General features: G+C 36.5%; 86 protein-coding genes, 6 long non-coding RNA genes, 4 other non-coding genes and 3 pseudogenes across 122 annotated transcripts; 44 read left to right on the forward strand and 55 right to left on the reverse strand.

Annotated features, from left to right (window-relative positions):
- Positions 1 to 6,524: 6,524 nt before the first annotated feature.
- Positions 6,525 to 8,430, forward strand: LOC125606995. Its single transcript, XR_007338237.1, has 6 exons — positions 6,525 to 6,783; positions 6,871 to 6,917; positions 7,070 to 7,146; positions 7,248 to 7,296; positions 7,752 to 8,175; positions 8,258 to 8,430. It is a non-coding gene; the product is annotated as an uncharacterized LOC125606995 (long non-coding RNA).
- Positions 8,431 to 10,189: 1,759 nt separating this feature from the next.
- On the forward strand, positions 10,190 to 18,767 carry LOC106353041 (omega-3 fatty acid desaturase, chloroplastic-like). The gene is made up of 8 exons (XM_013792715.3): positions 10,190 to 11,296; positions 11,715 to 11,804; positions 11,888 to 11,954; positions 17,460 to 17,552; positions 17,652 to 17,837; positions 17,942 to 18,022; positions 18,122 to 18,259; positions 18,360 to 18,767. Exons 1-8 carry the CDS (start codon positions 10,845 to 10,847, stop codon positions 18,540 to 18,542), a joined length of 1,290 nt encoding a protein of 429 aa, XP_013648169.2. The 5' UTR covers positions 10,190 to 10,844; the 3' UTR covers positions 18,543 to 18,767.
- Positions 18,768 to 18,995: 228 nt separating this feature from the next.
- On the reverse strand, positions 18,996 to 21,172 carry LOC106353042 (PHD finger protein ALFIN-LIKE 2). The gene is made up of 5 exons (XM_013792716.3): positions 20,841 to 21,172; positions 20,710 to 20,742; positions 20,396 to 20,618; positions 19,618 to 19,741; positions 18,996 to 19,534 (listed from the first exon to the last, which is right to left on the reverse strand). Exons 1-5 carry the CDS (start codon positions 20,932 to 20,934, stop codon positions 19,271 to 19,273), a joined length of 738 nt encoding a protein of 245 aa, XP_013648170.1. The 5' UTR covers positions 20,935 to 21,172; the 3' UTR covers positions 18,996 to 19,270.
- A 2,230-nt stretch (positions 21,173 to 23,402) lies between these two features.
- Positions 23,403 to 28,432, reverse strand: LOC106355596. Its single transcript, XM_013795513.1, has 5 exons — positions 28,357 to 28,432; positions 28,122 to 28,217; positions 27,961 to 28,077; positions 26,422 to 27,780; positions 23,403 to 26,326 (listed from the first exon to the last, which is right to left on the reverse strand). Exons 1-5 carry the CDS (start codon positions 28,430 to 28,432, stop codon positions 23,403 to 23,405), a joined length of 4,572 nt encoding a protein of 1,523 aa, XP_013650967.1.
- Positions 28,433 to 29,441: 1,009 nt separating this feature from the next.
- On the reverse strand, positions 29,442 to 31,917 carry LOC106355597 (probable replication factor A 73 kDa subunit). The gene is made up of 10 exons (XM_013795514.1): positions 31,768 to 31,917; positions 31,233 to 31,506; positions 31,063 to 31,153; positions 30,853 to 30,977; positions 30,672 to 30,753; positions 30,446 to 30,563; positions 30,188 to 30,345; positions 29,990 to 30,104; positions 29,722 to 29,901; positions 29,442 to 29,633 (listed from the first exon to the last, which is right to left on the reverse strand). Exons 1-10 carry the CDS (start codon positions 31,915 to 31,917, stop codon positions 29,442 to 29,444), a joined length of 1,485 nt encoding a protein of 494 aa, XP_013650968.1.
- Positions 31,918 to 38,260: 6,343 nt separating this feature from the next.
- LOC106355598 lies at positions 38,261 to 39,658 on the reverse strand. The gene has a single exon (XM_013795516.2). It carries the CDS (start codon positions 39,656 to 39,658, stop codon positions 38,261 to 38,263), a length of 1,398 nt encoding a protein of 465 aa, XP_013650970.2.
- A 608-nt stretch (positions 39,659 to 40,266) lies between these two features.
- Positions 40,267 to 41,729, forward strand: LOC106353045 (annotated as a pseudogene).
- Positions 41,730 to 42,749: 1,020 nt separating this feature from the next.
- On the forward strand, positions 42,750 to 44,096 carry LOC106353048 (protein yippee-like At3g11230). 2 transcript variants are annotated; one of them, XM_022716325.2, is made up of 5 exons: positions 42,750 to 42,987; positions 43,332 to 43,375; positions 43,464 to 43,572; positions 43,656 to 43,711; positions 43,776 to 44,096. In XM_022716325.2, the coding sequence occupies exons 1-5, from the start codon at positions 42,892 to 42,894 to the stop codon at positions 43,777 to 43,779; spliced, it is 309 nt and encodes a 102-aa protein (XP_022572046.1). In that variant the 5' UTR covers positions 42,750 to 42,891; the 3' UTR covers positions 43,780 to 44,096. The 2 variants fall into 2 exon arrangements, with proteins under 2 accessions (XP_022572046.1, XP_013648175.1); XM_013792721.3 differs by having other exon boundaries at positions 43,801 to 44,096.
- Positions 44,097 to 44,227: 131 nt separating this feature from the next.
- Positions 44,228 to 46,706, reverse strand: LOC106353046 (probable sugar phosphate/phosphate translocator At3g11320). Its single transcript, XM_013792719.3, has 4 exons — positions 46,067 to 46,706; positions 45,114 to 45,217; positions 44,777 to 45,005; positions 44,228 to 44,689 (listed from the first exon to the last, which is right to left on the reverse strand). Exons 1-4 carry the CDS (start codon positions 46,511 to 46,513, stop codon positions 44,543 to 44,545), a joined length of 927 nt encoding a protein of 308 aa, XP_013648173.1. The 5' UTR covers positions 46,514 to 46,706; the 3' UTR covers positions 44,228 to 44,542.
- A 1,110-nt stretch (positions 46,707 to 47,816) lies between these two features.
- On the reverse strand, positions 47,817 to 50,847 carry LOC106353044 (plant intracellular Ras-group-related LRR protein 9-like). Its single transcript, XM_013792718.3, has 3 exons — positions 49,981 to 50,847; positions 48,750 to 48,916; positions 47,817 to 48,670 (listed from the first exon to the last, which is right to left on the reverse strand). The coding sequence occupies exons 1-3, from the start codon at positions 50,677 to 50,679 to the stop codon at positions 48,040 to 48,042; spliced, it is 1,497 nt and encodes a 498-aa protein (XP_013648172.2). The 5' UTR covers positions 50,680 to 50,847; the 3' UTR covers positions 47,817 to 48,039.
- A 186-nt stretch (positions 50,848 to 51,033) lies between these two features.
- LOC106353043 (putative pentatricopeptide repeat-containing protein At1g28020) lies at positions 51,034 to 54,545 on the forward strand. Its single transcript, XM_013792717.3, has one exon. The coding sequence runs from the start codon at positions 51,508 to 51,510 to the stop codon at positions 53,755 to 53,757; it is 2,250 nt and encodes a 749-aa protein (XP_013648171.3). The 5' UTR covers positions 51,034 to 51,507; the 3' UTR covers positions 53,758 to 54,545.
- A 165-nt stretch (positions 54,546 to 54,710) lies between these two features.
- Positions 54,711 to 54,782, forward strand: TRNAD-GUC. Its single transcript has one exon. It is a non-coding gene; the product is annotated as a tRNA-Asp (tRNA).
- A 599-nt stretch (positions 54,783 to 55,381) lies between these two features.
- TRNAV-CAC lies at positions 55,382 to 55,458 on the forward strand. The gene has a single exon. It is a non-coding gene; the product is annotated as a tRNA-Val (tRNA).
- Positions 55,459 to 57,329: 1,871 nt separating this feature from the next.
- On the forward strand, positions 57,330 to 59,094 carry LOC106353049 (eukaryotic translation initiation factor 3 subunit G). Its single transcript, XM_013792722.3, has 2 exons — positions 57,330 to 57,786; positions 58,366 to 59,094. The coding sequence occupies exons 1-2, from the start codon at positions 57,450 to 57,452 to the stop codon at positions 58,911 to 58,913; spliced, it is 885 nt and encodes a 294-aa protein (XP_013648176.1). The 5' UTR covers positions 57,330 to 57,449; the 3' UTR covers positions 58,914 to 59,094.
- Positions 59,095 to 60,003: 909 nt separating this feature from the next.
- On the forward strand, positions 60,004 to 63,102 carry LOC106353050. Its single transcript, XM_013792723.3, has 3 exons — positions 60,004 to 61,298; positions 62,115 to 62,657; positions 62,742 to 63,102. Exons 1-3 carry the CDS (start codon positions 60,435 to 60,437, stop codon positions 62,838 to 62,840), a joined length of 1,506 nt encoding a protein of 501 aa, XP_013648177.2. The 5' UTR covers positions 60,004 to 60,434; the 3' UTR covers positions 62,841 to 63,102.
- A 3,352-nt stretch (positions 63,103 to 66,454) lies between these two features.
- On the reverse strand, positions 66,455 to 69,903 carry LOC106356771 (dnaJ homolog subfamily C member 2). Its single transcript, XM_013796496.3, has one exon. It carries the CDS (start codon positions 69,240 to 69,242, stop codon positions 67,362 to 67,364), a length of 1,881 nt encoding a protein of 626 aa, XP_013651950.2. The 5' UTR covers positions 69,243 to 69,903; the 3' UTR covers positions 66,455 to 67,361.
- A 6,383-nt stretch (positions 69,904 to 76,286) lies between these two features.
- On the forward strand, positions 76,287 to 78,011 carry LOC106356772. Its single transcript, XR_001272166.3, has 2 exons — positions 76,287 to 77,085; positions 77,173 to 78,011. It is a non-coding gene; the product is annotated as an uncharacterized LOC106356772 (long non-coding RNA).
- A 2,364-nt stretch (positions 78,012 to 80,375) lies between these two features.
- Positions 80,376 to 83,864, forward strand: LOC106353051 (salicylate/benzoate carboxyl methyltransferase). The gene is made up of 5 exons (XM_013792724.3): positions 80,376 to 80,558; positions 80,723 to 80,825; positions 82,265 to 82,663; positions 82,767 to 83,027; positions 83,299 to 83,864. Exons 1-5 carry the CDS (start codon positions 80,521 to 80,523, stop codon positions 83,647 to 83,649), a joined length of 1,152 nt encoding a protein of 383 aa, XP_013648178.2. The 5' UTR covers positions 80,376 to 80,520; the 3' UTR covers positions 83,650 to 83,864.
- Positions 83,865 to 85,794: 1,930 nt separating this feature from the next.
- TRNAP-CGG lies at positions 85,795 to 85,866 on the reverse strand. The gene has a single exon. It is a non-coding gene; the product is annotated as a tRNA-Pro (tRNA).
- A 1,667-nt stretch (positions 85,867 to 87,533) lies between these two features.
- On the forward strand, positions 87,534 to 89,133 carry LOC106355599. The gene has a single exon (XM_013795517.3). It carries the CDS (start codon positions 87,798 to 87,800, stop codon positions 88,383 to 88,385), a length of 588 nt encoding a protein of 195 aa, XP_013650971.2. The 5' UTR covers positions 87,534 to 87,797; the 3' UTR covers positions 88,386 to 89,133.
- Positions 88,983 to 90,512, reverse strand: LOC106353053 (40S ribosomal protein S14-2). Its single transcript, XM_013792726.3, has 6 exons — positions 90,372 to 90,512; positions 90,057 to 90,176; positions 89,913 to 89,958; positions 89,535 to 89,620; positions 89,319 to 89,448; positions 88,983 to 89,229 (listed from the first exon to the last, which is right to left on the reverse strand). The coding sequence occupies exons 1-6, from the start codon at positions 90,372 to 90,374 to the stop codon at positions 89,162 to 89,164; spliced, it is 453 nt and encodes a 150-aa protein (XP_013648180.1). The 5' UTR covers positions 90,375 to 90,512; the 3' UTR covers positions 88,983 to 89,161.
- A 1,499-nt stretch (positions 90,513 to 92,011) lies between these two features.
- On the reverse strand, positions 92,012 to 93,867 carry LOC106353054 (vacuolar protein sorting-associated protein 55 homolog). Of its 2 annotated transcripts, none has more exons than XM_013792728.3 (4): positions 93,669 to 93,867; positions 93,316 to 93,367; positions 92,516 to 92,640; positions 92,012 to 92,429 (listed from the first exon to the last, which is right to left on the reverse strand). In XM_013792728.3, exons 2-4 carry the CDS (start codon positions 93,346 to 93,348, stop codon positions 92,243 to 92,245), a joined length of 345 nt encoding a protein of 114 aa, XP_013648182.1. In that variant the 5' UTR covers positions 93,349 to 93,367; positions 93,669 to 93,867; the 3' UTR covers positions 92,012 to 92,242. The 2 variants fall into 2 exon arrangements, with proteins under 2 accessions (XP_013648182.1, XP_013648181.1); XM_013792727.3 differs by having other exon boundaries at positions 93,458 to 93,844.
- A 6,132-nt stretch (positions 93,868 to 99,999) lies between these two features.
- Positions 100,000 to 104,718, forward strand: LOC106353052 (probable UDP-N-acetylglucosamine--peptide N-acetylglucosaminyltransferase SPINDLY). 3 transcript variants are annotated; one of them, XM_022716327.2, is made up of 17 exons: positions 100,000 to 100,222; positions 100,422 to 100,809; positions 100,876 to 101,037; positions 101,123 to 101,298; positions 101,387 to 101,462; positions 101,543 to 101,671; positions 101,759 to 101,878; positions 101,987 to 102,022; positions 102,108 to 102,189; positions 102,258 to 102,417; positions 102,504 to 102,702; positions 102,791 to 102,985; positions 103,083 to 103,177; positions 103,272 to 103,407; positions 103,492 to 103,709; positions 103,778 to 103,905; positions 103,981 to 104,718. In XM_022716327.2, the coding sequence occupies exons 2-17, from the start codon at positions 100,441 to 100,443 to the stop codon at positions 104,367 to 104,369; spliced, it is 2,670 nt and encodes an 889-aa protein (XP_022572048.1). In that variant the 5' UTR covers positions 100,000 to 100,222; positions 100,422 to 100,440; the 3' UTR covers positions 104,370 to 104,718. The 3 variants fall into 3 exon arrangements, with proteins under 3 accessions (XP_022572048.1, XP_022572047.1, XP_013648179.1); XM_022716326.2 differs by having other exon boundaries at positions 100,001 to 100,222; positions 100,325 to 100,809; positions 101,954 to 102,022; XM_013792725.3 differs by having other exon boundaries at positions 100,001 to 100,222; positions 101,954 to 102,022.
- A 136-nt stretch (positions 104,719 to 104,854) lies between these two features.
- LOC106356773 (casparian strip membrane protein 2) lies at positions 104,855 to 106,154 on the forward strand. The gene is made up of 3 exons (XM_013796497.3): positions 104,855 to 105,308; positions 105,392 to 105,515; positions 105,801 to 106,154. Exons 1-3 carry the CDS (start codon positions 105,034 to 105,036, stop codon positions 106,014 to 106,016), a joined length of 615 nt encoding a protein of 204 aa, XP_013651951.2. The 5' UTR covers positions 104,855 to 105,033; the 3' UTR covers positions 106,017 to 106,154.
- Positions 106,155 to 106,196: 42 nt separating this feature from the next.
- Positions 106,197 to 109,796, reverse strand: LOC106353055 (protein trichome birefringence-like 8). Its single transcript, XM_013792729.3, has 4 exons — positions 108,668 to 109,796; positions 107,353 to 107,742; positions 106,980 to 107,138; positions 106,197 to 106,911 (listed from the first exon to the last, which is right to left on the reverse strand). The coding sequence occupies exons 1-4, from the start codon at positions 109,159 to 109,161 to the stop codon at positions 106,584 to 106,586; spliced, it is 1,371 nt and encodes a 456-aa protein (XP_013648183.1). The 5' UTR covers positions 109,162 to 109,796; the 3' UTR covers positions 106,197 to 106,583.
- Positions 109,797 to 110,011: 215 nt separating this feature from the next.
- Positions 110,012 to 114,702, reverse strand: LOC106353056 (B3 domain-containing protein At3g11580). Of its 3 annotated transcripts, none has more exons than XM_022716329.2 (4): positions 113,822 to 114,702; positions 113,158 to 113,318; positions 111,858 to 112,370; positions 110,012 to 110,201 (listed from the first exon to the last, which is right to left on the reverse strand). In XM_022716329.2, the coding sequence occupies exons 1-2, from the start codon at positions 114,387 to 114,389 to the stop codon at positions 113,176 to 113,178; spliced, it is 711 nt and encodes a 236-aa protein (XP_022572050.1). In that variant the 5' UTR covers positions 114,390 to 114,702; the 3' UTR covers positions 110,012 to 110,201; positions 111,858 to 112,370; positions 113,158 to 113,175. The 3 variants fall into 3 exon arrangements, with proteins under 3 accessions (XP_022572050.1, XP_022572051.1, XP_022572049.1); XM_022716330.2 differs by having other exon boundaries at positions 111,858 to 112,317; positions 113,822 to 114,701; XM_022716328.2 differs by having other exon boundaries at positions 111,858 to 112,350; positions 113,822 to 114,694.
- A 1,880-nt stretch (positions 114,703 to 116,582) lies between these two features.
- Positions 116,583 to 127,707, forward strand: LOC106355601. The gene is made up of 2 exons (XM_048776377.1): positions 116,583 to 126,161; positions 126,808 to 127,707. Exons 1-2 carry the CDS (start codon positions 126,048 to 126,050, stop codon positions 127,696 to 127,698), a joined length of 1,005 nt encoding a protein of 334 aa, XP_048632334.1. The 5' UTR covers positions 116,583 to 126,047; the 3' UTR covers positions 127,699 to 127,707.
- Positions 127,708 to 134,900: 7,193 nt separating this feature from the next.
- Positions 134,901 to 135,950, forward strand: BNAA03G31840D (protein GL2-INTERACTING REPRESSOR 2). The gene has a single exon (XM_013796498.3). The coding sequence runs from the start codon at positions 135,146 to 135,148 to the stop codon at positions 135,662 to 135,664; it is 519 nt and encodes a 172-aa protein (XP_013651952.2). The 5' UTR covers positions 134,901 to 135,145; the 3' UTR covers positions 135,665 to 135,950.
- Positions 135,951 to 136,858: 908 nt separating this feature from the next.
- On the reverse strand, positions 136,859 to 145,055 carry LOC106353057 (lipid droplet-associated hydrolase). Its single transcript, XM_013792733.3, has 13 exons — positions 144,881 to 145,055; positions 144,681 to 144,791; positions 144,503 to 144,576; positions 144,329 to 144,400; positions 144,221 to 144,249; positions 144,074 to 144,124; positions 143,873 to 143,923; positions 143,671 to 143,730; positions 143,496 to 143,578; positions 143,259 to 143,406; positions 137,532 to 137,582; positions 137,349 to 137,453; positions 136,859 to 137,275 (listed from the first exon to the last, which is right to left on the reverse strand). The coding sequence occupies exons 1-13, from the start codon at positions 145,003 to 145,005 to the stop codon at positions 137,129 to 137,131; spliced, it is 1,107 nt and encodes a 368-aa protein (XP_013648187.1). The 5' UTR covers positions 145,006 to 145,055; the 3' UTR covers positions 136,859 to 137,128.
- Positions 145,056 to 145,379: 324 nt separating this feature from the next.
- LOC106353059 (2-Cys peroxiredoxin BAS1, chloroplastic-like) lies at positions 145,380 to 147,113 on the forward strand. The gene is made up of 7 exons (XM_013792734.1): positions 145,380 to 145,670; positions 145,897 to 145,971; positions 146,119 to 146,200; positions 146,280 to 146,359; positions 146,456 to 146,581; positions 146,655 to 146,768; positions 146,858 to 147,113. Exons 1-7 carry the CDS (start codon positions 145,458 to 145,460, stop codon positions 146,972 to 146,974), a joined length of 807 nt encoding a protein of 268 aa, XP_013648188.1. The 5' UTR covers positions 145,380 to 145,457; the 3' UTR covers positions 146,975 to 147,113.
- On the reverse strand, positions 147,024 to 148,891 carry LOC125606996. The gene is made up of 2 exons (XR_007338238.1): positions 148,286 to 148,891; positions 147,024 to 148,196 (listed from the first exon to the last, which is right to left on the reverse strand). It is a non-coding gene; the product is annotated as an uncharacterized LOC125606996 (long non-coding RNA).
- Positions 148,892 to 150,120: 1,229 nt separating this feature from the next.
- Positions 150,121 to 153,354, reverse strand: LOC106353060 (lysine--tRNA ligase, cytoplasmic). Its single transcript, XM_013792735.3, has 14 exons — positions 153,128 to 153,354; positions 152,986 to 153,061; positions 152,855 to 152,920; positions 152,625 to 152,790; positions 152,462 to 152,555; positions 152,282 to 152,367; positions 152,104 to 152,207; positions 151,952 to 152,014; positions 151,300 to 151,805; positions 151,064 to 151,220; positions 150,838 to 150,981; positions 150,546 to 150,758; positions 150,407 to 150,461; positions 150,121 to 150,314 (listed from the first exon to the last, which is right to left on the reverse strand). The coding sequence occupies exons 1-14, from the start codon at positions 153,229 to 153,231 to the stop codon at positions 150,292 to 150,294; spliced, it is 1,857 nt and encodes a 618-aa protein (XP_013648189.1). The 5' UTR covers positions 153,232 to 153,354; the 3' UTR covers positions 150,121 to 150,291.
- A 677-nt stretch (positions 153,355 to 154,031) lies between these two features.
- Positions 154,032 to 157,193, reverse strand: LOC106356775. Its single transcript, XM_013796500.3, has 10 exons — positions 156,701 to 157,193; positions 156,474 to 156,604; positions 156,240 to 156,348; positions 156,137 to 156,176; positions 155,852 to 155,941; positions 155,651 to 155,750; positions 155,453 to 155,571; positions 155,118 to 155,220; positions 154,492 to 155,027; positions 154,032 to 154,415 (listed from the first exon to the last, which is right to left on the reverse strand). The coding sequence occupies exons 1-10, from the start codon at positions 156,819 to 156,821 to the stop codon at positions 154,184 to 154,186; spliced, it is 1,581 nt and encodes a 526-aa protein (XP_013651954.1). The 5' UTR covers positions 156,822 to 157,193; the 3' UTR covers positions 154,032 to 154,183.
- A 729-nt stretch (positions 157,194 to 157,922) lies between these two features.
- On the reverse strand, positions 157,923 to 160,204 carry LOC106353061 (ras-related protein RABD1). Its single transcript, XM_013792736.3, has 8 exons — positions 159,957 to 160,204; positions 159,808 to 159,880; positions 159,666 to 159,713; positions 159,433 to 159,480; positions 159,236 to 159,307; positions 158,879 to 159,034; positions 158,532 to 158,635; positions 157,923 to 158,173 (listed from the first exon to the last, which is right to left on the reverse strand). The coding sequence occupies exons 1-8, from the start codon at positions 159,968 to 159,970 to the stop codon at positions 158,068 to 158,070; spliced, it is 621 nt and encodes a 206-aa protein (XP_013648190.1). The 5' UTR covers positions 159,971 to 160,204; the 3' UTR covers positions 157,923 to 158,067.
- Positions 160,205 to 165,899: 5,695 nt separating this feature from the next.
- Positions 165,900 to 167,088, forward strand: LOC106356777 (protein LURP-one-related 10-like). Its single transcript, XM_013796501.2, has 3 exons — positions 165,900 to 166,166; positions 166,258 to 166,488; positions 166,843 to 167,088. The coding sequence occupies exons 1-3, from the start codon at positions 165,957 to 165,959 to the stop codon at positions 166,984 to 166,986; spliced, it is 585 nt and encodes a 194-aa protein (XP_013651955.2). The 5' UTR covers positions 165,900 to 165,956; the 3' UTR covers positions 166,987 to 167,088.
- Positions 167,089 to 167,625: 537 nt separating this feature from the next.
- LOC106353062 (putative phosphatidylglycerol/phosphatidylinositol transfer protein DDB_G0282179) lies at positions 167,626 to 169,784 on the reverse strand. The gene is made up of 4 exons (XM_048776378.1): positions 169,574 to 169,784; positions 169,155 to 169,256; positions 168,792 to 168,952; positions 167,626 to 167,915 (listed from the first exon to the last, which is right to left on the reverse strand). Exons 1-4 carry the CDS (start codon positions 169,761 to 169,763, stop codon positions 167,802 to 167,804), a joined length of 567 nt encoding a protein of 188 aa, XP_048632335.1. The 5' UTR covers positions 169,764 to 169,784; the 3' UTR covers positions 167,626 to 167,801.
- A 1,150-nt stretch (positions 169,785 to 170,934) lies between these two features.
- BNAA03G31950D lies at positions 170,935 to 172,365 on the forward strand. Its single transcript, XM_013792742.3, has 3 exons — positions 170,935 to 171,428; positions 171,731 to 171,838; positions 171,937 to 172,365. Exons 1-3 carry the CDS (start codon positions 171,111 to 171,113, stop codon positions 172,246 to 172,248), a joined length of 738 nt encoding a protein of 245 aa, XP_013648196.1. The 5' UTR covers positions 170,935 to 171,110; the 3' UTR covers positions 172,249 to 172,365.
- Positions 172,366 to 172,439: 74 nt separating this feature from the next.
- LOC106353064 (syntaxin-121) lies at positions 172,440 to 174,439 on the reverse strand. 2 transcript variants are annotated; one of them, XM_013792741.3, is made up of 3 exons: positions 174,213 to 174,439; positions 173,576 to 174,105; positions 172,440 to 173,031 (listed from the first exon to the last, which is right to left on the reverse strand). In XM_013792741.3, exons 2-3 carry the CDS (start codon positions 174,042 to 174,044, stop codon positions 172,577 to 172,579), a joined length of 924 nt encoding a protein of 307 aa, XP_013648195.2. In that variant the 5' UTR covers positions 174,045 to 174,105; positions 174,213 to 174,439; the 3' UTR covers positions 172,440 to 172,576. The 2 variants fall into 2 exon arrangements, with proteins under 2 accessions (XP_013648195.2, XP_013648194.2); XM_013792740.3 differs by having other exon boundaries at positions 173,576 to 174,301.
- On the forward strand, positions 174,009 to 174,580 carry LOC125606997. The gene is made up of 2 exons (XR_007338239.1): positions 174,009 to 174,249; positions 174,315 to 174,580. It is a non-coding gene; the product is annotated as an uncharacterized LOC125606997 (long non-coding RNA).
- Positions 174,581 to 176,733: 2,153 nt separating this feature from the next.
- Positions 176,734 to 181,044, forward strand: LOC106353063 (T-complex protein 1 subunit eta). Its single transcript, XM_013792739.3, has 14 exons — positions 176,734 to 176,990; positions 177,063 to 177,323; positions 177,722 to 177,847; positions 177,923 to 178,126; positions 178,623 to 178,792; positions 178,882 to 179,017; positions 179,290 to 179,406; positions 179,516 to 179,635; positions 179,723 to 179,821; positions 179,903 to 179,992; positions 180,232 to 180,319; positions 180,418 to 180,506; positions 180,613 to 180,687; positions 180,779 to 181,044. Exons 1-14 carry the CDS (start codon positions 176,976 to 176,978, stop codon positions 180,869 to 180,871), a joined length of 1,683 nt encoding a protein of 560 aa, XP_013648193.2. The 5' UTR covers positions 176,734 to 176,975; the 3' UTR covers positions 180,872 to 181,044.
- A 234-nt stretch (positions 181,045 to 181,278) lies between these two features.
- Positions 181,279 to 186,772, reverse strand: LOC106356778 (E3 ubiquitin-protein ligase PUB24-like). The gene is made up of 2 exons (XM_013796502.3): positions 183,497 to 186,772; positions 181,279 to 182,713 (listed from the first exon to the last, which is right to left on the reverse strand). Exons 1-2 carry the CDS (start codon positions 183,834 to 183,836, stop codon positions 181,650 to 181,652), a joined length of 1,404 nt encoding a protein of 467 aa, XP_013651956.2. The 5' UTR covers positions 183,837 to 186,772; the 3' UTR covers positions 181,279 to 181,649.
- A 1,174-nt stretch (positions 186,773 to 187,946) lies between these two features.
- Positions 187,947 to 190,281, forward strand: LOC106353066 (amino acid transporter ANT1). Its single transcript, XM_013792743.3, has 3 exons — positions 187,947 to 188,232; positions 188,795 to 189,442; positions 189,694 to 190,281. Exons 1-3 carry the CDS (start codon positions 188,005 to 188,007, stop codon positions 190,096 to 190,098), a joined length of 1,281 nt encoding a protein of 426 aa, XP_013648197.2. The 5' UTR covers positions 187,947 to 188,004; the 3' UTR covers positions 190,099 to 190,281.
- Positions 190,282 to 190,349: 68 nt separating this feature from the next.
- Positions 190,350 to 190,422, reverse strand: TRNAR-CCU. The gene has a single exon. It is a non-coding gene; the product is annotated as a tRNA-Arg (tRNA).
- A 516-nt stretch (positions 190,423 to 190,938) lies between these two features.
- LOC106353067 lies at positions 190,939 to 199,602 on the reverse strand (annotated as a pseudogene).
- A 3,389-nt stretch (positions 199,603 to 202,991) lies between these two features.
- LOC106356779 (universal stress protein PHOS34) lies at positions 202,992 to 204,620 on the forward strand. Of its 2 annotated transcripts, none has more exons than XM_048776380.1 (4): positions 202,992 to 203,326; positions 203,526 to 203,629; positions 204,137 to 204,255; positions 204,350 to 204,620. In XM_048776380.1, the coding sequence occupies exons 1-4, from the start codon at positions 203,044 to 203,046 to the stop codon at positions 204,438 to 204,440; spliced, it is 597 nt and encodes a 198-aa protein (XP_048632337.1). In that variant the 5' UTR covers positions 202,992 to 203,043; the 3' UTR covers positions 204,441 to 204,620. The 2 variants fall into 2 exon arrangements, with proteins under 2 accessions (XP_048632337.1, XP_048632336.1); XM_048776379.1 differs by having other exon boundaries at positions 202,998 to 203,326; positions 203,523 to 203,629.
- A 1,461-nt stretch (positions 204,621 to 206,081) lies between these two features.
- LOC106353068 (40S ribosomal protein S5-1) lies at positions 206,082 to 207,649 on the reverse strand. The gene is made up of 5 exons (XM_013792744.3): positions 207,518 to 207,649; positions 207,355 to 207,449; positions 206,645 to 206,916; positions 206,353 to 206,556; positions 206,082 to 206,259 (listed from the first exon to the last, which is right to left on the reverse strand). The coding sequence occupies exons 2-5, from the start codon at positions 207,445 to 207,447 to the stop codon at positions 206,205 to 206,207; spliced, it is 624 nt and encodes a 207-aa protein (XP_013648198.1). The 5' UTR covers positions 207,448 to 207,449; positions 207,518 to 207,649; the 3' UTR covers positions 206,082 to 206,204.
- A 3,420-nt stretch (positions 207,650 to 211,069) lies between these two features.
- LOC106353069 (homogentisate solanesyltransferase, chloroplastic) lies at positions 211,070 to 213,630 on the reverse strand. The gene is made up of 10 exons (XM_013792745.3): positions 213,371 to 213,630; positions 212,863 to 212,984; positions 212,634 to 212,780; positions 212,282 to 212,507; positions 212,096 to 212,169; positions 211,932 to 212,024; positions 211,728 to 211,845; positions 211,566 to 211,628; positions 211,393 to 211,425; positions 211,070 to 211,308 (listed from the first exon to the last, which is right to left on the reverse strand). Exons 1-10 carry the CDS (start codon positions 213,578 to 213,580, stop codon positions 211,234 to 211,236), a joined length of 1,161 nt encoding a protein of 386 aa, XP_013648199.2. The 5' UTR covers positions 213,581 to 213,630; the 3' UTR covers positions 211,070 to 211,233.
- A 350-nt stretch (positions 213,631 to 213,980) lies between these two features.
- On the reverse strand, positions 213,981 to 216,612 carry LOC106353070 (reticulocyte-binding protein homolog 2a). Its single transcript, XM_013792746.3, has 3 exons — positions 216,401 to 216,612; positions 215,260 to 216,186; positions 213,981 to 215,186 (listed from the first exon to the last, which is right to left on the reverse strand). Exons 2-3 carry the CDS (start codon positions 216,175 to 216,177, stop codon positions 214,161 to 214,163), a joined length of 1,944 nt encoding a protein of 647 aa, XP_013648200.2. The 5' UTR covers positions 216,178 to 216,186; positions 216,401 to 216,612; the 3' UTR covers positions 213,981 to 214,160.
- Positions 216,613 to 217,422: 810 nt separating this feature from the next.
- On the forward strand, positions 217,423 to 224,011 carry LOC106353072 (spliceosome-associated protein 130 A). 3 transcript variants are annotated; one of them, XR_007338240.1, is made up of 16 exons: positions 217,424 to 217,729; positions 218,100 to 218,210; positions 218,347 to 218,423; positions 218,511 to 218,594; positions 218,825 to 218,912; positions 219,016 to 219,158; positions 219,269 to 221,138; positions 221,313 to 221,620; positions 221,706 to 222,006; positions 222,082 to 222,237; positions 222,338 to 222,482; positions 222,649 to 222,725; positions 222,799 to 222,935; positions 223,155 to 223,263; positions 223,383 to 223,657; positions 223,778 to 224,011. XR_007338240.1 is itself a non-coding variant. In XM_013792749.3 (15 exons), the coding sequence occupies exons 1-15, from the start codon at positions 217,535 to 217,537 to the stop codon at positions 223,581 to 223,583; spliced, it is 4,002 nt and encodes a 1,333-aa protein (XP_013648203.2). In that variant the 5' UTR covers positions 217,424 to 217,534; the 3' UTR covers positions 223,584 to 224,011. The 3 variants fall into 3 exon arrangements, 2 of the variants coding, with proteins under 2 accessions (XP_048632338.1, XP_013648203.2); XM_013792749.3 differs by having other exon boundaries at positions 223,383 to 224,011; XM_048776381.1 differs by lacking the exon at positions 218,100 to 218,210 and having other exon boundaries at positions 217,423 to 217,729; positions 223,383 to 224,011.
- Positions 223,974 to 228,426, reverse strand: LOC106353073 (annotated as a pseudogene). The gene is made up of 2 exons (XR_007338241.1): positions 227,075 to 228,426; positions 223,974 to 224,218 (listed from the first exon to the last, which is right to left on the reverse strand). The product of XR_007338241.1 is annotated as an S-locus-specific glycoprotein-like (transcript).
- Positions 228,427 to 229,337: 911 nt separating this feature from the next.
- On the reverse strand, positions 229,338 to 235,105 carry LOC106356780 (xyloglucan endotransglucosylase/hydrolase protein 2). Its single transcript, XM_013796506.2, has 4 exons — positions 231,959 to 235,105; positions 231,172 to 231,272; positions 230,882 to 231,075; positions 229,338 to 230,458 (listed from the first exon to the last, which is right to left on the reverse strand). The coding sequence occupies exons 1-4, from the start codon at positions 232,137 to 232,139 to the stop codon at positions 230,062 to 230,064; spliced, it is 873 nt and encodes a 290-aa protein (XP_013651960.1). The 5' UTR covers positions 232,140 to 235,105; the 3' UTR covers positions 229,338 to 230,061.
- A 210-nt stretch (positions 235,106 to 235,315) lies between these two features.
- On the reverse strand, positions 235,316 to 237,107 carry LOC106356781 (xyloglucan endotransglucosylase/hydrolase protein 2). The gene is made up of 4 exons (XM_013796507.3): positions 236,680 to 237,107; positions 236,425 to 236,525; positions 236,135 to 236,328; positions 235,316 to 235,765 (listed from the first exon to the last, which is right to left on the reverse strand). The coding sequence occupies exons 1-4, from the start codon at positions 236,852 to 236,854 to the stop codon at positions 235,369 to 235,371; spliced, it is 867 nt and encodes a 288-aa protein (XP_013651961.1). The 5' UTR covers positions 236,855 to 237,107; the 3' UTR covers positions 235,316 to 235,368.
- A 107-nt stretch (positions 237,108 to 237,214) lies between these two features.
- Positions 237,215 to 241,577, forward strand: LOC106353074 (regulator of MON1-CCZ1 complex-like). 2 transcript variants are annotated; one of them, XM_048776382.1, is made up of 15 exons: positions 237,215 to 237,350; positions 237,576 to 237,660; positions 237,752 to 237,853; positions 237,955 to 238,023; positions 238,175 to 238,582; positions 238,797 to 238,947; positions 239,168 to 239,277; positions 239,384 to 239,471; positions 239,546 to 239,866; positions 239,955 to 240,029; positions 240,127 to 240,313; positions 240,397 to 240,613; positions 240,680 to 240,788; positions 240,879 to 241,058; positions 241,262 to 241,577. In XM_048776382.1, coding segments are annotated over exons 4-15 (2,025 nt in total). In that variant the 5' UTR covers positions 237,215 to 237,350; positions 237,576 to 237,660; positions 237,752 to 237,853; positions 237,955 to 238,021; the 3' UTR covers positions 241,439 to 241,577. The 2 variants fall into 2 exon arrangements, with proteins under 2 accessions (XP_048632339.1, XP_048632340.1); XM_048776383.1 differs by having other exon boundaries at positions 237,228 to 237,354.
- A 316-nt stretch (positions 241,578 to 241,893) lies between these two features.
- LOC106356782 (zinc finger CCCH domain-containing protein 36) lies at positions 241,894 to 244,074 on the reverse strand. The gene is made up of 3 exons (XM_013796508.3): positions 243,769 to 244,074; positions 243,086 to 243,140; positions 241,894 to 242,737 (listed from the first exon to the last, which is right to left on the reverse strand). The coding sequence occupies exons 1-3, from the start codon at positions 243,836 to 243,838 to the stop codon at positions 242,152 to 242,154; spliced, it is 711 nt and encodes a 236-aa protein (XP_013651962.1). The 5' UTR covers positions 243,839 to 244,074; the 3' UTR covers positions 241,894 to 242,151.
- Positions 244,075 to 250,091: 6,017 nt separating this feature from the next.
- On the reverse strand, positions 250,092 to 252,709 carry LOC106353077 (protein EMSY-LIKE 1). 3 transcript variants are annotated; one of them, XM_013792752.3, is made up of 10 exons: positions 252,441 to 252,709; positions 252,041 to 252,131; positions 251,837 to 251,946; positions 251,621 to 251,741; positions 251,375 to 251,548; positions 251,240 to 251,308; positions 250,921 to 251,148; positions 250,782 to 250,850; positions 250,624 to 250,687; positions 250,092 to 250,415 (listed from the first exon to the last, which is right to left on the reverse strand). In XM_013792752.3, the coding sequence occupies exons 2-10, from the start codon at positions 252,125 to 252,127 to the stop codon at positions 250,369 to 250,371; spliced, it is 969 nt and encodes a 322-aa protein (XP_013648206.1). In that variant the 5' UTR covers positions 252,128 to 252,131; positions 252,441 to 252,709; the 3' UTR covers positions 250,092 to 250,368. The 3 variants fall into 3 exon arrangements, with proteins under 3 accessions (XP_013648206.1, XP_022572056.1, XP_013648207.1); XM_022716335.2 differs by having other exon boundaries at positions 252,041 to 252,152; XM_013792753.3 differs by having other exon boundaries at positions 250,092 to 250,412; positions 252,441 to 252,704.
- Positions 252,710 to 252,800: 91 nt separating this feature from the next.
- On the reverse strand, positions 252,801 to 255,246 carry LOC106353076 (protein ABHD18-like). The gene is made up of 5 exons (XM_013792751.3): positions 254,643 to 255,246; positions 254,358 to 254,442; positions 254,082 to 254,251; positions 253,304 to 253,578; positions 252,801 to 253,232 (listed from the first exon to the last, which is right to left on the reverse strand). Exons 1-5 carry the CDS (start codon positions 255,019 to 255,021, stop codon positions 253,059 to 253,061), a joined length of 1,083 nt encoding a protein of 360 aa, XP_013648205.2. The 5' UTR covers positions 255,022 to 255,246; the 3' UTR covers positions 252,801 to 253,058.
- A 202-nt stretch (positions 255,247 to 255,448) lies between these two features.
- Positions 255,449 to 258,945, reverse strand: LOC106353078 (ras-related protein RABA4d-like). The gene is made up of 2 exons (XM_013792754.3): positions 257,427 to 258,945; positions 255,449 to 256,671 (listed from the first exon to the last, which is right to left on the reverse strand). Exons 1-2 carry the CDS (start codon positions 257,651 to 257,653, stop codon positions 256,233 to 256,235), a joined length of 666 nt encoding a protein of 221 aa, XP_013648208.2. The 5' UTR covers positions 257,654 to 258,945; the 3' UTR covers positions 255,449 to 256,232.
- A 465-nt stretch (positions 258,946 to 259,410) lies between these two features.
- Positions 259,411 to 262,070, reverse strand: LOC106353075 (serine carboxypeptidase-like 15). The gene is made up of 13 exons (XM_022716333.2): positions 261,846 to 262,070; positions 261,605 to 261,750; positions 261,460 to 261,536; positions 261,254 to 261,376; positions 261,049 to 261,151; positions 260,816 to 260,853; positions 260,608 to 260,706; positions 260,455 to 260,541; positions 260,205 to 260,360; positions 259,980 to 260,098; positions 259,755 to 259,868; positions 259,630 to 259,675; positions 259,411 to 259,541 (listed from the first exon to the last, which is right to left on the reverse strand). Exons 1-13 carry the CDS (start codon positions 261,971 to 261,973, stop codon positions 259,461 to 259,463), a joined length of 1,317 nt encoding a protein of 438 aa, XP_022572054.1. The 5' UTR covers positions 261,974 to 262,070; the 3' UTR covers positions 259,411 to 259,460.
- A 967-nt stretch (positions 262,071 to 263,037) lies between these two features.
- On the reverse strand, positions 263,038 to 266,698 carry LOC106353079 (serine carboxypeptidase-like 15). 2 transcript variants are annotated; one of them, XM_013792755.3, is made up of 13 exons: positions 266,457 to 266,698; positions 266,223 to 266,368; positions 266,078 to 266,154; positions 265,870 to 265,992; positions 265,669 to 265,771; positions 265,173 to 265,210; positions 264,974 to 265,075; positions 264,824 to 264,910; positions 264,579 to 264,734; positions 264,354 to 264,472; positions 264,152 to 264,265; positions 263,567 to 263,618; positions 263,038 to 263,478 (listed from the first exon to the last, which is right to left on the reverse strand). In XM_013792755.3, exons 1-13 carry the CDS (start codon positions 266,579 to 266,581, stop codon positions 263,398 to 263,400), a joined length of 1,323 nt encoding a protein of 440 aa, XP_013648209.2. In that variant the 5' UTR covers positions 266,582 to 266,698; the 3' UTR covers positions 263,038 to 263,397. The 2 variants fall into 2 exon arrangements, with proteins under 2 accessions (XP_013648209.2, XP_013648210.2); XM_013792756.3 differs by having other exon boundaries at positions 263,567 to 263,612; positions 266,457 to 266,692.
- Positions 266,699 to 268,268: 1,570 nt separating this feature from the next.
- Positions 268,269 to 278,279, reverse strand: LOC125606998 (serine carboxypeptidase-like 15). Its single transcript, XM_048776385.1, has 13 exons — positions 278,034 to 278,279; positions 277,798 to 277,943; positions 277,653 to 277,729; positions 277,445 to 277,567; positions 277,244 to 277,346; positions 270,098 to 270,135; positions 269,899 to 270,000; positions 269,746 to 269,832; positions 269,501 to 269,656; positions 269,276 to 269,394; positions 269,043 to 269,156; positions 268,460 to 268,505; positions 268,269 to 268,371 (listed from the first exon to the last, which is right to left on the reverse strand). The coding sequence occupies exons 1-13, from the start codon at positions 278,156 to 278,158 to the stop codon at positions 268,291 to 268,293; spliced, it is 1,317 nt and encodes a 438-aa protein (XP_048632342.1). The 5' UTR covers positions 278,159 to 278,279; the 3' UTR covers positions 268,269 to 268,290.
- Positions 278,280 to 280,103: 1,824 nt separating this feature from the next.
- Positions 280,104 to 283,677, forward strand: LOC106353081 (transcription factor TGA6). 2 transcript variants are annotated; one of them, XM_048776386.1, is made up of 10 exons: positions 280,104 to 280,288; positions 281,246 to 281,297; positions 281,397 to 281,571; positions 281,705 to 281,779; positions 281,876 to 281,935; positions 282,043 to 282,120; positions 282,209 to 282,260; positions 282,519 to 282,790; positions 282,874 to 283,119; positions 283,192 to 283,677. In XM_048776386.1, the coding sequence occupies exons 3-10, from the start codon at positions 281,506 to 281,508 to the stop codon at positions 283,336 to 283,338; spliced, it is 996 nt and encodes a 331-aa protein (XP_048632343.1). In that variant the 5' UTR covers positions 280,104 to 280,288; positions 281,246 to 281,297; positions 281,397 to 281,505; the 3' UTR covers positions 283,339 to 283,677. The 2 variants fall into 2 exon arrangements, with proteins under 2 accessions (XP_048632343.1, XP_048632344.1); XM_048776387.1 differs by having other exon boundaries at positions 280,128 to 280,284; positions 281,241 to 281,297.
- Positions 283,637 to 285,147, reverse strand: LOC111214134 (NADH dehydrogenase [ubiquinone] 1 alpha subcomplex subunit 6-like). The gene is made up of 2 exons (XM_048776389.1): positions 284,788 to 285,147; positions 283,637 to 284,020 (listed from the first exon to the last, which is right to left on the reverse strand). The coding sequence occupies exons 1-2, from the start codon at positions 285,004 to 285,006 to the stop codon at positions 283,838 to 283,840; spliced, it is 402 nt and encodes a 133-aa protein (XP_048632346.1). The 5' UTR covers positions 285,007 to 285,147; the 3' UTR covers positions 283,637 to 283,837.
- A 337-nt stretch (positions 285,148 to 285,484) lies between these two features.
- LOC106353084 (probable protein arginine N-methyltransferase 3) lies at positions 285,485 to 287,916 on the forward strand. The gene is made up of 7 exons (XM_048776384.1): positions 285,485 to 285,845; positions 285,989 to 286,393; positions 286,476 to 286,573; positions 286,636 to 286,714; positions 286,784 to 287,023; positions 287,123 to 287,290; positions 287,374 to 287,916. The coding sequence occupies exons 1-7, from the start codon at positions 285,540 to 285,542 to the stop codon at positions 287,806 to 287,808; spliced, it is 1,731 nt and encodes a 576-aa protein (XP_048632341.1). The 5' UTR covers positions 285,485 to 285,539; the 3' UTR covers positions 287,809 to 287,916.
- LOC106353083 (retinoblastoma-related protein 1) lies at positions 287,868 to 293,589 on the reverse strand. Of its 2 annotated transcripts, XM_022716337.2 has the most exons (19): positions 293,350 to 293,589; positions 293,253 to 293,260; positions 292,876 to 292,973; positions 292,689 to 292,793; positions 292,466 to 292,611; positions 292,283 to 292,379; positions 292,173 to 292,219; positions 291,747 to 291,939; positions 291,579 to 291,645; positions 291,322 to 291,492; positions 290,179 to 291,243; positions 289,909 to 290,071; positions 289,717 to 289,789; positions 289,191 to 289,367; positions 288,969 to 289,088; positions 288,744 to 288,876; positions 288,539 to 288,651; positions 288,333 to 288,448; positions 287,868 to 288,248 (listed from the first exon to the last, which is right to left on the reverse strand). In XM_022716337.2, the coding sequence occupies exons 3-19, from the start codon at positions 292,957 to 292,959 to the stop codon at positions 288,083 to 288,085; spliced, it is 3,036 nt and encodes a 1,011-aa protein (XP_022572058.2). In that variant the 5' UTR covers positions 292,960 to 292,973; positions 293,253 to 293,260; positions 293,350 to 293,589; the 3' UTR covers positions 287,868 to 288,082. The 2 variants fall into 2 exon arrangements, with proteins under 2 accessions (XP_022572058.2, XP_022572059.2); XM_022716338.2 differs by having other exon boundaries at positions 287,868 to 288,245; positions 293,253 to 293,589.
- Positions 293,590 to 293,767: 178 nt separating this feature from the next.
- Positions 293,768 to 295,486, forward strand: LOC106353085 (bifunctional protein FolD 2). Its single transcript, XM_013792760.3, has 5 exons — positions 293,768 to 293,976; positions 294,378 to 294,561; positions 294,631 to 294,788; positions 294,866 to 295,078; positions 295,158 to 295,486. The coding sequence occupies exons 1-5, from the start codon at positions 293,860 to 293,862 to the stop codon at positions 295,386 to 295,388; spliced, it is 903 nt and encodes a 300-aa protein (XP_013648214.1). The 5' UTR covers positions 293,768 to 293,859; the 3' UTR covers positions 295,389 to 295,486.
- Positions 295,487 to 295,630: 144 nt separating this feature from the next.
- On the reverse strand, positions 295,631 to 296,882 carry LOC125606999 (cilia- and flagella-associated protein 20-like). The gene is made up of 5 exons (XM_048776388.1): positions 296,735 to 296,882; positions 296,612 to 296,643; positions 296,277 to 296,518; positions 295,967 to 296,203; positions 295,631 to 295,876 (listed from the first exon to the last, which is right to left on the reverse strand). The coding sequence occupies exons 1-5, from the start codon at positions 296,785 to 296,787 to the stop codon at positions 295,868 to 295,870; spliced, it is 573 nt and encodes a 190-aa protein (XP_048632345.1). The 5' UTR covers positions 296,788 to 296,882; the 3' UTR covers positions 295,631 to 295,867.
- A 364-nt stretch (positions 296,883 to 297,246) lies between these two features.
- On the forward strand, positions 297,247 to 299,058 carry LOC125607000 (protein LNK3-like). Of its 2 annotated transcripts, none has more exons than XM_048776390.1 (6): positions 297,247 to 297,504; positions 297,600 to 297,886; positions 297,971 to 298,100; positions 298,223 to 298,345; positions 298,443 to 298,594; positions 298,686 to 299,058. In XM_048776390.1, the coding sequence occupies exons 2-6, from the start codon at positions 297,618 to 297,620 to the stop codon at positions 298,807 to 298,809; spliced, it is 798 nt and encodes a 265-aa protein (XP_048632347.1). In that variant the 5' UTR covers positions 297,247 to 297,504; positions 297,600 to 297,617; the 3' UTR covers positions 298,810 to 299,058. The 2 variants fall into 2 exon arrangements, with proteins under 2 accessions (XP_048632347.1, XP_048632348.1); XM_048776391.1 differs by having other exon boundaries at positions 297,974 to 298,100.
- Positions 299,059 to 299,941: 883 nt separating this feature from the next.
- LOC106353088 (nascent polypeptide-associated complex subunit alpha-like protein 1) lies at positions 299,942 to 301,299 on the forward strand. Its single transcript, XM_013792765.3, has 4 exons — positions 299,942 to 300,116; positions 300,306 to 300,378; positions 300,568 to 300,698; positions 300,798 to 301,299. Exons 1-4 carry the CDS (start codon positions 300,060 to 300,062, stop codon positions 301,140 to 301,142), a joined length of 606 nt encoding a protein of 201 aa, XP_013648219.1. The 5' UTR covers positions 299,942 to 300,059; the 3' UTR covers positions 301,143 to 301,299.
- Positions 301,300 to 301,453: 154 nt separating this feature from the next.
- On the reverse strand, positions 301,454 to 302,906 carry LOC106353087 (protein ELC-like). Its single transcript, XM_013792764.3, has one exon. The coding sequence runs from the start codon at positions 302,797 to 302,799 to the stop codon at positions 301,648 to 301,650; it is 1,152 nt and encodes a 383-aa protein (XP_013648218.1). The 5' UTR covers positions 302,800 to 302,906; the 3' UTR covers positions 301,454 to 301,647.
- A 304-nt stretch (positions 302,907 to 303,210) lies between these two features.
- Positions 303,211 to 304,348, reverse strand: LOC106356785. The gene has a single exon (XM_013796511.3). It carries the CDS (start codon positions 304,121 to 304,123, stop codon positions 303,392 to 303,394), a length of 732 nt encoding a protein of 243 aa, XP_013651965.1. The 5' UTR covers positions 304,124 to 304,348; the 3' UTR covers positions 303,211 to 303,391.
- Positions 304,349 to 304,399: 51 nt separating this feature from the next.
- On the forward strand, positions 304,400 to 306,886 carry LOC106353091 (dr1-associated corepressor). The gene is made up of 6 exons (XM_013792767.3): positions 304,400 to 304,735; positions 305,284 to 305,356; positions 305,434 to 305,527; positions 305,887 to 306,021; positions 306,105 to 306,162; positions 306,255 to 306,886. The coding sequence occupies exons 1-6, from the start codon at positions 304,703 to 304,705 to the stop codon at positions 306,723 to 306,725; spliced, it is 864 nt and encodes a 287-aa protein (XP_013648221.1). The 5' UTR covers positions 304,400 to 304,702; the 3' UTR covers positions 306,726 to 306,886.
- Positions 306,887 to 307,161: 275 nt separating this feature from the next.
- LOC106353089 (endochitinase CH25-like) lies at positions 307,162 to 309,509 on the reverse strand. The gene is made up of 2 exons (XM_013792766.3): positions 308,500 to 309,509; positions 307,162 to 307,802 (listed from the first exon to the last, which is right to left on the reverse strand). The coding sequence occupies exons 1-2, from the start codon at positions 309,446 to 309,448 to the stop codon at positions 307,243 to 307,245; spliced, it is 1,509 nt and encodes a 502-aa protein (XP_013648220.2). The 5' UTR covers positions 309,449 to 309,509; the 3' UTR covers positions 307,162 to 307,242.
- A 3,174-nt stretch (positions 309,510 to 312,683) lies between these two features.
- LOC106353092 (probable sulfate transporter 4.2) lies at positions 312,684 to 321,850 on the reverse strand. Of its 3 annotated transcripts, none has more exons than XM_048776394.1 (17): positions 321,325 to 321,850; positions 321,173 to 321,221; positions 320,889 to 321,090; positions 320,640 to 320,808; positions 320,449 to 320,514; positions 320,259 to 320,366; positions 320,078 to 320,185; positions 319,838 to 319,903; positions 319,636 to 319,696; positions 319,365 to 319,492; positions 319,253 to 319,294; positions 319,037 to 319,153; positions 318,834 to 318,885; positions 313,521 to 313,659; positions 313,344 to 313,432; positions 313,192 to 313,268; positions 312,684 to 313,104 (listed from the first exon to the last, which is right to left on the reverse strand). In XM_048776394.1, exons 1-17 carry the CDS (start codon positions 321,631 to 321,633, stop codon positions 312,826 to 312,828), a joined length of 2,061 nt encoding a protein of 686 aa, XP_048632351.1. In that variant the 5' UTR covers positions 321,634 to 321,850; the 3' UTR covers positions 312,684 to 312,825. The 3 variants fall into 3 exon arrangements, with proteins under 3 accessions (XP_048632351.1, XP_013648222.2, XP_022572061.2); XM_013792768.3 differs by lacking the exons at positions 312,684 to 313,104; positions 313,192 to 313,268; positions 313,344 to 313,432; positions 313,521 to 313,659 and adding exons at positions 317,817 to 318,202; positions 318,289 to 318,365; positions 318,440 to 318,528; positions 318,617 to 318,755; XM_022716340.2 differs by lacking the exons at positions 312,684 to 313,104; positions 313,192 to 313,268; positions 313,344 to 313,432; positions 313,521 to 313,659 and adding an exon at positions 318,613 to 318,755.
- On the reverse strand, positions 314,294 to 316,578 carry LOC106353093 (endochitinase CH25-like). Its single transcript, XM_013792769.3, has 2 exons — positions 315,907 to 316,578; positions 314,294 to 314,949 (listed from the first exon to the last, which is right to left on the reverse strand). The coding sequence occupies exons 1-2, from the start codon at positions 316,367 to 316,369 to the stop codon at positions 314,390 to 314,392; spliced, it is 1,023 nt and encodes a 340-aa protein (XP_013648223.1). The 5' UTR covers positions 316,370 to 316,578; the 3' UTR covers positions 314,294 to 314,389.
- Positions 321,851 to 321,954: 104 nt separating the features above from the next.
- Positions 321,955 to 323,988, reverse strand: LOC106353094 (DNA replication complex GINS protein PSF2). Its single transcript, XM_048776395.1, has 9 exons — positions 323,795 to 323,988; positions 323,433 to 323,504; positions 323,274 to 323,348; positions 323,078 to 323,192; positions 322,885 to 322,984; positions 322,761 to 322,791; positions 322,575 to 322,664; positions 322,320 to 322,472; positions 321,955 to 322,237 (listed from the first exon to the last, which is right to left on the reverse strand). The coding sequence occupies exons 2-9, from the start codon at positions 323,478 to 323,480 to the stop codon at positions 322,217 to 322,219; spliced, it is 633 nt and encodes a 210-aa protein (XP_048632352.1). The 5' UTR covers positions 323,481 to 323,504; positions 323,795 to 323,988; the 3' UTR covers positions 321,955 to 322,216.
- Positions 323,989 to 324,113: 125 nt separating this feature from the next.
- Positions 324,114 to 325,146, forward strand: LOC125607001. Its single transcript, XM_048776396.1, has 2 exons — positions 324,114 to 324,501; positions 324,585 to 325,146. The coding sequence occupies exons 1-2, from the start codon at positions 324,394 to 324,396 to the stop codon at positions 324,831 to 324,833; spliced, it is 357 nt and encodes a 118-aa protein (XP_048632353.1). The 5' UTR covers positions 324,114 to 324,393; the 3' UTR covers positions 324,834 to 325,146.
- Positions 325,020 to 327,981, forward strand: LOC106355605 (the record flags this gene model as incomplete). Its single annotated transcript, XM_013795521.3, has 6 exons — positions 325,020 to 325,750; positions 325,834 to 325,933; positions 326,164 to 326,223; positions 326,533 to 326,619; positions 326,710 to 326,817; positions 326,906 to 327,981. Coding segments are annotated over 6 exons (1,404 nt in total), but the record flags the coding sequence as incomplete, so codon positions are not given.
- Positions 327,982 to 333,300: 5,319 nt separating this feature from the next.
- LOC106353095 (heat shock 70 kDa protein 4-like) lies at positions 333,301 to 335,865 on the reverse strand. The gene is made up of 2 exons (XM_013792772.3): positions 335,554 to 335,865; positions 333,301 to 335,168 (listed from the first exon to the last, which is right to left on the reverse strand). Exons 1-2 carry the CDS (start codon positions 335,765 to 335,767, stop codon positions 333,424 to 333,426), a joined length of 1,959 nt encoding a protein of 652 aa, XP_013648226.2. The 5' UTR covers positions 335,768 to 335,865; the 3' UTR covers positions 333,301 to 333,423.
- Positions 335,866 to 336,925: 1,060 nt separating this feature from the next.
- Positions 336,926 to 337,162, reverse strand: LOC106356787 (dolichyl-diphosphooligosaccharide--protein glycosyltransferase subunit 4A). The gene has a single exon (XM_048776397.1). The coding sequence runs from the start codon at positions 337,160 to 337,162 to the stop codon at positions 337,049 to 337,051; it is 114 nt and encodes a 37-aa protein (XP_048632354.1). The 3' UTR covers positions 336,926 to 337,048.
- LOC106353096 lies at positions 336,926 to 345,448 on the reverse strand. Of its 2 annotated transcripts, none has more exons than XM_048776392.1 (18): positions 345,033 to 345,448; positions 344,755 to 344,834; positions 344,474 to 344,524; positions 343,666 to 344,151; positions 343,239 to 343,496; positions 342,662 to 342,727; positions 342,062 to 342,241; positions 341,897 to 341,948; positions 341,530 to 341,814; positions 341,332 to 341,442; positions 340,941 to 341,138; positions 340,552 to 340,827; positions 339,809 to 340,426; positions 339,147 to 339,607; positions 338,995 to 339,055; positions 338,809 to 338,877; positions 337,412 to 338,699; positions 336,926 to 337,162 (listed from the first exon to the last, which is right to left on the reverse strand). In XM_048776392.1, exons 1-17 carry the CDS (start codon positions 345,237 to 345,239, stop codon positions 338,625 to 338,627), a joined length of 3,534 nt encoding a protein of 1,177 aa, XP_048632349.1. In that variant the 5' UTR covers positions 345,240 to 345,448; the 3' UTR covers positions 336,926 to 337,162; positions 337,412 to 338,624. The 2 variants fall into 2 exon arrangements, with proteins under 2 accessions (XP_048632349.1, XP_048632350.1); XM_048776393.1 differs by having other exon boundaries at positions 344,755 to 344,887; positions 345,033 to 345,164.
- Positions 345,449 to 345,579: 131 nt separating this feature from the next.
- On the forward strand, positions 345,580 to 347,380 carry LOC106356788 (nudix hydrolase 16, mitochondrial-like). Of its 2 annotated transcripts, none has more exons than XM_013796514.3 (4): positions 345,580 to 345,979; positions 346,670 to 346,766; positions 346,842 to 346,925; positions 346,986 to 347,380. In XM_013796514.3, the coding sequence occupies exons 1-4, from the start codon at positions 345,909 to 345,911 to the stop codon at positions 347,271 to 347,273; spliced, it is 540 nt and encodes a 179-aa protein (XP_013651968.2). In that variant the 5' UTR covers positions 345,580 to 345,908; the 3' UTR covers positions 347,274 to 347,380. The 2 variants fall into 2 exon arrangements, with proteins under 2 accessions (XP_013651968.2, XP_013651971.2); XM_013796517.3 differs by having other exon boundaries at positions 347,001 to 347,380.
- Positions 347,381 to 349,842: 2,462 nt separating this feature from the next.
- LOC106353097 (DNA damage-repair/toleration protein DRT100-like) lies at positions 349,843 to 351,479 on the reverse strand. The gene has a single exon (XM_013792773.3). It carries the CDS (start codon positions 351,160 to 351,162, stop codon positions 350,044 to 350,046), a length of 1,119 nt encoding a protein of 372 aa, XP_013648227.2. The 5' UTR covers positions 351,163 to 351,479; the 3' UTR covers positions 349,843 to 350,043.
- A 1,716-nt stretch (positions 351,480 to 353,195) lies between these two features.
- LOC106353098 (zinc finger A20 and AN1 domain-containing stress-associated protein 5) lies at positions 353,196 to 354,368 on the forward strand. The gene has a single exon (XM_013792774.3). The coding sequence runs from the start codon at positions 353,608 to 353,610 to the stop codon at positions 354,085 to 354,087; it is 480 nt and encodes a 159-aa protein (XP_013648228.2). The 5' UTR covers positions 353,196 to 353,607; the 3' UTR covers positions 354,088 to 354,368.
- Positions 354,369 to 354,506: 138 nt separating this feature from the next.
- LOC125607003 lies at positions 354,507 to 357,187 on the reverse strand. Its single transcript, XR_007338242.1, has 2 exons — positions 356,743 to 357,187; positions 354,507 to 356,620 (listed from the first exon to the last, which is right to left on the reverse strand). It is a non-coding gene; the product is annotated as an uncharacterized LOC125607003 (long non-coding RNA).
- A 623-nt stretch (positions 357,188 to 357,810) lies between these two features.
- LOC106353099 (nucleolar protein 12-like) lies at positions 357,811 to 361,163 on the forward strand. 2 transcript variants are annotated; one of them, XM_048776398.1, is made up of 10 exons: positions 357,811 to 357,933; positions 358,014 to 358,166; positions 358,284 to 358,384; positions 358,470 to 358,776; positions 359,083 to 359,850; positions 360,019 to 360,073; positions 360,214 to 360,275; positions 360,375 to 360,481; positions 360,586 to 360,673; positions 360,765 to 361,163. In XM_048776398.1, exons 2-10 carry the CDS (start codon positions 358,032 to 358,034, stop codon positions 361,026 to 361,028), a joined length of 1,887 nt encoding a protein of 628 aa, XP_048632355.1. In that variant the 5' UTR covers positions 357,811 to 357,933; positions 358,014 to 358,031; the 3' UTR covers positions 361,029 to 361,163. The 2 variants fall into 2 exon arrangements, with proteins under 2 accessions (XP_048632355.1, XP_048632356.1); XM_048776399.1 differs by having other exon boundaries at positions 357,850 to 357,920.
- Positions 361,029 to 361,950, reverse strand: LOC106353100. The gene has a single exon (XM_013792776.3). It carries the CDS (start codon positions 361,869 to 361,871, stop codon positions 361,161 to 361,163), a length of 711 nt encoding a protein of 236 aa, XP_013648230.2. The 5' UTR covers positions 361,872 to 361,950; the 3' UTR covers positions 361,029 to 361,160.
- Positions 361,951 to 364,531: 2,581 nt separating this feature from the next.
- LOC106356789 (fasciclin-like arabinogalactan protein 14) lies at positions 364,532 to 365,663 on the forward strand. The gene has a single exon (XM_013796518.3). It carries the CDS (start codon positions 364,586 to 364,588, stop codon positions 365,384 to 365,386), a length of 801 nt encoding a protein of 266 aa, XP_013651972.2. The 5' UTR covers positions 364,532 to 364,585; the 3' UTR covers positions 365,387 to 365,663.
- A 6,257-nt stretch (positions 365,664 to 371,920) lies between these two features.
- LOC106353102 (aspartic proteinase NANA, chloroplast-like) lies at positions 371,921 to 374,333 on the forward strand. Its single transcript, XM_013792777.3, has 2 exons — positions 371,921 to 372,495; positions 373,392 to 374,333. Exons 1-2 carry the CDS (start codon positions 371,981 to 371,983, stop codon positions 374,203 to 374,205), a joined length of 1,329 nt encoding a protein of 442 aa, XP_013648231.2. The 5' UTR covers positions 371,921 to 371,980; the 3' UTR covers positions 374,206 to 374,333.
- An 841-nt stretch (positions 374,334 to 375,174) lies between these two features.
- On the forward strand, positions 375,175 to 377,289 carry LOC106353103 (ALA-interacting subunit 1). Its single transcript, XM_013792778.3, has 7 exons — positions 375,175 to 375,492; positions 375,756 to 375,814; positions 375,900 to 375,974; positions 376,057 to 376,170; positions 376,241 to 376,609; positions 376,695 to 376,984; positions 377,073 to 377,289. The coding sequence occupies exons 1-7, from the start codon at positions 375,408 to 375,410 to the stop codon at positions 377,128 to 377,130; spliced, it is 1,050 nt and encodes a 349-aa protein (XP_013648232.1). The 5' UTR covers positions 375,175 to 375,407; the 3' UTR covers positions 377,131 to 377,289.
- A 450-nt stretch (positions 377,290 to 377,739) lies between these two features.
- Positions 377,740 to 379,824, forward strand: LOC106356790 (DCN1-like protein 2). Its single transcript, XM_013796519.3, has 11 exons — positions 377,740 to 377,956; positions 378,085 to 378,146; positions 378,255 to 378,391; positions 378,478 to 378,536; positions 378,627 to 378,650; positions 378,732 to 378,814; positions 378,923 to 378,987; positions 379,091 to 379,140; positions 379,234 to 379,335; positions 379,417 to 379,476; positions 379,590 to 379,824. Exons 1-11 carry the CDS (start codon positions 377,954 to 377,956, stop codon positions 379,692 to 379,694), a joined length of 750 nt encoding a protein of 249 aa, XP_013651973.1. The 5' UTR covers positions 377,740 to 377,953; the 3' UTR covers positions 379,695 to 379,824.
- Positions 379,825 to 379,969: 145 nt separating this feature from the next.
- On the forward strand, positions 379,970 to 382,671 carry BNAA03G32430D. The gene has a single exon (XM_013795523.3). It carries the CDS (start codon positions 381,259 to 381,261, stop codon positions 382,402 to 382,404), a length of 1,146 nt encoding a protein of 381 aa, XP_013650977.1. The 5' UTR covers positions 379,970 to 381,258; the 3' UTR covers positions 382,405 to 382,671.
- LOC106353104 (phosphoglycerate kinase 1, chloroplastic-like) lies at positions 382,467 to 385,172 on the reverse strand. Its single transcript, XM_013792779.3, has 6 exons — positions 384,650 to 385,172; positions 383,833 to 383,910; positions 383,503 to 383,763; positions 383,104 to 383,421; positions 382,870 to 383,028; positions 382,467 to 382,802 (listed from the first exon to the last, which is right to left on the reverse strand). The coding sequence occupies exons 1-6, from the start codon at positions 385,076 to 385,078 to the stop codon at positions 382,593 to 382,595; spliced, it is 1,455 nt and encodes a 484-aa protein (XP_013648233.2). The 5' UTR covers positions 385,079 to 385,172; the 3' UTR covers positions 382,467 to 382,592.
- A 591-nt stretch (positions 385,173 to 385,763) lies between these two features.
- Positions 385,764 to 387,383, reverse strand: LOC106353105 (peroxisomal 2,4-dienoyl-CoA reductase [(3E)-enoyl-CoA-producing]). Its single transcript, XM_013792781.3, has 5 exons — positions 387,101 to 387,383; positions 386,846 to 387,005; positions 386,453 to 386,625; positions 386,147 to 386,369; positions 385,764 to 386,056 (listed from the first exon to the last, which is right to left on the reverse strand). The coding sequence occupies exons 1-5, from the start codon at positions 387,284 to 387,286 to the stop codon at positions 385,902 to 385,904; spliced, it is 897 nt and encodes a 298-aa protein (XP_013648235.1). The 5' UTR covers positions 387,287 to 387,383; the 3' UTR covers positions 385,764 to 385,901.
- Positions 387,384 to 389,411: 2,028 nt separating this feature from the next.
- LOC106356791 (transcription factor MYB10-like) lies at positions 389,412 to 392,850 on the reverse strand. The gene is made up of 3 exons (XM_013796520.3): positions 391,016 to 392,850; positions 390,122 to 390,251; positions 389,412 to 390,044 (listed from the first exon to the last, which is right to left on the reverse strand). Exons 1-3 carry the CDS (start codon positions 391,215 to 391,217, stop codon positions 389,615 to 389,617), a joined length of 762 nt encoding a protein of 253 aa, XP_013651974.1. The 5' UTR covers positions 391,218 to 392,850; the 3' UTR covers positions 389,412 to 389,614.
- Positions 392,851 to 397,502: 4,652 nt separating this feature from the next.
- LOC106356792 (auxin-responsive protein SAUR72) lies at positions 397,503 to 398,293 on the reverse strand. Its single transcript, XM_013796521.3, has one exon. The coding sequence runs from the start codon at positions 398,219 to 398,221 to the stop codon at positions 397,841 to 397,843; it is 381 nt and encodes a 126-aa protein (XP_013651975.1). The 5' UTR covers positions 398,222 to 398,293; the 3' UTR covers positions 397,503 to 397,840.
- Positions 398,294 to 409,631: 11,338 nt separating this feature from the next.
- Positions 409,632 to 412,349, forward strand: LOC106353127 (nucleolar protein 56-like). Its single transcript, XM_013792812.3, has 7 exons — positions 409,632 to 409,929; positions 410,519 to 410,733; positions 410,816 to 410,973; positions 411,048 to 411,235; positions 411,312 to 411,713; positions 411,799 to 411,933; positions 412,005 to 412,349. Exons 1-7 carry the CDS (start codon positions 409,725 to 409,727, stop codon positions 412,217 to 412,219), a joined length of 1,518 nt encoding a protein of 505 aa, XP_013648266.1. The 5' UTR covers positions 409,632 to 409,724; the 3' UTR covers positions 412,220 to 412,349.
- Positions 412,350 to 414,768: 2,419 nt separating this feature from the next.
- Positions 414,769 to 418,265, forward strand: LOC106353107 (two-component response regulator-like APRR1). 4 transcript variants are annotated; one of them, XM_022717635.2, is made up of 4 exons: positions 414,769 to 417,005; positions 417,091 to 417,222; positions 417,703 to 417,855; positions 417,955 to 418,265. In XM_022717635.2, exons 1-4 carry the CDS (start codon positions 416,667 to 416,669, stop codon positions 418,063 to 418,065), a joined length of 735 nt encoding a protein of 244 aa, XP_022573356.1. In that variant the 5' UTR covers positions 414,769 to 416,666; the 3' UTR covers positions 418,066 to 418,265. The 4 variants fall into 4 exon arrangements, with proteins under 4 accessions (XP_022573356.1, XP_022573354.1, XP_013648237.1 ...); XM_022717633.2 differs by having other exon boundaries at positions 414,770 to 417,005; positions 417,088 to 417,222; XM_013792783.3 differs by having other exon boundaries at positions 415,811 to 417,005; positions 417,958 to 418,265.
- A 1,081-nt stretch (positions 418,266 to 419,346) lies between these two features.
- Positions 419,347 to 421,129, reverse strand: LOC106369371. The gene is made up of 2 exons (XR_002663997.2): positions 420,972 to 421,129; positions 419,347 to 419,650 (listed from the first exon to the last, which is right to left on the reverse strand). It is a non-coding gene; the product is annotated as an uncharacterized LOC106369371 (long non-coding RNA).
- Positions 421,130 to 424,679: 3,550 nt separating this feature from the next.
- Positions 424,680 to 427,989, forward strand: LOC106382146 (scopoletin 8-hydroxylase). Its single transcript, XM_013822114.3, has 4 exons — positions 424,680 to 425,969; positions 426,197 to 426,438; positions 426,671 to 426,995; positions 427,618 to 427,989. The coding sequence occupies exons 1-4, from the start codon at positions 425,709 to 425,711 to the stop codon at positions 427,861 to 427,863; spliced, it is 1,074 nt and encodes a 357-aa protein (XP_013677568.1). The 5' UTR covers positions 424,680 to 425,708; the 3' UTR covers positions 427,864 to 427,989.
- The last annotated feature ends 4,087 nt before the right edge of the window (positions 427,990 to 432,076 follow it).

Consider the following 432,076-nt stretch of genomic DNA (forward strand, 5'->3'; position numbering starts at 1 on the left):
GTTTTGGCTGAGTCTAATAAAAGAGTAATGAGTTACGATGTCGTTTTATTATCTTATGAGAGTTGTATTTAATATTCGTATTGTCAAACATTTGGGGATATCAAATGATCAATACAACAAACCTTATCTTCTTATCTTATCTCTCTCTCTCTCTCTCTTAAACCCCCTTTTCTGTTAACGATAAACCCTAGTTTATCATTGGTATCAGAGCCCTAAGATGCCTCCAAAGCAGGATTCGAATACGGATCGCATCACTGCGCTGGAAGGGCAGTTTGGGAGTCTCACCAGCTTGATCGAGGAGATGCGAGCAGAGATGAAGGCGAATCATCAGCAGTCTCTGGAGATCGAGAAGCGCGCCGAGGAGCGTCAACGCAAAGCGACGGAAGAGGTTCCGAAGCAAGCGGAGACGAAGCAAGACGCCGTCGTTGAGACGCGACGACCTAACTTTGACGGATCTCAGCCTCATCAAAAAGGGCTGCAGATGCGACCAGAGACAGGGGTCCTTCCGTTACCAGAGAACGCGGTTCCCTTGCGAAGCGCCGAGATTCAGTCGACGCCGTTCACAGCGGGGTCTTCTGGGTACTCAGCACCACCGAAGGAGTCATCACCTAAGAAGAAGCTTGAGCTACCAGATTTCGAAGGAAAGAACCCAGAGGACTGGATCTTCAGGGTGGAGAAATGTTTTTCGGTGAACCAGACAGAGGAAGATGAGAAGCTAACACTCGCGATGGTTTGTATGGTTGGGTGTGCGGTGACTTGGTTGAGGATGATACAGGTGCGAGATGAGTTATTGGATTGGCGTGATTTCAAGATGAAAATAAAAAGGAGATTCAAACCCACCCGTGGAGGTACTATCTTGAGTCAGATGTTAAGGTTAAGGCAAAGCGGAACAATATCGGAGTATCGTGAGGCGTTTGAGGAGTTATCAGCTGAGGTCCCTCACGTGCCAGACGACGTTTTGGAGGAAATTTTTCTTCATGGAATGAAGCGAAGTTTGCGTGAGCAGGTGGTCAGACTAAGGCCAGTAGGGATGGATGAGATTGTAGAGATGGCAAGGATCATAGAAGAGCAAGAAAATGATAAGAGTGCCTATCATTCGCGAAGCTTTCAGAGAACCTATTCCGCGCCAACACTCAATAACCATCAGAAGCAAAATAACACAAGTCCAGCAAAGGCTGGGGAGTCTACTCCTGCGAGGAAGTCGTTTGATTCACCACGAGACAGCAAACAGGGAGATCAAAAACGCACTGTGCAGAATCCCTGTAGACATTGTGGGGAGAGATTCTTTGCAGGGCATCGCTGCAAGGTTTCCAGAAGTTCAGGTGTATGGATGTTGAGGAGGAAAGTGAGCAGGAAGAAGAGGAGGAAGAAGATATGGAGGAAACACGAGGTCATCAACCTCAGCAGAATCAAGAGTTACAGGTTCTGTCCTTGCAGTCTATGGTAGGAATCACTTCGAAAAAGACACTGAAGGTGATAGGGCAGATTGGTAACGAGAAGGTGGTGGTGTTGATTGATTCAGGAGCATCGTGTAATTTCATCGCAAAAAGATTAGTGCAGACACTGGGTTTAGCGGTGCAGACAACACAAGAGTTTGGAGTTTCAATTGGTGATGGAAGAGTGTTAACTGGTCAGGGGAAGTGCTCAGGAGTTGAGATGGAAATTCAAGGGGTAAAGATTACGGAGGAATATCTTCTGTTTGAGTTGGGTACAATTGATGTGGTATTGGGTTACTCGTGGTTGGCGACTTTGGGAGAAACAAGAATCAACTGGGGACTACATACTATGAAGTTTGTGGTTAATGAGCAGTGGGTGACCATTAGCGGAGATCCATCCCTATTGAAGTTGCAGGTGTCACTGAACTCTATGGAAAAGCTAGTCGACAATGATGAAGTGGTGTATCTCTTGGAGCTACAGGCCCTGTTTGAAGATAGTCCAGGGGAGAATAAAACTCAGAGTCCGAGTAAGGAGGTCAAGAAGTTGTTGCGAGAGTTTGAGTCAGTGTTCCAGATGCCTCAAGGTCTACCCCCAAAGCGCAATAGGGAACACGCCATTACGTTGCAAGCGGGTACTTCACCCATTAACATCAGGCCTTATCGATACTCTCATATTCAGAAGGATGAGATTGAGAAACTGGTGAAAGAAATGTTGCAAGCGGGAATCATTAGACCAAGTATCAGCCCGTTTTCTAGCCCGGTGTTGCTGGTGAAGAAAAAAGATGGCGGGTTCCGTTTCTGCGTTGACTACAGGGCTGTGAATAAAAGCACTATACAAGATCGATACCCCATTCCAGTTATCGAAGAGCTGCTGGATGAGTTGGCAGGAGCCTCAGTGTTTTCCAAGCTGGATCTTAAATCAGGATATCATCAGATCAGAGTGAAAGAGGAGGACGTTGGCAAGACGGCTTTCAAGACTCACGAAGGGCATTATGAATTCCTGGTGATGCCCTTCGGGCTCACCAACGCCCCTGCGACGTTTCAGTCTGTCATGAATGAGATCTTCAAGCCGTATTTAAGGAAGTCTGTGTTGGTCTTCTTCGACGATATCTTGGTGTATAGCAAGAATGAAGCAGAGCATCGGGTACATCTTAAGACAGTGCTCAAGGTTCTGCAACAGTATCAGTTCTATGCTAATGAAAAAAAGTGCGCGTTTGGACAGTCTAGTGTGTCGTATCTGGGTCACGTGATATCGTCCAGAGGAGTCGCTGCAGACCCTGAGAAGATTCGAGCAATGAAGGAGTGGCTGCAGCCTAAGAATGTGACTGCGCTGCGAGGGTTTTTGGGGCTGACGGGCTACTATAGGAGGTTTGTGGCTAGCTACGGCAAGATTGCTCGACCACTCACAGACTTGTTGAAGAAAGAAGCGTTTAAATGGTCTGATGAGGCGACGAAGGCTTTCAGTAGGCTTAAGAAGGCGATGACTACACTACCAGTACTAAGGCTACCTGACTTCTCAAAACCGTTTGTGGTCGAAACGGATGCGTCAGGAATAGGTATTGGAGCAGTGCTAACTCAGGAGGGCAGGCCGGTAGCATTTATCAGTAAGGCGTTCTCGAGTGCAGGAAGAGTAAAGTCTGTCTATGAGAGGGAACTTCTCGCCATTGTGTATGCTGTTACTAAATGGCGACATTACCTCACAGGAAATCAGTTCACTATACGTACTGATCAGAAGAGCCTCCGTTATTTGTTGGAACAAAGGGCGGTATCGGTGGAACAGCAAAAGTGGGCTTCCAAGCTGTTGGGGCTTAACTACACGATCGAGTACAGGCCAGGAAAAGATAATCGTGTGGCAGATGCTTTATCTAGACAGCAGGTGGAAGTCAAGGAGAACGACGAGTTCCAGGAGTTTCAGTTAACGGCACCCTTGACAATTGATCTCGATGAGTTAGCTTTTCAAGTAGAAAGAGATGAGCGCTTGCAGTTGATCATAAGGGCTTTACGAGATGGTAATGAAGCTCCAGAGGGTTACTGTGTGAAGGAGGGGCACTTGTTTCATGAAGGTAGACTGGTGATCCCTGCGAAATCGCCTTTCATTCCGTCCTTGTTGAAGCAGTTTCATGATAGCGTTATGGGAGGTCACGAAGGAGTTTTAAAAACCTTTAAGAGGATGGCTAGAGAAGTATACTGGAAGGGAATGCGTAGTGATGTGACTGAGTTCATCAAAGCTTGCGAGGTGTGTCAGAAAAACAAATATTCTACACTCTCACCCGCGGGTTTGCTGTCTCCTCTACCTATTCCCACTCAAGTTTGGTCGGATATCAGTTTGGATTTTGTGGAGGGGCTGCCAGTGTCCAAAGGAGTAGATGTGATCATGGTTGTAGTAGACAGGCTGTCGAAATATGCTCACTTCATTCCGCTGAAACATCCTTTCACGGCAAAGGTGGTAGCAGCAGCGTTTGTTAAGGAAGTGATCAAACTTCACGGCTTCCCAGAAACGATGGTATCAGATAGAGATAAGATTTTTCTGAGCAGATTTTGGGAAGAGCTGTTCAAAACGCAGGGGACAGCACTTCACAAGAGCACGGCATATCATCCTCAGTCCGATGGTCAGACGGAAGTGGTTAACAGGTGTTTAGAAGCGTATTTGAGATGTTTTGCGGGAAGGAAGCCGTCGTCGTGGTCGCAGTGGTTACCGTGGGCTGAGTATTGGTACAACACTTCTTACCATTCCGCCACCAAGTCGACCCCGTTCAAAACCTTGTACGGTCGTGATCCTCCAAAGTTGCTGCGGTTTGGGGAGATTCCGACAGCAAATGCAGAGGTAGAGGACATGATCCAAGACAGGGATGCATTGTTGCATGAGTTACAAGAGAACTTGGCGACTGCTCAAGCTCGAATGCAAGCAGCAGCGAACAAGAAGAGAAGAGATATTGAGTTCGAGCAAGGTGATTGGGTGTTTCTTAAGTTGCGTCCTTACAGACAGTTGTCGGTAGTGTCGCGCAGAGCAGAGAAACTAGCTCCGAGATATTTTGGGCCGTATCAGGTGGAGAAGCGTGTTGGGAAAGTGGCTTACAAGCTGAGGTTACCGTCACACAGTTTGATTCATCCCGTCTTCCATGTGTCTCAGTTAAAAGGAGCTGTTGAACCGAAAGTTCGAGTTCAAGAAATTCCTTTGATCCTGTCTTCTTCGTTGGAGTGGAACACAGAGCCGGAAGAGATTTTGGACATCAGGAGATCAGTAGAGAACGGTCAACCAGAGGTGCTCGTGCGTTGGGTTGGGTTACCAGAATTTGAATGCACGTGGGAACCGGTTACGGGGTTAGCGGATCAGTTTCCTCAGTTTCAGCTTGAGGACAAGCTGGGTCTTCTACGGGGGGGTATTGATAAGCTAGCTGTGCCTTTGGCTTATGTGCAAAGGAAGCAGAGGACCGTTAGAAGAGTTAGAAGTGGCTAGATGAGAAGTATGAAGTGAAGAGGAGACTCTAGTTGTGAAGGAAGGTTTTGGCTGAGTCTAATAAAAGAGTAATGAGTTACGATGTCGTTTTATTATCTTATGAGAGTTGTATTTAATATTCGTATTGTCAAACATTTGGGGATATCAAATGATCAATACAACAAACCTTATCTTCTTATCTTATCTCTCTCTCTCTCTCTCTTAAACCCCCTTTTCTGTTAACGATAAACCCTAGTTTATCACTAGGTTTGACTTATCGTCTAGTTACAAATTGACGAGTGATAATTAAAAGTATATTAATTGGTAAGGATACTGGTTAATGTCAATGACTCACTGATCTTTCTAGACTCTAGTAGAATCTGAGTCTTTATTAGAGTTATTTATTTCTCATCATCAATTTTGTTTTGGTAAACCTCATCATCAACTGTATAGTTGTATCCATGTCTTCCACGTTTACTCGTGGATTCCACTAGGGCTTCATGAGCTTGAGGTGATGGTGCTACATAGGGAAACCTTAGTGTAATCTGACAAGACAGTATACATGGCTTTTTTATCAATTTAGCGGCGTAGCTGTTTAGAATAGAACCCATCTGAGAAGTGAGAACACAAAAGAATAAAAGCATTTTAGATCTCTTGTTTTCTTTTACTATTAGGTAAGGTTTATGGTTTTGAACATCGTCAAAATAAAATCAGAGTGTGATTGGTAAAATTTGAGTGTAAATTATTAGAGTAATACTTTCTACCTTGGACCCACCACATTTGGAGTAAATATTTTTTTGTTATTATATGTTTTGTTTTTTTGGTCCATACACATTTTACTCTGCTTTTTGGATTAACCAATCACAGCTCCAATTTCTCATTAGGTATGTCACTAGATACTTTTTCTGTTCCTTATAGCATCCACAACCATGATTATTAGCTGTAGTCCTTAAAAAACAAATTATTATAAAATTATGTGGGGCCTATGATTTTTAGGTTTCTGTGCAAGTTGGTGCTCCTAAATTCCTTAGCTAAGGATCAATTTTGCGGAGTCTCTTAACTTTCGCGGGCCCCACTGATATGTGGCGGCCCGCGATTGGTTATATATATATATATTTTTTTAAAATCCGAAAACATAAGAAAATAGTTAAAAAAAAATAGAAAAACATTTTTTTAAGGATTTTAATGGGAGTCCATGGTTGTGGATGCTCTTATAGATCCATTTTTTAGAAACAAATTGTTTCAAAAAGATAAATTTTTTACATTTTCAAAACATTAATTAATAAAATATTGTATTTTTCAAAAAATACAATTGTGTTTAATAAAATTTCACTGGTTAAAAGTTATTGGGAATAGTTAATTAAGAAAAATAATGTATTGAAAAATACAATTTTAAATGTTTTCAGTAACTATTAGTAACATTAGTTGTGTAAAAAAATGGCTTCTTCACAAAATTTATATCAACTTTAAAAAAAAATATCTATAACAATAAAATAGAGTTTTTTCTCACCTTAACCCTCCACATCATCAAGAAGGAGGGGGCAATTAAGGACACGTGTCCATCATTCTTCATCTATAGAAATTTTTTCGATTTCATTATGGGTTTCTTTCACAAACTTAATGAAAACTTTGGACACCTCAATATATTGGGCTTTGTTTTCTCTGGTCCATCAAGGGATCCCCTTCTTCTTGTGCTGATTGAAGACCTTGCGATCTCTCTTCCGCTTCCTCGGCTAAGTAACGTTCCAGAGTCAATCACTAAAGAAAACTCAATAATCCCACGATTTCCTCTTCACTGCAACTTTTGGATTCTCTCAGTTTCAAACTCTATATATCCTTTTGTTCTCTAGCTTTTCCTCTTTACCAAAATTATCAAAATCAAAGAATCTTGGCGATCTTCTACACTCCAAGGTAACATCATCATTCCTTTTTGATTTCTCTCCACTAATTTGATTTTGAAGTCATAATTTCTTATCATGTACGATGTTGTATTTGCAGCTGTGAGATTTCTTTACAAACAGTGGTCGCAAAGTTGATTTTGTACAGTAAGTCATTGATCTGTCTAGCAACAATGATCTATTTGGTTTCGTTTGTATCTTCCAGAGAAAAAGCATAGAATTTTGTCGAGCTATGAAACCGAAGCTAAACTCATAGCGTGTTTACTGATTCTGTGGCCATTGATTTATTGAGTTGATAGGATGGAATTGCTGATGATTCCTTGAGTGATGAGACACCCACGTCAAGTTTTTAAACTTGAGCACTGAAACTTCACATGTACTCACTCCATCTCTCTCTCTCTCTCTGGTCTCATGGCGATTATGATTCTTTTTTTGATTTATCTCCAAGCTATTCTTACATGATTAATTTGTGTACAGGAAGCAAAATACGCTGGTGCACAGGACAATAAATCTTCTTATAATGAGGGTGAGCCTCTGCATATACGTAACATTGTTCATGGCCTTCCCTCACCCACTTCCTCCTTTTTCAGTATATGTTAGTAAACAATGCTCATGGTCTGCAATGATTTGTTATGGCTTTTAAGTCAATCGTCATATTTGTCTTTAATTCTCATTGTTGTTCAGCATCAGTATATGTTAGTAAACAATGCTCATGGTCTGTATATGTTTTTTTATAGATTTTAAAAGCTGATTCAATGGGTTTGAATATCAAGTATCAGTTATTAGTCTTATTAGTAATCTTTTGTAAAAGCCTAACGTTTTCAACTTTTTCCTTGCAAAGCTCTTTATGGTATGCTTAATTTTTTTTTAAAAAAAAACTCTGTATTAGTATAAGTGGATGGGTTTCAGTAACAAATTAGTATCTTTGCATCATTCTAGCTTGTGACCAAATGATATTACTTTCAAATCATTGGCACACAGATGTTGTACTAGGAAATTAAGAAGCCTTTGGTCTCATGCGTTTTCATTCAAAAGAAGACCACAATGAGCTACTCTATTGTCTCGTGGGCGTGTACGGCATGGTCAAACGGCTCAAAGTTCTCATGGTAAGGACATTGCTACTCTTTATCTGTTTGGATGTGACATGGTGTTGGATTGGGTGGAGCAAGAAGCACATGTGGCAGGGTGTCGTTCGACGTCTGAAGCAGAGAGGTATCAAGGGAGGAAGAGGAAGCAAGAGAACAAAGGGAAATGGAGTATAGACCTCCTAAGCAAGCAATTTCAAGCAAGGTGTATGATTTGGACCTGAATGGGTTCACGGAGTCGCAACTGCGGTACGAAATCGTAACTGTTTGAGATACTAGATATGTGGATCCTACCTTCATATGATTCGAAGTTTCTGTAGGTAAATACTATATAACTGTTTCTCTATCATATATATTGGCACTTAAGTCATCTGATTTGCATTTTAATTATGGCTGCACAAGACCAAGAACCTTGTAGCTTCTGAGAAGAAGCGGCTTGGGTTTGCTTGAAGCTGAGAAGAAGAGGGCACATGCTTTTGTCTAGCAAGTACGCCACGTTGCCAACTCTGTTTCTAATCAGCGTGAGATGGATAGAAGTAAAATGAGGGACAAACTTGAAGACAAATTTCTAAGGGTAAAAACTATATATATAGACAGAAGCTTTGGTCTTTGGTTTCTCTTATTCTGTTATGTTTCTTGATCTAGGAAAAGAGACATAGATCGGAGTTTCTTTGTCAAAGAAGAAGACAGCTTGATTCGATTAGTCTCTACTGCGATATGATGCAGCAAGATGGTGATCTTCTCTCTAGAAAGCTGTCAAGGTAGTTTTTATAAATCACTACCAGTTATATGTTTCCTTAATAATCTCCCTTACCACTTTTGTTCTTGTGTTGTTTGTTAGGTGTTGGAAGTGCTTTGTGATTTAATAAAGTCAGCCTGATACTCTTAAAGCTGTTAACTCTTTGCTTGACCGCCTTCAAGTTCGCTTAGAAGCTTCTAAAACGTTACCGCTTCTTCTCAACCGTCGATAATGGATAACATTCATCATCTTCTTAGAAGAGTTGCCACCCCAAGAAAAAAGAAGACGCCAAGTACTCTAAAGAACAAGAAAGGAAAGAGAGTTACTCCTGGTAGGAGGGTGGCCGTGACATCTGAGGTTTCCTATCAGAGTGGTCCTTTCTGCTTTTATGATACTCGGTCATCCAGACGCTGTGTTTAACAGTCAAGGTGATCAAGAGGCTGCTCTTAATGACTCAGCGAAGGGTTTTTTGAGGGAGTTTAAGTTATTGATAAAGGTTATTAAAGAGGGTCATGTTAAGATGTCTATTGAGGAATCAAAGCTTCAGACGTTGAGATCTCAGTTGGACTTATTTGATAAGGCATGGTGCACATTTTTGAATTCGTTTGTGCTTTGGAAAGTGAAGGATGCTCGGTTGTTGGGAGAGGATAAGGTAAGAGCAGCTTGTCAGCTTGAAATTTACATGATTCAGAAATGCAAGATTACTCCAGAAAGAGATGACACTGTGCTCACTCATGACAAGAAAGCAATTCAGACCCGAAATACGAAAGGCATACTAAGCTTCCTAGAAGGATAGACTAATTTTTCATTATTGTAATAGATTATTGCCACCGCTCTCCTACTCTGTTCCCTTCGCAATATATCATCAATAATCCATAGCTAGCCATATTTACTTTAAGATTCTGCAGCTTTTGGTGTGTACATAGTCATCACTCATCACTTTCATTTCAAGTTACTTTTACTCTCGGATACAAAAAAATTGTGCTGAGATCAACAGCAGTAACCAATATTTTAATAATACATTATCTAAATTGCATCTTTATTTCCATTTAGTACTCTTCTTATGCTTTGCTAGCTCCTACCTTATATTCTACGGACCTAATACAAAGAAAAAAGAACTTTTGAACCCTGAAGACAATTGAATTATACACACCAAAATACACTAGAGACGTCCTTAGACCAAACATGTGCTTAGACTCAAACAAGCCTCCTCGGCCCAAAACTATAAGAATTGCCAATTAGTTACTAATTCAAGTAAATAAAACCATTATCATGCTAAATAAAACAAAACCACTCTCTCTGCTTCCACATTTAATTTTACAGCTGTTAGTTTCACGAGGAGACGACTAATTAAAGGTTATAGAAGACAATACAATTAACTACAACTTAGTTGAACAAATTCTAAAAACAAGTTCTGCTATAAGAGTTCTGAAAACTGGACTGGATATTTGTTGGTATCCTAATTGGGTCAATGATTTTACCATCTCAACGGGTTTTAAAAAATTAATTTAATTTAAATTAAATTAATACTATACATATGATATTTTTCTTTGACCTAAGTGATAACTACGATCGCTAACCACTATCAAATGGATTAGAAAAAATATTCTTCTCTTTAATCATATTTGCATCTTCATATATTTGAAATTGTTTTACATACTAAGATCATAAAATTAATTTAAAATACATTAAAAAACTAAAAAGTAAGAACCCGGCGCGTAGCGCCGGAATACAACTAGTTTAAAATAATGTCCATCAATTTAACGAATTATATATAGTTTGTGGGTCATGAAACATATGCATCAATCTCTAAAAAGGCTTTAACTAAATGAGATCCATACCAAAAGAAAAAAATAAAAACAAGATCAACTAAACGCGTTTCGTTGAATAATATAACGAAAAAATTGGGCCAAAATTGACCGTCACAAAAATTTCTGATTACCTTACCTCAGCACTAAGTTTCCTTCTCCTTTTCTGCTTGCAGATCTTTGGGTACACACACACACATACTTAATTGCCGACCTCAGAAAGGAAAACACTTTGTGAACCATAAGATATATAGAGAGAGACGACAAGCAACAAGCAACACAAGTTCACATCTTTCCTTTCTCTCTTTCCCTAAGAGTCTTTCATTACATTATCTCTTTCTCTTTTTCTAACCTCTCATTTAACAACAAAGCAAAAAAAAAAAAACAGTCTTTCATCATCTTCTTCTTCTGGGGAGAGAGAGAGAGCGAAAGAGCGCTAACAATGGCGAACTTGGTCTTATCCGAATGTGGCATAAGACCTCTCCCCAGAATCTACACCACACCCAGATCCACTTTCCTCTCCAACACCACCTTCAAACTCAAACCATCACCTGCGTTTCGTCTGAATGGGTTCTCCACTAAGAACTGGGCGTTGAATGTCACCACGCCTCTAACAGTTGACTCATCTCCTCCAACCTCAGAAGAACACGAAACGCAGAGGTTCGACCCAGGCGCCCCTCCTCCGTTCAACTTAGCTGATATCAGAGCAGCTATTCCTAAGCATTGTTGGGTGAAGAACCCATGGAAGTCTATGAGTTATGTTGTGAGAGATGTTGCCATTGTGTTTGCATTGGCTGCTGGAGCTGCTTACCTCAACAGCTGGCTTGTTTGGCCTCTCTATTGGCTTGCTCAAGGAACCATGTTCTGGGCTCTCTTTGTTCTTGGCCATGACTGGTACTAATAACAAAAAAAAAACTCTTTATTTTTATTCTTTTGTCCTCAAATTGGTTATTATTGTCAATTAGAAATTGCTAGGCCGTAATTATAAGCTTTATAGACGATTATTAATTAGACTAGTTTTTTTTTTGGATGCCTAAACCGTCTAGATAGATTTTTAGAAGACTGGTTCCTCTTGTTTAGCCTCTGACTTGGTCAACTTTGGATCATTCCCACTTTTAATTTTGGCTTTACAAAATTGTAACAAAGTCTTGGCTTTGCATCTTTATCCCTGTCTCTTGGACAGAACTGAGTTCTGTCATTATTATGTTGCTTGTAGACCAAACCAATTGGCAACTAGTTATTAGTTTTTGTAGATGTTCTTGATCTTCTTCTAGTTGTCACTACAATTTTTTTTTTACTTTGTTGGTTTCAGTGGACATGGTAGCTTCTCAAATGATCCAAGGTTAAACAGTGTGGTTGGTCACCTTCTTCATTCCTCAATCCTGGTCCCGTACCATGGCTGGTTAGTTTTCCTTTCAAACCATTTTCGTTAAAGAAGCAATCATCTTCTGTGTGTTAACATATGAACTTTGATTGAATCTGCAGGAGAATTAGCCACAGGACTCACCACCAGAACCATGGACATGTTGAGAACGATGAATCATGGCATCCTGTAAGTTATTATGATAGACTATAGATCTATGTAATCTGAATAGTACAGACTTGTATTGAGAATGAGAATGAAAGATACAGCTTGAGTGTGAATCGAACTAAGCTCTCATGGCGAACTTAGCACAAATCCACCAGTCTCATAACGACTGAATAGTAAAGACTCATAACGTCTCTAACTGACAACATCAAGCATAAACCGTAAAGTGAATATGAGTATGGTTTATATACTACTAAGTAAAGCTGTAAAGACTCTCGTTGTATCAGAAGGTTCCTTTCAAATATCTTCCCCGCTTCATTCTTCTCCGCTCATGACTTCCTTTCCCTTCCTTCTTCTATAATATGACTTCTTGAACCTATCAATACTTCCCCCAACGAAATCCAGCTTGCCCTCAAGCTGGTAAGATGGAAAACGAGCTTTAAATTCTTCATACAACAACCAAGAGTTCTCAAGTGCCGACTTCCCCTGCCACTGGACTAACAACTCTAAATCGCCTGTCGCATTATAACGTTTTTCCAATACTTCCTCTGGTTCAATCACCTCATCATCGACGGTAACACATCCCGGTGGCAACAAACTACACTGCTCTTGCGGACCCAATGCCAATTTGAGTTGAGAAATATGAAAAACCGCGTGGATACGAGCCTCCGGAGGAAGTAAGAGTTTATACGCTGTCTTCCCTACACGCTCAATCACTCTATATGGTCCATAAAATTTTGCCGCTAACTTCTGACATACACGACGAGATACCGTCTTTTGACGATAAGGCTGTAGCTTCAGAAATACCATATCACCCACTGATAACTCCACATCCCTTCTTGACTTATCCGCCTGTTGCTTCATTATGTCTTGAGCTCTCAACAGGGTCTGTTTCAAAGCTTCTAAAGCCTCATCACGTTCCAAAAGTGCTCTTTCCAACTCAAAGTTTGCCGTCGAACCTGCTTCAAAACGTAATAGAGGAGGAGGATCTCTCCCGTAAATCACTTTGAATGGTGTCGTCTTCAAGGACTTATGGTAAGATGTGTTATACCATAACTCTGCCCATGCCAAATAAGAATGCCAAGACCGTGGATGAGTCGATGAAAAACATCTCAAATATGTCTCAAGACATCGATTAAGCACTTCAGATTGTCCGTCTGTCTGAGGATGAAAAGCGGTACTGTACTTCAGTGTTGTCCCAGCCAAACGAAATACCTCACTCCAGAAAGAACTCAAAAAAATCCGGTCTCGGTCAGAAACGATGCTCCTTGGAAATCCATGTAACCTGACCACTTCATTAACGAATTTCTTGGCCACCTCTAAAGCCGTGAATGGGTGTTTAAGGCTTATGAAATGCGCAAACTTACTGAGACGATCTATCACCACCAAAATGACATTAAAGCCATTTGATGTTGGTAACCCCTCAATGAAATCCATGTTGATATCCTCCCATACTTGGTTTGGTATTGGTAAAGGTTGAAGCAGTCCAGCAGGAGATAAAGTGGAATGTTTGTGTGTCTGACACACACCGCAAGCTGCCACGTACTTCTGAATGTGTTTATACATGCCCTTCCAAAAGAAAGAACATTGAACCCTCTTGACTGTCTTTAATACTCCCGAGTGACCACCCAACGTACTGTCATGTGACTCTTTCAATATCAGGGGAATGAACTGAGATGTTTTAGGAATCACTAGTCGCTTTTTAGACCATAATCTCCCGTCCACAACCCGATACTTCTTCGAACTCAATTCTCCACTTAACAACTTCTTGATTGTAGCTTGTATCAAAGTGTCCTCTGCAATCTCTCTGTAAAGGTCTTCCCATTGCAACACTGTTGGGACTGTAAGAGCTAGCAACAGAGAAGATACTGACATTGATCGAGATAATCCATCTGCAACCTTGTTTTCTGGTCCCGGTTTATAAAAAATGTCGAAATCGAAACCCAAAATCTTCGTTAACCATTGCTGATATTCCATATTCACTTCCCTCTGTTCTAATAAAAATTTCAAGCTTCGTTGATCCGTATGCACGTGAAACTTACGACCCAACAAGTAATGTTTCCACTTTCTTATAGCCATTACTATCGCCATTAGCTCTCTTTCATACGCTGGTTTCATTTGTTCCCGAGGTGTCAACGCATGGCTGAAGAAAGCAATAGGGCGTTTGTTTTGCATCAAGACTGCACCCAATCCGAAACCTGATGCGTCTGACTCAATTACAAACACCTCCTGAAAGTTTGGCAACGCGAGTACCGGTGCGTTAACCATAGCTTGTTTCAACGTCTCCAAGGACTCTTGTGACTCCTGTGACCAATAGAACTGGTCCTTCTTCAGCAGAGTTGTTAAAGGACGAGCTATAGTCCCATAATCCTTGATAAATTTTCTGTAATAGCCTGTCAATCCCAAGAATCCTCGCAGCTGTTTCACTGTCTTTGGGATCGGCCAAGTCGTCATAGCTTCTGTCTTAGCTGAATCAGTTGCCACTCCCTTAGAAGAAATTATATGACCCAAGTATTCCACCGACTCTACCCCGAACGTGCATTTCTTCTGATTAGCAAACAAGTTCTGCTCCCTCAATACTTGTAATACCAAACGTACATGTTCGTCATGCGTCTCTTGATCAGGGCTATAGATTAGAATGTCATCAAAGAATACAAGGACAAACCGTCGCAGGAATGGCTTGAATACCTGATTCATCAGAGCTTGAAATGTAGCTGGAGCGTTGGTTAGGCCAAATGGCATCACCAGAAATTCGTAATGGCCTTCTACTGTCCGAAAAGCTGTTTTTTCTATGTCAGACTCTACCATTCGAATTTGATGATACCCTGATCTTAAATCCAGTTTGGTGAAGATCTTTGCTCCATGCAACTCATCAAGAAGTTGATCAATGACCGGTATTGGATATTTATCCAATATTGTTACTCTGTTCAGTCCTCTATAGTCCACACAAAACCTCAATGAGCCATCTTTCTTCTTGACCAATAATACTGGACTCGAAAAAGGACTCGTGCTTGGTCTGATAATCCCGCTCTTGAGCATTTCGTTGACCATTTCTTCCATCGCAATTTTACTTGCATGAGGATATCGATATGGACGAACAGAGACAGATGATACTCCTGGTTTGAGAATAATAGCGTGCTCTTTTCCACGAATAGGTGGTAGTGATGTTGGCACTGCAAACACGTCTGCATATTCTTGGAGTATCATCGAGAGTTGAGTACGAACTTCTGGAAATGTTGATGTTGCTATAGAAGAGGCAAGTAACACTTCTTCTCGTTCCTTGCCACTTGTATAGACTGGTTTCAAAGACTTGAAAGAGAACTTAGTGCAATGCAGGGACTTCTCGCCTAACAAAGTCACTTTGTTCCCCTCATAGACGAACGAAAGGACCTGCTCCTTCCAGTCCACTTCGCAAACGCCTAATGTTTCAAGCCATTGAATACCCAGTATCACATCTACATTCCCCAGTTCAAGAGAGATGAAGTCACTTGTGAAGTTGGTTTGGTTTAATTGGAATGTGACCGCTTGGCAAACTCCCAATGCGTTTACAGTCACTCCATTACCCAACAACACGTCCAAGCTGCTGTCTACAGAAATTTTCAGTCGCAGCTTGTTCACAACATCAGGTGAAATGAAGTTGTGAGATGCTCCGCTATCGAGCATGACTATCACCTCTTGATTATTAATATAGCCTCTCATCTTCGTAGTCTTCGGAGAGTCAATGCCCAAATACGCATTCAATGATAATGTGTGTAGAACTTGAGTGTCTTCGTGTGTTTGTAACTCTTCTTCTTCAACCTGATCAAGCACTTCAAGTTCCAACCCATTGATCACTGTAAGTACTCTTAACATGCGATTTGGACATTCCTTGTTGTGTGCAGGAGTCCACGGTGCTTTGCATCTGAAACAGACTTTCTCCCTTCTCATACGATCGAGCTCTGCATCAGTGTGCTGTAACCGTGGTCTCACATTGTTGCGTTGTGATGCAACATTTTCCTTATTTGCTGTTGAATCCAGCTTCAAAGGCTCCGTAAACTGCTTATTGGTGTGGGAAGCAGCTCGAGCTCCGGACGTCTGTCTTTGATAGCCTCCCCGCCCTTCACCAGCGGCCGAGCTTATCACACTACAGAACGTCGTACTCTGCATTTTTAACACTGCAAGTTTGTGCTGTGTTAATGTAACTGGTTCCTTCATGCGAATCACTTCCTTCATATCTGGTTTCAAGCCATTGAAGAATATCTTAATCAAGTTCCTCTCATCAACTCCTGTCACTTGATTCCGCAAGACTTCAAATTCGTTCACATAATCCTGAACCTCTCCTTCTTGTTTTAGACGAAATAACCTTGCTGCAGGATCGTTATCAATCGGACCTCCAAATCTGTCTAGCATTCTCTGCGTAAACTGTGCCCAATCAACAAACGGTTCGCTGATTATCTCGCCGTTGAACCATTGCAGTACCGGACCTTCGAGGCTCAGTGAAACCAGGTGTAACTTCTCTTCTTCATTATAGTTCCCAAACCTGAAAAATCTTTCCACACGAGATATCCAATCGAATGGTAACGGACCAGAGAACACAGGCATTTCAATCTTTCTCAACATCTTATCTCGGTTCGCAAGAGTTCCATGGATTCCCCGATAACCTAACAATGGTGAAGACCGTCCCGTTTCAGAGACATCGATTGGTACCTGATTCCTGTGAGGTTCCGATGCGGAAGCGATTTCCTTCCCCGGTCGTTGATTGAATATCGCTGAATCCTCCAATCGAGCCAAGACGTCTGTGATGTGGTTCATCTGCTTCTCGATCGTCTCGAATCTTGATGTAGAATCACTCGACATCGTCTCGATCTTCTTCTCCACCGAATCGAGCTTCTTCGTCGTCACTCGATCATTCTGAGCTAACTTCTCGTAGTTATGCTTCACCAGCTCCATCTCGTCTTGAATCTGATGGAAATCCATCGATTTCTCTGCTTCTGTGGCTATCGTCTTCTCCCGATCACCTCCGTTTCGCGTTTCTACCATTCCGTCGCTTCCTCCGATCAAATCGCTTCCCCGTTTCGTCACACCGTCGCACCTCCGCGTTAGGTTCGATCTCAGTTTCACTGCACCAATGATAGACTATAGATCTATGTAATCTGAATAGTACAGACTTGTATTGAGAATGAGAATGAAAGATACAGCTTGAGTGTGAATCGAACTAAGCTCTCATGGCGAACTTAGCACAAATCCACCAGTCTCATAACGACTGAATAGTAAAGACTCATAACGTCTCTAACTGACAACATCAAGCATAAACCGTAAAGTGAATATGAGTATGGTTTATATACTACTAAGTAAAGCTGTAAAGACTCTCGTTGTATCAGAAGGTTCCTTTCAAATATCTTCCCCGCTTCATTCTTCTCCGCTCATGACTTCCTTTCCCTTCCTTCTTCTATAATATGACTTCTTGAACCTATCATATTAACGCTGGCTCTTGTTTCAGTCCTGCGGTGTTTGCTTTTTATTTATTTATACTGTTTCTGTAACTGGCAGATGTCTGAGAAAATCTTCAAGACTTTGGATAAACCAACTCGGTTCTTTAGATTTACACTGCCTCTCGTGATGCTCGCGTACCCTTTCTACTTGGTAAGAAAGAAAAAAAACTCATCTCTTTGTTGCTGTAATAACTTAAGCTTACACATCATCAAGTAAAGAAGCTGATGCTTTCTTTATGTGTTGTTTCAGTGGGCACGAAGTCCGGGGAAGAAGGGTTCTCATTACCATCCGGACAGCGACTTGTTCCTCCCTAAAGAGAAGAATGATGTTCTTACTTCTACTGCTTGTTGGACTGCAATGGCTGCTTTGCTTGTCTGTCTCAACTTTGTGATGGGTCCAATGCAAATGCTCAAACTCTATGGAATTCCTTACTGGGTAATGTGCTGTTGTTACTCCCCTGATTCATCAGACTTAAGCATTTTGCGTATGATTCCCTTTGTCTTAACCTGACAATTGTTTTATTCAAATGTCAAATACAGATAAATGTAATGTGGTTGGACTTTGTGACTTACCTGCATCACCATGGTCATGAAGATAAGCTCCCTTGGTACCGTGGGAAGGTAAAATGATCTGTTGTCTTCACTGTTGTTTAGCTGCAGTGCTCTTTCTCTTTAAGGTTAAAGCCATTGTATAAAATCTCATGTTTTATCTCAAAACAGGAATGGAGTTACTTGAGAGGAGGACTTACAACATTGGATCGTGACTACGGAGTGATCAATAACATTCATCACGACATTGGAACTCATGTGATACATCATCTTTTCCCACAGATCCCACATTATCATCTAGTAGAAGCAGTAAGTAACTGAAACAGGACACTGAAAAAGTTAGGATTCTTGGTTATTGTGCAGTGTTCATGCTACAAAAGCTTATGATATATTTTTTTTTCTGTTGCAGACAGAAGCAGCTAAACCAGTATTAGGGAAGTATTACAGGGAGCCTAATAAGTCTGGACCTTTGCCATTACATTTACTTGGAATCTTAGCAAAAAGCATGAAAGAAGATCATTATGTGAGCGACGAAGGAGATGTTGTATACTATAAAGCAGATCCTAATCTATATGGAGAGGTCAAAGTTTAAGTAACAGCAGACTGAAATGAAGCAAGCAGCGAGAGACAGAGAAGCTGTGAACTTCATCTATCTCTGACCAGCTGATTTTTTTGCTTATTAATGTCAATTTATTGTGTTACTAGTTACTACCATCAGAGAGCTAGCATCTCTGAATACCATTCAGATGGAAACGACAACTTTGTTTTCAGTACTGAAGCTATATATATATATATATATATACATTGCATTTTCTTAGATTCATCCTTAAGGTACATAATTTGTAAACCGTTGCATGAACAGCCAGTAGCTTCAGTAGAACCAGTGTTCCAAGACATCTTTCTAATCGGCAAATCGGACCTAAACAAAATGACCTTTCTAGTTCTGGGTAGGCATGCAAACAAATTAGTAGTCTCAGATAAAGCTACAATTTATTGATCATTGCGGCTTGTCAAGGAGCCAGTGAATCAGTGAAAGTTAAACATATAGGACAAAGTAAAGTTCAATGCTTTAAGATATGACTACATATACAAATCCCATTACACATTTGACAGAACAAACAAGTTTTCTCTTATATGAATAATAATACTCAAACAGTTGCTACACTCTCTCAACTTCTTGGAATCCCTTTCTGGTGATCTAAAGAGAGAGTTTTGTATGCTTTGAAATTAAAAGGTTAAAAAAAGAAAGAGAAGAGAAAGGTTGATTAATATTAAGACATGAGAACCAGAGCCTCTGGGAGATGATGATGATGATCATAATCACTGTCTTCCTTTCTTAGCACAGCAAGGAGGGCATTTATACTGCTTAATGCTGTCTGCTTTAGCAGGAGTGATCTTCACGCATTTTCCATGATACCAACGTTCACAAACATCACAGCAAATCCAAAACTCATCTTGTGTATAGTTGCCTCCACAAATACCACAGAGTGTGTCTCCATGCTCGTCTTCTTCTTCTTCCTCATCATCGTAGCTCTCTTCCATCAGTCTTGGTGTTGGACTCTTTGTCTGCCCTTCTATTGATCTCTGCAACAAACCCATTTTTTTTTTCAAAGGAGACTTTACAAAGTTCAAAAACAGAAAAGTAAGATCATAACTTTTTAATGTACCTTAGTGCCGTTTCTGGACTTGCTTCCGGAATCTGAGCTTGGCTTGTTGTCTTTGATTGGTTTTCTACCAGTCACTACATCGAAGAGAGTTGGGAGATCGTTGATCAAACTGAATAGCCGCTTCCTGCACATAGAAGATGAGTTTTATAGAGATATATAACAGTAATATGATCTCATTATAAAAGAGCCATTCATGTCAACATGCAACTTTCACCTAGCCTTTTAAATGACCGGTTTGATATTTACTAAGGTAAGTTTTCACATGTAGCAATGAAACGGTGAAAATTCTCACATGCTTCCACAAAATATCAATTGTAAGATGCTCTAAGACAGAACACAACTGCCCTTTAAGATAAGGGAGAGTAGTCTAACAAAAAAAAAAGTCAACTTTCGAGTTTTGTCAATACAATAACCAAAGATGCAAGAAAGAGCTGAAGTAACAACAATCAAGACGTCCATAGACATGAGTCAAGCCACAATAAATATAGCCTAAGAAAAGAAGAACCATTCACACCCATCAAAGGGCAAAAAACAAACAAACTCAAAGACTAGCAAAACAGTTTCAATTTTTCATTTTTTTTCTTTACTATACATTTTAATCATGTCAGGAAAATAGCACAGAAACACAACAGAAAAACACAAATGGTTTCATGTAAAAGAAGAACAAAACCCATTAAAACCAAGTTAAAAAAAATGCAAGACTTGTCTTAATGAAAACTCAAACCTGAATCATGTAATTAAAAAAAAAGAGAGATTTAAAGAGAAAGAGAAAAGATACCTCTCGTTGCGGTTAAGGCGAGCACCAAAGTAGAAAGAAACAGAGAGCAACCAACAATCACTATGAACAGCAACAAGCGAGAGCCAATCCTTCCTCTGCATACCATCTCTAGCGAAATTGATACCAAGCGCAGGCTCAGGAAGCTCCGGAGGAACTTCCTCCGCCGGTAGATTCACTTCCCACGACTCATTCGGATGTCCATACAAACACAAATTCTCCTTCTCTACACAAAAAAAAACAAAAACAAAAACAAAAATCAAATCTCGGATAAAAAGGCGAAACCTTTCTGCTCATAAATGCTAAAATTGACTTACCCGGATCGCATTGAGAGTAGAAATCATCAACATCTGAGAAAAAAAAACCAAAAAATCAACACTTTAATGGAAAATCTAAAGGCATTATTACGAAGAAAGATAGAAACTTTCGAGATGGGTTTTATCTAGACCTTTAGTTAGAGCCCGGAGGAGAGCGGAGCGACGAGCGCTGTAATCTTTGAAGATCTCTTCGACGGTGCGGGGGTTAGAGGAGACGGCGGCCATAGATTTTACAGAGGGATACAGAGTGTGTATGTATATACGGATTGTGTAAGGGTGTAGATCAGTAGCTAGTGGAGAAAGATCGAGGTCGGCATCAATGGGTTTCTGAGACCCGATGTGTTCGGAAGTGGAGAGAGAAAAATGAGATAGAGAGAGAGAGTTTGGAAGGAGATGGAGAGAAGAAGGAGAAGACACAGGAAAGAGAGAGAGAGGAAAAAGTTTATTTATTTTTTATTTTTATTTTTGCCGAGTTTGGTTGCGTCAGCGAAAAGGTTTAGCTATTGAAGACACGTCGTTTTATGTGAAGTTTATTTATTTGGGAGATCCTTATTGGGCCTATGTTCGAAAACTATTTTAAGTTTTGGCCCAAACTGATCTAATATGCACAGTTTCTAGAAATATATTAAAGTATTTTTCCTGTTTTATTGGGTTTCTTATATTTTTTATTGGGTTTGTATATTGAGCTAACTAGGGGTGTGCCCGCGCTACGCGCGGGTTGTTTGTATATTTGTGTAGTTTACAATTTTATATTATGTTGAATATATAGTTTTTATTGTATTGTTTTTGGGATATTCGTACAAATTTCTATTCGTCTCCAAATTTGAATTCCCTGACGAACCCTTGTTTTTTAAAATCATATGAAGAGACAGTTCGAGTAGTTAAGTGATTTTCTTCGTTTTTCTTGCATTTTTAAATTTTTTTACAAAACCTCTGGTATAGTATTGGGTGTCGATTTTATAATCATGAATATATAATAACATGTATGTTATATTTAGAGGTTGTATATTGTAACCAAAAATGATTATCGATCCCTGCCCATTATTATTTAGAATAGGAAAATAAAATAATGAACCACTTATTAGTTTAGACGGAAACTTTTGGAAAAAAAAAATAGAAAACTTAAAACATCACAAACTGGGTAGGTCCTTTCTCTTACTTGCCGACGTCTTCGTTCGCCTACTTAATGAAAACAAATTTTTCAATTTGCTTATAATAAAAGCAAGCGTCACACCTATTGCGCAAGTTGTCTAGGTGGCAAGTTATGGTTGCTCTTTTGTTCACGTAAGCGGTCCTGTAAGACTGAAGTTGTGTCTGTTATGCCATGGATTGATCTTTTGATCCTTCTCCAGCAGTTGTCAGCTCTTGATTTGTTCTCTCTCCATTGAAGCGAGTCTAGCATTGCTTCTCCGATCGCTGGCTCTCCACTACATAACATAATTATACCGTAAAGATAAATAGCGTTATCGTAAAAACCCTCAGCTGCAATGCGTATATGGTCCAAGCCCACGTCCCTGTTCTGGTTCTCGAAATATTCATGTATTCCATGTATGTAGTGAGCATGCAAGTTACAGCTGGCGAGGCACCGTTCCATAAGTATGTGATATCTGTTGAACGTGGCTCGTGGATGAACGGTTAGCGGGTGGAGATTGAGGTTCCTGTAGACATGAGGAACAGCGGCAGAGCTGGATAGAGGAGGGATGGCGGCCAGGAGATTGCGGACTCCCCTCCTGCTGTGTATACCTACACGCGAAATAATCTCAGTCTGGAGATCAGTTGGCAAGCGTTCAATGTTAGAGGTAACTTTGTTTTCCTTTTTTTTTTTTTGTGACACAAGTAACTCTGTTTCTCACCATCTTGATTTTATGAGTTTTTGCTTTTAGTGTGAAAGTGCTTTCCGTAGTGAGGGAGGTGATTAATTTATATGGATATGTGAACGTCTGATTTGATGAAATCACGTGGAGTTATGATATACCATGGACACCAAATCTTAGGGTGTTTATTGCATATAGGCGTGAGTTCAAAAATTATTAGTTGTCTCTAATGTTTTTATGGGAACTATATGAGATTATGGATTTTTTAGTGGTTTAATTTTAAGAGTGTTTAGTGTGGATATTACACAGGTGTGTTTAGAAGATTTTAAAAGGGGCACAAACCATGAGTATGTTTTTGGAGTTAAATTTTGAGAATTCTTAAAGAAACGTGTGGCCGAAGGAAGCTCTGAAATAGATAAAAATTGTATGAGGACAGTATTAGATATTGTTAAAGGCCTGAAGGCGAAGTCCTTTTATAAATTATTAGAGGAGATGCCTCAACACTTGGGTCTTTAGTCTAATTATTATACAATTCAAAGTAGGTTAGGATACATATGTAAGCTTTGATGCTGTGAATTTGAATTTGGGTTCTCAGGTCAATTCGAGTAATTTCGTGTGTATTAGATTAGAATAAAGCATAGATTTGACGTCATTTAGAATTAAGTTGAAACACCTTTTTTTTTTAACGCTCGAGTATGTAACTAAACAAACTGACTGTAAATTAATCAAAGTAGTTTCAATATTGGATCACCATCTTATGAATACTGTCAGTTCCTGTCTTCGTTTGTAGTAAGAACTGGACGGGATCCTACGATGTTCCTGCAACAAATGGAGCTAAGATCAGGATGCTACATAATGTTTTGACGTAGAAGTATATTTTTAAGATTGGGTCTTAAGTGACTCACTTGTTCTGAGATTAGTGAATATTTCTCTGTAGACAATATTAGTAACAACGTCTTTCCTTGTCGTGTTCTCACTGTCATCAAGTATCTTCAATCCATCTGGAGTCGTGACTCGTGAGAGCGCAACGTACAACTGGCCATGACTAAATACTGGTCTTGGAAGGTAGAGTGCAACCTGTTTTAGACTCTGTCCTTGACTCTTATTTATAGTCATCGCATAACACAGTCTGATTGGGTATTGCCTTCTGCGGAAAGTAAACGGATGTATACTGTCTGTTGGGGACAACTGTATCCTTGGGATCAAAACTCTATCTCCAACATGAGTCCCTGTTAAAAGCTCAGCTTCTAGAACTCTGTGCCCCAGCCGTGAAATAACCATCCGTGTTCCATTGCATAGCCCATTATACTGGTCGAGATTGCGTAACATCATCACAGGAGCCCCAACTTTCAGACATAGTTTATGGGTTGGCAAACCTTGAAACTCCAGCGAGTTTAAGTATTCTTGAGTGTAATTATTTGTCCAGTCCTCCTCTGGTGTGCTCTCAAAAGCAACACTATCAAAACTTAAATACTCTTTCTCTGCCGATGGAACCTTAGATAGAAGGTAGGAGTTGATCTCGTGGGCACTGGCGTTTGTTGGTGCTAAGATAGCTCTCTCTGTTAAGAAGGTTCTGTTTAAGTAGTTATTAACGAAGTTTGGGTAAGCAGCATCTGAGATCGTCTGATGCGGAAGACCAGAGCTTGGAAGCATGAATTCATCTCGTATTATAACCTGGTCACCTTCCTCTTCACATCTACCCTCTGTTGCCACAGTTGGCGCTGTTCCATTACCAACTTCTAGTATCCACTTCGCAAATTCTTTGTCAGCTTGGCTCAGTCTCATGTTGATGGTTAAAGTGCAGATCTGTGCAAAGGGCCATAGGTATGACTTACTGATTGAAGCCTTGACTGTGTCATGCCTAGAACCCTGAGTTATCACAGGCAAAATCTGTCTGAAATCACCCCCCAGAAGCACGGTCTTTCCACCAAAAGGTTTATCAGCAGCTGCTGGATCCTCCATAGCTTGTAGGTCTCTAAGTGTGCGGTCCAGCGTTTCAAAAGCCTGACGGTGAGCCATAGGAGCCTCGTCCCATATGATCAAGTCTGTTTTGGAAATCAGATTTGCCAACATAGAACCATATTTAATCTCACACATTGTTGTCTCCGTCAAAGTGAGAGGGAGTTTGAAGCGAGAGTGGGCTGTTCTTCCTCCTGGTAATAACAATGCTGCAATCCCAGCTGATGCCACAGGTATGACAACTTTACCAACTGATCGGAGTTTTGCAATGATTGTTTTGTATAAGAAAGTCTTCCCGGTCCCTCCAGCGCCATAAACAAAGAACAACTGGCCGGCTTTGTTGTTGACAGAATCAAGGACCGAGCTGTAAATGCTTTTTTGGTCCTCATTCATGGTGCTAAAAAGTATCTCATGCTCTGCTGCTTCTTTCTCACGGTCATAGTTTAGCTCATGCCGCAGGACCGTGTTTGATATTTCCTGAAGAACACTGCTGTTTGGCTTTGGCATACCGGGGAAATCAGCTAGAGATTTATCATTCTCTTTTAGGAGTCTTTCAATCTCCATTAGTGTATACTGTTTCAGCTCCTCATCCTGTAGAATCAAGCCCGGAAAGTTGAATTCTCTCTGTTTCATATATAAGATATCTTCAGCCAATATGTTCCACACGTGATCCCAAAGCTTCGGAGGGTTTCCAACTTCACAGTAGATCAAGATAGTGATGAATAACCTCCTTAGCTGACGACCTGTTGCCCAGTAGGATGGTTCAACTATAGCATCATGCCATTCCATATCGTCGTCCAATAAACCTAGCGCATAGCATGCATCCCGATACTCCTCAAACGTTGTACCTCCTACAGTGGCGAGGTGCTCAAAACCAAAGGCCCCTTTAACAACGTTGACGATGATTCTAAGGTAGTATAAGTCGCCTGCAGCTGGATGAACATAGGCGACTCGTCCTATTGCTGTGCCCTGCTTTCTTGGTGTCCATTCTTTTATGTCACTGTGGTACACAAACCGAGATGGAAACTGAATGTACGTAAGTTCTCTGGCCTCTTCATATTTCTGGTTTGCCTCAAAATACGCAGTGAGCATTGTTTTCTCGATATCATCCCTTGAGAGAACTTCTTCTAATCTCTTAGTTGGATCAATGACAACTCTGTGCTTTCCTGGAAGGTGAAGTGTGAGTTTCATCACTGAAGGCTCGTTGTGGTGGATGTGGAAAGAAAACAGACGCCATGAGGCTTCACAAGCTGAAATATACCGGCACTCCTGAAATCGATCTATCTCATCAAGCTCAAGATGCTGTTTCTTTTTCTCGATTTCTTCTCTGCTCTTCCCCTTTTCCTGAAGCAGTAGCAGTGCTCGGTCTACACCCTTTGTTATGTATTTGAAGAGATATTTGATAGCGCTGGTCTTGCAGCACCACTCTACATTGATGTGTGCTTGATATTTTTTAAGGAGGGGGAGGTTATGTGGCACGACGTATTGATTGTCTAGCTCTACTGTTCCTTTCAGAACGTATGAGCTACTCTGAGCTCGTCTTTTGTAAACAACAAAGCCAGACTTGTCAATCTTTGTGGTGTTTGAGTAGTTTTTCGGGTACTTCTTTGTGCACTCTCCTTTCTCCATGCAGGGTGATTGAGGGCGTTTGTTTCCACATGGCCCGTGAACCATGTGCCTCTCAACCAACTCGAAACCCTCTCTGTCTGTGTCTTTGTCAGGTAGTTCAGCTGTTATGTACTGATCAATAACTGCAGCAGTGGATTCTCCTTTAAAACCTTCGAACCACAGAAGAATATGGGCGTGTGGGAGTCCCCGTTTCTGGAACTCAATTGTGTATACAACTGTATAGGTAGGAAAAATATGTGGTTAGTTGAGAAACCGAGTAAAATCTGAGAAGGCTAGATTAAATGTGAATGAAACATAGCTTATAAAATACCTGCAGCCGTTTTTGGGAAAAAAACCCCTTTCTTAAAGTCAGACAGCATCTCGTTTAACTTGAGCTTAAAAACTCTGCACTCAAGGTCTGGTCTGTTGTTGGGTGAATCGCCTCCATAGGCGTCTAGGTGTTCTTTCAGTTCAACCCAATTTGGGTTAGCTGTGAATGTGATGAAAAGGTGGGGGTTACCATAAAAACGACAGATAGCCATGGCATCTTGATATTTCTCAGACATGTAGCGTGGTCCTGCAGTGAATGAAGAAGGCAATATGACTTTTTTCCCTAGGTGGGCAGCATCCGTATCTCCACTTTCTAAGGCGTCGCAGACGTTTGTATATAACTCAGCCCGGAGTTGTTTCTGGTTAAGTCTGAGAAATCGAAGCCTCTCCTGTTCTGTTGCAGTGTAAGTATCGACAATATACTGGTGCAGTAGCTTTCCTGACTTGATGATAGTCATACCCTCAGATGGCCTCGTTTGGATCTGGTGAGCGTAGTACTCTCTCATAGTCATACATTCTCTTTTTATTTTAGAGTTTACAGACACATCATAGGGAATTCTCTCGTCATAACCGTACTCTCCGTATGGAAAGAGTAATGGGTACTGAAGGCTCATGAATAGAGGATGTAAATCACTTATCCTCTGGAGCTTTGATGATTTGTACTCAAGCACAATGTCTTTACCTGCAGCTTCTGAATTGAAATCACCAATTATTAGGCCACCAATCTCTCCAGCAGTTGGCAAGTCATATTGCCTTCCTCTATGCTTCTGATTAACTAAAGTGATACTGAACTCAACTGCATCACCAGATAATAGACGATCCCTTGCATGCCGGAAAGTTTTGGCTAGGTGATTATTCTCATCCAGCATCTTGATTAAACCAGCTATCAAATTGTCATCAATCTCCACAGAAGATGTACCTTTGCTGAAAGCCTTCTTCCTGTTTGTTACCTCATTCTCTGTGTCCACTATATACAACTGCAGAAACTGTGGAGTGTTGCCTTCGGGTGGGAGAAGAGAGCCAATCCTGTGGTGGGTTTGTCCATGGAGCCTAAATGCAAAGGGACCAGGAGTGCCTGTCACAGTGTGATCAATCTGACCACCCATTGATGTGAATGATAACATTCCATTAGCCACTCGGATCTGTAGCATAAAACTGGGTCTATCAAGAAGTTCTTTAAGTGGCGATGGTGGCTGACGCCTAGGTGGTAGCTTAACACGTCCTTGCTGACAGCATATGCTAAACATTCTGGGGGAATTTCGTGTCTCCTTCACAACAGCTTCACCAACCCAGACAATAGCTTGACAAGCAGAGCATGTTACTAATTCCCACTTATTATCATCTGGTTTTCGTCTCTTTACTGCAATTTTAAAAACTTTTGTGAGTCACAATTGCACTGGTAAGTGTTTGTTTCATGAGGAGCTAGTTTTTTAATACCTTTACGGCTTCCACTTGCAGAAAGAGTCGCTGGTGAGAGAAAAAAAATTTAGTAGGTTTCATAACATTTAGTTGCAAGTTTTTGAAGATGTGCTTAGCTTGCCTTGCTGTGGTAACTTGTCACGTTTACTTCTGCGGATTTGTTGTCTTCTCTGTCGGGCTTGTCTTCCATTAGCCACTGTGATGGTAAAAGAGTCCAAGGAAGTGTGTGATACAAAATCTGGAAACAGATTTTATAACATATAAGCATTGCAGATGATTTACCAGCCAAGAGAGCTTCATCTGATAGTTGGCCGATCAAGGTTGATGGTGTGAGTGATAGATGTTGCTCTTGAAACCAAGGTCTGTGTAGATCAGGTGCTGGACGACCAGAGTTTAAAGAACATGAATATGTCATAATACTTAGTAGTAAAGTAAAGGATGAAGTTTGTTTACGACTTACAAATTTTTTTTTTATGGCTTTTTTTGGTTATAGATGATGACGATGATGCTGTAGAACCTTCAGAAACATTAAGGTTTTTGGGAGGTCTCCCTCTCCTTGCTTTGCCTTTTACTTCAACTTGAGCCTTCACCATGTCTTCTGTGAACTTCGTTTGTTGAGGGATCTTAGTTAGAGAGTTTGCATCAGAACAGTGAAGAGGAAAAATATGAGTATATACGTCTGTAACGGCTGTCAGTTGAAATTACTTTTCATTTGCATTGCTAGTTAATCTTCACTTGGGAGTCGTATAGACACCATTTACCAGTTATTATTAATTAAAGGTGAAACAATTTTTAAAAGCAAGAAGTCACAGTTTCGTCAATCTTTTCTTCTACACAACACACTAATATGTTTGTTTCTGGTAATTGAAATCTAAATAGTTTTCTCCGTGAATATTTTCATAACCAATTTATAAAGGAAAGGATGATGAAATGTATAGTGAATTTGGTTGTTTTTTTTTTGAAAAACAATGAATTTGGTTGTTGCGCCTGCAGGGATGAGTAATGCTTAATAGGAAAGAGTCTCTGGAGATGCATGGTCGATGTGCTTCTTGCCAGAAACATTACTGTTCGACACCTGTCTTGTTTTTTGTCGAAGGTGGGAATCTGTCTCTTTGCTTGTACTGCAAGGAAGCATGGTTTTATTCTGTTCTAATATTATGATGATGGCTGTGTGTTTAGATCGTAGTTAAAATGTAATGTTTTTATAGCATAAAGTATAGATGCGAAGTTAATGGAATATTATAACTGTTGTAACTTATGGTAACAAAAAGATTGGAAAAACTTCCAAGCTGGGTAGGTAGAAGATTAAAACTGTTGTAAAGCAAAATGTATTAAGTTGGATGACTGCAAAGTTTTAATCACAACATGTCAACATTAAGACTGTCTTTATAACGAAAGAGAGTAGTAGATTTATATAATATAAAGAACAACCACATTTTTTTAAAAACCAAAGACAAATAGTTCAGAACCATATAGAAAATACTAAAGCATAACACTTTGCTTTGAAAGAAAAAGAGAAATAGTCCACGGGGAAAATGGGAACACTAAAACATAATTAGAATCAGAAGCAGTTGTGGTTGTTCTAGCTGTGGAGTGATGGTCTCATTCCACATGTGCCTTTTTCGGGGCAGTTTTGTCGTCATCGTCCTGGTCTTTGGCCGGTGGTGGACGTTTACCAGTTGAAGCATCAGATGTAGTTGGCTTATCTGCTCCAGTAGAAGTGATTCCAACGTTGCCAATTGTTCCATGTGGCAAATCTCCAGCCTGAGCATCGGCAGGAACAGTTCCATCTTCCTGTGAATTATGCAACAAACACATATATTAGTTATTGGTCTCAGCAAGTAAGTAACATATTTCGCTACATATGAGGACCCACAGTTACCACAAAGGCTGGCATGGGCGCAAGCACTCGCTCAGGAAAGATGCGAGATATGGTGAAGGTCTGGTGCTTCGAGGAGAAATTGAAATCGTTCAATTTGAGCTGGAAAGTGTAGGTTTTTCCAACAATATCAGCAAGGGACTGAGGAAGTTCTGTGTCAACCTGAGCATCAACCCCTATCCCCTGCAGACAGAAAACATAGTTTTATAAGTAGATATTATCAACAGCCATAGCACCAAGTAGTAGCGATGGGACTGATGTAAGGTCATACCACAATCTGAGCAGCCTCAGAAGCTTGAAGGTTGGTTAGTTTAGCCATCTCTGTATCAAAAGCTAGGAAAGATGCAGTATCAGTGTTGTCTGACACAGACAATGCGACTCGGTACCTATTTCATACATCATTAGCGAATGCAACTATATGTTAATTGCTTCTACAATGCTAAATACACACAAATTATATGTTTCTCACCTGAGTGCCGCAACAGCATTAGTTTCATTACATGATAAACATGTGAAAGAAGATATCTCTCGGACAAGCTTCTTTGAACACCCGGAGCAGCCAATATAACACCAACCTTCATCTTGCTGGATACCAGTAACCTTAGCGGTGCAAAGAAACTCTATTATCTGTCAGGGATTGAAGATGGAGACCAGTCATAAAAATCACATCAGTCTGTTTTATTACAAAAAATTGGCCACGTTTAAATATAAACGAAGAAGACTTCACCTGAGACTCAGCGGTGATAATAAACTGGTTAAGCTCGGAGAGGGTCATTGGTTCAATCTTCTGGGCATGAACCACCTTTGAAGTAGATTCTCCTGGGACTGCTCCATGACCTGGTAAGCTGAAAGGAGAAGGAAAGCAAATACATTCACCAAATGAGGAAATTAAGAGTTGCTCTACTTGCAATATCAAAAACTTGAGTCACTCTAAATAGAATCATGAGACGTACGTGTCAAACAGTTTTTTTCCAGCAGCTGTCTCAGAGTCAAAGTAGAGATGTGTGGAGGAAGTAGCATTCAAAAATAAACGACCTGACAAAGAGCCAAAAAAAAGGAGATATCAAGTCCAAAACAAATAGAGTCTGCCATGCATCTGACGATTATATGTATGAATGCATAAAAAACGCCTACCCCCAACTATCTTAGGATTCACGCCCGTAGCAATTATGACTTTCGGCTCTCTCCCATAGCTGTCAAATTTGGTGTGAAACGCAAGCGCCAATGAGTCAAACATACTCACACAAACGTTCTCACCACTGCAAAGAAAAATTAGTGTACAGTCAATTGAAGTTATTCGTTCAAACATCCCTTAAAACAACCATTATGTTAAAAAAAATAAACCTTTCAAGACGCAGAGTGAGCATCACACGCTGTGCACCTGCTATACGGTCCGTGATTGTGCTTCTGATCGCACTCAATTCACCAATTATGTCTAACAAACAATTAAGAGGGCAACGTTAGCACATGCTATAACACAACAAAACAAAAATACTCAGCATAAAAATACATACCAGGAAGTTGTTTCCCAGTGTTTGCGAGCTCAAGTAACCGACCATATGGCATGAATCGGAAAAGCTCCGTAGGTATGGGCCTAGCAGACGCCGTTATCTTCTCAAGAGAGGTTCCTTCATTGAACCGAATCGAGAAAGGAGCATCACACAAACGGAAATTAGTGTTGCTGCGTGTGACGTCAAATCCGGTTAACGTGTACAGAGAGCCCTCGCTGAGACGTTTCCTGAACCTAAGCTGACGGTTCGCACTAACAGATCCTTGCGTAAGCGTTGACTGTCATTTAGGAGAAATTAAAACATTAAGAGAATGGCTATGGAACAATCGCTAAAAGTTGAAAACTTCTTTCATTTAGGAGAAATTAAAACGTTAAGAAGAAATCGCTAATGCGTCACAGATAACCTAGATCATCTTATAGCTATCGATCAATCACTTAAAGAAGAAAACTTTACAGAATATGAGCAATCCCTAGAAGCGTAAAACTTATCAGAATATTAGCGGAGTAAACTGTAAATCAGATTATGAAAAGAGGCTTACATTCTCATCGACAAAGAGCATGTCAACACTCATCAATTCACCACCTTTTCTCACATTTCTCGCCTCCCAGTATCGGAGTAAGCGAACCTCCGCGACGTTCGAGCACCGTCCTGCATTCAGATCGGCAAGAAGGACTTGGGGATTCGCCATTGTAATAACCGGAAATTGAACAGAGTGATCTTCTGGTTCTCGTCGAAGCTGTGCTGCTCATGTCTGGATGAAGAGGTATTTATACCCGAAGCTCTGCTGAGTTTCTCAGGGAAGCGAAGGCGTCGGATTGAATGCTGAGAAGTGGGGAAATCGCGATTTAACACGAAGTAAAGAAGAGCAAAGCGAAACGTTGTAACGCCCATGGCGTCATCATCGACTCTCATCTGCATTGGCGGCGGTAAGAAGGAAAGACCTAGAGGAAGAGGCGAGTCCGGGCCTGGAGGATTAATGTTTTGTGATGGGCCTCAAATTAAAACACAAAATCCAATTAAGTTAACAAAACCCAATCGTAAATTTTATCCAGTGAGAAGACGACACATGTCATTTTTTCCCCCAAGGAGATAAAAAAGCTGACTTTATTGGTATAGATTAGCCAATGCTGAAATTTGCATTTTTTATGCTGAAATTTGCATTTTTTTAATTAAAAAATGCTGAAATTTGCAAAAATTGAACTACAGTAAAAAAAACATATGGGCTTAGCTTCTAGGGTCCAATAAGTTAAATTTAACGTACTAGCTAGGTGGTCCATGGAATAGAATCCCGGTTGCTGGCTTCGCTCCCATCTTCTTAAAGGGTGCAGGATTGAGAAGCGGGAACAGGATATTCATCTCCAATTCATCCAACACTTTGTTAGTTCCACGAGAAACTCTAGCTTCCTTTTTAAGCCCCATTGTAGTCATCTTGCTTCTACCTTTGATTCAGTGGTAAAATACTGGAGGCGTAAAGTGGAAGCTGCAGAAAAGCTTATAGCTAGCTCAGAAAGCCCTAAAATATCGTAGGCGTAAAGTATAGCAGGCAGTGGCGGACGGAGGTGATGAGGTACGGGGGCATGTGCCCCAATCTAATTTTGAATTTTCTTCAGTAATTGCTTATAGTTTAACAAATGCACCCTAACCCTATAACTATAATATAATGAAACAAAATGATGTGCCCCCATCTCAATATGATCCTGCATCCGCCCCTGATAGCAGGTTATATATACTTCCAATGTTTTCAAACCCGGTCCAAACAGTGAACTGGATAATTTTTTGTGTCATCGGGTTATTAGTTCGATCGCAGACCAATGTAACCGCATATTTATAAATTAATTATTTTTTATATAATAAAATAATAGCTATTGAAAAATATAAAAGATATTTTGTGTTTTAAAAACATTTTGAAAAATAGTTAAATTATGTCTAATGTAAATAATAAAATTTACATCTAATAAAAAAATATCAATACTTAAAACAGATAAGTATTTAAATGTGTAATATAAATAATTAAATTAAATTTTGAATCCAAAATAAAACAAAAGTAAAACATCAAATTGTAATAGATTATCGATAGAGTAACAAAAATAAACTAGAATATAATACAGTAGGCTCTTTGTATATGAGATCTCCAATACACTAAAACTCAATATTACATAGAGATTTTGCTGTTTTGGCAAAAAATACTATTTTGTGGTTTTAAGGAAAAATATGGGTTTCTAACTTTTTGAAAAATATATATGATATTATTTGTTTGTCTAGACTTGGATCTAAATGTTTGTTTGAGTAATAATAAATTGATCATTTGTTATTTGGACATATTCAATTTTTTTCTAGATTTACACTGAATCTCGTTTTATGCTCATTTTAATACCAAAAAACACATCAACTTTCATGTATCCAGATGACCAAACAAACATGCCCTGTAATTGACGGAATCAAAACTCATATGCTGTATATGTCTAAATGGATTGCTTTTTCAGAAAAAAGAATATAACAAATATCATATCTGACATAAAGAAAAGAAGAACGGAGGTACGCAACAGCGTAAGCTCCTGTTCAAAGTATCTGTATGAATTATGGAGTATGCTTTTTGTCCAGGCATCGTAAAGCCAAAATGTACTTTTCTTCTTCTTTCTTGTACCTAAAAGGAAAGAGGACAAACAAGATATTTATTTATACCACGTGATTCGATCGTATTATGTATTCTTTTTTTTTGTCAAGAATTTCATTCAAAAACAAGTCAAATGACTTGAAATCACATCAAGTTTGAAACATAAAGATGCAAATAAGACATCAGTAGATGCCACAAGGCCAAAGCCTTAAACAAAAATAACCAAAAGGAGCGTTAAACCAAATGTAAACAACTCCAAAGACCACTAGTTTCGCGGCCATCAGGCAGATTCATGACGATCAGCATTATGGCATTGCTTGGTTTCTGATAACAGGAGATAACCAAGAAGGGCCTCCACTAGCAATGTAAGATTGGTAACGTAGACCTGCAGTGACACTAGCGGCAATCTCAAACGCTACTGAGTTAACTCCCTCTGGTACTAACAGCACTTGACAATAATCGAATTGGTGCAAGGAGCGTAGCGTACTCGATAGCAGTATTGGTACATTCGGGTACAATCGAGGGTTGTTGATGGCATCCAAAACAAGCGGAGAAGAGATTTCAAAGATTACCTTTTTGAAATGTAAGTTGTGCATGTCCGTGCATGCCCGTAGAAGAGTGCACAACCCTGCTTCAAAGGAAGAACTCATAGGCGATAAAGCACTCCTACTATGCACCAGTGGAATGCCGGTATGGCTTCGAGCAATCCAAGCTGCTCCACCCTTTAACAGGGGATCTACCCAAGATGATGCTACATTACACTTAGTAATTCCAGGAGGAGGTTTTTGCCATTTACTTCTTGCCTCAAGATTAGTCAGTTGAGATGAAGGACCGTCTCCACTGATAAGTGACATATTTAGCCACATAGTAGCTTCGTCGGACGCTTTGGAGAAGATCAGTTCAGCATCCTTCGTCCATTGTTCGAAGCAAAACGAGTTACGGGCTTTCCATATGTGCCACAGGATCCAAGGAAAGGCTAGTCGAGCTTCATTCTCTTTTGGTAACTTCCTGCTCACCGACATCAGATGATAGAAATTGAGCCACACCGAGTTGACAGAAAAACCACCAGATGGCATAGGAAAACCAGATCTTGTCCATACTTTCTTCGCAACCTCACAGTGGAAGAGGACATGGCATATTGTCTCCTCTGCCAAACCGCATCTAGAACAAGTCGTATCTAACAAAATCCCCCGCGACTGCAGTCTACTTTTGACCGCTAACGCTCCCGACAGTGCTCTCCACATAAAATGTTTGATCTTAGGTGATGTATTGGTATGCCAAAGATCTTTCCAAAGTCTTTTTTCTATTGGAGGAAGACCTGGAGAGGGAGGAAGCTGCATTTCCTGCACAGTCTCAGCTAACTTGTAGCCACTTTTTGAATTGTAGATTCCATTCCTTGAGAAACCCCACATCTTCTGGTCTTGACGAGCTAAATCCATAGGAGTCTGCAATACACGCTCAACATCCTCCTCAGCTATTAGTTCTCGAATTCTTGGCACACTCCAACTTCCTACTCTCGGATCAATCAAATCACTCACCGTCAGTGTGAGGTCAACAATCGCATCCTGTCTATACATAGGGGGACGAGCTCTGCCATCTACCAGCCAATTATCAGACCATAGCCTAGTAGTCTCCCCAGAGCCAATCTTGTGATATAACCCTTGTGAGAGAAGCTCCCTACCATGAATGATGCTGCGCCAAGCAAAGGATGGTCTAGTTCCTATGCTGCACTCCAGGAAGTCAGTTCTTGCGAAGTACCTGTGCTTCAGAATCCGAGCCACCAGTGACTCTGGATTAGACCAAATTCTCCAAGCTTGCTTTGCAAGTAAGGCTTGATTAAACTTCTCAATATCCTTGAATCCAAGACCACCAAGCTCTTTCTCCTTACATAGCTTTTGCCATGCCACCCAAGAAATTTTCTTTTTATTATTCCCAGAACTCCACCAAAATTCCACCATAGCACTAGTCAGCTTAGCACACACATCCTTTGGCAACCTAAAGCACGACATTGCATAAATAGGTAGCGCCAACGCCACAGATTTCAAGAGAATTTCCTTACCACCTTGTGATAAAGATTTCGAGAACCAACCCCTTAGTCTCCCCTGTAGCTTTTCCTTAAGGAAGTTCAGCATCTTGACTTTAGAGCCACTAAAGCACTCAGGTAAACCTAAGTAAGACCCTTCTCCACCTTCTTGGTCTATACCTAAGATACCTTTAATCTCTTCCTTCGCATCAGGAGGAACCTTAGAGCCAAAGATTATCGACGACTTTTGCAAGTTAATCATCTGACCTGATGCCTCTCCATACTCTTTAAGACATGTCAGCACTTCTGTTGCTTCCAAGATGTTGGCTTTGCATAGAAGAAGGCTGTCATCTGCAAACAACAGATGATGGACTGCCGGGGCTGAAGCTGAGAGCTTAATGCCATGAAGTCTTCCCGCTTCCTCAGATGCATTGAGACAAGACACCAAGGCTTCAGCGCATAAGATAAATAGAAATGGGGAGAGCGGATCACCCTGGCGCAAACCTCTCTCAGGTTTGATAAATCCATGTGAATTCCCATTCAGCAAAACAGAGAAAGAGACTGTTGTGACACAAGCCATTATCCATCTAACCCACGTTCTCTCAAAGCCCATCTTCTCAAGAAGCACCTCCAAGAAGTTCCACTCCACACGATCATATGCCTTGGACATATCAGTTTTTATCGCCATGCATTCTTCAGCCACCTTCTGATTAGTTCTCAACCCATGCACCATCTCGTGTGCGATGATAATATTGTCTGAAATGAGTCTCCCAGACACAAAGGCTCCCTGAGTTTCAGAGATGATGCTCGGCAAAATTGCCTTCAGCCGTTTGCTCAATATTTTCGAGATGATCTTATATTGAACTGAGCAGAGACTGATAGGTCGAAGATCCTGCATTCTTGTCGGCTTGGTAATTTTTGGCAAGAGACAGAGCTGGGTATGATTCCATCCATCTGGCATAATAGAATTCTTGAAGAAACCACTGATCTCCTCTGTCAGCTTCGGCCCCACTATATGCCAGAATTTTTGATAGAAAATTCCAGTAAGTCCATCTTCTCCTGGAGCACTACTGCCTTTAATATTGAAGGCTGCCTTTCTGATCTCTTCTGCTGAAACCGGAGCAGACAGCATCACATTCATTGCAGGAGTAACCCGTCCTTGAAACCCAGTGAACAGAGCTTCCAAGTCGAAAGGGTTCGAACTTCTAAACAAGTCCCGAAAATACTCCACAGCTATGTTACCTTTTGAACCCTCCGAGAAATTCTCTTGTCCCAGCTCATCCAGGAGCATCAGTATACGGTTTTGCAGTCGCTTCCCAGCCACGCAATTGTGAAAAAACTTAGTGTTTCTATCACCGGACCGTAACCATTCTTCTCTACACTTCTGCCTCCAAAACACCTCTTCCTCTCTTAAAGCTTCAGCCAAGTCCATTTTCAGCTTCCTCATCAGATTATAAGAAGGAAACCTTTTAGCCACTTCTTTCTCCAACGCCTCCTTTAGTCTCGAGATCTTATTTCTGGAATTGGTGTCAGAATAACGCTTCCACTTCATAATGCTCTTCCTGCATCGTCCTATGCGTTCCATAGTATTGCTCTGATCCAAACCTTCTGTCCCCCAGCTCTCTTTAATCAGTTCTTCAATACCAGCTTTATTCAAGTATCTTTTGTCAAAGAAAAAACGACTGCGCTTCGGATCATCTCTTTCCAAGGCAAAACATATCCTGATAGGACGGTGATCTGAAGCCCATAACTCGAGGTATTCCATACTTGATCTTGGAAACAAGGAGAACCACTCATTATTCCCAAAACTGCGATCAAGTCTACACTGCACCCAGACTCTTTCTCTCCAACCACCCCAAGATAAGCAGTTACCTGTGTATCTTAGCTCACGTATTTTACAATTTTCCGCCATATTGCGAAAATCCCAAAAAGAAGATTCATGCCTTTCAGCCCCACCAACTTTCTCCTCCTTAGTCATTAGCTCATTAAAGTCACCAGCTAGTAACCACGCCTCATTTCTGACTAACCCAATGCGAGTCAAGCGTTCCCAAACCTCCTGCCTGTTCGCTTTGACAGGATCCCCATACACACATGTAAGAAAAAACTTGATTGACCCAAATGTAACCTCCATATCAATGATCCTCTTATCCGCTGAGAGAATCGATACCGAATAGCTATCTTTCCACATTACAGCAAGCCCACCACTCAAACCCACCGGCTCCACCGTAACTAACTGACTGTAACCCAACTTTTGCTGCAAACCTTCCATAAATACACGTTTCTGTTTCGTCTCCATAAGAAATAAAAAATCCGGGTAAAATTTTCTCCGAAACACTCGGAGTTGTTGTTCTGTCTCAGAGCTACCTGCTCCTTGACAGTTCCAACAAAAAATACTCATTGCGGCTGCAGCGGCTTCAATACAAAAGCCACCGAAGATTCTGTGTACTTTGGAGATTTGTTGTCCACGGCTGAAGCTGACACACCCTGCTTCCTCTTCGAACCATTTGCAGCCGTCTGATCTTGATCTTTCAAGGCAGGTCCAGCGACAGAGTTCCTTTTCATGGGGTTTGCTTTCCTCTTCCAAGATGGAGGACGGATCCTTGGAGCTTTGCCAAAGCTTAAGTTTCCGGAAGCACGCCCCTCCGAAGAGGGGCCAAGCTGAAAACCCGACGAAACAAGGATAGGGGCTGACATGGTATCAGGAGCTTTCGCAGATGATTCAGCTTCATCTTCAATACTTCCAAGCAGCAGCTGAGCACCAGCACGAAAAAGCTTACAACTATCTCCCTGATAGTTGATGTTTTCAGGGTAATGGAAAACATGACCCTTGCCTTTATCAATCTCATTCGTAATCCTTATTAGTCGCAAGGACGACTCTTTTGCATTGTCCTCAATGCCCTGTCGCACCCTCAGGATCCTTGCATTACGCTCAGTCTCATCAGAATGAGATATATAGAGCATAGCCATCTTCTGGTCAGTAGGGGATAGTTCAGGGAACAGTGGTGCGAAACCCGGTGGAGCCACCAAAGCTTCATCTCTCGCTTGGTTGATCACCGCAGGCATACTAGGAATTTTATTAGGAGTAATCGCAGAACTCGAGCTCCCACCATTAGACTTTATCTGCCCCTTTCTGAGGAAAGGACATCGGATCTTCTCATGTGTTAGCCTCAGACAGTGAAAGCAACGCTTATGAATCTTTTCATAATCATATTCAATGGTGACAGTTCCACCTGATTTCAGCGCCAACTTCCTCGCCGCTTTAACTGGATTATCCACATGGAAAGTAATCTTTGCCCTGATATACTCTTTAGTATGGGAGACTTTTGGATCATAGGCAATCACCTCTACTTTACCTATCTCCGAGGCAAGCTTATACATAGTTTCCGATGTGAAGTGAATCTGCGGAATATTCCGAATACGGATCCAAATCTCCATTGTGTTCAGAAAGTCCACAGGAGGAGAAGCGGTCCATCTTTCAAGCACCATCGCCCAGTGATTGTATGACCACGGACGATCATTCAGAACAGTCACCAGATCTTCCTCTCTTTGGAACACAAACTGAAAACGATCACGAGATAACGCTATACCTCGGACCCTTCCATAAACCCTCCACGCAGTGGGCATATAGTCGATCATGCGAGCCATGGATTGGCACTCTGGGTTGAGAAGGCGACCAAGCAGACTGGTCTCATTCGCATCCACGACCGTAAACTGAGGACTGTCCGGGAGCACCAGCGGTTCCTCATCTTCAATCGACATAGCACCAATAGCTTTTTGTAAGAAATCAGCCATTACGGCGGCAGAGCAATCAAGGACTGCGGCGGAGCTTGGAAGCAAGGTTAGGACTTTGGGAAGCAAATCAAGCGTGATAATCGTGAAATTACCAGTAATAAGGCAAAATTCTGATACGATTTTTTGTGAAATCATGATGAAAAGGAAAGATTGGCAATCACGCTGAAAAGAGTATGGAAACTTCCAAAGGAGAAAGGAAACTAGGAATTAATTGGAGCTATGAGAATTTTAAAAATAGGAAAGGGGCAATAAGTACCCTAAATAAACACCGTAGCAACTGGCCGGTAATTAGATTCTCCCAACCGGAAAGAAAAAGGAATAAACCAAAAAAGGAAAGTCCCAGACCGGACTTAAATGGCCGGAAATCGCCACACGAGAGAGAGAATTAGAATTGTTACTTTAGCAGCTTCAATGTTAAAAGAATTGTTACTTTAGCAGCTTCAATCGCCCAGACCGGACTTAAATGGCCGGAAATCGCCACACGAGAGAGAGAATTAGAATTGTTACTCTGAGGTCCATTTAGTCTTATGTTTGAGTATTATGTATTCAATACATATAAAAGTTAATATAATTTTTTCCCTTAAGAAAAGAAAAACTACATAGCCGTGATGTTCTTCAGCTCTGATCACCCTAAACACGAATTTGAAGAATCTCAGCAATGCAAATCTAGAGATGCAATTTGCTATCTTTGTAAAAATAAGGTTTCTTTGGTGGAGGATGAGTCGAATGCATTTTACTGTTGTCAAGGATGTGGATCCAATTTTCACAAGGATTGTCTCACAGTAACTTATCCAAAGTGCCATGAGCATACACTAACCTTCATTCGTCGGAAGATTCCTTTCCCATGTGATGTTTGCGGGCAAGAGTTTCCCGATGAGATGTACGGATGTTTACAGTGCGATTTCTTTGTAAATAGACATTGTATATACCTACCAAAGGTTATAAAGATCACACGTCACTCGCACCGTCTCTCTCACGTTCTTCGCATCTCTGATGGCGACAACGTTTGTGGAATTTGTCGGGATCTAGTTGATGTTGGGTATGGAGGATATTCTTGTATTGACAAGACATGCAATTATGTTGCACATTTTTATTGTATTATTCGCTTCAATGTGTGGGATGGCAAAGATGTTGAAGGAGAAGAGGTTGCTGCCTCTGAAGTTGATGATGTTGCGGCCTTGTTGTTGGTGGAGGATATAGACAGTGAATCAACATGGCGTCATTTTAGCCATGACCATGACCTATTGAGAGTAGTCGAAGAGCAAGAAAGTGAGGAGTTATGTCAAGCATGCATACTTCCCACTAAAAAAACCGGTAAGTTCTTGCGTTGCAAGGAGTGCGACTTTGCTCTCCACGAAACGTGTGCCAGTCTTCCTCGGAAGATGGCGCACGGGTTACATGTCCATCCCGTAACTCTACATGTCGAAACCGGGGATGGATTCTTCATTTGTTCTGTGTGCAACCAATACTCTTGTGGACTCATGTCGTACAAATGCAACCAAAAAGATTGTGGATTCAAAATGGACGTAAGGTGTGCTTCTTTCGTCGAGCCATTCAACCATACTGCTCTCCCACATGATCCATTCTATCTGGGAGTAGACTTTAACGAATACATTTACCGGTGTTACGGTTGCAGGCAACGTTCAGGTTCACAGCAAGATGTGTCCAAGGCAGCATCGACTTTGACTTCAAATGCCTGAATTTACCAGGACTGATTAAATACAAGTGTGACGACCATCCACTCACCTTATACTATGATCATAGAGGTCATAACAGTGGGTGGTGTGAGATATGTGAAGAAATTATAGAGAAAGGACGAATTATCTACACCTGCCGCCATTGCTTCACCACTCTACATGTTGACTGCATCTTAGGGAAATACCCTTATTTGAAATGTGGCCATAAGATCAAAGTGAATGGTTTCGAGGTCGAGATTGCTTCAAACAATGGTGCTTCTCGCCCAATTTGTCAAACCTGTCACCGTATTTGCCAAGACAAACACGTTTTCAATGGAAAAGATCAAGTATGCTTCTGTTCTGTCGAGTGTATTCCTTCCCAAGCTTGTTCTTAGATTCAAAATAAAATGTCTAAAATGATCGATTATAATATACTGTGTGGAGTAAATAAAATTATGTTTATGCTAGGACATGGCAAAACCAGTTTAATCATATGTAATAATTCTCCTTGTAATCATATGTAACAAAAATAAAATAAAAAATCCTTGTTAATAAAGGGACTCTATCTTAAGAATCATTAAACCAAATAACTTTTATAGGGATAGCTCATCAAGAAATCATCAAACCTTAAGAAAATAGATTATACGTTCGCTTAGTTTATATTAAATTTCCGATCGAAAACATTACTTCAAAACTGCAATGTATCAAAGTTAAGACTGAGCCCCTAACATAGAAACACTCTAACGTGCAGTTCATAAGAAAGGCAGTTTTGACATTGTAAACGAAGAGAGGAGTACCCGTAGGTGCACGTAGGGTTCAACACAGCTAGCCAAGCATGTTCATGTATCATGGTCGCCTATATTTGTTGACCTTCAAGAACACACCGTTGCATGTTATCCAAGTATCCAAGTATCTGATACGATCCTTTTGTTTTAAAAGTTTGGTTTAAATACTTGCAACATCTTATAGCATAATTAAGATTTGTCACCCGTCTCAAACGCAAAAGCTGCAAAATCTTCTTTTGTCGTTGGGGGTCAATGGCATTGATACGGAGATTGGAGACTATTTGTAAAGACTCTTTATGGCTAAGAGGGTTTGCGAGTAGTTAGCGAAGTATTATACTAGTATTGTGGACAAGTAGTCGTATACAGAACTACAGAAGAATCTAAGGATAAGGAGAAGCAATGACGTACACTTGCATCAGTCTAGTACAAAGAGAGTTGTACGTAAGTAAAATTCGCATAAAAGAAATAGTTTAACGTATATTCCCATTCCCCAGGCCATGACTTTGTCAGGGTCCACTTTTCTACAAAAAGGTTTATGAACATTTTTAAAAAATAAAAATAGAAAAAATACCGAACACACAACTCTGAATTTTCTCCATTTTTATAGACTTTTCTTGGTTCATTCACCCAAAAATAATCTCTAACGCCTTGTTCCGTAATTAAATGATCTCATATCTCTCATTGATTAATTATTAATTAAATATATAAAAGATCGGTTCCTTTGCTCTCTCCACTACTAGTGAGATCGATTCCTGAAGAAGAAAAAAGAAAGATGGGGAGATTGTTCTTGGTGGAACTGGAAGGCAAGTCCTACTGTTGTCGTCACTGCAAAACTGACATCGCACTCTGCGATGATGTCGTCTCTAAGGTTTTTGATTTCTTTAGGTTTATCTCTGATCATATCATACGATTGCAATTTGATGATTACACATTCAGATGTTCTAAATTTGATTGTAGAGAATCTAACTGTTGATGATTGCATAGCATCGATTGTGCCTTTCTTTTTTTTTTTCTTAATTGAATCTCCATGATCAAAATGCTCTAAGATTCTCTAAGCTGTGTGGATTTGATTACTTAATTTCTAAGTGCTTATGATTCACTTCACACATTGTTAAACTCTTTAAAAAGATTTGCAATGTCTTTGCGTTTTGTTGTGTATAGAGGAGGATACTGACAACTTGTATTGTTGTTATCTTTGGTTTTTTTTAACAGTCTTTTCAATCACGCCATGGGAAAGCTTACCTCTTCAGTAAGGTGTAAGTTAATCTACAAATGGCCAAAGCTCGATATGAATAGTTTTATGCACGTTAACTAGTAGTCCTTGGGGATTTTGTGTGGGGACAGAGCGAATGTGTATGCTGGGAAGAAGGAAGATAGGATGATGATGACTGGAATGCACACTGTGGTTGATATCTACTGCGTCAAATGCGGCTCTTATGTTGGATGGAGATATGTAAGAAGAAAAACATCCAATGTTTTTTTTTTTTTTTTTTTGGCACTTGCTTTTGCTAATCTAATGTTTTGTTTGTTTTTAAGGAGTTTGCTTTTGAGAAGAGCCAAAAGTACAAGGAAGGCAAATCTGTTCTCGAAAGGTAAAGTACATTGATTCATCTCGGTCACAGGTTTTGTCTTAACAAATTGTTTTTTTTTTTTTAGTTGAGACGATAAATGTGTTTGACAGGTACAAGGTTTGGGGTCCGGATGGGAACAATTACTGGGTGGCTCAAGAAGTTGAAGCTGGAGATAGTGATACTGATGATTGATTGATGATATAAGAAGCTTCATCTCAAATAACTCATTATCTGATTTGTACATTCTCTCTTCCTCTTTCATCTCTTCTATCATTCTTTTCAATCTCTTTTTTCTGAACCATCCATCTTCCATTAGTACACCTTCAAAGATCAAATGTTTGTGTTGCAACCACTTGTAGAACACATACATTATCTTATTTATCAAAGCTTTAACTTCGTTTCCAAAGTTCTTTACTACATTAAGACGGAGCAGTGTACATTGCTGTTTAGAAATCAAATTCAGTTCCAAGCCTTACAGAGTTTACCAAATCATAGTGGAACTACAGAACACAAGTTGGACTAACAGACAGGACGAAAGAAAAAAAAAAACTTGTCTTTTCCATTAATTAATCAGTGTTATAAATGTTGTATCACAAAAGATGTAAAGAATCGACCAAAAAAAAAGGAAGCTACATCGAAGTTACTCTTAGAACAACCTATGACAAAAGCTGTAGAAGATTCGTAAACAAAAATTAAAGAAGGAAACAAAACCACTTATTGCTTATGGGTACTCTGATCCTTTGGTGTTGCCTTTACACATCCTTTTGCTTCTGGTCCAGCAAAAGGAACTTTGCCTTGTGTGTTTTACCTGCAAGGACCTAACAAATAAAAATTGAAGAGGTTTCTTTAACTTCATTTGCTTCGTTTCTTGGCTTCACTGTAGAGGATAACTCCAATGACCGTTAGCGAGTAGCCTAACATTCCAGTCACTGAGACAGGATTCTTGAATATTAAAATCGATACCACCACTGCTACTGCTCCTTTGGCGTTTCCTAGCACCTGCCATAGAGAAGGTTCATGAAACCACTTATTGACTTTTAGAGAAGAAGTGATAATTAATGTATAGAAGAAGATGAGTTGTTTTACCTGGAGAGTCAGAGCGCTGGTGTGTTTTGTGACTAAGAAGTTAGTCAAGTTCACGAAATAAGCAAGCGCCGAATTAAATAGCAGATACCAAACGATTCTGAAATCGTCTCTGGCGAGTGCAATTGTAATGCCAACGACGTTCTTCTCCATGATAAGGGTAGCAGGAAGAAGGAACACAACAGCTATGGGAGCCATGTAGAGGAGTAGATTCATGGAGTTTAGCTTCTCCCTTCAAAAACAAAATTATATTTTCAGCAGCCCTCATAGCAAATACAGACTTTCAGAAATATAAAACCTTAAGCTGGTAAATCTCCAAAAGATGCTATTTATCACTTACCCTTCTGAAGATAGCAAAATCCCTTGAAGAACTGATTTAAGTGCTCTCGCAGCCGTGGCTGCAACGCACATAATGAATCCAAACAGGTGGAAGCTTGGTTCACTCTGATCAAATCACGAAAACAAAGAAGAAAAATCAGATAGTGAGTCAACTCAATACACAGATAGCAAAACTCTGTCTGAAATCAAATAGATGCAAAAGTAAGCATACTCTTCACATACATATAAGAACAACTTCTCTTCCAAGTAAAAACTTTTGCAGATAATATAAAGCTTATATTGTGAAGTGAGTGAGATAAAGTAAGGAAGTCATCAAAAATCAGAAGCTTCAAGCTCAGAGCAATGCAAGTATTTGTATACATAAATGCTACCCTTCCTAAGATTTCTATCAACATTCACGTACAAAACTGAATCAATCAGAGCTACATATTTCAATCTCAATACTCATAAGTCAAATCAAAATACAAACGCAAGAGCTCATTTTTGAAGTAACTGTGTTAAAGGCAGCTTCGAGCTCAGAGCAATACAAGAATAAATATACATAAATGTTACCCTACCCAAGATTCCTCTCAACATTCACATACCAAACCAAATCAATCAAATGCCACGCAGCCCACACCTCTACATTCACATCACCATCTCCCTAAAGCTAGTAACTTCATCAGCCACATAACAACACATTTCACCTCACACACTACACAGTGCACAGCATATAAAGTTTATAACTTTATACTGTGACGTCACTGAGATGAAAGTAAGAAAGCTTTAAAAACTCAGAAACTTCAAACTCAGAGCAATGCAATAATATATATATAAACACAAATGTTACCCTACCCAAGACTCCTATCAACATTCACATACCAAACCGAATCAATCAGATAACTTCATCAGCCACATAACAACACATTTCAATAACTCAACAACACTCATCAAAATCAAAAAACACAAACTTACCCCACTAGCAATAACAACACCAGTAACAACGGGCACGAGCGTAACATAAGTCAACCACGCCTCCTTCTTCAACGTAATCAAATACGCAAACACGGCCGTGAAAAACGGCGTCGTGGCGCCGATGGCCTGGTTAAACGAAACCGGAAGAAACCTCAGCGAAATGTTCCCGAACACCACGGAGACGCAGAAGACGAGGCTCAGCGCCGCGATCTTGAGGAACTGGACGCGGGACCTGATCGTCTGCATAGGGACCATCTTCATCCACGCGATGGCCACGTAGCTGAGGAGCGAGCACGCCGTCATGTGGCACATGGTGAGGAAGATCGGGTACTTGAACCCGTAGTTGCTGAGGAGGTACTTGTTTAGTAGTAGCACTCCGATGTTGGACGAGTACCACGACGCCACGATCCCGATCGTGAAGAATCGGCCGTTGGCCGCCATCTTCATCGGATTTTTGGGAAGTCTACACTTCGATCTGATTCGGTTTGAGGATTCTTATGAGGGGATTGATCGAATCGGGGAGAATGGTGGAATCGAGATTTGGAGAAAGTTGCGATTGGTGAAGAAGGAGGAAAGGTCGTCTAATCAGAGTTTTTTTTCTTTTTTTGGGGGCTAAAAGCTTCAACAATGCGTTATGTATTGTTTTTTCTTCTCTTTTTAATGCGTTTATGTAAGTTTCCCTAAGTTTAAATTTAATTATTCAGTAAATTGCATTTATAAGACTACTTTTTAACTGTTTTGTTGTGGGACTCTCGTAATTGATTTAATTAATCGAATAATAATCAAAAGTGGTAAATTAACATCTGACTTGCCTGTTTTTGACTTCTAAATTGTAAGAGCAAGATTAATGAAATTCTGAAGGTGGAGTTCTTATATTCCGTCAAAAGCTTTATTTTAAGAACTCTCATTAATCATGATCTAACCTTCTTCGTAGTAATATGAACATTACCGGTTTTCGGTTTGGTTTAATTTACTGCGTTTTATGTTTTTTTTTTGTGACAGCACTGCGTTTTATGTAATTATGAAGTTGAATGTAGTTTCGAACCCATAAAAGTTGTAATGATCATCACATGCACCAATAAATAATTAGGTGAAAAAAAAATCCAAATGATTTAAATAGGTAAAGATAAGGGCAAGCAAAATAAGATAGTTACATACTTAAACAGCCAGGTTGTTGAAATGTAATTGTCACATTTGTTACAATGATTCAAATATGGCTTCTGTTTGTAGTAAAATAGGAGTATATGCTAATTTTTATACGACTTTGTGGTCAGTAGATAATTTTGTTTATTATATGGATACTGTCTCATAATCACAGATCACGGGATTTGGGATCGTGAAGTGGATTATCAGTTCATGACCATGCACGGGCACGATCTTGTTGACTTAGCGCAACGTGCTGAATCTTATTATAAGGAACACTACCAACCGACAATAAAGTCATCCCTTAAGATAAGTCACCTAACTAGAGCTCCTTCAGACAGGTCCTGTTAATTAACCGGTTATGAAATAGTTAGGACTTGGGACCTACGTCCTTGAATCCAACTCTCAGGCTCTAGCTGTCCATTTCTTGAAACTTAAGCCTATGAACCATACGCTTAATTTTGCACAAAACTAGCATAAACGTAAGAGGTAGATCCGCTCATGTTTCTCACATATTATATTAGAATCATTAGACTTTAACTCATAGTAGACTAATGCAATTATCAAACCAAGGAAACCAACCAAAAGAATATAAGACACACAGAACTCAGTTAAACTCCTTTGAGCTTTTATTTAACCCACAAAACAGTTGTTTGTTTTTTCTTTAAAACCGGCAAAATTCAAGAAGGTTCATCTTAACAATGAACCCAAGTTAAAAGACAGGCATATAACCTATCAGAAAGAATCACAAACGTAACGAAGAGAGAACCCTTCATTATATACTCTGATTGAAAAGAGAAGTTATCGTTTCTTCAAAGCCAAAGCCACATTCATAGTTCCCTCTCAAGGTAAGGGTCTCGAGGAGAACTCGGGTTTAGATACTCAGAAACATCTGAGACATAACTTTTCAGCTTAGAGGTGGTTCGTGTGAGCCACCCTGCGTTCGCCTGCTCCATTTCCTCCTCCACTCTCCTCCTCTCTTCTTCTTCCAACATAGTGATCCTTCTCTTACCCATATACATCTTCACAGCCACCACACCTTCATTCACGACTTCCACCGGTGGGACCACGAGCGGGTTCTGGTCCACGTTCAGCTCCACCAGGCTCTCCAGCGTGCCGAAAGTGTCCGGGAGGGCGTGGATTTGGTTGTTGCTCAAGTCCAGCTTCTGGAGGCTAATGAGGTCGCCGAAGGAGGAAGGGAGATCCTTGAGGTCGCTGAAGTTACTGCTTAGGTTTAGGTACTCTAGGTTTGTGAGCAAGACGAAAGAGTCAGGTAGGCCGTGAAGTTCGTTGAAGTGGGCGTCGAGGTATGTTAGGGATCTCATTTCGCCTATGCTGCTTGGTAATGATCGGATCTTGTTGTATTGGATCATGAGCTTTTCTAGATTCACTAGCTCGGAGCCTATGTTGGTTGGTAAGTAGGTGAGACGGTTGAAGCTCACGTCCAAGACAACCAACGACCTGAGAGTTTGAATGTAAGAAAGTGGTTGAGATTGATTACAAAAACTAAAACTTGACAAAGTGAGAGTTATGTATGTACCCGCAACGGCAGATGGAATCAGGCAAGGCGGTGAGCTTGTTAGTCGAGACATTCAGAATCTTCAGTTTGGATAGTAGACCGATAGAATCTGGTAATGTCTCCAGAAGATTACCGGAGACATCTAGTTCAACAAGACCATGCAATCCTGCTATTGAATCAGGAATAGCCTGTTGGACAATACACCTCGGTCAGAGTAAGACAAGTGAAACTCAGAAACTGAGCTTTTGCAAGTTATTTTGTATAACTAAAAATGAAAAAAACTAATGCAGCTAGAGCCATAGGTTCCAACTCAGAACAACCAAAGAAACCAATAGCATTGACATCAGCGGCATTCGCTTGCAGAACGTGAATCAACTTATTAGCCATAACTGGACCTATTCCTTTATATAACTAACTTATCGAGCACATGTTTGACTAATATCAAAGATAACAGAACCAAAAAGAAGCAGATATGTAGAATCTCTTTAAACTACAATAGACTACAAATCATTAACGACCAAAATCTCAGACGCAAAACCAAAACAAACACACATTAGCCGGAATCTCTTTAATATCACATCACTCTAGACATCATTATACAAAATATCTTTGAATCACACCAGAAAAAGCATTGTTTGTCACCAATAGAATAAGACCAAAACCAAATGCAACTAGTACTCTTGTGATCACTCCTTATCATCATTTACTAAACTGTATGCTCATCAGCGACTCTATAATTCCCCCCCAATCAATTTACGTTACCACATTCTCCAAGCTGTAGGATCTTAAACGAAAGTTGCATCTTTTAACATCAGACTAGACATGATTGATACAAAATGTCTTTGAATCACAACAGAAAAGGCATTGTTCGTCACCAATGGAATAAGGCCTAAACCAAATGCAACTAGTAACCTTGTGATTACTACTGAACATCTTCTACTAAAGGGGTTTCTCAATAGCGACTGTAGAATGTCCCCAATCAATTAGCGTTACAAAATCCCCAGATCTTTAGGATCTTAAACAAAAGTTGCATCTTTTAACATCTAGAGAACCCGGGAACAGATTCAGACTCACCCTACTCGCCACAAGGTATCAAATTTCACAACCAGATTCTCAAAACCTATATGATCTTAAAACAAAAATTGCATCTTTTAACATATATCTAGAGAAGCCAGGAAGAGACTCAGTCAGACTCATCCTACTCGCAACAATGTAGCAAACTGTGATCCCGATTCTTGAAATGAGAACAAACCTGGAGCTGATTGTTGGAGAGATTAAGAACAAGCAACCCTTGAATCCTCCCAAAAGCCTCAGGGAGCAAACTCAGCTTCCTCCCAGACAAATCAACCCTCTCCACCGGATTAGCCAACGCCTCCCGCAGTATCCCCACAACCTCCTCATTAACCTCCACCTCCTCAACCCCACCCTCACCCTCCTCAACCTTAGCTTTCTTCTCCGCAAACTCATAAATCCTCACAAGCCTCTCCTCCGCCTCACTCAACAACTTCTCATAAGACCCATGAACCTCGTCCAGCTTCAGAATCGACTCGCACCACGTCTTCTCCTGATCCATCTCCCGCCTCCTCTTCTCAATCTCATCCTCCCCCGCCGCCTCGGTCAGCGCGATGTCCTCGAAGGACTCCGACAGCATCCCCTCGATCTCGTTTAGCTTGGCGCGCGCCCTGTCGACGGCCTCGTGATCGGGCCTGGGCCCTAGGGTTCGGAGGACGGATCGGGTCTCCGCGACGTCGGTGATGGCCTTGGTCATGGAGGCGAGGACTCCCGGCTCGGCTAGGTGAGGCATCTCGATCTCGATCGACGATTGTGGTGGTGGCTGCTCGACATCGAAGGCGGGGGCGGAGGAGGAGGATTTGGCGGGGGTGAAGGAAGGGAGACGAGCTAAGACGTAGGAGAGGACGGGGAACTTCTTGGGGTTGGGATCCGCCGCCATTGTCGTAGCTTTTGGGCGTGTGTGAAGAGTGTTCTCGGAGAAGATTTTGAATCTGAATCGGAGAATTGATGATGATGATGATGAAGTGGTGAGATTGTTCTCTCCACGTTCTCTCGTGTTTGCCTCTCTCTGCTCTCTGTTGCGAAATCGCCACGTGTTCACTGGTGTTACCTAAATATTTAAGAAATATAAAAATTATATTTATAAAATCATACTCTTAAATTTTAAAAATCATAGAAAATATTTTTGTTTTAAAGTTTTGTAATATAAATTAAAATATAATATGTATATATTTTACAATTTCTGTTATTTCAACCTAAAAGTTTTGTCGAATATTTTTAATTTTATTTTTATTTTTAAAGAAAAAGTTTTTCTTTCCCACAGTCGTAAGGAAACGATAACTGAAACCAACTTTTGATTTTAAAAAATTCGGAATGGTTTGAAACGATTTGTAACACTTTTTATGATTGTTTCAAGACGCAAACAAACGCTAACAACCGCAAAAACTGTGTTTGCATATGGCAGTGGATAAACCTGTCATACCTTTGGTCTTTGTTTAAAACGGTTGGTCAGCTATGAACTGTGGGTGAATTGAGCTAGTTCAATAATATAGAAGTAGACATTTAAATATGGAAACTTTCACTTTGGAATTATTAAATTATTGATACATGTTAAGTTGTTTTTGGTAAGCTATAATATTTCCACAGTATAGAAGTAAACTTGTAAAAAAATGAAAGAATATATAAAAACCCTATTAAATTGAAAAGTTAGCAGAACCCTAGCTAGAGTAGTCTTTTCTGTGGTTGTGTCGTCATCAAACACTGTAACATGATGTCGCATAATCTCCAGCACCATACGAGGAGTATCCTCGCTCACAGTAGCAGGACTCTATTATTCTGCTCCTACACAAACGGAACCCTACCGTCTTCCCCAAGGCACAGCACTACTACTCTGCATAGCCGTATCGAAGCCGCTTCAGAAGGCAAAACAGCAATCACTAGGGTTCTTGAACAATGGAGACGTCAACAAAAAGGTAAGCAAATAAACCCTTCGATGGTGAGAGTACTCGTGGAGGAGCTTAGAGACTCGCAACGTTTTCGTCAAGCCCTAGAGGTATCTGACTGGATGATTGAGCATAAGCTATGCAACCTCATCCCTGAAGACTTCACAGCTAGGTTTTGTCTTATGGAGAACGTGTTGGGGCTGAAAGAAGCTGAGAAGTTCTTTGAGAGCGTCCCGGAGAATCAGAGAGGTGAAGCGATCTACACCGCTTTGCTGAACTGCTACACGGTGAAGAAGGATCTTGTTAAAGCTGAAGGTACTTTCAAGAACATGAGGGAGATAGGTTTGCTTTTGAAGCCTTTGCCTTACAACTCGATGATGTCTCTCTACTTCTCTGTCCGAAAGAGAGACAAGGTCGATGAGATTATGCGAGAGATGAAGGAGAACAACGTTCAGTTTGATACTCTCACCGTGAACATTGCTTTGAGAGTGTATGCTTCTGTGTCTGACTTGTTGGCAATGGAGAAGCTTCTTGCTCATTGGGAAGGGACTATAACGCTGCATTGCCTCACGTCACTTGACATGGCAAAGGCTTATCTAAGAAATGGTTCAAAGGTTAAGGCGAGGGAGATGCTTCTTAGAACAGAAGAGGACCACATAGATCATGAGTCCTATGCTGAACTCTTGACGCTATATGGTGAAGCTGGAGAGAGAGAAGACGTTTACCGTATATGGGACTTGTACAAGATGACAGAAAAGCAAGATAATGATGGGTTTAGGGCTTTGTTTGGATCTCTCTTGAAGCTAGATGATCTCAATGGAGCAGAAGAGATTTACTACAACGAGTGGGATGGCTCTGGTCTTGATTTAGATGTCCGAATCCCGACAATGTTGGCTTCTGGTTACCGCGAAAAGGGACTGGTTAAGAAGGCAGATAAGCTGATGATTAAAACCATAAGAAATGAAAAAATGGTTAGACCTATTGGTCAGTTGCTTGAGGAATGGGGCAAGAAAGGGAACCTAGTGGAGCCTTCTTACATGAGAGAGCTTATCAAGGATCTTTGTGACTCAAAACAATACCCTAAAGCACTTGAGGCATCAACATGGGTGAGTGAAAGAAACTTGTTTGCTCTTTTCCCTGAGGACTATGCAGCTAGGCTTCATCTCATTGACAATGTATTAGGTTTGGAACAAGCAGAGAAGTTTTTTAATTGTAGCATCCCTGAGAACATGAAGAACTACTCTGTCTACTCTACACTCCTAACCACATACACAAGATCATCCAAAACTGTGGATAAAGCAGAAGCCACTTTTGAGAAGATGGAAGAGCTAGGGTTCCTATTAAACTCCACACCATTCAACTCAATGATATCTCTCTACAGTGAGATGAGAAAAAGAAGCAAGGTCATGAAGCTTCTAGAGAAGATGAAGGAGAAGAACATAGAGCCGGATAATGTCATAATGAACCACGTTTTGAGAGTTAACGCATATGTATCAGCCATGGAATGCATGGAGAAGTATAAGAGAGAATGGGAAGACAATAATCTCAAACTTGAAGTGAGGACTATGGATGCAATAGCAAAGGCTTACGAAGCAGAAGGGTCAACACTAAAGGCTATAGAGATAACGTCGAGTAAAAAAGAAGTGTACCGTCTATGGGATGCGTACAAGAAAGATAACGTGGGAGACATGAGTAATGAAGGGTATAGAAGTGTGATTAGGTCTTTGTTGAAGCTAGACGATGTGAAAGGTGCACAAGAGGTATTTAACGAGTGGGAGCCAGAGAGATACGAGTTTGATTCAAGGATTCCAAGTTTGCTGATTTCTCGTTATTGCGAGGAGGAGAAGTATAATGAGGTTAAGACAAGGGATGTGATGAAGTTGAGTAGGAAGAAGAGGAGAGGGTTACAGTTTGAGTTGTTTAAGGATGTATGTGTTATATTAACGGCTACTTCATTTGGGGTTGGGTTTGTTCCGTGCATGGTATCGCTTTGTGGAGGAGAGACAATTACTGTTTGGGGCTCGCTAGGGGTGGTAGTCACCGGTATTGTTTTAGCAGTTACAAATTCCTTTTGAAGTTTTTTTATTCGTCTCAGAAAATTTTGGTTCGGAATGTTTTTGGATCCGATTGGATTTTTTAGGTCTAATTGTTAAATTTTATACTATATTTTTACTTTTTGATAATCCGTACAAGGAGAAAAAGTAGCGGAAAGAGAGATAAATCTAAACAACACTGAAATCCAAAAAAAAAAACGCAATTACAAAACTACCAAGAAAAAGACAATAGTTGTTAGCTTGAACAACAACCGTCAACCACCAAAAGTTGAGCTAGCTCAGTTAAAGAGGAATTAAGGTCCATGCGAATTTGGCCCTAAGATGAAGCATGAGCTTATGGTATTAATTACATGAATTTAGGTATACAAAAAGAAGTCTCTATGCATCCGTCGGCCATTGGTATGTATACAAAAAGAATGAGTTGGACCGTTGGTATGTCATGTATTATAGGTTGTGTTATTTGGTAGATCATATATGATAGTGGTGTTATTCATATTTGTAAATTAGAATAAATTAATTTGGGAGAAAGGTGTAAAAATGATTCGTGTAGGATATATTAGACTTTGTTCATAGTTGTATGCCCATCTTTTTCTTCATATTGCTGAAAAGTAAAAATGATTCCATTTTTGTTTTCTTCTAAATATAGTGTTCCTAGTGTTTACAAGACGAGACCTATGTTGACAACACAACAAAAAGAGAAAGATGACGCCCCTTTAAATTGGTGATTACATTGTCTACAAATGCACCAGACAACAACAACAAAAATTCGATAAGAAACTCATCAAACTTCATGTTTTTTTCAGACACTTTGATGATTAGTCTCCACGATATATACACTTTGCAAACCAAAAGACGACATAAGTCGCATAACAAACTGATCAACCAATATTTCAAGTAGAATTAGCTTCAAGGACACTTTACAACTATTCCAAATACAATCACACTTTACAACTATTCCAAATACAATCAACAAAGTCGTTGTAGTATAGTGGTAAGTATTCCCGCCTGTCACGCGGGTGACCCGGGTTCGATCCCCGGCAACGGCGATATTTTTTGTTTTTACCAAGTCAAAGAAAGTAGTCAATGACAAAGAACTTGGTGGAGCCATCATGGCGTCTTCTGTATGCGAAAATTTACGTTTAACATTTATGTTCCGGTTACTAGGAATAACAGCACTGATATCAATAAGGTTACTACCTTTCTCAACATTTACGTTCCTAACATAATGAACCCATTAAAGTGTAACTAGTACTTTGAATAAACAAAAAAAGTGTAAATAGTGCAGAAGGTCACTCCTATAGTTGCTTCTCAAGTCTCTAAAATAGTTGCCTTGCTTCATTGTAAACGATGTTAATCTTTCTTGTGTGATAATACAATATTCAGAAGTGTTTATCAGCCATTACCTTCAGCAACGAAGGGTCTAGGTATTATATATGTTCTGGAGGAGATGTAAGGAAGGGATAAGCAAAGAAAGCTTTGTATTAAAAATCTGAAGAGTCATACAAATTAGTGAATTACAATAACAGATGTGATGTACAAGTTGTACAGTACAACCTTGCATATGGAGCTTTTAAATAGCTGTGTATTGATCTTTGAAACTTTTTAGTTTTTAACAAATGTAATGTAAAACAGAGGTTAACATGTCGTCTGGTTGGTGTAGTCGGTTATCACGCTAGTCTCACACACTAGTAGAGGTCCCCGGTTCGAACCCGGGATCAGACACTCTTTTTTGCCGCGTTTTAGTCATTCTTCCAGTAATATAATGACACGTCGTCATCCGCTATGTTTATATACGCACGTGCGTACTGATTTTACTTTTCACTTGCTTGCTTGATCCACCGGGAAAATAAACAAAACACAAAACCTGAGAATCCTTACTTTATATCTCTCTTTAGAACTTCATTTGTAGCTTTTGTTGTTGTTGCCTCGCATCTATTTAATGTTTAGGAGGAGGTTTTCTATGTTTAAGTGACTGGTACTTTTTATCGTTGCTTCTGTTGGTGTTGGTTTGCATCGATTGAATGTTTGGGAAGAGGTTCTCTATAGTTAAGTGATTAGCCTTTCAAATGGACTTACTTAGTATTATATTTAGTTGGTTATGCTGTTGGTTCTTAAGATTCTAGTGTTGCAAAGTTCTCTACTTTCAGTGATTTGGTTGTTTTTGATTGACCCACTGCTTTGCAGTGTTTGTATCTTTATTCGATCATGTGTGTGTTGTTCCTTGGCGTATATTGAAAGCTCGTGCTTTATGAAGTTTATGTTGTCTTTTGCCAGTTTTGCAGCTACTTTTAATGAGAAGATGATCCGGACCATTAGGCATTTCTCTCCACATTTAGCTGCAAAGATGAGACCTCCCCACATGTGAGTTCTTTTTGATTTGATCTCCGTCTAAGATTACCAAAGCTTAACTTTACATTTATTACTACTTGTTTCAGGCCAGTCATTCGTGGGCGATCTGCGGCGAGGAAGAAGGTTTACGTTTGTGGCCAACCACGTTTGGTATTTGTCTTCCTTGGCTTAACCGGTACTTAAACTTAACATCTCTCAGAAGTCATATAAACCCTCTTCCTACCTCTTGATATGCAACTGATACAAAGTATTGATTTCCTTATGCAGCAAGCTTCGTCTTGTGGTTTACTTCCTGCGGTTTGTTATGGGTCTTCTATGCATTTGCCACTGCCCTTCTCAGTAAGCTATTACACTTCCATTGATTCCTTCTCTTGTCTTTGGTCCAGTATTAAACCTCTTAACTTTGATTTTATTCTCTCTACAGTGATCATTCTTCATGCAAGCCTGAGAACTCCAAACCTCAAGGCACGTTTGAACACATTCCGTGAAGAATTCAGGGCTGTCTGGCGTAACTACAGTGAACTTTAAGTCAACAAGAAGCCTTCATGCTTGAAGCAAAACCAAGCGGGGAATGATATCACGGTTTCAAGTAAGGGCATAAATTCCGATTCCTTGTCACGTTGGCAAACAACAATCGCAGTTATTTATTAACTTCTAGTTAGCTAGTAATTGTAAGGCGACTTGTCTGATGGCAGATGCACCTCCTTAGGGTTGAAATCGCGGAGAGAATATAGTGTTGTGCTCTGAAGGTTCCTTGTAATGATGCTGCTCATCATCATCAATTCCATTGTAGTGATGGTTCCATACTCTTTACACTTTTATAGTGTGTTAGCAATTCAGCTTTACAATATCTTCTTTTATGTTAAGATAGAATCGTGCAGTTCATTGTAATTGTGTTACAATATTTTGGCAGACAAAACATGTGTGGCCTAGGCACATCATTATTGGAAAAAGAATCAAAATTTCATTCTCAAATTTAATAATTAATATTTTTATTTTATAATTGCTTAAAATGAAGAATGAGAAGGAGCTATATTTAAAAAATATTTCTTAAAAATAGTATAATATTTAAGAACTAAATAAAATTTCCTTATGTCTTGAGCCTGAGTTAAAAGTTACTTAAAAGTTAAAAAAACTCTTTGCTGAGCTTAAGAAAAGGCCCATAACAACATTTAGAAGAAAAGGCCCAAACTTTCTCCACTGCGTACTATGTTCGAACACGTGACCTCGATGTCGCTCGGACAAACATTTTTAAAACGCTGCGTTTCAGTCATTAGCAGTTACCGGAAGCACACAGATAAGATCCCTTACCCTAAGCACCATCGAACCAGTAAGCGGCGCATCTGAATCCAAACGACGACGAGATGACGACCGATCCACAGCAGAAAACGAGCAAGTTCCGATGGGGAGAGATGGACGAAGACGACGATCTCGACTTCCTTCTCCCTCCGAAGCAAGTGATCGGCCCAGACGAGAACGGATTGAAGACGGTGATCGAGTACAAGTTCAACGAAGAAGGCAACAAGGTCAAGATCACGACCAAGTCACGCGTCCGTAAGCTAGCTTCCGCGCGGCTCAACAAGCGAGCCATGGAGCGGAGGAGCTGGCCTAAGTTCGGAGACGCCGCGAACGAGGACGCTGGGAGCCGTCTCACCATGGTTTCGACCGAAGAGATTCTTCTGGAACGGCCTAGAGCTCCTGGTATGTTCTTTTCTTCTCGGATTGGATTATTCTCATTACATAAACTATACGAATCTAAAAGAGTTAGTTCTGTTTGGTTGTACGAATCATGAACTAGATAATTAGTCTTATTACACAATCTAATAGAGTATACGAATCTAAACATTGGTCTTGTTACATTAGTTTTGTTTGGTTATACGAATCGTGAACTAAAACATTAGTCTTATTACATAATCTAAGATTATATGAATCTAAAACATTAGTCTTATTACATTAGTTTTGTTTGGTTATACGAATCATGAACTAACACACTAGTCTTATTATGTAATCGAAGATTATATGAATCTAAAACATTTGTCTTACTACATTATATTTGTTTGGTTATAAGAATCATGAGCTAAATCGTTAGTCTTGTTACATAATGTTAGACTATACGATCGAAAATATTAGTCTTATTTAGTTATTACTTATAACATTAGTTTTGTTTGGTTATATGAAGCGGGAACTATAACATTAGTCTTATTACGTAATACGAAAGACTTGGGTGACCAATTAGCCGATCACATGTTAGCCAGGTCTAATGGGTATGTAATGTTTCAGGTACCAAAGCAGATGATACAAAGGCAGCAGGGGACAACTTGTCTCAGCTGGGTAAAGGTGGTGCAGTCCTCATGGTTTGCAGGACATGCGGCAAGAAAGGTGATCACTGGACATCAAAATGCCCTTACAAGGATCTAGCTGCACCAACCGATGTCTTTGTCGACAAGCCACCCACGGGGGAAACATCTACCGCATCCGCCGCACCTGGATCCGGCAAGGCCGCTTACGTCCCGCCTAGCATGAGAGCTGGTGCGGACAGGAGCTCTGGCGGTTCGGACATGAGGAGGAGGAACGATGAGAACTCTGTGCGTGTGACTAACTTGTCTGAAGACACCCGTGAACCTGATTTGATGGAGCTCTTCCATCCGTTTGGAGCTGTCACTCGTGTCTATGTGGCGATTGATCAGAAAACTGGAGTGAGCAGAGGATTTGGTTTCGTTAATTTCGTGAGCAGAGAAGACGCTCAACGAGCCATCAACAAACTGAATGGTTATGGTTATGATAACCTCATCCTCAGGGTTGAGTGGGCTACTCCAAGACCCACCTAGAAAATGTCTCGAGTCTTTCAAAAACTCTTCTCGTTTTCTCTTTCCTGCTATGGCTTCTTGTGTTATCGACCCGTTGTTTGTTGGTTTGGTTCGGTTTTGTTCGGATAAGGTGAGAAAATGCTATGTTCATCTTTAATACATAAGGCATGTTTAAAATAGTAGTAAACAATATTCCTCTAAATTTCAATTTTGTCATAAGATTGTTACCACCTTTTCATATTTATCCTTAAAAGAAAACAATTTTTTCTACATACAGTACTTTGTGATAAAAAAAACTTGCTTAAATTATTTACAAAAGTTTAGGAATAATTTATAAAAAATTATATCCAATTCAACATTAAACAATAATCACTAAACTAATGTTATGGTATTTTTAATTGAGTGTATTTTTAAAAATTAGTAACCAACTTAGAGTATTTTAAGCAATTTCTCTTCATTTTATCTCACAAATTAATACAATTCCATTTTCTTATATTTCATTTGTTCTGATTCATTTTGCTGCATACATTCGTAGAAATCCAGGGTCAGTGAAACAATATTTTTATAGTCCAATAAACTAGCAGATTTGTGTGTTTCTCTGTACTTTGAAGTGTGATTCGGTTCGTTTTTTTTCCTGTATCTGGAAGTATAATTTGGAGAAGACTTTTCAAACCACTTTATATCTTGCTTCTGGCTGGTCTTTGTTAAGAACCACAAACATTCTAGTTGAGCATCACTGCAATTAATTCCTTTGCTATCCATGTAGTTTGTTACCCAAGAAGGCCAAGACAGACATGTGCAGCTTAATTGTTCCTCAAACTCAAGTCACCAGGATTGGATGCTTCATGCATCAAAGCATGTCTTATAAATATGTAAAAGGGAAGAACAAATTGTGAGTTGAGTTATATCGTAGTTCATCACTATATAAGTGAGCTCCACGAATACGTGTTCCCATGCCTGTAAAAGAAGTCCACACATAGTCCTTTCTATTTATATACTTCTATATATAACGAGTCCTACTTTTTCTCTTATTTGGTATTTTTTCCTTTATTTACTCTTAGTAACTAATTCATATGTTTCCTCATCTTTAAACTCAGAACACATATGTTGACAAAAAAAAAGCTCAAACAAACATTTTACATTTAAAAAAAACACACAACAAAATTATATATCCCATAATAATAAACACGTTAGGTTTAACAAATACCCATTTGTTCTTGTGGTTCTATTATAATTTGAAACCTGTTATAATAATATATTGACATATATTTGAAAGTCTTTTCATCGTTGACTGAGTTTAACTCCGTCATTTGAGTGGTTCCATACACTGTCTCCATCTTCTTCTCCCATTTATATATGTTTACCGCAGAGTTATCACTCCAGAAAAGTGGAAAACGAAAAAAATAAACTAGTAAAAATAAATAATCTCAGCCACTAAACAATCTTAGCCACCGTTGGGGGTACTTTCGTAAAGTTCAACCAGAACTTCTTTCCCGCGGCGTACGCAAGACGGTAACTGAGAAAATAAAGTGATCTCCGGTGATGAAACTGAATCGCGGCGGTGGAGAGCTCGGCCACCACCACCCCGAAGCCCTGAAGTTTTCCAGCTTAACCTTCACGCTGGAGCGGCCACGTGAGTACCTCGTGCTTCTCACTCGCTTATCCATCCTCACGTGCCTCATCGTCTCCGTCTCTCTCGTTCTTCGCGCCACTTTCACATCCACCTCCGCACCCTACTCCTACGGTCTCCGTTTCCACGCCGTATCTCAGAAAGCTCTAGCTACACCGCCGGCGAGATCCACCGGTCCGATCAATATCTCTCACATCCAGTTCTGTATCGCCGGAGCAGCTGAGACCTGGCTCGATCGGAGCCGTTACACCTCCTCGTGGTGGAGCAACTCCACACGTGGATTCGTATGGCTCGATAAACCGGTTATGATCAATAAAAATCATTCAAATAACCGGTTCTCGATTCCGGTTCGAGTTTCCGATACAAGCTGGACTCGGTTCAGATTCTCCAGCTCACGAGCCGCGGTCAGGATCGCTCGCGTGGTCTTGGATAGTTACAAGCTGAATCTCCCCGACGTGCGGTGGTTCGTGATGGGAGACGACGACACCGTCTTCTTCGCGGAGAATCTCGTCGAGGCGCTCTCCAAGTACGACCACGAGGAGATGTGGTACGTCGGCGGAAACTCGGAGAGCGTCGAGCAGGACGTGATGCACGACTACGACATGGCGTTTGGAGGCGGCGGGTTCGCGATCAGCCGTCCGCTCGCGGCGCGTTTGGCCGCCGCGATGGACGGCTGTCTCCAGCGGTATTTCTACTTCTACGGTTCGGATCAGAGGATCGCGGCTTGCGTTAGCGAGATTGGCGTTCCGTTCACCGAAGAACGCGGGTTTCACCAGGTGTGTTTCTGTTTTTTTATTGGTTGTTTGGATTACACGTGTCCCAATCGTTTGTTGGAGCCCCGACAAAATTTGAAAAAGTTTTAGATACTGAGAATGAGAATTGCTAGATTTGCGTGGATTTATAAATTTTATAAATGAATAGAGGTTTGAATAGAGTCAAACTTAATAATCACTTAGGTGAGTGTTGAGAAAAGCATTTATTAGGATTTGGTTTAAAGTCACACAATTGTTGACTAAATAAGAAAAGTAGTGTCAGTTACTGATAAGACACATTAGCCTCGCTAATCTGACTAACATACACGTTTAATTAATGAAACAAACTGAAGTGTGACAGTTTTATGCTTAGCTGAATGCTCTCCTACCGTTTTTGTTTTGTTTTATGAATGGTCCTCCGTTGCTTGTGGTCCATGATTGTTGGCAAACAAATTATTTATTTATTTATTGGGGGTTTAAATTTATTTTTAGAGCACGTGATTCTGTCGTTATGATATACTGTACTACTTCTTATACTTAAGAAATAAATATTTTAAATACTCATTTTTTGAAACCGATGGACTCAATTTTCATATTATACCTAGTTATCTGCTTTCTTTAATGTGCTTCTAATCTACGTTTCCCGTAAAAAAAAATTGCCAAAGATTATTGTTGTTAATGGTAACTCTGTTTTTGTCCAAAGAAAAGAAAAATGGTAAGTCTGTTTCTAATTAAATATTTAAGATTGTTGTAAGTATTTAGATATACCAGTATTAACATAGAGTTTGTGTTTTGTACTAACAACATTCTTTGTTGTGTTGAAAACAAATAAATTTGCAGCTTGACATAAGAGGAGATCCATACGGGTTTCTATCCGCGCATCCACTTGCACCGCTTGTATCTTTACATCACCTCGATTACTTAGACCCATTATTACCTAACAAAACCCCCATCGAGTCGTTACAAACCCTTATGAAACCTTACACCTTAGACCCGCATAGAATACTCCAACAGATTAACTGCCATGACCCCAAGCGTGGATGGTCCATATCCATCTCGTGGGGATACTCCATTCAGATATACGCATACTTCTTAACCACTAAAGACCTGGAAACGCCGTTGCAGACTTTCAAAACCTGGCGGTCTTTTAGCGATGGGCCTTTCATGTTTAACACCCGGCCCTTGAAGCCTGACCCTTGTGAGCGTCCCGTCACTTATTTCATGGACGGAGCAGAGGATGTGGGGGATAGTGGGACGAAAACTTGGTATAGCGTAGGGGATAAGAACTATGGTCATTGTGAAAAGAGTGAGCATACTCGGGTTAACAAAGTGAAGAGGATATTGGTGACTTCAATGAAGATGGATCCTGAGTATTGGAAAAAGGTTAGTGTTTCTAATTTATTACATATTGGTTTTATGTGAAATTATGTTTTGAAGCTTTATAGTTATATTTCTTTTTGTTGATAGGCACCAAGGAGACAGTGCTGCGAGTTGTTGGAAGGAGGAGGAAATGAGAAAGAAATGTCAATAAGGATTAGGAAGTGTTCATCTTTGGAGATGATATAAGAGAAACTCGAAAACCAGATAATATTCTAAACAATTTTAGTACGAACCAGATTCCGGTTATGGTTTGGTTACAAACTAAACCAAGAACACCGAATCAGGACCAACGAATAGTTAAGCAATTTTAGGCTCACTGAGAGAGGAGAGCATAGAAGACTCGACTTCTGACTATGTTGATGTTTTTTTCACTTTACCTATGCATGTGTCGTGTATGATAATAGCACATACAACAAGTTGGCAAAGGAAGCTAGTATAGTTGATTCTTCTTATATTGCAATATTGATCCTGGACTAGCTCTCAGAAAAGAAAAGATCTTGGCTTACCTTTTGAATTAGATAAATATTGAACAACAAAATACATGAATATGTTTTCAGCATTGCTACAAAAGGTGATCGAGTATGAAAAAAAAGACGATTTTAAAATACTAGACAGAGGATGTAGTTGATATCATGATACTAGATAGAGGATGTAGTTGATATCATGTAGCTAGTATTTTAAAATACCCCCAAAAATTAGGAATATCGGCAAATTTTATATATTAAAACAGAAATCACAACTTTGATTCATGTGTAATTTTTTTAAAAATGGACCTAATGAACATATTCCTATAAAATCATGTTACATTTAATCTCAAATCTTATCATTTAAATTTTGGGCCTACCAAAAAATTTTATTGGGCTATCAATAATTAGATTTAAAGAATAGATGATCCATTTGATTTATAGATAGTATAAATTAAATAGATATAATTTTTAATGTTATAATACTATACCTCCATATGTTAAATATTTAAATATTTGTCGATGTTTTTTTTTTGTCATCAACTTTACAGACTCATATTGACTCTGTGAACCAAAATGAGAGATCTTGATCCATGTGAACTACAAAAGACGTTTCCTTCCTAGCACTGCGAGCTAAGCTATCTGCCTTCTTGTTATGCGTTCTTGGTACATAGATAATCTCTGTTCGGGAAAAACTCTCTCTCAGACTGTTTATATCCTCCAAATAACTTGCAAATGCTGGCCATGATTAATTTTTGTTGATGTTAATTTTTAAAATTGTAAAGATTTTTTTTTAAATAACAAAAATCATATTATCTAACAATGATTAATCTTTACTACCTTAAACCAATGAAAACAAATTTTAATCTATATAGTTTATTTTAAAAATTAAACAAAAACTAAATGTTTAATTATTTACTCGATAATATAAATCTATGAAACGAAAATTTTAATTTTTAAAAAACTTTCAAAATTTGTGAAATGTTACAATATCTTTGAATATGACAATAAAACAATTTTTACTAATCTTTTTATATATAGTTACGATTTTAATAATAAAATAATAATCTCAAAATATATATATATAGAAGAAGATACAAATGCATGTGAAAGTTTAAAACAATCTATTCAATGAAAATAATATACCGTAAACTTATTATGTTTTAAAAATTGATAGACACATATATTATAATATATACCAATTTAGAATTGAAAACAAAATATTTATATAAAATAAATGAAAACAAAAACCTGCACGGTTGCGCGGATCGAGATCTAGACCTGTTATATATTATAAAAACAGAAGCCACAACATTGATTCATGTGTGATTTTTAAAAAAAATAAACCTAATAAACATATTCCTAGAAAATCATATTACATTTAATCTCTAATCTTATCATTTAAATTTTGGGCGTACCAGAAATTTTTATTGTGCTATCAATAATTAAATTTAAACAATATATGATCTATTGGATTTATAGATAATATAAATTAAATAGATATAATTTAATGTTGTAATACTATATCTCCATATGTTAATAATTTAAATATTTGTCCATGTTAACTTTTAAAATTATAAAGATTTTTTTTTAATAATAAAAATAATATTATCTAACAATGATTTATCTTTACTACCTTAAACCAATGAAATTTCTTTTAAACTATATAGTTTATTTTAAAAATTAAACAAAAACTAAATGTTTAATTATTTACTCGATAATATAAATCTATGAGCGAAAAGTATAATTTTTTAAAAACTTTCTAAATTTGTGAAATGTTACAATATCTTTAGATATGACAATAAAATAATTTTACTAATTTATATATATATATATAGTTACGATTTTAATAATGAAATAATAATCCTAAAATATATATATATATATAGAAGAAGATACAAATATATGTGAAAGTTTAAAATAATCTATTCAATAAAAAAATATACCGTAAATTTATTATGTTTTAAAAATTGATAGACACATATATTATAATATATATACCAATTTAGTATTAAAAATAAAATATTTATATAAAAATAAATGAAAATAAAAATCCACGCGGTTACGCGGATCGAGATATAGTTTTCTTCTAAAAGACATATATTTTTCATAGTTGAAGATATGCTTTTCCCAGATTAAAAACTTACAAAATATTCTTTCTTCCACAGAGGGAGAAGGATAAAAATAAACAGGATAATTATGTGATCTTTCCAAAGCCTATCCAAACATACGACTTCACTAATATAAAGAGAAAATTGCAATCTATGATATATTAAAAAGTTACAAATATTATTTCCAATTTTTAGTTTTAAAAACAATTTCCTAAAAGATTGTGCAACATATATTTTTATATATATATACTATAGAGAGAACACAATTGTCTCACAAAAACAAAACACGAGCCCTAACTAACCTTGCCTCCAACGATGTCCATAAGATTCGGAAAGATCATCTTCTTCTTCTTTGTTGCCCTCGTCTTGTTTGTGGAAGCTTCGCATGCTCGTTATCTACTGCCACCAATAACTGATTTGATAAACGGTGAAATAGTCGAGCTACATCCTATGATGAGGAAAGTGGTTGATGGAGAAGCCAACAAGAAGGTGAAATCGAGATACATTGGTGGCACCAGACGTTTTCGAGTTCGGAAACCAAGTTTGATGAGGATGAGTATGTTTTAGAGCTCAGATTAATTAGGTTTTCAAAATCTGCATAATGTTTCTTCTTTTTTTTCTTTCTGTTTAATTATTTAATCAATGTTGCTCCAAGCTTTTTACTTTTGATTTCTTTGTACCATCGAAAAAAGTTCAATCAATCTGATTTTTGTTTTGGCCAAATTCTTATTTCGTGCTTTTTAAGTTATAGTTGGTTGGTAGTTTATTATTGTGAATTTGCTGCAAAATAATGTATACTCGGGCTAATGTGATGCGGGATGTGTACGTTCATATGCCTAATGTTTCTTATTTATATATTATAATATATACCAATTTAAATATTTATCGATGTTAATTTTTAAAATTATAACGATTTTTTTAAAATAACAAAATCTTATTATCTTTACTACTTTAAACCAGTGAAAACAAAATTTAAATTATATAGGTTATTTTAAAAATTAAACAAAACTAAAAGTTTAATTATTTATTCGATAATATAAATCTATGAAACAAAAAAATTAATTTTTTAAATTTTTTTTCTAAATTTTTGAAATGTTATAATATTTTAAAATATGACAATAAAACAATATTTTACTAATCTGTATATATATAGTTATGATTTTAATAATAAAATAATAATCTAAAAATATATATATAGAAGAAAATATAAATACATGTGGAAGTTTAAAACAATCTATTCAATGAAAAAATATATCGTAAATTTATTATGTTTTAAAAATTGATAGACACATATATATTATAAATATATACCAATTTAGAATTGAAAATAAAATATTTATATAAAAATAAATAAAAACAAAAACCTGCGGGTCAAAGATCTAGTATCAAATTGTATCGGAAGTTGTAAAAAAAACGAAATCCAATGTTCGATCTAGTCTAGAAAAGATATTCAAATGTCTCGGATAAGTTAAGATGTTAAAATATTCAGCATACATGTGGTGTGAAGTCTTACTTGATGAAATAATTAATCACAATTTTCTAAATCCTGTTTTGGAGCTTGAAGAGAGACTTCTTGCTTTATATATGCATCTACAAGTCTAGCTCTTAGTCACACAAGTAACATGGATGGCAGATGAATTGCATAAAGCGGATTCTCTCGCAATCAGAAATCATACATTAATTTGAAGCAAACATATTGAAACATTGCATCATTGTAGTTGTGATTTTTATTCCCGTGGTCACAGATTCTGATGTCGTATGTTGGGATGATTGATACCAGCTTGTTTACCTAGAGCAGCATGAGTGATGCCCTTACGCTTCTTCTTGGTGGTCAAGACATTGGAAATAGTTACGTGACTGTTGGGTCATCATTAGGTCAAGCACAAGGAGGCGTTGGGTCTATCCCATGGACTTACATGCTTCCTCTTTGGTCCTTGTAATAAAAATGAACAACATCACAACTTAATCTTTCTGTATTTTTCTCGCTACTTATTTACGGTTTGTTATAGTTGAGAGAAGATTTATGGACGTTAGATTAGGTAAAACATATAATGATATATACTAGTGACTCAATACATAAAGAACTCGAAAATATTAAAACCCCAAATTTCTCCAATTTTTTTTCTTCCCCTTTAGACTCCAGTTTTCTTGCTTCTGATGAGTTCCTTAAGCTCAGCAAACTTCTTCTTGCATTGAACCATCGTTTTCCCTGGAACAGCTGCAGCTACTCTCTCCCATCTTTGGCTCGTCTCTTTAGTAAACGTCTTCAAAGCTTGAACCAAAGCTCTTTCTTGCACACTCGACCAACCATCTGCGTCTGAACTCCCACTTGCTTCACCATTGTTTCCCATTGGTAGAGATTCTCCAAGCTCCTCCTCCCTTGTGGAGAGAGGTGACGCGATTGAAACTGTAGGTTTCCTTTTCTCCAGGAATGTGTCAAACGCCTTGGCAGAATCTGGTTTTTGGAGAAGAACGGTCTTAGTTGCTTTAAGAATCTCCTCCACGGTTCTCCCTGTACCAATGTAATCTAATATAACCTCCCATCTCCGAGATATCCCCTTTGGGTATTTTATTATTCCTTTTCTTAGCTTATCAATCTCTTCTTTGCTCCATGGTTGCTTCTTCTTAGTGTTATCTAATTTAGTAGGCTCTGCGTCAACACAGTTGGCTTTCTCACTTTCTTTCTCTTTAGAGTTGGCTTTCTCACTTTCTTTCTCTTTAGAGTTGGCTTCGTGATCTTTAATCACATTTGCCAATTCTACCCCTTGTTTGTTTTCCATTGTATCATTTAGATTCTGCAGCTGCTGGATGTTTAGTGACATGCATAGATTCTCCACATCTTCCTTGGAGACGAGACACTGAGCCAGGACATGAGCTGAGATAGTTCTAAGACGGTTACGCTCTTTGAGTAAGAGTTTCCTCTCTTTCTCCTTATCTTTCTTTAGTTTTTCGGCGGATTCTTTTGCTTCTTCTTTCCTCATCTTCTCTTTCTCGGCGGCCTCCTCTTCCCGCTTCTTCTCAGCCATAACCTTAGCTTCTTTCTTCCGTTGCTTCTTGGCCTTTTCTTCCTCTTCTCTTTTCGTGATCCTCGGGTCTATTCTATACGCATTGTCCACTAGATTCCGGATTCGAACGTCGTCCTCCTTCCTAGCCTTTGCGGTTTTTTTGGCATTCTCTCTCTCCATCCACCTCCGCTCCTGGCGCGAATCTGCCTTCTCAAGATCATGCTTTCCTCCGTTAGGAAACTCTCTCAAACTCTTGAAACCGTACCAGAAGCTGTAGAACTTCTCAACGTCTTTGAGCTTTGTGTTCTCATCTCCTAAATCCGGCACACGCTGACTCGCTGTCGCCGACAGCTTAGCAATTCTCTTAAAGGCTGGACCAAACACCTTGAAAAACTCTTCTGGCGAGCAATCCTCGTCGTCAAACTCATCAGTGGAGTCAAAGATTTTCCTCTTGGTTGGATCCATCAGCACCTCGTAAGCTTCTTGAATCGCTCTGAAGCGAGAACCTATCTCATCTTTCTTGGCCTCCATGGCTTCTTCCGTCTCCTCTGCCAGAAGGAGAGCAGCGTGTTGTTTGTCAGGATGATGCTTCAATGCGGCTTCACGGTAGCTTTTCTTTATCTGATCTTCTGTTGCGAGATACCTCAAGTTTCTCAATCCCAACAACGCGTAGTGGTCTTGTTGGTGGTCTTGTTGTTGCTGTGTACCACCAGGCTTCTTCTTCTTCTTCCTCCCTTTGTTGTTGGCATAGGGGTTGAATGAAGGAAAAACATACTCCTCATCTTTATCATCATCACCAACTTTCTTATGGCTACCTTCACCATCAGTAGGCTTCTCTGCAAAGCCATGGAGTTTGAGAGCAGCAGAATGAAAGGCGTGACCAGCAGGTTCGCGGTTCAAAGCCTTCACAGGACGAGAATTGGAAAAAGCGTAGAATGGTTTTCCATCCACAAGCTCCTCGGAGTATGTAATTAGCTTAATGGCAGAGTCACTTCTCCCCCTCGGCATTATGAGTATCCACGCTTGTTTATGTCACAAAGATTACAGAAAGAATGTTTAACTTAGGGTTCATCTACATATAGTAGACAAAGCTAAACTTATCAGATTATTAACCGGTTTGGTTATCCGAATAAGTCTATTCTTTTGATTTTGCCAGCTTATAAATACTTTTGGCCTAGGACCATTTATCCAATTATTTGGGCCTAGCAATCTGGTCCTGGACACTAGGCTTGCGTCTTTGATATAAGAGCTGGTCGACCTAGATGATGATGCTATGGAGTTTATAGACTCAACGCCTGTTGAACCGGTGAACATTGACCACTATGTATTGATATCAAGCATATATATACAGACTCGTATATAATAAGAAAAAAGGATTCTGGAGAATATGGGTAATGATGAGAGATGGGATTCAATAAAGAGCATGGGTCTAGTTACGTGATACACAAGGAAGAGTTCACTTGCTTTTGGCTTGTGATACAAGTCAAGAGCTAACAGAGGTATAGAATTCTGGATGAGAGAGACTTCTGTGGAGAGGTTAACATATTTAACAATCTTTAATTCTTGGTTCTAAAAAACATATTTTACAATCTTTATTTGAACATATTTTACAATCTTTATTCTAGTAGAATTTTGTAATAAATTTTCGATGAGTTAAGCATTTATAATTATCTAGAGATGATATCCCAACTCCTATGAGATTTATTCAACTTCTGTTTTTCAAAAAAAAATTATCTAGAGATGATGTCAAAACCCGATAAAAAAAGTAACCGGATTTCGCTTTATAATTAGGTCGGTTCTATGTTTGGTCAGTTCGATCAGGTTGATCAAAAAAGAAAAAAAAGGTCAGTTCTATGTTTGGTGTCACCCAATCTATTCAAACTCATCACTCCTAAGATAGAATCAATACTATTAAATTAGAAACATGCCTAATTGATAAAATGTTGTGTCCATCATATATTCCTTTTATCTAAGGATTAGTTATTATTCTCTTTATATATCCATATCCAGTTTTATTTATAACTTTCATTTGATGCCCCTAATTTTCGGATCCACTTGAGTCAAAGTCTACGGTTTCAATCAATATAAGTAATCATATTAAACATGTTTGACAACAATATAATTGACATCAATTATCTTGCGGGTAAAAATCTAGAGTAAACAAATATGATTACAAAAAATGGCATACAAACATATGATTATAAGGAATATGGAGTATGTCAGGTCAACTTCTTAATTTTCTATTATCTTATAAAATATTTTTTGATTAAAATATATACAAAAATATAATTACAAAGAATAACATAAATATGTTGACAAAAAAAATATATAAAAATTAAATTTCAAAGAAAAAAATATAAACAAAAAGTATACGCGCCCTTTCAAAGGGTAAAAACAAAAAATGAAAATTAAGTTTGCTTTGACCAGTGCACGTTCTATCTACTGGTAAATGAGCCCACGTCCTTTCTCTTAAATTAACCTTAACAACTAACTTTGATCCGTCGGCGCTCGGGTTTATTTTCAAAATTAAATTCTTCTAAATAAAATTTTATATAAAATAATGTAAAGGTTTAGGCATTTTATCCAGATGAATAGAATCTTACCAAACTAAAAAAAAAAACAAAACCAAAATTTAATTGAATTTTATAAATAACCAAACATATCTTAAATTACTGGAACTAAAGAACATAAATCGAACCGAGAACCAAATGAATACTTAAATTTTAAAAATATAAATTATATACATACAAATATTAATTATATTTAATTTCTAAATAACCAAATATCCTAATTATAAACCAAATTACACAAAAAAAAGAATTACCCTGATATTTTTTTCAAATATTAAAAATTTAATTTTCATATATTTTTATCCAAACAACCCAAATTACTCGATATTTAAAGCGAGGAATATTTATATTTGTGGAAATTCAATAAAAACATAGCATATGCATTGTTAGAATTTGTAAAATAAAGAAACATGTCCTATTTAAACCAGCCCTTTTGACTAATTCCATTTAAAATTTTAACCCATTTAATTTTTTTATATAAAAAGACTAATCATTTAATTCATGTATAAGAATGTAAGATCAAATCTTAATAGTTGATTGCATGTAATTAACTAAATCAATGTTTCATAGTTGAATAGTTGACATTAAGGGTCTTAAGTTTCAATTCACATAAAGATGTTATACATGTTAAACATGTTAGAGTCATATGTCCTATATTCATGGGGATTTTGAGTATATAATAGATTATGTACAGTAATAAATGAATTCATTTAAATTATGTAAAGTATTTATATAGTTAGAAAAAATAAAAATTGGACCAAAATATAATAAATAGTTAATAAGTAGGTCCAACAAACTTTTGTAAGTAGATTTTTTAGAATGATTATATTTTAATAGTATAGATGAGAACGTCCTTGTTTTTATACTAGTACCAAAAACAGATAAACCAATTTACAATAGGATTGCATTCCTGGTTTGTAAAAGTAACATACCCCACTTACCCATACACACCTTATCACTGAGTTTTGAAATCTCTGAACATGCCGCATTTTATCTAAAATATATCAACAAAATGAGATTTCGGTGAAAAGTTATAATTTATCAGAAACTTTTAAAGTATTAAGAGGGAGCACCGATGAGTCGATAACATACTCATGGTCATCCATTTTTGCATGACATCTGGTTTGCACATGATATACAAACAGGGGTCCGCGATTGTGAAAGGTTCTCACCATGTCATCATCGTATCCATCAACATACAACCAGTGTTTCAAAAGCTGATAAAAGCCTCTGAACAAGATTATCACGGGAATAGAATCTGATACGTAGAAGTCAAAGTCTTGAGCGTACTATGGAATTATGATCGAACAAGATTATCACGTGAATAGAATCTAATTACATAAAAATACTATTTTTCTATTTATAAAAACTTAACTAAAAACTCTAAAATTTTCTTTGAAAATTAATCATTTCTTATAAAAGAATTGGCATTATTATTGACGGTAACAATTTGAGACATGTTGATGATAATGGTGCCGGTTTTATAAATAGCACCACTAGCAGTAACATTCTTGTCATATTGCCAATGATGGTGGTGTTAGCTTATGGATAGTGTCAGAAACCATTATTATGAATATGTCAATATGTTACTGTTAGCGGCCATATGTCAAAGAAATTGTTCATATTAACAATATTTCTAAGTGTTATCATCAGTCGAAAATCGTTACCGCTAATTTTGATGTTGACTAAGTGATTTTCTCGTACTCTTTCAGGGATATAAATTTTTACAAAATAAATATATCATAAATTTTCAATATTCTATCTTAACTTTTAACTATTTTTTAATATTATTTAATTGTATTTAGACATATAATTTGAATATATAGTATGAAGTCGATTTGATTAATACTTAGGTATAATGAATTTTATTGACTTCTCCAAGTTTAACCGTAGTATTTTTTAGTCTGAAATAAATTAATATTTTGATTAATTTTGATTTTTTTGCATTTATACTTTTGATTTCTCGCATACTAATTTAGATTGTTTATTATACTTATTTTGGGTTATATTGAGTTACACATATTTCTTTAAATCTAAGCACAATTAATGTTGATTCTAGTTAAACTAAATTTGATTAGTTTAATTTATTGCATTAGTTCAATTCTTCATCTTATATAATTTCATAAATTCTTTTGTATAATTTTATATTTGTTGATTTATAAAAGTAGCAGGAAAAACTGATATGATGATAAGTATGAAGTTTTCTAAACGAACATTACCGATAAAATTTTGAAAACTCATGAACAGATATAAACATAAACAAAATAATTTTTTATTGTAAATTTTAAGCAACTTTATACTTTAGATATATACAATACAAAAAAAGTATTCAAAATAATATTAATCACAAAAATTCATATTTTTATGTTTTCTAATTATATGTATATTATTTTGTATAAATATATAAAAATTTGAAAAAATATAAATATAATAATACTAAGCCTTAACTAATTTATAGTGGTATTTTAGATTTGATGAAAGTTTGTATATTTTTATTTGTGTAGTTTTATAAATTATATAGAAATTGTAATAAATATTAAAAATTTAACAAAGATATTATGAAAAATGAATAAAAATCTCAATATTAACAAATATAAAATATTTTTATTTCATCAATGATATTTTAGTATATGTTATTTAAATTATGTTTTGTAAGAATATGAGAAATTAAATTGATATTATTATGTTTTAAGGGGATGATTATTTTTTAAACATCAATACTATTTTTGTTAACTTTCCTTTTTTATGATATCACAATATATATGAAATATATTTTCATAAAATATGTTTTATTTCCTTTTTGTAAATATAATTTTATTTTTATTATATGAATATTTCCTTTTTATTATATAAGTTATTTGGCAAATATAAATTGGGAAACAAAAATAAAAATTTAATTGGCATAAATTATTAAATAGTCCTACTATATAAAAGGAGCTAAATCCAAGCCTTTCTAGAGGTGCCACATAGGCAAAATAATCTCCACCTATCAAACTGCCATGTCACTAGCTGACTGGGCTTCGAATTAAAATTGCAATAAAAGATTTGGGCTTCGTTATCGCTTACAAAAATCTCCGTTTGTCTACAATTTGCCGGTGGGCCAGGTAAAGAAAAATCTCGCAGCCCAGCTCATTAACCCAAATCACCGTCTTCGTAAAACTATTTCTTTCGGACAATTACTTATTTCAACAGTCAAACTATTTTCTTTTGAATTTTCTATTTTTTCAGACAATTTATTATTTTTACTGTTTTCTTTAACAACGTGTGAACCGGCTAAGTTTTCTTTCAACTTAAAATTGTCCACCCAAGATAACACAACCCCCTTATTTCACACACAGTCACTATAAATTTCTAAAAAAAACCTAAATTCTACTATCAAACCCACCCAACAAATTTACAACTACCAGTTCCAATTACTCATGCTTCGACCTCATTCAAATAATTATGGGCCGGCCTACTTTAATTTTTAAATAACCATGTCAATAATTTAAAAAAAAAAACAAACAAACCATAACTATGTTCACTTCAAAAAAATATGAAATTAATAAAAGATGGGCAATACAAATAATTCTCATTCTTATATGTGCAGAACATGCAGCAAAAGATCAAAACAATTGGGGCGACACCCTCGGACCGCATCCAATAATCGTTAGGATCATTAGGATGTGGTCCATCACAAATCACAAAAATAAAAAAGTTTTCCTAGGAACAACTTTCATTTGTCTTGACATCCAGGTTTGTCTTAAAAATACTTACTTTTAATTATTTCAACTACATTTCAAATGATGGCTTTTAACCACTAAACATGAACAAATAATGGAAGGGAGGGTGTCTATTTCTACGTCTGACACAATCTACCAACGCTTCGAGAAAGGAAAAATTTATCACATTAGATATTTTAATCTTCTTCCCAATAACCAACGGTACATGCTTACTGTTCAACCATACATAATTAATATCAATGAGACAACAATTATTACACTGATTCAAGAAAACATTACACCGATCCCTTCATACATATTTCGGCCCCAACGCTACCACCCGTTGATCAGCTTAGCAAATGCAACCAACTTCCTCCCAGGTAAAAAAAAATAAAATAACTCCCTCACATACAAATAAATACTAAATTTTTGTCCCTAAAACCAAATTATTCCTACAGATGTTGTTGGCCGCATATGCCTCATCCAAGGAAGTGATTTATATAACCACTACACAGATTCAAAAATCATCATTGGATTGTGTTTAGACATGTACTAACTTTTTATTAAATAACAATTGGTTTACAACTAAACAAAATATAATACAATAATTATTTGTAGATCGAAATTGGTACGTCTAACTTTATGGGACAAGGAGGCGTCTAATTTCAGGGAGTTAAATCACATATATACCAGGAAAAACCAAGTATCATTCCACGGTTACATGAAAGTAATAAACTAAACATAAAGTTTATGTCAAAATAAATGCTTACAAATATTTGACTTTTTCAGGAAAACTATCACTCACAAACACACCTGGATCGCGCTTCTACTTTGACAACGATATTGGTATCATACAACGCTTCCAAAAGAGGAATAAACTGTTATCCTAAGCCTCATAGCAAACGACACCAGCCAACTTTTAAAAAATTTACGTTACCGCTTCCTACGTCAATTAAATAGGTACACTCAAATACTATTTTCTCTTACGAATATTGAATTCCTCAAAACAATTTATTTTTCAAACTTACTGTCGTTTTTTTTTAAAAAAAATGATCACTGCTTCCAACGTCTTCACATTATAAAATAAACAAAACATAACTTACCCTTTCAGAAACTTCAAAACTCCCAATTTTAATTGAACTGGACTTTTATTAAACATGTAATCCGTGCGAAGCGCGGACACCGACCCTAGTTGTTAATAATGACAATTATATTTTAATTCATTAAGGGTACCTATGTAATTAATCATCATAAGAATAAGAATTAATGTGGGCGCGACAAGTAAGAAACTGACTTCTCAAATAATATTATAGATTTCTTTTAACAAATTATGTTTCAGAAAATTTTAGAGATTTTATTTGAATTGTCATTTTTTATTTTATATATATATATATTTATATATATTTTGATATTTCTGAATTATTATTCCGTCTTCTAATTTTTATTTTTATTGTTCTTATTGTTTTTATTAAATAATAAAAATTAGAAAAAAAAATTTGTTTTCATGTTTATAGGTAAAGATTAACTTTTTTTACTTGATGTACAGAAAAAATCAGGTTGAAATTTTTTTGTGATACGAAAACCAACTTGATGGTTTAATATGCTTGTTAAATAACTTTGAGGTTTAAAGTATAAGTTAATGCCACCTTAAATGTTTTTATACGATTTTCTCTATTTTTTCTATTTTCAGTTTAGAGAAATACAAAAACCGAAACCAAGTATTCTTTAAATTTTTTTCTCAAATATTTAATTAAATTGATAAAGACACTGTATCCAGCTCAACCGGTTGGTGAGGTCGGACCGGCCATCCTGAGCACTTTCGAATAAACTTGTGGCCCCGATTTCCGAAACATCGACTGCATTATATAACTTGAACGTATAACTGAGACCAATTTTCTCTTGAGGAATACGTGACGTTTCTGATCGACATTATTTAATTAGTACGAAAAAGAAAAGATATATAAATCGGATTTTCGTGTTCCACATGGTGTTAAGGATTTTGTGTCGTATAAAGTAGACACATGTACATTTGGGACAATGCATACACAAATTATAAGACCATACACATTTTTTTTTGTCACAAATTCATTACTAATACGAAAAGGTCCAAGTTTACCCATGAATGAGCTTAAACAGAAATAGCTCTCAAAGAGGTTTTTGCCAACGCATTGACTTCTCCGTTGAGATCTTTGAGATCACGATGAATATGCGAAAAGGAGATATTGTCGAACGCAGAGGAGATGTTATGGATATCACACACGATTCCATGAATTTCTTTCACCTGCGTGTCCTGATTGATTGCTCTGATGAGCATTAGGTTGTCGGAAGACATCCTGAGATGCTGGATCTCTAGGGTCGCTGCCTTGATGATTGCGAGTCTCATTGCTAAGGCTTCCGCTATGAGCGGTGATTCTATGAAGCTTTGGGTGCTTGAGCCTTTGATTGGAGGGTTGAAGACCGCTCCTGTGAAGATCCAGGCCAGGCCCGCTTGCTTTGATTGTTTGTTCTAAGCCGCATCTGTTTTGCATATTGTCTCTGATTTCGTGGTTGTCGCTGCGTCTCTCATCCTTCTTGCGTGAGGTAAGCCTCGATTCGCTTTTGGTTTGTGGTCTTGAGCTGTTGTCCACTCCCTTGCTAGCCTTAATGCTCTCGCTGCTATGTCCGTAGGGTTAGCAAGTTTTGTTTCAAAGACCAAGGAGTTACACGCTAACCAGATTGACCAGCAAACCCAAGGGAGGATGCTATTAGAGACTCCAGTTGGAGGGAGACACCGTCTGTCTCTGAAGTAGACTATGACTTTTTAAAAATCATCCTCAGTAGCTAGGACCACTACTCTATTGAGGAGAATCATCTTCCACACCTTAACCGCAAATGGACAAATAAAGAATATGTGCATCGACGTTTCCTTATCTTGGCATTTAGGGCATCTTATCTCATTTTGGATTCCTCTCTTTTGCAGGTTCTCACCCAAAGGAAGGACTCCTTGTATTATCGACCACAGAAAGACTTTCATTTTTGGTGAGAACTCACCCCTCCAGACGTCTTTGGTGAGAACTCACCCCTCCAGACGTCTTTCAGCCAATCAAACTCCGTGCTAGCTTGGGTGATTGTCCTTGGTAGGCTCCCAACTGCTGAGCAGTATCCGGATTTGGTTGTGTAGATGCCTGACTTGGTTGGTTGCCAATTATACACATCTTGCGCTCCAGTTTGGCTCGGTCTGAGGCACTTGATCTCAGACGCTAGGAGAGATAAAAGCTCATCGATCCTTTGAGTGTTCCATTCTAGGGTATATAAGCAAATCTGAAACTCTTAAGTCTAGCGCCGATTATTGATAGGTCCAAACGGTTTGACATTTTTGTGTAAAGAAATCCATGAATCTTTCCATACTTTTGTGTCTTGTCCGTTGCCAATTGCTTTTCCTAGATGCTGCACTTACCATGCACATTCATATACTTTGAAATTGGGTTGTTAAAACTTCATTATTTCGTTATTAACCTTCTCAGCAACGAACAGTTATTTTCGGTTACTTTACCAGCTAGAACTAAGACACCACAACATGAAAATTTATGGCAACCACCACTAATATGTCTTGGCAAAGATCAGATAGAGATAGTACGTAGCCCTAACAACGTAGCTTCCACGGCACCTCTTTATACATATTTTAATTATCTTCTGTTTCTTCACACTTACTAAATATATATCGTCTTTGATAATGGGATCCAAGATTCCATGTGTTATATGTGATTGTCATGCAACAAATCTCGCATCGCCTATAAAATATGTTTTATGTGGATCATAATGTATGGACCACACATATAACATATTTTCATGAAGGACCACCTCTTGTTTTTTTTTTTTTTTTTTAACTAACCTCTTGTTTCTTTCTTTATACCTAGAAATTTGAGTGGACTAATCGACCGTGGCGTACCACACACATCACGGGCTGGAATAATTGAGTACGAAATAAATAATTATATATATAAATTGGAGTTTTGTGGCCTAGATGGTATGGAACATGCATTACAGTTTACGCAAATAGTGAAACAATACATGCACTACCATCAATTTTTTTTGAGAGAACACCACCACCAATTATTCTTTTGCGGTCAGAAGATTCGTGTATCATAAACAAAGGCTACAATATAATTAAAAAGGACCTTGATGCATGTTAATTTAAGTAGCACTGTATTCTCATTTGATTAAACGAATGCTCGTCAGCACGTACTCTGTTCACACTTATTTGAGATTAGCAGAGAAGAAGCTTCGCCAGATCATGATTATTGGAAGATTTTTAGAGTGAAGTTCTTAGCGGAATATAAAAACACGTCTCTTAACTTTTAACTAAAAAAAAAACTAAAAATCGGTTCTTAAAAGATATTTCTAGTTTATGCTAGTTTCTGACCCTCGCATTTTTAGTATTTCTATACTCAGCTCAATGGCATATTCTCGTTCATTTCGATAATTTAAATTCCTGTTGTGTAGACATTTTATTATGAAACTAATTTGACATGTGAAATGAATCCTACTATTTTGAATAGTGTAGTACTAATTGTATATTTGATCACTTTTTTGTCTTTATCAACACAAAAGATTTTCGCCAACAATAAAAAAATACGAGTTTTTTCGGGTTTCATATTTTTGTTTCTTCTCCTTTAAATTAATCACCAGCTTTAAAACATTTTTAGTAGTATCATAAAAATATTTCAAATATATGCTTTGAATTGTTATGTATTCCAGTTTGATCCAAAATACTACTCCTTCCGTTTTTTAAATATTAATATTTTGGTGTTTGTACACATATTAAGAAAACACATTAATTATGCATCATTTTTTTTAATTATCAAATTCCAATGTTTTTTAACTAAAAATCTTTCAATAAATCTAATTAATTTTATTGGAATTTGTAGTTTTTGTATAGAAAACATAAAAATATATATATCTTTGTAAAACAAATTTTCTCATAAACTTCTATTTTAATAAAACTGAAGGAGTAATAAATAAATAAAAAATCAAATCTCAGTTGAGAGTAAAGAAAATCACAACTGTTTAAAAACATGACTGCCCGTCGCTTCGAATATCGATACATTACTCATATATACTATAATCTTACAAAACGTAAAACGAGAAAGAATATTCTATAGACTTGGCCTTATTTTCCGGGTGTTTTAAATTAACTAAAGCACCAAGTGACATTAATCAATTAGGGTCTGACTGGTTCAAACGCAGCGGTTGCGGTTGCGGGAGTTTGTGGATGCGGACGGTTGTAGTTTCTACCGGTTTTAAGAGATTTGTACGATTGGTACTGCGGTTAAAAATTGGTGTGTTTGCGGGTGACTTATGACTGGTTAACTACCAAATGCGGTAACAATCAAATAATAAATTAACAATATTTACATTTAATATAATTATAAAAATATCAAAAATCATAAAATTATAATAAATATAAAATTTATATTTAGAAAGTTATAATTTTAATTTTTGAAAATTTATTGAAATTTTTTTTTACTATAAAATTTTATAATATTAATTAAAATATAATAGATATATTTTAATATTTTCAAAATTTCAATTTTAAAATTTTTATTAAATATTTTTACTTTTGTATATATATTGTTTTTAAAAAAAGAAAAAATTTTTACCCTTCCGCAACCGCCCGCAACCGCAAACGCTAGCTGAAGCTAACTTTTGAATAAGCTAGCTTTTGAATTTATGAGATTCAGAGCGATTTAAAGCGGTTTAAAACAATTTGAATGATTGTTGCAAACCACCGACAACCGCTACCAACCGCAAAAGCTGCGTTTGCGGGTGGTAGCGAGAAAACCTATCGTCCCCTTAGTCTCAAGGGTAACGACTTTGAATATACTTGGCGTGTTTCATGTTTTCTTTAATGTGGCACCTTTGATCAAGTTCCATCTCTCTATAAATAAAAAGTGTGGGAGGCGCATTCTCAGCACACACACACCATCTTCTAACAATTCTCATTGAATCTTATTACTAGTAAGTACGATAAAATTAATGGGTTCAAGGTTTATCGACACCATTCCATCCTTAAGGTTCTTCTCTCTAATTCATTTTAAACAACGCTTATATGTGCAGAGTTTAGTTTATTTCCTTTCATTGTTTCATATATAGTATATATGTGTATATACTATATACATATATGCATGGTGCTTTATGTATATGTACCAACAAATATAATCATTGTATCGCCATGCAGCTATGATGATGATAAGAGTGATGATGAATGTGCGTTTGTGAGAGCGCTACGTATGAGTGGTGGAGACGGAGCCAACAGTTACTCTGCCAATTCCCTTCTTCAGGTTTTTCAATCACTTCATGATTATCAAATTGTTAAACTTAAAACGTTAACCAACTGATTTCCAAGTTCATGAAATTGACAAATGAATTTAAATCTGCAGTATAATTAAGACCAAAGTCGTGATATGATTCGAACATAATCCAAATAGACTATGCAGGAAATATAAAAACTTATAAATTACCTACTACTACAACATTTATATATAGAAAACTATAAATTACCAACTAATATCAACATATATATATAGATATATGTGTATATATATTGGATTGTCTTTAATGAACACTACTGGAATTGAAATTATAAAGAGAATTTTCATAAAAAAATTCCTGATCAAATTCATATGTTTAGTTTGCTTTTTAGAAGTTTGAACTTGAATATAGGAAAACAAAATACGTAAGAGATGCTACAGAAATTTAATTGAGATAACAAAATGTTCGTTGGGTATACTTCATTTAAAATAAACAGAAAATATTTATGTTTATTAAAAGTAAACATGTTCGACGTATATTTACTGTGAATTTTTTTTTTACTGATCTTTACTGTGATTTTGTTCGAATCATAGGAAGACTTTATTCTTATACAGTAGATCTAAATTCATATGTAAATTCATGAACTTAAATTATAACCAATCAAATTCATTCAAGTCATATGTCTACTTTGTTTTTAAGAAGTTTAGATGAGAAGACAATATTGTTCGTTAGATAAATTCCAGTTACAGATATACCTTATAAATGCCTATATGTTAGTCATGTATAAACATGTTCGAGGGATCAATAACAGTTGTTCAAAAAAAAAAAGGGATCTTTAACTTGATACAGAATTACTGACTTAACATATAGTCGTGAGTACTAGGGTTAGTGACGGTTTCTTGTCAAGCAAAACTAAAATATACTATTAATCAAAAAAGATTAATAAATGATGGCACCTAGGAGGCTAGGACAAAAAGGTTGTCAGCAGGTTCTTATTAAGGGATAAGATTTGTCTGGAAGTCATATTTCCCCTTTTAACTTTTAACTCATATTTGACACACACACACAATAATAAAAAGATATATGTATATATTAAATGTATAAATTATATATGGTTGTCGTCATCATGTAAGTTAGGTCCCATTTAATGTGACATATTAGGTTCCGAATGGTAACAGCGGACTAAGCGGTGCGGGACAAGCGGTTTGACTGTGGTACAGTTATAAAAACGTATAAATATATAGTATATGTAGAGATGTTAACTACAGTGAGGTGCGGTGCGGGATGGATGTTACCATTCAGAGCCTATATATGTCACGGATCGAAATATTATACAGTTTCATTCCCAATATATAACTATCACAATCAATATTTTTTCCTTGAATATTTGAAAACGAATCATCGAAATAATTTCACTTGGAATAGAGAGAAAACAGTTTTCTAATTACGATATTTTTTTGGTTTCTAGAGAAGAGTTTTATCAATGGCTAAACCAGTATTGGTAAAAAACACAGAAGACATGATGATGAACTTAGACTTTCCAAGCTACATCAAAGTTGCCGAACTGGGTTGTTCGTCCGGACAGAACTCATTTGTGGCTATATCTGAGATCATCAACACAATCAATGTGTTGTGCCAACAACTGAACCAAAACCCACCAGAAATCGATTGTTGTCTGAATGATCTCCCCGAGAATGATTTCAACACGACTTTCAAATTCGTACCTTTCTTCAACAAGGAGCTCATGATCACAAACAAATCATCGTGTTTTGTCTATGGAGCACCAGGCTCTTTCTACTCTAGACTCTTTTCTCGCAACAGTCTCCATTTTGTACATTCCTGTTACGCTCTCCATTTTCTCTCCAAGGTACTTAGCAAATTGAAAGACTGTTGTAACGTTTTTACTTGTATAAAAACATTGAGTTATTTGATATTTATATGATGTGATTATGTTATGTGTTTGTATATAGGTTCCTGAAAAGCATGGGAATGATAAGGGAAGTGTGTACATAACAAGTTCAAGTCCTCAAAGTACATACAAAGCTTACTTGAATCAGTTCCAAAAAGACTTCACCATGTTTCTAAGGTTACGTTCTGAAGAAATTGTCTCTAATGGACGCATGGTTCTCACCTTGATTGGTAGAAACACTCTTGACAGTGATCCATTGTATAGAGATTGTTGTCACTTTTGGACATTGCTATCCAAATCTCTCCGTGACCTAGTCTTCGAGGTATATAAAAACAAATTCTTCATGTCTTTTCAAACATTTTTAATATGTCCATGAATATTTTTGACATTTTTAAAGAACAAACCAACTAGCTCATGAATATTAATATATGCCTCTTAAAGAGAACAAACCTTCAGCTTGTTTTATTTTAAGTGAACTATATTTTAGCATTGTTTCGGTGTCTTACTAAAATACAAAGACCAAAATTATTAGGGTTATTTTAGTATGTTGAATTTAGACATGGTCCTCATCATATCAATCTTTTTATTAACAGGGCCACGTGAGTGAATCAAAACTGGATGAATTCAACATGCCGTTTTATGATCCAAACGAACAAGAACTAGAAGAAGTGATACGAAACGAAGGCTCTTTTGAAATCAATGACTTAGAGAAACATGTATTCGACCTTGGCCTTAGTAACAACAACAACGAAGAAGATGACTATGAGGCAGGATACAATGAAGCTAATTGTATAAGAGCGGTTACTGAACCAATGCTCGTTGCTCACTTTGGAGAAGATATTGTCGATGTCTTGTTTGATAGGTATGCACACCATGTGGCTAAGCACGCGAGCTGCAGAAACAAAACGAGTGTCACTCTTGTCGTTTCATTGGCTAAGAAGTAATGATATCTTGTTTGACTCATTAACTTTTGTGGGTACGTACTACGTAGTGCTTGTATTTACTATCTACTATATAGTGTTTCTCTTTTCAGTTCATGTATTCCAAGACATGTTATGATGCCATTCTTAGTATTGGAAAGTAAAGCGTGATAGTACTATGTTGTGTTTGTTTGATTTTAAGGTCACTTTGTTGTAATTAATAATGATAAAACTTATCAGTATGTTGTTCTTTGTTTGATTTTAAGGTCAGTTTGTTGTAGTAAATGACAAGAACGTTGTATATACCTATATTTGGTTTTAAAGCATACTACGTTTTATATGATCATTTAATAATGCATAAATTTAATCAAACTTCTTAGTGTTATTCTTTTCAAATGTAATTTAATAATTATAGATAAAATTATGTATTCAGAAAATGGTACAGTAATATAATATAATCATTACTAAAACATTTTTTGATAAATAATGTGTAAACCAGGTTGGAGTTTAAAGCAAATCTTCTGGACAAGGTTACATTTGGAGATTTTAAGGGGGGGAGAGAACTGTTTTTTTTTTCTTCTTTTCACAGCGTCCCTGCAAAAGATGGTAAACCCATAGAAAGAAAGTCAGACAAGATGTTCAAAAAAAAAAAAAAAGATGTTCAAAAAAAAAAGATGTTCAAAAAAAAAAGAGAGTCACACTTTCATTTTTCTCTTATACGACGAGGAAATTTGAATGCATTATTCTATTCATTTACAAAAACGTGCCGAACCATCAATTTGACCGACATATAATGGTTAATCAATCATCATACGAATAAATATATCTGGCGTAAAAAACATATTCATATCAAAAGTCATTGTAAGACTTTTATTTTTTTCATATTTTAAGACTTTACATGCATGTATGTATAATCATGCACTAATCACCATTAATATTCCTTTTTGGTCAGAAATTTGAAATTTTAAAAACACCGTATTTACTATAATTAAAAAGGACTTTGATGTTGGCAATGCAGATTAAGATGTAAGATTTTTTCATATTTTAAGACTTTACATGCATGTATGTATAGTCATGCACTAATCACCATTAATGTTCGTTTTTGGTCAGAAATTTGAAATTTTATAAACACCGTCCTTTATATTATTAAAAAGGATTTCGATATTGGTAATGCAATTAATTATCTTGATCTCACAAGGGGTTTTTTTTAACGATGATTTATTATGAAATTACATTTATGAGAAATACTACAACCGGTAATACTACATGCATGTAAATGATTACTAATCCCAACATTTACAGTAGAACCTCTATAAATTAATAAAGTTGAGACTTTAAAATTTTATTAAAAGAGATATTAATTTACAAAAGTTTTCTTTTTTAGATTTTTTTCTATTTTTGAACATTTTTATTAATAAAATAAGAAAATATTAAATTTACAGTATAGAAATTATTTAAATTTTAGAAATTTGACTTTCATATTATTTTATTATCTTATTTGGTGTATATTTTTTATGTTTCAAAGAATTGTTATGTGGTTTTTGATATAATTTTTTTAAATATTATCAAAATATATTAAAATATTAATATGATGTTTATTTTGTACTTATATAAAATATAGAGATAGATTATTAATTTATGATTTTAATGGGATTATATATTTACATGGAAGTTTTAAAAATATACTATCTTATTATTTTATCGATTTGTATCATATTTTACACCGGCCCAAACATGAACCGAAATTTTTTATTAATTTATAGAAATTATTAACTTATCGAATATTAATTTACAATACATGTTTAATTAGACGAGTCAGCACACACACACCTTGTTCACACTGATTTGAGACTAGCAGAACGACACGCTTAATTAGTTTCTGACCATTGCATTGTTTAAGAGTCATTGATTACTAAAACATACTCGACATTGTTCTGACCATTGCATTTTTTAAGAGTCACATTGAAACCTTTACTTCTTGAGAAATTTAGGGGTTTTCTGAGCTCAGAACTCAACAAAGCGAGAGAATTGAAAGTGAAAAAAAAAAAAAAAAAAAAAAATTGAAAGTGGATCTGAAAATCTGGAGAGGTTCAGACGTCGTCGTTTATGGAAACCCATTCTTTACTGGTTGGAGGCCCAAAAGCCTTTTACCTGATAAAACAAAAATTAGGGGTGTTCCGAGAATCGAACTCGGGACCTCTCGCACCCGAAGCGAGAATCATACCACTAGACCAAACACCCTTGTTGATTATATCGAGATATAAAGTATTTATATTACATTCTCGTAATTGCATTTCACAAACAGTTCTTGCTATTTTTATGACAGCTAGTTTTAGAAATAAACTCATCTAAAGTTTTAGAGTTTATTTCAAATTCATCCAGAATGATTATCAATGAAGAAAAGTGTCAGCCACACTTCATTGTACATTAAACAAATTGTGACAAACGTGTTCTTTCTTCAAAGAAAAGAGAAATTGTTTCAATGCAAATTAATTACTACAGGAGGGTCCATCAATTACTTGATCTTCTTCTTAGGCCTCAACTGCAATAAACAACGAGAAACAACCCAGCAAAAATGTAAATCATTTGAAACAAACAAGTTTAAATTGATTGGTAGCAAAATAAATTTTTACCTGGTTGGTGTGACCACACTTCTTCTTTCTGCAGTTAACTGCCCTTGGGTGAAGACGAGCATAGCACCAGTTTCAACTCAAGATTTCAAGCTGCACTGCTAACTAAAATTACTAGCCGATATTAAAGGATGTGTAGACGTCCAAGAAAGAAAACTTCTACATACTGGAGTTAGCATTTAGTAAGATCCATTAGTCTATATGCTAATGAACCACTGGAAAGCATAAGATAAACAAAACGAACAGCAAATAAACACATTACAATCTCCTCTGTTATTTTTTATGGCAGATAAGACACTTGATCCTAATGAGTTATGTACTTATGTTTAACTCTCTATTTCTAATAATTCTCATAATTAAGAAAAGAAACATAATCAATGTTGTCAAACAACTTTTACGTAAACCTTTTTTTTTATCAAACCATAGATTACTTAGAAAACAAATCAGTTTACAAAGGTAGCCGAGGAAGAAAGCCAAAACAAAGTTTCTTTTGCCAATAAGTCTGCTCGAACATTAGCTAGGCGTGGAATGAAAATAAAGCAGATAGAGGTGAAGGAACTCACTAACATGGCAATGTCATGGAGGATACCCTTCAAAGTCACATCCTGCCCTTGAGAATTCAAAAGCGAAATGAGATCTTGCAGTCAGAGAATAGGTTGATACTACTGACATGAGATGAAGCTGCAGCCACAAGTTCAGCTTTAACCGCCAATGCTTCAGCCACAAGAGCCGAAGGAACGAAACACCGGTGAGAAGAGGATCTTTCGATGATAGAGTTGTTAGCATCACATAGTTTTGTTATTAGATTAGGTTAATTGACATCAAAATTGCATTCGATGAAGTGCCAGAGAAGAGAATCCTATAATAGCGCTAACAAATAACACAACGTGATTGTCATTTTTTTTTTCTCATTACCAAAACTCCAAAAGCAAAAGTTACAAAGTTGAAGAAAGACCAGCTTATAAAGTCCTCGAAGCAGCTTGAAGGATAAATTGGAGAGAGAACAAAACTAACTTCGAAGTGTACCCAAGAAACTACAAGAGTCAAGGGCACAACTGAACTATGATGACTCCGAAACCTTCTCTGCAAACACATTGAAGAAAGATTCACTCAACCAAAACCGCACAATTGTCAGAAATAATCAAAAGTAGCTAGGCAGAGATTCAGCTTTATGTGTTAATAATACCCGTTCCTGATTTTCTGAAATAAGATTTTCTGTTTTTTTTTCCTTCGACATTATAATGACTTAGTAAATAAATTTGTTAATTGTTTTGGTTAATTTTGTGATTATCGAAAGATCCTCTTAGGTATCTTAATTCTCCTAATAATCAAACTGATAAGTCTATTGATAAAGTTAGTTATGATTGTGAAGATCTCTTGGTACTGCATAATCTAAAACCCCTCAATAACCCTAATTCAGTTCCTATCTCTTGGTACTGCATAATCTAAAACCCCTCAATATATATATATACATGTATAACAAGGGCTAGGTTAACAAAAAAAAAAACAAAACAAAAAAAGAGAAGAGAGTAAATAATATATATGAAGAAGACTGAAATGAGTCGAAGAGATGTGATTGTAGGCAGAGGAATATGGTATGTAATGGCTATACTCTCGCTCTTTGGCCTCTCCATATCACTCAATCTTATGTGGCCACCTGGGGGAAAGTCGCCAGCATTGTCTCGGTTCCTCAGGGACGGCGCGGTGAGTGCCACAACATTCTATGCAGTGACGGTACTCAGGTATCTCTTATTCACCGATCCTCCTCCCTCCACTGGTTGCTACAAGGATTTTACTACAAACAAAGAGAGGATTCCTCAGTTTCTCTTTGCGAAGCTTTCCATATTAGCGTTACTGACATCTCCGTCAATGTATTCACTTTTGGTGGATCATGACGTATTGGTATACATGTCGTTATTCACCATATCGTTGTTCACCGGTGGGATAGGTCTGATTCAGCTATCAGATAAGTTTAGGATGGAGATGAAGAATGCTTATATCACGCTTCTTTGCGGTTGGTTGTGTTGCCTTTTTTGCACTTATATTTTTATTTACCTCCCCAGTATACACGTGGCTATGATTCTTGCAGGAGTTTATTGGATGTTCATCTTTTTTCATCTATTTAAATAATTACCGCAGTTAGGAGCTCTCTACAAATTCTGCTTAATTTTTCTTAATGGTATTAGAGCCATTAAAAATGGTATTGTAAGTCCTATATAAGAGACTCCACGTTCTGAGTTTAATGACATGTTAACTTCTTGCTTTTACCATTTATTTGAGAGCTATAAAATTAGTCATACATATCCTTATTTAACTTAGTACTAATCAAAAGCTATTCATGACTTATTGGACATTTGGCAATTGTAATCTATATAACATCGTCGTGAACCAAACGTTAATACCACTATCAAGACGAATACTCAATTTTACGAATCAAGTACGGACCAAGTAAGAAGTACGAGCTGAGTAGCAAGTAAGAGCCTGCTCATGAAACAGTGTGTAATTATCAGAAACAACTATGAAACTGAGAGTGGGCAGAGTTCTACCTAACAATTTTTTTTGTGAACATTCGTATAGAATTCAAACCATCTAAGCAACTTCTCTATTAAACTAGCTGTGGTCTCACTGTCAATTTTAAACCAATCCATTCAGGAAGTAGCCTATGGGTTATTCGTATAGAAAATGCAAAATAGCTATATAAGCCAATTAACAATAACACAAACGTCATTTAGTCACTAACACTTTTTCTCATTCCCAAAACTCCAAATGCAGAAGTTTACAACGTTGAAGAAAGACACAGCTTATAATGTTTTTACGAAGCAAACTGAGAGACAAAAACCAACTTCGAAGTGTGTACCCACGAGAGTCAAGGGCACAACAGAACAATGATGAGACTCATTGAGAAATCAAAGTCTTCTTCCTCTGCGTCCACCCTTTCTACGTGTACTGTCGGTGGGAATTGGAGTCACATCCTCTGCAAAATACATTTAAGATTAATTCCTTTCAATTGACTGAAAATAATCCAAAAGCAACTAGAGAAAGAGATTCAGCTCTCCGTGTTACCTATACGACCAATCTTCATGCCTGAACGAGCAAGGGCTCTGAGAGCAGACTGAGCACCAGGGCCTGGAGTCTTGGTTTTGTTTCCTCCAGTGGCACGGAGCTTCACGTGCATGGCTGTGATCCCAAGCTCCTGTTACATAATAGGATTAAAGATTATTAACATACAATCGCACAATAACACTATAAAAACGAATAAAACAAGAACAGTTTGCTGACCTTGCAACGTTGAGCAACATCTTGAGCTGCAAGCATAGCAGCATAAGGAGAGGACTCATCACGATCAGCCTTCACCTTCATCCCACCTACAAAAAAAAAAAAAAATTAATGATTCAATTCGCATAATCAGGAACCACATAATATATTTCAGCTATAAATACATACTTTTTTTGTAATTATCTACTTCTCATAGTTCTAAACCAGTAAAAGAATTCAATACATGCAATTAATTATTTGAAGTTTACAATTAATAATTATTAATTAATAAAAATTCATTGAAAATACAAAAAAAAACTATGAAGTATTTTTTTTGAAACAATTTTTTTTTCTAGAATTGTTTGTGTAAACATATAAACATGAAGTACTAAGAGAACATACCGGTGATACGGACGAGAGTTTCTCTTCCAGACAGATCAGTCACATGCTGCAATAAAATTACCAAACAACAGCATCATGAGTCGAATTGACTGTGCAGAGAACAATTAATTATACTAATTATTAAAATCAATCAAGACAACTTACAATGAAAGTGTCATTGAAAGAAGCAAAGATGTGAACAACACCGAACACTTGCTCTCCGTCACGAACAGCTGGTCCGAGAGTGACAGTTTCCTCCTTAGGCTCTCTGGTCTTTCTCCTCGACTAATATAAAACCGAAGACAACAAAACGGTTATTAGAAACAGAGAATCATTCGTTCACTGGTCTAAACGAAATGATCGAACTCAACAATAACCATACATACTACTACAATATCGATCGATCAAGGGAACAAAAACTATGTGAGATCTAAGACATGAGCTCAGCTCAAAGTTCGAAGCCTGAAAGAGCTTACTTACCATGTTCACCAACGGATGATAAAGAGACGATTTGCTATAGAGCTTGTGGGAAGATGGCAGCGGAAACAAGAGAGAGAGAGAGAGAGAGAGAGAGACACTCGGGCGCTACAATGCCAATTATATATATATTAGGGTTACATTGGAAACCCCTTATTGGAATTGACGTTATTACCCTTATTTTAAAACGGTGTCGTTTTCTTCGTATGCAAAATTATATTGCAAGTTTTCTTAGACCAAACCGATATATTCTTGCAACACTGTCTCAAATGATTTATAAAGAAAGAAACCTATATCCTCTTGCAACACGGTCTCAAATTGGTGTTTTGGCGGTTGGTCTTGCACAACATTCTGATCGTTCGGCATCAATCTCTCTGCGCTAATTTGGAGTCTCATATTCAGTTTTTCTTGGTGGTTTAGAGATAGTTTTGTTCTCGTTGTGGTTACAAGAGTACAATGGAGAGTTTGATTAGGTAGCGTAGGATCCATAGACGTGTTCCTAGGTGATACTAAATCACTCCACTGTCTTGTGGTTGAATCTCTAGTTTTATTGTAACACTTTGTTGGATAATGAAAGTTGAAGTTGAACCTAAAAAAAATAATAATAATAAACCACTTGGAATCCATTATCAATAAGGAAGGAAGCAATCAGTTTTCTCAACAGGGAAAAGGGAAAACATTTTACACAAAGAAGATCAGAGAGATCCAAGAACATTGCAAAGTGTTTGCCTAATTCTATCAATGCTTTCTTCAAAGAGAACAGACAAAGGTGACTTGGCTGGTGAAAGCAAAGCAACAACACATCTCTCAGGTTCTGAATACTTCTTGAACACAGCTCGTAGCTTACCAACTCGTTGACCTGAGGTTGAGGAGGCCATATCTCTTCATATTTGGAAGCTATGAGCAGAGCAGTGACACCAAGAAGCTGTAGCTCTCTTCTCGGAAGAGGCTTCAGAGACAGGAAACGATCGATGATGTTTTTTTACGATCAATGATGTTGACGGTGAGGTAAAGAGTCTCAGGGGACAGATCAAACTTGAGATGAACGTCTACAAGCCAGTCTATAATGATAGATCTCGTCTTCTTATTTATCTCAGGCTGTGTTTCCATATACATTTGAGGCTTGCTCTCATTCTACAACACAGAACAAAACAACAAACATCAAAAAAACATTCACAAAACTTTTTTAAAAAATATATAAATTTTATTAAACAACCCCAAACCGGATTAGTTCGGAGAATCATACAAAACAGCCCAAATCTAAAAATTCCTAATTAGCTTCGTTCGACCTATCGCTCAGAGACTCGGATACAAAAACTTGTTCCTAGGATATTATCATTTTTATTTTTATTTTTATTTTTGTCCCTGAGCATATATTAGAATATAAAGTACCTCAACTTCTTTGTAGAAAGTGTACATGTCATCAACATACTCCACAGCGCATTGGCGACAAATGTGAACAAACTTTTCACTCGTTCTTTGTTAATTATTTAGAACTTGATCTAATTCATTTTTACGAATCTTCAGGAACACTTTAATCTTTATTTTATTTTTGAAATGGTTAGAAACTATAGAAGGTTTTCTATCAATTAGAGAGCTGAACATGTGCACCCACGTATTCTCTACTTATTTCAAGAGTGAGATAAGAAAAACACAAGCATCATGTTTCACTACGATGAATAAACAAACATTTTTACAGACACCGATTAATACAAAGTTGTACAAAGAGGGAGAAAAGAAGAGAAAGAAGATGACTTTCTTCAAACCTTATCTCACGTTCATAATTACCTCATCTTCTTCACACTGCAACTCTCACCTCTCTCTTTTTTCTCATGCGAAACAAATTAGTAAAATCACCACTACCAGCTTATCTGTTACCAATCATAATCATCGAGGCTAGCCCGGTGAAAACACATGACAGTGCAGATGAATATGAAGAACGATGTGAACTCTATGAGCATTGCACCCGTCTCGATCATTCCTGCATGCCTTAATATGATTGGAATCGCCAGGCTTCCTACTGTTGACGCTCCTGTCAAGAACTTTGCTGCATCTATCCACCTGCGTTTCAAGAAGGAGCAAATCTGGTGATTCATGTACTGTAATTTTGATTTAGTACTAGTAGTGAAGAATATAAGTTAACTAACCCTCCACCATCTCGACTAATTAGGAACTGTGTTGAGCCTCCTCCAAAGAACATGCAAGGCATAGGCACAACCACATACATGAGTGCTGAAAGCATTGGCCACCAGTTACTATATAGTGCACACGCCTGGCCATTAGAAAACAAAAAAAGTTATCTCTATATCTCCCAGATGGCTAGAATCTGTGTTACTTATTGAATGATACAAAATATACTAAGAATGGAATCATATGATAAACTTATCAAATATGAAAAAAATCTGATTAACATTGCTTCCTGTAACAGAATTACAACAGAAAAATTAGATAAAAATAAGGATCTGATACAATCTCAGGAGCGAAGATGCTTAGATTGGGAGAAGTTGATCAGAAAGTTGGTTATCTTCCTAAATCTACTATAGGCATCTGAATAGGGTTGGATTTGTCAGCTTAGCATATACAAGAGTGTACGTTGGTTAGTGCGGAAACGTGACAAAGATAACAATTCTAGAGGTTATTTTGGTTTTGGATGGGGTTTTGAGCTGTTTAATCAAAACATACAAGAGAGTAAATCTCAAAACTTTAAATTATGCAAAACAGCACAAGGTTCATATGTTGCAAGCAGGATGTATGATGGACCAACAATAACAACTCTGCTTAGTATACTAAACTCGTCAAAATCACAGCAAAAATAAATAAATCAGCTAACCATATACAGTCAGGTGTGACAGGTAAGCACATATACAAGTAACCAAACGAAAAAATGCTAAGATGAGAAGAATGATCTAAGCCTTAGCTCACAGAAGTCATGATCAGTTAACCTTACCAGGATCTGAAGGAGGATACTAGATGAAAACATGAAGGCAAGTCCAGCAAGTCTGTTTTATCAAGAAAAAAATTAAAATCTGGTAAAGAATAACACTGCCTCTTATGTAAATAACAAAGTAAATAGGTTTTGAACTTCTTACACTGTAACAAAACAGCAGTTTGAGCATTCCAGAAGAAACCCACATCGGAACATTAAAAAAATTAGCAAACAAATTAGTGAATTTGAACAATTCAAAACCTTAGCTCACGATAAATTAACAAAGCATGAAGCTTTAACAAATCTGATTCAAGCTCGTCAGGAAAAATTAATAGAAGAGAAGGAAAGGTGAGTAATTTGATTGTTTAATTTACCTTCGATGGTCATAGCCATGTCTGATTAACGGAGATCGACTTTGATCGCTCGCCGGTGGACTGGAAAGAGACGAAGGATGGACTCGGCGATTTGGGAGGAGCAGAACCGAAACACCGTGTCAAAAAAGTCGTTACTAACCCAAAACTACGACTGGATAAAACTGGTTTGGTTTATTTTGGTTTTAATTGGGTTCTCAAGGTTTTAATGAGTGTTTTATTTGTCTTAGTTATTTGATCATGAATTTGGAAAACACAATCTATTATTATATCATGATTTTTATTTGAAAATTAAACTACAATTTAAAATACAGAAATGTGACTATGTGAGTGTTGAAATATTTATTGGAAAATAAAAAACAAAGCCAAAAAGTTACATATATATGTAAATATTTATTATTTTGAAGATGTCTGAAAAATCAAAATATTAATCTTTAAATACAGAGATAATCATTTTTGTTGTGATTTTGATATTATGATTACTCAAATTTTGAGTTGTTACTAGGGCTGTTCAATATGGTAAAACCGAACCGTACCGAACCGAACCGAAATAGATAATATGGTTTGGTTTTGGTATATACCATATAAACCGAATGGATATAATTTTATAAAAACCGTAGGATTTGGATATGGTTTGGTATATAACCGATTAAACCGAATAAACCGAACAAAACCGATTAAAAGTAGAAACATGTAAATATGTATCTATTTTATAACAATACATGAAAATCTATTTGTTACATAAGTTAAATTTGTGTTAATAACTATTACCATAATTTTATAGTAATAAAAACCTTAATTTGTAAAACACTTAAACTATAACTAAATAACAATACATCGCAATTCAGACATCTTATTTTCTAAGTCTTTTTTTGATCTTTTTGATTATTTTAGTCTTCACAAAATTAATATGAAGATTATAAATTTGATGGACAATAATTAATGGAAAATTTTCAATTGAAAAAACATGACTTTAATGAACACTAAATATGGAAGAGTGGAAAAACTTTTCTTTCATATTTCTGTTTTATTTCAAATTTTTATTTTCAAAATTTCAAGCTTTGATTTTAGTTATAGATTTGATTATTTTATTTGATGGTAGAAGCATTTTTACTTTTTTGTTCATTTATTTGAACATGTAATATATTTTTAATAAATGACTGTGTTGACAATATGATTCTAAAATTCATATATATGATCTCAAACAAAATAATTATGTTTTTTGGTATAAAACCGAATAAACCGAAAACCGACGGTATATAAACCGAACCGAACCGAAGTAAATATGGATTTAGATTGGTAGTTATATTTTACTAACCGAAATACCGAAAACCGAAAAAAACTAAACCGAAACCGAACTGATATCCGGATTGAACACCCCTAGTTGTTACAAATTTATGTTTGAGAATTGAATTTAGGACGATTAGAAAAATACTTCATTCCCGTAAATTAATTTGGGTATATGATGACTCTTTGTTGTTATTTTTGTTTTCTTTCATATAAAATGATATTTTAGTTGTAGTCTTATAGATTAAATATGCTGCTATTATTATTCGTGCATTATTCACGTGATTGACATAAATCATTAGACCATTTTCAATATGTTTTTCATTTTTTATTTCAAAATACAATAATTCTGTAATGGATTTTATTTGAATTTTACTTTATTTTAAGGTAAAAATAAAGTAATAAGTTAAATAATTTGTATATGAAATAAACTTGTTTTTATGCCATTAAAGAATGAAAAATAAAACAGAATTATAACATTTTTTTTTATTTCAAGATGTATACCAAGAGATGCTCTTAAAATTGTTGGAACCCAAATTTCAGCAATATCTCTTATATTTTGACATTCCTATTACAAAGATTTCTTTTCAACATTAAAAAAAATACAACCTTTTATATTTATTTTTCACCTTTTATATCTTCTTAAAATTATTACTTTCTGTCTTGTCACAATAGCATTTAAGGGAAAATAATAATAACTAGGTTAAGACCCGCGACTTGCGCGGGATGAATATTATATATATAAATTATTTTATATATTATATGTTTATAACATATTATGAAATAATAAATATATATTGAATAAAAAAGTCATTATCTACTACTTATATAATTAAATTGGTGCGAACATATAAATAAATTTTATAAATCGAAAAAATATTTTTTCTATTTGATATGATATATAATTAAATTTAAATGATAGTAACATATATGGTATATAGTCAGCAGCCATTAGAGAGTTTCAAAATATGGTCGCAGACTGTGATTTAGTGGATCTTGCACAGTCAGGACCGCAATTTACTTGGACCAATAGTCAAGACAGCAACCCTATCAGCAAGAAATTGGATAGAGTTATGGGCAATAGCTGTTGGGTGTCTACTTTTGAGCAATCTAATGTTGTTTTTGAAGCAGGCGGAGTCTCAGATCATGTGAGAATGGTCACTCAGTTACATGATAGGGAGCCGGTGAACCCTAAACCATTTAAGTTCTTTACTCATGTAACTCAACATCCTCAATTTTTGGAGATAGTTCAATGCGTCTGGAACTCGACAGCCCCGCTTTACCACTCGCGTTCGGCTTTAAGAAGGTTTCATGATAAATTAAAGGCGCTGAAGTATGATCTGAGGAAACTGAATAGAGAAGCGTTTGGAGATCTCCCTTCTAGGGTGAAGTCAGCCTTCGATGATCTCTGTGCCAAACAGAACACTGCAATGCAAAGTCCTAACTCTGAGACTTTTGAGGCAGCCTCCGACGCCTGGGAACATTGGCATCACATCTCAGGAATTGAAGAACAGCTGTTTTATCAGAAGTCTAGGGTGCAATGGTTGGACCTTGGGGACAGGAATACAAATTTCTACCATAAATCCTGTAAGAGCAGATACTCTAGGAACGCGATACGGAGATTGATCACGTCAGATGGTAGAATTCTCACGGAGTTGGTAGACATTAAGGAGGAAGCGGTGTCATATTATGAGAATTTTCTCCAAGGCCAAGATACAGTAGAAGAGGAAGTGTCACAGGATGAACTGGAGGAGATTTTGGACTATCGTTGCACCGGGAATGATGCTGCATCCTTGGTTGCTCCGGTGCAGGGTGAAGAAGTCAAAGCAGCTCTCTTCTCTATGCCTGCAAACAAGGCTCCTGGGCCAGATGGTTTCCCAATGGAGTTCTATAAAGCGGCATGGACAGTAGTGGGGAAAGATTTAATCACTGCTGTGCAATCCTTTTTCCTATACGGGTTGCTTCCTCGCAGTATCAATGCTACCTTGTTGTCTCTGGTCCCTAAAACCACGGGTGCTGAGAAGTTGAGCGATTTTCGACCGATCGCTTGCTGCAATGTAGTCTACAAGATAATTTCGAGGATTATGGCTCACAGACTCAAAGCTGTTCTTCCCCAAGCTATTGAACTGAACCAGTGTGCATTTGTACAGGGTCGTCTCCTCCTTGAGAATGTGTTATTAGCCACTGAGCTGGTGAAAGATTACCATAAGCCTGCTGTCTCGTCAAGATCTGTAGTAAAGCTCGATATCTCAAAAGCTTTTGATACGGTGAAGTGGTCATTCGTTGAATCTACGCTCAGGGCAATGCACATCCCAGACCTCTTCATTACCTGGATCATGCGCTGCATAGATACTGCTACTTTTTCAGTCTCCATAAACGGCGAGCTGGAGGGGTTCTTTCCGAGCTCACGGGGCATAAGGCAAGGTTGTTCGCTATCTCCGTATCTTTACGTGATTGTTAGTAATGTGTTATCTAAACTGCTAAACAGAGCTGTGGAGAACCACAATATAGGTTATCATCCTATGTGTTGTGCAGTTAACCTCACGCACTTGAGCTTCGCTGATGATATTGTTGTGTTCACCGATGGCTCACCGGCTTCACTCAATGGTACACTCACAGTGTTTCAAGAGTTTGCACGTATGTCTGGGCTGCAAATCAATGTGGCAAAATCAACTGTATTTGCAGCGGGGAGAGGTAAACAGGAGCTGGAAGTGGCTGCAGGGGAAGCTGGTCTTACTGTCTCAGCTCTCCCAATAAAGTACCTTGGTCTGCCCCTCACTACAAAGACAATGACGCGCAATGACTACGATCCCCTGCTGGTGAAGATTCGGAACAGATTACTATGTTGGACTAGTAAATCTCTCTCCTTCGCTGGTCGTCTCCAGTTGATTAAATCAGTCATTGCTAGCATTACCAACTTCTGGTGCTCAGCTTTTTGTCTACCACAAGCTTGTATTGATGAAATTGATAGTATGTGCTCAGCTTTTCTCTGGAGTGGATCCCCTAATATCACCACTAGAGCGAAGGTTGCGTGGGAAGAGGTCTGCTGCCTCAAGAAGGAAGGAGGCTTAGGAGTACGGAAAATTAAAGAAGTGTCGCTGGTTTTCGCACTCAAATTGATATGGCGTCTCTTCACAGATTCAGAGTCGTTGTGGGGTAAGTGGGTGAAGCAAACATTACTGCGGGGAATCTCCTTTTGGGACGTTAAGGAAGGCTCCACAGGATCCTGGGTCTGGAAAAAGCTTCTCCAACTCAGACCTGTCGCGCAAAGGTTTCTCAAGATGGATATTCATGATGGGAAGCTGGTGAAATTTTGGACAGATATTTGGCACCCAATTGGCCGACTGATCGAGCTCGTGGGGGACCGTGGGAGGCTGCAACTCGGCATAGCTACTAGCGCTTGTATTGCGGATGTCCTTGTGGAGAATGAGTGGAGGTTCAGACGTACTCGAGATACGACTGTTCAAGACATGATCGTCAAAGTCCAAGAGTTAGGAGTTGTGCTAGAAACAAATGTACAAGATGAGGTACTTTGGAAAAGGAAGGACGATGAGTATGGAAGGGAATTCTCTGCTGCAGCGACATGGGAACAGATCAGATGCAAAAGGCCGGTGGTAGTCTGGAGTAAGCTTATTTGGTTTGCGCAAGGAGTTCCAAGGTATGCATTTATCGCTTGGTTGGCAGTTAAAGATAAACTTTCAACAGGTAGCAAGATGCGAGCTTGGGGGCAGGTTCAATGCTGTGTGTTCTGTGGGGAGCCTGATGAAACTAGAAATCACTTGTTCTTTGCTTGTCCTTACTCGTACACGCTTTGGCTACAAGTGATTGGCACACTCTTGCGGCCTCCTCCATCGCCGGACTGGAATGAAATTGTAGCGCGAATCATGGCAAGGTCTGTGGGGAGTTTGCAGTCCATACTCTTGCGGCTAGCATTTCAGGTCTCTATCTATTATCTATGGAAAGAACGGAATGAGAGACGACATGGACAGCCTGCAAAGCCTGTTGCTCAGTTGGCGAAGTTCATTGAAAAGACTATAAGACAAAGGATCATGTCTACAAAGTACTATGAGAAGCAGAAACTCAAAGGACTAATGCAGTGTTGGTTTAGTGCAAGGCAGCCATAGGAATAAATAGGTTTCATAGTTTGAGTTATGATAGAATTTTTTAGTTATTGCTGTACATAAACATTCTTTTTCCTGATGATCAATAAATTTAACATTTCATCAAAAAAAAAACATATATGGTATATTTTAATATTAATATTTATCAGATGATGCTTTTTGCTCATATTTTTTTTTATCATTTGTATTTGTTATAACAAAAAGTCTAAATTAGTGATAACGGAATTTGCACTGTGGAATTAATGGTTTAAGTAATTTATAATATTTAGAAAAATTAAGTTGTCAATATTTTTTCAAATTTTTTATCAAAAAAATGTTCAAAGTAAATTTCAAAATTAAGATATTTATGTATTTTATATGGCATATAGTTTAATTTAAAATGATACATATATTTATATATCTTTTATTTTTGATACTTATTAAATGAGACTTTCAACTTATATTAGTTTTTAATTATTTGTATCATGTCATAACAAAAGTTTTAAATCATAGATCACAAAATTTGAATGTGGAACTTTTAACAGTTTTAGTAATTTATACTCGTTTTTAAAAATTCAAAATATAATATATAAATAATTTTTTTAAAATTTTTATTATATGGTTACTATAATTGTTTAATTTATTTTAATAGCTTAAAATTAAACAAATATAATTATAATACACACTTATTTTTATCAAATCTTTATTATTCAAAATCATTAATTGTCATATATACTTTAGTCACATTAGGCAATTCTGTAATGTTATTTAGGGAAATAATGAAACACATTAATAATGTATTTACTTTGGTTTAATAAAAAGCTTATTATATATTTAGATGGACCAACCTATTTCTCTAAGGATTCTAAGAATCATTCTAGTGATGACATGTGGCTACAAAAAAATGTTGCAATACTTCTCAAATAATATATAGGGGATAACACAATAAATGTCATTTTAAAAAACAGAAAGAAAGAAAAAAAGAACAAGCCAGGAGAGCTAATCTGAGTCGTTGCCTCTGTCAGCTTGGCTCGGACCGACCTCGTACCTTCGCTTTGTCTTGTCTTGTCTCCAAGCTCAGAGTCTCCGCCGTCTCCGCCTCCGCTCCCGTCCAATTCCCAGCGAAGCGAACGACTTCACCGCCTGGGCTTGGCTAAATCCCTACGCCAAGTAAGTTTTTGTTAAACCCTAATCATCTCATTCATCTAGGGCTTGTGTATTCTCTTTTCCCAATTGCTTATTTGATTCAAAGCTTGGATCTTTCGTGAGTAGGTGTGGTTGTTACCGAGAAAGATCAAATCTTTAGCTTCAATTGAACTTCATCACTACGTCAACAGCTCAAAGATTTGATTTTTATTATTCCTTGAAGGGTAAAAAAACTAGCTTTGATGGTTGTGCTAGAAGATAACACCGAGAGGGAGAGGTCACCACCACTTGTAGAGAATGGTTTCGCCAATGGACCAAAGGCCATTCAAGGGAATGGTAATGATAATGATACACTCTCTTACGCCAACGTTCTTCGCGCAAGAAACAAGTTCTCCGACGCGCTTTCTCTCTACGAGACTCTTCTGGAGAGAGACAGCAACAACGTTGAAGCTCACATTGGGAAAGGGATATGCCTCCAGACGCAAAGCAAAGTGAACCTCGCTTTTGATTGCTTCGGAGAAGCAATCAGGTTGGATCCGCATAACGCTTGTGCACTGACTCACTGTGGTATACTTCATAAAGAAGAAGGGAGGCTCGTGGAAGCTGCTGAGGTGTGTGACATTTAAACTTTTTAAATCCATCTGTAAAAATATTATTAACTTAATACTTTGTAACAGTCCTACCAGAGAGCACTGATGGCAGATGCATCGTACAAGCCAGCAGCTGAGTGTTTAGCCGTTGTTTTGACCGACCTTGGAACTAGCCTGAAGCTGGCTGGGAGTACTCAGGAGGGGATTCAAAAGTACTACGAAGCCCTTAAGATTGACCCTCACTATGCTGTAATTTTTTCTCTGATCCTCTACTTTTTTTCATTCTTATTAATGTAATTTTCTGATCGTTTATTTCACAATGCTGAATGTGCAGCCTGCGTATTACAACTTAGGTGTTGTGTACTCTGAGATGATGCAATACGACAGTGCCTTGGGCTGCTACGAGAAGGCTGCACTTGAGAGGCCAATGTATGCAGAAGCTTATTGTAACATGGGTGTCATCTATAAGAACCGTGGTGACTTGGAGATGGCAATCACTTGTTATGAGAGGTAACATATTCTTTAATTGGTGACTTGCTGCTTTGTTGAAGGGACAAGTGTGACATTGTTTATTTTCATTTTCTTCTTCTGCCATTAGATGTCTAGCTGTATCTCCAAACTTTGAGATTGCGAAGAATAATATGGCCATAGCTCTGACAGATTTAGGAACAAAGGTAATAATAATCCTTAAGTTTTATTAAAATTTAGTTGTTCAGCTGTGAGTGTATCTGAGTTGTCAGTGATGTTTCTTCAGGTTAAACTTGAAGGCGATGTGAGCCAAGGAGTGGCGTATTACAAGAAGGCTCTCTACTATAACTGGCACTATGCAGATGCTATGTATAATCTTGGGGTGGCTTATGGTGAAATGCTGAAGTTTGACATGGTATTTAATTTTGCGATTTATTCATTTCTGTAATTCAGTAATTATGTGCTTGGTTTTTGAGGTTGGTCATGTGTTCTATTTGTGCAGGCAATTGTGTTCTATGAGCTTGCGTTCCACTTCAACCCACATTGTGCTGAGGCTTGCAACAATTTGGGAGTACTCTACAAAGACCGTGACAACCTTGATAAAGCTGTGGAGTGTTATCAGGTATTGTTTATGCTAAATCTGCATCATTTCATGATTGTTTCATTGTCTTTTGAATAATACTCCCAACCTTTGTAGATGGCTCTGTCAATCAAACCAAATTTTGCACAGTCGCTTAATAACCTCGGTGTCGTCTACACAGTCCAGGTTTGATATAGATTAAGGATGGCTTAGTGTTTCTTAATAGAATCTTTAGACTCAATACTCAATGCTTATTTTTCTGATATTACAGGGGAAAATGGATGCTGCTGCTGATACGATCGAGAAGGCAATCCTTGCAAATCCCACTTATGCAGAAGCTTTTAACAACTTAGGTTTGAGTTCCCTCTTCTGTTCTTAAGAGTCGTTTAGTTTCTGTTATAACCTGTTTATTCAAATGTAGGTGTTCTTTACAGAGACGCTGGAAACATAACCGCGGCTATCGATGCTTATGAGGAATGCCTTAAGATAGATCAAGATTCTCGCAATGCTGGCCAGAACCGATTGCTTGCCATGAACTACATAAACGAAGGACTCGATGACAAACTATACGAGGCTCACAGGTTAGAATTTATATTATGACTTAGTTTTGATTTCTCTTCTGTTACTTTTATGGGACTTACAGTGAGAAACTCTTTTATGAACACAGAGACTGGGGTTGGCGTTTCACAAGATTACACCCACAGTACACTTCGTGGGATAATGTTAAAGATCCAGAGCGACCTATCACCATCGGATATATCTCCCCAGACTTCTTCACTCATTCGGTTTCTTATTTCATTGAAGCCCCACTCACTCATCATGATTACACAAAGTACAGAGTTGTGGTTTATTCAGCGGTAGTCAAGGTATGATTTTTCTTTAAAATACTTCTCCTTAGATGAATATATTATGTCAAAGCAATTCATTTCCTATCTCTTTCTCATGGTTTTGCAGGCAGATGCAAAAACATTCAGGTTTAGGGATAAAGTGTTGAAGAAAGGTGGAGTTTGGAAAGATATATACGGAATAGATGAGAAAAAGATTGCAAGTATGGTCCGAGATGACGAAATCGATATTTTGGTGGAGCTCACTGGCCATACAGCGAATAACAAGCTGGGAACAATGGCCTGCAGACCAGCACCTGTTCAGGTGAGAGGAATTAATAAAACTATCTCACTATCTTTTTTTTCTTTTTTTCTTTTATGATTTTAGATTTTTAGTTTACTTTAATTGGTTGAACTATCAGGTTACTTGGATCGGCTATCCAAATACTACAGGCTTGCCCACTGTTGATTACAGGATTACGGATTCGTTGGCTGATCCACTAGATACCAAACAGAAGTACGTTCTTGTTCATAACAAAATGGTTTTCTCGAGTTTCAGAGTGATCTAAATAGAGTCCTGAGTATTTATTCTTGTGTGTATTTAATTGCAGACAGGTTGAGGAGCTGGTTAGGCTTCCAGACTGTTTTCTTTGTTACACACCATCCCCAGAAGCTGGTCCTGTTTGTCCAACACCCGCTCTGTCCAATGGCTTTGTCACATTTGGTAGTTTCAACAATCTCGCAAAGGTTAGATAAACTACACATAAACCAATCTCGTGTAGTCTCTCTTTTAGTGGTTTGAAGGGTTTATCTTTGCGTTGCTGCAATCAGATCACTCCTAAGGTGCTGCAAGTATGGGCTAGGATACTGTGTGCGGTTCCCAACTCTCGTCTGGTGGTAAAATGCAAACCTTTCTGCTCTGACAGCATTAGGCAGAGGTTTCTCACGACGCTGGAGCAGCTTGGGTTAGAATCAAAGCGCGTTGATCTCTTGCCGCTTATTCTTTTCAACCATGACCATATGCAAGCTTATTCCCTAATGGATATAAGGTAATTTTTTTTGACACATTGTATTTACTCAAAAACGCTAATAGATTAACAGATTACATTCTATGCAGTTTGGACACATTCCCTTATGCTGGAACTACCACAACCTGTGAATCTCTCTACATGGGAGTTCCATGTGTTACTATGGCTGGTTCAGTACATGCTCATAACGTTGGTGTCAGTCTTCTCAGTAACGTTGGTAAGCACTTGGTGCCAAAATTGGTTTATTACTGGAGACATCGTTTAGCTTATGCAACCGTTTCTTTTGATTCAGGTTTAGGACGCCTGGTTGCTAAAAATGAGGATGAGTATGTGCGGTTATCTGTTGATCTAGCTTCTGATGTCACCGCTCTTTCAAAACTGAGGATGAGTCTCCGGGATCTAATGGCTGGATCTCCTGTTTGTAACGGTCCTTCCTTTGCTGTTGCTCTTGAATCCGCGTACCGAAGTATGTGGAGAAGCTACTGCAAAGGTGAAGTACCGTCCTTAAAGCGAATGGAAAAGCTGCAAAAAGAGGTCCAAGAAGATCCCTTGATCTCATCAAGACTCAACGTTACTGGAGAAGCCACTCCTTCTCTCAAGGCCAATGGCTCTGCTCCTGTTCCTTCTTCCTTACCTACCCAGTCCTGGCAGCTCTCAAAGAACAGGGACTCCACTAGTTAAAAGTCAAAAACAGGATAACAGAGATTATAGATGTTGAGAAAACTTAATGCGTTTGCAGATTCTGGACCCATATGGGTGAAAGATGTGAAAGAGAGTCTCCATGAGATCCTCCTCTCTTTTGGCTTCCATGACTATAGGAATAGACTTTTAGATTACTGCTTGTGTAGTAAAAAGAATAGTATTCTTAGTTTAGCTTTATAATGATTCTTGGCAAGTCTATGTGGAATTGGATTTGGAGTTTTTTCTTCTCATCTGAGAGATCAAAATGTTGTATCAGTTAGGGTTTGAAGGCTTATTTGGATGCTTGTTTTTCATGTGTTTGGTAATGAATCATATGATAGTTGGCATATTCCTTCTTGGTTAGAGAAAATAAACAAGTAAAGACTAATTATGAAAACATTATTGGTTAGTTAAAGTCTACTTACTTTTGACTTGTATTATTATTTACTTATGTTTGCCAACTCCATATCTGTTGAATTAATTAGTATAGAGGGAGTAAAAAGCAAGCAACTACTCTTCAATTCCCACTTCATCTGCTCCATTGCATTCCACCAAAAGCCTAAAAAAAATCCTATAAAAGCCCTAATCTCATTACTTTTTCTTCACCACCAAAGCATCAAATATTCTAATTAGTGACACAAAAGATTAATCAGTCTCAAGAAAGATGAAGAACGAATCAACCGTCATTAATGTCCCTGCAGAATCAAGCTCAGCAATGAAAGGAAAAGCTCCTCTAATCGGTGTGGCTAAAGACCACACTACTAGTGGCTCAGGTGGATACAAGAGAGGTCTCTCAATCTTTGACTTCCTCCTCCGTTTAGCTGCTATTATTGCAGCATCAGTAGCAGCTGGAACCATGTTTACAAGCGACGAGACTCTTCCCTTCTTTACACAGTTCTTACAGTTCGAAGCTGGCTACGACGATTTACCAACTTACCAGTTACGAGTTCATTCATGTCTGATCAATAATACTGTTTGCCTTGTGTAGCAAGCTAACTAATAATGTCATCTGTTGTTTTCAGGTTCTTTGTGATTGCCATGTCCATTGTTTCAGGATATCTCCTTCTATCTCTTCCCATCTCCGTCGTCACCATCGTTCGCCCGCTTGCCACCGCCCCAAGACTCCTCTTGCTCGTTCTTGATACTGTACATATTCAATAATATCCTTCACTTTCATAAAGTGTCATTTAAAAAAAAACAGATATATTAGCATATTTACAAACTAAATATTTTTTCTCTAATTAATACATTAAAACAATAGGATTAAAACTGGATTTTTATTTAAAATTTTGCATAAAAAATACAAAACAACACTCTTTGTAAAACAAAAATTAAATCTTAAAATGATATTGTTTGTGAAAGGGAGTGAGTATTAGTTTTAGATCTTGAATGACTTACTAACAACTAGAGTGTATATGATTATTAAATTAGGCGGCCTTGGCATTTAACATGGCGGCTGCATCATCGGCGGCAGCGATATCGTATCTAGCACACAATGGGAACCAGAACACGAACTGGCTCCCCATTTGCCAACAGTTTGGTGACTTCTGTCTGAAAAGCAGCGGAGCTGTCGTCTACTCCTTTGTAGCCGTTGTTTTCTTCACCATCCTCGTCGTCCTCTCCGGTGTCGCTCTCAAAAGACACTAATTAACACCCTTCTTAATGTGTGTTCATTACTGTAAAAGTAAAACTATTGTACCTATGTCATATGTCATGTGTAATGAAAGTGTGATTGTAGCTTGTTGTATTAATATTTTTTTAAGTCAATGAAAGTGTGATTGTAGCTCTGCTTTTGTGGAAGAAAGAAAAAAAAAACGAAATGATTTCTCAAATTTCATGTTCTTTATAGTAATCTTATTATAATTCAAAAATAACTTTACAGACAAGTTTGTGTTCACTTTTATGCTATTCTGATCATGTTACACACACTGTCTATATTACTCCAAGCTACATCTTTAGTTAGTTTCTTTGTACAAAACTGTGGAGCTGAACCTCTCTCATCTACAGCTCCATTTCTTAGTATGGGACCAATATAATGAATAAGCTATTCTGAACAGGTTACAGCGGTTGATCGCACAGCTATGCTAGCTGCAATTCAAAGATATGTTCCAGGCCTGGTACGCACACCTTCTTTGTATATAGATGCCATGGAACTGAGCCCATAGAAGGCATGTGATGTGACTAGAAAGTAGCGTTATATACTTATACCTCTTTTCATTTTGTTGTGTAATTCATTGCCAACAGCTGCGCATAGAGAATCTCATTCCATGTGTCAGGTACACCAGGTAAGCACCAGTGACTACAATCTTGAGGAGCATCTTCAGGAGTTCCCGGTTCTCTATACCGTGAAGGATGAGCATCTTTCCTGAACTCAGTCAGATATGTAATGTTCAGAAACTTAACCTTACTATGTTCATGTCTCATTTCTTGTATTACTTCAGAGACATAAGTGTTTTGAATAGGGTCAGGTTCCATCTTCTTCATATCAGTCTCTGGATTTGTATCTGCGTCACACAAACCACCTAAGTTCCAAGTCCCATTCCTGCAACACCCAAAAAGATTCAGACTCTTGTCTGATGATTAATCCTCATAGAATATTGCGAAACAGACCTGTAATGCACAGGAGAGAAGCTTCTGAAGAAGACATAACTACTCTCATGATCTAGTCTCTCTAAAACCCATGACTTCCATGTCTTTAAAGACTTCTTAAACCCCTCCATTACTCCCATTGTCTTGTTCAGTTTACCTCCCTCCTGAAAATAACAACCTCTGCAACAACAACAATAACAAAAAAAACCATCAAGAGAACTCATCCATCACCTTTGCAGGGCTGAGCATAGATTAGTAAAATAACCCCCAATTTTTTTTTAAAACAATTTACATATATATAAACCTCCAAATTTGTAAAGAAAAAAAAAATAAACTCTTACTAATTAAATTGTTTATAACCCCTAAAATTCCATGTTTCAGATTAGGCTCTTACATGTTAAAGGTTTTGTCTTCGTTCCACCAATGTCCTGTATTAAAGACAAGAACATCAGACCCGACCCATCTTTTAGACTGCCAGTTGAACTCATCGACTCTAACAGTCATCTTGACATCTTCCGGTGAGTTCTCAGGTGGCCTAGCAACCACGACCAGAAACGGTGTTCTATGATACTCAACGGTTACGTTATGTTCTGGGAACCGCATTGAAAGGAAGCCTTTGTGCTTGCTTATAGGGTTACCATTAACTTCATATATCTCAGATTGATTAATCACGGCTTGTGAAAGCATACATAAAAGAGATTCCCATTGGTTTCTTCCTATGGAATCTCCGACGAACACTATCCTCCCGTTCCGACTCCTCTTGAGAAAATCACTTGCGTTGAATCTATATTAGTTTCAGACCACATGAACCAAGTCATCATGGTGAAAAAAGTAAAGTAAAAAATAAATTGAACTTGATTGGCGCCAGATTCATATCCAAAGGTCTAAAAGTCTTAACCTTTAAATCAAAGCAGTTTAAAGTAATTTTAGAAAATTGAAGTGGGTAAATTTTTATTATTGTTTTTCTATGAAACATGGGTTTATAATATTTAATTTTTAAAAATAACTAGGATGTTCTGGTAGGTTCATACAAGGATAAAATTTATATCATGTTAAATTCACTCTATTTTAGATAGTAAATTTCTCTAAACGAATCTTGAACCTGTGACCTTTTAGATTCATATTCGATAACCTAAAGAGATTCAATGAGTATTTGAAAGTAATTAGAGTGATTTGGTTTTTAATGATTTTTTAGATGATTTTAGGTGAATTATGGAATTTGCTAGATTTTTAGTTAAAACATTGTAAAATTCCATCTACTAGATTTGAAGCATACATAAAAGAGATTTGAAGATTTATATTTTTTCACCAAGAAACTCTCTACCAAAACAGCTTAAGATCATTAGAAATCTCACTAAATTTGCTACATCAAATATTTTCAAGAACAATAGATTTTAGAGTATATTCCAAAAATAACAAGTTCAATAACATTGTATTGTGAAGTCTTTAAATTTTACTTTTAAATAACAATGAATTTATCATTATGATATACAACTCACTTCAAGTTCTAGTTTTATCCCTAAAAGTTTTATCCATTATGACAACTTTTGGTTATAGTTAGGTTTGTACTTTTAGAAGAATTGCATTGTAAATTTAAAACTCTAGTGGATCAAAGAATGCTTTGTACCCTAGATGTTTGTTTTAATCAAGACCAATCGATACCTTAAGCTCCAAGGGAATAAGATTACATAAAGAGTGTGACAACATACCGTGGAAGATCGCAACCGTGTGGTTGCCATCGCCATTGTCGGAAACCAGAATCTTTTCTTCCATTATTCAGACAACGAAAACCAGGATCCAGAAACCGACACTCTTCTCCATAAGAGGTTCCGTCCACGTCACGTTGTTGGCTACGAACCCATTTTCCATACGAATAGTCGCACACGCCGTTGTTTCTTCGTTCCTTCGTCAACGAAGAAGATAAGAATTCGAAACAGAGATGAGGCTTGATGCCGACAAGATCCACGACGGTAACGGAGAATATCAAGAAACTGACGAGAAGAGAGATGCCGACAAATATATGTTTCTTGATCTTGAAGGTTGACAAGAAAGGAGATGAAGATAGAGGGAAAAGCTGCTTCATAGAATTCGATTCTTGTTGTTGATCCATGTCGGTACAAGATTTGATCTTTCTTTGAAAAGAGGAGACGTGAAGATTGTGAATATGCGATCTTTTTTGAGAGGGGAAAGTAATAATAAACATATATATGTTCCTGTAACGCAATAAATTCGCAATTAAATTATTAATAGATCCACTATCAATTCATCCATGTGACAGACACAAATATTAATGGGAAAACTAATAGATGCATCCCACAAAAACCAATTAACGCTTAATAAAAGACGTTTCCTCCCATGTTCGGTTCTGCATGTTTTAGATCGAGATGACAATCAATTTCCCAAAATAATTAACTTAAACTGTAAATTCTGTAATTTATTTTCATATATATGAACAATAAAATAAAGCTAATATTACATCAGTTTGATGGTTTTCTTCTGGTAAAATACATCACACAAATAGCGCATGCTAATTTGATTAAGATATTTTTATAATTAATTAGAAATCATTATTTTAGAGTAATAAGGGAAATGAAGAAACAAAATGCGATTGAAGTATCAAACGGTTAGTTTCCATATAAAGAAAGAATCGTTCATACAAGGTAAGTCTATGTGCGATGGATTTTGAGCTTTTGACTCATTTATGAGTATATATAATTATAGATGTTTTTTTCTTTTTACCAAGTTCCTTTTGTGTAGAAATGTCACTCTGGCTAAACTTTACCAACATTTAAAATTATAATACTATCAACTAACTATATAATCTTATATTTCCTGTATGACAGATATGTTTTAGTTGACAAATACTCTACACTTGTGTTAATTTCTTAAAACTATTTGGGTCAACGAAAATTCAGATAGCTTTGAGTTTTAAAGCCCAGCCCATAAAAGGAGTGGGAGGACATTTCTTTGATCTGGTGTGGATGAGAAAACTCTTCAAGAGCACTAAGGAAACCAAAGAGAGGGGATGTTTCATGTCTGAATTATGAACACGAGAGAGAGAATAGTGGATTCTATTCCTGATCTTATCGCTTTCGTTTACATTTGGAATCGCGTTACAGTGTTATAAAAGAAATAGTAACAGAAACACAAACGCAAATGTAAACGCAAAGAAACAATAGGAACCTAGACTCATTTTGTCAAAACATCTTGTAGAAATGAGCCAGATATTCCGTCCACACTTTTCTGCAATGCAAAAAGCAACAATAGAGAATCAAAATTCAAAAGCAGAGTAAAATAGAATAAAATGGTCCTTAGATTTTGCTTTGGACCAGATAGAAAAGGGAGTTGATTACACCCAAAGACACTTTTTGTCTTTCTTTTACATTGAGAGACACTTTCCACATTTGACACACTTTATGGTGGGGCCTAGGCGTTTTTTTGACAAATTTACCCTTAATGAGAAGGAAAAAATGTTTGTGGACATGGATACTTGAAAATTTGTGGACATAGGTACATAAATGTTTGTGGACAAAACAAGTTGTGGACGAACAATTTTAACGAACATATCTCTTATACACATCTACATCTTGTATAAATGATATTGATTATATAGAACGAATGATATCGTTTGAACCAATAAATTGTGGATATACAAATTGTGGACAGGTTGATATTGATTATATAGAATGAATGGTATCGTTTGAACCAATGAATTGTGGATATACAAATCATGGACGGGTTGATATTGATTATATAGAATGAATAATATTGTTTGAATCAACAAATTGTGGATATACAAATTGTGGACGGGTTTCTGACCTTAATCTTGCTGATAAAAAAGTTCAATTTAATAGATCAGCGCAAGATTACATCAACAACCAGAAGAGAAAACACTAATAAAAAGCAATTCAACATCAATAGTCTTCAAATTTGAGGATTTATGTGGATTTAATTCAATCAAGCCAAGAACTTTAAAATAGATAAAGCTATCTCGTTAAAGCCAAGAACTTTGTGGACAAAAAATATGCGTGGACGGAAGATGTGTGGATGAGAGATGCGTGGATGGGAGACGCGTGGACATGAGATGCGTGGACGGGAGACGCGTGGAGCCACTTACACCACCACTGTAACTACCCTCACGTCTTACACCACAGCCTCCATAACCACCACCGCTTCCACTGCGGTATCCATCGCTTCCTCCACCGTATCCACTACCACTGTATCCACCACCATCTCCTCCACTTGAGTAGCCACCTCCACCAACCACCACCATTGTATCCACACTCACGCCTTCCACCATCACCTCCATAACCACCACCGCCTCCATTGCGGTATCCATTGCTTCCTACACCACGGCCTTCATCGCAACCTCCATCGTTTACGGGACTAAATTTTGTTCATAGGAGAGATTGAGATCGAGGAATAGAGATCGAGATTCTGAGATTGAGAAATAGAGATTGAGATTCCGAGATTGAGATAAAAAGATCGAGAAAAGACAAAAGTGAAAAAGAGTATTAATGACAATTTCAGATGGAGAAGGTTAGGGTTCAATCTCTTTAATCTCTCATGTCTGAGTTCAACATCTGGATCTAGAAAATGTCAGGGGAGAAAAATTTTTCACGATTTTGTATAAATTGAAGAGATAAGGTTTGGTTATTAGTTAGAGAAAAAAAATATTGTATTTTAGAAAAAAGTAAAAAAGCAAATCAATTTGGTTGGTTAGAAGAAAAAGTAAAGATGTTTCTTGTTGAGGGTTATATTAGTAAACCTAGCATAAAGAAAGTGTGTTGTATCACAATGTGACTCTGAGTGAAATTAATAAGACAAAATGTGTCTCTGAGGGTAAAAATTTCTAGAAAAGGCTATGTAAGTTGTAACACAACATTACATTTTACTCACATGCTATGCCCTCTGCTTTAATCATTTGTTAGGCCCACACTCTTTTCTTCTTGTAATCTCATCCCATGAATCTCAGCATTTCCCAAAACCAGCTTTATTCATCATTGATTCAATATACATGCACATAAATGATTTTTTGCAAGCTTCACTGAATTTATCTCAGATTAGGAATCAACTAATAAACACTTATTAACATTTTTTGCCCCATGCCTCAGTTGTATGAAAAAGCTCCTCTTAATTTTTCTTGTTTTCAAATTAGTTGAATAGTAGATAGTAGATACTTTTTTTTTTTGTCAATAGTTATAAATACATAAGGAAGTCACACTGGTATTAGTTCTCTTCCTTTTGTGGTGTTTTCTCTATGACAATAATTGCGCCAAGTAGGGGCCCAAAACCTAACGTCAAGATCTAAAAAGTTGTCACTTCTCTTTGGATATCATCAACCTCGTCCATCTCCAACCTGCTCCATTGTTTCCTCAGCAAATGAGATATTCTGTTTCAGGAAACCAACACCTAAGCTATTGTTATCATTCTCATTGTTTTTTGCATAAAATTGCAAGAGAATGATGTTGAGAATATTCATATAATATACTTTTGATTTTCCATTTTGTATGAGCTATTTAAACAGTATAAATTCATCATTCGGTTCAAAGTGTGTTACATTCAAAACATTTATAATATTTACTGAAACTTTGATGGATGCAATATCAAGTTAATATATAATGTTATAGTACTACAAGTTACCACTTACATAATATTACCATGTTGAAAATATGTTTAATAACTTTACCAAGTTCTAAATTCTGGAAAAGAAGAAAAAACATTGTCAGTTTTGGTGTCTAAGTAACAAATAAGTTATATATATCGAAACGACAATTCTAGCATCAGTCTTTGACTTAAACAAAACCATGACGGTGCCAAACAAATTAGAATGGTAACTAAATTAGATAGTTGAGGCATATATATAAGATTAATTGATTAAACTTGACTTTTTAAAAGGGAAATGTAGGCTATCAAAATCATGCTAGGCTACAAGTAGTCAACAAATTGGGCATGTGCGATTACAGTCAAGTGTAGCATTATTCTCCCTGATTCCTTCTTTATATTATTGATTAAAATGCTCTTCAGGTCTATTATAAAAAAAATACTAATTTCATATGTCTCATCTCGAGAAACAGCCACGACGTCTGTATAATGCTTTAAACAATCCAATTTGCATCATATTCAATCAAATAGTAGCATATACTTGCTTATACTAACGTAGGCAAATTGAATAGGACAAGAATGTCAAAGTTATTACCATGGGATGAGGAGTTGACTAATAGTAAATGTGCTGGCCGTTGTAGCCGTCGGAACACGGTGGTGGCTCAACGACGTCACCGTGACATTCGAGGTTAACTCCGAATAGCCTCACCGTCCTCGAGGTCCCTGCAACCACCGTCGGTGTCTCAGCGACCGCTCCTACAATTTCCCACCATCACGACACGTGCATGTCTTTTACTTACATATATTTTTATAAAATAACTAAAGGAAGAAATAATGAGCACGTTAGTCTAAGAAGATTGCATGGTTCTCCTCACGCGCGTGTAAGGGATTAGATACAAGTACAACTTGGCGAAGATTATTTTCTTGTCAAGAATTAAAAGAGACATACACGACGAAATAACAAAGAGATAGATATTTATAACAAACTAAACTTTTGTCTTTTAACTTCAATATTTTTTGTTTGTCTTTTAAGATGATTGTTCTTGTAGAATAACATGTGAATCTGCATATCATTCTAAAACACCGTGCAAAAAATAATAGTATATATGCTATAAATAAACATTATGAACATATATTTTTTTTGCGAAAAAGACATAATCTACGAAAAAATATCTTTAAAAACAAACAAAAGGGTATTAATCTCACATATAGATAAGATAGAAAGAAAAAGAAAGAAAATAGAAAATAAAGAGTTTTACCATATTGTGAATACTCTTGGTGAATGTTAGGATAAGAACTAGTTGACGCTTCTACTTGGCGATAAGGTGTAGTCAAGCCGCTCCAGTACGCCGTCGTGTTAACTCTAGCCTCTTGAGACACGGCCGAAAGAGAAGAAGCCTCGCCGCGTCTCCGCCAGCCAATGAAGAGTCTATGGAAATCGAAACGGTGACGTTGGAAGAAAACAACGTCCCCTGCGTCGAGGTGCTTGTCTTTGACGTACTTGCTCCATCCTTTGGTCAAGACGTAGCTTTGACTGCTGTTCCAATACGAGTATCTGAACTTCCAACACTTGCCTGACTCGTCCTCGAAGCTAAGAAGCATCCCTTTCTCAGTCGTCTCAGACGTCACCTCACCGCCTCCATTGTTGAGAGGCAAGTATTTCTCGGCGTGTTGTTTTGGTATGACTAAACGGTTTAGCTTTCCCACGTCGCTTGGTGTGAGTGATTTCTCGAACAAGGACTCTTTATGTGATGCGGTGTCGTTTTGATGAGGGTGCAGGGAGAGAGTGTTGTGGTGGATGTCTCTTGAGTAATGGTTGCCTAACATTTTTCGGAGTGACAGAGAGAGAGAGACAGTAGTAGAGAGGATATGCAGAGGTGTTTGGTGGTGAAAGAGAGATGAGTAATGGTACTAATATAGTATTATGCGTAGGTAAGAGAGTGTGAGAGAGAAAAACTGTGAAAATAGTTAAATTGATGTGAAACTGTGGGAACTATTTGATGTAAATGAAGAGGACACGACATCGATAGTACCTTTAAGGTTTTGCGTGATGACATTTCTTTTCAATCATTATTTTGTTTTTATTGTTTTTGCAGTAAACATTTTAAATATATAGTATTGAAATTTTGTTAGTTCTCTTTTGATAATTTTTTTCCTAAATGACATTAGATCTTAAGAGGTTCTAGATATTGTTATTATAGTGTATGAAAATAATCAAAGGTTGTAAGGGTAGTGAGGTTTGCCCTAATGTATACTATATTCTTAGTAGTTAATCCATGTCGTTCATGAACTTGTATGGTTAAACTTTTAGCAGCAATAACAAAATGTATGGTTAAACACCAAAAAAAAAAAGAAAAACAAAAGAAATGTATGGTTATAAATAGGGGAATTGGGGCCTATAGCCATGAAAAAAACATTAATTAGATGACTAGCACTTTACCCTAACGGATCGATACACGCCGTGATATATACATAATATTACTGTAAGACCCTCTTTAATTTACCGGCTCACCTGCTATGAAAAAAAATGAAAAATCATTTTCAATTAACTCCTAAGTAAATCGTGTCTCTTCCTTTTCCACACAACCTCCATTCCCACTTTTTTCATCTACGGTTCTTCCCCCTCCATACGCTTCTCTCGCAAATCTCCTTCACCCGCTCGCCTCCGTCTCCGTCGTTCTCGCTTCAGATCGTCTCCGTCTTCTATTTTGCTTCTCGGTTCTCTCCATCTTCGCTAACGCGTTACGGTGTCGGCAGAGCCAAGTAAAACCGCCGGTGTCTTCAACTTCATATCGCCGCGGGGTTCTCAATTCTCTGCCACGACCGTAAGTTCTTGCCTCCTTATGCTTCTTCTCTGTTTCTCTGTTTTGATTATTCTATCTCGTCAAAATTAGGGTTTTTACAAGTTCTCTGTATCATCGTGAAGGAACCAATAACATATCGTATGAAGCTGTTTATACTACTATTGCTTGGAATTATCCATTTCAAATGACATAGTATTCGGGAATCACTCAACCATTTTTTGTAGTATACTATATCTTGTCATATCATGGTATGTATTTTTATTTTAGGTTTCCACTTCGAATGACATAGTAATCAGGAATCACTCACCCAGGATATTTAGTAAACTATAAGTTTGCAATTGCTTGATTTGCTACCGGTGATTCTGTGTTGTTTGAGTAGTATGCGCATGTTCAAAAGAACTGGCCTCAACCATTATGTGTAGTTTTGGTGTGGTTTGATTAGTAAGTTCGTCATGTCCGTTTTGTTGTTCATTTAATTAACAAGTGGAATAGAATTCAGCTACACTAACAAGACAAATAGTATACATGTCAAACTATTCCATTTCATCTCTAATAGTAAAGCCCCTAATACTATTTTCCATTCTTCTATCGGTTCACCATCCTCCTAGTTTTTCATATGTACTTGTTTTCATTAATTTTTGTTAAGTGTTTAACGTCATGTGTAGGTTTACCACTCTCACATTAGATTTGTATCCAAGTGACGTATACAGTATATGGAATGGAAAATGTCCACCAGAATATACATGTCACTACAAGCTTTGTATATAAGTTTACCATAGATTTCGCTTCCCTGTGCTGGATTGGGGTTTATATTTTCCTATCTTGGGTTTAGTATTTGATGTCAAGTGTTCTATTATCATACCCCATATCTTTCTATTTGATTTTGCTCATAAAGCGTCTACATACATATGTCCCCTATTATGCCAGGTGAGTTTTATTCAAAAAGGTTTGGGTTCCATTAACTAGGTTTTGGGGTTTACATTCCCCTAACTTGGCTTTAGTGTTTACTCTCAAGTATAGTTTTAACACTCCCTCGTAATGAATCATCTAAATACATATGTCCCCTATTATACCATGTGGGTTTAATTACAAAAAGGTTTTGGTTCCGTTTACTATGTCTTGGGGTTTATATTCCCCCAACTTGGGTTTAGTGATTACTCTCAAACGTAGTTTTAACAGGCCCTCATTAAATTTGTTTCCACCTAACATAGTATACTGTAAATGGAATGGAATGAATATAAAACTATATAACTATCAGAATAGGACTTGGGGTTTATATTTCCCCTAACTTGGGTTTAGTGATTACTTTGTCCCCTATTATGCCATGTGGGTTTAATTAGAAAAATGTTTGGGTTCCGTTTACTATGTCTTGGGGTTTATATTCCCCTAACTTGGGTTTAGTGATTACTCTCAAGCCTAGTTTTAACAAGCCTTCATTAAACTTGTTTCCACCTCACATAGTATACTGTATGTGGAATGTAATGAATATAAAACTATATAACTATTTTGGATGGCAGAAGAAAGCTTTGATTGAAGATAGAAACGAAATTTGGGAGAAAAACAAAATTATTGCACAATTGAAGAAGACAATTGCTGAGTTTAGTAGTGATTTGGTCAAGAAAGAAGAGATAGAAGAAGACATAATTAACCGCTTTCTTAAGATGTAATGATCTTATTGTAATGTTTAAGCGATATTATTGTAGTGCTTACGACATGTCTTGGTCGGAACTTCTTTGTAGTTCCTATAATATCGACTAGTTTTTAATTGAAGACATCATGTTTCCTTTGTCGTAGAGTGAAGGTGAATGCAAATCTCCTTTACCTTTGTATATAATCTAGTTCATTAGGAATGTAAATACAAGTCTCCCATCTCCATTATATTATTTAGATATATGTATATATGATATACTATACAGTTACTATATGATTAACATGGCTTATATAAGGTTGAATTGTAGTTCGGATCGAATTTAAATGATTAAGTGATAGAAATGTACATAACATACACTATACTATGTGGAATATAACTACCTTCAATTGCAAATTTATTGCACTAACGACATCATCACAGACGAGCTGTAACCCACAATTGCAAATTTATTGCACTAACGACATCACCACCTTTCCCCAACCGCACACTTCACCGTCTTCGGTTGTGATTATTTTAGTAAATATAAACTGATCTATATCCGATAGAATGGAAAATATTCTCATATGACATGGCGGTGACAAACTTTAAACTGTTGTTATACTATGTGTATTCTATTTGAAGTGGAACTATTTCTATATTTTGGCATCAGCATTACGATCCATGCATTCTCCGTTTGTAACGTTCTTTCTTTTACACTTCTGCTTTTTTATATTTTCATCTCTCTAGAATGTTTTCCTTCCTTTCATTTTTATTTCAGGCGTTGCCAAAATACTCTCATTGTTACTATGGTCAGTAAATCACCACGTCGTTTACTTTAGTTAAAGGAACTGGGAACCTGTTCTCTATAAGGGTATAACCGGCTAGTAAGATGGTAAAAAGACAGTAAGTACATTATGTCAACATCATGACTACTCTCTTAATTTCCATCTCAAATATGGCTATTACTGCAATAAGCCTTTATAAATACGTGTAAGAAATATAAGGGATATATTACCAAGAATGGTGATTACGCTATTTTTCTTTGATCTAAATTCAAACTCGGTTTGAGAACAATGAGTTAAAGAATCTAAACTTTCTGATTTTTTAACAAAAAGTTATGACATCATTCCGTCCCTGAGATTTACAACTTTGAGATTTTATGTTTTTGTAAATTATTTTCTTGAATTATGGGAATCATATGCCAATGTTTCTTTTGTCTAGACTCAGGATCTCCCTTGATACATCCCTTCCTCTTCGAATTAGGTTTATTTGTTTTGTTTTGGTGGTTTGCTAATATGTTGCGATTAGTTGGGATCCAGCGGCTGAGAAGTGAAGGGTACATTCTCAGTGAAAGTAATAAGGTACATAAAATAATTATCCCTGACGCAAGTGAGAAGCTCAAGCTGTGAACAATATGGAGCATGTGCTAGCTTTGCCTTTCCAACACACCAGCGCACGCATCTTCGTCACTTCTACTTCATATATATATAGTTCATAACAGCCCTTAATGTTCATTCTCTCTATCTCCCTCTTTTTATTTTACATTTTCTTTTTCTAATCATTTTACAATTGAGAAAGATAAAGACTTGATGAACTATTTGTGAAATCGACGACTTTGTGGCCCTGTCTCTCTTTTTCTTATTTACAATATTGAACAACCACCATTCTATAAGTTGATGCTTATTGAGTAATTGATATCCAACACGCAGTCATAAAGTTTAAAAAAATCAGTCATAAATGAGAACCCAAAACATGCAATTCACTAAATATATAAATAATCAATTAATATCGCTCAATACATTGTAAAACAAAACTCATATTGTTGGTTCATAAATTATTAAATTACGAACATATTTATATTCAGTGTCGGCCTGGAGATTTAAAGAGCTATAGGCATTTTATTAAAGTTTCAACTAATTTTTTTCTTTATAAATTTAGGTGTCTACAAAAAATTTTAGAACCCTATTTCTATTTCTATGTAGTTTTCTTTGAAAAATTTGGGGTTAAAACCAAATGTTTCATTCGGTATTGTTCATAACTGGTTTTGTTTGTATTATACACCATGGTATATTTAGTATTTATTGAGAAACTCATACAGTTTATGATGTTTAATGTGTGCTCTAATGATCTCTTGGGTATAAAGGAAAGGCAGGAGAGGAATATGCGAAGTAATTCGTGGAGGAGTCCTAAAATGATAAACCTGCACATTTCTTTATATAAATATATTTAAAAACGACAATATTATTTTGTTGTTTTTAGAAAGTGTTGCGAGAAGCTTCATGAAACTCAGGATAAGCTGCTACTTTTGCTTTTTATTATTTCTGTTTCTGACATTTCTCCATTTCCTAGTAAATTAAAGGGTTAAAACTGCTGTATGAACTGTAATTTTTCTTCAGTTAAAAAGAAAAACTGTAATTTTTCTAATATTATTATAATAAGTATTATTACGACAGGACAAGATTTATTCTGCGCATTTGGGCAATTATCAACTAATATTGCCGACAAAAAATAAATTCTGCGCATTAAATGATGCAAATCATGTTGAAGCCAATGGTGTAGCTCCTGCATGACAAAAATACGTCGACACCAATCAAGAAAATTAAGACTAGCGATGACTTATCTTAGTTTTTTCTGGTCGAAATGTTAAAAACTTATCAGCTAACCACCATGGCAACCTCTGGATCGGAAAGAAATATAATGTTACATAAAGGTTATGAAATTTATTACGTACGATATATGCCATTACTCATTATGGTAAAACTATTTGTTTTTGGTAAAAATAAATAAATATGTGTGTAGACATCCTTAACGTGATGTATTTATCAAGATACTGCGATCTAGCTAGAATAAATCACAAGAGAAAGACAAACAAAGTGACTTTTTCTTTAATGTTGTAAAAATATTGGTTATGTTAAAATTTCACTGTATGATTTCGAAACAGTGTATTTTGTTTATAACATAACTCGGAAAGATAAGAATAATAAAAATCAGAAACTTTGAATCTAATATCAGGAAATTAATAAACCTGATGATAATTTTCGTTTGCATGTTGTTTTGTATTTATTTACCATAAGTAGGGGACCAAAGCTTTTTTTTTATGTCAACAGGGGACCAAAGCTATTTGTTGTATTTTCTATGAAACCAAAACCAATGGCCGGAAGCAGAGGAGAGAGGACCACATATTTCCTTCACATTTTTAATTTTTTCTTGTTAAAAGTATCTGCATTGTTCTGCATTTTTTCATCGCATATCTTAGACTTAGACCAAAATTTGAGAAACTGTAAGCAATTAACGAATAACTTTGCGCAGAGAAAATCACACCAATAGATTAAACTGAAAGATGATTATCAACACTTTCAAAAATATAAACTGGTAATATAAATAATTCATTCACATAAGTTTTGAGGCAAATAACTTTCTATGATATTTTGTTATTGTTTTCAATCTCTGCTATATATGTTTTATCTATCCATATTTTGACTGCACATGCTACATTTATTTAGAGGCCACATTCATATTACTGGTCGTTTACACTATCAGACTATTGCTCCAGCAACAACTATTAAAGAACTATAGTATTCACAGTGCTGAAAAGTCAAAATTGTACAATATACAAACGTACCAATTACAACACATCCAAAGTTTATCCAAGTTTGAGGATAAGTTTAAGAGTGTGGACTGGAGTATGAAAAACTATTTGAATCTTGGACGTATAAGAAAAGAAAACACAAAACGTTATTTGATGAGATATACAAATAATGAATTTTTTACACTCTAACACACATTATGTCTTTCCAATATCACATTAAGACACTTGTGGCTGGAGACACACTTTATCTATGTGCAATGTCTTGCATGCCCTTCAACTACACTCCCTTTTTCTAGCTCTTCTCTGACGAATCAATCCCACTCAACTCTCTTATTGATAAAATAATAATTTTTAAATTGTAATTTCATAAATCAATTTTTGAATTTGGAAAACTACGTATATTGTCTCTTCCACTTATGAGTCTCAGATCTACTTTCTCCATTTCCTGAACTCCTATCCCTAATCTCGCGAAACACCTTTATATCTTTTTCATCAATTCTTGGAGAACACCGGATAATCCAGAGGCCCTGCCCTTCATCATCTTTCTCCAATTTCCTTTGTTTTTCGTCGCCCTTCTTCATCATCCGTAACGAACCATGACGAAATTGAAGTCAAAGAAGAAAGCAAAGATTACTGAGCAACCAAACCCACCACAAACACTTCAACCGGTATCAGGATCATAACTGTCAGAATCAAGCCGTCGTCTCTGTCGCCTTTCGATCCGAAGCTCCTCAAGCCACTCTCCGTCCAGTAAAAACTGTTGAAGATGTTCCTCGAAGACTCTGTTCTCTATCATATCCAAGAGGTTGGTTCTTCCATTCATCAATTTGTTTTCTATAATTTTAATTGAAGTTAAAGCTGAGGGATTATGTTTGTGTAACTCTACTCAAAGCTGAGGGATTTTTATTAATCCTTGTCCACATTTTTATATACATTAATTGTGTCCATGTCCACATTTTATATACATTAATTGTGTCCATGTCCACAGCTTACGACTACTTCTCCTAAACTTGATGTAAAGAAACCCCAAGATATTGTTCGTCCTGGGAGTTTGAGTTTGTTAGTTGAAGCTTATGATCGAGGCGTTCAAGTGTGTGCTGAATATGCTAAAACTTTTTATCTTGGTTAGGATCTTTGGTTTCTCTTCTCTAGCTTTGGTGTAACGTTGAATTGTATGTTCATTTTCTGAGTTGTAGTGGTTTTGTTACTGGAACTTTTTTTATGACACCAGAAAGGCGTAAAGCCATCTGAGCTATCTACGGTGATTACGGCAACAAGCAGATCCATTGTAATTCTTTTATCTATTGGCCAATTAAATCTTTTTTGCAAGAAGCTGAAATAAATTCTTTTACCGATGACTAAAAATTTCACGTTTCAGATATACATCTTTTTGTCATTGATTCATTTTCTTTTTATATATATGTTCACATTTTTATCGTTCACACTTTTCCATCCATGTCCACACACTTATTCCATCTACGTCCACATCTAGGCCTGACATCTAGCTCGTCAACCTCCTCTTCAACATGCGCTCCCTCGTCTGTTTCCAAACTGCAAATATTACATACAATCTTCTTTTCATAAATCTCAAGCAATTACCTTTCTTCTTCTCAGCGGCGGCTCGTTTCAGTCTCCACACAGAAGAGAAACCCTGCATTTATTGTCGACACCTATCATTTTTGAAAACAAACCAGGAATAAGCCTCAAACCGTCGGATTGATTTACATCCAACGGCTGAAATTTGTCCCTCTTACCAACAACATACGTAACTAAGTTTAATACCCACTTAACGACACGTTCTCTCTCAATTTCTCAGATCCACCAGCGAGGGGCATTAATGTCCGGAAAAAAGCCAGCACATCAATAAAGTGTCTGACCAGCAAGAAGTGTCTTATAGCGTTAAAAAAGAAAAAAAAAGTGTCCTATGTTGTAATGCACTCATAAATAAAAGGTGCAGCAAAGTTTGAGTTGAAAAAGATACAGGAATAGATGGTCGGAGTAGGACAATGGAAACAAAACATTTGCACGCCTTTATCTTCTTTCTTCTGAGTTCTTTCATTGCATCAAAGATTCAGGTCCCACTTCTATTATATGTAAAGGCCCCATTTCAAATTTAACCCCATGTTGCCTTTACAAAATATATATGTAAATAAATAAACTATCATCCCATTCAGCCGAATTTTTTTATTTTGTTTAGACCAAAAATAAATAAATTATTTTGTACCTGAATGTTGTTTTATAGTAAAAAAGTTGATTAAAAATATCAAATAATCTATATGTACCTAAAATGATGTGATTAAGATCAGAAATAGTCTAACTCCAGCCCCAAATAAATTAAACTTGTTGACTGATACCTCTCCATCAACAAGAGCGAACATGTTTTGGAACATCATTACTGGACAAACTCTGATAATAGTAAAAAAATTATATTCACTTGGAAAATATTCAACAATACTTTTTTGTCAACATATTCAACAATATTTATCACAAAACTTTGAGTTTTCTTTTTTTACTAAATAAATTTATTTTTATTTGTGGTTTTCACGTGAGATGGTTAAGAAAACAACAAGAGTGGGCTTTTAAACTGGACCCACATTGTGGCAGTAGCAGGCTGAGCGAGTATGGGTCCTACAAATACAACGCCCATGATCCCAAATTTTCCAAAGAAAATGGAGACAACCTCTGTGTTTATCCGAAAGCCACCCTCACGCTTTGGATTATCTTTCTTTGGTATTTATTCATTTGTCATTTTATTTCAAAATTAAACACTTTAAAATAAAATGATGAAGAAAACGCAGTGCTCCACAAACGTCCACACGTTATTTGCATTACGGCAATTACGAAAAATTTTAGTTTGAAGGTTCGATTATTTTGATGTGATTTTATAGTTTCGCATAAAACTCATGAGTTAGGTGTTCAAAATTACAACAGGTTAATTCTCTAAGCAAATCAATCAAATGAAGATACTATAAGTAGATGCCATGAATTATATTTTTATTTCATTCTCTTCGTTATAAATCATAGTAGATGACTAGATGTTTAAAGTTACGATATACAAGGCGCAGATTAATAACGGTTTGACTCTATGTTCATGCATCTGTAAATTATTGGTGCCATTTTGTTGTCAACTACAATAACTGAAGAAAAAGAAACTAAATCCCTCTTTAAAAAAAAAAAAAAAAATCCCACAAGGAGATATAGACTCAGAGGCTCAGAATAGTAAGCTAACGACATCTTGTTGAAACAAACGATCTTATTTAGGTTACTAATTAGGAAGCAAAAAGATTGTTACAAGTTTGAAGTTCGAACTCTGACATAGCCCATGGGTCCAAACCTTAGGCACCCAATTCCATGTTGATGGTGATTTGGGCCGGGTTGATAAGTATATTTTTGTGCTTACATTTAAACTTGTAGTACGCTATACCTAAGTTTCATATATACAATTTTCATTTATGTGCAGACCCAAACATTTTTTAGGTTGAATAGTTTTCTTTGCAAGTGTTTTCAAGTGTTTAACCATATATAGAGTCCTGAGGAAAAACTGTCTGCAACAATACAAACAAACAAATATCTAAACTACAATAAAATTATTTACAAATCCAAAATGATGGTAAAGAAACAACATAGATCACTGATGAAAAAAGACTGCTAGGGCTGCATGCTAAGTAGTCTCCATGAATGTTCACCACACGAGAACTATGTTATAGGTTAAAAACGAATGAAAAAATATTTATCTCTTTGAATTTTTTCTAGCTAAGAAAAGAAAACATGTCACTCTACCGTTACAAATACAGTTTCACCAATTCATACATTCCCTAGTCTTTAAAGCTTGATATCCGACATGTATTGGTAAGAGACTTCGACGTATGTTTTTATAGCTCCCATCAATTCATCATTACTTTTCCGTTTCCCGTTTTCTTGCAAACCTATCTATCTCAGATTAGTTTACAAATCACCACAATAAAATAAATTATAACACTGGCCAATATTGATATAACCACTCCTAACGATTATTTAAAGAAAATGGAATTTGAGAATTGGGAACATGATCATATGACTTATGAGTCATAAGCATGATATTAACACGATATATGGGTCCACTTTCAAAGCTACCAAAGGAAACACATAAGCACATGCAGAAGTTTACACTACCTGGTTTGCTATTACATTTGGGATCTTGTTTTTTCTGGTGAAAGTTACATACAGTTGAATACAAACTGTAATTATTAACGTTTTATAATCATTTATCGATTTCATCAAAATATATAATACCAAATGTTTTGATTGTCACAACTCACAAGCGATCAAATGTATTATATCGTTATTATATATAGATTCTAATACATCTGAATCACGTAAGCAAAGCCTATATAGCAGAAAACAATCTCCAAATGAAATAGTACTTGTTAGGTAGATGGACTTATTTTAACCGGAAATAGTTGTTCTCAACGAGCCGTCAAACTTCGGGAAATATGGATATAGCTTTACTGTGACGCAACTAGATAAATATACTTGAAAAAGGAGTCCGTTTTCTACTAGAGGGATTTAGTTTCTTTTTCTTCAGTTATTGTCTACTAACTGCAAAAAATGAACAAAACCAAAACTTGATCGGTGAAGAAGGAATGTGGTGTGATTTGAATTTATTTCGGGTGCCATGTGCTTTCATTCTGATCCGTATTCTAAAAATCGATTTAGGCAGCGTCTAGCCGTAAGAGGCAAATTGGACCTAATGGAGTGACTATTGGTTTTAAGCTAATATCATTTAGGTCTAAATGTCGGTCTTAGACCGTCGGCATAATCAATAATCCTTTATAAAACGCCTAACTTGCCTAACGATTTGTTGAACACTGATTATGATCAAATGAGAGAGGAAATTACTTACTTGATCTGATCTGCTTGTTAATTAGATTCTCACTCTGGTGCATTTCTTGCCATAAAAGACAATAAGATAAGAGAACTCAACTCTGTTTAACTGATAAAGTTATAATATTTGTGTGATTCTGAGGTCTGAGTTTGGTCAAAGTTGTGACATTGTTGGAAACCCTCTATGAGTATTGTATTCATCATTGGAGAATATATATACCCCTTTTTTATAGCTGCAGCTTCTGATTGATGTTGAGAAGTGGGATTAGAGAAGATTAGAAAACTGTTGATCTTCAGAATCTTTTCTCATGTGCTCTAAAATACACATTTAAGTTCTTATGAAAGGGCATGTTTTGGTTTGCATAATTGAGCAGTTAGACTAGTATTTTCCATTCATCATATGGAGGTAGTTGGTTGGTTATTAGAAGTTGAGTTATTTGGAATAATGTAGGTCTAGATTCTCTAATAATTGAGACCTAAGGAAAGATTGTATATAATGCTGAATATGGCAATGGACAATGTGAATCCGGCTTTCCTGCATTCTTTTACTTGTGTCTTAGGTAATAAGTAAGCTGAGAAACTTGTTGGTTTTGTAGAGGATGGAAGGGACTGGAAGTCGCCAGAGAAAAGGTTCCTCCACTGCGCAGAAGCTTAGGCTTGGAGACTGCAATGTGGAGGCAAAGAATCATGTTAGCAACGGCAGCTTCATGGATGTAAGTTGATTTTCTTACTTTTGATTGTGTTTCTGCCTGTGAGAAGCATTTTTAATTCTTAAGCTGTTCTTATCAAATGCTTCTGGATGAATGAATGTGCATATGATTATGATGTTTGTTATTCACTGTGATATTCACATAAACATAGACATGTAAGGCTATAATGAATGAGGAGATACTGAATTGGTTCTAAAAATCGGTATAGGCCAAAACGATATAAAAAAATCTGATTTATATTATTCAAATCGGTGTAAACTATTCTATATTGGTTTAAAATTGACCTAAGTTAATCTAAATTTATTAATTTGAGCAATAATATTAGTACAAATTCATAAATTTGTCTAATTTATTTTGTTTTGTATATTTAATTTTGATAATTTATCAAAATAAATTTACAAATGAAACTCAAAAACTAAAAATCGTAATATATATAGATATATCTAGTAAAACAATAATTCGTTAATGTCTAGGCCTCGTTTAGGCTCCGAATAATCCGCTTTATCTACAAAAACGCATATTTAACGCATATCGATTTTTTTTTTGAGCATTGACTGAATTTGTTATGTTTAGTTTGTGTTGCCTCTATCATCAACAAATCCATTTGCGTTCAATGAACAAAAGACTTAACGTGGTTTGTTCGATGCAGATTGAGACTCGATCACGGGCAGTGACACCAACTAGATCAACCGTGGGAGTCAAAACACGGTTAAAAGAGTGTAGTAACGCTCTCACAACATCAAAAGAGCTTCTCAAAATCATCAACAGAATGTGGGGACAAGAAGACCGCCCATCTTCAAGCACGTCCCTCCTCTCTGCTCTACACTCCGAGATCGAAAGAGCTCGCTTACAAGTCAACCAGTTAATCCACGAGCATAATAAACCTGAAACCAACGACATCACCTACTTGATGAAACGTTTTGCCGAAGAGTGGAAAAGCAACGAGCAACGAGTTGTTGAGGCCGCAATAGAATCCGTCGCTGGCGAGCTCGAAGCGGAGAGGAAGCTAAGGAGAAGGTCCGAGAGGTTGAACAAGAAGCTAGGCAAAGAACTTGCTGAAACAAAAGCAGCTCTGATGAAGGCAGTGAAAGTTAAAGAAGAAGTTGAAAAGGAGAGAGAGATGTTGCAGTTAGCTGACGCATTGCGTAAGGAGAGAGTGCAGATGAAACTCTCTGAGTACATGAACCACCACGTGGAAGAAGATGGAGAAGTTGATGATGAACACGAAGAAGATGATGATCTTCATTCCATAGAACTGAACATAGACAAGAGCTATAAATGGCCTTATGGGGAATGTAAAAGCCTTTATTTACAAAGAAGCATATCTGATTGGGTTGTACAGAGCGGGAAGCTTGAAAAAAGTGGAGAAGGTTACTTGGATGACACGCAAGGTTATAAACCAAATAAAGCTTCTTCAAAAGATCATCATCTCCTCTCTGGTCCAAGACTGAGTAACTTCCGTGGTGGTTCGGTTCCGGAGTCGCGGTTATCGGATGCTGCTAAAGGTGAAAACCAGAGTGCTAGAAGATCAAGATGGTAATAAGCTAAAGACAGCAGATCATATATAAAATAGAATGTAAAGAGGCTTTTACATTTACTAATGATCTACCTTTTGACATGAGTGATTCTTCATGTGTAAGTTGACAAACAAAAAGGCTTGAATCTTTGGACTGAGTATGATCCAGTCATGTACGAGCTTTTTAATATTTTACATAAAATTGTCTTCCAATTGGAGATTCATATTGCATAAACCCTAAACCCCTTTTGATCAAAAAAAAGAAAAAAAAACCTAAACCCTTAAAGAACCCTTCACTTTTGACTGCTGTCTCCTGCAGAATCTGTCTCAAGAATAAACACAGTTAACTGACTGGGCTTCATATTTGGGCTTATTTACTTGATAATAATAAAGACCAGAATATAGTTGATCAGGCCTGTTCCGAGAGTTCAAAGGTTAAAAACACTGGCTTAAGACGCAAGGAAGGATCATATATAAAATTTAGGTTTGTTGACTTCAGTGACTTGAGCAACTTTCTTTTATTACCACAGTTTTTGGTGCGAAGAAACTTTCTGAATAAGTATACGTAACTTGAGCCCTTGCACATTTTAGTACTTAACCAGTTCATATCACTTGTCAGGCTTAGCTTCATTTTGCTTCCTACTCTTTGTCTCGGATCCAACCTCATGTAGGAACCTTATTTTACTACCATAGGACAACTGATATTTGTAAAGAATAATAAGAACATAAACTAAAATTTCAATACCAAAATATAAAAATAAAGAAGAATTGCAGAGTCGAGATAGTTAATCTCTTTCCTTAAATCTTTAAACGCCCCGTAGTGTGACGGTTTTATGGCGCTCAGATTCCCAAGATACAACTGCAGCATTGTTTCTGTTTACCATCACCGAAAAACAGAATCTATCGAACCTATTTCTGTGATGTACTCTCAGACTCAAAAGAATAAAAAATACTAGCATAACTATTCTGAGTGGGAGAAATGTTCTTGATTGTATGAATGTGTGTATTTTCTAAATGGCTCACAAGCCTTTATATAGAAATATAATGAGAAGCACAAGTTTCATTTTTCAACACAAAAATGAAACCTCCATAGTGCACTAATGGAGTTTTTAATTCTTGTCATTATTATGTGAATTTATTCCACATTTTGACCAAGAAATTAAAGAATAAAATTATTATTGTTTTGACCAATTCAAACAAAACAATATACTTTAAAATGGATTTCTTTTTTATATTTTATCAATATAAAAGATCAACATATATTTGGTTTATAAGATTAAGTCAATGAACATGAAGTCCAACTAACAAATCAAAAAACCCAAATCCAATTTCAAATATCCAATGTGTGTATTTGCTACTTTATACAAGTTTTTCAAATCACACACATTAGACCTCCATTTCTCATTCAAATAAAACTTATTTTTTGACATATGAATACATTATTCATAATGTTCAAAAAATAGTTCCAACAATCCCCCACATGAATAGAAATGACTCTAGACACTAGACGACTCGACAGACTTTCTAGACAAGACTCAACTTCCTAGACAAGACTCGACAAGACCTAACTAAGGACTTTTGAGAGTACAAACGAAAAATCCACTGCATGATGAGTTGGTAGCAATTTTTCAGCCTTGAACCAGTCATTGTTAATAGCTATCGGATTTACTCGGCCAGGAGGTGGCCATGATGTCTTGAACCTCCCGGGCTTTGGTGTAAACCTAGAAATATATTTTTAGAGAAAATAATGTAGGAACCTTATTTTACTACCATAGGACAACTGATATTTGTAAAGAATAATAAGAACATAAACTAAAGTTTCAATACCAAAAAATAAAAATAAAGAAGAATTGCAGAGTCGAGATAGATAATCTCTTTCCTTAAATCTTTAAACGCCCCGTAGTGTGACGGTTTTATGGCGCTCAGATTCCCAAGATACAACTGCAGCATTGTTTCTGTTTACCATCACCGAAAAACAGAATCTATCGAACCTATTTCTGTGATGTACTCTCAGACTCAAAATAAAAAAAAAATACTAGCATAACTATTCTGAGTGGGAGAAATGTTTCTTGATTGTATGAATGTGTGTTTTCTAAATGGCTCACAAGCCTTTATATAGAAATATAATGAGAAGCACAAGTTTCATTTTTCAACACAAAAATGAAACCTCCATAGTGCACTAATGGAGTTTTTAATTCTTGTCATTATTATGTGAATTTATTCCACATTTTGACCAAGAAATTAAAGAATAAAATTATTATTGTTTTGACCAATTCAAACAAAATAATATACTTTAAAATGGATTTCTTTTTTATATTTTATCAATATAAAAGATCAACATATATATGGTTTATAAGATTAAGTCAATGAACATGAAGTCCAACTAACAAATCAAAAAACCCAAATCCAAGTTCAAATATCCAATGTGTGTATTTGCTTCTTTATACAAGTTTTTCAAATCACACACATTAGACCTCCATTTCTCATTCAAATAAAACTTCTTTTTTGACATATGAATACATTATTCATAATGTTCAAAAAATAGTTCCAACAATCCCTCACATGAATAGAAATGACTCTAGACACTAGACGACTCGACAGACTTTCTAGACAAGACTCAACTTCCTAGACAAGACTCGACAAGACCTAACTAAGGACTTTTGAGAGTACAAACGAAAAATCCACTGCATGATGAGTTGGTAGCAATTTTTAAGCCTTGAACCAGTCATTGTTAATAGCTATCGGATTTACTCGGCCAGGAGGTGGCCATGATGTCTTGAACCTCCCGGGCTTTGGTGTAAACCTAGACAATAGCCATAACACAGCTTCATTCTCTCACAGAACTAGGTTCTCTATTGTGTTCATTTTGGCCGTGAACAGTCTTGGTTAATCATGAGTAAACTTGGAGAATATAGCCTTTCCTTCATTCTCCTAGAAACGGCCCCATTTCACACTCACAAGGTGATTTGCCATTAACTTTGTTTAGAGGAGTATCATGTACTACTCCATTCATATCTCAAAGCTATGGACACAAATCATTAAAAGCTAATGCTTATCCTGTATTCTTTACATGTAGCACTGTTTAATCATCATAGGAACTGGGTATAGACCGAAGTCTTACAGTGCTTTGGACAGACTTAGTTTCACTTAGTTGTCTCCTTGAACCTATTTCTTGGGATCTCCAGTCAGTTAGGTAGAGTTACCGCGGAAACTCATCTTAATTCACAGGCGACCCATTCCTTTTGATGATATAACAATTTGATCTCATGACACACCTTTAATTAAAGGATCCTAGGTTGTCACCATAGTGAACATAATCTCTTGAGATTAGTGGAGATCAATTGTCTAATGATTTTTGTCATCTTTTATTCAAGATACAATTAACCATTATACACAAAACTCAGTGTATGACACTAGCTTGTTTTTTTTTTAATAAAAAAAATTATATTGTGATAACTATCACTAAGTTCATATGACCTCTTGCCAACGACTTTATATGGTAAGCAAAGCTTCCCCCACATTTCTTGAGATAGCTCAAAACATGCATAATTACATTTAACATCTCTTAAGAGTTTAGAAAATTAATCTACAACTCCTTTAGATTTAAATGAATTAAAAGCAATTTTCAAAAATTATTACAATTTTCTTGAAAAATGTGTTTCATTCTTAGAAATTCACATTTTACATACAACTATTTTCATAATTCTGTCAAGTTAATTAATAAATCTAACTTGTATGTTTTGGATCTTTTCCAAACACTTTTTTAGCAAATATACATATCATTACAAGATATTATTTTTGCCATCAAACCACCATTATATATGATTATTTTCAACCATATTGACTTTATAAACTACAATACACATGTCAGTTTCAGTCATATTGGTCTGAAAATTATCATTGTTTTTGCATGGTCAATCTTCTTGTAACTTGCATTTAAGCATTGATGAAATATAAATGTTTATGACCAATATCAACAAACATTTTATTTCCTATGGCAAATGATTTATATGTGGCAGACCTCTCCCAAACTTAATTTGGGGTGTCGACTCACAACCATTTCCATCCATATAACATGATCCCTTAAGAATCAAAATATTGTATATGACTATGGTTTCACCATATTTGAAACTTGAATCATTGTTCTTTTCTCATAGTCACACATTTACTTAATAATTAAATTAAGTTATTCCAAGAAAAGAAATCTGAAACAAGAAATCAAAACGTTAAGCATTCTTTATAATTAAAGCAAATTAACACCATCAACCCAGTCAAAGCAGTAACACATTTTGACCAATATTAAAAAATAAATAAAAACTGATTAAATAACCATTCAATCAATCAATTAATTATTATGAAATTAAGAGTTCACAAACCCCATTCCAAAACGTTACCAAAGACGTTTGGAAAATGGTTTTCATTGTCGCCATTAAAGGTATTGATGATATGATCGCTTATGTTTCAATTCCTTTTTCCGTTTGACCGAAAGATGAAACCTGTTCTTATGAAGCATAAAAGATATCAAATTCATTAGCTCCAAAATATTAATTATTTTAATGAATCTAACAACAAAATCTCAAATAATCAAGTTTCAGAAATCAGAAGAGATAATTTCCCAACACCAAGAATTCTCTAATTCTTGTTTCTCATAACCTGTTCTCAAAAAAAACTTTTAACAAATATCAGTATTGTTAGTGCAGAAGCATAAACAATATTTAAAGATTTAAGAATGTAGGAACCTTATTTTACTACCATAGGACAACTGATATTTGTAAAGAATAATAAGAACATAAACTAAAGTTTCAATACCAAAATATAAAAATAAAGAAGAATTGCAGAGTCGAGATAGATAATCTCTTTCCTTAAATCTTTAAACGCCCCGTAGTGTGACGGTTTTATGGCGCTCAGATTCCCAAGATACAACTGCAGCATTGTTTCTGTTTACCATCACCGAAAAACAGAATCTATCGAACCTATTTCTGTGATGTACTCTCAGACTCAAAATAAAAAAAAAATACTAGCATAACTATTCTGAGTGGGAGAAATGTTTCTTGATTGTATGAATGTGTGTTTTCTAAATGGCTCACAAGCCTTTATATAGAAATATAATGAGAAGCACAAGTTTCATTTTTCAACACAAAAATGAAACCTCCATAGTGCACTAATGGAGTTTTTAATTCTTGTCATTATTATGTGAATTTATTCCACATTTTGACCAAGAAATTAAAGAATAAAATTATTATTGTTTTGACCAATTCAAACAAAATAATATACTTTAAAATGGATTTCTTTTTTATATTTTATCAATATAAAAGATCAACATATATATGGTTTATAAGATTAAGTCAATGAACATGAAGTCCAACTAACAAATCAAAAAACCCAAATCCAAGTTCAAATATCCAATGTGTATATTTGCTTCTTTATACAAGTTTTTCAAATCACACACATTAGACCTCCATTTCTCATTCAAATAAAACTTCTTTTTTGACATATGAATACATTATTCATAATGTTCAAAAAATAGTTCCAACACCTCACACATTCAATATTAGATAGATGAGTAGATGTATGACCGTATGAATGGAAGTGGCTGATATCGAGTGAGAATGCTTGATAAGGAATAGAAGAAACACGATTAATTAACTTATTTAAAAGAAGTTTTATAAAATCACAATATAAACACACAAATAGCATGCATTATATCATCAAATTTAAGTCTCCAAGTACGTGAGGCTTTTGATTTGATCCATAAACATCAGGTCGAACATTTGTTCGCTTTCTCCACACTAAATCAGCGGTCCGGTATACCTTTGATTTCAATCCACACAATATAATTGATGCGTGACTACAGCTATTTGTAACATACGATACGAAATCCGAATATTGGTTATTCATTCATACTTACTTCGTGGTTAACATTAATTGTAAATCCAGCCAAGCATGTCATAGTTTCAGTTGAATGAAATTAATTGTAAGGTTGCTAGCTTTAATGGTATTAGTGGTTCGGAAGATATACTATACTATAAGTGTAGTCTGTTGTTTTGAATAGAGAAAATATAAATTTGTTAACAGAATCCTTCTTCCCCAAATAAATCATTAAATAACTTCACATGGGAAATTAACTCAAACTGCAAATATTAATAGCTTGCTTTTGGTGTGAAGCTACGTGATATTGTAGTCATAGTATTTACTTTGGCATGGCCATCTTTTTATATTTTACTAGTTTATTTACGAGATTTTGTAATCCTGTGATTAACATTAATACACATTCAATTCTCTTCCTGCTTCGATTAAGACCCTTTACTTGTACGTAGGTGGTCTATATAAAGACGAATACATATCTGTTTTCATTAAATACAATCAAAGACTATTCGTTTTCTCCTGTCAACAAATACTATTCGTAATTCTTCCTTCTTGATAAATACTTGTACCAAATTAATTTCGGAGAAAATTAACAAACACATAATGAATGCGATTCATATATATATTAGAAAATTATGGTTATACTTTCGTTTCATTGCCATGTATTCTAAATATTCAAAGGCTCAAAGCTAGTTATTTGATTTAGGACTGCAATTCTTATTATTTTTAAACAAAGGTATTAGGACTCCAAGTATTGTATCTGCATATATAGTGTTATACATTTGTTTGGAAAATAAATATTACAAGCTATAGTATATAAATACGTAACATACGATGTTATTGTGTTTCCCACCATATTTGACAATTACATATTAACAACCTACGAAAAGTTTAACAACAAAATTGGATTTGATTTTAGCACAATCTCGTATCGTAAAACTAAGAATCCACGTAAATAAATAGAGTACGTCTAATCCTCCACAAACATAGTTCAAAACTGAAAACGTACTTTAAAAATAAAAAAACCAACTAAAGTTTGTAGATTATTGGTTGGTGGATCTAATTTCACCACAAATTTGATATTACTTTCAAGTGAATGAAAATTTCATAAATACCATAAATTTATGATGATAAAACTAAATTAACCCTCTTAAATCATTTATAAATATCTTAAAATTATTTATAAAAGTTTATCAACCCACAATCCCATAAATACTAAACCCTAAATAATAATCACTAAACTCTAAATCCAAATGTTATGATATTTTTGATCAAATATAATTTTTGAAAAGCTGTATTATCCAATATTTTAAACAATTTATTTTATTGGTTTGATATTAGTATTATCATCATGTCATAATCCAAATGGGTAAAGTTGAGATGATATAAAAATTTAGAAAAAGCATAACTATAAAATGTATGAATGTAAGAAAAACTATAAAATGTATGCTTTATATTTTAAACGATATGTCAACATTGCCATCTAAAAAGGTAAAGAAGAATTGTTTTTCTTCAACAAGTTAAGCAGAAATAGTTGTTGGAACTAAAAGACTAGTCTATCTAGCTATCATAGTTATTTCACCTATCGTAATTAAATTGAGCCTTAATGAAAATCTCTCTCTCTCTCTCTCTCTCTCTCTCTGAAGAGTGGCTTATTTGTGTGTATGTGTTTGCGTTTATAAAATGGCCTTACAAGAACCAACAAGAGAAAAACTTCTCAATAAAACCAAAATCTCTTTCTCAACTCCCAAAGAAAGAAGGAACAATGAGCCTGAGGAACAAGAACGGCCCTAAGCTCGAGCTGAAGCTGAACCTCTCGCCACCTCCTTCTCAAGCCAACCTGATGAGTCTAGTTCGTTCTCCAAGCCGATCCAACACAACTTCACCAAGCTCATGCGTTTCATCTGAAACGTACCAGGAGGAGATGGAGACAACAATCTCAATGCTACTTGTTGGTTGCCCTCGTTGCCTTATGTACGTTATGCTCTCTCAAGATGACCCAAAATGTCCAAAATGCAAAAGCACCGTCCTACTAGATTTCCTCCACCAAGATGTCTCCGCCGCTACAACCGCTCCTGCCGACATCACGAAACGCAATAAGACCTGGTGGAACTTTTTTGTTTAATGAAACCCTTTTCGGAACGTAAACCTATAGACTAGCTGATCCAACCGTACTAGTTTCTATATTTTTCTTTTGCTTCTTCTCGTGGTTGTTTTGCCTTAGAGTAGTGCTAATCACGCTCCACATTTAGACTAAACATGAAGTGGAGCGGGAGTAGCACTAACTTTGCTTTTAATGCAATATGAAATTATTAGAGCAAATGATGTTCAGTATGAGAAACATTTGCACTGTGTCTCTATGTGCTTCTCAACCTTTGCACCTTTGAGATTTGAAAGACTTATTTCCTCTATTTCTTAAAATTTGCAAACGGTGTTTCTTGAATTAAATTGTAAAAGAAAAAATTGATATTTGGTTGGACCGTTGAACAAAGCAGATACAGGGAAAGAATTTAAATTGGAAATGGTTAGAGATAATCAACAAGGGGTGATAGACTAATAGTAAGACATCGGTTTCATCTGCCTGGTTGTGGTCATCTGAGAACTTACAACACGTTTCCTAAGATTCGAATTTTCTTTAACCAAAATTACAACAATATAATTTTGGTTTAACTTTCAATCTAAACAGTTTACATGGTAGTTGGGCAACATGTGATTCAGTTACTCTTGCCATTAATCAGAAACTATTCCGAACTGGGATTAAACAGTATGGTAACAAATCCACTATATACCATTAAATACGTTTTTCCATGTGTTGACCGGATCAGCTGATCATAAAAAAAGACATCAGTTGGTTGATTGAGATGTTGTCGAATGTTTTGGCTGTCTAGAAAACCTAGTTGGAAATGGTTAGAGATGAAACAAAATACCACAATGTCAAAAAGATCTATGCATTTTGAAAAGTACAACCTTCATATATCCTTTTTAATAACCAAACATCATATATCTTTTTTTAGCAACAAATCATCATATATCTAAACAACAAAATAAACGAGAAAAATGTTAATTGAAGTCTAAACCAACAAACCATCATTTAATCTTATCAGTAGCTAAAAAATAAAGTCTGAAAGATTGTTAATTTTTCTTCTGAAGATGCTATTAGGGGTGCCAAATACAATTTTTTTTTTTTTTTTCTTTCTTTTTTTTTTCAGTTTCATAATGCAAGGGGTGGAAAGTAAAGAGGGGAGAACTTATAGCTTCAGTGGATTAAAATTGATGAATTCATTTAAACCAAGTATAAATGCAATAGTAACTGAGGCAGTTGAGAATAATAGCGTTACGTAAGTATAATGATAATACGAATTTAGTTCCTCCTACAATAAAAAATTAGTTGTCTAAAATTTCTCCTACAATACGATTGGTGTATTTAACTATAGGTCTCTAATTTTCTCGGCTTACCAAACACTTTATCATCTTAAATCCTCACTAATCCGATTTATTGACTTGATGCAACTGTCGCGGCAATTATGGATATGTTTAATAAGTAGATTTGTCTGAGCCAGACCAACTTGTACAGCCTCTTAATCAGCCGTTATAAACACTTTTGATGCAACCGGGTCTTGATACGAGTGGCAACGTGCTGCGCAACCCACACCGAGCCAGCCACGGTGCAGCAAAACCCGTGGGTGTGACCTTCCCTCTCGATAGATAAGCAAGTACCAGGAGCATGCTTTGAAATCTGCACAATGGAGATTCAACGGGAGACTCTCTTCCTTCATGTCTCAGAAAATAAAAAGAGGAAATCTACTAACCTCTTCAAAGAGTTGCAGCGGACCCCAATGATCATCAATGCCAAATAAAAACGCAAGCTTGCTCTGGTTTTCTCTCATGAACTCCCAGTCTGGCTCTGCAGCGAGCTTATAACCAAAATGGATGGCATAATTTGAGTTCAAATCAAAACTCCATAAGCACATTGTCAAAAAAAAAAAAAATACCTCTCTAAACTCTGTCATTGCCATATATAGAACATTACGCATAGTGTGATACTGCAAAAGAAAAAAACATCAAAAGCTAACTCGCCTGAAAATTTACTAGGTTGCAAGAACTTGAATACCATCAAGGATTTTATACAACCTATTTTTTCAAAGTGAGTGCAAGTGAAAGCTAAAATAAGATCAATACTGATACGTTACAGAGAGTGTATTTCAGGAAGAAGAAGCAGGCTAAGAGAAGTGAGAATGGAGAAGAGGAAATCTCAGTGGCGGGCTAGTCAGCTTGAAGAAACAGAGTACAAAGACTCCCTATCACTCAGAGTCTTTGGAGCAGCAAAGAAGAAGGAGTGAAGAGCAAAGACTCGGAAGCGTTGAGAGTCTTTGCCAAATAAATGAGATGTCGTTATTTCTTTTATAAATAGGAGTTTGTTAGGCATTGCCTTTCTCATGCTTAAAGTTGTGTGTAGAGTCGTTATGAGACTTCTATCCCTTTGATCGTCATGAGATCATAGGGCCTCTTTGAGCTACGATTTGTATTTCGTTTTGGGATATTCAGTAAGATCGTTCTATTTCCTTCTTATTGAGATCCATTGTGTGAAATACTAGTGTGAGGGGTTTTACGAAAGAGAGAGATCGGAGTTATAAACTTATCAAATTGGTGCGTTTGTGACGTGTTCGAACGAGGTAGATGGCGACCGTTGAGGATTCTGGCGTTATGGGTTCGGAGTATGACGATACTGTGGCCGAGATTTCTCAGGATGTGATGTTTCTGAAGCGCGAGTGGGACCGAGTCAACAACTCGGTGATTCAGGTGACGGATCATGTTGCGGGGATTGATCAAAAGTTGGGTACGTACGAGAAGCACTTTGCGTCACTCGATCATCGTTTTGATTTGCTACATCAGGTTCTCACGAAGATGGAGGCTAATCAGATCTCTGACAAAGCTCATGGGAAGGCGGTAGCGTCTTCTGCGGATGGATCGCCTCCTCCGATGATGTCAGCCACACGATCGACAGCATCAGCTCCGACGGTGGGGTTTCAGTTGCCTCCTGCTGTGTTTGAGAATCGCGATACCTTGCTGCGGAAGGTAGAGATGCCGGTGTTTGATGGATCTAGTCCTTTTGGTTGGATTGCTCGAGTTGAACGATATTTTCGTTTGGGGAACTTTCATGGGTTGGAGAGATTACAGCTTATTTCGATGAACTTGGAAGGAGCTGTTCTCAACTGGTTTAATGGGGAGATGGAGCACGATCCTTTCACTGATTGGCTTCAGTTCAAGCAACGTTTGGTGGCTCGTTTCAGGCAGCGTATCGAAGATGAACCGGGGAAACGTTTATTCTCGATTCAACAAACTGGAAGCATTGCTGATTATGTTAATGAGTTTGAGGAGCTTCGCTCTATTGTTACGGGGGTGGATGAGAGGAACTTAACGCATGTGTTCTTTAATGGCTTGAAACCCGAATTTCGTGAGGTGATTAAGATGAAAGAGCCTCAAGGGTTGACTCAACATATTGCAGCGGTTATTGGTATGGAAGGGAGTGCCTTTTGTCAATCTGTGAGCGTCGCGGTTCAAGCAGATTACAAGTATCGCAAGTCTACGTCAGCGGGTTTTCGTGGTGGGTTCACTCAACCTACTAGTCAGGCTAAACCAGTGGTGACTACCACACCTTCGCATAATGGGTCAAATCAACGCCCGCGTCAAAAGTATACTGACGCAGAGCTGGACGCCATGCGTCGTGACCGCATTTGTTTCAAATGCAAAGGGCCTTACTCTAAGACTCATGCATGCCCGAATAAGGACCTGCGCATACTGACTGTCTTGAATGGCTTTGAAGTGGAGATACTGGATGACACATTGTGGGATTGGGGAGACGATGCGAATGATCCAAACAAACAGCTTATGGAGTTGTCGTTGAACGCGTTTTTAGGCAAAGATACTCCAACAACTACCAAGTTACGCGGTCGTTTGGGGCCTCTGGAGGTAGTCATTCTTATTGACAGTGGCGCAACGCATAACTTCATTGCTCCACATGTGGTGGCAAAGAGTAACTTAACAGCGGTTCAGGACCGAAAGCTTCAGGTCCTCTTGGGTACTGGAGTGGTTGTTGATGCTCAAGGGGTCTGTAAAGAAGTGCAATTTACTGTCCAGGAGGCAACGTTTTCAGCAGATTTTGTGTCTTTGGAGCTGGGTGGGGTAGATGTTGTGCTTGGCGTGCAGTGGTTGCGGAAGCTAGGTAAATGTATGGTTGACTGGGAGAGTCACGAGCTGACATTCTATCATGAGGGGAGATCTATTACTCTCAAGGGTGATCCGGGGCTTCATACATCAAATATGAGTCAACAGACAATGGCTTGCTCTGCAATGTGTTCATTGTTTGAGTTGGACTCTGCCAAAAGCCCAACGATACCACGTCAACTGCAACCCTTGCTACAGGAATTCCATCAAGTATTTGCACCACCTGTGGGTTTACCACCGGTTCGAGGACAAGAACATCGAATTACCTTGTTACCAGGAACGACGGCAGTCTCAGTACGACCATACCGTTATCCGCAAGCTAGTCAGAAGGCGATGGAGACAATGGTTAGTGAGATGCTAACTTCTGGTATTATACGGCCGAGTCGCAGTCCATTCTCGAGCCCGGTTTTATTGGTACGCAAGAAGGATAATACTAACCGTTTTTGTGTGGATTATCGAGCCTTGAATCGCATGACAGTACCAGACAAGTACCCCATTCCTCGGATTGATCAACTTCTTGATGAACTCCATGGTGCTGCCTTCTTTACCAAACTGGATCTGCGTTCCGGTTATCACCAAATCAGGATGTGTGAAGGCGACATTGAGAAGACTGCGTTCCGCACACATGATGGGCACTATGAATTCTTGGTAATGCCTTTTGGTCTCATGAATGCCCCTGCAACCTTTCAAGCCTTGATGAACGATATCTTTCGTCCGTTTCTCAGAAAGTTTGTGGTGGTGTTCTTTGACGATATACTGATCTATAGTGCGACGATTACTGAGCACATTGACCACCTCCGGTTGGTCTTGGAACAATTTGTGGAGCAGTGCCTGTTTGCCAACCTCAAGAAATGCTCTTTTGGTCAACAGAGTGTGGAGTACTTGGGCCACATTATAAGTTCTCAAGGTGTGGCTACTGATCCAGCAAAAACGTCCGCTATGACACGTTGGCCAAGTCCTCGAACTGTGAAGGAATTGCGTGGCTTCCTTGGCCTTACGGGTTACTACCGCCGTTTCGTTCAAGCATATGGGTCTATCGCTAAACCGCTCACTGAGTTATTACGAAGGGAACAGTTTCTGTGGTCTAAAGCAGCACAAGCAGCGTTCGATAACCTCAAGCAAGCTATGGTGCAAGCGCCAGTCTTGGCTTTACCAGATTTCGAGGCATTATTCGTCGTTGAAACTGATGCTTCCGGTTATGGTCTTGGGGCAGTGCTCATGCAGAATAAGAAGCCTTTGGCATATTTCAGTTATGCGTTAACTCCACGAGAGCAGCTCAAACCTATTTATGAGCGTGAGTTGATGGCGATTGTCATGGCTGTCTTAAAATGGAAACATTACCTTATGGGAAGACGTTTTGTGGTGCATACTGATCAGAAAAGTCTTAAGTTTCTGCTTGAACAACGGGAAGTATCATTGGATTATCAGCGGTGGATGTCTCGGTTGCTTGGGTTTCAGTTCGACATCATTTACAAACCAGGCATCGACAATAAAGCTGCGGATGGACTATCACGACAGATGCAACAGAATGTCATTCAGGGTTGTAGCCTTCTTCTGTCACTCAGTGTTCCGACTGTTCTTCAATTGCAAGATATTTATGCAGAAATTGAGCATGATGTCGACATTCAGAACATTAAGCGGCAGCTGCTGGCCGGAGAACCTGTGAAGAAGGGTCTCTCCGTCATTGATGGTCGTGTGTGGTACAAACGTCGTCTCTTGATTCCTAAGACATCACGTTTTATTCCGTTAATACTGTCTGAGTTTCACGATGGCGTAACGGGTGGACACTCGGGAGTGTTCAAAACTCTTAAACGAATTCAAGGGTCTTTTCATTGGGCAGATATGCGTACTACAATTCAAAACTATGTTACTAGTTGTGGCGTGTGTCAGACTCACAAGACGTCCACACTATCACCGGCTGGTTTACTTCAGCCGTTACCCATTCCCACGAGAGTTTGGCAAGATATCAGTATGGATTTCATTGAAGGGCTTCCGTCTTCAGGGGGTATCAATGTTATCTTCGTTGTGGTGGACCGCTTAAGCAAGTATGCTCATTTCTTCGGTCTACGCCACCCCTTTACTGCAGCTGATGTGGCTGGCGTTTTTCTTTCAGAGGTAGTAAAGTTGCATGGTTTTCCGGCTTCAATTGTCTCAGACCGTGATCGCATTTTCCTCAGTACCTTCTGGAAAGATTGTTTCCGTTTGGCGGGGACTTCGTTGAAGTACAGTACGGCATTTCATCCTCAAACGGATGGTCAGTCTGAGGTTGTCAATCGTTGCTTGGAGACATATCTGCGTTGTTACGCTTCAGCTCACCCTAAAACTTGGAGTAAGTTTTTGAGTTGGGCAGAGTTTTGGTACAACACGAGCTTTCATACGTCCATCGGCACCACTCCTTTCAAAGTTGTGTATGGCCGTGAGCCCCCTTCGGTGATCACGTTTGAGATGGGATCGACTGCTAATTTTGAGTTGGAGCAGAATCTGGTGGAAAGGGACGCTATGTTGGCTGAATTACGTGAGACATTAACTCGGGCTCAAGAAGTGATGAAGGCATCTGCTGATAAACATCGGCGTGACGTTGAGTTTGAAGTTGGCACAATGGTGTTTCTCAAGTTGCGACCATACCGTCAACAATCTGTTGCTCGCCGTCCCTATCACAAGCTTGCTGCTAAGTTTTACGGACCTTTCGAGGTTCTTGAAAGGATTGGCCAGGTCGCATATCGTCTGCGCTTACCAGTGGAGTCCAAAGTTCATCCTGTTTTCCACGTTTCGCAACTTAAGGCCGCCGTCGGGACTAATTTGCGGGCTACGCCTTTGCCATCGTCATTTAATGTGAATGGTCAACTGATCATTCGACCGGAGAAGGTATTGGGTACACGGTACACAGCTGATGGTCGCTTGGAGGTGTTGATTCAGTGGTCGGATCTTCCGTCTCACGAGAATTCATGGGTTTCAGGGTTCGATTTTGCTACACAGTTTCCGGAGTTTCAGCTTGAGGACAAGCTGCGTTTCATTGGGCGGGGTAATGATACGTTACAGAGAGTGTATTTCAGGAAGAAGAAGCAGGCTAAGAGAAGTGAGAATGGAGAAGAGGAAATCTCAGTGGCGGGCTAGTCAGCTTGAAGAAACAGAGTACAAAGACTCCCTATCACTCAGAGTCTTTGGAGCAGCAAAGAAGAAGGAGTGAAGAGCAAAGACTCGGAAGCGTTGAGAGTCTTTGCCAAATAAATGAGATGTCGTTATTTCTTTTATAAATAGGAGTTTGTTAGGCATTGCCTTTCTCATGCTTAAAGTTGTGTGTAGAGTCGTTATGAGACTTCTATCCCTTTGATCGTCATGAGATCATAGGGCCTCTTTGAGCTACGATTTGTATTTCGTTTTGGGATATTCAGTAAGATCGTTCTATTTCCTTCTTATTGAGATCCATTGTGTGAAATACTAGTGTGAGGGGTTTTACGAAAGAGAGAGATCGGAGTTATAAACTTATCAAATACCTGCCTCAAGTGAGTGCAAGTAGCTTGAACAGCAGTATCAGACCATGAAGCTCCAAGAGAGTATGATACAAGGCGACGTGCAGCCGACATAGGTAACAGTCCCAACGATGCAACCAGAAAGCTTGCTGTAGCAGACAGAAGAGAAGACCTGGAATCCAACAATGTCATTTATAAGTATTGGTTTCATTGGTTACTTCATAACGAGGATTCATAAGATATTGAGAAGGAAAAGCTCACGCTGCAAGTTTCCCAATTAGTGATTGCTTTGTTGATTGTTGGTTCAGAGTCAAAAATGGATATAGGCCAATGCAATATAAAACCTACAAGCAATCCCCAGAGAATATACATGATCACATAGCCTAGAGAGAAACTGTGTTAGAGGAAGTATGGTTTTAGAGGAATGAGTCTATACCTTCTCCGAGCACTTCCTTAATATTTCAAGTGATATATAAGACCCAATAGAATGCCCAACCTACAAAAAGGAACCTAAATCTGAGTTGGAATTTTTTTTGTTAAATTAATAGATGTATGTATTTTTGTCATAAGAAGTTGTATGTCAATGGAAAACATGTAGTGTGGTGCATTGTATACATGACATATATAGATAGCCTTACCAATATGATTGGGACTTTCACGCTCTCTAACTCCTGCCTAATAAATTCAACCTGTATGATATAACAGGTTACGATCTTAACTTCAGGGTATATCCAGGGCAGGTAAAGAGCTTAAAATGCCCACACACACATAACAATAAGGTGCTTAAGCGAAGGAAAATGATGGTGCTTTTAGGCTAATAAGGAACATGTTATTATTACCTTATGATCGATTTGGTCTTGCAAGGAAAACAGCTTACCAGATTCCCAGTCCTTAAAACAAAGCAACACGAAACATACAAAGCTAAGAGTCTAAACGCAACCATCAAACTGCAAGATCTGAAGCAAAGTTACTTATAGTGTTGTTACCTTGCTGGTGTGAGATATTTGCCCAACAGCTACGCAAGAACAGCAACAAACCAATCAAAACCAATGGAATCAAACTCGAGAGTGGAGTGGGCATATATATATATAAACCTGTAATCGACGCATTGCCATCAAGAAACTGGTGTAAAGATTCCAAGAAGTCATTGTAAAACGACACAACACCTGAAGATTACCAAACCAAAATGTATTAATAAACACATAACCACAGTTCTCAAAATCTAGTATTTAAATGAGCATTGAGCATATAATAATATAGAATGAAACCTGGGTTTCCCGGAATGAACAGTACATGAAACTTGGGACTCTCAGCTTGAATCTCCACCACTTCCGTCATTGAACTTAAGAATCACAAAACCAGAATAAAAATTGTGTAAATTTACAATTAAATATTTCAAATTAATCGAAGAAAAAAAGATAAGAGATTAATAATATATATACCCACCCAGAGACTCTGCACAATCTGGGAGTAACAGTTCTTTTAGCTTCGTTCATCAATTCCTTCTCACTCTCCATATCTGCGATCACGCGATTCAACCTATATCTTCTACGAGAGCTGTCGACAGTAGTAAAAAATAAAACTAGAGACGCATTCAAAAGGCTGTAAACCATGTGGGAGAAGAGAGAGCAAGAACAAAAATGCACCTGGAAGCGGAGGAGGAGTATAGAGTTTGGAGAATCGAACCGCCGATCGGAGGAAGAGAGCAGCGGAGAGACGGAGTTACCAACGGTAGTCGTAGAAGATGATGATGATGATGACCATATCGCATTTTTGCTTTATTTGTTTTTTTTTGTTTCTCGTTATTTTTTTTACAACGTTCAGGGATGCGACGTCGTTTTCAATGTCAGAGATCTTTGGGCTTATGGTAACATTTAAAGGTATTTGGGCTTATCAGAACGTTTTAGAGATATTTGGGCTTATGATAACGTCGTCTATGCGACGTCGTTTCAAGTATTCAGGTCTTTGGGCTTATTAGTGGATACTCGGATATCAGATCGGTTCTAAAGATGTTGGTACGATCGGTTCTCTTCTTAATTTCGGTTCGCTTTTGGGTTTTTTAATTAGACAACATCGTTTACGCGACGTCGTTTCGAGTGTTAGTAGTTCTTTGGGCTTATCTCCACCTCACACTTCCACTACAAAAGAGAGGTCCTTTCGTTGACACACACAGACAGATAAGTGTTTCCCAGAGAGAAGAGAGAGAGAGAGAGACAAGTCTCAATGGCGTCTGTAGCTTCTTCAACCACTCTCATCTCCTCCTCCGCTAGTGTTCTCCCAGCCACCAAGTCTTCGCTTCTTCCATCTCCCTCCCTCTCTTTCCTTCCAACCCTCTCCTCTCCTTCCCCATCCGCTTCTCTCCGGCTCGCTCGTCCCTCTCCCCTCACCTCAATCCGCTCCTCTTCTCGCCGGAGCTTCGCTGTCAAGGCCCAAACCGTAAGTTATCTAAATGTCCATACTTTCTCTGAATCCATTAACCTATCATAAGACTTCGCTCTCTTCCTATGTATAACAGTCTCTGTGACTGGTTTGTGTAGATTATTTCCACTTAAAGTACATAACTTTATCGACATTTTGTTCATAGGGTTGTTGGGTTTGTGTAGATTATTTCCACTTAAAGTACATAACTTTATCGACATTTTGTTCTTTTGTGTGTTGATAGGATGATCTTCCATTGGTTGGAAACAAGGCGCCTGATTTTGAGGCAGAGGCTGTGTTCGATCAGGAGTTCATCAAGGTATCTTTTTGTCTAAACAACCTTTCTTCTAACAATGGCTAGTTATGTATATATGAGGCATGAGTTTAAGTTTGTAACTAAATGAGTATGTGTCTTATTGGTGTGGAAAGTAATTGGGTAAATTGATGAATAAATGGTTTCTTTCAGGTCAAGCTCTCTGAGTACATTGGGAAGAAGTATGTGATTCTCTTTTTCTACCCCTTGGACTTCACTTTCGTCTGCCCAACAGGTTTGCTATAATCATACCCAAGTTGAATATCTGAGGCTCACTGCACATCCTTATCTCATTTCTCTTTTTTGTATTCTAGAGATTACTGCCTTCAGTGACCGGTATGCAGAATTTGAGAAGCTGAACACAGAAGTGTTAGGTGTCTCTGTTGATAGTGTGGTAAGTAAAACAGTTTACAAGTTTACAACAATTCTTATCTTGTTTCCAAATTGCTTCGACTCATCCTTACTTGTTGTGTTGATGATGTCCACATAGTTCTCCCACCTTGCTTGGGTTCAAACCGACAGAAAATCTGGAGGACTTGGTGATCTCAACTATCCACTTATATCAGATGTCACTAAATCTATCTCAAAATCTTTTGGAGTGCTCATCCATGATCAGGTAACATTGTTAGCCTCTCAATCTTCACTTTCTAAAAGTGTTTAGTAACTAATAAAAGTGAAAAAAAAAACAGGGAATAGCGTTGAGAGGGCTTTTCATAATAGACAAGGAAGGAGTGATCCAACATTCAACCATCAACAATCTTGGTATTGGCCGAAGTGTTGATGAGACAATGAGAACCCTTCAGGTATAATAAATACTCTCAAGTTCAAAACCTGTTCCTTTTCTTTATCTCATTACTGTTTGTGTGATGCCATATTATTCTCAATGTTGCAGGCATTACAGTACATCCAGGAGAACCCTGATGAAGTCTGCCCTGCAGGATGGAAACCAGGGGAGAAGTCAATGAAACCTGACCCCAAGCTCAGCAAAGAGTATTTCTCAGCTATTTAGAAATATCTACAAAACCTTTGTTATATGTGAGCTGAGTTTTTATTTTAAACGCTGAACATTCCTTTGTTTGAATCTCCACTTTGTCCCCCCAGAATCCTTGAAACTTCATTTTCCATTAATAAAAGTCTTGTTATCTCCATTTTCTCGCTTGGAGTAGGACTCAATGTGGTTTCTTTCTTTCTTAACCAGCTTTTACCAATGAAAACTGTTTAAAATTTATAAATCAATTTTTCATGTCAAACCGATGATGTGTTGGTCTCTTAAACACACAAAAATTATCAAATATATAATTAATAAGATATTTAAAATACATAAAATTTTAAAAGTTGGAAATAATCTAAAATTTCAAAAAAAAAATTAATATTATAAACTTAAAAATAAATAAATTCAAAGGTAATAAAATATTAAAAAAATAAAATAAATTAAAATGAGAAAATATTGCAAAATTCAAAAACTTATTTGAAAAAAAAAAACACCATATTTTTCTTCACTCATTCTTTTTCTTTTTGGTGCTTTATTTTAGATTGTAGGTAAATCTCCACTTGTTTTTTTAAAAGGGTATATCTCCACTTGGATGATAACATTATCATCATCATCATTATAGAATTACTAACAGGAATTGCTGGCGCCATGGCAACTGGCAAAAAAGTTTCACCTAAAATAATACAACTGCAAGGTGGCCTTCGTTTTGTGTGAGATTGATCAACATGGCTAAAAACAGAAACGTGGGTTGATTAAGCTATAAGACATGCATTATGTTTAATTAGTATAGATGATTATTTGATGTGACAAATTAATTGGCTGAAAGGATTTTGCCTTGTGTCACTAGGCAAGATAATGATCATATATCACCTCTTGGTATTGTAGATTAAGCTAATCTAAAAAAAAAAAAAAGAGCTAATAAACAGTGTCCATAATCAGGGAATAACATTAATTAGTGAACAATAAGAGATTTAAGTTAATGTTTTTCTTAGATAAGATAAAACCATGGGTACTAAAAAAAAAGAAAAGCAAAATGAAAAAAACAAATATTTCAAATTAAAACATAGACTAGGAAACGAAAAGCAAGAGGTGCTGCTGATAACTTAGTAACAAGATCACACCATCAAGAACCGCCAGGACTTGCATACTTCGTACGTTTGCCTTTTCGATCGAAGTCAGCAACTCGCGATCGCCTATTCTCCTTAATGCTACGTTTACGAGAGGCAGGAAGTCTCATCTCCTGCGAGATGAAAAAAGTTCAACAGGGGGTTAGTGAACAAATGGTTAGAGAATGTTAATATACAGAGAGGAGATGGAGAGAGTGCTTACTTCATTTGCATGTTCTTCATCAGTAGAGAGATGCTTCCTGAACTGATCAATGCTTTTGGTACCAAAGTGACACAAACTGCAATTAAACGTAGAGGTAGGTTCACCGCTTTCACTGCTACACTTGTGAAGAACAAGTCTTGTTTGTTCGGAACCTGCAAGTAAGCTTTCCTACCGCCACTCTGCAGAACTGAGCAGGAATGACGTTTTGGAAGGCCTAAATGAATAAGCCAGGAAAAGCTTGTCATTATTCTCTTGTAGTAGCTCGACAAGATAATGTGAAATCCAATCCACATGATCCGATATGACCATCATTATAGTAACAGCCCGAGGAGGATTATCATAATTAGGGATGTCAATTGGACGGATTGGGTGGATTTGGGCGTGTTCAGATTGGCTTATTTTTTTCTGGGCGTTTTTTGGTCAAACTTAAAAGATGTACAGATTAGAAATGTCATATATCTATACTATTATTTATGAAGTGATTTGGCTTATTTGTCACATTCTCCATAATTTTAGTTAATTTGCTTACTTGTCATATTTTCCATGATTTTAAGATAAATCATTAGTTCAATTAACATTATTATTAATTTTTTTATATTTTGATATCTATATATTATCATGGTATTTAAAATCATAATAAACATGAACCTATTTTACCGATATATATACTAATATTTTCTAAATTTTTTTTTAATATATAATAAACATGATATTCACGACATTTAATTAATAAATAGATATCTATACTATTATTTATGAAGTGATTTGGCTTATTTGTCATGTTCTCCATGATTTTACGTAATTTTGCTTACTTGTCATGTTTTTATTAGTAGGTTTTAGCTAAATCATTGATTTATTATTTGTTATTAGCTGAGTCATTAATATACTAATTTAAAATTATCCTTAATGAATCTTGTATATAATTAAAAACGAATATTAATAATATTAAATTTCTATGTTATATTAAAAACGAATTTTAAACAATATCTTTACTGAATTTTATATATAATTAAAAATGAATTTTATTTTAATAGTATAAAATTTATATGTTATATGTTACATTAAATAATTGATTATAAAAAATAAGATTATTCTTATATATATTGTGTTGCTATCTGAAAATAATATTTTATTATAAAAGTTAAAAAAGTTAAGATAAAAAAACAATTGATAATTAAATATTAGTCAAGCAAAAAAATTATATAAAGATATTTTCTAAACTATTTCTAAGATATTAGTGTTTTAAAAAAATTAACACAATAGTAAGTATATATTTTGATAAAAAAAATATTTGACATATATAAATACTTTGATGTTTGATTTAACTATTTAAAACCATAAATCATAACTTATTATGTTGGTTTTAGATTAAAAAAAACATAAACTAATAAGTATTCATAAGAAGTTTATGCCCGCATGTGCGGGCAAAACACCTAGTATATATATATAACATCTTCTTTTGGTACTTTATTCGTGGATTGTAGTTTAATCTCCACTTTGCTGGTAACATGATCATCATCATCATTATAGAATTAGAAACAGGAATTGCTGGTGCCATGGCATCTGGCAAAAAGATATGCATCTCCGTCGGGTATAAATATTCGTATAGCAGTCAAAGGTATGACTGTTTGTAGCATAAACAAAATAAATATGAAAGGTATTTGGTATGAGGGATGATAATAAAACATGTGTGGAGATGAGTTGGCTTATGTCCGTCTTATGAGATAGCTGTCTAGCTTTTTCAACCCATGACTTTGCTAATACATCTTGTTGTTTTAGACTAATAAGCTCGTGTTATACTCTAATACATGGGGTATTTGACTAATGGAGAAAAATCAGGATTAAAAACAATAAACCAATTTCCAAAAAGGTCTTACAAAGGTTTTTTGATAATAAAAAGTTTTGTTTGTAAGAATAGACATGGCGATTAAGAATGATCTGAGAACAGCTTGTTCCATAATAGCAATTTGACTGGCAAAAGAGATGAAAACTGTGCTCTAGTCTCCTTAGTTCTCTGCTTGCAAAGAAGCTGCAAGAGAAAGAAAAAAACACTGAAATTGCGATCCAACGGGAAAATAACCATATATTTTTGTTACTAAATTATCAGTTAGATCTAAGTACCTTTAACGGATGCTGGATCGTCTTGTGGCCTCATTGCCGGGAAGAGAATAACCTCCTGCAACATTTTATCAGTTCAGTTCATGAGTTTAGTCTGAAAGATTTAATAATCATTAGCAGAGAATTGAGATAAGAGACTGACCTTGATGTTTTGTGAGTCGGTAAACAGCATGGCAAGCCTGTCTATGCCCAATCCCCAACCACCTGTAGGAGCCAATCCATACTCTAAAGCACTGCAGAAAGTCTCATCTAAAGCCATGGCCTCGTCATCTCCAGACTGTCTATCTTTGAGCTGATCAGCAAACCTTTGACGCTGGACCACAGGATCGTTCAGCTCGGTGTAGGCGTTGCAGAGCTGCAATCACGTTTATACCACGTTAGTGAAAAAAGTATAAGGATGTGTGATGGAATCAGAGATGTAGTTAGCTTTGTACTTCATGTTTGTTGATGAACAGCTCGAATCTCTCAGTCAGAACATCGTTCGATCTATGCCATTTAGCCAATGGAGACATGATCTCGGGATGGTTGATGATGAACGTTGGGTTCACACATGTCACTTCTAGAAACTCTCCAACAAGCTGCAAAAAGAGACAACATCTCAGGTTTCAATTTCCTCTATGCACAAACATCAAAGAGGGAAGAACCTGAAGATTTTTTTACTTTATCTAGTAGGCGAGCGGTAGTCTGAGGAGGCGGACATTTCACGTCGAACCTGGCACAAGCATCAATCAGATACTTGTTGGCTTCTTCGCTAGCCAAGTCTTTTGGAATACTGAGGTTAGCCACCTTCTCTAACTCTCCTATCATCTCAATCCTCCTACAATTACCACAGATAAGCTTTAACCTCCTGAAAAACTTTTTGTTTAACCAATGAAGATATTGATTGATTATCAAACCTGAATGGAGGAGTGAAGTCGATTTCGATTGGCTCCTTATCATACCCATTAGCATGATACTTAATTTTGTAACCACCTGTTAACTCTTTAACCATGTCACTCAACATATCCTCAGTCATCTTCATCAGGTCGTTGTAGTCTGCGAAAGCCATATAGAACTCGCAAGTGGTGAACTCCGGGTTGTGTGTCAGGTCAATACCCTCGTTTCTGAACTGCTTCCCAATCTCATAGACACGTTCTAAGCCACCGACGATAAGTTGCTTGAGGAAAAGCTCAGGTGCGATACGCATGTACAGCTTCATGTCTAGATCATTGTGATGTGTCACAAAGGGTCGGGCAGCTGCTCCACCAGCAATCATGTTCATCATAGGTGTCTCAACCTCCAAGAATCTTTGGTTGTCGAGAAATCTCCGGACGTAGGAAATGATATTGGCTCTGGTTTTGAATATCTGGCGAACCTCCACGTTCAACATTAGATCAAGGTAACGCTGGCGATATCGAGATTCCTAACAAGGGAAACAAAGAAAGTAACATTAAACGCTTGCTCGGATAGAAACAGAATAATAGAGAGAACAGTATCTAAAACACAACCAGAAAGTGATCAAACAAAAGATAGAGGCTACAACAATCTTTATAGCTTTTGAAATTTTACCTGATCTTTCAGAACATATGCTTCAGGATTTCTCGGTTCACCTGGAACCCAGTTTTCAGGTTTCTACGTAAAGAAAATAGTGAAACAGATCAGTGTCAATTCAAGTAAGTTGACTCTAAGGTAATGTAACAGCCACAGTGGAGTTGCTTTACCTTTGCGCCAACACTGTCAGCCTTTCTTGGCATCATGTGGAGGCAATGTGACAGAAGAATAAACGATCGAGGAAAAATACTCAACTCTCCTCTCTTAGTTTTTCCTGAAAATCAGAGTAACTTAACAATGAAAAAGGAGGCGAAATACGCTAAAAAAACATAGAGAGGCTGCACAAACCTGGAAACCCAGTAACACCAACAATATCACCACGCTTAGCATTCGCATGGAGCTTTGAAAACTCAGCTTCATCCAACCCTGACTTACTAAAACAAGAAAATAAAAAAAAAGCAACACACCTAAGTAAAAATCTATTCCACAGCATCAAGCCATCAAAGTTAACAAAGAAGAAGCATTCACCTTGCATCAGCCATAACCTGGACCTTGAAATTCTCACCGTGTAGATCATAAAAGAATAGCTTCGAAGAGGAAGCTCGCTTGCTCATTATCCTCCCTATCAAAAATCAAATGAACATCCTTTCCACTCTTAAGAACAAAATGCCATTTAGCAGATTCAACATACCAGCTAGAGAAACCTCAGCGTCTTCAACATGATCCCCATTGTTCAAACCACCATACTTCTCAATGTACTCAGGGATAGACATCGACACAGCAAACTTGTGAGGGTACGGATTCTCCCCCTTAGCCTTCTCCGCCGCGAGATACTTCAATCTGTTCTCAAAGTATTGCTGCCAAAGATCACAGACGTAAGCTGCATTGCATAAGATCATAGTACTGAATCGAATTGTATACCGTTGGATCCATATCCTCATCATCTGCTGATGATGCCACTGACTTCTGGGAGCTTGCCTTTGGAGCCTGAATCAATCAAATTATCTTAACTAATCAACCTGATAATCTGAATGTACAGTGTTTGCTCTTACTTGTTTGGCTTTTTCCTCTTCCTTGCGTTTCCTCTCTTCCTCTCGCTGCTTCATCTTCAGTTCCTTCTTCAGAGCACTGCAACAACATCCGCTACAATCAGATTCCATTCACAAAGATGATCGAGAGACTAATAAAACGTACTTTTTACTCCGAGCTCCGTCGCCAGCCTCAGCAGTGGACGAGGGAGCAGGATCCATGGATAGTTTTGACATTGCTTGTGTGGTTTGATCAGCTGAGCCTTCCATGGAAATCGACTTCCTGGTACACGAATCCAGAAGATGACGACGGCGAAGAAGATTGAAGATGAAGAATGAGTCTTCTTTAGGGTTTATCTTTATTATTATTCCTCGTGATTTTTACGCGGGTTTAGTCATTTTGGTTTTCTCTACTCTTTCCGGTTTATTAACAAACCGATCCGGTTCGTTCGTTTTAAAAGTACATTTTCATTGATTATTGATTAATGATAGCACACAGAGTAGTTCCTCTTCTATGAGATTTATTCTTTTCTGAAACATCAATAATACCCTAAAATGGATTTCACAAGAATTAGTATTATAAAATAATCATAAATATTAAATAAGTTTCTAAAATTAGTATTTTTGAGAAACTAACTTAATATTTTATAATTATTTATTATAAAATATTAGTTATTGAGATATTCATTTATTTATATCAATAATATTGATGCTCTAACCTAATAATGTGATCTACAAAGACCTTGTGAGAATTAAACAGAACTCATCTTTATATCACACAGCTTTACTGCATTGTTTCTTTTATTATCACTATATTTGTTGACAACACTTGTTGCCAGGGGCGGAGGTAGTGAAGGAGAAGTGGGGTCAGCTGACCCCACTATTTTTTTAAATATATTTGTTTTTGTTTAAGAAAAAAATTATTGACCCCATTAAAATATATAATTTGACCCCACAAAATATATAATCCTACTAAAATAATTACAATACATTAAAAATTAAAGTTATAATTTGTAGTTTTTAATGGTGTATAAATTATGTTTTTGAAAAAAAAAATTATGACCCCGGTATAAAAAATTTCTGGCTCCGCCACTGCTTGTTGCTAATCTTACACTATCCAACATGTAAGTTGAAACGACTGATGTTTCCTTATATTGATAGTAGTTTGCTTTAAACTCTTTGCAACTTCAAAGACACAAAACCTTTTGGTTTTTACCAATCTCTATTTCAAAGTCCTTCTCATCCATGACCTGACTCCGAAGCAGCCTGGTCTACGTTTTCTCTGCAGAGTCGATCTCTTACCTCCTTCTAAACCGCTTGGTTTGTCGTCACTATTCTCTTCTGTTCTGCTAAAAAGAGTTGTGGCTTGTGAGATTGTTATCCTTGTGACCTCTTCAAAGTTTGTTGTAAGATCGTTCTTGGGAGATGCAGCAAAAGAACTTGATCCACTTCGCCTATTAACAACTCTAAAAAGATTAAAAACCATTTAATATTAAGGAAACCACTTTCTTGAGATTCTTTAGTCTTTACCTGTTGTTGTTGTTGTTGTTTTGGTTGTGATAATGTGTGAGGGATGCTTCATCAAGAACATCAGTCTTAGGATCTTTACAAACTTTGCTGCTTGAAACAGCCGCGGTGCTCTCTGAATACTGTTTTGGTGATGGTGATAATGACGATGATGATGAACCTTCTTCTTCCTCTGAAGAGGTTGAGGTATTATCATATTTTTTAGATTTTCTAACCATTGATATCACTCTCTCTAGTGTCCCTAGTGCTTGCTTCACCTCTGGACTTAGGCAGAAAAGTGTTTCACCATCGTTGTTCTGAGACTTCCCAATGACATTTTCATCCTCTTCCGAGAAACAAGAAACACTTTTATCTTCTTCTTCTTCTTCTTCTTCTTCCTCAATCTCATGAACATTTCCTTTGGAAGGTGCACGTTCACTTGCTTGAACATTTTCATCAGTGTTATCAGTAGGAGGATACAGAGCTTTACGTACAAGAGTGTACAATGGACCATCTAAAACTTTGGCGTAATCTTCTGATTTAGCCACCGAACCAATAGTCTGTGTACACATTCAAGTAAACAAACCACATCACACAACTTAGCAACCTGAGAAACCAAGGTTTAATGAACTAAAGAAGCTGGAAAGTACCTCCTTGAAAAGTCTGAAACCGTTGCCTAGGAGCTGCCTAGACATAAAGTTGATCAGAGATGGTGGAATCAAGTCCAGCTTTATATCGAACTCCACTATGTATCTACAAAAGTTTTATAAGAAACCAAGGAACATTTCAAGTTCTGGTTACATAATGTATCACTCTCACACTCATCCTGAGATTTTAGGGAATACAAACAATTTTATAATAATTTTAATAATAATTTCTTTTTTTACAAATTTGGGAAGTTTTTGCTATGTAGAATTGTAGATTATTTTTTAAAAAAATTGGGGCTTTAAACCAATGTTTCAGCTCATATGACCACAGCACTCACCTCAAGTAACTCCTCTCCGGAGACACCTTTTGTATAGCAACTCCTCCTACTAAATCAATCCTCACAGCATTCACTGCTTCTTCAGATATACAGATGCTCTCTTCTTCTGATGCTGAGATCTAAAAGATGATACCAACAAAGAGTAGTTTTAGTAGTGGATTAGGATGAAAACAATCAAAGAACCTAACACGGTTTTACCGAGTTGAGTAGGATGATCACTAAACCGTCTTTAAAGTACTCGAATAAGAAAAACTGCACAATAGCTTCTCTGTTTGTCATTGGCCATGGTACTTTCACCCTTTCCTCCAGAAAAAAAAAATATTATTATAATTATTTCGGATTTAATTATTAGATTAGCTTCATGAAAATAGAAAGAAAGGAACAGTTTGTGAAACTGACTTCACTAAACATATCTGCTCATTGATCCTAAGCTTTTGCAAACATTTACTTTGTAAAATCCTGAATGCTGGAAATACAGAGTTTGGCCACCTGAAAACATAGACACCATTAATTTACATGTCAGATAATTAATAATTTGCCTTGACAGAACTATTTGTATTTAGGATATACTGAGTGTTCTCATTGAGAAATTTTTTTTTTAAGAGAAAAACCGCACATTGTTCTGCCATATCAAGATGTTTTGAAACCCAAAATATGCAAAAAAAAAAAAAAAAACTCTCTTACCATTTCTCATAGAGTGATGATTCCCATGATACACATAGACCTGCATAAACGCAGTTAAAACCAAATTGAAAACCTTTTTTCTCTCAGTCATAAGAAAACTTACAGTCCTGGATAGGCCCATCCATGTAACCTTCCACAAGCAACGTGTGAAATGGACTTCCTTCAAGTCCTTCACGGTACATAACACGACAATCTTCATGATCATGTTTCACCTTCAAGCAAGAAAAACGAAAATAGTTTGCTAACATGATGACAATTCTGTTTTCAAAGTTAAAGATGCATATCAACAACAAAAGTCTTTCTCCAACAGAATAGGAAACCAAAAAAAAAAACATACTTTCCAATCACTAGACGATGCTTCGTTGGTTGATTTAGACAAATCTTGATCCTTTGTTGACACACTCCTAAGCTTGTCAAGTACACTAGATAAATCAGCTACTCTTTGATCCAACATATCCACACTACATTCTGTGATCAAACATGAAAAAAAAAAACATTATAACAATGCAAAGATAAAGCAAGTAAGAGAGTTTCCTCATATAGCAAATGAGAAACAAGGGAAACCTTCTTCCTTAAGCTGGTTTCTGATAAGGGTTTTAAGAGTTTTGTCATTAGTGAGCTCAGGAGATGTCAAGGTCTTGTCAAGTTTCTCTCTGTACTCACAAATCTCTCGTTTTTTCTCCATACAATACACCTTTGGAAAACAAATGAATCCTCAAATCGAAATCAAAGATGGTCAGATCACGGAGCTTCGTGGGGGAAGAATAAAAAGAAGAACTTAAACGTAAGGCAGTTACAAGGAAGCTAAAACTTTTGAGCTTTGCCACAAGAAAAAAAAAACTCAGCTAGGTGTTGATATGATATGAGTAAGCGTAACCCACGAGATGGGCAAAGAACGTGGAGGTGTTTTCTCAATAAGTAGTAAATACTCTCTTATTTTCTCGGGAAGATACAAAAAAAGATCTGGGAAAGAAGAAAAAGGAGAATGTCTCATTTCCCAAAACGCATACAGTTTGCATGGACATTCCAAACTGATTTAACTTTTTTGTTAGTCTTGTAAGGACGAGGTCGGTCAAGTGTCGCTATCCGTTGAATTATGTATGAAACCATGAACCATCTTCTGTTTTAAAGAAAAAAAATCAAAAGAAAAATACAATTTGAAATGAGAAATATTCTTATATGATGCTTGATTTTTAAATATTTTAAATTTATTTAGTTAAAAATTGAAGAACATATTTATATGTTGCTCTATGGCTCTACTTATTGCGCATGCATTTTTTTAAAGAAAAATGATATCATAAAGCTTTAACACAAACAATAAGATTACTTAGATATATCACTACAAATTAGATAATAATGTGCATGAATGGAATTTTATTTCGAAGTTTTGTGTAAATGCATGAATCTAAGTTGGAATCGATTTTATAAACAGAGCAATAATGATGGAATTGATTGCTTTTAGAACATATATACATTAAAAAAAAATTGTGTGTAATTTTGATGCATTTGGTGTCTTCTGAAACCATGTGGGTAAATGATGAGTTTAACTGATGTACTGTAGAAACAGTTTGTAAGAAAGTTGAGTTTGGCTCGAATCTCAAAAGTATCAATCATGTTCCATCTTCATTATCATGTCACTCGTCTCTTTTCGTGTTCTCATTCTATGGATGTAGCTGCAGCTTTTCAAAATCCTATCCTATTGTAGTGAACATGATCAGCCAAAAATCATGTGTTCCAAACTCGAATTATATAATCATAATAGAAGTTATACTATACTAGAGACAAGGACATTGCAACTACCACCATAGATTGAACACAGAGTGACGTAAGTATCAAAGTTTCCAGCGTTATTGTTTTAGACAGCCATTAGTTTTCACAACACATAGTAAGAAAAACAAAGTCTCACATAGTTTTGATAACACTTTGCTTAACTACTGACCGCAGCAACCGCCACCATTGTTCTGTTGGATTGGCTGACCTTTCATTTGGACAGTTCCACTTCCTGATGTCTTGTTTGCATTCGTCTGGCTTCCCATTCTGAAACAGTAATGATGACATATGGTCAGATTCAATAAAACGAAACTGAACAAGTAAAACTCTATACAATAAGATCAAACACATGAAAAAATCTACCATATATGATATAATAACAGAAGGAAAGAGAACATTAATGCAGGAACTTTGTATCTCTCCATCAGTCATCAAGACTCCAAAAACGTATATCCGATTTAACATTTTAAATAAATGGTTCATTTCATGAATTGCAGCAGAAATAACCCAGAGAATGCTTTGATGTATAATGGCAGTTAATGAGAAGAATTTAGACAAGCTTCACTAGGGAATATAGACTAAAATGTTGCAGAAACTGAGGAAATTTAAAAGACAGCGAACATACTTCTTCTTGATCTCGCCAGCAATAGTTAAGAATGCTTGTTCGACGTTGGTAGAATCCTTAGCACTGGTCTCAAGAAAGGGAATTCCGAGTTCATCTGCTAAGGCCTGTATGAAACGTAAGATACGCAACGCAGGAGGAGAAACGGCTACTGAACATAAGATAATTTTAATCGCTGAAATCATATTATCTAACTTTGAGACTTTGGTCAATGATCATATATACATTCATAGCCCCTTTTAAGCCGTGGTATATAACAATACCAATGATCGTATAATCAAATGAAAAAAAAGGTAAAGTTATACGAAAGCAATGCTAGCAACTCATCTAGATAGTGGATGCGAGCTAACCTTTCCAGTTTCGGTGGAAACAACTTTACTTTCAACCATATCATTCTTGTTACCAATAAGAAGCTTGCAGACACTATCATTAGCATATCTGTCGATCTCACTCAACCACTGCTTCACATTGTTGAAGCTCTCCATCTCAGTACAGTCATACACAATCTGTTGCGTATATCATCATACAAATTCATCATTTTAAACACCAAATATTAAAATAGTCTTCCAGGATTCTCTTTCCCACTAACAAACAAAGCAGAGAAAAATATGCTAAAATCGCCACAAGGTAAAGTCGTATAGACTAAACCACTTAAAAGAAACTGAACAAAACACAAATCTAGTTAAACAAAAAGTAAGAGTACTCACGATGATTCCATGAGCTCCTCTGTAGTAGCTGCTAGTGATGGTCCTGAAACGCTCCTGCCCAGCAGTATCCCACTGAAGATAACCATCAACAGTAACACATGATTATCCTAAACATGTTATATACAAATGATCTTTCTTACTGAAGAGAAGATCCACAGTACATGACTTTAACATATACAAAAATGCCTTAAACTCACGATTTGCAGCTTAATCGTCTTCCCATCCTGCTCAATCGTCCTAATTTTCTGCATTTCGAACCACATTATAAGCAAACTTCGTAATGAAAAATCAATTCACATAATCAATACTATATAGTCTATGCTCTATGGTCCTAATTTTTCGCCAATCGAACCACATTATAAGCAACTTTTGTGATAAATATAAAAACTATATAGTATATGATCGTTTAGGGGTTATGAAAGTAACGTACGAAGTCAACACCAATGGTACTTATGTAACTGTCGATGTACGCATCATCCTGCACACAAAATCAAATCGAACAAAAAAAAAAAATCAGCGAATCTCATTTTAAACAAGAAAAGAGAATCGAATCAAAATCAAGTCGAGCTCACAGCGAATCGAAGAAGCAGGCATGATTTTCCAACGGAGGAGTCGCCGATCAACAGAAGCTTGAAGAGGTAATCACTACAAAAAACGCACAAAAGGAAGAGACGATTGAGCTGAAGAGTCGGGGAATGCGATAGAGAGGGAAAACACTTACTACTCGTTGCTCATGGTTTCTCGAGCTCTTGGTGAGTTTTTCCGATTGATTCGAGAGATTTTTCCCAGGAAAAAAAGAAGTTTTCTAGGAAAAAAATAAAAGGAGGTTACGGTTAGGCGTGTCGATTAAAGTGCTGTGAACATTGATTGAACCCCACGACTTCAATGTTGATTTTCTTCTACAGTTTTTAAATTATTTTCCTTTACTTGTCTCCGTGACAATAAAGAAGCTTTTGACCTTGTCTCACTAATTTCTTTTACGTAGTTGGAACTTTAGACTTGATCTTTTGGGCCTTTTAATACATAGTGGGCCGGGCTCAAATCTTGGAGTTCGACCCAGCTATCTAGTAGTGTTCCTTCCGGTTCTGGAGAGAAGTGGAAAAACAACTATTATGTTTTGTTCGGAGCTCAACGTCAACTTATATATACTAGTGTTAAATAAAACATATGGTATTGACAAATTTAAGATTTATATATGATCAATTTTTTGTATATATGTATACAGTGTTGGTTTGTTTGTATAATCATCTACACGTTGAACTGATAACAATTTTAGTTGGAATTGTGGATCAAAACTTAAAATTTATTATGGATTCGATATATTTTAGTATTTTCTTTTACTAACTTATAGGAGAATAAAATTTATATTTTTTCGATTTTGAAGCTACACTAATGATGATACTTAATGATGGTATTCTTTGTTTTCAAGTTGCAACCGATACTTTCTATAGGATCAAAGTTAGGTTAACATGATATATATCATTAATTAATAAGAAAGAACATGATCATTAGCGTTTTCTTAAACTACGATAAACAATTAGGCAATTCATTCATTTGTGCCAAAGTTTTTTCTTAATCTTCAATATCATTTTCCTAATTTAAGTTCTAAAAAATTGTGTTGTAAAGAAAAAATATTTGATATATAGATTCGTTTGGTAATCAATTTGTATGTATATATATTTTTATTAACAAAACAGAATAATTACTTTTACCAAAATTTCCATTATGCTATATATGTGTATCACATTAACGTTATTATTATGTTTTCCATGATTATCTGTGAGCAGTTTTCCATAATCATATCCGAGTAGTTTCTTTTATTGATAATAGTTTAATACAATAAAATAAGAAAATTTAGTAATTCATAATATTATTAAATAACTAAATATTAGCACACATTATATTTTTCAACGAAAAAAATATAATTTTGTTTAATTTGTTAAAAAGATGAAAATAACTTTTAACATAAAACAAAATAATAAAATTACTAAAATTACTAAAATCAATATTTTTAAAAAGTATGAAGACCATAGCAATACAATAAATTATATATATATATATATATATATATATATATATATATATATATATATATATATTATTACTTATATTATATGATTTACATATAATTATATTGTTATATTTTAATTATTCGGTTTATTGGGTTTGATCGGTTTATAAAGATTTTGATATTATGTTAAGGTCGTTTATATTCCCTATTAACTACTACGAATTGCACGTATTATATGTTTCCTTAATTCCCAAATAAATATTATCAATGCTTGCCTTGATGACAAAGTATTTACATTTTAAATAGGATTTTCCTTAATTACATATTACCAAATTGTGTATCAAGACACTATATTTGATATTTAATCATCAGATTTTTTCAGATAATAATCTTTAATTATTTCTTTTAATAAGGAAAAGATAACAAACGTAACAGTAAGTCAATCTTCCAAGTCGATATTCGTTCGTTTCAATTAAAAAAAAATCTGCATCAAACCAACATCAACAATACAAAATACGATATGGGCTTTGTATATAATCTCGATTTGGTTAGCCGATTAGGTTAACCGTTATTAACATATTTCGATTTCGTTTGGTTAACCGTTATTAATCTACATATATAACGGTTAAACAATAATCCATACCACGTATACAATCTTCTTCTGCTCAGTTTTCTGTTCTTCTCTTGTTGTTGCGATATGGGCTCTGTATATAATCTCTTACTAGGATAAGACCCGCGCCTTGCGCGGGATTAAGTTATTATTTTTATTATATTTTGGAGAATGAGACAATAGTTTGGCTTCATTTAGATTACGGGTGTTCAATCCGGATATCGGGTTGGTTTTGGTTCGGTTCGGTTTTTTCGGTATTTGGTTAGTAAAATATAACTACTATTCTAAATCCATATTTACTTTGACTTTAGTCATTCACATACTTTTGAAAGATTTCAACTGGACGACTAAATTGATCAGCCAATCTTGTTGCTTTAAATCATTAGTGTTTATATATATATATATATATATTATTTAGTTTGAATATTTATTAAATAAAAATTCATATGCGTTATATTTTATGATCATTTGTAACTTATTATAACAAAAAAATAATCTATTGATCACAAAATTTTCAGAGTGGGAATATTCAAATTTCTAAATAATATATAGACGTTTTGAAAAATTCAAATATAACATATAAGAAAAAATATAAATATTTTTATTATATATTTAATGTGATTTTTTAATATCTTTCAATAATATAAAATTAAAAAAAAAAGAACTAAGATACCAAAATTGTTATCAAATATTTATTATTCATAATAATTAATTTTCATATATACGTTAATCATATTACGTAATTTCGTAGCTTCTAATTAAGGAAAGTGCAAAAAAATATTTTGGTAGATTATTTATCAATTCGATAGTTAGTTTAATAAAAAATATAATGTAAGTTAAGATGGACAAACCTATTTTTCTAAGAATAGTATATTTTATATAGTCATTTATTAAATGAGAATTTATAATCATACAGCTCTATGATCATTCATATCATTTTATAACTGAATATTTAAATCATCGATAACAAAATTTTCAATGTGAAATCTTTAATAAGTTTATAATTTATAAATATTTTTGAAAATTCATTGAAAGTTTTAATATTAAAATATTTATGTAATCTTATGGTATATAGTATAGTCTATATATATATATATAAATATATATGTTTTATTATTAAATGATATTTTTTACTCATATGGTTTTAAAATAATGTGTATCTTCTTATAATATTAAATAAAAGTTCATATTAATACAATTTTATGATCATTTGTAACTTATTATGACAAAAAAATAATCTATTGATCACAAAATTTTCAGAGTGAGGATCTTCAAATTTCTAATAATTTATAGACGTTTTGAAAAATTCAAAATATAACATATAAGAAAAATTTTAAATGTTTTTATTATATATTTAATGTGATTTTTAATTATATTTTAATAATATAAATTTTAAAAAAGAACTAAGATACAAAAATTGTTATCAAATATTTATTATTCATTATAATTAATTTTCACATATACGTTAATCATATTAGGTAATTTCGTAGCTTTTATTTAAGGAAAGTGCAAAACATTTTTTGGTACGTTATTTATCAATTCGATAGTTAGTTTAATAAAAAGTGTAATATAAGTTAAGATGGACCAACCTATTTTTCTAGGAATAGTATATTTTGTATAGTTATTTATTAAATAATAATTTATAATCATACGGTTCTATGATCGTTCATATCGTTTTATAACAAAATATTTAAATCATCGATAACAAAATTTTCAATCTGAAATCTTTAATAAGTTTATAATTTATAAATGTTCTTGAAAATTCATTGAAAGTTTTAATATTAAAATATTTATGTAATCTTATGGTATATAGTGTTTAATATATATATATATATATATATATATATTTATTTTATTATTAAATAATACTTTTTACTCATATGGTTTTAAAATCATGTGTATCTTCTTATAATAAAAATGTTAAACCATTGATCATTAATTTTTAACATAATAATTTTAATAGTTTTAGTCATTTATTGTCGTTTTTAAAAATTCAAAATATAACATATACGAAAAAATCTAAATTTTATTTTTATAGCTAATTTGATTGTTTAATTTATTTTAATAATATAAAATTAAACAAAAAATGATGGAGGAGATATACATTGTTATCAAATCTTTATTATTAAACTCATTAATTGTCATATATATATTAGTCATTTATGGTAATTCCGTAGGTTTTATTTAAGGAAAGAAAATATCATATCATATCATTATATCATATAGTTTGACCAATTTATGTATCTAACAACATATAAAAAACGAATGTGGACCTACTTATTTTTCAATTGAATGTAATTGACTACCTAATTGAGTGCCACCTATGCATTGGGGTCTCTTTTAATTAATACAAAATTGAGGTTACATCTTTTCAAATGTTCCTCAATTAATATATAAGGGATGTATGTGCTGTTTACTGTACAAAGCTTCTGAGATTGATAAATGATTATTAAGACAATGTAAAAGTAATATTGTTCTTCAGTCCAAGAGATCAGAACTTATTAAAACCAAATCACTAATTGATCACTAAAGCTTTGATCCCCATAGTTATTGTAGTAAGGTTTGAGCTTTGAAGATATCTACAGAAAACCTAATGTCAAGTTGTATGATCATATGTAAATTGTTTCATATAAATGTAAGTCAAAGGTTCGTAGTACATAACCGAATGTAAGATGACTTGTTGAACGTTTTATTATGGACCAATTTTTTATTATGCTTGTGTCTCACTAATTTATTATGCTCGTGTTAACCGAATGTTTATAAGTATATTTTATGTACCTAGTGAAGATGAGAATTAAATTTGGACCAACTTTTTTTTTAATTGATTGTAAAGCTGCCACGTAAGGTAAATTGACATCTTAATTGATTGACAACTCAGCAAGGTTCTTTTTTAATTATTACAAACTTAAAGTTATATTTTTTAAATGTTTCTCAATTAATATATAGGGGATTAGCTTTCCATCACGGCTAACATACTACACCAGTGAAGTACCGCTGTGGCAGCTAATAACAAACGAAACGGATGCGAAAAATTAAATATAATATTAAAAAAACATTTCTTATCAAAATTGGTAAAAACCAATAAGCTACAAATACTATTTATTTCATATATTTTATTTTGTTTATATTCATTTCATATTCACAGTTTAATACTAAAGACAAAACTTATTCAAGCATACTTAAACCACAAAGTTACAAGACACAAAACCTAACTCTGAGAGGAAATTGAGACCTAAACAAGCCAACTATCTTATAACGTCAACATGGTCACCATAAGATTGGATTTGAGTTTCGTATCGGTTCAGAGGAGATTCATGAAAGAACTGTGGTTTTAACTAGTGTTCGGAGAGAGGAATACAAAAACAATGTAAGCAACAGGTTCATTAGACACGCTTACATTTGATCAGACTGGCACTGCATATGACACACATAATACCAGATGAGCAAATAAAATATGATAATAACAAATCCTTGCATTATGCTCCCTCTGTTTTTAAAAGATGCATATTCTATACTTTTCACATATATTAAGAAAACTCATTAAATATGCATTGTTTTTTATGAATAACAATTTTTCATAAACTTTAGCCAATAGAAATTCAATAAACACCATTAATTTTTTTGAAACTTACATTTTTTCATAAAATCATACATTGAAAAGATAAAAAATGTATCTTTTTGAAACAATTTTTTTTTCTAGAACATACATCTTTTAGGAACAGAGAGAGTATTTGACATGTCCACCATTTCTATCATTTTATCGCTCTAATCAAATGTTGATTAAAAAATTCTTAATTCACTAATATACATTCTTACTTTTTGTCTATATACACAATAAAAATAGATACTCCCATAATCCCACTCCTTAATTTATCATTTATTGTTTCCATCAAATCTGCTTTGAAAAAATCAATGTGTTTGCTATGTAGCAAAATTTAGCAAAAACAAATATAGACAAAACCCAAATTTAAAATCTCAGTGATTTTCCTCATCAAAATATCCTAGTTATAAATACACTACATGACAACAAAAGAAAACAATCTCAATCTTGATCTTATTCAAGAATCACAAAAAGGTAAAGAGAGAGATTCATTAGAAAAATGGCGATCGTGGGCCCTCAATTTTGCGCACCGTACCCGGTAGATTTGGGTATCGTACGTAAGGTGATGACTATAACAGACGGCAACTTCGCCGTCACAGACGTTAACGGAAACCTCCTTTTCAAAGTCAAAGAACCATTGTTTAGCCTCTCCGACAAAAGGTTCTTACTAGACGCTTCAGACAATCCGATTCTGACGTTGAGAGAAAACGTAAGAGCACAAATTAAACCTTTTGTTTTATAACGTGTGCATGGATTAAGTCCCATTATTCAATTTTTTTTGTTATGAAAAAAAATTGTAGAAAGTGAGCCTGCACGATAGGTGGCAAGTATTTAGAGGGAAGAGTACTAACCAAAATGATTTGGTGTACACGTTGAAACGATCGTCGATGATTCAATTGATGAAGCCAAAGCTAGACGTGTTTTTGGCTCAAAACAAGGAAATGAAGGTATGTGACTTCCATGTTAAAGGAAGTTGGATCGACCGATCATGCGTCGTCTACGCCGGCAAATCTGATGCCATTGTTGCTCAGGTAATCATATTTCATCATTATCCGGTCCATATAGCTAGTTCATACACAGAGCCGGTTTATAGACTTAATCGAATGAAACACTAAATTTTTGCCTCTAAATTTTTAAAACCGATTTATACAGGTCCATAGTAGCTAATTTCTATTGACAGAACTGACTTTAAGCACAATCTAATAAAAATATTCGTTTTGTTTTCCAGATTTAAAGAAATATATATGTAAATCGCATGGTCCTAAATTATAAAAAAAAATCTTATTAAAATTAAATTGTTTATGATCCCAGAACTTTTTGATTATACCATGTTCATATAGTCCGATCGTAACGTTTTTTTGTTGTTGCGTTATATGGTTTTTCAGATGCACAAGAAACATACCGCGCAGAGCATATTAATAGGGAAGAGTAACTTCTCGGTCACGGCTTATCCGAACGTTGATTATGCTTTTATAGTCTCTCTCATTGTAATTCTCGATGACATTAACCGAGAAGATTCTGAAGACTAAACACACAATTTTAATGGAATGATTCTTGTTTTGTAATAGTATGAAATAAGAATTCGTGAATCTTGATGTTTTGTATTGATATGAATATGATATTTTCATGGATACATTTCTCTTTGTCTCGACAAAGGATTATCGAAAGTCTTCAGGGTTATTCAGTTCCTTCAACAGGTAATCGACTGTACTCTTGATAAGTGTAACATTTGACTTAGACAGCTTCTTCTTATTCACTACTCTCTTTTTCGTACTTTTTATTCTGGTAAAAGGATCTCCAACTCATTCTATTTTTTGGTTTAAAATAGTCTCGATTAAAAATGCTTTATCCTGTATTTTAAGACAATCTTCAATACAACTATATTTTCCTTCTATAACAAAGTTTCTCTATAATAAAGACTAATATAGAAATGTTTAAAAAAATAGAATAATATTAGAGATGGTCTAGTAGTGTAAAATCTGATTTACTATATAAATTGAGTTTAATCCATTTATTTCTGTTAATCACTCTACTTTCCCTCTAAAATATATTATCATTAGAATAGAACTAATTCTATTATAGAATTACTCTATTTTTTTTAAAATGGAACCATTGGTGGTGATCTAAGGATCATTAATGATTAAGGTTTGATTGTATAATGCATGTGATTTATCTAAATATGTAACAAAAGATTTTACCAATGGTCCAACATGAGAAAAGATTGGGAAATTTCCAAATGTTTTTTTGATCAACAATTTTGGTAAAAGAGTAAGGGTATTTTCCTTTTTATACAAAGCAAATGGTGTGACATCATGGAATGGTATATTCCAACGAGCAAATAGCTCTACATGTCGGCCACGGATGATGATGAACCCAATCCAATCTTGAATGAGAATTTGATGCATGTTAGCTCCTTCTTGTGCCCATCAAGCATCTTCATCGTAAGTGAGTATTTACCCTATGAGAAGTAACATGATTAGATTGCTCGATAAATGCAGAATCCGACCAACAATTTCTGCTATGGAAAATATAATAAAACAATCTTGACAACTACTAGGCCATTTGTTATGTTTGCTAAAGGATAACATAAAATTCAAATCAGCCTAAGGCCATCTTCAAAGGGGGAGCACATGGGGTGTGCTTGGGCTTAATATATTTGGATTTAATCCAAAAGTGGGCTAAGAGCAGTTTGGGAGGGCTTGTCGAAGAACTGTGCTTAAGGGAAGTGCTGGTCGACGTGGCAAGTGTGTATTGGTCGAAAAAATAAAAGGGAACACGGGTTTTTCTTTTCCCCATTTTCTAGGGTTTGCGATCTATCTCTCTGTCTCTCGAATCCACAAACGGCGACGAACGGGAGAAGCCAGTTCCGTTCGATTTCCGACCGAAGCACACCGTGAATCGATCTTTTATCTCCTCCTCACCGATCTTCTGTATCACCCTTGAAGGTATGACCGATGTTTTCCCCATTTCCTAGGGTTTGTTTAATTAAATAATATGTTTGTTTCATACAAATTTCCAATTGTATTTTGTGTTTCTTTTTTTTTTTGGAATCAATTTTAAAATAAGTTTTTTTGTTACATTATTTAATTAATTTTATTTGGTTAAGCACACCCTTAATTAAGTGATCTCCCTTTGAGAATGTCCCATGTTCCTAGCCTAAATACAATATTATACTACTATTTTCACTCTAAGCACACACCTAACCGCTCCCCCTTTGAGGATGCCCTAATGACTCAGCCTGGTAGAGTATATCCCACAAATCCAGGGCCAGATCTGGGCACAGCCCATCAAAAGATCTAAGCAAAAAGAGATAAAGAACACTCAATAAACTTACAGGAGGAGTATAACCGGGTAGAACTTGCGAGTGCGCTACTAAGAAATCTCCAACTGCCACTGGACAACTTGTCTCATCACAAAGATCATGCGTCTCAGAATGAATATGCCACCCAAAGTATGACACTTCGATCACCAGCTTTCCTCGTGAGATCACATTATCTTCATATACACAAATCAAACAGAAAAAAACACCATAATTACAAGAGAAACTCCATTTAAATCTATCAACTTCTTGAACAACAATTAGACATAACGATCGTTCTGAGAACATAACATGTTCAAGTTTGCAATTGACACTTTTACAGAACAAAACATCACAACAAACAAAGATATGTGCGTCATATATGCAATGAATGTGTACCTGTGTTAGCAGAGATGCTGAAAGTGGCTGGCTGGCCAGTAACTATAGGATCAGGCGATATATCAACTCCATGGACCTTTACTTGATACTCTTCGTTGTTATCTGCAACCAAACACATACCAAATCAGATCAAGATTCTGGGTTTCTCTCCAAATTTAACAGGAGGATCATCATCATCAAAGACATTGACTTTGAACCAAAACTAAGATTCAAACATCAAACCCATCTCAAGAATCAAAAGTCATCGACTTTCAATCTAAAGTTAACAGAATCAACATCAAAGACAATGACTTTAAACATCAAACCCAGCTCAAGATCATCAAATTACAACGACCCAGAATCAAAAGTCATCGACTTTGTCATCGAAAACACTACAAACGAGACGAAACACAGTTGAGTTCAAAGGGACCAAAACATACCGCAGTAACTGACATCGGTGGCTCTAACAATCGTCGAGACGAAGAGAAGACAAGAGATAATAGCGAGAGCAAATCTCGACATGATTGACAGATTCTCGGAGCAGAAGAAGAGTTTTTTTTTCAGGAGTTTGAGATGATGATTAGAGAGGACAAAGGAGACTAAAAACAAGCAAAGAGACAGAACATACATGCTTGATTCGGGATTCTCGTTTCACAAGGAATGTCTGATAGATCTTGACCGTTCGTTTAGGTGGGTCCTTGATTTATGAAAATTGACGGTTTGGATTTTGTGGAATGTGTGGTTAACCGCAGAGGATTTGGCAGTGAACAAACCGTTAGGTGGGATTTTTGTGTATAATTTCAATTTGTGGTTATCACTTGGCAACAAAAAATAGTTGGAATTTGCCAGCTCAGATTTGACGTTTTTTAATAATACAGCTCAAAATTGACTACCATTATTTTGGAAACAAATAGAATAATTTATTAGTTCAATGAATCTGCTCTTTCCAACATGAAATCGATTTATATATAAAACATTTCTTCCTAAATACTTCCACAAATATAAACTTTTTAATATTAATAAAACATATTAAGTTGCAATAATAAATGTATCATATTTTTGTTGTTTTTATTTTTTAATAAATTCTAACCAATAGAAACTAAATAAAGTTAATTATTTTTCTAACAATTTACAACATTTTAATAGAAAACGCAAAAATAGATTTTTGTGAAACAAATTTTGTTTTTTAAACATCTATTTTAATAAATAGAAGGAGTATAAAATAATTTTAGAGATTTTAGCACCTTTTCAGTATTATCTATCCAAATCATAATTGCGAGATGACATGACATGACACTTAATGGTGGTCATTTTTGTTAAAATATGATTAATTATTTTTCATTTATTATATTTAAATTAAAATTAATATCAAACTTATATATCATTGTATGAGAAATTCCTAAGGATAACAGTTTTTTAAATTTTGTCACAAAAATAATATTTCATGAGAAAAATTATCAACATTTTTTTTATTAAAAAGTAAAAAATTATTTATATCGTAGAGTTAACTAATCTAAATTTAAGGTTTAAAGTCAAAGGGATGGGTTTTGAGAATATGGTTTCAAATTTTTAAAAATAAAAATAGACTATTTTGGTTATTTTTTTTATTAAAGGCTTTTTTGTAACAAAAACTCAAAAATAACTATTTGAAAGAATTGTCTTATATGTATTCTATTTTATTTTTTATTTTTTATTTTTCTAGAATTTAGAAAGAAACATTGTTTCTCTAAAGATTTTGCGAAGGACAGAATTGGCCAAAATTCTTATCTTATTTATCTATTCAATTTTTAGTATCATTTTTTTCCTTCATTTTGTTTTTTCTTTTCTGTAGAAATATATTATATATTAAACATTATTTTTAGGCCCTCTTGGCTCAGGCCCATAAGGTAAAAGGCTTATTTGATAAATCACACTGACGACAATTCGGAGCGAGAAGTTTCAAAGGAGCTTCTTTTTTTTTCTGTTCCTTTTTGACAGATGGCTAGATTCCTTCTCCTCTGTTTCCTCTTCGCGGCGGCGCTGACGTCATCATTGACGGAAGCCGGCGACGACAACAGAGTCTACTCTCCTTGCTCAGATTCAACAGTCGCGGTAGGCGACGGATTCACTTTCGGCATTGCCTTCGCGGCGAGAGCTTCTTTCTTTGGCACCAATCGTTCCGTTCAGTACTCTCCCTGCGATCGTCGCCGCCTCTCCCTCAGCGGCAACTCTGAGCTCGCCGTGTTCAGACCTAAAGTCGATGAGATCACACTTCTCACCATCAATACCTCCTCGAGCTCCTCCAGTTTCCGCCCGGTTCGTTCTCAATCTCTGATCTATCGTGGTGAATTAATGGTTTGTTCAGATTAGAAAGGATTAGGACCATCGTAGGGGAGTTTCAGTTGGATCTGAATTTTTCTGACCAGATTAGTTTAGTTTGTTGGGTTGTCGTAAAGTTTGGTAGTTAGTTGTCGTGATGCTAAGCTAATGGATTTTAGTAGCTTCATTGCTAAACATGATATGAGATTACTAATTTTTTTTTTTTTTTGCTTAAAAGTTGAGGTCTTGAATGTTTGTGTTAGCTTTTCATGATGATACATCATACTTTGTGATTCCAGGATTCATCAAAGGGATACATGGTAGCTTTCGCTGGTGCGAAATACGCTGCAAGATCAGTTCCAATTATGGTTGCTGACAACGATCACGTCGTGACAAGCTTCACCCTTGTAAAGCTCATATCAGTCTACATTTTCATCTTATAGAAACTTCTACCTCTATGATCATCACATGTGTTAATCTTTATTTTGTGGAAATGATCTTACAGGTTCTTGAGTTTCAGAAAGGTAGGCTTGAGAACTTGTTCTGGAAGAAAGACGGATGCTCCAAATGTTCTGGAAATGCCAAATTCGTGTGCCTCAACAAAGAAGAATGCGCTATTAAAAGACAAAGCTGCAAGAACCAAGGAGGGCAAGTAGATTGCAGCTTGGGGATCCAGTTGGCGTTCTCCGGCACGGATAAGCACTACACCGCGTTGAACTCGTGGTACGAAGTTGCGAATCTGAAGCAGTACTCGCTTTATGGCCTATATTCTAATCTGAAGGGTTCACTAAGCAGCCAATTCAATAACCTCTTCTGATGAGTTTCTTTCTCCTCATGTGTGTTGCTTCTTTTGTAATTTTGTATTATCAAACGGTCCCGTCCTCACATGATGTATGATATATATTTACTTTATTCTATTACATGGCTTGTAACTTTTTCATGAACAAAGATTTACGCTATCAAGTGCGTTTGGTTCAAATGCTCTCATATACCTCCGCCAAACACAACAAGAAAAACACAAAATCATATAAAGTGCACCAAATAATAGCAACATAGCATCATAGATAGATACAAAGGAAATATTCTACTGGTTTGATTAAAAAGGTTTCAAAGAAAGAATAGATTTGCAAATTACGAAACTCACTTCAACGCAATAGAAGACGCCTTGCCTGAGGAGGATTTGGTGGTGACCCTTGACCTGAAGTTGGCTGACCTCCACCACCACCGCCGCCACCACCTCCGTTGTTCCATGGTTTAACGACAGCAAGAACCACAACAACTATGATAATGATGAGAATGAGAATAGCGATACATGTCCATTTACGGGTGTTCTTCTGGTAAACCCGAGCGGTCTGCAGCTGCTCAGTTCCACCTCGGATAAAGGAGCTAGCTCTGCCCACGTGGCTCTCGATGTCGTCGAGCTGAGCTCCCTGGTGCTCGACCAGCACCGCCATGTCGAGAAACACTTGGTGAAGCTCCCTGAGATTTTTCTCAATGTCTTTAACAGCGTCATGCCTCTCTTGGATCTCGTTGATGGTGTCTAAGACACGTCCTCTTCCTTGTTCTTGTATTGCTTTCTGCAAGAATCTCTCACTTTCTCCTGCAATAAAAACAGTTTCCCAACGTTACACACCACTCACCTAAAAGCATGTCTAGTTTCTGATCCCACGCTTCTTTTCAAATCCAGGTCTAAGCATGGCATGCGGATTCGAACATAACCGAACCAAATCAGTTCAGGTTCGGTTTGAGTTCAGTTTAATTCCACAATTGAAAAAAAAAATCAGTTGTCGGTAGGTTGACAATCAGTTCGGTTTTTCAAAGAAAAAAAAACCAAATCATACCGATTTTAACCAAATTCTAAATCAAACTAATCAAAATTTCCACCTATCAAACCGAAATAACCAAAATTATCCAATTTTTAAATTAATTTAAACCAAAATCTAATTGAAACCGGAAACTTTGGTTAAATTCGGCAGAAATTCAACAAAGGAGCTACACAAATACCAAACCAAAAAAAACTTCGGTTCAATCCGCCACAGCTTTCAGCGAATTGAACTAACCGAATAACCAAATTAACCGAACCGAACTACCCGAAGGAACCGAACAGACTATCTAAGCATCCAAACTCCGAGAATTCAACTAACCTGTAGAGATCAACCGATCCAAAGTCCTCTCATCCGGATTCTCTCCGGTGACAGTGAAGTACCTCCTCTGCACAGTATCCCTATACTCAGACGAGATCAGCTCCCTCAAGCGGTTGAAACTATCCATCGAATCCTTCAGCTTCTTCCTCAAACCATTGAGAACAGACGTCCGTGTACGATCCGACGAGGATCCAGGTCCACATCCGGGAAGGCTCCGATTAGCGGCGTTGGAGCGATCGAGCGCCTCGAGTTTCACCTTGATCATCTTCGCTTTCTTCAGAGCCACTCCGACGTCAGCGTCCATCTTGGAACGGAGATCCTTGACGGCTTCGGCATTGTGAAGCGTCTTGCTGTGCTCGTGAGAGGATCGGAGCGTGTCGTTGAGCCGATCTAGCTCCTTCAGCTCTTCTTTGACGGATTCGACGTCTTCGAAGAACTTGTCGAGGTTAACTCCCGCCGGATGCGTCATCTGGACTCCTCCGCCGCCGCCGCCGTTGTCTCCGCTGCTGCTGCGGAAGCGGGAGAATGAGCTGGAAAACAGATCGTTCATCGAGAATCAAAAATCAAACTTAAAAGTCGAGAGGGATTCAGATCGTATTCGATTAAGAGACTTAATAAGGAAGGGAGAAAGTCGTACTGATTCAACCACACGGTTTGGTGGACGACGGAAGAAGGTAGAGAGAGAGAGAGGAAAAGTCCAAAATTTAATTATTTTCTTATAATATGTTTTTGGAGAAAGGTCAAAAGAGGAGAGGAGAGAGAAAGTCAAGAAGGAGGACTTGGTGATTGACTTGGAAGCTTCGTAGTGATGGCGGAGAAGGAAAGCTGATAGTGAAAACGTGTAGCGTTCAAATATGGTAAGCATAAAAAACCAGAGCGGAGAAATTAATTGTCATTGTTGGGCCCAAATTTAAGCCTACATTTAAACAGGCCTGGGTTCATTTATGTCTTTCACCCATTAAAAATTTAAATTTCGAGGGTTTTTTTTAAAAAACAATTTGAATTTTGAAGTGAGTTTTGACCAGGTCACATACGCTGGAGCTATGTCTGGACATTCGGATCCTCGGTTCTTATCGGATTTAGATTAGTTCTTATTGGGTTTGGATCTTAGACATTTAAATCCGATTAGATAGTTAAAAATTATTCCGAATTTGTATCGATACGGATCTATAATTCATATACCCCCACAGAATATTCGTAATTTTTTAGTATATTTTAGATTTAGATTGACTCGGATATTTAGTATCTCAAATATCCAAAAATCTTAACAATATCTAAAGACCCAAAAAAGTATTCGAAAACCCGAAAAACATCCAAATTTTTATTCAAAGTCTGATCCGAAGATCTAAAAATATCCAAATTATATTTATGAAAATATAAAATTTTATTCGAAATACGAGATTATATCCGAAAACCCGAACCCAAACTTGAAATAAAATATTTGTAATACCAAAAAAATATCCAAACACCCATGTATACCCAACATATACTAGAAATGTTTGGGTATTTCGGATATTCGATCGGATCTCGAGATCCACGGCTTCAAAATAGTTAGGCCCTGTTCGTTTGCTCACCCAGGTGATCCATCTGGGTGAAGATGCAAATTGATGTTCGTTTAGTGCATTATAATGCTACATCCAGATGGATCACCCAGCTGAATTTTTAAAAACTCATCTCAAATTCTCACCTAAATGAAGGTGAGTCTTGATGGTGCATCTGGATGCAGATGCATTTAGTTCAGTCCAAAATGACAAATGACAAAAATGACTTTTTAAAATCAAAATATTATTTTCAAACCGTAAATTCAATTTTTTTGCATATACTTTTTTCCACTATAACCAAAAAATACATTTTCTCGCAAAAACGGAAAAACACACTTTTCCGCCAAAACCGCAAGATGCATTTTTCCGCAAAAAACATAAAACACACATGTTTCATTAAAACACATTTTTTTGGCTAAACCAGTAAAACCACATTTTTCGACCAAAACCCAAAAAACGCATATTCCTACCAAAACCGGAAACAACGCATTTTCTCGCCAAAACAAAAAAAAAACGCATTTTTCGCCAAAACCGAAAAACACAATTTTCTCGCCAAAACCGAAAAATGGAATTTTCCTGCCAAAACTGAAAAATGGAATTTTCCCACCAAAACCAGAAAACAGAATTTTCCCACCAAAACCGGAAAAACACATTTTTCCGCCAAAATTGAAAAACACAATTTTCCCGCCAGAACCGAAAAACACAAATTTCCCGCCAAAACCAAAAAACACAATTTTCTCGCCAAAACCAAAAAAACACAATTTTCCCGCCAAAACCGAAAAATAGAATTTTCCCGCCAAAACTGGAAAACGGAATTTTTCTGCCAAAACCAGAAAACTGAATTTTTCCACCAAAACCGGAAAACACATTTTCCCACCAAAATCGGAAAAATGTATTTTCCCGCCAAACCCAAAAAAAAAACTTATTTTCCCGCCAAAACCGGAAAAACATATTTTCCCGCCAAAACCGGAAAATGTATTTTTCCGCCAAAACCGGAAAAGTGCATTTTCCCGCCAAAACCGGAAAAATGTATTTTCCCGCCAAAACCGGAAAAATGTATTTTCCCGCCAAAACCGGAAAAATATATTTTCCCGCCAAAACCGCAAAAATAACTTTTCCCGCCAAAATCGTGAAAAAAAACTTTTCCCGTCAAAAACACTTTTTGCGCCAAAACTTCAAAACACACTTTTTCCGTCCAAACCGCAAAAACGTATTTTTCTGCCAAACCCATAAAACATATTTTTCCGCCAAAACCATAAAAATGCACTTTTTCGCGAAAACACACATATTTCCTCAAAAACCGCAAAAATATTTTCGGCCAAAACCGTAAAAATGCTATTTTTCCGTTGAAACGTAAAAAGTTATATTTTAGTCATTTTATTAACAAGTCCACCTGGATGCAGATGGAAGTTAAAAAAAGCAAACGAACATAGTTGCATTCAGATGATTCATCTGGATGCATGAACGAAATGAAGAAACGAACAACACCCAGATGGAGCATCTGGATGATACATCTAGATGGCATTTTCCAGATGTACAAACGAACAGGGCCTTATATCCAATAGGTATTTTAGTCTAGATCTGGACTTTAATCTGTATTTTCGGATCAGTTCCAGTTCCAGTTTTTGGGGTCTGGTTAAAATGGCCAGGGGTACCGGAGCAAAAGTGAAATGGATCCATATCAAACTCTCCGCTCGGTTCCAGATTTATCGGTTCGACCGGCCGGACTAGATCTGAAATCACTGCTCATCCTCGTCACTCGTATATGAAAAACAAGACCTAAATTAAAAAACCCTAAATCACTCTCTCCCACACTCCATTCCCTCCCATTTCTCCGTAAGCTATTTCACGCATCTACGATGGCGTCGATGATGGTAAGTCATACCTACACTCTCTCATATCTGTTTAAACTCTAACTAACGCGAATCTACACTCTCTCTCTGCAGCAACCGCAAATCATACTGCTCAAGGAAGGCACAGACACTTCCCAGGGGAAAGCGCAGCTACTGAGCAACATCAACGCCGTCACTGCCGTCGGCGATGTGCTTCGAACCACTCTGGGTCCACGAGGGATGGACAAGCTCATCCACGACGATAAGGGATCCGTCACCATCTCCAACGACGGCGCTACCATCATGAAGCTCCTCGACATTGTCCATCCCGCCGCTAAGATCCTCGTAGATATCGCCAAATCGCAAGATTCCGAGGTGCGATTTCGCAAAATTGAATAGTGATTTTGTTACTATTGAGCTGGATCTTTGGATCCTTGAGTGTTAGTGAAGATCTTATAATCCGTTGTGAGTGAAGCTTGAGCTAAGCGAAGAAGATGATGTAACTAACTTTCTATATTGATCTTATCTGAAAATGTCACTGGTTTGTTACTGGTTCACTCAATGCAATTACCAATACTTAAACCATACTAAACCAATACTAAAAGACAGTTATATACTCCAAAATGGAGTAAAAATTGAATTATTCCATAAATAGAGTAATGCTTTTATTTTTTGTTCATTGGAGTAAAATATGGAGTAGGGTTGGAGATGTTCTAGTATGCGTGATTGTGTTCATGAGCTCTGAATATTCTCCTGTTTATGCTGTTATTTAGGTTGGTGATGGGACAACTACGGTTGTTCTTCTTGCTGCTGAGTTTTTGAAGGAGGCTAAGCCGTTTGTTGAGGACGGTGTTCACTCCCAGAATCTGATTAGGAGTTATCGCACTGCAAGCACTTTGGTTTGTATTTTTCTTCTCGTTACTACCTTTGCAGCTCTTTTTGATTACTCTAATCACCAATGTATAACTGCATAGGCAATTGAGAAAGTTAAAGAACTTGCTGTTAGCATCGAGGGTAAAAGTGTTGAGGAGAAGAAAGGTATGTTGGCTAAATGTGCTGCTACCACTCTTTCCTCTAAGCTTATTGGTGGAGAAAAAGAGTTCTTTGCTACTATGGTTGTTGATGCTGTTATGGCCATTGGGGATGACGACAGGCTAAATTTGATCGGAATCAAAAAGGTAAATACTTTCTCAATCTAAATCATTTTGTTTCTTTCAAAATATTAGTATTCTATTTTCTTTTGTTAATTGCTTCGCATTGGCTGTTACGTTCATGTTACTTGATTTTTTAATCGACTATGCATCTATGTCCAAACTTGCGCTGTGTTCTGTCTGACTCTATCGTGCCATTTAAACTCTGGCTATTAATGGATTTCCACTTCGCTTCTTCACAGTCCAATAGGATAGCACTTCCATTGTTTCACGCAGTTTTCTAGTCGTAGACATGTACCATTATTGTAAATCTGCTTCACTCCGCATCAATTTACTGAATTCATTTTCAAGTTCCAGTTAGATTTAACGGGCATAGTGCTACATGGTACAAATGATTGGCAATTTGACATCTATGGTAGATTGTCTTAGATTGGGAGTTTTTAAAATCCAGGTCGTGTAAATGAAACTTCCATTTGTGCTTGGTTAGTGTTGCTTCTAAGCTATTTTATGTTATGCTCTGCAGGTTCCTGGTGGTAACATGCGGGACTCTTTTCTAGTAGATGGTGTGGCTTTCAAAAAGACATTCTCATATGCGGGTTTTGAACAACAGCCAAAGAAGTTTCTTAATCCCAAAATCCTCTTGCTTAACATCGAATTGGAGTTGAAATCTGAGAAGGAAAACGCTGAGATTAGGTTGGAATTCTGTCTCCTTTTGTTAAATGTTCTCTTCAGTTAAGCATTTTTATTCCTTATTTGACTTGAGTCTTGTCATATGTTCACAGACTGTCAGATCCGTCACAGTACCAGTCAATAGTTGATGCAGAATGGAATATCATTTATGACAAGCTAGACAAATGTGTCGAAAGTGGAGCTAAAGTTGTTCTTTCTCGATTGGCTATTGGTGATCTAGCTACTCAGGTTTGTCGATTCCTAATTTCTCGATTGACTATTGATGTCTTTCTTTATTTCTATAGAGAATCTTTGAGGCATTATTACATTGGTTGGTTATAGGTACTACGTTCTAGTGTATGAAGATGTTTTATTTCGTCAGAAACCTAACATATTCGTTACTCTTGTCAGTCAATACTGTTCAGAACGATACGTTGCATCTTATTGTTTAATTTTCGTGCTAATCAAGAGTTTTACCGTTTTTTACTCGTTTAACAGAAGACAGTTGGCGTTTTTTGCAGTATTTTGCCGATCGTGATATTTTCTGCGCTGGCCGTGTAGCAGAAGAAGATCTTAACCGCGTGGCTGCTGCGGCTGGAGGAACAGTTCAGACAAGTGTTAACAATATAATACCCGAGGTTAGTGAGAAATGGACTTCTTTGCTTGCTATCTAGATATGCTTACAAGTTTTGAGCGACTTGTTGATTATGTTCCTTTGAATTAGAGATTGGTTTTAATTTTGTGCAGGTTCTCGGAACTTGTGAGATATTTGAGGAAAAACAAGTTGGTGGGGAGAGGTTTAACATATTCAGTGGTTGTCCTTCAGGACGTACAGCTACTATTGTCCTCCGTGGTGGAGCTGATCAGGTATACTTCAAAATTTAAACATTGGAAGGCTTAAGGAAATAGAAAAAAAACCGTATTAATATGATTCCTTTGAAACGTTAATGGCAGTTCATCGAAGAAGCTGAGCGTAGTTTACATGATGCGATTATGATAGTGAGAAGAGCCGTGAAGAACTCAACTGTTGTTCCTGGAGGTGGAGCGATAGATGTAAGTGCCCTTCATCCACCATGGTTTGTTTTCAAATGGTTACACATAAGTTAATAACATTGACAATGCTCCTTGCTGTAGATGGAGGTAAGCAAGTACCTGAGGCAGCATTCAAGAACAATTGCTGGGAAATCACAGCTTTTCATCAACTCGTATGCAAAGGCCTTGGAGGTACACTTCTAGTTGACTTAGATGTTTTGCTTTTATTCCTCTCATTTCTGAAAATCCCATAACTTCGTAGCTGTGTTCTGTATTATAAGGCATTGATAGAGTAGAGATGTTTTCTGTTTACTTGTTATTGTGTACAATAGAAATCTGGTAAGGAGGGTCCGAAACTCCGAATTAATATTTGACCCGGACTTGAAATTTGTTGGTTTTAAATTCACTATGATTTGTGGTGTGTGCTACAGGTTATTCCACGGCAATTGTGTGACAATGCTGGATTTGATGCAACGGATGTCCTGAATAAGTTAAGACAAAAACACGCCATGCAAAGCGGTAAGCCTTTTCTTTCACGGTCACAAGCTTGATGTATTAGTCTTTTGATAGGAAGCGCAGTTTCATGTGATGATGCTACCATGTTTATGTTATAATAGGTGAAGGAGCTTCTTATGGAGTGGACATTAACACTGGTGGAATCGCTGATTCCTATGCTAACTTTGTCTGGGAACCAGCAGTTGTTAAGGTATTGCAAAATTCTATAAACGTCTACCTGCTAATATTCTATTTTGTATGACTATCTTTTATAGAAAGGTTTATTGATGATCGGTTGTTTCCCTTTGCTGTGGCAGATTAATGCCATAAACGCTGCGACTGAAGCAGCTTGCCTTATTCTTAGCGTGGACGAAACTGTGAAGAACCCTAAAGTAATTAATATTTTATCTCATTCTCTGTTGTATGTTTTGATATTGTGAGTATGTATTGTAATGATAATTGTATCAAATATAAAAAATGCAGTCTGAGAGCGCACAGGGAGACGCTGCCGCAGGTGCTATGGGAAGAGGACGCGGTGGAGGTGGAGGTCGTGGCCGTGGTATGAGGAGGCGATAAGTTTTGTTATTTTTTTTAGTCTTATGGCAAAACTTGCAAGCTTCTTCTCTGAATTTTAGTTTTGTTGAATTTTGTCTTGAAATCAAAAGGAGCTAGTGTCTCGTGTTTGTGTTTATTTGACTTATGTCCATACAATTTTTGAAATTGAAATTTCAGTGTGGGTTTTTGTTACACTTGAGAAACTACTTTTGCTTTATTGGATCAAGACGGAGATGAATCAAACTGTAGTAGCTGGCGATGTATCTCTCAACTACATATTGGCCTGTAGTTTTTTTCCGAACCAACTGAACTGGAGAAATTTTTTTCGGTTTTTGATTCGATTTCTGATGAGAGTCCGGCTTGATTTGATAGATAAGAGGGATGGTTATCGGTTCGGCTTAGTTCAGTAATTGGTTACAGTTTTTTATTTTTTCAAAAAAAATTTGTAACCAAACCATTACCCACTCTAATCAAAAATCTGAATCAAACTAATTAAATTTTCAACTGAGCTTATAGTAATTAACTGCACTTATCTCGATTTGTAATGAAATCAAAACCTTCGGTTAAGTCTACTGGAAATTTCAAAAACTGAATTAATAAAATAGCGAACCGAACTTTGTTTTGGATTAATTAGGCAAGATTAAGATTAACTGAATAAACCGTACTAACTGAATCCGCATGCCCAAACTATACATCATCATTTTGGTGATAGCAAAAGTTGCCATTGAATCAGTACTTTCGTTGGTTCAGCAGATTGATTAGTACCCCTGTTCTAATTTAGTACACAAAGGAGAAAAAGCTAAACATTAAGTTTTGAGTAAAACTCGGCGAGTAGATCTTCGTGTGAAGAGCTTAAAAACTTAGTTAGTAATCTTACGTCAATGCATGGAAACTTCTTCAACTCATCAAAATGATCACTAAGTATCTCTTTAGCTTTCTCTTTCAAACTCAAACCACAGTCCACTCTCAGAACGGTACAAAGCTTCTCCACCGTCCCAACGCAAACCATCTCTTCCACCACGGCCTTCTCCGGAGACAATTTAGACACCGTGCTTAGGATAAAGAGAGCTCTATCGTCAGCTGCAATCGAAACTCCCAACAACCGTTTTGTCATTATAGCGAGTCCACCTCCATGAGCAAGAATCTCGGCTCTACCGTTTGTACAACAACATAGACGAGACAAGACTCCTAACACAAGCTCCGTGGCTCTCTTCTCGCCAGTTGAGCTTATCTCGAGTTCGATGAGTTGGGAAACAGCACCGAGTTCAATAAGGATGTGTTTGTTGCGGCTCCACGAAGAGGTCTCTAGAAGAATCATCAGCGCGGCGGTCACAGCTTGTTTAATAACCAAGTTATAATCAAGTTTTGAATGTACCTTGTTTCTCACTCTAGGGTTTGATGACTGCGCCGTGTCACTCACGTTAGGGCTAGTTCGGTTGAAACTACTTACTACTTCCTTGAGGAAACCTATGATCCCTTTTAAAATCTCGGGATTCAATCTCTCCACGATATGAGAGGAAGTGTTTTCAGTTAGATTCCTCAAAAGCACGATTGTGTAAGCTTTGTTGAGGAAGTTTTGTTGGTTTAGAACCAAACTCAATGATTCCAAGATCTGATCGTTTTCCATCAAGATTGTTCTTGCGTCGTTTAATGGAACACCGATCATGTGAAGAAGACGTAAAGACTCATCTAGCTGCACTTTGATACGACGTTGTGCCTCTTCTTCTTCTTCTTTACGGGTACACTTGACTACGAACAAGATCAATAACCTATGTACGCCTCCTTCATGCATCAGTCTCCTATTTGTCTCTCCCTCCATAGCCAAAACTTCTAGCTTCCTCAACGTATCTTCTCTTGCTAATGCTGTTCAATTTAAACAGAAACATATTTTTGTCTTAAACACTGGGTTAGGAAACCTAAACAAAACCGAATCTAACTTAAATTTGGTCCAGCCGAACCTATTTCTTTAAAGAAACTAGACATGGAATTCGAGTACTCATTTGGATATTCAAATTTTTAGTGTGAGGGTATAAGCCCATTCGAGTTTTCTAAATTTTGGAACGGGTTAGGATATATGTTCAAGTATAATATTTTTTTAATTGTTTGAATCTTTTACGTTTCGCGGTGGTTCGAAGATTTTTACTTAAAATACTTATTAACTATCCCAAAAAAATAAAATAATAATAGACAACATAGAACTTTGAATAATATATGTTCAAATACCAAAAACAAACATAAAATTAAGGTTTTGAATACTTATTTAGGTTTTGAATACTCTTTTTGGATAATAATTCATATTTTGTACAGATTTGTTTTGGATACTTTTTAGGTTTTTAGATTTTTTGGGTATCCGTTGGTGTTCGTTAGAAAAATAAATTAATAACTGATATACTAAATACACACTATATAATATAACTAGATCATGTTTTTACAAATCGGTTAGGCTTTGGTTAGGATTTTTACAAGTTGAATTCAGTTCTATCGGGTTGAGATACAAATGTTGAGGCCTAAAAAGCATTTAATTCTTTGTTGAAATATGATTTTTTAACTGAAAGGAAAATCAAACTAAAATGTTGCCACATCTAGCTGAATACTGAAATAACCGGACCAAACCGAGTTATCCTAAAACATAATACACAATAATACCTTCGTCTCCAAACTTTTTGAGATTTTTGATCTCCTCGACTACGTTAGGCTTCCCCGGAGGAATTCTAGGCGTAGGGATTCTAACAACACCAAGCGTCGCATTCTCCACGCACCAATGTTGGATAAGACGGCGAAGCGTATGGTTAGGCGTAAGGTCGGAGTCAGAAGAAAGAGGCTGCTTCGTCACGGGACAAGAAGAGACCTTCTCAAGCCATTTATCTATGCTTTCACGGTCGTAAGTGATGCCAGAAACGGCTATGACTGGATCTTTCATAATGTCTAGTGAAATTGGGCAGATGAAGTAATTAGGGATCTCTATCTCCTCATCTTCATGATCCATTTAAAAATTAACGTATGGTTTTGTATTACATTGTGTGTATATAAATATCCATAATGATGTATCACAAGTGGTGGTGGTGGAAGGTAAGAGGTGGCGGCTGCGTTTACTTGAGGACAGACTTTGTCGAACTTTGAATTCCACAAACAAGAATATTCACTATCAAACATACACGTGCATTAGTTTTCAATGCAATCATGGATGTTATAGTTTGAATTAGTTACATCTTTTCTATATGCTCTTTCCTAGTTTTATATATGTGTTTAGGCTATTGCCATTATTTTATTGCTGCAATATGTAACATGTTTTGCAAATACACTAACCTACTATGATTGTTCGGAAACTCGCTCGCTAGACGAAACGTGTGATTGAGCTGAACCTAGGCAAGTTAAAAGAAAACCGAAAAGATTAGAAAGTGCTTGAATCGAAAAAATAGAAAGTGTTTTGGGTTTCTAAAGCTATTATCATTTATCAAGTTATAGTTATATATTTAATATTTTTAAAAAAATCTATTAAAACTCACAGAAATTTTATGTTTGTTTAACTTTAACGTCAACAATTTAAATATATAGCAACAAAATAACAGAGTTGACTTTTCTAAAACGTAGAAGTCCATTCCTTAAATTCTTCATATTCTATATTCTGTTAAAAAAAACTGAGCATGACGATTGCAAATATCATAGAACAAGAAGTTTTAGATTTTACGTTCGTCGTGGAAAACGTAAAAAAGGCTGCAATATTATATACATTGTATCTTCTTTCACAAGTTACAAGAAAACGTCAACATCAAGAATTTGCGTTGGTGTCGAACCGTGGCTCACGCCTCACGAACACTCGTGACTATTATCGGTTGTCTGGTACATGTACGCATCATATATGACTGACTTGTATAAGGTACATGTAGAACATTCTGAAAGTGCATGCAATTGAGTCACTTTGTTTTTAACTATACGACAGATAACGAGACTCGATAGTCTTTATTGGACCACATAGATAGGTATTTATTCCACCATTCACGTGGGGTTTTTGGTCCAACTCCGACCACTTGTGGCTGTATGCGCCTGACGATTGAGAATCGAATGTTAGGACAACCCTTGTAATAATTTTAAGATCAGTCGTTTGAACTAGTCAAATTCTAATGTATGGGTGTATTAAATTGAATGAAATAGTTTGTATTGAAATGAAAAATTCAGTGTTATTCAAATATAGTTTTTTTTTTTAAATTCAGTGTTATTTTGTTTGATTAAGTATTTTGAAATTCAATGTTATTGAAAATATTTTAGGACCTGCATTCTAAAATTATTTTAATTAATTTTGAGTGCTTTGATAGAGTTTTTTAGTTAAAAATACAAATCTAAATTTCATATTTTTAGATAAAACTTTAACAAAAATCAGTGTGAATTCTGAGTTCACTGTTCACCTAAAATCAATTAAAAACTCCCTGAAAAGAAGATTTTAAATTCTAATTAAATTGAATATACTCCGTAGAATTTAGATGGTAAACACGTACTTAGAGTTTTTTTTTTTTGTAATATGCAATATGTTGATTTAAACATTGAGTGGTATGGTAAGTCTAGCGAGAGATCTAACACACACTAATGAACCATTATTCCATTTCAACCCCCATTCTTAATACAGACCTCTCAGTAACAATTTTCGAAATCTAATCCATTTGTATTTGATGTACATATGCTTGGAATTCTAGAGTCAGGAGAATTATTTTGTTTGCATGAATGTATTGGATATGTTTCACACTTGCGTGCTCCTGAGACATCTCCATTGCCGTGATCGAGAGACCTTTTCTAGAAGCATTTGTAGGCTCATGTTGTTTGCTGACATCCCATACATGCACCTACACATTTTCATTCGAACATAGACGAATCTAATCACCTCCTTAGATACCAACAGTAACTTCTAACTATCAAAACAAAACAATGTCTCTGTGTTTGGAATAATCTAAGAGGAGATTCTAGTGTAAGAGATCAACTTCGTCTTTGTATCAAGTATTTTTATGATTAAATGTTTTCAAGTATTTTCTCAAACAAATTTTTATGTAGCACAGAAACTAAACAAAGTTTGTTTACAACATACTTCCTTGCTTCGACGAGCCTTAATTTTCAATGAAACAAAAGATATGATGCACTGCATAGGAATAATAATCAAAAGAACAAGTTAGAGAGTGAGACACACCTTTAAATGAAGATTGTTCCTATCACTATGTTTTGTCTTAATAAAGAATAGATGAAAACCCAAGAATTGGGATAAAGATTCACCTTAAAGACTGGCGTGACGTGAAAGTCAATGGCCCAGTAGTGGATGCTTTCCGTAGAGGCAACCTCCAATGAGGGAAAACTTCTTTTGAAAAATGTTGAGCAATTTCTTTCAAAAATATCAATTGTAACATCCCGATTTGTTGGTATATATGAAAAGGTTTAAGAGAATTGTTTTGGTTATTTATGTCACCAAAGTTGATTTATCTTTTCCATCACCCATTCGTTTAGAACTCCAGGGTTAAGCGTGACTGGACTGAAGTATTGAAAGGATGGGTGATCTATCGGAAAGTGATTCGTGATACCGTGCGAGTGAGGCCAAAGCACGGAAATAAGTCGGATGGTGATTGCATGGTTAGTAAACAAGACTTTCGGACTTTAAGAAAATTAATGCATCGCTCGTTAGATGGAATGAGGCCCACGGGCTGAGAGAACGGGCGTGGGTCGCCTATTAGCCGTGGATGGCATGGACGTTACAAGTAGTATCAAATCTGGTTAGCCATGTCGGTTCTGATCTGAAAGGCGTCTTGAGACTTGTCGTGGTGCGCAACGGAAGCGCTGCGCTCTGTGAGTAGGGTGAATTATAACATTCTGATTTCCGGTATATGTGGAAAGGCTTAAGAGAATTGATTTGGCTACCTATGTCACCAAAGTTGACTTACATTTTCCGTCACACATGCGTTTAGAACTCTAGGGTTAAGCGTGCTTGAGATAGAGTAGTGAAAGTATGGGTGACCTATCAGGAAGTGATTCGCGATACCGAAGCCAAAGCACGGGAAAAGATCGGATGGTAATTGCATGATTAGTAAACAAGACTTCCGGACCTTAGAAAAATTAACGCACTGCTCGTTAGACGGAATGAGACCTACATACCGAGAGAGCGGACGTGGTGACCCATTAGCCATAGACGGTCGGGGCGGTACAATCATTTGTGCCTTCTCGGTTCTCATTGAAAGAAGCCTGCGTTTCATTGATTCCTTGTCAGCTTCTACTGCTTGAAGCCTCATATATAGAGTTTCGTTTTGTCAGGATCACCAAGATATATTGCCTTCGGAATTTTCGGCCTCGAGCGTCTGTTCAGTCACTATAAGACCAGAGTCAATCCTGCATATAAGACATTTGCCACTTCCTTAGACCTCGAGGATTCACAAAAACATCAGGCCTATAAGTTCTTTTGATGCTCCCAAGTGTTGTTAATGAATCAAATCAAGATTGTTGAAAATAGATGGAATAGTCTAGACTCTAGAGTAACGTGGAAAATATGGTGAATGCAACGATGTCAACATCTCAGTTTTGTATCGTAACGCGTAATAGTGCAAGCATGAAATGACGATTTGTCACTATTTGATAAACCGTGACGTAACTAAATCGTACCATACCTATGTCTATCTGTAAAGTTAGCGTGACATGTGCTAACTAACTAACGTGACACAGTGAATCTCAAGATCTTGTAGCATATTCTAATTAATTAATATGTGATCTACAAGATAGTGTACTTTTGTGTATACAAGTATATTTATATGTCTATTTGTAAATATTTGTAAAGTACACGACTAAAACAGTACACTGGAGTATTATTTGAGGAGAGTTGTTGCAAACATGATAACTTAATAAGTAACAGTGGACCCAACCGTTCCTCATTAATATTACATTAAACGACAAAGATTAGTCAGTAAAAATAGAAGATACCTCTTACACGAACAATTACATAGGCTTTCACATGTTTCACAGACAGATCTATCTATCCACGGATCGCGTGCCTCTCACTCGCCACATGTAAGGTTACGTTCGACGTGCCACGTCATAGGAAGGAATCTTTGGCGCGTTATAAAAGAATTGCGGCGGAGGATTTCGTTACGTCTCCATTATTTTCCAGAGAGGAGCGAGCGAATCTCGTCGCGATGGCTGCGAACGGTGATGATGCATCTCTCCCTCTAATAAAACCTCCACCGTCTGCAGCGACGGGAGATAGAACATCTGCTATTCAGACGCTAGGGAACATTATCGTCTCCATCGTCGGTACAGGCGTCCTTGGACTCCCTTACGCGTTCCGCATCGCAGGATGGTTTGCTGGATCACTTGGTGTCATTATCGTTGGATTCGCTACCTATTACTGCATGCTCCTTCTCGTTAGTTGCTTTCTTTCCCCTCTCTTTTAATCTCCTGACTTGAAAATGAAACTGGATTTGGTTTCTGGGCATTCGGATACCTATTCGGATCAGTTTCCTAGATTTTATTCGGGTTTTATATATGTTGGTTAATAATATTTTGAATTCAGGTAGATTTTATACCGAATTCAATTTGGATTTGATTAATAATACTTCAATCTTGAAGGTTTTTCAATAACATATCAAAACAAAAAATGAAATTGAGTATTTGTGTTATTTGTTTAGGTTTTGAATATTTATTTAGGATATTAATTCAGATATTCAAATTATTTTTTTCTGGATATTTGTTCGAGTTCAGATAGATTGGATTTGGATAGATCCAGATACAGATCCAGGTTTTTCGGTTTAGATTCGGTTTGGAGCTTAGTTGTAAATGTCCATGCCTAGTCTCTATGGTACTAGCAATTATCTAACAATTCCGAGAAGATTGACTTCTATGTGCAATTGTCAAAGTGTTCGTTAATCTCTAGGAATCTCAATGTTTATACACTCCGAATTGTTTTTGATATTTTTTTTTTTGCAGATTCAATGCAGAGACAAGCTAGAATCGGAAGAAGGACAAGAAGAATCCAAAACGTACGGTGACTTAGGATACAAATGCATGGGAACAAAAGGTCGTTACCTAACCGAGTTCCTCATATTCACCGCTCAGTGCGGTGGATCAGTAGCCTATCTAGTCTTCATAGGCCGGAACATGTCTTCCATCTTCACATCATACGGTTTAAGCATGGTCTCATTCATCTTGATCCTAGTTCCAATCGAAGTTGCGTTGTCATGGATCACTTCTCTATCGGCCCTCTCGCCTTTCAGCATTTTTGCCGATATATGCAACATCATAGCCATGTGTTTCGTCGTGAAAGAAAACGTGGAGATGGTGATCGAAGGAGACTTCTCGTTTGGTGATAGAACGGCTGTTTCGTCTACCATTGGAGGTTTGCCGTTTGCTGGAGGTGTTGCTGTGTTTTGTTTCGAGGGGTTTGCGATGACGTTGGCTCTTGAGAATTCTATGAAGGATAGAGAGGCTTTCCCTAAGCTGTTGGCTAAGGTGCTTGCTGGGATTACGTTTGTTTATGTGTTGTTTGGGTTCTGTGGTTATATGGCTTATGGAGATGAAACAAAGGATATTATCACACTTAACCTCCCAAAGAATTGGTCTGCCATTGCCGTGCAGGTAATAAACTTATATAAACTTATTTCATCCAGAGCGGGTCCTGAAATTTTGAAATTTAAAATTTTGTAAAAGTTTAAAAGTCTATATGTATATTAACTCTTAAAATTTTAAAGGTCTAAAATTAATGTTTTATTTAGCTATCCCCATGGCCAGGTCTGATTTTATAATTATGATTTTAGATTCATATGCATAACACTCTCTTTTAATGTTGGTGTTTCTTTTTTTTTGCTTGTATACTTTGGTTTGAACAGATTGGTTTATGTGTGGGATTGACGTTTACGTTCCCGATCATGGTACATCCGCTTAACGAGATCATAGAGCAGAAACTGAAAAGGGTAGATTGGCTTCAAAAGCATAATCATAACTACAGCAACGAAACAAGTTCGGTTTCTAAATATGTGATCTTCACCACGAGGACGCTTTTGGTGGTTGGACTGGCTGCAATAGCGTCATTAGTCCCGGGGTTTGGTACATTTGCATCTCTGGTTGGAAGTACTCTGTGTGCACTCATATCATTCGTGTTGCCGGCTTCTTATCACCTCACGCTGCTCGGTCCATCGCTAAGTCTATGGAGCAAATCTGTTGATGTGTTCATCGTGATTTGTGGGCTGCTCTTTGCTGTTTATGGAACATACAACACAATCGTTGGAGTGTAACAAGGGAGTCTGAGTAAAACAAACACGGCAACAGAAAGTTGGTCAGAGGCTCAGACCATGAACCATGTATAGCAGTTTTACATGAATTTGATATCGGAAGATAGTGGGTTGGGAATATCCAAATTGTTGTATGATAATGACAGCTTTTAAATCTTTCGCAAAGGCATGTTTGGTTCTGTTTTATTGTGGAAAAGATGTTAAAAGGTAGTATGAAAAATCTAAAAAGAAACACAAAGAGTGGAAAAAGATAACGCGCCAGGTAGGGGTCGAACCTACGGCCTTCTGCTTAGGAAACAGACGCTCTATCCACTGAGCTACAGGCGCAACTGATTATACAGTGACTAGAAGTTTATTATTTTATCTCGACTTCCCCTTTAATCTTCCACCTTGTTCACTTGCGTTTATGGTTTTCTGTGTTTCTCCTCACCGCACTTAATACTAACCTTCGCGTCTTAAACGAACGAAACACTTTCAACACTAGAACTTTATATGGCATGTGCATGATTCTAGGTACCACCGTACTATTTAGTGTATACAGAAAGATGATATAAAAACATGATTCTAATACGAGCTTTTAATTGTTGTGTTTACTCTTCCTCAAAAAGGTCTGGAACGTATTAGAATCCCGTATTTAATAAAGAGGCACAAGAGGAAGTAATAACAGCAAAAATCAACATGAAAATCATACAGAATAAAATATTTTGAATCATAGAAAAAGCTGTTCCTGAAAATACAGATCCTATTTTGAGAACAAAAAAAAGCCAACGCCCTCCCAAATCAAAGAAAGGGGCTTCTTCTGTCATAAAAATGAGAATGTTTGCAGAGAAGAACGAGGGTCGGTAAAAAAAAGTCTCAGACAATAGCATATTAACACCAAAAAGAGTAGTAGTGTTTGGAAGCCAAAATAGACCACAGTTACTACTGTCAGGGCCTAAATAAAACCATTCTCCTGGCAGATATGTTTCATTTGTGGTTATCATGAAAAACTAAATTGAGTCTACATCCTAAAATCCTCACACCAAAACCACCCTTTAAAATATTCCTCCATGGATGGCCACCACGTCTCCTCTCTTGCTCCTCTCCTAATTGTATATTTTCACCGGCTTCTCATATGCGTGCCGGTTCTACAACAAGAGCGTTCAAACATATTATTAGCAGAGTTTATAGAATGAGAAAGTGCTTAGAGAGAGATATAGACAGAGATAGCTTCTTACCTGATAAGCCCTTTTAGGAGCGTTATCAACGTGCTCCAACCCAAGATACTGCTCCCACGCACCATATACATCCTTTCTCTGTTTTCCAAACCATTTCAGTTTTCGAAAAAAAAAGAGGGTTAAATCTCGGATTTTTTTTCTTTTGAGAGATTTAAAGGATAAGAAGTCGCTTCTTTACCTGATGAAAGCGATTGTAAACAACATCTGTGTCCTGCAAGTAGTCCGGACGTCCCGTTGAAACAGAAGCAAACTTCCACTGGATTACATCAGAGAGAAAAAACGTTAATAACAACAACCTTATGAAGTTTCCAGTAGCTATTATCAAATCAGACAAAGACGTGCATACCTTGGCAAAGTCCTCATCAGGTACATGAAGTTTCTTTTGGATACGGGTCTTGATTTCTTCTAAAGTTTCACCTTCGTGGATCACCAAAACGAAGGGGTCCCCGAAATTATGAACTTGCTGCAAAAGAAACAATGGTCAAAAAAAGTTAATGGACACCTCAAGTAACTTTTTTTTATAAGAAACTTAAGCTTCTTAGGGGCTACCACCTGATTTGGTCCAGACTCTTTAGTAAAATGGTACACATGGATTAACCGAGCATTGGGACCAATATTCTTCTCTTCCTCAGGTATCTGAGATTTCACAAGATAGGAAAAGAAGAAAGTTAGCATCTTTGAAATCATTAACCAGCGTTCAGAACTGCAACTATCTTATTTAGTATATAGCTCAAACACAACTACTCCTCTCAAGCATTCAATTAGCCTACACAACTAGGTACAATGGGGTGTGCGCTCCTCTAAAGCAAACCATGTGATCTACATCTCTGGAAACGCTCAAACTACATCGCCAACAGCAATGAAATGGCCTCCTTCAATTTACAAATATACTTCAACCATAGCAAGATCACATCATTGTAATTTTGTCAAATCTGACCTTATAGAAAGAATATAGGCAAAACGTTTATAGAAACAAGAATCAACATCGACATAGAAACAAGGGGGATAAATAAATAAAAAACAAAAAGCCACAAGGAAAATACATCGGGACAATGACAGAACTAGAGACAAAGAAGGCGAGGCCTGGTAATTTACCTCATCTGCTAGTAAAGTCCAGTAACTGTCATTGATATTCTCAATTCTTTCGGTAGATACAAAGATCTGCAAACGTACCCAAGCAGATTGGATCAAAATTTGGTACAGTCTACAAGCCATCATATTAAAATGGTAAAAAAGATAATAGCAATGTCAAAGACAAGAATTAAGCTTGTTACCTTGTAGATTTTGTGGGAAAACACCTCAAGCAACCTCAATTCTGCATCTTGATGTGAAAGCTCCACCTGAAGCACAAGTACATATTTTATTTAAACCCAAAAAACATTAACCGTCAGGAAGAGAAAAAGACTTTAATGTGGCTGCTACGTAGATATGCATGCAGCATTATAACAACAAGATTGCAAGTAGATAGAACCTTTTCTCAAAAAAAAAAAGTAGATAGAACCACCTTTGTTTTAAGCTCGTTAATAACATCTCCCACAGTACTCTGCTTAGGCAGTCTGATAGTGTGAATTATCACCTGCAAAATTTAACAGCTATAAGGCTTGAAAGATAATTACAAGAATTGAAGATAGCTAAGTTGCACAAATCTAAGTTCAACACGTACTTCGTCCTTTGAAGCATGATGAAAAGCTACATTTAGAATCTTAAGACCTTGCAATTCTGGTAGAGGAATGTCCAAAACTTCGTAATACAAAATGTCAGACGTCTGAAAAAACGGAAAGCACTTATATAAGCAAATCTGCATTGGCATAGAAATTAAAATATATAAGCTTCACTCAAAACCTACGTCAATCACCTGATTATAGTGAGCTAACATGTCTGATAGATGGTCAACTCCACGGTATTTAATAGGCTGAGGCTTGGGTTGCTGGGAGTAGCAATTGTGAGGAGTAAGCCTAATTTTCGATGAATCATCAAGGCCAATCTTCTCAGCCAATCGATCCACAACATCGTCATATGAGTGCAACTTTGACCTGAAAGTAGAAGCATTATGAATTCCAAAACTAGATACAGGATTTAATGTTGTCCGTAGAGGTACTTACAACTCCATAGTAAACTCATCATCGTTTGGTTTTTCCAGAGTACGAAAACGCACCACCTGCGCGGATTAACAAACCACATTAAGACATGGATGATCAACACCTTAGACAGGGTAATACTTGAAAGTTGAAATTTTTCAACTGTTCACCAGAAATAATAGTACTTTGTATGATACTTTTCACTTTAACTTGCCATGATAAATTAATAAATGCTTATTCCGCAACTTGATTATACCTCTCGATTCTGTACATACTCCAAAAACGATGGCACATCCGGGTATGGACATTCATTCTCCTGGATAGAAATAGCTTTCTGATAGCAAATGATATCACCATCTTCAATCTGAACGCAAGAAGCCCATTTCAGAAGAAGAGACACCCAAACCATGAATAATTGCAGTTAATACAATGAGAGAAACATTACTTGAGATAGTTTAAAAGACATATTCTTATCCAGATGTTCGCACATTACACAAGGTTGAAACTTTATTTCCTGAAATGGGCACGAAAAGTAATTCAATGGAACGTTTAATGCCATAACTATGTGAAAAGGTAGAGTTAAAAGGCACCAGCCCTCACCTCAAAAAGTTCTATTTCCTCATCAGGAGCAAAGCCGGCCATTTGAATCAGTTCCCCTATTATATCCATGGGCTTACTGGAGTTTTTCACCATGAGCCTACCAACATATCTGCACCATATCGACAAATTTTGTAACAATAATGAAAGATACAAATTCCAGTGAATATAAAACATTTAAAAGAAGAAAGGAGTAAGGGTGACCGATTTTTCATTCAAGAGGAAAATGAAAGATAGAGACAGTACTTTAAGAGTAAAGATTTTAGCAGCAGTATACCACCTTTATTTGAACAGATGTCAAAGTAGAAATGGGTGGATGCTAGAATTACCTTAGTATTCCATTCTCAGGGTCATAGAGCTTAAAGAAAAGAAGAATATCTTCAAATGACTTGGCTGGGAGAGGAATAGGACGCTCATCCTATATATTTCAATAATTAGCAAAATTATTTGCTTATTTCGTTGACAAATTGGTTTCAGAATTTCATTCAAGAAATTGGACTCAACAATTAAACAAGGCAACAAGGAAGTATTACCGGTCCACGCACAATTTCCAGAAACAGCTTTAGCTCAGCATTGTTTGCCTTGTTTGATGCCTCTCTTATATGTCCAACCTACAATAAGATATTCAGAATTATATATTTTAAAACAAAGACACTATTATAAAGTAACAAACTGGCTTAAACAGATATACAGTTAGTGGGAAGGGGTTTATGATGAGACCCAAAAATGCCCCACACCTAGTACAAGTATAATCCCAACTAGAAATATGTCTTAACGCAGATAATTATACAGAGATAAATCTGTGATGGTTTTAAGGTGGTGTATATCAAAAATGTCTAGTAGATAAATAATCACAAATGAAAGAGACAACCTATATGCATGAAAAGAATTATTTATATAAAGATGGATAACTACCATCTGTAATTCTTCATGGGATAACAAGGGGCGGTTGGGACGATAAGTATGGTTTTGCCGCTTTGCCCAAATCCAGAACCGCTGCAGCTCAACAGGGACACCAAATTCTTTGGCCACCTCTTCCTACATGAGGATAAATTTTACAGATTGTTATAGCTAGAAGTATACAAGAACCTAGATAACTAGCAACTAGAAGTATACAAGAACCAAGATAACTAGCAACAACTGGAAAGTTCCAGTTAAAGACAGTATCTTATAAGAAAACTTATACAAACCAGACTCCGAAGAGCATAATTTTTCTCATCAAATCATGAACATATTCATCTGTTCCAAGATAGATTTATTTTACCAGAAAGAAATTTCCTCACAAAACTAATTTCCTGCTGAATATTAGGAAGATAGAGGAATCTACCTTAAAAAGCAGAAAGGGGGTCTGTTTCTCGATTCGAAAACTCTTGACTTTTTCATGATCAACAAGATCAAAGTACATATTCTTTCCAATTTGCTCTGTGATGTCTTCATCTCTTGCGACCTTCATAAAAGTATAAATTGCATTAGTAACATCAGTATCAATCTATACAAGAACTAGATCAGATAAGAACAAATTTTGAGACCCAGTTTAAGAAAAGCAGAAAACCTTGACTGTCGTGAAAAGGTGAGCTTCAGCCTTGTATTTTCTTTTATCTTCTTTCTCTTCTTGTTCTTTTTTCAGCCTCACCTGTCAGAACATGTTAAACTCAATTCATTTAGGCAAAACAAGACAGATAAACACAGGAAAAAGCGTGTAACTGAATTTCTTACCCGTAAATGTTCTGCAACGTCTTTTTCATCAACGTTGCATATTATTTTATCCTTGTCGCTTTCCCGGATATAAACAAGCATGTATGCGTTCGAGTACTTTGTGAATTTAAAAGGTGGATTGTTGAAACCAGGATTATTCTGTGGTAACTGCAGAGACGCCAAATTTGAGAGTGCATGAAGTGAGAAAAATATGACTTGTAAGGCAAACATATAAAACCTAGAACGACAACTCTACCTCTTCTTCGCCACCATATTGCTCTTCCAGTACCCTATTCACATCTTCCTTTGTCACCCGTTCATCATCAAATTTATACCTGAAAGAAATAGAAGTTTAGGACGGATAAAATATGTTAAATAGTGCCATCTCAACACATACCAGAAACCGCAAAAAAAAAAGAACACCAATTATTTATTTCAATAATATAGTGAATCTCAAGTATGAAACCAATATCACACTACATACCAGTTTAGTGATGAGGGTAAAAGATTCAAAAGAAATCCAATAAAATATCAAGTATCACACGATACGTAACTTCAACCATGCTAGCCTAGATGAACAAACTAGTTTTCAATAGAACTACTTCAAGGGGTACAATATACAAAACTTAATATATCATAAAAGGAGTAAGAGACGGGGAGGTGGAGAATATAGAAGGATACATACCACTGGTCTGAGAGTGTTGGTCTGATATAAGCATAATAGTGCCCTCCATTAACTCCACCACTATGAACTAAGACACTGCATAGAAATCAGCAAACAGTTTAAGCAAGCACATCAGGCAACACAAAAAAAATTACTAAAACATAATTCATGATGTCTTTCACTTTCATTAAGGAAAATTAACTGTCCATATACTAAGGGAATCTACGCTACAGTAACCCGATTCCCTGAGGAGGTACCCAGCAGAGAATCAAAAGAACTTGATACTTGAAGAGAACATCCTACTACAATTATGAATAGTCCTGCTTGAATCTACTGTAACAATTTACAAAAGGAAAGATACAACGGAAATATATACCTGTGGAGTGTATAGAGGTTACGGACACTCTTGTCAGCATCAGGGGATAAATATTTTCCATTCTCTCTGTCGAGATCCAGTTGAAGAGGAAACTCATATCGATCATTTATCTATAAAATAATGGTACGTCAGACTCAGACAGATATTAGTGCAAACCTAAAATTAAGTCAGCGCAGTCAGCACGTAGTGCTGACTTTGTTGGCTAAGAGGAACTTCAAATACTAACCTTCACCATTATGTCTCGCATAAAATCATATTCAAACCTCTTGAGCTGAAGTTGAAGTACGGGTGGAAAGTCCATAAACAGCACACCTTTTTTTGCATCCTGAAAACATAAAATTATTCAAATAAAACATTATAGCTTTTCAGCTAGAAAGAAAAGAAGGGTACCCAAATAATGAATTTGACAATTCCCAAATAATGAATTTGACAATTCCTAAACATTTTTCAGTACCAAATTATGAAAAGGAACGAAAGAACACAGCTTGACAACATAAACATGAAAAGAAACAAGACAGCCGACCTGCAAATCATGTCCTTCTGCATGGTATTTGTTGTCTCCTTCAAGGCGTTCAACTTCAACATACTTGTCAAAAGAAGCATATACATCTTTGCAGCCTTTAACGTCAAGCTGGAGGTCTGCCAACATACAATTACAAGGATGTAAAGTTATCTCGATAAAGCATATTAGCTTCTGATAAAATAAAAAGCCAGACGCCATGACATAGGTTGATGTTCAAAACAACATACCATAGAATGATTCTTTCCGAGTGGATTTGTAATCTACATTAATGCATTCAATGTAATTCATTTGGTGACCCTCAAATAACTTCTGTATTGTTCCCTCCACAACAGTTCCCTTAAAAGAGCAAAAAAAAAATTGAACACAGATCAATAAGTGAGAATGGAAAAAAAGCCACGCATAAAAGGGCATACCTTCATTTTGTCCTCGAGCTTTTCACAGAGAACTCGGTTGAGTTCTTGAACATCATGTTGCATGAACGAATCATATGTATCCCAGCCAAACGACTTTGTCAGCTCCTTTGTCGCTACACTGGTGTCATTATACTGAAGTTTGTAAAACAAACTCTGAACTCTGAAGCGCCAATGGGATGCTCGCTGTAGGTGCATCATTCTCAGTTGTTGGCATGTGGTAAACAGCCTACAGGAACAGAGCAGTATTGAGATGTATTATCTCGTATTTGGTGAAATCCTGATTTAGCAAATTGAAAAGAACAAAACAAGACATGTGTCCCACCTTTCTGAAGTAAGGTATGTGGTACAAGGTCTCCAGGAGAGAATTCATGTAACAGGTAGCACCTTGGTTCTTAAGTCCAACAAAACCCGTCTCTTTTTTTGAGTCATATGCCCAGTAATCAAGAACCTTCCGCACAGAAACTTCAGCTTCAATCAGAACAGTATCATTAACCAAATATCCACGAGTGGGATCGTAGAGCTCGCCGAGAGGCATGAATGATGTAAACCCCCAATCGCTTTCTCTTGAATTGAATTGATGTTGGGTCTCTGCAGCCATACAAAAAGAAGAATTACCATGAAGACTGCATCTACTTATTAAAACAGCAGGCCAACCCGGGGAAAAAAATAGCAGCGTCACTGGCTGTTGATAAAGTTCAAAAAGTACACGATCCACATTAATCATGCTCACTTCAGTAAACAAGTAAAGCATGGTCAATGCTTAAGAAAGCAGTCGCTCGACTCAGTCACAAGGTTCATAAACTCTTTTACAAACCCAAACTTCGAGAAATAAAAATATTGCCACTACTTATAGGCATGCATTCAGAGTGTGTACAGGAAAAATATACCTTTTCTCACGGAATATCTGTTGTTGATTTGATTCACTACAGTCAGGCCGAAATGTGAAAACCTACACCACCCGTATGGCAAACTCGCAGCGTCAGCGACATCCAAGTACATGGCCAAATGGTCCACATTGTTTCCTTTCGGAAAAATCAATACTCTCCTGCACGATTTAAAAAAAAAAAAAAATCATCTCACTCGATGTCAACAAAATAATATATACACACCAGGAAAAGGGTGTATATGCCACTACCATTTATAACCTCCAGCAACAAAAACTTCAGAGTAATGCTTCCTAGTGTTCAGCCTAGTGAAACCAGGGATAAGCCAGGTGAACTTCACAGAGGGAGGTTCCTCCACTGGCGGATTCTCCACAGCAGCAGCAGCCTCAGGTTGAGAAACTACAAATACATCAACAAACCATAATTAGAAAAAAAAAAACTAGCAAACAGTGACACTATCCACAAGTGCTATAGCATCTCCACCATTCAATCATAGCGAAAACAAAAACAAGACGAGAATACAATAAGCGAATCGAACCTTCCATGGGCTGAGGTCCCTCGACTACATCAGAATGCGGAACCAGCATCTCCACGTCCTCTTGCTGCTGTAAACAAAGAACAAACAAAAAAAAATCAGAGTTCTGACTAATAGAAACCCTAATTTCACAGCTCCGTGATCGGAACGTCGAAACAGAAACCGCAATCACTCAATACACGAAATCAACAGTATCTACTCGACATTCTACACTTAACAAAGCAAAACAAAACCCCCTAACGGATCAGCGAAATACAAGCAGGCTCAGGTGAAATCAACGAAGAAACCGACGATTAAAAATTGATACAAACGAAGTATAAGGTTAATCGGAGATTACATCGAGCGGCGGCGGGGTTATCATAGTCATGTCGAAGAGCGAAAAGAGAGAGCGGCAAACAGAGGAGGAGAAGAAGGAAGTGAGGGAAGAAAATTAGAAAACTTGCAGAGTAGATCAATCGATCCTTTCTCGCTTTATGAAGGGATGATTACGATATTTTCGCGAAGTTGAGGGTTTGTATGGTAAAATCCTCGTCGGTTTGGGATTTTATAGGTTCTCCCGAGGGGTTCTTCAGTGAAAAACTGAAACGTGACAGGCTAATGAGAAAACGACAGGTGTTTAATATGCTGAGACCCAATTGGAAGTCTCCACGTGGCTTGACTTTCACTATGACCGTGACGGTGTGGGAGATCTTTGTATTGATTATCATTATGGGGGAGAATAAGGTGAATAGAAATAAATCTTTCATATATATCAGGAAACACGCATAAAATTTAATACTTGAGATTTTCTATAGATTTCTGTCATCTAAATCATGAATAATCTACTAAAAATAATCAGTAATGTAAAACACCATCCACCTTCATTTATAAGTTTTGTACTTGTTTACAAAAAATCTCCGGTATATTAATTCTGAAGCATTGATTAAATAATAACTTTGAATAGCATACTGTTCACCAGTCTTTTTTTAATTTGACTAACTTTATTAAAATTATTAAAAAATAACATTAAATTGACCACTTAATACCTAATTATATATCATGAAACTCGAATATAAAAAAACAATTATTAATTTTTTTTTCCTTCGATGTTTGGTCATTTAATATTGAAAGGAAAAAAAATGATTATTTTTATGTAAACAAAGATTGGAAAAAAATAGGTATTCCATCAAATTGCATACATATTTGTATATATATAATGTTACATAATAGTTTGAGCAAAATTTGGTTGGATAACCCTATTTCCTTTTTTTCTTCGTTTTTGCTGATAAAATGATTTCGATTTCTTCTACTGAAGATCTGAAAGAAAATATTATGTTTTTAACTCAGCCCATTTGAATTTTTTGGCTTAACATAATTTTGATACCCCCATTTATGATGAGGTAAACAAAAAAAGTAAACTTAATTTTAAAACAAATACCACATCAAACTACTAAAATAAAAGCAATAAAAATAAATATTTAATATTTAGTGTCATATCCAATCTTGGTCATATCTATGTTTTATTAAATTTGAAACATGTTCTTATACACAGAGAAAAAAAATTGCAAATACATAATTGATTTTAAATTGTAAACATGTCATTATTTCAGATATTTCATTTTATGTAAGACGCGGATTATCATGTAGGATAAAGAGAGTTTTATTGCAGCAAAATATTATTTACCAAAAATATGATTGGCGCCATAAATATTCCAGAAGTATATTATTTAGAATATAAAATGATATGGGCAATGTATTATATGAAAATTTTGCATATTACAAAATGGTGTTCGCAACAAATTGATATTAACCGATAAAAAGTTGTGTATACCAATAAAAAGGCCGGTTTTTATATATATTGAAAATTTTATATGTTGTAAAGATTTTTCATTTGATATCCAACATCTTCTAAAGAAAAAAAATACAATGACCTATAAATTTGTATACTACTTGAAGTTTTGGTTTGAAAAAAATGCGAATAAAATTTAGAAAAGCAAAACGTATTGAGGTAAATATCTATTTTAAATTTTTTTTTATTATTACGTGAATAAATAGTTTTATAATTTTTTTAATCTATATTTATAGCAGTCTTAAAATTTAATATTTTTCTTTGAAATATACATATTTATAAACTTGTCGTACCATGGAATTCGATTTTCGACACATAGATTTAAGATATTTTCAGATGCAATTGTCTGTATTCTTTTTTTTTTTTTAATTATATTATAAAAAGACCCGCTTTACCGGGAAATAGTTACGGTTACAAGTTCGATTCAAACAAAAGTACCCAAGTCTACGTATTACAACAACTAGCTTCGCCCGCCCACTAAACCCGGCACATTCCGCTAATCTGTTTTTAGTAAACACTAGGTATCGATTCCTGTTCTCTACCGTAAGCGATGATCACAGGAAGGTGAGGTTCTCCTCGTTACCTCGGATGCCGAGAATTCCCATGTCGTCTCCGGAGTAGCTAGGTCTCGATGATCTCCTCGAAGCTTGTAACTTTCACCTCCATAACGCGCAGACGTAATCAAAGAAGGGAGATAGAACACTAACCCATTAAAAACGCTCCATCACCCGCTATACATTCTCCAAGAACGCTTAACCGATCAATGGCATAGAGACACTAAGATCTCCATACTAAGAACGGTATGCAAGAAGTCGGGAACGGGTAAGCAGCTGCTCGTGAACATGAAAACGCTTGAAGACCTGCAAAAAAGCACTAGTGCGCCAACTCTACCATGACCAACCAAGTGGAGGTCACAGCACTGGGATGATTGTCGCACCGGAAGGAGCCACCGACGATACACAAGGACCCGCAGACTATACGAAGTCTTCATGATCATCGCCAACCGCCGCCTTAGAGAACCAAAAGTGATTAGCCTACCACTGTCAAGATTGCGCCTGGTGACAACAAGGCAATCAAACGAAGAACACCACAAGCTGAGACCAACGAAACCAGTCGACAAAGTTCCAGAGGTCAAACATGAACACGAGCGAGGAAGAGAGAGGCGGAAAGGGAGGGAGGTCGCAACAACGCCTCGGAACGGCCATAGACGACCGGAACCGACACCGCGCCACCGTAACTACCACGAGCCACCACCGGAAACAGAGGTACACACCACCGCCTTTGGCTAAGCGCGCTAACGAGCTAAAGAGAGATCCGAAACTCCCAAGACAGAGAACAAACTGGGCCCGCCCTTTCCAAGACACCAAGGATAGAGCCAAGAACCGTCGTCTCCATCGCAACACCGCAAACCCAAAGAAACTCAGATCCCGAAGACCAAAGTTCAGATCTGAAGTAGATGCTCGCCTCACGCCTCCACGCGCCGCCAAACCCTAGAGGCAGCTTAAGGGACCGCCTCCGAAACCCTAAACGCCGACTCCTCCGACAGCACCACCCAAGCCAACCGCGCCGTGACTCCATGGCTAAAGGACTCGCACCAGAACGGATCTTCTCTGCAGCGAAGGCGCATCTAGGAAAGCCTCAGACACAGAAACCACTAGCAAGGCGAGAGGGAGGGCGGAACAGCGGAGAAGCAAAGGGAAAACGGAGAAGAGGAAGAGAGGGAGCCTCCGGCGTCGAGGCTAACGTGCACCGGACGTGGATCCGGCCTCTCAACGCCGGAGCAGTGCGAGATCTGAAAGTTTGAGTCTTCTAGAGATGGAAGAGAGAGATGAGAGAGAATTCTTTCAGTCAACGAGCTATAATTGTCTGTATTCTACTATTGTCTATTTTGATTCAGTTCAGTCAGTTCTCGAATTTAGGATCATAATTGTTTCTTTTTGGAAAAAAACAAAAGAAAAACAAAAAATAAAGTGGAGGTATGTCTGTCTTATTCCACGTTACAATCTAAACCATGCATGCCACGCGTCCGTTAAAATTCGTGACTTATCATCATTTGCATGTAATATAAAGCATTACAAAGGGAAAACAAAGTTTGTCACATGGTCATTTAATTGAAATTATAAATAAAAAGGAGATCAATGGCGGAGGATCAAGCAACGGCGACGTTGAAAACATCGACGGTGGAGAAGCAGCCGGAGACTGAGCCACCAAGAGTTATGACAACAACAAAAAGGATGATGGTTGCGATCGACGAGAGCGATTCGAGCTTCTATGCTCTTCAATGGGTCATTGACCATTTCTCTAGCCTCTTAATGACCACCGAGGCAGCTGGAGCGGAAGGTGACTTGCTCACGGTGGTTCACGTACAGTCTCCGTTTTATCACTTTGCTGCTTTCCCGGCTGGACCCGGAGGCGCAACAGGTCCGTCAATTGGTCTCGCTTACTTCCTTTTTTCAGTTTTGTTCCTTTGATTAACTCTCGTTAAAAATCAATATATAGTTTTGAGTTTGCTTCTATACTATAGGTGAGGTGAAAACATATCCACTACAGTATAACAAGATTATTAATCTGTTACGATATAAATATAACCTGGTTCTATGAACCGATGTACATATAGCAGCAGTCTACGCATCGACCGCGATGATAGAGTCAGTAAAAAAAGCGCAACAGGAGACCTCTGCAGCTCTTCTCTCGCGTGTACTCCAAATGTGTCGAGCCAAACAGGTTACGTATCAATTTTGATTTTACACATAAACTCTATTATTAACTTGGAACTTATAAGCCTGGTTTCCGTATCTATAAGCTATAACTATTTGGAATAACGTAGCTAGTGACTCAAAACAGGTTTCCATTACATTTTCTTGCAAGTCGGATCCGGTTAAGCACTACAGGAAGAACAAACAAACCTATATATGTGTGTTTACTATCATATTATAGTTTTATTTGAATCCTTTATATAAATGCAAGGATGATTATTCACTACTATCTAACACGTTTTTGATGCATCATCCGGGTTATCTTTGGATATATATATTCTAGTGTATTAATGCTGAATTACATCTTGATGAGTATTATTTCATTAACTAACTAGATTTCACTATTTGGCATCATACAAATATATACAGATCTTGTATGATACTTTTTTTTGTAAAATGTTAAATCTTATACAAATTGTGACAAAAATACATAGACAATACTAAGAAAGCAGAAAATCGTGTGTGATACATGCAGATACGTGCTGAAACTCTGGTGCTTGAAGGCGATGCAAAGGACATGATTTGCCAGGCGGTGGAGCAAATGCACGTTGATCTTCTTGTTGTCGGTAGTCGTGGCCTTGGCAAGATCAAAAGGTGTATTACAATACTTTTTCACATTATTTACCCTTCCTAATCTAAAATTTACGACTTATGTTTCAATTTGTTTGCCTTTTGTGCGTTTTGGAAGAGCGTTTCTTGGGAGCGTTAGCGATTACTGTGCTCATCACGCCAAATGTCCCATCCTTATCGTGAGGCCACCAAAGGAGATAACAAGTTAAGTAATAAGGTCTACTACTGTATGGGCAAAAGTGTGTCGTATGTACGTGTGGTTGAAGACTAATGTCAGTGACATGAATCGAGTCAAATAAATGCAGTATGTAACCTATAGTTTGTGCGGTGACTTAAGTTTATCACTTGTGTGCACCAAAACTGAATAAACTGATGCTTATCTATTAAAAGTAACTAGACTCTCATCCACGCGGGTATGAATTTTCGGTTTTTGATTATTTATTTAATTAAATAATGTATTTGTAATATTTGATGTATTATATTCATCAAATAAATACTTTTTGACATCTTAAACCATCTATGTATGACGAATATTCGATATCATATAAAAAACAGAACAAACAGACGTAACTAGAGAATTGTAGACGATATATAAAAACAATGGTTATTCATGTAAAATATGAAAAAATATTATATTATGACTTAATATGGCATAAAAGATTATAAATTAGTTATACATGTTTAAAGAAAATACAATAATTTTTAAATTTCTATGAAAAATTTAACATATAAAAAAAGGCGATGAATTAGTCATCAAATTGTAAATAATTTCATAATTTTATTAATAATAAATTATTTATAGTTTCTGTTTTTCGTCAAGATAATTATTAAATGTCCATAACATTAATATGTTAAAAGATCATATTATAAAAGCCCATGTTGTAACCGTTTTTTTTTAGGGAAGTGTAACGAAAAAAAATTACATTTAACTCTTCATTTTGTTTAAGTTCTATGTGAGTTAAAGATTAAAAAAATCTATCTATCTTTTTCAATGTTCAATTTGAAGCTTATTATACAAAAATCATACGTAAATATAGGCAATTGATTGGAATCTCTATATCTTTATATTCTTACAAATTTTAAATTTACTGTTTCCTCTTCTGCAAGCAAATCAATTACCGAAGTAATATATCAATTGGTTGTAATCAAATCTATTCTTATAATTAGTGTAATTATGGTTACAGTTTCTATATTTAATAAGTACATTAAAGATACGACATTGAAAATATTATGTTTTGATTAATAGAATATATTGGATTTTGAGTTTGTATTTATTGATTTGTTTTTATTATAAAGCTTAGAAAATCAATATGATGATTGGTTGGTTAATACATCCTATAAGAAAAACGAAAATTATAGGTGGTTTGAATATTGTACATCGATTGATGCATGATGTAAGTTGACTATATAAAACTTGAGCATGATCATTTCAAACTAAAGTATAGGAAGGTTATATACATTTATTATATTGTAGTTAATATATTTTAAATATTACATACGTCAAGTGATTCACGTTTTCGTAAAAATAAAATTCAAGTTCATTATTGAATTGTACTCGTCTATAATAAGCTACGTTAAATATGATGTATTTTTAGTTTTATTTAATGATATTAAGTTTAAATTTAATTAAAAAAACTCATTAATTTAATTGAAAAAAACAAACATTAAAATATGTAAGTTAATTTAATAATGTTAAGTTTATATTTGAATAAGAAAAACAAATTAATCTAACTAAAAAAACAAGCATTAAAATAAAAAATTCAGTTAACTTCTTAGTGGCATAAAAGTGTAATTAACTTTAAAAACTTAGGGATATTTTTTAATGGGTACTTATCTTTTAATAATATAGATTCAGACGAAATAAATTTCATAAGACAAAACAGCAAAACATCTGTAACATATTCCCAATCTAGTAAAAACAAAACATAAATTTCATTGATATGATCGTAACCATCAGGACAAAAGAAGACTCCTTAACGATTGGCCTTGGCAACTCTCTCAATCTCGTCCTTCTTTTTGATGGCATAGCTGCAACAGTTTTTTTAATATGTTCATTAGCTTCATGGATAATACATAAAGACAGCCAATGTCTAAGAGATGTGTATGAGAGTCTGTTTTAACCTGTTGGACGAGCCCTTGGCTGCGTTGATCAACTCATCAGCAAGACACTCGGCAATAGTCTTAATGTTTCTGAAAGCAGCCTCACGAGCACCGGTGGTGAGCAAGAAGATGGCCTGATTAACACGTCTCAAAGGAGAGATATCAACAGCTTGTCTCCTCACAACACCAGCAGATCCAATCCTGGTCGCATCTTCACGTGGACCACTGACTCAAAGCAAAACAAAAACAATATTAGCAAACGATATTACAGCATAACGCTTTTGCAAATCACAAAAAAAAAGCCTTTTTGCACCTGTTGACAATGGCGTCGATGATTATCTGAATCGGGTTGGCGTCAGTCAAGAGGTGGATGATTTCCATGGCGTGCTTGATGATCCTCACCGCCATCAGCTTCTTTCCGTTGTTTCTTCCGTGCATCATGAGAGAGTTTGTGAGCCTCTCAACAATGGGGCACTGAGCCTTCCTGAATCTCTTCACAGAGTATCTTCCAGCAGTGTGGGGGACGAAGGTGGCGTGTTTAGCTGCTTGGACTCCAATGTAGTCAACAAGACTGATATCTGCAACCTACAACATATTCAAGATAAGTCACACTTACAACACTTGAACTCATGACACAAAAATGAATATAAAGAAACAAAATTTCAAAAACAATAGAATCAAACAGAGTTTAATGTAGCACTCAAACTAAGCTATGAGAATTATTTATGCATATAAAGAGTGTTACAATAGGTTATACAGTTTGAAATGATCTTATATGATTAAGCTAATGTGATTGTGACAGTTGCATATTACTTAGTAAAGTGTGATCCATCAAAATGAAGTGTTACCACCAAAACAGGAGCATAGATTATACAATTCGATCTTTAACTTATACGCTGTAGCTAATGTGATTGTGACATCCATCAAAAGGCTAGGTTCCAGCTAAGTGTGATAATAAAAAATGAAGCAAGCAAATGAAATTGAAATGAAGAGGAGAGGAGAGTGAAACGGTGAGGAAGTTACCGAGACGTCATCGTAGGTCCACCGGTTGAAGAGCTTGACCTCGTTGGTAAGCTGCTGCTGGATCTCAGCGTCGATTTCTACGGCGGCGGCCATGGCTGTGGTGGAAACAGAGTATGAGCAAAATCCACAAATGTAACGAGGGGAATCGGAGGAATTGGATCACCTGAGATCGTTAAGCGTCGCGCGGGTGAGAGTGACGGCGGAGAGAGATAGAGAGATCAAAAAAGCTTCGGGGGGGATCGGGCAAAACCCTAAGAGATATTTATATACAGATTTGGGCCTATGGGTTTGGGCTCTAATGGATCTGTCTATATGGGCTGTATTATTTGGTTGTCTAGTACAGAACCGGGTTAATGAATGAGTTCCTTGGTTTGTTTTAGAATATTTATGAAATAGCATTTTTATATGACTGGGTTTCTGGCCTCTTTTGGGTCACTGTAATGTTTTGTGTATGTCAACTTATATACTTTTGAGATTTTAAAAATAAAGTGCATTTCTTTCAATTTTATATAAATCATAAGGGGGTTATTGGAATCAGAATTTGGAAGGGATTTAGTGATTTTAAAAGTTGACAGACTTTTAGAAAGTTAAATAGAGTTAACAAATATTTTTTAAATTTCTATCAAATATTTGATATAGATTTCTGTTGATTATTATGGATAGATGCAATAGGAAATGGAAAGTCAACAATGATGGTGAGACATATTTTTTATTGGTTATTGGTTATTGTTCTTTGTGTTATGTGATGGTGTATTCATTTATCTGGGAAACATGATACCAATAACATAACACGAGATTGATGGTGTGTTCTTTGTGTTATTGTATGGTGTACTCATTTATCTGGGAAATCTGATACTAATAACATAACACAACGACGATGGTGTGTTCTTTGTGTTATGGTGAGGCAGACTTTTTATCAGTTTTGTTGCTCGGTATCATTCAAAACTTGTGTGTTTACGTTAGTTTTGTTATTATAAACATTTTTCTCTTCAGTTTTGCTATTATTGTCTGTTTTTTTTTTGTTATAATAATGATGATCATGAATGGCGTGTTCACGTTAGTTTTGAAAGAACATTCTAGTTTTTGAGTTTGTATGTATATGTTTTTACTACATTGATTTCAAGAATCTTTTGAGTATATGTGATATTTTCAAAGTTTAGTATTATGAGTAAAAATATAAAAAAATTTAACTTCCAATAACAATAGAATTTAATAGAATTACAAAATCAATAATAACTAAACTTTTTGAATAATAATAAATTTGAATGAAATTTAAAAATAACAATGGATTTTGGTAAGATTATATAAACCCTTAAACCAATAACAATAGATTTTCAAAATTTTACAATTCCTTTAAAATTCTTAAATCAATAACCCCCATCCCCCCAAGACTAAAGACGTCTTAAGGTTTGTATATGAATATAGATGACTTAAGATGATGAAAAACTTGATGAAAATATTTTTACAATTATTGTTAAATAGTTTTGAATTCGCAACTGGATCCACAAAATCATATTTCATATGAACTTGTCTTATAAGACTCTTAGAGGAGACACAGGAAAAAGATCATAAGGTGAGCGAGATAGAAGGCTTGTGAGACTATGAGAATCTTAAAATATCTCTGGAGATAAGAATTAAACATGATGAAGTATGTGAGACAATATTTGATGGCTTGGAACTGGATGGACCGAGAGAACGGTTGTACCACCACAACTCCATACGCAATTCGATGTCGTATGTGCTCACAATTACCCTAGTAAGTTTAAGTTATTGTTTGTTGTTATGTCGGTCAGTTTTATTAGCTATTGATCATTATTAATTCTTTAATTTGTTTCTTTCAGGACCTCTGGCAACCGTTTTGGAGGATCAATCTGTGGATATCAAAATAAAAAGACTAATGATCAAATAGCGTAGAAATTAGAAAGTGTTTAGTTCCTAAAAAGAAACACTCCTCATATAAGGAGATGGAGGTTACGAAAAATCTATCAAAAAACTAGTTAATGTTGGTCACATTACCATATTAATCTACGACAAAATGTCAAGATCAAAACAACTCTTCAAATTTGAAAACAGAAGAGTTTAGAAATTCTTTAATGTTGATATTTTTATATAGATTATTATTATCACATTCAAATAATTAAACAAATGATATATCCCCATTTGTGAGGTTTGTAATTCTTTAATGTTGATATTTTCAAATAGAATGTTCTAAATAATTGTTTTTAATTTTTTTGTAGTTAGAAGAAGGAAAAATTATGCATATTTAGTGCAGTTGATGAGTACTTTGTATTCGTGAGAACTAGAAAGTAAATGTACCAATTGGTATGTAATTGACTCACTTTTCTGAGGTAGGTAATATTAGTTTATGATATATATTTTCAGATGCACTAATTTCTTATAGCTTGAATTTTTTTATGTTTAATTGCTAAGTGATATCTTGGTTATTTTCAAAATAGGTTTTCAAAGTTTTGATTTTTTTCATTTTCCACCCAATCTTCTTAATTTGCAGAGATAACTTTTGATTTCACCTCAAACTTTCAATTATGCAATCTAAACCCTGTTTTATGAAATTATGTATGCAAATGCAATATATATACCTAATATGCAATCGAGATGACCAAAATGAATTAAAATAAGATTTTAAAACTCATCAAAATCATAACATATCACTAAACACTTGACTGATCATAGTTTATTGAGTCTCCGTACATCTATGAATCAATATTCTCTTTTAATAAAAAGGTAAAATTTACATTCACAAATAATAGATTTCATTAGTTTTGTCATCAACAAATACAGATTCATACTAACTCTGTAAATATCAATTAATTAATCAATTATAAACTGAAATTTCAGAGTAAATAAAAATACATAATTAATTAAATTAAATTTCATAGAAATTTTGTTGCCACCCTTTCATGGGCTTTTATTCCACAGCTATACACACATCTGCTAACCAAATCTTGGAAATGATTTCATAACTGACAGTACATAAATTGCTTTCAGTCTGGAATCAGTCATTGAGATTGGAGGAGATATATCTGGGATCAGGCAGATGTTCAAGTGGTTATGCTGGTTGTCCAGAAAATCAGCTTCGAAAAAGTTTGTACTTCCTGTATAATTGTTGGACTAATCTCAGACCAAAAAACATCAAGTCACCTGTTTGGACAAATAGAAAAAACAGTTTGTTTGATCTATTCTATCATTGGTTTGTTAAATCTTGGTTCATAGTTTTCAGTAACAATTGTCTGAAAACCCTGAAAACCTATGTATAATCCATTCACCGATTGTTATTGTGAATTGAATTGTTGTGAAAAAAAGTCTCAAGTGTACTAGGTGTTGGTGCTAGTAATACATAGGAAAAATTGATGTCAACCTATATTCTAATACATTTAAGAACGTATTTAAGAGAATTTTCCCAATTATCCAATATTTTAGGGTATTTCCCAGTTATCCCTATATTTTATGGTAATTCACAATAAATTTTTCAAAGTTAAAATCATGAGAACAATATTTCCCAATTAATATCTCAGTATTTTGTGGTAATTTTATTTTTAGGAAAAACTAGATATTTACAAAATTATCACTGGCATATTTTGAAATCATGAACATTTGTAGCTAACCAATGTTCATGGTAATCCTAAACCCATTCTACAAATATCATGATTTCAAAATATTTTGATTTATTCTTTCTTTTACGATTTAAGCTAACCAATGTTTTGCATACTGGTATTGGTTAATTATTATTGCAAGATTTCAAAAAGGGACAAGTATCCTCTTAGTATGTACATGAACAAACTGATTTCGACTCCAAGCAACAAAGAAGAAGAGAGAGAGAGAGAGATATACAAAGAAAACTGTAAGTGTTCACCATAAAAGCTAGAAGAAGGGGAATAACAGATACTCTGCGTAGAAAAGATTCCATATAAACCGGTAATATCCTGCAATAGCTTCCTGCAATAATAATAAAAAAAATTTCTCTACTCCATTGATCATTATCATCTAAAATCATTTTGTGACAAGGAATTGATGTTTTACCTTTGTGTAGTTTGCTTTTTCTAGTACCCATGTCTACAAAAAGAACCAACATCAGTGATATTATAAAGAGTAGATTACACTGCAAGATATATAAGCTGATGAGATTGATGTATATGAAGTTGACATTATCTCAGCCTGACCATACTTTGTAATAGTATCTCGGGATGCATTACCTGGAATATCAAGCATGAAGCCAAGATCATATGTGCAGGAATCATCAAGCTACCTCTGAAAACCTGTCAAATGTTAAAAGATAGATGGGATTAAGCTGCATACTAAGCAAGTGATAGTATTACATCCAAAAAAAAAAGTGGAAACAGACAGATTATTATTACCTGAGGCATGTAGAAAGCTAGTGATATGGCAGAAATATAGTTCACTAGCAAAAGTCCAGAACCTAGGAATGCAATGTTCCTAACTCCAAGCTTTGTTGCTAGCGTTGATATTTGGAACCTTATTCAAAAATCAAATCCAAGGAACATGCTTTGATTAAATAAACATGCTTTGAACAAAGGCGTAAAGAAAAATGCTATACTTACTTGCGATCTCCTTCAACATCAGGAAGATCTTTTGTAATAGCAATGACCAGTGCAAACAGTGTTACAAAAGAAGTTATGAAAGCCACAGGTGCACTGCAAAATCCCCAATAGAAAATTGAGTAACATATATGTATTATGCTCCATTATATTATATGAAGACTAACCTCCACTGAAACGAAAGTCCAAGGGCAGCTCTTGTAGCATGGTACACACCAAAATTAAGAAGGAAACCTCGTACCTGACAAGGAAACATCGATACACAAGACATGTTACTAAATGAAATTTCAAAGTTCACAAGCCACTAGTAGTAGAATCATTAAGATACAGAAGGATAAGACAGCCCCCCCTACCGTGGCGATAATGAGAAACGCTGCAACTGGAAATCTTTTCATTCTAAGTGGTGGAACAGAATAGATTGTCCCAAGAAAGAGGCCGAGAGTGTATAGGCATGTAATGAATGGACCAAAGTTGAATCCGACAACTAACAGCCCTGCAATTGCAAAAAACACCACCAACAGCCACGCAGACTGCACTGAGAGATCTCCTGCTGCTATTGGCAAGTAAGGCTTGTTCACTCTGCAACACAAACATAAATAAGATTTGGATGTACTGATCATATGCGTTTAACTCATAAGAAGTAACACATTGCATACTAAATGATGCAACATTAGATAATAGTAGTGACTAATGGGTGCCACATACTTGTCAATACCAATGTCGTAGATCTGATTGATGCCAACAATATAACCATTTCCACATATAAGAGCAAGAAGACCTGAAAGTGCCTTTAGTACTAGACTCCACTTGATAAGATGAGTGTTCTCTATCAACGCTCTTGCCACCAAGGCACTGCCATCCAAAAATCAACACTCAAATCAAAAATGAAATGTAGAGCCTTTTTCAATAAATCAGTATGCAAACGTATACTAACGTTGATCCTAAAGCTGTTCCACGGATCGTATGTGGCCTAAGAAATCTCCAGCAAGCATTTTGGAAACGGGAGATTCTATCCAGAATTGGATCAGAACCAGCTGCACCGACCTGAGAACATGCCTGGTAGTATTCTAAAGCTTATGAGTACCATTGAAAAGAAACACACAAGCAAACATTAATCAAAACCAGTGTTCTGAAAAACTGGTCTAGGAGGTGCCTAGTCGGCAAATTAGATCTAAACGAAAAAATTGGTATAGACATCCGCCTAAACAATAATCTTCTATAAGGTGCCTAACCTGTGTGTAGTGATTTTTTTTGAACATTGATAAAATCTAAATAATAGTATAGAAATTAACACTGCGACATAAGACATTGTTCAAATGAATTGAAGACATTCTCCATTGGAACAGAACAAATGCTAGAAAGGTTTGAACTTTATTGACTAATAGTCAACTCAACGGCTAAGATGCTTGTGAACCGAAGGGGAACATAGAATGAAACAATACCCGGATCGAGATTTTTCTATAATTAGTTGAAACAAGTTTCAACCGCATACACGAACTTGATAAGCTCGTAAAGGCATCATCTTTATGACGGGTTAAAAGCCTCCCAGCTAAATGCACCGAAGGTCGATGATGATGATGAGAAGCTGCTGAGAAACGAGGCGATGCAGACGAGAATCGAAGACGTGGCGATTGCGAGATCGAGAGCTCCATTGATGACACTAGCCACACAAACTCTTTGCTCTGCTACTTGCTCTTGCACGACCAAGTTTGTCTTTTTTTTTTAACAGAAAGAGATTGCATTTTGCAACGCGGTCCCTATATTCTTAACATCTATCCGTAGAAGCCTAAAACTCTTAATACTTATCATAAATAAAATAAAATTGACCCATCACCCATCTATACAACCAATCAGTTAGCACTGGACTACTGAAGAGCAATGGCTCATATAGTTCAATTCCCTTCTCATCCTATATGACCAATATGAACTCAAAGTTCCTTTAGCAGGACACTGGAGACTTATATGTGTGTCTCTCCACTGTCCATCTTTCTGGATCGGTTTATTGTGTAGATGTTTCGATTTTATACTCATCTGGCTTAGAAAATGTAGACATTGAACAAATTTTCAAACCATAATCAATTGAAGAAGTATAGCAAAACTGGATTACATTTTGATGACTCAAATAGTATTTTGTACGAGGTTAATATTTTCAGACAAACAACATACAAATTCTTGTTAAACGGGAACGAAAAAACACACACCATGTTAAGTTTGGTCTCTCAACAAAAGATGTCAAGCAAGATTTGGTTCGGTTTCAGCTTGTGCTTTAGAGAAACCTTCTGAGCTCTTTGACAACGCTGCAGCTTCATCAGAAGCAGTAGCACTTGAGTTGATTGTCTCTGCTCCCTCTTCATTCTCCTCCTTGTCCATGACTATTCTTGAGGGTTCATCTGATTTCTTTGTCTCTCTATTCTCTTCCTCTAAACCTCTGGTTTCATTTTCTCTCGACTGTTTTGTCTCAGCACTCTCTTCCTCCTCTCTATCTTCACCAGAAGCACGAGCATTTAAGTTGATTGTCTCTGCTCCCTCTTCATTCTCCTCCTTCTCCACGACTATTCTTGCAGGTGCTTCGCTTTTGGTTTCATCTGATTTCTTTGTCTCTCTATTCTCTTCCTCTAAACCTCTGGTTTCATTTGCTCTTGACTCTTTTGTCTCTGCACTCTCTTCACCAGAAGCACGAGCACTTAAGTTGATTGTCTCTGCTCCCTCTTCATTCTCCTCCTTGTCCATGACTATTCTTGAGGGTTCATTTGATTTCTTTGTCTCTCTATCCTCTTCATCAATCACCTCATTGACTTCAGTCTCCAAACCTCTGGTTCCATTTGCTCTTAACTGTTTTGTCTCTCCACTCTCTTCCTCCTCTCTATCCTCATCCATCACCACAACTTCTGGAGCTTTCGTCTCAGTTCTCTCTGACAAATCAGCTCCAGAGCTGTTATCCCCTTCTTTGATAAACTCGCCGATCTCCAAAAGCTTTTGAGCTTTTAATTCCCCTTCTTCATTAACATTCTCTGCTATCTCAGCTTCAGAAACTTTCTTCACATCATCTACTAAAACCTCTGCTTCTCTTGAAACCACTTCACCTGCTATCTCTGGTCTTCCTTTTACCTCAGCTTCCTCTAAACCTTTCTTCTCCGCATTTTCGGTTTTATCAATACTCTTTGGTCTGATCTCTAAAGCCCCCAGCTTTGCATCAATCTCCCTGACAAGATTCGTCAACGACCTTGCATTCCTCGCTTCAGACAACCTGGTAGACAACTGCAACACACCACAAAAGTCTTAAGCAACAAAAGTTCATCTCTAAGCTAAATTGTGTTTACTGATGTTTCACCTGCTGTATCTGCTCAGCTCGAGGTTTGAGATCATCCACAGAAGCTTCCTTGTAAATACTCTTAAGAACACACATCAAATGAGACCCCACACTCTCCAACTGATGCCTCTGAACCTCACACTGACGCACATCATCCAAACACCCAACAGCGCGAAACGCGCAGTTCACAAGCTTCATAGGACACACAGTAATACAATGCCTATCCATCTCCCGCCTCATGATCCTCTCATCACACCCCTGCTCACACTTCACAATCTTAAACGGGCAAACGGAGTCATGACTCTCCATCTGCTTCTTGCAGAAGACCGCATTACAACCTTCATTCTCACAATCCATCGTCCTATAACCACACGTCAAGACATGCTCAGAGACTTCCCCTTCGGTCTGAAACCTCATCTCGCAGTGATAACCGTTTTTAAAGTCAACGTTCTTAAGCAACGTCTCCGCGAGTCCTTGCCTATGATCACTCAACCAAAACCCACTAATCTCCATCTCCTGAGCGAAGTCATCGACGTTGTCCTCTCTCCTCTCGCTAAGGAGCCAACCGGAGACGCGGCTGAAGAGGTTCCTCTTGGAGGTTGCGAAGTCGTCGATGAAGTCTGAGACTATGTCGAAAGGATGGTGAGAGGCTTCGGTGTCTGCGTCTCCTCCTTGGAGGACTATGTGCTCGGCCACGAAGGTTTGGCTTCTGTTAGTTAGGTACTCGATCATCTCTTTGCGGATGTCGGCGGCTACGGAGCCTGGACTGCGGAAGATGTCTCCGGTGGTGTTGTCGACGCAGGCGGTGGCGAGTCCGGGGAGGAAGGTTTGGGAGATTTTGTGGACTAGCTCTGTGTCGTAGAGGTGGCAGTGGAAGGAAGGTCCGGTTTTTTCTTTCTGGTCGTCGATTTTGTCGAGATCCGAGACTGGTGGATCCATTGATGTGTTCTGCAGATGAATGAAACACAGAGAGAGATGAAGAACTACTCTATAAGCACCCTACGATCAAAAAGGTCTAAACTTTATTGAATTTTTCCTAGAAAGAGAGATCGATTTAGACTTGGATTCGATCAACAGGAACCATCACGATCCAGAAAGTTTTGAAATTGAGTTACATTACAAGCGAATTCAGCTGATGGATTGATAAAAAGGGAAGCTTTACCGTTAGGATTGGTGTTGGAAAGAGACGGTGAGGAGATCGCAGCGGGAAGGAGTAGAGAGGCTGCAAGGGAATCAAGATGAAGGAGAAGGAGAGGGAGGACACACCTTTGGTTTTGGCGCAATAATCGGTCTCTTTTTCTTTCTTTCACCACAACTTTGTTTTGGTCGTCTCTTTCTAATATTTTTTATTTATTTTTAAACTGGTTTCTTGCAATATCTAGTACTCGCTCGGTTCATAAAATATTTATATCATAGAGAAAATTTTTGTTTCAAAAAAGATAGATATTTTATATTTTTAATGTAATATTTGTCAACTAATAATGAGATGTTGTAAAATTTAAGAATATTAATTGCATTTTTTAAAATTTTATTGGTTTAAAAATTTAAGAAATATAAAATTACAAAAAAATTATGTATTTATAAGTAAGTTTTAATATGTTTTATTTAAAAAATTGAAAATTCTAAAACATTATTTTTTTAGAAACGGAGGAAGTATTTAATATAATTTAGATTTGGTTTTAATAATTTACTTACAAACATTTTAAACTTTAAATAGTAACACTAAATTCTAAATCTAATATAATTTAATAATTAAATAATAATAGATTGTGGCTGAAATGATTTATTTTTATTTGTTTGATATTCAGTAAAACATCATTTTTTTAGATAAAAATATGATTTGGATAATTTTTTTTATTATGATTTGGATATTAAAATGTTAAAATATAATTTGAAGTATTTAAAAAAAAAGTTTTAGTTATAAATTTAAGATAGTTTATCTAAAAATAAATTTATTATTCTGGCTAAAAAATATGATTAATTTGATGTCGATGAATTTCATTGATCAAAATTAAATAATTAATAAGATAAAAATTAGTGAACATATGAAATATTATGGAAATACCCTTTTTAATTGAATTTTTTTTATTTAATTAGTTTTTTAAAAAAAATTGTATGTTTGATCGTTTTATTGTTTGTTTTGCTATCACTTGTACATTACAGATCAATCCTTTTTTTGGGTGCAAAATACAAATTCAACAAATTAGGGTCACTGATAAAGATCTCCTCTCCCCAGAGAGAGAGAGAGAAAGTTAAACAAATAAAGCACGTCCCTTTCCCCCGTTGATTTGATTTGATGATGGCAGCTCCGGAGGATGAATCTTCCGCTCACTCTCAATCATCTTCTGCTGCCACTGCGACTCCCACTCCTCCTCCTTCCTCCGTAGGTGATCATTACCTCGCTAAGTGCGTCCTCCCCCCCAGCGTCGTCCTCCAGGTTGCTTATGGCTACTTCCGCTCTCCTTCCTCCCGCGACGTCGTTTTCGGAAAGGTGCTCCGTCTTCCTCTTATCTCTACTTTTAGGATTTGGGTTTCGATTAATTTATGTGAAAGTTGGTTCCTTTTATAATATCTCTCTTTTTAGGGATTGAGATTCTGTGAAGCTGATATGCCACAATCTCCACTAGTTTCAGTTTCTCACTGGGTTTTTGTGTTGAGGGCATTGTTAAAAGAGTTAGATTTGTGGTTACAAATTGGAAGTTGCATTAGGACACTATAAGGATAAGTTAGAGACTTAGGCAATCATCATGGATCCAGGATTGTTCTATGTGTTTGTGGTGGGAAGAGCTTTTGTCTTGAGCAATTTGTGTGTGCCAGGTGTAATGCTATGTTAAAATCTTGTTTTATTTTTCTCGCATCAGGAGACCTGCCTAGAGCTGGTGGTTATAGGTGAAGATGGGTTTGTTGAATCTGTCTGTGAACAGAATGTATTCGGAACTATTAAGGATTTGGCTGTTATACCTCGGAGTAAGGTAAGCATCTTACATCTAGACAGGGAATAGTTTATTTTTAGTGATCAGGAGATTCACTTAACAAGCTAGCTTTGGTTTTGTTAGTATATCTGTGATTTTGATATGTCACTCATCTTGTTATCTTTTTTTTTGTCAGATGGGAAAAGACCTTTTGGCTGTTCTTTCTGATTCCGGAAAGCTCTCGTTTCTCTCATTTAGCAATGAAATGCACAGGTTTCTTCCTCCTGTCTTCGTCCCTTTTTCCCGCAGAAGACCTCATGTCATTGTCATCTTACTATTTTTTTCTGCCATTTGGTGTAGGTTCTTGCCCATACAACATGTTCAACTTTCTAGTCCAGGAAACTCGAGGACTCAACTTGGAAGAATGCTCACTGTAGATTCTAGGCAAGTTTTCCATTTAACCATGATTTTGTTACTTACATCATTCTGTTGATGCCTTTAGATGCCACTCGTTACTAGCTGTATCTCTTTTGTATATTTTGCCTAGTGCTGAAGTGCTCACTATTGGATTTTGTAGAAAATTGAATTCGTTAGAGTGTTCACTTCTCTAAACATACATTATTTGCATCTTGAGTACCAACGATTAATATTGTGTCCTATTATGCATTTTGCAGTGGTCTCTTTCTTGCTGTCAGTGCATATCATGATCGCTTTGCTCTATTTTCCCTCTCATCATCGTCTATGGCTGATATTATTCATGAGGTATTGGTTTTTGTCACCAACTTGGGGAGCATCTTGTAACTTCATTTGACAGAAAAGGCATGACTCATGAGTGATAATTTTTATTTAATTTTAAAATTTTTAGAGGATTTTTTATCCTTCTGAAGACGGAGGGAAGACTAGCTCTGTACAAGAATTATCTGGTACTATTTGGAGCATGTGTTTCATTTCTAAAGGTTTTAATGAATCCAAGGGTTATGATCCTGTTCTTGCCATTGTTTTAAATAGGTACGTAACCCTTGCAGTTCAAAAAGCTTTGTTTTTAGTTATTGTGTTTTCTCCATAAGAGTCTGCGACCACCAAGAGTTGCTTACCTCAGTAATCTTCTGATTGTATAGGAAAGGATCTCTCCTGAATGAGTTGGTCTTATTTAGATGGAACATCAAAGAGGAATCCATATGTTTAATATCAGAGTATGTCGAAGCTGGGGCTCTAGCACATAGTATTGTTGAAGTTCCTCACTCCTCTGGATTTGCCTTTCTGTTTAGAATTGGTGACGCTCTCTTAATGGATCTCAGAGATCCTCAAAACCCTTGCTGTTTGGTTAGGACATCCTTAGATCTGGTTCCTCCTGCTTCATTAGTGGAAGAACATTTTGTTGAAGAGTCGTGTAGAGTACAAGATGGAGACGATGAGGGTCTTTCTAACGTTGCTGCATCTGCTTTGTTAAAGCTTAGCGATTGGGATCCAATGTTCATAGATACCGAAAGCGATATTGGAAAGTTGAGTTCTAAGCATGTCTCTTCATGGACTTGGGAGCCGGATCATAACTATAATCCCCGGATGATTATTTGCTTAGATGATGGTGAATTTTTCGTGTTTGAACTCATATATGAAGATGATGGTGTTAAGATTAATATATCAGAGTGTTTATACAAAGGCTTACCGTGCAAAGAAATATTATGGGTGGAAGGTGGATTCCTGGCCACGTTTTCCGAAATGGCGGATGGAACGGTTTTCAAATTGGGAAAAGAGAAGCTACATTGGATGAGTTCCATTCAAAACATTGCTCCGATCTTGGATTTCTCGGTTGTGGATGACCAGAACGAGAAACGAGACCAAATGTTTGCTTGCTGTGGCGTTACGCCTGAAGGCTCTTTAAGGATTATTCGCAGTGGCGTTAATGTAGAAAAGCTTCTGAAAACCGCGCCTGTTTATCAAGGAATAACTGGTACTTGGACTGTTAAAATGAAGCTTCCTGATGTGTACCATTCATTTCTTGTTCTGTCTTTTGTTGAGGAGACTAGGGTTTTATCAGTTGGATTAAGTTTTAAAGATGTCACTGATTCAGTTGGTTTCCAGCCTGATGTCTGCACCTTGGCCTGTGGGCTTGTTGCCGATGGTTTGTTGGTGCAGATTCACCAAGATGCAGTAAGGCTGTGCATGGCCAACATGGATGGTTCTTCACCGTTTGTCTCCTCTTGGTTTCCAGAAAATGTCAGTATCAGCTTGGGGGCAGTTGCTGAAGATCTGATAGTTGTGTCTACCTCTAACCCTTGTTTCCTGTCTGTTCTTGGGGTCAGATCAGTATCATCTCACTGCTGCGAAATCTACGAAATTCAACGGGTGGAACTGCAGTACGAAGTTTCCTGCATCTCAATCCCTCAAAAATCTATTGGGAAGAAGAGATGCAAAGCTGCGATTCTTTCTGGTATGGAGCGAGGCTATACGTTTTTGATCGGCACACATAAGCCTTCTGTTGAGGTCCTCTCCTTCTCAGAAGATGACGGTGGGGGTCTTAGAGTCCTTGCCTCTGGGATGGTATCGCTAACGAATACAATGGGAACTGCTATTCGTGGATGTATTCCTCAGGATGTAAGACTCGTGTTAGTTGATCAAGTCTATGTTCTTTCTGGGCTAAGAAATGGGATGCTGCTTCGTTTTGAGTGGCCTCCCTTTTCACATTCATCCGGCTTGAATAAAGAAGAGATGGACATAGTTGTGGGTGAAAGGGAGAATTTACCCATCGACCTTGTGTTAATTGCCACCCGACGTATAGGCATCACACCTGTTTTTCTGGTTCCGTTCAGTGATTCACTAGATTCAGATATCATAGCGCTTAGTGACAGGCCATGGTTGTTGCACACAGCTCGGCAAAGCCTTTCCTACACTTCCATCTCATTCCAAGCTTCTACTCATGCAACTCCTGTATGCTCGTCAGAATGCCCTCAAGGCATTCTTTTTGTTGCAGAGAACTCTTTACATCTGGTAAGTATTTTCTATTTTACAAATTTTAGTTCCAGACTTTCACTGACTATTGCGCTGTGCTTTGGACAACGATATGCTAATTCTAAGCCTGCGATAGACATTTGTAGGATTCAGTTGGAGCTATTATTTTGATCCGTCTATGGTTGTTGCCTGACGTATTAGCTTGGTTTGTAGGTGGAGATGGTGCATAGCAAACGGCTTAATGCGCAAAAGTTTCACCTTGGAGGCACTCCGCGAAAGGTTATCTACCATAGTGAAAGCAAACTACTGATTGTGATGAGAACTGATCTGTGTGATGCTGGTACGTCTGATATATGCTGCGTGGACCCGCTCAGTGGATCAGTGTTGTCATCCTACAAGCTCAAACCTGGAGAAACTGGAAAATCGATGGAGCTTGTACGCGTGGGAAATGAGCAAGTCCTTGTGGTTGGGACGAGTTTGTCATCTGGTCCTGCTATACTACCCAGCGGTGAAGCAGAAAGGTTTGAAAAAATCTAGTTCTTTAAGCCACTTTCTAATTTGACCATTGAGTGATTGTGTGTATACCTTTGAATGCTTATTTTACAGTACAAAAGGACGAATACTCATTCTCTGCTTAGTACACACTCAAAACTCGGACAGTGGTTCAATGACAATCTGTTCAAAAGATGGTTTATCTTCCCAGCGTACATCACCTTTTCGTGATGAACAACTATCAAGTAGTAGTCTCTGCAGCAGTCCAGATGATAACAGCTACGATGATGATATCAAACTTGACGAAGCTGAAACGTGGCATTTAAAATTGGCATCTGCAACCACTTGGCCGGGTATGGTACTTGCGATCTGTCCGTACCTTGATCGTTTCTTCCTGGCGTCTGCTGGGAATGCCGTAAGTCTCACTTTTGATAATCTATTTGTTTTGTTTGCCACTTGTTTAGCGTGCTAATCTGCTGCTCTTGAATAGTTTTATGTGTGCGGTTTCCCGAACGATAGTCCTGATAAAATGAAGAGGTTTGCGGTGGGGAGGACTCGTTTCATGATAACATCTCTGCGCACGTACTTGACTAGAATCGTCGTTGGGGATTGCCGTGATGGTGTTCTGTTTTATTCTTATCATGAGGTTTGTTTTGTTGTCCCTTTCTACTAATAAGAGTTACTTTATCTTGTCCCTTTCTTAAATGTTGGCTGTTAATATTATATTTTTTTTCATGTTATTGAAGGATGTGAAGAAACTTCACCAAGTATATTGTGATCCAGCGCAGCGGTTAGTTGCTGATTGCTTTCTAATGGATGTCAATTCTGTTGCTGTATCTGATCGCAAGGGGAGTATAGCTATCCTGTCTTGCAAAGATCATTCAGACTTTGGTACGAAACACTTTACCTTTGCTGATTATCTAGTCTTTACTGATTATTCTTAGGATTCTTCTAAATGCTATGGAGCAAACTTTGGATTTGATAATACTCTTAATAGAGGCTTTGTTATGATCCAAAAGATTTTGCTAACTGAAAATACCTCGTTGTGATGATGCAGAGTATTCAAATCCGGAATCCAACCTGAATCTAAACTGTGCTTATCACATGGGTGAGGTTGCCATGGCTATCAAAAAGGTAAATCCTAAACTTTGTGCTTCTATCTGAATTGCTTTCTGTTCCTTACTGCTCACTCCTACATTGTGAACAGGGTGGCAGCATTTACAAACTTCCAGCTGGTGATGTGCTGCGAAGTTATGGTCTTAGTAAAAGCACTGACGCTGCTGATGATACAATCATAGCTGGCACACTATTGGGAAGTATATTCGTCTTTGCTCCTATTTCAAGGTTTGATTTGAATATCTAACTATTAACTAGTGTGTTTGACCCCCCCAAAAAAAAAACTAGTAGTGTTTGCAAAATATACATTCGCTTGGCCTTTTTTTCCACCAAGTAGAAGCTTTATGATCTTGTGGTATACTTAGTTACCCTTAAGCTTGCACCAGACATTCTTTTTGTGCTAATTTTTCCATGGTAAGTTCAGTGACTGACCACAAGTTTCTGTAGGGAGGAATATGAACTCCTAGAAGCCGTCCAAGCAAAGCTTGTGGTTCATCCGCTGACTGCTCCTGTTCTTGGTAACGATCACAAGGAGTTCCGAGGTCGAGAGAATCCGGTAAGTGAACCAAAAAACCAGTTAAAATTTTTCTAATATGTAGAAGATATTGCTAAGAATGATCTCTTATGCATTATTAGTACAGTATGAAACATAAGTTGTTCTGACAATTGTTGTAGTCCCAAGCGACAAAGATTCTGGACGGTGACATGCTTGCTCAGTTCTTGGAACTTACAAATAGACAGCAGGAGTCAGTTTTATCTACACCTCAGCCGTCACCAAGCTCATTAAAAGCAAGTTCAAAACAATGTCCTTCTCCGCCTCTAATGCTGCACCAAGTTGTACAATTGCTCGAGCGTGTCCATTACGCTCTGCACTAAGACATCAGCCCTCTTTCTACTGCAAGCATGCATTCTAAAGCACGCCAGTTCCATGACTTCAGTGATTCGATGTGGTGCGTAACTGAGTCCAAATTCTTAGCAGCTGGAAACTGCCTATGGAATTTATAAATTAAGTAGTGGTGAACGTGGTGAATTGTGAATACTTACAAGCTTATTGACATTACTGCTTATAGGATGCAAAGAGTTGGAAAACTATCCAGTGTCTTAGGAACTGCCTTGTGTTCGTTCTTGAGAGCAGTGACTCTTAACGACTAATCCTTGAGATGTGTTCTCTTTCTCTCTCTCAGACATTTTGTAGAGGATCATACTTTCCTATGTACAGAGTTGAGATGTGTTTTAAATGCAGAGGACTCGGTATCATTGTGTATATACATAAAACCCAATATATATATTTTTCATTGCTCTAATATAAAAGTGATATGATGACATAAAATTATTGATCAATAAACGTTTAATTTTATATAAAACATGGATAATAATAAGGGTTTCGTATTATTTATTTTTAGATACTTTTAATCGATACAAATATTTTTTTAAATCTCGCATATTATTTGATACATATGTCTACGAGGGGACAAGACTAGCTTCTGCTACCTTGACATAAAGATCTTGACCTCCAGCCAGTGGCGGAGGCAGGAAATATTTTTATTGGGGGCATAAATAAAATATGATATCAAACAAAATATTTCTTAAATTGAAATAGTCTTACAAATATTACTAAAAAAAAATTACAAACATACTCTACGTTCAGCCATGTTTTGAAACTTTTTCACCACTGTTTCATTTGTTACCGATGCAAACAAATCCTTCTCAATAAAGCAAACAAGACAATCGCTTAAAAATTGATCTCCAATTCGGTTGCGCGACGCTGTCTTCACAAACTTCATTGCAGAAAAACATCTCTCGACAGTTGCCGTAGCAACTGGTAAAGTTAATGCTAACTTCAAAAGTCTGTAAACTAAAGGATGTGCAAGATGTTTCCGCGTTTCCACCATCAAACGAGAAAGATCTCCAAGACTCTCCAAGTTATGAAATCGACCATCCTCTCTTATATTATCAATGTATATGTCAAGTTGCTGCTCAAGAGAAGAACACTCAAAAAAACTAAAATCATCGGGATAAAACTCAACCAATTTCATCAGCTTCTCTTTGTCAAACAACTTGAACGAATTTGTAGGACTTAAGGAAGCCATACAAATAAGGAGTTGGGTGTTTACCTCAGTAAAGCGATCATTAAACTCTTGGAGCTGCAAATCCAAAATAACATTGAAGCAACTGATCTTGTAATGATGTAAATTGGTTATGTTGCTTTTCTTTCTTCGACTCCCTGAACCAACAAACTCGTCTTCCATCATGATGATTTCAATATCATGTTTCTTACAGAAAGAAGAAACTCTAACCATAAGGGAGTCCCATCCATCATCTCTAAGCTTTTGTAGTTCTCGTTTAGTTGATCCAACCAATGAAACAGCATTCAAAATGTCTTGATCTTTTTCTTGCAAAGCCATGGATAAATTCTCTGTTAATCCCAAAATAAGCAACATCAATTGCATATAGAAGACGAAATCAAACGTACAAAGGTACTTAAGAAGACCATATGCTTGTCGTTTCTTGGAGTCATCATAGCCTTCATTCTGGATATACTTAAGCACCTCAATAACAATCGAAAACAACTCGACCAAACGCACTAATGTCTTATGATGAGAACCCCAGCGAGTATTTGATGGCCTTGGAAGAGAACGCTCTTGATTCTTTCCTTTTCCAGTGCTAATTTCACCACTGCTAATTCCCTTTTTAACTTCCTCACGGTATTTTTCTTTAACCACATCTTGTCGTTTGCAAGAAGCTCCAACTACATTCAATAATGTAGAAATCATATCAAAAAAATCCCCAACTTCAAAATGTTTCTTCGCAACTGCCACTACAACCAATTGAAGTTGATGCGCAAAGCAATGAACATAATAGCTTGAACTGTTTTCCCTTAAAATCAAAGACCGGAGACCATTGAATTCACCCTTCATATTACTCGCTCCATCATAACCTTGACCCCTTATATTTTTCAAGCTCAATCCATACTTAGAAAACAAATCATCAATAGCTAGCTTGAGTGTCAGAGAAGAAGTTTCTTTTACATGAATCACACCAATAAATCTTTCTTTGATTGTTCCATTCTTATCGACAAAACGTAACACAACAGCCATTTGCTCTTTGTGAGAAATATCAGCAGATTCATCCACCAATAGACCAAAAATGCCATGATCAACTTCTTCGATAATAGATTTCACAACTTCCTCGGCAAAACAATGAACAATATCTCTCTGAATCGGTGGAGAAGTCATTTGGTTATTTTTTGGAGCATTCTCCAAAACAACCTTACGTACTGCTTCATTCTGGTCTGCCGTGTATCTTATAAGCTCCAAAAAGTTTCCTTTATTACCAGAATCTTCTGATTCATCATGAGCACGAAAAGGTATTCCTTGTCGCAACAAATATCTAGAAGCATCAACTGAAGCATTCAACCGAAGACGATATTCATTCTTCACAACATCATCATGCTTATAAAAAGCTTGTGCAATGGAATGGTTTTGCTTCATCAAAGAATCACACATCTTAACAGCAATATTGTGAAAGCTATTCATACCACCCACATGAGAAGCTAATCTTTCAGATTTATTCCAACTAGAAAAACCTTCCGTCACAAACGTATCATTCCCGCCTTGTTTATGTATATCATCTCTAAACAAGTAACAACACAAGCAATAAGCTCTATCTGTCGATACGCTATATTCAAGCCAATTACCATACTGATCAAACCAAGCAGGGCTAAAGCGTCTCAATGATTTTCCAATCATCTTTTTTGGAAAATTATGACCATACGGTTTACAAGGACCTCTAGCTAGATACTTGCGTCTTACCTCATCTCTTTGATTTGAATGGTATGCTGTAATTTTTTTTCTTTTAGCTGGATCCCATGGCAAATCATCCAAATTGTCTTCAGGTGTTGGTATGAACGGCCTTTTAAGAAATTTTTCCATTGATTTGTCTAACAAAAAAGTGTCATGTTATTAGTTTACATCAAACTTTTAAAAAAAGAAAAATAAATACTTCAAAAGTGACGAGATTCATGACTCACCAACTGCTGGATACAAGTGAATTTCGTATGACAGATGAGTTTGAGAACTGGAAAACCAAAAGACGTTCGTAAGATGAGAGGGAGACAAGACTAGAACACAGAGTTTTGATTTTAGGCTTTTTTAATTAGTGGGCTTTAAACTATAATTCACAAAACTATCAAGTGGGCTTAAATATAATATTGTTCTCTAAATTATCAAGTGGGCTTAAAGACATACGGGGGCAAAATAAATTTTTGAACGGGGGCACAAAGCTTAAGGTTTAATAACTTGCACTAATTTTCAAAATTTTGTTGGGTTCAGTGGCCCCCATCTTAGTGCATGTGGCTCCGCCACTGCCTCCAGCGTCGTACTTCCGCATATCCACGAGCTCACCGGTCCAAGTCACACAACCCGACCCACCATCCATGATATCCATATTCGCATACCCGGTACAGTTACAATCTCTAACACACTTCTCCCTGCATTCCTTCAACCCGATCCTCTTCTCCACAAGCGCTTCACTTGTCTCCGGTAGCTTCATCTGACTCATCCGCAGAAACCCATCTCCCTCTCCACAGCTTAGCTTCGAGCTCCTCACACAACCACCTGACATATCCCTCAAATCCCATCTTCCCGCATTCTTGGGAACGAAGCCTTTGATACAGTTACACGTAGGCGACGTGTGCATGTCACAGTAAGCGTAAGGACCACAAACTTTGTACAGATCGCATGTATCTTCCGGGAACGACCAAAACATGTTACGTTGCGGTACTGTCTTAGTCCATGTGATTACTTGTAAGTACCCTGTGGAACTCATTCTAAATCTCGAGTGGATCATGTTGTTGTTGTTGTGGACTTTGAATGTGTACGCGACTTCCTCGTTGTTATCTATGAAACTGTTATCAATGTAGCTCCAGTTTTGCATTTTTTTCGGTATACCGTTAAACCGGACTCCGTTCCAAGGACCGGTTCGGTACACTTTGAACTCGTTCTTAAATAGATAAAACTCATGTAAAAACCCTTCGGTTTCGAGTATGAGCGAATAATCTCCACTTGATGGATCAGTAGGACTTTTCCACGATGTGAGGATTTTTTCTTTTTCTGAACTTTTGTGTTTCCGACCAATTTTCATCTCCGGGAGCAAAGTATCCACCGGATAATCAAAGCTCTGCCACATGAACCGGTCTAGGTCGTTGGTTTTGGAGTCTCTAAGCACGAAGTTGCCGTTAGCGAGAAGCTCTGCCGTAACTGGTAAATGCGCAACTCCCGTAAGGTTCGTTGACCAGACGGTAGTATCAGACTGGTCAAGGAGGACGAGGCTTGCGTGAGAGATTTTGAGAGTTCCGATGGAGTTGTGAAGAGGGTTGTCTCTGTTGGCAACCCAAACATATGTTCTCTTATCAGAGGTTGTCTTGTACCAAATACCGAGATACCAACGATCAGTACTACCATCTTGAGAGTTCTTCGTGGCGGTTTTGAAGAAGCCAAGCTCGAAGACATCACCAGGAGACACAAGGGTTTTGTTGCTTGAGATTGTAAGAGCTTCGTTAGATGACAAAGTATTGGTTGAGAACGCATGGGGAAACAGAACCAATATAACGAAAAAGAAGGTGTAAGAGTGATGATAGTGTGGTATTACACCTTTCATGTCTCTCTTTACCACTTAATCTTCTATGCTCTTCTTCTTTTCTCGTCTCTGTTATTTATAGAGTTGTTTGTTACTTGCTGATTGTCAGATTTGCAAACTTAATGAGGATGGTTTGATTTTAATTTGCATGGTTTATGTCTTAGTCGTAGATTATATTTACTTTCCAGCAGACAAGAAAAATGTTATTTCCACATTCAATGACTTTCAAGCCATTCATTGATTCCTTTTAACAAACTATTGTCATTGGTCAATAACCTTACCACGTGAAATTGATTTCTCATGCAACGTAACACAACATGTGCGTGTTTTTGGACCAAATGACATAACATATCATATGTTGTTTAACTTAAAACTGCAACGTCCAACGAAATAATATAAAATGGAAATAGAAAAATAAGGCAAAATTTTGATAAAGCATCAATGTCAAGAACAAAGCCAATAATAAAAAAAATTGGGAAAACTAGAGGTCACTAGCTCAATTCGAAAGAATCGCGATCACTTATCACATGTCTCTAGCTCGAGTGACCTCTGAGACAAAATTAATATTACATGATATAGTTTTGAGCGTGAGGGGATTGAGATTCGTCCTGAATCTCCTTGTATTTGAAACAAAATAATCTTGAGAATTGAAAAAGATTGGTGGGAAAATTTATTGCATTTCTTTTCATGATTGAGTGCATCTATCATTGAAAAATTATTATCATCAAAACTTTTATGTGTAGTTAGTTTGGGTATGTGTTGGAATGGCTCCATATTCACCTTATATATTTTTATTTTAGCTAGTACATTCTTGTGGTCTAGTACATTCTCCTGAACTTTCAATTGGGAACCTTTAAGACCAAGGTAACAGCAAAAACAGTGAACTGATACTGTCTGGTTCAAAGGATTGGTTCAAAAACATTCATTCACAATGTGGATGCAAATGCTGATTTTCTACGACCAGAGTGGCTTTGCTTCTTGGCGGCATCCAAGTTTCACCCTCTTGTTGCTTCTGCTCCACAGATGCTGGGACTAGGGACCATTTGCTACTCACCTGTGATTACAGCCAGGAAGTTGGAGCCTGTTGCTCTCTTGCCTTAACCCTCTAACCTGACTTTTCAACAACTGGAACGAGCTGCTCTACTGGATCCGAACTTCTTCAACGGTCTGTCCCTCAATCCTAAGGAAACTAGCAGATAATGCAACAGTCTACCACATACGAAATCGCTTGCCTCATCTACCGAGCAGTGCTGGACATGATCATTGCCAAGAGAAACAGAAGTATTTCGGCTCACTTATGTAATTTACTCTAGTTTGTTTTTAACCTTTTTACCATCCTAGGGTAGACATTAGATTACATTAATTTACACATGCTGTAACTCTTACAATCATTAACATGATATTTTCATTCTTAGCACAAAAAAAAAACAACTGGTTAAACATTGCATATTCTAGAGTAGGAATGAATTTTGATACGTTCTTGGCAAGAATAAAACGTTACAAGTGAATTTTTATACGGCTTTTGGCAAGAATAAAACGTTACACGTCTAAGGACTTCACTTAGATCAAGAATATATGATGAGTTGTCTATGTAATATAAATATGTATAATTACTAGTAATATCATTTTTATTGAAAATTATTTTAAATTCTAAAGATAAATTAGATAGCAAGCACTAGTCTGATACTTTTCTTTAATAATCTTTTTCAGATACCCATCACTGATTCAATCGACATTCCGTAGGAGGAACAGGAAACCGACGCTTATCAGAACAATAATCGTACCTCATATACTTCGCTCTCACATTCTTGAATGCCGTAGTTTCATTTGCACTTAACCTACTATATTGGATCGTATTCCAGTAGTAGGTTGTTGAACCACATGCTTCCGCGTTAATGTTCCCACCATCCGCGTGACAACCAGAATCAGAAAAACTTTGAAAATTGGCTTTAAAAGGAGCATATGACCAATTAATTTTGGCCTTACCACCGTCTGTTGCCCATCCCTCACCGTTCCACAGACTAGCAATCACTGTCATCGGCTTTGATGGATATCCTACGCCATATTTTTTGTTATTTTTGAATATTCGTATTGGAATTTTGTCCACGTAAAACCTAGCATATCAGGAGAAACAAAAAAATGAATATTAAGAAATCATCATGGTGTTTGAAAATATAAACGTGAATTGTATTGCTAGATGTTTCAAGTTGTTGGTCTAACGTCTATGTTAGAAAAAACAAAATAAATTTTCCATTGTATAGTATAGGTAAACGGTTTAAACTTAGGGATATTGTAGAACTGTTAAAAAACAAAGTCTAATATTCGCTAATTAATTTTCAATTTATTCGCTTCATGTTCTTGTTAGTAAGCTTTAAAAGAAAAGATGTCGTACTCTTTCATGATTGAGTATATTGAAATTTAGTGGTGTATGTATTCAAGTTTCTTCTATTCAGAAAGGTTGGACACACATTAGATAATTGTGTGTAAAAATTAAACAAATATAAATAGAACAAAGGGAGAAAGAGAGAAAAACATACACAATTTGATACGGATTCCAGAGAATCCCATAAGTGTGGAAATCTGTGGATGGATCGAACCAAAGAACAAACTTTTGTTCTCTATTTCCTTGACCATTGTTGAAGACATTTGTTTGAATTTGTATCGGTTTTCCATCTCTATTCCCCAGGAACTCGAAGTCTACCTCGTCGTGGGTATCACCCTTCGAAGTCAACTAAAACCAATACACAAAATGTTGATCGAAACATATTCACGATGTTGAAAGTTCACATTAATGTAATGAATAAGCTAGATTAAAACGTGAACGTACATAAAAAGCTGTCACAACTCCAGCAGTATCTTTTGGAGGCAACTTGATTCTCATTTGAAAGAATCCTGATCCAAATTTGTGTTTAGACTCAAAAGCAGAACCTGTTTGTAATATAAATTAAGATATTAAACCATATTTTATATCACAATTACAATACTAGCTACTTTAACAACGTGAACTATTTAAATAGGAAATACCGAACCCTATATAACCCCAAAGCTTGCATGATGTATCATAAACCATGAAATCTTCACATTTGCTTAAAACATGATGAGATGCATAAATGCAGTTCAAAATCCAAGAACTGGATATACAAAATAACATCATGAGGACAAATTCTTGCAGTATAAGCTAAACAGTCAGTTTTAAAAATTATATAAAAATGTAAGAAACTGACAAAAAAAAATATAAACTCTGAAACCAGGATATATGCACATCAAAAAAAGAAAAAAATTGGAAGGATTTTTCATACTTGTAATTTAAAATGCTAAGTTTTTCTTCATTGTTTCAGTTTTATTGTCATTAACATGCATCTAGATAATTTTAATCGAGAAAGATGACAAATTATCATTTTCTTAGTCTATATCGATACACGTGTGTTGTAATATTTTGAAAGAGATAAATATAAACCTCAGTTATATTAATTTTAGAAAATGTTAGAAGATTAAGTTTGAATTGAAATCGACGACATTGTGCCATATATAGAGTATCTACCGAAATCAATACATATGCACCCACATCCTTTTACCACGGCACTACTGAAAAAAGAAAAAATCAATTAATAAACCTGCACTTTTGTCCATGGAGAGCTGGACTTCTCCTTGGTTGAGTTTTAAGACATTTCCCCACGTAACAACATAGTTTTCATCGAACCCTCCACCTCCAGGAACACTGGCATCAACGGTAGCGATCACCAACAGTACTAAAACAAAATCTAAAATTGAAAACATATATTCTCTCTTATTCATTTGAAATTTTATGTTTTGAATGTGTTTCTTACGGAGTAGACATCTCCCCCCTTTTTATATTCGGGGTTATTGTAAGGGGTCAAAAAAATTGTTTTGGTCAACAAATGGTTATTTTGGTAAATAATATTTTGGTCAATGACATTCTGATACTGTTACTTTTTAGACTAAGCAAATATTTATTGATAAGTATGAATTGTAATATATAACTAGATCTTTAGCAACACTTTAAAAGCGCCGAATTTATTTCAGTTCAAAATAGGTTATTGGTAACTGAATTCTCATGAACTTTGAAAATTTTGAGATTCCATTGTTATTCGTTATTAGATTTCAAAAATCTTGATAGAATCCATTGTTATTGATTTAAGAATTTTTAAAATCCATTCAAATCCTTTGTTATTCAAAAAGTTTAGTTATTATTGATTCTTTAATTCTAACTAAATTTAGTGTTACTGGAAAATGAATTCTATTCATTTTTACTCATAAGACTCAACTTTCAAAATATCATATGTATTCATGTGATTTTCAAAATCTATGTGATAAAAAAATCTAGAAAAAAAAATAGTTATACTTAGCAAATATCTATTGTACTTTAAATCCAAATTATATGTCCAAAACTATAATTCATTACATTTTATATACTTTTACATTTTTGAATATATAATTATTTTTCTATTGATTTATCATTTTTGAATATATAATTCTATTTATAAATATTAAAAAAAATTTAAAAAATCGTTTCAAAAATATTTTTGAATTAAAAAAGAAAAGAAAATATGACCAAAAAAGAAAATATGACCAAATTCTATAAGATGATCTAATCTATTTAAAATTATGATGATTATTTATGTTTGAAAATATTCATATTTGTTAGACATTATATATAAATTTGTATATTTATACACATAGAAAATAATTTTTAAGAGTTTAATATATATATAATTATTGTATAGTAATTCTTATGTAATTTATTTGTTTTATGCTTAAAACAGATTAAAAATGTTTGTAATGGGTTTCCAAAGTGGGCTTTTCCACTTCTGTACACATTAATATTTTTGGCTTAACTGATCTGTTGGCCTTAATAAATCAAAATAATTTGAGTTTTATGTTATAAATTTGAATCTATCTATACTATTATTTGATTAGTAAATTTACTTACTTGTTATCTTACCCATGTTTATTGTGAATTTGATCACTTGTCATATTCTCCATGATTTTAGGATAAATCAATTTGCTTACTCATCATCTTCTATGTGATTTTAATAAATTTGATTACTTGTCATCTTCTCCATGATTTTAAAATAATTTATTAGTTTAATTATCATGATATTGTTAATATATAATATCATGATATTTTGAATATTTAACTAATAATAGATATTAACAATATCTGCTGATGATATCATAATTACGTTTATCTTATGATTTTAGTGGCTAATACTATAGCCAATTTCTTTTATTCTTATTAGAAATACTGATCCAAATACAAATTATTATAAAAGTTATATATAATTATACTAATATATTAATTAATCGATTTCTCCCGTTTATTCAGTTGGATCGGTCAATATAGTAAACTATATCCCTATAATGCGGTTTGTTAACAATAACATATATTCTGTTTATTCGGTACTACTAAATCTAAACTATTTTTTTTTATTTTGGACTGGTCGGTTTTAAATGGTTAATTTTTACCGGATTGAACACCCCTTGGTTATTGTTATTTTTTTGAAGAAAAACTATTACTATTTTGTTGTTGTTTTATGGGTTGTGATTGTTTATAATCTTTTCAGTGTCATTGAATTTCTTTTCAGTGTCGCTGATTTTTTTTCAGTTCAAATATAGTAAGTGTTTAATTTCAAATCTAAGTTTATTAATTTAATTATTACTATAGAAAATATTTTGATCCAAAATCTATATTTCATAAATAAAACTATGAAACAAGATAACATAATTTAATACATTAGTTACCAACATGAATTTGAAGTTTTATAACTTATAATATTAGTTTATAAGAAAATGAATGAGTATTGAATTTTTATAATGACAACAGGGAGAACTAAAATTGACAAACCAAAAGTTCTCCAAGGATATAACAATTTCGCACAAAACTAGACAAGATTTTTTTTTCGAGGTGTCTGTGAGCTTGACACCTTCACACGATGGGAAACTAATACTATATTTGTTAACGAAATAGTATAAAACACCTGATGCATATTAATAGAGGAAGATTGTTGTAATAGACTATACTGTGTCCATAATTATAATACTATACTATTACGCACTATTTACCAAATATTATAGTCATCGTTTTGCTGGTTAAAGTATGTCTACTACATTCTCCTCAGCTCTCACGTGGGAAGCTTTAAGACCAAGCAACATCAAAACAGTGGGCTGATACTATCTGGTTCAAAGGATCAAGTTCCAACATATTTATTCACAATGTGGGTGCAAAATGTTGATCGTATACGACCAGAGTGCGCCTTGCATCTTGGGGCATCCAAGTTTCACCCTCTTGTTGCATCTGCTCCACCGATGCTGAGACTAAGGACCATTTTCTGCTCACCTGTGATTACAGCCAGGAAGTTGGAGCATGTCACTCTCTCGCCTTAACCGTCTAGCCTGACTTTTCCACAACTGGACCGAGCTGCTCTCTTGGATCCAAACTTCTCTATGGTATGTCCCTCAATCCTAAGGAAACTAGCAGATAATGCAACGGTCTACCACATATGAAACCGCTCCCCTCATCTACTGAGAAGTGCTGGACAAGATCATTTCCAAGAGACATACGAAGCATTTAGGTTCTCTTATGTCTCTTTGGATCACTTAATCATATGTGTTTATTAATTACCTCTATTTATTCTAGCTTGTTTTTAACTTTTTTACCATTCTAGAGTAGACATTAGATTACACATGCTGTAACTTAACAATCATTAATAGGATATTAACATTCTTAGCAAAGAAAACTGGTTAAACATTGTGTAGAGTAGGAGTGAGTTTTGATACGTTCTTGGCAAGAATAAAACGTTGCAAGTGAATTTTGATACGTTTTTTTTTTGGCAAGAATTAGAAAACGTTACACGTCTAAGGACTTCACTTTGATCAAGAATATGTGAGTTGTCTCTGTAAAATAATTATCATATAATAGTAAAATAGCATTCTTAAATTCTAAAGATATATTTGAAAGCAAGCACTTGTGATACTTTTCTCTAATAATCTTTTTAGATACCCATCATTGATTCAATCGACATTCCGTAGGAGGAACAGGATACCTAGGATGATCAGAACAATAATCGTACGTCATATACTTCGCTCTCACATTCTTGAATGCCGTAGTTTCATTTGCACTTAACCTACTATATTGGTTCGTATTCCACCAGTAGGTTGTTGAACCACATACTTTTGCGTTGATGGTCCGACCATCCGCGTGACAACCAGAATCAGAAAACCTTTCAAAATTGGCTTTAAAAGGAGCATATGACCAATTAATTTTGGCCTTACCACCTTCTGTTGCCCATGCCTCGCCGTTCCACAGACTAACTACCAATGTCATCGGCTTTGATGGATAGCCTACGCCATATCTTTTGTTATTTTTGAATATTCGTATTGGAACATTGTCCACGTAAAACCTACCATATCGGGAGAAACAAAAAATATATTATGAAATCGTCATGGTGCTCGTATTGCTAAATGTTTAAAACAAAATAAAACAATTTTTCCACTGTGTAGGATAACTGTTAAAACTTTAGAAATACTGTAGAACTGTTAAAACAAAGTCTAATATTAGCTAATTAATTTTAATTTTTTTTTCGGTTCTTGTTCTTGTTAGTAAGCTTTAAAAGAAAAGATATCGTACTCTTTCGTGATTCAGTATATTGAAATTTAGTCGTATACGTATTCTTGTTTCTTCTATTTAGAATGGTTGGACACACATTCGATAATCGTGTGATAAAATTAAACAAATATAAATAGAACACATGGAAAGAGAAAAAACATACGCAATTTGATACGGATTCCAGAGAATCCCATAAGTGTGAAAATCTGCGGATGGATCGAACCAAAGAACAAACTTCTGTTCTCTATTTCCTTGACCATTGATAAAAACATTTGTTTGAATTTGTATCGGTTTTCCTTCTCTAGCCCCAAGGAACTCGAAGTCTAGCTCGTCCTGGGTATCTCCCTTCGAAGTCAACTGAAACCAATACACAAAATGTAGAAAGAAACATATTCACTATGTTGAGAGTTCAAGTTGATGTAATGAAGAAGCAAGATTAAAACGTGAACGTACATAAAAAGCTGTCACAACTCCAGCAGTATCTTTTGGAGGCAACTTGATTCTCATTTGAAAGAATCCTGATCCGAACTTGTGTTTAGACTGAAAACCAGCACCTGTTTTGTAATATAAATTTAGATATTAAATCATATTTTATATCACAATTAAAATACTATATAGAATATCGACTAAAATCAATACATACGCACGACATCCTTTTATCTTTTTACGACGACGTTATTGAAAAAGGAAACAGTAAAATTAATGAACCTGAAGATTTGTCCATGGAGAGCTGGACTTCTCTCCCTTGGTTGAGTTTCAAGACATTTCCCCACGTAACAACATAGTTGTCATCGAACGGTCGACCTCCAGCAGGAACCCCCGCACCAACGGTACCGATCAAGAACAGTACTAAAACTGAAAACATATATTCTCTCTTATCCATTTTTAAATTTTATGTTTTGAGTGTGTTTCTTACCGAGCATACATCTCCCCCCTTTTATATATTCGGGTGTTATATCGTAAAGGGGTGGTTAATTAGAAGCTTAAATTGTCAATAAAATATATTTTGGGCAACAAATCTTTGTTTTGGTAAATTAATATTTTGGTCAACTGTATTTTGATACTGTTACATTGTATAACTATCTGGCAAGACTGAAGCGAATATTTGTTGGATAAGTACGAATTCTAATATATATAATGGGCCTTCATGAGCTGAGAAAAAACAAATATGGGCCTGCCTTCAGGCCCGAGACTAATCCACACGTGTTGATCGCCTTTGTCTTCTTCTTCACACGGTGATTGAAGAACACCTTACCGTCAAATCTCCCAGCGAGACAAGCCGTTCGAATCAAAGTCGAAACTTTAGTTCGTTTCTGCTGCTTGAATCTGAGAAACCCCAATCACTGTGCATTAATTTCATCTGCCATCATTGTTTTTCGGTAGGTAACGCAACGTGTTTGATTCTCTTTGTGTTTCATCTTAAATTGATCTAATTATTTTCACCACTTGAGATGTAATTGTTGTCTGATTATGATCTTCTGTCTTAAATTGAATTATTATTATTTAAGTTCTTCGGACAAAGCTTTGGGTGAATCTTACTGGTTTTGTCTTTTTTTTTTTGGAGATTGAACTCTCTAACCGCTTCAAATGTTTTGTCCTCTCAGCTTCAGCAATGCAGGCATGAAAGAAAAGAACTCCGCCACCACCGCCTCTACACTTGGAAGGATTCTAGCTACTTGTTCTAAGCAGGTTTGTGTTCTGCCAGTTCCATTAACCTTTGTCTTGTGGGAATGTGTTGTCCTTGTTATTGAATTTAAAAAGTGCACATTGTTGTCACAAGGCCAAAGACTACGGGAGCTGTGTTGCATCTAAAGTCCACGAGATTGAAAAAGACTTGTGCTTAAAAGAGTTTCTTGCATTGAAGAGCTGTATGCAACATACGGTAATAATGCAATTTAATTGCAAAAGACTTGATATTTATTCATTTTATCTTTATTAATTTGGGGACTAATATGTTCTAGTATTGTTTTTTTTTCCTTACAGATCCGAGGAAAGGGTTGAATCTCTATATACTTCTTCTCTTTAGAGGCATCTATCAGCACTGATTAACATGTACGCCATTCTTTCTTTGTTTTTTCATCTTGTGTAACGTTTATTAGTGATAAGTGACTCGGTCCAATCATAAAATGGATATTTTGGACTAGAGTCTGGTTCTTTTTGAGTAATTTAGACAACTAAAAGGTTAAGATTATATGTCTAGCAGGCCTTCAAGTTCACAGACAAGTGTCGGCTCTGGTGCTTTATCACATGCGTACATACAGAATCCATCTCTACGCTGCAATGTTCCTGAATCCAGGGGGTTGTTCTACGATGATGCCAACAGATTGCTAATTTGTGTCACATCTAGTCAGGTCTTTTCATGGGAAACAGCTACCTTTAATCCTGATGTATCTCCTTCGGTTGATTCTATACCCGAAGGGCCTATCCTGTCCATCAGATTCTCTCTTGATAAAAAAGCGATAGCTGTGCAAAGATCTGACTGTGAGATCCAGTTTTTTCATCGAGAGACCAAGCAGACACTTACTCACAAGTGCAGGGCAGGATCAGAGAGCATTCTCGGATTCTTCTGGAGTGACTCTCCTTTATGTGATCTTGCAGTTGTTAAAACCAGGTGTGGGCTTGATTCAACTACATAGAACGATGTCAAATTTTTGGGATTGTTGGCAACGAATATTAAAGACTAATTGGGTGAAACTGAGAACTTTGTATAACTTGATTGTGTTAATAATAGTTACATACTTTAACTAAAGAAAGTAGCATTTTCAGAATCATTTGTCTCTCTAATGGAAGTTCTTTTTTTTTTTTTGCTCTCTTTCCTGTCTCAGTGGCATGGACTTGTTTGCTTGTGATTCTGCGATGAATCTACGTTTGGTGGAAACCAAGAAAGTGAATGTGAATTGGTACATCTACACACATGAAAGTCGACTTGTTCTTCTTGCATCAGGGTTGCAGTGCAAGACAATTACTGGGTTTCAGGTATTACACAAAATTTATCATCAACGAAACTTAAATAAATTTATTAGATATTGTCCAACACATGTGTACAAACTCCAAGAAGAGAAAACAAATAATTACATTGGTCCTTATGATGTCTATGCTAGAGTTGTCAATGAGGTTATATGATTGAGTTAACATTTATTTAACTTATTGAATATTATAGATATGTGCCTGATATTTATTTTGATCTACTCTACAGCTTTCCACCGCAGGAGTTGTTCGTTTGCCGAAATTTGAAATGACCCTGGCTACAACTGAATCCAACAGCAAACCTATTATCTCCCCTGGAGATGTGCACTTAATCACTGTGTACGATTCTTCTATTTGTTTCTTTTGCTTTTTATTCTTCTCCTAAACTTGCTTGTCATTCCTTACACGATGTAGTTGGAGATTAATCTTTACCATTCTCTTTCAGCTATGGCCGAATATATTGCTTACAAGTGGACATGGAAGCCATGCTTCTCCACACATACAGGTTCTACCGAGATGCAGTCGTTCAACAAGTAAGTTTGCTTTTCCTCAGTTACCAGTTTTTTGTTACTTTACTGATTTTTATTCCATTGGCTCTTGTTTACAGGGTTCATTGCCAATATACTCAAGCAAGTTGTCGGTGAGTGTGGTTGACAATTTACTGCTCGTCCACCAAATCGATGCAAAGGTTGTTATCATCTACGACTTATTCGTGGACTCTCGAGCTCCCGTGTCTGCTCCTCTTCCTTTGCTGTGGAGGGGTTACCAAGGCTCCGACACATCTTCTCAACAAGAAAATGAGGGCACAGAATCATCTACAAGCAATGAAAACATAGTCATGTATGAAGAAGCATGGACCTTTCTTGTTCCGGACCTTATCCTGGATCAGACTAACAAGGTTCTGTGGAGGGTGCATTTGGATCTTGAGGCAAGTTGGCTTCTGTTAATGTATCTACATAACAATTAATTTTTAGATAATTTCGAAATTGTTCAGTATTTAATATGATTTTCTGCAGGCAATTTCCGCTAGCAGCTCAGACAGGAGTTCTCTTCTTGAATTCCTACAGCGAAGGAAGTTGGAAGCAAATAAGGTCCCAAACTTTCTTTTGCTATGTGTTTTACATAAGAGTTTAAACTAAGCATGATGATGCGGTTGTTAGATAAAATTAATGAGTGCGTTTGTATCAGGCCAAACAACTATGCTTGGGAATAGCGAGGACTCTTATATTGGAACGCAGACCAGCAACACAGGTTACACAGGCAATAGATGTACTGGTCACAGCATATTCATACTCGGTTAAAGCTGGTATATACAAGGAACTAAAGAACGAAAAGACCACTGCAACTACTCCAACAAACGATGGTGCATCTCCTGGTAAAACCCTATTAATTCTAAAAAAGAGTTTCTCTAAAGAAGTTTGAATCTCTTGTCCTCTTATCAAGTTTCGGTTTCTGAAGATAACGAAAGAGGTAGAGCATCTGGAAGCAGTATTGATGAAGAAGAAGTTGAAATGAACCTACCATCAGGTTCTGCTGATGAGCAGCAGGAATCTCAGCTTTCGTCACCAGCCATTTCACCTGATGAGCTCTACAAGTTTGTGTTTGCTTCTGTGGAGGAAGCGATGGTTGAGGAATCTGACTACCTAGTTGCTATCATAACTGAGTTCCTTCGCAGGTAAACTATTCATTATGTTTGGAGTCATCAGCTCTGCGTTCTTACCTTTGATTCCTTTTGTTGCAGTATAAGCGCAGAGAAACTCAAAGTGGATCTCAACATATATGTGATGACCGTCAGACTTTTAGCTCACAGTAAACGATTTGCAGAACTGTCACTATTCACCACGAACAAGGTTTGTATTAATTAACCTTCTAACTAAGAACACAAACCCTCTTCAATGTTTTCTTGTTCACAAAGTTTAGGTTACATGATCTCACTGCAGATAATCGAACCATCAAAGGAAGTCGCGCTTCAGCTTCTCGAGAGCGGTGGCCAAAACCTGCGGGTAAGGAAACTTGGGCTTGATATGCTGAGACAGCTCTCGTTGCACCATGAGTACATCTCCTCACTTGTGCAAGATGGATACTATCTTGAAGCTCTGCGTTATGCTCAGAAGCGCAAGGTACAACACTTTCTTAACTACGTGCGGTGGCTAGTTCTGTTTGATTTGGTTCGGTTTAGTACACACTTTCCCCATTCGTTTTTTTGGATTAAAATATCAGTTTCACATTATAAATGAATTAATCTGATTGTATGAAATTTTAATTGATTTCTGGTTGCTTACATTAAATTCTGTTTCGGTTATTTGGTGTGTGCACATTGCAGGTGACGAGTGTGCGATCGTCGCTGTTTCTGGAAGCAGCATTCGCGTCGAATGATATGCAGCATTTGGCTGCAATATTGAGGGTCTTGTCGGAACTGATTCCTGGATTCAAAGAAACTTCAGAGTATTACACATTCCATGGTCTTCTTAATGAGACCAGTTCGTCAGTTGCTGTCTGACATGATAAAACCTCTTTGCCATGTTTTATGTTCAATAAACCTAAAATAATAAATACTTGGTTGTTGTCTGGATCTTTTATAAGGAAACGATTTTATGGTTCATTAAAAATAAAATAGCGATTAGTTTTCTTTTGAGCTATTAGAATCCTCAAGCCTTCTTGTTTGGTTTTAGTAAGATTCTCTGTTTCTAAAGTTTCTGTAATTGCACGAGTGTCAAAATTTATCAGAACTTAAAATATAATAGAAAAATTTAGAAGTTTGGTTTTGATATCTCTAATTAAACATTGCAAATTGATAAAAACATAACTCGATTATGCTATGATTTAGGTACTGTTGTTTCTTAAACTTTGGAAGGCTATGTAACCTTTGAAAGCAACAACAGTACCTAAGTGTTGGCAGGCTATGTAACCTTTGAAAGCAACACTTTGATACATACATGACCAGATGATATGATATAGCCAGAGAAAACATGAATATAATAAAAATAAAGGCAGCATACAAATCCTACCCATTGTTTGTTTCCAAGTTTGTGAAATATCATTCATGAAACCTCCCAAACTTGATTTAACAAAAACTAAATTCTAAAAAACCATACAATGACAATGAAACTAACATTGTATTCTCTCATAAACAAAAGAAAACAACATACGTGACTCTAGCAATGAAGAAGAGACTTGTTTTGCAAGTAAACTTCTCTTAACTCCAACAATAACTCAGGAGGGGATTCCTGACCTGCGTAGCTCCGCTTCCCCGTGTGCAAAGTGGCATCTATCACCAAATGTACAGCTTCCTTTAGAGAATCTCTCACACATCTTCGTCTTGAAGTTGCTCCCTGGATGCGGTTTCCCTTCAGAACCAATCCCACCACCACCACCAGGTGGTCTCCTAGCTGCCGAGTTAAGCCTCCCAATAAGCTCTCTAACCATCACGCTCGCCTCGTTTATCTGCTCAAACGTTCCTTCAAGCTCAATGTTCTTCAGGTTCGGGTCTCTCTCGTGATCTTGAATCGTTAACTTCGCCCCAGTTTGACGATATATCTGTTTAGAACTGACTCCACCTTTTCCAATGATTGCGCCTGCCAATGAAGCATCCACGCTGATTTTTGCTGTGGCCGAGGCACCAAAGCTGGAGACGTGGCCAGGGCCTGAGAATCTCCCTCCACCACCACCAGATCCTTGCATGTTTCTTGAAACTTGAGGCATGGGTGGTGCCATGTTTGTCAGCTGTGCTACAGCGTTGTATCCTCCGGGAACATAGTGCGAGAAATGGCAGTTCTCTCCAAAAGGACAGCCAGAAGTGCTGCAACAGAAGCAGAACAAAAACATCAGAGAGTTAAACTTAGGAACCAATCGCTTTAATATGACACAAGAGAACAAACGGTTAATACACAAGGCGGTAACGTTTAGTGTGTAAAATACAGACAAGGTTTGGGTTGATTGTGTGTACTTTATGATCAACAATTGAGTTAAATGTTTATAATCATATCTGTTATATTGAATTTTTTTTAAGAAACTTGTTTAGCATGAATGATGATGTTACCTGTAATAACTAACTACTTCATTAGCTAATATCAAGGACATATTTACAGATAAAAGTAACAATTTTGAATATTAATCCAGTTAAGAAAAAAGAGGATTAATAAGTAACCTGAAAAATTTAGTGCATGGCTTCGATTTGCTTCCTAAACCAGTTGATTCCATCTCTGTTCCAAACATTTTTAAGTGTCGTTTATTTAGTTAAGAATTTTCTGAAGTTCAATAATATTTGCTTTAGAATCATACATTTATCATTCATATATATGAAATTTGAGACTTCAAAAATCAAAACTGCATGATATTCTGTAAATTTCAGTATTGTTTATTTACCAACAAACAAGACACAGGAAAAGGCTTGTTCAAATCAAGCAAACCCGGTTATAAGATGTTAACTAGCTTAAACTTAAAACTCATCAAGAAACTGTGAAAAAATAATAATATAAGATTGGGATGTTACTTAACTGTGCAGTTAATACTGTAATCTCTCGCTAATTACACAAAATAAGTGAGAAGGAAAAAAGAGGAAAAGGACATCACCAAAACACAGCAGTGAGAAAGAAAGACAGCTAAACAACAAAACAAAAAAGAAACATACTTTTAGCATAGTACGGAGCTAAGATCATCACTAGGCAAATCCAACTGACCCAAAAAAAGATTCATTTATCAAGCAATAAAGATCTCAAGTTTCAAACTTTATGAGAGTTAGTTAAGTACAAAAAAAACTGATATATAAATTCAACAGGATTGTAACAGTCTCACACACACAACGGAGGGGGGAAAGAGCTACTAGCTAACCTTGCTTAGACTTCTTAAACCCGCCGCCGTTGGAGTTGGCTTCAGGCCGTCCTCTCTTAAGAGTATCCATGGCAAAAAAAAAAGAGTACAGATCCGAAATAGAAACCTTTCTTTAGTTGTATTATGTCTAGAGATCGAATGAATAGGGCGTAGTGGAGAAGAAAGATCGGAAACGGAGAAGAAGAAGAAGATAAAATAAATCTCAACCCCCTCAAGGTTGGTTGTTGTTGAAGGAAAGACGTGATTTCCTTCTTTTTTTTCTTTTTTCTTACCCTTTCCGAAATGTTTTTGTTTGATTTCGAAATCAAACCGGAGTGGCCCATTGAACAAACAATAAGGTAAACTGAAATTGCAACATCTAATCTGTTAAAACTGAAGTACAATTAGAAATTAGCCCTAATTTTTTTTAATAGTTACGGTTTATGCTACTGATATTATTTCTATATCTTTACAAATTAGTTTTAGGCTTCATGTCATTTGATTAGAAGAAATAACAAGTCCACTAAAATTTGTTTACCCAATAATTATAATTATACATCTCATACTAATAAAACTTGGTTTCATCTTTCGACTACCACATCACAATCTCTGCATAATTAGGTGTTTATATGTTAGTAAACCAAGAATGTAAAATCAAATGCCAAATTTTTTGCTATCCATTTTACAACAAGTAACATTAAAAATTCACTACCAAATAACTATAATAATGGAATTAACGTAAACATCACTAAACCGGTTTATATGTGTAACAAGAAGTACATACAATTTAAAATTTTATTTGGTTTAGTATAGAGTAGTTTTAAATATAATTTCAAAACTTATCTAAATAAAAACACAAAAATCATTTGTAATATAAAAAAGAATTACATATTTTCTATCGATTAGGTATATTCGAAATTGTTAATAGATCCACTAAATATTGCTAAAATCATTGAAGTCTTACTCACTTAACATAACAATCCCCTAAATTAAAGCTTTCACATTAATAACAAAAAATCTACTTCCAAATCACGATTTAGTATATTATACATTGAATAAAACTTTAGTATATTCTTATAATGAAACTTAATTCCCATTTCGTATTTTATAGACAATCCGTGAACAGATCCACTAAATATTCCTAACATTTAGTAGATTACTATTCTACAACTTGCAAATCTAGATTTTAAATAATTTAGTTTAGATTTCTTTATGTCGCCAACATCTCATCTAATATCTCGTGGACCTTATTCTTTTTTAGTTATGGTCTTTTCAATTGGGATATGAGTTTTTTAATTAATGTTAATCTTTTTTTTTAACTTTTCCTAAGCTAAAGTAATTAACTTGCTAATTTTGTTTATTATACATAATCCTTTTTCCAACCAACACGTGAAGACCCATTTTCTGGTAAACATTTTTGTTATATATATACAATCATAAAATATATAAACATTTTTAAAATGTGTGTTATATATCTAAACTATTAAAACAAGAGTACAATTAAGATTTGACCCTTATTTTTCCTAAATAATTACAATGTAATGCCACTGATATTAATTAGTTTCCATCTACAACCTTAGATACTACCAATCATGTTTTATCTTAGATACTATCAATCATGTTTTATCTTAGTTTTTAAACCTACAACCAAAAAATTAAAGCTACAGCAAAAACATATAAAAAATGGTTGTAAAAATTTTACTTTCTAAAGCTCCATCTTTTTAGCTGTAGGAAATTTTAAAACTACATCCATTAAAGCTAAATCAAAAAATTCTACTGACTAAATTCTAAAGTAAATTTTCTATAGTTACGGCCCAACCAATCACTTCCATTGTTTTCTTGTTATTGTTTTTTTCTTTTCTGTGTGCAAATAGTTTGATACGGTGAACCAAACATGCATTATTACAAAAAAGTTATGTCAGGAGAAGCACCAGTTTTCTTATCTAATGGAAGATGTCATTCAATGTCCTAAGAACGAGATACATATGCATTGAGATTAAGATTAACCCCAGCAATTTCATCATACCTGAGAGAGGAGGAACGCCGTGGAGATCAAAGGGATTGGATTTCACTGATAAGTTGCAAGATGATGTTGATGATGATGATGCGATTTGGTATTCGTCGTCAGAGTTGAGAAGGGAAGACAGAGGAGAGGAGGATGGTTGGATGTCGTCAAATAATAGAACACGCAGGAAGCCATGTTTTTTTTTTCTTTTGTTGTTGACCCGTTTACCGTTTGTTGACCCGTTTACCTTCTTTTTTTCCTTTTTAAATGATACTAAACTTTGACCTGCGCGCCTGCGCGGATGTTATTTTAATTTGCAATGTCAATTTTTTAGCAATTTTCTTGATATAGTTGTATATATGTAACCATGTTAATTAGGGATGGGTTTTTTTGTTTAATTCTGAATTCGGCTTGGTTTATTTGGGTCTAAGAAAACTTTAACCAAAGTCAACCCAAATTAGTTTAGTTTGGTATGTGCTTGTTTAGTTCATTTGTGTTTATTTTTTTGTTTTTTCTAGTCAAGTTACAAAAATATAAACAAATCATCATTTGACACGAAATCATTATTTTTTTTCATTTGTAAACATAAAGCCAAACATCACAATAAGCATGTAGAAGATGTAATCTAATAGTTTTATGTTATTATCATTAAACCTACGATAAATATCATAGGTATTTTTTCAATTGTGATATTAATGTAAGAGATTCATATTCTTTTATTTTATTTTTAGTTGCGTTTTTCTGTTAATTTTGAAGTAAAATATAAATTATATTTAATTGTTTAGGTTAAATGGTTAAATATATCAAATCTTAATATTATTAGTATATTTAATTAATCTAATTTAAAAATATTTCAGTTTTTTGGTTCAATTTAAAACCGAACTATTTGGATTGATAAAAATCTTCAACGAAATGATTTAGACATATACTTTAGTTTGGTTTGGATCGGTTTGGATTCGGATGGGTCGGTTTAGTTTGGTTCGGTTCGGTTCGGATTTTTTGCCCATCCTATTGTTAATTAATACTTAGTAGTGTATTTTTTTCATCACTTAATAATGTATTCTATGGTGATAAAAAAAACAAAGTTATAAATTCACATAAATTATTCTTGTTAATATATATTTTGTGTTGACAAAAAAATATATATCTTGCAAATGGATAATAGACATTGTAAGAATATAATAAAAAAAATTACAACGGCAAGTATCTTTATTATTGTTATTAATATCATAGCTTAAATTTAGGGGTTAGTTATGTTAAGTTAGTAAGATGTTCAATGATTTTAGGAATATTTACTTGATCTCTTAACAACTAAATGTACTATATCGATAGAAAAAAATTTAATTTTTGAGTTAATGTTATGTCTAACTAAATTATGATTTGCTTGTTAGTGGGGTAAGAAGTTAATGGGATTTTTATTGATTAGTGTAATATGCCGTGGAGTACTATGAATAATTAGTAAAGTTTTAGAGTTAGAAGGTGTTATTGGTTTATATATTTTTATTGATTTAAAAATCCCTATAGTATTTATAAATCTGAGTAAAATATACAAATTTTCAAATTTTCTCGGATTATTATTTACAAATCTGGAGGTTTTCATTCGGATTTGGGCTTTTGTATTTTTTACAAAGAAATTCATGCAAATCCATTCAAGTACATTATGAAATCAAATCTATTAGTAAATCCATATGATTGAATAACACTTGATTTGAATTAGAATTTATGAATCATTAAACGAATAACACTTGATTTGAATTAAAATTGATGAATCATTAAACGAATAACACATGATTTCAATCCCTTATATATTAAAAGGGATGCATTGCATTTAATGCGTTTACACTACATTTGCCACGTGTCGATTAGATAGCCCTTCTCACAATTTGTTTCCTTATATGCTTCAATTCTAAAACACACGAGATAAAAATAATGCAATACCAAAAACTGCGTCTCTGTTAACTTTTTAGAGAAGTTACAAAAACGCAACACATAAGATACGTTAATTATAAAGACTATGTTTCGTTCTTTGACTTCAATGGAAACGGAGAGGGTGAAGCGGAAACTCGGCGGAAGTGGCGTGGCAGAGACAACGACGTCTACGGTCATCAATTTCTTCTCAGCCTCTCTTTCCCATGAACTCGCCTGTCAATCTCTCTCTCTCTATGGTTTTGTATTTTTAAGCGTACGGAAAGGGTTGCGTTGTGGTGGTGGTACGGTGGTGGTGCTTACGCATCTGCTCACCGGAAAGTGAAGACAAAGCTTAATTGTGGTGCGAGTGATGATGACGATGAAATTTAGATTTTGATTTAGGTTTAATTTGTTTTCGACTTAGTGCTTTTTTTTGCTTATGTTAAGTGTTTCTTTCAATTTTGGTTTAGTTCTGTAAAATTATTTGAATATATAATAATTTAAGGTGTTTATGTGTAAGTTACGAATGAATAATCTAATAACATATATACATAAGATTTCTGATATTTCAAAAACCTTGAGTTTGATTGAAATGTAAATATCATATTAAATGTGAGAGTTTGTTAGCCCGTAGCTATGTTTTGAAAGAGTGATATTTTACATATTTTGAAGATAAATTGTTTCATACTCCCAAATATATTCATGTTACAGCTAACTCGATATATTGGAATTGAGTGTGATAATACGTTGAAAGTTTGAAACGTACGTAACCGATTCTTTTTTGAAACAAAACAAAGAACTCTAAAATAACACTTTTAACCAGTGTTTTGAAACCCGATCCGGATCTGCGGTTGAACCAGTAAACCCGGTGACCCAGAAAAAAATCCGATTTGGGTTTTGTGAAAAACTCAATATTAAGAAACCCACAAAAATCCGCAAAAAATCACTAAAACCCGAAACCCGATACCAATTGAACCGTCGGTTGAACCAATAAATAACTTTTACTTTTTATTAAGTTTTCAGATTATGTTTGTATTCTAAGTTTCCAATTAAAAAGTTGGGTGCTGACAAAAAAAAAAAAGTTAGGTTTTTCCTTTTCAGTTTTATATTTGTGATTTTTAGATTTTGATAAAGATTTCATTATGTCACCTGAAGAAAATGAAGTGAACGATGGTAGAGAAAACCAAAATTAGTTAATGTGATTTGATGTTAGTTTATTTCCGTTATTGACAATTTATTACAATGATCTCTCACTTTGAGTTTATTTTGAATTTGAAGTTTAATTTATTATTCAAATAAGAAATTTAAATATTTATGAATTTTATATCTTAAATTTTTTTAGATGTCATAACTTTTACTTTGTTACAGAAAATTTTAAATAGTCTAAACTATTTTTTGATATTTTGTATGTAAAATGAAAATAAAAATAGAAAAACTAAAGTTAAGTATTTTCTAAATATTTTTAAACATAAAATATATACATATCCAAACTATTATTTTATGTTTAAAAAAATATTTAGAAAATATTAAACTTTAGTTTTTCTATTTTTATTTTTATAGCAAATATATTATTATATAATAAAATTAATTTATTTATTAACCCAAGATTCACCCGCGGTCGACCCAGTGACCCATCAACCCGGTAAGTCTTTTTAACATAATGAGAAAGAAGGTCATGCTAACGTTTATTATGGTTGTTAATGTCAACATGGTCACACTAAAAGATACAAAAGCTGGCAATACCACTCCGAGGTTGACTTAAATAATAATCAAAATTATTTTAAATTTTTGACAATATTTACGATGATGCTGGTGAATTTTTCTAATCAGTTAATAAAAACTTTGAATTTTCTATTTTTTATAACTTATAGTATGTCGCCCTTATTTATTAGCCATTGATAATATAATAAGTTTGAAACACTCATATACTGAAGTCTATGAATTTTCGATGGAGGATTATCTACACCGAATTCTATAGAAGAATGATGTATCTTTCAATTAATGATTGCTTAAGATATTTATTATATATTTATTTAAAAAATGAAGATGATCACATTAAATCTAACTGATTGTATCAGGTAAGATATCAAGTTTTTTACATAAAGTTTGCTATAATCGATATATATTCCAACTGCAATCTATCACCGGAAGAAAGAAAAACGAAAATCAGTTTAGTCGAACAAACCCAAATAAATACAGCTTCCGAATGGTTGTTATATTTTAAAAGAGTTAAATCTAAAAAAATCCAACCTAAAATCAAATCGATGTCCACACTAAACAGATCTAATATCATCTTAACTTATAAATATTAAAATTAATAATTTTATTCCGTACAATCCAACCAATCACTCCAAATAACAGGTATGCATTTTGATGGCAGGTCTAATTATCACTTGGAGGTGGACTCCGGAACATGTACATGGCTCAAACATAGTCACAGGTTAAACTTCTCTAAAACCCAAAATATCTTGTTGCTTACAAACAGAATCCTACTACTTCCCAATCCTAATTTTTTTCATACATTTTTGGTGAACCATAACTTAAAACGAAGAAAGACTTTAACTCATTTCCATCTTCTGAGATGCTGACCTGACCTCACATGCCATTTCTTTTTTCAGATGAGCGCAATGTTTCTTTTATGAATCCAGAGTCCCTTGGTGGGTTGGTTGATCATGACCAAACACCATAAGTTACATACAGCTTTTCCTTCATCCCTGTTGCATTGCATGGTCGTGCGAATATGGTGGATCTCCTTCTGGTGAATAAGAGCAAACCATTAAAAGTCAAATCATGTTTGCCATAGAGACACTGAGAAAAGTATGTCATAACATTTTTTATTTGTGGGAATCACGTTTGTAATTATCCTTTGCGGTATTACCATCAGAGCACACAATTGAAAGGTAAATAAAAAAGAGTATTCTGAGATTGCAAACAAAACGAAGCCTTGATTCTGTTATTATTACCAATTTCACCATCAGAAGTATCTGCAAGCCTTGCAATGGCAGCCATAAGCGCTTGTTCATGTTCCTGCCATCACACAACTTTGTGTTATTTTCCTCAGAATCACAACATTAAACCACTCGCAATAGCCAATAGAAAGGGTATTATATTAGTCTCAGACCTTGAGCATTTTCTTGGCCTTATCAAGCTCAAAAGGATCAGGATGAGTAGCATCAAAAACTCTCTCCACCTAGAAAAACGCCTTGACTTTAGATCAGCAGTTGATGTTAATGGACACAACAGATTAAAAAAAAACTAACCTCCTTCACAAGCAAGTCTGTGTTGAACAGTTCAATATCATCACCACCACCATTCTGATGTGTTGGTGGTGGTAAAAATTCTCTTCTCGGTTGATGAATTCTTGGTCCTCTCCCTCTACCAAAATGGCTTTGGTTTCTTCGGTTCCCACGGATTGATCCACTTCCAAGTCCAGCATTTAACGCTACCCCACTCTCCTCTCCATCCCACCTTATATCTTCCGGTGGTATCTACAAACAAAAAAATAATGTCAGCTCCTATCAAAGATCCTCATCATGTATAGACAGAAATGGATGGTAACCATAAACATGTCAAGCTTACCTCCTTGAGATCAACCCATTCCCACGTTTCATTTATTGCGTTTATATCATACACCAACGCATGCCGACCCTGTGAGAAATAAAACAAGTCAACAAATTGCAAAACAACTTGAACCAAATGTTCAAATGTTAGTACCTCAACGGCGTTGTACTGGGTTATGATTGCTTCATAAAAGTGGTTGTCTTCAGGCCATTTTGTCCACACTTTTCTTCCGATAAGAGCTTCAGCAGATCCATCTGCTGCTATGCCACCGGAAACGACACGGCTATTGAATGACCTATTTCCAGCTGGACCAATTGATGGATGATACTGCATGCATATGAACGATTAATTGATCAAGAACACAGAGAAAAACAGAAGAAAAGCACAATTAAGACTTACAGATGGAAATGTCTTCTGCTTTTTCCTGGAAGCTGAGAAAGTTGGACTAGGGACAACATCAAACCCCTGACTAGCTGCATGTCTAGAAAGAACTTGGCTTCCGCCTCCCTGTCTCCAATCCCTGGTACAGTTCCAGTGTACAACATATTAAGATAACCGGAACTTCATGATAAGTTCACTGGTGTGTAATTGTTGGTGGCAGATAAACAATCTGACCTTATCCGTTGGATAGTATCATCCTTATTGACCCTACTCAGAAGCTCTCGGTGTTCGTCATCAGATACTCTCAGTTCTTTACGCAACTCTGTTATCAAGCTTTCTTTATCCTAAAATGCGTAAATGGAATAAAACCCATAATGAGACTGACAGAGAACACAAAGCAACCTAATCAACCCAAAAGGTGATAGAGACAGCAAGTACCCAAGAAATGGCATCAGACTGCGCTTTAAAGGCCCTTAAAACAGCGGTATAAGCTTCCTGCTCAAGTTGATGAATTTGTGCCTCCATATCACTATGTAGTTTCGTAAAACAACTTTGAGGCCACCCAAAAGACAATTTCACAAGAACAAAAAGGTTGCAAAAATGTAAAGAGAGCATACCGTAAGTTCACCTAATTCAATAAAGCTGGACACTTTTCTCCAAACCCTAAACCCTATCCTCGGCTAACCATTCCCTAAACCTTTTTTTATGAAATTACATGCCTAAACCTAACTGCAACACTATTCAATTAGCTAAGATAAGCTCAATGAGCAGATTAGCTAAGAGGATGCTCTAATTGCTCGAACAAGATTCAAATGTGGGGCAAAAATGTTATACATACCTCTGTTTTCAGAAGCTTGAAGGAAAACCCACGAAGAGGGGTTTCTGTTCTCCACAGATTCAGATTACGAAACCCTAGAAATCTCGATTCGAAACTTGACCCGCGAATAGCAATTGGTGGGTTTTGGGGCTCGGCGGTGAAACGATAAAATAACGGAATTAGAACGAGAAATTGGAGAAAAAAGAGACGATCTTTGCTTCCCCCTCTCGAGAGAAATGATCCTTAAGCGAAGGGCACAGAGCTACGATCGATTTCACCGGGACTCGAATGGGATGGCGTCGACATCGCCGAACACTCGTTTTAAAGACGAAACGACGCGTTTTAGAAAAACTAAACTTATAAGGCCCATTAAGAACACAATTCCGGCCAATATAGCCCATTATGATCTCCACTATAAAGTCCCGTTACATTCTTCTTCCTTATTAGACTTTGAACGTTTCAGCTACTTTCTTACGAGTGGTAATTCACTGTGATAATTAACACATCAATCATACAGATAAATGCTTGATTATTCGCTATTCACACCAATAAACCAAATTATAACAAGGCATAAGCAGGGTCCCACAAAGACATAAGTTGTGAGACAAGGCAGATGGGGTTGTGTTGTGTAATGTTGAGTCACCATGACTCCTTCCAGTCTACTCTATCGAGACCGTCCACTATCGCCTTACGAAACTCATCATTGTGGAGAATAAAAGAGGACACGTGTCCACCTCTAACCCATCTCACTTCTGAACCAGGCCACGCCTTTTGAAGCTCCAACACAGAGTGCTTCGGTATGTATCCATCATCCTATACACAATCACACAAAATCATCATCATCAGAAATGTGTCGTGAGTTATGGATTGATTTGTCTACTTACAGTTGCAGCAACAAAGATGACAGCTTCGGGGTTTTTGGGGACAGGGAAGCGAGTGACATCTGTGAGGGAGAGAACACTTCTCATCCTCTCTCTGACTTCATCAAGTGTCATTGTAATCTTCTGCGCTGCAAGCTCTTCCCTTAGTGCCTCCCAAGCGGTTCCATACTTTAGTATTCCTTCGCAGAAGGCAACGACTGCAGAGTGCGGAGATAGGAACGGAAGTGTTGCAACTGGTGTTGGATGAAGTGATCCCACCATCGATGCATGCACTCCTCCTTTAACATGTTCACAACACTTTTCAGATTTCAGTTCAACCAAGCAAAAAATGTCAATCAATACATAATGATGCAATAAATGTTCTAAAATTCCATTTGATAGTCGAAATGATTTTCTTAAAATCTGATTTATGTGATTTAAATTAGTTTAAACCATTCTAAATCGGTTAAAATTGGTCTTAATTTGTTTAATCAAACAACAATGCTAATGCAAATCCATAAATTTGTCTAATTTTTGTAATTCATCAATAATTTTATAATTAGACACAAAAACTAAAATATCTAATATAAATGTAAATATATCAATATTTGTTAATGCCTAAACGCCTAGACTCCAAAATAATCCACCTATTGGTTAGTCAGTCCTCTATAAAACATCTAATTACCACATATCGATTACTCGAACATTGGATGCTATCACATAGATCCCTCATGGATGCATATAACAATAGTTCATCCAACTTAACGCAATGCAAAAGCTCACAAGTTAGTTAATAACTTACCCATACTCAGCCCACAAACACCCATCTTTCCAAAGCCTTCCTCCACATCTAGCCAGTGAATAAGACTGCGAGACTCTTCAATCGTTGCCCTCCCTAGTAAAAGCAGATCACTAACACAGAGGAGCCTCGCTCCACGTTGTAGAAACGGACGCCTTCGTCCATAGAAAGGGCTGCAGTGGCATTATCTAATGTTTGATCAAAAGAAATGGCAAAAGCTTCAAAGGCGGTCATAACTAAAAGCTGAAAAAAAGAGTCTCTCTCTCTACTCTAATTTACCTTTCCAGCACCATTGTCGCAATGTTTTGCTTCACCAAAGGTCCACCCAGACGCAATCTCCTGTCATATGTATGATCACCCGTGCCTAAAAACAATGCCAAAACATTATCAGCAATACCATAGATCAAGATCACATAAGCAACTAGACAAGGCATTCCAGCATAGAGCATAGCAACTAGTTCTATCAAAAGAAAAAAAAAAACTAGTTCTATAACTATGGACTCTGTTTCTTTCCATGTGCATAAAGGATCCAACTTTAACACGAGAATCTGTAAAAGGACCTACCTGCGAGATGAACAACACATGACATCTTCTGGGGAGGAACGTCTTTAGGAACAAGCCAAGCGACTCTGGCCGTGCGAGACTCAGGAGGCAGAGCAGCGGTAAGCTCGTCGTCGCAGGGAGTTTGGAAAACGCCTTCTCTGAGACGAGCGGTCTTCGTCTCCCAGACGGTTCTCCACACAGGACGGACCAACGGTGGTGGTGGACAGTTATGGCCTTCGAGATACATGTGGAAGAGCTGTTTAGCCATCCGCTCGAGGAGCTCGAGGTTGGGACCACCCCATCCTCGCGAGAAGAAGGGTGGCGTTATCCTCGTCCGGTGCATAAAGGCTCCGTATATGTGGTCGATTACGTAATGGAGCGTGCCCAATCTGGTTGTCATTGTTGGTGATTGATCTTTTCGAATGTGATTTTGGATTCGGATGCTTTTATCATCGGAGAGTTGACTTGGGAGTCAAGATTACGGAATTGGATGAAAGCGTTAATGTTCGGAGATGGACGGAGAAGAAGAAGATTAGGTAAGAGAAGCGTGAAGAGACAAACCGGAGAGAGAGAGAGGCGATGGAAATAGAAAGACCGGACAAGAGAGCGAGAGAGTTTGGTTGGTGGGCTTCTGTTATGCCACGCTGTCATTATATGGGCCCCGTTGTGTGGGTTTGGTCTTTTTTTTGAGAGAATCTTTTATCCATCCAAAAAGGTTGACTTTTGGCATTAGCATAAATTTTTTTTTTTTGAAGCATAATTTGAAAAAAATAATAATAATAATTGAAAGCCCAAATTATATGAAACTAGTTGGGATCTGTTGGGACCTCTGTTTTTATTGGCTGTCTTGTGTTCTTTTTTTTAAATGCAATGCAGCTAAAAATTGTTCGAAAAAATGCATGTTCTTAGTTTTTATAAGTTAAGAGTCGGTTTTAGTTTTTTTTAGTTAAAAATTAAGAGAAGTTTTCTTATATTCTGCTAAAAGCTTCATCCTAAGAACCCCCGTTAATTATGCTCTAATAAAAGTTGTTGAATAAAAATGGTCTGGTCTTGCTCCTTTTTTAATTCCAATGAAATTGTAGGAGTTGAAATAATATTTTAAAGTAATCTTAAGTTGATTATCTAACTTTTTCACAATAGTATTTTCCTTTTATTTGTTAAAGAACCTTTGCACCATTATTATTACTTCAAGTTGTCAATTTTCCTTGTGAATAACCACAAAAATAAAAACACATGTGCAACAACACTACAAAGGAGAGTATATATACTGGTGCCTTGGACACAAGAAGGAAGTATGGTTGCACTTGCACAAACAAACATAAAATTACACAAGAAAGTGTACAATGGTCCACTTAAAACATTTTGGAAACGTCAAACGAACATTATTCACCTACTTTCAACTTCTCTATAAATTAAACACAATCACAAACTCAAAATGATGGGTTTCTAGATAATAGTGGTATATGCAAAAAGTGAAGGCTCTTGTTTCACACTCATACTCTTCTTTATCTACTAAACATTGGCTTATTGTTTCGTTTCAGTAACGAATGTCCTAATAAAATTTATACGGAGGAACAAAAAAAAACAACGAAAAAAAGATCGCTAGTAGAGTTACGTTTTGCCGCAACATCCACCTCTCTTGTCACTCTCCTGCTCACTCGGAATAATAATCCTAGTCCCTTTTAACAAGTTTGAATTCCCATCAGCATCATCATCAGCCGTTAATGATTTCTTGCTGATTATACGATAAATCTCTGTTAAGATAGTCAAAAACGCAGTTTCAACATTAGTAGCTTCGAGAGCAGATGTTTCCATGAAGAACAAGTTTTCTCTTTCTGCAAACTCTTGTGCGTCTTCTGTTGGCACTGCTCTTAGGCTTCCAAGATCACATTTGTTTCCTATTAGCATAATCACTATGTTTTTGTCCGCATGTCCTCTTAATTCTTCAAGCCATTTAGCCATGTGATCAAATGATTGACGTTTGGTCATGTCGTAGACCAGCATTGCCCCAACAGCTCCACGGTAGTATGCGCTTGTCACCGCCCGGTATCTGAAATAAGAGGAACAGTAACAGTTTCATAAACAAAGTTATGGTCAATCTATATAGCACACGAGATATCTGTGAAACCTCACATAGCCATGTTGCATTGGACATGACATATAAGAGTAGAATCATCAAACTAGCTCATGATTGTCCATAAAAGTTCAGACTTAAAAAGTAAGTGGGAAACTTATTTTCTTTCTCCTGAATAGTATTATAGTAATGACCAAGAAGCCTAAAATCAATGAGCATACTCGTGTGCATAAAGTAAGAAAAGCAGTCAACGAGGAGTTGATGATCTATTGGTTAAAACTTTTAGATCACTTAGTTGGGTCTAAAAGGTCATATGTTCGATTTTCGTCGGGAATAGTCTGATCTAAAGAGAGTTAGTTCAACATGGTTTAGACCTCGAGCCTTCAGGCCAAAAAACTCCAAGTCATTCCAAAACAAAAAACGATGTGGTACGTAGGTGTATGGTTAAGTAAAGTTCGTATGAATAATCCCATTCGATGATATCTTACAAAATAATCCAGAAGATTCTAACCTAATTTTCCATATATCGACTAATACTGGATCATATACCTGTTGCCTGATTGTTTAAGACATAGTTTCCGACAAGAAACACAAACTATTTGTGTATTTACAGATAAAGGATAAATGTCACTACCACATATTATAATATTATACATGCATGGCAGTGTCACTCTCTCAAATGAATGATTTGAGATCATAAAGCAAAAGGAATTAAGTGGAAGTTAGCAAACCTTTCTTGACCAGCCGTATCCCAAATCTGAGCTTTGACAGTTTTGTTATCGATAACAAGCGTTTTAGTTTGGAACTCAACACCGATGGTTGCTTTAGAATCAACACTAAATTCGTTCCTAGCGAACCGAGCAAGCAGCTGAGTTTTACCAACCGCTGAATCGCCGATCAACACGACTTTGAAAACATAATCGATCTTTTGGTTGTAATCTCCATACAAATTAGACATATCGATCGTTCGGTCACCTTCTTATTCAAAAACAAAAACAGTTATAATAAACACGCAGATAATTGTAGATCACGTCAGATAATTGTAGATCACGACGTGAAGAGTCTTGGATTCGTGTTGCACACATAATCTACCATGAACAAAATTACAAGAAACTTAGATCAAGATGGACGTAGGAGGAGGGGGAGGAGGACAACGATTACGAACGGTGGTTAGGCATTTGATACGTAGACAAGAGAAAGTTTCACCCTAAGCCAAATTCATCTTGGCCGGTCTATCACTCTATCTTACTTCCTTTTTGCCCTAGGTCACCGGTTCAATAGTTTAACCGGTGGTCTTTATCAAAACCGATTGTTACCAGGAAACGATTAACAAAACTCAAGCAAAACTTCTATTTAATTTTTAAATAATCATAAACGAAATTAATGGAGAACGTATCTGAAACTCAAAAATTAAATTTTGTAAGAATAGTTGATTCAAAATCATTAAAAGAATATATCGTATCTTGCGAATATATATCTTCGGAATATATGATTGTAGATATTTACAGCATGTGGATCTCAATTGCTTGGTGGTAGGCGTTGGTGATTAATTAGGTCAAACTCTAAGAAGTATATACATGGCCTTCAAGGCTCATTAAGGGATCAATACACAGAAAACCGCAACTAGGCCATCTTTATCCCACAAACCCATTAAAGAGTTTCTTAAAAAATTATTTTACTATAAGCTGGAATTGAGTTTTCATCCTCATTTACAATTTATTTTCAGTTTTTACTTGAGAAAAAATACAAAGAAACAAATTAAGATAACATGTCATCATCATTCATACGAGAATGTAAGAAGATTGTTCATAAACATAAAGAAGATCAAGTATTTGGTTAGACGATCCTTGACGGTCTGGTTCATTTAGTTGATTAAAAAAATATAATATTTGAAACATATGTTAAGGTCTTTAAATAGCAAACTTGTTTAGTAACGTATGAACATATTGGTGGTGGGAATCGAATCCTAAAGATACCATACACTAATTTTTATTTTTATTTACAAAGCAATCATTAAAACTCGTTAGAAGTACATATGACTTGATCAAATGACCGTATCAATAGGAAGTGATAATCAATGGAGACTTCATTCATCATCGTGATCAATGGAGTTCTTGTCTTCTAGTTCTTGATTAGACTTTTATCCCCCATGCAAAAATGCATGCATCGTGATTTCTTAAGCAACTTAAACGTTATTCACCGTCACGTATATAAAAAAAGAAGTTGGAATTAACCAAAAATTATAATTTGAGTGTTTGGCCGAATCATACAAGAGATGGCCTTCGAAGTGTTCAAGAGATGGAACTAGACAAGTTCTCCATAATCATATTTGTTCGTTTGTTTGAGCTTGTCCATAATTAAGACTGTACAGCCTTAATTATGTTTTTTTTTTCTTCTAAATGATTCGCCATCATGACCGGATCATGACACAACCAAAAAAAACATTCGTATTGACTCCCAAATTTGAAGACTGCACATGTTCAATGCATGCTCCACGGCCAATTTTCTTATAATTTTTTTAATTAAGATTAACATTAAAATTTTTATGGCCTTCTAATTCTTAGATCCAGCCATGTTCGCTACTAAGATCCACCAACAAAGCTAGTGCTGCTATGTATAGCAAAAGTCTTTGAGTGTTCGGCCGACTAATACAAATTGCCCCATAACTTGGGCTCAGTTACAAAGATAAATTACGTAGACATCACCATATAAAGATCTTGCTGTTTTTTTTCTTTTCATTTTGTTATCAAATCGCTGATAGGCTATTACAGAGGTTGGCCACTAACCCATCTCTTGAACATAACGGAGTACTCCTCTTGTTTATACGCTATCGTGTGCCCCCCGCCCTACAAAACCAAACCCACAAATATACTGAGAAACTCTCTCAAATATAAATTTTCATTTAATTAGGGGATAAGAAAAATGTAGACTTGCTTTCACAGTGGCAAATGTCATCTTATTGGCATAAGTCCTTGTGTATCTGCAACGGAAAAAAAAAGATTGTTTGTTTTAACATGTGTTTTATGTGATTAAAATGACAAAAAAAAGAATCCTAATACCCAGCGACTTGATTGTGAACCATCCATGGCCTCCATTCGTCAACAATTGAATAGTTGAGTGATCTTATCCAGTCTTGAGTTGCAAGGAAAGGAACACCCATGTCGTGATCACCACTGTTTCACCAGAAACATCATGCCAAACTTTAAAAAAAATAAGTTTATCAAAACCCTTAGAAAGCCTTATAACAGATTACAGATGAATAAAGAAGAGTTGCTGTGGACGACCTGAAGATGAGAGATCGATATCCTTGGATGCTGTTGTTCTTATGGTATGGTACACTGCTTTCAATGTCAGACTCGAAAGGTAATTCCCGATCACAAAGTGACCATTCTCCGATAGTCCCCTGCAAATTTTCACGGTTTTATTACCATCAATCAAAAAGCCTTTCTATTATTACCAAACCATCTTATATTAATATTTTTTGTTATCAATCATCATGCATATATAACCTTCTCCACATGAAGGGCTCTGCGCACACTCTCCTCATTGGTCCAGCGGTTAGACTGCACAATCATGCGATGCCCAAGCGGGTTGGCGTCATCGGGGTCAGACGGGTTTATGTACTTTGGTCCTAGAATATATGACCAATCTAATCCAGAAACACACTGTATATAAACACAGAGCCTGAATGTTAGTGATCTTCCTTTATATTAGTTAAGTGTCTGATATTTTTAAGAGTGTATGTATGTGTTTACGTACCTTCTCAAACTCTTCAACGAGATTCATGCATTCTGTGTTATGAGGATCCACTTTAGCAAAATTTCCTCTGCAGATTCTCCTTAGCGACTGCAAATAAGAATATTGAGTTAGCTTCGTTGTGATGAAGAGAAGAAAACGTCTAAGTAGCTGTACCTCATAGATTTCATCAGAGATCAAACCCATTCCATGAGCAAATGGAATGCGCCAGTTATAGCCAACATAGTCTGTTACAGGATTTCCCAGCACGTAGCCCTGTAGAGAGGGTGCAACAAGAGTACAAGACTCTCAGTTCTTGATTCGCTCGACAAGGTTCATATTTATTCATATAATGTAAGATGCAAGCATAAGTCCTACGATGTACCTGAAGATTTATTTGAGGTTTACAGCATAAACCATTTCCTGAGATAAAGTGAGAGATATTGAAGAATAATAGAGATATATACGTTTGAAGAAATTTCAATGAATCAAAAAAAAACCTCTCAATTAATTTTTCAACATTTTAAACCCGCAGCTTACAAACCGTGTATATCACCTTCTATCTACAATGTTGTTTTGAAATGATAAAGACTAATTGAAATAATATTAAAAATTTACCAATTGAGATTTCTTGAACAACAGCTGGAACCACTTTACCGGAATAAGAATTTCCGGCGACATAAAAAGGGTTGGAGAAATATTCAGGATGCTTGGCTAGCCACTGCACAAGAATCAGCCAACAACAATAACAAAACCACAAAAAGGTCTATGCACAAAGACATTAGAAGCACACACATTAAACAGTTTTGAGTTGTTTCTTTACATTACGAACAAACTCATGGACCCGCTTAGCTGATCCTGTGTCACTTGGTATATTAGCAAGTCGGTTTCTTGAGTAAGAGAAGCCAGTACCAACAGGCTGATCCAAATAGATTATATTCGCCACCTGATTAAAAAAAGAAGCAATCATCCAAAATCTTTGAAGATGACCACAAAGATCTCTGTCATGTGAATGTATAGTGTGTTAACCTTAGTCCATGAATATGTAGTAGATACCAATGATGGGATGTTTCCACTGTCAGACTCAATATTGAAAGCCAGAGGTCCTGCATTTTTCTCAAATTGTAAAACCAAGTCATCAAGATTTATGTGGAGAAAATATTTTATATATTACCATTTTCAAGAATAAGGCCAGAGAGAGAAGAGCAGCCAGGTCCTCCGGTTAACCAGATAAGAAAAGGGTCTTCTGATGGGTTTCTCTCAGATTTGATGAAGTAGTAGAACAATTGATCTTCTTCTGCCTCACCAACACCAATGTACCTGAATGACATACGTCAAAAAAGAAATCAGAACATAGATTCATTCATTATTTTATAAGACTAGTATGGAGATGAGGTGATGAAGAAGAACATAACCCAGTTTCAAGCTCAAAAGGAAGAGGTCCTTGGAAACCAGGAAGATATCTGACTGTAGATTCTCCTGAATAAGCATGCACAAGAGAAAGAAGTAGAAGCAGCAGCATCAACGACAACTTGTTCCCCATTGTTTTCTTTGACTTTTCGAGTTAAACCATATGTAGGACGAACACATTTATAATTTTAAATAAAAGAAAATGCTTCTGGACTACAAGAAGAATATTTACAGTTTTAAATAAAAGGACACCAGAGGCAGATACGGATGGACTACCCAATATTTCTCGTAATCATATTTGCATTTAACATTATTAGTTGTTTACCGAACGATCTAATAATAAAAGGACACCAGAGGTAGATACGGATGGACTACCCAATCTTATCGTAATCATATTTGCATTAACATTATTAGTTGTTTTATCAAACGATCATATAATAAACCCCTGGGAATGTGAAGAACCACTTAGAAGTGGCAAAGTCGTGTTTAAAGTGTTTTGAAGTCTTAGTCAAAAAAAAATTGTTTTGAAGTTTGCACATGGGAGCATGCCCGTCCCTAGTCATGGGCATTCGGATTTTCAGTTCGGATCGGTTCGGTTTATTCGGTTTTTAGGTTATTCGGGTTGGGATGTTTAGGAACCGTTTAGGAACCGGACATTTTTTGCTTCGGGTAATATCGGGTTCCGGTCGGGTTTCTATATTTTTATAAAATCTGAAGTGAAACCGTATTATAAATAATTCGGTTTGGTTCGGGTTTAAAGTCCAATAAACTGAAAAAAATCCTGAAAACCCGAGTTAAATCCAGAAAAACCGAAAAAAAATATTTGGTAATTCGGGTAGTTCAGATTTTTTGAATATTTTTATTTAAAATTATATTTCATATATATTAAAAATAAAAATAATTAATATTTTAATATATTCAAAATATTCTTTATCCCTTCTGTTTAGATTTAGTTTTTCAGTTCGGTTTTTGGATTTCGAATAATATGCCGAGGACTATCCGTCCCGCCCCTTCCGCGCTTAGAGTTAAAGAAGTACTGGATTTAGGTCACAATTATTTTTAAATACAAATTACATATAACAAGTGTCACTTGCGGAATGTTAGAAACGTGGTCTTTAAATATTTAAGGGCCACATTTCTAAGCATTGATTTGTTTAGCTACTTGAACGTTATTGATTGTCACGTATAAAAAAGAAGTTGGAATTGACCCAAAATTATCATTGTCTTTTTGCCTAATCATACAAGACACATCAGATCACCAGGGCCGTGCCTGAGTAAAAGCCAATCAAGCATATGTTTGGGGCCTTGAACAATTATATGAGTATTAGGGGCCAAACCCTAACAGAAACTACTAAGTGGCTAGGTTGGTTATGTACATATTAGAAGTAGATAAGGTACCCAATTCGATTCTTCTCCACAACTTTTAAATTTTTCATAATTTTGAGGGGCCAAATTAATAATTGGGCTTTAGAGCCTAACATTCTCAGGCACGGCCCTGCAGATCACCATATCAAGACTTTGCAGCTTTTTTTTTGTTAACAAATCGCTGATAGGCTTCTACAGAGGTTGGCCATTAATCCATCTCTTGAACATAGCAGAGTACTCATCTGGTTTATACACAATGGTGTGCCCGCCGCCCTATAAACCAAACCCACAAAACTGAGAAACAATATCAAGTATAAAGAAACTATTTTAAATTTACGTAAAAAGAAAAGTGTTGACTTGCTTTTACAGTGGCAAATGTCATTTTATTGGCATACGTCCTTGTGTATCTGCAACTAGAAATACCATCAAACAGCATTAAACAATAATTTATCTCAAAATAGTATATGAAGGGAAAAATCACCAAAATAGTGTTTCTTAAATATTTTTTTTTTCAAAAATTATATAATATTTTGGTTTATTATTGAGAAATTGCTTTGTATAACATTCGAAAAAATTATAATTCATTCTATGATCAATTACCTTAATTCATCGATATGTAGTGTGTATATATTATATAATAATGTAAATTAACCCTTTATTATTTAGAGTTTATGGTTAGTATTTAGAATGTATAAATTAGAGTAACGTTTAGGGATTGGACTAATTAAATCATTTTTAACCCTTTAATGAATGCAATTTTGTGTTTCAAAGAAAAAAAATGAATGCAATTTTGAATATTCTTCTGCCATGCTAATTTTGTCATAAGTTTTTTTGGGTGCTATCTAAGGGATTTGCCCAAAAAATATTGTTCGTTCTTAAAGGTGTATGTATCCATTTGTTAGAGAACTAATAAAAAAACTGTAAAACAAAACTGATTGAATTATACCCAGCGACTTGATTGTGAACCATCCATGGCCTCCAGTCCTCAACAATGGAATAGTTTAGTGATCTCATCCAATCTTGAGTTGCAAGAAAAGGGACAAGCAAGTCGTGATCACCACTGCTTCACCAGAAACATCATGCCAAGATAAAAAAAAAGTTTATCAAAAGCCTAAACAGAAGATTAAAGAAGACTTGGTGTGGACGACCTGAAGATGAGAGATCGATATCCTTGGATGCTGTTGTTCTTATGGTATGGTACACTGCTGTTAATGTCAAACTTGTAAGGTAATTCCCGATCACAAAGTGACCATTCTCCGATAGTCCCCTGCAAATTTTCACGGTTTTATTACCATCAATCAAAAAGCCTTTCTATTATTACCAAACCATCTTATATTAATATTTTTTGTTATCAATCATCATGCATATATAACCTTCTCCACATGAAGGGCTCTGCGCACACTCTCCTCATTGGTCCAGCGGTTAGACTGCACAGTCATGCGATGCCCAAGCGGGTTGGCGTCATCGGGGTCAGACGGGTTTATGTACTTTGGTCCTAGAATATATGACCAATCTAATCCAGAAACACACTGTATATAAAAAGCAGCTTGAAAATTAGTGATCTTCCTTTATATTTTTTAAGTGTTTGATATTTTTAAGAGTGTATGTGTTTACGTACCTTCTCAAACTCTTCAACGAGATTCATGCATTCTGTGTTAAGAGGATCCACTTTAGCATAATTTCCTCTGCAGCTTCTCCTTAGCGACTGCAAATAAGAATTTTGAGTTAGCTTCTCAGCTGCTTCGTTGTGATATCAATGTAACTCTACCTCGTAGTGCTCGTCAGAGATCAAAGCCATTCCATGAGCAAATGGAATGTGCCAGTTCTTCTCGTTATCCAAGTCTGTTATAGGATTTCCCAGCACGTAACCCTGTCGAGAGGGTGTAACAAGAGTACAAGACTCTCAGTTCTTGATGCTCTATACAAGGTATATCATGTATGATGCAACCATAAGACCTATGACGTACCTGAAGATTTATTTGAGGTTTACAGCATAAACCATTTCCTGAGATAAAAGTGAAATATATTGAAGAATGATACATTTGAATAACTTTCAGTGCAAGAGTATTAGCAAAGGTGATTACATGATCATATACTCAACTATGAGTATCTAATGTCCTAAACTATGACAATTATGATCAGTGTACATTTCGAATAGTAAGGCAAGCAAACAAATAAAAAAAATGATCACTAAAACATATGGAATACCATATAATCAGGCTGCATTTGCACAGAGTCCAAAAAAAAATTGTAATTTTTTTAATTAAAATTTAGAGTATTTTATAGAAGTTTAAGATTTTTATTTTTGCAAAACTGTTTTAATCGTTCGTATAAAATGAAGATTGAGACAGGCCTGCATATAATGAGCTATAATATATTAATATCTAATGCAGATGGATAATGCCTAGCTTGATATGAGAGTTAAAGAAAAGGCTAAGTTGAAATGATAATAAAAAAAATTACCAATTGAGATTTCTTGAACAGTAGCGGGAACCACTTTACCGGCATAAGAATTTCCGGTGACATAGAAAGGATTGGAGAAATACTCAGGATGCTTGGCTAGCCACTGCACAAGAATCAGCCAACAACAATAACTAAACCACAAAAAGGTCTATGCACAAAGACATTTAAAAAAAAACACTTGAAACAGTTTTCTTCCTTTACTTTATGAACAAACTCATGGACCAGCTTAGCTGATCTTGTGTCACTTGGTATATTAGCAAGTGGGTTTCTAGAGTAAGAGAAGCCAGTGTCAACAGGCTGATCCAAATAGATTATATTCGCCACCTGATGAAAAAAGAAACAATCATCCAAAAAATTAATTGAAGATGACCAAAGAGTGTTTTGTGTTATGAGTATACTTTGTGTTAACCTTAGACCATGAATATGTAGTAGAGACCAATGATGGGATGTTTCCACTGTCAGACTCAGTATTGAAAGCCAGAGGCCCTGCATGTTTCTCAAATTGAAAACCAAGTCATCAAGATTTCTGTGGAGACAATAATTTTAGATGTTACCATTCTCAAGAAGAAAGCCAGAGATAGAAGAGCAGCCAGGTCCTCCGGTTAACCAGATAAGAAGAGGGTCTTCTGCTGGAGTTCTCTCAGATTTGATGAAGTAGTAGAAAAACTGGCTTTCCTCTGCCTCACCAACACCAATGTACCTGAATGACTTAACTTTAAAAAAATCACAGCACAGATTCATTATTTAAAAGACATGTATGGAGATGAGATGGTGGAGAAGGACAGAACCCGGTTTCAAGCTCGAAAGGAAGAGGGCCATGGTAACCTGGAAGATATCGAACTGTAGATATTCCTGAATAAGCATGCAGAAGAGGAAGAAGCAGAAGCAGCTGCAACAACAACTTGTTCCCCATTAATTGTTTTCTTTGTTTTTCTTCGTTAGAACTTAGGACGAAAACATTTACAGATTTAAATAAAATGAGATGCTGCTGGAGAACCAAGAAGAACCATGGAATTTGGGATGGGCACTTTATCTTGGTTAATGACACTGTTGACACACAACAATTCAACCATGTGGCACGTGCGTCCTTTTTACCATTCGTTTGCATGCAGTGCACAAACCAAGATCCTATAGTAAATGTCTGCGTCTCCTTGCGCCGGAGTCGGAAATGATGTCAAGAGTATGACGAAGGCAAAAAGAAAGAAGTGATCTTAAATTTTATGAAAAAATAGTCTCAAGAATTAGTGTTGCAAAAAATGTTGCATGTTTTCATGTCTTGTGGACTTTTTTTTGTTGTTGGTCTTATGGATTTATGATATTCTAAAGTAAATCTTGTAAGATATTTTAGCGTTATAAACTTCCAATTTTAAAGCAATTGAAGATAAGTAGATTGATTCAAATTCTTTATATACTAATGTCGATATTATGTTACATATTAGATCATCTTTCAAATCAAAACTAATTGACGATAAATGAATGATTTTAATCTTTCATATACTAGTTTTGCTCTCTTTAAAATACTTCTGTCGATATAATTCGACTCAAATCCTACTTAAATATCAGTAACAAACCATTTCTAAATCACTTGGTTGCAATGGAGCGTTAATATCATATTATATTTTATAAGTTTTTGATTCAAAACTAATTGATAATAAGTGGATAATTTAAATCGTTTTATACCTTAGTGTTAATCCCTTAAAACTTTCAACGTGAGATCTCTAACACATTCTATACTTCTTTGCAATCATATTTACTTTACCATCATTAGTCGTTTATCAAACAATCTAATAATAAATCCTTGGTAACGTGAAGAGGCACGTACAAGGAACAAAGTCGTGTTTAAAGTGGTTTGAAGTTTGCACATGGGAGCAAAACCGATCAAAAGACAAATTATATCTTCAATCATTTGGTATTATAAATAATTCGGTACGGTTCGGGTTTAAAGTCCAATAAACCAAAAATATCCTGAAAACCCGAGTTAAACCCAGAAAAACCAAAAAAAAATATTTGGTAATTCGGGTAGTTCAGATTTTTTTGGATATTTTTATTTATAATTATATTTTATATATATTTAAAATAAAAATAATTAATATTTTTAATATATTCAAAATATTTGGTATTTTCGGTTCTCGGTTCGGTTTAGGTTTTTTAGATTTATAAATATAGAAATCGTTCAGATTTTTATAATTTTCGATTTGGTTTCAGTTTCGGGTTTTTCAGTTCGGTTCCAGTTTGGTTTTTGGATTTCGAATAATATGCTGATGACTATCCGTCCCGCCCCTTCCACGCTTAAAGCTGAATTTAGGCCACAATTATCTTTTAAATATTTAAGGGCCACGTTTCTAACATTCCGCTAGTGAAACTTGTAATATGTAATTTGTATTTCATTTTTTTTTTTTGAAAAAAGGGCATTTAAAATTAATTAATTAAACTAACAGGATCTGGAATGTATGCATATTGATTTGTTTAGCTACTTGAACGTTATTGATTGTCACGTATAAAAAAGAAGTTGGAATTGCCCCCAAAATTATCATTGTCTTTTTGCCTAATCATACAACACACATCAGATCACCATACCAAGACTTTGCAGTTTTTTTTTGTTAACAAATCGCTGATAGGCTTCTACAGAGGTTGGCCATTAATCCATCTCTTGAACATAGCAGAGTACTCATCTGGTTTATACACAATGGTGTGCCCGCCGCCCTATAAACCAAACCCACAAAACTGAGAAACAATATCAAGTATAAAGAAACTATTTTTAATTTACGTAAAAAGAAAAGTGTTGACTTGCTTTTACAGTGGCAAATGTCATTTTATTGGCATACGTCCTTGTGTATCTGAAACGAGAAATACGAGAAATACCATCAAACAGCATTAAACAATAATTTATCTCAAAATAGTATATGAAGGGAAAAATCACCAAAATAATGTTTCTTAAATATTTTTTTTTAAAAATTATATAATATTTTGGTTTATTATTGAAAAATTGCATTGTTAACGTTCGAAAAATTATAATTCATTCTATGACCAATTACCCTAATTCATCGATAGTATGTATTTTATATAATAATGTAAATTAACCCTTTATTATTTAGATTTTATGGTTAGTATTTAGAATGTATTTATAAGAGTAACGTTTAGGGATTGGACTAATTAAGTCATTTTTAACCCTTTAATGAATGCAATTTTGTGTTTCAAAAAAAAAAAAAAAAAGAATGCAATTTTGAATATTTCTTCCATGCTAATTTTGTCATAAGTTTTTTTTGTGCTATCTAAGGGATTTGCCCAAAAAATATTGTTCGTTCTTAAAAGTGTATGTATCCATTTGTTAGAGAACTAATAAAAAATGTAAAACAAAACTGGTTGAGTTATACCCAGCGACTTGATTGTGAACCATCCATGGCCTCCAGTCCTCAACAATGGAATAGTTTAGTGATCTTATCCAATCTTGAGTTGCAAGAAAAGGGACAAGCAAGTCGTGATCACCACTGCTTCCCCAGAAACATCATGCCAAGATCAAAAAAAAGTTTTTTAGCAAAAAAAAAGATTAAAAAAAAGTTTATCAAAAGCCTAAACAGAAGATCAAAGAAGACTTGGTGTGGACGACCTGAAGATGAGAGATCGATATCCTTGGATGCTGTTGTTCTTATGGTATGGTACACTGCTGTTAATGTCAAACTTGTAAGGTATTCCCCGATCACAACGTGACCATTCTCCTATAGTCTCCTGCAAAAAAAAGGCCTTTCTATTACCAAACCATCCTATATTAAATTTAATTTTCTTTTTGGTGTAAAACTTTATATTAAAACTTTTTGTCATCATGCATTTATACCTTCTCCACATGAAGAGCTCTGAGCACACTCTCCTCATTGACCCAGCGGTTAGACTGCACACTCATGCGATGCTCATACGGATTGCCTTCATAAGGATAAGCTGGGTTTTCGTACTTTGGTCCTAGAATATATGCTATATCTAATCCAGAAATACACTGTATATAAAAAGCAGCTTGAAAATTAGTGATCTTCCTTTATATTTTTTAAGTGTTTGATATTTTTAAGAGTGTATGTGTTTACGTACCTTCTCAAACTCTTCAACGAGATTCATGCATTCTGTGTTAAGAGGATCCACTTTAGCATAATTTCCTCTGCAGCTTCTCCTTAGGGACTGCAAATAAGAATTTTGAGTTAGCTTCTCAGCTGCTTCGTTGTGGTATCATTAATGTAACTGTACCTCGTAGTGCTCATCAGAGATCAACGCCATTCCATGAGCAAATGGAATGTGCCAGTTCTTCTCGTTATCCAAGTCTGTTATAGGATTTCCCAGCACGTAACCCTGTAGAGAGGGTGTAACAAGAGTACAAGACTCTCAGTTCTTGATGCTCTAGACAAGGTATATCATGTATGATGCAACCATAAGACCTAAGACGTACCTGAAGATTTATTTGAGGTTTACAGAACAAACCATTTCCTGAGATAAAAGTGAAATATATTGAAGAATGATACATTTGAAGAACTTTCAGTGAAAGAGTATTAGCAAAGGTGATTACAAGATCATATACTCAACTATGAGTATCTAACGTCCTAAACTATGACAATTATGAATCTATGATCAGTGTACATTTCGAATAGTAAGGCAAGCAAACCAATCAAAAAAATGATCACTAAAAGTCTAAAACATATGGAATTTTTTTTTTTTTTTTTTTTTTTGTCACAAATCAAATTTCATTCATAAAAGCTAGTTTGGTGGGGGCATCAAAACAGCCACAACCACTTCTTGTTCAAAAGAAGCCAATACTTGTTTTGCCAACAAGTCTGCTTCACAGTTTCTCAAACGAGGGATCCAACTAAAAACAACAACATCAAATTCCTCCGAGATACGGATAATATCTTCGACTATTCCATAGATTTCCAGCGCTGGGCTTCTCTGATTTATGGCCTGGATTAGCTGAGCTGAATCAGCCTCAAACCTTACTTCTTTTACGTCCCGTCTCCGACATTCCGTCACCACACTCCTCAGCGCCAATGCTTCCGCTACGAGCGATGAATAGACAAATCTTGTTCCTCTTTTTCCCGTAGTCCTCTGTTCCTGAGTCATCACAATCCAGCCGAGACCCGCTGTCTGGGTCGTCTCCGACCAAGCCGCGTCCGATCTTGCTACCGTGGCTACCTGCATTGGAGGAGCTTGGTGAATGGCCTGCGTTTTTGTGACATCCTGTTCTTGCGCCTCCGTCCATTCCTTAGCGGAAGTTATCGCTTGTGAAACCGTATCAGCCGGAATCCCCGCAAAGTTTTCAAAGACCAATTTGTTTCTACTCTTCCATAATGACCATAGTATCCAAGGAACCAGAGGGGTGTTGGTGATTCCCGTTGGTGGGAGGCAATTCAGGGCATGCATAGCAGACCAGTCAGCTCTCAAATCTGTCAATCCACTAACATCAAAGTTTCCAGCGAGAGGTGAGAGGTTCCACACATCTCGGGCGAAGGGGCAATGAAAGAGAAGATGATTAATAGATTCCGAGCTTCCGCACCGCTTACATCTCGGGTCAACATTTATATGTCGAGCCAGAAGCCTTTCCCCCACCGGAATAATACCCTTTAAACATTTCCAGGTGAACATCTTAACCTTAGGTGCTAACTTGAGATTCCAAACTGTTTTCCGCCAGTCAAATTCTGGTGTAGCTTCTTCTGCAAGAATCTCCTCTGTTAGCTCTGCCATAGCGACATGATATCCAGTCTTCACCGAATACTCTCCATTTTTTGAACCTAACCATCTCAAGGCGTCAGGCGCTCCTCTCATACTCGGCTTTAGACGGAGAATCCTCTCTTCTTCAAATGGCAGAATTGTTTGTATGAGATCTCTATTCCATTCCCCTGTCTCAGGAATAATCAGGTCCTTCACCGTAAGTGCGACTGTTTCTCTTGTCCGGGGCCCCATAGGCTGGAGAGGAGACTCTAAACTTAGCCATTTATCATCCCAGATACTGATAGAAGCTCCATTTCCAATCACCCAGCCCATGTTTTTTAACAGCAGATCTCGTCCTACTAATATTCCGTGCCAACCATGAGAAGCGGAGCTCGGGGGCGTGCACCTTAGTAGATCGCCACTTGGGCAGTACTTGCTCAACAACACCCGCCCCAAAAAGCCGTCCGGCTTCTCAATAAGTCGACAGCTAATCTTAGCTAAGAAGGCTTCGTTGAATGCTTGAATATCCCTAACTCCAAGCCCTCCATTGTTCTTTGATAATGTCATTTTCGACCAAGCTATCCAAGCCATCTTCTTTGTCCCTTTACGATCATCCCAGTAGAAGCGAGTTAATGCTGACTGGATCCGCTTACATAACGATACTGGTAACTCGAAGCATGTCATGGAATAAGATGGTATTGGGGTGAGAACACTCTGTAGCATTACTAGCTTCCCAGCTGAGGACAAATGTCTGTTCGACCATCCGCTCGCTTTTTGTTTAATTCTGTCCACAATGGACGAGAATAAATCTCTCTTCCTTCTTCCAAAGTGTTCCGGCAAGCCGAGGTATTTTCCTGTTCCTCCCTCCTTTTGAATTTGGAGTATGTTGTGGATCATTCGCTTCAGCTCCGCTGGTGCTTTCCGTGAGAAGGTAACGGAAGATTTCTCCTTGTTTATGGCCTGTCCCGATGCCGCCTCGTATCTGCTCAGAATCGAGTTGAGGGCAGTCGCTGTGTCTTTATTCGCTTTGACGAAGAACATCGTATCGTCCGCAAAGAGCAAGTGGCTTATCCGGGGACTCCCCCTTGCCACTTGAAATCCCTGAATCAGACCTTCCTCTTCTGCTCTGTTACACAAACCCGAGAGCACTTCACTACAAAGGATGAAAATGTAGGGAGAGAGGGGATCGCCTTGGCGGATTCCTCTGCTCGGTGTAACCTTCCCTCTAGGCGAACCGTTAATGAGGAAGGAGTAGGTAACTGTGGAGATACACTGCATGATTAGACCAATCCATCGATGGTGAAACCCGAGTCTCTCAAGCACATAGGAGATAAAGTCCCATTCAAGTCTATCATAGGCTTTACTCATGTCCGTCTTGACCGCCATGGACACTCTCTGCTCTGCTTTGGACGTCTTTAAGGTATGAAGGACTTCATGTGTGATGAGCACATTATCGCTTATCGCCCTTCCAGGGACGAACGCTGATTGATTTTCTGATATAATCTTTTCCAGTAACGGTTGCAGGCGTCGTTGGAGTATCTTGGAGTAGATCTTGTAATAGACATTGCATAATGCAATTGGTCTATACTCCGAGACTCGTTGCGGGCTTTTAATCTTAGGGATGAGGCAAACATGAGTAGAGTTGATTCCAGTCGGGAGGGTTCCTGACCGGAATGTAGCCTGAATCTCTTCCACAAGGTCCAAGCCAATATCGCTCCAATGAGTGTGGTAGAAGCTAGCCGGAAAACCATCCGGTCCTGGAGCTTTTTCTGCGTTGATAGCCATCACTGCCTCTTTAATTTCGAGTGCCGAAGGGACTGCAATGAGTGCCTCGTTGTCTTCCGGTGTAATGATTGGCCGGAGTGCATATCTGACTGTTGCCTCCCTATCTCCTTGGACCGATGTAAAGAGGGTTTTGAAGTAGTCCACAACTGTCATTGCTATTTCCTCCTCTTTATAAACCATCTTTCCCTCACTGTCTTCGAGCACTGAAAACGCGTTTGCCCTTTTCCGGTTTTTAGTTGTGGCGTGGAAAAATCCTGAATTCCGATCGCCCAGTTGGAGCCAGAGGAGACGGCTTCGTTGTTTCCAGAAGGCTTCTTCCGCCAGATATGCCACATTGAGTTTGGCGTTAATGTCATGAATCAAGGCTGTATCATTCAGCGTACTCGTAAGCGCATCTTCTAGATCTTGCTTCAGCTGGTCAATGAGGATTTTACTATTAAGATTCTGGCGTTTATTCCACACTGAGATCGCACATCTTGTAGAAGCCAACCGCTCCATTACTCTATCTTCCGATGAACTGGCCCAGGTATCTCTAATTAGCTTTTGTGCTTCTTCGTTTGTGCTAAGCCGCCGATCATACCTAAATAAGCTTTTACGCTTCATAATAGTCGGGTCGAGGAACGACATCAGTGGCTTGTGGTCAGATCCTTCATAATTCAGATATTGGCAGCGTGCCGTCGGGTAGTTTTCTGCCCATAGACTGTTTGCCACTGCCCTATCAAGTCTACACCTCACCAAGTGTGTTCCTCTTTGTCCTCTCCATGACAGCGGGTCACCTGAGTGGTGAAGATCATAGAGATCCCCCTCTGAGAAGAACGTCCGGAGATCAGAGAAAGAGCCTTCCGGTCTTTCCGGCCCTCCCACCTTTTCATCATTACTAAGCAAGTCGTTTAAGTCTCCCGTTAAGAACCACGGGGCGTCTCGTGCCACTGCCGACTCAATTAGTTGCGCCCATAGTAGATTTCTTTGGGTTCTATCTGTGCTGCCATACACAAAAGATGCATAGAACTCCTTTCCTTCATGTTCAATCAGTGTATCAATTACATTTGCATTAGAGTACAACACTTTCAGTTTTAGCTCTTGCTTCCACAGCAAGGCGAGGCCTCCTGCTCCATGGCCCGTTGGAGTCACAAGGTGATGTTCTTCATATCCTAGTTGATCACACTTTTGGAGTACGAAGTCATCGGGATTTTTAGTCTCAATTAGAAACATGATGTCGGGCCGAAATGTTTTAGTTATTTCCTTGAGACGACGAACTGTCCGGGGATTTCCCAAACCCTGACAGTTCCAGCTCCCGATAGCTAAGGAGCGGGTGCGGACGGAACCCGAAAAACCGGCTTCCTCCTGCTTGACTTTGGGATCATCTTGTTGAGCGGAGTGTTATCCGAAGAGTGGGAAAGTTCCCCGGAAACTCCTGCTGTTGCAGGCTTGCTTCTCTGCTTCTCTGGAGGTTTACTAGTCCCCACCCTAGATTCCAACTGAGTCTCTTCTATGTTGAGTTGTTTTCTGCACTTTGGGATTTTTGCTGTCTGCGCTTTCCTCCTCTTTGCACCCGCACTTGGGCTTACTAGGACTCTTCTCTTCCCTGGAGGTCTTCCCGGCTTCCTCTTATTCTCTGTCACTTCCCCTACCAGTACATTTGTTTCTTCTGTTTCCAGAGGTCCTAGTCTTTGGGAAATTGGAATTCTGGTCTGGCTTGCTGGGGAGGTTTGTTCCCCCAAACGGAGGGGAGCAGGGATTCTTTCCTCAGCCTTTGATTTGGAGGTTGTTATGTTTCTTTCTGAGCTGTTAGGTCCTAGTCTTTGGCTAACCGACTGTCTGTCTGACTTATCAGTGGCATGTGATGACATCTCCTCTTCCTCATTTCGCCTAAAAGTACGGGCTAGATGGACTGCAGCTTCTTCCATCTGGCCTCTTTCCTCAGCTTGTCTCATTCTTTCCTTTCGGGCTTCTCTTTCCGTAGGGTCAGAGCACTTAGTATACTGAAGCATGACATCTCTCACTTCATCTCTGGCTATATTTAACGCCTCAGCTGGGGTAGTTTTACGGCCGTCCTCTTGTAGTAGGGGAATCCCCCTTTCACGAAGCTCATGGTTACTTTTTGAAGCACTGGACCCCATATCCTTTGCTTCTATAGTTTCCTTTTGCACTTCCCGATAATAATAGGTTTTCTCCAGGGGAGGTGGCATTCTCCGCTGATGGTCGTAATCTCGAGGAGGACGAGATGATCTCTCCACCTCATATCTCGGTCGCTCTCTGTGCTGGTACGTTCGACGGCTCAGACTTCTTTCCTGCCAGGAAGTATTCTGCGGTTTGTGTACTCTGTGCTGCTGGCTCCCTTTGGATTCGCCCCCTACTCTGCGATCATAGGTTTTTCCAGTATTTTTGGCCGCAAATTGGAAAGCCGAATGGCTTCTATAATCCGTTTCTCTCCTGCTTGGCTTATCCTGGACTGGAGCTATAGGGCCTCCTCTAACAGACCCCGAATCTTGAGCTATCTTGAGGTTTGATCTTCCCTCCTTTGATTCTTGAGAAGCATTTTCTTTTGCTTCCGCTCTAGCCACCAGACATTCCTTCAGTTCATGGTCTAGCCTGAGACATTTAATACAATGTTTGTCTAGTCGCTCATATACCAGAGTGATAGCAACTTCGTCTCCATTAGGATATTCCACGACCGACTTTGTAATAAGAGGGAGCAGACCATTAACATGTACTCGCATCCTAGCCGTTAGTGTAGTGATTTCCGCTTTCTCATAGATGCCTATGTCTTTTCCAATACATTCTATCGTCTCCTCTGTCCACAAATGGACCGGAAGGCCTTGCACTTTAATCCAAAACGGGATTAAGGATGGGAAATGAGGTGACACAGTAGGTTCCCACCTTTGCAGGATAACCATCCACCGCGCATAATGGTATGGTCTCTGCTCTAATACCGACAGTAGGTCTGATTCCCGCTCGAATTGGAATTGGAACAGACCATTTCCCAAGTCAGCTCCTAATGGTTTGAACTCTGATTTCCAGTGCTCTGTGAAGAATGGTATCAGCGACCAAACCTTTTGCACTGATTTATTTGTGACTCTCCCAATTAAAGTCAGGGAGTGCTTGCGCAGTAACTCCGAGTTGTCTGGTAACGGGACCCTGACTCTCGCAGTTCGCGCTGGTTGTTGGGTGTCTAAGACCTGACCCTTTCCTTTCTCTGCCGATGAAAGTCTACGGTGAGACATATCTGCAAATCTCCGGTCCTTCGATACTTAGGATGAGATCTTCAAGGTTGAAGAACAGAGCCTAGTACTTTAGGGATTCCCCTGAAGCTATTAGCTACTTTATACAGACCCTTACAGTGAGCACCTTGGTTGAGAGCGGGCTCTTTCTTCTCTCCGAAAAACTCTTAATAAAACTCCAAACTTTCAAGACCAGCTGATACCAGGATTCCCCAGTATACAAGCTACAAACACAGTGAGTTGAGGCAGATTTGGTGTTGCCTCTTGAAACAGCAACCAAGCTTCCTTATAGCTCTTTGTAGCGACCTAACCTTCATCTTCCTTGAGGTACGGCCGGTCGGGGAAGCTTACCGGAGGTGGAGGCGGACCTGTCGACCGGAGTCGCAGGTGGAACCCGGTGAGTTTTCGTCAGAAGCGCTTTTTGGACCGATAGATTCTTCCAAAAGAAGGAATTTTTTGAATTGGCAGGAGGAAATCAGAGATCGGGACCAATAGGAATCCACAAACCGTTGGTTAATGGGGGAGTTGACCGTGAGAACTATTGGTTAGAGCCCTCTCTCGAACTTCGCGCCTGAGAGAAAAAGTCGCCTTTTAGGAGAGAGTCTTTTTCTAAAACATATGGAATATACCATATAATCAGGCTGCATTTGCACAGGGTCCAAAAAAATTGTAATTTTTTAATTAAAATTTAAGAGTATTTTATAGAAGTTTAAGATATTTTTTTTTTTGCAAAACTGTTTTAATCGTTCGTAAAAAATGAAGATTTGCACAGGGTGAGACAGGCCTGCATATAATGAGCTATAATATCTAATGCAGATGGATAATGCCTAGCTTGATATGAGAGTTAAAGAAAAGGCTAAGTTGAAATGATAATAAAAAAAAATTACCAATTGAGATTTCTTGAACAGTAGCCGGAACCACTTTACCGGCATAAGAATTTCCGGTGACATAGAAAGGATTGGAGAAATACTCAGGATGCTTGGCTAGCCACTGCACAAGAATCAGCCAACAACAATAACTAAACCACAAAAAGGTCTATGCACAAAGACATTTAAAAAAAAACACTTGAAACAGTTTTCTTCCTTTACTTTATGAACAAACTCATGGACCAGCTTAGCTGATCTTGTGTCACTTGGTATATTAGCAAGTGGGTTTCTAGAGTAAGAGAAGCCAGTGTCAACAGGCTGATCCAAATAGATTATATTCGCCACCTGATGAAAAAAGAAACAATCATCCAAAAAATTAATTGAAGATGACCAAAGAGTGTTTTGTGTTATGAGTATACTTTGTGTTAACCTTAGACCATGAATATGTAGTAGAGACCAATGATGGGATGTTTCCACTGTCAGACTCAGTATTGAAAGCCAGAGGCCCTGCATGTTTCTCAAATTGAAAACCAAGTCATCAAGATTTCTGTGGAGACAATAATTTTAGATGTTACCATTCTCAAGAAGAAAGCCAGAGATAGAAGAGCAGCCAGGTCCTCCGGTTAACCAGATAAGAAGAGGGTCTTCTGCTGGAGTTCTCTCAGATTTGATGAAGTAGTAGAAAAACTGGCTTTCCTCTGCCTCACCAACACCAATGTACCTGAATGATACTTAACTTCAAAAAAATCACAACACAGATTCATTATTTAAAAGACATGTATGGAGATGAGATGGTGAAGAGGGACAGAACCCGGTTTCAAGCTCGAAAGGAAGAGGGCCATGGTAACCTGGAAGATATCGAACTGTAGATATTCCTGAATAAGCATGCAGAAGAGGAAGAAGCAGAAGCAGTTGCAACAACAACTTGTTCCCCATTAATTATTTTCTTTGTTTTTCTTCGTTAGAACTTAGGACGAAAACATTTATAGATTTAAATAAAATGAGATGCTGCTGGAGAACCAAGAAGAACCACGTAGAGGAATTTGGGATGGGCACTTTATCTTGGTTAATGACACTGTTGACACATACATCGTCCTCCCGTGATTAGAAAGTCACAACAATTCAACCATGTGGCACGTGCGTCCTTTTTACCATTCGTTTGCATGCAGTGCACAAACCAAGATCCTATAGTAAATGTCTGCGTCTCCTTGCGCCGGAGTCGGAAATGATGTCAAGAGTATAATGAAGGCAAAAAGAAAGAAGTGATCTTAAATTTTATGAAAAAATAGTCTCAAGAATTAGTGTTGCAAAAAATGTTGCATGTTTTCATGTCTTGTGGACTTTTTTTTTGTTGTTGGTCTTATGGATTTATGATATTCTAAAGTAAATCTTGTAAGATATTTTAGCTTTATAAACTTCCAATTTTAAAGCAATTGAAGATAAGTAGATTGATTCAAATTCTGTATATACTAATGTTGATATTATGTTACATATTATATCATCTTTCAAATCAAAACTAATTGACGATAAATGAATTGACTTTAATCTTTCACTAGATTTTGACCCGCGCTTTCAAAGCGCGGAATCGATTCTTTTTAAAATTTCATTTAAATTAATAAATATTTGTCTAATCTATATTTTAATAGATTTTTTATTTGTTTATAGTCAATTTTTATAATATTGTCTTCTTTATTTTTTAATTATTATTAAAATCAAAATGTTTGTTTGTGAAATAATTAATTAGTTAAAAGATTTTAAAATGGTAAACTCCTACTCAATAACTTTAATCATATTGTGATGATATATTTGGTAAAGTTATTTATTTATAATTTTGACTTATTAAATAAATATTATATGAAAAATGTAATAGACATTACACTTTTCATTCTACATATTTTTAATTAATGCATAAATTTTAAATTATAATAACAGAAATATTTAATAATAGGAAACCGGTGCTGCCTATTTATAATATTGATCGGGGTCAAAGCGAGGTGTTAGGTTTTAGGAGAAACTTGGGGGATTTTTTTTTTAAAATCGAATCTCTCTATATTTTAAGATTAGTTTTGAGAAAATTCAGTTACCATGTCAAACAGTTAAAATATTTTTCTGCGTGTTCCTCAAGTTGGGAGATTTTCTTTTTATTTGATTTGATTCCGTAAATCTCTGAGTAAATGAAATTTAAAACGATTTAATGGGCTTAAAAACGAAAATGTAAGTAGTAAATTGGTTGGGCTTTTCATTTTCGAAAAACATTTAAATCAATTGAAAAAACAATTGAAAAAAGATTTGGAATGTTTTGTAATTAATAGGAAAATTCAGGAGTAGATTCATAAGAAGTATTCTGCTTTAATAGTATAGATATACTAGTTTTGCTCTCTTTTAAAAAATTTGATGTGAGATCTTGATATGCCTTTTCAGGATAAATACTTCTATGGATATATTTCGACTCAAATCCTACTTAAATATCAGTAACAAACCATTTCTAAACCACTTGGTTGCAACGAAGCGTTAATATCATATTATATTTTATAAGTTTTTGTTTCAAAACTAATTGATGATAAGTGGATAATTTAAATCGTTTATATCTTAGTGTTAATCCCTTAAAACTTTTAACGTGAGATCTCTAACACATTTTATACTTCTTTGCAATCATATATACTTTACCATCATTAGTCGTTTATCAAACAATCTAATAATAAAACCCTTGGGAACGTGAGGAGGCACGTATAAGGAACAAAGTCGTGTTTAAAGTGGTTTGAAGTTTGCACATGGGAGCAAAACCGATCAAAAGACAAATTATATCTTCAATCATTTGGGTAATTTTGTAATTTACAAATATAGAGTTTGTTATAGCTAATAAGAATAAATACGGGGGTTTAATTTGCAAATTTCTCATTAAAATGATCGATGTTTCTTTCTTTTGGGGGATGGTGGTGGGTTTGTAGTCAAAACGACGTCTCTCGGAGATTGAAACTTTCGGATCGTGTCTCTCTCTGCTTCTTCCTTCAAATCCGATTTCAGACAACCTTTTACTTCCGACAAGAAGATTTCCTTTTTTTTCAGGTCAGCTTCTTCCTTAAAAACTCAAACTCTTTAGCTTCAGTTTTGGTTTAGTCATTAGAAAAAGCTCTACCTTTTTTCTCTTCACTTTGTGTGTGTTTTGCCTTGGAAACTAAGACGTAGTTGACTTTCCAGAAGCTCAATAAAGTTTCAAGCTTTACGAAAAACAATGGATTTTTAAATATTATTATGATTTGAATTTTCATGTGTCTGTTTGTGTTCTCTTCAAAGAATAGATTTTGAATCTCCTGGTGATGAGGTAATATTGGTTTTGAGGTGATGAACTGCTAGATTTAGAATTCTCGGTTTGGTTTTTCAGTTGATGTTAGTACATAATCCAGTTCCTAACGAAGAGGCTTGAGTAGTTAAGCAATTGCAGTGTGACTTAGGCCTGTTTCAGTGAACCAATATCTTGATCTCTAGTGCGTCTGCCTAAAATTCTAAGCTTCGTAGTTGCGTAAGTTCCACTGACGTTAACTTCGATCTGCTGATTAAAAGTAATGTCTGAACGTGTGTCCTCCTCAATCTTCAAGGGGTTGTTACTACTTGTTTGGTTGGATAGAATTATATTGGATTTATTTTGTTATTGGTGCCTTAATGAGTTGCTTTTGGACCTTTTGGTAATGGCTTTCACTATTTTATGCACGCTAGTGTTTTATTGCGTAGTTTACTCAGCACTAAATTCATTAGCTCATGTGTATTTATTTTCTTTATTTATGGTATTTTCTGATTCATTATATAGTATTCACATTTGATGGGTCTTTCATTTTTACTCCGGCACAAATCAATGCTTCCTATATTTCAATTTTTTTTTTAATTAAATTGGGACAGTCAACTAATCTAACTTGGATGAAACTGAACCAACCACCAATCTGTATTATACCCTTTGTCCGGATTATATAAAAATATGTAGCAAAAGAGAAAGTAGTACTTAAACGGTTTTTTTTTTCTTCCATTCAGCTCAGTCAATGGTTCACTGGTTGTTCCTTATCCATTCACATTGGTTGTTTTGGTAAGATTCTGTAGTATCTCTCTCTTCTTTGATTATCTTTTCTTTCTCTGCTATCATTTAATTTCCTTACCCTGCTTCTTTTCATCTTCCTCTTTTCAGTCTCTTGTCCCTCTAGTGTTGAACTCTGCACCTGAGGTAAAATCGCTGCACTGCAAAAGGGAGCACAAGTGGATAGTCTCTGCAATCAAGTATTAGTACTGAAGCTAATATGGCTGATACCAGTTCAAGAACTGATGCCTCAACTGATGGCGACACAGATCCTCGAGATATGGGGGTTAGCTCATAATCTGTCTCTAATCATTTTATTATTTCATTTTCTCTATAGTGTCACTCGTGGGAGGCTTGAACCGGGTTCCCTTGGTAGAGCCAGATCCACAGGACTAATTCCTGATGTTAATTACATGCAGTCTGAGAGAGGGCAAGGGATGCTTGCTGTTGCTTCTGATTCCAGTGGTCGATCAAAGGATAAGTTGGATCAAAAGGTGATCACATTCATCTCTGCGGATCAACAAGTATATGTTTTATATTGTGCATATTGCCTAATCTGTTTTGTTTCCTTTTTTTATTTTGATGCATAGACCGTTCGTAGGCTTGCTCAAAATCGAGAGGCAGCAAGGAAAAGCAGACTGAGGAAGAAGGTATATATATATCTTGCTTTTGCTCTTGTTTTGAATTTTCTTATATAACATCTATAAAAGAATATTTATTTGCCATTACCTTGAGCATGTTATTGTTTCCTCCATAGGCGTATGTTCAGCAGCTGGAGAACAGCCGCTTGAAGCTGACTCAACTTGAGCAGGAGCTGCAAAGAGCGAGGCAACAGGTTTAAATTTTCTTTCTTAATTGTTTTGATTCTGATAAGTATATCTTCTGCATGTGTAACTGTTTAATTTTTTTTTTTAACACTTTAGGGGGTTTTCATCTCAAGCTCAGGAGACCAAGCCCATTCTACTGGTGGAAATGGTATGCTTACCTTCTTCTCCATTGGTTCTCAGATTCATTTGTTTTGGTTATTATTAAGAAAGACAATTTGCATATGCTCAATTGCTAGTGGCTTGATGTGATTGATGAATTGGTGATTGTATAAGTCATCTAATGGCAATATCCCAAGGCTTATTTAGAGTTAACGGTTCAAGAGTCTAGTTAGCACTGGTGTAGGTCTGCAAGGTGTGTGTATCATGTTTTTTTTTCTTGATCCTGTACGCTTTTATTTTTTTGCAGGGGCTTTGGCATTTGACGCTGAACATTCACGATGGCTTGAAGAAAAGAACAAGCAAATGAACGAGCTGAGATCTGCTCTGAACGCTCACGCAGGTGATACTGAGCTCCGGATAATTGTGGAGGGAGTGATGTCTCACTATGAGGAGCTTTTCAGGATCAAGAGCAATGCAGCCAAGAATGATGTCTTCCACTTACTATCTGGAATGTGGAAAACACCAGCTGAGAGATGTTTCTTGTGGCTTGGTGGGTTCCGTTCATCTGAACTTCTCAAGGTGAGCTCTTCACAAGTTCATAGAATTTTTTTTTGATGAACAAACCAACTCTAAATAATGGGTCAATAATTTTTTGCTGGCAGCTTATAGCGAATCAGCTGGAGCCGATGACAGAGCGACAGGTGATGGGCTTAAATAGCTTGCAACAGACGTCCCAGCAGGCTGAAGATGCATTATCTCAAGGGATGGAGAGTTTACAGCAATCATTAGCTGATACTTTATCTAGTGGTACTCTTGGTTCCAGTTCATCTGATAATGTGGCGAGCTACATGGGTCAGATGGCCATGGCAATGGGGCAGTTAGGGACCCTCGAAGGATTCATCCGCCAGGTACATTTGTAATGTGAAAGAGATATATCTTATACATAGGCGATTTGACTATAATGGAGTTTTTGGTGGCAGGCTGATAACTTGAGGCTGCAAACACTGCAACAGATGATTAGAGTGTTAACAACGCGTCAGTCAGCTCGTGCTTTTCTTGCCATACATGATTATTCATCTCGACTACGTGCTCTTAGCTCCTTGTGGCTTGCCCGGCCAAGAGAGTGAATACACAAGAGTAGTGCTTTGCTCACCTTTATACATAATCTTACAATTCAAAATCGGTAGGAATACACCTTCCAAGAGATCACGAAGCAAAGGTCTTCTCTTCTTACTGCAGATTTTGCAAATGGTGTTCTGAGATCCCCAAAGACTCGGATTGTGTTGTGTGTTGTAATCTTTAGCCAATCAGGTTGTGTAGTTTCTAGAGAGTGAATGTTTATAGTTTTTGAATATTGAGCTCATCAGTGTAAGGTCGTCAGTAACCAACATGACAAAAGATGAGATACACTTTCAGGAACTTGGATTGTTTAAATGGTCATAAATCAAACAGACCAATTCAATTTATACTGAAGAGTTGAAATCATAGCAAATATCTGCACAACAAACACTGTTCCAGATAAAATTTAGAGAGGTTTGACCAAACTCATACAAATGAAAAGGTCTAATTATTATTGGGAAGAAACTTCTTCAAGTCATGCAATACAATACTGGAAACATGAGGAGTTCAAAAGTAGTTGCTGGTGTAGAAATTCTTGAGAAAATCAGACTTTCCTTGATCCTTGCTTCCTGTATTCTGCACGAGCCCTTCACCCACCACGTATTGACCGATAATGTGATGACGCTGCTTTGCGTGATCCACTATGTCAGTCAGCTCTTCCATTCCCTTGAATAGAAGAAGATCAATCACCTGCAGAAGCAATACTATCATCAGGAATACTATGGATTGCATCCTAAAACAAAACCCGAGACCACTGCATCCAAACACAAGAAAACTTTTGCTTCCATTTTCGTTAAGCTTTTAAGGCTATCACACTGTATATCATCAGGAATACTATAGATTGCATTCTAAAAGCACCAAAAAGAGAGAGCCAACAGAAAACAAAAAAAAAACGAGATCAGTGCATCCAAACACAAGAAGATGCTTTCAATTAAAGGTTTAAAATGCAAACAAATCGCCACACAAGCAACCCTTAACATAGTGTACCAAATAGAATTGTGACTTCGACTTCTGCTTCCATGCAAAGAAGGAAAGTATCTAATGTCACACACAGAAGGAACACACAAGGTAACACAGCTTTAGCAGGAAGTAACGAGTAGTAAAGCTCCCAGCTTCAGCTCTGAGAAACTCTCTACCCAGCACCCAACACACAAGACAATTGAATCACAGATAAGACTCGACCACCCAGAAGATAAAGTCCCCAAAGCTCACACCTTTCCGCTCTGAGAAACTATCTACCCACCACCCATTCCACAAGACACTTTATCTTCGAAAAGACTCAACTACCCAGGACATTTAAGTCCCCAAAGCTCTCAACTTTCAAACATAGATAACAACTAAGTCAAAAGCAAAGAGGCTCAATGGTTCGTCAAGACGCTTCACCAATTCGGAGACAACGAAAGTCTACTTCCATTTGACGCTCTGAGTTTAGTCAGGGAACGATTAGGGGAAGTTACCTTAGGGTCGGTGACGTGAGCGTTGTTACGAATCTGAGCAGAGATTGTGAAGCGGAGCTGGGAAGGCGCGACGACGTCTTGGAGATTGTAAATGTCCATGATGGTAGGGATGGATCTGCAGGCTGCTCTGAAGAAATCGAATACACGGCGGCGAGCTTCCGTCAGGTTCGCTGAGTTCGGAGGGACGCCGATTTTCCTCAACGTGAAAGGTGCCGCCATCTGATCTTACGCTTGTTCAATCGCTGAATCGAGAATCTTTTCTTCTCTTCCTGAGATAACGAAGGCAAAGAAGACAAAATGAGAGAGGAGCACAGTGCTACTAATCGATTTGAGGGAGAAACAGACAACGACGTCGTTTTAGAATTGAATGGCGAAATGGGCCTAATCGATAAAATAATATTTTGGAGGAAGATTTGGTAAATAAAAACAATTCGTAATTATTTGTTTTGGTTTACTCTCTGGTTAAAACTTAAAAGTCAGATTTGATTTGAGAAAGAAAAATCTGAAGTGTTTCCAGATATTTGACGACGTCGTTTAGTGTGAATGGGCCGAGTGGCGAATTGGGCCTAATCGGTGAAATAAAATTTCGGTTTACTCTCTGGTTTAATTAAGATTTAACTGAACCAACTGGTTTTCTGAGGAAGGGTAAAAACGTCATTACGCACTCCATCCTCGCCGGTGTCTCTCCGCTTTTTAAACCTCTCTTCTTCAGAACTTTAGCGCCGTGCTGAAATAATCACTCATTCACTCTCATGGCTGCTGCGGCAACAAAGATGGTCAAGAACGAACTCCTCAGCCACAGCGATGACGACGATACTGAAGAGAACTTCTCAGAAGACGGAGACTGGGGAGACTGGGAAGAAGCTGGTGTGGAGGAGGACGGCGACGTCTCTGAATCTGACTTCCTCTGTTTATTCTGCGACGCTCACTACGTTTCTTGTGCTCTACTCTTCGAGCACTGTCGTGTGAGCCACGGGTTTGATTTCCACGGAGTTAGAAAGGAGCTGAAGCTGGACTTCTACTCTTCCTTCAAGCTCATCAACTATGTTCGGTCACAGGTTAGTTGCTTTCTGTGTTTCTTGTGCTCCATGTTATAGTTTATGTCTTTTTGATAAAGTTGGTTCCTTTATGTGCTTCTTGTGTTCCCTGTTATGCAAAGTTTTTGTCTTTTTGATAAAGTTGGTCCTTTTGATGAAACTAGGTGGCTGAGAACAAAGCTGTTGATGTCAAAGATGTGAACTTTCCTTGGGATGATGAGAAGTATCTGAAGCCCTTTTGGCAGGAGGATTCGCTTTTGTACAGCTTTGCAGATGACGAGGAAGAAGAAGAAGAAGAAGAGGAAGAGGCGTTAGATAGAGAGAGTTTGATTGAGGATTTGCAGAAGCTTGGGGATTTAAGTATTGATGACGTGTCAGTCAATAAGGATGTTACTCTTATCTCAAACAAACAAAGTTGTGTGGATGGTTTGGTAGTAGTGAATGGGAAAGATGAAGAGGCAAGAGTTTGTGATGGGAGGTTAGCTGGTAGGAACATTAGGAAGGTGAATGAGAACTATTTTGGATCTTATAGTTCGTTTGGGATTCACAAGGAGATGATAAGTGATAAGGTAAAATGCATTTGCTGATATGTGAGTCTGTTTGTCAACTGTTGGATTGTATGTATTCATTTTGGTTTATTCTTCTTGACAGGTTAGGACAGAAGCATACAGGGATGCTCTTTTGAAGAATCCGAGTCTCTTGGCTGGCTCTGTTGTAATGGATGTTGGTTGTGGAACTGGAATATTGAGGTGAGTTTGTTGCTATCTATCTCGCTCTATAGTGGCCATCTCATTCTCTTATTTGCCTGTAGTCTCTTTGCTGCTCAAGCTGGGGCTTCAAGGGTAGTTGCAGTTGAAGCTAGTGAGAAGATGGCCAAAGTTGCTACTAAGGTTAGCTTTCTGTTATTTTTCTTATATTAACTCTTCTCCAAGTTGAAACTGTTTTTTTAATCTCTACAGATTGCTAAGGATAACAAAGTGTTTAATGATAACGAGCATAACGGGGTACTTGAAGTAGCACACTCAATGGTTGAAGAGCTAGAAAACTCGATACAGATTCAACCTCACAGTGTTGATGTGTTAGTCAGCGAATGGATGGGATACTGCCTTCTATATGAGTCAATGCTCAGCTCTGTGCTCTACGCAAGAGACCGGTGGTTAAAACCTGGAGGTGCAATCCTCCCTGACACAGCTACGATGGTAATTTTTATTTACTCTCTCTCCAGATGTTTGCTTCTTCTTCTTCTGATATCATATTGATGAGTTTTATCCCTTTTGTTCTCCTCCTTGGGATCTCAGTTTGTTGCTGGATTTGGCAAAGGCGCCACAAGTCTTCCTTTCTGGGAAGATGTCTATGGCTTTGACATGTCTTCAATTGGTAAGGAGATTCTTGAAGATACTACTCGGATTCCTGTTGTTGACGTTATAGAGGGGCGTGATTTAGTGACTGGACCTGCCCTTCTCAAGGTTTGGAAACTTACTCGAACTTTATTTGCTTTCTATGTAGTAGAATCAACTTCATTGAATTTGCTGTGATTCTTCGTTTGTAGGCATTTGACCTGGCTACCATGAAGCCGGATGAAGTAGATTTCACAGAAACAGCAACGCTTGAGCCCATTGAGTCAGAAACAGAAGCCAAGTTGTGCCACGGTGTTGTGTTGTGGTTTGACACAGGTTTCACCGATAGGTTCTGCAAGGAAAACCCAACCTTGCTGTCAACATCACCCTACACTCCTCCAACACACTGGGCGCAGACGGTCTTGACGTTTCAAGAACCAATCTCATTGGCACCGGACACGGTTCTGGCTGGTGCTGACAGAAGTGGAGCTATTGGAACTGAAGAAAGTCCTGCCTCGAGCATCCATCTGCGTGTGAGTGTTGCACGAGCGTCTGAGCATCGTAGCATTGATGTCTCGTTGGAGGCTACAGGGGTGAGCTCAAAGGGTCAGAAGCGTAGATGGCCAGTTCAGATATTTAATCTATGAATGTGATTGTAACCAATTGTAGGACTCATTTTCTCAATTTTTGATCTGAAACAAGGATATGGATTAACTTCCTTTTTTATTATTGAGGGTAAAAGAATTTTTGTTTTATTGATAAATGTTAAAAGAGAGACAGTAAAAGGGATCCATCGGCACATAGCCTGACGTGATGACTAGAAAGCTAAAAACATTAAAAAAAAAACTCTCTAAGCAAAGGATTTACAGATGATAGCATAGTTGAAGAGAAGTTGGCGTTGCAGATAGAGAGAAAGATGATCTATGAATGTAGTGGCTCGGTTTTGAGGGGTGCACCACCTGAGGGAGATGCATCGCTTCCATTTTGGTTTTGTTGGTTTTGGAGGGGAAGGCTGTTTGCTACCATAGAATCGCTGACCAGTTCTACGTCAAAGTTAAGCGTCCTCTTGCGGTTTCTGTTGCTGCTGCTGTGCCAAGATATATGAGTTGGTTTGATCAAATGTTGTGCATATAAGGAAGAAGCTGATGAGAGATGTGTGTTTAAAACTTACTTGTTCAACCGGTTGTTGATGGCAGATAGGTCTTTTGAAGGGCTTTGGTAAGCACGTGTGCTCTCTCCAACGCAAGCATATGAACTCCTTGAGCTGTGTGAAATAAGAGCATCTATCTGCAAAAACACCAACACATGGAAGGTTTAGTTAAAACAATATTGTCACCTGCTTCCTCTCCCTCCTGCCCAAGACTGAGATCTCTTTACCTTTGATGCCCTTAGGGGAGAAACATAAACATTATGCACAGCAGATACTTTTTTAGGGGACATGTCTGGAACACTTGGAAACACCGATGCTTTCGAGGATCCAGGACAATGACCTGTAAAATCCAATTAAGACAATCAATCAACTTAGGTACTGCATTCATAGATAAAGCCCACGTCTAACAATAGCCTAGCGTTTCTTAATTACCTTCAGGCTTATTATTGGCCTCTACATCCTGGTCGTTTTTCGCAGGAACTATCTCCACCAGCAGCGTCTTTGCGGCAGGTACAAATACGTCGTTGTAGAATGTGATGATGTTAACATAATCTGGCCCTACTCTCTGTTACACAAAGTCATTGTCACAAGTTTTAGTCTTCTTCACAGAGTAACGAGACTTGTTCTACTTAACGTTAAAGGTGTACATATAAATACCCCTTGACGGCGACAATGAAAAGAATCCACATAAACGCTGCCAAAAACTAGTGGTTTACACTGTGGTTGCTTCCGATAGTTGAAAACGATTTCCTTGAAAGTCAGCCTCATTTGGGATAACTAGAGGGTGATTCATGAAAAAAAAGTGTTAGCAGAAGAGAAGCAAGCCATTATAAACACACACAAACATAAAGTTAAGACCAAGAATCACACTCTGCTCACCTTGGCCACTCCGTAAAAGCAACAGAGAATGATCTGGTCAATGTGTCGATTAAACAAAAGAGAAGTCTGCTGAGTAAGTACAAGTTGGAAGAGACGATATACACTCTCCCTTATTTGCTGAGAAAGTTGTAGCCTTTCCACCATTCCGTTGATTCTGACAGCAGCCAATTTATTAATCTGTGGATAACCATCATGATGGTTAAGACAATAGCCAGTAATCAATATCACGTTTTATGTGCTATATTTTAGTTAGATCCAACCAAACGATTGTAAGTTATACTGGACATTTAGTACCAAAGATCACATTGATCTACCTAAACAAATTGTTTCTAAAAATCGATTTAGTCCCCCGCCTAAACAAAACGATTTTTTAAAATCTCGGTCTAGGTACACGCCTAATTAATAATAATCCCCTATAAAACACCCAATTAACACCTAAGGTTTTCTTGAACATTGATTAGATCCAACCAAACTATTAGTTATAAGTTGTACTTGACATTTAGCACCAAAGATCGCATTGATATACCTTAGTGAAGAATATATTGATCCCAGTTTCTGCACAAGTTTCTCCTCCACCTGCTGGGCTGGGTCGTGTCGGACTGTACACAAATATCCAAAAAGTTAGACTAAACGAGTACAGGGGTATAAAGCAAACAAACTTAGCGGACTTAAGATAAAAAAAAAGGTAAACTAACTCCCACAATGACCCAAAATGTACCTAGCAAATGCAGACTGCAACGGAGGTGGTGGCAGCTTGGATTTAACGATGCCAGATGCCAACAGACGATCCTTTACTGGTGATGTAAAGGAATTGCGCTCAACTAGAACGCTGTGGTAATCAGTACACTGTCTTTTGGGCGATTTAATATCCCCATTTTGTCCTGTATGGTTGTAAGTTTGAGAATTTTGATTAGAAAATCACACCGTTAACAGCAGGTGGTATGAAAAGGACTTTACACTGCTTTGACACGAATACAAACTAAATTACCTGGACATGTTTCATGCTTTTGGACAGAGGAGGCATGATTTAGTCCTTCAGAGAAGTTAATAAGCGCTGCAATTGCATCCAGAGATGGCATCGGTTCAGCTAGTAATCTGAGCTGATTAATCTCCTGTGCAAGCGATGGCTTGGCAATGATCAGAGAGTTGTACATTGAAGAGCCTTTCTCCCACACCATACTCTCGAGCAGCCGTTCCTCCAGTGAGTTCAGATGCCGTCTCAACTCTCTAGGCAGAGAATCCTCGTATCTGATGAAGCTCTCTATAACCTTGCAGAGATCAAAGGCTGTGATCCCAGTCCTCTCCAGAACAGCCGGGAACAACATTGTTATGCTTTTGTGGGTAGCCAGAACCAGTTCAGCTGAACAGGCCAGCATGCATCTATGGAACCTCTCATTTGTCAGTAAAGAGTTTAAGTTGGTTGCATGCAGAATCTGAGCTTCTGCTCTGCACAGTGTCTCAAGAACTCTGTAGTATAGCTTGATAGCTTCTAATCTCCGCTCTTTTGCCCATATGTCATCCATAAGGTTAACAGGTTGCAAACTTCCGCCTGTACATCGGTCACCAAGGAAACTATTTGGAAAAATAGCTTCTAATATCACATGTGCTCTTCGTGTGACATCGCTTGTTATATCCCTATCGCATGATTTCAGGAAACGTTCCAACACAGGAGAAGGTTTTGGCGGAAGCGTACATATAACAGTTCTGAGCCATTTGGCAGTTGTCATTGCTGTGCTCACTGGTGTTGCTGTCAACCTGTTAGCACCGCCAATACTATTCGTCTTAGCGGCAGGTGACTTATGGGGAGAGAGTGCACATATAACTGTCCTGGCGGGTGAGCTCAAACAATTAATTTTCCTCTTAACGCCAGTAATATTAACAGCTCCTGCAGATAAGCTTCCAGATCCAAGCAAGCTATCCTCTTCATTGATGAAGACCCTCTCATCAAGTTCGCTTCTATTACAGACTGCATCAGTGTAATCTTTTTCTAGTGTGATCAAGCTTGTTGAGATGGATGTCTCATCCAGTAAATCCTCAAAGTAGGTCAGACCATCTGAAAATGAAACTCCATTTTTTGAAAAAATCCGGTAACTGTTCAATCAACTTACAACAAAAATGTTCTTAGACCAACCTGTGTCAATATTATCTAGCTTGTCAGTTTGGCATGCGGATGGCTTCTTCTTCAATATTGTTTCTATCAAATTATTGGTCTTGTCCATTGTTGCCCTCAGCTCATCCTCTGAGGCGTCATATATCTTGCAAAGCGATGCAATCAAGTCTACATCTTTGTCATCTTTCTTAACTGAAATTCATCACAGAAATGAGAATAGAGGATAAAATATATTCAATCCGCCAAGGTCACCTGGCTAGAAGAAAATAGACACTTACCAAAGCGTGAAGAGCCTTGGATGTTGAAATTTCTAAACCGACAAGGGACGTGTATGATCAAAATAGCCTGATACCAACAAGAAAAATTAGTATAAACTTGTCCACATTAAAAATGAAAGGTCTTTCAAGTAATACAGACTAGGGAGTGTTCCAAAGGTAGTCACTAACCAGTATAGAAACTAGGCCATTAGTGCATGTCACAAGGTCTTTAAATCGACTAAAAGCGTGGTTTCGGAGTGCCAAAAAGAGTAACCATCCAAAACGGTAACTACTCGGCAAATAGCTAGAAGAGTTTGCTGAGGTCTTTTCTGCGTTTGCATCGTATGTCAAGAAGAATTCCCGGTACCCTCGTTTGTAGTAACTGTTACCAAGAATAGGTACCAAAAAAAAAACGTTATACATACAAGAAAAAAATCACTAGAGCATATTTCACACGAGCACAGAAATCTGAAATTCTAAATCATGATACTACGGAAATTAGAAAATGTTTATGCATAAGATGTTACGAGATGTATATCTATGTCAACCACTACCATGCCACAGGACAAAGGAAAACGACATACGACTGCAAGACAGGAGAGGAACAAAACTCACCTGCTTAGAAGGCTAAGATGGGCAACGTTCGCCTGCAGCTCCTTTGCCTATTAAGGTAAAAGTTAGCAATGATGCACCATAAAACAATATATAAAGAGCTTAGGCAGTACCTGAAGTCTGCTCTCCCAGTCAGCACCATAAATTTCACACAGCACAGGACCAGCCTTGACAATAAACTGAGGCAACTCTCTAAAGAAATCCACAATACTGAAACAGAAACAAAGAACATTATCAAAACAAATGTACTTCAAGAAAAAGGTAAGAAGAACGGATTAACTTGGGATTATACGTACTTGAGCTTTAGAGCCCTCAGTATCTGACATAGATTAAAACCATTACCACCAGCCACTACTGACTTGCCATCCACTTGTTTTCTCACAGAAAGCATCTTTACTGAGTAGAGAACAGACGCAAACCAGAACCTCTCTACTTCCTCCGCCTAATAAGCATAACAACAAAGAATTAATCATAATATTGATAAAAGGAGAAAAAGAAGAGAAGAAAATGTATTTTCACCGTTCCACTTCCAATGTTAGACATGCTTGCTGACAAAATCAGTTTGGTTTCTGTAAACAACTTCACAGCTTCATCACAAACGCTCCCTTCAAGAAATAAAACTTTCTGCAATAATAAAATTGATTTATAGGGATTAGAGTCATTGTGATGGTATATGCAATGAGATCACCAGAGATAAGAGTAAAACCTCGCATAAGTCCAAGAAAGTTTCTTCACTTCTATCTCCATTAGAGTCAATGGTTGGGGTCACTGGAAGCTGAACTTCTTCCATAGTCTCCAACGCAGCTGTAAACTTACAAAAATTAATCACACAAATTGAAAAATCCTCAATTTTAAGAATTAATCACACAAATTAAGCTAATTCTTCCTCCTAATAAACTGATTAATTGAAGAAGAAAAAGGAGAGTACTTTTCAAGGCAATAAGATGCGTTAACTGATCACACAAATTGAAAAAAAAAAAAAAATCCCCAATTTCTATTGAAAAATTGATTGTTTTTTTTTTTAATAGAAGAACAATCAAATAGCAAAATTCAAATTTCTATCTACAGGAGAAAAGATCTTACATCTGTTTCTGTATCGCAGATCCCAAAAAAAAAAAAAAACGTCGCTGGTTAAAAGCGCTGAACAGAAAGATCCAGAGAGTTTAAAGAGCTCTCTCACACTGGTAACGCCTCCGCCTTTAATCAGACGAATTAAAGAAGAAACGGTGTTAGAGAGAGATCTACGTAACTCTCTCTCTCTCTGATTCTACGGCGAACCCTAGAAAGTAATTTAATCTCGCGCGGGAAAACAACACCAAGTATATATATATACACGTTGGCCAATGATATGGCGACACGTACACCTCTGTGACCCAGTTTACCGCCAAAACAACCTTCTTTACTGTTCCGTGAAACGCGGAGAGGGAACAGATTCGCCGTTACGGCGGGGTTTAAAAAGTTAAAACGAAACGGATTTGGACATTCACGGCGTCTGTGTTTCCGTGACCGCCACAAAGCCTCGTGTAAGCTACGACCAGGCCCACCTCAAACGACGCCGTTTTTGTAGTTTGGTTCGATTTTCGCGGAAATTTAGATAGCGTTTGGTTGCAGGAGTAGAAATATCCTATTCGCGGATAGATTTAAAAGTGTGCTCCTCGTCATCTTTTGACAGTGGATAGCGTTTGGTTACATGGCGTCGTCACCATCTGATCAAACGGCGAAGATAATCGATGGAAAGGCGGTCGCTCACACCATCCGATCAGAGATCGCCGACGAAGTTCGCCATTTATCTGAGAAACACGGCAAGGTAGTCAAATTTCACACAAAAGAAACGATTTTTCTGCTCTATAGAATCGTGATTGATCGTAAAGTTATAAGCTTTAAGGTTCAATACGACAGCAATGATCACACACACACACACACACATCTTAGGTTGAACTAGCTTAACAAGCTCAAATGTAAACCGCCATTTCAGTTGAATCGTTTTGAAACTGCGTCTGCTTGCGTTTGTTAGTTCTATTTATAGTAAGATTCCTTTTGCTTTAGGTTCATTCATGAAAACATTTAATCTTTGTGTCGATTCTATTCAGTAGCATTTCTCTTGGTTAACTCAAGTAACATATACTTTCTGTCTTAATATCATAGAGTCCGTGTGCTAAGTTTGTTAGTTCTATTTATAGTAAGAGTCTGATGTTTTGCTGCGTGCAGGTCCCAGGACTAGCGGTGGTGATAGTTGGGTTACGGAAAGATTCACAGACTTACGTGAACATGAAGAGGAAAGCGTGTGCTGAGGTTGGGATCAAGTCATTCGATGTTGACTTACCTGAGGATGTTCCTGAAGCTGATCTCATAACCAAAGTTCATGAACTAAACTCGGATCCTCAAGTCCATGGTCAGTTAAGCTTCATTGTAACTTTGGTAAAATCTGAACATTAATGAGCTATGGAACTTGATTTTGCAGGTATATTAGTTCAACTCCCATTGCCTAAACATATCAACGAGGAGAATGTTTTGGGTGCAATCAGCATTGATAAAGACGTAGACGGCTTCCATCCTTTGAATATTGGTAAGCTAGCTATGAAAGGCAGAGAGCCCCTCTTCCTTCCATGCACCCCTAAGGTACTGCTCTGCTCCTTCTTTTGCATACACACTTCAGTCTCTTCGGATAATTGATGAGGTGAGTTTGTTGTGTGCAGGGATGTTTGGAGCTCTTGGTGAGAAGTGGCATAAAGATAAAAGGGCAAAGAGCAGTTGTAGTAGGTCGGAGTAACATTGTTGGTTTGCCTGTTTCGCTTCTACTGCTCAAGGCTGATGCTACTGTCACAACTGTACATTCTCACACCAAAGATCCTGAAGCTATCATAAAAGAAGCTGACATCGTTATTGCTGCAGCTGGACAAGCCTGCATGGTGAATTTTTCATCTTTTTAGTAGACAAATGCGAATAGATTCATCAATTCGAAAGCACTCTTGTCTTTGACATTTTCAGATTAAGGGAGACTGGATAAAGCCAGGGGCTGCAGTGATCGACGTTGGAACTAACGCAGTAAGCGACCCGAGTAGGAAATCAGGATACCGTTTGGTTGGCGATGTTGATTTCGCTGAAACTTCTAAAGTTGCAGGTTTCATTACTCCTGTCCCTGGTGGTGTAGGCCCAATGACAGTGGCAATGCTGCTCAGGAACACCTTAGACGGCGCCAAGCAGGTCATTGGCCAGTAAAACATCCTTCTGTTTGTAATCTAAGATACATTTCTATAATTGTGTTCTCTGCTTGATGACATTGTCCCTCTCAAATAAAATTTAAAATTTGCATTCCATTTGAATGTTTATTTCCTCAAAATTAGCACACAAACATGAGGCTTAGCATACTCAAAAGCATGAATGATGCTTCTGAGGCATTGTGGTCACAATCTGATTGTATTAAAATCATTTGGTTGATGGAAAGTTGATGTTTGAGCAAAAAAAAAAAAGCATGAATGATGCATTGATTCAAGATCCATGTACATTATTCATTGAATCTATTAAACGCATATGATCCCATTTCATAAAGACACAACAAACTTAAGTTATCAAAGTCAAAGCTGCTCAAGGTATGGCAAATTCCACATACAATGGATGCTACAAGCCATCCTGAAACTCTCACCTAAGAAGCTCTTGGTCTATCTAAAGTAGTTTCCAAGACAATGGCAGAATCACACTCATGCTTTCTGCAGTCGAACAAAAGAATCCTTGTAAGTATAAATGATTCATGCAAAAAATAGAGAAGATAGTACGTAACTAAACACTGAGACTCAAACCTGCACTGGGAGATAGAGTTTGAACTCCGGAGGAAGCTCTTCATCTGAGTAGAGACGTTCAGCAAAATAAATCCTTCTGAGACGGCAATTAGCGTGAACCTGAACTCGCAACGTCTCAGCGTAATTAGTCCCATAAGCTCTCCTAGTAAGATCAGGTAAGTTCAGCTGGATCTGATTCCATCCCTCATCCATCTTCAATGGCATTGTGCAAATATATGGCTTCACTCTAGTAACAGACTACAAAACAAAGACAGTTAGTTAAACACAAGAAACTGCACAAGAGGGATTCAGAGACACTAGTGATACGTACTTGAAAGTTAGAAGCTCGGAAACGCCTACGCACGTTCTTGTCATCAAGAATCTGAACCTCGAAGGAGAAATACTTCTTCATGTTCTTCACTACCAATACTAAAAAGGGTAGTTTGATACCAAGAGTTGCGGAGAGATCAGGGGGACAAGTGATGTATGTAGACTGAATGTTTGATCCAACTACTTCAAGCACATTGGATTGTATGTCATCATCATGGCAACGCTTCACATGGCCATCCTCAACTATCAATTAAGAAGATGATTAGCTAAACCGTAAACTTGATTCAATCAACTTCAATTTGAAAAAAAAAACAATTTTTATAATCAATCGGTCACCTTCTTTGTCCCATATCTGAAGAGGCTTGCTTCTGCAAAAATTATATCAAAACCATCCACGGTTTAGAATATAAAACTATTCCAATTAATCACAAATTAAAATAGAAAATGAAAAACACGAACCCTAGACTGTACAAAATAGACAGAAACCCAGACTGAAACGTGTTCTTGAACATGTTCCTGCTTCTCCGAAGCTCCTCCGTGGGAACAAAAAAATATTGTCAATGCGCAAAGAGGAAGATGCTGCTTACCAATTTTTTAAGGCTTTAGTTCTCGGCCCATTAAATTTTAGGCCCTGGCCCATTACTCCATGGGCTACTCTTTGAGTTGGATAAGGTATATCTACCCCCCCCCCCCCCCCCCCCCCTCTTACCTCGATGATACCGACGTGCCATTCTACGGCTTATCACATGCCACGTGTTCTCTCCTCCACAAACAACAAGCCACGTATGCAGTAGATATCAGCCAAGCGAAACACGTCTCCTTAAGAAAATGACTGACTTGTCCTCTACCGACCAAGTCACTCAAGCACTGCTTGCGAAGGTTACTCGCGGAATAACATAAAACGTAGGGTCGAAAACACTGCAACTTGCAAGGGTTTTAAAGACAAGAAAAGATATGGAAATATACGTGGACCAATGAGAAGAGTGCTTTAGATGGAGGAAAGATCTGAGCCACAAATCTCGTCTATGAATCCTGAGCCACGAAAACAAGATCTACCACACGCGCCCCAACCTCACGCGCTTGTTTTTCTCTTACTTCCTTTACCTCCTAGGAAGTTGAAACATTACAGAACACAATCCTCTCTCTCTCTCTCTCTCTCTCTCTCTCTGGTCTGAAAGCTTCTCTCTTTACTTCTTGATCTGAGCTTCTCGATCTGTGTCTGAACCAAAGTAAGTTTCTTTTACTTAGATGTTCTTGTCAGGTTCATGTTTATTCTCTAATGGGTTTCTGAAATTTGTTAGCTTTATTTGTTTTTTTATGATAGATCTATAACATATCGATCATGGATTGTTATACGGGAAGAAACTTTGAAGATTTTGTTGTGCCTACTTATCAAGAAACGTCACCATCTAATGGTATGTGGGGTGGTGGATGGAGCATGAACTCCCCTGAAGCTGCTGAGAAATGCTTTGATTACGATCGGTTTAATAGCCAGATGGGTATGAGGACAAGCGAAGAAGAAGAAGAAGAGTCCAAGAGATCAAAGGCTTTCTACGGCGCTTCTTCGCTTCATGAGTTCGAAGGAATCGAACAGATGGATGATATGTTCTTGTAAAGCCTCTTTCTTTCAGCTTTGTCTTTATCATTTGCAATTTTGCGTATGCTTATGTTTTTGTCTCTCTGGTTTTATTGAAGAAGTTCGATATTGGAGGATGTTCCTGGAGATGTACATCGTGCTTCCAGCAGCAATAACAGTGTGGGTTCTTCGTCTATGTATGGTGGTGCTGAAGTCCCTATGTTCCATTGTCAAGCCATGCCTTTAAAGGTAAGGGATTGTTTTTATTTTATTTACATTCACAGTTATTAAATTGGAGGTAATGATCTAGTGTGGCTTTTCCCGAGATTCTTAATTTTAAAGGATCTCCTTTTTTTTTATCTGGTTTATAGGAAGAGGCTCCTTTCACAATCTCAGATCTGTCTGAAGAGAACATGTTAGATTCACAGTATGTGGATGATGAACTGTCCTCTGAAGAACTGGTGTTGCAGGATCTACAGAGAGCTTCAGAAAAGGTGAGCTAGTTTGTGTGATTTTACATCCCATGGTTCATGTCAATTGATACAGTGGACTTGTTTTGATTGATGTAACTTAATTGTCTTTTCTTTGCAGTTAACTGATGAGACAAGGAAGTGTTTCCGAGATACGTTTTACCGGCTTGCAAGAAGCTCACAAGAGAAGTTGGATTCAGACAACAACACTAACTCAGGAGAGTTCCATATGCAAGCATCCAGATATGATGATTATGGTGACAACACTACCAGGTATAGACTCATAGAATGAAACCATCTTTTGTGTGTTTTAGGATCAAAATGTAGATTCTTTATGAGGAGACTGACAGTTATTTGATTGCAGGTTGAGTAGAGAGGAAGAGATTGAATCAGAAACAAACTCAATCGACAGAGCCGTCGCAAACCTCACATACAACAAGATGGAAACCAACATAAGCAACTTTCCTCTACCAGAGAGAGTGCAGTAGAGCTTCTGCCTGGATCAAAGATCAAAACCATTGTCGCCTCATCAGCTTCTTGTATCGAGTCTTTTGTTGGTCATATGTGTATATGTTTGTATATATAGATGACTCAATGTTGCAAGCTTCAGTTTTGATACTTCTCAAAAGAATCTGGTCCCCTTTTAGTTTATTGCAGTAATGTTTTTACTTTAGTAGTAGTGTGTGACAATGCTTAATGGCCTAAGACTCAATATGTATAAGATCATCATGTTTCAATTTGAACTCTGAAAAACATAACTCAATGATAAAGACTCGGGTCATTTCAATCCTTAACACTGACCTTCTTCTCCTGGGCATTTGAGTCCTTGGATCGGATTCGGGTTGGGTCATTGCGGGTCCGGGTTCTTCGGATCTAAAAGTTTGAAACCTGATAGGGTAATTTGAAATTTTCAGTTCGGGGTCAGTTCGGATTTTCTCGGGTCCGAGTCGGGTTGGGTCTTAGATAGTTGGATCCAATAAGATAATTAGAGTTTGTCGATTCGGATTCGGTTTGGTTCGGTTCATGTCGAGTCCAACCCAAAAAAATACTTAAAACACACCGAAAATATCTGAAAAAATTTAAATACTGAAAAATGAGAGAAATTTTATTTAAAATCTGATCCAAGGACATGAAAAATATCCGAAATTTTATCTGATTATCCCAATTATATTTTTGAAAATCTATTTTTTTATCCGAAACCCAAAACTATACCCAAAAACTAAAATTTGAAACTTAAAAATATACCCATAAATCAAAAAATAACTGAAATATCCATATATACCTAATATATACTAGAACTTTCGAGTTTTCGGGTACCCCATTCGGGTCTCGGGTTCGGATGGGTCGGGTTCAAAACCCGCAGTTCCTTCACAACAAGATCCAATAGGATAAAAAGATCGGATCAGTTTCGGATCGGGTCAAAAAATTTCGGATCGATTTTAGATCAGATTTTCGGGTCCGGGTAAAAATGCTCAGCCTCAGCCTACGTTCTCCCTTCTCAATCTTATTTATTAAATGATTAAGTAATCAAATATTATTCGACCAACTTATTTCAGCAGTTAAGCCCAACGGACAAGGTAAATAGCCCATTAATATTAATTTTGGGCCTTTTGATTTTCCTCACTCACTCAAGCTTCACTACACTAACAAACTAGGTTTCGTCTTCTAGGGTTTTAAGGTTTCCGCACAATTCACACTCTCTCACTCTCTCTCAACTTCAACAGCATATCATCTAATCATGACTACCGAAGAGAAAGAGATCCTCGCCGCCAAATTGGAAGAACAGAAGATCGATGTAATATGCTCATCTTCTTACACTCTTTAGCTTGAAAACAACTAGACTCAGTTCAGATCTTAAGTGTTTTGCTTCGTATATGCTAATACTAGAGCCGTGCAACTTTAGATCTGTGTTATATTTATTACAGCTCCGTGAACTTCAGTTATTGATTTAGTTTGGTTTGGGACCGATGTGTTTTGCTTGTAGCTTGATAAGCCTGAAGTTGAGGACGCTGATGACAATGATGAGGATGACTCCGACGATGATGATGACGCTGAGGGTAAGTCTTTCTTTGTTTTGGTTCTTTTGATGAAGGTTGTTCATTTCCTTAATCCACACAGTAGATGGTTTCTTTATGCTCATAGTTTGTCTGAATGTGAAAGATAGATAGACACGTGGTTACAGAAGTTGAAAATGAATAGATCTTTGCACTGTGTGGTTCATTACTGAGCTGTGATTGGTGAAACAGGACAAGAGGGAGAGACCGGAGGCAAGTCAAAGCAAAGCAGAAGTGAGAAGAAGAGTCGCAAAGCTATGCTGAAGCTCGGAATGAAACCCATCACTGGTGTCAGCCGTGTCACCGTCAAAAAGAGCAAGAATGTTGGTGTTTTGATCCTTCTTTTGCACATTCAATCTCCATAGATTTTTTATCCATTTAAAATGTATTAATTTATGTGGACATTGTTTTGGAATACACAGGTCATGTTTGTCATATCAAAACCCGATGTGTTCAAGAGTCCAGCATCAGACACATACGTGATCTTCGGAGAGGCCAAGATCGAGGACTTGAGCTCTCAGATCCAGTCTCAAGCCGCAGAGCAGTTCAAGGCTCCGGATCTCAGCAGCATGATCTCGAAGGGTGAGTCGTCGTCCAGCGCTGCAGTGGTGCAGGATGACGATGAGGAGGTCGACGAGGAAGGTGTTGAGCCAAAGGACGTCGAGTTGGTGATGACTCAAGCAGGTGTGACTAGGCCAAAGGCTGTTAAGGCGCTCAAGGCTGCTGATGGAGATATCGTCTCTGCCATCATGGAGCTTACCACCTAAACTCAAAATCTTTTCAACTTAGGTGTGGCTTAAATCGAGTTATTGTGTCAAAAAGGATTCGGATTCCGAAATTTTTGTTTTCATGCTTTCTTTAAGTGATTTTCATTGTTGTATTAGTACAAAACCTCATAAATTATTGAATTTCAGTTTGATTTGATATTAAACAAATATCATATAGTTTCGGTTACACTAATGAGTCCAAGGCAAATTAGAAAATTAAGGTTGCTCCTCAGTTATAATATGTTTGAAACGAAGTAAATGCTCAACCTTAGTTTATTCTAAGCTCTTTTGCTAATTGATTCACTAGAAAATAACGTTCATCAAAGAGATCATTAAAACACAAAATGTAGATGGTTCTCTTATAACACAAACCGAACAAAGAAAACAAAAAAGGCGTGATCCATTCAAACTTGTATGTCCACAGACGTATATATAGCCATATAGACACTTTAAAATCAATCTGAAAGAGGAACAACCATCACACCAAAGCCACATTGCGATACATTCACGAATGTAATCTACCTGCGATGGCATGAACCTGAGCTTCCATCTGCGCAGCTCTAACTTTAGACCCCGTGGCTCGATGAAAGAACTGCTCCCTCGAAAGCAACCTCACACTCCTCAAGTACTGATCAAACGGAACAACCCCATCCTGAAACCCCTTATCCAACGCGTAAACCGCATCTTCAATAGCCAAATCCGAAGCAGTACACTCCAACATCTGCTTAGAGAGCGCGTCCACACACTCAAAGGCCTTATCAACATCAACATCGATATTAGTCTTCCCTTGATTCTCTCTAACCCAAGAATCAAGAACGTCGGTGTTCATGGATACGATCTGTAGCTGCTGCTCAAGCGTCTCCTTCTCCTCCACCATCTCCTTCATCCCTCTGCTGATCTCTTCCTCTCTCCTCTTCAAACCTCCTTGGAGACTCAGCATCGACTCCGCCTCGGCTTCTCTATCTCTCCGCATCGACGCTAGATCGCCGTGAACCATCTCCACCATCCTGTTGATCGCGTTTCTCTTGTAAACCTCCGCCGCGTCGTCCTGGTGGTGAACGTGGTTCACTCTGCCGTAAGGAGACGGCGGGAACGGTCTCTGATCAACCGCCTGAGGAGGAGGAGGGGGACGTGTCTCGTACGGCGGCGGTGATGGCCCCGGCTGAGGACGGCGGCGGGAGTAGAGAGGAGGATCGGTAGCGAAGGCGGCGCCGAGATCGGAGACGAGATCCACGAGATTGGAGCTAGGGTAAACCCAATTTTGGAGATAAGGGAGAGACACGAGGCCCGAGGGGGTCACGTGCGCGTGGGGACGTTTGATGATCATGTCGGCGGTGGGGTTCACGTAGACGCAAGGAGGGTGGCGAGGGTAGGACTCGAGGAGCCAGATGATGACGGGGATGTTGTAGGTGACGCCGTGATAAGGCATCGGGATGGTTCCGTCAGCTTGGAGGAGGTTTACGGAACGGCCGTCGTTGTGGATAAACGTCGCCGTTTTGGGCTCGAGGGAAGGGTAGGAGGAGATTAGGTTGAGGAGGTGTTGGCGGATTAGCCACTTGGTGGATTCGTCGTAGGGGACGGAGTTGGGCCCGCGCTGTGAGAGGACGGAGGAGAGGAATTGTTGGATCTGTTGCGGGTTTAACGGTGACGGAACCATCGGGGTTAAAACGGTGTCGGTGATTGGAAAAGTCTGATTGAAGAAGAAAACGACGACGAAAGGGAAAGGATGTTTTGTTGGAGAGGAAGAAGTAATGTTATACGCGTCTTTTGAATGTAATGACTCTTTTGCCCTTTATTTAAGCCGGTTAGTTTACAATTTTGGATATAAAGTTTCTTTTATTGCCATTTAGCCCAATAGAGGGGAAAATAGTTGTACAAATGGAAAATTATAGAGCCCAACAACTTTACAAAACAACTAGAGCCCATAAGCCCATAAGGTTAAGATACGATTAATATTGTTTCATACAGTAGTACTATATTACTCATGGATTAATATATAACGCTAATGAAAAACAGCTTTTTTCTCACAAACTAATAAAGAGGGATTATGAGTTTCAGTTTAGTAACATTAATCTGGAAACTTTTTAAACTTCCCATAAACAAACCCAAACACCAAGCTAAAAGCAAACATAAACATAGTTGTATCATACTACTCATGTCTTACTACGAATCAAGAACAGCATTTTTTTTTCCTCACAAGTCACAACCTAACAAAAGAAAGATTCAAGAGATTCGCAACTTTTTTGTTTTCAACCTTCCCATATACGATGACAAACACCAAGCTGAAAGCAAACATACACATCCAGTGACGCCTGACGTATCTGTTCATGACTAAGGTCTTCAGCGCTCCAATCACTCATGCTTATCTCCGGATCTAGCCTCACTCCTGGACAACGCATACACACATCCACAATCTCCTCAAACGAACAACGCCTCATGCTGCGGCCTCTACAATCTTGAGCATAGTTCCTCAAGTCCAAAAGCTCTCCGATCTGCAGCTCATGCCTAGACATCGCTAGCTTCCGCGCGTCTTGACTGTTCCGGACGCCGATGAATATCGTATCTGGATCCAAGAGGAAGATGCGGAGTTCGTCGGGGACGTGGTCACAGTGAGATAGCTGGATTACGAGACATTCGTTGCCCACGCCTAACTGGAGAGTGTCTGCTGGACTATCGACGTAGTATCGACGCGGCGGCGGCGGAGGAGAATAGGAGTTGTCGTCGCTGTTGTAACTTCCCGGTGAAGAATCTCCGTCGCACGAGCGATAACAAAACGGTGTCCACTGAACGCCGACTCCAACGACGAGAGGGTGATGGGAGTACGTTAACGGAGCACAGTCGTAGGTGTGGACGTTGCTGATCCATTCGCAGATGACGGAGGCATCCGACGTTACGGTAACGGTTACCTCGTTTCCGAAGAAATCGATGGAGTGCACTTCGTGAGTGTTGTAAATCGCGACGGTCCTTATCGGCGGAGCCATTATACTTTTCTTTGTCTCCTTGCTTTCTCTGCAGGAGTAGGTTCAAAAAGAGGAGCAGAGACTTTTATTGTTACGTACGCGAAAACATTTTCACCGTTGATCTTTCTGGAAGCGTGTTTGTACAGTTATAATCGAACGGTTAGGAATTAAAGATGCATGTACTGAGTTTAATATATTTTGTTAACGATGGGCTTTTATGCATCACCACTGTATTTCTTACATGGGCTTTTCAGCTTCTGAATAAAAGTTGGTTACCAACAAAAGATGCATTATCCATTTTATCCTCCAGCAAAAAAGAAAAAGGATGAATAATAAATAAGCTCTGTGACGAGAAGACTCTTACAGTCCAATACTACCTTGCCACGTGTATGGTTAGATCTTTTCGGACAATCGGATTAGTCTCAATCTAACAGAATACTTGTGATCCACCGTTATAACAAGGAAACCGCCGTCGCCGGATCTGGGAGTGTTAAGGTAATCCACGAAGGAGACGATTCAGATCTTAGAAAGGAGTTTCTGTACATAAGATTTGCTTGGTGGTTTTGCGTTTTTCTTCTCAATTCGACGGTTTGCAAAACGATGAGGAAGAAGCTCGATACTCGCTTCCCAGCTGTAAGTTTCTCGTCTCGGAAAATTTTAAAGTCCAATTTCTCGAACATACTTTTTTGTTTTTTTAGGACCGAGTTTCCAACACTCTTCTGTCTAAATCACGTGTTGTCCTAAGACGAATCTAGATTCAGTTTCATTTCTAGCGAATTGGTCTCTTAGCGTACGACTTAGCAATCAATTTTTTTTTTCCTTAATTTTATTTTGTGGTTGCTACGGGTTTAGGTGTCTTTGTGTTCAAAATGATGTCGTTTTGGTGGATTCCATAGGGGTAGAGATACTGGATTATTGTCTCTGGTTGAAGCTATAATGTTATTATATACAAAAATCACGAGTTGGTTCTTTAATTAGTTTAAAGCTTCCAGTTTCTTGAGCTAAGATCTTGTGAATACTTTTGTTGTATCAAACCTCGAACCATTGCATAAGTTAATATAGTGTTTGATGATGGCTAGTATACGATTATTAACAGAATGGAATTATCCGTAACGATTCATTTGCGGGTTAGTGTGTTTTGCCACTTGGAGTTGTGCTTCTTTTGATGCGTAATTTTACAGGCTCGAATTAAAAAGATTATGCAAGCTGACGAGGATGTTGGCAAGATTGCTTTGGCTGTGCCTGTTTTAGTTTGTAAGCACTTTGTTATTGTTGAAGGCACTTGTGGTTGTTATACCTTTTTGCTAAACTATTTGTTCTATGAATTACAGCAAAATCTTTGGAGTTGTTCTTGCAAGACCTTTGTGATCGTACATATGAGATTACCCTTGAAAGAGGTGCCAAAACCGTGAGCTCATTGCACCTGTAAGCACTATATTGCTTAACCTTTATCTTTCACTTCCCGCTGCATGTTAACATCGTCACTGCCTTAAGAGCATGAAAGGGTTTACTTGAATACATTTTTTATATCCTCTAGTCTAGGTTTCAGATGTTGTAACTATTAATGTTTGGTTTAAGAGGTAACATTGATGTTGTTAAGCGAAAGAGCTTCCAACTCATAGGCTCCGTTTTGACTGCGTCCAACTCTGAGAGGATGTTGTTGATTTTACATAACTTTATACCACTAATTTGGTATAAAGGTCGTTTTACTCTTTTTTTTCTTCATACGGTTTTTGGTGATACTACTGCATCCACGTTTATTGAAGGTGTTTTGTTGTTTACAGAAAAAATTGTGTGGAAAGATACAACGTGTTTGATTTTCTGAGGGAAGTTGTAAGCAAGGTCCCTGACTATGGCCATGCGCAAGGGCAGGGCCATGGTGATGTTACCATGGAGGATCGCAGCATCTCCAAGAGAAGGTTTGATCTCTTGGCTCCATATATATCATTTTTAAATCTGATGAGCCAGTATCAAGCTGATGCGTAATGGTTGATTGAATCAGGAAGCCCATCAGTGACGAAGTGAATGACAGCGACGAGGAGTCTAAGAAAAGCAAAACAGTGAGCTCTTGTTCTTCTTACCTACTTCCATTATTCAGTTACTCTATTCATGGTAAGCACTCACATTGTTGGCATTGTGCTAATTATTGCAGCAAGAGATGGGGAATGCTAAGCCGAGTGGCAGGGGTAGTAGAGGGAGAGGACGAGGAAGAGGACGTGGTGGACGAGCAGCCAGAGCAGCGGAAAGAGAGAATCTGAACCGCGAGATGGAACTTGAATCCTCCATGGTTGAACAGAAACCTCCTCAAGACAGTATCCAGATGCATGAGTCAGTGTCATCACCACAAGAGATTGAGAAGAAGGACGGCATTGTAGCGTCAAAAGAAGATGCCAAGCAACAACTCCAAACTCCAAAAGAAGGCATTGACATTGATCTCAACGCTGAATCTCTCGACCTAAACGAGACCAAACCGGCACCAGTCGCGGCTACGGACACAGCCGCGGCCTCGGAGGAATACACGTGCTGGTCTATGGAGTTAGGCCAAATAGATCCAGTACAGTTTGCAAGTTTGGGTAAGAGGATAGACGAGGACGAGGAAGACTATGACGAAGAAGAAGGTTAAGGCAAAGCAGCACCAAGTAGGACATAAATAGAGTAGGAGCATTTAGTTGTTTGTCTAGAAAATGCTTCTTCTTTTATCAGAATCTTCTTCTAGTTCCCATGTATTCTATGAATCAAAGATTGGACGCCCTTTAAAAATTCTTAATTTATCTATCCTTATATGTTGTTTATTCATCAAAAGTTCAAATATGTTACAAAAGTTGCATAAACAGAGGAGAAGGACTAGTCAGGGTGTTGCTCCATGTGGTTAAGCCGAAGAACACCTTCGTGGTTCTTGTGGTTGTATAGTTTCCTTGATACTATTGGACTTTTAGATCAGATTAATTTGGTCTAAACCTGTTATTGTAAGTTTGTAACCAAGTTTATATACTACGTAAGCTTAACACTCGAGAAGTTGTATGGAGAAAAAAATCAAGATTACTTGTAAAACACGTTACTTAATAAAAAGGAGTTTTATTTAATTTAATTTGATACTCTCTTATTGCTTGGATACAACAAAGCTTCATTAACAGTACTTATTAAATTGCAGCATCCAAGAAAACGTTACTACCTTCATTAAACGGCCTTTGATTGTCACAGTCAATATTACTTCCAGGATCAACACCAAACATGCCACAGTACCTTGTATAAAACGATATCCGATCTTGGACCTTTGCGACGTCGCGACCAGCACACTCTAATCCACCGTTAATGATATTCGTAATCACTCCATAACCTGGTAACCTTCCGGCTGAAATGTCGGCGGCCGACGGCTCCCACTTGTCGGTGATTACGTCGTGGCACGAGGGTTTAGGAGCTTGAGGAGTCATCCAGAACCAAATGGCGGTTTTGAAAGCTATCACTGGGTCGCTGGACGCAACATCTGGGTTCTTGAGTAACTCGAGTCCTAGGTCTCTCCCGCACGGTCCGTAATTATAGTTCCAAGACAGCATCATTGGTCCTCGTCCGTAGTAAAATTTGCCTGGTGCGCATGGCCACTCGAGGTTGTTGCTATCACAGTGGGGATCGCTTTTGTCAATTTCTTCCTTGTAACAGTAGCCCCATGTATTTGCTCCATCGGGTGCACCCGACCACCCACCTTCAACATGTTACCGTTATTTTCATAAGAGAATTTGTTTCTAAAAGATAACTTTTCTATTGTCTATGCATGAATTAATAATGGTAGCTAGGTAACTCGTTATTTTTTTATAAATAATTAATACTCCCTCTGTTTCAATATAGATGATGTTTTAGGTGATTGTTTTTGTTTCACAATAGATGATGTTTTCATATATCAATTTAACTTTATCAAAAATTGTGTAGCTAATTGTGTTTTTACTATTTTTTTATAATTAAATAAATTAGTTTTAAATTATATTTTAATGATTTTATGTTTGAAAAAGATAATTTCTTAATATTGTGCAAAGTACTAAAACTTCATCTATTATGAAACGGAGAGAGTATTAGTTAAAAATTATTGAAAACAGTTAATCATTAATAGGATGTATATGTTTTCAAATTTTAATTTGTTTTGAATATGTGTATATAAATTTTATTAGATGAGTATTTTCTATTTTTAAAAAGTGGTACAGATATTTTGAACATAAAGAATCATAGAGCTCAAAATATTCTGTTTTGAGTTTGGTGTTTGCTTTTAGCGGTTTTACAAAATTTTCTTTTTATATAAAAAATAAGAAATGTGTGTGCATTTTAAAACAAATTACTAGTTTTTTTCATCTAAATTTAAATTCAAAACTTGTGTTTGAAAATAGAACCAAAGTAGTAATATTTATTACCGGTGGTTTCGTGGGAAGTCTGGCCGAAGAAGGCTGCTATCTCCTTCTTCCTCATGGCAAGGTCTCCGGTGTTCCCGAAACTCGGGAAAGACTTAGCCGCGGTGATGAAGGCGTCATAAGTGAAGAAACCAACAGCATGACAATCATTGTCGTTCATGTGCTTAAGCATTTTATAGAACTGATCTCTTGAAATGATGCCAGAAAGATCACCGCTGGGACCAGGAGGAGTGGGACCAGGAGGGGTAGGACTAGGAGGAGTGGGAGTAGGAGGAGTGGGAGTGGGAGCAGGAGGAGTGGGAGTGGGAGTGCACTGGCTTTGGCAACCATGCCCGCAGTAAGCTTCGGTGGTGCCGCACCATCCAGCCTCGCTACAGCATAGACCGTTGGGGCAGAGGGCTCCCGCGGGTATGGATTGACGACCACACTGCGGGGTTGAAGGAGGAGGATAGGGACCAGGATTGCACTGGCTTTGACAACCATGCCCGCAGTAAGCTTCGGTGGTGCCGCACCATCCAGCCTCGCTGCAGCATAGACCGTTGGGGCAGAGGGCTCCCGCGGGTATGGATTGACGACCACACTGCGGGGTTGGAGGAGGAGGATAGGGACCAGGATTGCACTGGCTTTGACAACCATGCCCGCAGTAAGCTTCGGTGGTGCCGCACCATCCAGCCTCGCTGCAGCATAGACCGTTGGGGCAGAGGGCTCCCGCGGGTATGGATTGACGACCACACTGCGGGGTTGGAGGAGGAGGATAGGGACCAGGATTGCACTGGCTTTGACAACCATGCCCGCAGTAAGCTTCGGTGGTGCCGCACCATCCAGCCTCGCTGCAGCATAGACCGTTGGGGCAGAGTGCTCCCTCGGGTATGGATTGACTACCGCATTGCTCACCGGAGGAAAATGATAAGAGAAGTGAGAAGATGAGAAGGAGAAGGAGATAAGTCTTCATGTTTCTCTGAGCTGTATGGTTGTTTTAAGAGGCAAGTAAGGGTATATATAGCAACATGCAATGTACAATCAGTTAGTGTTAAATCACATCGAATTTTATAGACTTGTTTTTATGTTTTCTAGACTTCTATTATTTTTCTGGTAAAAAAAAAAAGATGATTTCACCTCTTTGAGAATCCAAGCATTATAAATAGTCTTTTCCACCGTGAATTGAACCCGGGTGGCAATAGATACAACCGTAACTCCTTTATTACTAGGCCAACTGACCGTTAGTAAAAAATTGTGGTTTCACCTTTTTACCGGAAACCCAAACATTCTAGACTTCCATTTTGTCACCACCAAGTTCATTTGGCAAGTTTATCTAATGGTCTATAGAATATTTCTACAAGATAGCTGGACCACCCTCTCTCTAGCTCATGAGTCACTAGAGGGACCACCCTCTCTGACGTTCACGAATCACTGCTACCATAAATTAATTCAATATAAGGTGGGTTCGCTTGATAGAATCGAAGATAAGCAGTGCTGGTTTGTTTTTATGTTTACTATACTTAAATACTAATTGTTCTAAAATTTGCCACCACCTTCATTTCGCACATTTACCTCATTGTCTATATAGAATTTGTCTAACACGATATATGATGGACCACCCTCTCTCTACCTCATGAGTCACTACTCACTAGCTGGACCACACTATCTCTAGCAGAGTCACTAGCTGCTGGACTACCCTCTCTGAAGCTCAGGAGTCACTGACTGTACCACCCTAATTAAGGCTCATGAATCACATACCCTCCAATAGGATGGGTTCGCTTGATACGATGGAAGATGAAGTTTATGAGAAGAGATGGAAGAGGATGATGCGCTTTTGACGGACATGTTTTTTTTTGTTGTTTTAGCGAGAAAATATATTTTATGGTTTTGGCGAAAATATGTGTGTTTACAATTTTGGTGGAAAATTATAATTGTTTTTGAAACTTGTTGAGAAACTATATCACAATTATCATGTTTGTCTAATTTGAATATAATTTTTGTTAAAATAAAGGTGAAATTGTCATTTGTTATTTTGGACTCTTCTGGATGGATTATTTGGATGAATTTTATTTAAAATTAAAATCTTAAAGTTTATCAGGATGGATCATTTGGATGATTCCTATGTTAACGGCAAACATATTTGTTTTTAGAGCATTCTCAATATATTTTTAAACATTTAAATTTTGAGATTTTTAACTTTTTAACAGATTTTTAAACCTTCTAATTTTAAAGGTATGAATAGTAAAACCTCATATTTGAGATTCTATTATTCTATTATTCTATTATTCAAAATTTTAAAATGATATTTATTTTTTATTTTAGTTTTTATGATTTAGTAACTTACATATAATTATATTAATATTATTTTTATATCATTTTATTTTTTTTGAAAAATTTATCACTTTAATTTTTATAATTATATTTTACCTAAATATTCAAGTATATATTCACATATATATATATTACTATATAAAATATATTATTATGTAAAGAAAAAAACAAAAAAAAAACACAATTTTCATCTTAAATTACTATATAAAATATAGGGAAATTGCACCCAGTAAACACAAAAAAAAAACAAAATTCACTAACTAACTAAAAACACCCCTTCTCTCCTACTTTCTCTTCCTATCTCTCTCTACTCTCTCTCTAAAAATCTAATTTCACTTTTTTTTTGGCTATTTAGCAAATAAGCCCTAAAATATAATATTATGTACACGTAACTTGAAAGAATCACGTGGTGACGGAAAATATATGAATGTGGGGCGGCGTTTCAAAAAGAGAACAGCCATGACCATTTTCTCATATAATACTAGGGTCGGTCCGCAATACGGATGGGATATACTTTATTTGTGATTTTGGTTTTTATTCCTTTGTATGATTTTGTGATTTGTGTTTTAGATTTGCATTTGTATTTATAAATGATGTGTATAATAATGATATTTCTCTATTAGAAAATTTTAAGTGATGAGGGATATTACATTCATTTTAGTTAATGTTGGATGTTGTTTATTTTTCTAACTTGTTTATGTTTTTTTATTTGTTTTCAAATACATTTTTTGACATTGTACTATTTTATTATTATCTTTCCTTTTTGTTATGTTTTTTTATAATGAACAAATATTTTTATATCATCTTCACATATATCTAACTAAAATCTTTTATTTTTTTATTTTTTTATTAGTGTTATTAGAGATTATAAGTTTGTATTAGTATGACATGATGTTCATGATTGAAATGGTATTATACGTTTTCTTAAATGTTTGCTCAACTTTTCTTATATATAGTAAGTAGATTTCAGTTTTTATTGTTGTGGTTAGATTTAATACTCAAAATATTGATTATTTTATATAGTTTTTCAACATTGTACGTGGGTTTTATATTTTTTATTCTTATTAAAATATTTGTATATTTATGTATTAACATATTAACATGATTATTTATTTTAAAATTCAAAATAAACCAATCTACATCTTTTTGCTAAAAATATATAAATAGTTAATTTTTTATTTATTGGTTCAGTAATTTCACATTTATTAGAATAATTTACTTATAACTAATATTTAAAAGAAATAATTGGATAGACAACAAATCAAATTTAGAATCTAGCTATTACTTTGTATGTTATAACTATATAAATTTTATGCATTTTACCATTTTTAAAAAATAATTTATTCTGCTAATATGAAATCTAATTAAAGATTGAGAGTGAGTGTCGTATCCATAATGTTTACTCATGGCCGTAACAAAAAAAAAACATTAAGCCCATAATTATTGGACAAATACACAACACACGCAAATCCAATATGATTTCCAATTAAATGAATCGCAGCGTTAGCACAGGGGGACATGTGTTGTCTCTCAGAAAGCGAGTTTCCAGCTGGATAACCTAGAAGTGAAGCAAACAATTATATATATATATAGATAGATTCGTTCTTAAGTCCTTGACATAATAAATTTCTAAGTTCTAACAACTCATGAGTCATGACCATTTTCTTTTTATATATTCTGTGTAGCGGTCCTCTTTAATCCAATAGTTTTATTAACAATTTAGAATATTTTTACATTAAAAATCTGCTTTTCGATAATTTTTTTTTTGACTGATGCATTTCGAATCTTAAAAACAATTTTTTTAACAACTAAGCCAATTTTTTCAAAAAATAAAACAAAAATGTGCACCATACTTAAAGTAAAACTGTAGATGTAAATTCATATAAAATAATTTAAAATGATGTAAATAGAACAGTATAATCATCAATGTAATAATTCACATAATTTGTAACAGAATAATAACTTAGTTCTTGAAAAAATATTTTATCTAAGGTGCAAGTGTTAATCGGAATGAATGTCTTATTTGTCGTTGAACAACAATGGCTCCTTTAAAACAAGCTTACTATCAGGTTCAACTTCAGTGTGTGATGAGTTTTTCGCATTACACCTTCTCCATAAGCTTGAACTGCTGCTCTCTTCAACATTCGTGGGTGTCTGGTTCTTGCTCTCGACGTAATGAAGACAGACTTGGACAGCATCGTGTACTCTCACAAAGTACCATTCTTTGCCAATAAGCTCCACAATCCCTGATCTTGCCAGAGTCAATAAAACCTCTTTGTTCGGGTTCGAAATCGCAAGCTGCTCCATTGAAAACCAACACAATTATCACATAGGCTTTCCAAAATTAGAAGAAGCAAGTTACTAAAAATGAAGGATGATGATTACCTGAATGTCCCTTGTTTTGTACTCCTGGTACAGTTCTTTTAAGGCTTCCACGGCGCTTGAGTCTATGTATGTGACAGCTGCATAACATCCAAATTCTTCAATACCCATTAATGTAAGGTTCGAACTTTGAATCAGATAAAGTTGGGGCTTACGAGACATTTCCAGGATAAGAAAGTAGATCCTCTCCACCTCTGGTCCTTTATTAGTGTGTTTATCAAAAGCTACTTCATATTCTCTTAGCCTGCGATTTTAGTGAACAAAGGGTTGTGTTTAATTCTTTCTGTGGGATCATAACAGAAGGCAAGTCAGTAACCAAATGTCACTTTCACCTGTCTTTGATGTAGCTTATGTTGGCAAAATATATGGGAGCATCGACTCGAACAATCACAATCCCATTGTAAGTGTACGCTTCTGGAAACTGCTTCATGTTTCTGTACACAGTGGTTCCTGGAAGACGGCCCAAAACGGCTGCCAAACATATGTAATGGAACGTAATCAAGAAGAGGACTTAATACCATTGATCTCAACGCTGAATCTCTCGACCTAAAGGAGACCAAACCGGCACCAGTCGCAGCCACTGACACAGCCACGGCCTCGGAGGAATATACTTGCTGGTCTATGGAATTAGGCACAATAGATCCAGCACAGTTTGCAAGTTTGGGTAAGAGGATAGACGAGGACGAGGAAGATTATGACGAAGAAGTTTAAGGCAAAGCAGCACCAAGTAGGATTTAAATAGAGTAGTTTGTCTAGAAAATGCTTCTTCTTCACTGTTTCCATGTATTGTATTAAGAATCCTTATTTATTTATCCTGATATGTTATTTAAGATTTGCCTAAGAAGTTTATGCTAAAACTTAAAAAGATCTTACAGCGTAAGCAAACACTGTTCGACCATGGTGACCATTCTGGAAACAAAAAAAACGAATAAAACCGACTGGTGACCATTCTGAAAACAAAAAACACGATTAGAAAATAAATCCGGTTCTTGTAACCAAGTTTATACTACGATATGCTTAACACTCGAGATGAGGGATGCATGGAGAAAGATAAATCAAGATTACTTCCAGGATTACTTATCAAACACGTTACTTAATAATAAGATTATCATAAAAGGAGTTTTATTTAGTTTGATATTCTCTTATTGCATGGATACAACAAAGCTGCATTAACACTCTTTTTTTTTTTTAACACTCCTTATTAGATAGCAGCATCCAAGAAAACGTTAATTCCTTCACTAAACGGCCTTTGTTTGTCACAGTCAACATTACTTCCAGGATCAACACCAAACATGCCACAATACCTCGTATAAAACGATATCCGATCTTCGACCTGTGCGACATTGCGACCAGCACACTCTAATCCACCGTTAATGATATTGGTAATCACTCCATAACCTGGTAATCTCCCCGCTGAAATGTCGGCAGCCGACGGCTGCCACTGGTCGGTGATCACATCGTGGCAAGACGGTTTAGGAGCCTGAGGAGTCATCCAGAACCAAATTGCGGTTTCGAAAGCGATCACTGGGTCGCTGGACGCAATAGCTGGCCTGCGTAGTAAGTCGAGTCCTAGGTCTCTCCCGCACTGTCCATAATTGTAGTTCCAAGACAGCATCATTGGTCCTCTTCCGTAGTAAAATTGGCCAGGTGCGCATGGCCACTCGAGGTTGTTGCTATCACAGTAGGGATTGCTTTTGCCAATTTCGTCCTTGAAACAGTAGCCCCATGTATTTGCTCCGTCTGGTGCATCCGTCCACCCACCTTCAACATGTTACTTATATATTATAGTCCCAACTTTTCAATATGTTAAGCTTTTATCGAAAATACCCTATGATAAGAGTAATTCTTGGGTTCACCCCCTAGGGTGATTTATCCAAGGGTTCAGAGTTTACCCAAGGGTTTAGGGTTTAGTGATTAGGATTTAGGGTTTAGTGTTATTAAAATTTAGTTTTTAATGTATGATTTAGGGTTTAAGATTTTCAAACGTTTAGAGTTTATCCAAAGTTTAAGGTTTAGGGTTTAAGATTTAGGGTATATGGTTTAGTATTTTGCTAAAGATTTAAAATATTTATTTATTTATTTTTTGTAACTATTTTTATGTATTTTTATTGTTTTATTTTAAAAAGATAATCTTATTTGGAAATTCAATGTTGTTTCCTTTTTTAAAAGATATCAAATATCAAATAATCAAACACTATTGGTTGGTGAACCTAGAGGTTCACCCTAGGGGGTGAACCCAAAAATTACTCCTATGATAAACATCAAAATACATTCTTAGTCATTTTTATTTTAGAAATGTTCCTTTTGTATGTTATTTTTATCGTAAAATTCCTCCATCCATTTTCCTCGTATATCATTTATTAAACAGATTAAAATAATAAAAAGTGGGTTTTCTTTTGAAATTGGGATAGGATGCGACGAAAGTTTCTAATGTTTTGTTTGGTTGTGCCCGTTACGTACGTCAGTATATAATTTTTATATAAATTTGAAATTTTCTAATATAATGGCTATATTATTTTGAACAAAAACATTTTGTTTGCGTTTGGTGTTTGGCTGTTTTTTTTTTGCTGTTTATTAAAACAAATTATTTTATATCAAAAAATGTGTGTTTGTATTTAATAAACAAATTAATAGTATTTTTAGTTGTTTTTCAACTAATTTTAAAACTTGTGTTGAAAAAAATAATATCTAAACCGAAGTATAGTGATCAATAATTACCAGTGGTTTCGTGGGAAGTTTGGCCGAAGAAGGCTGCGATCTCCTTCTTCCTTGTGGCAAGGTCTCCGGTGTTCCCGAAACTAGGGAAAAACTTAGCGGCGGTGATGAAGGCGTCGTAAGTGAAGAACCCTCTAGCAGGACAAGCGTTATCGTTCATGTGCTTAAGCATTTTATAGAACTGATCTCTTGAAATGATGCCCGAAAGATCCCCGCTGGGACCAGGTGGAGTGGGCCTAGGAGGGGTGGGACTAGGAGGAGTGGGAGTGGGAGTGGGAGGAGTGGGAGTGCACTGGCTTTGGCAACCACGCCCACAGTAAGCTTCGGTGGTGCCGCACCATCCGTACTCGCTGCAGCATAGACCGTTGGGGCAGAGTGCTCCTTGGGCTTGACGACCGCATTGCTGGCCGGAGGAATATGATAAGAGGAGTGAGAAGATGAGAAGGAGAAGTAAATAAGTCTTCATCTTCCTCTTAGTTTTATGGTTGTTCTATGAGGCAAGTAGGGGTATATATAGCAATATGCAATATACTGCATAGATAGTCTATAGAGTTACTAGGTTTGTTTTAATGTTTAGTAGACGTACTTAAATTTGCCACCACCAAGTTCATTTTTGGCACATTTATCTCATGGTCTATAGAATTTGTTACACAATAGCTGGACCACCCTCTCTCTAGCTCAGGAGTCACTTACATGGACCATCCTTTCTGAAGCTCATGAAACACTTGTTGCCACATAAACTACTTCACATATATCCGCAATACGGTGGGTTCGCTTGATGCAATAGGAGATAAGCTGTACTAGATTGTTTTTATGTCTACTATGCTTAATACTAATTGTTTTAAAATTTGTCACCATCAACTTCATTTGTCACATTTACCTCACGGTATAGATTTTGCCTACACAATAGCTGGACCACCGTCTCTGTAGCTCAAGAGTCACTACTAGCTGGACCACACTCTCTGAAGCTCATGAGTCACTGACTGTACAACCCTAGTTAAGGCTCATGAATCACATACCTCTCCCAATATGATGGGTTCGCTTGATACAATGGAAGATACAATTGTAAGAAATATTATATATGAATGTATATGAATGAATATTTCTTTCTCATGATGTGGTCATATGTTAATCTATTTTTTTATTGAGATGGTTAACCTTAAGCATACTTGGTAACCAATCTAATAATAAATAATGAAGTTTATTTCCTAATGTTTTAATTAAAGTATAAGTGACTAATGTTCTAGAAGAGAAGAGTAACTTGAAGGACAAGTCTAATGGAAGATGTTTAAGAGAACAAGTTCAATGTATGAACCTAATGTTCTAAAACACTTCACACTTATCTTCTCCTAATGAAATGAGTCATCTTAAACAAAACACTTGTCACTTATTCAAGTTTGATGGATGGTTGAGATTAAAAGATAAACTTGCCAAAGAAGTAAGAAAAACTTGGTGAGTATCAAAATTTGATGAGGAAGCTAGGTCCCTCTCTCCACCTATAGATAGATGTCCTTGCTCCATCCTAAAGCATCGCAACAAAAAACTAAGAGAAAAACATAAAGAAAAGTATAGGCAAGGGGAGAAGTCTTAGCCCCACTTAACGATCAAAAAATCTTACAACACATAAAGAAGGTTCTAGGCAAGGAGAAATCACAAAGTTCTTGTGAAAATCAAGAACTCATCTTCCATATCAAAATCGTTCATGAAGATTTCCGCAATAATGAATGGAGGTATTCCGTAATCTCTCTTATAGTTATATTATGTGATTAGTCTAGATGTTAAAGATCTTAGGGTTCGGGTAAAATCAAGTTTACAACAATGAGTAAATTGCAAGAATCACGTGGTGATGAGGAAATTTAATTGACTCAGATTTGATATCCATTCATGACATATTAAATTTTCAACAACTCATGAGTCATAACCACTTTTCTTCTCTCTCTCTAAATATTTTATTTAAGGTGTAAGTGTTAAAATATACACATTTTTGTAATATGAAAAGAAAAATCGGAAGGCTGAATTTCTATTTCTCGTTGAACAACAATGGGTCCTTTAAAACAAGCTTACTATCAGGTTCAACTTCAGTGTGTGATGAGTTTTTCGCATTACACCTTCTCCATAAGCTTGAACTGCTACTCTGTTCAACATTTGTGGGTGTCTGGTTCCTGCTCTCGACGTAATGAAGACAGACTTGGACTGCATCGTGTACTCTCACAAAGTACCATTCTTTGCCAATAAGCTCCACAATCCCTGATCTTGCCAGAGTCAATAAAACCTCTTTGTTCGGGTTCGAAATCGCAAGCTGCTCCATTGAAAACCAACACAATTATCACATAGGCTCTCCCAAACTAGAAGAAGCAAGTTACCAAAATGAAGGATGATTATTACCTGAATGTCCCTTGTTTTGTACTCCTCGTATAGTTCTTTCAAGGCTTCTACCGCGCTTGAGTCTATGTATGTGACAGCTGCGTTACATCCAAACTATCAATACCCATTAATGTAAGGTTCGAACTTTGGATCAGATAAAGTTGGGGCTTACGAGACATTTCCAGGATAAGAAAGTAGATCCTCTCCACCTCTGGTCCTTTATTAGTGTGTTTATCAAAAGCTACTTCATATTCTCTTAGCCTGCGATTTTAGTGAACAAAGGGTTGTGTTTATTTCTTTCTGTGGGATCATAACAGAAGGCAAGTCAGTAACCAAATGTCACTTTCACCTGTCTTTGATGTAGCTTATGTTGGCAAAATATATGGGAGCATCGACTCGAACAATCACAATCCCATTGTAAGTGTACGCTTCTGGATACTGCTTCATGTTTCTGTACACAGTGGTTCCTGGAAGACGCCCCAAGACAGCTGCCAAACATATGCAAATGGGAAGTAATCAAGAAGATGAGTTGAAACCATTCTGAGAAGAACATTAACTCATCTTACCAATATGAGGGTTTGCAGACTCGTGTATAACAAATGCAAGTGAAAAACCGACCTGAAATGCCAAGCATTGTAACCTTTGTAAGTCCTTACTTCATTGCACAATTCATAGAGAATTAGAGATTATCCTATCATCACTCCTTTTGACAACAAGAGATATATGATGGGCTGCAGAGGTAAAGCTAAGTGAATCTGAACATACTTACACCAACGAGGACTCCAATCTCTATTCCAAAGAACAGAGTGGTGGTGCTAGTGATGGTCCAAAGAGTAAAATCTCTCTTGTCCACACGCCACAAAAATATAGCACCTTCGTAGTCCACCTAAAATAGTAGACATCCAGAAAGAGTAAATGTGAATGTAGTTGCTCAGTAACCAAAAGGCGGTATTATATATGTTCTGGTGGGTTGATTTGAACTTACCAAGCCACTAACAGCAGAGATCACTATTGCTGCTAAAGCACACTGTGAATTTTGACAAACAGACTGGAGTTAGAAGCCAGATTTTATAAGGACTTTAAGTGAAGTAGCCTACCTGTGGTATATATTTAAACACTGGGGTCAAGAACAGTAGAGAGCATCCTATGATGATTCCTGTTACAAGACCTGATAGGCCAGTCTTCGCTTCACTTTCACTATTCACCGCTGACCTAGAAAAGGATCCTATAATACAATGATAGTTTCATCAAATTCAAGGTATAGCATAGAAGTCAGAATCATCATTTTTCTTGAATTTTATCAAAGATAACACATACAACATATTGTCACTGGTGGCTTTACTCATCTCAAGATTCAAGATCACATACCTGTAGTCGGATATGCAGAAAATAATGATCCAAATATATTAGCAACACCAAGACCAAACAACTGTCAAGTCACAGGAGAAACAGTTGGAACTCTCAAACCAAAGCAACCATAAGATGTTGAGATCAAAAGAACAAGTAGAACAACATTTTATGTTAACAATTGGGACAGCACTTGATTTTCTTTATTATTCAGTGTTATTACCTCTGAGTTTGAATCCAACTCGTATCTGTTTTTCGCTGCTAGTGCTTTGGCAATGCCTACAGATTCCTAGATAAAAAAAAGTTTAACTAGCACATCAGTCCAATCAGTACATATTGCCAGACCATGCAAACTCTCTTATATCTCACAGTCATATCCATCCATTTACAGATTTTTAAGGTTAGGTTCAGTTGCATTTCGCCTATGTCTACTTGGAGGAAGTGTATGAAGGATATATCTCACCAGGATGGCCACACCAGTGATGAGTGCCGCTGTTGGAAGCAATAATTTTGCATGATCAAAACTTTTTGGTAAAGAAAACTTTGGAAGGCCTTGAGGTATATCTCCCACCTGAAACATCCTAAAAACCTTGCAATTACTGCAAACACTTACACAAATATGCAGCTTCAGTGAAGAATCTGACCAGTGAGATGGAAGGTGAACGGAACACTTTCGCAATGGTCGTACCAAAAGCAAGCCCTGTGAGGGGCCCTGCTGCTCGTATGAACTGGAGTTCCTTGTTTGCTTTTCCCTGCCATGACACATCATGTCTTACCATAATAAAAGTAATTAAGGAAAGTACAAACTGACAGAGGAAAGAACAAAGCTCATACCACATGCTTCATTACTAGAAGGATCACCAGAATGGTAGATCCCAACAAGAAAGGTGGCCACTTAAACTGCAAAACAGAAAACCAGATGAAGTTATACAAGCAGAAATAAGAGATATATTCAATTTTAAGGACGTTGGCAAAAGAACAGAGTATTCCAAAGTGAACTCAGGCGAAAAGAACAAGGTTTTCACCTGATCAGCTCCAGCTATTACACTCTCAACTAGTGGCACAATCTTGCTGCTCCGGGAAACGTTGTACCCCAGGAAGTATTTCAATTGGGATAATCCAATCACAATAGCTGAAGCAGTTGTAAATCCAGAAATGACTGAGTGACTTATGAAACGAATAAGCCATCCAAGCCTGGGTTGGAAACACACACAAACAACTTGTTCTAACACTTGGAATAAATACAAGTCATGAAGAGAAGAGCTATAATATACCTTAAAAACCCCATGACGCACTCAAATATTCCAACCAGAAGTGCCAACAAAATGGCGAGCTCAGTGTATAGCTCTTCAGATGGATCAACGATTCCACCCAAAGCGTTGGAGACAAGAAGAGAAACCAATGCTACAGGTCCAACTGCAAGCTGACGAGATGAGCCGAATACGGCATACACAAACACCGGCACAAATGAGGAGTCTACAACCAAACAAAAATGAACTGAGCTTATACTATTACATTGATGAATTCATAAAAGTGTCTGAATCAAAAATGAACTCACATAAACCGTATATTGGTTGAAGCCCAGCTAACTTTGCATATGACATTGACTGCTCAGTTTCATGAAAGAAAAAAACAAAAGTTATCCGAAGAACAAAAGATAGACTTGTAAGAGAATCAAACAAAAACAAAAAACGAAGAAACAGAGATTACCTGGGGGACAAGCATAATACCAACGGTGATGCCAGCCATGAGATCAAGCTTAAAGTACTGATGCCACCGGTAACTTCGTATCCAAATGAAGCAAGGAAATAACGTATCCAACCAGTCGAAGAACGTCATACTCTTGATCTTCGCCGTCCATCCGGAGAAAAGTTCATGTAAGGGAATGGATGGACGGCGAGGACCATCATCAGAAGAGGTGGAATCGGGATGCCGTAGAGGAATGACCTTAACTGGAATAGCCGGAGAAGAAGAAGAGGAGGAGGCGGTGGTGGTGATATCACTGACGGTGAAAGACATCAGAATTGGTGGAGGGTAGAGAGATCAAATGTGAAGAAGAGCGACGTATCACTGATTGTAGCATGAAGAAACAGAGAGCAAACGTAGTGCCAGAGAGGAAGGATGAGGACGCAAAGCCGGCTACATTCATTATGGTATGTGTATATAATATGACAACGTGTCTTAATAATCACTATGCTTACTGTTTTGTTATAAGCCTTTGACTCCACATTTTAAGAATGCAACATACTTGGTGACTAGGCTGGACGTTTTAACCAAAAACCGAGCCAAATTTTATAAATAGTTCCTATATTTATGTCCTGTTATTCAAAATAACAAAAATAAAAATAAACACTCACGATTATTGCTAACATTAGTTTTAACCCACGTACTTGAAAATGAAACAATATGGGTTCCATCTACAATTTGCAAAGATGCTTAATAGTACCAAGAGTACGTAACAGAACAAGAGAAACAATGCATATATTTAAGACACGTAGCTAGATGTTGTTGGTGCTATCACTTCTCAGGGGAGCTCCACAAATATTGGCACAGAAGATACCTGACTTCTTCTTTCTCACTTAGGCAAGGACACAGAAGCTCCTTAGCGTTGCCTTAGAGGTCTCTGTAAAGCATAAGTTTGAGGTTTGTACTTGTTTTCTCTTAAAAGGAAAATACAAATGAGTGGGGAGTGTAAATGGCTTTACCCTTGGTTCATCGTTAGCTTCACGGGGTTGTCTGCTACTTCTAGTGTTTCTGTCTGCAGCAGCCTCTGGCTTGTCATGCTTATAAAACGCTTCTAAGGCTCTTCTAGCAAATGGGCGGACTAGGTTCACTTCCATTGCCGATACATTCTCCATCTGAGTTTGTGAATTAGGCATATGGTTTATTATAAGAATCACTCTTGAGATGTAATGATAAAAAAAGGTAACGTCAAGAAGAAGCAATATAAAGACAGTTACCTTTACTGCAGATGTACCTAGAAATGTGCCCAAGTTATTCTCCAGTTTGTGAAGCCGCACATCTCTAATGTCCTCAACTAGCGATCTTACCTATAGTACAAAGTTTCAATAACGAAGAGCTCTAAACGTTTAAAGGATTTAACCACATGGATTTGGGAATGGGAGAAACAGATGTATGAAATTTACCATATACATGTCTGGAATATCATCACGTGCACTGCCAAAAGTGAGATTTTTTTTCATTAGCAGTCTCAGATAGTAAAGATGCAAGGGGGAGCAACGAAACAAGTAGAGTCTAAGGATTACATACTGATCAAAAAGTAGTCTAGCAATCTCCACGTAACTAAATGGTAATGCCTGAAATTTCGACTGAGGTTCCCGCTCTGCTTCCAAGACCTGAGTCAAATTGTCTATAGAGTTTCGCAAAGAAAGAAGCAACGAGAAACAGTTAAAACTTAAGCATTCAAAATTTTCATCTGCAAAATGTGAAATTTCTATCTTACCAACAGACAACCACCCTGGAGGCCGGAAAGTACATTTTCCTCTACGCTTCAGAGCCACTGCAAGCCACAGAGGCACTTGTATTGGAATCTGAGGAATGAACCGGCCAAAATCCCCCTGTCACCGGTTCAAAATCTAATGGTTAGTCAAAAATTCACCACATGGTTTCAAGATTGTATAAAGCTGTGGAGAGAATACAGCGATGAAATTGAGGGGCTCCATGTTCATATTAGGAACAATCTCCACCAGTTCGTCCTCTGCCATAAACTCAACCTGGTAAGAAAGTGCTAAAACCAATTATATCACTGCAGACCGAAAGAAATAAATACAAACAAAGAGGAAGAGAAGAAGAAGAACCTCTTCAGGAGAGAATAGTGAGACATGAGGATCAGTCTGTCCAGCCATTGGATATATCTCAAATTTCCACACCTAAATGAAAAAAAAAAAAAACACTGTAATAAGAAAACAGAAGAGACCAGACGAATCCAACAAATCTCTCAAAACCAGTAGTGGATGATTGTCACACACTTTGCATATTATTCAACAAACAAATCTCTCAAACTCCCAATGATGGTCTAATAGTAAACCAAAGCTGAGAAAATTCAAAGTGTTATATAATCATAATCCCTTGTTGACATTTAATCAAACACCTTGTCTACATAATATTCCTCCTTATTTTCTAGCCATGTTCCTGAATCGCGATATGATTCCGAGATTACCTGTTTTAGATTCCGTGTGGAAGATCAGATCGATCCCTTCCGAAAGTGAGTGACGAAGAGAAGAGCGCTTCGATCACTGCCGCGTGGCGTAGAAAGCTTCGACTAGTCTTTTTTTTTTTTTGGCGGGAAATCAGATCTCGGTGAAGCGGGAAATGGACTCCGCGGGTAGGTTTCGGTTAGACGCGGTATTTTAATTGAACCGAACTCAAACCGAAATCAAAATTTTAAACCGGATCCCAATTTTATAATGGCAACCACCACTTTTATATTTATTTAGTCAAATGAAATATGGTAAAAGCCATGTTTGTGCTGTATTCATACTTTATAGCAAGACTTTCATTGTATATTTTAAATTGAAAATTGACTTCTGTAACACGTATCAAAAACTCTTTTGTGGTAATGGCTTTCACGTCATGACGACTTTTTCTCCTAATCTTTAAAAAAAATTTACAAGCCAATTTTGAATCAACACGAGGCTTCATTGCAGGCACGATTGTTACTTACGATCTCATATCTTCCAACATTTAATCATTTGTAAGAAGCTTCACTAAACTCATGATTAGTTTGCTTTTTTGTCAAGACTCCATAACACAGACGAAATGAAGCTTGAAGACTTACTTGGGGAAGAAGAAACCAAAGATCAAAACAGCGTAGCTGCTCTTCTTGATCATCATCGCCGTCTAAACCGCCAGGAATCGCAACAGCTAGTAAGTGTCAAAACTCATGTACAATTCTTGATGAATCTTCATTTCATAACATATATATTTTTTTTAATTTCTTATTTTTGCAGCCAGCAGAAGTGAAGGATGATTATAAAAGCGAAGAAGAGAAGAAAGACTTGTTAAAGAAGAAACAAAAACGCCGTCTTCAAAGAGATGTAGTGAAAATGCAAGGAGAGCTAGAGGACGAGCAAGCACTCAACAAGGCTTTACGTGACATGCTTCGTGGTCCTGTCATGTCTCAGCCTCGTCTCTCTTTACTGCTTCTTCCTCCTCAGGCAAGTTCATTTGTTCATAAACTCTGCCATTTAAATGTTTGAATGAATAAATTAAACTAAGGGGACTTAATCTCTAAAGAGTTTGTAAGAATATAAGCTTCCACATCGGGAGTTTTAATAAGACATAATTAACATATAACGACTTGGACAAATTCACTTCTCGTCAGTTGGTTTAAAGTTGGAAATCGCACGAATGGTTATTAAAAATGTTTTGAGACTGTATAGGTTCAAGAGCTAATAGAGGAGCTTGGGACGGTTGAGGCAGAGATACTTTGCCTTGAGAAACGAATCCAAGACTTGAAACTTGATGTGCATAGTGAGAGGAAAGAGAATCAAGAACTTGAAGCCAATCTTGATGGAGAGGAAGAAGAAGAGAGGATGATGACTCCTAAGAGACTACTACTAAGGCAGAATCATCTTCCTTGCAACGCTGACAATGCCATTACAAAGATGAGACCGGAAGATCTAAAACAAAGATACAAGTCCTATAGTTGTGAAAATCCTCATCTTATCAAGGATATTCAAAACAACAGTCTTGGCACTCACGCATCAATTGGATCATCCATGGAATTCTCATCAAGAAGCCACTCTTCAACTTTTTATGATGGAACATCAAGAACGCAAGAGAAGAAGAAGAACGTGCAAGAGACGACACCAAATGGAATATCAGAAGATCTGGTGAAGTGCTTGATGGGAATCTATCTTGAACTCAACAGGTCATCGCGTGAGCGAGAAGGGTCGAGAACGGTTTCAAAGCTGAGCCTCTCACACTTGAAGAACGCTTCTTTCAAACGCAAATCGGTGTATGATCAGAACGCATCCAATCTTGATCCTTATGGAGTTGTGATGGGGACTTCTTTCAGGGACATTGGAGAGTACAAGAACTTTATTCACATTACTCGAACCTCCATTGATGTTAGCCGTTTATCTGATTGCTCAACTTCTATTGTCAATCTAAGGTACTTCGGATCCCTTCTTAAATTATCTGCTGAGATAATAAGATTCCATGATCTCTATATAATCAAAAATACTTTTGTTGTAGGGTTTTGAAGGAGAAGTTGAGCAAAGTTGATTTGAGTTTCTTGAATCACAAGAAAAAGATGGCCTTCTGGATCAATACCTACAATGCATGCGTCATGAATGTAACTTGCTTCACTCTAAACATGCTTATTTTCTTTGTTTTTTTGGTACAATATTTTCTTTGTTAACATGAAAGTTGCGGACCTTATACCCATAATCTTTCCCATAGCAAAAATGGTTTGAGCTCAGAGCACAATGAAACCAACCACTTTCATTACCACTAGGTTACCAACACATGCATCTTTGGTTGAAACAAAGTCAAGTGTTTTAAAAACCCTAGTTTGTTTTGCAGGGATTTCTAGAACATGGGTTACCTTCATCAAAGGAGAAACTACTGACCATTCTAAAAATGGTAATAAATACATAACAAAAAGATTCATTTTTTTACTTCTCATACTTCTTCGGTTTCAAACTGATTGCCATTGTAAAATAAACTTTTTGTTACAAAACTAAGTGTTGTTTTACGATTCTAGTGCAGTTTTTACATTAATTTATCTTTATACTTTTAATTAAACTAAAATACAAAAATGCTATAAATTTTTAATAGTTACATAAAATCAAAACTGAACATTTAACTTTTTTTTCTAGTTTGCCTGAGAAAACCTTAAACATGTATACTTTGAAACGAATGAGTACTTATTTATATTACTTGTGTTGAAAGGCGACAATTGACGTGGGAGGAACGCAACTGTCTGCTCTCGATATCGAAGGATCCATCTTGCAGAGTCCATGCGAACCAAGAGAAACTGTAAGTATTGATGTTTACACAAACATCCGGTCCTTTGAAGTTGTTACAAGTGGTTATCAAAATGTTTTGTTCTTTTCATCCGACCAATAGGTTTCAACTGGTGAAAACGAAGCAAGACTACAGAAACGGTACGGTTTCAGATGCATAGAACCAAACCTAATGTTCGTGCTTTGTCGTGGAGATTGGTCTTCACCTGCTGTAAGTTCACTCTTGTTCTTCATACGATATCATACGCTGATAAGCATTATTTCAAAATTAGTAACTAACAGTACATATGATGAATCAGTTGAGAGTCTATACTGCAGAAGATGTGGTGAACGAACTAATCAAAGCAAGAACAGAGTATTTAGAAGCTTCAATAGGTATCTCAGGGAGGAAAAAGATTGTGATTCCAAGATTCTTGCACAAGCGTTTTCGAGATTTTGCGGAGGATGAAGGGTCATTAGTTGAATGGATATGCAGCCAATTACCTCCAGTTCAACGTTGCTTGCAGGTCAAGGAAACAGCGGTCGAGTGGTTGAAAAAGAAAGGTGAGTCGTCTTTGAACAAATTGGTAGAAGTGAGGCCTCATGAATACGAGTTTCGATATCTCTTGCCTTTGTAGATGTAAATGCTTCACTTGGTTGTTTTGGAGCATGAAATGATGTTGTTCTATATATGTGTTTCAACATGTGTGCAAAGAAAAATATTGGTTTTGTGAATTTTGATTAATTTGATTTTTTGAAAATTCATTTGACTCAACAATCACGGTCAAATCTTCTGTCCCTGTTTTAGCTTCATTTGCATGATATCGCAAATAACTTTCCAATCACTAATTTATATTTGCTCTATTTCAGTTTAAATATATTTGTTGGTGAGTGATCTAATCTTGTAACAATGGGTTAGTTATTAGCTTGTTACTCGGGTAGTTAGAGTTAGTTAAGTTTGGTTGAACCGGTTAGGTGTTATATCCGGTTTAGCTTAATTGATTCAGAGAGACTTGTAAACCCCCTTGGTTATATAAAAGGGGATGAGAGATAGAGTAACAAGAGAGACGTTAGCTAAAACAGAAAGAGAGAGAAGACGACTTGTGTAGCTCCGGTGATCTTCATCTTCTCCGTTTTGGAGAGGTGCCTTTGTTCTAGTGGATTTGCTAGACTGAGTCTGGCCCCAGGGATTAGTACTCCACATCGGAGTGATACCCTGGGTAAACAATCGGATCTGTGTCGTTCTTGTATGCTTTCTTTAGAGTATCTTTAGCTATAGCGTTCTTGAGAGTTGAGAGGATCACACGAGTGTCTCAACCGATCGAAGTAGACTTCTGATTCATCTCGAATCAGAGGCGTTCCGCACAACAAGTGGTATCAGAGCCAGGCTGTCAAGATCCGAGGATTCCGATGACGACGAAGAAGATCCGAGCTGAAGTGGAGCTGTTCGACGGAACCGGCGATTTCTCGCTGTGGACGATTCGAATGATGGCGCACTTCGGAGTATCGGGATTGAAAGGAGTCGTGCTCAGTGATAACTTCGAGATCGAAGTTACGGCAACGAAGGAAGAAGAAAAGAAGGGAGACGACGATGATGACGCCGTGTCTACAGAGTCGAAGACGACTCTTGATCCAGTAAAGCTGGAGAAAGACGAGAAGGCGAAAGACATGATCATCCTGAATATTGGAAACCAAGTCCTCCGCAAAATCAAGCACTGCACTACCGCAGCTTCGATGTGGTCGTCTCTTGAAAGGTTGTATCTATCCAAGTCTTTACCAAATCGAATCTTTGTTCAATCACAGTTTTATACGTTTAAATGTGATAGCTCCAAGACTATTGATATAAACGTTGATGAGTTTCTGAAAATTGTTGCAGAGATGGGAAGCCTGAGTGTCAGCGTCACTGACGAGATTCAGGCTATCGTGTTTTTGAGCTCCTTACCAACTAGCTACGATCAGCTGAAGCACACACTCAAGTACGGGAAGGACTCTCTTACGTTGGAGGAAGTAATATCAGCAGCAAGATCCAAACAAAGAGAGCTTAAAGATACTGAAAGGAGTGAGAAGGGGAGCGCCACAGTCCTTTACTCTTCTGATAGAGGAAGGCAAAGTAGGCGGGAAAATGGAGACACACGAAGCAACAGGGGTAGAAGCAAGTCCAAAAATAGGAAGGTTACCTGTTGGTACTGCAAGAAAGAAGGCCATGTCAAAGCTGACTGCTTCGCAAGAAAGAAGAAGATGGATCAAGACAGTGATGGAGAAGTAGCTGTGGCAATTGGAGATCCTGAAACTCTAACAGTTATTACTGATGAAGCAAATGAAAATTGGGTGATCGACTCAGGGTGCACTCATCACATGACCTCCCGTCGCGACTGGTTCACGGAGTACACAGAGAATCAGTCAACAAAGATCCTGCTTGGAGATTTTCATACAGTGGAAACTCTTGGGATCGGCACTGTGAGGATCAACTCTCATGGTGGTTCAGTAAAGATCTTACAAAACGTGCGATATGTTCCATCACTTCGAAGGAACTTGATCTCCACAGGAACTCTTGATAAGTTGGGTTTCAAGCATAGCGGTGGAGATGGCAAGATCATTTTCACAAAGAACTCCAAGGTAGCATGCCAAGGAGTATTGAAGAATGGCTTATACATTCTGGATGGAGAAACGGTGGTTCCTGAAGCCTGCAACTCAGAAGGTCTTAAACTGAAGGTTCCCTTGTGGCATAGCCGGTTGGGGCATATGAGCTACAAGAATCTCCAAGTCCTGGTTAGGAATGGGACTCTGGAAAAGAAAGATGTTGGGTCAGAGTTCTTCTGCGAGCACTGCGTGATGGGAAAATCCAAAAGGGTAAGTTTTGGTACAGGTAAGCATAATACTACTAACGTATTAGAGTACATTCATGCAGATCTATGGGGCTCACAGAATGTGCATCCATCCCTCTCTGGTAACAAATATTTTCTGTCAATAATTGACGATCACTCTAGGAAAGTTTGGATATGTTTCCTTAGCTCAAAGGATGAAACGTTCTCTAGGTTTAGTGAGTGGAAAATACTTGTTGAAAATCAGGTTGATAAGAAAGTAAAATGCCTTAGGACCGATAACGGTCTAGAATTTTGCAACCGTGTGTTTGATGAGTTTTGCAGGAAACATGGCATAGCAAGGAACAGAACGTGTGCGTACACACCGCAGCAAAACGGCGTAGCCGAAAGGATGAATCGCACCATAATGGAGAAGGTACGATGTCTACTAGATGAATCTGGTCTCAGTGAAGACTTCTGGTCAGAGGCTGCTGCGTTCTCTGTGTACACAATAAACCGTTCCCCTTCATCAGCTGTCGAGTTCAAAATTCCAGAAGAAATATGGCTTGGAAAGAAACCGGGATACAAGCATATGAGAAAGTTTGGCTCTGTGGCGTATGTTCATATCAGCCAAGGGAAGCTCAAGCCTAGAGCAGTTAAAGGCGTTCTCATAGGCTACCCCCCAGGCACGAAAGGCTACAAAGTGTGGCTCTTAGAAGGCGAGAAGTGTGTAGTCAGCAGAAATGTGAAATTCTGTGAAGATGTTATGTTCAAGGATATCCCAAAGAACATTGAGAAAGAAGAGCTAACAACCCCTGAAGACGCAGATAAGCCATTTGTGAAAATACCTATCAAGGAAGGTGAAGGTAGCTCAGATCAAGGAGGAGCTACTCAACGTGTGATTGATGATCATGAGACAGAAGACATGAATCAAGATGAAACAGAGCAGGCTCGCTCGGGTCTAACGAACTATCAGTTAGCCAGAGACAGACCTCGAAGAACAGTCGTCCCCCCAGTAAAATTTAACGACTACGACTGCACTGAGGTCGCCTTTGCTCTGTCTATGTTCGAAGTCATGAACATAGAAGAGCCAAGTGATTACTCTGAAGCAAGGGCCAGCAAAGAGTGGGACAAATGGAGCATAGCGTCAGATGATGAGATGAATTCTTTAGTCAAGAACTGTACGTGGGTGTTGGTGAAGAGACCAAAAGATCGAAAGGTCATAAGTTGCAGATGGCTATACAAGATCAAGCCGGGCATAACTGAAGAAGATCCCAAGCGACATAAAGCACGGTTGGTGGCCAGAGGTTTTTCCCAAAAGGAGGGTATTGATTACCATGAGGTCTTTGCTCCAGTAGTGAAACATGTATCAATACGTGTGTTGCTGTCACTTGTGGTCAATTTGGATTTAGAATTGGAGCAAATGGACGTGAAGACGGCGTTTCTTCATGGCAACCTTGATGAAGATTTATTCATGGAGCAACCCGAAGGATATGAAGACAAACAGAAGCCAGATCACGTATGTCTTCTCAAGAAGTCTTTATACGGGCTTAAGCAGTCACCTCGTCAATGGAACAAACGTTTTGATGAGTTCATGACACAGCATGGTTATAAAAGGAGTAGTAGTGACGCTTGTGTCTACACAGGAAAGGGTTCAGATGGCAGTTTGGTATACCTCTTGTTATATGTAGACGACATGCTTCTAGCGGCTAAAGACGTGAAAGATGTGAAGAAGCTTAAAGAGCAGCTGGAGTCAAGTTTCGAAATGAAGGATCTAGGACCAGCACGAAAGATTTTAGGCATGGACATCTATAGAGACAGAAGCAAAGGTGTTCTAAGGTTGGGACAAACTGACTACATCAGAAAGGTGGTCTCAAACTTTAGAATGGAAGGAGCAAAGAGCTCTCTCACACCAATGGGAGCTCATTTTAAACTCTCTGCAGTAAAAGAGCGAGAGGAAGGCATTGATACTGAGGTAATCCCATATCTGTCTGCAGTGGGAAGCATCATGTATGCGATGATTGGTTCTCGGCCTGACCTCGCATATGCAGTTGGTTTGGTCAGCCGGTTCATGAGTAGACCTGGGGAGATTCATTGGGAAGCAGTGAAATGGCTACTCAGATATATGAAGGGTTCAGCAGAAGTTCAACTGGTCTTCACCAGAGAGAAGGAGTTCAAAGTCCAAGGTTACTGTGATTCCGACTTTGCAGGCGATAGAGACAAGAGTAGATCTCTATCTGGATATATTTTCACAATTGGAGGTAATGTGGTGAGTTGGAGATCGAGTCTCCAACCAGTGGTAGCTCTGTCAACAACTGAAGCAGAGTATATCTCGTTAACGGAAGCTGTGAAGGAAGCCATATGGCTTAAGGGTCTGCTTAAGGAGTTGGGAATTACGCAGGGACCAGTTCAAGTTTGGTGTGACTCCCAAAGTGCTATTTGTTTGTCCAAGAACGCAGTGTTCCATGAACGCACAAAGCACATGAGGGTCAAATATGATTTCATACGAGATATCATCGATGAAGGGGAGATTGAAGTGGTGAAGATACATACGAGCAGGAACCCGGCTGATATTTTGACGAAAGTGGTTCCGGTGAGTAAGTTCAATGCAGCGTTGAGCTTGCTCAAGGTCATTAAAGCTTAAATGCTTGACTGCGCCAGACGGTATAAGTCTAGAAGGTGAATCCACAGCAGAGAACAAAGGGGTACTAGAAGAGCAAGTACGAGATGGAAGTTTCAAGCTTAGCTCAAGGAGGAGTATGTTGGTGAGTGATCTAATCTTGTAACAATGGGTTAGTTATTAGCTTGTTACTCGGGTAGTTAGAGTTAGTTAAGTTTGGTTGAACCGGTTAGGTGTTATATCCGGTTTAGCTTAATTGATTCAGAGAGACTTGTAAACCCCCTTGGTTATATAAAAGGGGATGAGAGATAGAGTAACAAGAGAGACGTTAGCTAAAACAGAAAGAGAGAGAAGACGACTTGTGTAGCTCCGGTGATCTTCATCTTCTCCGTTTTGGAGAGGTGCCTTTGTTCTAGTGGATTTGCTAGACTGAGTCTGGCCCCAGGGATTAGTACTCCACATCGGAGTGATACCCTGGGTAAACAATCGGATCTGTGTCGTTCTTGTATGCTTTCTTTAGAGTATCTTTAGCTATAGCGTTCTTGAGAGTTGAGAGGATCACACGAGTGTCTCAACCGATCGAAGTAGACTTCTGATTCATCTCGAATCAGAGGCGTTCCGCACAACAATATTTACTTTTTGAAAAACAATTTGATGTATAACCGAAAAGATAAGTGTCCCTTAATGTGTGACTCAAAATCTGCACACACTTTCATCATATACATGACCGATTCAATTTTATTATGCCGTTCCACATACACTACTACTATATAGCATAAACCTAGACAAACATTTACAAACCAAAGGCTGAGAGGACATCACCTCTCAAACAGAGGAACAAAACAGAGGACGAATCTCATCCCAGTTGTGGAGTCATTTCCAAGATGCTAAAGCAGAAAATTAAAAAAGCGTATTTAGGAGAAAGACCATTGCGTCTCCTCCTTACAGCAGAAGAGTGAAGCGCTGTAGTGCAAATCCATCTTTGACTGTCAGCGAGTCTCGCTCTCTTTTTAAGGTTAACCCGCAGCCAAGTAACTTGTGGGGCTAATGGATCAACGATATGAATGCTAGAGTTCATATATGCTTGAGCTTGATAGACGAGAAAGGTGCTTCGGCGTTACAAATAACCAATGTTTTCAGAATAAATAAATTGCCTAGGTACACATATCATATTAGGGGTGTACACATAAAAACTTAACCGATGTTTTCAGAATAAATCAATTGCCTAGAGACTAGTGCAGTAACTTGCTGTTTTGAAGTAGATAATATCTTGCTTGGAAAGAGTAACTTATAATGATGGAACTCAGTAGATTTTATCACAAAGCAGGTTCCAATTAACATAGAAAGCTTAACATAGCAGCAAGCAAACAAACATAAGGATTAAAGCAAAAACTCACAAAACAACAGTAGATAGAACTTAATCAACTTCTTCAATCTTTGGTCCAGCACCACCACTTCCACCAGCAGGAACATCATCATCCATACCTCCAGCACCACCACCCATATCACCACCAGCTCCACCTTGATACATCCTCGCAATAATAGGATTACAAACAGACTCAAGCTCCTTCATCTTATCCTCAAACTCATCTGCCTCAGCCAACTGGTTCCCATCCAACCATTCAATCGCCTGATCAATCGCATCCTCAATCTTCTTCTTATCCGCCGCCTCGAGCTTAGAGGCAATCTTCTCATCCTTGATTGTGTTCCTCATATTGTACGCATAATTCTCCAACGCATTCTTAGCATCAACCTTCTTCTTGTGCTCCTCATCCTCAGCCTTATACTTCTCCGCTTCTTGCACCATCTTCTCAATCTCCTCCTTAGACAGCCTCCCTTTATCGTTAGTGATGGTAATCTTGTTCTTCTGTCCAGTAGTCTTGTCTTCCGCCGAGACGTTGAGGATGCCGTTAGCGTCGATGTCGAAACAGACTGTGATCTGAGGGACACCACGCGGCGCAGGAGGGATGCCGCTTAACTCAAACTTCCCTAAGAGGTTATTATCTTTTGTCCTCGCTCTCTCTCCTTCGTAGACTTGGATCAACACACCAGGCTGGTTGTCCGAGTAAGTAGAGAAGATCTGCTCCTTCTTTGTCGGAATCGTAGTGTTCCTCGGGATCAGAACCGTCATAACCCCACCGGCAGTCTCCAAACCTAAAGACAAAGGAGTGACGTCAAGCAGCAGCAAATCTTGAACCTTCTCGTTCCCTTCACCGCTCAAGATCGCAGCCTGTACCGCCGCGCCGTACGCGACGGCCTCATCAGGGTTAATACTCTTACAAAGCTCCTTCCCGTTGAAAAAGTCTTGGAGAAGCTGCTGCACTTTAGGGATCCTGGTGGACCCGCCGACGAGTACCACGTCATGAACGTTGCTCTTATCCATCTTAGCGTCTCTCAGACACTTCTCCACCGGCTCCATACATTTTCTGAAGAGATCCATGTTCAGCTCCTCGAACCTCGCGCGCGTGATGGTCGTGTAGAAGTCGATCCCTTCGTAGAGAGAGTCAATCTCTATCGTCGTCTGCGCGGTGGACGAGAGAGTCCTCTTCGCTCTCTCGCAGGCTGTTCTCAGCCTGCGGAGAGCTCTCGGGTTACCCGTGATGTCCTTCTTGTGCTTCCTCTTAAACTCTTGGACGAAGTGGTTAACCATTCTGTTGTCGAAGTCCTCACCTCCGAGGTGAGTGTCACCAGCCGTCGCCTTCACTTCAAAGATCCCTTCCTCAATCGTCAGCAACGAGACATCGAACGTACCACCTCCCAAGTCGAATATAAGCACGTTCTTCTCACCGACACTCGACGCCTTCTTGTCGAGTCCGTAGGCAATAGCAGCAGCTGTAGGCTCGTTGATGATACGCATCACGTTGAGACCGGAGATGACTCCAGCGTCCTTTGTGGCTTGACGCTGAGAGTCGTTGAAGTAGGCAGGGACCGTGACGACAGCGTTTTTGATGGAGGTGCCGAGGTATGCTTCTGCGATCTCGCGCATTTTGGTGAGAACCATCGAGGAGATCTCTTCTGCGGAGAACTGTTTCTCCTCTCCCTTGTAGTTGACGCTGATCATTGGCTTCTCGGCTGGACCGGAGATGACTTTGAATGGCCAGTGCCTCATGTCTGCTTGGACCGAGGGGTCGCTGAATCTTCTGCCAATAAGACGCTTAGCATCTGCAACCAACAATTGTTTCAGGTCAATATAAAATGTAAATAATGTTGTAAAAAAATCACTAAACTGTAATTAATTTTTTTTTGACAAATTAAGAAATTTCTAGCTAATTAAGAAATAACATAAAAAAAAAGTAATTAGAAAAACTCGGGAATTAAAAAATTGCTAGATGATGATTCACAATTAACCAATCTCTAGACAGTAACCAAGGTTTTGTAGAATAATATTATCTCCACGGTTTTTAATCGTTAAAAAAAAAATCATTCTGTCTATGTCTATGATCGATTTCCCGCGTTAATACGGTTAGACCGGTTCGTTACTAAAACACTATTATTCGAAAACTAAAGCAGAGCTCATGATTTGAGATGAAAGTATTTGAAAACTTACCAAAGACGGTGTTGGTAGGGTTCATAGCGACTTGATTCTTAGCAGCATCGCCTATGAGACGCTCGCTGTCAGTGAAGGCAACGTAGGAAGGAGTTGTGCGGTTGCCTTGATCGTTGGCGATGATCTCGACGCGGTCATGCTGCCACACGCCAACGCAAGAGTAGGTAGTACCGAGATCGATACCGATCGCTGGACCTTCGCCTTTACCCGCCATTAGATTATCAAAATCGAGATTGTGTGTTGACCTTTTTTTTTCTTCTTCTTCTTCTTTCTTTGTGATTTGTGTGTTTATGATTTTGAGTATGGGGATGGGAGAGGTGTTTAAATATGAGTGAAGGGTCGGTAAAAGAGAGGTTCGAGAATGTTCAGGTGATGCTGTTTCAGCCGTTGGATCTTATTTGTCGGAGTCTTTCCTTTTTTGTTGTTGTCTTGATTCTAGCTCTTTCCAGATGTCTCTTTTTAAATATTTCAAAACTTAAGAATGTGTAACTTGACCCAAAAAAAAAAAAAGAATGTGTAACTACCATCTTTGAATGGTAGCCAGCCAGCCAGCCAGGTCACCCAGTGAAAAGAGTTTTACTTTTTCACAGCGTATGTCTTTTCAACCGTTTTACTCACTGTGATTTTGCACTTGGACAATAATTTTTTAATGCACTAAAATATAAAACTCTTTGATAAATTTAAACCTAAACTTGGAACACTTTGGAATATGAGTTTGATGGTAATATTAAAGGATAAAGTGTGGTGTTTTTTTCTGAAAACATGGTCATACAATTAATTTTGGCATTAAAACTATACAGAAATTTCTTTATCAATGAAGAATCGATCTTATATTTTAGACCATAAATATTTTAAATAAAATTAAATAATTTTATAATTTACGGATCATAAATGTGATTTTTACAAAAGGTCAAAATAAATATTTCATTAGTTTATGTCCAAAATCAACTATATATCAACGATTTTTTTTTTTTTAAAGAATTATTAACTGCATATATAAGATATCATATATCATTAGAAAACCAGATCTTGATACGTATATTAATCATTGGATTACATATTCTATGGTTGTGTCGGAACGAAATAAGGTTAGTTTACTGACTTCATCCAGAGCCTCTTTTTGTTTCGATATATCCCAAATGTTAATCCTAATTAGTACTAATTAAATTTGCTTATTGGGTTCTTCGTCACCTCAGAAAGCATATGACGTTTAGGTCGGTCGGGTGTGCTAAAGATTTTTGCATGTAATTCATGTGAACGTGAAACAACCTAAACCATCTTAGCTGCATTTACTTGGTTGGGCCTAGAGTTGACGCTTTTAGATCAGCTAAATATAGGTGACGAAATGAAGATGTGAAACAGCTTACAAACATCTTGACAACATATTCTTTTTTTTTTTTTCACAACATCTTGACAACATATTCATCTCAACAAAGACTGTTATTATAAAGTAAAGAAAAAGGGACTTATATATCGTCAGCTAAAAATACATAACTCAAGTGGCTTCGAACTTGGGATCAGCAGCTACGTAATGATAAGCAATTACCAATGCGAAGATGAAGATGCCAAGGAAGTTTACTATAAACCCCAAGTCTTGATCATCAATCATCTGCACCAAACATAAACAACATTTGAGCAAAACATTATTGTTCCATCAATAAACAACAAACAAATTCAATTGATCATTTGCTAAGACGGAATCAAAGGACCACCACACACAGATGGCGCCCAGAGAAAACCTTCTGTCGCGAGAAACACACAATCTCAGACTGAGCAGATCAGAAATCAAACACAGTTGGTGAAATCAGATCTCTCAAGGAAGGACGGGTAGATATTAAAATTGAGCATAAAATTTTACCGTTTTATCAGGACGGAATCGGTGGAGATGGATCAGATCTTCAGGAGCTTGAAGCGCAGAACAGAACAAGTATTGGATCTTCTCAGGGTCTCAATGATGTCTGAGGGTTTCTTTACTTACTTTTCACGAGATAAGCCTGGCCCATTACGTAATTTTCATAATACTCTATGGATTAAATTGGTAAGTAAATTACTTTTCACGAGATAAGCCGACCGGGGATATTTTAGTTACGTGGCATTTGGTTTCAGCCTGAATTAAATAATTAAAGTGGGCCAGGCTTACATACTTAATTATCAATTGCGGAAGCTGCACAGCGTTTTGTAAGAACGCATGGTTGCTCTGCATATTGCACACGCTATTGAACTACTATTCAATTTCAAATGGCAAAAAATCTCAATTCTGGAACAGATGTGCCAGACTTTTGTTTTGGTGTTTAGGGATCTCTTCTACAGCTTGAAGCTGAAGGTTCAGGCTTTTTGTACAGACAAAACATAAAAATGGTTACTTTCTATAGATCTCTTTACGAAATAATGGCAGCCAAAAATCATAAACATTACAAAAAGCACTGGTAAGGTTCACACACTTTTCACATAAGTCATAACAATTTTAAAGGCAAAAACATTCGACACCCAAAGGCCAATAAGCCTATCTATCTCTACTTCTCTACACAACACAAACCCCTCTTGTCCTGACTATACAAAAGCAGAGCTCCAAGAAAACAAAAATTTCTGGAGCTGCAGCTTCTGTTCATGATTTTGTTAATAATACACAACTTCAGTTTGTTAGGCAAAAAAAATGACTACGGCAGTTATCAGAAGCTCAGTGTCTCTCTATGTTCGCCATTTCCGCAGAAAAAGGAGAAGGCGGATAAATCATATGATCACATTCCAGTTGATCCGTTAAACCAACAGCTTTCTTCAGATCTTAACCAAAACCAGATCTCAGCCAAAGTGATGTCAGATGAACCCACCAGACTCTGTCACACAAAGAAGACATAATCTGATCTAATCTGATCTCACTTGCAGATTCCCCCCTTGCTACTTTCACTGACGAGTCCACTATCATGAAATGTCTTTCACTTTCACTAAATTCTCTTCTTCTTTTTTAGCAGCAGAGTGGTGCTAAAAGTTGCCCTCTAAGATCTTTTCTTTTTTTAAACAGAGGAACTTACCGAAGCCAGATATAATAAACTTAACTTGCGAGAACCCCAAGTTTAAAGCTCGTTCGATAGCTGGAGTATACCACACATCTGCAGGTATGGATTCTCCAGCAGTTTCTCACTATTGCTCTGCACAAAACAAGAATACTATTATACATGGCACAAAACAAGAGAAAAAAACTCATTGATATCTGAGGTTCTATGACACCACACCCTGAATTATTACAGTAGCTTTTACCTGCTGAGCCTTAAAGACAAGCTTCTGAAGCATGTTTTGGTATTTCTCTGGTTCCTCCGTCATCATCCTCTGAAATAACCGAAACTTTAACCAGTGAGCAAACGTGAACCAGTTGAAAGCTTATTTTTCTTCCGATGTATGTATGTTTTTCCAAATCAAAATGGTGAATTTGAGAAATTTTCTTGCCTTTAGTAGAAATGCTGAAGAGTAATAAGCCACCCTTGAGTCAGTATCATCCAGGAGTTCCCTATACAGATAAACATAAGTTTGTAAATGCTACGAAACATGCACAGATAAATCAACTTGGACTGGAAGTATGGAAGAGTCAACTGAATCACCTGAAGAACTCCTCTCCACCAACTTCTTGAAAAGCAACTGTATCTGCCGTACATTTACCGATCAGAAGTAATAGCAGGGTGGCTCGAATATCAGAGGTTGCCCCTGGGATATTCCCTCTTCCTTTGCTTCCAACGGCGACACCAAGTGCAATGTTGTCAGTTGCTGCACCTGCTAGTTGAATCAAAGGCCAATAAAACAAAGCCGCTGGAACACGAGCAACCAGCTGCATAGGGACGATGGCTTGTCCACGCAGAAGCATTGCTGCCATTGACGCTGTCTCGCACGTTGAAACAGATACATTGTTGTGCCGAGGCCTGGTGTCAGCATCATCCATACTCTCTTTATAGCTCTTACCATGGGATGTATCAAATTTGTTATTTCTATCAGAAGAACTGGGGACTGCTTCCTCATCGGCAGACAAGACTTTCAAGCACAATTGCGAGAAAAGAATGTCACACATCTGCTTGGAAAAACAGAGAGAAGACAGAGATAAATTAAAACTTCATCTGGGTAAAATTATAGACGGACTACTTTGATGCCAGTTACGCAAAAATAGAACATATATGTAAGATAGATATCAGCAAGCTTTAGAGTGGCCTTTGATAAGAAAATTGACAAAGCAAAGGAAAAGAGCAAGCAAAAGGATTCAAAGAATATGTACCTTTAAGATATTAAGCCGGTCAGTTTCATTTATTTGTGCCATCAAAGACAAAGCGCTGCTCATTATGTCTATAACAGCATTTGCTTTCTCTAGTCGTGTGTCTTTTTGATCCTGACTAGCACTTCCAACAGTTGATCGCTGTGTCTCATTCTCATCTAGTAAAAACTTGGAACGCATAAGAAGCCTCTCCAGAATGAACAGGAAACCCCATCTGATAACACTGTTCTTTGACTTCAAGAGTCCACAAAGGAGATGTACGGAAACAGGTATATCAGAAGTAATTAAAGAGTCGGAAGCACCACAACTGGCAATCTTTTGCTGCAGGTCTTTTATGCTCAGCCATATACTTCCACCACTCTCTTCACTAATTTCCGCTATCAGAAGATCCCCCAACCAGATATATCCATTTTGACGATTTGTGGCTCTTTCTGAATGAAGAAGAGAGTGCAAAGTAGCCCAAGCTAGATTCACTGACATGCTTATATCATTTCTTAACTCTTGAATGGTTTCCATGTACTTGGACGACTTGGTTATCTGTCTGAGATGCAGAAACTCTTTGTCCAAGTGAGTAAACGAAGCTACTATCGTGTCAAATTTTTCTGTTATATTTGCCAAAAGCTGCAAGTAGGAAGAAAAAAGGGAGTTAGAAAAAAAGAGCTGTGACTGGCAAACAATATAAACCACGACTCTTTGTCAGACACTAATAAAAATATTGCAAGATACTCTAACAAGAACAAACCTACCTGGTTTAGATGTTCGCTGTTGCTAAACCCAGACAATGAAGCAGCAATTGATCTTCGCAGGATTTCCCCTATGCCTTCAACACCAAGCTTAACAGAAATGTAGAAAGCTTCAGGTGCATCAGCAAGAGCAAGCCGAACAGCGAAAGGTTGAATCTCATCATCAGTGTACTCTGAAAGACCAGCAGCTGAGCATGCCTCATTAATTTGATGCAGAACATAGTCAAATAAAACCGAGTAGAGATTTCTTCTTTCCTCTCTAGTGGTTGCCAAAGAGTACTGTATCAAAAGATGAGTCCCTTAATCTAACAGAAAATAATTGGGGCTCAAACTATCTATTTGAATGGTTTCTGAGAAAGGTCATCAGTTCAACTAGTATATCTTCGCAGTACCTTATAGAAAATGAACTCCACGCCACCAATCAGATCGACCTGTTCTATAAGAAAACTTGAGGCACTTGACGTTGCTTTGATAGAACCATCTAGCTCTGGAGATCGATAAAACATATTTGTCATGATACAGATAAGCTTGGAATGAACAACTTCTGACCAAGAATTCCTTTTGCTAGTTCCTAGAAGAGCTTTAATAACCTGGCTCACGGAAAATAACTGGCTCGTCAGAAAGTACAGCTTAGCAAGAGAGCCAATTTAATGGTAGCATACCGCGGAAAAGAGAAATAATAAATGTCTAAGAAACAAATAAAATGAGAGATCCAAATGAGAGTAGGAAGGCAATGACAGCAGAAGGAAAAGATAATAATTCAGCCGCATAGGCCTAACATACCCTTATGTCAAGACCATTTAGCTGCTTTCTCCTTATTTTGCCTCTATCACAGACAAAATATAGCAAGCAGCTGAGAGCAGATGCCCAAACGGATTCTTCCTTTTCCTCAACCTACGAAAACAATTTTGAAGGTATAAAATCCAAAACAAATCTTTTTTTTTTGACGTCAAACAGAGAAGAAAGAAAGGCGTAAGATACCTGAACTAGGACAAGGAGTATTTCAAATAAGATTTTTAATATCCAAGACTCGAAGTTCTCAATAGCTGAAGAAGTGCTTGACATCTTAGGCAAGTCTCTCCTTCTTGTCCCTTGAAGCAGTAGCCTATTTTCATTGTCAATAAATGTTTCTTGGGCGTATTCTTCCTCAATGGTTGAAGCATTAACACTTATCTTTGGCTCCAACAATTGTGCATGAACTCCTAAATTAAGGATTAAATCAAATACACGAATCCTACAAGCTGCATTTGTGGAGCAAAGCATTTCCTGAAATAAATTTGCATGCATGGCTAGAACTGTTAGTAAGCAGTTTAAATATCACAGTATTGTATCTGAGTCGAAATCACACCTCGAGCATGGACAGAGTAAGAGGAGCAGCAATTCTAGCGTCCAAGACATACCTAAAAAGATAGGGTTTTCAAAACGAAGTACCATAAGCTTGCAATTATAAAAGGGAGGAAAGGATTACTAGAAATCTTAATGGGACTACACAACTAGGTTGGCGGTAGCGTACATGTCAATAACAAGCTTTATCAGGACGCTCACAGCCACATCCATCGACGTCTTCCCAGTCTTGCTATTCAATTGGGGTGATACGGTCATTGGATTTGAAGGGGTGGATGATGCCTCTGACCAAACAGCGGCGATCACCTCACCTACCTCGGCAGGGTTTAGGCGCAGTGGTTGTTGTTCACTACAAAATCGTGCAGGGAACGAGAGTTATTTGTTGTAATATAGGTGAGAGCTAAAATTTGCTTCAGAAACATGCTTTCCATGCAGGTATTTTCTTTTCATTCACAACAGTTATTTACTCAGACGGCGTGATCCACCATGCACATACACAATAGTGGACGAGTCACTCTCAAACCACTTAAGGCACAGAGAAATAAGATATACTGATCGTAAAGAGTTTATTCAACTACAGATCTTTGTCAGTTGCTTACCAATTCAAACCTTAGAGGTAAGTATCAGGTATTATCGTAGAGGTAAGTAAACCTTATTACATGACATAACCTTATTACTTATCAAGGAAGACTTCAACAAAAATTAATTAAGTGGCATCAAGTAAATGAAGAAAGAAGACCCAAAGATTATATAGACATTCCATTTTTACCTGTAATGACGATACTGAAAAAGTGGTCTGGCACGTGGACGAAATGTGCTCACTGTGGAATCATCCCTGCAGATCATGCAAATCTTCAATCTAAAAACACACTAACTTTCAAAACAGAGTTTATGCTTTAATAAGATTTTTTTCAAAACATCATTCTCGTTAGGTCCAATCATGCAAAAGTGCAACCCCTGAAAATATATATATTGTAAATAGCACCATTTATGTGACTCTTTCGAAACTATCCGGAAATGCCGTTATGTCATAAGCTTTTTGTCATCAAATGGAGATATTTGATATCAATACCATGCTGGTTTCCAAATAGTGACATTTCAGTAAGTTCCCTTAATTTATGAAAATAAAATAAAATCCTTATTATTTGCATGTGCTGCATTATCAATATTAATAGATGGCATCTGCTCTAGAGGAAAGAATTATAATCACTTCTTGAAATCTAGGAGTCCCGTTTCTAGGCGCCTAGAAAGAGTCATGTAAAAGCTTGCAAGGCATACAATGCCAGTATAATCCTAAGTCCTCACTTTGCAAATTACTACAGAAAAAGACACAACAGAATACATACCAGATCTGCTGAGGGCCAGCCCTAGTGCGTTTGGTAGCTGTTACCGCTCTCAAGTGAGAGCGAGCTGAGACTGAATTTGTTATCATCGTGACTGAAGCTGGCTGCAGGAGCTGTTCTAAGTAAGGCATTTCTGTGGTACCAAAATATTTCCAGTGTTGGCCCTTCATTTTAGCTTCCATATCCCCTACGAGTAGGCCGGCAGCGCCAACTTCCAAAAGATTACAATTGTTCATGTCTTGGAGATTCACAGGGCGTTCACTAACCATGCAAAGAGTATACATTTAGTGACGCCAAGTACTAAAGCCATGCAACGAGGAAGTGCTTGTGATATTAAGTATATCTCTACTAAGATACACGAATTTATAGTCAAGAAATAAAGCAAAAGTGCGTTTGAACATTTGTGAGAACAGAATCATGTAGGATGTACCTTTCAGAAGAAGCTGATGATAACTGAAGCGCCCCAACCCAACGCCAATTCAGTAAGTCTGATGATATGTATTCAGTGTCTTCCAGAGCATTAAATTCTTCTATATTTGACAAGTTTGAAACAGACAGATCTGCAGCATCCTTTTTCTGTGGAGACTCTGCGGCAGCAGGACTTAACTGGGAATCGAATGATTTGCTCAACAAAGAGGATAGAGATGGCAATAACTTTCTTGACGCAAGAGTAGCTCCCGCAAATGCTGCAGGTTGGAAGGAACGCCTGGGGATATGTAGTGCCACAAGGGAACGCACATAATGCAATGACTTCACCAAAGCTCCAGAAGCAAAGCTGGACACTGGTAAAGGAGAAGCACCCAATGGTGCTGATAAAACAGGCAATGATTTTTGCTTCAAGCTAGCATCGCACTCAGCAATCAGGTTCACGCAAAACCTATCGACCTGCAGTAGTGTCTCCTCACTAGGTTTATATCTGTAGAACAACAAGGGGTTACTATAATGTAAACATATAATCAACGGAAAACACTGGACGACCTGTATATATATTACAGACAACCGTCATTATATAGCAGAAAAAAAATGCACACTTAATCTCTAGGTTTGAACAACTATTATGTCCCCTTTCATATTCAAATGATCTACTAAATAATTAACCAAACGTAGGAATCCCCATAAACAGAACACAAAAATGGAAATAGTGAGTAAGATGAGCTGAGGAGCTTTAATAAACAAAAGAGATACTAGTTCAAAGAAGCAAATAAAAATAATCAAGTTATTGGACTAAACTATAATACCTTAAGAGATACCGTTTTAGTAATGCCACACACCTCGTCACCACAGCTGGACTGTAAAACATAAATTGAACATTAGCAATTAATATTTAAGACCATCATAATTGAGAAAAAATTAGATTATCGCAATCTGCATCCTAGCTGCATAAAGGTTCTACTCAGTATAGGTTCCTCAGGTACTTTACAATTCAACCTAGGTGGATGATATACCTATGCAGAGAGGTTGCCAAGTTTGCTTAGTTACTTCCCCCACACACTTTTATCTTAGACATCTGTTCAATTACCTGCGATCTCTCTCTGCAATAGTATGCTCTAAGAGCATGTTGTAGGTCAGGTCCGTCGTGGCAGCGGCTGATAAATAATCCTGCAATCACCACGTGATTACGTGAATCTCCATAAAGGGCTCTAAATCATTAACTGCAAATGCCAACACCACACGCAAAAGAAACGCAACTGCTATCTTCGTATATCAATTGATCTCTTTACACATCAAAACTGTATTTACTTTCCACAAAAATGGAAATACTATCTAATTTTCGCAGTAAGGAGTTACACTACACACCCGGAGATTTCTAAGAGATTCAGACGGTGGCATGGAAGGGATCGCGCCATGGTGAGAGGTAGTCGGAGGAGGGGAGGACGAGAGGCAATCCGCCACGGCGCGGCGCAGCGGCTCAGGCGGCCTCTTGGAGGAAGAAGATCTGAGGTGGGAGCCGGTAACACCGAGCTGCAGCAAGCGGGAGCTTCCGGGGCTAAAAGTGGTTGACATCAATTTAAATCTCGCCGCCACTCGAGAAGTGAAGACTTTTTCTTCCGATTCGGTTATGTGTTGCTCTCTGGCTAACGTCTTCTTCTTCAGATGAGCTCTCAAGCTCTTTCGTTTTTGATTTCCATGGTGTTTTTGCAATTTGGTCCCTTTAATTTAAACATTTTCTAGATTCAGTATCATATATGTTTTTTCTTACATATTAATCCATTGAATATATCAGTGGGCCCATTACGAAATAAAAAGTATGGGCCCAATAAACCACGTGACTTGATGCCGATCCGATCTTCGCGCTCTCGGTTTGCTTCTTCCCCCCTCACAGTGGCCCGATTAATACTACTACATTTTTTCTGCGCTCTTTCGTAAACAAATCTGCCATTGTTGACCCAAAAAGTAAAAAATTCCAAATCTGTGTTCAGTCGTCGTTGATACAAATCTATAAGCGGGGAGAGACTATTCCAAACCCTGGATCTAACCCCAGCCGTCAGATTCAGATCAAATGGGGAGATCTCTTCTGAACCGTTGGAATCTAGGGAGACGGCAATGGTGGAGGTAGAAGAGTCGCATTTGTAGGGGATAATATACAGAAGAGTCGTGAAAGATTATTCTCTCATCTTGATGGCCACTTTTCTCTAGCTTTTTTTTTTTTTTTTGGTTATTACGGTGGTGGTGATGTGTGATTTGGTCGCGCGTACGGGTCGGCTCCAGCAACGTTACGCTGATGGCTCGCGTCTTGTAGCCGGGTACTGTGTTTTTTTTAAATCCACCTTTGGTTCCTTTTATTACATATAGCCTATGTGTTGTGTCTCTTTGGAGTTCATACTTTGGTCCGTAGTCTTGTCTGAATTTTGATTTGAGAGGATCATGCATTGATTCTAACAAGCAGATTAGATAATATAGGAAGGAGAGATGTGTTGGCTTTTTTTTTATGTTCGTATGTTGTGTCTCTTTGGAGTTCATGCTTTGGTCAGTATCCTGGTCTGAATCTCGATTTGATAGGAATCATGCATTGGTTTTAACAAGCAGACAATATAGGAAGAAGAGATGTGTTAGCCATTGTTGTGGTCGTATGTTATGTTTCTTTGGAGTTCATGCTTTTGGTCTGTATCCTGGTCTTTGAGAGGATTCAAGCATTACAGTTAACAAGCAGACAATATAGGTTAGCCTTTGTTACGGTCGTACGTATGTCGTGTCTCTTTGGAGTTTCATGTCAGCTTAGGTCTGTATCCTGGTCTGAATCTTCATTTGAGAGGATCATGCATTGGTTTTAACAAGCAGACAAAATAGGAAGGAGAGATGTGCAATAGGATTGTTGTAGTGCTGACATGCGTTAGCCTTTGTTTTGGTTGTTATGTTCTTTATTCTAGTCTTAGTTACATGAAATACAGAGATGGTGTACCTTGCTTAACAAGTTAAATGGCATGCTTTTGTAGGTGTATTCCGTTTAGGTATCTAAACTCTGAATCTGGGAAAGTGGTTCACGTTTTGATGATCAGCTCATCTAGTGGACCTGGACTTTTGTTTCCCAAGGTATCAAAAAGAAACGTCATTTCTTTTTGCATTGTGTTCTGTTTGAAACAGAGTAACATAAGTTGATTCATGTAGGGAGGGTGGGAGAATGATGAGACAGTCAGGGAGGCTGCAGTAAGGGAAGCAGTGGAAGAAGCAGGCGTCCGTGGGATTTTAATGGTAAAGACCCTTTTGAGCGCTTAGTTACTATTAGCAGCTTGTTACTGAACGTGTAGAAAGGTTACTTTTTTTAAGGACTTCTTGGGAGATTATGAGTTCAAAAGCAAAACACACCAAGACGAGTGTAGCCCAGAAGGTTTATGTAAAGCGGCAATGTACGCCTTGTATGTGAAGGAAGAGCTAGAGACGTGGCCGGAACAGAAGACTAGAACAAGGACATGGCTGACGATCGAAGAAGCTGTAGAGAATTGCAGGCACGCGTGGATGAAGGATGCGTTGGTTGAAGGATTCTGTAAATGGCATAAGGAGAAGATTGGCAAAGGAGAGGAGATAGCAGGTTATGATTGATGTTAAGTGTGCATAAAACTCTTAAGTTGGTTTCTCGGGATGTTTTATGATGCAAATATTTTGTTAATTTGTAAGAATTTTCTCTATTTAAAACATTTTTTGCATTATAATCAGCTTTTTAAAACTCAATTCAAACCGCGGTCGAATCGATAAATCCAGTAATCCGAATTTATTTTGGGTTTTATGAAATATTCATTATTTCGCAAAAGTAGCTAAAATCCGAGGCTACTAGTTTATATGTAATCCAATTTGATTTAGCTTGTTTTAAATTTAAAATTTAATTTCAATGCTTGCATTATTTAAATGCTATTTAATTTTATTGTATTTTTTTATTGTATGTGGTAACTCCAACTTGTAACAGAAACTGTTTAAATATTCTTTTATATTTATGTTAAGGGAAAAATATTTAAAAATTTACTACATTTTTAACATAATTTTTCTCGTATTTTAATATTGATATATATAATTATATATTAAATTTATTTTTTGTCATCAATTATATATCAAATTAATTAAACTATTGACATACGGTTTACTCGCAGTCAACCGAATAACCTAATGACCGACAATAGTATGGTTCAATGTCTCGATAAAGTTTAAAACACTGATGTAAGCATTTTGTACTTTTTATAATTTCTCTAATATACACTTTAATTAGATTTTATCAAAATGATATATGACTTTATATATTAATTCTATGTATGCTGATCATATATCTTTTTTTTTTTGTCAAAGGATTACAAACTAGAATTGAACCACAAAGTGAGTACAATGATCTTTTCCAATCCTAACACAGAAATTGAAATTATACCAACATCCATTGCTAATACTATGCTAAGAATCCAAGCTTTTCTAAAGATCGTCAAGAGGAATTCACGCACAACAAACGGTGAAGACGGGCAGCAACACAGATGACGATAATTTGAAAACAAAACATGGCATCCTCTGGAAAAGATGAGTGAATCTCCATCTAGAACTGATGCAGTCCAAAATGACCTGGAAGGACTATTTTTGGATTCTTTTGCTGCAAAACATCGATCAAAACCATGTCTAGAGTAAATTTTACTTCACACTGCTTGCTCTTCTGTTATCCACAATAGTGGCTTGAGTAGAACGCAGCTAAACCATGCAGAAGAATCGTAGCCAGAAGCATGGCAATATCCTTAAAAAAAGAGGGATCTACCGTACAGCATAGTACGGATTGAGATAACACAGCCCAGATATAACAAGAGCACATTTGACCAACACATCTAAGAAAGCCGAGAAACAAGGAGAACAAAACAGGAACAGTGATAACCAGAAGACAAGAGGGCTAGCCACGACCGTCGATCGAACAGATCCGGACCTCCATCATCACACCAGAGGGGATCTGGTCATGATAAGAAGAAACAGCTTCATGCGCTTCAAAGAAGCTTTTCCACAACAACTTTTACCGAACAGAGCAGCTATAGAATCACACAAACAAAAGAGAGAGTAAAATATAGGCTTCTCCGGTGTCTACAAAGGACGACACCGGAGAAGAAACGAAGAACGCTGTCGGCGGCTAGGTTAAAAGGAGTTTTTCCAAGCTCATTGGTTTGGTAATATGTTTTTTGTTTTAAGCTGATCATATATCTAGAAAGCTAATATAATTTATTTGTTGTTTCTCATTGTAATATAATTTGAAGACATTAGACATTGAGCATTAATTTGTGATGAATGTGTTTGTCGATTTATTAATTTTAGTTGTTATATAGAATATTGTTTGTAACATATAAGACTTCTTGTATGATTATTGTGTAATGTGTAATATTTGGTAGTTACCAATTTTTATAAAGATTATCGAATATACTAAAATTTGTTAATATACTAAAATTTATCAATTACCTTTTACATGTCATATTAATAGAAAAATAGAATCAAGCAGTGTACAAAACTTTTCATATTAATAAGAAATATTGGTTTGTTTGCTCAATTTATATAATTACCTTAATATTTGATTTTAAAATTAAATAGTAATCGAACTCCTGTAAAAACTTACAAAAACAAAGAAGACCTCAATAAAAAACTAGTTTAGATGTGTGGAGAAGGTTGAGAATGAAACATAGGAGTTTTAAAGTTTTAAAAGTTCAATTATTTTCTTGCTTCATGGTTGTCTTCATCATTTTCAATAAGAATAGAAAGACAGCTAAAACAATAGTGTTTAATATCATTCATAGTGAAATTGTTTACTATTGGTTGATTGTAATCTTGGTTTCAATGCTACTGTTACCTGTTTTACATTATTCAAATATAACAATTGAATTTTGTTATAATGTTTCAGATATGACTTAAATACAATATTACTTAAAGTTAGCTGGATACCGCATAGTATGGTCTTGAAGTTCTAATGTAGTTCGATATATTCTCACAACTTAGAGGAATAAAAACCTTCTTTTGTTAAATATCCAAATTGGTGAACCATGTACAATTTTTGTGTCTTTTATTTTTTCGCGTTTGTTTAGTTGCTTACATACTTTAAAAACAACAACATAACTTTAGTTGAAGATTAAAGTATAAGGATTTTGATAGCTTCATGACAATGTTGTAATATTTTTCAAAAGATATATATATTTCTAAAATATTTAAGATCTGTAACATTGATTTTACATTTTACATACACCAGGACACATATTAGGTGTATAAAGCTTATAATTCAAAGAAAAATAAAGCAAGTGAAATCTAAACAAACTGGATACGACGAACAATTGTGACACAAGACTTGATTAAACCGCATCACTTATTTATTACTTTAACATGTCTTCATCAAAGGGCCACCGCACAAACACTCATTGTCACTAAACGACGACGCTTCAAGGTGATCAAAAGGAGAACCCATTGGAATAGGCCCACAAAGCCTGTTATGGCTAATATCGAGATGGCCCACGAACTTAGCGGACGAGAGCGAATCAGGGATCCGACCCGATAGATTATTGTGTGACAGATCAAGCGACATGAAATACGTTGTAGACCCGAACACATCCGGTATGGATCCTTCCAACGCATTTCGGCTCAAATTCAAAACACCAAAACCAGAATTGCTGAGTATCGAACCGGGTATTTGACCGGTTAACGAGTTGCTATCGAGATTCAAAACAGAGAGCACCTTCATGTTACCCATCCACTCAGGTATCGGACCTTCGATATGGTTCCTGGATAGATCCAGATCCGCTAATCGTTTCATACCCGAGATCGACCCGGGAATCGACCCGGCGAGTTCGTTACGCCCCAGCAACACCCTGCTCAACATCTTCAACGATCCGAAATCCGCCGGAATCTCGCCGGAGATTCCGTTTTCCGTCAGCTCGAGATGCTTCAGCTCGGTGAGTGACGTCAGCGACGGAGGTATCTCGCCGGACATCCGATTCTCCGCGAGGTTTAGAACGGCGAGTTTGGTGAGTTTACCGATTTCCGCCGGAATCTCTCCGGTGATCTTGTTCCCGGCGAGGTCGATGACACGGAGCGAGGCTAATGAGGTTATGCACGTCGGAATCTCGCCGGAGATTCCTTTCCAGTCAGCGAGAACGAAGGAACTCAATGCGGTTAAGTCACAAACCGCCGGGTCAATCGAACCGGTCATATAACCGGACCGGCCAGCCTTTTGAAAAATCGCGTCTTCGGATTCGCCGCGTAGAGAAATATCCGTGACCCGACCCGAATCCGGATCGCAGCTGATGCCGTACCATCCTTTGCAACAGTCAGTGTTTTCGGACCAGGTGTTGAAGATTCCGAGGTTGGGCTCGTTAAGTGACGACTTGAAAGCATTGAGAGCCGTCTGATCTTTAGGGGAGCAACAGTGGACGATGGAGATGAGGGAGATGAAAACGACGGCGAGTAATGAGCTAAACGGCGATGGCAACAGCTTTGTCATTTTTGAAATAAATGTTTAGTAGTGAAGAGAGCGGTGTGGATTATATAGAAATGCTGAGGCAAGAAAAGAGAGACATTGCATGTGCATGGGTATCATGGGCATGTGCATGTTACAGTTACTATTATCGTTCTATATATTATCTTTTACGAATTGTATTTTTATGCCATTCGTTTACTGTATTATCCATAAAGAGGAGGATCATGTGTGTGTGTCAGTTTTTTTACTTTCTTTAATACTCCAACATTGATCTCGTGAAAATAGGTTCATATAGATTTGTAATTCTTCAGTTTTATAATATTCATTCAAGTTGACATTATTAAAATCGAAACTATAATTACAGTTTACGAACAGAAAGCGAAAGATAAATTCATTTAGTTTAGTTATGTTGTTAACATTACAACCACCCAGAGATCTTGATATTTTTACATACTAAATGGCCGTGTATAATACTAGTAAATACAAATACAACTAAGAACATGCATTGAGTTTTCATGTAATACATTATTTATATCTCACAAGGTCATTTGTCATATTACAGAGCGCAATCATGTTGATTGCTCAATTACTGTAACTCCAAAACTTCACATCAGTAAAGCATTATATGACTAGTTATGAATGATAATTTACCAATAATTAGCGACAACATTCAATAAACCAAAGATATGGTTGGTCCTCCATAAATACTTTTACATGTGACTCATGGGGTCCTCCAGAAGAAGCATTTAAGCATCTCCTCCTCTGTCCAGATCTCTTATCTTTTCTTGTTTGATTTTTTATGATATCTTAGGCCATGATATTATCAAACTTTGTTGCATTTTAATTTATCGAATTAGATTTGATGTTAGTATTTTAGTTGTAGTTTGTATAACTATTTCACATATAACCTTGATGACAGAATACTAGTAATATTTATAATCAGAATTATCAGAGATTTTCCAGCATTTATGACCTAGATCTCGCAATTTGCGTTGTCTTGGTTAGGACATGATTCAACGCCCATCACATGCCAAGGGGTCAAGATCCATTCAGATGGAACTGTCTTCTTCTTATTTTTTATGTATTTGTTTATTTATTTTATATATCCTTGTTCAATTTTTGTAAGGGTCCTTGCTCAATCCAAAATCACTCCGATCATCAACACACCAGCACTAGATCATTTTACACGCTCAAACTTCATTTTCTTCTTGCATCATTTCCCTAATTTAAGGTTAGTCGTCTCAACTTGAAATACACATAACTTTGACATATGTATTTTCATATACTATATATATATATATTAATATGTTTTCGAAAAATCCTAGTACATAAAGTGTATGTAGTGTGTGTCTTTTCGCGAATAATATCTGGACTCGAATTCAGTGGAATGCAAGTGTGTAAAGTTAGATCATAACCTTTTTCTTAGTTTTCATTTTCATTTAGATCTGTATGATATTTTCTTTTTGTAATTTTCTCAATGTCTTATACTCTTTATACTATTATTGTTTAAATTTTCGAACTGTTGCTCGGAATAAGTTTTAAACTGCAACTGTTTTCAATTATACTTCAAGAGTTATTTAACTTTTGACTGACAAGATCTTTTGAATTCTCAGGCCTTGAAAAGCAATGCTATTTTGTCTTTGGCATAAAAGACGAAGTAAGAACAGTATCTTGTCTCTAATGTATCATTGACATGTTAGTTTAGGTTCATGTTGATACATTGTAAACACACAACTTAAGCAAAGATGGCAGATGATGCATCCAGTAGTAAAAATCTACCCCAACAAGTGACATCTCTTATCATAATAAACTCACTTTGCCAAAAGACCTATACATTTGTGTCTTCAACTCTTCATTTTTATTGTTTTTGATGAATAAAAACAGATTTAAAATGACTCCTAAAGCAGCTGCTTGATGTGCTTTAAGGTCAGGACCCGCCTGCTTCGTTTCCAATATTTAGTCAGCACTTCTAAGAGTATGTTTTATTTATCTACAGTGACAATTGAGAACTTATATTGTTTTGCTTCATTATGGATGGGTTTTATATATCCACATTATATTCTGTTTTGAAAAAGTAAAGAAACAATGATCTGTAAATTGTAAACAACTTGGCCCAAAATATCAAAAAAATAAACAACTTGGCCCATATCCATTCATATCTCAATTATAAAATTCATAATAAGTAATTTATACTCTTTAAAAAAATCAGAAAAAAAGGGAACGTCACAATACACATAGCGCCTCGCTGTAATCACTGAAATACAAATATTTAAATCATCCGTAATTCCACAAAGCAGTGAGGGTATTAACGTAATTTCCACCTAAAGACGGAAAGCGAGGGTGGTGGATAGAGAGAGATATGATAAGAGATGGAAACACCTCTCTATGAGGCCCATATTCCATTCATTTCCTCTCTCTCTTCTCTCTCAATACCATTCGTAAGCTCGCCGGAGAAACTCATCAATAAAGATGGCGCAGAGAACGGAGAAGGAAGAGACGGAGTTCAAGGTGGTCCTCGAAACCTTGCCGACGACGACAACCCCGACGCTCTGCTCCAACAACTGCGGCGTCACCGCGAGTCCATCAACCAACAACATGTGCCAGAAATGTTTCAACGCCTCCGTCGCCGGTATAGATCCAAATCCGATCGTGAAAAGATCAGCCAGATCCGTCAGTCTCCGGTCAACGCCAGCCAGAGCCGTGATCCGTCCCAGGGAGACCGATCCGGTTAAGAGAGACCACCATCAGCAGACCGTAAACCGATGCTCCGGCTGTCGGAAGAAGGTCGGGTTGACCGGATTCAGATGCCGATGCGGCGACCTTTTCTGCTCCGAGCATCGGTATTCGGATCGCCACGAGTGCAGCTACGACTATAAAACCGCCGGTAGGGAGGCGATCGCTAGGGAGAATCCGGTCGTGAAGGCGGCGAAGATGGTGAAATTGAGTTGATGTTCGGATCGGAGAAGGAATCTTCAGTCGTTGGTGGTGGTGGTTCAAAGCTCCGATCAAGATCGGAGAGATCGGTTTGATGCAGCAAACGAAGATGAGAGAGAGATTCTCTCTGCTTGATTAAATCTGAACCGTTGATTTATTTTTTATTTTTAATTATTATTAGGTGAATGATTGTTGTTGTTGTCTTTGCTTCGGATGTGATCTTTCTCGATCATCAAGACAAGTTGTGGAGTGGCATGTGTATGTAGATTCGTTAGAAATGAAGGGCGGTTTGGTAATTAGACAAGTCATTGTGCGTCACTCTCACAACTCAACTCACCCACCAGCCAGTTTCTCTCGACAAGGTTTGCTTGGCGTATAAAAAAGCGGCCAATAACGTGTTCTAGTCGTATTTGATTATTTTAAGTTCGATTAACAATCTTTTCTCTTTGGGAGACTTTGTTCGACGCATCCAAAACATTTCGCAACTTTACAATTGCTATGTAACTCAACAAACACTTATGTGGAATATATTCGTTAACACATAACAATATTTGATTATTTTATGTTCGATTTAATTTTCTTCATGTAATTACACATGATATGTGTCTCGTGAAAAAGGAGTTATATCTCTCATGCAACTATCATTATCAATGAAGTGAATAAAATGCGAGTATTAGAGAGTGAGTTACTCTCAAAGACACATTTGTCTTTTTTCTTTCATAAAAGGACACATTATGTCTGAAGCACACAATTCATGAAACTAAGATCTTTTTTTTGACCATTATGCCCTTTAGCTTTACGTGTAGTTAGCAAAAAAAAAAGAATTAGTTACTTTCTTCTAGTTAGTTAAGTTAGGAAAATAGTTGGATTATTAATGTTTTTTTCCAAACTGAAATATCTTCTGTCTCTGTCGCAAGCTTCACTTGATTCATTTTCTTCGTGGATCTTCTCACCTTCGACTGCAACTCGTGGCAACCAAGCTTGGCGGCTTCTCTCCCATTACAATCTCCAGCCACTGTACTCCAACCAACAGTTCTCAACCGCAAACCTCCTTTGTTGCGTATGCTTCATATCCTCCGTGATTCACCTGTCTTGAGCTCTCTCTTTTCCGCCGCAGCTCGTCGCGTCTGTCTCAGGCCACCAGACCATCTCCGTCGTCTTGCTCTGCCGACGGTGTCATGCTCGGATTCAAGCCTCGTCGTGCTCATCATCGCTGTCTCTGTCTCGTCACATAAGAGATCAAGCAACAATGGTGGATTTTCAATAATTTTCAGATTTGGTCCTTCACTTTTTGATTTCTTTCGATTGTTTTGCAGAAATGTCCTCTTAAATTAACACCAAACTTTCAGTTGTGCAGTTTAGACCCCAATAAATTTTATTTCTCTACTTCTGCTTCACAATCCTCAAATTATAGTTTTCTACCAATAAAAGGACAACAACTATGTTCTTATACTTGATGTCTCTCTCTTTTATCAATCATGAATAAAATAAAGAAGTTGTAGCATGGATTGGAGACAGGTTTTTGTAACATTTTTTTATGGATACGTCTTTGTGGACGAGTGTTATGTGGACAGATGAATTGTGGACGAGTGTTATATGGATAGACGAATTGTGGACGAGTGTTAACATTGTGGACAGTTTTCTGGTGGATATATATGTTGTGGACAAGAGTCATGTGAATGTGTTCTTATAAACAAGTTTGTAGTGGACCTGTTCTTATGGACAAGCTCTTACAATTATAGTTGTGTAACTATGACTGTTTGTGAACATGTTATTGTAGACAAAGATCGTGTTTGAAGTTTAATCTATCTAGGGTTTGTGTTGTTTGTTTGAAGATAATCCATCTAGAGAACATATTGTATTGTGACGTTTTGAAAGAGAGAAAGGGATTAAGCTTTTTGTGTGGACGCAATTCAATGGACGCAATTTATGTAGACAAGCTTCTGTGGACAAGCTTCTGTGGACATAATTTATGTGGACACAAAAATGTTATAATGTTTTTGTGGACAAGTTTCTATGGACAAAATATATTTGTATCCATATATATATTTTTGATATTTTATAAATTTTTATTTTATTAAATAATATTTAATGGACATAGCAAGTGTGGATATGAGTTGATAAGAAAATTATTCTTACGTAAAGTACATAATTAAAAGTTTGAGACGAAATCAAGAGGATCTATAAGTAAATTAAAGAATGTTGGGGTCAAATTGCAAAAATCCAAAAATGGGAGGACTATATGTGTAAAATAGAGTAATTTGACCATTGTTTCTTTTAGAGCTTTCTCTCTGCAACAGAAGCCACCATGAAGAGATAAAAAACTTAGATCCAAGGCAACTACCTCGAGTTCATCCACGTCGAATCCCAAGTTCATCCACGGAAAATCACGAGCTAATCCACTGAAAAGGATGAGCGACATGTGAATCAAACTTAGATCCAAGACAGCTTTGTGGATAGTTCATTTGTGGACAAGGAAATTGATGGACATGAAAAGGATGGGCGACATGTGAATCAAATGTTGCAGGAGATACATCGGTTTTGCTGTCTGCTTAAGAAGAAAATCAAAACTTTATTTATTTCTTATCTTCTTGTATATCAATTAGAAACAAGGATGAAAGAGAAAAAAAATTTGTAGATGAAATTCTCATAGTTCAATTAGAAGCAAACCTTGGATGTATTCGTCGGCGAAGATCTAGAATCACCCAAGCTGAAATTTCAGAATCGACTTTCCTTAGCTCCCAATCTGAGGTTTCCATGAATTCGAGATTTAAAAAATAAAGTGGTGAAAGATAAAGATTCGACAACAAAAATTAGTAATTTAGAATTATAAAAAAAAAAAATCTACAAATTTAGTAAAGTAGAAGAATATTTAGAAGGATACGAAAGATGAGAGATGAAGATGATGATAGATGGAGGCATGATTAAGTTTAGGGAATTAAAAAATATGAAACTAAAAGGTGAAAGTTAAATGGAATTATATTGAAAATAATTTTGACACATGTTATGACATCTTCTTTTTAGTTGAAGGGCAATTCAGACAAATGAACATAAGAAAGTGTTCTCTTAACTCAATATGTCTTTATGTGTAATTGATAACTCATAATGTGTCTTGGAGGGTAAATGTTTCAGTATTAGACTATCTCCCTTGTATTTTTCTATTTTTACAGCTAAAATTTTTTTTTTATAATAGAGTTGAGCTTTACTCTAATGTATTTCTTTAAAATAAGTATTTTTATATATAGAGTAAAATATAAAAAATATTATTTCTTGCTTTATAAATAGAGAAAAAATAACAATCTCTATTTTAGAAACAAAAATAGAGATGAGTTAGAGTGATTTTGTTTCTAAATATTATTATAGAAATGAAAATAGAAGTGGTTAGGAGAAGTTCTCACGCATATAGACCCCAGCCCTATTAGAAAAGTCTGCTTTCTCCAGCCACAGTATATGCCACACCCCTATTAGAAAAGTCTGCTTTTCTGCAGCCACAGTACTTTTTCCAGGAAAATAATGCAACTACACACTATTAGTTAAAATGTCACACATCAACTCGGAATGAGAGGAGAACACAATTGGTAAAAAAATGTTCACGTCATGTCTTTGGTATTTATATTAGTGCAGACTGGTTCATGGATCAGGATATTTATGTATAAGGCCCAATATGTTTTATAATTTATTTCTAAGTCGATGGACCCAATAAGTTTGGCCCAATCCAATGGTGAAGCATAAACCTCACCTCATGTGTTTGTTTACGAATTAAAAAGATTTTAATTTCATTTATTTTTCCCAGTGTACCCATTAATATCTCTAATTGGTTTCCATCTACAATCAAAAATCGAGCGGAGGTTGTAGCCGGAGGTTGTAGAATCTCTCCGTCCTCGAATTGAATTAGGGTTAAAAAGTGTATATATTGATTTCTTTGTTTTGTCATTGCGAAGGGGGAAGTTTCAGCGGAGATGGGAAGCGCCGATCCGGTCGATGATCGGACCTTCAATGGTGGTTTCAGCGAGGAAGGAGTCGCGAAGTTGAAAGAGAGAGTGAAGGTTAAATTGAAAGAGTACATGGGAGATTACACTGATGACATTCTAGTGGTACGATTTGGTTACAGACTTTTTAGTATTGATTTGTGGTTTATTCGTGTTCCTTGTTAGCTAGGGGTTGCTGAGTTTTTGATGCTAAGAAGTCAATTAAGTTTATGTTGTTTGCAGGAGTATGTGATAGTATTGCTTAAGAACGGGAGAAGGAAAGAGGAAGCGAAGAATGAATTGAAGATTTTTCTTGCAGATGATAGTGATTCATTTGTAGCCTGGTATGTTAAATGTTTCTTCTTTCCTTTGTTGAAGAATGTCTCTTTCTTTATATAGATATGAAACTCACTATGAAGGTATGTGCAGGTTGTGGGATCATCTGGGTGAAAGTATGGATGAATACTTTACTATAAGCATTCAGAATGAGGATACGGCACTTGTGCAGATGGAGTCTGAATCTGAAAAAGGAAGGTCTGGTGCTCGCCGCGGCAGAGGATGGAGAAGCCAGCTAACTAATGCGCCTGATGTTCCTCCTCTTCTGAGTTCTGAGGTTCACAAAATTCATAGCTACGAGAAGAGAGAGCACAGAGATAGACATGGTAAAAGGTCTCCGTCTCCGCAGTCTCAGTCCCGTAGGAAAAGGAGTAAAACTGACAGCTCACGGAGTGAACAGGTCTGTGTATTTTTCTTTTGCTTGATAGCAATCACGTAGTACCTGGAGTAGATAATTTGAAAATTATGCTCAATTAGTTCACTGGATGGGATGTCATATTGTGTTGTGAAGACGTTCTCAGAGTAAAACTTAGGCCAGAAGGTATCTTTGTATGGGGCTAGTCTGTGTGAGGCGTCCTCTGTTACTCCTAACTTTGTGTGATTGGTTTGCCTTTTGCCCGTCTTCTAGTGCATTGCCTGGTGTAAATCTAATTTACGGATATTGGCTATGGTTCTCTGATGGTGTTTCCTTTGACTTCTATGATAGATGGAGGCTAAACCTAATGTTTCTAGCCGGCTGCTTCAGTTTGCTATGCGAGATGCTCTGGCTATATCAAAGCCGGCTGAACCCTCATTAAAACGTCTCCGCTCAGTGGTGTCTGCATCGACTCAAGACTCATCTGACCCTAACCCAGCTCAGAAAATTCGATCTGCTGCGAGGGTTGTGAATCCCATGGCTACTGTTATTAAAGCTGTTGCTGAAGCAGCTGAAGATGCCAAAAATCCAAAATCTGGTAGAAGTGTCTTTGACAGAATTAGTCATTCCGCTGGTTTTTCTGAGGCTTTGGACCAACATATGGTACTTGGTGATGTTTCACCTAAGAATGAAGAACGTAGGAATCAGGAACCGGTACAGCATCAATACACGCAGCGTGCTGACGACAATGGAATGCATGTGGAGAACATGGCGACTTTTGACACTGGCTTGCAGCCTAACTTTTCTTCTGATCGAAGCAGACTCGGTTCAGATGTTAATGTGTCTCACCCAAGTTCTTTTGTTGGGAACAGAATTAACAATCCGAGAAGTCTGCAGGATCGTTTAGTCGATGACCCCAGAAGAGTTAAAGGGACGAATTATCAAAATCACCTTAATGAAGTTGCAACCAAGCAGAAGGCAGCACGTTTCTCTGGCAATGCAGGTACAGGGAAAACAGTGAAGTTGGAGGAGCAGATGAAAGTGCCTGATGTGGGTCTGCAAAGATATATGGACAGAGGCGGAGTAGTCTCTAGTGAAGCTACAACTGGGAGTGGAAATGTAAGTTCCATGTCTTATATGCAGAGTCTTACTAGCTATTTCATTATAAAATATCCTGGAATTTTCTTGTTAATGTTCTGTCCCTCCCGGCTATGTTGCAATGTTTTATTTCGTTCTTACGAGTAACACTGGACGCCTCATACAATCTGGCCTTTTGTTCTTTGACAGGTAAGATCTGCTGCCAATGCGAAAGAAGACACAGCGACTAAGAAATCTGTTCCTGGTGAGCTGTTAATTTATATCAGGTTTTTAAGATTCATGGTGTTGGAATTTTATTTGTCCTCGACTAGTTTATGTCTGGTTCCTGTTGGTTCAATTTTTCTGCATGAGTTGGTCGAAAGATAGTAATATTGGCATTTGCAGGGACATTATCTACTACCCGCCCTTTGGAGGATGTTAGTTCTCGAACAATCTTTGTCGCCAATGTAATGATTCTTACTATTTATTCACTCCTGAACTGGAGTTGAGCAAAAAAAAAAAATTATTCTGTTTATTGATATGAATGTGGTTTGGTCGTAAAACAGGTTCACTTTGGTGCCACCAAGGATAGCCTTTCAAGGCATTTTAATAAGTGTGGTGAAGTGCTTAAAGCTGTTATAGTTACAGATCCAGCGACAGGCCAACCAAGTGGGTAAGTTGTCTGCATTCACAACCTTAATAGTAAATTGTCTTAATAATGCAAAGTTCAATTGATCAGAGACACCTTAATGACCAAAGTTGTTCGCCTTTTTGCAGGTCAGCATACATTGAGTTCACGCGCAAAGAAGCTGCAGATAATGCATTGTCTCTAGACGGTACCTCGTTCATGTCTCGGATTCTCAAGGTAAAAAATATTGACAAACTTGTTTGTATTCATCTTTAGTGATGGTTAGAGTGTTAGTTAGATGACTTGTTTGCATTTTTGATAAGTGCAGATTGTGAAAGGAAGCAATGGGCAACAACAACAGGAGGCAGCGTCATGGGCTAGAGCAGGAAGGTACGCAAGAGCCTCGCCATACCGCAGAGGCATCCCTGGTGGTGCATTCAGAGGTCGTCCTGTTGTCAGAGCTGGAGGAGCCAGAAGCATGCAATGGAAACGCGATTCAGCTGAGACTGGAAACAACATCGCAGCTCCAAACCCTCGTAGCATGACTTACGTCCGTACAGAATCACAATCAGACGGACATGCAACAGTTTGATAGATCAAAAAACAGAAGCAAGAATCTGCCTTCTCGGATTTTCTCATTTCGTTTTCCTTCCTTATTGATGACATTATGGTTCCATTTGTATGGATATTAAAAAAAAAAAGACAATAAAAAAATGTTCCATTTTCATGGAGACAACAGGAGGTATAGATTGCCGCAAGACAACCCGGCAACGCACAAGATGGACACAACACGTGCTCTAACGAACAAGACATTGAGATTCTTCGCAACCTGAAGAGTCAAAGTCAGGATCTGCAACCTCCCCGCTTCCTCCATCTTCTTGAAGAAATACATCGGCTTCAACGAGCGTCTCACCATCAACGCCATCGCGAACGGGAATCCGAACGCTATACAGCTCTGCATCGTCATCACATGCATCGGATTCGAACGCGTCGCGTACATAATCGTTCCCCCCACGACTAACTGAGTCAAACCGAGAAGACCCATGGCTCCACTTAGACTGTACATGTTCTTCATCATCCCTTCGAACACTTTTCTCGTCTCGTTACCTAAAGCCGACACGTCGCGCTCCACCGTCGGGCCTTCGATCTCCTGGTGCTTCATCTTTGGCTCCTCCTCTGGATTCGGATTGACCTCTTGGCTCGGTGTTGAGAAGTACCTCGTTGATCGTGTCTGAGATCGAAGCTTCTCGGTGTTGGGATTGGTGATGAAAGCAGAGAAGGATCTAAAGAGACCCAGCTCTTGAAGCTGTTCTGATCTGTGGATCAAATGGTTTCTTATGGAAGAAGAAGAGTGGAGATGGTGAAGGGAGATGCTTAGGGATGAGGAAGACGAGGGTTTAAGGAATCTGGAAGCTAATCGACGAGAGATCATCATCGTCGTCGTTGCTGGATTCGATGGAGAGACGAAGCTCTACGTAATGTAGGGTTTTCTTTAGCAAACCGGTTTAGCATTGGTTGACTATGAAGACCATTCAACTTTCGAATTTTCATGGGCTCGCTCTCTCAATATGACCCAATCCATCAAATTAGAACTCTGTATTCCATAGCCCTCTGGACATATCCAGCTCCAAAGATCCTAACCGTATTTCATCCTACTTATATACTACTAAGTCCATAATTAGTGGGAATATTCCATTGACCTTCTCAACAGTAAAGAAATAAAAAGAAATAAGGTAATGGAAAGAGAACATAGAACAGTTTTAAAAGAGTAAGATACCACCCATGTCACAAAACAGATAAACACATCTATATACCATTATTTGAAAAGTGAAATTTTCGCTTATGAACAACTCTCACATTGAAAATTAGAACGGCTAAATTTATTACTAACCTTAATGAATAATTAAATTTGTTCATATACAATTAATCATAAATTAAAAAAAAATTTCATCAATGTGATAAATATCACTATCCAAAATAGTTTATATTGTGTTATAAAGTCTTTACTAACTCTATTGAATAATTAAATTTGTTAATATGTAATTAATCATAAATTAAAAATCAATTCAATTGATTTGACAATTATCATTATATAAAACTAGTTTATATTGTATTATCTAAAAATTTTGTAAATAAAATTTTAAAAGCTAGATAACTCCTTATATATTATATAATTTTATGTACAAATGAGTGTTTTCAAATTTACTTTACGCAATAAAAATAATAATTTTATTAGACTAAAAACTTCGAAATATGTCAAGAATTTGATATTAGATATTTAATGTATTACTAAATATTTCTAACTCATGAATGTTTCAAGTTTAATTTATGTTATAATAAAAAATTGTATATAAAAATATTTATTATTCAATATTTTGAACGTATAAAAATAGTTCATTCTAATGGTATTTGAATTGATAATATATCTATTTATAAGTGAACCCATATACAAATTATATAGAAGTATTAGTACCAAGTATTACTATAAGTATACAAATTATTGTGTGGCTACTGATACCATCAAATATATAATTGTACATTGTAAAATTGGCCCATAATCACCTGATTATTAATACTATGTTTGTATTATATTCCATCTTCTCTGTTCGTTTTCTCCAATTCATAATGAACATACAAATTAAAAAAAAAAACAATGTAATCGTTTTGTTTCTTCCTCTTTGCTCTCCCTCATTTCTTAATAATTTTCTTTCTCGTTTATCTGTTGATCATCAACTTACATCTTGTATTTTTCTTAAGTTTTTATAGATGTCTTCATCTTATGATAATGGTTTTTATTCATTTGAAAATCAGTTTTTTTTCTGGTGTGTTATTTTAAGCTTTACTCAATTTCCAGTCCCAAATGTGAGTAATAAAGATATAGAGTTAGGAAGTATTGATGATGCTATCGACAATGAACATCAAGAAGTACAGTTAGAACACGAAGTGTAGAATTCATGTACTTATGAAAAGTTTCTTATTTGTGCTCGGGGAAATTGAGTGTATTATTTGCTTAGAAGAATTTGCATCTATAATGTTTTATGAACAACAATCAAACCGAAGAAGTTAATGTTTTCTAAATTTTTAATGAATTTTAGTTTTGAATAATTTGTTATTTAGTTAAAACTTAAATTTTTTTATATATTATTTATTTTTAGATTGTAAATTTATTATTTTATTTTATCACATACTTTGCTTATATTTTGCTAATGTTTACTTATATTTTGCTTATGTTTTGTTGAAAAAAAATAATGTTTACCATTGACAAAAAAAAACAATAATGTTTAAACAACCCAATTTTCTAGGCTCCTGTCAAACACTTGTCAAATAAATGAACCAATTAATTATATGCACTAACTTAATGGATGTTTGAATCGATAATGTATTACTTATAAAGATTTGTAAAATTATTATGTCCGTACGTGCGGGTTTAATACCTAATTTATTGTTAAAATAAAAAAATTCACACAGAATAATACCCATTCGTTTTATAATACACTAAAAACATCATAAAAATACACAAACTATATCAAGTAAACATATTTTTTTCTAAAACATACACTAAAAACATCATCCAAATATGAAAGTTTTTCAAACAAAAAAATTCTCTTTGGTTTCTATAATATCATTGTTATTAAATTTGATTGTTTTAATGATGGAGAATTATGTAAGAGACCATCACTGATAGTGGCCTTATCTTATTTCTCTATATTTAAAAATTGAATCTAAATCTAAATCTTAAGAAACCGTAAAATTACGAGTATCCAAAAATATCTAAAAAACAAATATGTAATCTGATTATTTTTGAATAATTTCAAGATATATGGATATTATTTTTAGATATATTCAGATATATATTCTGGTACAAAAAGTTATGACTACCCCATCCACACTAATTGCATTCAAGTTGCTTACGTAAGATCAGTTGATACAACGTAAACACTTAAAATATCACCACTATACTCGGGTCCCGACAAGTGCTCTCGATCCAAAAAAAGACACGACACAAAGTATCCTCAAAGTTTGGAGAAAAACACTCTCTTCCTCACGCCAAATAAAAGACACCAAATCAAACTTACAGATCTCAACTCTATATAAACCTCACACCATACATCCATAACCAAGCATCCTCATCTACCATCAATCAACACAATGTCTTCTTCTACCTCACTAACACTCTTCTTCTTCTTCGCTTCTGCCTTCCTCTACACTCCATCAGACTCATTCAACATCACAACCATCTTAAGCCAAAACAAAGACTTCTCCACTTTCAACAAACTCCTCTCCCAAACCGGACTCGCTTCCACCATCAACTCCCGCCAAACCATAACCGTCCTAGCCCTCGCCAACGACGCAGTGTACCTGTTCGGCGACCAATCAATGGAAGACAACAAGGTAGTCCTCAGCCTCCACATCATTCTCGACTACTACGACATCAAGAAACTCAAGAGCCTTAGCAAGAAAACAGCGATACTCACCACTCTCTTCCAACAAAGCGGCCAAGCCAAAGGCCAGCAAGGGTTCGTAAACGTCACCGTTAAGGATAACGGCGACATTGCGTTCGGATCCGCGGTTCCTGGTTCGCTCCTTGACTCTCAGGTTATAGACTCGGTTGCGTCAGAGCCGTTCAACATCTCGGTGCTCCATATTAGTAGCTATATACCTTTAATGAATCCTAATCCTTCTGATAAAATTTATACTTCGTCTTCACCACTTCCTGCACAAGCTCCTAATGATGATGATTATGAGTATGACGAGCCACCTTCGCCACCATCCCCACCATCATCCTCTGTCAAGGCTAAGGCTCCTGCTGCTGCTAAGGCTGCTGCTGCTGCTCCTAAGGCATCTGCTAGCAAAGCCAACTCAACAACTTCAGCTTCAGTTATTAATTCTCAGCTTGACTTGGCGTTTGCGGTCGTGATGTCATCCTTCTGGTTGTTCATGACGGTTTAATGACGTGATGGTTAAAAGTTGACAACAGTGTGAAAGAATGAAAAAAGATGAGATCAGCTTTTTGAGACCAAGAAAATAAAAGAAGATTGGCAGGGAAAAGTGTTCAAGTAATCACCCAAAACACTAAAGAAGGAGCAAAGCTTGGATCACAAGAAGAAATAAGTGAGTTCAATAAGGATGGGGAAAGTTGTAAAACTCAAAAACTCTTTATTTGTTTGGAAGCTTGGATATGATCTTTATTAAGTTGTGAAAGATAATAATTGGTGCTTTGGCTTTTCTGACTAAATGGTGCATTGTTGTTTGGTTGCATCACATGTTATGAGTGTTCTAAAAATCGGTTCATCGTTAAAAATTTTTTTATATAAACACCTACTTAAATAATACTCACTACTCCAATCCAAAATAGAAGATATTTTGAAGAATTTTTGATATTTCAGAATACATAATATTTAAATTTGCATATTAGTTTTAGTTTTCAACAAATGATATTTTGTAAACTTTTTGATGATTGAGTGATTTAGTTTTAGTTTATATTGTTAATACCATTTTCAGAAAAAAATGTGTATGTCTTAATTTTTATAGTTTCAACCAAAACAACTATTTTAAAATAGCAGGAACAATTCTTTATAAAGTGCCTAACCAAAATTAATAGTTTGAACCAAAACAACTATTTTAAAATAGCAGGACAATTCTTTAAAAAGTGCCAACCACCATCTAACAATTTCTAAAACATTGCATGTTATCAAAAGACATAAATAAAGGCAAACACTAGATTAGAGATGTTTAATACTTTTAAGGTTTTACTATAAAAAGGCAAAGGCACCCCAAGAACATGAAGCACATTTCACATCCATGTCTATCCCCAAAACCCAACAACAAAGTCTTCAAGACAAAGAAGACTCAGATTCTATACATGCAGATTGGTTTTGACTAAACGAAAAAAGAGTGTAGGAAAAATTTGCTTCTTTCTTGAATCAGTGATGCAACCCGTTTCCATTGCTATACACATTGCCGTTCTGGTAAACTCTCCCCATTGCTGGTCTATTAGCCACACTATCTGTAGAAACTTTGTTCAATCTGCCACTTGCTTGTAGAATTGCTTCCAAACACCCAGATGCTGCTGCTATAAGACCTGTTTGTATCAAAAGTGTGTCTTAGTAAAAGCACTATCATCACAAGTTCTTGTCTAAATACTAATATAACCGAGAAATTACCTAGAAACAATGCAGAAGGTTTTCCAGGTCTTGACTTAAACTCAGGATGGAACTGAACACCCACAAAGTATGGATGACTTTGTAGTTCCACAATCTACACATCACAACAACATGAAAGCATTGAATTACTGTTCTAAGCTCACTGAGGTTTCCACATTAAACAGGCGGGTTCTAAGAGCATATTTACCTCCATACGACGCCCAGTCTCATCCTTTCCAACAAATGAGAGTCCAGCCTTCTCAATTTCTGATATCATATCTGGATTCACCTGGCATTAAAAAAAGAACATTCCACTTTTAAGACTCAGGAGAGAGCTCAAGGAAAATAATATGTAGAATAGAAATAATGCAGCAAAAATAAAAACTACCTCATATCTGTGACGGTGCTCTCATCAACAAACTTTGCATTACCGTACCTAACAATAGAGACATTAAAAGTTATATAGGCTTTGGAAACGAGTGCTATACTACATCTTAAAATGTGTTTTGTGCTTACAACTTGGCAGACATGCAATCAGGAACCTGAAAGTGAGTCCTCCTTGACCCTAAGCGCATTGTGCCCCCCATATGAGTTGTGGATCCCTACAAATAGATTCAACAAGGTTAAGAAGACACTTTTAAAACTGAGTTTAGGATTAGGATTAGGCCAAAAAGAAAATCCCCTGGAGCCAAACCAATGTAAACCATATTCAAGAAACTGCATAAGGTTGATATACTTGGGGTGATTCAGAATATAAAGAAAGGTTCAAGTTAACCACCTTTCAAAAGCAATTGCAGTTGCTGCAGCCACAACAGACTAATTCCTCGAGAATCAGGCAAAATGGCAGAGAAGTAGACAAAGACTGTTTATCAGAGATAGAAAGAGTGAATCTGCTTTGGAACTTTGGAACCAACCAATGACTCAGCTGTGTAAACAAGAGTGTAATCTGTTGGGACATTTTAACTGACTCAAAAAGAATCATTCAGACAGCTTTCTAAGTGATCTCAATTACAAATGTTTCCATACATAAAAAAACACTGATTTCACTTTTTATGGTTAACAAGTCATCTGTTCCTCTTTACAAATTACAACCTGTACTAGTCAAAATCAAGAATATGAACAAAAAACATACATAACTTCTCAGGTTAGAGTGTTACTGTATTAGTGTAAAAGTACTCAAAATGTACTGAAGCTGTATCATCAGTAGGACCAGCAGCACAAGCGACCTGTACCTCAGGCTTCATTGAATCACCAACTCCATGTCCCTTGGACTTCACTCTTGCAGCAGTGAACGATCCCAAGTCAACATGGTCAGGAACGTGAGGTATATATGTCATAGACATAGACATATATGTTTTTATAGACATATATGTTGGTTTCATTGACATAGACATATATGTTGGTTTCATTGACATAGACATATATGTTAACACAATAACAAGAGATATACTAATTATAGTAAAGCTCACATGGTCATCAAACGTTCTTCTCATCTTCTGCTTTTCATCTATATATGTATGTTCTCTTGGTCTCTCTCTGACCAACGAATATAATAAAATGCCATAGCTGAATGTTTCTCTACGGCGTCCAAGTCTTCTTGAGCCGTTGCAACGGTCGCAGAGAAAAAAGCCATGAAGAGAGATATTCACCGGAGAATTTAGAAACACATCGTATTGGTTTGACCTTTGTACTTTTGTGATCTGAGTCATGAATTCATGGGCTTATTAGTAAAGCCCATGTATATTTAGTTATAAGAAGCCTGTAACAAATTTTAGGCTCATTCTAATATCGTTGGCAAATTTTAAGCTATGTGATAATGCAAAAAAAATTAAGCTATGAGTTTAGTTGTTTTTGTTTCGTGTAGCTACTGTGGTACAGATTACAATACTTTGTTCTTTCTGATATTTTTATTTTCTTCTCAAAATTAAAATCTTGTTAATTTATCTATTTGAATGAAAAAAGTATTTTCTGATAGATTTGTATAAGCAAATTTCCACTGAAATTTCAAAAACAGAACATAAAAATCTAGTGACACGTGAAACTGACTAAATGGATCGCATTTGTCAAAATATATGATGAGTAGAAGGAGGGGAATATGAGCTGTGCTTGAGAATAAGGTCAAAGAGATATATACAAAAAACAGAAACAATTATAAGATAGGTAGATAATCCGGAAGTTACGCAAATGGCGGGGCATATGGATGAGGTCACGGAAACATTACAATTTACACACCGTTCTCCTTTCATTATACAATACGTTTACATATACACTCTTTCAAGTATAAAGACGTTTGGTCGATTCTTCACCATTACATTTGTACACTCTTAAGTATAAAGATGTTTGGTCCATCCATTGCAACGTCTCTACGTCACTGAGTGGTGTAACATATAAAGAAAAATCCAGTGAGCCGTTTGGTAATAAAGAAAGATTGTTAGACTTTTTTGTTTATGTGCTTAACCACCGATTACATTCATACCATCGACTGTGTTATGTGATCCTAGAAAATTTGAATATGTTTTCGGTTCTTTTTTATTTGTCCGAGCTCAATAAACTACCTGTTTATTCCACAAAAAATGGATCAGACTTTTTTTTTTGTACGAAAAATGGATCAAACCTCTAAGAGCACTCTCATTGAAGGTTTATAAGGGGGGTTCACACAAAAATCAAGAAAACAAAATAATAAAATAATTCAATCACATGAACCTCTCTCTCCTAAAGCTCTCTAGGTTGAACCCTTCTCTCCTAAAGTTCATCACTGTAGCACGGGCCCCACGTGTCGTGACGGCCCACGATTGATCTAGTTTTTTTTTAAAAAAAAAAAAAAATCAAAAACAAAATGAAAAAAAATTAATAATAAAAAATTGAAAAGATGAACCCCAAGAGGGGGTTCATTGATGCAGATGCTCTAAGCTCGAGTGACAAACAAAGTGATATCAGACATCAGAGATTTTACATTTGTTTGTTTAGTTATTATTTTTTTCTCGCCTAATCATTTTCACGTTTATAATATCAAAAACCTCCCCCCAAAATGGTATTAATGACTACCGAACAAAGAAAATAAATATTATCACGTGGCTACTTGCTTGTAACTATAAAGGGACGTCGTTTTTTTCTATACTTGCGGCGGAAAATCAACACCGGCCTTTGTTCCCTCTATCACGTATCAATTTCTCGATGCATTTGGCCTTCTCATAAATAATAGTAATACGAGTACAATTTTTTTTTTAAAAAACAGTTTTACTAGACTTCCTTTTGATATAGCTTGTCAACAGCTAATCTAGACGTCCTTCAATAAATATTACACATTTATACAGTATTGTCGTTGGGATACATCATACATTTTACCTCTACCTTATTAAAAACTAAAACGCGTTCCTGTTACTTGTAACTAGTAAGTGTTACCTATGTAAATTTAATTTTATTTAAATCACCGAACAGACCCGTGATTTATAAGTCAAATAAAGAAACTCAGTTAAAAAAACTTCAGCCCAGTAATGCCTCCCTGTATTAATCAACAATGTCCAGTTTTGACGACACGAATGACCCCAATTATTTTAGAATGATGGCGCCACGCAGTAGCCTAAAGGCTCTAACCTCTAAGCTACATAACGTTTTTCTTCTATACTGTAGTTTTTATTCCAGTTGTTATGAGCCTCCATCGTGAGCTAAGATAAATAGATAATGCATGAGCAGTGCATGCACAAAGTCCATAGGGTTGTTATAAATTTTTCTTGTCGTCACCTTAAGATTGTTATAAATGTATAGTTATTGAGTGCAAACTGGCAGTTTTAATTAATCTTCCTTCCTCCACTGTCTTTGTCGTTCATTACATATTTATAGAGCAGTTAGGATTTTCTACTATCTATAGCTTTATTACTTTTTATAATCCAAACTGAGACATTCGGTGTCACCAATGAGTAACAAGAAAAACAAATCTCACTGTTTGTTTAATATGCCTAAATATTATTTGATGAACAAATATCAAATAGACAAATACCATATATATAACAGAAAAGTGAAAACAATAAAATGGACAATAGACAGTGCTGTGGCTTGGAATGTTGTTCAACGCATCCTACTGTACACGCATCTCTTTCAATTTGGATAATCCAATATAGATGCTTGTCATGTTTTGTGTCTTTCTCTGTCTTATAATTCAGTTTTTTTATAGTTTTAGAATTTGAACCGATGAATATAAAATCTAATGATTTTTAGAAGAATCCAAGGGAGCAACAGCCAATCAATGACACTAAGACAGCTCCTAATCTTCCTCTGGCCCTTAAAACTTTGACCCACTGCCCCTGGCATCTTCTCCTCACGTCTATCCATACATACAAATATTTCATATACCTACTCTATTAGGCCAATCATGTCAATTATTTTTGAGATGATAGATGAAAATGTTGATATGTGATTAGAATACAAAATTTATTGCTTTTTGTTAATGGAAAGGTAAATATCAGTGTATTCAACCTCCACGACATTTTTTTAAATGTCTTTGTCTTCCATGGAGTCATTGGAGGAAACACTATCATTTGATCAAAAAGTGTTAAAAAAACACAATTGTTAATTTTTTGTCTTAACGTTGGTTAAAGACTTAAAGTCTTAAAGATATTTGAATATAAGTGTTATAAATAGAAAAGCAAAATACGTTGGGAATAAATGCGAACAATTAGGACGTAGACAATTTTACATAAATAGTTCCGCAAATTTAATAAGATTTGGTAAGTAATCGAACATGCATAGATTAATACTCGCAAGGGTTTCACTTGTTTACTAATGTTTTACACTAGTAGGGATGAATTTCGATTCCCAACAAAAAAATGAATTATAGAATATTAGAACTGTCAGTTGTAATATCGTCTATATAATATTTTTTGTAGTTTGTAATCGTAAAATTGACAAAAAAATATTTAATACTAGCATATATTGCATTTGAACTGTTAAGAGTTTATACTATTGTCAATAATACTGAGAAAAAACATGTTTTGGCACTTCAAATGTTTCCTTTTTAATATACTAAACATGTTTGTAGCTTTTAAAATGGCTTTTTAGATTTTATTTTTTGAGTTTTTGTATGTTGTTTTCGGTTTTGGATAATACAATACATGCTCTAAAAATTTATAGATAAAGCCTAAATTGAAAAAGGCTTTATTTATAAATTTTTAGCTTTTTATAAATTTTTGCTACAGTGGAGTAGTAACTTTTTATTGACAAAACAATAAAAAGCAGAAAACAAAAACCAATCTAAGAGCTACAAAATTATTAAAGTTTAAACTGCAGTAGTTAAAATAAATGAGTAGTTTATATAATATGACAGAGGGAGTCGTCAATGTATATAAATACTCTGTTTTAGAAACAGAACCGAGCAGGGCAAAAAACAAAAAAAAAAAAACAAGAGATGAAGAGAACGAGAGCGCTCTCGTGTCTCATCACAATGCTCCTAATCGCCGCTGCAGACTCCGCTGAAGAGACAGTGATGCGTCTCGAAATGTCTCACCGAGACACTCTCTTCCCAACATCTTCCCATCGCATAGAAGACATTATCAGCGAGGACCAGAAGCGTCACAGCCTCATATCTCAAAAACGAAAGACCAGTGGAGGAGGAGCAAAACTGCCATTGAGATCAGGCTCCGACTACGGAGCGGCGCAGTACTTCGCTGACGTCAGAGTTGGAACGCCGGCGAAGATGTTCAGGGTGGTGGTGGACACAGGGAGCGAGCTCACGTGGGTGAACTGCAGGTTCCGTGGGAAAGGAAAAGGGAGAGAGAAGAAACGTCGAGTGTTCAGAGCAGAGGAGTCTTCGAGTTTCAGACAAGTTGGATGTTTGACTCAGACTTGTAAAGTTGATCTGACGAATCTCTTCTCCCTCTCTAATTGCCCTACACCTTCAACTCCATGCTCTTACGATTATAGGTAGGTTACTTAAGCTCTCTTGATGGTGGTGACTGCATTATCAATATTCAGCAGAGAAATGTGATTAGGTAGAGACTAATCAGGAGTTGATTAAGGATCATTATTCATTAGTAGTGACTTACTCCCTCCATTTTAGACTATATATAGTTTAAAAGATTTTTCATAAATTAAAAAAAAAACTCCCTCCATGTACGTTCTAGATTTTTCACACATTAAAAACATATTTAATTATCATTACATTATTTTTTTGTAATTAACTATTTCACTCAACTTTTTACCAAGATCATTTCAATAAATAATTTTTTTTTTACAATTAAGCAATGCATTGAAAATATCATTTCAAACAGTTTTCTCTAAAACTTGGATATTTCTTCATTAATGTAATTAAAGTTAAAATATATGTATTAATACATTGATTTCTAAAATAACATTTTTTCTAAAAAAATATATTCTAAAACGATAATTAATTAAAACTGGATAGAGTTAATATGAAATGAAAAAAAAAATACATTCTGGGGGAGTTGAAGTTACACTGTTCCAGATATTATTACGAAACACAAACTGTGTGTTCTGGAGAGAAGATATTTAGAGAAAGTTGGGTGGTCATCAATGAGAGAGGAGAAGGGACCTCTCGGTCTTGTCACCATATCATTGTCTCTACTTTCCCCAACTCTTTAGAGAAGCCATAGATTTTAGATGCAAGTGTCTGCAAGGAGAGGGCGTGAAATTAAATGTGCTTTGAGCTACAATTCATCACATTACATAAATGTCACTTATTATGTGACTTGTGAGTTAGGTTTGGCGTTTGAGCCATACATAAATAATTATAGCCTCTCTCTTATTGTCATTAGCCCTAATGAAAATTCCTTAATCCATGTTATTAATACTAATATCAGATACTCGGACGGGTCAGCAGCACAAGGTGTGTTCGCTAAGGAGACATTCACAGTTGGTCTCACCAACGGTCGTGTAGCAAGACTCCATGGCCTCCTCATCGGTTGCAGCAGCTCTTTCGACGGAGATAGCTTCCAAGGAGCCGATGGAGTTCTTGGTCTAGCCTTGAGTGATTACTCCTTCACTTCCAAAGCCACTAATCTCTTCGGCGGCAAATTCTCATACTGCCTCGTTGACCATCGCTCCCACAAAAACGTCTCCAGCTATCTCACCTTCGGCTCAACCACCACCAAAGCCACCTCCACACGAACCACCCCTCTTGATCTCAACCTCATTCCTCCCTTCTACGCCATCAACATCATTGGAATCTCCCTAGGCAATGACATGCTTGACATCCCCATGCAAGTGTGGGATGCTACAAGCGGTGGTGGGACAATCTTGGACTCCGGAACCAGCCTCACGCTTTTGGCTGAAGCCGCCTACAGGCCGGTGGTTTCGGGGCTCGAGCGGTACCTTGTGGGGCTCAAGAGAGTTAAGCCAGAAGGAGTACCGATAGAGTATTGTTTTGATGTCACTTCCGGGTTCAACGAGAGCAAGCTGCCGCAGTTGATGTTTCATTTTAAGGGTGGTGCACGTTTTGAGCCGCATCGTAGAAGTTATGTAATAGATGCTGCGCATGGAGTCAAGTGTTTAGGGTTTGTGTCGGCGGGAGCGCCGGCGACTAATGTGGTTGGGAACATAATGCAGCAGAATTATTTGTGGGAGTTTGATGTTGTGGCATCAACTTTGTCTTTTGCTCCTTCTACATGTCTTTAGCTGTTTGTTTCTCTCTTTGTGAGAGTATTACTTTTGATTAATTGGAAAATATTGTTTGTTAATTGTTAGTGAATGAAATAAACATGTTTGTTATCAAATTTGTAATATATATGACACTTTTTTTTGTACACCTCTGTTCAGCATTTTAGAGCAAAATAGAGTTGATGTTCTCAAAATCATGAAGTATCCACGCAATATATTATATCAAAACCCTCTAAGTTTGTATGTAACAATATTGGAACCAAACAAAAAAAAAACTGGAATCATGGAGGTTGGATAAAAACACTTGTTTTAGAACATTTCTTAAAAATGGAATAATATTGTTGGTTATAAGACACGTAGAAGATAAAAGTTTAGAAGTGGTTCTAAAAACTAGGCCTGGGCATTTTAATGTGCACCCGAAGACTCGAACCGGAACCGATCCAAAAATATCCAACCCGGAGCCGGACCAAAAATTTACAAGTACTTTTTGGATATATATTTTTTTATCCGAAAGAACAGAAACCAAAAAGGAACTGGCCCGAACCCGACCCGAAGATCCGAACGTCCAGACCTACTAAAAACACTTGTTTTAGAACATTTCTTCACTCTCTCTCCTATTTTCTTTTTTTTATTTCTTTATTTTTAGTAGTGGGATTCTTATTAAACAACATCTCTTGGAGTTGATCTTAGCTTTCAAGTGGCCTCTTTGTCTCCTTAAAATTATGGATTCTTCTTTTATTCCTCTGTAGATGAACTTATTCCCCCTTTCATATGTCTCAAAACAACACAACTGAAACAAAAATGTAGACTTTTTTCTTCATTCAGCACAAGACAAAACATTGGACCCAAGAAGAAAAACTGATGAGACCGAAGTAAAAACTACTCAAGTATAATCCAATAAATATAAGGCCCACGTAATATAAGCCCATCATCTCTTGGGCCGGCATCCAGCTAATTCATAACATAACATGACATTTGCAATGACGCGATTCGTCGTCTTCCCTACCCACTCTTTGGGCATGACTCATCAATCTCTACGAAGCTTCAACATTTTCTTCTTCTAGATTTAAAACGAATGGGACTTTAAGCCGTCGTCTTTGACCACGACCAGTCTTCCTTCATCTCGCTAGTCTCCTTCTCCCCTTTTTCTCTATTCACCATCTTCTTCCTCCACGCAAAAAATCTCTCCTTTTTTCTTCTTCTTCTTCTTCTGCTCAGCTATGCCTTCCAATACAGCATCGTCCAGCGCCGCCGCCGGATCTGCCGATTCTTCCACCTCCCGGAGAAACTCCAAACGACCCAAGTGTATGTCTCTTCCTCTTTAATCCTCGTTGACTCTTTGATCTTAACTATGTCTTTCGATTGACTCAAGCTTACTAGTGAGATCACCAAATTTACTATTAGGTTTTTTACTGTCTCGTTAAAAAAGAATTGAACTTTATAAGAATCTTAGCTAGGAAACCATGATTACTATTAAGGTTCATACTTTCTCGTTATAAAGAATTGAACTTTATAAGTTTTCACCTAGGAATCAAGAACGTTATAGCTACTAATGATTTGATTTGCAGATTCAAAGTTTACACAGCAGGAGCTTCCAGCTTGCAAGCCCATTCTCACTCCTGGTTGGGTAAAGCTCCTTTCTCATTCTCATTCTCCAGTTTGTTTCTTTGAGAAAAGGTTTAAACTTTACTTATGGGTCTCATTTTTTTCAGGTGATTTTGACTTTTTTGGTCATCAGTGTTATCTTCATCCCTCTTGGAGTTGTTTCTCTCTTCGCTTCTCAAGACGTAAGAAAGGATATGATCTCTTCATCTAACCCCAAATGTTTCTGTATCTTTTTACATGTTTCATCTCTTAATGTTATATTAGGTTGTTGAGATCGTTGATCGGTATGATAATGATTGCATACCAGCGCCTGCTAGGGCCAACAAGGTTGCTTTCATTCAAGGAGCTGCTGATAAAACTTGTAACCGGACCATAGTGGTTAGTTTCCTATCACTGTTTCATTCTTTGAGACAATGGTTAGACTTCTGAATGTCTTTTTTGTTTTCAGGTTCCTAAGAAGATGAAGCAGCCTATCTACGTTTACTACGAGCTAGAGAACTTCTACCAGAACCACCGCAGGTATGTGAAAAGCCGAAGCGATGCGCAGCTGAGAAGCGTGAAAGACGAGAATCAGATAGACGTGTGCAAGCCTGAGGATGATGTTAACGGGAAGCCTATTGTGCCGTGTGGTCTAATCGCTTGGAGTCTGTTCAACGACACATATGTTTTGTCGAAAAACAACCAGGCTTTGAATGTAAGCAAGAAGGGTATTGCGTGGAAGAGTGACAGGGAACACAAGTTCGGCAAAAACGTGTTCCCCAAGAACTTTCAGATGGGGAATATCACCGGTGGTGGCAAACTGATTCCAGATGTACCGGTAAGCCTTTAGTGCTCAAACTCAAGTAATATCCTTTCGCAAAAGACTTTGAGGATTGAAGCAATCTCTTGTTGTTGTGATTCAGCTGAGTGAGCAAGAGGATCTGATTGTGTGGATGAGGACTGCAGCTTTGCCAACGTTTAGGAAACTATATGGGAAGATAGAGACTGATCTGCAGGAGAATGATACCATACACGTGATACTGAAGAACAACTACAACACGTACAGTTTCGATGGGAAGAAGAAGCTTGTTTTGTCGACTACTAGCTGGCTCGGTGGGAAGAATGACTTCCTTGGCATTGCTTACCTCACAGTTGGAGGAATATGCTTCTTCTTGGCGCTTGCATTCACCATCATGTACCTTGTGAAACCAAGGTATGTATATATATATATATATATCATATGATTATTATCCTTGGCTATTATAGATGTTTGATTTGGTGTTGGGGGTGTTTTGTTGCAGGAGACTTGGAGATCCTACTTACTTGTCATGGAACAGGGTTCCTGGAGGAGGTCGGTAAAGAAAGACTGTATACGATCTGTTTATGTAAATCTCTTTATCCTTTTGATTGTAACTGAAGCCTAAAACTGCAAGTGATGGCTCTCTATTTATAGATGTTTACAGTTGAAAGAGTGCAACCGTTACATAGAAAATGAATATTGATTGATGCTTCCTATCATGTTCATCACCTTAAAAATATCCATATCTTTATGCCCTGGCAATTTGAATGATCCATCAAACAACCACATGTGGTATCTAATCTTATGATCCATCAGACCTTGCATACTATCATTCATAAACATCTACATGTGCCTTGCCCCTATTGATTTACTCACATAAATACTGTATATCGACTTTCTCTTAATAATATACAGTTTACATTTGTTTGTGATAATACCAAAATAAAATTACACAACTATAGAAAATTCACTTTTTCATGAGGCAAATGCAATTTACATAAAATGTACACTTTCTATTTACGAATTCTCTACTAAACCAGAATTTTATAGACACAAATATATATAAACCAGCTGGTTAACTAGCAAAAACATAGTCACTGTAGCGGTTACCGAAACTTAATACCGGTCTATTTTACCAAACCGAAATAAATTAACATTAACCGTGTCTGATGAACCGAGTCTGCACATAATGAAAAGAGATTCATCAGAGATTGAAGAACAGAGAGAGAGAGAGAGAGCTCAAATCAATAATCTTGACTCTCTTCTCTCACGCCCGTCGCTTCATCGATACGACTGATAGACACACATAGAGCAACATCAACAACGTCCGCTATCATCTTCGATTACCTTGTTGGGGCTGTTCGTCGGCAGATTCTTTACACAATGGTAAGCGCTTTCTCCTCCATCCACCTTTTTTGATAAGCTTTGTTCATGCCTTTTGCTTTTAGGGTTTTTGATAATTCGAAGAGAAACACTCTAAAGTCCCTTACTTTGATTCAATCACATGATCCCAGCATAAGTTGAGTAGAAGCAACCGAGACAAAGTTCAGCAGTTCGTAGCCATCACAGGAGCTAGGTAACTCCATCTTGTCTTAGTTTACTGTAGTTTCTTTGTTTTGTACGGCAAGAAACAGTAATTTTGAGAGCAAAAGGCGTGACTTTGTTTTTGTTAATATGGGGGCAGCGAGAAGAATGCTCTTCAGACTCTTAAAGCCAGTGACTGGCAGCTCGAAGCAGCTTTCGATGTGTTTTACAGCCAGCCACAGCCTAGAAGCAATGCTGATGTTAGACGCTTGGAGGAGCTCTATAATAGATATAAAGGCAAGACTCAAGATACTTTTTTTTCTCTTGAGTTGAATATCATTTGTGTGCCTTATGTTTTATAAGTTTCATGTTAACTTCTGCAGACCAGTACTCTGATATGATTCTAGCTGATGGTATCTCGGTTCTGTGTACTGATCTTCAGGTATGCATCTCCTTCAATAATGCTAAAGACTGATGTGGTTTGATCTTACATACCACTTACTAACAACTGACTTGAATTTTAATTCTGCAGGTGGAACCCCAAGACATTGTCACGGTAGCGTTTATTCTAACAACTTTCTAGGGTGCATGTGTTATCTTGTTCATCTTCTGATGGGGTACTTACTCCAAATTTCAGCTGGTTCTTTCGTGGCATATGAATGCTGCCACAGCGTGTGAATTTTCCAGGGAAGAATTTGTCGGTGGATTACAGGCATTAGGGTGAGTAAACTGTAGCCCTGATGCTGTCTAGTTTATGTAACTTTATAGCCTGTTCTGTGACCTTTTTGTTGTGGAGTTTAACTTAATACCTGATTTTTCTGATGGCAGTGTAGATTCCATTAAGAAGTTGCAGGAGAAGCTGTCATTTATGCGTTCCGAGCTTAAAGATGAACGTAAGAAGCAAATCTGAAGTAGTCATTCTTTATCCTGTTTTTATGATTTGGTTTAATGAAAGTTCTTGTTGGTTGACATATGTGTAATGTTCTTCTTGTTCAGAAAAGTTTCATGAAATATACAACTTTGCTTTTGGTTGGGCCAAGGAGAAGGTAATGAAAATCTTGGATCTGAACTACTAGTTGCTTTCAAGAGTTGTTGTTTCTTTGTGCTAGTGATAAACAGTCTACTGTGAAATGTTTCAGGGTCAGAAGTCTCTTGCTTTAGATACAGCGATTGGGATGTGGCAGCTGCTCTTTGCGGAAAGAGAGTGGCCATTGTTAAATCACTGGTGTGATTTTTTGCAGGTAAACAAACACTCTATCATCAAGGCAATGGTCTGATCATATTTTTGTTGCTTCTGATACAATCTTGTTTTCCAAGTTCAGGATCGTCATAACAAGGCCATATCTAAGGACACATGGGAACAGCTCCTGGAATTTGCAAGGGTAAGTGAGAAAAACTAGATATACAGTTGTGTCATTGAACTTATATATTTGCTTGCAGCTATGGCTTAGTGTTGATACATGGATTGAGACAGTAGTTTTTGTCTGTGATGCAGACGGTGGACCCATCATTGTCGAATTACGATGCAGAAGGAGCGTGGCCTTACCTCATCGATGAGTTCGTTGAGTATTTGTATGACAAGAGCGTTGTTGAAAAGTAACTGGTCACCCGAGAGAAGTAATCAGCTCTATTTGACAATGTTCCATCTCATTATTTTTTACAATATACTTTTGTTTCTTTGTCAGAATCCAACAATCTGCTCTTCTATCTGTGGTTAGTGTTACCAATAATCACCGCAGGAACAAAAAAAAAAAAGAAAGAAATATCAATACCATATTTAAATCCAAATTGAAAATAAATATATAAAAATATATTTCAGATAACATAAACATAATTAAAAAATAAACATGTTATCAAAAAATGTTCAAAATATACATCATGGTAGGACCATGACACTCAATTATCAAAAAATGAACATGTTAAATGAAACTGTAAGCAAACATTAGAAAATAGAAAAATATATTGAGAAGTTAGAAATAAAATCTAATAGTAAAACACCCAAAAAAGATAACAACAAAAGTTATTAAAATCTTATTCGTATTTTATGTTTAACACGTAAGCAAAATCTTATCGTTTACAAAATCTACAATAAATTTGTTATCCTTTAATTATCCGAATGATTTTTTTCTAATCTTATACGAGAAGAATTTCATTTGTTTACAATTTCGTTATAAATACTAAGATAAGGAAGAACAAAGCATTTGCGAGAAGCAAAATCATAATAAATGGCACTGCTAGTCCCGGCAAAAGGCGATACAAAGTCATGACAAAAGATATTGATGTAATGAGGAGTGAATCTGATGATGATGATGATGATCTATGAGGTAAAATAGAGTACTATTTGCACACTAGGTTAAGTCAAATTCTACTGATTGATGTAGATCAAATTCTGCTGGTCGATTTAGGAGATGCGCTGAGAAAGTTTAGTATGTTCCTACTAGAGAAATGAAAGAACAAGAACCCCAACAGCTTATATATGAGTCTAGAATATGGGGATCGGAAGAAGAAAAATTTGTGACATGTGAAGGAATAAAGTCTTAAAGTTGCAAATTGAGTACCAGAGAGTTCTTACTGTGGAGAAAAGAAGAAGTAAGAAAATATGCTTCGGACATTGTCATTCTTTTGTTGTTACTTGGTCATTACGATAACTTAATGTTATTTTTTGGTTCTAAGTTTCGCCATATTAGTGTTTCAAAAAAAAAAGAAAAAAAAAGTCTCGCCATATTCACTCCATCGTTTTAAGTAATACATACTTTTCTTATATCAATTTCGTATTTTTTTTCAGAATTTTAACTAGTTGATAAAATATCAAATATATATTTAAATTCAAATTTAAATAGAAAATTGAAAAATATATTGAGAAGTTAGAAACAAAATCTAATAGTAATACACCCCCAAAAGATAATAACAAAAGTTATAAAATTTTATTCGTATTTTATGTTTAACACGTAAGCAAAATCTTATCGTTAACAATGAAATCTATAATAGATTTCATTGTTATCCTTTAATTATCCGAATGATTTTTTTTCTAATCTTATACGAGATGAATTTCATTTTCTTATAATTTCGTTATAAATACTAAGATAAGGAAGAGCATATCATTTGAGATAAGCAAAATCATAATAAGTGGTACTACTAATCTCAACGATAAGCCATATAAAGTTATGAACAAAGATATTGATCTAAAGAGGAGCAAATCTGATGATGGTGATCTAGCAAGTAAACCTAGATTACTACTTGCAAACCAGGTTAGGTCAAATTCTACTGGTTCATTTAGGTCAAATTCTCTTGATCGATTTCTGAGACGTGCTGAGAAAGTTTGGGCAGTTTCTACCATAGAAAAGAAAGATGTTGAATCTCAAAAGCCTATACTGGAGTCTAATGAGCCTATACTGGAGTCTAATCAGGGTACAGTAGAAGAAGAAGAAAAAGTTGGTGATCTGGTGCAGGTGGGACAACACAACTATTTCATAGTTGACATCTTCGAGAAAGAGATCATGGAGTTGGGAGACAAAGTGGATCTAAACTTCAAGACATTCAACAACTTCGAAGTTGTTGACGGAGGCGCTCCATTGGATCACCACTTCTACAAATACAAGTGTTGTTACTCCTCTTGCTTCTGCTTTTGCACAAACATTAATGTTGAGAGAGAGTGGGTAATTCTAAAGAGACAACTAGCCTTGTGGGACAAGAAGGAAGTCAGCTTCTGTGTGAGAACTTACACTGAAAGAAAAGAACTGATGAGAGTTGCTGCAACAGTGACAAATGGTGATCAGAGTCACAGCTTGTTCTTCTTTGACATTAAGTTCCCTAAGAAGTATCCATACCAAGCACCGAGTTTCTTCTACCATCCATATGGTCTTCCTTTGAGTAATCTTGGAACTAAAAAGAAATTGAGACCTCAACTGCGTTACAACATATTAGATGTGTTTCTCCACATTGAAGAGATTGTGATGATGAACACCACCAACAAGTCTTGTCGTCAGATGTTGGATATGCTGAAACAGCCGCCCATGGGGTTTGAGGATTTTGTGAAGGGGCATTTCAGGAAGAAGGGTGCTTTCATTCTGAAGAACATGATGGATGAGATGGATTTGGACAAGGAGAGTGATAAGAACATGTTCTTGAAGACTTACATTGCCTTGGAAGACAACAAAGCTTACTGTGAGCATCTTCTCAATAGTGATCTTAAAGAAGAGCTGGAGAGGTTCAAGGAGAAAGAGTCGTCACTATGCGAGCATAGCAGGTTCAATGACAATCAAGAGACATCCAGACACCAAAACTCTTGGACCAAGTATTCATTTCTATAGTTTGTGTTTATCTTGCCTTTTTGTTGTGTGTTTCAGAGATTTTAATATGGTAAAGGTTCTTATAAGACGAACAAGTAACTTATTATAAAGGGTCATAGTCATAGTCTTGAATAAAGTAGATGATGTTTTACAGCAAAAGAAACTCATGAGTAATACATCAGTTCGCCTCATCAAAAGGGTGAGTTTTTCTAAACGGTGACTGTGATGGCTTCATCAAGAGCGATCACACCGGGAAGTACCTTACCTTCCAAAAGCTCCAAGCTGGCTCCACCACCAGTGGAGATGTGACTCATGACACCTGCAACTCCAACTTTCTCCACTGCAGCCACTGAGTCTCCTCCTCCTATGATAGTCGTCACTCCTTTCTCACTTAGCTCTGCTAGTTTATTCGCAACCGCCTGAAACAACCATAACAATGCTCATCAAACCATATGTTCTTTACTCTTTGAGTAATCAGTTTCTTACCTCTGTCCCAGCTGCAAACTTCTCCATCTCGAAAACTCCCATAGGTCCATTCCAAATAACTGTCTGTGTTGTGTCTAGAGCCTCGTTGAATGTTTTAATCGAGTCTGGACCGATGTCCAGTCCCATCCAACCGTCCTCAATGCCTGATGCAGGCACAACCTACAAAACATCCACTTCACTCAGAAACAAAGCTCTAGCAAACCTTGCTGTTCAGAGAGAGAGAGAGAGACAGACCTTGCTGTTGGCATCAGGAGCGAACTTATCAGCAACCACAACATCGGTCGGCAGCAAAAGAGAGACTCCCTTAGCCTTAGCTTTGGCGAGGAGAGACGTAGCCAACTCAAGTTTATCTTCTTCAACAAGTGACGAGCCAACGGAGAGACCTTGCGCCTTGTAGAACGTAAAGATCATTCCACCACCAAGGAGAAGGATATCACACTTCTCGAGAAGAGACTCAATAACTCCAATCTTGGACGAGACCTTGGAACCACCCACGATGGCTGCAAACGGTCTCTTTGGGTTCGAAACAGCTCCCACAAGGTAATCAAGCTCCTGTAAAAAAATGTACAGAAGAGTTTAAGGTTATGGTATACCAACAACACCTACAACAATGTAGTAGTAGAATCTCTATACCTTTTGAAGAAGGAAACCAGCAACTGAGGGCTTCAAGAACTTTGTTACTCCCTCGGTGGAAGCATGAGCTCTATGAGCAGTTCCGAAAGCATCGTTGACGTAAAGGTCAGCTAGTGAAGCGAGCTTCTTGGCGAACTCAGGATCGTTCTTCTCTTCCTCCTTGTAGAATCTGACGTTCTCAAGAAGTAGAACTCCACCTTCGGGGAGAGAAGCTACCAGGCTTTCAACTTCCGGACCGATACAGTCGTCAGCTTTCTTGACCTGCAACAAATTCAGAAACCTCTCAAGCGATTGTTTGATTTTAGTGAGACAAAGCATGAATCTGTTTACCTCAATACCAAGAAGTTCAGACAGCCTAGGGACAAGAGGAGCCAAACTGAACTTTGGTGTGACTCCCTTTGGTCTTCCCTGAAAAAGAAAAGGATCGTTCAAACGCATTAGAGGGTCTAACTAGGCTTGCTGATTTGAATCCAACCAAACCTGCTGAACTAAACCGAAATTTATGGTTTTTGGTTTATGTTCGGTTTAGAGTTTGGTTCAGTTCAGCAATTAAAAGAAACCGTTTTCGGTTAGGTTCGGCAATTGGTTAGTTCGATTTTCACACAAAGAAAACATACCAAATTCAACCAAATTACGAAGCGAATTAACGAACCAACCAAATTTTCGATCCGAATTAACCGAAAACCCCAAACTATCCGAGTTTTTAATCAAACTTAACAAAAATTCTAACCAAGACTGAACTTTTGGTAAATTCGGTAGAATTTTCGCAAAACGGATTTTGGTTCTATTCAGCAGTTAAAAAGAAATGTCTTTCGGTTAGGTTCGACAATCGGTTAGTTCGATTTTCACATCAAAGAAAACATACCAAGTTCAACCAAATTACAAACAGAACTAACCAAATTTCAACCCGAAATAACAGGAAAATCCTAAATTATCCAAGTTTTTAATCAAACTAAACCGAAACTGAAATTTTGGTTAAATTGTTGCAGAAAATATTTTCGCAAACCGAACTAACCACCGACTATCGAACCGAATTTGTTTTATGCTCAATTCAGCACAACTTAATTAACCGAACCGAACCGGAAGCCTTAGGTCTTAACTCAGGCATGCGATGGAGGAAATTTCAAATGTAGTGTCCGAACATTACCAGATGAGTAGAGAGGATGACTTTAGCACCATTCTCAATCAAATACTTGATCGTCGGAATAGCTGCACGTATCCTCGTATCGTCAGTGATCGTCTGATTATCATCTAGAGGCACATTGAGATCAGCTCTCACGAACACCTTCTTCCCTTTCAAATCAGCGGATGTCAAGTCACCGACGCTCTTCTTCGCCATGGAAACGACTCCTCTGGTCCCTCTCCCGCGCACCGAGTGAACTTTCGAGGCCACGTGGAGGGAGAAACGGTGCGAGTCGAGGACGGCGGAGAAGCCGAGAGGACGGGGGGAGATGGATTTTGAGGAGGGGGTGATGGGTAGAAGGGAGGCGCGCGCGCGAGTTGAGGTGGAGGAAGCGATGGCTCCCCCGGTGGATTTGAGGAGGGAGAAGGCGGGACTTGCGGCGACGGAAGCCATGTGGAGGTTGAAGATGATGAGACTAGGAGAGAGTGTGCGATCACAATATGAAAGTGTGATTTTTAGGAGATTGGGAAGTATTTATATTATTATCTTATCGTTGATGAGTGGTTCAAAAATGGGACATTTATAGAGAAATTTTTAAAAATCAAACTAAGTTAATAAAATATATTATAGGCTACGTTTTTTTTTATTATAGGCTACGTTGTTCAAAAAAAAAATATTATACTCGATTTTATTATTAACTTTAAAAAAATGTCAACATATTAAAATAAAAACTATATTAAAGTTTTATCATTATATGTTATTACTAATTCTGAATAACATTAAACTATAGTCAGAAATTTAATAACTTAAATTATTTTAAATATACTATTGTTAATTATATAAAATATAGAAACGATAATTCATCTTTAAGAAAAAAAAGAAAAGAAATATATTTAAAATTAAGAAGAAGATTTAATCAATAGTCCATACTAAAAGAAATCTTATCTAAATTATATAAGATTTGGCCTATTTTTAGAATTTTAATATAAAATTATCATATTTTGTTTATCTTCTTGAAAAAACTTGTGAGCCTTACTTTTGCTCCTGCATACATTAGTTGTAGTTTATCTCTATTTTACTGCATTCTGAAAGAATCCATTACAATCATTGTATTGTGATTAATAAAGAATGTTTCAGATGTTCAAAAAAAAAAGAAGAATGTTTCAACCTTCAGAATCTCAATACCACCATTTTGTTTGTATTGTATCCAATGTAATACAATCAAATAACCCAACAAGACACTCTTAATGTTTGAGATGAGAAACACAAACACTCTTTAAAGTTTGCTGGTCGGCAGACCAACAGGCTTGGCCCTAGACCTCTTCTCCACAACACGTGATAGTTCCTTCACAGCTTCTTTTGCCAAATGGCGAGGTTTGCTAAGCCACAATCCTCCATCTACCACCATTGTTAGTCCATTCACATACTTCCCTGTTAACCGAAAAAATACGCATATGTTACTACTCTTACCATCTCTCCATGTGTTTTACATTACGAAAGAGTGATTTAAACTCAGCATACCAGTATCACCGCTGAGGTAGAGTGCAGCCATGGCGATATCCCACTTCTCACCGAGTTTATACAGAGGCATCAACTCTCGAGTTTTGTTTTGGATCTCGTCGGGTACAAGCTTACTCATTCCAGGCGTGCCTCCTATCGGGCCTGGCGCAATCCCGTTCACTCTGATCTCGTAGTCAGTTCCCCATTCCAATGCCAAGTTCCTTGTCGTAGCATCAACTGCTGCCTGTTTCAAGTTTCCAAAGATCCTATTTGGTACAATGTAACAACTAGGGATTCTGAAAGATTTTAGCAAAAACTAATCTACACCTTGGCCGCAGAAACATGTATTTGGTACCAAGAAGCAGTATAGTGCAAAGTAGCGCTTATGTTGATGATCGAACCGCCTCCGCTTGATGAGTCTCTCCCAGGCCCTCCTTTCTTAAGATACTTGAGTGCTTCATGGCACATGTTGAACGTTCCTACTGCATCAATATCTAAAACTGCACAAAACCAAACAAAAAAAGTTTTTCAAATTGAACAAAGCAAAGACAAACTTCTATTAGTTTTTTTTTTTTCAAACTTCTTATCATTTAATATTATTACTTTTTCATTGTTTTTATTTCCTAATTTTCAATCAGAATTTTGCGTAATTCTACTAATCTTTTTTCCTCGAAACTTATATTATACTACTGATAGATGAACGAGAAAAGGTGGATCCACCTGTACGGAAGCCATTGGTGGACAAATCCTCAGCCGCCGAGAGAAAATTTCCGGCGGCTGCGTTAATGAGAATATCAATCCTACCGAAGTGCTGATAAGTAGATTCCACGACTCTCTTCGCATCCTCTGGCTTACGAACATCACCTTCCAATCCAATAGCCTTGGAGACACATAAATTGCAAATGGATGAAGCAATTCAACAAGCAATCAAAACTATTCATCCCAATTCAAAAGAAAATCCTCTCGAAAGATTACCGGAATCCCGAGAGATCGGAGGTCGGAGACGGCGGCGTCGAGGACTTGTTTACGGCGGCCCATGATGGCGATGGAAGCTCCATGTTTCCCGAACTGAGTGGAGATCTCGAAACCGATGCCGGATCCGCCTCCCGTGATGAGAGCAACCTTGCCTTTGAGGACATCAGGCTTGAACGGAGATTCCATGATCACCTCCACTCGGTCCACGCGCGAATTCGCGAAGGCTAATAACAAGACAAAACAAGATAAGCCAAGCCAAAGCCACTAATGTTTCTCTTCTTACTACCTACCCAACTGCCATATTTAGTTACTTTTTTTTTTTGAAACACAACTTTTTCATTAACTTCAACTTGCTTGATTACAAATGATAGAGGGAATTGTCCATCCTCTTTGATTGAAAACATCAACTACAACAACATAAGATAACAAAGATAGGTCTTCAAAAGAAGAAGATGACAGCGAACTCAAGACAGTGTTTGAATGCGTCAGTGTAGCCTTCCCGGCATGGTCAGACAGCAAAGAGATAGTCACCTTAAATTGTGACGTTAACATCCAATCCGCACCTCGGAAACTCGTCGAAACGAATCCCGCTGCATCTTCAGGCCCCAAACGGACCGCTCCACAAGATAGCAAGATGGTTATAGATATGGATAAACACCTCCATAGGATTGGAGGGAGATCACTCCTTAAAAAGGAGGCAAATGATGATAATGATGGTCCCGGTGAACCCACCGGTAAATGAAAATGCATGATACTCTTCGAACAAGAGAAATGATCCAGTAAGTGCAAATTCGTTTCCGTAAAAACCTTGGTGAACCCACCAAAAATTTCCAGAAAAATGGCCAAATAGACCAAGATCCCCCACTTCTTAGTGGGCTGTGAAACTGGGCTGAGAATGTTACAATTAAACACTGATGGGCTTATGAAACCCATAACTAACCTTTGTTGGCCCACCTCAGCGTAGAAGATTGAGATGACGCGCCGGTGAAACAGACGAACGGCGATGTGAACGTAACGATGTGCGGACGGCCGAGCTGAGTCCGGTGTGGGGAGGAGCGCCGGTTCCGTCCTCCGGTCCGGTGGATACGAGGTCAAGAGCCGTGGAAGAGGTCGTCTAGGGTTAAAGCTTTCACCACAGGACAGCTTCAACAAAAGACTATGGCTTGTGAGAGGTGGATTTGGTGGCAGATCTGACCGGTAAAAACCAGATCCGTAGCGACGAACGATTCTCTCCCCAAAATGGGGTTGATAATCGCCGGTGGAAAGCTCGGCGTTAGTGGTAGGCGGATATGTTGAGACACGGCGTTTGCGAAAGATGAAGGATGCGGTGGAGGAGGATGACAGGGGAACCCCCCAAGAACGGTCGGATCTGGTGACACCAAACCCGTAAATGAGCAGCCAAACGCTGTAACTTTCGACGACAACCATTTTCCGAGAAGAAACGTCGACAGAAGTTACAGCGGTGGCCAAAGAAACTACAAACACAGAGTAAACGTAGAAAAACAAGGAGTAGAACAACCAAGAGTGAGGGAGGCTCGACGCCGGCGGTTTGAGATCCCACCGGCGTCAAGAAACGATGCTTTCAGGGTTGTCTCGATTCTCGTGTCAGAGAGGACTAGGGCGAACTCGGTCTTGAAATTAGATGCCATATTTAGTTACTTATCTCCGCATTTTAAGAAAATTATAAGAATTGACCAAAATAAAATATTCTACAGATGACGATTTACAGTGAGTGTAGTATCTATCATTCCGGTAATAATTAAAATAAAACGTAACTCTATACTCTATAGTACTGTATATCTTAAAGTTATTGTTGGGCATATTTCAACAGTTATAATACAAAACTTTGGAATTATATTTTAATTAATTAAAATATTATCATTATGGTAAACAATCAGAAATATTTGCATATTAATTTAAATGATTTTAAGAAAAGGGGTTATGAGACCCAATCTTCATATTCAGGTAAAAATATCAAATGATCTTAAAACTCAAAAGCAAGTCTAATATACTATCAGTTAAGGTTGAATATTCTTTATTCTTAATGAAACAAAAGAGTTCTAAATTTACTCTTAACTTTCAAAAGAAAATCTAATCTAATTTTTAATTTTAATATCAAACTTAAATATAACTTCAATTGTTGAGATACATTTTAATATAATTGATTACAAATAAATATATTTGTTTAAATAGTTATATAGGGTTATACTAAATGAAACTTTGAAAATTATACAAAGTTATACTATTGGCGTACAATTTATTATAATTGTTTACTAATGATACACGACTTCCACCATCATAAGTTTCTGTGTAACCAAATTAAGGTCATCAAAAATATTAAATCTCAAATATGATTCTTTTGTACATATGCTTCCTGGCTCGGTTACATGCTAGCTTCCCAGCTACACTATGGTTTGGATATGTTTTTAATGTATTCTAAATTCATCTTACAAAAAAAAACAAAGACAAGGTCAATGCAATACAAATAAACATGGTGGATCAACTCATTGTGTTCTACAAAGTTTGATTATCAAAATAGCTGAGCCACTCATTGTAAACATCTAACCCTGGCTCAACCATTCGGCTACACAACTCATCATGTGATTGCATATGGATTTCTAGAGACTCCGGTTTAGATATAGGGAGAGGAGGGATTTGGCGATCTTCAAAAAGAAATTCTAGTGATTGTGGTGCATTCACCTCAAATCCACATGCCATATGCTCCACCAAGATATTCTCCAACTCCTCTTCCTGATTATGCTTCTCGCTGTTAATAACGTCATTAGAGACTGATGAGGAAGAAAAGGACACGGAAGAGGCTTGGTTGGTAACATCTGATGCTGATGAGTTGCTCTTCATCGATCGTTTCTTGAGATGAGTGTTCCACACATTCTTGATCTCGTTGTCTGTTCTTCCTGGCAAGTGTGATGCTATCTTTGACCACCTGATAAATCAATGCACTAGTTATACTTCTTGCTTTTATATAATTTTTAGATTGAAACTAGGGAGACATGGCTTTACTTGTTTCCAAGAACTTGGTGGAGGTGGATAATGGTATCTTCCTCCTCTTTGGTGAAGCTGCCTCGTTTGAGACCTGGTCTCAGATAGTTTAACCATCTTAAACGGCAACTCTTTCCGCATCTCGTCAATCCTATTTTGTTTCAGTTAAAACATACATTACTAATCATGAACACCAAAACTACAAGCTTAACTTACGAGTTCAGAAATTGAATTTAGATAATCTAATGAAGATTTCATCAGATGGTGCATGTACGTTTGGTTGAAGTTTAAGTTTCGCCATATCTACTTACCTATTATTAACATAAACTTTTTTTCAACCATCTATTTCGAACTTTTATCTCATCATCCGTAAGAATCTGTATGCATATTCAACTTTAAGGAAATAAAGGTAATATATAGACGAACGTTACAGATTATGCAATTGTGGTCAAACATCTCATATTTTATTCTTTTTTTGGTGTAATCATATTTTATTCTTCAAAAGAAAAATATGCTTCCTTTATGAAAGAAGCACCAAAATCGTAACAAAGAAATATAACTACGTTTTGCGTTAATTTTCATTGGTTAAAAATATAGAAATTATAACGAGCCTACGAACATCTCTGCAACAAATAAATCAATATTTCATTTCATGAAATTTTAGAGGCTATTCAAGAACATTTTGTATCTTTTAACAAAGAAATTAAGAAAAGAGAAAAGATTGTAGCATCTTGTCAAATCAAAGAACTTAAGCATTGTAGAGAACTAGAGTGAGAGTCAAAATAAAACTATAAACATAAAAATACTTGAAATGAAAACGAGCGAACATGCAATGTGATAGAGAGGATCTTTAGAGGAAAAAAAAACAATTAAATTTACCATTAAGCAAAAGAAATCTTTGATAAAAAGACTGACCAGCTAGTTTAGGAAGAGATCTCCAGTTGTGATGACCATGTTTTAGAATAAAAGCTTTGAGTCTTTCACTTTCTTCATCACTCCATGGCCCTCTCTTCAGAACTTGGCTATTGTCACAGCATGGTGTTCTTCTTTTCCCCATCACACACATCGTCCTTAATTTTAGAGAATCTTTGAGATATTCATGTTTATATACACACATCTACGTGTCAACATGGCATATAAGGGTTTTTTTTCTTTTTGAGTAAGATATCCAGGGGTTGTGAGACCACAAGGGTCATGCCACATTGCCACTTATTCATGTACGAGTAAACCTACTTAAATTAATTAATGGAATCTAAGTATCTATTTTGCACTTTTTCACTCCTAGAATTAATCATGAACTTTTTTTTAACGTCTGATTAATCATGAACTTTTAAGTATTATTTGACATTATCTTCTGCTCTATCTAGATCAACCTCAATTATATTTTCAAAGGCCCAAAACGTATTAATTTATTAAATATTAAGTATTGCTTATTCTAATTATTTATTCTGGAAAACTGGATTTCAGTATAAGTTTTCAGACTATGAATTCTTGCTTTACACCAAATTTATACCATTTTTGTCTAGCCGAATTTATATCATTTCGAAAGAAAACATATTGTTAAAAAAAATAAAAAAAATAAAACATATTGTTATTTTTAGTTGCTGAAAAAAGTTAATATTAAATTTTGACTCTCAGTTTTCACCATTGACTGTAAATGGATCTGGAACTTGACTTCTTGTTATTTATGCAAAGACGAATCCTGTAATTCAGTATTTCTATTTTTTATTTTTTCTTGTTTCAAGAAAGTATTCATTTTTAGAAGCATTAAAAATTTTAAAATTTTATTCTGAAAGAAAGATGAGTACATACATTTACATGGAGATGCTATACATGTTTATAAATCTGAGGTGTCGCCCCATGTAAACTTAAGTGGTCAATTTATATAACATAAAAAAGATTCACTCGAAACTGTAAAAAGAAAATCAAAGAGATAAGTTTTAAGAAAACAAAATGTGAAGAGAGGGATGTTATGAATATAAATAGAGTCGAAAGGAGAGAAGATAGTGATAGCTTCCAACATCAACTTGTTTATTTATTCACTTAGCTAGCTAGATAAAATAAAGGATGTGTGCTTCTGCTTCTGTTGTGTGTCTTCGATGTACAAAACACACGATGTCATTTAACATGTTCAAGTCTCCACGTGCCTGCCCAACGATCTTCTTCAAATTATTATAACTTCAAATTATTATAACTTGATGGTAGTTATCTCATGGGGTATATCTGTCTCTCCAGGTTGTGCTCTATGTTCCTTAGCTGATGAGTCTATAGAACATTTGTTTTTTCACTGTCCCTTTGCGGTTGCTACTTGGTCTCGTTTCTGTGGCAGGTACTTGGTGTCTCCTCCTGCCTCACTTGCTGAAGTTGTTCTCCTCTGCCAGCGGCTCCCTGGACCTCATGCCTCAAGGGCAATCACGGTGCTCAAGCTTCTCAACCAACTGATCATCTACAACCTTTGGCGTGAAAGAAATGCTCGCATCTTCACAAGTGTGTCTTCATCTGAAGAGGCGTTCTTCCGAGTAGTGGACCGTGCCATGAGAGATAGGCTGCTTTCACTATCTCGTCCTTCATCCGCGGCTCATCATCCTTCTTTGTTGGAGTTGTACTTTTGGTTCCTTACCCCTTATAGTTAATCCTACTCTCTTTATATTGCTTGCTCATTTTCTTTCTTTGTAATAAGTTGTGCTTCACAACATTGTAAACTCTAAAAAAGTGGTATAAATCTTAACATTTACACCAAAAAAAAAAAAAAAACTTGATGGTAGTTTATGTTCATTTGGAAATATGAAGTTGAAGTTTGGAGTTTATAAATATATATATATTCCACTTCCAGAGTGTCTTGGGCCGCACTTAAGGCTTTATGAGCTCTGAAATTAGAATGGGTCCTTCAGTAGTTCTGCTCATGGAGATTCTACGCGTAGCTCAATAACGGAGCCCGTTCATATTTAGTCACAAAGTTAAGATCATTGATCATTCTTTTTTTGTTAGGGACACTGAGATTTTGAACAACACCAAAAATGTAATCTTCAACAATCGTTTCTAGAAAAAAAAAAAAAAACAATCGTTTCTAGCTAAGGCATAAACATGGTACAATGTATTTATGGACAAAGCTTAATAAATCTTTATTTATAACAAGTTTGGCATCCCATTCATCATCAGAATCGATCCTAAGCACAATCAAATGAAATATTGGCTTTAGATCCCTAAAAATCTCAAAACTGACCATGTTCATCATTATCATTATGTGTAACATTTTTTGATAGAAGAGTTTCTCACTCATAAGGAATATTCGATGTCACGGCATTCTTTACCAAACGAATAATAATTGACAATGTTTAAACTACTATTTCGTTTCTTATATTATGTGTCAATGTCACGGAGCAAAACAGTTAGTAGAATGTCATATTTTATCAAAGAAATATGATAATTATAATAAAAATGTGATCCAAATGAATGAAAGATATAAATAGAAGTTTAAAGAATTGAAGCAATCTTTAGCAAAAAACAAAAAAGAATTGAAGCAATCATGAGGTCAGCCGCTTCCTCCGAAGCAACATAATCCCATTCATACTTGAAATGAGCTGCCCAAAACTTTCTTATTACTATATGAAACCTTCTTTTTAAAATGAAAATCATATCCAAAAAACTTGTCATTGCCACTTCATTTCAATAGCATTTAATTTTACATGTCCGCCTTGTCGTTTCCTTTTGTTCTAGTCATGACGAAAATCTCTGTTTCACACTTACATAGTCATCATAATAAATGGCAAACTATAAATTTTCGTATAGTTGTTTCCACAAAACCAACTGTAATCAAACCTTCCCATGAAATTAGATATATGGATTTGGATCCTCATATGTGGCTCTATCATTTGGACACTATAATTAATTTACGTTGATGTAAATGTGCATACACCAACCCTTTTTGAATTTCTGGTTATATTACATAGTTGAATCAATCGAGTTTAGTGTAGATTTACTATATAAAAACGTATTAGTTGACAATAAATAGAACAAAACAAAAGAAACATACAATTAATGATTGACTGTGAATTGCTTTATATAAGGTGCATGTGATGCTGCAGGTGATGCAACATGGGAAATCATATGAATGGACGAAAATTCAAACTCTATTATTACCCTTCCTCAGATTGGTCACGCAACTAATAATTAAAGAGTTTTCATAATTAAACTATGATCACTATGGATACATATGCTACTATCATTGAGAATCCGTAGATGTGGGGCAGTTAAACTTCCACATGTAGTTCACTCAGGTCGTATACACATGTGCTGGTGGTGTTTCTATATATATATGTATGATTATTAACATAAAATCAAGGTTACCTGAAAGAACGGTCATAATCTTGCTGTGTGCAACAGATATGCACTAATGATGCTTCAAATGCAAATAAAGTGAGATGGACATACTTATAAGGTTATTTACAAGGAGCTCAGCTTGGTTTAGTATTCGAAGATATTACCAGGTCTAGTTCGAGTTAATTAATAGTCCAATACGATGTAATCGTTGTTAATTACGATATGCACATTAAACTATCCTGCTCTTTCACAACTTTTTAATGTGATTCTCTGGTTTTTATATAGTTTTGTGACCTAGGCATATTATATATTGGACTTGGCATCAAGTTTAAGATTTTATGTGTATTTGGATTTTGATAACTACATATGCAACCCACATGATTTCCGCAAATTCGATTATTTTCTCGATATATTACTATGCACTAGGATAAGATCCGCGCCTTGCGCGGGATTAAGTTATTATTTTTATTATATTTAGGAGAATGAAACAATAGTTTGGCTTCATTTGGATTACGGATGTTCAATCCGGATATCGGGTTGGTTTCGGTTCGGTTCGGTTTTTTTCGGTATTTGGTTAGTAAAATATAACTACTATTCTAAATCCATATTTACTTTGACTTTAGTCTTTCACATACTTTTGAAAGATTTCAACTGGACGACTAAATTGATCAGCCAATCTTGTTGCTTTAAATCATTAGTGTTTATATATATATATATTATTTAGTTTGAATATTTATTAAATAAAAATTCATATGCGTTATATTTTATGATCATTTGTAACTTATTATAACAAAAAAAAAATCTATTGATCACAAAATTTTCAGAGTCGGAATATTCAAATTTCTAATAATATATAGACGTTTTGAAAAATTCAAATATAACATATAAGAAAAAATATAAATGTTTTTATTATATATTTAATGTGATTTTTTAATATCTTTCAATAATATAAAATTAAAAAAAAAGAACTAAGATACCAAAATTGTTATCAAATATTTATTATTCATAATAATTAATTTTCATATATACGTTAATCATATTAGGTAATTTCGTAGCTTATAATTAAGGAAAGTGCAAAAAAAATTTTGGTAGATTATTTATCAATTCGATAGTTAGTTTAATAAAAAATATAATGTAAGTCAAGATGAACCAACCTATTTTTCTAAGAATAGTATATTTTATATAGTCATTTATTAAATGAGAATTTATAATCATACAGTTCTATGATCATTCATATCATTTTATAACTAAATATTTAAATCATCGATAACAAAATTTTCAATGTGAAATCTTTAATAAGTTTATAATTTATAAATGTTTTTGAAAATTCATTGAAAGTTTTAATATTAAAATATTTATGTAATCTTATGGTATATAGTATAATCTATATATATATATATAAATATATATGTTTTATTATTAAATGATATTTTTTACTCATATGGTTTTAAAATAATGTGTATCTTCTTATAATATTAGATAAAAGTTCATATTAATTCAATTTTATGATCATTTGTAACTTATTATGACAAAAAAAAAATCTATTGATCACAAAATTTTCAGAGTGGGGATCTTCAAATTTCTAATAATTTATAGACGTTTTGAAAAATTCAAAATATAACATATAAGAAAAAATATAAATGTTTTTATTATATATTTAATGTGATTTTTAAATATATTTTAATAATATAAAATTAAAAAAAGAACTAAGATACAAAAATTGTTATCAAATATTTATTATTCATTATAATTAATTTTCACATATACGTTAATCATATTAGGTAATTTCGTAGTTTTTATTTAAGGAAAGTGCAAAACATTTTTTGGTACCTTATTTATCAATTCGATAGTTAGTTTAATAAAAAGTGTAATATAAGTTAAGATGGACCAACCTATTTTTCTAGGAATAGTATATTTTGTATAGTTATTTATTAAATAAGAATTTATAATCATACGGTTCTATGATCGTTCATATCGTTTTATAACAAAATATTTAAATCATCGATAACAAAATTTTCAATCAGAAATCTTTAATAAGTTTATAATTTATAAATGTTCTTGAAAATTCATTGAAAGTTTTAATATTAAAATATTTATGTAATCTTATGGTATATAGTGTTTAATATATATATATATATATATTTTATTATTAAATGATATTTTTTACTCATATGGTTTTAAAATCATGTGTATCTTCTTATAATAAAAATGTTAAACCATTGATCATTAATTTTTAACATAATAATTTTAATAGTTTTAGTCATTTATTGTCGTTTTTAAAAATTCAAAATATAACATATACGAAAAAATCTAAATTTTATTTTTATAGCTAATTTGATTGTTTAATTTATTTTAATAATATAAAATTAAACAAAAAATGATGGAAGAGATATACAGTGTTATCAAATCTTTATTATTAAACTCATTAATTGTCATATATACATTAGTCATTTATGGTAATTCCGTAGGTTTTATTTAAGGAAAGAAAATATCATATCATATCATTATATCATATAGTTTGACCAACTTATGTATCTAACAACATATAAAAATCGAATGTGGACCTACTTATTTTTCAATTGAATGTAATTGACTATCTAATTGAGTGCCACCTATGCATTGGGGTCTCTTTTAATTAATACAAAATTGAGGTTATATCTTTTCAAATGTTCCTCAATTAATATATAAGGGATTTTGGCAGTATACCTACTTAGAAAAGGGCTTATTTGCCAAATAACCAAAAAAAAAATGAAAATTAGATTTTGGGAAAGAGAGTAGAGAGAGATAATAAGAGAAAGTAGGAGAGAGGGGAGAATTTTGGTTAGTTAGTGTATTTAAGTTTTTTTGATGTATATAGGGTGCAATTTCTCTAGAAAATACGGAAAATATTTTTTTTTTGAAATAACAAAAAGTAACAGAAAACTACTACCTAGAAAAGCGTTAGAAACGGGTAAAACTACAGAGAAATATTCTAGTAACGGCCGCAGAGCATCATTATCTTTTCTTTGACATTTTTACGACTATGCCCTTCCGTTAATCTCGGTGAAACAACGAGAAGATTAAAAAAAGAATCTTCTTCAAATAAACCCAGAAAATCACGCTTAAATTACATAACCAAACCGAAGCAATTTCCATATAAACCTTCACAAGAGTCTCAAACCGGTTCTTAAACCGGCGAAAAACAGGAAATTTGCAACAAACAAATTTTATAAAAAGAAAAAAAAATTCAAAAAGAAAAGCCCTAAAAATATCGCTAATCTTTCCCCTTCCCATTTGAACTTTTCATCATCATCATCCCGAAAAAAAAAAATATACATATAGCTATGTACACCATCAACACGACGTCGTACTGCATCTGAGCCAAAAAAAAGAAGAACCAGATCAATATCTCTCTCTAACTACCAAAGATTCCCTCGCGTGTCAAATCGTCTCGTCGCCGATCAGATCTTGTAGGTCGCTCGGCACCGCTAATCCGAGCCGGAGCGACTCCATGATTCGCTCGAATACCAACACGTGGCAGGGGATCTGCAGAACTCCTTTCTGTTCGTAACCGTACTCTTGAGCCGATCGGTTCAACAAACCGATGAAAACCGGGTGGTTAAGCAGCTCCGCGCTCACGACGAACCGCTCCATCTCGTCTCCCACGTAGACAGGCACGTGTCCCTCGGGAACGGAGGATGTGTGCTTCTTCGAGCGACGAGGCGGCGGTGGACGGCGGCTAGGTCGCTGCGAATCGGAGCGGAGGAGGCTGTAGTTCGCGGAGTCGGCGACGCGGGAGAGGCGGCGGATCAGGTGCTTCATCTCTTCGTGCTGTTGATTTGAGAGAGAGAGGAGTGAGGAAAGTGATTGAGGCTTGACGAAGGAATCAATGAGAAGATTTTGTTGCAAGGGAGAGTCTTTTATATAGAGGCGAGGGTAGTTTTGGAATTTTGGCTTTAACATAGAGTAGGTACGGGGAAGGAGTACTTGCCAGGTACCACTTGACTCGTAAATATCGACTTAGGGTTAAAAACTTAAAATAATATATGCCGAATTTATAACAAAAAATATATAAATTGCCTAGATTAAGAACAATCTTCAGGTTAAACAAAATGGAAAAAATTAAATCTTATTTCTTGATATTCTTGTTTAATGTACCTAAACTGTTTGGATTTCACAAACAAAACGATATAGATTATAACTGAATTTAAAATACGCAAATCTAATTCCTAAACAAAATGGGGAAACTATTTGATATAACTATATTTGTGTATATTATAACGATTTATTTACCTCTGCCTGTGATTTCTTTAGATTTTTCTGATATTTCTTATCCTTTTGGATTACTAACAATCTTACATTATCCTAAACTGGATGTATCTAAATAATACAGAATAAAAATAAAGTTTGATTATTATGTATTATGAATGGTAGGATTAGGATACCAATTAGCTCAGGTTGGTTATTCAATCAATTATTAAGAGATTACATGACTTTTTTTAAGTATAAACTGTATCTTGAGTCATATGACAATCTAGGTTCATGATCATCTCAAAATATATCTTTCCGATGTTGTGACATCAACAAAATTATCATTTATCACCAAAGTAACGAAATTACTGGTTAAGTTGTTATTAGAAAATGCAACTAATTTTATTACTGGTAAGTGATTGATGATACAAGAGGCCAATATTCACTAAACTTCAATCTAAGCTGGAACTATATATTGATTTTAAACTAAACTAAACAAAACTCTCTTGATATTCTTGTTCTGTATAGATAAACTGCTTGAATTTCTTGATACAACTGAATTTAAAATAGAAAAAATCCAAATTCCTGAAAAAATGGGGAAAGAAGTGATATATCTTTTCTCATTATAATATGTGATATAAGTTGTATCATATAACTATGTATTATATTTTTTTAAAAATATTTATTATATTTTTAAAGGACTATTTTCTTTCTGTCTATGATATTTTTAATTGTTGATCTAGCATATTTTATTCGTTTTATAATAACAAACTTGCATTATTCTAAACCGGGTATATCAAGACAATACAGAATAAAAATGAAGTTAAATTAATATGTATCATGGATAGTAGGATTAAGATATACGGATTAGCTTAGCCTGGTTATCCTATCAATTATAGGAATACATGTCTTTTTAGTATATAATATATATCTTGAGTCATATGACAAAACGAGATTCATGATCAGAGTATGAGGTTGATTGGTTAGTGCTTTGGTTGCTGTGGACAGCAAAAAATATTTCTACAGCCACAATATTTAACAATCAAGTTTTGCTTTGATTTTTGAAACCTACAGCTTCGTTTCTTTTTTTTCTTTTTCTTTTGGCTGTAAACACTAATATTTCTACAGCAAAATAACAGTGCTTTAGAAACTTATTAATAAGTCTGTGAGTTTTATAACATATAAAATCACAGCAAAAATCTTACAGCTACAGCAAAAAAATACACAGCATAAATTCTACAGCAAAAAACTAAAATCACAGCTGCAACCAATCAGATCCTATCCTGACGTTGTAACATCAAAAAAATTATCTTTTATCAAAAAGATATTAACAAAATTACTGGTTCAGTAGTTTCTACAAAGAAAATGCAATAAGATTGTTACTGGTTCAATATCTATTGCTTTAGATACACACAATAATAACAACAAAGTTTTCTTTAGATGCTAGTATTTATATTTATTTCCATGGACTCCTAAATTATGTAGCTAACAAGTTTATTCGCTTATCCTATTCAGAATATACATGATAAAGGGCAAGGGATATAAATCGCCTTGTTTTCAATATATCAAATTATTTTGAATGTAAAAATTTATAAAACAAACTAGATTTTGACCCGCGCTTAGAAAGCGCGGATTTATTTTTGAAATTAAATAAATTATTCTTATATAAGAGATAATGTATAGGTTTGAGTACATTTACCCGAGTACACTGAACCGTACCAAACTGAGAAAAAAATTCAAAATTAAGCTGAATTTCATAAATAATCGAGCATAGAAAAAATATAAACCAAAGTAAGGACCAAATGAGTACTTAAAATTTTAAAATACAAATTATATACCTATTAAACATAACTAAACCATTAAAAGTTTATACTATTAATAGAATTATATGTGGTAATGATCACATTTGAATAATCTATCATATATTCATATGGATTTATTGTTAGAGTAATTATATAATAGATTATGAGAAAATAATAAATGAATTCATTTAAATTATGTAAAGTATTTATATAGTTAGAGAAATATAAGTTAAGACCAAATAAATAGTTAATTCTAATGAAATTGTCCAACAACCTTGTTTAAGTAGATTTTTTAGGAGTGATTCCCTTTTAATAGTATAGATTGAGTTGACCCCCTAACAATGCCAAATGCTTCTAGATTTTGGACTAAGTGTGAAAGTATGAATCATTTGTGTAAAATATGAATTTTCGAAAGTCAATTATACAAATAGGTCCACATACTCACCCCCAAAGACTTCACAGGTTTGTTTTGTTTTCTTCTGATCATATTCAGACCGTCATGTAATCATCATTTTGAACTAAAACAAAACTTAGTTACTTGTAAGTTTCCACTATGTAATATATTTTTTCTTCAAAATCTAATTAATTAATTGCACATGTAGACTAAATTATAAGATCGTAAGTTATAAAAAACTAACAAATTGCGTTTTCATGGTGTAAACATAAATCTATATCACTTTCATAGTGTAAACACAAGCCACTCTTGCACATAATTGTGATGACTTATGCAGAGAGTAACGTCTTGACTGAACCAAGCTATAGAGAAGTGATCAGTCATGTTTGGCAGTAGACGACACGAGTTAATGTTGATAATAGATAACATGTAACCCTCTAGAAGAAGCATCCCACTAAGCAACTCTTATAACAATTAACTATGACAAATTAATTATAGGTTCATGATGAGACTAACTAATATTTTCTAAACCTTATATGCAATGCTGTTTTGTGACTTCCACATATATCTATTTGCCATATATATTCTATTATTTTGAAAATAGATTAGAGCGTCATAGTAATGCCGTGCATGGATATCATGAAGACCATCACCATGTGTGTGTGTATGTTAGAGAGAGGGAGAAAAGTAAAGCAGCGCTGTATAGGATCATTCTGTAAAGAATAGAACTTTAAAGGCAAGGATGTGATGTCACCTAACTTTCACTGGTTATCAAAAGTGTGTCCCCGTAGGCCATGGGGTTCACAAAGCATTTTTTTATTATTTTTTTTTTCTGTTTGAATTTTGTTTTTTCAAAAAAAAAAAAAAAAAAACTTAATCGGACCAATCGCGGACCGCCACGTACCGTGGGACCCGCGCTACAGTGTTGATCCGGGTTCACTGTAGTGAACTTGCAAGAGACAGGTTCACCTCTTTTACTTATTTTAATATTTTTTTTTTCGAAAACCGTATGAACTCCCCCATTGAACTCTCAATGGGGATGCCCTTACACAACTTGGGGGTTGCAACTTTAAACCCCTTTAGTCTCCTAACTTATATATTAACTATGCCACATATGATATGGAATAATCAAACTGAAGTAGTCTCCTACTACTTATAGTTATAAAAAATTAATTATATACCGACATGCATCTTTGGTATGCTTCGTCTAATTTAGAAATTTCGAATTCCCAAGTTTTCAGTTTTACCACAACTAGAATTTAGACTTGATGGCTATCTTAGATTGTAACAAGTTTTCGAGTAGTTGATTCCTTTACAACTCTTTCTTCAATTTCCGTGGAACTCCTATATTTCTTAATATGTATTTCAACTTCTTGAAGATTTGGAAATGCTCAAACCTCACGCATAGTGCAATTTTCAATATGATCACTGACTAAAGTTTAGATTTAGAAGGCCTTTTCCCAATCAGATAATATAATTAAACTGATATATATCCAGTCGAAGAGACGGCTTGAATCATGCAGTACTTAGTACATTATCTATTGTATTCATCCTTACCCAATAGAAAACTCAAAGCTAGGCATTGTTATATAAACTGACTGTTTCTGATGGTAGTTGCTCGTTGATATTTTTGTTGACAAATTAGGTAGTATTATTTTATGAAAATGGATAAAATAATCAAACATAACAGATAGACATCAAAAGTATTTAAGATATGCATAGAAACAAGCATCTGATGTTCACATATATGTGTATTTTTGATATAAAAGAGAAAGAAAAGGGATGTGATTAAGAAATAGTTAGACAGATAAGCAAACTTATTAGTTTATGCAAAGATACAGACGAGAGAATATTCCTCCAACTGCAAAGGTTATAACGACTAAGTAGGCATTACCTTCAATAATTGAGACAGTCACACACGTCAACAGCTTGAAACTTCACTCTGATTTGTTAGCTGTAACGCGGAACGCGTTATTGCATCATTGATGAGTATGTCACCGCTTCGATATTCATATACTTATAGCTCTCTCCGAATGTAATAAACTAAGTTAATTAGTTGATGTTGCTAACACTGGTTTTACAGCCTTATCCGTTTACTAATCGCTGCAATTTACAACTGTTGCATGTGATCGGATATTTGTTCATTTGCATATAATTTTTTCAGAATTTATAATTTACCATTATTAACTAATCCATTTAGTATCACTTTACTACTAATCAAATAGTATCACTTAACTACTAATCAAATAGTTGTAAAAACACTGAATCAATTGGTTGGTAGAAGTAAATACTAGTAGTAATAAAGAGGGGAAATGGAGTCATGTGAAAGGAGTTATGGGTGAATTAAATTTGGATTACATAAACAAATGAAAACATATCCGTACGGTGCTGTCGTACAGGGTAACCTACCCACTTCAACTTCTTTTCTCTCCCTTACGTGTCATACCGTACAAACTAACGTGACTATTCTTCGCAATTTAATACAAAATGAAATAAAACAACTAACGAAATAAAAAGTTACGGGGCCTATTCTCCACTATCACAATTGCCCGTTACGCCGTTTGCTTCTATCCTTTTTTTTTTTTTTTTTTTGCTTCTATCCTTCTCTCACTTTCATTTTTTCCTTATTATAATTTTTTTTTGACTAAAAGTCTTTATTATAATTTATAGTTAGATAATGTCAAAAGTATTTAGTCATCAATTGTCGGCAAAAAAATTGCTGATAAAAGTCCTCTTATACGTTTAGGGGGAAAACATGAAACTATCGAATACTCCTGCAGTCCTGCTTAAGTTTCTTAATCTTGTCATAACACTGGTCTGACACTTTGATTCTTTTTTTCTTTTTTTTTCTGGCAATCGACTGTTTGATTCTTGAAGGATAACTTGTATTGGTAAAAGATTGGTAGATTCTTGTTTGGAAAGTGAGTAGATTTCATCAATATCTCAATCCTGTTGATAAATTTCACATGTAGTTTTATAAGTTCCTTATAAATATGCTTTGATCAAGACGAGTGACTTTTTTTCTGTTTACAAGTCATAATATAAATTCCAGTTAGAAGAAATTAATGCAACTAGGTCCTTGTCCGCGCTACGCGCAGATAGTATTTTGATTTTTTTTTTCATATTTTTGTACTATTATGTCAATTGTTTAGTTTTATAAAATGTTATGTTTTTACTGTAAATTTGGAATTAAATATCTAATTTTTCCTTACTGTAAAGTAAGTTAATTTTTTTGAATCTTACCACAACACATTATACACGAAGAGAATATAGTTGGTCTTTATATTCTTATTTGGTGTAATATTGAAAATTTTGATGGTTTGTTTAAATATTTTTTTTAAATTATATATTTTAGGATTGATTTTCGTGACTATATTCTATAATTGTCTAAAAAAATTGTTTGTCCCATATAGACATCCACATAAATATGGACTTCTGATAAATTTGTTCATTGGGATATTTAGTTTCACTTTCAACTTTATTCTCTTTTTTGGCACCCTCACGCTAGCTTGTGGGGCTAGCCAACTTGGTGCAAAAGGGTTTACAAAAGATGATCGAGATGCGCGTGATCGGACACCTTTTGCTAGGCTATTCGTACGGAATTTTAAAGATCTAGGAATATAGGCAATAGAAAGTTCAGAAAATTCTTTGGATACAGCCTGTATTTCGTCGAGCTCCGAGTCCAATGCAGGCTAATCTTCCTCCTTTTGAATGAGTATAACCAGTTGTTCACAGTCGATTGAAAGACCATCTCTCTGTGTCCAAACTTCAGTATCACTTGCATTGCCCATAGTAAACCTTCAGCTTTTACAGTGGTGATTTGGTGCGTGTATATTGGCCCTTGCTCCAAACAGCATTGGAAAGTCACCATCCATTAACACAAAGCCAAGTCCAGATATGTCTCTTTCATTTATCCAGGATGTCTAGCAGGAGCGTTTCTTTACGGAGGAACAGTTGTGTCCGTTACCTCAACTCCCATATCAATCTCCATAATCTCGTCTATACGTTGAGCTATCCTCCAACACTCTGCTTCAATTTTATTCGCTAATGGGAAAGATATAATTCCTACGACACTATTAATGATTTTTTTTTGTAACACCGATACACAAACTTATGTTTTATTTAACAAAACTCTTATTTTAATTTTGTATTAAAGAATCAATCATATTTTATATTATCCATAATTTTAGTAAATTTGCTTATTTGTCATGTTTTTATTAGGCTTTAGCTAAATTATTGATTTATTATTTATTTTTAGCTAAGTCACTAATTTATTAATTTAAAAATACCCTTAATTAATATATATTTATATATATATTAAAAATGAATTTTATTTTAATACTATTAAATTTCTATTTTATATTAAAATTTAGTTAGTTTTTCTTATTTGTCATATTTTATTAGGTTTTAGACTTTTAGATAGGTTATTGATTTATTATTAATTTCTAACTGATTCGCTAATGTGTTAATTAAAACAATACCCTTAATGAATTTTATATATAATTAAAAATGAATTTTATTTTAATCATATAAAATTTATATGTTATATTAATTTTAAATATTTGATTCTAAAATAATATATTAAAATTATAAAAAAATTTAAAAATAAGATAATTCTTATATATATTTTGTTGCTATCTGAAAATAATATTTTTATTATAAAAGTTAAAAAAGATACAAAAAATTATAATTAAATATTATTCAAGAAAAAATATTTATATAAATATATTTTCTAAACTATTTCTAAGATATGAGTATTTTAAAAAATTTAACACGGGATGTTTAGAATACGGGATTATGCTTATAAGAGAGTGGCTCGGGAGTGGGCTAGGAGATGGGTCTAATGGGGTGCGAGTTGTTGAATTTTTTTTTTAATTGCAAGCCCACTTCGTGATGACCTGACATATTGATTGGTCCTGAATATTTGTGCACATGTGGATAGGCTTAGGAAGCAATGATTTAGCTTCTTTTATATAGTAGGATTCTTTACTGTAAAGTAAGTTAATTTTTTTGAATCTTACCACAACACATTATACACGAAGAGAATATAGTTGGTCTTTATATTCTTATTTGGTGTAATATTGAAAATTTTGATGGTTTGTTTAAATATTTTTTTTAAATTATATATTTTAGGATTGATTTTCGTGACTATATTCTATAATTGTCTAAAAAAATTGTTTGTCCCATATAGACATCCACATAAATATGGACTTCTGATAAATTTGTTCATTGGGATATTTAGTTTCACTTTCAACTTTATTCTCTTTTTTGGCACCCTCACGCTAGCTTGTGGGGCTAGCCAACTTGGTGCAAAAGGGTTTACAAAAGATGATCGAGATGCGCGTGATCGGACACCTTTTGCTAGGCTATTCGTACGGAATTTTAAAGATCTAGGAATATAGGCAATAGAAAGTTCAGAAAATTCTTTGGATACAGCCTGTATTTCGTCGAGCTCCGAGTCCAATGCAGGCTAATCTTCCTCCTTTTGAATGAGTATAACCAGTTGTTCACAGTCGATTGAAAGACCATCTCTCTGTGTCCAAACTTCAGTATCACTTGCATTGCCCATAGTAAACCTTCAGCTTTTGCAGTGGTGATTTGGTGCGTGTATATTGGCCCTTGCTCCAAACAGCATTGGAAAGTCACTATCCATTAACACAAAGCCAAGTCCAGATATGTCTCTTTCATTTATCCAGGATGTCAAGCAGGAGCGTTTCTTTACGGAGGAACAGTTGTGTCCGTTACCTCAACTCCCATATCAATCTCCATAATCTCGTCTATACGTTGAGCTATCCTCCAACACTCTGCTTCAATTTTATTCGCTAATGGGAAAGATATAATTCCTACGACACTATTAATGATTTTTTTTTGTAACACCGATACACAAACTTATGTTTTATTTAACAAAACTCTTATTTTAATTTTGTATTAAAGAATCAATCATATTTTATATTATCCATGATTTTAGTAAATTTGCTTATTTGTCATGTTTTTATTAGGCTTTAGCTAAATTATTGATTTATTATTTATTTTTAGCTAAGTCACTAATTTATTAATTTAAAAATACCCTTAATTAATATATATATATATATATTAAAAATGAATTTTATTTTAATACTATTAAATTTCTATTTTATATTAAAATTTAGTTAGTTTTTCTTATTTGTCATATTTTATTAGGTTTTAGACTTTTAGATAGGTTATTGATTTATTATTAATTTCTAACTGATTCGCTAATGTGTTAATTAAAACAATACCCTTAATGAATTTTATATATAATTAAAAATAAATTTTATTTTAATCATATAAAATTTATATGTTATATTAATTTTAAATATTTGATTCTAAAATAATATATTAAAATTATAAAATAAAATTTAAAAATAAGATAATTCTTATATATATTTTGTTGCTATCTGAAAATAATATTTTTATTATAAAAGTTAAAAAAGATACAAAAAATTATAATTAAATATTATTCAAGAAAAAATATTTATATAAATATATTTTCTAAACTATTTCTAAGATATGAGTATTTTAAAAAATTTAACACGGGATGTTTAGAATACGGGATTATGCTTATAAGAGAGTGGCTTGGGAGTGGGCTAGGAGATGGGTCTAATGGGGTGCGAGTTGTTGAATTTTTTTTTTAATTGCAAGCTCACTTCGTGATGACCTGGCATATTGATTGGTCCTGAATATTTGTGCACATGTGGATAGGCTTAGGAAGCAATGATTTAACTTCTTTTATATAGTAGGATTATTATTAATTTCTAACTGATTCGCTAATGTGTTAATTAAAACAATACCCTTAATGAATTTTATATATAATTAAAAATGAATTTTATTTTAATCATATAAAATTTATATGTTATATTAATTTTAAATATTTGATTCTAAAATAATATATTAAAATTATAAAAAAAATTTAAAAATAAGATAATTCTTATATATATTTTGTTGCTATCTGAAAATAATATTTTTATTATAAAAGTTAAAAAAGATACAAAAAATTATAATTAAATATTATTCAAGAAAAAATATTTATATAAATATATTTTCTAAACTATTTCTAAGATATGAGTATTTTAAAAAATTTAACACGGGATGTATAGAATACGGGATTATGCTTATAAGAGAGTGGCTTGGGAGTGGGCTAGGAGATGGGTCTAATGGGGTGCGAGTTGTTGAATTTTTTTTTTAATTGCAAGCTCACTTCGTGATGACCTGGCATATTGATTGGTTCTGAATATTTGTGCACATGTGGATAGGCTTAGTAAGCAATGATTTAGCTTCTTTTATATAGTAGGAATCAGCTTTTAATCACTGCCACTTAATTATTTCAAGTATCTTTGAAAAATACTGTCGTTCAAAGACAAAGTCTGACACAATACATTTTGTAAAATTTAAGAAGACGATTCTACATAAATAAAAACACTGAATGCGACTTTGGTGACTGGTGAGTGTTTCATCACATTTATAGCATAGAAAGCTCTAACAAATACTACTGGTAAGTAGTAACAATCAATCTTCTTTAAATTGTTATCTTACGCATTGAATATTGATGGTTGTGGTGAAACAAGTTGAGTCAAAATGTTTGACTCCAAACATGAAGAGACAACCCCCCATGCGTCCAGCCGGACGCAGGACAACCAGACGACACTGTCGCTCCTACTTTTCCGTGTTTTACAACAATCATATGCTTTAATGTTCTTAATGAAATAGAGAGAGTGACAAGTACGGAATATTAAAATAATAGAAATGCAATTCTTTTCAACCTTGTGGTCCATATAGATGATTCAGTTTCAAAGTGGAGGGTGCCCACATTGGTCTCAGCTTTTAGGGTATGCTGACCTCACGCTCTTGCCTCTCGGCTCCACCTTTGTCTTTATGTTATTTTCTTCAAACTTTTTGGTGATAGAAATGACGTTCTTGTGACTCATCACGCTACTTTACATCCTTTATATGACTAAGCATTACTGTATTTTGGTATCCCTTTATTCATGAAGTATATAGTATTGTACACTGATAATGCCATGATTCTTTTTAGTGAATCTTAATGGTCGGTCGTGTGCTCCTGTTTTGGTTAAAGTTGGATGATCATTTGCTTTCCTCATCGTATCTTTTATAACTTTCGATGATTCCAATTTCCAATTGCCATGCCCGTTAGTTTAGACTTTAGCCTAATCTAGTGGATTACCAACTTCAGTGACCATAAAGTATGTGATAAATTAGTCGCAAAAGGGATTGATTATAAGATTCCATGGTCGTTTGGGTATTTAAAAATTATATGGGCCGTTTGGGCTATGTTTTTTTATTGTAATTATTTCTGGTTACCATATTATGTTTTTTTTTCCTTTTTAACATAAAGAATTAAGCCCATCATGTAGTTTATTTTTTGCTTTAACAGTAAGGATTAAGCCCAAGAGTTACTGGACTTGTCCAATGGAATCAGTCTAAGCAAAAAGTATTTTTCCATGCAAACACATAAAATTACATTTTCTACGACTTTTTAGTGCACTTCAAGAGGTTCTCAGCTTGGGTAGTTCGTAAATATATTAAAAAAAACTTTCAAATGCTAACAAATTGGGAAGAGGATCCAAATAGATATACAAATTAAAATATAAAAGCTATTTACATTGGTGTTATACAAAAAAAGAACTATTTATATTTGCTTATTGTGCAGTTTGGTGGAGCCCAAGACATAATGGGCCTGGGCCAGGCCCATGGAGTTAAACCGAGGGAAAAGTTATCCCTCTTGCTTACAAAACCTTAAACCCTAGTTCTCTGTTTCTTCTCCAAAACAAAAACGCTGCATAAATACTCTGCTCTCGACTTCCCAGAGACGGCTATAGAGTTTTAGCTTCATCTCTACACAATGTCCATGTATCTTCTCTACGAATCATCTTCAGGGTACGGCCTATTCGAAGCACACGGCCTCGATGAGATAGGACAGAACACAGAGGCGGTTCGAAGCTCCGTCTCGGACCTTAGTCGCTTCGGGCGTGTCGTCCAGCTCACTGCTTTCCACCCATCCGTGTCTGCTCTCGATGCTTTAAACCAAATCAACGCCGTCTCCGAAGGTAACTCTCCGTTGAAATTAGAGCTCTTTCCACTTGTGTCTTACTACAACACTATGTTCTTGTTTGGTTAGAACTCGAACTCTTGTGTAATTGTTCGGACATGGGTTGTCTGTTATCTAAACAAAGCTTACAACTTTTTCGCTATAATTAAAATGGGCTTACTCTGTTCGGACATCGTTGACTGTTCCCTTTGACTTTGTTTGAATCAAAGCTTGCAACTTTTTATTACAATGTTGATCAGCTTACTCTGTTTTTGGTTTTGACTTTGTTTGAAACAAAGCTTACAACTTTACTCTGTTCGTACATGGTTAACTGTTCCTTTTGACTCTGCTTGAAACAAAGCTTGATCCTTTTTACTAAAATGAGAATCAGCTTACTCTGTTCTGTTTTGGGTTTTGACTTTGTTTGAAACAAAGCTTTCAACTTTTCGCTATAATTATAATCAGCTACTCTGTTCGGACATGGTTAGCTGTTCCCTTTGAATTTGCTTGAAACAAAGCTTACAACTTTTTACTACAATGAGAATCAGCTTACTCTGTTTTGGTCCTTGCTTGAGGTTTTGATTTTGTGTTTGGGTTGAATCTTGAAGGGTACATGAGTGATGAGCTGAGAAGCTTTCTGGAGTTGAACCTTCCGAAAGTGAAGGAAGGCAAGAAGCCCAAGTTTAGCTTAGGAGTCTCTGAGCCAAAGATTGGATCTTGCATCTTCGAAGCCACGAAGATTCCTTGCCAGAGCAATGAGTTTGTCCATGAGCTTCTCAGAGGTGTTCGTCAGCACTTTGATAGGTTCATCAAAGACCTAAAGGTGTCACCTTTTGACCTTACATTATTACCTCTATCCAATTCATGTTGTGATGCTTAACGTCAATCTTTTAAAATAATTGCAGCCTGGTGATTTGGAGAAAGCGCAGCTTGGACTAGCTCACAGCTACAGCAGAGCAAAGGTGAAGTTCAATGTCAACCGTGTGGACAACATGGTTATTCAAGCGATCTTCTTGCTCGACACGCTTGATAAGGATATCAACTCCTTTGCCATGAGAGTCAGGTTTGCTTTGTTGCTTTACCTTTCAAACCATGTCTCAATGGTTTCTGAGCAGTTTACATTATGTTCTTTTGCAGAGAATGGTACTCGTGGCACTTCCCTGAGCTAGTGAAGATAGTCAACGACAACTACCTTTACGCCCGAGTCTCAAAGATGATTGAAGACAAGTCAAAGCTCTCTGAAGAACACATCCCTATGCTCACCGAAGTCCTTGGGGATGAAGACAAGGCAAGAGAAGTCGTTGAAGCTGGAAAAGCATCTATGGGTAATAATCTTTTTTTCTTCAATGTATCTTATTCTTTATCTCTTTGTTTCTCAGACATGTCTCACCTCTTTTGCAGGCCAAGATCTCTCACCACTTGATCTGATCAACGTCCAGACCTTTGCTCAGAGAGTGATGGGCCTAGCTGACTACAGAAAGAATCTCCACGACTACCTCGTTGCTAAAATGAGCGACATTGCTCCAAACTTGGCTGCATTGATCGGAGATATGGTTGGTGCAAGGCTGATCTCGCACGCTGGAAGCCTGACGAATCTGGCCAAGTGCCCCTCTTCAACTCTCCAGATTCTTGGTGCCGAGAAGGCGCTTTTCAGGGCGCTGAAGACGCGTGGGAACACGCCAAAGTACGGTCTTATATTCCATTCTTCGTTCATTGGACGCGCGGCTGCTAAAAACAAGGGGCGTATTGCTCGTTACTTAGCAAACAAGTGCTCCATTGCTTCACGGATTGATTGTTTCGCTGGTAAGTGATCTAGACTGGATTGTATATAATAAGTGTGTGTTTTGTATAATAGTTGAGATGATGTGTTTGTTGTTAACTTATACAGATAGCAGCACGACAGCTTTCGGTGAGAAACTTAGGGAACAAGTGGAGGAACGGCTAGAGTTTTATGACAAAGGTGTTGCACCGCGTAAGAATGTGGATGTAATGAAAGAAGTGATGGAGAATCTTGAGAAGAAAGGTACACTATCTCTCTCAGTCCTCTCTCTGTGTTTGGCTGTTATATCTTATGGCTGTTTGCTCTCTTTATAGATGAGGGAGAAGAGAAAGCTGTGGAGGGTTCAGAGAAGAAGAAGAAGAAAGAGAAGAGGAAGGCAGAGGAGAAGGATGAGGAAGTAGAAGAAGAGGAGGAGAAGTCAAAGAAAAAGAAGAAGAAAAGCAAAGTAGTAGAAGAGGAAGTGACGACAGATAATGGTAACAGCAAGAAGAAAAAGAAGAAGAAAACTAAGTTACAAGATGATGAGTAGACCAAGACAAGTTTTTTTTTTGGTAGTGTAGAAGTTTTTCTCCCACATGGCAAAGCTCTATGTTTTTTTTTTTTAATTTATAAACAGTTTAAAACCCATAGCAACTTATATATCAGATGTTTTTAGACTAGTTGCGTCTTAAGTCTTAACAAATGATGTATCTTTTGTTGCAAATCTTGCAATGGATCATCACATTTGGAGTTTTTGTTCCGATTAATCTCGTAACAGCTTTAACCACATGTCACCAACAAATATAACGCACCCAATGGAATTATAGAAAATCATCATCAGCAATTAAGGGACCTAAGCGTTAGTTAACACTTATCACTTTGGCCTCTAAGCACCATTGCAGCGGCGTTGAAGCAAATGCGGTCTGGGCTATGCAATGGCTAAGCGTAGTGTGGGATACGCCGAAGCTCGCTTGATAGCTGGAGACTACGACAAGGCTGCGTATGACGTCATCATGATGACGGTGGATGCTCGGTTTATATATAGTCTATGATCTTAATTCTTGCCAAATTTCTTTGCACTTTTGTGAATTGTTCATATCACAAACTAAGTTCTTATATAGCCTTGTTATTTAGTAGCTTGAATCATTTATTATAAATGATGCAAAATCACTGAATGATGTTACTTGCTATGATTTCTTCTAGGAGTTTTTTTGACAAGGCTAAATAATACTCCATTCATTTCATAATAGATGATGTTTTGAAGAGTTATTGATGTTTCAAAATATATGATGTTTGATATTTTTTAATTAGATTAAAATTCATTGAAAATTGTGTGACCAATGATTTTTATAGTATTTTTGATGATTGGTTGGATTAAATTTATTTTATATTTTTAGTGTGTTACTGTTTAGAAAAATATGTATGTCTTAATTTTTGTGTTTTCATCCAAAACATCAACTATTTTGGAACATAGGGACTAGATAAGAAACATATACCCTCTTCTTCATTGTCTCGGTTTCTGCCTTTATGGCTCAACTTATTTTACAACTATGAGAAATGAATAAGGTAATATATAGCTCTGACAAGAATACTTTTTTCAAAAGTGGATTAAATTTTATGTAAAATGGAAACCAAAACTTTTATTTTTTTTTATAATCGTGGGATTCGGTAACCGATGTCAACCGACTAATTTTACAAGGTCCGCAATAGCCATGTATTCTTACCATTTAAAACAGTCTAAGTGGCCAACTGGAATCGAACTGCAAATTCGCTATATTGAGGTTATCCCTCAAGCGCCACTAGCCCAATAGTCCTGTTGGTTAACCAAAACTTTCATGCTACAGTTTTTTTTTTTGTTCTTCAAGGGAACAGCTACATATCTGAGATTTACCAACTTGCAACACTTCTCAGTCAACATGCACCAACAAACATTAGCCAAACACATCTTGCACAATTCCACTTTGACTTTCTTTTTTCTCTTTTTATTTCATCCAATTCTTTCATGTTTATTTTATCACTCGATCAGATTTTTCCTGAAAACCTACTTTCTTTGGTTTCGACAACACTAAAAAAAAAATCTTCTTACAATTTCTAATACATATTAAGAGTTATTTAATTGGTAGATGATCAGATTTATTTTGTAGAGAAAATGAATGCTTCTTTTCAGTGTAGGATAGTTAAAGGTAAGAATCTTTTCAGATAACAAACAAAGATCGAACTAAGATATTAGCTTCCCTTTAACTTAACAGAACACCTGAAAGCAAGATTCCCAAGAACATTTTTTTAGTTTGAACTTTGAACGAAAAGCCAACACACAAAGTTATATATATATATATAAATTAATAAAAATGCATCGTTCGGTACGTTGAAGCAAAAAACACGACAACGAAGAATTTCGGGTATTGATTACTTCATGTTACTTAAGATTGCTGAATTTTTAGGGCATAATCGAATCAACAAATAGGCTAAGAGGGTACTAAATAGTTTTGAAGTATATCATATCCTATTCCTGTACATGTATGCAAAGCAATTCGTTAATAACTAATACCAAAAAAAATATTAACTGACATCATATATGATGTATTTTTTTTCCTTTCAATAATTTCATTAATTTAAGGGAACAAGCCCAGAGACTACAAGGCCCAATACAAGAGTTAAACTTAAAAACCACAAACAGGACCCACAAGGCCAATTAGGGAAACCCTAAAAACTAAACCGGACGCCGCCGTACCCGTGAACCATCGCTTCGAGTCACGACGTCGCTCCCCTTTCAAGCCACCCCCGGTGAACCATCCATCGATCGATCCACCGGAACAAATCAGAGCTAATCAGCTCACCCCATCAACACCGCAAACGCCTTCAAATCCGATGCTTTCTATTATCAGAGAGCATCAATCGCATGGACGAGATCTCATCCGCCGTCTTTAAACACTACCACCGGTAAGAAGACTTCGCACAAACCGTCACCATAAACCACCGGAGAGCGTCAATCATCCTCCGATGAGAGCTCCTCCATCAACACCAACCCGAAATCACAGAAATAAAGAAAAAACCTAAAACGAAACTAGGTTACCAAAGCCGGCGAGGCAAGGCAAAGAACACCTTCACCTCCCGGAAACTTAAGCCGGCGAAGGCAGAGCTAAGAAAGCCTCCACCTCCCGGTAACACAGCCGGCGGCGATAGAGCTATATAAGCCTCCACCTCCCGGAAACGAGACCTAATCTAACAAACCGACTTCACCACACCCACCCTCCTATCGCATCGTTACTCTAGACGCTGCGCCACCATCCCCGAGAAGACAACGACGGACATCATATATGATGTATATAGTTGAGATATTTGGAAGATCCTTTTTTCATAATATATTTCATTGTCTACTCCACGAGACAAGTTTGAAATTAAGAATACCATGGAAAGAGAATCTAATATTGTGAAGCTGTGCTTCACAGAAAACAAGATAAAGAAAAGAAAAGAAAACATGTCTAACTTTAATCTTTGAATGCATATTCAGTCATGTCATGACCCATCCATCATCTTTCTTCGAATCTCCTATCTCACTGAACATGTTTAATTTGGAGTGGCCCTTTGTATGTAATAACTATGCTTATGATCTCATATATATCTCTCCACTAGCCTTATTTGATTTTTGGCATAGTCAGTTTTTTGTTTTAATCCTTAAAAAAACCGTGGTAATAGGATGATTAAAGGAGCATCAGATGGCAATTTTTTGGGGTTTTGGGGACTAGTCAATGATCTCCCGATTATTAAAAACAAAACATTTGCCAGTAGAGTTTGGATATCAAAACTTGCATAATCAAGAAATAGGAGCATGCATGGTTGTTATAGCAAATTTCGTTTAACAAATTATACATTTAAGAATAGAGGAGTAATTAATAATTTAAAATGCTGCAAATTGCAAAATATTGGAAGACCATGCATGTGTTAAGATTCGGGGGCTAGGTGTAGGGTTTATGTTTGCGTAGATCTAATAACGTGTGTGTTTATGTACGGCCATTTGCAAAAATGAGAAAACATTTATTCTCATTTTCTTAACAAATTCTTTTTTTTTTAATGAAAAAAGATGAGACAAGAGCATTGGCAGCTGGGGATAATTGGTATGGCTTGAATTAGATAACTAATATATTCGGCTTTGCTCTATTTTTTTACAACGAGTGGTTATTCTATTAATAAATAATTTAAAATAGTCTTGGTAAACAAACTGAAATAGAACAAATAATAAAATAAAACTCTTTATGGAAAGATCTAGCAGTGCTCTATAAAGAGTCACCGTTCTATGTATGTTTTTCTTGTAACATTAATTTAGACAAAGTTTAATTTTCATGTTATAGATTTTTACGGTAAATTTTTCATTGATTTCAAATTAAGGTTATAGTTGCACCATGTCCATCCCATTAATTGATAAAATCATGTGAAACATAACATAACCTTGTAAAAAAAACATAATCTATACGGTGAATTCATTATCTTGAAATTTATAATATGTTATCAATAAGTAACACTGTAACAGATATATAAAAGGGATTGATAAACTAAGCAGAAAACCAATCCAAAAGAAAGATATAAGGTGGATGAATTTAGAAAGAAAAGCAAAAGAAACATGAAAATAAATAGAAACAGTTAAAACATAAAAAGGAAGAATGAGCTGGTAAAAAATCAAGTATTAAGGTTTGTTACAAAAAAAAAAAAACAAGTATTAAGGTAAGAAAGTTCATGAATAAAGAGGCTTTGACAGCATGAAAAGAGAATGTAAGAAGTTATCAACAAAGAAGAGTTTCACTAATTAACTGTAAGTCTGGTGTCTTGTGTTAGGCTCGGCAAGCCCGAACCCAACAACTTGTAACATCCCACACAAACTCATCTCTATATATAGACACTTCTCTTTGGCTAAAACTTGGTGCAATACACACACACACACACACACACACTCTCATAATCCCTCCCAAACAACCCCAAAACTAACAATAACTTGTTCTCTCATGGCATCATCTGATCCTCAGTTCTACACCGATTTCACATGTTCCGGCGAGACTTCTTCTCAGTTTCACGGCTCTTCTTCATGTCCTGACATCTCAGCTCTATCCAACTACGTCGGCGATGGTTTCAATTCCTTCAACACATCTTCTAACCAAGAATCCACATTTTTACCCCAAGTTTTGGGGATTTCTGACGTTTTTGTGCCGAGGTACATCAACTACTACCAGAAAAGGGGTGTGAATAATGCCACACAATATTTTCATGGTGGAGACCAAGAATACTACGGCTATTCACCGGAGATCAAGCCCTTGTTCTATCAGTCCACTGGAGAGCAATCTTGGGTATATATATGCACGTTTCCACATCGTATATTATCTCAAATGGATATAAATATACATAAGAAAATCAAATAAAATATATTAGCAGGGAAATAGTGAAGGAGTGATACAAGCTGAGCCGAACACAAAAGTGGGACGCTATTCGGTTGAAGAACGTAAAGACAGAATCATGAGGTACTTGAAGAAGAAGAACCAACGCAACTTCAATAAGACCATCAAGGTACGTATACACGTATATACTCATTCTTAAAGCAAACTGAATTAAAAATAAAATTTAAAAGAAGCAAACTGTATTCTATGCAATGTATATCTCTTTTTGAAACACATGTAGATCTTAAAGCAAATGTACCTCATTTATTTGACAAATTTTTTTTGAAGCTAAAATTTAGCAAATTTGAATTATTGAAAATTTTACATAATTTTTTTTGAACGCTACATAGTTTTATTGTTTCTTGAAATTTTGTTTTTGTAAAAGATGTTTCTTGAATAATTAATGGTAAACCGTTTTAACTAAGTTTGGTTTGGATAGAAGTCTCTAACTAGAGAGATTTACCGATATTAACAGTTTGTTTCATATAATTTAATCCATGACTTAGCTTAGAGGTTTTCAGTTTCATCTTTATTTTATGGGTTTTTACAGAATCAAACTTATTCATAGAGTTTTAGCATTTAATTAATATTTTAATGTCCACAAATTCAGTATGTGTGTCGTAAAACCCTAGCTGACCGGCGTGTTCGTGTTCGAGGACGATTTGCCAGGAACAATGACACATGTGAACAACAATCTCACGATCACAACCATTCTGAAAAAGACGAAAATATGTTTTCTGGATCAGACGACTATCTAATCCAGGTATTATCATATATATTCATATCGTTATTCCAAACAGTATTGTATTTACAATAATCAATTGTAAGAACTAATTAACCAATATTGTATTCCAATTTTTAGCAGATGAAAAACGACGATGGTTGGCTTCACGAAGCAATGTGTAATCTGATTTATTTTCCTTGTGAACTGGACCCTCCTAGTGATGCTCATCATCCAAACATATGGAGCTGATTAGTTTAGTTTAATTATAAGAAGCTTAATTACTACTTTATGATAAATTTGTTATTATAATGTACTTAACTATTCACGGGGTTATAATGAGCATGAAGATTCTGCCTAGTAAATATATGAAAGAACTTCATTTGAACATCATAGTGTCTTTGACGTGAGAGTAACTCAGCCAATCTGAATACAAGAGCAAGTTATTCCTGTTTGTATACATTTTATCTTTTTTTATATAGAAACTAAAGCTTTACTTTATCGAAAAAGATAATTCTTTAAGGGAGGGTTAAAAAGATTGTTGATATTATTTATGGCAAACAACACCTTTTAGGATTCGAATAAATCGGTGAGTCGACAAAAGATTAACTAACTAGTAGAATTAAGGAACCAATGTTTATTAAAGAATATATGATGCATGTAAATTTTAATCATAAGACGAATGACTTAGCGTAACATTATACATGAACGGATATATGAAGAATAATGCCGATTAATTGGTCGTAACAACAAAACACAGGCACATGATAAGTTGTACACAAAATTCTTGCAGTGGTAGGTGGGCTAGAGAATATTGTCTACAAATTAAATCAAGATTGATAGGGTGTACTAATGCAATGTAAATATAGAGTGTGGAGAGGGGAGACATGATACGGAACCAAGTTCCAATCACTTTTTAAGACATATAATTCTTGAGACGAACACATATAATAAGACTTTTAAAATCTGTAAATTATATTCTCTGAACTTGTCCCCTTTATTTTCTGCTTTGACGAATATTTGTGAAGTTGAAGGCTGAGCTTACTTTTTTTCTTTCTTTTCCAGTTTCTCAATACACTTCTAAATTCTAATGAAAATTGTATGAATATTTTGTACCTAATTAGCAACAAAACTGGTATGTGTATATTTTTACTTTATTCAGTTCATTGTTGATCCAACATTTTATTACTATAATGTTTAAAGTGTATAAAATCGACTTGAAAATCATAAGTCGAATATACGATATGTAGAAGTAGAATGATTATCATATTTTCTACTCATATTGGTATCAGATTTTAATATTTATATTCAATCACACAATCGATAAATGTAACAAAAGTCTTAGACATCAAATATTCACCTCAATTCGTGCTCTCTTATTTTTACGCTTTAGACCTAAGAGCAAGTCCATTGGTTAGAGACCCTAATGGGTTCTAATGAATAAATTAATAGTTAATTTTGTGATTTGAAAAGTTAAAAACCCTTGTTAGTCTAATTAATTTTTTCATCCTCCAATGGGAGAACCTCATTGAAGTTCTTAAATTTTTTTTTTTTTAAGTTGAATGATTTGAACCTCATTCAAAATACAAACATTAAACATCAATAAGTTCACGGTTGCTTGGGGATAAAGAAAGTACTACTAAGATAAAAACCTGAGAAAAAAACTGCAGCATCTCACAGTGGGCATCTCACAGAAGAAAAGTGTCCCATCCTTTGAAGCAAATCATTTCATCAGACCATTTGCCTTTAGCCCCATGCATGATCCCTTCTCCATCAATGTACTTGATGCGGTCACAAAATGTAAGCTCATTTTCTTTGACCACATTGACAGAATCAACTGCATAACACAGAAAGGCAACGAAAAAATGTATAAGCGAACTATTTTACGAGAGGGATAAAATACAGTAAACCCTGCAACAACTGAGACAAAAACATGCTTCAGCAATCATCATAATATCGTTTAAACAGTTGAAAAGAAAGGAGCTGTACTTTGGATACTTTGGTTTAATAGATAGAGCCGTACTTTGCTTGGGGGACAATCTTAATGATTATCCAGAGATCAAACTAAGCTGACATTGTGTTCAATAAAAAGTAAACCAATGAACTGGTGATGCTTTCGTTTATTGCAAAGACTGATTGATTATCTATAATCATTATTTTAAGTAGTAAACCCATGAACTTATAAGCTATGAATTTTGTTCATATAGTGTTCTAATTACTATCAGTAAGACAAGCATAACTGAACGTGAAGGTAATAAATATGTAAGTCAGCGTTACTCATTGACATCCAATGACTCAAAAGAACACTGAACTTGGAACATAATTGAGTAAATGTGGAGGAAGCCCTCATTGTCTATTCAATGGTCTTCGTTCTTGACAACCATAATGAAACAGAACAGAGATAAAGTCTAGGATCAAACAACCGTAAACCAACAAAACCATGTATCTCCAGTGTCAATCATAAGCAAATAATCAATTCAAGTATAGGCCTGGGATTTCGGGTATTCGGATCGGTTCCGGGTAAGATCCGTTCGGGTCCGGATATTCGGTTATTTACAAATTGTATCCAATGAGTACTTGGAACAGTTCGGTTCGGTTTCGGATCGGTTTTCGGTCGGTTCCGGGTCGGTTCCGGGTATTAAATTATTAAACCGAAACTAATATTTTTATGTAGTTTATATTTTCTATTTTTATTTTTATTTATTTTTTAAATAGTTTAATCCAAATCGGATATATATGTATAGTTTGAAAGTAACTACAACGAAATAGAAGTGGTGCAGTGGTAAAAGTTGATGTACTTTCAACTTTCCCACCCGGGTTCGAAACCCATGAGGCGCAAATCCATGTTTTTTAAACATTATTTCGGTTTAAACGGGTATCCGATTGGATCCGGATAAAAACCCGAACCGACCCGATACCCGTGGATATTCATAAACATTACCCATCGGTTAAATATGCCTTATCCGAAACCGATCCGAACAGGTCCATTTCGGGTCGGATCCGGTTCGGTATTCGGTTCCGGTTAAAAAGTCCCAGGCCTAAATTCAACAGAGAAACAGATATGCTCTAGCAACTCCCATATCCAGAAAACAACAAGAACATGGATAGAATTCCCAATTCAAAAGAATCCATTTTTTAAATCAAATCTAAGGACATACCTCGAATGTGATACTCTCAGATGCGTTGAAGAAGAAGGTTCGAGAGGAGAAACGATCGTAACTGCAGAGAAGCAATCAAACGAAAAAGAAGATGTAGTTATTGAGATTGGAGGAGGAATCAAACAAAGAAGGAGATCGAGCGAGAGAGAAGATGGATTATCCAATACCAAAGGGACACGTAAGGGGTTCCTACCCACTCTAAAAATCCCAAATTAAACAGCGGTTCTGTGTTTTTATTTTCTTTTTCATTTATTTTTTGGAAAAAAGTTTCCTAGCTACACGAAGTTTACACTAATATGGTGAAAACCATCCAATATATGAAAATGTATCAACAACTATACGAAGTTTATGTTAATACATGTCACATGTACGAAGTAAATAATAATATGGTGGCAACATCACAATCGGGTTTAATTGATTTTAAGCTAAGTTTATGGGGTCAATCCGTAATTTACTAAACTTAATGATTTATTAAGTTTAATAAACTTAACTGATTTTATTAATAAACTTTAACTTAAAAACTTAATAATTTATTATACTTAATAAATTTATTAAACTTAATAAACTTAATAATTTAATAAACTTAATAAAATTAATGGTTTATTAAGTTTAATAAACTTAATTGATTTTATTAATAAACTTTGTAATTTAATAAACTTTAACTTAATAAACTTAATAATTTATTAAACTTAATAAATTTATTAAACTTAATACACTTAATAAATTTATTTAACTTAACAAATTTAACAAATTTATTAAGTTTATTAAGTTTATTAAATGATTAAGTTTATTAATAAATGATTAATTTTATTAATTTTAATAAATTTGTTAATTTTTATAAATTTATTAAGTTTATTAAGTAAGTTTAATAAATTATTAAGTTTATTAACAAAATCAATTAAGTTTATTAAGTTTAATAAATTACAGATTGACCCTATTAACTTAGCTTAAAATCAATTAAACCCGATTGTGATGTTGCCACCATATTATTATTTAGTTCGTACATGTGACATATATTAACATAAACTTCGTGTAGTTGTTAACACATTCTCGTACACTGGATGGTTTCCACCATATTAGTGTAAACTTCGTGTAGTTAGAAAACTTTTTTCCTTATTTTTTTTGTCTTTTGCTTAGAACCCCTCCTTTTAGAACTGCCGATGGAGGTGGTCTAATGACTTCTCGAAGCGAATTCATACATAGTCTTCAATTTTTTATTTATAATAGAAAATTGTACATTGATGTTACTGAAGTGAGTTGACTCTGCTACTTGACTCGAGTACACATTTAACGAAGATATAAGATATTAAAGTCAAAAGCAAGATATAAAGATCGCATCAAGTAATCATTAATTGTTATCTTCCCGTTTGTTTCATACATCAAGAAAGATACATCAGTGTGTACCCATATTTTCAATAATGTCGGTGAATTTCCACTATCTTTAAACTTTTTGTGTCTTATATGTATAACTGGTCAATTTGAACAGGAAAAGGCAATAGAGTTGATTCATTTTTCTTTCTAAAAATTAATTGATCCAAAGCACTAGAGCACAAATTCACCTCAATATATAATAGATTCTTCTATTTTAAAGATATGTTGGAGATCGTTTTTAATATACGACAATTATACAAGTACTCACGATGGTTAAGCACTTCATTCGGCTGGTATTTATGCTGCCATTTAGCACTTGAAACAACAGAAAATAATAAAATTCTAAAGTGTATATAGTATAATGTATTTTGGAGGCCAGAACTGCACCTTCAAATGTTGTGAAGGGTTAAAAATAAGTAACAAAATGCTTTATTTGTCCACTTCACAAAGATTCGGTGTTGGATTTTCCAAATAGCCTCTGTGTTACCGTTAGGCAGTGAAGGTTGCTCTCTATGCATGCTGAAAATGGAAGCTGTAGTCGAGAACTTACCCCTTCAAATATTCCAATATATATTTTCAAGAAATAATAGCGATTCAGGACAATTTTATCAAAATGTTCGAAATAAAAGTAGTGCTATATATGTAAACAAACTGCGCATAGTTCGTGGGATTTTGGAAAATAAGATAATGCAACGATGGCCACACGACATAGTCCGACTAGTCTATATAATTTTTAAGTCACCTAAATATCCAATCAGGATTCATGACAACGATTAGCAAAGTTCACGTCAGAAAGTGGGAAGCTAATCAAAAATAGGGGCGTATTTAAGTCTTCTTAATTATTGCATGCAACTGTGTAATAATAGCGATCTTGTTATTCAAATGTGAGTTTTCACTTTCATTATCTCTTTCACAATCTTCTCCTCCAGACAAGACATCCCTCTCATATCTCCTTTTTTCATTTTAAATATTATATTGTATTATTTTCCATTTACGTACTTTTATATTTTTGGGAACACCTTGAATCAAAAAGGTGATACGGCAAATTTAGTTGAATACATATAAGTCTAACTTTAGCATTTTGGTCGTTAACAAAAATATCAAACAGTATATTTATATTTTTTAATACATAAAAATAATTTTGAGTTTTTTCCTTCAAATAAAAATATAACTGAGGCCTGAGGGATTTATCATTAATGCATAAATATTTAATACAAGTAGAGACAATTATATATCTTCACCTGAGATAATACATTACATTAAATATTATTATACTCGTTAACAAAAAATTAATGATTATATTCAACCGGTATATTAAACTATTAAGAAACACAAATTTGGTATTCCGGTTTTCAGAAGAAAAAAATTTGGTATTCCGCAAAAAAAGGTAGCTTAAATTTTGATCGTACAGTCATATTCAAAGTTCTTTCGAGAAATAAGAACAAAGGCATCGGCCATGCTGGGCTCGAAAATTACGTTGTTGGGCTTTAGCTTAAGCCCATAAAAAATTAACTACTAAGCATAGTCCGCTAAGTTGACTTCGAAATTCAAAGACTACTAGAGGCGTGGCTCATGGTAGTTGCTTTGATTGGTAACATGATGTATACTTGATTAAGTTTGAATTAGGGGTACTAATCAGAAATGTCACCAATCATGATGTAGTTATAAAATTTTGAGTTTGTGTTTGCATTATAATGTGGTAAAGTTGAGTTATATTTTTGAGTTATGTCCTTTGAAAAATCAACAAATCAAATATTAAATCAACATCAAAGAAAATGGCATGTATTAGACCTTGAGTTAACTTGAGTTGGTTGTCCACGTTTTTTTTTTCTTTTTCTAAGGAAATTTATCAACTTTTGAAACATGGCAATTGTCCAACATTTACTGTTGCATACAACTATTTATTTGCTAATAAATAAATAAATATTTTCAATAGTTATATACATCAATTCATTTGTTTGTCAGTTTCACTATAAATTTTTTATTTCTATTCAGTTACTTAAAATGAACCTTTTTATAATTTAAATTGTTAATTTTTGGTAATTAAAATTTGCATCCATAAATTTATTTTATAATAAGAGTTTTTTTGTTATTATACATGTATATTTAGATATTTATTAATTTTAATAGATTTAAATTTTCTCTAATCTATTTTAATTATTATATTAGTAGTAACTTTTATTATTTTTGTATTTATAATTTTTATTAATTTATAATTAATATAATTTATAAAGTAAAAGCATTACCAATCAATTTTATTAATTGTTAAAATTCTTATCTCTTATACATATTCAAAGTAATATATTTTTATTCAATAATAAATTATTTTAAATTAGTTTAATATTTTATTTTTCTTTAATAAATACTTCATTCTTTATATGTTTATACATTAATTATTTTATTTAAAGCATTACTGCAATTTATACTTCAAAAAAGTTACTAGTCAATATTTTTAATAAAATAGTAACTCTTATTTTACTGCAAACTTACCGCATAAGTCTACAGTTTTTACCACATTAATTTTACTGCAAATTACATCGATTTGTAATACATACTGTAAATCAACTCTAATACTACATGTCACCAATAAGAGCATCAAGCATGAGTTTTAGCATCAGAGATAGTAAATCATAGTGTATTGATAGCCAAAAGTGAAAGCCTACGAGAAATAATAAAAGTCTATAAGTATAACTTGCTATATAATATAGCCACTCAAACATATATTTAAATACCTACTTAATTTTTATTCTATTTTTATTATTGTGAATGCCATTGTGTTTAATGGCAAGATGCATACCATATACAGTGTGTTCTCTTGAAAGAAACTAGCTAAAAAACTTCAATGTATATAAATTGTTTATTTAAATATAGCAGTCGATGGTTTAAGGGTTATTTATACGTATAAAATGAATTGATTCAACGTTTACTTGTATCTGCACTAACATGTTCTTTTTTTTTTGTCAAGGGCACTAACATGTTCATGCTTTGATATAAAAGAGGTATATATATTCTGGTAAATATTTATGCCTATAAAATGAATTGATGACAAATCAATTCATTATATATGTCACAAAACTCATTTAACCATTCTTTCGTATAATTGCTAAAAGTTTTTTTTTTTAAATGGCATTATACACGCTTGTGATTAGTCAACTCGACTACTAACCTGGGGGAGTACTAAGTGAGTGTAACGTGATCCCACATAACTAACATGAATTACATTTAAAACAATATTTCAAGTATTAATCTCTCAGATTAAAACAGCAGTAGTAATCAATCTCCATAGTTTTACTCACTATTTATACCCCGCCCCCTCTTTAGGAGCTCTCAACATTCGCTTTCGATCAAGCAGAATAAATAGAGACAATGGCTGTCAATTACGAGGACCAAACCATATTGTTCGACTTCGTAGTCAAACAAGGTAACGGCGTGAAGGGACTCATAGACTCTGGCATGTCTTGTGTTCCACAGCCTTTTGTCCAACCACCCTCTGAGCGAATTGCGACCCTAAACGGCCAAACATGTGAAGCTGCACAGCCAATCGATCTTTCCCAGCTAGACGGTCCACACCACAAGGAGGTGGCCAAACAAATTGTTGAAGCTGCCGAGACGCTTGGCTTCTTCCAGGTTAGTAATGGCATTCAGACATATAGCATCTTGGTTGGTGTAGAATATTTTTTCATGCAATATAGTTAGCAAAACCACAAAAAAGAGCCATATATTTTGACCTGGATATACTAACGTTAGATACCTAAGCTAAAAATGTGTGTGAAGTATGTTTAATTTATAGTCTCTTACCAAATGCATGTCTAATAAGGGAAGACTATAATTAGAGGAATAAATGCAAATGGCAGGTGGTGAACCATGGTGTTTCAATAGAGCTTCTTGAATTGCTTAAAACGTCGGCTCATGAGTTTTTCGCACAACCTCCTGAGAAAAAAGCGATTTACCTAAAAGAAGTGAGTCCAAGCAAGTTAGTCAAGTACGGAACGAGCTTCGTGCCAGAGAAGGAGAAGGCCATTGAGTGGAAGGATTATGTGAGCATGCTTTACACCAATGACCATGAGGCTCTTCAACACTGGCCTCAACCATGCAGGTATATATGTACAAAAAAAGTATATTATAAATACATCAAAGTTGTTTTGATAAAAAAAAATATAAATACATCAAAGTTGTGTGTTATACAAGTAGAGCATGCTATTTTGAACTAAGGTGACAAGTAAACTATTTTATAAAAGACATATTCATCGATTCACTCATTTTAGTTAATTTTAAAATTATAAACTCTAGAAAGTTAATTAACGAATTTGTATATATATGTGTGACAGAGAGGTGGCACTTGCTTTTTTGAAATCATCCATGCAAATGGTGAAAAGAGTAGTTGAAGTATTGATGGAGGATGTAGGAGTGAGACTAGAAGAAGAGAGAATGAACAGTTTGATGGGGACCAAGATGGTCAACATGAACTACTACCCAACCTGTCCCAGCCCTGAGCTCACCATAGGCGTCGGTCGTCACTCCGACATGGGTATGTTGACCGTTTTATTACAAGACGGGATTGGTGGTCTCTACGTTAGACTAGACAACGGTGACTGGGCCGAGATCCCTCCTCTCAATGGAGCCTTAGTCATCAATGTTGGCGATACTTTGCAGGTTTCTCATAGTTAAAACACACATTTGGCATTGAATGGCTTAAACTCTCTCTATATATACATATATTAATTTAATTATATACAATGTTAGATTCTTCTCTACTTAGAACACTCTAGTGCAGTACCCAAAATTCTTTCCATTATCAGGACTTCACCTAAGTTTCCTTTTGCAAACAATTCTATAATGAATTCATTAGTAATGTTGCTAGATCAATTTGGATAAAAAAATATAAATTCTCAAATTACTTGTATTAAAGTGATAAACCCAAGGCCAAAAACCAAATTACAACACAGCCACTTGCTATCATCTTACTAGACACCCACCACAATTTGGATCAAAATATTTTGGTTCTTTTAAGGAGATGATTGTATCAATTTATTTGGTTTAATTAATATCATATTTAATTCTTTTATATAACTTTTTTAAAATGGGAACTTTACTTGTTATCTAGATCACTTCAAATTTAAAGAGTAAAATAGTCGTCTGATATAGGAATTATGTTTTTATAGGAATTACGTTTTTGTCGATTGTTATCTAAACCACTTCAAATTTAAAGAATAAAATAGTCGTCTGATATATATAATAAGAAAACTAATGCATTATATAAAAAAATTATCAACAGATTCTAAGCAATGGGAAATACAAAAGTGCGGAGCATCGGGTTCGAACCACAAACATCGGATCGAGAGTCTCTGTGCCCATTTTCACGGCACCTAATCCCTCGGAGAAGATCGGTCCGTTGCCGCAAGTGGTGAAGCGTGACGGGGTGGCTCGTTACAAAGAGTTGTTGTTTCAAGACTACATGAACAACTTCTTCAGCCAGCCACACGACGGCAAGAAATCTCTCGACTTTGCTCGTGCCGATTGATACTATTATCACTTTTACCAGTTTCTATGTGCCAAATTAACCATAATGTGTGACGTCGTTGTTTCCTTTTGTTATCTCACAATTAATAAATACTGCGTTCTTCGTGTGCACTCTATAAAACGTGATGCAACTTAGTGAAATGTTCATGCATATTAAGCTAAATAGTTGGATTTTCTAACGAAAATTTTAAAGTGCTAGAGTCTGACCTAACTAATGATTATCTCTTTCATGATTTTTTCTTTCGACAATTTCTGCAAGGATTTCCAATTTATATATCGGGATTTTTCTTCTCATTTAGTTCTTATTAATTTGAATTACTTATTTCCACGTTTCATCTCTTTTTCATGGGGTTTAGATGTACCATCGGGTTCTATCTTATGTTACATGGAAACAGAAGCGGGTACGTAGAAACGGAAGCGTATGGAAGCGCAGAAACGAGATTTTAAAAAAAATTAGGAAACGGATACGTGTTGGAAGCGTATCTACATATATATATATGAATATATATATACATATGTAAGATTATTTTTAAAATCTAAAACTAAAAATTATATGATTTAAATTTAAAATAAAGCATTTATTCATTTATAATAATTTTGAAATGACTTCATATTTAAACTGTGACATAAATTAAATTAAATAAATAATCTTATATTTTTTTAATTCTTTTTAATTAGTTGACATAATATATTTGAATATATGATTTATCTTTAATAAAAACCTCAATGCATAAAGATAATTTATAGTATTAGTTTTAATATTTGTATATTTCTATTCTCTCTATTCAATACTATTAAAATTTAGATTATATATAAATTAAAAACTATAGTTTTATATTCTTATTGATATAAGACATTGTGTTTTTTTTTTTTAAATGGAAGCGTGATTCCAAAACGGAATCATAAGCTTCCAATGTGTTTTTAAAGAGAATATTCTAGAAGCGTTTTGGAAGCGAGATTCCGTAAGCTTCCACAAGGTTCCGATTCTGATTCCGGTTCCAAAGCGGGAAGCGGACGTCCGATGAAGCTTCCGTGCAACGTACTTCTATCTAAGGTCGTCGCAATTTTTAGTTGACTATAAGAGAACAAAACGACAATTATATTAAAATTACTACACCGTTTTGTCAATGCAAAGATGTATGGTACATATATCTGTAGAAAGTCAGAAACTGGATGTGACATGAATAATTACCGTTTCTAGTTTTTTTTTAAATTTGGGGTATCCTGTCGGATCCGACCTATGTAAAAGCGCAGATTAATCTATAAAGAGAGGTGCCACGGATAAATTTTCGGATATCCAAATGTATCGTAAGCAATAGATATAGACCGTATAGTCATATGTAGAGCTAGTAATTTTACACCGGAGGAGAATCAATTTCTAACCTAAACTAATAGGGTTAGACCAAGGTTTCTAGTTCCGACGTTGGACGTTTACCGATTGTCAAAGCTCGTGTCATTGCTTCTATAAAGAAGAGTTTTAAATTTTCACTCAAGCTCAATTAAAACTCGATAACTCGGATTCGATTAATTCTATGATAAATGACGTGTTTAAATAACCTACTAGCAATTCAAAAGGTTAGATTTCTTGTACTCATTATCTTATATTATTATTGTGTAAGGTCATAATGTTTATGTAGGGAAAACACCAACTGTATTTGTATCACACTAGCTAATCGCAAATCATATTAACTATTCTGCTAACAGTTTTAATTTTTTTTTTTTTTTGAAACACTGAACAGTCGATAGAGAATGGCTTGAAACGTTATTCTTAGGCTACAACATTTTAGAGAATCTAGTTTTTACACGAAACATTTTATGATTTGAAAGTATAACGTAATTCTGTCATTTTAAAGTCATTCCACGACATGATTAAATCGAGGACTCATTATGATTATACTAATTACCTCGTGTCTTCCTAAACAAAGAATTATTTATACTGTATTCATCAACGCATGATCTCATCATCGATTCGTCACACTTGCATGTAACTTTCTCTCTCTCTCTCTTTGTTTGGCGTTGCATCGCATATATTATTATAGTTAGAAATTTCAATGCTTCGTATATTTTGGAGCATATATGAGAATGTACAAAACTCTTGGGGTCGATAGATATGGTTTATATATACTTAATTCATATATAGCTGTTCTGGCTTACTTTTCCACGATAATTTTTTCGTCGTTCTAAGCATCGTATAAATGATAAATCAGTTGCCAAAAGAATAAATGATAAAATTAAATATGGTTCAAAATAGATGGAGAGGAAGATGTCCAACATGAACAACTTAGGGTCAATCATTGATGACTCTGGTTGAATTATTCTTTGACTTGACCAGCCGCTACGAATTGACTATATCTACAAATTTAAACAAGCGCAAGTTATATTCACTCAAATTTTGAATGCTATCTTCCTATAATCGATATTGTGATATGATTAAATAACAAATATTTTCATATTAAAAACATTTTTTATCTTAAATATTTTTTATTTTAATTATCATTTTTTATTCTTAAAGTGAGTGATTATTAATTATTTAGTTTTACTACTACTTTAAATTTTATTAATTATCGATTCAAATAAAACTATGTATTAATTAAGAATAAAAAATATTTTATATTGATATATGTGAAACATCTTAAACGACATATGAGAGAAACAGATGAAATACCATACTAATTAGTAATTATTGACTTTTGTTTTGATTGTTCCATATATTGCTACTTCTCTTTGACATCGAACTTACTTTAATACTGTTGATTTAACTCTTAATACACTCCCAATAAACTTAGTTAAAGGTAAATATGCTTGTGTTGTTCCTTTACCAAAAGCCTTTCTAAGGATGTGGTAAAGTTTTGGACAAAAAGTCAGAACCAGCATCATCTTGAATAGTTTTTTCCTTTAAGGAGTTTTGTCAAGGAGCAGCGCGCGTATTAATGGGAAACTCTTCGGTGGAGTGGAAAATTATGAGAGCATTATTATTGACCACAATAGAAATAAATTGTTAGCATACATGGTGTTTTTTTTTTTTTGTAAACTAAAAGGGTTAAACCCATATCTATTAAAGACATAGACCTACCCCGTGGAGATACAGTCCACAGATAGACCATTTCCTGGGCATTCAAATGAGCCGAAAGCAATAGCTCATATCCGTGTGGCCAGCGGGATTCGAACCAGAATTCGCTGTATTGGGTTTAATCCTTCGAACGCCACTGGACTACCACCACCACTGATTATTTACATAGTGTTAATCTCACTGCTTTCAGTCTCTTTTAAAGTCTTTAATTGACAATATTTCCACACCTTTAAGCAGGCTTCTCCGATCAATAGATTTAGTCCTCGTGGTTTTCAAATAGTTACATTTACCCCTATCAGTTATCATAACCAATGCATTTGGCATAAAAAATCATCTAAACTATCATCGTATGAAATAAACATATCATTGTTTTATTTTAGCCGAAAAACTTATTGCTAATATAAGATATTTTTTAACTTTAGGGTTTAGTTTTATTTTAAAATAATTAACTGTTGAGATATATGTGTAATTGTAGAGGTATACGATCAACATGAAAAAAAATCGATATAGCAAACTTTAAAATTAGTATTTTGTCGTTTTAAAAATGAAAATAAATTTGACATATTCAAAGTATTATTGTGATGTGTTGAAATAGAAGAGATCCCATTTACCTTTTTCTTAATTAGGTCAGATAGTTACTTTTCGTTTTAAAATAGATTTTAACAATTGCTTCATGTATTTGTTCAAATAAAAAAACACAATTGCTTCATGTACAAAATTAAGTTGAACTATAACAACTAGTAAAATATTTTTGGAAGTGAGAAAATAGCTGAATGGTAATATTCGGTCTTCATTAGGTGGCTTTGTCCTTGTCACTTTCGTAGAAATGACCAAATAGAAAAACATAAAAATCCTCATGTGTTTCTCTTTTTCTTTTGTTCATTTCTCCAAGTTAAAATTTTGAAACAAAGCATACAAATCTTACCCTTGCGAGCACGACGTTGGAATATGGGTTAAAATCATGATGATAGATATCTGTTTCAAACGAATATATATTACAAATTTTCGCATATATTAAAAATATTATATTTTAATTATAAACACATCATTTTATATGATTATCTATTTTCACAAATTCAAATAAATAGAAATTTATTCTTTTGAAATTTACAGTTTATCATTATTATTATCTAACAAAAGATCC

Source organism: Brassica napus, chromosome A3 (genome assembly GCF_020379485.1).
Source record: "Brassica napus cultivar Da-Ae chromosome A3, Da-Ae, whole genome shotgun sequence".
NCBI classification, from domain to species: Eukaryota; Viridiplantae; Streptophyta; class Magnoliopsida; order Brassicales; family Brassicaceae; genus Brassica; species Brassica napus.

What these genes read in the sequence shown, in the direction of transcription:
- LOC106356779 (XM_048776379.1), top strand. Translation starts at nt 203,044, where the DNA reads ATGGCGGAGGATCAAGCAACGGCGACGTTGAAAACATCGACGGTGGAG. An exon ending in TGGACCCGGAGGCGCAACAG is followed by an intron (nt 203,327 to 203,522) that starts GTCCGTCAATTG and finishes ATGTACATATAG; the next exon opens with CAGCAGTCTACGCATCGACC. An exon ending in GGCCTTGGCAAGATCAAAAG is followed by an intron (nt 204,256 to 204,349) that starts GTGTATTACAAT and finishes GCGTTTTGGAAG; the next exon opens with AGCGTTTCTTGGGAGCGTTA.
- LOC106353096 (XM_048776392.1), bottom strand. Translation starts at nt 345,239, where the DNA reads ATGTCAACCACTTTTAGCCCCGGAAGCTCCCGCTTGCTGCAGCTCGGT. An exon ending in GCTGGCCCTCAGCAGATCTG is followed by an intron (nt 342,728 to 343,238) that starts GTATGTATTCTG and finishes CATGATCTGCAG; the next exon opens with GGATGATTCCACAGTGAGCA. An exon ending in TACTCCTTGTCCTAGTTCAG is followed by an intron (nt 341,443 to 341,529) that starts GTATCTTACGCC and finishes TTGTTTTCGTAG; the next exon opens with GTTGAGGAAAAGGAAGAATC.
- LOC106353070 (XM_013792746.3), bottom strand. Translation starts at nt 216,177, where the DNA reads ATGGATCCACCAGTCTCGGATCTCGACAAAATCGACGACCAGAAAGAA. An exon ending in GAGCTGAGCAGATACAGCAG is followed by an intron (nt 215,187 to 215,259) that starts GTGAAACATCAG and finishes GGTGTGTTGCAG; the next exon opens with TTGTCTACCAGGTTGTCTGA.
- LOC106356791 (XM_013796520.3), bottom strand. Translation starts at nt 391,217, where the DNA reads ATGTGTGTATATAAACATGAATATCTCAAAGATTCTCTAAAATTAAGG. An exon ending in ATCTCTTCCTAAACTAGCTG is followed by an intron (nt 390,252 to 391,015) that starts GTCAGTCTTTTT and finishes GAAACAAAATAG; the next exon opens with GATTGACGAGATGCGGAAAG. An exon ending in CACCAAGTTCTTGGAAACAA is followed by an intron (nt 390,045 to 390,121) that starts GTAAAGCCATGT and finishes TTGATTTATCAG; the next exon opens with GTGGTCAAAGATAGCATCAC.
- LOC106353085 (XM_013792760.3), top strand. Translation starts at nt 293,860, where the DNA reads ATGGCGTCGTCACCATCTGATCAAACGGCGAAGATAATCGATGGAAAG. An exon ending in TATCTGAGAAACACGGCAAG is followed by an intron (nt 293,977 to 294,377) that starts GTAGTCAAATTT and finishes TGCTGCGTGCAG; the next exon opens with GTCCCAGGACTAGCGGTGGT. An exon ending in CTCGGATCCTCAAGTCCATG is followed by an intron (nt 294,562 to 294,630) that starts GTCAGTTAAGCT and finishes TTGATTTTGCAG; the next exon opens with GTATATTAGTTCAACTCCCA.
- LOC106355601 (XM_048776377.1), top strand. Translation starts at nt 126,048, where the DNA reads ATGGAAGGGACTGGAAGTCGCCAGAGAAAAGGTTCCTCCACTGCGCAG. An exon ending in GCAACGGCAGCTTCATGGAT is followed by an intron (nt 126,162 to 126,807) that starts GTAAGTTGATTT and finishes TGTTCGATGCAG; the next exon opens with ATTGAGACTCGATCACGGGC.
- LOC106353078 (XM_013792754.3), bottom strand. Translation starts at nt 257,653, where the DNA reads ATGTCTAATTTGTATGGAGATTACAACCAAAAGATCGATTATGTTTTC. An exon ending in GATACGGCTGGTCAAGAAAG is followed by an intron (nt 256,672 to 257,426) that starts GTTTGCTAACTT and finishes CTCTTATTTCAG; the next exon opens with ATACCGGGCGGTGACAAGCG.
- LOC106353074 (XM_048776382.1), top strand. An exon ending in GATGTGCACTTAATCACTGT is followed by an intron (nt 239,278 to 239,383) that starts GTACGATTCTTC and finishes ATTCTCTTTCAG; the next exon opens with CTATGGCCGAATATATTGCT. An exon ending in AAACGATGGTGCATCTCCTG is followed by an intron (nt 240,314 to 240,396) that starts GTAAAACCCTAT and finishes CGGTTTCTGAAG; the next exon opens with ATAACGAAAGAGGTAGAGCA.
- LOC106356787 (XM_048776397.1), bottom strand. Translation starts at nt 337,162, where the DNA reads ATGATTGATGATCAAGACTTGGGGTTTATAGTAAACTTCCTTGGCATC.
- LOC125607000 (XM_048776390.1), top strand. Translation starts at nt 297,618, where the DNA reads ATGGATTGTTATACGGGAAGAAACTTTGAAGATTTTGTTGTGCCTACT. An exon ending in GTCAAGCCATGCCTTTAAAG is followed by an intron (nt 298,101 to 298,222) that starts GTAAGGGATTGT and finishes TCTGGTTTATAG; the next exon opens with GAAGAGGCTCCTTTCACAAT. An exon ending in TACAGAGAGCTTCAGAAAAG is followed by an intron (nt 298,346 to 298,442) that starts GTGAGCTAGTTT and finishes TTTTCTTTGCAG; the next exon opens with TTAACTGATGAGACAAGGAA.
- LOC106355596 (XM_013795513.1), bottom strand. Translation starts at nt 28,432, where the DNA reads ATGGTGAAGGCTCAAGTTGAAGTAAAAGGCAAAGCAAGGAGAGGGAGA. An exon ending in AGATGAAGCTCTCTTGGCTG is followed by an intron (nt 28,078 to 28,121) that starts GTAAATCATCTG and finishes ATCTGTTTCCAG; the next exon opens with ATTTTGTATCACACACTTCC. An exon ending in TTTCCCAAAAACGGCTGCAG is followed by an intron (nt 26,327 to 26,421) that starts GTATTTTATAAG and finishes CTACCTATACAG; the next exon opens with TTGTATACACAATTGAGTTC.
- LOC106356788 (XM_013796514.3), top strand. Translation starts at nt 345,909, where the DNA reads ATGTGTGATTTGGTCGCGCGTACGGGTCGGCTCCAGCAACGTTACGCT. An exon ending in CTGGACTTTTGTTTCCCAAG is followed by an intron (nt 346,767 to 346,841) that starts GTATCAAAAAGA and finishes TGATTCATGTAG; the next exon opens with GGAGGGTGGGAGAATGATGA. An exon ending in GCGTCCGTGGGATTTTAATG is followed by an intron (nt 346,926 to 346,985) that starts GTAAAGACCCTT and finishes ACGTGTAGAAAG; the next exon opens with GTTACTTTTTTTAAGGACTT.
- LOC106353081 (XM_048776386.1), top strand. Translation starts at nt 281,506, where the DNA reads ATGGCTGATACCAGTTCAAGAACTGATGCCTCAACTGATGGCGACACA. An exon ending in CAGATCCTCGAGATATGGGG is followed by an intron (nt 281,572 to 281,704) that starts GTTAGCTCATAA and finishes AATTACATGCAG; the next exon opens with TCTGAGAGAGGGCAAGGGAT. An exon ending in AAAGCAGACTGAGGAAGAAG is followed by an intron (nt 281,936 to 282,042) that starts GTATATATATAT and finishes TTTCCTCCATAG; the next exon opens with GCGTATGTTCAGCAGCTGGA.
- LOC106353056 (XM_022716329.2), bottom strand. Translation starts at nt 114,389, where the DNA reads ATGTTAGGCAACCATTACTCAAGAGACATCCACCACAACACTCTCTCC. An exon ending in CCAAGAGTATTCACAATATG is followed by an intron (nt 113,319 to 113,821) that starts GTAAAACTCTTT and finishes GGGAAATTGTAG; the next exon opens with GAGCGGTCGCTGAGACACCG.
- LOC106353064 (XM_013792740.3), bottom strand. Translation starts at nt 174,125, where the DNA reads ATGAACGATCTGTTTTCCAGCTCATTCTCCCGCTTCCGCAGCAGCAGC. An exon ending in GGATCGGTTGATCTCTACAG is followed by an intron (nt 173,032 to 173,575) that starts GTTAGTTGAATT and finishes TTTTTATTGCAG; the next exon opens with GAGAAAGTGAGAGATTCTTG.
- LOC106353107 (XM_022717633.2), top strand. Translation starts at nt 416,667, where the DNA reads ATGGCATCATCTGATCCTCAGTTCTACACCGATTTCACATGTTCCGGC. An exon ending in ACTTCAATAAGACCATCAAG is followed by an intron (nt 417,223 to 417,702) that starts GTACGTATACAC and finishes CCACAAATTCAG; the next exon opens with TATGTGTGTCGTAAAACCCT. An exon ending in CAGACGACTATCTAATCCAG is followed by an intron (nt 417,856 to 417,954) that starts GTATTATCATAT and finishes TCCAATTTTTAG; the next exon opens with CAGATGAAAAACGACGATGG.
- LOC125606998 (XM_048776385.1), bottom strand. Translation starts at nt 278,158, where the DNA reads ATGGGGAACAAGTTGTTGTTGCAACTGCTTCTGCTTCTTCCTCTTCTG. An exon ending in CTACATATTCATGGTCTAAG is followed by an intron (nt 277,568 to 277,652) that starts GTTAACACAAAG and finishes TTTTTTCATCAG; the next exon opens with GTGGCGAATATAATCTATTT. An exon ending in TATCGATCTCTCATCTTCAG is followed by an intron (nt 269,157 to 269,275) that starts GTCGTCCACACC and finishes CTGGGGAAGCAG; the next exon opens with TGGTGATCACGACTTGCTTG.
- LOC111214134 (XM_048776389.1), bottom strand. Translation starts at nt 285,006, where the DNA reads ATGGCGGCACCTTTCACGTTGAGGAAAATCGGCGTCCCTCCGAACTCA. An exon ending in CTCACGTCACCGACCCTAAG is followed by an intron (nt 284,021 to 284,787) that starts GTAACTTCCCCT and finishes TTGCTTCTGCAG; the next exon opens with GTGATTGATCTTCTTCTATT.
- LOC125606999 (XM_048776388.1), bottom strand. Translation starts at nt 296,787, where the DNA reads ATGTTCAAGAACACGTTTCAGTCTGGGTTTCTGTCTATTTTGTACAGT. An exon ending in TCTATTTTGTACAGTCTAGG is followed by an intron (nt 296,644 to 296,734) that starts GTTCGTGTTTTT and finishes TAATTTTTGCAG; the next exon opens with AAGCAAGCCTCTTCAGATAT. An exon ending in TCAGATATGGGACAAAGAAG is followed by an intron (nt 296,519 to 296,611) that starts GTGACCGATTGA and finishes CTTAATTGATAG; the next exon opens with TTGAGGATGGCCATGTGAAG.
- LOC106353098 (XM_013792774.3), top strand. Translation starts at nt 353,608, where the DNA reads ATGGCGCAGAGAACGGAGAAGGAAGAGACGGAGTTCAAGGTGGTCCTC.
- LOC106353088 (XM_013792765.3), top strand. Translation starts at nt 300,060, where the DNA reads ATGACTACCGAAGAGAAAGAGATCCTCGCCGCCAAATTGGAAGAACAG. An exon ending in TGGAAGAACAGAAGATCGAT is followed by an intron (nt 300,117 to 300,305) that starts GTAATATGCTCA and finishes TTTTGCTTGTAG; the next exon opens with CTTGATAAGCCTGAAGTTGA. An exon ending in CGATGATGATGACGCTGAGG is followed by an intron (nt 300,379 to 300,567) that starts GTAAGTCTTTCT and finishes TTGGTGAAACAG; the next exon opens with GACAAGAGGGAGAGACCGGA.
- LOC106353087 (XM_013792764.3), bottom strand. Translation starts at nt 302,799, where the DNA reads ATGGTTCCGTCACCGTTAAACCCGCAACAGATCCAACAATTCCTCTCC.
- LOC106353083 (XM_022716337.2), bottom strand. Translation starts at nt 292,959, where the DNA reads ATGGAAGAAGTTCAGCTTCCAGTGACCCCAACCATTGACTCTAATGGA. An exon ending in ACTGGGAGAGCAGACTTCAG is followed by an intron (nt 292,220 to 292,282) that starts GTACTGCCTAAG and finishes TTACCTTAATAG; the next exon opens with GCAAAGGAGCTGCAGGCGAA. An exon ending in AAAGCATGAAACATGTCCAG is followed by an intron (nt 290,072 to 290,178) that starts GTAATTTAGTTT and finishes ACAACCATACAG; the next exon opens with GACAAAATGGGGATATTAAA.
- LOC106353068 (XM_013792744.3), bottom strand. Translation starts at nt 207,447, where the DNA reads ATGGCCGCCGCCGTAGAAATCGACGCTGAGATCCAGCAGCAGCTTACC. An exon ending in GGACCTACGATGACGTCTCG is followed by an intron (nt 206,917 to 207,354) that starts GTAACTTCCTCA and finishes AATATGTTGTAG; the next exon opens with GTTGCAGATATCAGTCTTGT. An exon ending in ATCGACGCCATTGTCAACAG is followed by an intron (nt 206,557 to 206,644) that starts GTGCAAAAAGGC and finishes GCTTTGAGTCAG; the next exon opens with TGGTCCACGTGAAGATGCGA.
- LOC106356780 (XM_013796506.2), bottom strand. Translation starts at nt 232,139, where the DNA reads ATGAATAAGAGAGAATATATGTTTTCAATTTTAGATTTTGTTTTAGTA. An exon ending in GAGTTGTGACAGCTTTTTAT is followed by an intron (nt 231,076 to 231,171) that starts GTACGTTCACGT and finishes TATTGGTTTTAG; the next exon opens with TTGACTTCGAAGGGTGATAC. An exon ending in TGGAATCCGTATCAAATTGT is followed by an intron (nt 230,459 to 230,881) that starts GTATGTTTTTCT and finishes CTGATATGCTAG; the next exon opens with GTTTTACGTGGACAAAATTC.
- LOC106353053 (XM_013792726.3), bottom strand. An exon ending in CTTTCAATGACACTTTCATT is followed by an intron (nt 89,959 to 90,056) that starts GTAAGTTGTCTT and finishes ATTTTATTGCAG; the next exon opens with CATGTGACTGATCTGTCTGG. An exon ending in ATGTTGCTCAACGTTGCAAG is followed by an intron (nt 89,449 to 89,534) that starts GTCAGCAAACTG and finishes ATTATGTAACAG; the next exon opens with GAGCTTGGGATCACAGCCAT.
- LOC106353099 (XM_048776398.1), top strand. Translation starts at nt 358,032, where the DNA reads ATGGGAAGCGCCGATCCGGTCGATGATCGGACCTTCAATGGTGGTTTC. An exon ending in AGTGATTCATTTGTAGCCTG is followed by an intron (nt 358,385 to 358,469) that starts GTATGTTAAATG and finishes AGGTATGTGCAG; the next exon opens with GTTGTGGGATCATCTGGGTG. An exon ending in GACTAAGAAATCTGTTCCTG is followed by an intron (nt 360,074 to 360,213) that starts GTGAGCTGTTAA and finishes TGGCATTTGCAG; the next exon opens with GGACATTATCTACTACCCGC.
- LOC106355597 (XM_013795514.1), bottom strand. Translation starts at nt 31,917, where the DNA reads ATGGCGAATCCCCAAGTCCTTCTTGCCGATCTGAATGCAGGACGGTGC. An exon ending in CTCACTCTGCGTCTTGAAAG is followed by an intron (nt 30,978 to 31,062) that starts GTTTATTTTTTT and finishes TTTTCTTTGCAG; the next exon opens with TGGTGAGAACGTTTGTGTGA. An exon ending in CGCCCATGCCAGCCTTTGTG is followed by an intron (nt 29,634 to 29,721) that starts GTAACTGTGGGT and finishes CATAATTCACAG; the next exon opens with GAAGATGGAACTGTTCCTGC.
- LOC106356790 (XM_013796519.3), top strand. An exon ending in GGTGGATTACAGGCATTAGG is followed by an intron (nt 378,815 to 378,922) that starts GTGAGTAAACTG and finishes TTCTGATGGCAG; the next exon opens with TGTAGATTCCATTAAGAAGT. An exon ending in TTGGTTGGGCCAAGGAGAAG is followed by an intron (nt 379,141 to 379,233) that starts GTAATGAAAATC and finishes GAAATGTTTCAG; the next exon opens with GGTCAGAAGTCTCTTGCTTT.
- LOC106353062 (XM_048776378.1), bottom strand. Translation starts at nt 169,763, where the DNA reads ATGTATGTTCTGTCTCTTTGCTTGTTTTTAGTCTCCTTTGTCCTCTCT. An exon ending in CACCGATGTCAGTTACTGCG is followed by an intron (nt 169,257 to 169,573) that starts GTATGTTTTGGT and finishes GTTTGGTTGCAG; the next exon opens with ATAACAACGAAGAGTATCAA. An exon ending in CAGCATCTCTGCTAACACAG is followed by an intron (nt 168,953 to 169,154) that starts GTACACATTCAT and finishes GTGTATATGAAG; the next exon opens with ATAATGTGATCTCACGAGGA.
- LOC106353103 (XM_013792778.3), top strand. Translation starts at nt 375,408, where the DNA reads ATGCCTTCCAATACAGCATCGTCCAGCGCCGCCGCCGGATCTGCCGAT. An exon ending in CTCTCTTCGCTTCTCAAGAC is followed by an intron (nt 375,975 to 376,056) that starts GTAAGAAAGGAT and finishes ATGTTATATTAG; the next exon opens with GTTGTTGAGATCGTTGATCG. An exon ending in CTTGTAACCGGACCATAGTG is followed by an intron (nt 376,171 to 376,240) that starts GTTAGTTTCCTA and finishes TTTTGTTTTCAG; the next exon opens with GTTCCTAAGAAGATGAAGCA.
- LOC106353093 (XM_013792769.3), bottom strand. Translation starts at nt 316,369, where the DNA reads ATGAAGACTTATTTACTTCTCCTTCTCATCTTCTCACTCCTCTTATCA. An exon ending in AACTTCCCACGAAACCACTG is followed by an intron (nt 314,950 to 315,906) that starts GTAATTATTGAT and finishes AACATGTTGAAG; the next exon opens with GTGGGTGGACGGATGCACCA.
- LOC106353102 (XM_013792777.3), top strand. Translation starts at nt 371,981, where the DNA reads ATGAAGAGAACGAGAGCGCTCTCGTGTCTCATCACAATGCTCCTAATC. An exon ending in CCATGCTCTTACGATTATAG is followed by an intron (nt 372,496 to 373,391) that starts GTAGGTTACTTA and finishes TACTAATATCAG; the next exon opens with ATACTCGGACGGGTCAGCAG.
- LOC106353055 (XM_013792729.3), bottom strand. Translation starts at nt 109,161, where the DNA reads ATGTTTATTATTACTTTCCCCTCTCAAAAAAGATCGCATATTCACAAT. An exon ending in GAAGACAAAACCTTTAACAT is followed by an intron (nt 107,139 to 107,352) that starts GTAAGAGCCTAA and finishes TTGTTGTTGCAG; the next exon opens with AGGTTGTTATTTTCAGGAGG. An exon ending in TTCTCTCCTGTGCATTACAG is followed by an intron (nt 106,912 to 106,979) that starts GTCTGTTTCGCA and finishes TGGGTGTTGCAG; the next exon opens with GAATGGGACTTGGAACTTAG.
- LOC106356771 (XM_013796496.3), bottom strand. Translation starts at nt 69,242, where the DNA reads ATGCCGAGGGGGAGAAGTGACTCTGCCATTAAGCTAATTACATACTCC.
- LOC106353052 (XM_022716326.2), top strand. Translation starts at nt 100,441, where the DNA reads ATGGTTGTGCTAGAAGATAACACCGAGAGGGAGAGGTCACCACCACTT. An exon ending in GCAATCACTTGTTATGAGAG is followed by an intron (nt 101,299 to 101,386) that starts GTAACATATTCT and finishes TTCTGCCATTAG; the next exon opens with ATGTCTAGCTGTATCTCCAA. An exon ending in CAGTCTTCTCAGTAACGTTG is followed by an intron (nt 103,906 to 103,980) that starts GTAAGCACTTGG and finishes CTTTTGATTCAG; the next exon opens with GTTTAGGACGCCTGGTTGCT.
- LOC106353075 (XM_022716333.2), bottom strand. Translation starts at nt 261,973, where the DNA reads ATGGGGAACAAGTTGTCGTTGATGCTGCTGCTTCTACTTCTTTCTCTT. An exon ending in CCTTTTGAGCTTGAAACTGG is followed by an intron (nt 261,751 to 261,845) that starts GTTATGTTCTTC and finishes TATGTCATTCAG; the next exon opens with GTACATTGGTGTTGGTGAGG. An exon ending in CTACATATTCATGGACTAAG is followed by an intron (nt 261,377 to 261,459) that starts GTTAACACACTA and finishes TTTTTTAATCAG; the next exon opens with GTGGCGAATATAATCTATTT.
- LOC106353095 (XM_013792772.3), bottom strand. Translation starts at nt 335,767, where the DNA reads ATGGCGGGTAAAGGCGAAGGTCCAGCGATCGGTATCGATCTCGGTACT. An exon ending in CCCTACCAACACCGTCTTTG is followed by an intron (nt 335,169 to 335,553) that starts GTAAGTTTTCAA and finishes TGTTGGTTGCAG; the next exon opens with ATGCTAAGCGTCTTATTGGC.
- LOC106353066 (XM_013792743.3), top strand. Translation starts at nt 188,005, where the DNA reads ATGGCTGCGAACGGTGATGATGCATCTCTCCCTCTAATAAAACCTCCA. An exon ending in ATTACTGCATGCTCCTTCTC is followed by an intron (nt 188,233 to 188,794) that starts GTTAGTTGCTTT and finishes TTTTTTTTGCAG; the next exon opens with ATTCAATGCAGAGACAAGCT. An exon ending in GGTCTGCCATTGCCGTGCAG is followed by an intron (nt 189,443 to 189,693) that starts GTAATAAACTTA and finishes TGGTTTGAACAG; the next exon opens with ATTGGTTTATGTGTGGGATT.
- LOC106353079 (XM_013792755.3), bottom strand. Translation starts at nt 266,581, where the DNA reads ATGGGGAACAAGTTGTTGTTGCAGCTGCTTCTGCTTCTTCCTCTTCTG. An exon ending in TGGCTTTCTTCTTGAGAATG is followed by an intron (nt 266,155 to 266,222) that starts GTAACATCTAAA and finishes AGAAACATGCAG; the next exon opens with GGCCTCTGGCTTTCAATACT. An exon ending in TCCATGAGTTTGTTCATAAA is followed by an intron (nt 265,772 to 265,869) that starts GTAAAGGAAGAA and finishes ATTCTTGTGCAG; the next exon opens with TGGCTAGCCAAGCATCCTGA.
- LOC106353044 (XM_013792718.3), bottom strand. Translation starts at nt 50,679, where the DNA reads ATGGCGGCGGATCCCAACCCCAAGAAGTTCCCCGTCCTCTCCTACGTC. An exon ending in TCTCCAACAATCAGCTCCAG is followed by an intron (nt 48,917 to 49,980) that starts GTTTGTTCTCAT and finishes ATTGTCCAACAG; the next exon opens with GCTATTCCTGATTCAATAGC. An exon ending in GATTCCATCTGCCGTTGCGG is followed by an intron (nt 48,671 to 48,749) that starts GTACATACATAA and finishes TCAAACTCTCAG; the next exon opens with GTCGTTGGTTGTCTTGGACG.
- LOC106353089 (XM_013792766.3), bottom strand. Translation starts at nt 309,448, where the DNA reads ATGAAGACTTATCTCCTTCTCCTTCTCATCTTCTCACTTCTCTTATCA. An exon ending in GACTTCCCACGAAACCACCG is followed by an intron (nt 307,803 to 308,499) that starts GTAATAAATATT and finishes AACATGTTGAAG; the next exon opens with GTGGGTGGTCGGGTGCACCC.
- LOC106356777 (XM_013796501.2), top strand. Translation starts at nt 165,957, where the DNA reads ATGGCGATCGTGGGCCCTCAATTTTGCGCACCGTACCCGGTAGATTTG. An exon ending in TTCTGACGTTGAGAGAAAAC is followed by an intron (nt 166,167 to 166,257) that starts GTAAGAGCACAA and finishes AAAAAATTGTAG; the next exon opens with AAAGTGAGCCTGCACGATAG. An exon ending in CTGATGCCATTGTTGCTCAG is followed by an intron (nt 166,489 to 166,842) that starts GTAATCATATTT and finishes ATGGTTTTTCAG; the next exon opens with ATGCACAAGAAACATACCGC.
- LOC106356781 (XM_013796507.3), bottom strand. Translation starts at nt 236,854, where the DNA reads ATGGATAAGAGAGAATATATGTTTTCAGTTTTAGTACTGTTCTTGATC. An exon ending in CTCCATGGACAAATCTTCAG is followed by an intron (nt 236,526 to 236,679) that starts GTTCATTAATTT and finishes ATTACAAAACAG; the next exon opens with GTGCTGGTTTTCAGTCTAAA. An exon ending in TGGAATCCGTATCAAATTGC is followed by an intron (nt 235,766 to 236,134) that starts GTATGTTTTTTC and finishes CCGATATGGTAG; the next exon opens with GTTTTACGTGGACAATGTTC.
- LOC106353097 (XM_013792773.3), bottom strand. Translation starts at nt 351,162, where the DNA reads ATGACAAAGCTGTTGCCATCGCCGTTTAGCTCATTACTCGCCGTCGTT.
- LOC106353127 (XM_013792812.3), top strand. Translation starts at nt 409,725, where the DNA reads ATGTCCATGTATCTTCTCTACGAATCATCTTCAGGGTACGGCCTATTC. An exon ending in TCCTTTGCCATGAGAGTCAG is followed by an intron (nt 410,974 to 411,047) that starts GTTTGCTTTGTT and finishes GTTCTTTTGCAG; the next exon opens with AGAATGGTACTCGTGGCACT. An exon ending in GGAGAATCTTGAGAAGAAAG is followed by an intron (nt 411,934 to 412,004) that starts GTACACTATCTC and finishes CTCTCTTTATAG; the next exon opens with ATGAGGGAGAAGAGAAAGCT.
- LOC106353054 (XM_013792727.3), bottom strand. Translation starts at nt 93,510, where the DNA reads ATGTTCCGATGTGGGTTTCTTCTGGAATGCTCAAACTGCTGTTTTGTT. An exon ending in AACTGCTGTTTTGTTACAGT is followed by an intron (nt 93,368 to 93,457) that starts GTAAGAAGTTCA and finishes TTGATAAAACAG; the next exon opens with ACTTGCTGGACTTGCCTTCA. An exon ending in ATTAGTCGAGATGGTGGAGG is followed by an intron (nt 92,430 to 92,515) that starts GTTAGTTAACTT and finishes CTTGAAACGCAG; the next exon opens with GTGGATAGATGCAGCAAAGT.
- LOC106353046 (XM_013792719.3), bottom strand. Translation starts at nt 46,513, where the DNA reads ATGAAGATGGCGGCCAACGGCCGATTCTTCACGATCGGGATCGTGGCG. An exon ending in GTGTTGTTATTGCTAGTGGG is followed by an intron (nt 45,218 to 46,066) that starts GTAAGTTTGTGT and finishes TGATTTGATCAG; the next exon opens with AGTGAACCAAGCTTCCACCT. An exon ending in ATTTTGCTATCTTCAGAAGG is followed by an intron (nt 45,006 to 45,113) that starts GTAAGTGATAAA and finishes TTGTTTTTGAAG; the next exon opens with GGAGAAGCTAAACTCCATGA.
- LOC106353057 (XM_013792733.3), bottom strand. Translation starts at nt 145,005, where the DNA reads ATGCGATATGGTCATCATCATCATCATCTTCTACGACTACCGTTGGTA. An exon ending in TACTCCTCCTCCGCTTCCAG is followed by an intron (nt 144,792 to 144,880) that starts GTGCATTTTTGT and finishes TACTGTCGACAG; the next exon opens with CTCTCGTAGAAGATATAGGT. An exon ending in AGATTGTGCAGAGTCTCTGG is followed by an intron (nt 144,577 to 144,680) that starts GTGGGTATATAT and finishes GTGATTCTTAAG; the next exon opens with TTCAATGACGGAAGTGGTGG.
- LOC106356785 (XM_013796511.3), bottom strand. Translation starts at nt 304,123, where the DNA reads ATGGCTCCGCCGATAAGGACCGTCGCGATTTACAACACTCACGAAGTG.
- LOC106353084 (XM_048776384.1), top strand. Translation starts at nt 285,540, where the DNA reads ATGGCTGCTGCGGCAACAAAGATGGTCAAGAACGAACTCCTCAGCCAC. An exon ending in TCAACTATGTTCGGTCACAG is followed by an intron (nt 285,846 to 285,988) that starts GTTAGTTGCTTT and finishes TGATGAAACTAG; the next exon opens with GTGGCTGAGAACAAAGCTGT. An exon ending in TGGCCAAAGTTGCTACTAAG is followed by an intron (nt 286,715 to 286,783) that starts GTTAGCTTTCTG and finishes TAATCTCTACAG; the next exon opens with ATTGCTAAGGATAACAAAGT.
- LOC106356778 (XM_013796502.3), bottom strand. Translation starts at nt 183,836, where the DNA reads ATGGATCATGAAGATGAGGAGATAGAGATCCCTAATTACTTCATCTGC. An exon ending in CAAAAAGTTTGGAGACGAAG is followed by an intron (nt 182,714 to 183,496) that starts GTATTATTGTGT and finishes TAAATTGAACAG; the next exon opens with CATTAGCAAGAGAAGATACG.
- LOC106356773 (XM_013796497.3), top strand. Translation starts at nt 105,034, where the DNA reads ATGAAGAACGAATCAACCGTCATTAATGTCCCTGCAGAATCAAGCTCA. An exon ending in GACGATTTACCAACTTACCA is followed by an intron (nt 105,309 to 105,391) that starts GTTACGAGTTCA and finishes TGTTGTTTTCAG; the next exon opens with GTTCTTTGTGATTGCCATGT. An exon ending in TCTTGCTCGTTCTTGATACT is followed by an intron (nt 105,516 to 105,800) that starts GTACATATTCAA and finishes TTATTAAATTAG; the next exon opens with GCGGCCTTGGCATTTAACAT.
- LOC106353105 (XM_013792781.3), bottom strand. Translation starts at nt 387,286, where the DNA reads ATGGAATCTCCGTTCAAGCCTGATGTCCTCAAAGGCAAGGTTGCTCTC. An exon ending in TCCGATCTCTCGGGATTCCG is followed by an intron (nt 387,006 to 387,100) that starts GTAATCTTTCGA and finishes TGTGTCTCCAAG; the next exon opens with GCTATTGGATTGGAAGGTGA. An exon ending in TACATGTTTCTGCGGCCAAG is followed by an intron (nt 386,370 to 386,452) that starts GTGTAGATTAGT and finishes AACTTGAAACAG; the next exon opens with GCAGCAGTTGATGCTACGAC.
- BNAA03G32430D (XM_013795523.3), top strand. Translation starts at nt 381,259, where the DNA reads ATGAACAAAGATATTGATCTAAAGAGGAGCAAATCTGATGATGGTGAT.
- LOC106353104 (XM_013792779.3), bottom strand. Translation starts at nt 385,078, where the DNA reads ATGGCTTCCGTCGCCGCAAGTCCCGCCTTCTCCCTCCTCAAATCCACC. An exon ending in CTGAACTTCTTGGTATTGAG is followed by an intron (nt 383,764 to 383,832) that starts GTAAACAGATTC and finishes AATTTGTTGCAG; the next exon opens with GTCAAGAAAGCTGACGACTG. An exon ending in CTCCTGATGCCAACAGCAAG is followed by an intron (nt 383,029 to 383,103) that starts GTCTGTCTCTCT and finishes GATGTTTTGTAG; the next exon opens with GTTGTGCCTGCATCAGGCAT.
- LOC106353069 (XM_013792745.3), bottom strand. Translation starts at nt 213,580, where the DNA reads ATGGAGCTCTCGATCTCGCAATCGCCACGTCTTCGATTCTCGTCTGCA. An exon ending in CGTTTCTCATTATCGCCACG is followed by an intron (nt 212,170 to 212,281) that starts GTAGGGGGGGCT and finishes TTTCCTTGTCAG; the next exon opens with GTACGAGGTTTCCTTCTTAA. An exon ending in GGACTTTCGTTTCAGTGGAG is followed by an intron (nt 212,025 to 212,095) that starts GTTAGTCTTCAT and finishes GGGATTTTGCAG; the next exon opens with TGCACCTGTGGCTTTCATAA.
- LOC106356782 (XM_013796508.3), bottom strand. Translation starts at nt 243,838, where the DNA reads ATGGATACTCTTAAGAGAGGACGGCCTGAAGCCAACTCCAACGGCGGC. An exon ending in GTTTAAGAAGTCTAAGCAAG is followed by an intron (nt 243,141 to 243,768) that starts GTTAGCTAGTAG and finishes TGTTTGGAACAG; the next exon opens with AGATGGAATCAACTGGTTTA. An exon ending in CCATGCACTAAATTTTTCAG is followed by an intron (nt 242,738 to 243,085) that starts GTTACTTATTAA and finishes CTTCTGTTGCAG; the next exon opens with CACTTCTGGCTGTCCTTTTG.
- LOC106353100 (XM_013792776.3), bottom strand. Translation starts at nt 361,871, where the DNA reads ATGATGATCTCTCGTCGATTAGCTTCCAGATTCCTTAAACCCTCGTCT.
- LOC106353076 (XM_013792751.3), bottom strand. Translation starts at nt 255,021, where the DNA reads ATGACAACCAGATTGGGCACGCTCCATTACGTAATCGACCACATATAC. An exon ending in ATGTGTTGTTCATCTCGCAG is followed by an intron (nt 254,443 to 254,642) that starts GTAGGTCCTTTT and finishes CATTGTTTTTAG; the next exon opens with GCACGGGTGATCATACATAT. An exon ending in GCGACAATGGTGCTGGAAAG is followed by an intron (nt 254,252 to 254,357) that starts GTAAATTAGAGT and finishes ATGCCACTGCAG; the next exon opens with CCCTTTCTATGGACGAAGGC.
- LOC106355598 (XM_013795516.2), bottom strand. Translation starts at nt 39,658, where the DNA reads ATGGCTGATTTCTTACAAAAAGCTATTGGTGCTATGTCGATTGAAGAT.
- LOC106353094 (XM_048776395.1), bottom strand. Translation starts at nt 323,480, where the DNA reads ATGGCTGGACAGACTGATCCTCATGTCTCACTATTCTCTCCTGAAGAG. An exon ending in TCCAGGGTGGTTGTCTGTTG is followed by an intron (nt 322,985 to 323,077) that starts GTAAGATAGAAA and finishes GAAACTCTATAG; the next exon opens with ACAATTTGACTCAGGTCTTG. An exon ending in GCTAGACTACTTTTTGATCA is followed by an intron (nt 322,792 to 322,884) that starts GTATGTAATCCT and finishes CACTTTTGGCAG; the next exon opens with TGCACGTGATGATATTCCAG.
- LOC106353077 (XM_013792752.3), bottom strand. Translation starts at nt 252,127, where the DNA reads ATGGAGGCACAAATTCATCAACTTGAGCAGGAAGCTTATACCGCTGTT. An exon ending in GATACTATCCAACGGATAAG is followed by an intron (nt 251,742 to 251,836) that starts GTCAGATTGTTT and finishes GAACTGTACCAG; the next exon opens with GGATTGGAGACAGGGAGGCG. An exon ending in AATGGGTTGATCTCAAGGAG is followed by an intron (nt 251,149 to 251,239) that starts GTAAGCTTGACA and finishes TTTTGTTTGTAG; the next exon opens with ATACCACCGGAAGATATAAG.
- LOC106353061 (XM_013792736.3), bottom strand. An exon ending in AGACGATTAAGCTGCAAATC is followed by an intron (nt 159,308 to 159,432) that starts GTGAGTTTAAGG and finishes GGTTATCTTCAG; the next exon opens with TGGGATACTGCTGGGCAGGA. An exon ending in GCTGGCGAGATCAAGAAGAA is followed by an intron (nt 158,174 to 158,531) that starts GTATGTTCGCTG and finishes TTACTGTTTCAG; the next exon opens with AATGGGAAGCCAGACGAATG.
- LOC106355599 (XM_013795517.3), top strand. Translation starts at nt 87,798, where the DNA reads ATGAAGAAGACTGAAATGAGTCGAAGAGATGTGATTGTAGGCAGAGGA.
- LOC106356789 (XM_013796518.3), top strand. Translation starts at nt 364,586, where the DNA reads ATGTCTTCTTCTACCTCACTAACACTCTTCTTCTTCTTCGCTTCTGCC.
- LOC106353049 (XM_013792722.3), top strand. Translation starts at nt 57,450, where the DNA reads ATGACGACCGATCCACAGCAGAAAACGAGCAAGTTCCGATGGGGAGAG. An exon ending in GGAACGGCCTAGAGCTCCTG is followed by an intron (nt 57,787 to 58,365) that starts GTATGTTCTTTT and finishes GTAATGTTTCAG; the next exon opens with GTACCAAAGCAGATGATACA.
- BNAA03G31840D (XM_013796498.3), top strand. Translation starts at nt 135,146, where the DNA reads ATGAAAATCTCTCTCTCTCTCTCTCTCTCTCTCTCTGAAGAGTGGCTT.
- LOC106353092 (XM_048776394.1), bottom strand. Translation starts at nt 321,633, where the DNA reads ATGTCTTTCACCGTCAGTGATATCACCACCACCGCCTCCTCCTCTTCT. An exon ending in TTCTGCATATCCGACTACAG is followed by an intron (nt 319,493 to 319,635) that starts GTATGTGATCTT and finishes ATTGTATTATAG; the next exon opens with GATCCTTTTCTAGGTCAGCG. An exon ending in ACAAAACAAGGGACATTCAG is followed by an intron (nt 313,105 to 313,191) that starts GTAATCATCATC and finishes TCAATGGAGCAG; the next exon opens with CTTGCGATTTCGAACCCGAA.
- LOC106353043 (XM_013792717.3), top strand. Translation starts at nt 51,508, where the DNA reads ATGATGTCGCATAATCTCCAGCACCATACGAGGAGTATCCTCGCTCAC.
- LOC125607001 (XM_048776396.1), top strand. Translation starts at nt 324,394, where the DNA reads ATGAAGCTTGAAGACTTACTTGGGGAAGAAGAAACCAAAGATCAAAAC. An exon ending in GCCAGGAATCGCAACAGCTA is followed by an intron (nt 324,502 to 324,584) that starts GTAAGTGTCAAA and finishes TTATTTTTGCAG; the next exon opens with CCAGCAGAAGTGAAGGATGA.
- LOC106353051 (XM_013792724.3), top strand. Translation starts at nt 80,521, where the DNA reads ATGGGTTCAAGGTTTATCGACACCATTCCATCCTTAAG. An exon ending in GACACCATTCCATCCTTAAG is followed by an intron (nt 80,559 to 80,722) that starts GTTCTTCTCTCT and finishes ATCGCCATGCAG; the next exon opens with CTATGATGATGATAAGAGTG. An exon ending in CTGCCAATTCCCTTCTTCAG is followed by an intron (nt 80,826 to 82,264) that starts GTTTTTCAATCA and finishes TTTGGTTTCTAG; the next exon opens with AGAAGAGTTTTATCAATGGC.
- LOC106353060 (XM_013792735.3), bottom strand. Translation starts at nt 153,231, where the DNA reads ATGGAAGGCTCAGCTGATCAAACCACACAAGCAATGTCAAAACTATCC. An exon ending in CGCTGAGGTTTCTCTAGCTG is followed by an intron (nt 152,556 to 152,624) that starts GTATGTTGAATC and finishes GATTTTTGATAG; the next exon opens with GGAGGATAATGAGCAAGCGA. An exon ending in CAGGTTATGGCTGATGCAAG is followed by an intron (nt 152,368 to 152,461) that starts GTGAATGCTTCT and finishes TTCTTGTTTTAG; the next exon opens with TAAGTCAGGGTTGGATGAAG.
- LOC106353072 (XM_013792749.3), top strand. Translation starts at nt 217,535, where the DNA reads ATGATGGCAGCTCCGGAGGATGAATCTTCCGCTCACTCTCAATCATCT. An exon ending in CCCAGCGGTGAAGCAGAAAG is followed by an intron (nt 221,621 to 221,705) that starts GTTTGAAAAAAT and finishes CTTATTTTACAG; the next exon opens with TACAAAAGGACGAATACTCA. An exon ending in TGTTTTATTCTTATCATGAG is followed by an intron (nt 222,238 to 222,337) that starts GTTTGTTTTGTT and finishes ATGTTATTGAAG; the next exon opens with GATGTGAAGAAACTTCACCA.
- LOC106356775 (XM_013796500.3), bottom strand. Translation starts at nt 156,821, where the DNA reads ATGGAGAAAAAACGAGAGATTTGTGAGTACAGAGAGAAACTTGACAAG. An exon ending in GGATGGGCCTATCCAGGACT is followed by an intron (nt 156,177 to 156,239) that starts GTAAGTTTTCTT and finishes GCGTTTATGCAG; the next exon opens with GTCTATGTGTATCATGGGAA. An exon ending in GTTTCAGACTTTTCAAGGAG is followed by an intron (nt 155,028 to 155,117) that starts GTACTTTCCAGC and finishes ATGTGTACACAG; the next exon opens with ACTATTGGTTCGGTGGCTAA.
- LOC106356792 (XM_013796521.3), bottom strand. Translation starts at nt 398,221, where the DNA reads ATGAAGCACCTGATCCGCCGCCTCTCCCGCGTCGCCGACTCCGCGAAC.
- LOC106353063 (XM_013792739.3), top strand. An exon ending in AAGGAAAACGCTGAGATTAG is followed by an intron (nt 178,793 to 178,881) that starts GTTGGAATTCTG and finishes ATATGTTCACAG; the next exon opens with ACTGTCAGATCCGTCACAGT. An exon ending in AAAACACGCCATGCAAAGCG is followed by an intron (nt 180,320 to 180,417) that starts GTAAGCCTTTTC and finishes ATGTTATAATAG; the next exon opens with GTGAAGGAGCTTCTTATGGA.
- BNAA03G31950D (XM_013792742.3), top strand. Translation starts at nt 171,111, where the DNA reads ATGGCTAGATTCCTTCTCCTCTGTTTCCTCTTCGCGGCGGCGCTGACG. An exon ending in GCTCCTCCAGTTTCCGCCCG is followed by an intron (nt 171,429 to 171,730) that starts GTTCGTTCTCAA and finishes TTGTGATTCCAG; the next exon opens with GATTCATCAAAGGGATACAT. An exon ending in TCGTGACAAGCTTCACCCTT is followed by an intron (nt 171,839 to 171,936) that starts GTAAAGCTCATA and finishes ATGATCTTACAG; the next exon opens with GTTCTTGAGTTTCAGAAAGG.
- LOC106353050 (XM_013792723.3), top strand. Translation starts at nt 60,435, where the DNA reads ATGAAACTGAATCGCGGCGGTGGAGAGCTCGGCCACCACCACCCCGAA. An exon ending in AAGAACGCGGGTTTCACCAG is followed by an intron (nt 61,299 to 62,114) that starts GTGTGTTTCTGT and finishes ATAAATTTGCAG; the next exon opens with CTTGACATAAGAGGAGATCC. An exon ending in ATCCTGAGTATTGGAAAAAG is followed by an intron (nt 62,658 to 62,741) that starts GTTAGTGTTTCT and finishes TTTTGTTGATAG; the next exon opens with GCACCAAGGAGACAGTGCTG.
- LOC106353059 (XM_013792734.1), top strand. Translation starts at nt 145,458, where the DNA reads ATGGCGTCTGTAGCTTCTTCAACCACTCTCATCTCCTCCTCCGCTAGT. An exon ending in GTGTCTCTGTTGATAGTGTG is followed by an intron (nt 146,360 to 146,455) that starts GTAAGTAAAACA and finishes ATGTCCACATAG; the next exon opens with TTCTCCCACCTTGCTTGGGT. An exon ending in AGACAATGAGAACCCTTCAG is followed by an intron (nt 146,769 to 146,857) that starts GTATAATAAATA and finishes TCAATGTTGCAG; the next exon opens with GCATTACAGTACATCCAGGA.
- LOC106382146 (XM_013822114.3), top strand. Translation starts at nt 425,709, where the DNA reads ATGGCTGTCAATTACGAGGACCAAACCATATTGTTCGACTTCGTAGTC. An exon ending in AGACGCTTGGCTTCTTCCAG is followed by an intron (nt 425,970 to 426,196) that starts GTTAGTAATGGC and finishes TGCAAATGGCAG; the next exon opens with GTGGTGAACCATGGTGTTTC. An exon ending in ATGTTGGCGATACTTTGCAG is followed by an intron (nt 426,996 to 427,617) that starts GTTTCTCATAGT and finishes AATTATCAACAG; the next exon opens with ATTCTAAGCAATGGGAAATA.
- LOC106353091 (XM_013792767.3), top strand. Translation starts at nt 304,703, where the DNA reads ATGAGGAAGAAGCTCGATACTCGCTTCCCAGCT. An exon ending in ACCGTGAGCTCATTGCACCT is followed by an intron (nt 305,528 to 305,886) that starts GTAAGCACTATA and finishes TGTTGTTTACAG; the next exon opens with AAAAAATTGTGTGGAAAGAT. An exon ending in AGTCTAAGAAAAGCAAAACA is followed by an intron (nt 306,163 to 306,254) that starts GTGAGCTCTTGT and finishes TAATTATTGCAG; the next exon opens with CAAGAGATGGGGAATGCTAA.
- LOC106353048 (XM_013792721.3), top strand. Translation starts at nt 42,892, where the DNA reads ATGGGGAGATTGTTCTTGGTGGAACTGGAAGGCAAGTCCTACTGTTGT. An exon ending in GCTTACCTCTTCAGTAAGGT is followed by an intron (nt 43,376 to 43,463) that starts GTAAGTTAATCT and finishes GTGTGGGGACAG; the next exon opens with AGCGAATGTGTATGCTGGGA. An exon ending in GGCAAATCTGTTCTCGAAAG is followed by an intron (nt 43,712 to 43,800) that starts GTAAAGTACATT and finishes TGTGTTTGACAG; the next exon opens with GTACAAGGTTTGGGGTCCGG.
- LOC106353041 (XM_013792715.3), top strand. Translation starts at nt 10,845, where the DNA reads ATGGCGAACTTGGTCTTATCCGAATGTGGCATAAGACCTCTCCCCAGA. An exon ending in TCGCGTACCCTTTCTACTTG is followed by an intron (nt 17,553 to 17,651) that starts GTAAGAAAGAAA and finishes GTGTTGTTTCAG; the next exon opens with TGGGCACGAAGTCCGGGGAA. An exon ending in TCCCTTGGTACCGTGGGAAG is followed by an intron (nt 18,023 to 18,121) that starts GTAAAATGATCT and finishes ATCTCAAAACAG; the next exon opens with GAATGGAGTTACTTGAGAGG.
- LOC106353042 (XM_013792716.3), bottom strand. Translation starts at nt 20,934, where the DNA reads ATGGCCGCCGTCTCCTCTAACCCCCGCACCGTCGAAGAGATCTTCAAA. An exon ending in CCTCCGGGCTCTAACTAAAG is followed by an intron (nt 20,743 to 20,840) that starts GTCTAGATAAAA and finishes TTTTTTTCTCAG; the next exon opens with ATGTTGATGATTTCTACTCT. An exon ending in CTACTCTCAATGCGATCCGG is followed by an intron (nt 20,619 to 20,709) that starts GTAAGTCAATTT and finishes TTTTTTGTGTAG; the next exon opens with AGAAGGAGAATTTGTGTTTG.